At 42.7% G+C, this 428306-nt stretch overlaps 2 protein-coding genes, 3 long non-coding RNA genes and 1 pseudogene across 18 annotated transcripts; 3 read left to right on the forward strand and 3 right to left on the reverse strand.

Annotated features, from left to right (window-relative positions):
• Positions 1 to 131048: 131048 nt before the first annotated feature.
• LOC143837855 (uncharacterized) lies at positions 131049 to 137164 on the forward strand. The gene is made up of 3 exons (XR_013231109.1): positions 131049 to 131117; positions 131228 to 131279; positions 136151 to 137164. It is a non-coding gene; the product is annotated as an uncharacterized LOC143837855 (long non-coding RNA).
• Positions 137158 to 170485, reverse strand: CERK (ceramide kinase). Of its 2 annotated transcripts, XM_077338243.1 has the most exons (14): positions 170196 to 170485; positions 161266 to 161379; positions 160145 to 160267; positions 158060 to 158185; positions 154022 to 154085; positions 151441 to 151467; positions 150660 to 150805; positions 147743 to 147817; positions 145608 to 145760; positions 144693 to 144798; positions 142967 to 143034; positions 141042 to 141253; positions 140185 to 140390; positions 137158 to 138943 (listed from the first exon to the last, which is right to left on the reverse strand). In XM_077338243.1, exons 1-14 carry the CDS (start codon positions 170299 to 170301, stop codon positions 138787 to 138789), a joined length of 1683 nt encoding a protein of 560 aa, XP_077194358.1. In that variant the 5' UTR covers positions 170302 to 170485; the 3' UTR covers positions 137158 to 138786. The 2 variants fall into 2 exon arrangements, with proteins under 2 accessions (XP_077194358.1, XP_077194359.1); XM_077338244.1 differs by lacking the exon at positions 151441 to 151467 and having other exon boundaries at positions 170196 to 170483.
• A 4880-nt stretch (positions 170486 to 175365) lies between these two features.
• On the reverse strand, positions 175366 to 220241 carry LOC143837856 (uncharacterized). 6 transcript variants are annotated; one of them, XR_013231113.1, is made up of 5 exons: positions 220164 to 220212; positions 193196 to 193653; positions 184760 to 184797; positions 184400 to 184612; positions 175366 to 178526 (listed from the first exon to the last, which is right to left on the reverse strand). It is a non-coding gene; the product is annotated as an uncharacterized LOC143837856 (long non-coding RNA). The 6 variants fall into 6 exon arrangements; XR_013231114.1 differs by lacking the exon at positions 175366 to 178526 and adding an exon at positions 203180 to 203272 and having other exon boundaries at positions 180026 to 184612; positions 220164 to 220223; XR_013231111.1 differs by lacking the exon at positions 175366 to 178526 and having other exon boundaries at positions 180026 to 184612; positions 193196 to 193284; positions 193538 to 193653.
• Positions 220242 to 220413: 172 nt separating this feature from the next.
• On the forward strand, positions 220414 to 426231 carry TBC1D22A (TBC1 domain family member 22A). Of its 7 annotated transcripts, none has more exons than XR_013231116.1 (14): positions 220414 to 220675; positions 224885 to 224941; positions 233197 to 233537; positions 234444 to 234623; positions 252705 to 252775; positions 257456 to 257584; positions 260508 to 260570; positions 264313 to 264427; positions 290166 to 290275; positions 295301 to 295376; positions 304331 to 304458; positions 315130 to 315225; positions 329326 to 329439; positions 338390 to 341978. XR_013231116.1 is itself a non-coding variant. In XM_077338248.1 (13 exons), the coding sequence occupies exons 1-13, from the start codon at positions 220614 to 220616 to the stop codon at positions 426214 to 426216; spliced, it is 1491 nt and encodes a 496-aa protein (XP_077194363.1). In that variant the 5' UTR covers positions 220414 to 220613; the 3' UTR covers positions 426217 to 426231. The 7 variants fall into 7 exon arrangements, 4 of the variants coding, with proteins under 4 accessions (XP_077194363.1, XP_077194361.1, XP_077194362.1 ...); XR_013231117.1 differs by having other exon boundaries at positions 329339 to 329439; XR_013231118.1 differs by lacking the exon at positions 338390 to 341978 and adding an exon at positions 328448 to 328515 and having other exon boundaries at positions 329339 to 329410.
• On the reverse strand, positions 271732 to 285830 carry LOC143837858 (uncharacterized). Of its 2 annotated transcripts, XR_013231120.1 has the most exons (4): positions 285738 to 285830; positions 279281 to 279369; positions 275207 to 275248; positions 271732 to 272484 (listed from the first exon to the last, which is right to left on the reverse strand). It is a non-coding gene; the product is annotated as an uncharacterized LOC143837858 (long non-coding RNA). The 2 variants fall into 2 exon arrangements; XR_013231119.1 differs by lacking the exon at positions 285738 to 285830 and having other exon boundaries at positions 279281 to 279593.
• Positions 332763 to 332876, forward strand: LOC143839181 (U2 spliceosomal RNA; annotated as a pseudogene).
• Positions 426232 to 428306: the final 2075 nt, after the last annotated feature.

Genomic DNA, 428306 nt, shown 5'->3' on the forward strand with positions numbered 1-428306 from the left:
GGCAGTACAAGCACAAGAAAGAACTTGTCAAAGCCGAGGCTTTTCAGAATAACAGGTATTTCACTAGGTTCAGTTGAATCTGCAGGAACGGATAGTATGAGGAACTAGAAACCGCTGCAATTTTCTTTATTCATTAGGGTTTTTCTTCTCCAGGAGAAACATAGCACATCTACTTAACATGCCTAACAAAGAAGTTGGCCGTTGCTGATGTTACTAGAAGAAGGGAACAAGCAGATAGAAGCCAAACCCTTTTGTTCAGAAGAAAATTGCAGTGGGACGAACTGTAAATCTGTTTCTTTCAAAAATCTCAACAATTTAATACGTTTCCTTTCAAAATGAACTGGATGCTGCTTAGTGCATTTGATTGCTTCTAATTCATATGCAGGCAAATAACAGTGCGGGGCGTGGAGAGCTCTCAGTTTCTTTCAGAACTTTCTGACATGGAAACAGAAACTCTAAACTCTTTTGGCTGAGTAGTCTAAACAGCAGTGTGTTACTGGACCAAAGAGAGGTCATGCTCACAATTTCTTCATTTTAACGGCCTTCAAAAAGGTTTTCCGTGTGTTCTGTGAGTTTTACGGTTGCCAGCTCTGGGTTGGGAAATTCCTGGAGATTTGAGGGTAGGATTCGGGGGGCCCAGTGTATCACAGTGCCATAGACTCCACTCCCAGAAGCAGCCATGTATATCCAGGGGAGCAGATCTCTATAGTTTACAGATCGACTATAAAGCAAGAGACCTTCAGGTTCTACCTGGAGACTGGCAATCTGATAACTAAGGCAGGAAATAAAAGGCCTACATGGGCACAATGGATCAGATGAGAATGGGGAAACTCTTCCACGTGCAGCTCAGCTGGGTGACCTTGGATTAGTCACAGTCCTGATAGATCTGTTCTCACAGAGCAGTTCTGTCAGAGCTCTCTCAGCCCCACCTACCTCCCAGGGTGTCTATTGTGGGGAGAGGAAAAGAAGGTGATTGTAAGACAACTGAGACTCCATTGGGTAGTTAAAAGCAGGGTATAAAAATCATCTGTTTTCTTTTAGGCTGAAGCTTTCCTGGGCATATTTTTAAATAGGGCTAAAGCCTACTTAAGAGCTGTGCATGTCCCTGTGCTCCCTCCGACCTTGGGCCTAATTCTTACTCCAGTCAGTAAGCTTCTTGCCAGCCAGTGTTTAGTTGAGGGAAATGTTTTTGTATGAATTCAGTCATGCAAGACCTCTGAAGTGAATCTAGTCAAGAACTGTAGCTGTTAAAGCTTTTGTCACTCGTTCATTGGGGTTTGTTGTGAAGCGTATTTTCAGCGCCTGAGTGGTGGCTTCTTAGTGCAACATCAAACCGCACTCTTTTTTGGGACGCACACTCCTTTCATTTGTTGCAAGGCTTAGTCCCTGAAAAGAGGTTCTGGAGAAAAGTTTCACCCGGATGATCTTCATGGCCCTCTGTGGAAGAGAGAGGGCACTCTAACAGTACGGAGTCAGTACTTCACAACCTTCAGACTTCTGGCTTCTTCTTATCTACTTGACTGGCGGGATCTTTCCTACTAAAGACAGAGTAGTGCTATCTATCCAGTACATTTTGGAATTCTATCTGTCCACATGGGAGCTCTAAGTGGCTGACATGGTTTTCATAACCATGACTGGCCCCTGAGCTCTGAATCTGCATCTCCTTGGCATAGGCTGACATGCTAATGCACCATGCTATGCCAGCAGTTCTAAAAATACCCCCACCTATATATCTAATAGTCACATGTGGCCCAATCAAAGTGCTGGTGGCAAATTCCAGGAGCTGATGGCCTGGGTAAGATGCAATAGCCTAGTGACTCTTTTTAAAAATTAAAAATAAAGGGAACAGGCTCAACCCAGAGATGCAACATTTCTGGACGTGGTGAAAATGTGGGGGAAAATATAGTCCCCCATTTTCTGAGGGGAGAAATCAGACCTTTTGTGGGGAAACTTATATACATTAATTCTAAAGATTATGTATGTAATGCTTATAATGTGACTTTCTAAGGCCATTCATTTATTTAAGACTACAATATAATTAATCTTTGAAATTAGGGATGTGCACCCAGGTATTTTGGGTTTTTTTGGGTAAATTCCAGTCAGAAGAAACAATATGCAGAATGACAGAATATTTTTATTTATTTATAATTAGAAGAAGAAAAAGAAGAATAGTTGGTTCTTATATACCACTTTTCTCTACCCGAAGGAGTCTCAAAGCGGCTTACAGTTGCCTTTCCATTCCTCTCCCCTCAATAGACACCCTGTGGGGTAGGTGAGGCTGAGAGAGCCCTGCTATTACTGCTCAGTCAGAACAGCTTTATCAGTGCTGTGGCAAGGCCAAGGTCACCCAGAATTACATTTCTCTTCTGCTACTCCCACATAGCAGCTCTGAATATCATCTCTAAAATCCTGGGAATATCTGAGGTCATCATTTTAGGGCTGCTTTCCCCCCATTTCTCAAGGTACCATGGCAACCAGAAGGGGAACAGATGCTGCTGTCTCAAGGCAATGGGATCATACATTAGACTGGGAACACTAAAACCGTCTGCCCAAACATCCCTCCATGAGGGCTAGTAACACATTCAGGTTTTTAATGAGTGGGGTTCAGGTACTCTGCAGCCACATAGCAGCATGGGGAATTAAAATAAAGAGCAGCCCAAATGAGCTCAGAATGTCACAGGGGGTGGGGGAAGGTAGGGTTCCTGCCTCCCCCCTCAAAGCCATTTTTCCATGTTGAAATGACACTGTGTGTGGAATTATTTTCCATTTTTTGCTGCACCAGGCACAGAATTCTGTGCTATGGGCAAAAGTGGTTCTCTCTACTGCAGAGCTATATTTTCTGGAGCATGCTGCTGCTGCTGCTGCTCTGGGCTGTCCGTTGTCTGCCTGGGGAATCCTTGTTCTTTGTCTACTGGACATGTTGGAATTTTCTACAAAATGCTCATTGTGTGTTTGGTTGTTTTGTGTGTGTTTCCTTTCCCTTTCTGGTTCTTTATAAAAAGAATTTTCCTTGGTTTGGTTTTGCGGTTTCATGGGGTTTTGGTGATTCCCTGTTGGTTTTTAAAACAATTGTTGCAACAGGTTCAGAACAAAACCCAAACCCAGTGGCTATGTTTTAGTAGCAGTTAAGGGTGAGGGTTTAGGTATTTTGACAACATGTAAGGTTAGATTGGCTTGGATTCTCTGGGTTTCTGTTGCGCTTGTTGTTCTGTTTAGATTGGCGGCTGTCATTTAGCAGTTGGTCTTGTGAATTTGGCTACTGGCTTCCTTGAATCTGCCCCTCTGGAGACAAGTAGGATGACTGGGGGCGTCTTGTTCAGGAACCTGTAGAATTGGACTCCTTTGTTCAATTTGCTTGCAATGTGGGGCATCTCAAATCGACAGGAATGGCCTGAAATTTTGGTATCCATTGGGGAATAACGAATCCCTGAATATCCTGCCTTTGAATGCCAGGATTTATGTCCTTCCTGGAATCATAACCTTAATCTTTAGATGCATGTCTCTCTTTATATCAGGGGTAGTCAAACTGTGGCCTTCCAGATGTCCATGGACTACAATTCCCATGAGCCCCTGGCAGGGCCTCATGGGAATTGTAGTCCATGGACATCTGGAGGGCTGCAGTTTGACTACCCCTGCTTTATAGCATTGAAAAGCAACTCCTTTTCTAAGCAAGCATGGAGCCCCATCCACCCCATCTCTCTGTATGATTCTGTGTAAGCAAGGGCTCCTGGCATAGAACTGTAGAAGTCAGCAGGAAAAGCCAGGCACACCAGAGGGGCTCTCATACACTTTCTGCATGCGGGTGATGGGTTTCCATTACACAGAAACAGATGTATTGCTCAGTCCTTTTTATGGGAAGAAAAACAAATCTCCACAAGTATATCGCTGGAGTGAGCAAGGTAAGACCATTCGTTGTTTTCTAAATGTCTTGTTCTGTCTGTCAGATCTGATGACTGTTGACTGGACACTTCCAAGCAATTTTGCTTGGCTATTTATTTTTATTTGTTCTCCTGAGGAATCGTCAAACATTTTAAATTTGATTTAAGGAAGTTTCCAGGAACAAATTGAGCACACAGCAACGAGCAGTTCACTTTCATGGTCAATATGCAGACAATAAAAAACAATAATGGTGAAGTAATTTCATTTTTGTGAAGCTAGCCTTGTATGTTTATGTTTCAGGCAGATTTTAATACTCATGCCACTTCGCCTAAAGGTTTATGCACATTTTTTATGGTGAATCCGTTTGCTGCATCTAAATCTTTTCTCAAATGGGAAGGTGTTTTTACTATTTGACTTTACCTTGCAAGAGCAAGGTAAAACTGGTTTGTCTGTGTGAGAAAACCCCACCCAAATCAAATGGCAACATTTCATCATTGGACCAAGGTATAGAATTGCATGCTGGAACCTGTGGTTTTAGAGAACAGAACCCAAAGACCAGGGAGAAAAGCAGTCATTTCATTATAGATCCGGAACACAAAATAAAATTCTGTGCTATGGAAAGCTTCACATAAGAATAGAAAAGGAGTGGGCATGATCCAAAATACCTCCAAATTAGTTCCATGAGTCCAAAGAATTTTCAGGCTTGGGGGATTTTTTGCTCTCGTTTCCTCTGGATGCCGGCCAGCGTGGTGTAGTGGTTAAGAGTAACGGACTCTAATCTGAAGAACCAGGTTTGAAATCACCACTGCTTCACATGCAGCCAGCTGGGTGACCTTGGGGTAGTGACAGTTCTCTTAGGGCTGTTTTCACAGAGCGGTTTTGTTGAAGGGAAAGATGTTTGTAAGGCACTTCAAGATTCCTTCAGGTAATGAAAAAGATGGCATAAAAAACAGCTCTTCTTCTTCTCTCTCCCCAAGCTGTCATCCTGCAGGTCATGTGGGGCTTTAGGTGAGAACCAGCACTTAAAACTGAACCTTTATAGAACCAGACAATCAAGGAAGCTAGTTTAAGGTCAGTGTAACACGATCATATTTATTTCAGTTAGCATATGGGAAGGGGCATTTTGCACTAATTGCGGTTTCTGAGTATTCTTTGAGCATGGTCTTGTATAGAGCACATTATGGTGGGACTGACTCAGTGGCATCTGGTTTTCATGCAGAAGCTACCAGGTTCAATCCCTGGCATTTGCAGTTAAAAGGATAAGGTAGTAAGTGATGCAAAAGGCCTCTAACTGAAGCCATGGAAAGCTGTTGCTGGTCAGAACAGGCAGTACTGATTCTGGTAGAACAATGATCCAATGCAGGGCAAGGCATCTTCATATGTTCAGAACTCCAGTGTGGCCAGATTGAGTAATTCCAGATGGGGGGGTCACTTACTCCAGAAGTAGAGATGCCAGTCCCCAGGTAGGGCCTGGGGATCCCCTGGTTTTACAGGTCATCTCCAAGGAGACAGAGGTCAGTCCCCTTGGAGAAAATGGCTGCTTTGGAGGGTGGACTCCATAGCATTTTATTCCATTGAGGTCCGTCCCCACCTCAAATCCTACCCATACCTAGCTCGAAACCCAAAATTTCCAGGTATTTCCCAACCCAGATCTGACAACCCTACTCAGAAGGCCTTTGAGTAATACTGTCCTTCCACACTGCTTTATGCATGCTAGTTGTTATTGCTTCAGGACGGCACTGTCATCCATGTGACTGGGTTAGGCCTAAGGGAACTGGAACCAGAGAGTTCAAGTTCCTTAAGGACTGTGGATGTTTCCTCCTGGGGCCATAACTGTATAGGCAATGGTTTCTCAATAGCTTTGCATGTTTGTGAGAGAAAGGACTGAGATTCAAACTAGTTTAGATGGAAATTAGGGACACTGAGGGGGAGAGACTTGTTGCTATGGAGTCCAATTGATTTATTACTTTTATAGTCCATTGCTATCATCAGCTTGAAATTTGATCCTTTGTTGCATGCCAGAAGATCCACTATACCCTGGCATACTAAAGTCTTAAAATCATGTCCTGAACAAATCTGCTTTTTAAATTTGTAATTAATTTGGTGTAGTGGTTAGGAGTGCGGACTTCTAATCTGACATGCTGGGTTCGATTCTGCACTCCCCCACACGCAGCCAGCTGGGAGATCTTGGGCTTGCCACGGCATTGATAAAACTGTTCTGACCGAGCAGTGATATCAAGGCTCTCTCAGCTTCACCCACCTTACAGGGTGTCTGTTGTGGGGAGAGGAAAGGGAAGGTGACTGTAAGGCACTTTGAGCCTCCTTCGGGTAGGGAAAAGCAGCATATAAGAACCAACTCTTCTTCTTCTTCTTCATCTACCCTGATGGGGAATTTTGGTGAACCCAAAAGCTCACATGTTATGTGACATTGGATTGAGTCCCAATTAAACCTACTAAATAGATTTTTTAATTGGCTCATAGGAAAAGAAACAGCAGGATTGAGTGTTGGTAAGAGACTTAAAAAGTAGGAGACAGATGTCAGTACATTAGATGAAACCCTCAGACAGCATAAGATCTCTCTCTCTCTCCTTGGAATTATCTCCTTTGTTTCTGGGATCTGATATGGAGTAATTTGTCTGTTGTCCTGTATGAGTGTCACCTGTGATGTATTTGCATGTCATAAGTCTCTCCTACAAGGGGAGCAAGTCAGGATGTACCACTGCTGGGGACCTATAACTGAATCCAAATCCTTGGAGGTTCTGTGCGCACCTGCTGGTTTCAGTTCTGCATATATCTATGGAAGCTCCACACTTGTAGACCCACTATCACGTGTCTTTGAAAGCACAAAGTTCATGAAGTTTGCTCCTTGGGGTAGAGTCTCTCTCTGTCTCTCCAACATACAGTAGCATAGTTGTTTTCAACCTGGGGGTTGGGACCCCTTTGGTGGTCGAACGACCCTTTCACGGGGGGTCGCGGCAGGGTGAGCAGCTTGATCTGGGCGGGGGGCACTGTTGCCATTGGTCAGTTTCAGTTTAATTTTTGTGAAAGAACACTTGCATAATTTTATTGTTGCGGTCACCACAACATGAGGAACTCTCTCTCTCTCTCCAATCTACAGTAGCACAGTGGTCCTCAGCCTAGTCCAAAATATGAAAAAAAAAACCAAAGTCAGTTCATTGGGGCCTGTTTCCAGACAGGTATGCCTGGGAACTTTTGCACAAAGGCAAACACAGACTGAAGAAAGAAATAGCTTTAATCTCAAAAGAATCTCTCTTCAGGGCATGTTGGCCTTTCACCTAATATCATTTGTACCTTTCAAACAGTTTTTGGTTGTTTGGGAATAGTGGACCTTTCCCCTAATGCTTTATACCCAAGAGCTTTGTAGCTCTTGATGTAATGAATAGTCTGTGCTGATTGACATGCTTTCATCTCACTACCTCTCCTTTAAAATTGGGGATGTCGAAACCTGTGCAAAACAATGTATCAGCAAGAGGGTTGTGCAGAGGCTGTTGACCCATTTGCTCTCCTTTGCTTCTGTTTTTCTGCCACTTTAGCTCCTGTCGGGGAATCAAATTTGCCAGAACCCTTGGACTGGGAAAGAGTTGTTTTATCTTCTCTTTTCTCAGCATAACTGACAGGAAGTGAAAGAGTAGCAAGAGAACATTTGGTAAGGAAATTTAGCCTTGAATATCTTTTAAGGTTGCCTTGTCAAAAGCACGTTGTTGCAAAAGAATGTGTTGCGATAGTTGTCCTTTGATGGCCTTTAGAAATTCAATGGGGAGGATAGAAATTTAGGATAGACTGATACAAGTTTATTTCCGCCTCCCTCACGGTGAAAATCCATCAGCTTGCCTCTGGGGAGGCTGCCTGCCCATGGATGCAGTAAGAAGGTGCTGTTCCTGGTGCCAGTATTTTGGTAACCCACATTACCAGCAAGAGGAGGGTCTGAATATGTTTTAGTTTCAGAGGGAATGAGTGAACCATTAGAAGATAGGAACTGGTATTAGGGAGCTGTGAGGAACGATCATTTAGAGTTTTAATGGGTTGGGTAGTTCATGGATTACAGACTATTGGTAAACAGACATTAAAACTGAACAATTTTATGTCTTAATTTTTACTTTCAACCAATTCCACTCTAACCATATGCTTACCAACAAGGAATATGACTTTCTAATGAAATATTAAATGCACCAGAATTCCAGAACTAAATAAAAATATTTATCAACAGTTGTCCTTATATTATGAAGTAAACACTGAATTTTTATATTTTGTCCATTAATTTATCCATCATGACAAGATCCAATTCTGTGATTATCCAAGCTGTAGCCTTCTTTCAGTATCATGTCCAGACAATTTTAGCTAAGACAGTAAATTCTGCAATAACAATTTAATATTGCTCAACCAAACACTATGCACCCGTATCACATTTCAATTGAATCCCTGTCATTTTCCATAATTCCAGCAATTTGAGCCCAATATACTGAAATGCACCGAATCTATCTAAAATCTGCCATCATCTTTGCATTTCCAGAACTCATAGGAAAATCTTATTTAATCTTAGAAGCATCAAACACGAGTGATATATAGTTTTAAACTGTGAGTTTGTCAAGAAAAGTTTCAAAGTACATTCTTAAATAGTTCTATAAATAGCTCTATAACTAATCTGTCTGTTTTCTGACCCCAAATTTAATAACCTATGTCCCTAACCTACAAGGACTCTCTAGTCAGAAGATAGGGATTGGTATTAGAGAACTGGCATAATCTCAGAGATGGCGGCAAGGCTTGGCTGGGATAGTTTTTAGGTTAATAAAAATTGGTTCGCATGTCTTCGGATCTATTTTTAAACCCTGACTACATTTTGGAAGAAATCTCCTGCCTACCTGCTAAAGACTGCAGCTCATATGGCAAGTGTGACAGCTAAGTGTGTGCAGAGTTTGTCCCCTCTTCAGATCTTACAGTGTATCAAAACAGCCTTTTGTCCTCCATGAGCTGCTGCTTGTAGGTGTGGAGTCCAAAAGTCTGTTTGTGTACAGTCCACTCTCAAATGAGATTTTTGCATACTGAATACACAGTTGCAAATAAGAAACTGAGATGTGAACACATAGGATTTTTTCCCGAAAGCCAGCAATTATGTTTATTATGTATAGCCTTGGCTAGAGAGACAGCTACTGCTCCAGGTGAGTGATTCAGACATGTTGCTTTTCTGGCAGCCCAAAAGAGTTGCACACAATATACCAATTCCCCTCCCTCCTTGAAATGAAGAACAAATGTGTTTGCAGAGTATTATCATTGTTCCTTTTCCAATTCAGATTAGTGAAAAACACTTATCCAGATTCCGTGGCATCACAGTTCCCCCCAACCCCTCCCCAATGGGGAGTTGTTCATGCTCCCACAGAGGTGGGAACTACTAGGAAGCACTTATGTTCTGAGTGAAGCTGCCACCAGGGAAATCCCTATGAGCACTCTAGTAATCATAGGTCCTTTGGGAAATAATTCCTATATCCCATTGTCATGTATCATGTAGCTACTGATTCCTCCTAAAGTTAGCATTCATGGTTCTAGTCTATTCTAATGATTTCCAAAGCACAACACAGGAATAACCAATGAAATCTCAGCTGCTATACAACTGTGTCTAGGGAATGATTAAGGATTGCTTTGCAACTTTGTGGCCAACATTTGTCTCTATCATGTTGCCCATGAATATGAAATATATGTGAACCACTGGGTTCCTGATGGGCCCCTGAATTTTTTTCTGAAGGTTAGATGAAACAGAAAGACCCAAGAAAGGGCTTCATCTCTCAAATGAGCCACTAAATTGTGAAATTCAGTGCCAGCAGATGTAGCAATAGCTACTGGTTACTCTTTGAAACAGAATGCTGGACTACATGGACTTCTGGTCTAAGTGAATTGTTATCTGGTCTTCATGTCCTGTAGGGTAGCGATCCCCAACCTGTGGGCCGTGGACCACATGTGGTCCGTCGACTAATTGGAGGTGGGCCGCGAAGGACGCCTTCTCTCCCCCCCCCAGCCCTTTACTTCATCCCCCCAGGCCCTTTACAACACACTTTGGGTGTCATTGTCTCCCATCACTCCCAGATGGGACTATCTCATTGCAGAGAAACAAGCTCAGGGTTCCCATTGATTCATCATTGTCATGAGTTATGAAAATAAAATGTTCCTTATGTTCATTGTTGTGGCGTGTCTGTATCTTATTTTGAAGGGATGTTTAAACATTACCATAGTGATCAGAATGCGTTTGGGCAGTGGTTGAGAGTAGAGGAGTAAACTACCCCCCCCCCCACCAGGCCTCAGTAAAATTGTCAAGCGTTGAGTGGTCTCCGGTGATAAAAAGGTTGGGGACCACTGCTGTAGGGCAAATCAAGGACTGGAAACTAAGGACTGTAAACTGTTTTCCTGGTTTCAGCAATCAAGAAGTTAACAGTGGCATACTATATCACTATTGACAGCCTTGGTTTAAATTTCTTATTCTGGTTCCAAAGGTTCATCCCTTTGAGAAGCATTTTAAGATCTGATGTGTTTCTCTCTTAAATTAAATTCTATTTGGCTCAGTAGTGGAAAATGCCTTCACAGAAATCCCTGTATAATACAGTTGTGATGCAGAAAAAAGGGGCTGTGGAGGAGGAAATGATTCATTTGGTGTAAAGAGCAGGCCCAAATTCTCAAACAGCTGTGAGAGGCACAGGGCTGCCATTTTAATGAGTCAGCACAGAGCCCTTGGTTTTAAGGTGTGCTAATCAAAGGAAATTCTACAGCTTCCCAACCCTCTGCAGAGTTGAAGACAGAGGCAGCTAAGTGTGGAATGTGAAGTAGCTGTATGTGTCAGAAATAAAAATCTGCAGGAAAAGGTTGCAGGAAGATGTGAAACCCAATGTGCACTGTAAGCTTCCTGGACGTTCCTGGATAATGATCAACAGCACTGCAATTGCTCAAATCCAAATGCTTGCAAAGTGAGAAATTAGAATTGTTCTGCAATCCCCAGGCCTATCCCTCCTGGAGTGGAAGGGAACAAATGAGTTGCAATCCTAGCTACTTGGCAGGTCCCACTCTCCTGTCAGCTAGGGACATGTTCATAAGCACATCTCCAACCTGGTTTGCAGTGGAAATTAACCACTCTCCACTTCCTCTTTTCTAAGCCACAGCCAGAAAAAATACCTGTTGGCAAAAAATCTTCTGCTTTCAGTGGGACCTGCATATTTCCCAGAATTACAACTGATCTCCAGACCACAATGATCACTTTCTCTGGATAAAATGGCAGTTTTGGAGGATTTAATCTAGGGCATGCTGAGGTTCTTCCCTATATAAGGTTGCCAGCCTCCAGGTTATGGCTTGAGATCTCTCACTATTACAATTGATTTCCAAGAGACATAATCAGTTCACCTGGAAAAAAATGGATGCTTTGAAAGGCGAACTGTATTACATTATACCCCCTGAAAGTCTCTCTCCTCCCCATACCCCACCCTCCTCAGATTGAACCCCCAACCCCTCCCCCCCCAGGAATTTCCCAACACAGAGCTGGCCTGTGCTACTGTGTAACTATTCTGTTCAAGTGACAATATCAACAATAATTTCTTTTTATTGAATAAGGGAGAGAGTTCACATCTATGATAGGGTGATCTTACCTTGTGACACCTGAATTTATGAAAATAACTATAAACCAACTTCAAAAAATATCATATTTTAAACAATGATTAAACATATTCAACAACAGGGTAAAAGCTGGAATGTGCTGGAACGGCCAGAACAGGCATTAAACATGAGTGCCATAAAAAACAGAGGGTTGCATTACAGACACTTGAGAACAATATTTTAGAAATGGAAAAAGAGCTTTCACTCCTTCCAGGCCACAATGCTTCTTGAACACCCCAGAACGGGCTGTAAACAAGAGTATCACAAAAAACAACAACAAACAAAACAAAAAACAGTGGGATGCATATTTGAGAAATGAAAAAGTGAAACTCTAATTCATTTATTAATCTGTTCTGGGCCAAAATGCCACTGGAACACACCAGAAAAGGCATTAAACAAGCAAGAGTACCACAAAAAATGGGGGAATGCAATACAGACTCTCAAGGACAATATTTCTGAAATGAAAAAGTAGAGCTCCCACATCTTTTATTAACCCTTTCCTGGACAAATTGCCTCTGGAACATCCTGGAACAGGCTAGAACGGGCATTAAATCAATAATGGTAGCTCAAAAAACAGTGAGACATATTTAAGGCATGCCAAAATAATTTGTTTGGGACTAAACAACCTCTAGAACACTCCAAAACAGGCTAGAATGAGCACTGAACAAACCATAGCATAGTACTGAAAAACAGTGGGATGCATTCAATGCACTTCAGAACAATATTTTGGAAATAAAAACACAGAAATATTGTGCACAGATTAACCCCTTTCAGGCCAAAATGCCTCCAGAATGGAGGGAAGGGGAGGAAGTATTCCATATTTATATGGCTGCATTTCAAACTGAGCAGAAGTTTCTGGAGAGGTGCTGGCCAGTTGTTGTTTATGGGTTGAGGAACGGACAGAACAAACCCTGGATCAACAAGAGGCTTCAAATTCACAGTGCCTCTCTCAGTAATGTGAAGCTTCACAAAGCTTGCTGGGCATGTACCTTCTTTCTAACATTCTGAGGTAATTCAACCCCTTTGCTTGCCTATAAATGAGAAGAAAACTTCAAAGATATGCTTGTTCATAGTAGATTCTCCTGCAGAGGACCAGCAGTGAGTACTTTAGATGGAAAAGGACTACCAAGTGTCCTTCTGAGCATTGCAAGTCCTTTCAGTATGCTAAAAAAAGTATAACTTTAAGAGTTGCAATAATGATAACTCTTCATCAATTAATACACTACATGTGCAAATCTGCAGTTATATAACTAAACATTATAAAGTTGAACATGCATGCAGCCAACTCACTCCCTACCTGATTGGCCCTCCCTAGGGGTATGCCACCAATAGGAGAGAGTAATCTGCAATCAGGGCCAATCAGTTCAAATCACACTCTGCCAATGAAGGCCAATCAGGTCAAATTGCATGCAGCCAACCAGGAAAAACTTCTACCCTGGGAATGTTTACTCATGAGTGAGGGCCAATCAGTTTAAATTGCACTCTACCAATGAAAGCCAATTAGATCAAATTGTGCGCGGACAGCCAGAAAAAGTCCCTGCCCTTGGAATGTTTACTCATGAGTAAGTCATGGACCTCAGCCAGTATATTTTAACCCTAATCTGGAGGGCCTTCAGCCCTGGTAATTTAACCCCAATCAGGGGGGAACTCTCTTCCAGGAAAGGCTAATAAGGTCTCAGTTCTCCAACTCCAACTTCCTGCCAGTAATTGTGAAACTCTCTGTAAGTTCTTTGCCAACCAAATGTTTTCATGTTTGATTGTAACAACAATGAGTTTTGATTTACTCTGATATTGAACTGAAGAATGTACTGACTGAAAGGTTTTCAGTTCTTTAAGAAAATGTTGCTATCAATTAAATATTATCATTGAAGGAAGAAACAGTGACAAGTGTATGCATTATTGGATGTTTATTGTTATTAGCAATTACTGCCACCTAGCTTTTCTCTTTCTTTCCCACCTGGAACCTGGTATCCCTGCACCTCCATGGGATCCAAAGCCAGAGCTCTTTTCCAGGGGGCCTGATCTCTGTTGCTGGGAAATGATCTGCCATTCCAGCTAATCCCCAGGTCCCAACCTCTCACGTTCTGCATCATATCTGCCACAGAATTTCCCCCTCCCAAGCAAGCCCTTTCATCAGGAGCCTGGAGATGAGTTGTTACTGTAGAGTCCCCACTCCGAACCAGCCATTTTCCCCTGGGGAACTGATCTCTGTAGTCCACTTCCAGGAGATTTCTAGGCCGCAGCTGGTGGTTGGTGAGGGTCAGGAATGTTCCTTGAGGTTTGGAGGTGGAGCCTCAAGAGTCCAAGGGTAGGCAGAAGCTTTTGTCATGTAGCCAGCCCCCAGGAAGGCCACAGTGCATGTGTGCATCCAAGCACCCATTGTATTCCTGGGTACAATGGGATTTGCCTCTAGTTTGATAATAATAGATAGACCGCCTTCCTTTGTCCACCACAGAGCTCCTTAGGCTAAGATAGCTCTGAGAGAGCTGTTAGTGGCTTTGGTCACCCTGTGGGTGGTATGTGGATGGGTGGGGGAACCAACATGGAAGACGAAAACAAAGACAGCAAGCCGCTGCTTGTGGTGTCGTCTGACTCAATTGAAGGACTCAATTCTGATTTTGTTCCCTAATTGCATATGTAAATCAGTCTTGCTCCCCTTCTCACTGAAATCAATAGCCAAACTCCCATTGGTTTCAAAGATGAAGAGCTGAGTGAAAGAACTCATTCAGCTTGCAAAACAATGCAGCAGAGGAAATTATGATCTCCCTTTGTTGGCATTTTTTCCTCCTCACATACAAAAGCAACCAGATATTTCAGTCAAAGTGACCTTTATTTTCTATTGACTCTAAAATGAACAACAAAACAAACATCTATTGCCAGAAACAGGAGCCATAACTTAATGCAAGCGGTGGAAAAGAAAAGGCCCAGATGTTTTTATAGCTGTGCTTTCTGATCTTGAACAGGTGACTGACTATCTGTGGGTCTCCATTAATCCTGCTGAGGAAAAGGCCACTGTGCAGGCCAGCTGGTGAGTAGGCTGAGGAACTTGATGTAGTTGAGAAGAAATTGAGTATCATTTTGGTACTTATATTTGAAAGCAGAAAAGACTGTTTACTTTTATAGCTTGAAAATCAACACCTAACCCTGTGGGAAATCAGTGAGCAGAGAGGTGATATGTAACCTGTAAATTGTCTTGGAGTTTCCTACATCTTCCTTTAGCACCCCAGACCAACACAAGAATTTCCATTGGTCTCCTTGGGGATCAGTCTCTGATCCAGAGTTTCTGAGGCGCAAAATGATGTTAAATAATGGCTCAGCTGAATGATGTAGTTATTGTCAGTTTGCCCTACGTTCTTTCATTGGCTAGAAGCAACTTCGTGAACCATCTAGAAAGATTTGCCCTCATTCTGAATTAGTTTCATTTCCCCTCAGCGATGTCAACATGATGTTAAATCTGATTTACTATTTAGACTCCTGACCTCATCATATTTATCCAGCCTAGTTCTTACTTCCCAAGTTACCACAGGTATTTCACATTTGAATTAGTAGTACTAGAAGAAGAGTTGGTTTTTATACTCCACTTTTCATTACCAGAAGGAGTCTCAAATTACTTTCCCTTCCTTTCATCACAACAGACACCCTGTCAGGTAGGTAGGCCTGAGAAATCTCTGACAGAACTACTCTGTGACAGTAGCACTATCAAGGCTGTGACTAGCCCCAAGGTCACCCAGCTGGCTGCCTGTGGAGGAGTGAGAAAACAAACCGGACTTGCCAGATTAGAAGCTGCCACTCTTAACTACTACACCAAGGATTGCCAATCTCCAGGTAGGCCTAGTGATCTCCCAGAATTGCAACTCATCTCCAGACTCCAGAGATCAATCCCCTGGAGAAAAGGGTGGTTTAGGAAGGTGGATTCTGTGGCATTATTTCCGTTGAAGTCACTCCCTTTCCAAAACCCAGGCTGAACTCCCAAATCTCCATAAATTTCTCAATTTGGAATTGTCAGCTTGAGGCAGTTCTGATGATTTCCCCACAATAAGAAACCCCAACTTTGGCAAATTAAACTGTTTGAAGAATCAATGGGGAGATTTTATTTCTCAGTGGATCTAATCCTCTCTTGCATCAAACAAGTAAAGTGCCAGAACAGTCACTTGGGAAGGATCCACACATCAATTGGTATTGGCTATTGCAAATCATTCGCATTCTGGATTTCTAAGAAAATTCAGCAGGAGAAAATTTACAATCCCACGGTCTCTAGTAATAGCTGGATCCAGTTGTACATATATGGTACTCCTTCAGTGTGTATTTTCATTTCACTCATATCTTGTGATTCCTGCTTGTGTTGGAATGAGGGATCATGCCATTTCATCCTTACAATGTCCATGTGGATTAGACTGGAACAGAGACCACTACTACTACTACTTCCAATGTGAATTACCTGTGGTAACCTGGGAAGTAAGTACTAGGCTGGATAAGTATGATGAGGTCAGGAGCTTTACACGTGACTCTCTTCCACCTGTCAATCAATCCTGGCAAACAATACCCTTTCTCAATGTTTTAAAGCGCCCTTGATGCCAGCTAATTTTTAAAAAATTCAATACTTCTCCATTGAAACACCTATGCATCTAATCATAGATGCATAATGCTTTTTTATTGCCATCCCTTATGGAATCACAAGTCTTGATGCTTTAAAAAAATCTAATTCATGATTTGGGGGGGGGTGACTGTAAAGAGGCATACTTTGTGTGACAACTTTGGGGGAAAATTCTTTTTGGCTTTGCCTGCATGCTTACTACCTAAAGTAAGGATTTACTACCTAAAGTTTACTACCTAAAGTAAGGATTTTGCTACATTTAATGGGTGTAGAAAGGCCCCATGACTAGCCCATGGACACATGGTAGGATTCATAAAGTGGGGATGGGAGCAGAAGACTTCCAACTTCAATATACCATATGCATCACTACCACTCCTTTAAATGGGATCCTACATGAACACTTCTACTCCTGCCATTACTAATAGAACTCAGAACCCTGACTACTGTCCCTCTCAATCTGATTATCCTAGTTTCACACATGTGTGTTTCCAGCAATGGGGAGTGTGCCTCGCATCTTGCAAATCTCTCAGTTCACAGATTGGAACTCAGAAGCAAGATGCTCCAATTGCTGTACCTCAGATTACTTCTAACCACAGGGGTACAGCTTATAATACTTGTTATTTGGGGCTGTAGTAAAGGATGAAATGTAAATCAAATGGGAGAGATGGGAAGCTGACTGAAGCCCAAGTTAAAGTTTTATATTTCTACACACCAAGGGATTATTGCTGACTGAAACTCCCTCCCCCAGTTTAGACTTGTTGTATGAGTTGAATTTCAGTTTGTCAGTTGTGCCCTGCATTCTAATCTCCATATCAGTGGTAAATTGATGGACTTTTTAGTGTTCACAGGTAGCAAAACTAGAAAGAGCTGCAGAACAGGGGTGGATGGGGAAAAGAAAACTTATTTGGGCTGATCCAGTGGGAAATGGCAGCTTTGATATCTTTTTGTCAGTCAAAAAATTGTTTTAATACCCTGTCGGTCAGAGTAATAACCTTAAACAAATAGATCACTTGTATTTACTTTGTAATGTCTGTGCTTTTACAAGATTGACTACCTGGTGGGACTGTCTGTACAAATTTCACAGGTGTCCCAGGGCAGTTCTGGGAAGAGGACACTTTCACTCTGCATACCATTGCAAGTACCTTTGGTGACACACTATGAATTAATCATACCACCAGGGGCTGGGGGAGGATAATGATAGGAGAAAACCTGTTGGAATGACTTCGAGAGAGTGCCAATAAGCTCTTCACAGCACCTGGCCATTTTTGTACTATGAAGAAGAGTTAGATCAAATAGGGCTACTGGGGAGAGAGGAGGTAGTTCTCTATGCCTCATAGAGCTGCTCAGGATAGCTGGGGGATGAAACAATAGGAAGAGGGTAGTGGCTCCCCTGCTTTCATGTAGAATTTCCCATGTTTGAAGGCCCAGAATCCTGGAGAGCCACTGTCAGTCAGAGTAGACAATATAGAACTTGCTAGACCAATGATCTGACTTGGTATAAGGCAACTCCATGTATGTTTTTAACATGGTCAAAGATGATATATTTGACTTTCAAACATGTTCAGTGCAAAATTCACAGAATCACAGAGTTGGAAGAAACCATGCAGGCCATCTAGTCCAATCCCCTGCTCAATTTGAAGATTAGCCTAAAGCATCAAGGATAAGTCTCTGTCCAGCCAGTGCTTGAAGACTGCCAGTGAGGGGATCTCACCACCTCCTTAGGCAGTGGATTCCACTGCTGTGAACTACTCTGACTGTGAAATCCCCTCCCCCAAATATCTAGCTAATATCATTCCCATTACTATGAGTCCTACCCTCTGCTGCCAACAGAAGAGTTTGTTCTTATACAAAACTTTTCTCTACCAGAAGTCTCAAAGTAGCTTACAATCACATTCCCTTTCCTCTCCCCACAACAGGAACCCTGTGAGGTAGGTATTACTGCTCAATCAAAACACCTTTATCAGTGCTGTGGCTGGATTCATGTGGAGGAGCGGGGAATCAAACCTAACTCACCAGATTAGAAGTTGGTCCTCCTAACCACTACACCAAGCTTGCACATAAAAATAGGGTTTATGTAGCTGCTTTAGAATGTTGCCAAATTGTACAATAGCAGCAAAATTCTAGCAATCCTCTAGATATAACCTATCCATTTTAATTTCTCAGTAGCCTGGAAGTCTCAGCACTTGGTGAAGGAGAATCCTTACTAATTAGAGGGAAGAACCAAACTAAACTAAAAGTATGCAGTCAATGGATTCACTGTGATTAAGGTTGAATGGCATATCCTATCTGACTATGGAATATCAGCATATCTACCTGACATGACTGCAGATGGTAAAGTGTTAAGATGCACCAACATAAAGATGAATCTATAATTAGAATATGTTGAATCACAAAAATATACTGGGATATGAACTGGTAAGTGAATGCCAATTGTGAAGGTTGAGCAAACTCTTCTTGGCCTTATTGACGTACTTTTATAATCCTGAAGCTTCAAGTGAATTCCAATCAATTGTCTCAGCTCATCAACATTTACTCTCCCCATCGACTCTATTGAAATCCCTAGGCATGTTACCTTATAATTTACCAGTTTATCCCAGTTCCTCTTATGATTGGCTCATTTAATAAGACTGAACAAATTTAATTCCAGATCTGATTGCAGGATTTTAAACTTTTAATTAAATGCCTTCCTTCACCAACTCTTAGAGCAACATTGGCCACAGATTTGCCCCCTACCCACATACTACGAAGAAATTAATTAGTGGTTCATCGATATCCTCAGTGACAGCTTTTATCCATAAACTAGCTGTATGTAATAAATGACACTCTGAGCACTGAAGGTAAATACTGTCCTCCTGCAATAAAAAAGAATCTAGTCATTGCTTCCCTAAAGTTATTCACAGCCCTTGTTTCCAGTGTCGCATGAGTTCTTCATGAAAGATCAGCAGTAAACAGGACTCCCAAATATATAAACGGAGTGACTAGTTGCATAAGCAGACCAGTCATGGTCCATTTATAATTCCTTATTTTCTGGTTTCTACTAAAAATAACAGTCTTAGATTTTGTGACACTAATTACCAAGCCTTCCCTACCTTAGTATTTAGAAAATAGATACATTTATGCAGGTCCACTATATATTTAGACAGCAATACAGTGTCATACAGGAAAACTGGCAGCTTCACCAATATGAGGTAAGGCAAGTGGCAATCCTCTTGTAACAAAAAAAAATGAAGATTATTAATATAGAAATTAAATAACAGAGGGGCCAAAATGCATCCTTGCATAACACATTTATCTAGCAAAACAGGATCTATCATACTCCTGAAGGGCCACACATAACTTGTTGGTTGGTCTTAAAGCTGGCAAGTAAAAAACAGAGATGTTTACCTACAGATAGTTTCCCTCTAGGTATAGTATCAAAAGTGTTTTCGAGATTCATGAATGACATACTTAGTGAACCCTACTTATTATTGGACATCACCCTGCCAACAAAAGTGTGTTTAGTCAAGGCTATGGTATTCCCAGTTGCAATGTATGGCTGTGGAAGTTGGACCATAAGGAAGGCCGAGCATCAAAGAATAGAGGCTTTTGAACTCTGGTGCTGGAGAAGACTCTTGCGAGTCCCTTGGACTGCAAGGCGAACAAACCGGTCAGTCCTAGAGGAGATCAGCCCTGACTGCTCCTTAGAAGGCCAGATCCTGAAGATGAAACTCAAATACTTTGGCCACCTCATGAGAAGGAAGGACTCCCTGGAGAGGAGCCTAATGCTGGGAGCGATCGAGGGCAAAAGAAGAAGTGAACGACAGAGAACGAGGCGGCTGAATGGAGTCACTGAAGCAGTGGGTGTGAACTTAAATGGACTCTGGGGAATAGTAGAGGACAGGAAGGCCTGGAGGATCATTGTCATGGGTTTGCACCTAACAACAACAACTTATTATTGGTTTGTTTATCAATAATAAACTGTAGAATGTTATAGGGATCAATTGCACTTGCTTCCCTTTGGAAGCTAGATTGTTTTTTCCCCAAGAGTGTCTTATTTTCTAACCAATTTACTAACCTGCCTTTCAGCAAGGATTCATATAATTTGGATAAATCTGACAACAGGTTGATAAGTGACCATTGGCAGTTAGCTGTAGGCAGCTGCAGCTTTGTGTATGTGTGTGGGGGAAGTGCTGGTGATTTCCAGCTATACTGGTCACTGGACAGTGTACTGCCTTGTATCTGTGGTGCCCACTCCTCCACCAGATGATCTATTGGCCTTCAGTCTGGGGTGGCTGCTACCTCATGGGAGTAATATGGCTTTCTGACAATCTCCAGCTTGAACTCCTAGCATCACCCCACCATGGATCACCTTGTCTTGAGGTGGCTACTGCCATCTCCAGCTTATTGGGTTTTCTTTGGTCTGGGTCCCAATATGCACATGGACTTGTGTATGGGCCACCCCCCTTGCTTCCACAAGTAAGGGAGTTAGTTCAACATGTCTTCCCAGTCTTCTTCCATGGTGACGTGAGGGCACAGGGAAACTTGCAACACCCAGCCACTTTACATTTTTACCAGACAGCCATTTAAACCTGGTGAGCAGCACACCATGCACTACTCCTCTGTTAGGTTTAAATGGCTGGCTCCAAACAGTTAAACTGAACGAGCCAAAAGGCTTGCAAATGTCTGAGAAAGGCATTTTCTCTGAACATCAGTTCAGTTCTAAAGTTCTGAAGTGCCCATCCCTATTCCTCACAGTTATAAGAGAAGGACAGGATTAGTCTCTCTAGCTTGACAGATCATACTAATAATGCCACATCATCAGAAAATAATAAAATGGGTATTTCTAGGGCCCCAAGTATTTGTCAAGTATAATATGGCCCTTTCTGTATCTTTAATTGCCTCTGTTAGTCCTTAATCTCCTCTGTTTTTTTGATGACTTATTTCTGACCTTTTCTTCCACCTGATGTCTTGTTTGTATATTATGATTCTCTGAGGAAAGACTTTGATGTGCCATTTTTAAAAATAATCCCATACTCTGTAAAATCCTCATCTCCCAGATATAACGTGGCTAATTTTTTAAGTATGGTTAATTATTTTGCTGTGTTGTGACACCTTTATTTGCTTTCCTTTTCAAATGGAAATGTACTTCCTGGCATCTGGCTTTGGGATGTCAACTGATTAAAAGTGTTTGGCACTTCCTCAGCATCCTTCCTTGGAAGCACATTCCACTGAAATCATGACTATCCAAGTTCTCTTTTTAATTGTGATGGATGACCCTGCTTTTAACATCCTCATTAATTGATAATTTCAAATATTAGAATGTCTCAATAGAGGCTATATTTAGTGCCATCAACCAATTATAGAGGTATTAGTTGATTAATCATTTGCTGTTTAATTGAATAATATATTGATTTATAGGGCTGAGTTGAAAGAGGGACAGCTTCTAAATGCACCCTGTATCCTTTCACCAATCCTCCCATTTGGAGATTGTTGGTTAAAATGACAAAAAACTTTCAGATGGTCAATAAGCCTTTCCCTGGCCTCTGATCAGGCCTCATTTCAAAGGACCACCAAGTGGGATGGCTTATGATAAGAGTCTCCAATCTTGTTGAGCCTATTGACATGGATGGGATTTTGAGGACAAAGCAGTGGGTGCTGTATAAATGCATGCCGTGTGAGAGGAGAGATCATGAAATGGCTGTTATGGGGACTGGTCCGACCAAATGTTAAAAGCTCCAATCCAAGCTTTTTCCTATGACAGAGGAAATTGTTTCCTAATTGGTGTTCCCTGAAGATACAAAGGTGATGCCTCTTGGACTCGTCTGAAGTATCTCCTGCTTTTATGAAGTGGAAAAAACACAGTTTTGGCCTTTTTGCTTTAGAGAAGGACGAAGTGGGCACCAGGAAACATACTGATGGGTTTCATGGCAGGTATGAATACACATTCAAATCACTGCCCCAGGATCTGGGCATTGTTTTAATGCAATCCTTTATTCATAAAAAAAAAAAATCAACACAGCAGAAAATAGAGGAACACTAGCAGCAAGGGTATATATATTTTAAAAGGTGAACATCTATATATTTGAGGGGCATGAAAGAAAATATTTTTGTCCTTTGAATATACTAATTTTTGGCTCTAAATTGAAAATTGTGCAGCCCTATTTTTGACATGTTACTGATACATCAGTAAACATGATATTTTGAAATATGGACTTTCAGATGTAATCTCTGAACCTCTGTCCATTATTTCTGAAACGGAGAACAGGTGACGTGCCAGGTGATTGGAGGCAGGCAAATATCCCCTTCATCAAGAAAGGGGAAAAGGAGGATCCGGGTAACTGACTCATCAGCTTGACATCTGTAGCTGGCAAAATTTTGGAACAAATCATCAAACAGTCGGTTCTTGAGCAGCTGGAACAGAGAGCTGTGATTTCTAAGACTCAGCATGGGTTTCACAAGAACAAATCACATCAGACCAATCTTATCTCTTTTTTTCGAGAAAATGGCTACCTTGTTGGATTAGGGAGATCGTGTGGACATAGTTTATCTGGATTTCAGTAAAGCTTTTGATAAGGTTCCACATGATATTCTTGTTGACAAGTTGGAAAAATGCGGCATGGCTCCTAATTCTGTCAGGTGGATTGATAATTGGTTGACAGATCGTACCCAAAGGGTACTTGTTAATGGTTCAGCATCCTCTTGGAGAAGAGTGACAAGTGGAATGTCCCATGGATCTCTGCTGGGACCTGTGTTGTTCAACATAATTTTAAATGATTTGGATGAGTAGTTAGGTAAAAAGGTAAAGGTATCCCCTATGCAAGCACCGAGTCATGTCTGACCCTTGAGGGACGCCCTCCAGTGTTTTCATGGCAGACTCAATACGGGGTGGTTTGCCAGTGCCTTCCCCAGTCATTACCATTTATCCCCCACCCAGCTGGGTATTCATTTTACCGATCTCAGAAGGATGGAAGGCTAAGTCAACCTTGAGCCGGCTGCTGGGATTGAACTCCCAGCTTCATGGGCAGACAGCTTCAGGCAGCATTTCTGCTGCCTTACCACCCTGCACCACAAGAGGTTAGAGGGGGGGGGTACTTATTCCAATGATACTAAAATGGAAGGAGTAGCAAACACAACAGAAGACAGAATCAGAATACAGGATGATCTTGATAGGCTTGAGAAGTGGCCTAGACAGAATAAAATGAAGTCCAATAGGGACAAATGTAAAGTATGGCATTGAGGTAGGAAAAACCATATACACCAATATAGGATGGGGGACTTGTCTTGGCAGTAGTATGTGCAAAAAGGATCTAGGAGTCTTAGCAGTCCATACATTGAACATGTGTCAGCATGTGACTCGGTGGATAAAAAAGGCTAATGGGATTTTGGGGTGCATCAAATGGAGTATCGTGACCAGATTGTGGGAGGTGATAGTACTGTTTTACTCTGCTCTGGTTCAGCCTCACTTGGAGTACTGTGTTCAGTTTTGGGTGCCACAATTGAAGAGGAATGTAGACAAACTGGAGCATGTCCAGAGGAGGGCAACAAAGATGGTGAGGGGTTTGGAGACCAAGATGTATGAGGAAAGGTTGGGGGAGCTTGGTCTGTTTAGCCTGGAGAGGAGATGACTGAGAGAGGATCTGATAGCCATCTTTAAGTATTTAAAAGGCTGCCATGTAGACAATGGAGCAGAGTTGTTCTTTCTTGTCCCATAAGGATGGATCAGAACCAATGGGATGAAATTAATTCAAAAGACATTCCATCTAAACATCCAGAAGAATTTCCTGACAAATCATTTTTTCGGTGGAACAGGCTTCCTCGGGAGGTGGTGGGTTCTCCATCTTTGGAAATGTTTAAACAGAGGCTGGGTAGCCATCTGATTGAGAGGCTGATTCTGTGAAGGTTTAAGGGGGTTGGAGGGTACAGTGGGTGAATGGTATGGTTGTGAGTGTCCTGGACAGTGCAGGGGGTTGGACTAGATGTCCCTTCCAGCTCTATGATTCTATGGAACTACCTCAAAATTGACCTGCTGAGAAGAGAAAGCAAAACAAAAACACATCTGTTACTTTGATTTGTTTGTTCTTAAAAGTTTTTATTATTCTGTTATGCTTCACCCAAAGAAATTAAAGTAATAATTGAAGGGGGGGGATTTGCCCAGCAGTTGTATTTTTATGTTTTAGTATTCTGATTACTCTTTGGTTCCTGTCATTTAAGGGGAAAATATCACTCAAGGTCCAGAGTCTTCTTGTTATTTCTGTATTGGGGAAAATACCTGAGATAATACTTTGATAGATAATATAAACTGACTGTTGAATCTTCCAGCCTGCTTTTTTCTTGGTCTGTCACTCCAGAGCTGGGCAACTAATTTCTTTAAAAAAAACACCCCTAGAATCAAAGAGCTGGAAGGGATCTACAGCGTCATGTAGTCCAACCCCCTGTATAATGCAGGAACTCACACCTATCTGTCCAGCGACCCCAATCATGCCCAAGTGATCCCCTCCACCAAAAATCTCCAGAATCCAGCCTGGCCTGGAGGAAATTCTTGGATCTCCCCTGTACACATATTTTTCAAATAAATGAATAACAGCTTCAAACTGATTCTTCTATAAACTAACCATTTGAAACAAGCCTGAAAATAAAAAATGCCCCTTTTCTTTAATTGAAGTACAGTTAATAAATAATAATACATAAGAATCATAGAATTATAGAGTTGGAAAGGACCTCCAGGGTCCAATACTGTGTAAAATGCAGGAACTCACAATTGATCCCTCCACCAAAAATCTCCAGAATCCCTCACAAGGGATGGGGATGGGGTAGGGCATCCAGTTATTATTCCACAGAGAAAACAGAAATATGTGCAGTGAGATAAGTCATATTTGGAAAGTAAAAATGTGGATTATTCCATCGGCTTCAAATATTTCTACTCTGTTTTGTTGAAGATTTTTTTTGAAAGAGATAGTTGAATTAGGTATAGTTCATTAGCTTCTCTCTGCACTTAAATATCTCTTATTAGTTCTCTGTACTTTATAATTTATAATCCATAAATTCTCAAAGATTCTCTTACTGGTGAAGTCAAATGCAACTGGAAATCTGCCAAACTTCTAAAACAATTATAATTCAATGGTGGATCTTAAAAATTCATTAAAAGAGATTTTAAAAAGAAAATTGAAAATATAGAGTGTGTGGGTCAACCTTGCTGGCAAAAGCTACCTTATTCTGCACTGACTTTGGTGCTGTTAGAATCCAAGGAGAATCTGAATAAACCAGCTCCCCTCCATCACCTATCAGTTGGATCTGTCCCATAGGGGGAAATAAATCTATAGGTTTTAGAATTGCTCCAGTGTAAGTCACCATTTCCCTGGAAGTTCTCCACCATCCACTTTCTCATGAATGAGAGACAGGTGGGCTGCTTATCTAGTTGAAACCACATTATCATATACAGTGTTTCTTGGTTACTCCCCTCAACATTACAGAACCAGGAAATTTACCTGCTAGATGCCTCCCTTCTCTATTTTTCCACAGAAGTCTCTGCAGAGAATGGAACTGTTTCAATGAGAGAACAGTAACTGGATCTGTCTCTAAGGGCATTTTCGCACCCTGCCCCAACTAGCGTAATGCCCACTGAATGGGATAGCGTGTTTTTTTTTTAAGTGTCCTACATTTGTTTTGCACACAGCCTTTTCTTCTGCTAGTCTTCAGCTTCTGGTTTGGCCAGAGGGGAGAGCTAGTTACATGTTTTGTGTAGAGATTCATCCTGCCTTGCTTTGTCAATCAAGCTGGAGAACCAATCAAATGTTGTGACGTTCCAGAGCCTCTGACCCTTTCCTTTATTTTCTAAAAATAAATTTACACATATAAACGTGCAAGTGAAGATTCAAAAGTGCATAGGGCTCTTCAAGCCCTATCTATGCTAGCAATCATGCCCACAGTTGCGCGTTTACACGTGTTTAAAAGGTAAGAACGTTTTTTTTTTTTTTAAATCACAGTTCAAGCACAGGACATTTGGAGGGGAATGTTTTTAGCAACTCTGAAAGGGGTAGTGGTGTTTGAGTGAGATTGCCAGGGCAAGCAACGTAAATGCTTCTGCATTGCACCAGGCGTCTTGGCATTTTTTAAAAAATCAGGCAGTCCCGTCTCCTGGAAGTTGGGAAGGAGCCGGGACCAAAGTTTTGATGAGACAGAGGACAAGTAGTGCTATTTTTACAATGTGTATGTTTTCTGTGGGTGTGCTGCTGCTGGCTCGCAGCAGGCACATGCTTTTTTTTGGGGGGGGGATCCACTTTTGGCAATTCCCCAGCTCCTACTACAAATGGAATGATGTAGTGGTAGCTTGGCAAGGAATTGGCGGCTTGTGCATGACGCTGTGCAAAAGAATTTGTTTAAGCATCCAAAAAAGGTAAGGATAACATGAAATTTAACTTGTGCAGAATTCCCCTGAGAATTAATTATCTTTAAACCACCTAAAATTAATTAATTAATTATCCTTAAACCGACTAAATAAAATGCTAAGGGCTGATGGGGAGGAGTTAGGGCGGGCTCTGTCCGGGATAAAAACTCGGAGGAGCGAATCAGGAGCCACGAAGCGGTTCCTGATTAGCTCCTCCGAGTGTCAATCCTGGACCAAGGAGGCAATGGGGAGGCGCGCAAAGCGCCGCCGCGGCCACCACCCAACACGATCGCCGGCCTCCACAACTCACCACCGCTGCCGCCGCACCCAGCACGGAACCTCCCACATGGCCCCTGACACAACAAGGCCACCACCCAGCCGCTCCGCCGGCAGCCGCACAACGATGATGACGACACCACGGACGCTGCCCTCCGACCTCCACAAACGTCACCACCCCCAGCCACCTACCTCGCGCATGGCCCCCGAGACCAGGAGAACTTCGCCAACGCCGCCGCACCCACGCTGCGCCCTTGAAGATGGCCGCTGAAATGACAAGGACCCGTTCTGCCCTAAGCGCCGCCCCCACACATCGCCGCTCGGCCTCTACTTCGATGCATGCCCAGCCAGTACGCCGAGCTGCCGACCCGGCCCCCACATCACGCCCACACCTCACCGCCCGTCCACTGTGACATGCCTGGAAATCCCCTCTCACCTTCTTCACACCGCCGCTGCCCTGGCCCAGGTTAGTGCCGCCGCGGTAGACTCCCTGAGCCCTGCTGCCCCAACAGTACGCCCCATGCCCCTCTTCTGCCTACCTCCCCACCAGAAGCCTCTGGGGATCGCCGTGCCCTACCTCAAGCCCTTCTAGCGCCCATTTATTGTCCTTTAAAATGGGCTTAGAATCTAGTCTTTCTATAAGGAAGAGAGGTCTAAATTGTTTCTGTTTGTGTGTATGCATTTGTGCACAAGGAGCTGCACCCTGATATCTGAAATTTGATAGTGATTCCATGGCCCTTCTGTATTTTGGGCTGTGTACACAATACTATGAAAACAAGAGCCAGAAGTTCCTCTGCTGAGTAACCTGCTTTCCTCCTGCTTCCACAATGCAAATGTCAAATAACCTGATCAGTAATTTAAATATAATTATTTTGCTGTCTTTCATATTCCTTTCCCATGCTTCAAGTCCACTTTCTCCCTGTGGTTCAATGGACACTGGTAGTTATCTCATTTGGGCAGCAGAGGTGACAATTATCCTTCTCTTGTGATAGGAAGGTTTTATCACTATAATCATATTTAAGCCCCAATATGTCTGTGAAAGTGGCTTTTTCAAATGCAAAATCAGCACAGATGTTGGGAGCTACTTTCAAAGCATGTTCAGAATCCAAAATATCTTTAAAAATATTTTATTAAAACTACTTCTCAAATTTACAATACCAAAAGGCAGATACAGAATATCAAAAATTTAAAGATTATAATACAATCCTTATCCATTGTTGCTCCTCTATATATTTATGGAACAGCCTAGGGGGTGGGACGTGTCCGGCAAAACTTGGAGCTTGGAGTTTAAAAAGGACTGGATCCAAACAGCTTGGCAGGCTGTTGGTGGGTTTAAATTTGTGGTGAGCAGACAATGATGTATAGGCAGGGGCAGTAGAAGTCCAAATACGAGCATGCTGGGTGAAGTGGTGGGACAGCAGGATTATTTGAGTGGGATGACTGAATTAGCTATGTGACAGACCAGTTAGAGGCCTGTTCAACAAAGGACAGCAAGTGGCTTGATTGTTTTTCTCTGGGTCAGTGATTAAATCACTGGAGAAGCTTTTATTATGAGGAGGCTCAGTCTAGGACTTATTGTCTGACATACTTGAGGAGCAGGTCATGTGACCATGGGTGCAAAGGAGTTTTGGAGACTTCCCCAAAGTCCACTAATTAATGGTAGAATTCAGGTAGATGCGGAGAATTCCTTTCCACCTAAGGGGTAGAGTTGCCAGCTCCAGACTAGAAAATGCCTGGAGATTTTTTTTTTGAGGGGGGAGACTAGGCAGGGTGAATTTGGGGAGGGGAGGAACATTGATGGGGTACAATGGCATAAAGCCTACCTTTCAAAGTGGCCATTTTCTCCAGGTGAACAAATCTCTGTCACATAAGGATCAATTATAATCCCAGGAGCTTTCCAGCCACCACCTGGAGGTGTCAACCCTACTCAGGGGTCCAATTTTGATATCAAACTGTATATTTTAAGCTGGCTTCTGATGTTTAAAGCCAGAGAACCTTAGAAGTACAAGGGGGCTGTAGAGGGCAGCCTTGTAGGTAACCATTTTATAATGTGGTGGCATGGAACTGTACTCAAAGTGTTGTATTTAACCATGGATAATATCTAAGTATCAGCAGCCAATTTATCAAATATGCACTTTTAAACAATGTCTCCCTTATAACTTCTAAATTACTTGCAGCATTTCTAGGCTTCTCTTTCATTTGCCATTTGCCGTTAGGTTACAACCTAAAGGTGTGTCTGTAAAATGGATAAATGCACCCAGGGCTTACAGAAGGTAAAATGAAGATTTGCCACAGATCTCTCCTCTAGCACAGCACTCTCTGTGGAAGGGGGTGGTCCGATGTGCTTCCCCTGGTCCTGAAGACCTGTCTACCTGGCAGATACTCTCATGTCCCATGCAAGTGCATGCCCAGGTTTTGGCCTGTAAGTCTCCTTTTCATTCTTCTCCTTTCGTCTTTCTGCCCTTTCTACTTAACATTACACAGAAGGCTTTAAATCCCTCTACCTTTCCTGTCCCCTTCCTTCAGTCCTCTGCAGCTGCCACAGAAAAGTGTCCACCACTGATCCATGGGAGGAGGAGTGGCTTCTATAAAAGGGCAAAATGGAGAGGATGAAGGATCCCCCCCTCCCCTTTAGTCATTTTGTTCAATGTAGCCACAAATCCTTTCCTGGACAGAATATTTGCTCTGTTAAGGAACTCTACTTGAGCAAGCATCTGCGGGAGAGGAAGTAAGAGATGTATACTTAAATCAAATAAGCCTACCCTGCCAGCTGCCACATTTCTTTCTTAGAATTCTCAAAGGATAAGCAACTGTTGGTGGCTGCAAGAAGCAATATTTGAACAAATAGAAAGGAGATGGATTTGCCGGTAGCAGCACTCTGGGAGAGAAGTTGGTGGCTGTGGGGAGAAGAGTCTTAAATCTACTCAGGTTTACCCTACAATAAAAAACTGCAAAGGAGAAGAAACACAAGCCCCTAACTAATGACTGTATCATCTACACCTGTAATCCTAAACATAACTAGTCAACTGGGACTCAATGGTGGACAACTATAGGCAAGTTTGCAGTGTTCACACTCAGCTCCTGAATGCATTTGCTCTGAAATAAGCCCCTATTGGTTTCCATGGGATTTTCTCCCATGTAAGGACTGTGTTGCTACAATCATATAGATTTCTATATTATTTGAACAGCCTATGGGCTTGTAGCCTTAGACTGAAAGAAAACCTACATTTTTACAGTGGCTTTCTTCCTTTAGGATACCCAGGGAGGCTGACATACGGTGGTCCCAGTGGAGCCTCCCCCCCCCCAGACCCGCTTTGCTTTGCTCCCTCATGTACCTGCAGAGTTTCAGAAGGCACTGCAGAAATAACTTATCTCAGTGTTCAAATATTGTAATTCTCTTTAGCCATGTCACACTATAAGTAAAGTTTAATGCCAGGACATTTTAGGTGACATGAGGTTTTTTTTTAATAAAATAAAATTAGAAGCATTAAAAGTCTGTTGCTCTCCAGAGGCCCCTAACATCCAAACTGCAGGATTCACAACTGATACAGAGAAGGGGAAAAGGGTACATTCTGCTTTCATTGTCTTGTGATGCTGTCTTCTAAAAAATAAAAACCTGAAAAATGCCTGAGAATAAACACAGGAAGAGATCTTTAGGGACTCATAAGGGCAATGAGATTTGTGATATAAGGGCAGGTGTTCAAGCGTCGCTTTACTGAACAGAGGCTGCAGGAAAAGCTTTCCTTGATTATCCCTGGGCTTGACTCACCCAGGGATCTATCCAGCACACAATTAAGGGGCCTTTACTTAAGGAGTGGAGCGCAGCACATTTCTCCCTTCTCCATTTTATCCTCAAAACAAAATGAGGAAATTGCTCAAGGCCACCCAGTAAGCTTCACAGTGGTGTCGGGATCTGAACTCTGATCTCATCAGTCCTGGAGAGTTAATGCCCCAGAATGTTACCAGAAGCTGTCTTTGCATGTTTGAAGGCCATAAGCTCTTTCCTTCAACTGTTCTGTGTTTTAATAAAGGATTTTAACCCACCCACCCTAAAGAATCACAGCCAGCCAACAATCAGAGCATCTGGGCTGAGATGAGTCTTTCCGAGTCTGTCTCTATCAAATCACAAGTCCATTATGAAGATTGAGCATCCCAGTCCAACAGAAGTTGGTAAAGCAGACATTATAGCCCAGGTTCACTTTTGTTCCTCAACTACTGAGTCGTTCTCATGGACCAGGTCTGCCTGGGTCTGAAACAATTGCTGACCTCTGCTCCAAAAGCAGAGTGGCTCTGGAGAAAACGCCTGTGAGTTGTAAGAATCTAGAAGCACTTTAGCAGGTCATAGCTCACTTATTAAAAAAAACAATTAAAAGATGGCTTTCAGAACTGAAAGCCAAAACTCAAAACATCTCTGAGTGTCTGAGCTGGAACATCCTAACAGTCCCTAAATGGAGTTGCACGCAGTTGAATGGTAGGTAACAGTGAACTGAAAATCATTGATAAAAGCATTTGGACAGATATCACCCATTTACTGAGATGTACACTCACGGCGAGGGAATGCTGAGTCAGTCTTTTTTGAACTTAGCACTAACAAAAATTTTATTACATGATTATTAGTCTTAATGATACCCCACACTGCTGAATCATCATGTTTAGCATGGAATAACTATTGCAGAAGTTCAAGCTCTAGAGAGTATATGAGAACAGGCAGAAAACAGGCTTCTATTTTAATCTCTTGTACCGGGGAATGCTAGAAATTGAACAATAGTATTCTGTGTGTGTGTGTGTGTGTGTGTGTGTAGGAAGGTAGACTGCTATCAAAGGTCAGTCACAACTGATTAACAGGGTGGGAACTGCTGAGCCAAAAGACCCTTGGAAGGTTTCTAAACATACTTAAGTGATAGACTCAGGTGGGTAGCCGTGTTGATCGGTATCAGTGAACAAAGTTTGTGTCCAGTGGCACCTTTAAGACCAACGAAGATTTGACTTGCAGGTGGGCATGTGGACTAGGAATAAGGCTCATACTCAATTCCATCTTTTTTGGCAAAGCCACGACTCTATTAACACCATGGAGCCCACACCATAATTCATCCGACCCAGTTCACTAACCTCAGTAACGCACAGAATACAATTGTTCAATTGTTCAATTTCTAGCATTCCTGGTCCCCTGCCAGGCCCATGGGCCCCTTTGCTGCTGGCATCTCCCCAGCAGAGAGAATCAGGGAATGCTTCAGGAGGCATAGACCTCCTTCCACCCATCCCTTTTCATCTGAGCCTTTCCAACCAAACTGAGCCTTTTCAACAAGGCACCTTATCTGGGGAGTCCTTCAACTCCCCCTCCTTGTTTCTCCCCCCCCCCGATTTTTTCTGGATCCTTCCCCTTGCCCCCCCCCCCACAGTTGTGATAAAAAGAGGCCGTGGCTCGGCGCGGCCGCCATTGACGCCGCGGGGGCGCAGAGCGATGACGCGCCTCCAAGGGCGTCATCAGGCCGCGCGCGCGGCTGGAGATGGGCGGGGGCGCCCGGCTATATAAAGGCCGGGCGCACGCTCCGAGGCCCTCTTCGCGCCGGATGCCGCAGGAACAGTCACCCTCCCGTTTTTTTTTTTGGTTCTTGTTAATTTCGTCGCAGCGCGGTCATGCTTGGTGGGGAGCCTGTTGGCAGGGAGGCCCGTTTGCATATGGGGCTCCCTGAGGTGGGGGTCTCAGTAAAGAGACCGGCCAGTACCTGGGCGCAGCCTACCCGGCTGGGAGGCCAGGGGCCCGGGGACCAAGCGGCAAGGGGACACCATTGGAGGCGGACGCCCTTTGGGTCCCATGCTGCCGCTTCCCAGGAGAATCCGGGGTGAAAGGCATCCCATCCTCCCGGCTGGGAGTGAGGCGTGGAGCCTTAGCCCCGGTTCTGTCAGTGGCAGCCGGACGGCTTAAAGGGTCAGGCTCCCTCACCAGCAGAGGGCCAACCCTCCGTTGGGGGTTGGGTGTTAATAAACGGCTGCGGCCAATTTATTTGCCAACATGGCGTTGTGTCTTCGCTGGGTCAGTCACCTCCTGAAAGTCAATTAACAAGCATAATAACTGGAATAATAGGAAATGAACCCCCGTTTGCAACAGGAAGCATTCCCAGACATACAGATACCACTTCAAAACTAGGGTGGGTAGGAGGGAAGCGGTCTGCTCGGCTGCTGCAGAAGAAGAGGCTCATGTGGTACCTTACAAAGGCCCCACGTGCCCACGCCTCTTCTCTCTGCTGCAGGATGCACATGCCTTGTGTTCCCTTCCTGGTGCTCTGCAAAGAGCACCTTCCTCTTCCGCCCGCCCACCGCCGCTTCAATGGTAGCTGCCCAGTAAGTCATGGCCGCGCTTTATCCAAGGCATGGGCTTCCATGTGCAAGCACCATTTGTTCTAATACTTAAGGCTGGTAAGCCTACAGAACACTGTCCACTGGCAGTGCAGTCCTATGCAGAGCTGTAACCTTTTCAGCCCATTGGTCCAGCAAGATGTAACACTGTTTAGGATTGCTTTGTAAAGAACAATAGAAAGCAAAGACCCTTGTGTTTAATCACATGGGCAGGGTAGCCTCAATTTTTATCTGAATATCTCTTCTGTTTTCATTCTAAACTATCTTGAGCCTCATGGATGGGTAGAAATGTAAATGAGCTAATACGTCAGCTCCAAAAACTATTTTGATTAATTCTTTACAGTGGATGAAGAGTCAATTTGGCAGGGAGAGGTAATGGCTTCTGACAGAGTTGACATTTGAGACGGGTTAACTGGCAAATATGCTGCTTGGTGCAGAGTTAGAAGGGGGAGATTTCATCAGCAGTGCTGCTTCTGTGGTGCTCCAGCAGCCCTTTCTTTAAAACTCAATGGTTTCTTTTTTTAAAGCAAGAATGACATACAAATTATTTCAGGTGCTGCAGGAAACAAAAGGCTTCAGAACTGTGGATGTGTAGCTGTTGACAAATCTCACAGGAGGGATAAACAGGGAGGCCTCCATCTTATACAAACTGAAGTACAGGCATTCTAAATGACCTGTGAGTGTCTGGGTGAACTGCTCCTAAGCCAGGACAAAGGAACAAGAGAAATCTTGTCACCTCTTCAGGAACTAAAAACTACAAAGGAAGCTAAGCTTATTTTTCAAAGAGTAAAACAAGGGGAGACAAGCTCATGTCTCCCACCTGCCCCCAGGTTGGATAAAGGTGCTATATCCCCAGATAATCCTCATGTCATATTTACAATATTGAAAACAGTAGGCTTCAGAAGGGATTTAAAAAATAAGTGCAAGCTTGGATCACAATATCTCTGCAATGGTGAGGCAATATGGGGCAGTATAACAGGGTAGTCGCTAATAACCTTGGTACAAATAGGGCTGGAAATGAAAATACAGGGCTTATTTTCAGTGGATCACATTTATTTATTTAGATTTCTATCTCTCTACTCCATTTAAGGCTGTTAAGCACCCTAAAGCAACTGTCAAATAAAGCCAGTAATATAAATTAAACGGTTGATTAAGTGTGGCATGCTGCATACTAACGGCACTATAATGGTTGTCATGCATGCATATAATGACACTTCTTGGTTCCATTTTTAAAAGGAAAGATTCTAGTCCTTATGCCTGGTGCAATTTGAGAGACCCAGGGGAGTGAACTGGCTAAGAGCCAGTTTGGTGTAGTGATTAGGAGTGCGGACTTCTAATCTGGCATGCACTCCCCCACATGCAGCCAGCTGGATGACCTTGGGCTCGCCATGACACTAATAAAGCTGTTCTGACTGAGCAGTGATATCAGGGCTCTCTCAGCCTCACCCACCTCACAGGGTGTCTGTGAATGTAAGCCGCTTTGAGCCTCCTTCGGGTAGAGAAAAGCAGCATATAAGAACCAACTCTTCTTCTTCTTCTAAAATCCACAGCTGTGTTTGGTGCAGAACTTTGGTTACTTTGGTCAGATGCACCCATTCCTGTTGATGATGCTTCCTATGTAGCACTTGCTTTTGGAGCTCATATTTAGCATTGCTTTTCTTGCATCCAGATCTGTAGAGTTGTTTTTGCTACACGGTGTTGCTGTCAAGCCTACATTTTGGGGTACTTTTTTATTCTCCTGTATCTTGGCATGGAGGTCAGCTTCTCTCTGCCAGTCATATGTGTTAGTGAAAGAAGTATTGGGCCATCTATGATATAAAGGCCGAGAGCCAGGAGAGCATGGGCAGGGCTGAGCATCACCAGACCCTGATGCCATCATGCTCACTGGTCTGATAGCAATGGCAGCCTCCAAAAGAAATTTGGTTCTGTCTTTTCCTAGCCCTCAGACTATTGGTACTAAGGATCTGGCTATTTTTGCACTCTGGGTTTAAAGAGAACTAAAAGCACACATTTCCATTCCCCACCAAGACGTTCTTAAGACTAAAATGACCTAATTTGGACTATGGAGCCTCTGATCTAAATATCAGCTAGTTAGGAGTTGAGGTAAATGAACATAGCATGGTATAACTCTTGCTAAGATTTCCATTGTTTACCTTAGTCCAAGATAGGGTCTCATTCACTAAACTCCCCTCCTTTTCCTTATTTAGAAATGTTCCTGTGGCCTTTTAGGGGTCTTCTTATTACCGTCAGCAAATCTGGTAGCTCCCAAGCCAAGAGATAAAAGCATCTTGTGTTTCTAAAATATCTCTAGCCCTATAGACTGAGCCAGAATAGATCCCCAAGGCTTCCTTTGATGGGTTCAGGACCACCTCTGTCTTTTGTTGACAATTTGCCAAGTTGTTACACTGTATCTGAATGGATTTGCATGTGTCTGTCTGTATAATTACACTATTTTCTCACATCTTTGTCCTACACAGTTTTGTATTTATTTAAAACATGAGCTGATTTTCTACCTTGCAATACTCAAGGCAGCTTACAACATAAATAAAAGAGCAACTACAACAGACACAAAAGACTACCATTTAAAATCTCAGTTGGGACTGTCAATAAATAAAAAATCAAATTCATCAAATGCAGTCCTAAACAAAACTATCTTCAGCGGTTTTATTTTCTCTCCAGCTCAACAGCTCCTTACAGCATATCTTCCACTGCTGCTGTCTCCAATTTTATCAGAATATATATACATATAATCAGGGTTTCCAGATTTTTGAATGGAGGTTTACTTCTTAGTGTATCAGTGTGCCTTGGGTTTCTGCCTATGGACCCAACTAATCCAGCTCTTGTAATAGCCCAGGCAAGCCCAATCCCATCAGATCTCCGAAGCCAACCCTGGCTAGTATTTAGATGGGAGACCTCCTAGGATTTGGATGGGAATTCCTCCAAGGAACACCAGAGGTCATGACATAGAGGTAGGAAATGACAACTACCTCCAAACCTTCCCTGACTGGCTGCCAGGCAATACCTCGGATCTCCTGGCTACATTACACACCCCATGTGATAAAAAACAATAGTCCTTGTAATCGCTTCTTGAATAGGTGCTACTGATTGAACAGGCACAATGCAATCTAACCTATATTGGTCATTTCAAGGATGCCTTGACTGTACAGGTGTAAAGAGAGGGCTAACTTCAAGCAATTCTGTGCTCAGCTTAATAACCTGAATGACCATGGCCTGGGAAATACTCTCACTTGGGAGCTGCACTGACTGCTCTGCAGAACAGAAGTCCCTATGCGATTTTAACAAGAGACTCAAGTGAACTTATGAGTGACCTTGGAAGGAGAAAATAAGCTTCTGACTTAATGGGTGGCAGAGTGCAGAAGATAAAAAGGTAGCTAGAATTTAGAAGAAAACTTGTAAAAGAAAGACCACAAAAGGGATTGCATATAGTGTCCACAACTTCTTTTGCACATCTTAAAAGCCTGTGGCTTGCTACGTACTTGGGCCATTCAGAGTGGAAAGAAATGAAACACACAGAGGAGTGTAGTGAGTTATTAGCTAATGCTTCTCCACAGCCCTTTCTGGAGAACTGGTCCTCATGGTTTTGTTTTAGGTTACGTGAAATAATATTGTATGGCCCTGCTAATCTCCTTACATGGAAGTTGATGGTTTTGAAACAACTCTTGTTATAGTTTTGGTTCAGAAGATCTTCACTATAACACTCAATTCTTGACAAGCAAGAACTGTCTGCTTTTTTAATAGCTTAGTGGATGAGATAATAAACATTTCAAAGGGAAAGCACATTTGGGGGCTGGTCAGTTAAATCTCAGCTGTTAGTATAATTTGGAGTTGAGATTATGCTGCCAGTTGGTTTCTTCTTTGCTGGGCAATCTGTAACTATGCCCTGGTTTAGGGATGAGGCAATGGCTCAGCAGTAGAATATTTGGTTTGCACACAGCAAGTCCAAGGTCAAGGCCCAGCATCTTCACCTAAAGCAATCGGGTAGGAGGTAATGTGAAAGCCCTCTGCCCGAGAACCTGGACAGCTGCTGCCAGTCAGGGCAGACTGTACTGATCTTGATCAAGCATTTGCTTGGCTTAGTAAAAGGCAATTTCATGTTCATTTAGCCCATTGGGAAGGTCCTCTGTGGGATGCTGAGGAGCCTTGGAATGAATATGTCTGCTGCCATGCAAATTACTTATTGCATGGACAAATCTTCTATGGGTGACTTGCAAGACACCTTTCCCTCTCTCAAAAAGGGTATATGGACCACAGTTAGTGGGTAAATTAAATCATGTTTGTACACATGATCTCTGCTTCATTTCAGCTGCATCATTTGCCTGGTAGTTGGTGCATGTATTTTGGAGAAGTGAGCTGCTCCCTCCTATGCAGAAAGCTTTCTTGGTACACTGATGCGCCTTCTGCTCTTGTTCCTTGCTCAACATCACATCAAAATCACAAGATGTCATAGTCCCATTGTATACGGCACTGGTCAGATCACACCTGGAGTACTGTGTGCAGTTCTGGAGGCCTCACTTCAAGAAGGATGTGGATAAAATTGAAAGGGTACAGAGGAGAGTGACGAGGATGATCTGGGACCAAGGGACCAAGCCTTATGAAGATAGGTTGAGGGACTTGGGAATGTTCAGCCTGGAGAAAAGGAGGTTGAGAGGGGACATAATAGCCCTCTTTAAGTATTTGAAAGGTTGTCACTTAGAGGAGGGCAGGATGCTGTTTCTGTTGGCTGCAGAGGAAAAGACGCACAGTAATGGCTTTAAAGTACAAGTACAACGATATAGGCTAGATATCAGGAAAAAAAATTTCAGTCAGAGTAGTTCAGCAGTGGAATAGGCTGGCTAAGGAGGTGGTGAGCTCCCCCTCACTGGCAGTCTTCAAGCAAAGGTTGGATACACACTTTTCTTGGATGCTTTAGGATGCTTTGGGCTGATCCTGCGTTGAGCAGGGGGTTGGACTAGATGGCCTTTATGGTCCCTTCCAACTCTATGATTCTATGATTCTAACATCTGCCCGTTGCAGTTCAGATGAAAGAAAACATTGTATTATTGTGTGCCCTCAGGGTCATACTACAGGCAGGAGGTAGGCCTTTCCCCCCAACATTTGTTTTAAAACACTGACCTGACAGTTTGTGAGACACTGGTACGACAGTATTCAATTGGTTCAGATAAACACTTTGCAGCCCTTTAGATTAATTGCTGGCATTTAACACAATGTTGAGTGTGTCAAAGGCTGTCAAACAGCTTGCTGGGAAAGCATCAGAAGTTTAAAAGGAAATAGCAAGGAATGCTGATGTAGCATTATGCTTAAATGTGGAAGGAAACATTCACCCGGTTCAGAGAAAGCATGAAACCATAGTTAATTTTCACAATGATTAGCTTGTGAACCAGGATTCTGCTCATAAGCAGTCACTGAAACCCTGGTTTGCCTGGACAAATGCTGCTTTCACTGCTTGGGACAGCATCAATGGAGAACAAGCTAGGACTGAACTAACATTCATCCAGGAAGTCTTTGTTCACACCTCAATTGAAACCATCACTAAAACGAGGTGTGATTTCATAAGCCGCCAACTTTCTATTCTGGTTTGACAGACCCCAATTAACCCTGGTGGAATGGCTTGCATTCAGACAATTACATGAACCAAACGCTTAGATCCAGCCAGCATTTTTGCTCAGTTACTCTGACTTGGCTCATGGTGCTCTTGTCCATGGAGTTCTCATGATCCCTACATGCCCTTTGGGTAGCCAAAGGGGACCCTGTCCTTGCTGTGTCTGTTCTAGAAGTGCCAGTATATACACTGTGCCATTCCAGAAGTGTGTACATAGATGCAAATTTTACTTGCACATTCAGGGTTTGTTGTGCAAATCACTGCCAGAAATCTGCTATTTTCCACAAGTGTAATGTGCAGCGCCTGCCCTAAGCCTCACACAAATGTCCCTGCAGCCCAGTTAATTAGCAGCAACCCCAATGTTAGTATCAGCCTGCAGTACTTAAAGCTGGTACATCATTAAGCATCCTAATTAATTCTAGGGCGCACTGAAACAAGAGAGGTGGTTAGGATTGTTAGGTAGTTACTTAGGAAAAGCCTAAAGAGAGCATGTTATAAATGCATCAGCCTCTTTTGTTAGCGATTTCACCATCTGGACCAACTGTTGGATGTTGCTATGGAAGCAATGGGGAAGGGGATCAAAGGGCTCATAATGTTTCCACAGACAACGGGCCCAGTTGGGGCGGAAAGTTCAGATTAGAAGAGTCAGTTAAACCATACATTTTCTGAACTGTAGCAATGAACTGGAGCAAAGGCTCCTGCCGGACTCAGTATCTTCCTTTCTGTTTCTTTTATGGTGATTAGAACCTTGCTGGAGAGGCTGAGTGAACTATGCAATTTCTGTTGTGACTAGTGTTCTGTTTATAGTAGACAAAAGTGGATTTGGTGGGGTTTGCAATGGACACGAGTGGCTTCAGTGGGGTAGTAATTACTTAACAGTCAGCTGGGAGTAACCTGCAAAAATCTTTCAAAAAGATGGTTGGAACACCTGGTGCCATTCCGCACAACTGGCAATGCTGCTAAATCTGAGCGCTATTGAAAAGTGCTGCAATCAATAGCGGCAGGTCTCGGTAATGCACATGGCTGGTTTTCTCGGAAAAATGGCTCTCCCATTAGCACTGTTCCCGTAACGCAAAAGTTTCCAGTCTCACTGAAATTGCAACAAAGGAGGCAATATTTTCCCCCACTTCCTCCCACCCCTAGCTGTCAGTCAAACAGAACAGCCAATTAACTGTTGTGTTCGTGCTCCCCTTTAAAAACTGTTTTTTAAAAACCTGAAAACACCTGTTGCAATGCATATTTGTCCATTCTGTGTATCAGAAAGACCATTTTTGCTGGCATAAAAGCTGGCGCTTAATCCTTTACACACTCTTAAAATTTAAAAAGAAATCCCCCCCCCCCCCCGGGTGCAATTTCTGGCTGAAATTACGGGCAGTGTCGAACAGGCGGCTGTATTGTACTCGGAAACTTTACTGACAATAGCTTGTGGAGGGATTTCAGCTAAACAAACATCGCTTATTCAATGCTTTTACTGGTTAAAGTGGGGAAAAATGGCGATCGTGACGCTGGATGCTCGGGTGCGAGAGCTTAGGGAGGGACATGCTTGCTACTCTTATACTGAGAACGCACATGTCTTTTTCGGATGTGTTGCAGGTTGTTCTCAAGAGTCTAGTGGTTTTTAAAGGGGGAATCTACTTTTGTGGATTCTTTTGTGGATTCCCTGAAAAGTGCTACAACAAAGCGATTTTTGTGGGAGTGTTGCAGGAGTGTTGCAGATTGTTGTACAACGTCATATATAATGTTAAAAAAATAGCGTTACACAATGGTAAGACTTCAGCAACATTCACATCCCTGGTTTCTCTCTCTCTTTTTCTCACTCCCTCCTGTGTCACTTCTTGTTGCCAGGTCTCCCCATCAACAGTCCCCCAGCCCCTGACACTGCCCAGTAGTTTTACAAGGAAACAAATACAAGGCAATAATCGTGGTTGCATTAACATCATGAGGTCATTTCCAAGGTGAACTCAGAAGGGGCATCATGCAATTCTAGGATTCAGAGGAACCATAGAAGTGTCAGGTACATATTCTTGTTTTTTCGGAACAACACACACAATTTGAACCTCTGAACTTAGCTAGGACTTATTTGCAATAAGGGATGTAGATGAGGCAAAGAAAAGCTTAGAATAAGATAAGCAGACAACAAAATATTTGTATTAGGAAGAGGGCCTCCTAGCTGTTTTTTACTATTATATTTTACTATTATAGTACAGATGGAATACTCATTCCTAATTCCAGCTCCTTCTGTGTCCTTCCAATGAGGGCTAATGCCTGAAAGCAGTGATTATACCTGCAAAACTGCCAGGAAGTTGCCTGTGAAAAGTGCAAAACAAAAAGACACCACAAAGCAAGAGATTTTTGATTGCAGCCACAGTTGTGCATATTGAGGAAAAGCCAGATTGTTGTGTCAGTCACCGTGAGTATGATGAAAAGAAAATTTCTGCCTACAGAAAGGTTCTGGATTAGTGCAGCCTCTGTATATCAAAAATATCAGAAATAGCTTGCCACTTCATTACCTTTTTTTTTTCCTACTAGAAAAACTTCAGATCCATGCACTTAGAAATCATTCTGAAAGTCCTCAGAATTCATTCAAACAGTTAGACCATTTCTAAGTTCCAGGCTCAGGGTTTTGACTGCCCTGATGGCTCAACAGATGTCCCCTGGAATGGGATTTGATCTAGTGAGCAGTCTGAGAGACTCCACCTTGCCTTATGCTCTGTTTTCATTCCCCACCATAACTATTGTTGTTGTTATACATCCAGACCATGTTGTTAATATCTCTGTGCTGACCTAGGTGTTCTTCATGCCCCTACTCCCATTCTTTCCCAAACTGGCTTTACCTGTATTTTCTCCCCTTTGTGGAATGGATCTGCAAGATAGCCTCTTGATCAGAATCCAATTTTTTTTCTCCACCTATTTTTCTTTGCACGCTAGCGCTGAAACAGTCAGTCAGTCCCCAAAACCGATCATTGTCCATTTATGTACTCTGAATCCTGCCACTGGAGCAGTGTATGTATTTTATTTTATTATTTATTTATTTAATTTATATCCCGCCCTCCCAGACGGGCTCAGGGCAATGTACAACAACAATAATGATAAAAGAAATAGTCAATTAATTAAACCTTACTAAAAACCTTTAAAATATCTTGATGTAAACAGTAAAATCTCTTTCCAGTATAGTCCCTTTAGGTGCTGTCCTTGAGGGTTTTCTCATGGGGGGGGTGCATTTAATGTTACTGGATCACTGTCCTGAACCAAAGGCTTGGCAGAAGAGCTCCGTCTTGCAGGCCCTGTCAGAAGTGAGCCAGTTCCGACTGGTCCCAGATCTCCTCAGGAAGCTCATTCCACCAAGAAGGGGCCAAATGTACTTCTTAGGGCCAAGGATTACCAGCGGTTTGTCTTAGCCAGCACAGTGCTCTTCGAGGGACATAGACAGAGAGGAGGTTCCTTGGGTAACCTGGGCCTAGAATGTGAATGGCCTTAAAGATAAGGACTAATACCTTAAACTTGATCTGAAATTCAACCAGAAGCCAGTGCAGCTACCGAAGAATAGGTTGAATATGGGCCTTCCAAAAAGTTTCTGTGAGGGCCCGGACAGCTACATTCTGCACTAATTACAGAAGTCTAGTCTTGTGGTGACTGTCGTATGGACCACTGTGGTTAGGTGCTCTGGAACCAGGTAGGGTGCTAGTAGCTTGGCTTGGTGAAATACAAGAATGCCAGCTGTGCTACTCTTGTGATCTGTGCCTCCATTGTAAGGGAGGCATTGAAAATTACACCCAAGTTCCTGGCTTTGTGGATAGCTGTAAGCTGAATGCCATCCAGGCAGTGTAGGCATGCTTCCTCACTTGGCCCTTTCCTACCAGCCATACAACCTCTGTCTTTGAAGGGGTGAGTTTCAGGTGACTCTGTTTGATCCATCTCTCATGTTAGCAGGCAGCTGGTAAATGGCTCTGGGGATGAGACTGGGTGGCCACTCATCAGGAAATAGAGATGGGTGTCATCAGCATATTGATGACATCCCAGTTCAAATTCTCATACAAGCTAAGCAAGAGGGTGCATAAAGATGTTAAATAAAGTTGGGCAGAGGACCGTACCTTGTGGCACTCCACAAAGGAGTTGGCAGCGGTATGATAAATTCTCTCCAATTGCACCTCTGAAGGAAAGATACCAGCCATTGTAACACTGTCCCCATAGCCCCGCATTGGCAAGACAGTTCGCTAAAAGCTCATGATTGACAATGTTGAACGGTGCTGTGAAATCTAACATCATGAGCAGTGCTGACTTGCCTTGGTCCAGTTGTTGTTGATGGTCATCCTTCAGAGGGACCAACACTGTTTCAATCCCATGGCCTAGCTGGAAACCGAAATGGATCCAAGAGTGAAGCTTCCTCTAGGTATGCTAATAATTGGTCTGCAGCAACCCTTTCAGCCACCGTCCCCAGAAACACCAGATGCAAGATAGGGTGATAGTTGGCTGGGTCCTGCAGATTGAGTAGAGGATGAAGCACAACCTCCTTCAACACTCTCAGGAACTCCCCTTTAGAGAGGGAGCAGCTAATTATTTCCTGAAGGAGCCTCCTATCTTCTCATCCCTCTGTTTTTAGTAGCCACGAGGGACAAGGGACTTGTGGGAATGCAGCAGGCCTCACTGATATTAGCAATCTATCCACTTCAGTCTGCTTGAGCTGCATGAAGCCAAGTACCTGATGCAAGTCAGGTAAAGGAATTAAGAACTGGGGAGGAAGAGCCAATCAGAGAGACTGCTCAAAGATGGGAAAAGAGGTTATCAATAAGGGGTGAGATACATACACCAGGAATTATCCCCAGTTGTAATATGATAGTCGGGGAATGTATTTTAATGGGGACCGTGCAGCATATGAGCAACACCCTCCCCTCTGAAAAAAAAAGCAGAAAATCAATAGAATGAATGTGAACAGATGGAACCATGAGGGTAGAAAATGGAGGGGGGGGGGAAGCCATGTAAGTGTGAATGGATCACACAATGCGATCATCAGAATCACTATAACACCCAAAGAAACCCCTAAGGTAGCTACAGTCTGGAAAATGCCTCAGTCAGGCTTCACAATCATCCCTGTCCAAAACATTTTATCAGAAAACTAAAGTGGTCACCTTTACCTGGTTCCTCAATTCTTTGACACACTTTGGATTACCAGCATGTTTGATGTTTTTCATGCATAGATGTCTTGACGGGGGAGGGGGGTGGAATGTCTCAGCCATATGAGCTTGAGAATTAGAAGTTTCCAGAGCAGCTGCAAAGAGGCTATCAAATCTGTAGTAGCTGCTGGGATCTATGACAGTTCCTGGCTAGCCTTCTAGCTTCCAACAATTGCAAATTAATATTTTTCTGCATGCAAGGGGATAAATAGAATCAGTCAAAATAAAGACCTTCTGCTCTCTTAGCTAACAATCACTGTGATTAATTGATTGATTCATTAATTGTGCATTCAGAACATGAGACATAATTGGGTTTTAATTGGACACCTGTCTCCTGTGGAAATGGAATTAAGTGCTTTGATTTAGGCAACAAGTAAAATGTGACCCTGTCCCGCGAATGAATGGTCCTTTTCAAAGGAATAAATGGTTTGACTTGTGGAATCAAGAAGGATCCCTACCGCATTGTTAAACAATGTACTTATGAATAATTCTGTCTCATTTCGATAGGCGACTACTGCCTTTCACTCCTACAGTTCACTTTCTTCTCAGACTTTGTTGCTCCGCCATCAACCACCCAAGGAAACCTCTGTTTTCACCATATTCTGTCTTTTGAAGTTTTTCACATTACAAGAGTAACTGTCAGTCACAAACTTGCCTCCCCACATAAAGCTGGGACAGCAGAAGTTCCTCTGCAGGGCAAAGTCTTTAGAAGGCTCTGACCACCCTAGGATGCTATGCAGAGGGTTTCAACTACCAGTTCTGCTCAAGGCAGATGCCAGTGTACACAGCTTTAACTCAGGCAGATAACTGGAGCTGGCTATCAGCAACAGGATGCCAGAATTTAATAAATAGACCCTGCAAATTACATGAGAATTGTCTGAACAGGCCAAGGTCAGTTTTTCAGAAAAGAAGTCAGGTACAGCAGCAGCAGCAGGTCAGTGTCCAAGGGAAATGTGTTGAAGCCAGGCTGAAGACTTTTAATACCCCCCCCCAAGCCCTACATCATGCCAGTGACAGCTGCTTCATGTCTCTATCAATGATGTTCTTCCTTCCTCTGCAACTGACAGCCGATGTTGAGCTTTAAAGCAGGCAGACCTCCATCTGGACCGTAAACCTTTCTACACCTGCACTAGTATTGCTCTTATGGATGTGGGGATCCTGGGGTAGTAGGATGGCTGACTAACCTTGACTTGTCATCTGTGGGCATCTCAGAAGCATCTCACCACCTCCCAGCCGTGTGTCCACTGCAAGCTGTGATCCCCAGTCTGGTGGTTCAACTGTAGCTGGTTGGTGACTGATAGGCATGGCATCCCACTGTTCTTCATCAGAGGAGTCAGAACTGTCTCCAGGGCCCAGTGTTCCACAACACTACTTTTGATGTGCGAGTAGGGCTTTCAGGCTTCAGTAGGATTCCCTACATCAGGGGTAGTCAACCTGTGGTCCTCCAGATGTTCATGGACTACAATTCCCATGAGCCTCTGCCAGCATTTGCTGGCAGGGGCTCATGGGAATTGTAGTCCATGAACAGCTGGAGGACCACAGGTTGACTACCCCTGCCCTACACTGCCTTGGCAGTGCTTGGTGAAGGTGAAGTTTTGTTACCAGAATTCATGATGGGGGAATTAGTAATTCTAGGAGACTAATAGACAATGTAAAAGGCGGTAGCAGTAAGATCTCCACCAGTGTATGTGAAGGGAGTATCTGGCAAGAAATCATAGATAGAGGCAAACTTTAGAAATTAATAAAGTTAATAAAAATAATAAATTAATAAAAAAGGAGTGTTATTGAACATAAATCAAAATGGCCCCATAACAACATACAAACAGTTTAATCTAGAACATACATAGAGAAGAAAATACAGAAATGATCGGGTTTTGATAGAGGAAATAATGGGCCAATTTAAAGCATACTTCACCATCCTATGCATCAAGGCAGAAGGATTCCAGAAGCAGCAACAGTCTGTCCGGCATGCTGGTTTTGCACAGAGGGATAGCCAGTTACAAGAACAAGATTGCTTGTCTCTGCTCCCCTTTTAGGAAATGTGTACCTTGAGGCTAGGAACAGGGATCCCTAAAGCAAAGCCCTGATGTGATCAGGAAGGCAATGTCAAAGGAGTGGAGGTCTGCTGATGGATGGACTGGGTTTTGACAATGGAGTTCTAATGGTTTCTCTGGGACTGGTGAAAAGCTTTGGATGAGTCGTTGGGAGTGGACTTCATTTGCATTCTGATTGGGAGGGGGAGTCCAGGTGTGGAGGATTGTCTGTTAATGGGAGTTTGATGTGCCAGTTATTAAAGACAGTAGGAAGCTTCTAGAAGATTAGATTTTTACCAAGAAGAACAATACAGAATAGTAGATCTGCCACTGGTCCAGGTGGGGTCTTCTCCTTTGTTTTGGTGATGTTTGGGTGGGGATGAACATGCTACCCTTCTGTGCAAATGATTGCATTACTCCTGTGTCTGCTAGGAGACCTCTTGCTGAAGATTCTGATTTCACATGGAGTCTGCTAGTTGACCTATTTCTGACGCACACAAGGCCTTGTTTGTAGCTGTGCCTGGCTTGACCTGTGTTTGTTTGTCAGACACAAAGATGAAGGATAGCAGCCGCTTTTCTTCCTTGCACATCAAATGGTATACCTGGAATATCAGTCTGGGGGAGATTCTGTGCTGCCTCCCTGAGTCTCCATGGTTGTTGGCATAAAAACGAGGGGAAATTCTTGGAGTGACTGTATATGGAAGCTAGTTTTTCTCCTGCTCCTCAGGAGTGGAAAATTGCGGTTGAGGGCAAGTAACTCTGCACCCAGGCAGGGTAAAGGGAGGTCTGGAATCTTTGCACAATTATCAATGATCTTCAGATTACAGAGATATGTTCCTCTGGAGGAAATGGTAGCTTCAGACAGCAAGCTCTATAACATTGTATTACTGCTGAGCTCCTTTCCAAAATCTGTCTTCCCAAGTCACCACTCCCATATCTCCAGGAATTTTCCAAGGTGGAGTTGGCAGGCCTACATGGGAGAAGTCATGAGTGTGGGCTGGCTTACTGAGATGAGGCCTGTGGCATGTCTGCATCTCAACTGGTATGTTCTGCTTCTGACCTCTTGGTGCACTACTGATTAATTGGGGAGGGGCAGACCTGAGTGGAGACTTTACCCTTCTATCTGATCCTGAGCCTCCACACACCATTCTTCTTGCTTGTTCTCCTACCTATTCACCACGTGTTGTTTGTCTGTGTTGTTCAACTGCTAATTTCCATTTTTATGTGGCTGTACTTGGCCATCAGTCTCCCATGAATTTTATCCACTTTGGACTGGAACTTCATGAGATTTGCCCATTCCCTCTCTCCCATGAGAGCCATCTGAATGCTCTCTGGCAGACATGAATAGCGAACCTTCTGATTAGACTGTGGAGTTAGCATGTTGAGTAGCAGCAGCAAGCTGGGGAAATACCAAGCACCTTTTAAATTGATGGCCTTACCATTTGTCTTGATGATCTGTGCCTGCGCCAATTCCCAAGTGGTGCACTGTGCCAGCCTCAATAGTGATCTGCTTTTGAATGCCAAGTCTTAGATCCTACACCTTCTTTCCACTCTCAGACCCCCTCTATTTGTGGGTGGCTGAGGATATAACAAACTCCCTGATAGAAAAACATAAATGGGGGATCTATCCCAGACCTTTCCATACCAATGAGTTTTGTTTTTAATAATATAATGGTTTCTTCTTTAACCAATAAGGATCCAAAGCAGCTTCCAAGAACTTTCTCCCCTCTTCGATTTTATCTTCACACAGCAAGTCTATGAGTAGGTTAGGCTAAGAGAGAAAGAGAATGATGTGATACTCTAGGGTTCAGGCCACAGAAATCAGTTCACCAGGAGAAAATGGCTGCTTCGTATGGTAGATTCTATGACATTAGCCCCACTTAAGTCTCTCCCTTCCCTAAACTCAACCCTCTTCAGGCTCCACCCCCAAATCTCCTGGTATTTCCTAACCCAGAGCTGACAACCCTAGGTACTCCAGTAATCTTTCATGGGAGAGTGGGGATCTGACCCTGTGTTTTCCAGATCTTCTTCTGACACTCTAACCACCATGCCACTGTGGCATCCCCAACTGCAGCCTGAAGTAACACAGGGCCATTTCGCACGGCTTCAAAATAGCACAATGGTTGCTAATTGAAAACGCTACTAATTTGGAATAACCCACGACGTCGTAGACAATCTGCAACACTCCTGAAACCGACCCGCAAAAAGCGCTTCGTTGTAGCGCTTTCAGGGGAATCCCAAAAAGTGGATTCACCCTCCGGAAAGCGATACACTCCTGCAACCAATCTGCAACAATAGCGATAAAGACCTGTGCGTTAACATTGTTGCGGTTTCTTCAGAGTCCCTCCTCCTGAGCCTGTCCTCCAAACTTCCGGCGAAGCGATCGCCATTTTTTTTTCCCCGAGCGAGTGGAGATCAATGCACCGGCGAGCATCCGTTTAGCCAGTGAGGCTTCCCAGGCTGCAGTCCCTCCTCAGAGCTGTTTACAGTCACTAAGCACAAGAAGCCCGCAGAAGCCCGTTTGCTGATGTATTTTCCCTTTATTTTTCACACTGTTTCGGCTGAAAATCGCGCCCGTTTTTTTTTTCCACTCGGAGGCAGCGTGGCCACGATCAAATGACAGCTCAAACAGAGGCTTCCCGGCTTCAGTCCCTTCCCTTCAGTCACTAAGCACACACATTTCACACATTCCATTCAGCCGAAAATCGGGCCCGTGAGAGGGGGGGGGATTTTTTTTTTTCACTCGGAGGCAGCGTGTTAACGATCAAACGATCAAACGACAGCTCAAACACCCCAGGCAGCTGGATGGGTCTCTCCGTTGCAACGAATCTACCCAGATTCATTACAATGGGTCTGTTTTTTTTTTTTTTTTTTTAAACCTTCCTTAAAGGGAAAGGGGCTGTTTGGGAGCATGCTAACGGCTGCCCATTGGCTGCTTGACGGCCAGGGGCGGGACGAGCTTGGCAATAGCGCTTCCTTTCTAGCGATTTCTGTCGAGACCGGTAGCCTGTGGGAAACGCTAAAAAACGCAACTGATTCCACTACAAAGGCAGGTATGCATAACGACGAATTCCACTATTTTAAATGGCCATTTTTCATTCAGTGACCAATTTGCAACAAAGATCCCCGTGCAAAAAGGCCCACAGTCTTTTCTCACTATTTCTTTCTCAGTGTGCGTCACAGAATGAAATGTTAGGACTGCCACAAAAGTTGGTATTTTTAGTAAGAGCTGAGTGTTGTTCTGTGGAGAATATCTCAAGTGAGCAAGCACCATGTTTAATTTCTACAAAAAGAGATACAAGGCTACAAGATTATTTGGGGGGGGGGGAAGATGGGAGAAACAAACCAGTCTGAAAGAACTTCAAAAATGCTGCTGTTTAGTATTCTCCATACTTGCTCGGTGAAGGAAATGGTGCTCTACAGCTGCTCAGCTAATAGCCAAGTGAACCAGACTGCCAGGAACTTGGGGGTGACCTTAACCATTTCCCTTATTATGGAGGTGCAGATCCCCAATGCCAAGCTTTCTTCCACCTGTGCCAGTGGAAGCTACTAGCACACCACCTGGCCCCGGAACATCTAGCCATAGTGATCTATGTGATGACCACCTCCAGGTTAGAGTACTTACTCTACGCAGGCCTTCCCTTATCCATGACCCAGAAGTTATAGTGGGTCCATAACGTGACTGCGCAGGTCCTAGCAGGGACCCCATGGAGAGCACACATATGACCAGTTCTCCAGTAGCTGCACTTGGTTGCGAAGTTCCAGATCAGGATTTAGGTGTGGGTTTTAACTTTTAAGGCCTTGTATGGTCTGGGACCTACATACCTGCCCCTCCCTGGTGAGCTCTCAGTTCAGCAAATTCCAACTTGCTGATGATCCCCAGCCCCAGAGAGGGGTGCTTGGCCTTGATCAGAGCCAAGACCTTTTCAGCCCTGTCTCCAGCCTGATTGAGTTACTGGCTGAAATGAGAGCCCTAATAGGGCTTCCAAAATTCTGGAGGACTTTCAAGATGGCACTCTTCCAGCAGGCATTTGGCTGAGGCCAAGGATCACCATTACCATCAAACAAGGCCCCACAGCTGGATCCCCCCTCCATTTTGTGCCTGGTTAGTAGCTTTAAATATCTTCATTTCCAGGCACATAGGGACTAGGGTTGTGTGCTTCGGCCGCTGAAGTGGCTGTTCTAGCCTGAAGGGGAGAGGGGAGGGGCGGAGACTGCACATCAGTCAGCATGCAAATGCAGGCGCAGAGTGTTTTGCCTGCCCTTGCACCCACCTTCCCCTCTCCCTTTCTGAATCAGTTTTTTAAAATGGTGCGGTCCATGTTCCTATAAATCAAAATATAAATAAATAAAACAAATTAATCCCCGGGCAAACATAATTTTGGGGTTAGGACTATCTGTCTAAACCCATGGATGATCTTGGAGTAGTGAAAACATCTCCTGGATTTCTTTGAACCAAATATAAAGAGGGATATGACGGAATATTCTGGGTGCTGTGTATACTTATGGGCGATTTTCCTGTTGGAATATGCAACACTGAATGTACAAAAGAAGTCACTTCCTTTGGTGGGTGGCATTGGCAAGTCACCAAAACCAGATAGAGATATTGTACTTTCCTCTTGCTACCTGCCAACTTGCTTCCTTGTTTCGTCCCCGAATGTAATTTTCAGACTGACATCCTCCTTCTTTATTATTCTTTTCTTCCTTGGATTCTTTGAATTGAAGGGAGAATGTAAGATTTCCAGCAATGTAACGTCTTAAATAAATACAAAATTTTATTTCCAACTGGGCATGCCTAGCAGCACAGTTTTTTATAAGCAAAAACTTAGTCTTCCTGTTCTTTGATTGTGACCAAAACATTATGGGAAACTGGCCCTCCTAATGGAAAGAATCCTTCCTGTTTTGAATATCCTCTGTATTTAATTACTGTGCCATTCTCGGACGCCCCTGCTGAGGTATAATTACACAGAATAATTCTGAGAGAGGTGTGTATGGGATATCTGCAGCACTGTCTTCATTCTTCTCCCTGTAGACTCCTTACAGTGCCACAAGATTGGGTGGTTTCTCTCTGTACAATAGTCCCTGATGGTAGCTCTCATACTGTGCTCTCACGTAATCTCATCTTTATCACAGGAACCAGAATGGCTAACATGTTGGGAAGTGAATTTTTGGTGATCTCCCTCTAACCCCACGAAAGGTGAACTCTGCCTTGTTGCTCCTTTTAATTGTATTTTATAAAGCAAATGGTGAGCCAAGACATTAGGCTATTGGAGAAACTGGGCTGTTCAACTTTCCAGACTTTTCCCATCCCAGGACCCATTTTCTTCTCCCTTTGTTTCTGTCTTTGCTTCAACCTCCATTACTTATGACAATTACAACCGGCTGTTCCCCCCAAATATCAAGCTGCCCATTATATGAGACATCTGTAATGCCTGTGAAAATGGAAGATTGCATTTCTTTTCTGAACTGTCAAAAGGGTTTCATTTATTACAAACCTTGGCAGTGTTTCTTATTGTGCTGAGTTTTGTCCTTACCTCTGAGGAGGGAGAAGATTGCTTTTGTTTTCCATGAGCAAAGGTCTTCTGACTTTTAAACACGGGAGTGAGTGTTTTGCACTACCCTGAGTAGTGCTTGGCACTGAGATGGTACATGGCAGAGAACAATAAACTCCTGAACCTCAGAAGAACAGAGAGATCAGAATTAAGAAGCGATGTAGAGTTGACAAATTGGCTTCAAGATGAGGGCTGTTTATTCTTCCTCATATTCTTTTTGCGGTACCCAGAGTGAGGTATCTTGTTGCAAAGCAGGCTATTATTTTCAAATGAATGCTCTGAAGGGTTCTGCAGGGCAGGCTGATGTAAAGATACCAGTTTAGCCAATCAAGGTAGAGAACCAACACAGCAGCATGCTGATAGTTCTATACTTAACAATTGTCAGGGCTTAGACTATGAAGTGGCGTCATATCAGTGTCTGAAGGGTGCCATTCCTATTCATGCTCCTGCTTGCCATTGAAATTGGTCATTTAAATCACTATGGGAGATGCAATTTGGTGCAGTAGAGCTGTAATTTGTTAGCTTCAGTTGTGGTATGAATTACAGTCGTATGTAATGTATTAGAGCTTTTTCTTTTTTAAGGAGGCGTTTTTGATGGTCTCTGGATAATTCTTCTCTTTGTATGGCATTTTCTAGGTAAAAATAAAGGGCTCCTATGTATCAAGATGTGCCCTCTTTAATTTCTGAAGACAAACACAAGGACAGCAAGGACAAATATGAAATCGATGTCTAGATGGATTTAAGTCTACATGCCAGGGGAACCTGGATTTTTTTACCTCACATATTCAAAATCATAGCCATGAAGTAAATTAAGGAGATGTGATAAAATGTCTTTGATAGACTTCCAATATGATTTATCAGCAATCACAAGGGCTTGGGACCAGGGATCTGCACTGGGATATTAATTCATCAAAAACCCATATTATTATTATTATTATTATTATTATTATTATTATTATTATTATTATTATTATATTTCAATTTATTTGACAATGATCTTAACCCCATTAAAACCCCAATTAAAATATTAATATCAACATGGTGGCAAAGAGAAAATACCCCATCCCTCCCCATACTAATATCAGAGATAATGGAGCAGTGCAATGTAAACTTCCTAACTCCCGGGGGGGGGGGATGTCCCGAGTTCGCTGACCCCAGCCTCAACCATAGACCATATGAAATTAGTGTACGTGTTTTCAGTTTAATTGGAGCCCATAGCAAAACAGCCTCCTTAATGGTCAGATGCACAAAAATATTTTGTTGTTAACTGGTTTTATACCTAAACCAGCTAGTTAAAGATAAAGGACCGATAATATTAAATAATGTGCTCATTATTCTTCTGGGGTCTGTGGACATTTAGAGACTGTGAGCTTAGGGACAGAGACTGAGATTCAAAACCCATGTCTGGAATTTGCCAGTTCCCAGCTTGCAGCCAATCAGTAAACAGACTTAAGGTCCAATCACAGGCCTCTGTGAATGACCAATCGCATATCTTGGCGGGAATCTTGAATGCGTATATAAGTTACTCAGTTCTGGGTATTTGTATTCAGTGTTTCTTGCTTCAGTAAAGTTGTTTGGTTGTTGGAGTTGAGTGTCTGTGTCTTACTGAACCAACAGATTTAATATTTGTGGTGCCTGGGTGTCTGGTTACAAGTTCATGGAGACTAGAAGGAGAAACAAGAGTGGGGAGAGCATGATTTAGCAGATAACGTGGCTGCTTTCATGCAGGGGTAAGAAAAACTGCCCCTGTTGTATGATCGGCAGGGAACAAGGCTGAGGCCTATAGGAGGCACTACATTCACAGCTCCTTTTGCTACTGAAATATCTGTACACAGGTTGTTCACTCACAGCTTGGCATCTTTTATCCATATGCACATTTTTCACCTTCTGTTTTTGCTTTGTTTTATTTATATATTTATTTATTTGCATTTTGGGAACAGAAACCAACAGATGCCATTGGCTTTGAAGTAATCTGGGGCTGGACAAAATCTAGTGCTCAGATGCCAGCAACAAATCAAGTTAATGAGGCCATCTGAAGATAACATTCATTGACCTGCCTTGGACATATGCAGGTGATTTCCAAATTATTTCTACAGCAGGACTGCTCTGGACATGCCCAAATGTAGCAAGTGAGAATATAAGCAAATGTTCTCTTACCACTTTCTGGTTCTTACCTGAAGGGGCATTGTGCACATTGATTGATTAAGTTTATTTGTAAAATTTATATACTACCCCTCCCTTTCCTTTGCAGAAGGATATGCATTCTCCTGACTGGGGATGCCAACCTCCAATAGGGACCTGAGGATCTCCTTGAATTTCAGCTCATCTCCAGACTAAAGAGATCAGTTCCCCTGCAAAATAACTCGCTGCATTGGAGCAGCCAGCAGGACTGTTGGAGCATAGCCCAGGCCACAGGGAGAGAGAGAAATTTACAACCAGGAGGACATAAAATGTGAGTCTTCAGCCAAGCATTAGCTAAGCCCCACTGCTCAGCTGAGCTGACATGTGGCATTCTGATCCTATAGAGCAGAATGGGAATTCTGTTGCTGGAAACCAGCAGTGCCTGTTAAGCTTTGGAGGGCCCCTATTGGTATTTCCAAAGCTAAAGAATTCTGCCACCACAACTTTGTTTTAATGGTTGATAGACAGTTTAATTGAGTGGGGACAGTCTGTCTGGAAATGTATCCATTTATGAACTGCCACAAACCACCACAAAGTTCATGGACTGTTAATTCCAGTTACCCTTTCACAAACATTGCTTCATGAACCACTAGCCAGCCAAAGTTCATGACAAACCTTAGTTTGTGAGTTCACTCATGCCCATCCCTATCTCTCAACTGTACCCACCATTGGTGGCCTGGGAAACCTGGCAACCATGCCCCTGACACATGAGCAGAATGTGCATATTTCTATCATGCAAGACTTGGGGATTTTCTGGACCTGGTTTTTGCTTCAGCTTGGCTTTTCAGGTACATCAGTTTTTCCAGGGGGCACTCTTAGTGATTCTGGGCCCTGAGCAAAATTTCCCAGTGGTCACAGAATCTTTGTCTTGGCAGAGCCAAGCAAGAAGCCTGGGCAAAGTGAGTGGGAGGTGCCACTGCCTCTGGAAAACAGCTGCCTGAGCCCAAGATGGGGCAGATAGAAGCATATGCAAGGGTCTGCTCTACTCCTTCTTTCCTCCCTTCATTGTGGGGGGAAGGGCCATGGGCTGTTCCACCCTAGGTGTGAGGTCTTGTGAAATTTCCTGTTGCCAATCAGTTGGGACTGTCCTGGGATTTTCTCCACTTCTACAAGAGAGTCTCATCTGTCTTTCTCTCCTCCTGTTTGTAGTGGTGTGAAAAAACATGGGAAAAACTGGTGCAAAGAAAGGAGAACTGCTATGGACCTAGAGTACTGTGCTTAAGGGAAGGAGGGGAAAATGATGCAATAAAAAAGCCACACTGAAGCAAAAACCCAGTCCATAGAATCATACAAAGTCCATAGAAGTGTGTGGGAAAGGCAGCACAAGTCAGTCATTCTTTCTCTTTTGCTGCTTCACTGTAAGACCCAGAAGGACTTGGGACAGAATTAAAAATGTCACATTTTCCTTCTTATTTTCTCCAAAGCATAGCATCTCCTCGACCTACTAACCACGTTGCAGTGAACTAGAGTTTTGACATAACAACATTGTTAGTTACCTTTTTTTTTCTTAAAAAGGGCTGCCCATTTTATTTATAGCTTGTAGTATCTGCCTCTCTTTAGAAATTACTGAAGGATTTCTGAAATTCAATTACAGACTGTCATGGTTGTTTATATTGATTTCTACATCATCCATTGTGACAAGCTTGGCATTAATTTGCCCTAATAGCTTTATTGTTTATTAATAGCAATGCACTGTTCCAAAGCTGAGCCTTGCTCTTTAAATGTCAGCTCCTTCCCTTCCTGAAAAGCTCCTGGCACAGGTGTCAAGTGGGCAAGGAGACCAACAAGAAAACTCACCATCCTGTCAGTATTCTCCCACAGTCTTGTCCTTTATGCTAATCATCTACACATCTGACAAGTAACAGCTCTCCCCCCCCCCTAATTAAATCAACTGTCACAGGTAACTCTTCTTGAATAACTTTTCTGAGGTGACAAAATGTAATGACGTCTCTTTAAAACAAGATTTAGCTAATCAAACATTAGGTACCACTCTTCAATGATCATGTGCTTAGTCTGCTAATAACATAGATTCCTTGTTTTAACTACCTGCCTTGAATATTTTTATCCTAAGCAGCTCAGGGAAACCTCCTTGATTCTATTTGTTCTGTTTTAGTCCTCTGGCACATCCCAGAGACTTGCTGGTTGGCAGCGGGATAGATTAGGCCAAAACTGTCACAGATTACCTTGGGAAGTGGATTAGGCTGAGGTAGAGTAACTGATCCAAGATTATTCAGTGGCGTGGTGGGGATTTGAACCCAGGTCTCCTAGATCACTGCTTCTTTGCTTTTCATATCTTATGCCCCACCACTCTGTCAAAGGACCTGTGTCCCTCCATGACAGAAACAAACAGTCCAATTTCCCCAAGAAGGATATTTCACCAGAATGTTTACAGGCATTCTATTGTTATAATTTATGGTAAGATTTATAGACTTGCAGGAGTACAAGAACAGCTAATACCTGGTTTGTAGGGTTGGCAGCAAGTAGCACATCCAAGAGACTTGCTGGCTGGCAGGGGGATGGATTATGTGAAACACAAAGTGTCCAAGGTTACTGCTGGCATGCCAAAAGGTCACAAGTGGATAATCCATGGCAGATAGGGTCCACAAGAAAGGACATGGCAAATTTGCACATGGACATGAGGACTGAGGGAGAGCAAATTCTTAGCAATTGTTATGAAAACTCTGCGTCCCACCCAATCTACTTTTGCATCCTGCCAGTGGAACTCATACCACCAGCTGAAAATCCCTGTCCTAGACCGTAGCTGAACATGTTGACAGAGTAATGAACACAGCAAAAGTGAACACCCTGATTAAAGTGTAGATAAAAAGTTTATTTAAGAACTAACATATTTGACTGTAAGGAGAAGAAATAGATAGAGATAGTCCTAGCATGGAACTTCCAAGAAGCAGCAGAATATTGCCCTAAGAGTAGCAATCTGAAGGCAGGCAAGGAATGACACTTAAAAGAAGAGAAGTGCTGATCTCAGTGTCCTATCTAATTGTCTACTTGCTTCCCTCTATTGGGTTTTCTTCTTTTCTTTTTACACCAGTTGTTAGTCATTTTTGCTTGTTTATTTCATTTGCCTTCAGAGCCAAGAAAGGGGGGGGGGAAATTGAGCAGTGCAACTTTTAAAAGAAACGGACATACAGAGATAGGAAACGAACTGAGCCCTGAATGGAGTCAAACCAATGCAGAAGCAAAAGGAAAGCCCAACTCCCCGGCAAAGTGAAAGTGAGTTGGCATGCAGAAGAGAAAAATACACTGGAAAAATACACAAGGCAAAAACGTAGGGAAAACATATGAATAAACAACCATTGTCTATTCCCACACAAAACACTAGCCAATAGTAACACCAGGTTTTTACGATCACTGGCTCAGGTTTTCAGAAATTATGTTTGAATTCTAAAGTAAATCTTAACATTGAAAACCCTCTACAACCAGTTTAAAAACTGCTGTCTTTCATTTTGTCATTCTGGAATAAAACAATTTTGAAAAAGTCATTAAGAATACATTTGCCAAGCTCCAGTACAGAATTATACACACACAAAAATAGCCGCTGATTTCATTGTGATTGAGTATACTCAGTGGGTGCATGAAATTGTTTCTGGGTTCTGGCATGCACACACGCGCGCATACACACACACACACACACATTGGATACAGTGTCTGAATTAGTTCACTGCATTGCAGTACAGATCACCAAGAGCTCCTTCACCACTTAATGTCGTATGACAAACAATGACAAGTAGTACGACGATTAAGATGCCAAACGGTTAGCATTGCAGAATGGAATAATAACCTCCAAGAATATTACAAAGAATATTGAGGTGAAAAAAAATAATGTGTTAGTATTGCAGGATTCTCTGGAGCTTTTTAAATGACATACTACATACAATTTTATAATGAGGTCAGAGTTCACTACCGATTATTGCTGGAGAAAAGTTTCCATGGAAAGCTATTTCTCTTTTTAACTTTGCAATCTGCTGCATTAAGCAGTCCCAGTCCCACAGGGAAAAGCATGTTGTGTTTCTGCTTGGTAGCACACAACCAAGATGCATCTTGAGAGGGCAATGCTTCCAAAGAAGTAGCAGGAGGCTGGGAAAGAAATGAAAACTCTGAATTTATTACAAGATAAATAGCATTGAGTAGTAAACATCATAGTGGAACTGTAATGTGGACATAAATGTTGGCATATCTGTTCAAGCACAATAAACAGGTTGTCCTCAGTAGAAATATTAGAATCATAGAATCATAGAGTTGGAAGGAACCTCCAGGACCATCTAGTCTAATCCCCTGCAGAATGTAGGAAATTCACAACTACCTGCCCACCCCAGTGACCCCAATTCCATGTTCAGATGATGACCCTCCAAAAAATACCAGAATCCCTGGTCTGGAGGAAATTCACCTTCTGACCCCAAAATGGTGATCAGCATTTCCCTGGGTATGCAAGGAAGGGTCACAAGAGCCAAGCATGGACACAAATAATCTGCCTAGGTTCTCCCATCTCCTCGACTCTTTAGAAGGCTGGCCCTGAACAGAGAGTTCTATGGCTTTTATTACCACAATTGAACACAAAGCTTATAATTGCAACTCATATTTGTCCATGTGGTTTAATATAAAAAGTAGGATACACAGAATATAACAATAGTCATAAAGTACATTCTGTGTACAATTAGGTTATACAATAGCATATTGAAGTGCACTGGAGAAAAAAATCTTCCTTGCAGTAGTCAGTAGTCTGTATTGATGATGATGTCATCCATTCAGTCGTGTCCGACCCTCGGTGATTCTATAGGAAAGTCTTCGCCATGCGCCCCTGTATCCGACTGCTTCTTTCAGTTGGTTCATGGTCATCCCTGTATCAGCTTTGATCGTGTCGAGCCAGCGGATCCTTTGGTGACCACGTTTCCTTTTGCCGCTGACTATGCCAAGCATTAATGAGTTTTCTAGTGAGTTTGATCACATGATGTGTCCAAAGTAAGTGAGCTTTATCTGTAATATCTTCCCTTCTAATTACATAGTTGGTTTGCTCCTCTCTAAAACTATCTTGTTGGTAACTTTGGCTGTCCATGGTATTTGCAGCATTTGTCTCCAACACCATAATTCAAAAGCATCTATTCTCCTTCTGTCTTCCTTCTTCAGGGTCCAGGTTTTGCATCCATAGGTTGCAAAATGCCAATTCTTTATATTCCAAAAAGCCAGTTGTTTATATTCCATCATCCATTTACATCCTGCTTAGCAATTCCATTGTGTATATAACAAGCAGCCAGTTTTCAACTTTCTCCGAATATTTTCTTCAGACACTATCAATAAATCAGAACCAATGGGATGAAATTAATTCCAAAGAAATTCCGTCTAAATATCCAGAAGAAGTTCCTGACAGTTAGAGTGGTTTCTAATTGGAACAGGCTTCCTCGGGAGGTGGTAGGTTCTCCATCTTTGGAAATTTTTTAAACAGAGGCTGGATAGCCATCTGATGGAGAGGCTAATTCTGTGGAGGCTCAAGGGAGTGGATGAGCGATAGGGTTGTGAGTGTCCTGCATTGTACAGAGGGGTGGACTAGATGACCCAGGAGGTCCCTTCTGTTATTCTATGATTCATATTATATCATCATTCATATATGCATTCATAAACTCCATTCCTACAAATAACAACCATAATCACTACAAACATATAACAAACTCCTTAATCACCAATATTTCCATACATAGAAGGCTCTGCTTTTCATTTGATCCTCCAATAATTGGGGCAATTCTGCACATTTTAAAAAATAATGTTACGCCAGCGAATGGCATAGCGCTAAAAATATCCTGCCTTCCATTCCTCTTCTTCTGGCTCTCTTACTTTTGTTTTCCTCTTTCTCACACTCCTTGCACTCTGCATGCCTGCTTGAAATGGCAGAAGAGAGCAACACGCTTTACAGGCGACTCTCTTTTGCCCGTCAATCAAGCAAGGCAGCTAATCCCCTTTCTCCATATTCTATAATGGGAATTTCAGCATTCTTGGCATCTGCATAAGGTAAGCATTTTACTACATTTAATGGGTGCAGATTGGCTCTTGGGATCTACTTACAGATTGTATTTCCTGAATATTGTCTGTGAGTTTTGCCATGATCCTACATTCCATGGGCATCACCCAGCTATGCACTTCCAAGCTATTTCTCCCCTTTCCCTCCTTCTCTCTTGCTTCCCCAACTTCTTACTTGGTCCCTGCCCACTCCCTCTCTGTCAGACACACAGATACACTCATCACATGCACACACATGCACATGCACACTCCTCTCTCCCCCTTCCCCCCTCTCTCCTTACCTCTTGCGGTAGGAGTGCCACCATGCTCTGCAGTCCTCTGCCACATCAACTGGCTACCCCAAGGCTTTGGGCCTCTTTCGCGCCTCCGTTGGCAGTGCTGCAGCCTCCGCCACCACTGCTGCTGCCTTGACCTCCGCTGGTGGTGGCGCTGCTGCCTTGGCCTCTGTTGGCGCAGATGATGCCTCAGCTTTCGCCGTGTCCACTGCTTCAGCCTCTACTGTAGGCCACCTCTCTGACTCTTCTGGAATACTTCCTGGGATGGGACAACTGATGTCACGTCCATACCCATTTCCATCCCAGGGGACATGGCAGAAGATGTGTTTCCACATCAAAAATTAAGCCTCCAAGTCCTGATGGCATATACCTGAGAGTCCTTAGGGAATTCAAATGTGAGCTTGTTTGGAATTTATCACTAAATTCAGCCACTGCAGAGAAGCAAATATTACACTGGTTTTTAAAAAGAGTTCTGGAGGAGATCCAAGAAATTAAAAGCCAGTCAGCCTAATGTATGTCCCAGGCAAATTACCAGAAAATGTAATAAAAATATAATTATTGGGAACATAGAGGAACAAAGTCTGCTGAGGGGAAATCAGCATGGCTTCTGCAAAGGGAAGTCCTTACCTCGCCAACCATTTGGAGTTCTTTGAGGAGGTGAACACAGAAAATAGTGAGCTGGCAGATATAATATACTTTGTCTTTCAAAAGGACTTTCACAATGCATCTTACCAAAGCCAGAGTAAGTCCAGGAGTCATGGAATAAGATAATGGGTTCTCTTATGGATTAAAAATGAGCTAATTGACAGGAAGCAAAAAGCAGGAATAAATGGACAGTTCTTGCAATGGAGGGAAGAAAGCAGTGGGGTCCCACAATAGTTGGTATTGGTATTGGAGTCATTGCTATTTAATTTGTTCATAAATTATTTGGAGCATGGAGTGCTTAATGTAGTGGCCAGGTTTGCAAATGACACAAAATTATTCAGGATGGTCAAAAATAAGGATGACTGTGAAGAGCTCAGCAAATTTATTGAGGTTGAGTGTTGATGAGTGTAAGATAATACATACTGGGACAAAAAAAATCCCAGCTTCAAGTATGAACTGATGCGGTCTGAACTTGCTGAGACAGAGTGGGGAAAAGCTTTTGAGGGGGATTAGTCAAAACGGTATTGAAAATAAAACAGCTGATATTGTAATGCCCCTGCATAACTTTATGGTGTGATCTCATCTGGAATACTGTGTGCTGTTCTGAATATTGGTGCTTGCCAGTAAGAGACAACATGGAAGAGTAGCCAGGTAACAGATGGATGCCTTGTAGCTCTAGCCCCTGGTAGGGCTCCTTGATTTCCTAATATTAAGGAATCTTGACTCAGTTACAAATATTCACTCACAGCACCTTTATGTTTTTTCTTTACATATACTAGATCCTCATTTAGTTTTTGTCAGTAGCCAGCCAGATGTCTACAGATAAGCAAGTTAACTGGACAATAGTTTCCAACATGTTGATTCCCCAACATCTGACTCCACATTGTACCTTGTATGTAGACAGCCCTTTGGGATCAGTAGTCATATGTGAATATGCCTATTCCTTTTGATGTAAGGTCATGGACCTCACTTCAACTTGTGCTAGTGAAAATCATTTCCAATTCCATTGGAGATGCCTGTATAAAAATTAAATAGGTTATGAAATGTATGCTGTCTATGCCTATCCTTGTGCTTGTCTTGAACCTGCTTGATTTGTTTCCTGTTGCTTTCAAGTCTCACTGGGTTCCTATGCTTGAGGCACTTTCTGGCTTCCTAGACTATCAACTACCCACATTTCATGCATTACAAATGAAACAGGGAAAGATGGTGTGCTGTTTTCTCCTGTATAGGGAATCTAATTTTTTTTTGCTGGATTTGGCTGAGATCATTGAACATATGCATAATTTGGTGGTATGTACTCTGGTGATTCCATGAGAAATGTAGTACAAAAGAGCCAGTTTTCTGAATGAAGACACAGATCCGTTTAATACAAGCAACTCTCCACCATACAGATATCCAAAATTCATTGGTATTTAATCCTCTCCCATGAATTGTCTACTAGAACAATCAAAAGCTTGTGTTATTTACTAAATGTCTTTAGTATCGCTGATTATCACCAGAGGAATGCAACTGCCTTAATTAATGTTCATATGGTTTCCACATGTGCATGTTCCTCTCCCTTATATGGACAATGGGTTGGTATGCTGTGTAAGCACGTGTGCACATGCACACCTCCTTGTAAATTCTAAGGAGAAAAATGCAGATTCTACAAACTGTTCCCAGGGTTGGCAATTAGGGCTGTTGTTTTTCTTCTCTTTTGGAATCAGCTTCCTAAAGTGAATTCAACAGGAGTTTCCACTTTCAATGATGAGCAGTGACCTCTTTTAATCACCGCTGTCCACCGCCAGAGCCTGTCAGGCAATTTAGCTTCAGGTGCATAATAGCAAGTTATTACAGAGATAGAATCACTTTAAGTTTCTAGACAGTGGAAGCATTCCCAGAATCCATTACTGCCTGATTGAATTACTCAGATTTCGGTGTGTGAAGGTTTTTGTACAGCAGCATGTAATCCGGGAGAGTAACTAATCATATCATATTGATTTAGATGCTGCTAGAATGGGGCAATCTAATTGTAATACTGTGAAAGCTTCTTGGGGGAATCTGGACTAATGACTGCATTTGTAATCCCATTTTCAGGTGAAAGTTCTAAGAAGCATTCACAAAGTGAGTGTTGAAGGACGACGTCCCTCACACTGCTTTGGCAGCCCAGTTAGAGAAGGGTGAAGGTCCTGGCAGGTAACTTATTGTTACTGTATGAAGTTTGGCTGCTCTCTCATTCCCCTTCTATTTTTTTGCTGTACCAGATGAGCATAGTCATGCCGATGGGAAGGTATTAAATGGAACTTGTCCTTCAGCACTGCTGGAGCTTCACCCATCCATTCTGAATTAAGGTGTTGTTCTATATGATATTGTGCCTTCAGGTTTGAATGACTTGTGGTAACCTTGATATCCTTGGTCCCACTAGGAGAGAATACACAGTACAGGAAAACATTCATCACTCAAGGCAGAGAAAGGCATCAGAACTATTCATCTGTTGTGCCTTGTTGCTATTTAGTTTTTCCTCAGACAATAATAACAGAATAATTTGAGATGGCTCCTTTTATGTCGGCACTTTCAGCAACTAAACCTTAAATTGGAAATTGCTTGGAAAATGGTCACCTTTCTGATCTTGGTTTGTTTCTGTGGCTTTCAGGTGACACTCTTCAAGTTGTTTTGCATTTAATGGAAATATATAGCTTGTTTAATGAAAATATATAGCTTGTTTATTGCGTGTCAATTAGGCCTAATGTCTTCCATCTATTTTATTTGTAATGTTCCAATGAGGAGCTCTGAAGGCTAAAGAACTATATGACTCTGAATCATTTAAACAAAACAGCTGAGTGGCAAGGTTTCCCAGCTGCTCAGCTGTTTCTGTTCTTCAACATTTATGGTAGTTCATCATAGTTCTTCAGTACATGAACTTCAGTCCACAAACCCCAAACAGGCCAAAATTCATGATGCAGTTTTGATTGTTAGCTGGTTCTTGCCCATCCTTACATTTCTCCCTAGCCATTTGGTTCAGCTGGCAAAGGACTCAAGTGCACAGATCTGTCGGATGGCAAGTGTGTTCCTGTGTGCATATCACAACCAAGAATACAAGATACCCTGAAAACCCAGATATCCTCCCAACATATACAAATACCATATACTGGTAGTCCCACAAGAAAAATAATCCTAGAATGCCAAGTCACTCAACAGGCAAATAGACTCCCTATTTGACTTGGTAGGCCATTTCTCTGAAGATCAGAAGTTAAAGGTCTGTCAGCACAACTGTGGTTCATATTGACTACAGGCAATATGAACAAATACATTGGGGGCCCTCATTCTTTTACTTATATAAATAGAGTACTGGCAAACTAAATGATCTAGAGATGAAGCAAAAGGCCAAACATTATATAGGGTTACAGAATTATTGTATTTATTGTAAGATAATGTTAGGGTCCATATTGAGTTGAGAGGTGATGAAGAAATATAAAATAAATGAACACTCCCCCTTACCTCCAAACTAAGCTTTAAACATAATTTCTTTCTTCTGACTCTGTTCACAAATTGTTATTAGCAATTTTCTTGCCAGGTGGAATTCGGTTAACTAGAGCAGCAGATGGAGTTATATGGCAGGACTTTGCTCAGATGGATAATCCCTCACTTAAGCAACAGCGTTGTGCAAGATTACTTTGAGCTCCACATTTTAGGACAGAAATAGATGAATAGCAGTCTCTTCTGGAAAAAAGTCTGTGCCAAAATCCTTGCCAGTTATCCTTTATATGGAGATCTGCAATTGTGCTGAAGCTTCCAGTGGCAGAGATTACTAGAAAGAAAATGCATTCCCTTTCCTTTGATTGTGCACTATGACTCAAATCTTCTGACTAGGCTGACTATCTCCAGGGAATGAAACAAGAACAGGGCAAAAGGCAAGGAGCAGGTATTTTTTTATTAACTTCTCCTCCCCCTTGCCTTGTATGCTGCTTGAAATTCCAATGACCTTCAAATGAGGCCACCAAAACAACTGAGAACTTTCTGAGCCTGAGGGACTAGATGAATGCATAAACAAAGAGATACCATTACGTGGGCTCCACTTCTACCATTGGTGAGTAGTTCTAATAGTAATGCTTACTCAGGTTGTTTCCTCTTGGAGGAAGAGGGGGACAACATTAGAGTTTTATGGTGTCTATAAGTACACAGGTTGAGGCAAGGGGCTATTTCTAGGTTGCCAACTCCAGTATGGAAAATTCCTGGAGATTTGCTTGTGGTTGTCATTTTCTAACATCTATCTATGATGCCATCATGTTTAAACAGGGCAACACTTTATTTTCCAGCTTCCAACTAGTGAGAGCCAGTTTGGTGTAGTGGTTAGGAGTGTGGACTTCTAATCTGGCATGCCAGGTTCGATTCTGTGCTCCCCCACATGCAGTCAGCTGGGTGTCCTTGGGCTCGCCACAGCACTGATAAAACTGTTCTGACCGAGCAGTGATATCAGTGCTCTCTCAGCCTCACCCACCTCATAGGGTGCCTGTTGTGGGGAGACTGTAAGCTGCTTTGAGCCTCCTTCGGGTAGGGGAAAGCAGCATATAAGAACCAATTCTTCTTCTTCTTCTTCTTTGTATATACAAAAGCTTTAGGATGCTTTGGGCTGATCCTGCATTGAGCAGGGGATTGGACTAGATGGCCTGTATGGCCCCTTCCAACTGATTCTATGATTCTATGAAAAGCGTACCAAAGCCACTTTCTGACACCCATCTATGATGATTAAAACATATCAGCATTCTCTTTGTCATGTAGTGAGACACAGTTCCCAGAAGTAGAGTCCTGTTACCATACAGTGGTTCTGTTGCACCAAAGAATTTTCCTTTGCCTGAGCAGGCACTTTTTGAATCTGCAAGAAACAGGCATCAAAATGGTAAGTACTGGATTTGCACCAAAAATTTCAGGTAGCTTGTTTGATTGTTTATATCAAATTTGCTTTAAATAAGAATGTTAGATGAAGGAAAATAGCCCTTCCTTAAATGTTCCTCATTCTATTATTCCTATGGTTAACATAAGTTCTTTTTAGTCATTATGATTTTGGTGCTTGCATAGTGGAAGAGTGTGCCGCCTGAGATATACCCAGGTGCCATTTTGGTTAAACAGGGCAACACTTTATTTTCCAGCTTTGGTATGTACAAATGTGTACCATCAGAAACCTGATAATACCAAACCCTGAAATAAAATGGTGATGGTGTGTTTTGAGAAAATCATCTTGTCAGGAATCAAGCTGGGCTCAGCCAGTAGAGTCCATGGCAAAGAAACATCCAAGATTCAACGAGCAGTTAAAAGTCCAAGGAAGAGCTTTATTAAACGGAAACTACAGAGTCACTGGAAAAGCCAAGATCCGCAGAGCAAAGATCTTAACTGTTACGAAGATACAAAGGACAGCTCAGGGTTATTAGAGGTTGCATTCAATACTGGAGGGGGCCCTAGGCATTTAGGTGGGAGAGCACAGGGCACCAAAGGTGCAAGAATTCCCAGCCGGGCCAGATGACCAACAGTTACATTTCTGTTGAGTTTCAGCTGTCTTTGCAAGGTCGTAGGAACAGTTCGATAAGGCAGGCAGATAGTGACACCCCACTGGGAAAGCAGGGGAGGCATAGAGCCAGAGGACAGATTTACGGTTTTATGATGCCTAGCCTTGCCCAGGCTGCAGGAAGGGAAACAGGCATGAATTGGGGTTCATGACACATGTGCACTGTAATCTCCTCACGTGCACAACTGCACTGACAAATTGATAATAGCCAGACAGGGCCACAGCCTCTTTCATAGGCCATAGGCCTATTAGGGGTGGAGTCAATGTGACATTCATTTGTTCGGTCTGGCATATGGATTTTATACAGTGGTTTACCACATGGATTGAAGGACTGAATCATAGGGAGGGCAGCACTTGATGCTAAATCCAGGGAGCATTTGAAGACTTCTTCAAAGCAGAAAATGACATCATAACAGTCCAGGAATTTCATCGCTGGGAAGTCCTCCACCATTACTGGGTACATAATGGCAACTCTATATCTATACGACTGCAACATTTTATGGAGTCCTAATTAACATTCCTGTTCTGCTCCAAAAGCTCCAAAGGTTGCATGAGATGGAGGAACTCTTCTTCATCATCTTAGCTAGTAAAAGAGAAATTGTAGGGAAAGAAGTGGGTGTCAGTCTGCCTTTCAGTAGGAGGGGGTCAAAGTTCAGCACCACTTAATGATAAGCTTGAAGCTCTAGCTTTACACATCACCAGGATATGTCCTGATATTTTCAAGTGTGTTATCAGCTGTGGATCTCTCCCCAGCTTCTAGGAACTGGCCACCACAGCTAACTCTTTCTAGCTGCTAATCCTAGATCTGTAGTTCTCAGCAGTGCTACTGGGCAGGGCCTGTTCATGTTCTCAGCCAGACTGCTGGCATTATGCAACACCTTTTGGACCACTGATCCCACATTGCAGAGTAATGCCTACTGTTTGACAGAACACACTTCACATTTCAATTTTGCAATGTGCTCTGTTTTTATATCCCAGTCAGCAGATGACATTCGATTAGTAAAGAAATATTTCAACAATCAGATTAGTGCAGTGTTGTTGCTAAGCTGGAAGTAGAATTTTAAGTCACTTGATTAGTCTGTTGGCTAGAAAATAAACCCTGGGGTTGGGAGGTTATTGTGAAGTTTTTTTTTTACACTGCTCAAATATGTATTTTGGTTTAGTTGCCAGGGACCTTTATTGCATAGACTCTATATCATTGAGCAGATGCCAAAACACATTTTAAAAGATTTTAAGGTCTTCCTCATGGTCCATTAGCCCAGAACAAAGCCTGGTGCTTTTTAAAAGGAAAAATCTGTGCTAAATAATGGTAGGTGGTTGTAATTTTTACATGTAATGAAAGCTGCTACAATATATGCATGTGTTGTCCTTGTGCATGATCACATGCTTTGCTGCATGGTTATATCCTATGATTAGAAGCTGACAGTGTGGGATAAAAAAAATCCTCTGAATTGGGATTTCGACAGCACTGATGCAGAAGCATGTTATATCCATGCTAACATAGTACCCTTATTGTATGATTTGAATTTTTGAACTGCACAAATATTCTTCGCACAAAGAGAGCCATCTGGGAAAGTTTATGCTGAGCTACCACCCTAAATGGCAGCTGGGAGCAAGCTGAGCTGAGTAGTGGGAGAACCTACACACTTTGTTGCCATAGCCCAAGTTCATCCAAATCTCTCTGCCAGTATTTCCAGGGGCTAGTTGACTCAGTTTTCTTCAGGGTTACTAGAGTAATCAGCTCTGCCTTGGGAAATTTCTGGAAATCTGGAGATGGTGCCTAGGGAGAACGGAGTTGGAAGAAGGTGGGAGCTCAGCAGGCTGGAATGCCATAAATCCCTCCTGGTAAAGCAGCAGTTTCCTCCACAGAACTGATTTGTATAGTCTGGAGATTAGTTGTTGTTCTAGGAGACCTCCAGATTGGCAGCCCTACCTTGAAAACATCTTGTCTACCTCTGAATGTCAGTAAAGGAAACAGCATGGTTTGTGAATCAGAAACCCAAGCTACTGTTCCTATATAAATTTTGAACTTCTATAGAGTCTCTGTGTTATTTAATGCACCCAAATTGATTGTTCTTAAAAGAAGAAATAAAAGACAGCCCAGTGTTATCTCAATTGGAGGTAGGCCCTAAAATTCATCATTCCATTGTATTCTCTTTGTGTCTCTGATACATTATACTTGTGGATTCCTGTCACCATCCTTCCTATCCCTCCCCGTCTCTGAAATTTCTTCTTCACTAGCCTTTTCCCCAAAGTGATTTACAGAGGAACTGAGGTATCTGAACACCCATGAGGCATAAAAACAATTTCCCTCTCACTCTCTTTTCATTTTGGTAGGGGAAATGAGGCTGTTGAAATTTTGTACAAAATCACAGGATTACGAGGAAGCTGTGACTTATATCTTTGGATGACAACTATTGTTTTACTAGAGGGGAAAGAAGCATTTGGAGAGAGCAATGTGGAGGGAGGTGGACCAGCATCTTCCCCCACTTAATCTTTTCCTCTCCCCTTCCTGCTACAGTAAATGTGTTTTTCTGCTAAGAGACTGTGAAGAGGGAACTAAGAAAACAGGAGAACCAAGAAGTCAGACATCAAACAATCACATTTGGGGCTACAAGTTGCCAGTACTTCAAATATCTTTGGATGGGACTTATTTTATTTGGGCTAGAGATTTCTGAAGAAAACATGGGGTTTGGTTCATTTATAGGAGTGGATCAGATATTGTGAGGGGTGCTCCTATTCTTTTGTTGGGCAGAATTTGATGAGGAAAAAAGGGACACATTGATAGAAGAGAGTTCAAGATTGTGCTTATGCCAAGATAGGATTTCCTTTCCATCTCAAGGGTGGGAAATTCATGGAGATTTGAAGTGACATGATACAAATTGTACTTTTTCTGTGATGTGATAAGAATAGAACAGAGAAAATTCTATCTTGCCCTTCTGATAGTTCAGTGTAATAACTCTGTACCCTAATTCCTAGGGTAGAAGATAAATAAAGGAAGGTGGAAATGTAGTTGGCAGCTCCTCCTTCACCATATATGTGAAGTGTGTTCTGTCAAACAGTAGCAGCTTTCCAAGCAACTAGTGGCTCTAACATTTTTAAAAAAATGCTGTGCAATTTAAGCTTGCCATCTACCTGCCCAAGCAGACATTTGCCCACTAATCTACTTCCTTGTCCACTAATGCAGATTATCATAATGGGAGAAATTGGGGGGGAGTTAACCCATCACTTCAGGGTTCAGATTTATGTGCTAGAAAACCCCCCAAATCTCTATTGTCTTTACTACCACCACTTTCCTCCACCATGAAATCATTAAGCCTGGCAGTTCTAAGTATGACTCCATTATAAGGAGAAACAACTGCACTATCATTCATGGCTCAGGGGCGTTCTTGTCCCTATCTAGAGGACAATATTACTTAATTTAGCTTCTACTGACTTTTCTATGTAGTGTATCTTTAAAAAACTAGCCCAGGAAAGCATCAGCATACCTGGGGGGGGGGGGGAAGCTACCATGGCCCAAGACTTCTGCTGACCCCAACCCAGACACCTCCCCTGTCATATGCCTGTACCAGTGCTCCCAACTGCCTTGTATCATTGGAGAAGGCCATGCGGCTGTTGCACAGTGGTGGCATTCTTGGTGCCATTCTCAGCAGCATACAGTGGCCAGTTCTGTCAGGGAAAGGGTGCACAGGTGGTGCAAGCAACTCTGTGTGGACAGTGAAAGGGCTTGGAAACCAGAGAAGGATGTATGAGCACTAAGGGGCTCCTGTGCTGCCAGGCATGGCCAGGCTTGAAGCTGACACAGCACAGTGCTGGGTCAGGAGGGAAGCTGGGATCTGGAGCTTCTTGTAGCCATGGAGGCTGCACTGAAAGGAATGTCCAAGGTCACAGTTATAAAAAAGACAGGAGTCAGAAGCCCGAGGTTTGCCAGATCAGGGAAAGTCTAGAACACATTGAAGTGTCAAAGCCAAGACATCAAGATGGCAATTGGGAATGCCCAGAGTCAAGGTCATTACTAACAGTCTGGGGTCATCAGGGAGTGCAGGACCAAATGCACAGCCAAGCTTCATTAGAAATAAGTATGTTGCACCCACACTGCATTCCACATGGCTGTTCCTTAAATCAGACAGAGCAGTCTACCTGACAGTCATCCTGTATTCACTCACTATCAGAATCCTCTGTACACTAGCGGCTGATTAAACATGCTGAACGCCTCTTCTCATGCAGTGAGAACCTTTGCTGGCCGTGTCTGACTGGTTTGAGCAGTTCAGGGCTACTCTAAGCAGGTGTGGTGATTCCAGGAATATAACTTGAAGTTTCCAACTGGGGCTCTGCCTCATCAGTCTTTGTTGACACAGCCAGCTGCATTCCTGAGGTTGGGCACAGTGTAGGGCCCTGTCCATTGTCTTTCCATGAACCCCCAAAACCTGTTAGCAGTTGCTTTGGCATCCCTGAATCAACCCTTAATCATTAATTCTTGTTCTCTGAGCTATTGCATTTCTTTTTGCAGCCCAAGCAATTGCTAATTATTTTCTTTATATTGTGATCTAATTATTCTGTGGTCAAAGGAAAAATAAAACATGTGAACCATCACTTGCCTACACCCATCCCTTCTTGGAAACAAGAAGTGATAACTATGGTTTGATTCAGGAATGTTGTTGACATAACTAATTAAATAGGTGCAGCTGGATAGAAATAAAGACTGGCTGCAAAGAGAAAATCAATATTTCATTCCCTCTTTTTTCTGGGAATAATATCTAATAATTAAGGATTGATCCAGGAATGTCACAACCACAGCAGAAACTAAGAGGTTTAGTTCAAGTCAGATAGTAGCAAAGCATGGAGGCTGGACACTAGGATCATGAGTGATCACAGCTCCTATAAGTTGTTAGCTTGCTGGACATGTTTACCACAAAGTTTGCAGTCTCTCTGTACATTGCTTTCTTTTTTCTTCCCAACCATCCCATAAAATAGGTTAAGTCGAAAGACAGTGACCAGTCTGTGGTCACCAGGGGTACTTTGTGCTAGAATAAAGCAGTGGTCCACAACCTTTTTATCACCGGGGACCGGTCAACGCTTGACAACTTTACTGAAGTCTGGGGGGGGGGGCTAGTCTTTTGCCGAGGGACGTTGCCGCCGCCTGAGCCCCTGCTCTACTTGCTTTCCTGCCGGCGCCCCTGACTTCCCACTGCACACTGGGGGGCGCTGCCAGCAGCAGCTACACAGTGCCATGCCGAGGGGGAGCACCAGCCATGGCGGCCACTGGAGAGCACCAAAGGTGAGCTGGTGGCAGAGTGGAAGGCAGCCCCCGAGGCAGGAGCCAGGGAGGAGGGCAAGAAGGAGCCGCAGCCCAGTACTGATTGATCCACGTACCAGTACCGGTTCCCGGACTGGGGGTTGGGGACAGCTGGAATAGAGGATTTCCTTCGCCTAAACACAGCAGTCTAACTACACTTGTTCTCAGTGCCAAGTGCTAAGCTCCAGGAGGTCCAGTTTCATTTAGATACAGCCTATTATTCAACTCAATCGGCCTTCAAATGTACAACTCCGGTGTCACTGTCTGGAACAGCAGTTGTGGCCACATTTGTGATTCTCTGGCTAGTAGTTAACAATCTATTCTCTCCCGTTTACTGTGACATTGGTATCTGTCGTTGTTCTAAAAGGGCTCATTAGTTGAGATTTTGCCCAGGATGACTTTTTAATAATGACAGACTTTCTGGGATGGAATGTTAATGATATGGCTTCTTGGGGTTGTTTTGCTATGCATGTATTCAGTTTATAGGATGTGAGGCCCTGATCCGATTCAGACCCTTCTCTTCCAGCAATTAGTTCATCGCTGGGTGTTAGCAAAGTAAACCTTGCATTCAGTACTTGCTGCTATGACTTCTTTTCACAAATGGCCCAGCACTCTGACAAACTCAAGAGTCATAGGCAGAGAAAATCTCAATAAAGACCGTAAGTAGCCACTGCATTTAACAAAGAGCTTTGTTGTGCAGTAACTTCCCCACTCCCCAGTGTGTTTGTATCAAGTATATAATAGCCAGGCACCTTTAAGCATTCTTGGGGACTAAAGAAAACCAACTGTGCCTGGAGACCATGACAAGTCCTCTGTACTTAAAACGTTTTTTAATCTTTGAGGGTTGATAACAGAAACTTGGTGAAAATCAGTGTGTGCTCAAGATTACATATTGGCCTGCAAGAGAACAATCATTTTCGAGTCCATTAGCACTTTACAGACCAACAAGGTTTTGGTAGGTAGGAGCTTTTTGAGAGTCAAAATGCCCTTCATCAGATACAAGTTGGAATGAAGATCCATGAATGCATATGACTCATGTACTCAGTCTGAGAGTGGGGAGGGTGTTTATGATGCTTTATGTAACATAACATTTAGATATCTGGAGTTCCAGTTGTGTTTGTTGCAGAAAAATTAAACAGAATTCATGGGGCCCCTTCAAGATGACTAAACTTATCAGGAACCGTATGGCGTCATAGATATAGACTATTTGTGCATTTGACTTGCAAAAACATATGCTAAAATAAGATAAAAATAATGTCTAATCTGACCAAACAAGTAGCACATCATCCAGTCTGGCCTGATGGTGCTGTGCTCTGAGTACATGTCTGTATGGGGGGCAGGAGGGATTTCTATAGCAACACATGCAGTAAAAGGAAGGGAAATTGTATTTTGATACTTATTCTGATGACAGGATAAAATATTTTGTAGAGAAGAAATGCTCTACTACCTCTACAATCTTAGCTAGTTTAATAGAGAAAAGCTCCATCAAGACAGAGGAAGTCCTCCTAATTTCATTAGTGTCCACAGTTATTAAATGCTTACAATTGAAACCTTGGAGCTGACATTTGAAATATGAACCTACTATTTCCTTTTCATAAGGCATATATTTGCTTTTGCATCCTCAGATCCCAGCATCACATTCTCATCTCAGTTGTAGCTGGGAAATCGCTCTGGTGGGGGATATGTCTTTGACAGCAAACTGTCAAAAGGTTCCCTACAGGCAAAACTTCATGAGATTTTCTGACAGTAACTGTTTTGGAAAGCAGGCTGTCAAAAGCGTGGGGATTTCTATTTGCTCCCATCTACAATCTTCTATAAAATCTGAATTAGCACTTAATTAATACTGTCTTAGGTCAAAAAGTTATGGTGATGGGATGCTGATTGCCATTGATGCTAAGGTTTTAAGGTCACTTTCTGGGGAAACCTGGAAGTGATGTCATGACTCTCCAGGAATTGCTGGAAACTCCATGGTAAAACCATAGAGCTGGGTCCCCAGCCATTTTGGACTTGAGGACACCTTTGGAATTCTGACATTGGACAACCACAAAATGGCTGCTGTGAGATCCTAAAATAGCAATTGTGGAGGCTGAAATCAGCTATACACACACTTACACAAAGTAAGCCTATGTGCACAAAAAAAGCCTATTTTTAAAAAATGCACTAGGAAAGAGAGAAAATAAAAACAACACTATAATGGTAATTGTGATGAAAGGAGGGGAAAACAGCCACTTACTTAAGCTTATGGGAGTCCAACTCCAGCATCCAATCACCTTTAAGAAGAGGATGGACTGTCAGAGGGGAACTCAGCTGGAGTTCAGTTCTCCTTTAGTGAGAGCTCAGTCTAGTGGTGGCACCTCATATACAAAATTCCCTCTTCATGGAGGCTTGCCTGACCTTTGAGATACCAAACCAAATATATTGACCCATTTTTTTTTAACATAGGGAGTTCCATCTTATAGAACAGTTTCTATAGTCTGCTTCTGGATGGAAGATTTTTAGGGACATTATTTTAATATTTTTGTGCTATTTTAATGCCTTGCTGGGTTCTAGTCTAGTTTTGATAGTTTATTTCAATATTGCTAATTTTTAGGCAACTGGGTTTTTAAAATTTGAAACCCAAAATGTGCTTGTCTCAGCACTTCTAGGATCTGTCTAGAGATGTGTATTCAACATTAATTCAGTTGTTAGCATGCTCTCTCTGAGTGTGTTTTTAAGGGTTACATGAATGTATTGTCTGGACTGGATTTCACTGTTTTACCTTCTGGTACTACTTTCTGCACGTAACACAGAGCTATGGGAAGAAGCCATGAGAGAGAGTGGGTTGTATTCTGATTAGGCTCTGCTGCTCCCTTACCATTCTCATTTTCACTCATTTTTAGCCCCTTGCACTGCTGACAATCCTCCAGCATCAGGTTCTAATGGCAGCAGTATGTTCTACTGGGACAAGTGACACTTCAGTGGGTGTATATTCAGGTTCCATCCCTGGAGAATTAGGAGCTAGCCTGTCCCAAACCAGCTAATACAACCAGCTAATACAACAAAGGATTTATTTGTGGTTTCTGAATATGGCTTTAGTAAGTCTGCAGTTGTCAGGGTGTCTTAAGTGAAGAAATGGTTTTCTGATGTTTGGACTTCGTTCCTTGTTAAATGATTTAAAAATCTCTTTTCATGATTCGGCCAGTAAGTGGAGCTAGATGCTCAGTTTTGAAGGCTTTCACCAAAAACAGTAATGGTAGAGATTTTCATGTGAAAGGGGTTTCTTTTTCTCTGAAAAGGTAAAAATGGTATTTGCAAAAATACTGAAAATAACTTGCTACTTATCTGTAATTTTGCGCAAGCATGTATCTTGAGGACTGGACTACAGATTACACATGAACCTGTGGTAGAAAGCCCTGATTACACATACACCTGTGTAAGAAAACTGACCCAAAACAATGGTGGGGACCAAGGAAGCATGGGGAAAGTGAAGGCCTATGCCCTTCCCACTTTCTCCTAAAATTCTTCCCCCTTGTTCCACACATGAATTTGATTTATAAATGCATAGCTAGATTATCGTGAAGAGAAAAGTGGGGACAAGGATGTTCAGCAAGAGGAAGCAGTAAAAGGGAAGGTTCATTTTTAATTGTTTAGATATTTATACCTTGCTTTTCTACTCAAAGCAGCTTACAACACTGTTCTCTGTTCCGCTGTTTAATAATCACAACAACAACCCTGAGAGGTGGTTTAGGCTGAGACATTGTGACTGGCCCAAGGTCACCCAGTGAGCTTCACCAGCAAAGTGGGGATTTGTACTTCTGTCCCCAGATCCTAGTCTGATATTCCAGCTGCCCTCCTCTTCTTTTCTTCTCCAGAGTCTTCTTTTTTGATGCTGTCATCAAGTTGAGAAACAGGATTTTCCTGCACTTGTAATTTGCAATCTGCAAGTAACTATAAATAGACCCCTGCATCTCTGGATATTTGTTTAGCATAACTGCACAAGTTCTCCCATAGAAAAGGGGACTTTTCACTTTTCTCTGTATTTTATGCCCTGAGGATCAGGAGGCCTTCAAGAATAGAAAGAGCTGCCTCTAGATGATGGTCAAGGTAGTTTCTCCCATTTCATCTTCAAAACAATCCTGCAAGTAGGACTGCAGCAACTGATAAGAAAAAGAGTTGGTTCTTATATGCTGCTTTTCTCTGCCTGGATTCTCAAAGTGGCTTACATTTGCCTTCCCTTTCCTCTCCCCACAACAGACACCCTGTGAGGTAAGTGAGGCTGAGAGAACCCTGATTATTAATGATTGGTCAGAACAGCTATCAGTGCCCAAGGTCACCCAGCTGGCTGCATGTGGAGGAGGAGTGCTCATCAGATTAGAAATCTGCACTCCTAACCAGGACACCAAGCTGGTGATCAGAGATCAATATGCAGCCAACCCCCTCCTCACATTGAGAGGTAGTTTATAGGCAGCATACATAGAAACACCTTTCTTTAACCCTGCATCAAATATCAATTTGTAGCACATTGTCTGACTGGAAGGACATTTGGAATAAATGTCACTTGCATCTCAAACTGCCAAAATGCAGTATCTAGTCCCAAGCAGGTACAGAAAACATGGATGCCAGCCAGCTGTCGATATCTAGGACATGCCTGGACATTTAGATTAGATTCTGTGAGATCACAGGGGCTGCTTCACTAATGGCTTTCTCTTCTCACCCAAAGGAGATGAATACCTTTGGGTCAATAGGCACTCCAAGAATTGGAACTAATCTCATAAATTCCTTAATCTCTCCTTCCTCTCACATCCACAGAGGAACTCAATTGGCAATTCCTAATAGCTTCCCCACCTAGACAGTTCTCATTCAGGAATCAAGGGGTCACCAAGACATATTTGCATCTTCACTTCTACCTTTGTAGAACAATCACGGTTATCATCTATGTTCCTGGGATCTCCTTGAGGCTGATCCCAGAACACTGTCTACACACAGACAAGCCCATCACAAGCCTCCTCAGTTCTTTGTCAAGAACAGAGAATCTCATCAGTACATTATTTTAGGGGCTAGCATGTCAGCCATAGCCCAAGGTTACATTTTCCCTATAAAAATAGAGCAGTCAGTTCCAATCAGTGGGTATGTGTGTGTTCTTTGAGCACCTTGTACACACTGCCTACTTGTGCATAGGCTTCCTTCTTCTTTTTTGCAATGCGTTGGTCATTTCTCTGAATCTACGGACTTCCCACTTTACTGTTGTGATGGTAAATATTACCTACTTGCCCTTTCTCCTTGCCTTTTCTTAGAAAAATCTGTGTGTATGTTTCACGTGTTCTTGTGTGCTTGTACTCCTTCAGATTTTCTCTAATAAACACAAACTTCCAGTTTATACTAGACTGTATTATTTAGAGTCTCTTAAGCCAGGGGTAGTCAACTTGTGGTCCTCCAGATGTTCATGGACTACAATTCCCATAAGCCCCTGCCAGTGAATGCTGGCAGGGGCTCATGGGAATTGTAGTCCATGGACATCTGGAGGACCACAGGTTGACTACCCTGTCTTAAGGGGATAACAAGAGCCTCTTGTGTCACAGAGTGGTAAAGCAGCAGACATGCACTCTGAAAGCTCTGACCATGAGGCTGGGGGTTCAATCAGCCTTCCATCCTTCCGAGGTCAGTGAAATGAGTACTCAGCTTGCTGGGGGATAAATGGTAATGACTGGGGAAGGCACTGGCAAACCACCCCGTATTGAGTCTGCCATGAAAACGCTGGAGGACGTCACCCCAAGGGCCAGACATGACCCGGTGCTTGCACAGGGGATACCTTTACCTTAAGGGGATAACTCAGTATATATTTATTTATTTATTTATTTATTTATCATACTTATATACTGCCCTCCCCGGAGGCTCAGGTATATAGGTAGAGAACCTGCAGTTGCCCATCTCTCGCTAAGTGTTCAATTAGACTGCTTATTTCCCCAGCTAAATTCAGGAGACCTCCACTTTGGGTAACATAGAAGCCAGATTGCCCTACTAACTATTCCAGGCCCAGCATTCTCCCTGTTGCTCTACATCCAGGCACTATAAATGAAAGCACAAATGTCCTACTTGCTTTCTTAAATGTGGAGAACGAAGACGAAAAAGAAGAGTTGTTTTTAATACTTGCATTTCACTTCCCAAAGGAGTCTCCAAGCAGCTTGCAGTTCCTTTCTTCTCCCTACAACAGACGTCCTGTGAGGCAGATGAGGCTGAGAGAGCACTGAGGGAACTGTGACTGGCCCAAGGTCGCCCAGCTGGCAGCATGTGAAAGAGTGGGGGCATCAAACCTGGCTCTCCAGATTAGAGGCCACCGCTCTTAACCACTACACCATGCGGGGTCCCCCTCCCAACAAAAAAAGGTGCCTCTCGAACTGATGCTGAAAAGAGATTTTATGCAGGGTGGCTCTTGTCTCCCCAGAAGCTTAATGTTCCTATACCACTTTTGAATGTAATCCTCAACAGAGTTATGCCCTTTCTAATCATTTTGACTACAATAGATTTAGCGGGGTGTAACTCTGCTTAGGGCTGCATTGTTAAAGGGAGAAGGATATTTTCCCTCCCATCAGTCACCTTAAACATTCACTTTTTCAGGAAATAAATGGAAATCTATTTTTATATAACTGTGAGCTCTGCTATCCATTGCTTTACACAGGCTAGAACATTCAGCCCAGGTCAAAGGTATAAAATAGTTACCTGTCCTGAAATTTGGAGCTCTTTCGGGTAGGAAGTGTTATTTCCCATAAAGCCTTTGATTTGGCTGGTTACTGTTATTTTGTGAAAGACATTGATGCAGAGTCTCAGAGTGTGGTTTGTTCCCATTGTGAGCCTTGAAAGACATTACTTTTATTATTACAATTCTGATTTCTTCTTACCGCTTTGAAGCTGGTCAGGCTAGAGCTGCCAGCTTTGAAGTGGGCCCCTTCAGCTGTCCCTTTAATATCAGTTTGATCTGCCGCAATCATCAGATGCTGTTGTTTAGCTCTGCGCCATGAAAAGCTTCAACAGCAGATTCCTGCATACTAAACCTCTGAAAAAGGGACAGGATTTCTTTTTTCTCTTGGCAGTCTGATGTCTGGCTGAGCACTTCTCACATCCTCACCAGTGGGTCTTTTCACAGTGCCTAGCATGCTGAACTGCCCCCGTGAAAGCAGGCAAAAGAGCCCACACAATGAAAAGCCTCCCCCACCCCATCCCGGGGAAGGGTACTTCAAGATGACATTTCTGAAGCTTAGAGTTTAGAAAGCAGTGGGGCGTGGTTTCAATATTGGACTAGGGCTGGAAACACCTAGGTACAAATACTACACAGTGATAAAATTCACTGGAGGATCTGGGGCCAGACATGCTTTTCCAGTCTAACTCACCTAATAGGGAGGTTGAGAAGAAAAAGGGAGGGAACTATTTATGCTGCTCTCAGCTTCTTGAAGAACAAGTGGAATAAAAATGTATTATTATGGAAGGGAACATAGTTGAGTCCTGTTTGTTCTGTCGAATGCTGTCAGAGGCAGCCATATAGACACCTATGTTCACGTGCCATGAAGAAGAGGTAGAGTGAGGAGATTTGTGATGTCATGTGTGGTTGGGAGGATACATGGATGAGGTTTGGCCTGGACTACACACCCTTTTGCCTGCCACTGCACTAGTGGTATTGAAGAGCCACAGAAAGTAGGCCAATATCTCCATACTCTGGCAAATTACCTCAGAGAATAAAATCTCTTGGGAGTTGTAGTAGTAGTAGTCCCTGATTTGAGATTCCTGGCCTCTTATAGTTAATACTACCTAAATAATTATAAATGGTATATGTAGTCATCAATATGAAATAAGAAAGCATAAAGGGCTTATAAGAAATCAACTGAATTGACCCTAGGATTAGAGCTACAGATGCTGAGATTTTTAAATTCCTATTGGTATGAGATTGAATGCCAAACTTCTGTTATATAGAAGCCCCAGTTGACAAGGGTGAAAAAAACCTTTGTCTTCTGCCAATTGAAAACAATGCCCCTTTAAAGTTTAAAAGACATTATGTCAACTGTTCTTTCTCCCTTTTTCTTATCCTTTGTTGTTCCTGCTATCTTTGAAGAAGGGGGAACCTGCAGAGGGACATTTGAATCAATGTCTCTTTAAAGTTTAAAGAGACATGATTGTCAAAGGAGACTAGATTTGGGTGCTGGACTCTGGAGACCAGGTCTATTGCCCATTATTTTGAATGTTCCCAGCTGCTTGGTGGTACATGTCGTCTTCTAAATTTTAAAGGGTCAGTATTTTCTTTTGGGCCAGTGGATGCTCCCTTTCTTTTTCTATTCCTGTGGTCACTGGGAAGAAGAGTGGCAAAAAAAAATGGCCCCCAAATTCCAGAATCTGAAAAAAAAACCCTTCCCCAAATTGAGTCCCGAACTAATAACAACATAAAAAAATGGCATATTAATTTAGTTTGGGCAAGGGCATCTTTTTTGTTTTCCTGACTTTGAGGGTGTTCTCACTCCTAGAAGTGGGAAGGAAATGTCACCTACTGGCATAAAGACACTAACGTGAAACTGAACAGAGCTTGTGCACACATGAGATGTAGAAATGAAGGCATTGTATTCTTGATCAGAGACCCAGCAAAATGTACCACTTCTGATGAAAACATAAAGGTCAAGAGGCATGAGTGGTGTCTTCTCATCACTACAACCACCCCCATTCGTGTTTATATCACACATGTTCTTTGTTTTAAAGCTATTTAAGAACCATACTGTTGTTGTAACCTGAACATTCTATGGTGCCTTCAGTGTCTAAGAAATCTGGAGGGTATCCACAGAACATCCAGAATCTCCAGAGGGCAAAGAATGTCCTTCCCATCTTGGTCCAAGTTGGCTGAATTCTTTGCTTCTCCACAGCTAATGTAACCTTTGCTAGGCACACTAGAGCAAATCAAAAGGGCACAGCTGCAAGTGATCTGCGAACAATTTAACTGATTTTTCATTAACCAACAGCTTATGGAGTAGTTGCTAAATTTTATGGGCCATTAGCAGCTTCTGACACTGCAGATAACTATGAAACGCAGGATTTTGCAGTTGTGAATTCTGTGGATTTGATAAATTGCTTCATTGCAACTGTGGCATGTTGGGAATATGTGCGCAATCCGTCTTACTGAATTGGAGCAAAAGAGTGATGGGTAGGAAAAACACATCTGTGGCCTCCAGGGAAAAGAGGAGTATACTTTCTCACAGCTAATACTTTTAACAGTGGGAAGCACAGGAAGTACAGAAGCCAGAGACAAGTGAACTGGGGGAGGGCAGAATTAAGTGGTTAACAGTAGATATAGCTATTGAAGCAAATGGGCTTCATGGTGTGTTTCTGTTTAGGATTCCCCTGGACAGTGCATCTTAGAAGGGTTTTGACATTACAGGTCAGCATCACCGGTGCAGTACCTTCTGCAATGGTTAGTGATGGTGATACCTGGGAACTTCATTATTTGGTTCTCTAGTCTCTCCATAGAGCCTCTTGTGGCACAGAGTGGTAAGCGGCAGAAATGCTGTCTGAAGCTATCTGCCCATGAGGTTGGGAGTTCAATCCCAGCAGCCGGCTCAAGATTGACTCAGCCTTCCATCCTTCCGAGGTCAGTAAAATGAGCACCCAGCTTGCTGGGGGGTAAACGGTAATGACTGGGGAAGGCACTGGCAAACCACCCCGTATTGAGTCTGCCATGAAAACGCTGGAGGGCGTCACCCCAAGGGTCAGACATGACTTGGTGCTTGCACAGGGGATACCTTTACCTTTACCTTTAGTATCTCCATCTTTGCCCCACAGTCAGGTCAGGTTATGCCATGAAAAGCTCTAAACACTATAATTAGATGTCCTATAGGACTATTCACTGAAAGTAGACTGAAAATATTAAAACTTTATTTTTGCATCAATACAAAAGTGAATTAGCATTCATTCTTTGTAGCCCACTTTCGCCCTGAGACTCAAGGGAGAAGGGCACAAATTGGGAAAACCCATAAAAGGTTGGGCAGGGGCAATCTTCCTATCCTATCTGGGTCCCAGAGGTCACCTGCACAATTGCAGGTGGTTGTGTGCCTCCAGGCTCACTCTCCCACCGAAGTCAAGGTGGCTGCATGGCAGAGCCAGTCCTCCTGCACTGCCTGGGGTTCAAGAGCCATCTGCACAATTGTAAGTGACTGCATCCCCCCAGGCCCACCCTCTCTCTGCGGTTGAACAATATGGAGCAGGGCCAACCATCCTATCCTGCTCAGGTCCTGTGAACCACTTTTACATAGCAGGGCACATTACATTACGGGTTGAAGCCCAGCACACCCAGGACAATGACACACAACAAACTGTGGCCACCTCTGGAAGAACAAATGGTGAGAATGGAGGGGTCAGCTCTGGCTCAACCCTGCCACCAACAACAAGTGTGGCTCTGGAATGCAGCCTGTGACCAGACTGAATAAGAGGATGTGTTCCTTGTATCAATGTACAGTGACCATGAACCATCCCTTGCAGTCCCCTTGCCTGTGGGATGAGTAAGATGGGATGGGTCCTAAACTTAGGAAAGCCCCCCATCTCTTGCACACCAGAGTTTCTGCGTGGGTTTTGTTTTCTGAGCTTGCCTGTGCTGCACCCCAAACCTTGGAGATTTCTTTGCAGATTGTGGGTGTGCTGAACATCACCTCTTGAGCTCCAATTCAGCATGAGTTTTGGCTCATCATGCGGTTCATGTTCATCTCTATTGCACAGTTTAAAACAATGCTACCAAATAGCAGGAGACATCTGGCCAGCAGTGTAACAGGAACCAGGATTACAAGAATTAGAAACTGTACATAAACTATAAAACATGATATGCCAAACAATGCAAAAAAAAAGGAATTAAAAAGTTGAAAACAGGATAATAATTACAATAAACAGATAATACATACCACACACAGTGGTATACACTACAGTCCTATTCCTTTTGAATGAGTACCTCCCTGAACCCCTCTACTATAATATATCCCCATGATTGTTGCCTTCGTAAAAATGCCCTTCAGAACCATTTCTGGTTTATATAGCTTGTAGAATGATGGAACTGTGGTAGCTTTCCTCTTTTTCAGGCTGGCTATTCCTCAGGGTGGGGGCCACAACAAAAAGTATGCACAGCAATTTGTGGGATGGCACCTTCAGAAGGCGTTGCTCAGATGAGAGAAGCTGTCATAGTGGAGCATAGCAGGTGCGGCAGATGTGGGGAACCAAGGCTCTGTAGAGACTTCTATGTGAAATCTAGTGAATTGAATGCAGCAATTGACAGGTAGCCAATAGCATGACTATAGAGTGGGTGTAACATGTAGACTCCACTTAGATCCCAGAAATAACTGAGCTGCAGAATTGTGTACCAATTCTCCCACAGTGAGGCCCATAAACCAGCACTTAGCTAGCTTTTCCCCAAATTCAGCCCCATGATAGAAAATTCAGGTATTAAAAAGAATCATCCATGAGTACAATGTAGGTATTGAAATGGTCAGGGGTTAGTTGGACCTGGCCTCCTCATCTGTCTGACTGTTAAAGCAGGGGAGCAGGGCAAAAGTTCCATATTTCAAAAAGGAGTGGGTTAAGGAGAGTGTCTTTTTCTTGCCCACAGTACTCTCCATGAGCATCTTCGAGACCAGCAAGATATTTGGGGGCATAAGCTTTCAAGAGTCAAAGCTCCCTGTCAGATATCTGATACCAGAAATAACTTGTTTGTCTTTAAGGTGCTGCTAGGCTCGAATCTAGCTGCTCTTTGTAGTGGAAGAATTGGTGAACAGAATGCTTCTGGTTAATATTGCATAACATTATATACGCAGGTTTTGGCTTGTGGTTAGTGTTTCATTGTATTTTGTTACATTGTCGCAGGCTAGCAAATGACACAAAGTAAAACCTACACAACAATGCATCTGCGTCTTCATTTATCCTTGCCCTATGCAATATTAATAAGCCAGCTCTTGCATGCCTGCCAATTTATGGCTACATGAAATCCTTTTATATCATTAGAACAGTATAATTTACAAAAAGAAGAGTCTCCATGGAATGAGCACTGAGTCCCCCCCCCCCCCTTTCATATTTTCAGAGCAGCATAGCAGACTTTTTATTGCTTGGAAAATTTTCTTTTTCTCTGGTGTTTAGCTTCTTTAAGGTTTTGCTTTTGCAGAAGTTTTGTCCTTGCTCTCTCTTATCATCTTGCAACAGCCTATGGCCTAGTGCAATAAAGTTTGCTTGCTTGCTCTCTCTTATGAAAGAACTAGTAATCAAGCCCATTGCAGTTCGAAATGCAATGGACGCTAGCAGTGAGAGTGGTTTGGGGGGGGGGACTACCTGCAGTCTTTGGGCGGGCTTTGAAAGGGGAGAAGGGGGAAGGGGAAGGGACACGCTCCCACCCCCCACCCACCCTCTCTCTCAGAACCCCCCCCCGAAAAGCAGCGCCGCGGTCCTCCCTCCCAAGGCGAGTCAGAACCCCAGGTCCACTCACCGCCCTCGCGCTGGTCCTGGCTGGTCTCTGCTGTTTGTCTTCGGCCATCGCACTTGCTGGTTCGTGGGGCTCCGTTGGGTGGCGGGGCCTCCCCCGAGCAGCGGTTCTTTTCCCCTTCCCAGCCCTGGACGGACTTCCCTCCCGCATTGCTTCATCCACCCACAGGTGGATGAGTCTGCCATGAAAACGCTAGAGGGCGTCACCCCAAGGGTCAGACATGACTCGGTGCTTGCACAAGGGATACCTTTACCTTTACCTATTTCAAGAAGTAAGGCATGATGTGGTCAAATCAAATCAAATCAAATTTATTTGATACAGCACTGCGGCCAGATAAAACAGACAGCGAGAAAAAAACATTTAACAGTAAAAAATTGCAAAATCAGGGAGCCAGTACAAAATTTAAAATATATAAAATTGTATAATTGATGGGTACATTATAAAAATGCATAGTAAAATACCTCTAAAAATCTTCACTTAAGCTTAAGTTGTCTTTCCCTTGTGCTAAGCACATGCGCACAAAATTTGGCAACCTGCTTAATAATATGGCCCCTACTATTCCACAGGAGGAATTTTACTTTTTCTTTGTTTGAACTGGTGGAGGAATTCCTGAGTAATGGGAGGATGAATTTATTTCTCACAGAGCTAAAAGTAGGGCACCTTAAGAGGATGTGTTCGATTGACTCTATCTCCCCGGAATTACAGGGGCAGAGTCTTTCAGCTAATGGGGTTTTCTTGAAGCGACCCACCAGCATGGCAGAAGGTAACGCAGAGCATCTAGCTAGTGTGAATGCTCTCCTATAGTATTTTGTTTCCAAATAGGAGAGATGTGGTGTATGGGCTCCAAATAAACCATTTTCTGTTGAAAACGGAGGAGTGCCGGAGTAGAAACTCTGATAAAGAGATGCGTTGCTGATAAGCCTAGCAGTGTTTAATGACTCTCAACCCTTGTTTCCCTTGATCTCTCACAGTTACTTTAGACTGAGAATTTCCTGTGACGTCTTAAAAGTTTGTAGATGCTAGAACAAAAGGACCCCCAAGGAGTAATGATTGGCACTTTTTCGAGCCATTTTGTAATTTGCTATTATCTCTACCCTGGAGTATGATTTAATTAGAGTGAGGCTGCCTGCATTGTGTTTTGTCTTGACTGCTGAATGTGAATCGACCCTAGGGAGGTGCATCTCAAGCAGGAAATGAGCAGGGCCTGTGAATTCTCACCTGAAGTGAGACTTTAAATAAGCACTACATAGTGACGAGAACTGGTCCTGGTTTTGATGCTTTTTGCTGTTTGTAAAGTTAATCTCTGCATAACTTGGCAACTTTGCAAAACACTTTTTAAAATTCCGCTGCAACTGTTAGGATGTAAATAACTTAGCAAAGGGAGGCAGTTTGCAAATGTCTTGGATCAGGAAACATTAAGTAAAACGTGGCTGACATATATATGCTGAAAGATACAGCTACATGCCAAAGTGTATCCTGTCAAATTTATGTGAATACAAAAATTAAGGTTTGTTTGCAGCAGCAATATGTCCTTTGAAGGTTAATGGTGCAGAGCATCAAAGCAACCCAGATGAAAATTCTTCATGCTGGCTGCATTTCAGATATGAGAGACTGGAGCGAGTGCCCTAGGCTTGGCTGACCTGGTGACTGAATCCAGCTGCAACTGGATATCAAAAAGCAACTGCCTCTGCACTTCCTGCCTTCCAATTTTTCAAAAGTTTGGTTTAAAACATTTGTGTCATTTTTCTCTTCCTTCCAAGAAGTTACTTTGGGCACCCACTTAACAGTTAGTACAAAAGTGCAGCATGCAATTGAGTCCCAGCACTTGAGGCAAGGCAGAATTTTCCTTCTTCCCTGAGTCTTAGAGCTGGAGCAATTTCTTTTTTTTTATATAATAATTTTATTGTTTATTATTATATAAAGCATTTACAGAGAAGTTGTAAAGAAAAAGCGACCAGTTGATATGGTTTGCCATCTCTTTTAACATAGATATTTAGTTCTCATCACATATTATTCCTAGTCTAGAAGTTTTTACCATTTTTCTTAGCCAAGTGATTGTTAATACATATGAGATCTGTTATAGGAATACATTCTGTTATTATCTTAAATGATATTAGGTCAGTCTCCTTCATAAATTGGCCCTGACCCAAGAATTACTACTGTTGTCTTGTTAATGCCTATAAAATATGGTTTGTCATCCTCTTTTGGCATACATATTAACATACATATTCAATTCCCATCGCATATTAATCCTGATCTAGGAGTTATTACCATCTTTCTTAACAAAGTAGTTGTTGATACATAGGAGAGTATAATTTATTATAAGGATATATTCTATTATTGTCTTAAATGATATAAAGTCAGTTCCCTTCATATATTGGACCTGTCCTAAAGGTTGCTACTGCTATTTTTCTCCCAGGAAGCCAGGAGAATACTCCATTGTTCAGCTCATCTTTCAGGTGGTCGCAGAAAATGAAATTGTGTTTTTTTCCATAGTAGAGTGTTTCTGATTGTCCTTCTGTCAGGGCCAGAGAAATCTCTTACTTGATTCTTGCTTGTAATCGCCTTTGAGGGGGCTCTGAATCCTTTGTCAATCTGGATCTCTTCCTCTGGTCACACAGAAATATCTCCTGATAGCTTCCTAGTTGCTGTCGCTTTTGAATAGACTCTTTTTATTTTGCTGATCCAAGTCATTTCCTGCTCTGAATAGACTTCCAGGTTCTTGGTACTTTCCTTCTGTGAATCTGTTTTCCCAGGTTCTTTAAAGATACTTTGGGTTTTTACATCTCTGGCACTCTCTCCCTCCAGTTGATTAGCTTCCAGACATTGAAGTTTCACTTGATTTACTGTTAGCTGAGCTGCGTCATCAGCTGGTCTCTCCGGACCTTGGGCTCCATCCAAAAGCTCCCCCTTAGTCCCACGAATTTCCTTTTCCAGCTTATTGACTGCTTTCAGTATCTCTGAGTTTCCTTTGCATAACAAATGGAAAAGCTGTGCCTTAGTTAATTCTTCCATAGTTCTAGGCAGTCACAAACTGTAAACAGAAAGTCTCGTAAGGTCTCGCGGGAGCACGAGCGATCCCAAATTATCAGTTTGTCGATCTCCGTATCAAGTCAAATTCCCCCACTGAACCTTCACCCATAAATCTTCAAAGCACTCTCTTTGTTTGGTTAATGGGTATAATTAGCTGTGAGTCTCTCACTCGGGGAAAGAAGGAATTCGCTTGTGAATTGGTTGGGGGGGGGAGGGAAGAGCTTGTGGGAGAAGAGAGAGAAAAGCCAGAAAGCTTTCAATTCTTACTGTTGTAGGTTCCAGCTTCTGTCAGCTTCTGCTCCTGTCGATCTGGTAAATGATGGTCTGGGAAGAATGTGAGGTCGGCTGGTCGTTTCAAGCTTGTAAAGTTGTTTGCGACAAAGACGCCATCGTGACCTTGAGCACAAGCCGCTATTAATCCAGGGAGGTCTTGCTATCTCCCTACAGATCTGTAGGACCCTCAGGTCACCGTTCCCGGTTCCTGGGGCGACCGGTGAGCAGATTTGCGTATCTGTTCAGGTCAGCCAGGTGCAGAAGCCCCTGACCCTCGGCATGGCTTAAGAGCTGAACAGAAGTCCAGCTTTCTTTATGGCGCCATCTTCAGTTCTCAGAGCTGGAGCAATTTCTAATTCCCAGCTGATAACACATGAACTGAACCTTGGATTGTCATGCTGGATCCAGCAAAAGAAGCAGGCTGGATCCAGCAATCGTTCTCTTGGTCTCACTCAATTCTTCTCCTTACTACAGGTCCTTTCCCACAAGGCTTTTGTTTATGAAGGTCCCATGATCTGCAGCTTGGCCCTTTTGGGGTCAAGGGGTTGCCAGAGTTTAAATATGCAAAGAAGGACAAAGCACAAGGATGTTTCAACTAATAAAATAGTTTTATTAAGAAGAGAAAGAACTATGTAGCAAATTTGTTTGGGGCCAGGGTTCACTTGTTTGTTGAAGTGGATACAGTGTGTCACTCTTCAGGGAGCATAGGCAAATAGATGATCCTTGAGGTACATAGGACACTAACCACATATGCTCTTGAAAAACATCAGGAAGAACCTAATCTAGATATGCTAGCTCCGTATCGGATAGGATATTCTTCATATTCTTTTGAATCATGCACACCAAAGATCACGCATATTCCAACCATTTTCACAGGCTGAAAAAGTTGCTGTGCAATACCTTTGGTGAAGGAGTTTGATCTCTTCTGCCTTGCAACTAATTTTGTATCTGCAAAATTGATGAAATTGTTTCCCCCCCCAGGTCATGAATGGTTATGTAGTTCAATCATGCAGAGTTACAAGCCCTCTGCTCCCAATCCCTGGGAGCAATTTGGGGAAGGAGCCTGGGAAGGGAGAATCATTTGACTCATCCTAATGTCCTCCTGTGCTTCTCCTACCTTCTGTTCCACAGAACAGCATGAGTCCAGGAGATTGTCCTCCTTAGCTCCATAGTTTCCAGTGGCCCCTCTATGGCTATGTGAAAATACACGGATACGCAATAAAGTTGGTAACATGGTCTTTGAACACCAAATGATATGTTTGTGGAAAAGAAGGGTTTATAATCATTGGCCGGGTGATTTGGCCACTCTTTATTTAAATGGCTGCCTCATGCAGTCTAGAGAGACAGGCCAATATGAGTCAGTGAGACTGTGTCTCCCAATAGGTTGTCTGTGAAATGTCACTGATCATAAAGGACTGCATAAATACACTTTTGTGAATACACAAAAAGTAACCAATTAAGCAGGCTAAAGTGGTTTGTGAACAGTTTGACAAAAACTTGGCTCCCTGTTTGTGATTTGATAGCAGAACAGGAACAAAACTGGCAGGTGTCTAAGGATCTCTTCAGGGAAAACAAAACAAACCTGCCATACCAGGCCATTGTTCACCTTGAGTGGGTCAGAAAGTTCCAGAAAGGTCTGGAGTTGGTAACCCTTTTTTCCTGACATGTGGGCTATGCGGCACCATTCCTAGGACTAGGCTGAGTGAAACTACTGGAGTCAGAATGTCTTGGGAGACTTATAGTGCTATCCTAAACAAAGTTGCTGTTTTCTAAGTCCATTGGTGTTGATGAGCTTAGAGCAGGAGTAGTCAAACTGCGGCCCTCCAGATGTCCATGGACTACAATTCCCAGGAGCCCTTGCCAGCTTAGAGGAACATACTATTGCTTAGGACTGCAGTGATTTAAAATATGTTTCTGCTGGACAAGAGAAACTGACCCCAGCAATTTTATATGTGCTCAGTATGTCATTTAAACACAACATCCATCAGAATCCATTTAAAGCAGCCATGCATGCTCACTAAGCACACCAATCCCATGGCATATTAAACAAGACTATGTAGCTATTTTACACAGCGGAGCAGCTGTACAGGTGAATTTGTTGGCCTTCTCCATGTCCCATTTAGGTCAGGGCCTACAACCCTACACATAATCACTTGAGTCTGAAGAGATACTTGCATGAGCAGAAGGCACTTTAAAGTCTCCAGTGGACTTCCTAGCTGCTTTAGTGGACTGAGCATGCTGGATATTACCCTAATCGCCTTCCCCATTCCCAGAATGATGGTTGGGGGTGGAGTGGCAGGGTTCAGGAGTCAGGAAAGGCCTGTTTTGTTTGGAGGTCTTGGGATCAAGCCCCAGGATGAACTGGGAAATCAATGCCAAATATTATTTTGTTCAGGATGTGAGAATCTCGCATGTTATCTGTGTTTTGGCTTACTTTTGAAAGTGGTCAAAGACATTCTTCCAGTGTACTATAAAAGTTTATTTGGAGCCAACAAAGACAATCACTCCAGTGTTTGTGTCTGTGTATGTTTACACATCACAATCATGAAACCTGGGTCCTCTCTGCACTCACAGTTTAATTTCGATTTGAAGGAGCATCTCGTTAATCCTCATTCTGTTCGTAGCTGTTCGTGCCCTCTGAACCTATGTTCTTTCTTGGATATTCTCCTCCAAATCACAGTGTTTAAATCTGCATGCTAATAAGAAAACCCGGATTGCCAAGATTTCTTATTCCCCTCCCTCCATTTGTCTGAGCTCTTAATTGGTCTCTGTTAATTGGTTTCTGACAGGAGCTGGGCTTTATCTTCCAGGCTTTGCATTTTGCATTTCAGTGCTTCTTGTTTTAAAGTTAAGGAGATGCTTAACATTATCTTTAAAAATGATTGTAAGTGCATGTGTAGGGAGGGAAACACTTTTCAATAGTCTTTACTGATAAGCCACAATAGATATTGGCATTCAAAATCTCTATGCCAGGTTTTCTGGTGTTTTCCCTCACTTTTTCCCCCTAAAGGAAGACAGACAATGTCTCCTCCTCACTTTAAGAAACAAATTGCCAAACTTGGAAAGAGAGAGCAACCAGTTTCTCTCTCCCCCCCCCTCCAGTGAAGCATGTGTTGGCTGATCTTTAACTTTCTGGTATGAATTCTTCTCATATTACTTAAAGAGGGCATGTACATTAGAGGAAACAGCTTATCTTAGATTTTAGGCAGCACTGAAAATGAAAGGGACTGCTGCTAGGAGCCAACCAATCAGCAGAGACCTCAGCATAATGTCCATGCTGGAGGCATGGGTAATCTGGATCTGGAAGAGAATACTGTGGGCCCGCATTTCCTTGTTGAAGTAGAGAAAACCCACTCTTTGATATGCCAGGGAATAAGTACTGTGACTTCAGAGTCAATGTCCAGCTGTGCAGATGGGAGAAAAAACCCCAGCAGCATCAGAGTAGAAATTGGGGTCAGGTGCAGATGGCTTTTTATAAACCGAGCCCAATGAGCTTTAAACGCCTAGTGCAGATAAGCCCCTAGTAGACGAATCCTATCTCTTCTTAACAGTCAACTATCCACTCTGTATTGTTTCAGGCCCCAGTTTGTAGTGGGAAGGCTTCTGGAGCTGATTTTTTAAATTACTGCATGAAGAAATGATCTATAAATTACATTTTTATCCTCCCCCCCTTCAAGGAGTTCAGGGCTACATTTATGGTTTACCTGTCCTCCACTTTATCCTCATCCTACCCTGTCCTTCATAGAGTCCTAGCTCTATGAGAAAAATTAAGCTAAAAAAGAGCAATGAACCCAAAGTTGCCTAGCAAGATTCCATGGTAGTCTGGGGATTTGAACTTGGGTCACCCCATTCCTTTCTAGCACTCTAACTACTAAATCACGCAAACTGAATGGGCAAACCTTCTCTGAGGAAGAGATCTGTGTTCTACAACAAATTCCAAGCTGATTTCAGCCTTCTCTAAATTCCACATGCTTGCAAAATGTGGAGAGTGCAAACCTTTTAACAGGATGCTGAGTAAAATTCCATGGTTCACTTCTGCCAATCAAGCAGCTCTTAAAGGCACACAATAGGCTACACTGCTCATTTCAAGGCAATTATTTATTCAATGCTTAGCCACACCTAACCTCCCAAGAAGAAGTATATCTTTAGGGTCTGCTCAACAAGGAGAAGTCAACCTGAAAAGTGCTTCCAACTTGTTGACTTCTGTCTGATATTTATCTCTTCATGGTGCGAGGCCTCCTTCTGTGCATCCAACAATTCCTTAGCAGTTTTATGATTTCAGCACAGTTACCACATTACAACCAGAAACCAGGATTGTGAAGAGACAAAGACTAAGAGCAATGGATTCTCATTATGGGAAAGGAGGTTCCACTTAAATATTAGAAAACCTTTTTTGATTGTGAAGTCTCCAAGTAGGTGGGGGGCTGGACTGGATGGCCCTTCATTGTATCTTCCAGCTCTTTGTAATTCTAGTTCTGAATGTACTGTTACCCAAATTGAGTGGACACGTGTCCTAAAAACACGTATCTTTGAGCTTGTGGGGAAGATTAGCCCAAATGCTGGGAGAGGGGGGTAACTTAGTGTTTATGGATCGAAATGCCTATATATGAGAGTCGACTGAAGATGGCGCCGTAACAGCTGGGCTTCTGTCCGGCTCTTAAGCCATGCTGAGGGTCAGGAGCAACTGCACCTGGCTGACCTGAGCAGATATGCAAATCTGCTCGCCGGTCGCCCCAGGAACCAGGAACGGCATCCTGAGGGTCCTACAGATCCGTGGGGAGGTAGGGAGACCGAGCTCTCCGGATCAACAGCGGCGTGTGCTCAAGGTCACGATGGCGCCCTTGTCGTAAATAACTTTCTAAGCCTGAAACGACCAGCTGACCCTACATTCTTCCCCGATCATCTTTTACCAGACTGACAGGAGCCGAAGTTTACAACAGTAAGGATTGAAAATTTTCTGGCTTTTCCTTTTCTTTCCCCACAAGCACTTCCCCCCCCCCCTCCTCAACCAATTTACCAGTGAATTCCTTCTTTCTTCGAGTGAGAGGCTCCCAGCTAATTATACCCATTAACCAAACAAAGAGAGTGCTTAAGAGAAGAGAGACTTTAAAGTTTTGTTGGAGAGAGTTCAGTGGGGGAAGCTGACTTGATACGGAGATCGACAAACTGATAATTTGGGATCGCTCGTGCTCCCGCGAGACCTTACGAGACTTTCTGTTTATAGTTTGTGACTGCCTAGAACTATGGAAAAATTAACTAAGGCACAGCTTTTCCATTTGTTATGCGAAGGAAACTCAAAGATACTGAAAGCAGTCAATAAGGTGGAAAAGGAAATAAGTGGGACTAAGGGGGAGCTTTTGGACGGAGCCGACGGTCTAGAGAGAGCAACTGATGAGGACACAGCTCAGCTAACAATACATCAAACGAAAATTCAATGTTTGGAAGTTAATCAACAGGGGGAGAGAGCTAGGGATGTAAAAATCCAAAGCACCTTGGAAGAACTTGGGAAAACAGATTTAAGGAAGGAAAGCACCGAAAACCTGGAAGTCTATTTAGAGCAGGAAGTGATTTGGATCACCAAAATAAAAAGAGTCTATTCAAAGGCGACAGCACCCAGGAAACTATCAGGAGATATCTCTGTGTGACCAGAGGAAGAGATCCAGATTGATAAAGTATACAGAGCCTACTTAAAGGCGACTGCAAGCAAGAATCAAGTAAGTGCCTTCTCTGGCCCTGACAGAAGAACAATCAGAAATACTCTACTATGGAAAAAAACACAATTTCATTTTCTGCGACCACCTGAAGGATGAGTTGAACAGTGGAGTATTCTCCTGGTTTCCTGTGGGGAAGACAGCAGCAGTAACTTTTAGGACAGGACCAATATATGAAGGGAACTGACTTTATATCATCTAAGACAATAATAGAATATATTCTTATAATAGATTATACTTTCATATGTATCAACAACTATTCTGCTAAGAAAGATGGTAATAACTTCTAGATCAGGATCAATATGTGATGGGAACTGAATATGTATGCCAATATGTATGCTAAAAGAGGATGACAAACTATACTTCATAGGTATTAACAAGACGGCAGCAGTAACTCTTAGATCAAGGCCAATTCATGAAGGGGACTGACCTTACATCATTTAAGATAATAACAGAATATATTCTTATAACAGATCATATTCTCATATGTATTAACAATCACTTTGCTAAGAAAAATGGTAAAAACTTCTAGATTAGGAATAATATGTGATGGGAACTGAATATGTATGTTAAAAGAGGATGGCAAACCATATCAGCTGGTCGCTTTTTTCTCTCTTTATTTTTCTGTAAATGCTTCATATAATAATAAATTATAAAATTATAAAAAGAAAAAAAAGAAATGCCTATATATACCAAGGTTGATTACACCCGTAGGAACTCAAGGTAAACACAGATGTAAATGGTAAAATAGTAATATAAGCTTTATTGAAAGGAAAATAACAAAAAGACACACAAATAGCTTAGACACCTACAAGCAGTCATATAGAGAAGGGGGAGGAAAAGTGGAAGGCTTGATAGTTACCAGGATTTGGATAAAGGTATTAATGGCTCTGAGGAAGAGAGCTATCAGGTCTAGCTGGCAGGATGTGGGGAGGAGATATCCCCTGGCAGAGGGACCAAGTGTGAAAAATGTTGCAAGACAAAGGATTTTCCTAGGAGCCCTTAGGCAAACAGGAGGAAACCAGTCCACTCACTTAGAAATACAATGGGGGGGGGGGGTCGAGAGTAGGGCATGGAGGCACCTGGATTTCCAAACCTGTAGCTGAGAACAAGCCTGGGCTTGTCCTGGTTCCCAAGATGGAGTCTGCTCTGACATTGCCCTGCCAGAGTGACTTGGTCTGTCCTGTGTCTAGCTTGCTCCCAAGTCTAGACTGTCGCGCTGCGCTATTGGTTAAGGAGTACAGTGTGCCAAGGCATAAGGCAGGGATCCTGCCATGCATAACAGTACACCCTTGTGACAATTTGTTCACAGTGGAATCATGCCCCCCCCTAGTCAACAGACAACCATTGCTCATGAAATGTCCACATGATGGAGTTGTTCTATGTGACTGGCACGCTTCCATTTTACAGAAAGAGGAGTATGTTTAGGAATAACAACGTCAAACCAATATGTAAATTGGATTGTAGTTTAGCAGGCACAGAATCTTCAGCTCCATTCTATGTACCACAATGCATAGTTGCAGCTTTGCACAATATACCCAACAGTGCATGCTTAATGATACACATGGAATCCGAGCCCATATGTTATCTCTTGAACTATATACATTTTTCTCATCAGCTTTCGTTAAATGCTTTTTCTTTCTGTGAGTGTCTGTTCCATCCATCCCAACAAGCTGGCACAAACCAATAAATATCAACAAAGCAGTCGGAACAGTTTGATTCCGCCTGCCCTGCTGGTTGTTATTCCATGAAAGAGCCACATCAAAACATGAATAGCATTTTAATGAAACAGACATTTACGTAAGCTTCCTTTGCAATGCTATTTAAGCAGAGGGAGCTGATAGACACTGTTTACTGCTGATGTGATTTTTAGACTAGCCCCTGGGCAATTTGAGCACACAGGTAGGCAGGAGAGTTTGCATAATTTTTCATTTGCAAACAAACCACCCTCATTTCCACATTTGAATGGAGTATGTGTTGCGTTACTGGCTTTATTTGTCATCCTTAAAAGCAGCATTCCTTTCAAGTTTGCAAAGAGATCATGCCTAAAAAAGAATAATAAAGGGGGGCAGAGAAAACAAAATATTAAAAGAAGCCACTACATCTGCACTTGTCATTGCTCTTATTCCTTTTTTCTAAAGATGCTCTATTGGGAACCACATACTAATGCAACATTCTCCAAATGTGCATAGGATCAACAAGGTTATCGACCCCTTGCTTAGAACTTTAAAACTCATTAACAACACCCTGAATTCAGCCTAGAAACACCCTAGGAGCCAGGAAAGAACTAAAACAGTTCTTCAGTACATTTGAGTTGTAAAACCTGGAGCATCATCTTATTTTTATGATATTATTATAGGTATCTTAACAACAATAACAACTCCTAGATGCCCAAATCAGATAATACATGTAAAACACCAGCCAATGCTGTTCCCTGCCAGATAAACTACAGTAGTGTTAACTGGATGCTTGGCAGGGAAGTTAGCTCCATCCCTGTTTCCATTTCTCAAAAGTTCTCAGTCAACTTTTATATGGGTCTTTCCCCATTAATAACTCATTGCAAACAATTCTAGTTTCTAGACTGCATTTGAGCATCAAGCTTATGCCCCTCACTCCCATTGGTAGTTCCCCAGACATCAGTAATCATCAGTAAACCATATATTTTTTTAAACAACGGGTCACTCGTTACCTGATTGGCCCTCAGCCAGTAATAACCCTCCCCTGTACCTGAGCCTCTATTGGGAGGGAGCCCTCAGCCAGGAAGGACTAATAAGGAGGCAGCTCTCTGCTCCCAACTTCCTGCCACCCTCAGAACGTGCTGGGTGGAAACCTAGCCAACCCCATTGAGTAGCCCTGGCATGGAGGGAGGAAGACGAGGAGAAGCAGCAGTGGCAGAAGAAGAAGCCCCACTGAGTAGCTCAGCCCGGGAAGGGGAAGGGGAGGGGGAGGAGCAGCAGCAGAAGAAGAATAGGCCCCAGTGATTAGCTCAGGCATAGAGGGAGGGAGAGGAGAAGCAGAAGCAGCTGCAGAAGAGGCTCCACTGAGTAGCTCAGCCCTGAAGGGGGGATAAGCAGTAGAAGAAGAAGAGGCCCTAATGAGTAGCTCAGGCTTGGAGGGAAGGAGAAGAGAAGCAGCGCAGAAGAACCAGCCACAGTGAGTAGCTCAGCCCTGGAAGGGAGGGGGGAAATACAGCCTGCCCTAATTAGTTGCCCTGGTGTAGAGGTTAGGGTTAGGCTTCTTGCTTGAATGAGCATATAAATGACACAATATGGTGGGTTGGACCAGCTGTAGCTGGTGCACACAATAATCTTGCCATGCACTACTGTTCTTATGCCTATGTTCACCAACACTTTGGATGGTATATTATTACCAGCTAAAACAGTTCTTCCTATTTTTCACATTGTTGTATACAAGAATAGCCCAAGATTAACATGTGGTCTGATCAGGAGGCAGGGAGATGGGCAGAGCTTTGGTTCCTTGTGATCCCTTGGCTGTATTCTCACATATTGGAAAGATAATACAGGCCTCACTAAGATGTCCCTGATGGAAAAAGAGCTGCATGTGATTTTGGGGAGATTTGGTTTGGTTGCTGGGTTGTTCACAGCCACTGGTCTGACCGTATTTACATAGCATTGCTAATAAGAGGCCTAATGAAAGGGAGAGAAATATTTCTGATTTCTCAACAGTGAAAGATATTAGCAATTTTTCTCATTTGCTCCAGTTTGCTGTCCTTCTATGTTCTTAATAGTTGCATTTCTGAATGAGTTATGGAACGGAAACAACAATGTTGTCCTATTGTTTTTTTCAAGTCCCTTCTTTGTAACCAGAGAAGGTGACATCCCCAGTAATTGCTGCTGTAAGTACTGCCATGGCAAAGACTTCTCTACTCTTGCTGCCACCAGAACACTTTGGGAATGGCAACATCAAAGAAGTCGAAGCTTTGCTTAAATGCCATGAGACAGAGTGGGAAAAGCATGCCGCTTTGAGTAAGCAAGGTGCTGATAAATATTGAAAGGCATTCTATAAATTGTTTTGTGTCTGGGTCTGTTTGAAGTCAGCCTTTTGAGATTTGGGAGTAAGAAGAATGTTGGCTGTTTGTCAAAGCATTTCCATACTTCAATGCATGGCAAGGGAGCATCTGAATCTTTGCTTTGCTTTGCATTTATGAAGCTGCTCTGCAACATCCCTTGCTCCCTGGACTGCTTCCCTGGGGCCTTGTGGTTAGTTGTGTCTATTAAATCTAGCACAGACTTGTCTTTGTATTGCATTTCCAACATCTCCATAATTACTTCACTTTGCTTTTCAGTTGGTTTAATTGGCTCCAGGTGCCATTTCTGTCTAGGACTGGAGTAGCTGTGATCAGAATTTTTGGTGCTTCTGTTATGGACTGTGCATGGGAACTTGAAGGATGTCGAATCAAGCTAAAAGAATTAATCATTGCATAAAAGATCAGGTACTTTTAGGGTAGTTGTAATGAACAACCCTGTATCAACAGTGTGCTTACATCTGGGGGTAGAGGGGGACATCCCATCACCTCATTATGCACAATGTTTATATACATGTGTATGAGGATGTCTTTTCCAGTGCATGGAGTCAGATGTGTTGAGAGAGCGGGCCACCTGCCACTTGGAGATGTAGGCAATAGGTAAGGCAATCCAGGCGTGGGAAATTCCTGGAGATTTGGGGGGTGGAGTCTGAGAAGGATGGGGTTTGGGGAGACAATAGTACTATGCACTCCATCCACCAAAGCAGCCATTTTCTCCAAGGAAACTGGTCTCTGGCGTCTCAAGATCAGTTGTGAGTCTAGAACTCAAGGCCCTACATGGAAGTTGGCAAATGGTCTTCCACTTCCAATCATGCTGGGCAGTGGCATTTCTGTTTGTTCCGTGAAGTTGGCATTCGTACTAGGCAGTGCTCTCTGCTGAGCACACTGGAGCAGAAAACTGAAGAATGACGAGCTACCTAACCATCTGTGGGGGATTCATTTCACCAGTGAAGTGAGTCTCACAAATCATCATTAGAGCAAGACAAAAGCTTGTCTTATTTGATTCCCATATTGCTTTATTGTAAATAGTTGTTTAGCTGCCTTTCTTTGCTAACAGCAAATTCAGACATTAAGACTTTTTACAAAATGGAAATACAGTGTTAGATTTAACCACTGATTGACTGCTCAATGTGCTTGATATGAATATTTTTGGCTGCCAAGTGGCAAGCAGTGGGGAAGACAGCTCTGTGCAGGATTGGACTCTCACCAGGCCATGGGAAATACTGTTAATTGTACTGTGATGCTTCAGTACACAAAAAGTAACCTGACAAACACATACCAGTAGCCTATGGAGAAATCATTTTGATGCTTGCAAAAAGAACACAAGTCAAACTGCTGGGTTTTCAAGCATCCCTAGTTCTCTGCCCCAGTCTCAGTATGTTACCAGGCATGAGTAACAAATTAAGTTTTTGCCCCTTTTGAATCTGGCGAATGACAGAGGGGTTGGCATCAGGTGACTACCTTGCCATGGAACTGTGCTTCTGGCATCCATTACACTGGGTTTCTGTGGTTTCCTGCCTGTGCAACTCATTCCAGCTTCCAGATTATTTTAGCAGTGCCTGGATCCTCCAGGGCTCTAAAGTATATGATACACAGTTATCTGGACCTTTCCAGTGACCTCCATTTATGACAATAATCCAACTTTCTGCTTTATTTTGCCCTGTATTAGAGGCAGCGTAGGAAGGAGAGCCATGTAAGGAAGAATAATTATCCTCCCCAACAGCATATGTCAGAAGTCAGAGACGATAAACCTCTTAAATATACCCATAGTAGCAACAGGATCAAAGTTTAGCACACGGAGAGAATACACAGGTGAATTCACTACTCAACATGGATGATGTAAAGAAAGCCAACGACATTTGATTTACAAAATGATTATTTTCGTAATCGTCTCTGTATTTCTGGAAATGCGTGTCCACCTAATAGGGGTTGGGGAAACTTATTATTATTTTTTTTAAGAAAAGATATTGCAAGTGGAATTGTCTGTCTGGCCCTCAAAGCTGTTGCCCAAGAGGGATGTTTGGCCTCTGCGCCAGCAGCCCCTTGTTTCATGTGACTTACAGGGGTGGTCTCTGAGCTGTTGGGGACTGAAATAGAAAGATCTTGGACTGGATCCCTCAGATCCATTCTGCTTATGGAGGGATTTCCCTCCAGTGAAAGGCAGCTTCTTCTAATGCAATACAAAATTCACAGCAGGAGTAGACTCCTTCCACTGGAGGAAAGCAGCTCCTCAAGCATGAAGGCTTTCTAATGCATACAAAGCAACCATATTCACATAAGAATATAAAATATTGCAGGGGAAGATTTCAGCCTAGCTGTGTCTCTGCTACTTTTCCATGCACGGTATTATGTAGTCTCTATAATGGTATGGTGCAGTCAGAGCTGCAGCACGTTGGTCTCCCGTTACCATATGAGTCTCAGCTCATGGAAAACAGTGCCCAAACCTTTTATCACCCCAGAGTGAAAATATCCAAAGCAAAGCAGAGTAACTGAGATGGACTATGGCTCGGGGATAGAGCATCTGCTTTGCATGCAGAATGTCTCAGATTCATTCCCTGACATTTTGAATTTCGAGGTGATGTGAAAGAACTCTTCCTGAAGCCCTGGGGGTTGCTGCCAGTCAGAGCAGAGGGACTTACCTTAACAGAGCAGTGGTCTAATTCAGTATAAGGCAGTGTCATGGGTTTGCTTGCTACATATTGAAAAGCATGTGAAAACCAATGGTTGCACATACCGCAATTGAAATACTCCATCCAAGAAGGGGGATCGGTAAGAACAGAATATTTGTCACCTGCCATTCTTAGGGGTATTTCTGGTGCCTTTTTCACAGCAGCCAGATGGACCAAAAGAAGGCTTTGGAATGAAGATGAAATGCTCCTCTGGGCTTTAATCAGATTGTCTCCAGGAATTGCCATCTTTATTCATCTTCTTATAGGAATAGCTTTTACTTTAGTGCCTTGACTAGCCTGGTGATAAATCACAATGCAGGTGGGAGTTTGCTCCTATTGGGTAGCATACCACTAATTTACAGAGCAGAGTGATGAAAATATTGCTCATTGCGACTAACAGGTGTTCCTTTGGACTTGCCTTATTAGGATAAAAATGCCCTTTGGGTGAAAGAGGGGAAAATGAACTAAATCAAGACAGGTTTTAGGAGGGCCTGGAGGGTTCAAAAAAGGAGTTTTATGTTTCCAGATGTCACTACAGTAGCAGAAACAGAAGACCCCACATGTCTAAAAAATGAAAGAAAAATCAGTTAGAAAGGTCAGAGGTTCAAACATTTTCAAATTTTATTATAAAGGAAAACAAGGTATGTTTCATTCTGCTACATTGTTCATAAAATAGTACATGCAAAATGAGTATGTCATTTATGTCCGGTAGTGCACAAAATCAGTTTTGCTACTCATCAAAAAGGAGAGTGATGATCATAATATTTATGGATGAATTGTGAAGTGGAGGTAATTTGTATACCACTGAGCCTCGTTACACATTAAGAAGAGAAGAGAAAGGCTGGGAGGAGGGGGGCGTTGTACTTTGCTTTTTGCTATCTAAAGGAGTCTCAAAGTAGCTTACAATTGCCCACCCTTCCTCTCCCCACAATAGACACCCTGTTATGGAGGCAAGGCTGAGAAAGTTCTAAGAGAACTGTGACTGGTCCAAGGTCACCCAGCTAGCTGCATGTGGACAAGCTGGGAATCAAATCTGGTTCTTCAGATTAACAGACTGCCACCCTTAATAACCACAGGGATGGCCAGACTGTGGCTCTCCAGATGTCTATGGACTACGATTCCCATGAGCTCCTGCCAGCTCTGGCAGGGACTCATGGGAATTGTAGTCCATGGACATCTGGAGAGCCACTGCCTGGCCACCCCAGGCCAAGCTGGCTCCTAAACCCATTGTCTTCAATGAACTTGGAAAGGGTTAATTCTGCTCAGAATAGTACTATTACTCTTTGAAACCATGGGTTTCCACCCGGGGGTTTTCATTTCTACGGGTGCAAGTCTTATTTTTTTTAAGCTGTACAAATGTCTGTGAACATAAGCTTATTAACATCAGATGTCAGATTTATAATTTGGCAGAGAAATTAACAAAAGAGATTCTGAGAACTGTTTGTATTTTTGTGGATAATTTGGGGATAACGACAGATGTCTGATGAAGTGGGCTCTCATCCATAAATGCTGCAGTAAATCTGTTGGTGTTTAAAGAGCCATAAAACAGGGATTTTTTTTTTTTTTGCATTTTCTGCAAAAGATAAGTGTGGCTATCTTTTTCTGGAATGTGTACTTTCTGGTTTCTGGCACCATTACATTGCTTGCCAGGAAGATATGGCCAGAGAAAATGCGTATCCAGTGGCATCTCTGATTTTCTCTCACCTCCTGTCACACAGGAAGCCTTCTTGCTATGCTGTGGTGACACCTAATGCCATGAACATTAGCAGCTAGCATTCTGCGTGTGACATCTGACTGACATGTTGTCACACGCAATCTGTGGCAGCGTTACAAAATTGTGCATGCAGTTTTATTTTAGGAAGAGGGGTGACAATTTGGCTTTCTGTTGTTGTTTTTGTTCCTTAGAAACAAACAAGCCTTTCTTTACTCTGTGAGGATCTGAGATCTCATTTTATGTTTCCTCGAAAAGAAACCAGACTCATTAGAAGCAAAATGTTGCATTTGTAAGTGTGAGGGGGAGAGAGAAATGTTTCAGCTGCCAGGAAGCAAAATCAGCAAGGATACAGGGAATTTCTGCACATTAGTCAAATTAGTCAAATGTGCACATTAGTCATCACGCCCGTGGAATGGTGAAGCTCTAAATTATATCGTGCCTCCCATGCCCTCCTCACCTTTTAGCTGTCTCACCTTTGTCTGCCTTCTTTTCATGCATCTTACCCTCCTCATCTGCTGCTGGAAAAGATGGAAGAGGGCAATGCACCTTATATGTGTGATGCTTCTGCCTTTCAATCAATTCAGGCAACCAATCCCCTTTCTCCATATTTTGAAGCAGTTTAAAGGTCCTGCAATGCCTGCTATTTTTTTTTTAACTTCATACTTCTCCATTGCAATGCCTCTGCATGGAATCATAGATGCATAGTGCTTTTTGGGTGCCACCCCTTATAGCAGTGGTCCCCAACCCCCGGTCTGGGGACCGGTACCGGGCCGTGGATCAATCGGTACCGGGCCGTGGCTCCTCCTTGTCCTCCTCCCTGGCTGCTGCCTCAGGGGCTGCCCTGCCATTCTACCACCAGTTCACATTTGGTGCTCTCCGGTGGCTGCCATGGCTAGGGCTCCCCCTTGGCATGGCACTGCATGGCACTGCACAGCTGCTGCAGGCAGTGCCTCCCAGCGGGCGGTGGGAAGTCAGGGACGCCAGCGGGAGAGCAAGCGGAACAGGGGCTCAGGTGGCGGTGGCGACGTCCCTCGGCAAAGGACTACCCCCCTGGGCCTCAGTAATATTGTCCAACGTTGACTGGTCCCCGGTGATAAAAAGGTTGGGGACCACTGCCTTATAGGATCACGAGTCCTTTGATAAATTAAAAAAATAAGATTATTCCTGATTTTTCTTGGGGGGGGGGGGAGAGAGGAAATGCCCAGTGGCATCTTTAAGCCCAACAAAGGTTTGTTTTGGATATAAAGGCGATTTTCGCACATCAGTAAAAATAGCATTACACCAGCGGAATGGCATAGCACTAAATCATATAATGCCTCCCAGCCCCTCTTCACCTTTTACCTGTCTTGCCTTTGTCTGCCTTCTTTTCACACATCTTACCCTCCACATCTGCTGCTGGAAATGGCGGAAGAGAGCAATGTATTTTATACACAACTCACTTCCGCCTATCAATCAATCCAGGCAGCCAATCCCCTTTCTCCATGTTTTAAAGGTCCTGCAATGCCCGATAATTTTTTTAATCAATAGTTCTCAGTTGAAACGCCTGTACATAGAATCATAGATGCATAGTGTGTTTTGAATGCCACCTCTTATAGGATCACAAGTCCTTTGATATTTTTAAAAATTAATCTCATTCCTGATTGTGGGGGGAGGGGGAAAGCTTTAGAGAGGTATGCTTTGTGTTACGACTTTGGAGAAAATATTTAATTTCTGGGATTGCCTCCGTCTATTCGTTGCTCCAGGAAGTTAGCCATTTTTAAAAAGAAATTCCCATCCTCGGGAACAAGGAAGGTGGGTGAGAGGGCAGGATGAGGCAGGCACCTTTAGAGCATTTGAGCCTCCATACCTTCCTTCTGCTGGTTGCTCTCCAATAGCTAGCGCTTTTTAGGTTGGTGAATCCACTTTATGCAATTCCTCAACTTGCACTTTAAAATAGAGGATGTAGTAAGCCGGTTACTGCCCAGATGCTGGATGTTGGCAATGTCATATGGAGGGGACAAAATATAACAACTAGATAAGGTAAGCATTTCACTACATTTAATGGGTGTAGAAATGCCTAAGCTTTTGTCTGCAGGTAGCAGAAGAATAGTGTGTGCACACAAAAGCTTATGCCCGGGATGAAACTTGGTTGGTCCTAAAAGTGCCACTGGACTCAGAATTTGTTCTTTGCACCCATGGAAATGCTAGACTGGATCCAGGTTTCTGTGGTGGAAGTGAAGAGATTTCACTATCATGCTGGAGTGCTCTGGTCCAGCTGTCAACAGGCACAAAATATATGACTTTGACAAACTAATTGTGAATGAAAATTATGTCTATTAATGATAATGATGATTATGCATCCTTCCAAGGATCTACATGCCAATGGCAGGATAAGAATACTTAAGGAGACATTTCTAGAATAAAAATTAAAACATTGCAAAGGATCACAGAGAATGTCTATCAAAGCAATGTTTTCTTTTTTAAAGGGAAGGGGCAGAATATTTGAGTTTCCCCAGACAGCTGGGGAAATATAATGGAATATATGAAAGATGTAAACTCCAGGAAAAGCAGGGAACTGTTTAGAGTGGTTTGGAGAGGTATAATTAGGAATAATGGGATGAAATTGAGCAAAGGAAGATTAAGGTTGACTCTCCAGATGAAGTTTCTAGCAGTGAAATCTAATAGACTGTGAAATGGCTTCACAAAGAAGTGGTGGAAGCTCTGTCTTCTCAATGATTTAAACATGGGCTGGACAAAGTGCTTCAGAATGTAATGTTAAAGGAGCAGAAGAAATTGGCTAGATGTTTCTTTTTCATTGCAGATTTGTGCACCTTAAAACAACCCCACCTTCAGCTACTGAAACTGCCTCTCAGTGTTTACAGGAATGATTTAAAGTATCTCCAAGTGGCCTCTGATAACTGCAAGGGGGGGGGGGATGACCATTGTGGAAATTATGGCAGCTCTTTCTGGGTAAAGGGGAACATAGGCTTAATATGTGAGAGCACTTCAGTTTGAGCAAGTGGGGGGGGGGGAGGACAAGTTAGTTACAAAGCACTTTAAAATGCCCTCTAATCAGGTCCTATGGTGATACAGGACAGAAGGTCTATAATAGCATTTCAGATTTCTAGGCTTTGGGGTTTGGGTGTGTGTGTGTGTGTTTTTTTGGCATCATGGGTTAACAGGTGACTTGATTTTGAAGTGCTTGTTTAGTTCTCCAAAAATAAATGTTGTTGTACACATTTGAAAATTTATCCATGTGGGAACTGTGTCATGAGTGTTCATTTCCTTAGCTCTCTGGGGAAGCTGAAGCACACACTGTCCTTTCCCCTAACCATATCAATTTCACAGAACAGCATGGGGCCACCATGAAGGACATGGGGAAAAGACTGGAAGGATACCTATGGATTTCCTCTTAGCTATAATCTAGGAAATTGAACCTGCAAGGACCTTTGGAATGCTGGGGCGCAAATGTGCATGTGCGGCAGCTCTGCGCAAATGCGCATGCGTGGAGCTGCCGCACACATGTGTTTGCATCTGCTGACAGGATGCATATGCGCATGCACGGCAGCTCTGCGCAAACACGCATGCACACTTGTGCCCGCCGGGGACACAAACACACATGCACGGCAGCTCTGCGCATGCACATTTGAGCCTGCCGGCATGCCGGCAGCCACGTCTCCCTCTCTCCCCCCCACAGCGAGAAGCTTGCCGATTTGCTCAAGGCCCGGCGAGCCTCTAGTTGCGGGTAGGGGGGAGAGGGCAGCGCGACCGGAGGGCCAGTGTCGAGGCTTTCGTGACCCAACCCCTGATTTACATTGCTTGATCACAAAAATGTTTGGAGATTCCAAGCCAAAGATCCAGCTTTGATGGGTACTCCCAGAAAATCCAAAAGGAATGCCTCCTCCTTGCATTGAGGTGCTAGAAAGAAAGTTTGCTTTGGGGAAAGTACTTTACTGGAGTTCTGTGTGCAGCGTGGGGGCCTCACTTTAAAAAGACATGAACAAAATCAAGAGGGTTCAGAGGAGAGCGACGAGGATGATCTGGGGCCAAGGGACCAAGCCCTATGAAGAAATGCTGAGGGATGGAAATGTTCAGCCTGGAGAAGAGGAGGTTGAGAGGGGACATCACTGCTGTCTTTAAGTATCTGAAAGGCTGTCAGAAGAGAGCAGGGAAAGGTTTCTGTTGGCAGCAGTGGAGCGGACCTGCAGCAGTGGCTTTAAACTACATGTAGAATGGTACCAGCTAGAGATCAGGATTTATTTTTCACAAACAGGGTAGTTCAGCAATGGAATCGATTGCCTAAGGAGGTGATGAGCTCCCCCATACTGACAGTTTTCAAGCAGCAGCTGGACAGGCACTTATCCTGGATGCTTTAGGATGATCCTGCATTGAACAGGGGGTTGGACTAGATGGCCTGTATGGCCCCTTTCAAAATTATGATTCTATAAAAGAGTACAGGGCAACATGGTGGTCACAAGTACCACATTGTGGGTCATTAAGCTAGTATTTGGGATGGCCAGGTAGGAGAATGCTTTCTTTCACATTAGCTGGAGTGGTGAAAATTAAAAGCTGACATAACTTGTGAACAGTATAGAACAAATTTTCCATGTGATGATTAAAATGTTTCAAAATGCAGGCATCACTTCAATGTTTGCCTTCAGCTGGAGTGGAGGGGGGGGGGCTTTAAAGAAACCTAAGAGCCTCACTGTCTATCACAAACTGTTTGGATCCAAATTCTGTATATATAAAAAAGGCAATGTCTTCATTTAAGGGGGAAAAGAGTGAATAAATCAATGGCAGCAATTCTGAAAAGTAGACAGTGCCATTATTTTATGGTGCAAAACTATAGTTGAAGATGAATTTCATTGAGAAAGGGTGAAAAAATAACACAAAAGGGTTTTCAGGCTTCAGTTCTCCAATACAAATTGATACCTTCTGCACTACGTAAATGCAGGAAGATTCTTAGGCTATCATAGCAAGTGATCAATAACATAACGGGACACTCTTTGATAAATTAGCCATAGCACTGAAAATCCATGTCTAAGATGTAAGACACCATTATTCACTACAAGAATTCTTGCTAGTATGTATAACCAAAGCACATCTGTCAAAAAGCAAATTACAGAAGCTCTTATAATTATGTGGACTTTAAAAAAACTACATTGGCAGTAGTGAAGGATGGGCTAATAAAGACTCAAAAGAAGTTTTATGAAATATGATTTTACTCATTTTCCATTGCTATTGACCCTTCTAAAAATTTAGCATCAGCTTATGCCAGTCCTACTGTTGAAGTTATTGGTCCCATTTTGCTTCCTTTTCATTAAACTGACTGTTCATAACAATCTTCGCTTATATTGTTTCACGATAGTATGTGTGGTTGTCTACTCATAGTCCAGATGGGATTACTTGTCCTGCTGAAAGACTTTTTTTGCTTAGATATAAAATGGGTCTAGTTTAATGGGCCGTGTTTGGTCTACCTCTAACCTTCCATTTCTGCAAGAGTGGATTTTGGTGGTGGGTCTAGTCCCTGATGGGTTGACCTTTGAACTAAACAGAAACCCTCCATTGGATTTAATTGGTCTATGCTGGGTGTCCATCTGTCTCCTGGGGGCAAACTGATAGATGGCCATCAGAAATAAAGAAGTCAAAAAATAGTTCAGCAGCGGAGAGGGGTAAAATGGTGGCTTCTTTCAATAGCAAGTGGCCAAGAGTGTGGGAAAGATCAAGGATCTGTGAGTTTTGTATCAGATTGTGACCCAGAACTGGCCCTCTGGTATCACCTGATTTTCTGCCTAGGAGGAATCTGGGATGTAGACAAACTGGAGCGTGTCCAGAGGAGGGCAACAGAAATGGTGAGGGGTTTGGAGACCAAGACATATGAGGACAGGTTGGGGGAGTTTGGTCTATTTAGCCTGGAGAGGAGACGACTGAGAGGGGGTCTGATAACCATCTTCAAGTATTTAAAAGGTTGCCATATAGAGCAGTGGTCCCCAACCTTTTTATCACTGGGGACCACTCAACCCTTGACAATTTTACTGAGGCCCGGTGGGGGGGGGATACTTTACTCCTCTACTCTCAACCACTGCCCTAATGCTCTCTGATCGCTATGGTAATGTTTAAACATCCCTTCAAAATAAAATCAATGAGCTTGTTTCTCTGCAATGAGATAGTCCCATCTGGGAGTGATGGGAGACAATGACACCCGAAGTGTGTTGTAAAGGGCTGGGGGGGGGGGTGAAGTAAAGGGCTAGGGGGGAAGAAGGCATCCTTCGTGGCCCACCTCCAATTAGTCCGCGGCCCACAGGTTGGGGATCGCTAATATAGAGGATGAAGCAGAGTTGTTCTCTCTTGCCCTGGAGGGACGGACCAGAACCAATGGGATGAAATAAATGCAAAAGAAATTCCATCTAAACATCCAGAAGAAGTTCCTGACAGTTAGAGCAGTTTCTCACTGGAACAGGCTTCCTCAGGAGGTGGTGGGTTCTCCATCTTTGGAAATGTTTAAATGGAGGCTGGATAGCCATCTGATGGAAAGGCTGCTTCTGTGAAGGCAGGTTACAGTGGATAATAGGGTTGTGAGTGTGCTGCATAGTGCAGGGAATTGGACTAGATGACCCAGGAGGTCCCTTCCAACTCTATGGGCCATTCTGCACCGGGATCCATGTTGCAAATTGGTTGCGGAATGAAAAATCACCATTTTAAATAGTGGAATTCGTCATTATGCATACCTGCCTTTGTAGTGGAATCCAGTTGCATTTCTATAGTTTCCCACAGGTTTCCGGTCTCGGCAAAAATCGCTAGCCAGGAAGCGATATTGCCGAGCTGTGTCCTGCCCCTGGCCGTCAAGCAGCCAATGGGCGGCCATTATCATGCTCCCAAACAGCCCCTTTCCCTTTAAGGAAGGTTTTAAAAAACACACACACACACACGTTGCAACGAATCTGCGTTGATTCGTTGCAACGGAGAGACCCATCCAGCTAGCAGGTGGTGTTTGAGCTGCCGTTTCATCGTTGCCACGCTCCCCCCGAGTGAAAAAAAAATACCCCCCCCTCACGGGCGCGATTTTTGGCCGAAAATAGTGTGAAAAATAAAGGGAAAATAAACCAGCAAATGGGCCTCTGTGTTGCTTGTGCCTGGTGACTTTAAACAGAGGAACTGCAGCCAGGGAAGTCTCGCTGGGTAAACAAAGGCTTGCCGGTGCGTTGATCTCCGCTCGCTCGGAGAAAAAAAAATGGCGATCGCTTCGCCGGAAGATCAGAGGAGAGACCCAGGGGGAGGGACTTTGCAGGAACCGCAACAGTGGTAATGCACAGAACTTTCCCCCTAGTGTTGCAGATTGGTTGCAGGAGTGTAGCGCTTTCCGGAGGTTGAATTCACTTTTTGGGATTTCCCTGAAAGCGCTACAACGAAGCACTTTTTGCGGATCGGTTTCAGGAGTGTTGCAGATTGTCAACGATGTTGTGCATAATGGCAAAACTGTAGCGATTTCAATTTGTAACCATTGTGCTATTTTGGACGAGTGCGGAACGGCCCTATGATTCTATGGTGTCTCTTATAAGTATCTTATACATAACTGTGCCAAGGGTCTCCATATAACCTCTATTGAAACTATAACACATTTATTTATTTGGTGCATTTATATGCCACCTTTTCCCCATTATCCTCTGGAGGGTTTACAACTAAAAATAACATCTACAATATAATATCCACAATACAAAAGGAAAAGGGGACAGGGGGAATCTAAGACATTCAGGTACTTATAACGGAGTTGACTTCCGCAGAGAGCGTGTGTGGGATTATTGGCTGGATTTGCCTGTGGCCCTGTGAAACCTGTGTGTCACATAAGAGGAATCAAGTGCCGTCTGGTATCATGACCTTAACAGGTAATTTCTTTCAGTCCTTGGATGTGTGATGCCAGATGCCTCCATAGAAACTTGAAGTGACAGGGGCAATGTGCTTTTCGGAACAGATTGCATACATCAAAAATAGTTGTGTTGCAACCAGTGTTTGGTTTGGTATTTGGTATCTATTGGAGATGGTTGGAAAATCCTACTTAGTCTGAGGAGGCTTTTGGTTGTTTGCTGTCATAACATGATGATCATAACACCATGCTGTCATAACACCATGATCATGCTACAGTTTGGCTAGAAAGCTTGAATCATGTCTACGAAAATTTATTCATGGTTCACTATAAAATTTAAGACATTCCTGCTGGTGACAAACACCGTCAGAAGTTCCGTTGAATAAGCAAATAACAAAGCCTGAACGGAAAAAGGAGGACTGGAGTGATACATCCTTCCTTACCCACCCCTTGGCTGCCTCCACCTAGAACAGTTAATGCTTCTTTCCTCCCTCTTGGGTCCCCAAGCATCTTTAAACACAGCGTAGCAAGCAGTGAGTGCTACTGAGTGCTATTGCACAGTGCTCAAACATGCCTGCCTGAGGGAGGACAATGAGAAGCTTCCCTTGGAGAGCACCAACCAGCTGGCAGCAGTGAAGGGTTGCCCCTTGAAATAGTGCCTGGAGATCTCCCAGAATTATGACTGTTCTCCAGCAGATGTCAATTTTTCTGGAAGACATGGCTGCTTTGGAGGGTGGACTCTACGGCACTATACTCTATGGTGGTCTCTCCTCTCCCCAAGCCCTGCCCTCCCCAGGCTCCACCCTGACATCTCTAGACCTTTCTCCAACCTGGTGTTGGCAACTCTATATGGGAATGAAGAAGAGGTTATGGTACAGGCTGTTAACTCCCTAGAATCTGCCATGTGAGGCTACCACCTTGCCTGAGTCTGGCAGTCCTGAGTCTAAGCTATTACAGGGCTTTGAGAGTGGAGTGGCAGGAGCTCAGCCTGAGGGAGAGAAGATGTGATGTCATAGAGTCCACCCACTGTAATTATCATTTATTCCAGGGGCACTGATTTCTGTAGCCTGGAGATTAATGTTTATTCTGGGAGAACATCAAACTCCACATGGAGACTGGTGATTCTGTTTAGTCTGGAGAGGAGACGACTGAGGGGAGTAGGAAGAGACAGGGGGGAACTGAGGGTGGCAGGGGAAGAAATCTTATTTGTCTTTTCAAGGTTTTGACTCAGCTGTGGAAATTTAAATATCGACTTTCCTCTGGAGGGGAGCTAATTCTAAAATATGTTAATTAGTTAATATTTCTAGCCTGCTCCAGCCTGTAGACTTGGAGGAGATGACCGAATCACAACACTATGCAATTCTACAGCAAGACAGACTATTTCGTAAAATTTTCTGAAACTTCTTTACTCTCTCTTGACCCCAGATTACACATAGTGGTAAAGTGTGGATATACAAAAGTGGCACCCTTCCCCTATCTGAAATCCATGGACTCACTTTTCTTCCTCATAAAGCTTTTCCCTCCTTAGGTATCAAACCCTATCATCTCCCTTGGCATGCATTCCTTAAGCCTCCAAGTAAAGCATCACGCTTCAAGGTCCCAGTGTCTGGATAGTTATAAAAATCTTTTTCTTACCCCCCAAAAACTTTATATGCTTTTCTCCTCCCCCATTTTACCTGCAGAACAAATCTGTGAGATAGGTTAGGCCAAAAGAGGAATGACTAGCTAAGACCTCCCCATGACTTTCATTGTGAACAGGGATTTGAACCCGCATCACTCCTAACCTCTCTTAGTCTAACTGCTAAAACACACAGGCTCTAAAAATGTTGCAATCCATGTGTGGCATAAAACTTATGCTTTTAGAAATTAAAAGAAATATAGAACATAAGCCTCCCGCATAAGCTGCTTTTTCATTGCTCCAAAAATGAACAAAAATAGCAACATACAATACAAAAACTGAGAAACACCCGAGATGCATAGCATAGTGCAGCCCTAAGCACAGTTGCTGTCTTCTAAGCCAGTGGTCCCCAACCCCCAGGCCGTGGCCCAGAGCCGGGCCGCGAAGGCCTCGGTGCCGGGCCGCGGCTACCTCTTCCCACCCCCCAGCAGTGAGAAGCTCGCCAGGCCGCGAGAAAATCAGCCGCCAAAGCAGCCGATTAGCTTGCGGCCCGACAAGCTTCTTGCTTCGGGAGAGGGGGAACAGAAGCTTGCCGGGCCGCAAGCTAATTGGCCGCTTCAGCGGCTGATCTGCTCACGGCCTGGAGGGATGGGGAGAGGGAGCCACGGCTGCCGGCATGCTGGTGGCGCAAACGCACACGCGTGGACTGCCACACATGCGCGTTTGCATCCGGCGGCACCGCAAATGTGCGCATGCGGCAGTTCTGCGCATGCACCCATGCGCAGTGCTGCCGCGCATGTGCATTTGCACCCCCGCCGGATGCAAATGCCCACGCATATGCGGGGCCCCAAACCGTCCTCTCCTCTTACTGTGCAGTCGACCGCTGTTCTAAGCCCATGGATTTAATCGGAGTTAGAAATCAGTAACTGTGCTTAAGATCTCACTGACAGTAATGTACAGGACAATTCTTAGCAGTTCTACTTGGACTTCTATTGAAGTCTAGTCTGTGGGGCTTGCTCCCATGAAAATGTCCTTAGGATGGCAGTGATAAGGCTGAGACCACCTTCTGTTGATGAGAATATTCTTTGGATGTAATAACAAGGCTAGCGAAATCAGTTGACTTTGGCAGTGCAAACCTTCTAGAAGAAGAAACAACTGCCACATTTTTCACCACCCCAAGGAGTCTCAAAGTGGCTTACAATCGCCTTCCCGTCCTTGCTGAAATTGATGTATAACTTTGGAAGCAGCAGAAAAAGTTATTTTTATATTGAAGAGTTTTATGTTCATACTAAAGGCAAAGTCCATTGTACCCAGAAATTCAATGGACACTAGGATGCCCACCTGCACTGTGGCCTTCCTGGAGGCTGGCTACATGGCAAAAGCTCCTGCCCACCCTTGGACTCCTGAGGCCCTGCCTCTAAACCTCAAGGAACATTCCTGACCAAGGGGTCACCAACCTCCTGGAAATCTCCTGGAATTGGACTATAGAGATCAGCTCCCCTGGGGAAAATTTCTGCTTTGGAGGGGGGACTCTACAATGACAATCCATCTCCAGGCACCTGATGAAGGGTCTTGCTTGGGAGGGGGAACTCTGTGGCAGAGAGGATGCAGAACGTGACAGGTTGGGACCTGAGGATTTGCTGGAATGGGAGGTCATTTCCAGGCAATAGAGATTAGGCCCCCTGGAAAAGAGCTCTGGCTTTGGATCCCATGGAGGCACAGGGATGCCAAGTTCTAGGTGGGAAACAAAGAGAAATGCTGGGTGGCAGTAATTTCTAATAACTACAAATATCAAATAAGTCATAAATTTGTCACAGTTTTCTTGTCAAAGAAAATATTTAATTGATAGCAAAATTTGCTTAAAGAACTGAAAACCTTTCAGTCAGCACATTCTTCAGTTCAGTTCAATATCAGAGTAAATCAACAGTTGTATGTTACAATCAAACACGAGAACATTGGTTGGCAAAGAACTTACAGAGGGTTTCACAATTACTACCTCTGTCAGATTTTTTTTACCATTGAGAAACCCCTGAAACATTATTCAGGCTTCAAGAAACCCCAGAAGTGGGATCTCCAGGACCTGCTGGAGGCTAGCATCTCTGCACTGGTCAGGGGTGCCAGCCTCCAGGTGGAACCTGGAAAACCTACAGAATGAAAGCTCCTCTGCTGACTGCAGAGATCAGTTCCCCTGGAGGAAAGGGATGGGGACAGAGGGCTGTGTTGTACTCCCCCCCCACACACACAAATGTAGAGAGAGAAAACAGAAAACAAAAGCATTCCTCCCTTCTCAAACTGAAAACCTTATTAAACACAAAAACACCTCTCCAAGTAAGAAATACCTCAGTGTCTCCCTCTTTGGATTGCTCTGAGAAGCCATTGACCAGAAGGTCCATATTTAAAGGAAAAGAATCCCATAACACAGTGGTCCCCAACCTTTTTATCACCGGGGACCGGTCAACGCTTGACAATTTTACTGAGGCCCAGGGAGGGGGTAGTCTTTTGCCGAGGGACGTCACCACTGCCGCCTGAGCCCCTGCTTCACTCGCTTTCCCGCTGGCGCCCCTGGTTTCCCACTGCCCACTGGGGAGGCGTTGCCAGCAGCAGCTGTGCAGTGCCATGCCGAGGGGAAGTCCCAGCCATGGCGGCTGAAGGAGAGCACCAAAGGTGAGCCGGTGGCAGAGTGGCAGGGCAGCTCTCGAGGCAGCAGCTGGGGAGGAGGATGAGGAGGAGCTGCGGTCTAGTACCGACTGACCTACAGACCGGTCCCAGTCCCTGGACCAGGGGTTGGAGACTGCTGCCATAACAGACAATGAGCAAGTTAAAAAAAAAAAAAAACGTACACCATCCTCCTTTAACACCCCAAATACCTTACAATTGATGTGAGGTTAAATCCTTTTTATCATCAATCCCTGATGAGCTTTTTTGACTTTGCCATGTCAGAGGTAGTATATCAGTTAACAATGGAACCAAAAGGGCACTCATAGCCTATAACTGTCATCCCTTGGAGTATGCTTCTGAAAACATCTGTTTTTGTCAAAAGTCAAATAGCTGAGACATAGGTTTTTGTCACTGTGATGAACCTCAAAGGAGAATTTAAGAAACTTTCCTTGCTCATGGCTGAAAAGTATATGTTAGGTCATAGAATCATAGAATCTGTCTCTAAGTCGAGGATATGTTAATGTGGAATAACAATTTTTAAAAATGCTCCCAAACAAAGAGGGAATATTATTGCTTGCATTTTGACAAGACACTTATGTTGTGATTTATTTGGGAAGGGGACATCTTCAAGGTATGCTGCCTCTGTATCTGATCAGAGGAGTCATCAACATGCCTCGTCTGCCTTAGCTACTTAATCAAGCGTGAGTTTATGAACCCCTGGGGCAGCTGAGAAATGTTAGTGGGCGGTGTGAGGATTCATGGAGCGCGTCAGCCCTAAAACAATTGGACGGTGCCTCACCCTCGTACCTCTTCCCAACATGACCCTGCCTTGGCAGCCACAGCTGTGGAAACCCATCATGTTGCCTCCGTGACAAGCACCTACGTTGGGTAATTTTTCACTTCTGAAGGTAGACTGCCGTGACAAGCAGAGATTTCTTGTTGTGGCATCTCTGCTGCATGTTGTCATGCTTTACACGCCTTGCCACATATTTGCTGTGTCCCCACTGACAGGTGCATGTCTTAATAAGCTCTAGTAAGGACAAGAATTAACAGGCGAGTGCCTGAAGCCGTGGAAGCATCTGCTGAAGAGGAAGTGGGCGAGTGAGGCCGTTGGAAAAAGGTCTTGTGTTCTGTATCCTGTCAAGTACAATTAGAGTTGCCAGTTGTCACTGCTGCCAGCCCTTAGTTATGTAGGTTTCTCTGATCTTATCTGGTAAGAATCAAAACTAGTCTACGGACCTGTATGCAAGCTCATCACAAAGTATGTTAATTGTTAGACTAATCATGTATACCCTGACAAGTTAACTGGTGGATACATATGGGGGGGGGGTCACATAAACTGTTTAAAGCTTCTAGAAAGTTCTGCATTTCTTATATTATGTTCATTTTAAACAATATCTTTCTTTCACTCTATTATAAATATGGGCAGAGAAAAACAACCATTTTTATTTTGGCCCTTTCAGGGAAGAGGGTTGGTGAACAAAGATGTAGATCCAACCAGATTTTCAGTTGATGAAGAAGGCAATAGGGGTCCTCTGACCATCAGGAAGGCCATGCTGGGGATCGTGGTGCCTTCATGGACAAAAGCCATGTGGGATGGGGGCATAGAAAGGGGCGGCTAGGGGCTGGCTGAACCAAAAGCTGCCTCGGTACCTGATCTGCATCATTTTGATAACAGCAGATAAGAATAAGGATGCTGAGGAAATGGTGATTTTATACAGGAATACACATGTATGTATATATAATCATCTTATCCAACCTGGCAATGCCAGCAAGGGGTGTTCAAGGCAAGTCAGAATCAGATGTGGTTTGCCATTGCCTTTCTCTTCAGACTCTTCCTTGGTGGTCCCCAATCCAAGCATTGGCCCTGCTTAGCATCTGAGATGTAATGAGACTGGACTATAGCATACCACCTACCCTCTGTAGATATATATGATTCGGTTCAGATTGCTAGCACACTGGTCCGGCACTAGCACTAGCACTAGCAGAAGAGGGGAGGGCAGTTTTTACTGATTTCTTCCATTGATACCCAGAAGTAGAATTTTTGGGAGGTTCAGTGGGTTGTGGAAGTCTAAAATCTGCCAGCTGCACTCTACTGGTAGGGTTTTAGAACCAAGCCTTAGATCAGTGGTCCCCAACCTGCGGGCGGCGGCCCAGTGCCGGGCCGCGAAGGCCTTGGCGCCGGGCCGCGGCTCCTTCTTCCCTCCCCCCCCCGAAGCAAGAAGCTCGCCAGGCCGCGAGCAAATCGGCCGCCAAAGCAGCCGATTAGCTCGCGGCCCGGCAAGCTTCTCACTTCGGGAGGGGAGGGAAGAGAAGCTTGCCGAGCCGCAAGCTAATCAGCCGCTTTAGCGGCCGATTTGCTCACAGCCCGGAGGGGCCAGGAGGGGAAGCCGCGGCTGCCGGCATGGCGGCGGCGCAAATGCGCATGTGTGGACTGCCGCGCACGCGCATTTGTGCCCCTGCCGGGCGCAAATGCGCGTGTGCAGCAGTCCACGCATGCGTGTTTGCGCTGGGGCTGCCGCGCGTGCTCGGGCCCCCGGGCCGCCCTCTCCGCCCACTACTCTGCAGCGGTCCGCGGCAAGCGGAAGCTTGCAGACCGCTGTCTTAGATGATATCCATGCTGGAGTGTTAAGTAACACATTCCATTGTATTATACCATAGGAATGAGGACAGACTTACCACATTACTGGTCTCCTGATTGTTTATAAAAGGAAAATTTAAACGAAAATCTTCAAGGAAATACGCTACATATCACAGAATATGCCTCTAAATTCTGCTTTGTATTGTGCAGATTTCCATAGCTTCCCCACAAAGTCACACATCAAGCCTAGCTAAAGCACTTCCACCATCCTGGATAAACTCAATCTAGAATCCACAAGTGCCTCCCTCTCTTTCACCCAAAACACTTCCTGCTACTCCAGGCACAACTGTCAGAATGTTGCTCTTACTTTGCTGTTCAAGGAGCTGCTATTTGAGATGTCTTTTGGGACAGCACCTTACAGGTGAAGAGGGTGTCTCTCTACAAAGAGTGTGCTTGATAAATATATTAAAAGCTCTGGTTAGGTTAATGCTTTCTGGCAGATGATGAGAAGATCTAAAGAAGTTTAGAAGTAAGAAAAACCCTATTGGTATACATGACAAGAGTTTAAATGACCATGTTGACCCGCTTAAAGTTTGCGTGGCATTTTATTCATGAATGAGGGTGAATAGCACAATATTCTGGCAAGAACCTGCTTCATCCAATTATATTCTAGCATGGCTCTGTTTGGACTTGACCTTTCTAGCCAAAATGCTACGTTTTCATTTCCTGCACTCAGTGTTTGCTGTAGAAGCTCAGTGAAAAGCTTGTGAAGAATGGAGGGTACAAGTTTAAATGTATATTTGCTCCCAAGTTGAATGTTGCAATGAGAATAAATAAGGTAGGAATACAAAGACAAACTAATGATAAGCATGTATGATGTGAACAATGAAGGGAGAAAGAGCAAATCAGGAAAAGGAAGCTAAATGATTAAATTAATAAATGAGGTGGGAATGTTGGGGTAATAAAAACACCGAAAGCAGAAGGTTTTTCTATTTATAAGTATTTTGTGGGTGGCCAATAGATGCATGAAGGGGGATTGGCTCCCAACCAGAACTTCTTTGGCATAGGTACAAAGCATCAGCACTTGTTAAACGACAGAATAGACGCTGTGGTTAATTGCCATTTTACATACATTGCCACCCAGTATCACCCTCCTAATTAGGCTTTAGGACAGCCTGGTCTTAATGAACAGTTTGACATCTTTTGATCTCCTTAGAACTGGGAAATAAAGCATTTCCCAGAAACTTGGTAGCGCTTAAAATAATGTTTGCAAAATAATAGTGAAGACAGAGCAGGAGAGAGGCTTTTTCTTTCAAGGAGGTGGGGATATATTCCCACTTAAATATCTACCCCCCCAAATATTCCCACTTTGATATCTAAAGAAATCCGAACCTAAACCCACCCTGTGTAGTTTTTCCCACTTTGCATTCATTGAGTCAAATGCTAATGCACTGGGATGAAATAATTTAAAATAGCAAGCGATGTAACTGGAAGTCAAAAACATCTGGAACAGAGAGCTGTGATTTCTAAGAGCATGGGTTTTGCAAGAACAAGTCATGTCAGACCAACCTTATATCTTTTTTCGAGAAAGCGACTACCTTGCTGTATCAGGGGAATGCCGTGGACTTAGTTTATCTGGATTTCAGTAAAGCTTTTGATAAGGTTCCACATGATATTCTTGTTGACAAGTTGGAAAAATGCGGTATGGATCCTAATTCTGTCAAGTGGATTGATAATTGGTTGACAGATCATACCCAAAGGGTATTTGTTAATGGTTCAGCATCCTCTTGGAGAAGAGTGACAAGTGGAGTGCCCCAGGGATCTGTCCGGGGGCCTGTGTTGTTCAACATATTTATAAATGATTTGGGTGAGGGATTAAGGGGGGTACTTATTAAATTTGCAGATGATACTAAACTGGAAGGGTAGCAAACACAATAGAAGACCAAATCAGAATCCAGGATGATCTTGATAGGCTTGAGAACTGGGTTACACAGAATAAAATGAAAGTCAATAGGGACAAATGTAAAGTTCTGCATTGAGGTAGGAAAAACCAAATACACCAATATAGGATAGGGGAGACTTGTCTTGGTAGTATAATATGCAAAAAGGATCTAGGAGTCTTAGTAGACCATACATTGAACATGAGTCAGCAGTGTGACTTGGTGGCTAAAAAGGCAAATGGGATTTTGGGCTGTATCAAACGGAGTATCGTGTCCAGATCACAGGAGGTGATAGTACCACTTTACTCTGCTCTGGTTCGGCCTCACTTGGAGTACTGTGTTCAGTTTTGGGCACTCCAGTTGAAGAGGGATGTAGACAAACTGGAGCATGACCAAAGGAGGGCAACAAAGATGGTGAGAGGTTTGGCGACTATGACATATGAGGAAAGGTTGGGGGAGTTTGGTCTGTTTAGCCTGGAGAGGAGGTGACTGAGAGGGGATCTGATAATCAAGTATTTAAAAGGGTGCCATACAGAGGATGAGTAGAGTTGTTCTCTTTTATCACAGAGGAATGGACCAGATCCCATGGGATTAAATTAATTCAAAAGAAATTCCATCTAAACCTCTAGAAGAAGTTCCGGACAGTGCAGTTTCTCAGTGGAACAGGCTTCCTCGGGAGTTGTTGGGTTCTCCATCTTTGGAAATTTCTAAACAGGGGCTGGATAGCCATCTGACTGAGAGGCTGATTCTGTGAAGGTTCAAGGGGGTGGCAGGTTACAGTGGATGAGCAATAGGGTTGTGAGAGTCCTGCATTTTGCAAGGGGTGGACTAGATGACCCAGGAGGTCCTTTCCAACTCTATCATTCTATGATTCTAAAAAGGACAGCACTGTGGACCCTGGATGCTAATTAGAATTTATTTTCCCTAAAATAAGGGATGGTAGTAATTCAAGTTGCCAGGTCTTCTGCTACAGTATGAGACTTTCCAGAAGTCTCTTGTTTTCTTACAGTGACTGAAGTGCCAATGAGAGGAAAGGGAGAGGGGAGGAGTTGGGGCATGTCCTTGCATCTTGCTGACATGTTGATGTCTCTTCTGGTTTTTAATACAATGTCATGGATATTCTAGGGCTAAAACCAGAATTGACATCAATGCACCAGTGTGTTGCTGGTGTGCATGTGTAGCCTGGCAACCCCAGTAGTAGCGTTGTGTGAAAAAGGACTACACAAGGAAGACTGAAGTTCTCTTGCCTCCATTAGCAATCTTTTTCCTTCTAGTGTTCCATCTACTACAAAACAGATAAAAGTATCAACTAGGAAGAATTTAAGCTCAAACCAACCAACCAAGCCACCCACAAAGGAACTGTTATACCTCAAAGAAATTTCAGAGTCCATCTAGATCTATTGGTTTGATCCTGGTGACTCGTCAAATTAATCCACAACTCTTCCTATAACATGATAAGGATACAAAGCTTTGTCATTGACATTAGAGTGTAAAGTTTGCTTCATGTGCTACTACAATTATCTGGGATAGAACATTGGTTGTCATCAAGTCCAAGGGAATATTAACCAGACCCGAAGTGCATACCTCATTGTGTACACTGAAATTTCCTACTGACTATATGGTAAGAGATGTGGACTCCCGTGTGTTGCCCCATGGTGTTTTATTTGTGGCTGTTTGGGTGGTTTTTTCGGGGTTATGTTTGGTAGAGGTTTGTTAAAACATGCTATTTGTGTGTATGTAGGACATGTGGTTTATTGGTGGTTTGTTTCCATGTTCTTGAGTAATGTTGAGTGCATGAATCTGTCCCTCTTGCTGACAGTTATAACACACTATGGGGCTTTTTGCACGCCTTCAAAATTGCACAATGGTTGCCAATTGGAAACGCTATTGATTTGCCATAACGCACGACGTCGTAGACAATCTGCCACACACCTGAAACCAATCTGCAAAAAGCGCTTCCTTGTAGCGCTTTCAGGGGAATCCCAAAAAGTGGATTCACCCTCCGGAAAGCGCTACACTCTTGCAACCAATCTGCAACACTAGCGAAAAAGACCTGTGCGTTAACATTGTTGCGGTTTCTTCAAAGTCCCTCCTCCTGAGCCTGTCCTCCAAATTTCCGGCGAAGTGATCGCCATGTTTTTTTCTCCGAGCGAGCGGGGATAAGCGCACCAGCGAGCCTCTTTCTGTTTAGAGGTTTCCCTGGCTTCAGTCCTTCACCTTTAGTCACTAAGCACAAACCACAGAAAAGCCCGTTTGCTGAAATAAAGTCCCTTTATTTTTTACACATTCATTCAGCCGAAAATCGGGCCCGTGAGAGGGGGGGGGATTTTTTTTTTTTCACTCGAGGGAGCGTGGCAACGATCATAAGATCAAACGACAGCTCACATTAGGCAGCTGGATGGGTCTCTCCGTTGCAACGAATCTACACAGATTCGTTACAATGGGTCTGTTTTTTTTAAAAAAAACCTTTCTTAAAGGAAAAGGGGCTGTTTGGGAGCATGCTAACAGCTGCCCATTGGCTGCTTGACGGCCAGGGGCGGGACGAGCTTGGCAATAGCGCTTCCTTTCTAGCGATTTCTGCCGAGACCGGAAGCCTGTGGGAAACGCTAAAAAACGCAACTGATTCCACTACAAAGGCAGGTATGCATAACGACGAATTCCACTATTTTAAATGGCGATTTTTCATTCAGTGACCAATTTGCAACAAAGATCCCGGTGCGTAAAGCCCCTATCTATTGTATATGCGGTGCAATGGAGATCCACCCTGACCTCATGTTTGATCCGCCACCATGCTAGGTAGAAGTCACGGCACCCCGCTCCTTCGCTATTGCAAACCAAGTCTACATCCACAACTATGCAATGGTCCTGTGTCTTATCAGTCTTCCGATGATTGCATCTTATGTGAGCTTGTGGACAAGATGTGGCAATGCACGCTGGCCATTGAGGACTCTGGCACAGCAGCAGCCTCAGAACCAGAGATCTCAGAGCCCGCAACTCCTGAGACACATCCGCCTGACTGTTGATCTCTTGCTCCAAGTGTCAATGCCATGTGGCTCTTTAATTATAAAATTAAATTATAACAATATAAATGTCTTAAAGTTGGACTGGGACTTGGCAGATTCACATTCAGATCTCTGCTCTACTATGAAACTTGCTGGGCAACCTTGAACCAGATCTATCTCATAGGATCTGAGGATAACGTAGGGAAAAAGGGGAGGGGCAGGGATGATAGACATTGCTTCCTTTGAGGAGGCCCAGGATAAAAATCTACTAAATGAATACAAACGACAAATTTCAAGTCTCTTGCAAACTTTCCCCCCGTTAGTCTTACTGAAAAGGTAATTGAAATGTTTTCTGAGAAAGGGGTGAGGTGGCAAGATTGGCTGCATGAGGCAGATTAAAATGAAGACCAGCAGTCCTGTAGAGGACAGTTTCTCAGCCCCTCTGTTTCCATTTTCCCTCTTCCTTCACAGGCTCACAGTAACAAGCTAATGTAAGCTTTTGATTGACCACACTAAGCGCCTGGGCATTCAGTGGCAAGATGGAATGTACAGATTAAACTGCCTGAGGAGAACTCTGCCTGTGCAAAAGTCTTATTCATAGAGACTAGCACTACGGCTAATTGGCAGCTAAATTTATATAGCCATTTTGCTGTTCTGAATGGAACTTTAAGAACTGAAATTTCCCAGCAGGTATCTGCTTTGCTGCATTTTTAATTAACATTCTGGCCTGCAGTGAGTTTGTCTTGAGTGGAATAGAGAAAAGAAAGGTTGCTGCCACTTTCCAATGGGGTCTTAAAAACATACAGCCATTTTAGGTTAGCGCTGGCTGCAGCTTGTATTGTGTCGCTGTGAGAAAGATAGCTGAAAAAAGGAGGAAGGACTCATAGCCAAGAACCAATGCTAAAGAACAAAAAAGTTCAGGGGTTTTGCATCCTGAGTATATAAATGATCAGCTTGTATATTGAAACATTCATACCAGTTTTAAGCATGTAAACTGAATATGTTTAAAAATACTGAATGTGAAACTCACATTTAGTGTGAAAATCTATTTCTGTAACTATAATACAAACTAATGGTTCAGTTGTGGCTAGCTCAGGGCTGAAACAAGCTCTGTCTACATAAACAAGATATTCTAGCTTGAGAAACAAATAGGAGTGTGTTCAGAGGAGGACAACAAAGGTGGTGAAAGGTTTGGAGACCAAGCCGTATGAGGAAAGATTGAAGGAAAAGATTACAAACAGGTTATATGATAATCATCTTTAATTACTTGAAAGGCTATCATAAAGGATGGAAAAGCATTGTTTTCTGTTGCCCCAGAGGGTCAGATCAGACCCAATGGGTTGAAAGTAATTCAAAAGAATTTTCAGTTAAACATCTGGAAGAAGTTCTTGACATCTGGAAGAAGTTAAGACAGTTCCTCAGTGGAACAGGCTTCCTCAGGAGATGGTGGGTTCTCCTTCTTTAGAAATTTTAAAGCAGAGGCTAGATAGCCCTCTGACAGAAATGCTGATTCTGTAAATTTAGGCAGATTGTGAGTGGGTAGGCAGGAAGGGTTGTGTCAGTGCTTGGCTTTTAGTGCCCTTTCTTGCATGCCCAGGGAAATGCTAATCACCACTTTGGGGTCAGAAGGTAAATTTCCTCAAGCCGAGACTGGCCAGGGATTCTGGTTTTCATGGAAGGCATCATCTGGGCATGAAATTGGGGTCACTGTGGGTGTGAATTTCCTTCATTGGGCAGGGGGTTGGACTAGATGATCCCGGAAAATCCTTTCAACTCCATTATCATTAGTCCTTGGGACTAATTGTGATATTTGCCTGTGAATTATTCTGTAGGTTGATGTGGTTGGAGGTAGACAACATTTACTGGAAAATGCTGATATGCTTTCCTCTGATCATTGTCGACATCCTCCGAAACAACAGATTTCCTGACTGACCTCTAGTGATGCTCAGCGAGTGACGTGCGATGGGCTCTGCTTCTCCATCTGCATCAACAGATGCACCCATCAAGTTCAGCGGTGCTTTGATGATCATCACAGTATGGATTCACATCTGAGCAGCTGCACTCCTCCATCTCCCTGGCTTGATCAAGGTGCATGCTGACAACCTCCCATTTCTAGCATTTATAATAATAACAACAATAGACCATGAAGTATTGGCTTTTTTCTCTTTTACGCTTAAAAAAAATAGTGCAGTCTCAATTACATATTGACTTGGGCTGGCTGTGAGTAACATATCTAATTCTACGGTACTGAGGCAATATATGCCATGTGCATTATTTGCTCTTTTAACACAAAAGGTGGAAAGGGAGGTTATTATTCAACAAGGCAATAATTTGGTTGTGGAGAGAACCTCTGCTAAGTATGAATTATAGATTAGTCTCCAGACATTCATTTTTTGCTGTTGTTATAAACTGTGTTTTTAGTTCTTTTCTCTCTGGGTTCTCTAGTCAATGCAAGTCTGATTCATGCTGGTAATAAATGGAAACAAGTTTTAAAAAACAGGCATGTTTTCTCGTTGTTTGCTGCCTTCCATATAATCAGACTTTAGCTCTGATTTTTGCTGGCCACACAGAATAAGATCTGCCAAGATCCTGTGAGCTGCGATTAGGTCACTAGACTCTCTCCCTTTGATTGGCAGATTACCTGAGCCAACTGCTTTTGATACTCCCATCCATTTATTTTTATTATTTACTTCATGTATCCCCCCTTTCCTCTCCAATCGGGAGCCAAAGAGAGTAAGCACGGTATACTGAGGGCTAGTGTGGAGTAGTGGTTAGGGGCGGCGAACTCTAATCTGGAGAACTGGGTTTGAGTCCCTACTCTTCTACATGCAGCCAGCTGGGTGATTTTGGACCAATCACAATTCTCTTAGAGTTCTTACAACCCTACCTACCTCCCAGTGTGTCTGTCACGGGGAGAGAAAGAGGAGATGCTAGTAAGCCGCTTTAAGACTCCTCCAGGTAGTAAAAAGCAGGGGACAAAAAGCCCAGCTCTTCTTCTAAGTGGCTTAGATTCTTCTCCTTTCCTTCATTTTATCATAGTAACAGACTAGGTTGAAAGTGTGTGACTGGCCCAAGGTTACCATGCAGTTTGCTTTAAAAAAAATCTCCAGGAGAAAGAAGAGGGAGGTGGGTGTGAGGGTGGGACCTGGAGGTGGAGACAGAACTACTTCAGCTCCACACATTGGCTTAGCATGTGGCTTGCTGGTCACTCTCCTGTGGCTTGTGCTTTTTTGACTGGGGAATCCACTTTATGCGATTCTCCAGCGAGTGCTTTAAAATGGAGAATGTAGCTACTGGTTTGCTTCTTGGATGCTGGATGTTGGCGACGTCATGCAAAGCGCCAAAAATATGGTGTCTGCATAAGGTGAGCATTTCACTATATTTATTGGGTGCAGAATGGCCCTTAGTCAGTGCTTGTTTTATCTGTTAAACAGCTTGGTGGTTGTGTGGGACAGAAAGGTGGAGTATGAATTTTACAAATAAAATAAAATACATAAAAGCACATGGAACCACCTCAGCACTAAAGGACTAGAGGAATCAATGTCCTTGTCCTGGTGCATCACAGAAGGAACTTGATTCTGAGGGGCCTCCAGCAGAAAGACCCACTCAGTGGTGGTAGTTCTCCCAACAGCATAAGACTCAAGAGAAGGCCAACCCCATTTTTTCCTAACCATTTGATAACCTTAGTGGCACCAATATAATTCTGTCCCTGGAGTGGCTAGAAAGATGACTGTAAAGAAACCTGAACAAAGAAGTGTCCAGAGTGAATAACCTGGCATATTTTGGAGCAGTGAAAAGCTTCTGTAAAACACAAAGTCCTTGGGGAAGTTGCAGTCAGTCATTCCACTGAGAAAGCTTGTTCACCTGTGATGCAAGTTCTATTGTCTGACCTAGGGAAGATGAGTGATGTTTCAAAATCAGTCTCAAAGTATCACTCATTCTTCTACGCAGCTACAGAATCAAGATGTCCTCTGGATACAGCCCCACACAGTTGTTATCATAATTCCTGCATCTCCAACCACATTTCTAGCAGTTGTGAACAAATGAAACATAAATTTTCAGTGTTTTCCACTGTACTGCAGTCCTGATCCCTTCAGCAGCACATATAAATCAGTCTTTTAAATCAAGATTGGCACTTTTTGCAGGCACACAATGGGTTAGAATCCCATTTTTGCTCTACATATTGCTAGAGGTGTGAATTTGATTTTGGATGTTCTATCCTTTTCAGTCCTTTCAGACTATATGTGCAATTTTAAAACAATATTTGCCTCTGTTTCATTTGTTGTACTGTTTTTTGTTATTGTTGTTGTTTATTTAATTTGGTTCAATAGGAAACATGTTTTAACAAGAGATAACAAACAGGCTCTAACTCTTTTTAGCATTCATTGAGCTGGGTTGATATTTTCAGTAACAGATAGTCTTCCTCCTAAATTTCTGGAAAGTAGGAGAAAGGATCGCATTTTTTAGACAATCAAATATGCTTATTTGAGAGATGATGTAATATAGTGGTTAAAGATCAGTGGACTCTAATCTGGAAATGAGGGTTTGATTCCTCACTCCTCCACATGCAGCCAGCTGGGTGACCTTGGGCTAGTCACAGTTCTCTTAGGCCTGTTTTCACAGAACAGCTCTCTCACTCAGCCCCACCTGCCTCACCAGGTGGCTGTTTTGGGGAGAGGAAGGGAAAGGTGTTTTTAAGCTGCTTTGAGCCTCCTTCAGGTAGTGAAAAGCAGAGGATAAAAACTTCAGCTTTTCTTCTTTATTTGCAAATCTGGCTGAGGCAGACATTTGGTATCTGCAGAAGGCAGGCAGTGTTGTGGAAGGAGGCACCTGGCACCCTCAAATTAAAGATGTTGTGTCACAGAGGGAACTGGGAAGAGGGCCGCATCTCAAGAAAATCAGACCGAATTATTTGGTGGGCTTAGACTGAGGTTTGCATGTGGATAGTTCTCTTGATGAACTTTGCTATATTCCTACCCATTTCTGATCAAAATGCTGATGCTATGGTGGTTAGGATCTGGGTGACCCAGGTTTGAATCCCTACTCTACCAGGGAAGCTTGCTTGGTGACCTGGGATGGTCACATGATCTCAGCCCAACCTACTTCACACAATAGTTCTGAGGATTAAAGGAAGAAGGGAGCCACTTCGGGCCCCCCACTGGGGGAGACAGGTGGGATCTAAATGCAATAAACAATTTTACCTGGATGCAGCCAAACAAGCATTCCATGGCAGCAGCCTGTGATAACGACAGTGTATTAGGAGTGCTTGATGTCACTGGTGACAAGCAAAGACAAAGCACCACACAGCTTCTCTGCTCACTCTGTGATAATGGTGTGTGGTTTTCCTCCTTTCCCTTCCTTTCAATAGTTGCTCAAAGTCTTCCTCTCCCCCCCCCTCCTCTGTCTTTCTCTCTCTCTTGCAGGCTGGAGTGCACCTATAGTCAAGCACAAGCTGCTTCTGTTGCCAGGGCTGGCGGGCACAACATTTGACTGTACCTCCCCCTGCTTGCAGTGATTGCTTGGCATATTGGCCAGGAAAGTGTGATAAAGCACTGGGAGGACAGACTGGAAGATGTCAACAACTGCTTAGACAGAGTCCTGAAATCCCTTCCCAAGTAGCAGCGACTAGGACTGTCCCTCTTTCGACCACCACTTTCAGTGGTGGCTACACCAGTGTTGCTCATGAGCCCTTTCCCCAGTGCACAGATGGTGCATTTTGAACTGAGCATGCATGCCTATACACATCCGCATGGACTACAAATACGACAGGGAAAATGGGCCTTCCTGATAGCAACAGGTGATTCTTCTCAACCTCATTTGCAGTTCTGTGCTTTAAGGACTCCTGGCTTTTCCCCAGGGTGCTTTATTTAACGATCCCAGCTTTCAGCTTGATTTTGTATCCTTGCTACATTAAGCACCCTGGCTTAATTGTGATACCAGGAAAACACAGCTCGAGGATGGGGAAGTTTGTCTTTGTCAGTTCAAGACAATTAATGAAACAGGCAGCTGCACACACTTGTCTTGGCAAACAGAACCTTTTAAAAAGGATGTGTCTTCTTCGTGTCACGTCAGCGTGGCAGCCTCTCCTTTCTCTTGCTCAGATCTGTGTGTGAAGTCACTGGGAAAAAAGCTGGCCTTGCCATAGCAAAAACCTGCCTGGAGATTAAACGAACGCTTTCATCCTTCAAGGGACCGTCAGTGCAATCCTTTACACGAGAACTCCTTTTCAAGACTCACTGAAATCAGTGACTGTAGAACTGTAGACTGTAGAATGTGTTGAGGATTGCACTGTCAGATTCCTTACAGTGAGAACGCAAGGCTCTGTGGTTTTTAAAAAAGGCATGCTAAGCACTAGGCACTGCCAGTACAGATGCTTTTAACAAAAAAAACAAGAGAGCGCCATCATGGGTTCAAGAAAAGGAGTAATTAATGCTGCCCAGGTTTCCAAAGAAACCAACAAGCATATAGATAAAAATTATTCAACATATCCTTTCATTGGTTGCTCCCAGCAAAAAGCCAGAAAGCCGAGCTTTTAATCATGCTGTCTCTGTAAAATCTCCGTATTCAAAGACAGGGCACTTCTGAATAACACTAGTTGCTAATGGCAAGAAAACCAATTGGCAAGTGGCTCAGACAAATCCTATTGCTCTAATATTTACATCTGCTAAAAATAAAGCATTTCTTCACTATTTATTATTATTATTATTATTATTATTATTATTATTATTATTATTATTATTATTATTATTATTTATTGCATGTATTACCCACCCTTCAGACAAGAGTGCAGATTTAACTTGCAGTATTTATTGCCTATTAAAATTGTGAAGGTCACTTGCCCATTACAAAATATTCAGAAAGGCTATCCCTTTGGCTCTGAGAAATATCAGACAAGATCTGCGCTGTAGGTAAGCTCATGTTCTTTGTTGAACCAAATAATGACTGATGTGTTTGAAGTGCCATTCAACATAATCCCTCCTGTTTCTAATTTGGGAAGTGCTCTCCATTAATGGCTGTGAGCCATGAGGTCTGAAATAGAAATACCCCTTCCCCTCCACAGACACACCCTGAAGCTGTCAATTCCTCCAGGGGAACTGTTCTTTCTAGTCTGGAGCTCAGTTGTAATTCTAGGAGAATTCCAGGCTCCACCTGGAGGTTGGTAACTCGGGATATTGATTCTGTCAGCAAAGCTCCACTGAAATGAGAGAAGCAACACATTTGTAGCAGCAGCGGCTTAGTCCTTAACGTTAACTGGATTTTATCCATTGTATAGCTACAGAAAGCGGAATTTAAAAAACTCAGGTTGCTTTCGGTGTTGTTGGCATTTTTCTTGACTGTAAAGGCTCTGTTAAGCCTCCCTTGAACTTCAAAGCATTCGTGTAACGGAGCGGTCCCACATTCAAGGCTTCAAAGGAGAGTCGGCTTGGATTTTATAATCAACACGCCAGTGGCCATTGCCTTCAAAGCAAAGCTGAGTACACTTTGAGAGGTTTTCGTTTTGATGGACAACTTTTTTTCTGTTAAGTATCTCTATCTGTCGCGTTCCCCAAGGGCAGCGGTGAAAAGATACCTCGTCATGCTTTTTGAGAATCTTCCGTTCTGGCTCATTTCTACTCTGAGCACCGCTGATCTTAGTACTATTAGGTTTGTGGGTGTGTTTGTGTGTGTGCTTGACATCTTTGCTCCTCTCACAATGGCTTTCTGCCAAGGGACCATCCATTTTCCTATTTACAGTTCAGTGTGGCCAGTTAAGTTCACTTGCAAACATTAGGAATCTCTTCAAACAAATATTGCCTGGCTTATGAGTCCCATTGTTACCAAACTACCTCGCAGCAATATAAATTCAGGACATTGTATGCTGTAATAATCCAATCCTATTTTCTGGCTTGACACAATTATTATTGTGTTGCAACACTGCAGAGTCAGAACACTGATGTTTCTGTTGTCCCTATGCACAAGCATAGATTCAGAATGATACAGATTTTCAAAACCTTGTAAAAGAGAGTGGCTGTTCGGGGGTTAAACAGAGCAAGGAGCTGAAATGTTTCTTGTTTCCTTGGTGACCTCAGATGATTTTTTTTAAAGAGGAGAGCTGCTGCTCACAAAAGCCTGAAATGTTTTTGTCTTTAAAAAATTGTGAGGGATGTAGGAATGCATGGAGGACTTGTTGTTGCGATGGTGGCATCAAAGATGTCAATGAGATCAGTGCAGGATTCAGTGATGTAAATATTCTCCTTGCATCCACTGGTATATCTTATTTCCCATGTCACATCTTTGTGTCCATACATTTCTGTAGCTAATGTTCCTGTCAAGCCACAAATAGGAATATAGACTATTAAAATGGGATGTTTGAAGGCTTTAAAAATGCTTGTGTTGACTTCCCTTATTTTTCTGCCTAAAGCACACAACAAATATAAGAAAACTGTGGTCTTTAGTACGTTTTATAAAACACATTCCACTGTATTTTACATGGGACAGTCCATCATTTTGAGCAACCATTTTGCCCAGTTTTACCCTTAGTAAATAATGCATAATAAAATTACTATTTAATTTGTATTGCTGTTGCTTTGATGTAGGATCCACTTGTTTTGCAGAGTCCTTGGGAGTCAAATTTCAGATGGCTGGTGGATGTCATTGGTCTCTCAGGTATATGCTGCAAATCTACCTGAGTCTCCAGTGTGGTGCCCCCTGGTGTGCTTCCTACTTCCCACAGCCTTCTCCCCCAAACCAAAGAGCCAGTCCTGCCTTTCTTCAACTATACTGGAGCGAGAGAGGCTTGACAAGAGCCCAGGAAACATTCAGTAACAGCTGTCTTCATCATAGGAGGATGCTTGGTTGGGAGCCTCCAATATTTTGTCATTGGTTTAAGAGAGGGTTGTCAGTTACTAGGCTATGACGGGAGCCTGCCAGCAAAGCTTCCTCTCAGCTGCTCTTGCTCCATGGTGTGACTGCAGAATGAATTACAAATAGCGTTTTTAGACACCTTGGGTAAGGTTCATTGTGATGGTTCATTAAGTACATCTTCATATAAGAAACCAACAGATCGTAACACTCTTCTGCATTTTCAATTGTACCGTCCTAGATGCTTAAAAAACAATTTACCTTTGGGACAATTTATGAGGTTGAGGATAATAAATGACCATGAGGAAGATTTTGATACTGCCAGCAACCAACTGGATATAGCTTTAAGAAACGGGCTACCTGGAATGGACCATTAGACAGGCTAAGCAGCGTGCATCTCAAATGAACCGGGACACTTTATTAGTGTATGGGAAGAAAGGTACCACAAACCCTTTGATTTGTTCATTTGAATTTCCCCAGTTTTTTAATCAGTTAAAGAGTATTATTTTAAGCACTGGCACTTGATCTCACACATACCAGGGTGTGAGGAGAAATCAATCTCGGCTTGGCACCACAGTTACACCTTCGGGGAGCTGGTAACACAGACTGCCAGGGATGAAGGGTGTTTAAGAAGCATGCCTACAGGTAATCACAAATGTGGACAGTGTGCAGCTTGTGAATCAATGCTTGAAGCAAACTCTTTTGTACATATTAATTATTATAACATTAATATCAATACATTCTTAAATTTTGGTTCAAAAAAATGCTATCAAGTGCCCTTGTCAGTTTTTACATGTTGGAATTTCAACATGCCCACTGAAAGTGAGATTTATGGAACACAATTCCAGGATCCAGAATCACATATCTGAAGCTCCTCTCACCAATCACAAGGAGAAGATGGGACACACTTGAACGGATTTATTATTTTTTCGGTTGGAGAAGATCTGTGTGGGCCAACATCAGATAACAGACATTCAACGCAAATTATTACAACATGAATGCTACTATATTTTTGTTTGCAATACACTGTCTCCTAATGGATTAAATTTCTCCTGGGATTTGTCTTTTTATAAATGTAAAATCTTGTAAGCCCCAGTGTCATGGTAGGGTATCTCTTTAACTAAGATAAATAAGTTACAGCTGTGACCTACTTGCGAGGGTCCATGGAATGCTTTTATTCAGATGCTTTGTTAATTTCATTGGGATCCATTCAGGTGTCCTTTGCCACTTGGATCTCCACTACTGTGATGTGCTGTTAGCTGATGGGATCCTGAAAGGTTTGTTGAATGATTTGATACAACAGTAATCTTGTCCCTTTGCCTTAAGTGAATGCAGAAATGTGTATAAGCTTGTTATTTACCTCTGCCACGTTTTGTATTGCTTCCAGTTACGACAGTGAAGTGTTTGATAAGTTTCTTGGATTGAAAGATATGATGGAGGTATGTATATAGGGGAATGAATGCTTGACCAGAAAGGTTTTTAATTATGTGAATATGTTTATGTTTAGATACACCACTGATGAAGACAGTTGTGGCTTTGCAACACACTATAGATAAAGGACTCCCAATGCAATGCCAGTGGTTCCCATGGCACCCACCAGCACCTTTCCTGGCATCAGCCAAATGTTTTCAGAAAGTGGGTGGGGCCACATGGGGCTCCTGCCCAGCAGTGCTTCTGATTTGCGCTGGAGATCTAATCGACCGTGCTGTCCTGAGAGCAGACACATGGCAGGCAGGCAGAGTCCAAGCCCCGTTCCAAAGCTCTGATGCCAGTTAAGACACACTTGCAGCTCCAAGTCCAAAGGGGAATCCAAAAGCAGACTTCCAGAGCACAGGTCAGGGTCAGAGTCCAGGGAGTCAATCAGGAACGCCGGCCACAAAACCAGACACCGACAAACACATTGCTTCCACACAGTCGCTCCCTTGTTTGTTGCTTTTATACATCAGGCTAAATACCTGCCAGCCACTTCAGCCTTGTGCGTGCAAACACACATTCTCATAGCTAATGTGGAGCCAGTGCTGTGCTGCCAATCTGGCACTGTGCTTTCTGTCTTGTAGCTCCCTCCCGTTTTTCCTTCTGCACTATTCCTGAACTTCTAGAGACAGGGGAGGTGAACTGACAGGCACTGCTCTTTGTTGCCTGAGGGGCCATTGTGCTGGAGCTGGGCTATGGATCCATGTCCGGCTCTTCAAAGACTGCCTCCTCCTGCATTTCTGTCACTGGCTGTGGGTTTGGGTCAGGAGAGTTAGCTGCCTCTTCTTCCCAGGAGTCATCTGTGTCGCTGGGCTCTGCTGGAGCTGGCTGGTCCGTGATGTGTGGGTTGTTGGGGCAGAAGCTGCCACCAGTGTTGCTTTCTCTCTCACACACTATTCTTTCCCAGCTGTCAGTTACTAATTTTTACAGTTATTCCACCTATCCCTGTCTGTGCCCACCACTGCCTCCCATGGTGGACGTTTTGTTGTTGTACCCACCTGCATCAAAATGCCAAAGGAGCCCATAGGCTGAAAAAGGTAGGGTGCCCCCCGCCCTCATCATTGCACATCCCTTAGAAGCTGGCGAAGGTGATGTTCTGACACAGGGAAAAGCCATGTGTGTGGTTCTCCAGGAGTGGCTTGCACAGGCAGTTTTAGAGGGCCAGCCCTGATTAATGTAAGTGGTGCTCTGTGGCTTAAGGGCATTTTCTGTGTCCAATGAGAATTTGGATGGGTTTGCCAGTAAGGACTATGTGGAACAAACCAACAAACATAGAAACCAAGATAAGGAAGAGGACAGATCTGGTATAAAATAGATGGCCAAAGCGGGGAAGGAAAGTAATAGACAAGATTATTTAAAGTAAAAACGAATGCAAAAAAAGAAATGGCTGGGGGAGGGAGGCAGAAGAGAAGGACTTATTTTCTTGAAATTTCACCCGTTTATGGGGTATAGGAAAAAGAAAGTTGATGAAATGCTTAAATTTTTAAAGGGAATTTTCAGTAGAGGGAGCTGTAGGACAAAATCAGCCTTTGGGAGATTTTGTAACATTTCTCGTGTCAGTTTGTATGTAAACCAATGATGCTCACTCAGTGGCTTGGGAGCCTCCCCTGCCCTTGCCATGGTGCCTCCTTTCCCCATAGCAGCCAGCCCATATTCCAGCAAAGTGGACAATTCCTTTGAAAGCTGTTTTCATCCTTTTCATCACTGTTAAATGATAAAAGTAACAGCTGTTTTTTTTCAAATGACAACACAACTTGTACTTGTGATTGTATCAGTGTGTGGAATAGTAGGGGTTCTGTGGATGAGGCTGGGTCAACATATGTAGCTGAATCAGGTAGTGAAATAACACACAATTCCATGCAAGCAAAAAAAAATCAGTAATGGAGAGAGTTTCTAATCACCTTTTCTGCAGACCTAGAGTAAAACTTTAAGGAAATGTGAACACAGAGAACCACAAAACAAACAAACCTCCCACCCCCAGCTGAAATACTCAGAATAAGGTATGAACACTGCTCACAAGCAATTATATCTTTTTGTATTTCTCATTTAAATGATATATGGACACACAAAGCTTCCTTGACTTAGTTTATCAAGATCAGTACTCTGAATGGGTTTGAAGTAGGGTTTTTTGCCACCCCCTACTACCTGAGCCTTTTACATGCTGGGGATTGGATATGGGATCTTCTGCATGCACAGCTGATGCGTCTGTCTCTGAGCCACAGCTCTCCTCGTATATGTGCACTGGTCAATCCACACAGGAAGTTGAGGATTTGCCTGATACAGGATGCAAATTAAATTTGCTGTGTCTAAATGCAAATAATTACAGTGAATCAAAAACATGTTCCTCTAAATGCCAACCTGTAACCTCAAAGAACTGCCAGCTCCTCATACCCGTGCTGAAATTATAATCTTTTTCTTGGGAAGGGTGAGTTTTTCAAAAGCTCCTTGTGACTCTCTCCAATTATATCTCTGTAGACTCCAGCATTAAAGATGCATCATTTCCCCTGTGATGCAAATCTTTTCAGTTACTAGGTAATCCTTTCTTTAGTGCGTTCTTGGACTTGTCAGCAGCAGAGTAGCAAACAATTTTCGTAGGGTTGGGATTTCAATAAAGCTATTTTCAGGAAGCTAGCAATGTCAGTCTGCAGTAGAAGAGCTAGATTGAGTCCAGTCAGCCCTTTGAAATCAACAAGATGGTCAAAATACAAGCTTTTGAGAGTCCAAGTTTCCTTTATCAGAGAGCTGGTGAAGAGCACTTTAACTCTTGAATACTTCTATGATGAAAAACTAGTTAGTCCCTAAGGAGCCACTGAACTTGAATCTAGCCATTTCAGTAAAGGGATGGACAGGGAGAAATAGCACCTTTCCTTCACTGGATACTCCAGCTAGTTGTCTCAACCCATCTTGATGAAGACTGAGAGGAGACTGGTTTACCTTATTGTGGCCCACATCTAAAAGAGGTTAACACTTTCTGAAAGGTTGTGTTCTCTTTAGATGGAATAACAAGGCTTGTCTCACATCTATCATATGCAGAGCACACTTTGCATGGAAGGATGGTTTGGGAACGAAGGTAGGTAACACAATATTCTGGAGTAAATGGAAATTGGACACCGCCATAGCCAAGAATTCTAAACTGGTTGTAACTTTTACAAGTCCTGCAAAGAATTTGAGAAATGGAGGATCAATGTGCCAGGCTGCTAGATTGCTCACCCTGACGGAGGTTATACTTACGGGGAAATAAACTTTGAGAGATAACAGTTCCAAAGAGCAAGTGGCTAGGGGCTCAAAGGGTTTAAAAATGAGCTGTGAAAGCGCCAATTACAAGGACCACTGTAGGACTTAAGCCCTTAAGAAACTGTTTAGACAGTCTATTAGGATGGCCTGTGAATCATCTTTGATTGATTTTGCTACTAACTTGGTCAACAAGGGTAGAGGGGGAAACATGTAAAAAAAGAAAAAGGGGGTGCCCTTCCAGGTAAGTTGGAAAACATTCCCTATTGAAAATGTTTCTGCTTGCATAGAACAACAGCAAAAGTACCACAAGGTCCACTGCAGAGACCCAACCGGTTGAAAATAGGTAGATTATATTGGTTTGCAAGGTACCCCTTGTGGTTCAAGTTATGGAACCTGCTGAAGATGTCAGATAGTAAAACTGTGTTCTTCAGCAATATGAATGGCTTGAGGAAGAACCCCTTGTTTCCAGGTCCAACACCATGTTTCTAAAACTTCTTTGCTCAGCAGTCTGCATCCTGTGTCCTCCTGTCTGTTGACATGAAATATGAAAACATTCTCTGTTTATACTGGAAATGATTTCCCATGAACAGTGTTTGAAAAAGAGCTAAGAGCAGATCTAATGGCTCTCAATTCAAGACTATTAATGTACAGTTACCTTTTATAGGAAAGCCACCTTCCCTGTATAGAGTAAGACCTCACAATGTCCTCACCACCCCTGAAGAGAGACATGTTTGCAAATATATTGTCATCACATGACCACCATGAAAAGGATTTAAAATGCCATGTGGGCTATTCCCATAACATGGGCCTCCATAGAAAGGGAGGCATCCAGTATCACCGCCAGATTTCTGGCAGTGAGCATGATGTAAAGGTGTGCCTCCACCCGGGTTGGGGGAAGAAGAAGAGTTGGTTCTTATATGCCGCTTTTCTCTACCTGAAGGAGTTTCAAAGTGGCTTACCGTCGCCTTCCCTTTCCTCTCCTCACAACAGACACCCTGTGAGGTAGGTAAGGCTGAGAGAGCCCTGATATTACTGCTCGGTCAGAACAATTTTATCAGTGCTGTGGTGAGCCCAAGGTCACCCAGCTGGTTGCATGTGGGGGACTGCAGAATCAAACCTGGCTCGCCAGATTAGAAGTCCACACTCCTAATCACTACACCAAGTTGGTAGATGTGTTTCCTGTCCTACCCCTTTCCTGCTCTGCCACATGACCTCCATCTTGAAGGTGTTCAGTTTCAGGTGGCTCTGCTCTAACCATCCAGCCATGGCTTCCAAACATCTGACAAATGTATCTGGGGGAGGTTGGGTGGCTGTCCATGAGGAGATAGAGCTGGGTGTCATCTGGATATTGGTGACAACTCAGCCCATAGCTCCGTCCAAGTTGTGCTAGAGGGTGCATAAAGATGTTAAATAGTGTGGGGGAGAGTACCGGTCCCTGTAGGACCCCACAAGGGAGCTGATAGGGCCATGCTAATTCCTGCCCCACAGCCACCCTCTGTTCAGTTCCAGAGAAAGGAGTGCAGCCACTGAAGGGCTGTCCCACAAATTCTGGCCCCAGCGAGGTGGTGGGCCAACTACTCATGGTCAACCATGTCAAACGCAGCTGACAGATCAAGCATGACGAGTATGGCTGAACTATCCCAATCCAGCTGGCGCCAGAGATCATCCACCAGAGTGACCAACATGCTCTCCACCCCGTGGCCAGGACAGAAGCCAGATTGGTATGGAATGAACGCCAAAGCACCCTCCAAGTATGCCAGAAGCTGGTCCGGAAGAAAATTCTACCTCAGGAAATCTGTTGAAGAGAACCTACTCCAACAGCAATAAAGGAACTGAAGGAGAGTGGGTGCCCCCCCCATCTAACCATGTGACTGTCTGAATGGGAAAACAGTTTGCAATGGCTTTGAGGGAAAGGATGCTGTGAGAGCAGTGGCAAGGACTGTCTGGCTATTGGGGACTAATTTTAAGTGGCAACTGCCTGGAGATGCGGCTTGATACCAAGATGTGGGAGAAAATGGATAGTAGGGCAAGAAAGATCAAAAGAAAGGGAGCTGGCTGGAATCAAGTCAGAGGGGGAGTACTGGATGAGCTTCTGAGCCTCCAAGCTTTCACTTCAGTTTCCCAAGGCTGCAAAGTAGAACTGCTTCCTCTGCTGAATTGCAAGGGAAACCAGCTGGCTGCTCTCTACCAGAGATATCATGTGTTGATCAGGGGCTGGCCATATAAATACAGTTTTATCAGCTATGCATGCTTTGTATTCATTGTATGGATTCTCAGATGCCAATAATTAATTCTCCATTACTTGCTCCAAGTTTAAACTCTACTGATCTCTGACCCATTTTCATGCATGGGTTGGGGAGAAGTAGCTAATGGACACTGTCAATTAGAAAATATCTCACTGAAATATCGCACTGAAATCACTGTGCCAATTCACTGCTTTTATCTAAATGACTACACAGGATTCACATTCTGCTGGATTGTCGAAGAGTCCTACTCTGAAAACCAGTTTGTTGTCACTGAAGATGTCCATGAGGAAAACTATTCACCAAGTTTTCAGCATATAGAAACTGGAAATAACATGCATTTAATGAAGTCCAAGCAAACCCAGAATGATAGCAATGAGCACTTAGGCATTTATTCCAAAATTTTGACAGCTTGTTGAGTTCAATAGGATATGGTTCCTAGTAAATGAATATAGGATTTAACTTTAACTGCTTGAAAAACAGAATATTCTTAGCAAAAGGGATGGACAGATTGTACAAAGTTGGTTTCTCTTCTAAGCAAGTTAAAAGCCAGAATGATGCACCAGAGCTTGGTCCAAATTTTATAAAACCCCTCCCTCCCTCCATACAAATTACACACAAACACACACACACACACACACAATCCTGATATCATCACAAGCCTTTCCCCCTTTTACTGTATCAGCACATAACATGCAAAGCAAACTTGTGATTTCTCCAATGTCAATTTCATCCCATAATGTCCACACATCAAAATAAATACCTACTTTCTGACTTGATTTCAGTAATAATTAAATACCAAAAACAATGTCTGCCAGACACACTGTTGACAGTATCTATATTCTACACGTTATTTCTTATGAAAAGATTCTTTCTGGTGCAGAGGAATCTCCTAGAAGGATGCCGCGTTGTGTTGGGATCAGCCAGTATTATCAACCTTCTTAGGACTGACCCAGTTCAGGCAGCAGGCGGGGCAACTGAACGATCCCACTTGAAAACATCTTGCCACTTACAGAAACCTAGTCTATCAGAGAGAAGTGTAACCTATAAGCATGTTTTGTGGGGAACAGCATTCAAATATCTGACAGCTTATCTGTAACCTAAAATGGAGCAGGCCAGGAAAAGTATAACTAGTTCTGCTGATTGTATAAACTGGCTATGAGAAATCTTTCAGGTGAACTGAAAATAACATCTCAAGGATCTGCTGGTGTCCTGGAATGTCTTTCATTATCCCTTCTTAGATATTGCATAACAGCCACCTTGAACGGCTTTCACGGATATTTGTGCTTGCTGTAGCCATACGGACAGATTCAGGTAAACTTTGATAGTTTCTTATGGGTTACCAAGAGCAGAGGAATTTCTAGAACAATAATGCAGCTTTCATATGAAGTTGTGCCTCTTGAATTTCCTAAAAATATATATGTATATATAGATCTCTATAAACAGTAGGTTATTATTTAAAGCCAGGAATGTGTGTGTCTAAATTGCATTGATAAGTTGCAAAAGATAGTTACACTGAATGATTTTTAAGGAGACACTGAAGCCTGTGGTAAGAACTTGCTACTTTTGAGTACTGTCATCACAGTCAGCTAATACGATAGATCCTTGATAAAGAAATCTGACTGTGACCAGCTCCTAAGGAAACAAAGAAAACAATTTCCATAATGATACCCAGGCTGTACATATGCATTCCACGCAAATTCAGTGGCAAAATTCCTACAGAACTTCATGCTACTTGTTTTTCACCGTTGTTATTTCAATTCATCCATGGAATAAGCTTTTCAAAAATGCACAGAAATGAAGTTGTTCTGAAAAGGTTCTCCAGTTCCTCTTCCTACCATATTAATCATGTTACAGTATTCTAAAAAAAAAAACCCTAATTCACAAAAATAAATTCATTCAATGATACCCATTCAGCAGGAGTATTTACCAAAATTAAAATTTAACCACAAAAAAGGATCCAGTTTTAAAATGTTTATTTTCCTGCCAGAAATGCTTATTTCTCTAGGCAGTTGCGTTCCTGTTGCTTAGCTTTTGTAGAGCAGTTCAGATGTCTCGGGTTAGATGCAGCTTCTAACATGGCGGGCGACTCTTCATATTTTGCGGGGGCCTCTATTCCTCTTGCAAAGAGGCTGATTAACTGACAGTGAACCCTGCAACAGAAAGATGGTGAAGAGTCTTGACAAGATTATAATCACGTTACTAATGATCAACTGCTACTCCTCAACACTAGGAGACTCACATTTTTGGAGAATACTGCCAGAAAATCGGGAAATGCCAGAAAACTGGCAATGTCAGGTTCAGTTCAGATATACATGTTCACATAAACCTATGCTTTTATTTTCTAAGAAGATAATAAAGCATTCAGTAATTCACAGCTGAATGTGTGAATTGAACTTATTGCTAAGCATTCCCTCTGAGGTGACATGAAGTGGCATGACAATTCTGTTTTGTCCAAGATGTTGTACCTATTATACAAGGGCCTTTGCCAGGAGCAAGGTTCTTCAATGGGTGGGAAATGACCTGGGAAAGGAATATGCTGATGGGAAATTGTTTGCCCACAGCAAAATCCCAAAGATTTTTAACCTACTCTATCCACAAAAACATTACTTTATTAATTTAAAAAAACAATCTTGTTTATCATCTGATCAAAGCCTTTAAAGGAGCCTATGCCTTTTCCTCACTCAGTGATCTCCGGTGTGCTGCCCATGAGTATCCTGGTGCCCACTGATGTGTTTCCTGGTACCTGCTCACTTCTTCCCCAAGCAAAGAACCAGTGTGGCTTTCATGCATCTTCTTGAAGTTGGGGATGCTTCAGAAGAAAACAGTATGCATTACCTTGGGGTCTGCAAGGGGTATTTGTTCAAAAATAACTGCCTCCCTCTTGCTAGCTCTTGAGATTTTTGTGACAGGCCCCGACACAACCCATGTCAGCCCTCGTGAGATTGATCCTTAAGGCAGGCATATTGTGGCAATGACCACTTCCAAATGTCCCCACTGGCTCAGCAAGCACAGGGACTCTTGGGTTAGAAATGCATTTGGCTAACCACTACTTTTTCAAATTTTCCCTTGGAGGTTGCTGTTATCTTGACTTCTTCCTAAAATGTGTATCCTGATGCCAAACTCTTCCATTACCTATTAAGTGAGCTGGATGCAGACAAAAAGTCTCACAAACACAGCCTCAGACATATCTCTCTCTCTCTTTCCCCTCCCCTTCTTTTTATTAATCTTGATAAAGAGCTTAGGAAAATCGGAGTGTTGGTCTTAATAAAGAGCTATTGCACATTGTTGTTGTCTATCCCTGTCTATGAGTGAACCAGTGATGACTAAGGGAGGCATGTCCCCTCAGGGCTTTCTCTGCACACCGATCCATTTAAGAAAGGAAGGTGCTCACTGGACTTCGATGGCTGAACTTTCCAGAGTCTCCCCATCACAGTTCCAGGTGCTGCTGGAAAAGGTGCAGCAGCAAGCGGGGTGGTCTCTGCAGAACTGCCCAAAGTGCTTCTTTTGCATGTCTTTGATGTCATCGCTGTCTTCCAGATGCTTTGCTGTAAAGTGAAATTTCCTGATCCGATAAGCCTCTACGAAGGTGAAGTTAAACTGTAGAGACACGAGACGAGATGAGTTAATAGTGGCAACCATCATGAGAGCAGCACAACAGACCCCCTGTAAACAAGAATCAGGGCTCTGCATCTTCAGGGGACCTCCCTAAATATCCCCCACAAGCATAGAAAGTTAAGAGTACTTGAGGATCAGTTAAGGGAGGGAGAAAAATTAATTTGCTTAAACCATGGGAAATGTAAAGAATCCTGGTGGAAGAATTGTGGAGGTGTGGGGTTTCAAATTGTTTTCCCTCCACAGGAATATGCAAACTCCCGGCTGGTATATTACTGTAATGTGTATAACACTGTTATATCTGGCACCATATATAAAACAATATTAGTCACTTGCTTCCCTCATTCTTCAACCTGTTTTTGGCAGGACGTGCTTTTTGCATGAGATTGTTACGAAGGAGGTAGGATCTGTAACTTGGATATTTCCAGAAGCCAGAACTATAACTGCTATAACTGAACTTCTTGTAATTGCTATAACTGAACTTAGTCTTTCAAAAAATAAGAACATGGATGATGATGATGATAATAATAATAACAACAAAAATATTATTTGCAGCCTGCCCTTCCAAAATCTCAGGGTGGGTAGCCTTAACTTAGCCTTTCAAAATTCCACCAGTCCTGCAAACAGAATACATACCTGATCATCCTCGTTAGTATGCCTTATGAGATACCTCAGAAAATTGAATCGGGAGCATTTGTGAACGAGAATGAGGTCTGCACAGCCGTCTCCCAAATGAGCAGATGGCGAAAGGCCTTTCGGACTCCGTGGGCAGGCACAACTCATATTGGCTGCATTGATGGCCAAGAACTTTCCTTTAATAACCTTCCATTGATCTCTTCTGTCATACCCTTAAAGGAGAAACAGCTATGCTCATAAGCCTGAACAGAAATGACTGCTCCTAGCTACACATTGGGCTTCTGAACAGATGCTGAAGTACATTTGACACCATTAACTGTGCAACAGATAGTGGTGCATATTACAGTACAGGGATTATTAGCAAGACAAATAACTTGACTTTATGGTTTTTAAAGGAGACTTTTGTATGCAGGTCAGTGTCTATTGATTTTCCTTATTAAGAAGAAGAAGAAGAAGAGTTGGTTCTTATATGCCGCTTTTCTCTACCCGAAGGAGGCTCAAAGCGGCTTACGTTCGCCTTCCCTTTCCTCTCCCCACAACAGAAACCCTGTGAGGTGGGTGAAGCTGAGAGAGCCCTGAGATTACTGCTCGGTCAGAACAGTTTTATCAGTGCTGTGGTGAGCCCAAGGTCACCCAGCTGGCTGCGTGTGGGGGAGCGCAGAATCAAACCCGGCTCACCAGATTAGAAGTCTACACTCCTAACCACTACACCAAGCTGGTGAGTAATGATCCATGGGTTGCGTGTGTGTTTGTAAAGTGCCATTAAGTCATGGATTTATGGATATCCCAGCAAGGAGTTTTCAAGGCAAATGAGATGGAGGAGGGGTTTTCAATTGCTTCCCTTGGTGGTCTCCCTTCCAAGTACTGGCCCTGCTTAGCTTTACGGGGCTGTCTTCCCTCCACAACCCCAACATGGCATCCATCAGTGTTTGTTCTGTATATCTTTGAAAAAAAAAACATCTGAAAGGTATTGAATGAAACAGAAAATAAACAGAAAGCTTCAGGTGACCCCATGCCATGTCCCTGACAAGCAAGAATTCATTCCAGGCTGGCACGTCACAGCCATGTACCCTCAGCCTGGCCACTGTGACTGATTTTCTGGCCTTGGCAAACTCTCCCCTAGTCCACCCAGGCAGCAAACCCTCTGCCTTCTTTGCAAACAGACATTAAATAGTGTTTCCTCCTCAATGCAAAGAGGGGACTTTTGAGAAAGATGGAGGGGTGCTGTTGGAAAGCAGCAGGAATGGGGTTGGGGTAAATCGCTGACATTGGGGACAGGTGAAGATGTACAGTTTGGGAGAGATTGGACCTTAAATGACTACAAGAAGAAGGTTCCAAGACCAGAAACCGAACGAAGTCTGTATCTGCAACCAATCCTAAGGACATGGTGATGAAGAACCTGTCCAGAATAAACTCAGTGGCTTGTTAGGAAGCTCGCTTGTCAGGAGAGACCCTTTAGGTTTTATCCCCAAGACTCAAGATGTAATTGGACACCTTGCTCACCCACAGGCGCCACGTTGAGGATTGTTAGAGTAACTGAGACTGGTAAGTCAGGGATTTATTGATTTCTTTGTCAGTATACTTCTAACAGTGGATCCGGTATGTTGAACACACTGCCCTATATTGTAGGTTTGTAAAATGGAGCTAAGAAAATTGCTGGCAAATGCCCTCCAGATGTATTTGAGTGTGTCCTGTAACTCTGTCCCAATCAATTGCCATCTACACAGAATGAGCAGGAATTCAGACCACCAGGAAAAATATAACTTCTGAAGCCAGATATCCATTTGAATCTCCTTTGGACGTCTTGAGATCTGCATTTACCCATCTGCATTAGTTTTATCTTAATTCATGGATCAAATTCCCCTGAGGCCAAAGCCCCCATTGGCTAACTGTACACGACTGACTTCCATGCTGTGTACAATTACCATGTCGGTCTTTTTCCAACTTCTGCAGCTGTTCCAGCTGTCGCTTGCTTTCTTTGCAAATGCGGCACCTGGAAGACAAAAGTCAATTTGCTTCTGATTACAGGGGAGAAACCACACTGTATATGTATAAAACATTAAAATCCCATTAAAACCCCACACATTAAAAAAAAAAAACTATTCCCACACCACACGACTGCACCTTGGTATACCATAGAGTTACATACGCCAAGCAACCAATATAAGGTTTCACTATCTTCCAGGGGCGGCCCTACGTTCTTCCATAACCCGGCTTCAACCACAGACTTGGCAGAAGAGCTCTGTCTTACAGGGCCCGCAGCTCTTAAATCTGTTTATTTATTAGCTGCTTTCTCCCTTGTGGCTTACAATATAAATTAAAAATTTATTAAAAGACACACTAAAATAAACAATTATAAAGCCCGTAAAAGTCACAGTTTAAAAACGTAATTGAAGACTGACAATAATAAAAGCTAAATTAAAAAAAAACCGCCCTGAGCCCTCGGGGAGGGCGGCATATAAATATAATAAATAAATAAATAAATAAATAAAATTCAGTCTAAAATAAAAACTGTCTTCAACTTTCTCCTGAAAGAAACGAGAGCGACCAGGTGTCCCTCCCTGGGGATGTTGTTCCATGATTGTGGGGCTGCCACAGAAAAGGCCCTCTGTTGTATACCCATATCTTTCATTGGTGAGGTAGTAAGAAGGACCTCTCCCTGTGTTCCTAATTTCTGGGCAGGAACATATGAGAGGAGATGATCCTTTAGATATCCCAGTAAAAAGGCATGCAGGACTTTAAAGGACAAAAACAATCCCTTGAATTAAGCTCAGGAGTGGATTAATAGCCAGTGTAATTGCTGTAGTATCAGGGTCATCAGCAGCAGCTTCCAAACACTCTTCAATGGGAGAGGATATTAGGAGGCATGGGCTGCAGTGTCACCAATATGAGATAATACTCAACACTTTCTTTTCCACCTAATTCTGAGGATTCTACTAGCATTCTGAAATGGTTCTTGGACAATCTGAAACTTAAAGAGAGATCCATGTACAGCACATTACAATAGTCTAACCTAGATATGATCAGAGCATCGATCATTGTGGCCAGATCATACATTTTGCAGAATGACCAAAACTGGCATATAAGCTGAAGCTAATAAAAGTTCCTATGTGATATGGAGAAGACCTGAGCCTCCTGCTATGAACTGGCTCCTTCAGTTCCTTCAGCTGGTTCTTCATTGAACCAACCACATTTCAGTCTTGTCTGGATTGAGATTCAGTTTTTAGGCCCTCACCCATCCATCTACCTTCTCAAGGTATTTAGCTCAGAGATTCCCTATGTCAGGCTTGCTGGAGGAAGAGAAATGCCTGGCTTCCCTCCTTTGATGTAATTGATGGTTTCCCTGCCTGGGCATTCTGGACATACTTGCTCTATGGAAATCTAGTCTGTGTTTCTCTTGTAGTGACATGTGGTACTCTGTGTACTGTGGGGAATCAGACAGTGTCAAACACATAAATAGGTAGTGGAAAGGTTAGGTGGTTCTACTCCTTCCAAATCTACAACATTCATCCGCTGTAATGTTTTAATTTGACTAGAGAAGGAACTGTGGATTTAAAGCTAGAAATCAAAAACTCTGTTTTGAGCCGTCCACTTAGAAGCAACATCTTTTGAAATCATTAGGGCAAAAAGAAAATAATATATTTAGCTTACTTAGTTTTACAGGTTCTTCCATCTCTTGGCGATCCTACTGTATATGTTGCTGGAAGAAAGGCTACAGTGCCCTCATAGTACTGATGGGAAAGGAAATTCTTGAAACCTTAGAGAGAGAAGAACTAAGAATGATGTACAATTTGAAAGCAATACAGAACTCATTTATCTGCCAATTTTCTTGTAGACTGACCCCCCCCCTGAATTTTACTTTAAAAATGTATATGCCCAAGCATCTCTAGCATCTCCCAAGGCTTGCTAATCAGGTAGGTTCTCCTGATCTCCCGATGACAGGTAGGTTCTCCTGATCTCCCAATGACAGAAATTATGGGGAAATGGTAGCTTTGAAGACCAGATTCTATGAGATCATATCTCAAACCAGTCACCTCCCTTCTGCAAGCACCACTCTTCCCATAACCTGTCCCCCAAAACTGCAAGAATTTCCCAATCTGCAATTGGAAACCCTAATATATCTATAATGGTGGCAAGTATTCCTTGTGCACCTACAATGCATCGGGCTGATGAGGAACATCTCTGTGTTACGGGGAGAGAGTCTTTGGATGTTAAAGTGAAGAGATGAGAAGTCACTGGGACATACAATAAGCCTAGTGTGAAAACGTAGATGGGAACAGGCCCTGCCATGTGAAAACTGGACCCTCCTCTAATCTCTCCTTGTTCCTACACACTGATCCTAACAAGCTGTAGTTCTATAAGTCAAATCACCTGCTTTCAAGTGCTTATTCAGAAAGCCAAAGCAAACTTCAGGGTCATCAATGTTATATAAACACTGAAAAAATTCCCAAAGTAGGTCATGGTTAATTATGCTTATTATGATGGAAATTCTACCCCCTTCCCAAGCTTTAAAAACATAAAACTGATTTTCTGTTGGATGTATGGTACAAAGAATTTAATGTTTACCTGCAAAGTCATATCTGACAGATCCCATCCAGCGTTTCTCTTCACTGTCTTTTAATACATCTCCATAAAATCCATACCCCAAAAGTGACACAAAGTACTTCAGAAATGTCTTATTGCAGTGTACTGAAGAGACATCCAGAGGTTGACTGTCCCCTGTTAATGAGAGACACTTCAGATATTTTAACCTGTTTGAACCTTCGAGGATGGTAAGGAAGGATTTAGCACTAACCAGCATAATAATTAAAGGGAGAGGGGATCCAGTACAGATGCTGAAAGCAATAAGTTAAATGCATAACTATGGAGTGTTATAGGTAACTTTTAGTACTATGAACCTGCCTTATAGCAAGTGAAGCTCCTTGGTCCTTCTAGCTCAAAATGCCCATTCTAGCTGGTAGTATTTTTCCAGCTCTTTGGTAGAGAAAAAAAACCCTTTCCAATGCCAGCAACCTGAGTTAACTAGAGTTGCCAGGGATTTGAACTTGGGACTTTCTGATCTATATATTTAACAGTGAAGTGTGCCCCTATCTATGGAGATCTAAATCTGCAGATTGGGACCATGTAGAAAGAAAACCAGTTTGCAGAAAACTCTGAAAACTTATTTTAAAAAAATGGGAGGGTTAAATGTCAGGCTGCACTGAGGACAATGTGTGTGGGAAGAAGCCTCCATAGATGCATCAACAAGAGCCATGCGGTTCTTGCCAGCATCATTGTCATGAGAAGAAACTTTGCTGGTTGCCGTGTGGAAGGAGAATAGTCTAGGAGATTGGGAGCTGTACAGCTCTCGACTTTCAGTGCCTGTGTCAAGCAGGAGGGCAGAAGCCTCAGAAGTCAGATGTCATGTAGCTCTTGGCCTCTGATGCCTATGCTGGAGAAGACAGGTCTCAGAGGTTGGGAGCCCCACAGCTCTTAGCCTCCCATGTTAGTGTTGGAGGGGGAAGGGTAGAAATCTTGGAGGTCAGGAGCACTATGGCTCTTGGCATCCAGTAGAAGTATCAGGTGGAAACTGGCAGGTGATGTAGTGGTACAGGTGAAATACAGGTGGGGGGGGGAAGAGAAGAATCCTCCCTCTATGAGTATTTATTTATTATATAACACCCTTCACTTGGCATCTCCATGGAACATAGAAACTAGAAAGTACATTATAACATTTGAGACAAGAAGATATACATATAATAGTATATGACATTTAACAGATCATGAAAGAACAGCTTAACTGATGGTTGGGTTGGATTTGGGGATCTCGTTGCCAAGTCTTATTCAAAAGTCTGGTGGAAGAGCTCCATTTTGAAGGTCCTACAGAACTCTTTGAGTTCCAATAGGGCCTTGATCTTATTGGGGAGCTCATTCAACCAGACTGGGGCTGTGGGTGAGGTCCTCACTTGTATATTCTGATACTGAAGTTTGGCCCCATCTCAGGATACTTAAATCCAAAGAATGAAGAGGTGAATGGATAAATTTTTCAACAAATCTGCAAAATACCTCAGGTTTGCAGAAAACGCTGGAATCTAAACAAACTACATCAGGGAATCTAAACAAAAAGCCCCAAACTATAAAAGAAGTACCTGAAAATTTAATAAATGTAATAAGTAGATGCAGTGGCTGTTGCTAGGCAACCACAATAGTTGGCCGGCATTCTAGGTTTGGTTTCTGTCATTAAAAGACAGGAGGGGGCTGGACCTTTCCCAGGGACTTGAGGGATGACTCATTAGGACTGGGCTTGGCAGCAACTACCAACTAACTTGACACCACCTAAACTGTGCGATTCACCTAGGCCTGGCTGCTTGCTGGTATTAGAATCTCAAGGTCCCATTGTGCTAGAGGATCTGGTAGACAAAGACCCTGTTAGCATGATATCCGCAGTGTGAAATCAATGGATTTAAGACTGGAGAACTTCTGCAGATGATTGCAGTACAGGTTTGCCATTTGCCCATTGCCATCAGAGGAACCCCCAGGATCACTCTGCCATACCCCACAGGCTCTCAATGGGCTAGTATGGGGGAACTGGTGAACAATTCTAGCTATGTGGCTGGAAGTGACATCACCACGTTATTTAGCCAGAAGTGATGTTGTGGTGTTGGAATATCAACATTAAGGTAAGTCCCATTAGCCTCCCATTTGCACTGTTAGATACTTACCCAGAATTATATGTAACGCTGATGTCTCTGGATCATTGATACCAACTGTCGCATAGCATATGCAGTCTGTTGAACCTAGGGAAGAAGTGTTTACTAGCATACTTAGACGGAATAGTAACAATACACCGAGAAGGGTGATTTCTTTACAGGTATATGACAGCACACTTTGGCACTCTCTTCTCCCCTTAATAACAGATATCTAAGCTTATGAAAATCGTTGGTTGCATTGACTAGCCTTGCTTTCTGTTTCTTTGCTTTGGTACATGAGGCTTGTCGTGTGTTCTTAGGCATCTGGAGCTATGAAATCTGCAAGTTCAGTAGTATAGTAGCCTCTCCAGACTTGCGATGTTCACATTGCCTAGGCCAGTTGAGTCATGGCGTTACCAGGGGAGCGGAAATGGTATAGCAGGTCCGAAAATTAATTCTGGACATGGTGTGTGGTGTTCAGGATGGGATCCTTGGCAAAGCACAGCCCACACTGAACACTTCCTCTCTCTTCGGTCCCAAAAGTGACAGACACATCCTCCCCCGTTTATGCAGCGTGACAAGACAAAGTGCTGCTGTTTGCTTTCCCTTAGTCCACACAGGCAGCGAGGTCAATGCAATTTTCTAGAAGGGTGTAGTGGGAGATCGATCTATTGTTATAGTGGAAATTCTTTTGTCAAGCTGGGGATTGTTTGCCAAGTGCGGGATAAAAGAAAGTGTGTATTTAAGCAAATGGTTTGATGTGTCCAAGCAGGCTGCTGGGATGAAAGCGGTTAAATGAAAACTGGAGTTCTAGCAGTTTGGGCTGTTTTGTACACAGCAGACTTCTCTGTGTGCTGACAAATCCCCTGCAAGTTCATTAATGTTGAAGATAAAGTCAAGTGGCTATTTCTGGTTCAAATGGGACACGTCAGGGCAACAGCCTGACAGTCCAAAAGAAAGTCTGGATTTGATTTGATGGCGTGGCTGTTTTATCACAAAAATCAGAATTCACAATCTGACTTCCGAATAGAAGTGAGTTTTAGGAGAGCAGATGGGGGGTGGGATGTCTCCATTTGGAAAGAACCCCATCATGTCTTGTCTATACATGAAAATTTATCAGTCCTGAAACATGGGCCAGAGCTCTAAATAGAACCTGTGTAGGCTACTAAAGTTCATGTTTGTGCCTCTTATCCACCATGTATGAGGACAAGATAAAGGTTACTCAGGTGTGCAACAAAGGCAGTTTACATGTGGACTCTTCTCAATGTTTTTAGGAAAAGACATTCCAGATAATTTTCAGGATGGAAGACATGAGATCCCTGTTGCAAAGGCTTATGAATATTATGGTGAATAAGTACGTGTGTATTCTACCCCGGCAATAACCAGTAAGATATAAATCCTTTTTCTCTGGAAAAGCTACACAAAGCAGTCTGTGGCTCTTCAAACTGAATGAGAAACAGGCTCACTCCATGCCTGTTATTCTTGGAAATATGCCTTGTTTCTTACACACCCATCAGAAGACTATATTTACTATCTAGTCTGACAACAGGGAAGCCTGGAAAATGCACATCAAAGGTGCATGTGCACCATGAACAAAATAACACTGTTAACTCTGCACAAAAGACCAGCATTGGCTGGTCCTATGTTCAGCTGAAACAACATTCAATGTCTTGTTGTGGACAACAGGGGTTAATGCTTCTGCTTTTAGCATTCCTGTCTCCAAAGGAACAGTTTTGCTATACTTGGCAAGCCTCTATGCATGACATGAAATCACCAGACGTAGAGGGGAAGCAGGCACAGATACACCTATTTCTTCAGGTCTGGTGACGAGTGCGTGCTCCTGAAAACTTACATCTTGAATAAAACATCATTGGTCTTAAAGGTGCCACAGTTCTGCTTCTTCAGCATGGCTAACCAGTTGAAATTAACCCCCATATGTGTGATTGTCAGTTTGTAACGATTAAGCTATGTGCACAGGAAGTTTAAGGATATAACCCTCCCCTCCAGTTCATGATCAGAAGATACAATATTTTTTAACATTTCTGATCTCAGGGAAGGATCCTCTGTGCTCACAAGTTGATGGCTGGCATAGGTGGGACCAGTGTACTCATGTCCATTCCCCCTCTAAGGGTACCATTCAATACATTTAATATGTATACAGGCCTTGTGATGAATGTGGGATTTTTCCCATCTGGAATAGCACCTTTCGGGCCCCATCCATTTGCCACTTACCATCTGGTATTTACCAAGGTGTAATTACCATCAGAATAAGTATCCCCATATTATATCCTGACACTAGGGAGTATACAAGGAACACCCTAATGGGTTGTATTCACAGACTTAGCTGCACTGTCGTCAATTAACATTTTAATACTTTAAATTCATTTAAATCTATTTATTAATTTTATTGATTCTACTGTCATATCTACTATACACGGTCCTGAGCTGGCCTAACTGCGAGGGCAGTATAAAAATCAAATCAGTAAATAAATTAATTAAATAACATAAACAAGCCTCTCCTGCAACTTGATATAGGAGGATGAAGGAAGAGCATTGGTTCAAAGTCCATGAAATTATGTGAAGGGTTTCTCTCTTTGTACAGCCATAATAGGAACTTTATGTGCATAGATCCCAGTCTTGTGATTCTATATGAGAGGCTGTGTTATTCATACTCACGTGTGAGTAAGCCTCATAAAATACAATGGGACGAACTTCTGTGTAAACATGCATAGGATGGCACTGTTAAGTATCAGTCCTAACAGTGTTGCCTGAAGCAAAAGGGTCATCACGAGCAACCTTCTAAGTCAATGGATGACAACTGGCTTATATTAGGATGGTACTAGACTGATACTTCTCCATCCCTAAAATATGCATCAGGGCCCAAGTGAATGTCAGTACGTTAATGTAACAAGAATGCATGGTGAACATTTAAACTTGCTGCAATTCTTACCCGTGGGGATTATGCCAATCCTTGTTTTGCAAGGGACTAATCGTGCTGTGGGATCATTTTGATCTATGCCAGAATCCTTCTGTGTTCTTCCAATCAGACCATGCATCACTTCACTGAACATTCCATCCCCACCAACACAAACAATACTGCCAGGAAACACACAAATGAAAACGCATGCAGACAAGTCAATACATGAATGTGTCAAGTGCCCCCATATAAGAGATATGATTGGAAGAGGGGGGGAGGTGCTTTTGTTTTACACTCCCCCTATCAAGCTCTGCAGATACTTGTAAAGGAGGGCATGAATACAAAACATAATTTCTGGAATTGAAACTGCTGGCTTCTTTTCTTTTGATTTTTTTTTAAATCCTAGTTTATCTTGTTATTGTGAGAATAGCAGTACAAATATAAGCAAAAACATCATGAGCATGAGACATACATTGCCACTTGAAGCACACACTCAGAAGTTCCTTGTCTAATTGTAGGGGATTTCACTCAAAGTCACCATAAATCATCCTTTTTCAACTTAGCTGTCAATATGGGTGAATTTGTGGGCAGAGCAGTGCACAGTCGTCTGTAATAAGCAGAGCCTCTTCTTAGACGTTCTCCGAGCCACCTGGCAGTTACACAGTGGTGCCTGACTCCCTTGTGGCTGGGAGAACATTTGTATGACTTCTGCATAGGGAGTGGCTGGCTACACATGCACAGCGCTGCCACACAATTTCCCAGATGAATGTTGAGTCTGCAGTTAAAACTGGCCGTGTTCACATGGCTGACTCACCTAAATGTTCCTCCATCCACAAAAGAGCTGTAAAGGGAAATAAAAGCTACCATGTGGTTCCGGGTAATTATTTAAGGGACCCCTAATAATGGTGACTTCATGCATTCAGATTATGTGGTCAGAATAACAATACAACATAACTAATATCACGTGTGAACTGAGACTTGCCCAGGACTGCTTCACACATGATGTCAGCTGCTTGAAGGCCCACTGAGAATCGCATTTATGTGGTGGAGCACCACAAGAGGGCTGAAACTTCTGAAAACTACATGGACAGACCCTGTTATGTGAAAGTCTCTGCACCAGAACCAATGTTACCAGGAAGTTTCATATAGTAGGATTTGCCCAGGTGGTGAATGGCTGCCCTCTTACACTTGTGCTGTGGGTTTTCAGATGAATTGGTATGCCCTCAATAACACATAAAGTGGCTCTTGCAGGAGTTTAATATAAGCTAAGCTTGACAGCAGGAAGCAACTTGTTTCTGGGAAAAAACATGTTTCTTTAGTGGCCATTCCCTTTTGATGTGGTTAAAGGAATAATCCAGTTCCATAGAAACGGATGTATGTTGTGCCACTGGACTTCCATGGGAAGTGGATATGGGAACATACATGGACCACATTTTCTGCTTGCAAACTTAGGATACTGGGCTTGGTTTGACGGTTCCTCAACCGCTGATTTTGGACCACTGGAAGGAGTGTGCTTTCCCAAATTACTTACTCCGTCACCCAGTGGCCTTTTAGTCAAAATGGAAGCGAGTAGTGACCCAGATTGCCAAGACATCCAAACTGGCACACAATAATTAGCACTTTCCCTTCAAACTGCAGCTGAAAATATGGGTTTAACTGGGCTTCCAGTTCTGGTCTGCAGTCACAGTGCTGACCATAATCTCTCCCAGTAGGATACCAGAATTTCTCAGGGCCTTAACCAGGTTACTTTCTCCTCTTTTTGATTACCAGAGTTTCAATTGCTGTCAATACTTCTTTCTTCTTCAAGCATACTCAGCCCTTGGGATCCTTTCCCCCTTTCTCTCTTAATTAATTGGCAAGGTCATATTTTTCTGCACATATGTAAGGCATCTGATATGTGTAGACTCTAACCCTGCTGGGATAAGTGGCTGCTTTCATGGTTGCAGGCACTCTATTATATCATGGTTGTTTCATTTTTAAAATCTTGACTTGTAGTCATTGCAGGATCATTTTAACCTTTCCCTGTATGCTGCTTTACATGCTTGTGGAAAAGCAGCATGCATGCATGTGTGTTTTGTCCCCAGAAGAGAAATGAAACAGAAGCTGGCTTTCTTTCACTGGAGATGGCTGAATTCCCCAGCAGTTCACTAAGAAGCCATGACAAGTTGTAGTGAGACTCAGGGAGAGGTCTGGATATTTTGCTTTATATCCACTGCCACCTCCTCATCTCCTGCGAAATATTTGTTACCTTTGAAACGATAAATTGAGATCCTTCCCTTTCCCCCACAACTGCTTTACATCCTCTCCATGAGCTCTTATCTGAGCCTCTCTCTTAGGTTAGAGAAGCCCAAAAGACATGGCACCTAGCAAACGATACAGAATTGGTACAGAAGGCTGGTAACCTATTGGCCTATAACCACCAAAGGACCTGTCTTTAACAACTACTGCATCTATATATTTGGTGCTTCCCAAATGATTCAAGATGCCTGTCTCCTCCTACAGCAATCTGCATGCCCAGTGTAATTGGAATTTCAATACTATTTGACTAACTGTTGTAGCAATTAAGGAGAGATTGATGCACAATTTATTGTAATTTTGTAAGAAGTCTCTAGATTAGCAGTGTATCTGGCAATTTAATTAAGTCATGTATGCGCAAGGCGCAATTTGGTATGGTGGATGTGCCAAATGTGCAGGGTTTTTCCTACTACTACTTTGGGTCCACTGAAATTAAAGCCTTGGAAATAGTATGGAATGTGGAGGGGTCATCTGACACAGTCTTTTCTTTCTCCATAGTAGTAGAAGAAGAGTTGGTTCTTATATGCCGCTTTTCTCTACCAAAGTGGCTTACATTTGCCTTCCCTTTCCTCTCTCCACAACAGAAACCCTGTGAGGTGGGTAAGGCTGAGAGAGCGCTGATACCGCTGCTCGGTCAGAACAGCTTTATTGGCGCCGTGGCGAGCCCAAGGTCACCCAGCTGGTTGCAAATGGGGGAGCGCAGAATCGAACCCGGCTCGCCAGATTAGAAGTCTGCACTACACCAAACTGGCTCTCCACTACACCAAACTGGCTCTCCAGTAAAGTTCACCCAGGAGAATACAATTTCACTTCTGTCTACAGACCACTATGCTGTGCCCCCAATTTTTTCAGGGAACACAAGGGCTGCAAAGAACCTTTTTTTCTTTTTTTTTTACAAGTGCTGCACATATTTGGAAATATCCCAGCATGTGTAGACATGGAAGACAGAATGGAAATTAGTTTGTCTGGATATCTATATGTACATGTCCACTATTTATCTGGATTCTGAAAGAATAGCCTGAACCAACCAGACTAACTGAGGGAATAGCAGGTGGGGACTACAAGCACACAAAGAGAAACGAATAGGAGAAAGGACTTACCCATTATAATTTGCTAGATTAACTTCAGACAAATCATCCTTAGCATGATTAGCATGTTCAGTGACTATATGGGGGAAATGAATAAATTGCTTAAATCATAATGCTCTGTGAGATATCTGTAAAGTTCAATGGTTGTCCAAGAGATGGAACTGTTGGCTGGGGTTCTTGAGCAAATTTTGCACACTGAATCTCTGTGTTCTTTGGGGGACCCAGTGGAAGAGGTGATCCCACAGATACGACACTCCCAGACTACTTTAAAAGTAAGAACCAAAACCTTGAACCTGATCCAGTCTTCAATCCAGAGCAAGTACAGTTGGGAGTGCTCTCCATTGAGTCCACATTCTGGACCAGTTAAAGTTTCCAGAACAACTTCAAGAGCAGCCCTGCATACAGCAAGACAGGGAAGGAACTAACTGTGGTGCCTGACAAAGTTGTAAAATGCCTGCTGATATTTGTGACCTGGGCCTCCAGATAGAGGCATCCAAGATCACACCCAGAGTCATTGAAACTGTTAATTGGACCCTGTTAAGGCCCTAGAGTTGCACTTACTTATCTGGGGCATGGCAACCCAGCAAGACTACCTCCACCTTAGCTGGATTTAACTTCAGCTGACTCTATCATGATCTCCAGACACTTGGTCAAAGAATTGGCATACTGATGGCATCCCAGCCCGAAGCTCCAAACTAGTTGGGTAAGGGAGGAGCATATAGATATTGAACAGCATCGGAGAGATAATAGCTCCCTGCAGGACCCCACATACCAGAGCATGCTGCTGGGAAGTTCCCCTACCATCACCCTATGCCTCAACTTCAGCAAAGATATTGCAGCCATTTGAATGCAGCACCTTGAATCTCCATGTCTACTAGGCACAAGCCAAGTTGTGCAAGCCAAGATGGTAAAAATGACTAGCAGCTATCATATAACAGCCAATCTACTTAGAAAGCAGAGGGGAGATTCTAAAAGGTGCTTTTGATTTTGCAAACATTTACAGATTCAAATGCCACATCTCTGGAAAAAGCCCTTCACAGCTGTCTTCTAAAAATAAGCTATTATCGATATAAAAATAACCTGTCTTAAGCCCTTTAGCAACTTGGGCAGAAGCCTGTCTAAATTCCAGCATTTCTCAGTACAGTGATGACAATCAGAACTTAGCGCAGACGTGTGTGCACACAAGGCAGACAGCAAGAGAAGCAGAAGTCGTACTGAGCTGTGCTCAGCTTGAAATGGCCATTTAGTTGCCTTTCTTGTTGACAGCTAATAAAAGCACAAGTTGTTTTCAAACTTAGCAGGCGTGACAGTTACTCCGTGATACATTTCATTGGATAAAGGCAGGCCTGTTCCAGAAAAGGGCATGCTTAATGCAAGAGATGACATTTCTCCCTGAAATGTCAGTTTTACTACAACAAATGCACTCTTTTAGTTGTGGATCTACCATGCTTCACTGATGGACCAGTGGGTCCAAAGGGTCTGTTCTATGAACTGGATGAACACTGGGGGGATGTGCGATCTACATGGATGAGAAGACTGACACAGTATTTATTTTGACATTTCCTTGAACCTGGGATTCCTGAGGCATCTCACATCCAGTCACATCCAGATCATGGCACAGTTTTTTGGATTGACGAGGTCTGATGTGTATACATCCTGATAGTACCAACATTGTCTTAATTCTGCTCATTGCCCTCTTTGACCCTTACTATTTGTCCTAGCAATGGAGATTCTAGCCACAAAGATCAGCAAGACACTAACATTAAGGGAATAAAAATGGATGATATAGTTTTTAGAATTAAAAACTAAGCAATGATGTAATTTTAACAATTTTGAATCCCCCTAAATTGTTACAGTACCTAGTGGAATACATTGAAGAATTTGGATCTTTTTCCAGCTACAAATCAACAGAAAGAAGAAAAAATGATAACAAAAATGTTAACCTAAATGAGAAGAATGTGGTATTATGAATAGCAGTGGTCCCCAACCTCCGGTCCGGGGACCGGTACTGGTCCTTGGATCAGTTGGTACTCTGCCACTCTGCCGCCGGCTCACCTTTGGTGCTCTCAGCGGCCGCCATGGCTGGGGCTCCTCCTCGGTGTGGCACTGCGCAGCTGCTGCTGGTCGAGCCCCTCAGCGGGTGGCACAAAGTCAGGGGTGCCGGCGGAAAAGCAAGTGGAGCAGGGGCTCAGGCAGCAGCAGCAGCGACGTCCCTCAGCAAAAGACTACCCCCCCCCCTGGGCCTCAGTAAAATTTTCAAGCATTGGCCGGTCCTCGGTGATAAAAAGTTTGGGGACCACTGATGAAGAGCATAGAATGTACAGCAGCCACTGGCCGTGATAAATATTTGGAAATGAATGTGATTTGGCAAAATTACAATTTTTTTTTTAACAATTACTGGAAGACTTGGAAATTGTTACAAGCAGCTCTATCTAGATCAATTTTTTTTAACAATTATGGATGGGAAGAATGTCTGCAATCAAAATGAATGTATTACTGAAACAATTTTATTTTACACTTTATACATACGTATAAAAGATAGAATATTGAAAGAGTTGTATAGACAAATAAATAAATTTACTTGGAATGGCAAGAAATCAAGTTAAATGCTATCTTCTCCTTGTTGCTGCTTAATAGCTATATGCATTCCCTTGGCCAACTGATCTGGAGTTTGGCTTCGGATTTCATCAATATGCTGATGAAAGCCAGCCAACTACTGTCCAGTCTCACATTTGCCATTTCTGGGTAAGGTGATTGAGCATTCGGTCAAAGAACAACTACTGGAGGAGACAGGGAGAAAACTGCTAAGGGTGAGAACTTTCCAGAGGCATGTGCTAATAAATGCAGTTCTGAAGGTCTCCTTGAACATCTAAATGCATCCCGTCACCCAACTTATCAGGAGTTTTGGCTCAGGGTGTTAGCAATGCGCTAATGACATCAAGCTATATCTGTTGATGGATGGCTATACATCTACACCCCCAGACTCTCTAGCCAGATGTTTGGAGTCTGGTTCAAGCAGAATCGGCTGAAGTTAAATCCAGCCAAGATGGAGTTCCTCTGGCTGGGTCAGCATGCCCCAGGTGGATTGCTGCAACTCCTAGTTCTTGCCGGAGTCCAACTAACATCTTTGACAACCATTAGAAGTCTGGGTGAAATTCTCTATCTACCTATCCTCATTATCTATAAAGGCCCAGATCACAAATGTTGTGTGCCAGGCTTTTTATCATCTTCACCAGGTATGACAACTAGCATCATATCTGTTGACCTAGCCATTGCAATTCATGCAGTGGTCACCTCCAGATTACATTACCGCAACTTGCTGTACATAGGGATACCCTTGAAACTGCTCCACAAACTTCATCTGGTCCCGAACACGGCTGTATGGGTCCTTATTGGAACTCAATGGAAGGCCCATATTTGACCTATTCCCTTCTAGCTGCACTGGCTCGACTGAAGACTGTATCAGATTCAAGGTTTTGTCTATTACCTTCAAACAAAGCACTAAATCGTCTGGAACCTCTGTACCTGCAGGACGGCCTTTCCCCATATGCCCCCCCCCCAAGTGCCTTAAGCTCTGGAGACCAAAATCTGCTCAGAATCTCTGGCCTCAAGATCTAACTGGCTTCAACCAGGGCCAGGGCTTCTTTGGCCCTGAGCCCAGCCTGGTAGAATGTTCTGACAAATGAGATCAGAGCCCCATGGAACCTTAATCCATTCCATAGGGCTTGTAAAACAGAGCTGTTCTGCCAGGCTTATGGCTTAGGCCAAAACAACATCTGGAACTGCTGGCCTCCTTGCTGGAAACCCACCAAATTAGGCTTCTTGTGACCCTCCCACCACCTTCTCCCATAGGACAGAGAGAATTGGGCAATCCAGAGTTTGATTTTAGTTTTACATTTTAAATCTATTAATTTATTAAAATCTTTAAATGTGTGTTTTATTTTACCATGCAATTTATATTGAGTGAACCAGCCTGAGTCTTCAGATAAACGTAACAATAAATAAAATAAATACATTTGGAAAATGAGAGAAGTGCATCGCATGACTCACCAATAACTTCTGTGGAGATGGAAGCCAGACTAAACAGCGGAGCGACTTTCTGTTCATATATCCTCTCCCCTTGTTTTTTCCCACTAAATGGATTAATATATACAAGCAAGTGCTTTGGTCTAGAGGCTGTCAGGGGAGGAAACAAAGGACACAGAAAGGCTTAAAGTTATAGGATTATTTGATTTTCGATTCTTCTAATGCATGTCAGAGATGTAACATTATAATGACAAAACAAGCTTGCTGAAGGCATTTTAAGCTTCTGTCAAAATGGAAAAGATGCTTCCATTATTTGAATAAAAGGAAAAGCTCCGTGCTTTAATCAATCATTTTTTTTCAGATTCTTAACTTTGAATTTAAGGTTAACGTCAATTATTTTCCTATTGAGTTTGCAGAAGAATCCCAGGAATTGATAAAAGTCCATATTTTTATCAAATGTAGAAGTCAACAGGAGTTATAGATATATTTATATACTTCCTTTTTTATGTCGCACTCTCCTTCAAAGAATTCAGAGTTGAATACCTGGTTTTTCAATCTTTCCACACCTATTTTATCCTTGCAATAACCTTGTGAGGTTGGTTAGATTAATAACTAGAATGACTAGCTTGCTGTCACCTGAGGTTCATGGCTCATCGCCAGTCCTACTTTGGTGTTCTGTTCATTGGCCCTACCCTGGCTCTTAAATCTAGAAGACTCCTTTAGATCTAGACTACCAAGAATGCACCACAACATGTGCTTTCATGGGTGACTTGAAAAATGCATCTGTTGCCTACATTATTAAGCTGTGGGGTGAGATCCATTGGAAGAATGAGGTATACCTGTAGGGTGGGAGAGTGTAGCAACTTTGCAGCAAGCTATTGCTTTCTCCTGCAACCTTCATTTCTCTTCCCTCCCCTTCACCATAAGACCCTTAAATGGAATATTACAGGGGAGAGGCATGAATTGGTCTTCCAATGGTTTTCTTTTGATGAAAAATAGCGTCTGAAGCTGCAGTTAAACTTCCTAACCCTCTTTGCTGGCATATATGAAAATCAATTCAACTCCCACAAAGAATTGCACAAATGGCAAACATGTAATCTCTTGTTATCTTTTCTACTTAAAAGAGAACAATACTTGTGCCAAATATTCTATGCCTTTCAGACTTCTCCGGAGGCCAGAAGGTAAAAAATAGGTGCATGAATGTCTAGAATTATATATTCCCCCTGGGACCAGGAGCAGAGAGTGAGGGAATGTGTTGTTATATGCATCTGCTGATTACATTGGACTGGAAGTAAAGCCTGTGGCCTGTACCCTACCACTCTGCTCAGCACAGTGTCATGCCTTCCTCCAGCCAAGGAGTAAGGTTGCCAATTTCCAAGTGGGACCAGGAGTTCTTCCAGAATTATAACTGATTTGCAAACCAGAGAGATTGGGACAATGGAGAAAATGGCAAGTGTAGAGGGTGGATTACATCTATGGGATTGCATACCAGTTGAGCTCCATCCCTTCCCCAAATTCCACCTTCCAGAAATTTCCCATGGAGTTGGCAATCCTCATTCAGCATCCAGGGCCATTCCCTTTTGTGTTACAAATAGCTTCCTTACTACACCCAAAGCTCTACCTAATATTAACAATATAAGATCTCTGCTGACTGCACTGGTGCTCCATCTAGTTTAGCATCCCAGTTCCCAGAAAGGCCTTGGTAAACCCACAAGAAATGGTACAGTGGCTAGTGGATTTGTCCCTTGGTATCTAAATTTCACAGCTGTTCCCAAACCTCCAGGAATTTTCCATCTTGGAGTTAGCAACCAAGCCAATTTCCTCCAATTTAAGTGGCTTTTCTGCCAGAGGAAGAGCCAGTTGAGTCAGCAGAAGGCTTCTTAGGCTGGAGGAGACTTCCAGCTTTGCTCAGTGGATGCTACAGGCCAAAGGGTAATATTCAGAAAGAGGCAATGAGTCCTATTGATTCAGTATTTGTTTCTTGGGGCAAAATAAGTATAGGAGTCTTGAAATGCTAAGCAGTTGTTGCTATTACATAAGTGGCAATCGCAGCTTCATATTTAATTCTCGTCAAGACAGCATAGAAGGCTTCTGTCATCCAAAACTTACTCTGTGAATCAAGTATTTCCTTTAATGCCTGTATCCATTGATTACAAAGCTGCTCATCAATGCACCCAAATGTTGCTTCTTTGCACCGCCAACAGTGAGGTTGTTTCCTTTTCACATAATATACTGCCAAAAAGGAAAAGAAAAGAAAAAGAGATGGAGATAGGTATAACAGATTTTGACACACATTTGTTGGGAATGTGAAGTTAGCATGTATATTCAATAAATCAATGAAATCGGACCAGGTGCATTTCAGGCGGAAAGGCCTTCTTCAGTGGTCCCAGTGTAACATCACATGCATGCTATATGAAGGCCCCCACAATACCTTACATAGCTGTCAGGGATCAGGCTCAGCCCTGCTAGTAAGGTCCATGATAAAGGGGAGTCCAGGATTCCAAGACAGTTGAAAATCCAAAAGACAGCTTTATTAAACAGATGATACAAAGCACAACAGGGTGCCAAGACCCATTGAGCAAAGGTCTTGGCAGATACGAAGGGACAATAGACATTAGGTGATTCTTATAGGAGTCACCCCATAGGGGCTAAAGGTTTAGGCGGGAGAGCAAGAGATACCAAGAGGTGCAAGGTTTCCCAGCCCGGGCCAGATGGTCCGGCTTTGATCCTAACAGTTACATTTCTGTTTCGTCTCTACCAGCCCGACAAGGTCTTAGGACAAGATAGTGGCTGGGGCCCTGCTGGGAACTTCAGTGGAATGCAGAGGAGGCCAGAAACCAGGGTAGGATTTATGGTTTTATGGTGCTTGGCCTGAAGGGCCTTCTGGAAGGCAAAGCATAACAGGGGGCATGACAATAGCTAACTACGATATAGATTCCTTCATACAGAATTCTTGTGATATTAAATCAGGCCCATTTTGTTTAATGAACTTTTAAAGTATACAGTATTATTAAAGATATACTGTAATTTTAAAAAATCTATACTTGAAACCTCAAACATTTAGGTATCCAGTTGCATTTTAGGGTAGGGGTTTTGTCCCTTCTTTTGTAAAAGCATATAGGATTACGTCTGTAAATAAGCAACAACGGCAACAGCATATATATAGGGCTTCAGTGTTCAAAACACATGCACCATCTCTGATCCTTACAAAATTCGAGAAGTTACATTACCTGTGAAAGCATGCTGCTTTGCCATTTTCCGCCATTTTCGACCATTAGATTGTTTCTTATCAGTTTCTGCTTCCTCCACAGCGATAATCTCAGTGGTGGGCACTGAAAAGCTCTCTGCAAAAACATGTCAGAAAGGTAAACCCATGTCAGAAAGCCAAATCAATTAGAAAATGGTCTGTCAAGAAGCAGATTTGAAGAAAATTAGGTATGCCCGAATATCATAATTGGAAGACCGGGGTTTTTCATGTGGTGTAGATTACCTGCCTTGCCTTAGATATTTTTAAATAAATAAAAACCTTTAGAATCCTCTTAGCACAGGGCTGAGATGGTACTGAAGGTCTATCAAATATTTGATGCTTGAACATTCAGGAGTTTACAGATTAATATATGATCCTGCATCAGTGCGAGTCAGAACACTGGTGCACCAAATCCAGTACTGTATCAACTGACAGGAAAGCTGCCAGCCCCTTGATGTTGTTGGATGATTCCCCAACCACAGCTCTCATTTCCTGCCACTGCTGGGAGCAGCAGCAAAAATAAAATTAGGAACATGGCTCCAGGTCAATAGTGTGATGGTTTTACCATAGAGTTTCCAGTAAATCCTAGAGAAGCATGACATCATTGCCTGGTTTTCCCTGGAAGTGACATCACACGGATGGCCACCCCCACCCCTCCACACACCAGGGTCAGTTTATTCTGATGGTACTGAAGGTCTATCAAACAAAAGTTCTAAATGCATTTCAAATTCTAGTTTACTACTGAAAACTGGTTTAGTCATATTTCTCTTTGGGTTTATGTAGCTGCAGCAAACTTTGAACTCTTCTATTTGGATTGTAAGACCAGAGTTTTTAAGATGGACTCACAGATCTTGGGATAAGATAATGGATGACAAGCTGTTGACTTCAGGTTCAATTTGTTCTTCTCTTTTACTGATATATCAAATATCAGAAAGTAAGTTTTAGAATCACTGAAAAGACTAGATCAGGCGATTAATTTAGATGCTCGGACTCATTGTTCTCTCCTTTTCAAGGGCTTTTCAGCCCCTCTTTCCCCTGTTTTTCCAAGTTATTTTATGTTTCTAACAATCCCATTTTTAGTCAACTTTTTTCTTGGCTAGAGTAAATGCTCTACCACTTGCAGAATTGTCAAGAGTCCCTTGGAGGGTATTAGCCACCCCAGAGACTCTGTGATTGTGGTAGAACTGTAATTGAACCTTTGCTTCATTTTGTTTTAGTTGTTATTTGTATTTGTCTGGAAGAACTAAATTTATATTAACTTTATTGAGCAGATTATCTCACTGTTCACAAGATTATCATTTGTTATATCTTTTGGCTGACAATAACAGGTGTGTTTGTTTGTAGTAAAGTTTATATTTTGTGCCCTTAGAATTAGACATATGGATAAAAAAATCTCAGGGCTTAAGTATTAGTGGGGTTATTGTTTTATTAGTTTTGACCAGGTACTTTGGGGCATGCAGGTGCTCTGATTTTGAAACAGGAACAGGAACAGGCCACCCCCCCCCCCCCCAGTATCTTGCTGGTTGCCATACTTGGCAACTCTACCTGAAAGTCAGAGACAGAAGTTCTCTTTAATGTTACAAGTTTTTATTTTCCGTCTCCCAACAGGCCAAATTTTTTGCTTCTAAAATACAGATCATTGCTCATTACCTAAAGAAACCTGATGTGATTTTATCTTTGAAGTTCCTTTCTGCAGGCACAGTTTGTTGCTGATTATCACTGAATACAAGTCAGTATGTCTTTAATTTGAATCCTTTGCCTGCCCTCTGCACCTTTTTAAAATTATGATTTTCTCTTTGGAATTGCAGAGTATGTTTCTGCATACCAATAGGGTCGCACTACTGAAACTTGTTTTTTTTTTTGGGGGGGGGTACGTGTACTGCATAGCTGGTCTCTCCTTATTGGCCAGTTCCACATTGTGTGTATTTTCTTAAATTGTAAACAGAGATTCTTCAAGCTGCATTTAGTGTCCATTTAAAAAGAATGTTAATAGTTCCTTCATTGGTGTGCAAGCTTCTGTATTGCTTACTTTCCCCATCTTGTCAATTTCAAGGGCTTTTTAAAGAACTTGAGTGATCTAGCAGTATGAGTTCCACAAAACCGGAGGGAACCCAAATTAAATAGAATTGTAGTCAATGTTCTTTAACTACATCCAAGGTGGGGGCAGTCTGTAGTTCATTCACAGCCATACTTGATGAGAGTTAAAGTTAGCACTCTTTACATTCTTACATTCTCTCAGGGAGACTTGCCCTATCTCCTAATCTATTGCAAACTAATGATTTCATTAGACAACCAACTTTTTCCTCAGGTAAAGAATGTTTAGTCCTCAGTTTGATCTTGGTGCTTTACTTATCTGACCTTGAGGCCTTTCCCATTTACTTCATTATTTATGGCAGTTTGGTTTCACTTTGATGCCTTCTGATTACATAACAGAACTTCCTGTTCTGTGAGGTATATTCAGATTTAAAAACATTAATCCTTTCAAAATGTCTATGGCAACAACCTAAGCAAAACCAGAGTATTGGCTGTAGCTGATGTAGCCTATATACATTTGAGAACTGGCCAACAGACATACAGATTATAAGCCAGATCAGAAAGCATTTGCATCATAAAATGTACCAACAAACTTGCAGAAGTAGCACAGAAGGAAGGCTGTGAGAGTGTTTTTTTTAAAATATGCAGACAAAACCAGGTAAGCCTTCCTTGTTATTAAAAGCTCATTAGCAAAATAAGCAGGAACTCTTTCAAGAGATGGGTGCAGCCTCTGTTACAAGGGCACGTATAACTTTGGGTAAAGAATTAATTGCACAGTCTTTAAACTTTGACAAAGTATCCTAATTAAGACTTGCATTAAATTCAAGGCTTGGAATATGCTGTGATCAAAGGTTTGCTTCGGTGTATGTGGGTGTCTCGTCCATATGTGTCTGTGGCACAGAGAGTAATTGAAAAGCCGAACATTTCTCAAACTCAGGAGAAATAAGACTTGGAAGAATATCCATTGTAGGGGGTGTTCTGCAGATAAGTAACATCTGCTCCTGAATTGATCCCAGTTTCAGGAACATTTGAAAAATGACTTGAAACTCTAGTATCTTTCTTTCTTTACCAGGCAGGACTTCATCAGAATTATGGGGAAACCACAGGACAGAGGCCATTACTTATAACCTCTTTGGTATTAGAAACAAGGGACAGGGCTAGCAGAATTATGGAAAACTCCATGGCCGAGAACACTGATGTGCAAACATCCCTCATACTGATCGGCTAGGAGAGGCCATTGAAATCTAAAGTTATCAGGTGGGATCAGTACAATGACCCAATCCTACAAGCCCCAGAGGAGAGAACTTACTGAAGGCAGCTCCATATGACAAAAAAATTGCTACAGGTCCATGGATGAAACAAAGCTGCTTTAATGAGTTTGACAATAAGAGAGATCCATCCACCATGGAAGCTTCAAAATCTGCAGTTTGAGGGGAAATGAGATCCAAGTGAAAGTGTAGTAGGGTCTCAGGCACAGAAGGGACTGAAGGAGGAAGGCTTTAAATGTTGTCAAGCTTCCTTTTCCTGAAAGACCTGAGAGACTTTTGTGGTCAAAGAAAGACTTTTGGATAATTATTCAGTGCAATGTTGTTGAAATGGAATATGTTATCAATGGAAACAGAGTTGCAGCTCTAGTGCTACAGCAAAGTAACCAGATATGGGGGAACGTGTGGTCACTTTCTGTCAAGTGTAGCCAGAAGAGACTGTAAGGTGGACAATAAGGTGGACAGCCTCCGGGGAGGGCGGTATAGAAATATAATAAAATAAAAATAAATAAATAAATAAAATGCATCATCAGTCAGTAAAACCCAAACTGATAAGTCACCCACTACCTGATTTGCCTTCATCCAGGAATTGCACACACAGGTAGTTTAGACCCAATCAGGAGGTAGCTCTTAGCCAAGAAGTTCTTAATAAGGAATCAGTTTTTCACCTTCCTGCCAGTTTCAGACGTTTGCTGGGTGGAAAAGGAGCCAGCCTTAGAGCATTCCCTGCTGTCCTGAAGGTATCCTAGCTAGGGTTGTGCGATTCGGCTGGTTCGGCGGCCGTTCCCTCCGGGCGCAGCCAGCGCCGCACCGCAGGGGGGGGAGGGCGGTGCCGGCAGCGGCGTGACAGCGGGCGCAACCACGCAGGCGTGCCTGTGTGGTTGCGCCCGCTGTCACGCCGCTGCCGGCACCGCCCTCCCCCCCGCGCGGAGTGGCGCTGGCTGCGCCCGGAGGGAACGGCTGCCGAACCAGCCGAATCGCACAACCCTAATCCTAGCCTCCTGGTCTCTTTCAACTCAGATGACATGGGGGGGGGGGAGCTGGGAAAGCCCCTGCAAACCTTCTGGAGGTGGGAGGCTACAGAAAGCCCAGAAATGGCCCCCTGCCAGCCCTCTGGGATCCAGGCTGCCGAGGAAATGTCTCTGCCCTGGGAATGTTGACTCATGAGTAAGTGATGGCCTTCATCCAGGAATGGCCCACCCTGGTAGTTTAGCCCCAATCAGGAGATAGCACTAAGCCAGGAAGGACTTAACAAGGCATCAGCTCTATGACTCCAACTTCCTGCCAGTGTCAGAGGTTTGCTGGGTGGAACAGGAGCTTGCCTCAGACTATGCCCTACTGCCAGTGAGATGCCCTGGCCAACCAGGAAGGGCTTAACAAGGAATCAACTCTCCACCTCCAATGTCCTACTGGTTTCTGAAGTTTGCTGAGTGAAAGAGAAACCAGCCTCAGACCATGTCCAGCTGCAAGTAAGTTGCCTTGGTCTCCTGGCATCTTTAACTCAGAGAACATGGGGGGAGCTGGGGCAGCCCCTGCATGCCTTCTATAAGTGGGGGGCTGCAGGAGGCCCAGAAACAGCTCCACCTGCTGGCCCTCTAGGACCCAGGGTACCCAGGAAAAGCCTCTGCCCTGGGAATATTTACTCATGAGTGAGGGTCAATCAGTTCAAATTGCACTATGCCCATGAGGACCAATCAGGTCAAATTGTATGCAGACAGTCAGACAATGCCTCTGCCCTGAGAATGTTTACTCCTGAGTAAGTGATGGACCTCATCCAGAAATGGACCACCCTAGTAATTTAGCCCCAATCAAGAGATAGCACTAAGCCAGGAAGGACTTAACAAGGCTTCAGCTCTATGACTCCAACTTCCTGCCAGTGTCAGAGGTTTGCTGGGTGGAACAGGAGCTTGCCTCAGACTATGCCCTGCTGCCAGTGAGATGCCCTGGCCTCCTGGCCTTTTTCAATTTGGAGGACATGGGGGGGGCAGAGCGAGCCACCTCCCGGCGTAGCCTCTATGCATCATCTGAACAGGGGTCTCTGGGAAGCCCAGCAACAGCTCCCTGCCACCCCTCTGGGACCCAGGATAGCCAGGAAGAGCATCTGTCCTGGGGTTTCTCACTGGTATAAAAATTGAGAAAAGCTGAAATAGGGGCAGTAATTGGGAAACCCTCTGTAGGTTTTTTGCCAACCAATGTTTTCGTGTTTGATTGTAACATGCAACTGTTTTTTATTTACTCTGATATTAAACTGAATTGAAGAATGTACTGACTGAAGGGTTTTCAGTTCTTTAAGAAAATGTTGCTATCAATTAAATATTTTCATTGAAGGAAGAAACTGACAATTTTCTGAATTATTTGATGTTTATTATTATTAGTAATTTCTGCCACACATGTGGAGTCTGGCATCCCTGCACCTCCATGGGATCTAAAGCCAGGAGTCTGGCATCCCTGCAACCTCTCTGCCACAGAGTTTCCCCCTCCTAAGTAAGCCCTTTCCTCTCCAAGAGTCTGGAGATGAGTTGTCATTGTAGAGTCTCCTCCTAAAAAACAACCATGTTTCCCTGGGGAGCTGATCTCTATAGTCCAATTCCAGGAGATTTCCAGGCTGCAGCTGGAGGTTGGTGATCCCGGGTCAGGAATATTTCTTGTGGTTTGGAGGTGGGGCCTCAGGAGTCCAAGGGTGAGCAGGAGCTTTTGCCATGTAACCAGCCCTCAGGAAGGTCACAGTGTAGGTGGGCTAGTGCCCATTGTATTCCTGGGTACAACAGGCTTTGCCTCTAGTATAAAGACATTGTAATATCAATAATCTCCGGTATGCTGATGGTACAGCACTCCTTGCTGAATCAGAGTGTGATCTGAAGACCCTGATAAAGAGACTAAAAGAAGAAAGTGAAAAGATGGGACTATACCTAAATATCATAAAAACCAAGATCATGACAACTACTGGCAGTAGCACCAAAGTCACGATTGACAACGAGAACATTGAATGCATTGATGATTTCATCTTTCTTGGCTCTATGATCAATCAAATGGCGAATAACACTGGGCCGGAACGCAATGTTAGACATGAACCGAATATGGAAGAGTAAGGATATCAGCCTTAATACAAAGTGCTAGCTAGTCAACTCCGTTGTCTACCCCATAATAACCTATGGATGTGAAAGCTGGCCTCTGAAGAAGGAAGACAGGAGAAGAATAGATGCTTTCAAATTATGGTGTTGGAGACGAATGCTGCGAATACCATGGACAGCCGAAGTTACCAACAAGATAGTTTTAGAGAGGAGCAAACCAACGATGTCATTAGAAGGCAAGATATTACGGCTAAAGTTCACTTACTTTGGACACATAATGCGATCAAACTCACTAGAAAAATCATTAATGCTTGGCATGGTCAGTGGCAAAAGAAAACGTGGTCACCAAAGGATCCGCTGGCTCGACACGATCAAAGCTGATACAGGGATGACCATGAACCAACTGAAAGAAGCAATCAGAGACAGGGGCACATGGCGAAGACTTTCCTATAGAATCACCGAGGGTCAGACACGACTGAACGGATCATCATCATCACCATCATCATAAAGACAAGTTTGGTAATCCATAGGTGGATAATTTGACTGATGTTTTTGGTAGGAAGGGCAGAATTTCAGCATTATTTGGGGCCTTGACCATAGGCCTGGTAGAACACCTCTGTTTTGCAGGCCCTGCGGAACTGTCCCTGGTCCTTGATCTCCCTGAGTACAGTATTCCAGGGCCAAAAAGGTTGAGTCCAATTCAATCTCTTTGTTTTGTCTGCTTTGTCCACATAAGCATTCCTGGTTGTCCATAAAAATGATTCTCTGACTGATCTGCAGCATGTGAACAGCTGCGACAGCACACTACTCTGAAGTCAACAACCATATTTGTGCCTTGATGGTCAGATCAAAAATGATCTGCTGTCTACAGCTGAATCTAATCCACAAATAAGTATGTGAGCCTGGCCCATGACGCGATCACCTGCGAGCGATTTCTGTGGCTATAGCCCCTATGGTCGCAGGACTTGCTGACTGCATGAATGTGTAACATGTGCGAACCAGATGATGTGAGTGTGTATCCAGTACATGGACAGGTCCTCAGCAGTATGCAAGTGGAAAAAAACAGAGCTAAGTGCCACTTAGAGAAATGACTTTCTCCAAAGTCTTTATCTGTTGACTGACTCTATGTTTGTTTTATTTATTGTCTGCCTTTCTCACAGGGACTCAAAGCAGATTGTCAAACAGGAATGATTTACAACTGAAGCCTGGCACAATCTGCACCCAACTTTTACTGATTGTTCTCTCAAGTACTCAGGCAGCCCCAGGACTCTCTGAGCTGAGAGTGTGGCCTATATAGTGGACATCCAAGTCAAATCTATGACAGGTTCACACAATAAATGATCTTCAGCTATTTAATAAACAGATAGGTCCAACATTAATGTTGCATATATGGCTTTCCTAATAGTCTCTGGACTGCTGCCAGCCACTAAAACCCAACAACTGATGGGATTAAAGTCCCATAAGTGTTATTCCCCATTCATCAACCTACAAGGAGTATCTTCTAAAACCCCTTCTTAGAATAGCCTTTTAAATCACAACAGAACAGCAAGAACAAGTTTTTCTGCGGGGGAGGGGGTTGTTGCTCTGACAGGGAAATGCAGGGAGAAAACAAACTACAGCTCAGCAGAAATCTTGAGGGATTCCCTTTTGAGTGCTATCTGCAGACTCTAATTGACTTTGGGAAGGGCCAACTTTATGATGACTATGGAGCATCTCAGCAACTTTTCAGAAGTGCTGACACCATTTTGGCACTGCCAGCAAGCAAGGCCACTTTCTAAGGTCAGGATGCTTCAAATGTTTTGCACACTGGATTAAAAGCATACACATCGGTTTATTTTGAACTACTTACATCCTGTCTTTCCCTGGAAGAGCCTGAGGCACACTCACAGAAAAGAATACCTAGCTATATTAAGAACTGGGCTACTTGGAAGCCATCTGGACAAAAGCTGCCTGAGTGACATCTCCTTACCCTCTCTCCCAGCCTGTAATTCCAGATGAGTAGCTGTGTTAGCCTACGGCAGCAAAGACGATTCTCTCGTGACACCTTAAAGACTAACAAGATTTGATTCCCAGCATAACATGCCATGGACCGGAGCCCACTTCTTCAGATGCAGCCTAGCCTGTGAAAGTTGATGCTGGCATACAATTGTGTCTGTCTTGCAGTGTGGGTGATAGTTAGATTAGTCTGTCTCCACAAATGCAGACAAGAGCCTTGTGGAACCTTAAAAGACAGACAACAGTTGACCCCGAGGTCAGCCTTTGTAGATTCGTGGAGCACATCCCGGCTGAGCAGTTAAGTAGGTGAACGGGACACAAGCTAGTTGCCCGGCTTTTAACGATCTCCGATTATCTCCTCTCTGCATCCTTGTAGCCATGGAACGAATGGACAGGGAGGGCCCACTATGAAAATCCCAGATGTACGGGGAGGCGGCTGTGGTTATCTGCCAGGGGGAAGGGGGACACGAGCGGAGCTCTGCATATGCTCAGAGTTTAACCCTCCCACGCCTCCTCCTCAGTCCCCGCCGCCCCCGGCAGCCACTCACCTTCCCACCGGGGCTTGTGCCATTCCAAGACCTCCCCGGCTAAGGTGACCTGCCAGGCACATTGGTCCAGCAGCAGCGAAGAGCTGAGCTGGCTCCGGTCCCCCATCACCCTTCAGGCGCCGATTTCCTCGACTAAGGGGCCATGATGATGGAAGGGGAGGGGCAGCGGCCGGCGGAGCCAGCGACGGCTGGCGGCCAGCCGCAAGAGATGGTCGAGCCCGGCAAGCGCACCTCTGCGCGCGATGGCAGACAATCGGTTATCCTTCAGAATTTGCTCCTCCACTACCTAGGGCGCATGCGCGCCCCGAGGCTTGCGCACGCTCGGACGCCCAGGCCGAGGCCTCCTCTGCCCTTCCCCTGGTTGCCCTCACTGCTTCTTCTCTTGAGCTGGAGAAGGAAGGAAGGAAAAGCCGCCGGGAAGGGCTAGCGGGGAGCGCAAGATCTGCGCGAGGAGGGGAGGATCCGAAATGAATTTCGGAAGGGAGGAGATAAAGCTGCCTCAGGGGAGAAAGAAGCAGAAGGCATACTTTAAAACAAACAGACGTATGCGCAGGTAAAGTCTTACGAGCATCTCTCCAGAAGACTTTACAATAACTTTAATAAGAGGAAGAGTGCTCACGCTCGAAAGCTCCCGCTTAAGACCAAATCTTTGTTGGTCTTAAAGGTGCCACTGGACTCCGATTTTAATAAGAAGAATATACCTCGGATGGGAACAGATCCTCAGTCTTGCTGGAGCGTTACCGTATTCGGTGTAAGCATTGGCGCAAGGCAAGGCTAAGCGAGGGAGCAGGAGGGATGCTTTGCTTGAAAGACATCAATACACACGGTGAAGCCTGGAGATGGAATAGATTAATTTTATTTACTTAAGACATAAAGTAATTCCTTTATGGCTTTAAATGACCCGCCCATTTTGGGCAACCTCCCAAGGTTGGTGGGGGACTGGTTGGGGAAAATGGTGTGGGTGGTGACTGGAATAGGCCGCTGGGAAAATGTGTTTTATTCTTGTTTTATTGCATTTTGTAGCCGGCATGGTTCAGGAGTGGCGGTCAATAAATCGAAATATAAACAAAATAAACCATTGGCTCCAAGGAGCTCACTGCAGAGAACATGGTGTTCACGCATTCTGTTTTATCCTTACAACAACCCTGTGAAGTAGGTTAGGCTAAAAACTTGTGACTTGGACCTATGGCATTGCATTAACTTCCATGGTCAAACATATTACAGAGGTATTTGAGATAATATACTGTGTTCATACTTGGTTCTTAGCCACTTAGAACACTGTTTGGGGCAAAAATGAAATAAATACAAAAACTAGGGGTGCCAGCTCTGAATTGTGAAGTTCCTGGAGATTTTAGGGGTGGAGGGTTTGTGAGACTGTGTATATGTGTGATGCCTCTCTGGCTATGCTAGGAGCTTTTCTGTGCCTTTGTTTGCTCGCTGGTTTGTACAAAATCATTGCTGGCCAAATGTGGTAGAAAATAGTATTGTTTAGATTAGGCCTCTGTTTCTTCTACTACAGGTTACACATGGATGCCAATATGTGTGTGTTAAATGCCGTCAAGTCACTCCTGAGTGATGGTGACCTTATGGATTAACAATCTCTAAAATTTATTGTTAACAGCCTTGCTCAGATCTTGCAAACTGAAGGCCAGGGATTCCTTAATTGAGTCAATTCTTTTCCTGATGCCTTTTTCTAGCATTATGGTCTTTTCCAGTAAGTACTGACTTTTTGTAATGTGACGAATGGCAAAATGGCTGTCTGAGGAAGCTTTACAAATAGCTGAGGAGAGAAGGGAAGGCATAGGAGAAAGCGAAAGAGACACCCAACTGAATGCTGAATTCCAGAGAATAGCTAGAAGAGATAAGAATGCCTTCTTAAATGAACAGTGCAAACAAATAGAAGAAAACAATTGAATAGGGAGAACCAGACATCTCGTCAATAAATTGGAGATGTGAAGAGAACATTTGATGCAAAGATGGATATGATAAAGAACCAAAATGGTAGGGACCTAACAGAAGCAGAAGAGATTTTTAAAAGGTGGCAAAATTATACAGAAGAACTATACAAGAGCGAGCTTAACATCCCTGATAACCACGAGGGGGTAGTCACTGACCTGGAGCCAGACATCCGGGAATGTGAAGTCAAATGGGCCTTAGGAAGTCTGAGCAACAATAGCTAGTGGAGGTGACAGCATTCCAGTTGAACTATTCAAAATCTTAAAAGACAATGCAGTAAAAGTGCGACACTCAATATGCCAGCAAATTTGGAAAACTCAACAGTGGCTACAGGATTGGAAAAGGTCAGTTTACATTCCAATCCCAAAGAAGGGCAATGCCAAAGAATGTTCAAACTACCGCACCATTGCACTCATTTCTCATGCTAGCAAAGTTATGCTCAAAATCCTACAAGCTAGGCTCCAGCAATATGTGGACAGAGAACTTCCAGAAGTACAGGAAGGATTTCGAAGAGGCAGAGGAACTAGAGATCAAATTGCCAACATATGCTGGATCACAGAAAAAGCTAGGGAGTTCCAGAAGAACATCTACTTCTGCTTCATTGACTATGCCTTTAATTGTGTGGAGCACAACAAATTGTGGCAAGTTTTTAAAGAGATGGGAATACCAGAGCATCTCATCTGTCTCTTGAGAAACCTATATGCAGTCAAGAAGCAACAGTGAGAACCGGGCATGGAATCACTGATTGGTTCAAAATTGAGAAAGGAGTTTGGCAAGGCTGTATACTGTTGCCTTGCCTATTTAACTTGTATGCGGAGCACATCATGAGAAAGGCGGGGTTAGATGAGTTACAGATTGGAATCAAGATTACAGGGAGAAATATCTACAACCTCAGATATGCAGATGATACCACTCTAATGGCAGAAAGCGAAGTGGAACTAAAGAGCCTTTTGATGTGGGTGAAGGAAGAGAGTGCAAAAGTTGGCTTGATACTCAACATCAAGAAAACTAAGATCATGGCATCCAGCCCTCTCAATTCCTGGCAAATAGATGGGGAAGAAATTGAGGTAGTGACAGATTTTATTTTCCTGGGCTCCAAGATCAATGCAGATGGGGACTGCAGCAAAGAAATTAAAAGACGCTTGCTCCTGGGGAGGAAAGCTATGGCAAGTCTAGACAGCATCCTAAAAAGCAGAGACATCATCCTGCCAACGAAAGTGCGTCTAGTCAAGGCTATGGTCTTCCCAGTTGCAATGTATGGCTGTGAAAGTTGGACCATAAGGAAGACCGAGCGTCAAATAATTGAGGCTTTTGAACTCTGGTGCTGGAGAAGACTCTTGCAAGTCCCTTGGACTGCAAGGTGAACAAACCGGTCAGTCCTAGAGGAGATCAGTCCTGACTGTTCTTTAGAAGGCCAGATCCTGAAGATGAAACTCAAATACTTTGGCCACATCATGAGAAGGAAGGACTCCCGGGAGAAGAGCCTAATGCTGGGAGCGATTGAGGGCAAAAGAAGAAGGGGACAACAGAGAATGAGGTGGCTGGATGGAGTCACTGAAGCAATCTGTGCGAGCTTAAATGGACTCCGGGGAATGGTAGAGGATAGGAAGGCCTGGAGAATCATTGTCCATAGCGTCACGATGGGTTGGACATGACTTTGCACCTAACAACACAATAACAATGTGACGATAGTTTTAGTTTAGTCATTTTAGCTTCTAGGAAAAGTTTCCAGAATCCACCTAATTCTCTTTTTGGTGGTTCACAGTATCTAGAAAACTCTCCTCCAATACCACATTCCAAATGAATCAACTTTCTTCCTGTCAGCTTTCTTCACTGTCTAGCTTTTACACCCATACACAGTATTGGGGAACTCTATGGTAATTTAATTTATTAATTCATTTGATTTATATACTGCCCTTCACTGTGACGTCTCAGGGCAGTATACATGTAACAGCAGAACTAGTACATTTAAAACATGTATAACAATATGAACAGAAGGTGTCATAAATAAGAACAGGCGAACAGCAGTCAAAACTTGGGACTTTGTGCACTAATAGACCAGGTCAGAGCGGGAGACAGCAACTGGGTGGCAGCTTTAGGTTGAGGTGTGTGAGTGTCAGAGTTGCTTGACAGGGGGCTGGGTTTATTATTGATCTTGAACTTGGTCATGGTCACTAGCAACACATTCTTCCACTAAGAATATTTTCTACCTGCTTCATGGCTGCCCTTACCAGGCTAAAATCCTTGATTGCAGTCTCTTGGTTGATATTAGAGCCAAGGAATTGAAAATCTTTAACCATTTCAATCCATCGCCAATGTTAAAGTCGTGTAATTCCCCAGTAGTCATTATGACTGTCTTCATGTTTAACTGTATACAATCCTGCTTTGGCACTTTCTGCTTTAACCATCAGCAGTAGTGATTACAAGGCCCAACTATTTTCTGCCTGTATTGTGGTGTCATCTGTGTATCTCAAATTGTGAACATTCCTTCCACCAATTTTCATTCCATCTTCATCGAAATGAAATCCAGCTCTCATTGTATGTTCTGTACAGGGAGATAAAACTTTATTTCTGTTCAATTAATGTAATTCCTTGTTGATGAATTTAAATCATGCTTTTAAATTTCCCTTGAAACAGATTCTTGCTCTTCTTTTTTTGGTATTCTCTTCTGTTTCTTTACACCGCTTATTATAATCGTTCCCTTTGTCCCTATCTGCAAGTTGCTGAAATGCTGCATTTAGACTTCTGATATTATTTCGGTTACCTTTTATTTTTGCTTCTCGTCTATCTTTATCAATCATCAGTCATTCATCAGCGCTTTTCATCTCTTTTGGCTATAGGGCTTTCTTCCCTGATAATATCTCTGATTTCAACTCATAGTTAGAATCAAAGAGTTGGAAGGGGCCATACAGGCCATCTAGTCCACCCCCCTGCTCAATGCAGGATCAGCCTGAAGCATTCAAGATACGTATCTGTCCAGCTGCTGCTTAAACACTGCCAGTGAGGGGGAAGTCACCACTGTTTACCCAAATGTTTTCAGGCAAGGTTCTTTATTATATCTGGATGCAATGAAACACGCAATGGATAAGGAGAATTTCATACTTTTATTAAGCAGGCAAATAAAAATCAAGCAAGCATAGATGACTGCATATTCACCGCAGTTAGCAAGCACATATCAAAAACTGACATAGCATATCAAGCAAGATTGCTATCTTCCTGCACTAATTAGAACCCCCTTAACTCCCTAATAAGAGCCTCTTGTGGCGCAGAGTGGTAAGGCAGCTGTGTGAAAACTTTGCCCATGAGGCTGGGAGTTCAATCCCAGCAGCCGGCTCAAGGTTGACTCAGCCTTCCATCCTTCCGAGGTCAGTAAAATGAGTACCCAGCTTGCTGGGGGGTAAATGGTAATGACTGGGGAAGGCACTGGCAAACCACCCCGTATTGAGTCTGCCATGAAAACGCTAGAGGGCGTCACCCCAAGGGTCAGACATGACTCGGTGCTTGCACAGGGGATACCTTTACCTTTACCTTTAACTCCCTAATGGAGAAGTTCTAGGCTAAGTCTATTGCCTCTCCCTGCAGCTTCCACCAAAGAAAGCGGAAAAATCCCAGAGAAAGAGCCAGCAATATTACTGCGCCTCCTGAGTAGCTTATTGGGACCCCTAACTGGAACCCTTCCCTGCCCTCCTCTAAATGACAACCTTCCACATACTTAGAGCAATCATGTCCCCTCTCAACCCCCTTTTCTCCAAATTGAACATTCCCAAGTCCCAAATTCTTCTAGTCCATGTTCACTTGAATTTCATGATACAAATTTATTCTTTATGGTCTTTTAACTATTCAGGAAAGTTATTTAGATTGTATTTTGGCAAAAAAGTTCAATAAAAGTAAATATAGTAAAAAAGTAAAATAGTAATATTTTGCAATATAGTAGTTTGAAGAGAGTTTACTAAATGTGATTCCATGCTTTCCTGACTAGACAGCTTTGCTATACTAAGCAACCCCAATATATTTAACTAGTAATCAAGCCCGCTGCAGCTAAATGCAGCGGGCGCTAGACCACGGAGCCTCCGCAGCCGTGCGGAGCGCAGCTGCCGGGGCTCCGTGTGTCAGGGGGCTGACGCTACGAGAGGCGCTTTGCGGCTGCCGGGGGTTCCCTTTGCGGGCGGCCATTAGGCCGCCCTCAAGGAAGCAACTGCAAGCCGCGCTCTGTGCGGCTCGCAGTTGTTTCCTTCAGTAGCCTAGGAATCGGCCAGGCCAATCGGCAGGTGCTTTGCGCCTGCCGATTGGCCCGGCCGATGGTCTGTCAGGAGGAAGGGGCCAATTAGGCCCCTTCCTCATCACGGACAAAGCCCTCCGCCTGAGGGCTTAACAAATTATTTAGTCCGCGGCGCCCGCGGCGCCGCAGGCGTGTTAAGGATAAGTAAATATGCTACCTTCCTTGCATTGATGTTCTTACTTCCAAAGTACAAAGAAATGTTTTTCTTAAAAAAATTAATTGATTTTTATGTAATTAAATATTCAGGTCCCCCTTGTTGCTCTTAATTATGAGGTAGTAACTGTGTTAGGAAGTGGACCCCTTCTCACTTTGAGGGGTAGTTTATAGGTAGCAAAAACATAAATTATCTTTCATAACATACCAATCATTTATTTGTAGTGCACTGTCAGGCAGGACTGGACATTGGAATAGATGGAAAATGTATCTAAAACATAAACAGTGGACATGGAAGCCAACTAGATGTCAGGTTTCTAGATCCTATGTGAACTGTTTAAATTAGATTAGTGAGATATTAGGGGCTGATGCACTAATGAACTTTTCTTCCTACCCAGAATAGGGATGCATATCTTTGGGACAATAGGCTCTCCAGGAAAGGTGCTGCTAATTCCATCAAGTTACCAATCTGTCTCTCCCCCCCCACACACACACACAAGGAATTTTATTAGATTTTTATACTGCCTCCGCATACGGCTCAGGGCGGTTCATATATAACGTTGTGGGGTAATATATGGAATAACCTAAGCATATAGCAGTCAGAAATAACATCAACAACAATCCAAAGAGGCTTAAATTAACATAATATCAATGATTTTGATCAACAATAATATAACAAGAATAACAACTTAGATAAAAAGCCCCAGGCAGGTCAGACTGGTGTAAGCCATGGAAGAGGTGTCTGAAGGGCGGGGGGGAGAACTTTAGATGTTATTGGGCTGGTCAGTCTCAGGGGAATGCCTAGTGGAGGAGCACCGTTTTGCAGGACCAGCAGAATTGTGGAAGTTCAAGCAGAGCCCTGATCTCTTCAGGGAACTTGTGCCACCAGGTGGGGGCCAAGACAGAAAAGGCTCTGGACCTTGCTAAGGACCGATATGCTTCTGTGGAGCCAGGGATCACCAGCCAATTGGCGGTGGCAGAGCATAATGCCCCTTTGGGTGTAATAACATAGAGACGGTCTCTCAGGTACACTGGGTACACAAGGTCAGACTGCATAAGGCCTTGAAGGTAAGAACCAAAACCTTAAGCCTTATCTGGAATTCGATAGGAAGCCAGCTGAGTTGTTGACGTATAGGCCGGATATGGGATCTCCATGGTGTTAGGAATTTAGTTAGGGATCACTAACAGCCTGCGTCACCTTGATAGTTTCCTGTCCTGAAATCTACAGGTTGTCAAGAATGTTATCATCTTTGGTCCTACCCCAGTAGAGCAATCATGGTTATTTTTTGGTTCCTGAGAAACTTCTGAGGTTCCACCCTGGGTATTATCCTCATTCCAGACAAACCCATCACAGGCCTCTTAATTGCTTTATCATACACGAGAAATCATATCAAGTACATTGTTTTAAGGGCTATCACTTCAGCTACAGCACAAAGAAACCATTTCCCCATAAAAGTAGGACACCCAGCACTAATCTCTGTGTGAATGTTCTTTGAGTACCCTTCATACACTACCTGTTTGCATGTATGCTATTCCTTTCTCTAAGACATTGGTCATTTTATTGGATCTGTGGACCTCTTACACATCATGATGGTAACTATAACTCCCCACACTTTCTCAAAACTATTCCCATTAAACCCTGCTTTTCCTTAATTTCTTGAGTATATGCTTTGTGAGCTTTTGTATTTATATTTACTTTTAAATTCTTCTCAATAAAACAACCTTCCATTTACTCTGGATTGGTTTATTAAAGAGTTTCTTAAGGGAATAACTCAGTATACTTAGGTGGAATTACTCACCTCTTGTTATGTCTCCAAGTAATTTGCTAATTCCCCCATCTAAATTCAGGAGACCTCCAATTTAGTAACATCTGGACTACCATCCGATGGGTGGTTTGGGTTATAAAACACTTGAAGTAATATTGTAACTCTTGTTCTGGGCACCTGTACAGTTCGTGAAAACACATAATTTAAACACTTGGCAAAAGCTTCCACTGGAAATCATGCAGAGAATGCTGAATTTGTTCAAACTGTGAACAAGAATGACCTTCAGATCCCTACTAACCATGAAGTTCATTGTGTGACCATGGAAACCCCTCTTCCATGTCTTTTTCTCCCTTAACAGAATTACTGCGAGCATGCCAATGATTCCTGTAGAAACTACCTGCAACCCATCAAACTAGATGAATAGCCACAGTTTTTCTGTAGCTGCACTGACTTCCACTTCACCATTAGGCCTGTTTTAAAATGTGCTCTGTTTTCAGGCTCCATTGAAGAAGTAATTTTCAACTACTTTTTATCTCTGCCAACATAAAAAGGCACGAATTTCATATTCATGAACGCTTAAAAAGTGTATTTTATTGTTTAATGTTTTTATTAATTTTGTATGATTGTTTTGGAGTCGCCTGTTATCGGCTCTAAGTCGACTGGAAAAGGGCAGGATAGAAATATACATCATCATTGTTTCATTTCTGTATTTATAGCTTTACTGAGCAACATAGTATGTTTCATCTATTACTCAGAGGAAACTTCGGATTCGCCATTCTAGTTCCCAGCCACACTCAGCTGGTTTCTATATATATATTCCTGGCAAATAGATGGGGAAGAAATGGAGGTAGTGACAGATTTTATTTTCCTGGGCTCCAAGATCACTGCAGATGGAGACTACAGCAAAGAAATTAAAAGGCACTTGCTCCTGGGGAGGAAAGCTATGGCAAATCTAGACAGCATCCTAAAAAGCAAAGACATCACCCTGCCAATGAAAGTCAAGGCTATGGTCTTCCCAGTTGCAATGTATGGCTGTGAAAGTTGGACCATAAGGAATGCCGAGTGTCAAATAATTGAGGTTTTTGAACTCTAGTGCTGGAGAAGACTCTTGCGAGTCCCTTGGACTGCAAGGTAAACAAACTGGTCAGTCCTAGAGGAGATCAGCCCTGAATGGTCTTTAGAAGGCCAGATCCTGAAGATGAAATTGAAATACTTTGGCCATGTCATGAGAAGGAAGGATTCCCGGGAGAAGAGCCTAATGCTGGGAGCGATTGAGGGCAAAAAAGAAGGGGACGACAGAGAATGAGGTGGCTGGATGGAGTCACTGAAGCAGTAGGTGAAAACTTAAATTATTTATTTATTTATTTATTTATTTATTTATTTATTTATTTATTTATTTAATATACTGCCCACCCCAAACTCTCAGAGCGGTTTACATGAAACGGGAACAATACATTTAACTCAGTTTATAGTAATGAGGTAACAACAGTAACAATAACAACAAAATAATGATAACTAGAAATTAAGCCCGCTGTAGGAGAAATACAGCGGGCGCTAGGGGATTGGGAGGGAGAATGTGACTCCATCCAGCCACCTCATTCTCTGTCGTCCCCTTCTTTTTTGCCCTCAATCGCTCCCAGCATTAGGCTCTTCTCCCGGGAGTCCTTCCTTCTCATGACATGGCCAAAGTAAGGTAGAAGAGGGAAGGAGGGATGGGAGGGAAAAAGGAGGGCAAGGGGTGGGTGAAGGGATGGATAGAAGGGAGAGAGAAAGGAAGGGAGTCCAAAAGAAAGCCAGAAAGATAGAGAGGCCGAAAGAGAGGAAGTGTGAGGGACAGGAAGAGGGAGAGATAGAGAGGCAGGAAGGAGAGAGAGAAACAGACGAAGGCTGTAAGGAAGGGAAGCAGGAAGATGAGGCCGAAAGAGAGGAAGTGAGAGGGACAGGAAGAGGGAGAGATAGAGAGGCAAGAAGGAGAGAGAGAAACAGACGAAGGCTGTAAGGATGGGAAGCAGAAAGAAGAAAGGAAGCAAAGTACTCAGGGAGGTCAGTGGAATGGGATGGGAGGGGCAGGGGAAGGTGTGTGAAGGGTCCGCGGGGAGGTGGGGGGAGTTGCAAGGGGGGATAATTGGGAGGGGGAGGGGGGAAGAGCGTGCGGTCGATAGGGGTGGGTGCGTGGGGGTGGGGGTGGGGGATGCAGCGATGGATAGTGTGGGCGATGTGGGTGGGTGGCTAGCGGAAGTGTGCACTGGGTGGGCAGCAGTGTGGGTGGGGCAGAGAATGGGGGTGGGGAAGCAGCGGCGGTTCACAGTCGCGAGTTAGGCGGGTGGCTGGGGGAAGAGCGATGTTTGTGTGTGTGGGGGAGCAATGGCGGCGGGGTGCGGAGCCCCCCCAGGGACAAATGGAAGGGTAGGCCATCAGTGGGCAGGGCTCCTCCAGATCGTCAGCACAGGCAGGTGGCTTGGAGGGTGTTGGCAGGCTCTGTTGAGGCCAAGGGACAGGTCCGGTGCATCAGTGTCATGATGGGGCGGTCCCTTTGTCAGGGGTGAAGGCTCCTGGGCCTGGGCTGGCTCCAGGGATGGTGGATGGCTCGGAAGGGGCGGACTGCACCCCTGGCCGCCACCTCGAACCCCTGCCACCTCCAGCAGGCTGGCCATGGCAGGCGGGTGCCTGTGGTAGCCACTGGGAGGCCAGTAACGGCGGCGTAGGGGGAAGGTGGCAGGTCATTGGCAAGGGGTGCCTTTTGGCCATCTCTGGAGCAGGTAGCAGTTTGGGCAGCAGGAAAGGAGCAGGGCCGCTGTGTCTTCGACATGGCGGCCCTGCTCCTTCCCCATCAGTGAAGTGTCTTCTGGCTTCCTCAGCCTCCAGTCAACGATGGGGCAAATGACTAGTCAGGAGCCGCACTGTGCGCGGCTCCTGAGTGACAGCTTGGCCCCAGAGTGACACTTCGAGGCCCCAATTGGGCCCTCCGAGTTTTTATCATAGACAGGCCCCCGCCCCTTTCTCCACCCTCAGAGCCCTTAGGGCTTTATTCCTACCACTCTGCGGAGCAGTTTACAGATAACAAACATTGTAGAATTTTAGAATACTAGAAACATTGATTAACTCATACTGAGGCCAGTGGTTTGGGCGTCTCTGTAATGATTGCCGTCGGAGAGAGGCGTGGGGGCCAGTGGGAAGCCTGTTTTACCTCCTTTCCTGGCCTTGTGACCAATCTGTGAAAAAGTCATGTCCTACTTTTGGTGCCTGCCAAGTAATTTTACTTGTCTGGGGACAAGTACATTTGGCTCCATTTAGGGTTGCTGACTGAGTTGGGAAATTCCTGGAGATGTGAGGGTGGAATCTGGGGACAGCGGAATTGGGGGGTGGGGCATCAGTAGAGTATAATGCCATAGAGCCTGCCTTCCAATTCAGCCATTTTCTCCAGAAAAACTGCTTTGTATTATCTGGAAAGCAGTTGTATTTCTGGGTAGGGTTGTTAGGTCCATCGGAAGAGTCGATGGGGGTGAATTTATTTTATTTAATTTTGTTTGTTTGTTTGTTCTGTATTCCCTGCCACTCCCAAGAATGGCTTGAGGCAAGTTACAATGTCTCATAAACCCCCATAAAACCCCATTAAAATGGACAACACTCGTAATACAAGAAAGCGGCCACATGTCAATAAGGGCTCTATAAAAAACTCCCCCACCCCCTACCCAGCCACTGTCCCTGGAGGGATGGAAGGGGGGGAGTCGAGATCTCAGATAGATTGCTGGCTGACTGGGGGGGGGGGCTTGATCTTCTTCGCTGCCCTGGCCTCAATCATAGACCTGGTGGAAGAGCTCTGTTTTGCAGGCCCTGCAGAATGCCGAAAGCTCCTGCAGGGCCCACAGCTCACCCAGGAACTCGTTCCACCAGGTTGGGGCCAGGACTGAAAAGGCCCCAGCCCTGGTCGAGACCAGGTGCACTTCCCTGGGGCCAGGAACAACCAGTAAATTATCACCCGCAGAGAGTAAAGCTCTGCGGGGGACACAGGGCGATAGGCAGTCCCTCAGGTATGTGGGTGCCAGACTGCAAAGGGCCTTAAAGGTTAAAACCAGAACCTTGAATCGGGCAGGGTAGGAAGAAGCAAGAAATAAATGTGATGTGCCTACCACAGAGTACTATAGAGTTTTGCACTGGTGGCCTCCTCTGAAAGTAGGGTTTTTTTTGCATGTGCAAATCACTTCTGACATAGATGCAGCAGACTGAACTCTTCCTAGTTGATGCTGGTTTGGAAGAATTAGGACTGAATACTGCAAACCAAACAAGCCTTGTTCAGGTTAGGCCCTGAATTATGCCACACTACCATGGGCAGCTTTCTTGGTGGATGGATGCCTTGGGTTTATAGAAGCCTTTCTGGAAATGAATTTTCATTGGCATGTTAATGGGCCTGGAATCATAGTATTAGAATGAATGTTAGATGATTGCTGTCATCTTTCTAGCCTAGCAGCTCTATGAGTCTAGATGGGAGGGAAAGATATAAGGAGTTCAGCAGATCCAGATCAATCCCACTGGAAAGGCAGAGAGACAAATTCCTTCTGACTTTGCATGCTGAAAGCCATTCAAATCTGCTTGCCATTGAACAGCATGCAGCAGACTGAACAGAAGTACGCATGAGACATAGTTGGAGCGATGAATGACACCTCTCACTCTGAACACTCTTTGGAGCCATTTTCACGCTTCTTTTAAAAATAACACACTGATTATGGGAAACCATCTAGCATACAGAGAGGTGAAAGCTCCAACAAATCCTGATGGCTTGTCAAAAGCGATTGTCTGCCTCCAGCCCTCTTAGTCATGCCATTCTCATTTTAAGTGAAAGGCAATTGAGGAAAAGTTATTGACATAGCAAAGGGTTCTGGGAAGGAATCCAGAAGATAATTTGCTTTCCTGTGGATGCAAATGCCGCACTCCAATATGATCCCCAGAGATTTAGGCAACAGACTTTTTCTTTTCAAGCCTTTCTAAGTGCCCCTAAAAGGAGAGTGAAAACGCTCATGAGAATCTGTATTCTGTGAGTGGTTATGGACTTCCAGATTAGGATTTCACATTGTTTGTCCACTTCCTCTGTTGAATGCCAGATGCAACCGAGGACTGCTTCAACCTTGCAAAGAAGTTCACAAGAAGTTACAAACTTGCATAAATGCCAGCTAATTTGCTGATATATTCCTAAAGCTTAGTTCAGATCTCACACCAACCCATGGAGTGTGCTAAATAGTGTTTGACATTTTGCCAAATCCTAAGACTCTCTCAGAAATCACTGTCCTACATACTGGGACTCCACCAACTGCAGCAACAGGAACACATCTACCCTACCCGTGAGCCTTCCAATAGGTGCATTGATCAAGGCTGATGCACATATTTAACATACATGTACAGCTTTGGTAAGTGTGATGTGAACTGGATTTTTCAGCGTCTGTATTCGTACAGACTGAGTCTGCATGTGCATGGTAAGTACAGGTATCGCCACTATTCACACAGCATGGTGACTGTATTCATATAACATGGAGCCAGCTTGCCGTAGTGGTTAGGAGCATGAACTTCTAATGTGGTGAGTTGGATTTGATTCCGCACTCTCCCACATGCAACCAGCTGATAAAGCTGTTCTGACCGAGTAGTAATATCAGGGCTCTCTCAGCCTTACCTATCTCACAGGGTGTCTGTTGTGGGGAGAGGTAAGCCACTTTGAGACTCCTTTTGGTAAAGAAAAGTGGCATATAAGAACCAACTCCTTATTCTGTATCAGGAGGACAGTTTATTTTATTTTATTTATTATAGTATTATATATTACTATATAGTTAAATTCTAGTCCAGTGCATCTGAGGTAAGAGTCAAAACTCCCTTTTTCAGATAGCAGGAGGATCACAGGGAGCACACATTCCAGTTATGTCCACATAGTAAGCTTGTTGTACATGTAAGCATAACTTCTAAAGAAGACTATAGTTAGCCCACAGTAGTTCACCAATCCATCCAAGCCCACTATAAACATATTTGTGTACAGGGCAGTGTATGTGGAAGGAAATGGAATCTACCATATCAGCTCTACCCTCGCTTGTGGTCCAGCATGGTGGTTTCTTCTGCTCCAATGCATGCTCTCCTGAATGTGGCTACAGTACTTCATAGGCATTGATTAAAAATGGATTTAACTGATGCTTCAGCCAGTTCTCTTCCTGTGTTGCCAGGCATGGCTCTATTTCCTTGCATCTCTTATATTGCCAAAATATTAGCAGCTGAATTAAGCAAGTCTATAACCAAAAGAGGGAAAAAAAGGTTATGAGGATTGATCTTATCAGAGGAAATGGAAATCAGATGTTTAGTTGCTAAGTAATGTCAAACCATAAGTCATAATGGTCTATAGACTTAATTTAGTTTCATAAAATTTCATTCATGACCTGTTTGTTGAATCTAATTTTCAGTAGCACGAAGAAATCTGTAACAAGAGAAGAGAAGACATCAGAACTTTAAAGATTAATCAGGAAGGACTGTATTGCCCCCTAGTTAAGCACATTTAATTTTAAACTGAGTCATACAATCACCTTGAGGGTTACAGAAAGTAATTTAGCTACAACAATATAAAGGGATTAGTGGAATCCATGTAAACATAGATAGGAAGATCTAGTTATTTGCTGTTGGTTGAGTTGGGTCATGTTAGTTTCTATCTTAAATATTTGTATAAAAATAAAACAAAAAATAGAGCAGAAGACTTTTTCTTTGTCTACATATTAATCATGAATTTTGCTGTTCTAATGGGAATATTTGTAGCTTAGATCCAACAGGGATTTTGTGAAAAGAAGGATTTCTGCCAGTGGTGTGTGACTTTCTCACCTCTCCCGCTCACTGCAACTTGAATTTCCTCCCCCCCCCTCGACACACACATAAACACACCGCATGTTGAATGCTGCTCCTGGGTAGGGTTGCTAACTCTGGATTGTGAAATTTGTGGACATTTGAGGGATGCAACCTTGGAAGGGTAGAGTTTGGGAAGAGACCTCAGTGAGGATATAATACTATAGAGTCTACCTTCCAAAGCAGCCATTTTCTCTAGAACTTTTTTTAAAATCTAAAGACCAATTGACCTGGAAAGAGCCATGAAAGAGCCTGGAAAGAGCCGCCTCGAGCCTTCGGGGGGAGGCGGGGTATAAATATAAATATAATAATAATAATAATAATGACCTGGAAACTGTCAGCCCTACTTTTGGGAGATAGGGGATCCCACAGGAACAGCATTTCAGGGCCATTTTGGACAGCAGCAATAGAGGCAAGGCAGTATATCTGCATTCTGAAAATGTTAGTTCTTCCACCTTGGGAAACACTCTGGTGGATCTAAGTCTGTGAACCCATGGGCAGGCCAAACTGTGGCTCCATGTCCATGGACTACACTTAACATGAGCCCTTAATATCTGGAGAATCATAGTTTGGCATAAGAGGTCAAATGTATCAAGATCACTACTGCTCTTCTGACTAGTTTGGACTGGGTTAGCCAGCTGGTGGTAAGAGTCTAGCACAGCCTTTCTCTCATTGAGAAACCCCATAAGTAGCATGTTCATGCAGAATATGGTTGGAAAGGAGAAAGGCATACATGCCCACCCTTTCCATCTCTCCAGGCCTATTGTTGGCCATTTTGGGAGGGGATGGGTGAGTCAACATGACTATATATGGTCATACCACATGATAAATGTTTAATAAGGTTTTAGGTTGCCACTTCCCCCTCAGTTGAGCGGCGAGCACATTTCAGCTCGTCCGTGGAGACTTATGGATCTAATTGGATTCCTGAATGCTCTGTGGGACCCAATGCCTCCCAGCACTTCTCTAGATAGATTGGTCAGTGACTGGCATGACAGAATGCTGGCCACCATTGATGAGATAGTTCCCAGATGTTCTCTCCGCCCCCGTCTCCAGCGGGCCCCCTAGTACACTGAGGAGCTTCACAGGAAGAAACAGGAACTAAGATGACTAGAGTGAGTTTGGAGGAAGATTCGTGATGAAGAATTGAGAACATCTTATAAAACGTAGTTAAGAGCCTATGAGATGGCAGTGAAGTCAGTGAAATGCAACTTTTACTAGACTTGTATCGTATCTGTGCACTCATGACCAGCACAGTTATTCAGGATAGTCCGATCCCTCACTGCTCTCAATGAAGGACGCCAAAACAATAGCCAATTGGACATTAGCTATGAGGCATTAGTGAGTCACTTTGCAGACAAAATCTCGAGTCTCCGCCATGACTTTCTCCCAACTTTGGACAGGGAAAACGAACTAAAGGACCTTGGCCATCTTTGGAAAGAACGCTGAGTCACTTCAGACGACTCTCACTAGATGAAGATATGCTACCAGCAATAAGGCCAACCATATGCCCACTAGACCCATGTCCATCGTGGCTCTTCAAAATATCAGGTATAAGAATAGGAGCCCCTCTCCGGGAAATAATCAATCTCTCCCTTTCAACAGGAGAATTCCCGGAGGGATTAAAAAGGGCAGTGATATGCCAGTTGCTCATTCTCCTTCTGGTTCCTTTTCCATACATCCACCCAAGTTTTCTTGGGGTAGTGGGCCAACAGTTCTTAAGGAGCTGTCAGGAAATCGGGTTAACCCCCTAGCAGCAGGTTCTGCCCTCTCTTCCCTCCTATGCCACAGTCTGAAGAGAATCCTCTCCCTTCCTGTCAGCTCTTTGTCTATTAACTATTTGCTACTAGGACCCAATTCAAAGTGTTAGTCATTATGTATAAATGGGACATCAGAATTATCAAACAGCATCTCCTGACATACTCCCATGTGCCAGCTATGTTCTTCAGACAGTCTTCTCCATAAGGCTTGGCCACATGGTTATGGTTGGGTTGTGGGCTTTTTCTATGGAGGGCCGAGCCCTTTGAAATGACCTACCAAAGTGGGTGAAGAGGGCACCTTTACTTGCTATATTCAGGAAGGCATATAATTCCAGAAAGCAATTGGTGGAGGATAAATTATTTCAACTAATTTGGCTATGATATGTAATCCTATATTTTAAAAATAGCATGCTTTTTGATTTGTGCGTGTTAAATCTGTGCTTTAGTCTTATTGGACTGGTATATTTTGTGTAATTTCAACCTGGTCATTCCATTGTTAGCTGCCTTGAGTCTAAGATAAGAAGGGGGATAATAATGTGTGTGTGTTATGTGCCATCAAGTCACTCCCAATTTGTGGCAACCTTATGAATTAACCTCCCAAATGTCCTGTGGTTAACAGTCTTGCTGAGGTCTTGCAAACTGAGATATATGACTTCCTTTATGCATCTCATGTTGAGTCTTTTCCTGCTGCTTTATACCACATTAACAGAGCAGAGGAATCCTTGAAGGGTAGCTACTGGGTAGCATCAATAGCAGAAAGAGACATTGGTAGATGATCTATCATAGACAATGGAAGGACACTTCAGCTAAACCTGGTCAGTACTGCGCAGAAGGTGGCAATGGTTTTCTAATACCTTGAAAACCCTATAAAGGGACAATTCAAAATTAAATATATAGTTACAAGTGGGGACCTTCAAGAAACTTGCAGGGAGAGTGCATCCCCCCATTTAATTCTTTCCCCCCTCTCAAAATATTTCAACAGTCTAAACATCTTGCCTACTTTTCTCTCTGTCAATTTCCCTCTTATATTTCTCTCCCCTCAACTTCTCTGATAATTTCCCTCCTGCCCCTCTCTATCAATATCCCCTCCCCATTTCTCTTTGTCCCCTTCCCCTCCTTACCTTCACTTCTTCCACTGCATGCTGACTGATTAGAAAGGGAGAGGGGAGTTTTAGAAGCATAGCTGACCTATGGACTACAGAAGGGTGTAAGGGTGAAAGGAAGCTTGTTTTCATCTATATCTCTGTAGCTGCTTTGCTCAGCTGCCCTTTCAAAACTTTCTCCTGCCTTCTAATCCATCAGATTGCAGGAAGAAACAGTTTGGGAGTTGGAGGGGAGAGGAAACAATGTATCCTGTCCACTCCACCTCCATTGCTATTTCTTCTTGAAGTCTGACAGATTAGAAGGAGGGGGAAAGTTTTGAAAGGGCAGCTGAGCCAGAAACTACAGTGATGAAAAGAGAAGGAGCTCCCACCTCTCTATAGTCAGTCCATAGTTTCCTGATGGGTAGGACACGACTTCGCACCTAACAACAACAACCCCACAATGCATTTTTAAAAATGTTTTGGGATTTTTCTGCAAACCTGGGAGTCCCTCCAAGTTTGGAAAAAAAATCTCACTTTTCTCAATGTGGACCCAACCTGCAGATTTAGGTATCTGCAGATCTGCCCACACTTGAGATATAGATATAGAGATATGTCAGCCAGCTAAAGGAGGTAAGCACAATAATCAGTTAGGTGTTTCCAACCTATATACGTACATGCTCCAATTCTCCATAATCTTTAACCACTCGTGCGGTTAAATAAAGCCCTAAGGGCTATTGGGGAGGAGTTAGGTCGGGCTCTGTCTCTGATAAAAACTCGCCCCTCCAAGTGTCACTCAAGGGCCAAGCAGCCAATGGGGAGGTGCGCAAAGCGCCTTCCAATTAGCCCCTCACCAGGACAGACCAAAATTCCATTCACCCAGCCCAGTCTGGCTGCCAGTCTGCTCCTGACCACCGCTGGGATTGGAGGTCAGTAGGGCTGCCACCCAGGCTGCACCAGCCCTTTTTGCCCCAAGGCTGTCCTAACTGTCATGTCCAACTGTAAATTGCCTCAGAACCCTGACAGAGCTGGCAGGAGGCTGGAGAGTGCTCCCCCTCCCCCCCTTCAGGCCTGCTGCGAAGGGGCCTCTGACAGGCCCTGTCTGAGGGGAGGGAGGCCTTTCCAAGAGCAACGCAGGGGAGCCTTTTGAGGGGGGGGGGACTTTCTCCTTCTGCCAAACAGTTGCCTGACAGGAGGCCACAGAAAAGCCCCTTCTCACTTAAAATACTGCTCTGCCCGGAGGTTAGACACAGCCAAGCCATGTGTCTTTCTTCTTTGCAACTCTCTGCAGATTTGAGGTCACTGCACAGCATTATTCTGCAGAACAAACTGGCTCTTTTGTCTCCTGTTTCATCTGCACAACAATCCTGTGCAGTAGGCCTCAAGTCTGTCAATTCAACAACAACCTGTGTGGGAGGCCTTAAATGTTTCTTCTCTACCACAACCCTGTCCAAAGGAGCCCTTTCTGCCTGGGGAGCTGATCTTTATACTCTGCAGGTGAGCTGTAATTCAAGAAGCTCACCAGGCCCCACCTGGAGGTTGGCTACCCCTGGGTGGGAAATATTTCTGGAGGTTTGGACTTCAAAATTGTACAATGCCTCAGAGTCCAGCCTTCAAAGGAGCCATTTTTGCCTGCAGTTGGTAGGGAGTGGTGCAGGTGTATCCCTCCTGGCCTATAGGTTATGGCCAGCCCTTACCAGCAACTATTTGTATTCTGGGGCGAAGACAGGCTAACCAGCATCAGTCCTGTGAGTCTGGAAAATGCAGGAAGATCTAAATAAATATTTACAGCCTGAAACTGTAAATAGAGAACAAATAAATGTCTGGAGACACATGGTAACTGAATGACTTATTGGCCTGGCAATAAAAAAAAACAGTATTAAAAAGCTTACTAAGGTCAAGACTGCTGTGCACAGAGAGTCTTCCCTTAGGGTTGCCAGCTTCCCTGTGAGGCTTGCTACCCCACCTCCCTCGTGGGGAGTCTGCTATGGGGAGAGAAAGGGAAGACGATTGGAAAATGCTTTGAGACACCTGAGGCCTGCTGGATCACTGCGGCCCATTCCCAGTTCTCTCAGATCTCTCACAACCCCACATACCTCATAGGTTGACTATTGTGGAGAGACAAATGGAAAAGGTGTTTGTAAACCGCTTTGAGACTTCTTTGGGTAGTAAGCAATAGGATACAAAAATCTGTTCTTCTAAGGAGCAACCATGAAAGAAGCATGTGGGCACATAACATTTTATCAACAGTGAAAAAATGGAAAAGAAGGAACAGGGTGGACACCTGTGTACTGTGACTACCCCATGTGTATTAGGACAGAGAGGCATTTCGGTGAATGTGGCCTAATTCACACAAGAAGGGAAATGATGCAGAAATGAACTGGGAGGAATTGGTTGCCATGTAATCTTCCCCTAAGAAGAGTCTCCAGTCTAATTTTCCCTTCACATATCTGAGGACGTGGCTCTGGAAAGCTCATCTGTAACCACGATGCCAAAATCCCCAAAGGTCAGTCCTCTCCCACACTCAACGAACATTCCACACCACAGGTTCTTGACACCCTTATCTCCACACCCATGCCCTCATTTGCCACCACGCCACCACAACCTCCCACACAACACACACATTCAACCCCATGCCCTTACAGACTGGATAACTCCTCCTCTTCCTCTTCCCACTGCCAAGCTCTAGCGCCCGTTATATTCTTTGATACAACGGGCTTTGCCCTTAGTTAGGAACATAATTAGGATTTTCTGTGTATACAATTTGTATGCATCTATACATCGTGCTTGCATTCTGGAGAACAGGCATAGGAGGAGGCAGAGCATGTGCACAGGCATGAGCAGGAGTGGAGCACCATGCCCATTCCTGGTCCCCCTTTGTGTGCATTGGTCATGTGATATGGATTTGATTACACTTGCCAAACCCAGCTTGGGAAATTCTTGGAGATTTGGGGTGCATGGGGAGGGCAGGCTTTGGCAAGGGAAAAGAATTCAGTGGATATGTGATGCCAGAGAATAAGCATTCAGAAACTGCCAGTTCCTTCAAGAGAATGGGTTGATCTAGCCTGGAGATCAGCTGAAATCCCAGGTCAACTCGAGACTCCATCTGGAAGCTGGTATCTCTGCACTGTTTTGATATCTGAACCAAAGCGAAGTGATGTATTTGTGGACTTTTTAAAAAAGGGACCAACCAACTTTTGCAAAGTTTCATTACCCTGGCAGCCTGGATAGGATTCTTCCCTCCACAGGAGGCTGGTTAAGTAGCTATTAACAAACCCAAACTCATTATAATAATGTTGGCTCAAACTGCTATAATCTGTAGCTACCAGCTGTAAGAATAGCTCAACACATGCTAGATTAAAGCTTTGGGATTGTACAGTAGAGCCTGAAAAGAATTGCTGGAAAGAGAACAAGAAATGGAGATTTCTCCCCCCCCCCACACCCCCACCACCCTGATCCTCCCCTCTAGGAAAGTTAGAAACCATTAGGGGGTTAAGCAGACAAGTTTTCCCTTCCCTTTGTTTTTGGTCCTCTTTAACTGATGCTCAAATGCCCTCAGTCTTCCATATCCTCCACAGAGCAACAAGCGTCCTTACTCTTCAGCAGGAAGTTTGGGGTTTGAAGAGTTGTTCCTTTTTAATATTTTTTGCACATCCATGGAATATTCCTGCCCCACAGCTGCAGTTACCTCATCTGTGAGTAGCCTTGTTTGGAAACTGTGGCCTGGGATACAGCCATCATATCTGGCAGTAGAAGGAGGGGAGATGTGTTTGGTTCAATTTCTTTTTCTATATTTATTTACTTCATTTTTATGCAGCCTTTCTCCTCAATGGGGACCCAGAGTGACTTACACTAGTCTCCTCCCTTCCATGTTATCCTCAAAACAGCCCTGTGAAGTAGATTCCGTTGAGTGGGTGTGGCTGGCCCCAGGTCATCGATTGAGCTTCCATGGCAAGTGGGGATTTGAATCTGGTTATCCTTTGTTTGAATGTGCATGAAGATAGCTATGACAGTGAAAACTGGCACAATTCTAGAATAGGTTAATGTCACCTGAGTTGTCGTGCCATATATTCTGCTTCTCCAGACTGAAGGGGTAAACAAAGTTAGATAGGTGAAAGATGCTGAAACCGTTTTCTGCCACTATTTTGCCATAAATACTGATGCAAATGTATCCTTCAAATATATCATCACTATCAGTTTATTCAAAAGAACATCAGTGTCTTGTTTGATGTTAAACATCACAGATGGAATCAAGCCTTTTGAAAATCAGAGAAGATGTGGTTTTTCTTCTGTCACAAAAGGGCTGAAACTTTTATGAAAGAACTATTAATTGCATTTGATGGTAACAGAGATATTGCCTTGTGGATATATCAGAGCTCAGAAAAATTCATTTGCAAATAAACTGAGGCAACTCTACTAGACCAAAAAATTCTGTGATGGTCCAAAGTTAGTTTTTATTTTAAGTCTATAAGAGTATAGAAAAGACTTCTTATTTTCCCTTTTCAATAAATGAAAACACAAATGTGAGAGTTTTGTGAAATGCTTGGGACATAGTAGATTATGACATGCATTAACATTGACTTATCCTGATGTACATATCAAAAGAGATTCTGTTTGGCCTACCATAGGAAGAAGAAGAGTGATAATAATCAGAATGGAATTACAGCTAGAATGGAACCCAAACCATTTTGAATGGCTGTTGCTTATACTGAAATCATGATAAGCCAACTTCCATTGCAACATTTCAAGGAATCATTGATCAACCCTGTGGACTCCTAGAGCAGGTGTGCACAAGAAAGTAGTCCTTTTAAATATATTTAAAGTTTATTAAAATAATTATCAAAGTTTAAATATTGGCAACAACATATCTCTAAAATCATGCAACACAGCAAGAAAAACTAGCTTAACTAAGTTCTACATTAGGTGGCACAATCTTACAGTCATGAAATCAAAGGCTACAGTTCAAGCATTCTCTTACATTGTTGTCCATTTCCAAATAAGCAGATCATAGTTGAGATATTTAGTCTATCAAAATTCAAGCTACTTTCACTGTTCCCAGCCCAGGTATAATTTTTGGCTGAAATCAGACGATGATGACCAACCAATCAGGATGTGATCTTGCTAGAATCCTCTAAAAGATTACCTCACTCCTCTGTTCTCCTCCTCCAGTTCTGTGGCCCACATAGAATCATAAAGTTGGAATGGATCTCCAGGGTCATCTAGTCCAATCCCCTGCAGGAATATAGGAGCATCCACATTGACCCCAATTTAATACCCAAGTGATTTCCCCCTTGAAAAATCTCCAGAATCCAGCCTGGCCTCGAGGAAATTCACCTAGCAACCCACAGTGGCAATCAGCAATTCCCTGGGTATGCAAGGAAGGGCCACAAACACTGTCACAATCTGCCCAAGTTCATAAAATTAGCATTTCTGTCACATGACTATCCAGCCTTTGCTTAAAAACTTCCAAATAACGAGAACTCACCACCTCTTGAGGAAGCCTGTTCCACGGAGCAACCACTCTAACTGTCAGGATCTTCTAGATGTTTAGCTGAAAATTCTTTTAAATTAATTTCATCCCACTGGTTCTGGTCCATTCCCCTGGAGCAACAGAAAACAACTCTGCTCCATCTTCTGTATGACAGTCATTCAAGTATTTGAAGATGGTTATCATATCACCTCTTAGTCATCTTCTCTCTAGGCTAAACAGACCAAGCTCCCTCAACCTTTCCTCAAACAACTTGGGCTGATTCTGCACTTATTTTGTTTTTTCCATTGTGGATCCTGCTAAATTCAGATCGATTTGAACTTGTGTCTTCCTCTATCCCCCCCCCCCGCAATTAAAACAGAAAGTGTTCTGCACTCAATTGGGGAAACTCAGAGTGGGGAGGGGAGCCAAGCGCAGCAGGAGTCTCTTTTCTTGAAAAAGAATTGGGGTGGGGAGAAAGGATTGGAGACAGCGGGGGGGGGGGAATAAATCCAAGAGGCAAATCTCTGCTGAGAGAAGTTAGGACTTCTGGAGCACAGTCACTTTAAGACAAGCCTTACAACTGGAAACCAGGAAGTCTTTGAACTGATACCCTGGCCAATCAGGGAAGACTGCTTTCCTACGAGGCATGGAGAAGGAAGTTAATTTACAAAAAGCAGAAATCTGCACACTAACTGATGGCGATTTTTCAAATATTGAGGGTTATATCCACTTCTGGATATCGCGGGGAAAGGTAAGGTTACTCCGGATCAATCATGTATGTTGCAGAGGGAAATTTAAAGCACCCAAAATCAAAATGGAAATCAAATTCAGTGTAGACAGAAGGGATTTATTTGAGCTGGCAGTGGATAAAAAGCCCCATGCAGATTACACCCTAGGCTCCAAATCCCTCACCATCTTCTGCCTCATGATGTTATCATGATGAGCCAATTCCCCTTATTCTGACCTTGAAGATTATAAGGACTGTGTAGGCAGAGGCCCAATTAGTAACACCTGCACAATATTAACCCTTGGGAAGAATCAGGGGTGCTTTGCCTCAGACAGCATTAGAGAGCTAATCAACTGCTACAGGCAGATATTTGGTGCAAAATAGATACAGTAGTAGAGGAGGTTAGCAAATGGAGAGAAGATGCCAATTGTATTATCTTTTACGATAATGTGCAATGTAATCCATTTATCCTATTCTGTTTAACCTGAAAACTTGTTTAGTCCATCCACAGTCTGGAAACTATCTCCCTTGTCCATGCTTTCCCAGCCTAGTCTCTTGATTAGAGTTTAATGAGATGTTATGAGAAGCGAGGAGCGGGAGACAAGTCTCTCTCACAATGGCTGGTTAAACCCAAGCCATAAGCTAAATGCTTTACTTCCTTAGCAGTTGATGAGAGTGTTGAGCAAATCACCCTATTGCCTTGTCATGTTGTGGCCTGTTAGAGCTGAGCAATTGTGGCTTAAAAAGCCTTGAGAAGCAAAGAGTTCCAGGTTTTGCCACATGGGCTAGGAAATTGTTAGGCTGCAAGGCAGTGAAATGGAACAATTCACAAACTATGGGTTTCTGTGTTGTTGGAGAATAATATCGGTTTCTTGTTTTAAAAATGGGGGGTGCATGCTTTGGAAATTTTGCGTTTTCAGTTTTCTAAAAAGGAAAACAAAAAGGATATCTTCAGCCCATAGTTTGTAGTCTAGGCAGGGTTGCCATGTTATGCCTAGGAACCAGTGGGAGCTTTGGGAGGGGGAACATTAAGGACCGTCATCATCTCCAGCAATTCCTAGAGCTCCTGACATCACTTCCAGTTCCCCTCCAGGAATGACAGCCTGGTAGAGATAACTATGACATTTTTTCCCACTGATTGGAATGGTGGTGAGCAATGAAGATTGCCCGCCAAAGGCCTTCTGTCATAGAGATATGGCAGTTGAAGGATTGACACCTTTGGCTTGGGAAATTTAGGGCTGATTCCTGGGGAGGATGGAATTTCAGGAGGGGAGGGATGTGACACTATAAAGTTTACCCCCTGATGGTGCTGTTCCCTTCAGGAAACTGATCTCTGTATTCTGGTAATCAGTTGCAATTCTGTGGGAATTCCAAACTTTACCTTGAGACTGATAGTCACAAGGGGTTAGTATCGCTAGGTAGGTCATAGGCCTCTTTACAGCAGCCATTGGTTTTCTTGTTTTTTGGAACAGCCTGCTGTGTAGACAGCAATGTTTCCATGCCTGTTTCTTTCCATACATGCTGAAAGGAACAGTAGGGATCAAGGGGAAGGGTCACCCAGTGTTCCTCCAATACTCTAATCTGTTCCTCAGCATGATATGTCTCCTGGTGTTTTCCTTATATTTCCTGACCTCATAACCTTTGGTTTATTGCCCATGAGCCTGTCCTTAACATCAGTGAGACTGTAATGCTGACTTTTCCTGTCATATTGCTTCCTGTCATGTTTCTGATTACCCCATGCCTAGAGTCACAGATCTGGGAATACTGAACCCCACTGGTTTATAACGTCCTGAAAGAGGGAGGGATTAGAAGTCAGATTTCCCCAATATTCTGATATGGAACAGGGAGGGAAGTGCTACATTTCCCTCCTATGCTATACTGTTCAGTTTAGCAGGCTCTGCTTTCTTAGTTTTTACGTATTTATTTCATTTGTACCCTGCCAGCCTCTCCAAACTTAAGCAGTCAGGGCAATTACCTTGCAGCAATAGGCTGCTGAGTTTCAAGTAGGTCTGTACATCATATGCAACAGGAGAGGAATTTTCTTAGTCTTCCTTCAGTTTTGCAGTCCCCCTGGAGTCTGAGTGCATGTCAGTAAAATAAAGAATCACCCGCTCTCCAGCAAGTGACAGGTTTCTGCTTACTGGGCGAAGGTAGTCCTTAGCCCAGCTTGAAGGAAAATACTGTGTCCCTTGAACAGAGGCTCAGTGTGGAAATGGACAGCTATAGTGTTTCATGTCATGGTAGTAAATATCATTTACCTGAAACTCCACCAAGCTTCTGTTATAAAAAATGGAACATCTTTCTCCAGGCCAGTTGGTAACCATAGTAGAACATGTATCCAGATATGATTGAACAGTGTCTAGCTATTTCTTGCCCTCTCACAGATGGCTCTACTGATAGGGTTGCCAAAGGCAAAAGCCATTGTTCCATGTCATGAAGATCTTCAACTACCTATTTCTAAAGTTTCTATTTAAAGGGACAGGACCTTTTCCTCCAGACAGGCTGGCAATCTAATCCTCTTTTGGTGATTGAACCCCTGATGGAGGGGTTCTTAGTTGAACTGGACTCAAGCATGGTGAGAGGAGCCCAGTGACTCCCCTGCCTTTACTTTGATACATTCATCAACTACTGTGAAATTCTTCAGGCTATGAAACTGCTAAATATTAATTTCAATAAGAAAAATTATTTCTCTAATTATTTATTTCATAGCCCACAACTCCCAGCCAAGCTGGCTCATGTTAGACATGTAAAACCCCACAATAAAACCCTAATAAGATAACCTCCCCACTCAACATTTATTTATTTAGATTTATATACTACCCATTTCTTTGAAGCTCTGGCAGTTTACATTGAACATTATATAACTTACATGAAATAATATTTAGACTGTAACATCAACAACTTTCCAATAAGGTATCAAAAGGTTACTAAACCACATTTATAATATGTAAATAACAATTAACAGTAACATGTTTTTGGGAGCCCCAAATAACTAGAACAAAATGTTCTGCTGTAAATTCTTATTTAGAATTTAGATTTTCATATGAGAAGTGTGCACGTTATCTTTTAAAACTTTGCTGAAACCTCCCTTTGAAGCCAAATTAAGCGATCTCATTTATATGCTAATTGATAATATGGATGCCTGCATCTATTGCCTATAAATTGTTTGTTGAAGTACCATGTAACTCTAAAACAGAACCTTTAAAGAGAGAACAAAGTTATCTAGCCCATGCTAATTTTGTGTTCTGTGCTGGGGAACAATCAGATATAATGTGAATTAAAAGGCACAGTGTTTGAACGGAATAATCTTCACTTTGTTGTTCAGATGGTATGAAGTTGTCGGAGTCTCAGATACAAGAATGCAAATGGGTTCCCTTGCTTTACATAAAATTTGCTAAGCCAAGACATTTCTGCCCACGAGTTTGGCAAAGCAGGCTAGTTTTCTTTTTGGGCTTCTTATGCTATCAGATAGATATGCAAGGATGTTGGTAGCATGCAACCAACAAGCAAGCAACAGTCAGTTAGACTTGCTTCTGAAATATTAAGGGATGGCGAGATATATATTACTAGGTCAGAGATGCTAGCTGACCTGGTAAAGTTTCTTGGCCTCCTCTTATGACTTCAACCTGCACAAATCCACCAGTAAAACCCTTTGGAGCATGACACCCCTGCTGATGAGCTAGCTACCATTAAAGGCAGATAAACAGTGTTTAAAAAGTTTGCATCAAGAGAACTGGTGTGGTGTAGTCATTAGGGTCATTAGGGTCTGGGAGTCCTGGGTTCCCACTCCCTCATGAAGATCAGTGGTTGACCTTGAGCCAGCAGCTGCCTCTCAGGATAACTTCTCTCAGATTTATTATGGGGTAAAATGGAGGCAGGGGGTGGGGGAGAATGAGGTACAGCTCACTGAAAGAATGGAAGGATAGGGATGGCAGCAATGAGACATTTTTATTCATGGCATAGTGAACTGAACTGCTGTCTTAAAGGCAAAAACACACCATACAAATCTATCTGTAAACCAATGTATATGGATTATTTAGCCCTGAGAATCAATTGGAAGTCTTGAGACCCAGTCAAGGGATTCTGAGGCTCTGGCCACCACAAATGGAGTTCATTGGTGTCTGCACCCTGTCTTTCACCTCAGGTGATGTTGGCAGAGTGCTGGATGGGAACCTGCAATGTTCTTCAAAATGCAGGAGGGGTAGAATTAGGTATCTGAGCAGCAAGGGTCTGTTTATATATTTTTAAATTACACATCTTCACCTGGTCTATCTGGATGAGACAGGTATGAGGAAAAGGACTAGTACAGTCTGGGGCAGTGTCTGGGGCTCCCCAGGAACATGGATCTTGTCCTTTTCCCCAAGAGTTTGTCTTCAAGTTCGGACCACATGGTCTCCTTAAGTTATTTGGTAAGGCACAAAAGAGTGGCATCTCAGTTACACACACAGTGAATTGGGATCAAGATTGCAGGGAGAAATATCAACAACCTCAGATATGCAGATGATACCACTCTAATGGCAGAAAGCAAAGAGGAACTAAAGAGCCTCTTGATACGGGTGAAGGAGAAGAGTGCAAAAGTTGGCCTGAAACTCAACATCAAGAAAACGAAGATCATGGCATCCGGCCCTCTCAATTCCTGGCAAATAGATGGGGAAGAAATGGAAGTAGTGACAGATTTTATTTTCCTGGGCTCCAAGATCACTGCAGATGGGGACTGCAGCAAAGAAATTAAAAGACGCTTGCTCCTGGGGAGGAAAGCTATGGCAAATCTAGACAGCATCCTAAAAAAGCAGAGACATCACCCTGCCGACGAAAGTGCGTCTAGTCAAGCTATGGTCTTCCCAGTTGCAATGTATGGCTGTGAAAGTTGGACCATAAGGAAGGCCGAGCATCAAAGAATTGAGGGTTTTGAACTCTAGTGCTGGTGAAGACTCTTGCGAGTCCCTTGGACTGCAATGCGAACAAACCGGTCAGTCCTAGAAGAGATCAGCCCTGAATGGTCCTTAGAAGGCCAGATCCTGAAGATGAAACTCAAATACTTTGGCCATGTCATGAGAAGGAAGGACTCCCTGGAGAAGAGCCTAATGCTGGGAGAGATTGAGGGCAAAAGAAGGGGACGACAGAGGATGAGGTGGCTGGATGGAGTCTCTGAAGTAGTTGGTACAAACTTAAATGGACTTCGAGGAATGGTAGAGGACAGGAGGCCTGGAGGATTATTGGCCATGGGGTCACGATGGGTTGGACACGACTTCGCACCTAACAACAACAAGTTTAAACCAAATTAAAACTTACTTCAAGAGGAACTAAGAAAGAAAAGGGAAATGTTCAGGAAATGGAGGGAAGGACAGAGCTCTAAAGAAGAGTACCTACAGGTTACTAGGCACTGTAAATCAATCATCAGAAAGGCCAAAGCTGAAAGTGAACTAAGTTTGGCCAGGGAAGCCCACTGTAACAAGAAAAGATTTTTCAGTTATGTGAGGAGCAAACGTAAATTAAAGGAGGCAATAGGCCCACTGTTGGGTGAGGATGGACAAACTCTAACGGAGGATGCAGAGAAAGCAGAAAGGCTCAGCGCCTATTTTACATCTGTTTTCTCCCACAGGTCAAAGGGTTTAGGCACATCTAGAGATGGCAGTAGCCAAGAGATAGTGTCTGGGTGGCAGGTTGACATGGACAGAGAGGTTGTCGAGAGGCATTTAGCTGCACTGGATGAGTTCAAATCTCCTAGGCCAGATGAAATGCACCCGAGAGTGCTCAAAGAACTTTCCGGAGAACTTGCACAACCCTTGTCCATAATCTTCGGGACCTCTTTAAGGACTGGAGATGTCCCGGAGGACTGGAAGAGAGCAAACGTTATTCCGATCTTCAAAAAAGGGAGGAAGGATGACCTGGGAAACTACAGACCAGTGAGTCTGACCTCTGTTGTGGGTAAGATAATGGAGCAGATATTAAAGGGAGCGATCTGCAAACATCTGGAGGACAATTTGGTGATCCAAGGAAGTCAGCATGGATTTGTCTCCAACAGGTCCTGTCAGACCAACCTGGTTTCCTTTTTTGACCAAGTAACAGGTTTGCTGGATCGTGGAAATTCGGTTGATGTCGTTTACTTGGATTTTAGTAAAGCTTTTGATAAGGTTCCCCATGATGTTCTGATGGATAAATTGAAGGACTGCAATCTGGATTTTCAGAGAGTTAGGTGGATAGGGAATTGGTTAGAGAACCGCACTCAAAGAGTTGTTGTCAATGGTGTTTCATCAGACTGGAGGGAGGTGAGTAGTGGGGTACCTCAGGACTTGGGAATGTTCAGCTTGGAGAAAAGGAGGTTGAGAGGGGACATGATAGCCCTCTTTAAGTATTTGAAATGGTGTCACTTGGAGGACGGCGGGATGCTGTTCCCATTGGATGCAGAGGAAAGGACACGTAGTAATGGGTTTAAACTACAAGTACAACAATATAGGCTAGATATCAGGAAAAAAAAATGTCACAGTCAGAGCAATTCAGCATTGGAATAGGCTGCTTAAGGAGGTAGTGAGCACCCCCTCACTGGCAGTCTTCAAGCAAAGGTTGGATACACACTTTTCTTGGATGCTTTAGGATGCTTTGGGCTGATCCTGCGTTGTGCAGGGGGTTGGACTAGATGGCCTGTATGGCCCCTTCCAACTCTATGATTCTATGATTCTAACTCCATCTGAGGCTGGGAATGGTGTGTTTCTTGAATTGTCCTGTTCTGGTAAGGCTAGGGTGGTATAAGAATAACATTCCCATGGCAAGTCACTTCTCCTGGCTGTAATTATATGTCAATGTATTTAGCAGGTTATGTGATGGGAGAAAAATACTAAAAAAAAACACCTCATCAATAAAATTGCAGGATACGAAAACAAGGCATGGATGAACATTTTGAATTTGTATCTGTATTTCAAACATTTTTCGTCTTGACTGCAATTTAGAGAAACTTCTCAAAGATGATTATGAATGACATGTTCCTTTCCTCTGGCTACTTTTGAGATCTCATTTTAATGATGATAACATGCCAGAAGTGTTACGACAGTACTTTAGTGTCTCACTCGAAAAGATTAATCCTGCGAGGTTTTTTCCCATTAAGAATTATTTTGATTTCTGATAAATTCTGGTAGCCTGACTGCTATTTTCCAGGAAAGCAGATTCTCTGGTGATGGTCTGTCAGTATTCTAAGGACACTGCTTGTAACAAGTTAGAAAGACCCTGAAGCAATTGTCAAGCTCTTTCATGGGAGCTTGACACTGAATTCTGAAGATTTAGAAACGAAGCTGATCTTGCCTTGGCATTACTTATGTTTAGAGGAATATAAAGAAAGCTGTACAAGTATCACATTCTTTGGTGCAGCTGTGGTCATCAGCTGTCTGGGCAAGTATCACCACCATCTTATCATAATAAAAAGAAAGTTAGCAGTGAAAAATCACCACCCCACAAAGAAAATATTTTGTTAATGTATGAATATGGCAGAGAATCAGACATGGCTATTCTTCTGAGTTTCCCCCCTCACCCACACTCCTGTCCACCTTGATAGGGTTCAAAATACCTATATGGAATGGTCTGTGGAAGCCAAGAGGGAGAGAGATCATTGTAGTGTTAAACTGGGTGCCCCAGTGGCAAATATACTGCCTTCTCCCCATCAGCTTATGTTCTGTTTGTCAGCGGAATTAATGGAGCAGGGGTGTTAAACATCTTCAGGGGAGGGCCAGTCAGCCAGCAAGGAAGCAGGAGTGAAGAAAGCGGTAAGTGCACTCCATGCCTGACCTGTCCCCAGGCCAGATGAGGCAGGACTCCACAGGATCATGGCAAAGCTTATTTATTATTAATTATATTTATATACTGCTCTCCCCGGAGGCTCAGGGCAGTTAGGTGGGAAGAAGGCCACCAACGAGTGGGCAGAAATGTGTGTCAGCCATGCCAGCAACCCATGATGCATTTGCAAGGAGGCGGTGCGGGGCACTGTACCTACAGCCCATCCCCCATGCTATCCCAACAAGGTAGCTTAGGTGGAGACAGAAAGGCAGTACTCCATTGGGCTCAGAAGATGTCAGTCCCATGAAGCTCAACCTGGGGAAGGAAAGATTGGCGAGATTAAACAGAAGGTACTAGGCAGACCAGGAAGGAAGAGCAAGGGAGAAGCCCAGGGCTGCTGGGAGAGCACCTAGGCTGTCAGCAGGGGAGAAGGAAGTGGATTGAAATAAACCCCCTTCCCCCTCTCACTATCTGAAGTTAGCCTGTTGGCTAAAAGTTGATCCATGAAGGTCTCTACCCCATCAAAGTCACCCCCAGATCCCCCTCAACCTGACAGAATCCTTCCAAGAACATTCAGATGGTCTATAAAACCACCACCTGTCCAGAAGCCACCATCTCAGCCATCCTCAGCCACTGTGGCTGCTGCCACCACACAGTGTGGCTTGTTGATGATAACGCAGTACAGTGCTGCTGTATTTTCTCAGGTGCATTGTTGTTGTTGTTAGGTGTGAAGTTGTGTCCGACCCAATGCAACCCCATGGACAATGATCCTCCAGGCCTTCCTGTCCTCTACCATTCCCCGGAGTCCATTTGCACCTACTGCTTCAGTGACTCCATCCAGCCACCTCATTCCCATCTCTTTAAGAACTTACCACAATTTGTTGTGCTCCACACAATCAAAGGCTTTAGCATAGTCAATGAAGCAGAAGTAGATGTTCTTCTGGAACTCCCTAGCTTTCTCCATGATCCAGCATATATTGGCAATTTGATCTCTAGTTTCTCTGCCTCTTCGAAATCCTGCCTGTACTTCTCGGTCCACATATTGCTGGAGCCTAGCTTGTAAAACTTTGAGCATAACTTTGCTAGCATGAGAAATGAGTGCAATGGTGCGGTAGTTTGAACACTCTTTGGCATTGCTCTTCTTTGGGATTGGAATGTAAACTGACCTTTTCCAATCTTGTCTCGGGTGCATACTTCTCACAAATCCTCAGACGCACAGCTATGCATTAGGAGACCTCTGGTTTCTACTTCTGCAATCACTAAGTCAAAAAACCAACACCAGGCAGAGCATCAGTGAGGCTTCTGCTCACTCCACACTCAGCAGGCAGCATTCTAATAGCACTCTTCCTACCCCGGGGACTCACTGCAACACCCTACAGTGGGACAAATGTGTGTATGTGGATCCGGCCACTGTTGTAATTGTGCATTTTTCAGGGCTTCATTCTTTATTTTTGTTTAGAAAAAAAAGACTCCTCTGTTATGACATTAATGCACTTTTACTAACATCAATTAATCATATACCCTATCATATTTCTGCCCATGATGGTACCTAGTCACTGCTTTTGTTTCGTTGGTAGATACTCATCTGCTTATGTGACTGAAAAGGAGGTACAAATGGTAGCATATTTTCCTTTGTCAACAGGATATATACTTTGAATGTTTTATGAATGCCCTTACGTTATTATATGGGACTATATGATATTTGAGCCTCTTGAGGCACAGAGTGATAAGCAGCAGAAATGCTGTCTGAAGCTGTCTGCCCATGAGGTTGGGAGTTCGATCCCAGCAGCCGGCTCAAGGTTGACTCAGCCTTCCATCCTTCCGAGGTCAGTAATATGAGTACCCAGAATGCTGGGGGGTAAATGGTAATGACTGGGGAAGGCACTAGCAAGGCCACCCTGTATTGAGTCTGCCATGAAAACGCTGGAGGGTGTCACCCCAAGGGTCAGATATGACTTGGTGCTTGCATAGGGGATACCTTTACCTTTTTATATGATATTCATCTTACATCTGTCCCTGATTCATAATACAAATTGAATTCTTTCCAGCACCTGGTTTGTGCTGGTGGTAGCCTCTGATTTGCAGCTGGGAGTGGAACACTACCTACATTTTAGGTGATGGATGTGCTTCCCAGTCATTGCTAGTTGGCCAGTTTTCTGTTGGCATGACAGGTTTTAATCATTTCGGGTAAGATGCAGTTGATTTTATTCAAATAATGGGACAAAGCCATTTTTAACAGTGCCTTCAGGACCATCCCAGGCAATGCTATACACACATTGTGTGCACATAGGCCTCCAGTGTGCTGAGGGAGCAAATGTATTGCCACTTGCTTAATATATGTGAAGCCCATGAGGGGATACTTATAATACATAAACCATTCCGAATCATTCACAAGATTGGTTATGAACAAATCTTACAGTATAGTCTATTCTTTTTTAGATTGCTATTTTTGGAACTTGAAATAATTAACTGTACTTCATGACTGATTTAATAAGAAAAGCTTGTTCCTTGTTCTGCCTACAACTTGGACATTATTCTGCCTAATACAACTGAAGGATTGTTTGATGTTATAAATACGGTCATTGGGCTCTCTGACTCACAAAAATAAAAATTCACCAAAAAAAAAAGGCACTGGCAGGCTGGCACCACGAGCATCACTCTAAAGTAGGTCCCACTGAAGTAGCCCCCCACCCTTATTTCCAAGCACGTATTCTTAGGTCCTGACCTGGATGGCCCAGTCTAATCTGATCTCATCAAATCTCAGAAGCTAAGCAGGATCAGTCCTGGTTAGTACTTGGATTTGAGACCACCAAGTCAGTCCAGGGTTGCTAGGCAGAGACAGACAATGGCAAATCACCTCTGTTCATCTCTTGCCTTAAGGAACTCTAGGACAGCCTTTCTCAACTTCTTAACCATTGAGAAACCCCTAAAACATTCTTGGCTTTAAGAAACCCCAGAAGTGGCATGATAGCACAAAATACGGTTGGGATAAATGGCTGTGTTCACACTCATCCCCTCCAGGCCCATCATTGGTCAGTTTTTAGCAAATTTTAGCACATTTGAAAAAAAAAATTAACTCCCACCCATTTAGGAAACCTCAGGGTTTCATGAAACCCTGGATGAGAAAGCCTGCCCTATGGACTTGCGCCGAGACAACCGGTTCCAGCGGGGTGGTATATAAATTGTGGAAATAAAAAGTAAATTGGCCACAACTTGGAACTTTCCACCACCTCTTGCTCTTAGGGTTATTATACTCAGGCATCCTAATCTGATAGACTAGTTGTAGTTACAACTGAAGCAGGATTAGATCTGTTTTTGAAACAAGCTTACTTGGTAAAACCATCTTGAAACCTCTCAGTGTTCTGTGAACACAAGGGTCTGCACTGCAACCTATGGCTCCAGAGCTATATGTGGCTCAATATGGAAAAAGTTAGTACTTTAAGAAAACCCAGTTTTTAAGTGGAATGCTTGAATAACCAGTATCTGAAGGGAATGGCAGGGGGATGAAAGGGCCTTCTTAGAGGGGCTTTATCGAAAGGAAAATGATAAAGGTGAACAACTGCCAGTAATCCCAATGCAAACCACAAAGATTTATGCAAGCACACTAAAATAATTGCACTGCGAGCTCCTGTGGATTTTCTATGAAATCTTGTATGTGCCACTTGCTCATTAAAGGCATGCAATATTTGTCACTCTTCTTTGCATGAAAGCTTATATCCAGAATTAAACTTTATTGGTCTTAAAAGTGTCACTGGACTCAAACTTTGTTGTGTTGTTTGAGACCAACATGGCTACTCACCTTTGTCTAAGGCAATACATTACATGAGCTTCTGCACCACTGTCACACTACTCCACTGCAAATGGCAGAGGTTTCTAGTATTAAAGAGCATATGCACAGTTAATTCAAGGTAGCAATAAAGTCTGTTGGGTCCTCATGGCTTTCTCTTAATTATTGCAGAAGACTGGGAAGAGTAAAGCTGTTTCTCAGAGAAACCTGCCTGCTATTCTCAGTCTTCACGTGAAGAATCTCCTGAAAGCTTACAAGGAAACCCATGGTCCCCTTTGAAACACTGCCCTTTCAAGGTGCATTATAAAGCCAAACAATGCAGAGAGCTTATGCAACAAGCATTTAAAGCTTTTGTAGAGAAGACATTTCAGAAGATATTTGTGTGTGTGTGTGTGTGCATTAAAATACACATGCTGTTTCTAGCAGAAGAGATCCTGCTCCCATTTTCACTGTTGAGTCAAGAACATATTGGTTTAATTCAACAATCCTCTGAAGTCATATCATTCTATAATACTACACTTGAACTTTCACTACCAGTGCTAGAGGCTAATAATAAAGAGGCATTTGATTTCAAGTAGCAAGATATATGTGGGGAAAAAGGGTACATTCCATTTGGCCTGCTCTGTTAAACTTCCACTGGAGAGCATTTGTGTGAGTATGCGTGTGCACGCGCATGGCATCTTTCAGCCTTTTCCACACAATTGCGGCAGCATTTCCAGGGGGTGGGGGGAGGCTGCTTCCTATAATGGAATGTCAGAAGGCCAGCACTCCCTGGAACAGTCTGGGTCACTATAAGTTACCATTCAAAATGACACGTCAACTTGTCAGTTGATCCGTTACAGCATTAAGGGGCGAGAGGAATGAACTCCCATCTGTTAAAAACAACATTGGGTTTACTGCAAACATGAGCAGTGCTTCTAGTTTGAGTGACAACTTTTGTTTTCAGAACTACCCACATAGATTGCTCATCTAGGGAGAAAAACAAGTGAGCATTAACAAACATTTGCCTGGAAGGCAGTACTTGTTTACAGATTTTCTTGATCCACACTTTTTTCCTTTTCTTGGAGACAGAATGCAACACTGTACAACAGTCCACTGATCAGACTGAGGGAGTACAATTTAGTAGGGTATATGGCTCACTCTTCTTGGAAGCAGCAGACTTGGTATGTCAAATGAGATCCTCTTCACCCACAGGGCAGTTTTTTTAAAATTGGTTCTGAGTGGCCAATAGAAATTCTACATGGGTAGACAGTATCCAACCATTCCGAATCCCCACCCTTCAGCTTCTGATATCTACTGCAGAAGTCCTAATCCAAGTACTGTCTTTTGTTCAGGTGAAATTAGTGAGCACAAGGAGCGGGACTTCCTCACCATGTTATAGCTTTTATCCCAAGGAGATCTGTCCAACTTCCTCCTTAACTAGTTTTGACTTCCAAATGAAGACTTTTTTTTATTTTCAGAGGTATAACATATACTTAGGAATAAAGGTTTGGGTTTGTTTTATCTTAATTTGGAGGATTACCTTTGTTGGTATTTAGAGTATTAACTGTGTTGGGGACTGATACATAATCTAGAAAAGCTGAAATGGTGGGAAATATATCGAAATCCCTTCCCTGATAACATGACTCCTCCCTATATTCTCCCTGTAACTGACACTCAGATGTTGTCAATAATTCATGCTCCTAGGAAATATTCAGTCCTTATCAGGCTCAATTAGGGTTTCGTTTGGTTAATTTATGAAATCAAAATTTGCGGCACACTTAGGAAGCCCCTGAACATGTCAATGTGGTGGAAAGGGCAAGAGTTGTTCAGAACTGGTTTGCCATTGTTGTCTTTGCATCATGATCCTGGACTCTTTTGGAAGTCTCCCTTCCAAATACTAACCAAAGCTAACCCTGTGTTGCTTCCAAGATCTGATGAGATTGGACTAGGCTGAGCTATCCAGGTTAGGGCAATATTCCTTATCACCTGCAGTTGGTCTGATTTTGCTTTCTTCAGCTTAAAACGGGTCAGTCACTTTATTATTCGACTAGAAACTAAGCCCGCTGTACTTTAAATACAGCAGGCGCTAGCGGGCCCTCGTGAGTTCTGCGGGACGCTTCTCCAGCTTTGCGTTCCCCGCCCCTGCCCCCGAGGTCGGCCATGGACTGGCCTGCAAGCCGCCGCCTCGTCCAGGTCCTCTCCATGCTGAGGCAGCAAATGGTGGTGGTTGGCCGCATGCGGCTGACGTCGGAGGGGGGCGGATCGGGAGGTGCAAAGCGCCTCCCGATTCATCAGTCTGGCGGCAAGGGACCAATTGTGAGCTGTGCTCTGCGCAGCTCGCAATTGGTCCCTTGCTGCCAGACTGACAATTGGAGGGCCCACTCGGCAGGCACTTCCCCCTCCCGGACAGGGCCCGCCTTCAGGGCCCTTACTGTTTTATTTTATCCGCTCTGCGGGAGTGGTTAAAGATAGTAGGTGAGTTGGTATGGGATTTAATAAGAATATGGATAGGATGCGATTTTAATATAGTTTATTTTCCATCATATCGCATGAATTGCTAACTCACTGAGCTGGTGGCTCATGAGATAGCATTATCAAGAATACATTTTTTGAAAGTACTATGAAAGCAGAAGATAAATGTGGAATGAGAAGCAATTTAAAAGAGCAAACTTTGTTAAAGCAGAATAAGAATAAAATTTGAACATAAATCTATTTGCTGTACAGAGGATGAGCAGGAAGAAGTTGGGAAAGAACCCTTTTATTCTGCTTGTTTTGTTTAATATATCACATATACCAACTCTACTACTATCGAATAATAAAATGATGGGTTTTCCCGCATGGAGGTGGGGTGGCCAGCCAGAATGGCGGGTGGCCCCAATGGAGGCTGGTGGCACTCCTAATCCCGTGTGGAGGCCAGCCAGTATGCTGGGTTGCTGCAGTTGAAGTTGGTGGTGCTCCTCACTCGGCATGAAGGTGGGGAAGAGCCTCTGATTGACCTTCAATGGTGAGGGCCCTCCCAGTGATTCCCAATGGTGTGCCAGCTCCTCTGAGTGGCCCTTGGGGGGAAGGCACTCTCCCAGGGCCAATCAGAGGGCAAGCATGTTATCAGAAGTACCCTGCACATTTTATGTGGCATGATTCTTCTTTTTTAAAATTAAAAAGTTTTTAAAAGCACTAACCCCTAGGAAAATTAATTCTGCAGTTATCTCTGAAAAGTCCAGGCTGAATGACACAGGGGAAAACTTTTGTATAGGGAGGAGAGGTGCCCTTCGTGTTAGTTGCATGCCTGCTAATCATTCCTATGGAAATAGCTTGTGCAAAACGTAGTATGTCATGACCCAAAAGCACAGGGACTGAATGGGAGGATCCAGATAGCTGAAGAGCCATTTATTAAATGGTAATTTTGATAAATAAATACTGCACTAGTCACTCAGGCCAGTATTTACATGTCTCAATATTGGGAACAAAGCAACAGTCACTCTGTATAGATGAGTTGGCAAATCAAAGCACATTGAATTTTATCAAACTAGAATATATGGAATGAATATTTCATGTATCCTTCTTTAACTGTCATTGGGTATTGTCTGTTTTTTGAGAAAGTGACACCTTTGGATTTAATTTCACTTTATCCACTTAAGACTTAGTAACGATTCGGTTGTGACCTTGTCACTCATGCCCTGTTAGGTTCTTAGCTTTAGTTACTGGAGGCAGTTCATAATTCATTAAACCTCTTGTCTGACCTTTGCAATTCAGCTCATATTAAAGGTCAGGAAACATTATGGTGAGCCAGAACAATAACTGAATACTCTGCTTGGCAGGACAAAGAAATAAGCCACACAACTTAAATCTGGACATAAATTCAAATGAATCTATTCCTGAATCTATTAGCATCTTCCCAAGAGGATTTTCAGTCAAATATGTGCTGTAAACAAACTCTCATATGAGCTGCTGTTGCGGACTGAACATATTCCCCCTCATGATTCTGACTTACCATCAAACAGAAATGTCATGTGGAGCTTTTTGGGCAGTATAAAAATGAGATAGGTAGACAGAGAGAAAGGCAAATTAGAGAAACAGGCAAAATATACAAACAATAAAATAGGCAGACATGCAGAGAAACAGATACTTTCTGGGCTCATCTGTTCAGCACACAGCAGTAGTTTAAAAATAGTGGTCATATGCCAGCTTCTGAAGGGATCCTTAATTGGGGCTAGCTGTGTGAGAGCTATACCCTTTTAAGACCATTGGTGTCAATAGATTTTAAAGGGTGTAATTCTGCTTAGGATGGCAGTGATAAGCTGTTGCAAACAGAAGAAACAGGAGTCTACCAGCACCTTAAAGACTAACAAGGTTTCATTCCAGTGTAAACTTGTGTGGACTAGATCTCATTTGGTCCTCACTAGACTAGATATATGAAGGTTTGAGTGAAAAAACAAAACAGCAGAGCAAAAGGGGCATACAATGCAGGGTGAAATGTGACTGCCTATCTAGTGAAGAGTCACCGACAAGTGTAGAATATAGAATACAAAGTACCATTATTGGCATAATAAAAGATAAAGCAGTAGAACAAGAATAAGATGGTAAAATAATATATACAATCCTTCAAGAATCTTTTTGGCAAGTGTCAGTACAGTGTACTGGTGTCAGACTCAGTTCCAGGAGTCCTGGCTACAAATATGCCCTATGACATGAAGTTTACTGGATGACCTTGGGCTAGTCATTCTCCCCCAATTTAACCTACCTCACAAGTCTATTGTGAGGATACAATGAAAGAGGGGAGAACTATGCACATGGTACAATTGCCAGGCTGCAGCTGTCAGTGTTATGAACTTAAGGGAAAGTGGGGGTGGTTCAACTTACTGGCATCTCACTGGTGGGCCATGACATTGTAGGAAGCTCTAGGTTTGCTTTTGTGCATTATGTGATGTCACTTCTGGTTTTTGCTAGAAGTGATGTTGGTTCACCAATGTGACAGTGGCACACACTGTGATTTCCTCCTTCTGGGTTGCCAGAAGATCTATAGAAGGAGACCTGGCAGTCCTAGACTATGATGCCCTCAGCTCCCTTGGAAGGGTGGGATAAATGTACTAGAAAGACAGATAGGGAAGGGCTGGGAGTCAGAGCAATCAGCCCTTTCCATTCTCAGAAAGTCAGCAGGGAGCCTTTTAAAACAGTTACAAACTAAGGATAAAAGACTGAATCCAGACATATTTCGATATTGTGGCATGGTAATCATTCTGCTTTGGGTTTTCATGGCTTTGATTCCTTTCTTTTGTTGTAGAATTGTACTGAATCACATTTTTTATTTCAGATCACACCCTACAGATTTGGTTTTATATTATTTACATTATATGTTTTATATTGTTTTCATTACATTGTTTTTAATGGCATAATCTGCCTCTGTCGCAACAAGACAAGAAAACTATAAAAGCAACAATGTAAATAAAATAAGAATACTTGTTGCAATGTTTCGCTATCAGGAACCCAGTGAGGCAATTCAAGGACCAACACAACCACATTTAACTTTAGAAGGAGTAGCTTCTCTTAAATGAGGGGGCTTGTGAAGAGGAAACTGAAAGGAAAGGTAAGAAAGGACAAATTCCTTTGGGAAGCTTGGAGACTATTTAAAACTACAGTACAGGAAGCTCAGATAAAATGCATAGAACAGGTTAGGAAAGGTACAAATTGGTATTTAAAAAGGTCTGTGTGGTAAAATGAATCCTTCTTACCTTTTACTGATTCCATTTGTTTGTTAACCATGCAGGCCTTTTAAAATATCTATTTGTACCTTTCCTAAAGAGCCTCTTGTGGTGCAGAGTGGTAAGGCAGCAGACATGCAGCCTGAAGCTCTGCCCATGGGGTTGGGAGCTCGATCCCAGCAACCGGCTCACGGTTGACTCAGCCTTCCATCCTTCCAAGGTCAGTGAAATGAGTACCCAGCTTGCTGGGGGGTAAACGGTAATGACTGGGGAAGGCACTGGCAAACCACCCCGTATTGAGTCTGCCATGAAAACGCTAGAGGGCGTCACCCCAAGGGTCAGACATGACTCAGTGCTTGCACAGGGGATACCTTTACCTTTCCTAACCTGCGGTATACATTTTATCTGAGCTACTAGGATTTTAGTTTTAAATAGTCTCCAAGTTTCCCGAATGCATCTGACCCTCCTTACTTTTCCTTTCAGTTTCTTCTTCACAATCCTCATTTGTAAGAAAAGTTAAATATGATTGCATTGATCTTTTGGGGCATCTCCCTATGAATGTAAATGCTAAACAATAGCATTATGATCACTGTTACCAGTTGGTGCTATCGTGTTTACATCTCTCATCAGGTCTTGAGCATTACTTAGGACCAAGTACAGGATTGCTCCCCCCTGGTTGTTTCCATGACCATCTGCTCTATGGCACAGTCACTGAGAGTATCTAGAAACTTAATCTCTTTTTCCTGACTTGAATACATATTGGCTCAATAAATGCATAGGTAGTTGAAATCACCTACTATGATAGTTATTTCATCTGTTTTCCTTAATTCTTTTTCTGTTTCTAAATTATCCTCTAACCTTTGATCTGGTAGGTGATAACAGCCTCCCAGAATTAAGCTTCCTTTTGGGCCCACTATTTCCAACCATAGTGAGTCTCGCAAGTGAATCTGTTTATTTTAGATTCTCAATTGGACTGGACTGGATCCCCTCTCTGACATTCAGAGACACTTCAACTATGACCTTCCCTATCCATCTGATATAATTTATATCTAATACCATTGATTATACTCATCTCACCAAGTTTCTGAAATGTCTACAATGTCTATGTTTTTTCCTGACACTAAGCCTTCCAGCACACCCATTTTATTTTGGGATACGTCTAGTATTTGCATATAAATATCTATAATCTCCCCTCTGAAATTAAATATTTTTATTTTGAAAAAAGAAATAAGAATATAAGAGAAATATAGGAGGGATACAGAAAACAAAAAGGGGGTTAAACGTAACAATTCAGATCATTATTCAAAATTTACTTTATAAAACACAATATTAGACAAACAGGCAAAAAAAGAAAATAAAAGGTTTCTGTTCTCATAATCACACAACAATTCTTACTTCAATTATTAAAACCAATTTCTTTTACCATCTGTACACCGCCCGTGGCGCCACGGGCGCCATCTGTACACCGCCCGTGGCGCCACGGGCGCCACGTACTAAATAAAAGAGTAAGCCCTCCTGGGGCGGGATGTGTCCGGGATGAGGAAGGGTCCGGATTGGACCCTTCCTCATGACAGACAATCAGAGGGACCAATCAGCAGGCGTGAAGCGCCTGCCGATTGGTCCCTCTGATTCCCAGCCCCAGCAACTGCGAGCCGCGCACAGCGCGGCTCGCAGTTGCTCCCGGCCTGACGCGGTGAGAGGCGCAAAGCGCCTCTCGCCGCGTCAGGCCGCCGCCCGAGGTAGACCCCGGTGGCCTAACGCAGCAAGAGGCGCGAAGTGCCTCTCGCCGCGTCAGGCCGCCGCTGCCGCAAGACCACCGCCCAGGGCAACCCCTGCCGAAGACCACCGCCCGAGGGAGACCCCGGCGGCCTGACGCGGCGAGAGGCGCTTTGCGCCTCTCGCCGCGTCAGGCCGCTGCCTGAGGGAACCTCCGTCAGTTGCGCGGAGTGCGGCTGACGGGGGCTCCCTGCCCGGCGGCCTGACGCGGCGAGAGGCGCTTTGCGCCTCTCGCCGCATCAGGCCGCCGGGCAGGGAGCCCCCGACGGCCACAAGACCACCACCCAGGGCAGCCCCCGCCGAAGACAACACACCGCCGAGGACAACGACGAAAAGAAAAGACCGCCGCCCGGGGCAGGCTCCGCCGCGTCTACCCGCCGCCGCCGCCGAAAGCCCGCCGCCGAAAGCCCGCCCCCCGCCGAAGACAACACACCGCCGAGGACAACAACGAAGACAGAAGACCGCCGCCCGGGCCAGGCCCCGCCGCGTCAGCCCGCCCCCGCCGCCACCGAAAGCCTGCCGCCCGGGGAACGTTCCACCGAAGACAACACACCGGCGAGAACAACGATGAAAACAAAAGACCGCCGCATGGGCCAGGCCCCGCCGCGTTTACCCGCCGCCTCCGCCCCCGCCGAAAGCCCGACTCCCGCCGAAGAAAAAACACCGCCGAGGACAACGCCGAAGAGAAAAGACCGCCCCGAAAGCCCACCGCCCGGGGGAGCCCCCCCTGCCCGACAGAGCCCCCGCCGACAGCCTGTCACCACGCCGCCGCAACCCCAGGAAGACATGCAGCCGCTCGCCAGCTGCTCGCCGCCGCCGAAAGACTGCAGGTAGTCCCCCCCCCATACCCACTCTCACTTCTAGCGCCCATTGCATTTCCAAGTGCAATGGGCTATATTTCTAGTTATATTATAATTTCCATCCTATTCATCATCATCATTATAAATCCCATGTTATATACCTCATCAGATATTAACTATGACTGGTAATATGCCAAAATCCTTTATTTATTTTAAAATTATATTTATATACTGTCCTCCCTTTCGGCTCAGGGCAGTTTACATCAAAAACTTTCATAAGAAAATCCATTAGATATATCACTTTTAAAAACTGACTTAAAATAAAAAATACTATAGTTCAAATTCCAATTCTTTATACATTTAAGTTAAAATTTTATTCTCATGCTGCTTTAACAAAGCACTGCATTTATTATAAAATGATACACTATTTTAAATTGATTCTCATTCTAAATTTATCTCTTGCTTTCATTGTAAAGTTTTGCTTTCTCTCAAGCTGTGAAAGTGAGCTGTTTTTCAAATATAATTTCCCTGACATGTTAGGCCTGCAACCTTCCTCCCACGGCTTCTAGACATTGCCAGGCAGTCAATACGGTCTGTCACACTCTCAGTGGCCAGTCCTAATTCATTTCCCTGTACAACAGGGAAATAAACAGCAACAGCTACCCCTTCATCTCTTTGAAATGAGCCCTCTTGAATCAGAGACATTACATCTCCTGCCAGCTTTGCCCTATGCTTTAGTTTAAAAACTGCTCTAATCTTTTTTGGTTTTAAGTGCCAGCAGCCTGGTTTCTTGTTGGGATAAGTGGAGGCCAACTCTTTTTGTACAGATCCAAAAAGCATCCTCGTGAATAACAAACTTAAACCCTTCTTCTCTACACCATCATCTTATTCACACATTGTGACTCCTAAATTATTGTGCCTGCCTAGCTGGCCCTGCCTATAGAACAGTCAGCACTTTTAAGAAGACTACCTTGGAGGTACTGGCCTTGAGATTCCTGCCTAAATTTTTCCTTCAAGACCACACAGCTATATTTCCCCATATCACTGGTGCCAACATGTACTTGAAACACTGGCTTTTCCCTAGCACTGTCTACCAGTCTATCTCGTTTAGACCACACATAATGTCTGCTACCTTTGCACAAGGCTGGCAAATCACCACGCAGTCAGTGTGTGGGTTCATCACCCACCTCTCTACATGTCCAAGGATCAAATTACCAACTACAAAGAGCTCCCTCCCTAGGGATGTTTCCTTGGTAGGAAAGAATACCTGTTCACCAGCTGCTGAAGAGGTTCTTTCTGAGGGAACATTCTTCCTTTCATTAGCAATTCCCTGTTTCCCCATGACTCTCATGCTCCCTGACAGCTGCCATTTTCACAATAGGACAAATATAACAAGCCCCTCAGAATATCTGTATGCCTAACTGTCTGGCTGTAGCCTCTCCAGGTCAGTCACTTTGGCCTTGGGGTTGCAAACTCATTCCAGGAACTCCTTGTACCAAATACACAAACGTGATTTCAATCCAGATAGCAGACACTCATACACATTACATTTAATGCAATACACCAGATTGCCCTCAAACCTTTACTGGCATTCTGCCTTAATTTTTATCCCCCCTTTTTTAAATAATTTGCCTAATTATGTGGATTTATTTATGGAAAGTCTGCTTACCCTGGTAGGGATATAGAGAGATTAGTACTCTAGCTTCCTGCTACTGAACCCATTAGTCTGCTAAATCCAGCTGTTTATTCCCTCTTTCCAGACACTCTGTCACTGGAGAGGGCCTGCTAGTTCACAGAGCTGGGATGTACTCATAGGAACCCTAAATAAATAGCTTTGAAAAAACTGCCCCCCCCCCCGAGTCAACCACACAGATTGGGAGCTAATAATGGCGGATGAGTAAGTCAGCCTTTGGTTGGTTAACAACAGGTTTTGCTGGAAAAAAAGAGATGCTCAGGCCTCTTCTTTCTTCAAATGTGAAATTAATTTCAAATATAAATCTAGGCCTTCTAGGCTTGGCTTAAAGGGACTGTAATTGAATAGCCTCTGCAGTTACAGGAGATACATTCTTGTATGGAAAAGACCCTCTTCTTTAAAGAACATGAGAATAAGTTTAAACATTTAGATTAGCTTAAAATTGGACTCTGTAGTTGTATTTAAACACTGTCTATAGTTTGTTTTGTTATTTCCCTTGTTTGTTATTTATTTTCTTTTTTCGATTACTGAAAACTACCTTGTCTTCAAAATCACTATCCCCAGTCTCGGGTAGTTTTACTTTAATCTAGCCTTTCTCAACTGTTTAACTATTCAGAAACCCCTGAAACATTCTTCAGGTTTAAGAAACCTCAGAAATGGCACAACTGTGCAGAATATGATTGGGAAGCATAGCTGTGTACACACCTAGTTGGGCCCCCTCCCCTTCCCACCCCATCCAGGCCCATCACTGGTCATATGGAAGAACCATATATGGTAAGGTGACCAGATTGGGAGAACCATATATGGTAAGGTGACACCATAGACCGGGGGGGGGGGTTCTTAATTAAACATTTGGTCTATATGGAGCAACAAAAGTTTTCATAGAATGCAAAAATAGTATTGTAATATATATTTTTTAATTTCAACATCAGTACAATTTGCCAGGTGCCCCCAGATGTCCCTCCAAAACTGGGACAATCTGGTCACATCATTATCATTATTATCAGTTAACCTTATGACCAAACTGACTGCTGACCTGATTGGCTCTCATCCAGGAAAGGTCCACCCCGGTAGTTTAGACCCAATCAGGAGGTAGCCCTCACCCACGAAGGGCTTAATAAGGAATCAGCTTTCCACCTCCAATTTCCTGCCAGTTTCAGAAGTTTGCTGGGTGGAAGTGGAGCCAGCCTTAGAGCATATGGCAGTAGCCTGGGCAGCCTCTGCATGCCTTCTGGAGATGGGGGAGCTGTAGAAGGCCCAGAAACAGCTTATTTCTGGCCCTCTGGGATCCAGGGTGCCAAGGAAATGCCTCTGCTCTGGGAATATTTACTCATGAGTAAGTGTCCCTCATCTAGGAATACCTATTTGTACCTTGTAGATTAGCCCTAATTAACAGGCTGCCCTCAACCAGGAGCAGCTTAACAAGGCATAAGCTCTCTACTTCCAACTTCCTTCCGGTTTCCAGAAGCTTGCCCTTTCTTCCAGGGGAACTGATCTCTGCAGTCTGGAAAGGAGCTTTCATTCTGGGGATTCTCCAGGTCCCATCTGAAGGCTGGCATCCCTGAACAGTGGCAGGGATACCAGCCTCCTGCTGGGACCTGGGGTTTCTTGAAACCTGAATGTTTCAGGGGATTCTCAATGGTAAAAAAGTTAAGAAAAACTGACATAGAGACAGTGATTGAAAAACCTACTGTAAGTTCTTTGCCAACCAATGTTTTCATGTTTGTTTGAAACATACAGCTGTTTTTGATTTCTGGCACTTCTAAATTGTACTGGAAATGATTTCTCATGCAGCAATGGATATCACCACCTCCACAGTCAGTAACTTCCTTCACTCATCTATTGCCCTCATCATCTGCCAGTTGTCAGGCCATGACTGGCAACCCTATCAGCTTCCCCACTACCATTCTCAATAGGGAGAGAGCAATCTGCCAATGAGGGCCAATCAGTTAAAATAGCACTCTGCTGATGAGTGCCAATTAGCTCAAGTTGCCAGTGAGGGCCAATCAGTTCAAATTGCAATCTGCCAATTGGGGCAAATAAGGTGAAATTGCATAAAGACAACTGACTCCCTACCTAATTGGCCCTCCCTGGGGGTGTGCCACAAACTGGGAGAGAGGGCCAATTGTGGGGCTTATCTGTCCCCTTTGCTGCTTGCTTCTCCCAGCAAGGGAGGAAAGCCAGCTGTTCCTTTTGCCTCCTGTGCTGGTCTCAATTTTCAGCTCTCTGCTGGAGGGGAACACAGACAAGCTGCCAGGGAGTTAGAATCCGTATTTCAAAAAAAAAGTGCTAAGGGACAGACAGAATGCAATGAATGTCTTAACTCTGTACGGTGAGTCAAGGGTTCCTTCAGGCAGTCCAAGGACATCACCAGAAGAACCAGGTCACAGGTTGCATCCACAACCCAGGCCTCCCAGCCTCAAGTTAATATAGGCTGTCAGTAGCCTCTCACTCTGTGAGGATTCACCATCTTCTGCAGTCAGCAACTGATCTTGGTGTAGTGCTTTTTAGACTGGAACTCTCTTTCAGCACATAGCTGACATTGCTTAATTGGCTCAGGTGAGCCAGGTATGCTGACAAGGCAGGGAGCTGCAGCTGGAGACTGGGTAGTGGAATGAGGAGCTCCTGCAACAACTTTGGAATCTGAGCTTTGGTTTGTCTGCAGATCCATTCCCTTCTGCTGGTTAGAGCTCTCAGCCTGTTGGACATTTGGCTGGGCTAATCTCTCATTCAGGTGAAGCTGGGAGCTCCTGGCCAAGCTTTTCATCCAAGGAGTCCTCCCTAACAGGATCTGAGCTCACAACACCTCTCTATGACCCTGCAGCTAGCCATCAGAGTGTTCTCCTCAGATCCAGCAGCCTTCCCTTTCTAGCCTGACCCTTAGAAAATGTGGGGAGATGGAAAGAAGACAGCCTCTTTCCCACAGCCTTACCGGTCTAGCTTGTCCTTGGGAGATGAGAGGGTGAGAAGGAGGGATCCCACTGCAACCTTCCCGGTCCGGCCTGCCCTTTGGCAGATAGAATAGTGGGAAGGAGGCTGCCCATTCCCCATGGCCTTCTTCAAGCAGGCTGGCCTTTGGGGGAGGTGGGTGGGAAAGAGGCGGCCTACCCACCTGCTGTGGCCTACCCCAGCAAGCTCAGGGTTTGGGAGATGTGGAATAAGTGAGGAGGCAGCCTCCCCCCACAGCCTTCCCTGCCCATTGGGAGATGGGCAGGGAAGGAGGCAGTCCATCCCCTATGGTCTTGGAAGGGGCCATACAGGCCATCCAGTCCAACCCCCGGCTCAATGCAGGATTAGCCCTAAGCATCCTAAAGCAGTCTTCTCTCCCCCCCCCCCAGCCTGGTCTTTGGGAGATGTGAAAGGGGAAGGAAGGACACAGCCCCCTTATGTCCTTCCCTGCCTGCTCCAGCCTTTGGGAGATTGGGGGGGGGGGCAGGATGGTGGCAGCCCACCACTCCACAACCTCTTCCACAACCTGCCTGGCCTTTGGAAGTTCTGAGGTTTGGTGGGGAGGTAGGGACCTATGTAGACACTTTTGTATGGGGGTGGGGCAGGAGGGTCAGTGCCCCACCAAAGAATCTGTTTTCTCCAGGAAAACTGATGCCTTCCTTCGCTCTCCCCTCTTTATTTTTGTCTTTCTCTTTCATCTTCCTGAAAGTCTTCCAGGCCCCCACTTGGAAGTTGGCAACCCAGCTGGCTGCATATGGATGAGGAGTCAGGAATCAAACTAGGCTCTTGAGATTAGAGTCTGCTACTTTTTAACCACTTCAGCACACTGGATCTCAAGCTCCAGCCGGGAGTAAGGTGTGTGTGTGCAGAGGTCCAGAACTCGGGAAGGTCACAGAACAGCTGTATGTGCTATAGGCACCCACTGTATTCCTGGGAGCAACAGGCTTTGCCTGTAAACACATGGTACACATACACACACACAAAACCCTTCCTCAAGAAACCCCAGGGAAGCCTGCTTTAATCTATCTACTGGCATAATAAATTTCAAAGTGATACTGGAGTTTAAATTAGCCCTGTGTCCTCAGTTTTAATCCTTGTCCTTTGCTGGACCCTGTGTTTAACCCTACCCAAGCTGCAGTAAAACTATCCAAGAATCTTTACGCCAATTTGGAACTAAAATTAGCTACCCCTGAGTGGCTTCAGCATCCACAACACGGAAGAGTCACATAATTTTGGGACCTAAAGTCTTTTTTCTTTTAACTATTTGTCCTCCTGGGATACAGTCACATTAGTCCCTAAATTGCCCCCAGATTTCTGCTTATATTGACTGCCTCAAATCAGCACAGGTGGATTAATGGGATTCCTCTACTGCCAGAATAATGAGACACCTGGCTGAAGGTCCCAGAGCCCCGTTGCCTAGTGCGATGTTTGGAGGACCCTGAATGCCACCATCGTCCCACAAACCTCAGCCTCCGGAGCCTCCACCAGCATGAATCGGCCCCGCGCTACAAACTTCCGTGGAAATTAACAAGCAGCTACGGAGCGCGCCCAATCCCCGACGGAGGATTTCCATTGGCTACCATTTAAACTAGGCACCAATAGGATTCGCGGATATTGATTAGGCACTTTCCCCTCAGCGGCCCGGCAGTCATCTCACTTGTGATTGGACGAAAATAGCCGTTGATCCCCATTAACCAATGCGGACGGCGCTTGTTTCAGGGTGCCAGTATGGCGGCGCTCTGCGGTGGGCTTCAGGGAAGACGGGCGGCGATGGAGTGAGGCCTCAGGAGCCGGTTTTTGGCCGAGGGGGGAGCGACGGCTGCGTGCTTCAAAGGGGAAACTATCAGGCCTCGTCCCTTTTGGGCCGCCGAAGCTCTTGCTGGGGAGGAAGGAGGGCGATGAGGTGACGAGAAGATGGCGAGCGACGCGGGTCGGAAGCAGTTCTGGAAGCGGAATGTTTCCCGGGTGCCTGGCAGGTGAGCGGCGCGGAGACGGGGGAGCCAAAGAAGGCGCTCTGGGATGGGGGGGGGGGGGGCTGCGATCCTCGTCGGTATCAGTGGGGCTGACCCCTGGATAAGAAGGGCTTGTGTTAAACCGCGGAACTGACTGCCGCTTGCCAGCTACTGACAGAAGGGAGGCCTACCTGACGCTGCTGTTGTGATCATCGACAGTCACGTAAATATCGAAATTTGCCTTATTGCGACTGGTAAGAACAGTGTCTTCTGTTTTGATAGCTAGTGGCTCTCTCAGGTCTGGGTTGAGGTCATTTTTTATCACCCACTACCTGTGGACTTCTGCATGCAAAGCAGGTGTTCTGCTCCTTTGGCTTACCCAGGAAGTTTGAACATATATACTGCCCCATTCTGAGTGAGGTTATTAGATTGTCCAAGTGGTATTGTCCAAGTGATATTGCCCAATCTGACTAGCAGTGGCTTTCCAAGAGTCTTGGATAGTGTCTCACACCCTCAGATAAAGTTGTGGCTGACATATGTCCAAAGCAGATGCTTTCTTACAGAGTCACAGTTTCACCCCATAGTACTGTTTTCAAAGTTGTTGAGTGGTCTGAGCACTTTATCTGCTCTTTTTGGTTCTGTGAAATAGGATTATCGTCCTCATATTGATGGGCACTGAGATTTAACTATTGTGACTTCTGTATACAGTGCAGTTAAAACATTTGGCTGTGTAATTAAAAAAAATTAAAACAGTGTGTTCTATGTCTGTGAAATAACTAATGCTGTGGATAAATGACTGGGTGTGGGGATAACAGTTGTCTTTCTGCTTGTGCTTTTCCTGGAAGTAGCTGACCAATTGTTGGAGATATTGCTGAATTAGATGATCCTATGCAGCCATAGGGCAGCCACTTCCTGTTTTGGGAAACTTCTTGTATGAATAAGGCTAGGGACCACTTTTAGAAAATGCATCTTTTTGCTGCCTGTTGTGACTTTTGCCTGTTCCATGAGCTGTTAAAGAAAAGTGAGATTTTTGCTTTGGGACTATATTCACAATGGGAAATTTAGCGTTTGCTTAGATTTCTCTAGTAGCAAAGAATCTAATTAAGGGGAAATGAAACTGAAGTTGAAGAATGACCCAGATAAAACAAAAATGTCAAGTGAAAGAAAAATAACTGCTCTGAAAGCTTTATTGTCTCCTGCACTTCCTTAGTTTATGAAAGAAAGCAGGAGGCACTGGGGGAATGCATGATAGGAATTAGGCTGGCTGATGCTTGAGCGCATAGATAACAGAAATTGGGTTGGGTGGTAGTGTGGTGCTTGTTTCATAAAGGCAGTAGTATCTCAGGTTAGGAAAGGATGTAGATGGATATATGGATTTTTCAGTATGCAAGGTATAAGTCTCTTGCACCATCCACCAGCCTACAGGACTTGTACCTCTGCTTTTCAAAACATGTCATGTAAAATTTCCTGCCACTGACATTCTCTCTCTCAGATGCATTCACAGGTGGTACTAGTTTCTTTTTTAATCAGTTAATCACTGTTTATTTATTGTTATTATTTATTATATTGCACACCATTACTGAATCCAGTGTGGTGAATGACTCTTTGATAAGTTTTATTCTTGTATGAAATGTTAAAACAGAACAAAACAAAATCCGAGTCCAGTGGCACATTTAAGACCAACAAAGATTTATTCAAGGCTACCCTCTTGAATCTATGTGAAAACAGAGTAAGTGTAAACATTTACCTGTTTTCATAATCAGACTAAGCTACAGGAAAGGAAGTTGATTTTTTAACTGCAGCACTTTAAAGATTTTATCAAAGTTGAGCAATTAAATTTGTAATTGCAAACCATGACTCTTAAATCTTTTGAGGTGTTACTCCACTCAGCATTAGTATATTCAGCTTAGCTGACTATCCTTTAGTTCAGTGCTGCTTTCTGTTGGTAAAAGGGGTACTATGCAGCTGAAATGGGAAATATTACTGAATATATTACTGAAATATAAACACCAACTTTCCCCAGCTATAACATGAAGGGGTGTGTTAGTTATGTTGAGTAAAAATAATTTTTGCCATATAATATTTTAAAGGGTATGTGTGTCTTAGGTTCAAGAATACCTTCCTTTTGAGTAAATACAGTACAAAACTTGGAGCCAGAGTTCATGGTTTCTCAAGTTAGCTGGTTCTCCAGGAGGGATGATTTTTTTCCTCAGTTCATTGTAATTCATCTTCTTAATCAATAACTGAGCTAGTGAGTTTGGGAAGTCAAGAGTGTTGCATACAGTTGAATATACTCGAAGTTCATAGAAATAATCTGTGCATTTGAAATGTTTATTTGGGAGGAGTATGAACCTGGAGGTTGAGAATTCTAAGTTAATATGCTATCTTCTATATCATTTTACCGTTTTTCTTATGAGGAAAAAAGTGTAGTGGTAGTAAAAGTTTATTGTGTATGGTCAAAGGTTGTTACAAAGGTGATCTAAATAAAAGATACGAAGAATAAAACAGTCATCAGTATGGCCCATTATGCACGGCCGCCGAAACGGCGATTTCGGGTCACATGGAAAACGCGGAGGGGGAAGAAGCAAAGCAAACCGGTTATGGACGGGACGCAACGGCGGCAAAACCCAGAGTAACCGATTATGCACGCGGCGACCCTGGCACCGCTTCTGGTTGCGCCCCGGTCACCCGGAAGCTGCGCTTTCTTCCTCGTTTAGCTAACGCGGCTTTTTCGGTGGCATGCACTGAATCTGCGGCCGGTTGCAGCCGGCACCATGTGTTATCGGTGATTTTAGTCGCACCCATTCCACCCCGAATGTGCGCTATTCCCCTCGTGCATAATGGGCCTATAAAATGCCACACAATGAAGACAGATTACAAAGCTACAGCTTTTAGATTTCAGTCCACTTTTGCATATATTTTCTTGGCAGCTAGAGTGTTATAGGACTGCTAAAATGGTCACCAGAAATGTATCTGGGTTCCACATACAGAGGACAATGCATCATATTGTGAGGGAGATCTTCAGCCTCTTGCATATCACAGATGTAAATACACCAAGCAACTTGTTTGCATGAGCAGTGTCCTATTAATATGGTAGATTACATGGTTTGAGAGAGCCATTGGCTGCAAAATCTGATTTTAGGCTGTTAACACATTATCTGAGGCAAGTAATGGGTTCAACTGTAATCCACTTTGAGCTATTTGTATCAGGGAAAGAATTTGGAGCCTGTTATTAATATTAATAACTTATTATATGCCTATCCATCAAAGCATCACCCATTCACGGGATTTTGAGTTACTGAACTTGCCTTGCTTTGATCAATTTTTAAAGAATATCACACCATTTGTTGTGATAGAATTTTAGAATGCACCCCTCTCCCCCTTTTTTCAGTTTTTCATAAAAATTGAAAAACATTCTCAGGGAGTTAAAGAACCCAACCCCTTCCCCCCTGGGCCCTCCCCCACGTGTTTCCAATGTTGACTGTTTTCTGATAACTCTCCAATGGCAACTGCTCTACTACTGCACAGCAAAATCCTTCCTTCCAATTTAGTTGCACTATTTTTGTAGCAAGTGAGTCAAATTGAGGAAGGGTTGAGAGCTGTTTGAGACATTATTTGGTGGTAGGGTGGAAAGTCCTGTCAAATTGCGGTTGATTTGTGGTGACCCCATAGGGTTTTCAAGGCCAAAGACACTTAGAGATGGTTTGCTCTTCTTAGCTTCTGAGATCAAGGCCAGCCAGGGCCATCCAAGTCATGGCTGGTATTTCCTAGGTAATGTTATTTATCTCTATGCCATGAGAAATATCACCTGCCTATTTCCATAGATCAAAGATCAGGTCATGTTTCTCTAGGCCAGTTTGCAACCTTGATTGGAAACTCTAAGAGCTGGTACACTGGGAGTGGCCAGTGTATGTGAAGAATAGTCCTAACCTGTTTTATAGAATGAGTCAATGCACCACTGAAATGATTAATATGCAACTCTTTGAATGGTGGACTGCTGTATCAATGATTATTATTACTATCAAGAATCAGTGCTTGCAGGCTCAAGTTGGTGTCTTTCATGAACTTTTCTGTTCTTCTACTGTTCTCTGAAACAAATGATGGTAAGCTGCAAAAAAATGAGAGACCAGTTAGGCAGTGGTCACATATTTATGTGGTTGCTGCTATATTCTTCTGTGTTTTTTTTAAAAAACTTAATACTTTATTAAAGCTCTCTTTTTGTCCCCTTTCTAGCATTCAACATGTGTATGGCGCTCAACATCCTCCATTTGATCCATTGTTGCATGGAACGTAAGTTTTCATCAACTAGAAAAGGAGATAAAGCTATGAAATATCTTTGCTTTCTATTTTTCTGATGAAGTAATGCTCTTAGACATCTCCCCTTTTTCCTTCTGACTACATCTTTTCCTTCCTCTTGCACTGGCTTCCTGAATCATGGGAAGAAATGTATCAAACTGTTTTCATTCAACTTAAAAGTAAAGAAAAACAGTTCTCTGTGCAAAAGAAATTAATATTTTAATTCTCATAACTTTCAAAGCTTTGGCAACAGTTACCTATGACTAGATCTAGAACTGAAAATGTTTATTCTTGATATGTTTACACACATTTTGTTGGATTAATCTGCTTATCCGGGTTCTTTCTTGGTGTGCTATATCAGTGGTAGTCAACCTGTGGTCCTTGAGATGTCCATGGACTACAATTCCCATGAGCCCCTGCCAACATTTGCTGGCAGGGGCTCATGGGAATTGTAGTCCATGAACATCTGGGGGACCACAGGTTGACTACCCCTGTGCTATATCATCTTTCAAATGTGGGGTTTGGTCCTATACTAATTTTCCATAATAGGTTGTGACAATGTCCTTTTGGAGCTAAATATGATGGAAGGAAGCTGAGAACTAAGACATACCCATCTGTCTTCTTTAACCATATGGAAGTTCCCTAACCTTCTTTATCTTGTTCTTGCTGGTCAGCCTGGTAGCATGTTAGATGTTAAATTGTTCTTGGTTTGCTAGTCTGTTATAATAGAAAAGGGTTTCTGAACCAAATGACAAAAATAAAGTGCCTCCTTTCTACTGTAGGCATACAGTTTTACCTCAGAGGTTATATCACTTACTGCTTGGAGAAGAATGGTCCTTTCACTGGCACATCTCATTCTTCAGCCCCCCTGAATCCAGCTGCTCAGCTTTCTTAGAACCTGGGCTAGGAAGGGTTGTTTCCCCCAAAGACTCCCCCCCCCCCCACTAAGCACCTTGTTTTCAGCCTGCCCCTTATTTCTCTGGAGCTGTCTTTAGAACACAGCTGTTCTGTACTGTATTAATATTTTCCCCTCAAGTTCTCTCCTGCTTGAGTCAGTTGACTGATGCAGACTGACTCCAATCTGACTAGCCTTTCCCTTTTTTTTCCTACTCTTTCCCCACTGCTCCTTAGCTGGTCAGTCCAGTATACTGACTCTGCCTGGCATTAACCCATTTTGAGCTGAATGAAAACAAATAAACCTTGCCTTTATTATTTACCCTCACCTTTTCTGGGTTTCCTTTTGCCTTTACTTCTGGGTCCTATCGCACAGGTACAGAAACTTTCTTCCCCCCTCCTACAGCCCACTGATCTCCATAAGATGCTGCTCTGGGGGACAGAGAAACTCTGCAGTGATATTCTCTATCTAATCAATCCTCTCTGTTAACAGTTTATTACAATTGTATCCTGTCCTTCCTCCAAGGACTACCAAACAGTATGCATAAAGATCTGGATCTATCATATACATCTGCAAAATAATATATTTCTAGCTATTTTTATTCCTTGTTTATGTTTCAGGGTACTATTGTGTTAAACTTTCTTGGATAGGCATTCCAATTTTGGGATGCTTTTCCTGTAGCCATTGTTTTCCAAGATGGGAAATACGCACTGTCCCTTTAGAATCCATTTCCTGTGGTGGATCTAGCAAGCTTTTCCACTGATGCTGAAGGGAAGGAGGAGTCACCGAAATGCTATAGTGTTGATTATGAGACCTACTTTAACAAAATTGTGTTCTTCGTAAAGATGGGAATTGATCAATATTTAACAAATAAAACTTGGTGGACATAGCCACATGACTACGGTATTTTATTTATTTGATTTTATAATGCCCTTTTAGCAGTTTGATGTCCTGGGGCAGTGAACAACATGACCAGCATTGAACAATAAAATTCAACAAGTAAAATCAACAGTTAACAGTTAAAACAGCAATTTAATAATTTAATTTAAATTGGTGGATATTATCAGCTTCAGGGCCACTCCCTAATTATATAGTTTAGGAGGGGGAAGAGAGCTTACATTGAGCATTAGCCTTCTGGACTTGAACGTCATTATTCATTGTTGTATAGATCCCTATAATACGCAATAGCTAATAGAATCATAGCATCATAGAATCATAGAGTTGGAAGGGGCCATACAGGCCATCTAGTCCAACCCCCTGCACAACGCAGGATCAGCCCTAAGCATCCTAAAGCGTCCAAGAAAAGTGTGTGTCCAACCTTTGCTTGAAGACTGCCAGTGAGGGGGAGCTCACCACCTTCTTAGGCAGCCTATTCCACTGCTGAACTACTCTGACTGTGAATTTTTTTCCTGATAATAGCTTGCTTCCAAGATGTACACTTCCCATTGACTCTTTACTGTATAAGAGCCTGTTCGCATTTGATAAATTCACTGTTTTATACAAACCAAAATATACATTCTATATGTTGGTTGCATTCTAAGTTGATTATGCTTCAGAAACCCTGACATGCAGTCTTCTATTGCAGTGGTCCCCAACCCCCGGTCCGGAGACCGGTCCCGGTCCGTAGATCAGTCGGTACCATGCCTCCTCATCCTCCTCCCTGGCTGCTGCTCCAGGGGCTGCCCCTCTGCTGCCGGCTCCACCTTTGGTGCTCTCCGGCGGCTGCCATGGCTGGAGCTCCCCCATGGCATGGCACTGCGCAGCTGCTGCTGGCAGCACCCCCAGCGGGTGGCGGGAAGTCAGGGGCCGGTTGGAAAGCAAGTGGAGCAGGGGCTCAGGCGGCGGCAGTGTTCCTTGGCAAAAGACTACACCCCCCTGGGCCTCAGTAAAATTGTCATGTGTTGACTGGTCCCCGGCGATAAATAGTTTGGGGACCACTGTTCTATTGAACTCAATGAGAATTCACTATGATGCTATATAGGTTCGGGTGGGGATGGTGTATAGGAGGGTTTAAACATAGGGAGGCATGAAAGACAGTTGAATGGAATGCAAGAGCCCTGTAGGCATAAAAATCTAGTTTTCTTTTTATGAAGTAAAATCTGCCTAGTATTGCCTGAAAAAGGCTAGAGTTACTCTGTCATTCAAATACCTTAGAAAACTGATGGTATTGCTAGGGAATGGTCCTACTCTGTGTTGCAGGGAGGGCCACAAAGCTATACATGACCTGAACAATATAAAGTGATGCAGTTTTCAGCTTTTTCCTCTGCGGTGCAGACAGAGGCTTTGGATTAATTATGCTTTATATCTGAAAATTAATTGCCTGCTTAATAGTTTGAGAAGGTAGCTGTTTTGGTCTGCAGTAGAACAGCTAGATAGGAGCCCAGTAGTACCTTAGAGGCCAATGACACCTGACTCTTGAAAGAGTATGCCCAGAAAATCTTGATTGTTTCTAAGGTGTTTCTGGACTCAAACTATTGCCTGCCTGAGTTTAAAATTAGTTCTCTTTGCTCTTCTGATCTCCCTGGGGCCCCCAGATATTGCCACAGGTCTTCTTCATGGGCAGGTTTGAGCAGATGCAGTCTGCGAAGTAGTATTTGAGAAACTTGTTTTCTGTCACGTATTTGAGAAACTTGTTTTCTGTCACGTGTAGGAGAGACTAAATTTCTGAACCATGGGAAAAGATGTGCATTTTAAAGTTTCATGAAGCTGAGTTATGAGGTGTTTTTGAGTACTTGCCATTATGTTGAATGTTGATTTCATGATTTTCTCTGGAATTGGAAGATTTTGTTGGTTTGAATGTTATGCACCTTTTTCTTACTAGGTGAGGAAGAACCCCTATCCCCACCTCTTTCCATCCCAGTCTTAATCATGGTATTCTGTTACATCTTCAAATGATGGTTAGTGCTAGTCAGAATTTGAAACAGTTTTGCATATCCTGGCTAGCCTTTAACCACATATCCTGGCTAGCCTTTAACCTTTGGCTAGCTCTGGCTAGCCTTTAACCACAGGTAGTGTTTGTGTGCACTTGTAGTGAAGGCAAGGGAAACTTCTGGGGGAGTCAGAGGAATATACAAGCTTGTAGCTCACTCACGATGCCTGTCTTACCTCCACACCAGTTCATGTGTCTTCCAAGGCGGCCTGACCTCTTAACTCACTGCTTACATGCCTCTTAGGCACAGAAAAGGGGAAGCTGTTGGTTAATTTTTTAATTATTTGCAATTCTGAAGATTATTTAAAGACAAAGGAGAAGGAAAGTTACTTCATTGAAAAATAGTGTAGCATATGGAGAGCCCACTGCTGCAGTGGGCTTATCTTGTGTATAAATATAGGTGCCTACATCTGTTTTCAGAATTTATACATTGTGAATAGTGTAATGTAGTTTCTACCTTGTCTGAAGTTTTTCTTCTCTGTGATTTGTAAGTTGTCACAAAGAGCAATGAAGAAAACAAGTTAAGGGCTTGTAACTAATATTAGTGTTCTACTATGGCGCAGAGTGGTAAGGCAGCCGTCTGAAAGCTTTGCCCATAAGGCTGGGAGTTCAATCCCAGCAGCCGACTCAAGGTTGACTCAGCCTTCCATCCTTCCGAGGTCGGTCAAATGAGTACCCAGCTTGCTGCTGGAGGGTAAACGGTCATGACTGGGGAAGGCACTGGCAAACCACCCCGTATTGAGTCTGCCATGAAAACGCTAGAGGGCGTCACCCCAAGGGTCAGACATGACTCGGTGCTTGCACAGGGGATACCTTTACCTTTACCTTTTTACTATCTCCTCTCACTGTTATTCAAGTCTCAGACTTCATGGCTGAGTTGAAGGGATGCACAAGTTGCATGTTAATTTTCCATGTAATAGCTGTTCCTCTGGCTACATTTTACTTAATCTGACATTAGTAAAGGGTGTTCTAAGGCCAGCAAGCTTCTGTACACCAACAGTTCCCTGGTTTACATGTTCTTTAGAGATGGATATCACAGTTTCCTTGTACTTATTAATAAATAGTAGGCTTTTTAATGCTTTGGAACAAAAATGCATTGTGGATGAAGCCATAGGTTTCTAAAACACAGGAAAAGAAAATTAGGACACAGAGATCACTTGGCCAACATACCTTTCTTTCCCCTCATAAAAACCTGTCTTGTTTCTCTCCTCCTCCAAATAAAAAAAATGGCATAAAGTGAATTTCTGTACAAGTGCATTGAAAAGGGACATGCTTAGTTCCTATGAACTTTAAAAAGACTTGCACATAATTCTTAGTGGATTGTGCCCAGAGTAAACATGATGTGATGCTATTGTGGGGGGAAGGGAGGAGTATTAAAAGCAGAACAGACAGAGAAGAAAAGGACTCGAGTCTTGTCTATGTGTAGGACTGCATGTTGTTCTGAATGACGGGTCAGACTTGATATAGGCATGTACTAAAGAATCTGTAAGCACCTGCTTGCTTTCTTGTAGTAGATCATTGAGTCACTGCCATGAGATACACCTCAGCTATGTTTTTGATGCATTTTGGCTGTAGGACACAAACTAAAATATTACTAGGGAATCCTACCCCCATTTTTCCTTTATAGTACATAATTATTTATGAGCCTCTTGTGGCGCAGAGTGGTAAGGCAGCGATATGCTGTCTGGAGCTGTCTGCCCATGAGGTTGGGAGTTCAATCCCAGCAGCCGGCTCAAGGTTGACTCAGCCTTCCATCCTTCCGAGGTCGGTAAAATGAGTACCCAGCTTGCTGGGGGGTAAACGGTAATGACTGGGGAAGGCACTGGCAAACCACCCCGTATTGAGTCTGCCATGAAAACGCTAGAGGGCGTCACCCCAAGGGTCAGACATGACTCGGTGCTTGCACAGGGGATACCTTTACCTTTACCTTTTACATAATTATTTACAGTTATAACACAGGGTAGCTTAAAAAATGAAAATACTATCCATTGACCCTTCATTAGGGATGGGTATGACCCAATGACCAAACCTTAAAATGTCAGGAAAATCGTCTGGGTTAGGGTTTGTGAACTGAGACTAGTACAATTTCCGGCCTCCCACAACCCTCCATGTGGTCCGAGGTTTTGCAATTTGGGTGGAGCATGCTAGCAAGTCTGTGTGATGATCAATTAATCACCAAAGCAACAGGGGGGTATACTTCTGCAACCCTGGAAAGACCAATAGTGGCCATCCGAATGCTTGAGAGGCTTCATTGTCCACCAATAAGAGATGTCGCATTTTGCTTTATGGGAGCAGAATGGTATATATGCCCAGCAAATATGCAGCTGTTTTTTCTCTTGATAGTTTTCATGGTGCGTGGAGATTGGGAAAGTAGCTTGGAGGTTGACTGGGACTGTGAGAGAAGGGAGCTGCTAGATTACTGTGGCAAAGAAATTCCTCACTATGAATAGTGGGGTTGGGTGTTTGGTGTTTCGGGGCTCTGAGGCACATGTCCTAATGCTTATGCTGAGCAGAGGGGCTAAGCTTCATTGGTTCCTCAGCTGAGGACACCCCTTCCTCCCATTGTGTCTAGCTCTGGCTAGGACTTAGCTACTGGGCTCTCCAGCTGAGGACTGAGCCCCCCTCCCCCATTGGATTTTGTGAACACTTTCTCCTGGCTGGGGTGGTGTTTGGTGGACTCGGGGCTTTGAGCTATCTATCTTTGCAGAGGGGCAGAACTGCTGGGTTCCTTGGCTGAGGATCCGCACACTCCTCATTGGGATTTGTGAACATGTCTCCCCAGCTGAACCTGTGGCTGTGATTTCTTGATGTCCTGAACCTCCAGCTCGGATCTGCCCAGGGACTACTTTCCTCCCAATCCAATCCTTATCAAACCTGGAGGGCAGGTAGCAAAGAGACAACTGCCAAACTCACAGTGAGTTTGGTGTCTCTGGCTCATGGGAGGGGGCATTCTGCTGCATAATGAACCTCACAAATTGGTAAATGAAAAGGTTTGTGTGTAGCCATAAGCCTAAATGATCCTCAATTTTCCCAGTTCATGCCCATCCCTACTCTACTTACATAATTTAAGCAGACAAATTGAGTGTATTAGCTATTCTTTAAAATCAAAGTAAGCAGAATACAATTAGGAAACATCTTCAAAGATGTTCCAAATCCGTTTATTTTTGAAACATATGAGAAACTAATCTTTCAACAATTCCTGGCTTTCCCATATGATAGGATTCACATTCTTGGCTAGCTTGTTATCTGATCAACCATCTGCACTGAAATATCTTTTTAGGATATATATAAAAGCTGTAGTGGTTAATTCGGTTTCTGTATTTAGTTGGCCATTTCTGCTGTTCTCAGATGCTTCTCACACTTTGCTAGATCTTATTTCTAGTCAACCAGAGGCCATATTATTATTTTATTCCTTTGCTTATGCTTCCCCAAATTTGTTTTATTTTGGATTTGTTCGCTCAAAAGACCATGCTAGCCCAGAGTGCCCCTGTGATTTTTAAAAAAATGAATACAAGTAACAGTTTCCTTACATTTCTGGCCATATCAATGACTACATGAATTGCTCTGACACAGGTGGAACTGAAGATGTAGATTGCTCTTAGAAAATGGATTAAATATTTTAATTTCTCTTAAGGGAATCTGTGGATGTGTGTAGTTTAAAGCTGAAGGAAAGTGACTTGCCCAGAGCAGATATTTGTGCTGGGCTCATGAATGAGATGTCCAGTGCTCTGTTGCTGAGTATTATTACCAAGCCAACTTCATCAGGAATGAAAGACCTTTAAACAATTTTGCTAAGCATAATACAGAATCATTGTGGAAGAGAACAAATCATGTAGAGCAGTGGTCCCCAACCTTTATTAGGCTGGGGACCGGCGGGGCATCGGGCCGCGCGGGCGCGGCCTGGCCCTGATTCCCTCTCCCCGCCCTCCCGCAGTAAGAAGCTTCCCGGGCCGCAAGATTGCAGCCTGGGAAGTTTTTTACTGCGGGGGGGGGGGGGGCGGGGAGAGGGAGCCGAGGCCCGGTGCCATGGCCTTTGCGGCCCGGCGCCGGGCCGCGGCCCGCAAGTTGGGGACCACTGATGTAGAGCTTTGCACAGTAAATATTTTGTAGATTTGTAAATCTGTCATCCAGTTTGAGTCATTTTTAATACAGTTTTGTGCTATGAAAATTACCTGTTGCTAAAAGTTAAGGTTTAAATAATGGATTTGCAAAGAGAAGCCTCATTTTTTCAACAAGAAAGTTATTACTATTGGTGCAATTGTGGCATCACCATGCTGTGAAAGTAAGAATAATTTAAAAACTGTCTGCTTATATTTTGGCGAAGTCAGTTTTCTTCCTGATTAACTTGCATCTTTTTTTGCTTTGTCTGAAATAAATATAATAAGTGCTGGTATCAATACCACATGTTTGTGTATTTAAAAACAGCTTAAAACCAGGATCCAAGCCACCAACCACTCCAGTGAAACTTAAGAAAGTTAGCACCTTCCAAGAATTTGAGAGCAACACCAGTGATGCTTGGGATGTTGGAGATGATGATGACGAACTCTTGGCGATGGCTGCAGAAAGCCTTAATACTGATGTAGTCATGGAAACGGCACACCGTGTGATTTGGAATCACAGCAAGTTACAAGAGCAGCACAAGCTGCAAGAGGGGCAGGTGGTGGAGAAGGAAAACCCACCTCAGATTCCGGACATTCCCCCAGCAGTATGCGGTGACAGTAGGCTGGTTAAGTCTGTTAGTGACAGTAATGCAGCAAGTTCTGCAGGTAAATGCGGTTTCAGAAGCTCAGTTGCCTCTTAAAATCTTTCTACTTGTTTGAATGCAGTAGTGTATGTGTGTGCTCTTTCAGGGACCCTTAAATGCTTGGAAACCTTCATTTAAAGAGAAATTAAATTGATCAATTTGTGTATCGAATGTATACTTTAAAACGGAAAACAGGCCAACCATGTTTGTCTCACTCCTTTCTGTGAGAGTAAACCAGTGGTGGTAAACCAGTGGTGAGCCTTCGGGGAGGGCGGTATATAAATCTAAATAAATAAATAAATAAATAAATAAATAAATAAAATGAGTAGCATTTGACTGTCTTTGTGATATGGGTTTCTCAGAGGATCTAGCCAAAGATCAGGTTATTGGAGTAGGGTGTGGAAAAATAACAAGCTTTGCAGGTGGTCTGTCCCCATCTGATTTGTGTTTCTGAGATCCTGTACACAGTTATGGGTATGGCTCCCAGGATTCATTAGTGCTTACTTTAAAGGAAACATACTCAGGATTCAAGATACTTAACTTTGTGGAGGCATGCTCAAGCGGGCGGGGGAGGTTGGTCCATTTCTGAACCACAATGATATAATGCAGTATTTGATCTGTTATGACAATATATATTTCATGTTCCCCAAATCCCTGTCTTTTAACATGCAATATGTACTTGTTCGTCCCTTATGTCCTTTTTTAGAAAACATAAGAGTAATTGATATAAATAAATAAATATGGCACTCCCAATGATCTCCCATCCAGATACTGGTTCAGTCCACATCTCTAGTTTTACTAGGCCTCATAGGATTAGTAGCTCCCTATTCATTGTTACTAGTCTCTGTGGTCATTGCTCCAGGTTGTCTGTTTTACTATTTAAACTGAAATAGGTGAAGCTAATTTTCACTATTTTGCTTCACTTTAGATAATTCTAGTGAAAATGCTTCCATGCCAAGATCTCAGTCCCTTCCACAGTCCTCAGCAGTTGCTCTTGTGGGGAAAGCAGCAGACCATAATACTTCAGGTGGTCTTGTACTGTCTGAAAGAGAGGCATCGCGGTTGGATAAATTCAGGCAACTCCTTGCTGGCCCAAACACAAATCTTGGTAAGTACTTGTTTTATGTGTATACTAGTAAAAAAGCCCCCTGCAGTCAAAATGCAGTGGGCGCTAGGAGGGCAGGCCATGAGGGCGGCGGGGCTCTGTGGGCTCGCTTGGCAAGGCCAGTTTTGCGCTGTGGGGCCGGGGGCTCGCGGCCTACCTGGAGTGCGGTAGGCTGGCAGGGCGTGGTGGAGGGCGGCGGCACCGGTGCTGGGGGCTCCTTAACGGTGTTGCTGGCAGCGGTGGTCCCGAGGCAGTGGCTGGGCGAGCCGAGAGGGCGATGTTTCGTTGTGTCGGCGCTTCCGGAGGCGACAGAAGATGCGACGGTGCTCTGACGGGCCGGAGATGGGCGGGCCGAGCGTGGCAATGGCGACGGCCGCTGCAACCCCAAGAGCTTTTCTAAGCAGCAACGGGCGACCGCGGCCCCGCCCCCTCCGCGCCCTGGCGGCGGCTCAGCCGAGCGTCCTGACTGAGGAGGCGGGTAGGGAGCGAGCATTGAGGCCGCGGCTCGAGGGAATCTCCGGCAGTCGCGCAGAGCGCGGCTGCCGGGGGCTCCCAGCCTGGCACCCTGACGTTCCAGCGCGGCTTGACGGGTGTTTTTGTCTCACTTCGGCACAAGTCGCCTCTAGTGGCGGGGCCTCCCAGGAGCGGCGGTTCTTTTTTTTTTTTGCTTGCAGGAGTCCGGGGGTTCACCCAGGCGGCGGCCTGACGCCGCGTTAGGCCGCCGGGCAGGGAGCCCCCGGCAGCAACTTCAAGCCACCTGGGTTAAACATCTGTTGATAGATATGATACCTGCATTGAAATTTCCACTAAATAAAGTCAAGGTTATTTCCAAGTCTAGGTCCAGTTACATATTAGTAAGATTATGTTGTCATTTACTATGTTCACCAGCATGAAGTTAATCGAGATGCATATGGCAAAACATTGCAGTCCAAGTTCATTTGCCTCTGGTAAACAGACTGGCAGATGCCATCCAGTGTTTGTCCCCCTCCCCTACGCATTCAGTGAATTATTGCTGTTGCCCAGCCCATCTGTCTATCCCCCTTTTAAATTTGGAAGTCTTGGCCATTTGCAAATATATATGGCCTATCACAATATATGTGGTGTCCTTTTTTTGCTGTGGTTTAGAGAGAGAGAGAGAGAGAGAGAGAGAGAGAGAGATCCTGCTATTTAAACTTGCATACTTGGGTGTGCAAAGTTTCATTATGAATTCTGCCTGTCTGTTTCTGGATAGCAGGTGCAAACGACAATATAATTGGATGTTGATGCATTACTACTGCAATACAATCTTTTGCGTGTACCTATGCACAAAGGCCAGCTTTGCAGTATATTTTCTGGAAAAGTGGATTTGTAACTTGGTATATTCAGACATGATACTGAGGTGTCTTGCTTTTATGCTCCTTATTTAAGGAACAGAAGAGATAACTAATCACACTCAAACACATGCTTATAATACTTTTTGGATTGTACACAGTCTCAGATGATTTGGTGGGCATGCTCTGGAGAAAACATATGTTTCTCCTACAGTGATATTGTTTTTGAATCAAGAAGGTCTACAGAGAGAATTGTGTTGCTCAGTGGCATTCCAGAAAAATCTGTTTAATCCTATTGACATATAAATCTGTCTTAATGATATTTCACTTCTAAAATATTTACAGACAAATTTAACCAGACTTTAAATAGACATCATCTGTTCTTTTATGTGTTACATTTGTAGTCGTTTCCCCTCCACCTATTTGTTCCCAAATTCTTGTAAACTTTGGGTCTTATGCCTCCCTTCTGTTAGGTTGGATCCTATGACTTAGTTAGCTTAAGTTTTCCTTCAAACAAGAAAGAGTTCCTCTAATGGAGAATGACTTTTTTCCTGATGGATGAAAGCCTTTCCGTGAGAAGGAAAACTTGGTTAGAAGGATTATAGAATCCAACCCTTTTTTGAGATAAGGATTCTTCCTTTTGCGTATTCCTTCTTATAGCAACAAAGCTTGTTTTGACAATCTGAGGATCTGAATTTGCAGTCCCACAAGCTTTGTTTTCATTTTTGTTTTCCCCCCTCCCATTAAAGTGCATATTACATGTTCTCCCTGTTGGAAGACTATTTGTCATTCCTTACTCTTCACTTTATCTTCAATCTGAGCAGTGGAAATGGTTTTACTTATTTTTAGCTCTTCTGAATTCTCTTTCTGTGCTCTAGCTGTTTTTTTTTTTTAAAGAACAGTCATTTCTTTGCCCTGTCACCTCTGATCCTTCCCAGGCTGTACAGTTTGTGTATCAGTCACAATCTGAAATTGGTGCTACTTTTTCTGCCAGGCTAAACCTGTGATATCAAAATTCCATCTGAGCTCTTCATTCTCAGCCAGATTTATAGCGCGCTCAAATTTTCCTGTTGATGCATTTCTTACTCTCCCCTTTGATTTGTGTGTGTGTGACTTGAGCTTTTTCTAGGACAACTGTAAAGCTAATTATTAAACTCGGGCACAAGTAAAATATAGAGCAGTGTGGGACAAAGAAATGGTATATAGTAGGCATTATAGTGTCAGAGGAATTGGATGATGGGGCAGTACTGTCAATGACCTAAGGGCAGAAACTGCCTTATCTAGCTCTTGAGATCATGAAGAAAAGCCTTTTAAAAAGGGGCTGGGGAGGGAAAACTGTTTGAATGTCAAGGAAGGCTGGAAAACTGAGCCCCACTCCCCTGGTTCACTGGTACAAGCTCGTGCTGCAGAGGCCAGCCAGTGTAGTGCCAACAAAAGAGTGTCAGCTCTCAGGAATAAGTTGGGGATGGGGCAATACCCTTACTGCCACTGATCAGATCTGAGCTGATGATCCCCTGTAGTTCTGGAAGTGCAATTGGTTTATAGCTTTGCTTGCTTCTGGTTTCTAGTGTTTTCTCTCCCCCCCCCCTTTCCCACCAGCAGCAAGCCACTATTAACTTTTTCTGCAAGTTATATGGTCATTATACCCCTGCTTGCCTGCAGGTTTTGAACTAGCCCTTCCATTTTCATGAAGGGCAGAAACTCAGTTGCCTCATTGAAGCTCTATTTTGCTAGTTTCTGGGCTGCATTTACATCTTCAACTCATTCCTTTGTGAAATGCATGGAATGGAACTGTTGTCTTTGTTTGTAAGCTACTTCTTCAAGAACTCCTCTGAAAATGAAACAAATTCAACTCCTAACCCTCTGGCCCATGCAGAAGATGAAGTAGAAGACAGATTCTTTTTTTACCTCTTGCAGGGCTATGCAGAAGGCCAGATACTATGCTAGTTCTCCTTGAAGAACATTCTTTTTACTGGTGGCTTCACAGGCAGGAGGGAACAGGGGGAAGAGACAACAGAGACTTGTGCTACTTCTAGCCTGCTCTGGAGACATGTAAGAATGGAGGTATGCCTCCTGCCTAGCATGCACAGAGTTGGGGTTCAGGGGAAGGTAGCAACAATTTCATATAATAGCCATTAAATAAGGCAAGACATGTGTCACCTTACTAATGATCCATAGCATGCTACTGGATGTGCCGTTATCTTTACTGATTTGATTTTTAGACCACCCTCTTGATAAGCTGGCTTAGTATGAAGAAATAGAAGCAAGCTCCCCCTCCTCCCCCCTCTTACAGGGTACCAGTGCTGATATTTTGATTACATTATTTAATAGAATCAAAAAAGCAATAAGCTACTCATATAAAATGAAAGACCTATATCGCCTTTTTGGGGATGGAAATATGGGCTAGTAGGCAGGCTAACAATTATTTAGTGACAACACAAATCCACTGATGATCCCTACCAGCAGAATCTTGAATCTGCCTGTAAATGTACTGTGATGTTTGTGCTACTTATGTATGCTGTACTCAGTTGATTACATAGGGCATTTGATATTGTCTCATTCCAAATCAGTCTGTTGGTTGATCTGATATTATGTACTCTGACAGCAGTTCCCTAGTGTCTCGACCCAACATCTCTGCTACCTGAGATCTTTTACCTGGAGATTCTAGATGATCTTTATTTGATGAAGGTAATATACAAGCATTATAGGGATGCTTTGAGGATGTTAGTTGAAAGCAATTTTAAAGCTGTTGCACATTTTAAAAATTAAACCGATTGTTCACAGAGCCTTGCCATACTATCTGAATGCAGCCCTAGAATGTGAACGCTCTCCTTTTGAAAATTCTGACTGCTCCCCTACCAAAATGCAACATAAAGAGCTGGCAGCAATAGAAGTCATAATGAGATACGCACACATTGAAGGAGGACCTGCTGGTTGCCTCTTTCTGTCTATGGTTATTTCCCTTAGGAGGAACTGGGAACACTTGCAATAAAAGGAGAGTGACAACCACTAGTTTCTTTTGCCCATGGCTGTTGCCAATATGGTGTAGTGGTTAAAATGTCAGACTAAGTTCCAGAGCTGGGATCAGATCTCCCCACTGGGTGACCTACTTCATAAGATTGTGGTGACGATAAAACACGGAAGTGTTAACCATGTGCGCTGCTCAGTAAAGGATGGCCCCCATTTTTGTTTGTTGCATTTTTATCCCACTAGTTCCTCTGATCAGGTCAGACTGACAAAGATGGTTTTTCCATCCTTACTTCATTCTTACAAAAGGATAGGTGGAGGGATCTCCCAGCAAGGTTCATGGCAGAAGAGGGAGTCTGAACCTTAGTCTCCCAAATCCTAGTGTTAACTTCTTTCCACGAAACCAATCTATGCCAGAAAATCTACTCTCTGCCTCTGCTTATTGCCTATTTTCAGCAGAGATGTATGTGTAAATGTGTAGCCTAACAAATGACTAACAGACTAACAAATGACTAACAAATATGATTTTCCCACCCTATGTTTTTCTAGAGGAAAACAGCATTAAAAAGTTTCAACAGGCTAGACTCTTTCCTGTGATCAAAAACACGATCTCAAGAATTATAACAGTAGAATTGTTTACATGTCTCTCTTTGCACCTTTCAATTATCAGGACTTTTATTGCTAACTTTGGCCGGGTAGAGGAGAAATGTGGAGTTTGCCTGTCATTACAATTTGACTGGCTTTATTGTCATATATTAGGGTCCCCCTACCCCTAGAAATGAGGGCTTGTGCCATAGATTTTGCTGGCATTATGTAGGCAGGGAAATTTGTATTTCATTAGTTAAGATAGGGATTGTGATTTTGAAATGTTCCACATAAGCTAGTACTAAAAGAGCTGTAAATATTTGCATGGAAAGTTACACAGGATATAAGTTTTATGAAGTACTGCTGCTATACAGATGAACACTCTTCATTTATTTCGATTGCCTTATGACCGACTGTATCTGAAATCCTCTCTTAATGATCTTCTAAATGATCTTTGCTGTCTTTCACTATCTAATCTGGTATGCAGTTATTTTCTATTTCTTTCAGATCTTCACCTCATCTATTTTACTACTTATTAATTTTTCCAACTTTCTGCTTGAGTTAGCTGCTCTCGTTTTCCGAAGGGTTTAACTCATTCAGAGTCTGTTTGTATTGACTTATTTTTGTTTCTGCATGCTTTCAAATAATACTTTTGTTCCATTGAGAAGATTAAGAGCAGTATTTGCTTGGGAAAAAAATTTAATGAAGCACCTAACAGTGCTATTATTCATTTTTTGAAACTGGTTGCTGTGGTTACCATAGCAATATCAAGTCCTTTTATTAAAACTGTTATCTACATGTGCTGTGTCTGGCTTCCCAGATGCTGTTGGGGGAGCTGCAAGCCCATGGATCTATTGTCATGGAAGAATATTCTAGCTCTTTATAGCTAAATTATGCTACATTTTTTTAAGAATGCAAAGCTTATAAATCTAGTTTATCATGTCTATCATTTAATTGTTCATGCAAGCCGTTATTTCATGTAGCGATTTACAGTCATCTCAATGAAATAACCGCTTTGTGTCACAAGATGAATAATGCATGCACCACAGGAATTGTGGGTCCCCTTTTAAGAATTATGGTGCCAGAAATATTATGGTTAAAAAAGGGAAATGATTTAAGGGGCTATATTGTTTCTAAACAAATATTGTGAATAGTTATTTGGATGATTTCTAAGAGGTCTCAAATTGGAGGTGGCTTTCAAGCTGGGTCTTAATTTTTGTTAGAAGTTCTACTAAAGGCAACTATGTAGTTTAGAATAATTAAAATCAATTTGGAATCAAGTAACACTAGGCTAAATGCCATAACTTGACTTCAGTATAATTGGAGACAGAACTGCAGAAAAAGCAAACATCTTGCTGAACTTGTAATATCATCTTCTGGGTCTATAGCTAGTCAGGGCCATCTGAAAAAGAGCTCCAATAAGTGAAGAGGAGTTACAGTAAATGTTCATAGAATCATAGAGTTGAAAGGATCCTTGAGGGTCATCTAGTCCAACACCCTGCAGAATGCATGAAATTCACAACGACCTTTATGAAATGTGAGTCTCTTTCTGAAACTGTATTACTACATAGCCCCAGGTATAGCAACCACTGGCTTTGAATGACCAAATTTACAACAGCCTTTCCCCCTTACCTTGGCTGTATACCCACATAATGTTGAGCCCTCCTTCAAGCAACAGAAGGTAGAAATCATATTAGTAGCACCATATTGGACTTAGAGAACATGGTTCTCTGCCACTGAGGAAATGGCAATCCAACCACCATTGACATTGCTAGTATAATTGGACACATTGCAGCAAAGTGGCCTATACAGCATCCTCATCCAGAGTGGCTGAGTTTGATTGCATGGAGATCAAACAGGATAACAATCTACATTTGGGATATTCCACAGGAGCGATGATACCATTACAACATCCCTTGGAATGATTTATCAAAGGTATTGACTCTCTGAAACCCAAGATTAAATCAATCTTATCCTTTCTAGAATAAGAATACAATATGCTAAGTTGTCAGGCTGCAGCTCCCATAGTGGTACTACTTCTGTTCCATAGTCTGATCCTGTCTAACACACCCGCATATCGGTCACTTTCTCAGGGTGCTGCTGTAATTGAACCATCTCAGTGACACAGATTTCTAATGTAGCAATTACATACGGTACTCTTGGCTCTTATCAAACACCCATTCAATTCTGTCAAAGAGGTTCCGCTTAAGTGGCTGAGGATGAAAACCTTGTTTCTTGTCACAGTCTCAACAGCAAGGAGGGTATCTGAGTTAAGTACTCTGTTGGTCAAGTCTGAGTTGTGTGGTCCTGAGGGTGGAATCCTACCTTTCAGCTAAAGGTAAACCTTCCAGAGGTCCCAAGAGATTTGCCTACTTTCATTGTGACCTAATCCTATCCATATGAAGAAGAAAATGTGGCATACCTTGGATGTCAGCTATGCACTTAAAACCTTCATAGGACAGAAATCTTTAGAAAAAAATGAATTTGTATTCATCTCCATTTCTCCAAGTTAAGAGTATGAGGATGTCAAAATTGGCAGTACTTTTAAAGGATGCACATTTGGTTTGAAGTGCTGCAACCAATGTATCCTTCACCAGACACATCACTGTTGAAGTGGACTGCAAAACAGTCAACCAGTCAAATGCATTACAAGTTGAACAGCTGTGACTCAGCTGATGCAGCATTTGGAAGGCTTTTACAAAATATTCTAGTATCATAAGATGGTAATCCACCTAGTCAATGAGGACAATTGGTCAAGAAGCCAAGACCAAATAGTCAGGCAAGCTCAGAGTCCAAAGACCAGTCCAACGGTCAAAGGTTGAGGGAGACAGTCCACCAAGGGAAACAGCAGAGGGGAGTGGAGTCAAGAGACAGGCCGGGGTCATTTACCTAAGAGTTCTGAAGCAGTACTGTGGTTGAGTAACTGGGGAGCAAAGTCAAAAGCCAAGCCAGAGTCAAGTCAAACCAATGTCAGGAAACAGGGACTAAGTAAAAACAAGCAGAAGTCAGGAACCAGGAATGAAATTAAGAGCCAAAGCAGAAGTTAGGAACTGGGGACGAAGTCAAGGAATTAAAGCTGAAGTCAGGAGACTTCCACGGGAGATGTAGCTGGTGCAGACATGACAACATTTCTTTTGGATGTTTGCCAAGTTGTTCTCCACCTCAGAGGGAGAACAGAATATTGGATACTTACAATGAAGTGTCCTTCTCCTCAGTCCCTCCTAAAGTCATCATCCTTTTCTTTATATTCACCGGTAACATTTCCTGTTCTAGTGTTTCTCAAATTTCTGTTTTGTGGTTTATATGTCTTGATTCTTCATAGTTTAGGAGATTTATTAACTGTTTTTGAAATTGCCGGAACTGAGAAGATGGGTGACTCCCACCAGGAAGTGGAAAAGAGATTGTTCCTGCCTCCTTGAAAGGACAGTGGGAATCACCCACCCAGATGTCACCCTTTCCAACTGTCCATTCTCAGAACCACCCCCCAACATGGAACCTACCCTGTGTTCAAGGAAAGTGGGCCTGGCGAAGCTTGTTGCTTGATAAATTATTCTCATCTTGAGTCATCAACCATCGAAAAACTAGGTTGTCAGATGTTCATGTTTATAAGTCATGTTAAATTACTAGTGTCGGGGAATGTAACAGGGTTCCATGCAGTGATATGACATCTAGGCTTCAAATCTGTGTTCCACCTTCAAATATGTCAAAACTTCTTCTAAAATCCAGTTTTACTTTGCTTAATGCAGGAGATAAGACTATCAATCCTGGGTATTTGTCAGGTTTTTGCCATATTTGAAAATCTCTTAATATGTATTTCCTATTGATATTGAAGGGAGGCATCATGCTTTGCTGGCTATTGTTTTAGCCCTGCTATATTAGATTGCCCTTGCTTACCATACACCTGCATTTGTAAAGAGCTTATGTGGGATTCTGTTTTTAGATATTTGAAGTGTTCTTGACATTCTTATACATTTCTTGAAAGTGGTGGTGTCAAGAATGAGAGCAGAGGGATAGGTTAATATTGTGCTACTTGAATCTTCTAGTTGTGCTAGCTGCAAGCCCCAAGGTAGAATGATGCCTGCAAAGGTCAGGTTGGCAGATGTCCATGTTCATAAGTCATGTTACGTTACTGGTGTGGGGGGATATAAAAGGGTTCCATGTAGTGATATCACATCTATCTAGGCTTTAAATAGGTTTTCAGCCTTCAGATATATCTGTCCTCCTTCAGATTCAGGGCAGTGTTTCTTAAGGAGCAGGTGATTGCTAAGGAAGATTTAAAAGATGCAGAATAGAAACAAAAATTTGGAAGGGTCTGGAAAAAGAAAGAGAAACAAGGGGAATATTAAGCTTTAAAAACACTTGTATTACATTTTGCCATTTCAAATCTTTGGTAAACATTTTTTAAGTTACCGATATAATCCCTCAGGTTCAAGAGAGAAGCCTCTGATTTAAAAGCAGAAGTTTGTACTGGGTTTACAGTGTTAAGTAGTGAAGTAATCTTTATGATGTTCTTCCTTATTCTTGTTACCACGGTGATATCTGTTCCCTTTCCTGATGCTCCCTGAGTTCATTCAAATTGTGACTTTAAAGGGGCGGGGGGTTGTCCATGAAAAATGTCCATGTGTTGAAGTACTGTTTTGTCTCTCCCTGTTTTTTTTAAATGATGTCACTAATGCAACAGCCACATAACGAAACAACCACATATGCGTCAACATCCAACATAGAACCTGCAACAACACTATAACCAATTTGAGGTACGATAATTGGAGGATTCCCTCACTGAAGTAGAACAAAACATTGGACCTACTTGCTGGTTCTTCTCTATATAAACAAACTGGTTATGTATTCCAGCTAGTGCAGGGTGAGAAAAACTGTTTAACCCAATATCTGTTGGAGAACTTGGCTCCCAAAATCAGCTTCAATAGAATTTTGCTGATCAGTTTTGTAATGGTTTACAAAGCTTGTAAATGAAGACCAGATAGCTGCTTTACAAATGCCTTCAATAGGTGCTTTGTTTTTAACCTCAGCAGAAGTACCTGCAGCTCTGGTTGAATGAGCTGTGACTTCCCTGGTTGTTTTAGCCCCTGAATTTTGTATGCTTTCTGAATGTAGAGGCAAATCCAGGAAGCTAAAGTAGACTTTGAAACCTTATTATCCAAATTTGTTGTACTATGAGAAACAAATTAAGATTCAGATATTCTAATTGGTTGTGTTCTCTTGTTGTATATCCATACATCCAGCTTATGCCACTCCCTTTCCCTAGCATGGGAAGGATTGGGACAAAAAGATGGAAGCACTAAACTTACACAAATCTTTCTGCATCCTCTCAAATGTACCTCATTCAGATACCCTCCTGGCTGATGTTATGGCCACCAAAAAGGCTACTTTTCATGACAGGTACCTCAATCCACCTGTAGATAAAGGCTCAAAGGGTGACTTTATTAAGGCTTGCAACACCTTTGATAGACTCTGTGTAGGAATCCTGTGTTGTGTTGGTGGTGCAATTTGTGTTGTCCCTTTTAAATACTTCCTGATAAATGTATTCCCTAGCAACTTAAAACAATCTCGTACTTTCTAATGCAGCAGCCAAAGCTGCCACTTGTCTCTTTATTTGAACACAAAACTTTCTTCCAACCCTCATGAACGAAATGTAAGACATCAATATAAGAGGGTTTGAGTGGGTTAATATCTCTATTCTCTGTTAAGTTTTTGAAAGCTAACCAGATGCAATTATATATGCTCCTGTAGATAGACATCTAGCTTGGAACATGTCACATGTGTATCCCATAGATATGATAGTCCTAGACTGTTTAGGGCTTTAAAGAGCCTTGAATCTGTTTATATGTGCTCTCCATGGCATCCTCATGAGGACTTCTGTGACCGCATTCTGGTCCAGTTGGGAGTTTCTGGAGCAGCTTCAAGGTTAGCCCTGCATGTAGTGACTTGCAATAACCTAGTGTGGAGGTAACTGTTGCATGGCTAGTTAGGTATCAATAGACCAGGTAATAATTAATTGTGCCTGGTGGAGATGGTAGAAAGCCAAGCACACAACATTTGTGACCTGGGCCTCCACAAGGAGGTATCCAGAATCACACCCAGACTTTTGATGGTTCCTGATGGTGCTAACTGGACACTCTCAAGGGTTGGGAGTTGCAGTGGTCTATCTAAGGTATGCTAGCCTAACCAGAGGACCTCCGTCTTAACTGAATTCAACTTCAGCCTACTCCACCTGAGCCAGTTTGCCACAGCCTCAACACATAGATTGTCACAGTCCTTTCCTCCCTGCACAAATGATGTAGGTTTGATGACTTCCAAAGTAGCAATTAAGCATGTGGGCACTCCTTGGTTGTGCTGTGTCCTTGGGATGGTTGCTGTGGAATATAGCTTACTGTTCTTTGTGATAGGGTAATACAGACGTAGATGCCAGAGTACAGAAAATAGGGCATGCCATCAGACGCAACAGAATGTGCTAGTGGAATTCTGCAATGAGAATGAGCTATGCAGCACCTCAAATAGGACCTGTCAAGCTCCCAGCACAGAACACCTCAAACTCCTAGGTATGCTAATGGCATGCTTCTCATCTGCTACGTGAGTCACACCTGGAGACATAAAGTTGGGAAGATCAAAGCAGTAGAAAGGAATTACTTCCTTTGGGACAAGAAAGCCCTCGTGGAAAGGGCAAGGGGGAGAAAAGGAGACATTTTGAAAACTCTTGTTATGAGGAGGAAGAGCTTTTACTTTGGGCAGCTCTTTGCATGTATACAAGCCATTGTGGACTTTCACAAGGTGGGGACAATGAAGTGGACTCCTAGCATAGAGATCTAAGTTAACAATGAATATTGCAATTGTAAGTAAAGCTTGCCTGTCCCAAAATTCAATATCATTTAGGAAGTACCTAGTTTCTTGTATTCCCTTGCTAAACCTGAAGTATTGAGCAGAACATGTGTATTCTATATGTTCAACTTATTTTTTTTAATGCTCTAATTCTGTTCTCTGAAGAAACACCATGCCTAATTGATCTGGCTATTTGAAGTGTGGTAAGGCAGAGGGGCAGCAAGGAATGTTGCCATCCCTAGTGCATGATAGCTGTACATTACAAAGATGCAATCGATCTCTCATATGCTTGCTTGTAGAGGCATAGCAGGCAGTATAACCAGGTGGGGCCTCTAACTGGCATTGCTAGTACCAAGTGCTGACTCCATCTGGCAGGACATATTTCTGAAGTGACAATCCATGGTTACTCAGTTTGTAATTGGCTCCTACGGTTCTTCTGACTTCTGGGGGTCTGATGAAAAAGAACAGGAAAGGGGCTGCAAGCTCATCCCATATTCTTCTTTTCTTGTGGTTTGTCATGCTTGATGAAACCAAATGTTCTTTGAGCAGTTTTTCCCACAGCAGCCACCAAAGTACACATGCTGATGTGTACATTTTCACTTTGTACTAAAGGTGTATTTGTCCTTAATGCTGCCAATATGTTGTCCAATGATGAGATTTTTTTTTTCTTCAGAGAACACATCGGAATCTACCTGTAGGCTTCTTACTATTTCAGTCACAGGAAGAAGGGGGGAGGGGGAACCCAGTTAAATGACACTACAGAGTATTAACCTTTTTCTAATTAAATCCTGTAGAACATTGGCTGTGAAATCAATGATATTGAGAGAACAGTGTATGTAATTAGACCATTTGGAAATGTTCCTTTAACACTGAATGTGACCCAAGCACTTCACTTCAGATACAACTGTTTTTGTTTGCATGAAGCATTTGTAATTGGGCACGTGACCTAATTTCTGACATTGATCACTGCACCATCTTTGCTGATGTAGTCAGGTGTCCTAATTCTAACCCTTCAACTCCTGAAAGAAATGTGCTTCTGTTTTTGTGTCCATCATTAGTTTTACATTTGAGAAAAGATGACGTCCTGTTTGGACTAGAGAATTCCTATGTGTGGCTAGAACATCAGATTCCTTGAGTCCACGTCTTTTAAAGCAGCAGCTTAAATGTGCTAGAAGAGATATATTATGCCCTCAAACCGGGTGATGTGGCAAGGAGTGAAAGCAGCAGTTGAGGAGGACTTTTGACACTCTCATTCCTGCCAGTACTTCCTGTGCTGCTATTGAAAAGGATCAGTCTTTGAGGGATTGGGGACCCAGTTAGCAAACAGAGTCACAGGAGGAGACACCAATCTCTGTTTACTGGATGTTCCTTTGCACATTATTTCTAGAAAGGGAGACATTGATGGTGGGATACTGCCAAAGAAGGAATGATGATGAGCCTCTTCTTTCTTATTGCATCTTACTCTGCTTCACAGAGGTCTTGTGTGGATAAAGTAGCAGATGGGATGGCTGAAACAATTTGCTTTTGTCTTGACTTCTTTGAAGGAGTAACAGCTTAATTGTAGTAATTTTATTTGAATTTTCAGAGACTAGCGGACAGCTAAAATAGAGTGCTTAGTTCCTGTTCGTTATCCATTTATCAAAGATTGATCATGATGCAGGAGGTCCCTGGCTCAGATCTTGCCTCTGCTATATAAAACATCAAAACCTGTCCTGCGGCCTTGGACTAGCCTCCCTCTCTCTTAACCCCACATCCTCCCAGTTTGTAAAATAAGGGTAATCACACTGACCTACCATATAGAGCTGTTGTCACAATTGCGGTTTGGTAGTACCGGATGCAAAGCTATTTGTTCTAAATATATTAATTGAATATATATCTTATTTTCCAAAATGTTTTGGATTGAATGTTTGAAGCTAAAACCTGAACATATTGGCACTGTTATATTTTCCTTGGAAACAAGTCTAAGAAAGTAAGTCAACCTGGCTTTGTAATTCAGAGAAATGCCCAGTGGCTGAATTGGGGTTCCGGGCCAGTTTCTGTGCACGTGTTGGTGAACAGCCTTTTCAGCAGGAATGTTTCATATTGTAAATGTAATAATAGAAATTATGCTTTTAAATGTTCAGCTTTTTCTGGATGCTGTGGCTCCTTCTGTCCTGCACAGCTTGTTTACAAATGTTTTAAAGAAAATGTTTTAAAAGTTAAATATTTTGAAAAAATATTTTTTCAACACATGCTTAGTCTGTCTTTTCTACCCCCATTCTGCCAGAATGCATGTATATAAACAAATCAGGTAAACAATACATCATATATTCATATTCTATAATGACTCACAGAAGTTGGAAAATGCAGCCATCGCTTGCAGTAGATGTCCTGGAAACAGTTCAACAAGTATGTGAGTTAAAAAAAATTGTAACAAAAGCTTTCGGTATCTGACATGCCTTGCTTTGGTCTCTGTATACTGAGAATATCATGCTTGATAGAGAGGGGAAATAGTCACTAGTTAGAGAAAAATGGTAAAATGGATCCCTTCCTATTTTAGTTGGACAGAAAATTAAGTGGAGCTCTGCTCTGGTGCTGCTGTACCCTGCAAAGCAGGAACGCATACCTTCTTTTTTTCGTAAAAGTCAATTTCCCCCCTCCTTTGCATTCCATTGTTAAAGAGAGTTAATATATGTACCAATTCAAACCTTAGTTAATGCAAATTAGGTTTCTCTCAAATAGCTTGCAAACTCCCAACTCTGGTTTCAGCCTCAGCTTTGCAACTCTGCCATGACATTAAATACAAAACTGTGGCTAACAATAGCCCTTGCTTAAGTATCTTGCAACAACTTAGTGGTATGGTTGTAGCCATTCAGTATGGATAGCACTCTGGTATTCTTGGTTTTTAAAAACTAGTCTGGCTAAGTACATGGCAAAAAATCCCTCTTCCCTGTACCAGTGGGGCACATTTGGTCTGCTAACATACAATAGTGTTCTTATGTATGTTAATGATGAAAGCAGTCTGTCAGGGTAATAAACATTGTCATGAGAGTGTTCTGAAGACCAAATTATTTACTTTCATTACTTTCAGATTTTTCTGCAAAACTAAGGAGTGTCCCAAGTGTACAGACTTAAATATCCACAGATCACAGCCATGGATGGCTAATAGTGTGAAACAACCAAACTTGAGAAAATCAGTTAATCTTTCAGTTCCTGTTGCTAGGTACAAGTGGGTATGGTGGCGGTTATGGTTATGGGCATAGACAGCGTGAAATAAAATGCCAATTCCTTATGTACATAAATTCATATCCATGTTTAAGTTCACTGGCACCCTCTCCCTCCTTAGTGAATTGAGTTTGTTTGGAAGTGGGTCTGTTGAAATGAACAGTAAAGGGCGGGGGGGGGGAGATTTGATGGCATATGTCACATACCTTTGATTTTGCCACATGCTCTGTAAAGTTGTATTTGCAAATGGGCTGTGACTAGTCTTGCAGAGGAGGAGGCAGAGGTTCCTGTCGTGCTAACAGATGGTACCATGACACCTTTGAAAGGTGGGCTGCTGCCTAATTAAAGTACAAGATGGCCTACTGAGGACTTGGCTAGCTGCCACTATTTTAACAGTGTTTTGAGAGACTTTCTTTTATAGCCATAAAAAATTGGCTCACAGCAAAGATGCTTCAGTGTGCTTTGACCTTTTTCATGGTTGCCTCCCTTAGCTATAGGTAGTGACACTGAACTATACTTTTTGGGGTGTTCTCAAAATAATACCACTATGAAGAACCAATTTATTGAATGATCCACTTTTTAGAATGGATTTTTTATTTAAAACACTTATTGGGGGGGGGGGGCAGACAAAACAAGTCTTCACCTGCTGGTAAAAGATGTTTACAGGAATCTCTTGGGAGAGTGAGCTCCAAAATGTTTAGAGTTGGAAAAAACAGTTAAATGCTTTTGAAGTGGTTTGACCAAACTTATGGCCAGTCAGATATGGCCAACCCTTTGGGGAAACAAGGAATTGAAATGGGTTTAACTTGTGAAAGCCAGCAGATAACCTGTTAAAAACACCTTAATCTGGGTATATTTGATAAAAAAAACAATACTGTTTGAGTGATGCAACGTAAGTAAAAATAGACAGTTTTTTTAAGGAAGAGAAGTCCGGTCAGGATACAGTTTCACATATGCAAGCTAGTCTTACATGGTAGCCCTTATTAATTAATTTCTCAGCAGCAATGCCTCTGGATCAGTGAGCCTAGACAGTGTATTAGTCAAATTTGATTCTGAAAATTGTCTTTCAAGATAATGTGGATGACTTATTTTATTCTGTGAGCCTTTTGTTGCATGTGTCAAGCCAATGTTAGTTTGCAACATTTTTATGGGCAAGTTAATTCATCAGGCATGTTTACATCATATTTTCAAGGAGATGAATTAATTGGTTTGGATGGTTATGTGAATTTTGTGTAATTGTAGCACACCCAAAACAGCCCAGAATCTCTCAAATAGGAATTATATGAGACTAATCTTTGTGAAAGCACTTTGGTGAGAATCTCAGAGACTGTATTTTATGTAGGTAGGTAGGTAGGTAGATAGATAGATAGGCATACCTTGTCCTTTATCCTATCTGTTTCTGATTTCATTTACAGATGTGAGTATTTTATGTCATTGTGATGATTCTTTCATATTTAATCTTAAAAGTGGTATGATTTTTAAATAAAAATCTTGAAAGATAACATGATTGATCTCATTCTTGGATACAAGTTTTCATTTGACACCTGAAATAAATAAACTTACTACTTCTTGTCAGACAGAGGGCTGACAACCTCTAGAGTGTGTTTATAGAGGAAAACAACACATCAGTATAGCTCTGGTTTAAGTGATTAATGCATTCCTTTGGAACAGACAGACTTTTCATTTCTATATGCCTGTTTTAAAGGGAGTGTTTCAACTGTTACAGGATGATATGCATGTCCATTCCCATTGTCTCTTTGAATATGACCCCTGATATGGAGGGTGTGGTGCCATATTACCTCCTAATCCGAAAGAGGAGTACTGCTTTGCTGTTTTGAGGCTGTCTACTAGTTTCACTTACAGTGGTGAACTCCAAAGGAGGGGGGGGATACCTTTGTTAGCCTTATTTTGGGACCCCTTTCTGACTCTCTGGCTTCCATGACTGTATGTTGTTTGATCACAGCCCATTTAATCAAAAATGATGTCATAGCATCACATCTCAGTGAGAGTATTTATACGACAGAGAATGAACTATTCTTGCGGCATCTTGATAAAGTTGAGCTGTCTCACGAAGACAGGAATGAAGATAGGGAGTGTCCCCTTTTCAGAGCCTGGAAGTTCAGAGAGCTGGTGTTGCTTGTAATCCCCTAGATTTCAGATCACCTCAGCGCACTAGCTAGAACATATATACTGATTTGTACTAGGTAGCATTACTCAGGCCTAGGAACTCTAGTTAGTTAAAACAGCCTTATGTAGCTGTTACAGATTCTGGCATTTATTTATTCGATTTATTGCCCACCACTCATGGCAAGCTGGCTCATAGCGGATTACAGGATAAGAAACCTCATACATAAAACTCCCATTAAAAACTCCAATAAAATATTAAAACAATAGTAATAAAATGGCTATAAAAATAACCACAACAAACTCCCTAGCAGGTGTCACAGGCAAAATGCGCTACGCTCCCACAAGGTCCACAGCTCTTCTAGGTAATTCCACCAATAACTTGTGGTTGACCACATTAAAGGCAGCTGATAGGTCTAGCATTACGAGAATTGCTGACCTGCCTCGATCCAGCTGGCGCTGGAGATCATCCGTCAGGGCGACCAACACTGTCTCCACCCTATGGCCAGGATGGAAGTCAGACTGAGATAGATCAAGGGCCAAAGTTTCCTCCAAGAATGCCATGAGTTGGCCCTTTCAACCACCTTGCCCAGAAATGCAAGACTGAGTGGTAGCTTTCCAGGTCCCGCGGGTCCAGCAGTACTTTCTTAAGGAGAGGGCAAACCACTGCTCCCTTCAACAGCTCAGGGTACTCCCCGGTAGACAGGGAGAGATTAATAATATCCCTGAGCTGACATCGTATCTGCTGGCTGCCCCCTTTGAACAGCCAAGATGGACAGGGATCAAGGGACAAGTGGTAAAGAGAGCTGTCTGAAGCCATCAAATGCCACCTCCAAAGGGCAATTCGGGGGTTATGAGAAAAAAATAATCAAAAGTCCTTCAATTGCTAAAATTCTAAGAATTTCTGATCTAGATACTTGGTATGTATTACCTTGTACTTCAGATAACTTTGACTACTTAATGTATAACATTATTTTTGATGACATTAACTTATACCTATTTTGTATGCTATCTTCTTACTGAAGTGAACTATCTTTTTCTTTTCGTTACGGGGGAGCAGAAGAACTACGGAAACTAAGTTGGTCGGGAATTCCAAAACCTGTCCGGCCAATCACATGGAAGCTGCTTTCAGTAAGTACTCCTGTGTTTTGTGATAATAGCTTTATTTCTGACCACATAACTTCGCTTGAGCCATAGCTAGCTAATCAGTGTTACTTCAAAGCAGTGAGACAAAAAGAACGTACTTTCATTCTCAATTTCAAGCTTGGTTTGTCATAAGAGAATAGAGCAGTAAATCAAGAAAGTGCTACATTTTTCTCTTCCTCTCTCCCCTCCCATGATGCTGGGATGGGGAGATGTGTTTCAGTGTACTATAGAAAAACTAAATCTATTCTAGTTATGGGCATGCCTTTTATAACAAATGTATGAACTAGGTAATCTGGTGTTTATGGGTATTGGTATTTAATTAGGATTGTTTGCTCACTGAAGAGTGTTAAAGTTGTGATAAAGTTTCATGCACATCCATGGTGTATGCTAGAGAACATAGCCACTACTTCATCAGCAAATTTTCGCACTTTAACACATCACAGCAGTTCAGCACTGTTGAATTTTTGAGAAATTCAGAGCTTAAAGCCTCCTCCCTCCTTTGAAGGGGATAAATCTGTGGGGAATGTGAAGTGTTCACTTCAGAAGAGGTCTGATTTTTCAGCCTTTAAAAGGTTCTCTGTTACTAATGAGTCTCGTTAAATTTCTGAGTTTAGTGCTTTCTAATCCAAAATTCAGATGCAGCTCTTAACTGTGAATATTTAATAAGTAGTCTCTTGCAATTACAATTAAGTATACAAAATGCGGTAATTAATTTTTTTAAGTGTATTTAAAATTCTGATGTCTGAGTCTGAAGTACAAGCAGAGTTTGACAACCCAGTTTGGCATAATGGTTAAGAGCGGTGGCTTCTGATCTGGTAAATCAGGTTTGATTCCCCGCTCTTCCACATGTAGCCAGCTGGGTGACCTTGGGCTCATCACAGCTCTAATAGTGCTGAGCAGTTTGGTCTGGGCTCTCTCAGCCTCACCTACCTTACAGGGTATTTGTTGTAGGGAGAGGAAGGGAAAGCAATTGTAAGCTGCTTTAAGACTCCTTTGGGCACTGAAAAGCAGAGTATAAAAAACAACTCTTCTTCTATCCACAAAGAACAATATGAGGTTTATTTTTTTATTTCGCTTGAGTTCAAAAAAATCAACACACAACCAGTCTGCATTAGATATTCCTGTTGTGTTTCTGATTGCTTGGTGCCATTAGTTTGATGCCAAAATCAAATTCCAAGGATGTCTATGTTTAGATATCTTTTTGTTCCTGAATAATGGATTTAGACATCTCCCCTGTTATCTACTCACAGGCCAGAAATTAGTTTGTAACAAAGTTTTCCTATAACCAACAGTAAACATAAATATGTTAAATGGAAAGGCAAACCTTAACATAAAGGTCATCAGAATGTAGTTTTCCCTTTTATGCAAACACTTTGTTTAATTTAACAAATCAGACTACCAGTCCCAGAACAACTTTTTGACACCATATATCCTGCACAGAATTGTGCTGAGCTCCACCAACGTTCTTCTGTGCTTCATATCAGCTGGAGTTCATCTGAATGCTGCCCAGCACCTTCTTTATGCCTCTCACCCATACAGCTGATTATCTACTGATTTAGGCAAACTCCATGAATAGTTCCTCAGGATGCTTGTCAAGTTTTTTTGCCAATGTATCTATTTTCAAAAAGTTCTGTATATCTTAAAATTAATTTATTCAAACTACTTCTGAAATCCATATGTGCCAATTGGCCCTTGCAGAATTATAAACAAGGTTATCACATTTTTCTAATAAGAGAGAGATACATAAAGGAATTAAACATGTGCCTAATTTAAGCATTCTTAGTTTGGAGATTCTTAAAATCCTTTGTAGAGAGGAAGATATTGAACCTGTCTAACCGGAAGATAGTTTAGATTAATATTGTAGACTGATTAACAGCAATGATAGAAGGAAATACTGATATCTCTGGGACAGCTACATTTAATGTACATTTAAGGTCATACACGATTTGGGCCCAGTGTATTTGAGAGACTGCTACCCTGCCTATACCCCCAAAAGAGTCTTATGCTCCGCCACTTCCAACTGGCTGTGGATCCCTGGCCCCAGAGAAGCACGTTAGACCTCAAGAAGGGCCAGAGCCTTCTTGGTCCTGGCCCCCACCTGGTGGAACGAGCTCCCTGAGGAAATCAGAGCCCTGCCTGAACTTCCACAGTTCCGCAGGGCCTGCAAGAGGGAGCTCTTCCACCAGGCATTCTCTTGAGGCTGACCAACTTAGAACACCTGCTCGGCCCCCAGACTCCCCCTCCATGACTGAAAGAATTAACATCCCAATGTTGCTGTTAATTGCTATTTATTTATATATTATATAAATGTGGTTTTGTAATCTTTGATGCCTTATTTGAAAGTTGTTGATGTTACAGTCTATATATTGTTCCATGTAAGTTAATATAATATTCAGTGTAACCCGCCCAGAGCTGCAAAAAAAATGGGCGGTATAGAAATATAAATAAATAAATAAATAAATAAATAAATAAATAAATAAATAAATAAATAAATAAATAAATAGAAAACAATTTCATTTATTTATTTATTTAACGAGACTAATAATGTCCTACAGAAAATTCTTAAGATCATCCATGCTGTGTAGGGCTTTAAAGAACAAAAACAATACCTTGAATTGGACCCAGAAGTGGATTGGTAGCCAGTGAAATTGCTGAAGTATCAGGGTCACATTGTCTCAGTAGTTGGCTAGCAGTGTAGGAACAACATTCTGCAGTAGCTGCAGCATCCAAATACTCTTCAGAGCACATTGCAATAGTCCAGTCTAGATGTAACAAAGGCATAGATCACTCTGGCCTGATCTGACTGATCCAGGCAAACAGCAGACATGCCAGCTGGTCAAAAGCACTCTGAGCCACCTCAGCCACCTTGTTTTTCTAAGGTGACCACTGTGTCAAGTGCACCTGGCTTTTCAAGTGGAGTATAATCCCATCCAAGACAGGACAGATATCAAATCTCTGGCCTGCTTTTCTACTAACCCAGAATACCTCTGACTTGATAAAATTAAGTTTTTGCTTGTTCGCCAAGCCCCATTTTAGAACATCAATAGAATCCATGGAATTAGGTGGAAATGAAAGGTAGAGCTAGTTATTGTCTTCATATTGATGCAACGTCAGCCCATATCTCCTGATAACCTCTCCCAGTGGCTTCATATAGATATTAAATGGCATGGTGGATAAGGTGGAACCCTTTGACCTCCTCAGGCCAACAAGGCAAAGCAGGAATCTCACAATGTTTTCCTGACACAACCCCCTCCCCCCAAGGTAAGACATGAACCACTGTGACATAGTGCCCCTTAGTTTTCATAATCTTCTTCATTATTGTTATTGTTAATGTTATTCCTATTATTAAATTTAATTCATTCGAAAGCCGCTCCCACTGTAAGCAGGCTAAGTGTAGCTTGCAGTGTATAGCGGTCGAGAGTATTGCAGGTTGCTGAGAGATCTAATAGAACCAGCAAAGCTATCTTCCCCCATCTAGTTTTTGATAGAGGTCATCAACCAAGGCAACCAAAGCACATCGTTGTTTAAAGTCCAGAAAAATCACTCTCTTCCAAGAACTCCTAGAGCTGAGAAGCAACTACCTACTCTAGCACCTTGCTAGAGAATGGAAGATTGGAGATTGTTCAACAGTTTTCCAACATAACAGGGTTCAAGGATGTTTTTTCCCCAAACATGTCTAATCACTGCCTCCTTGAGCATGGCCAGCATGACTCCCACTACTGAGGAAGCAATTACCCACTCAGTCCCCCTCTAGCAGCTTTTATCAACCAGGAAGGACAAGGAAAGGCCTTCTTTCCTATCCAGGGATCTTGTCCACATCATATGAATGTGTATCTGTACAACAGATCTGGGCAGTTTTGTCTGCAAAATAAATGGCAAGTTGATCACACAAAGTCATTGTGCAGTCAGAGTTCAGTTCCTTGGGATGTTGATATAAATGTCTCTGAATCACACAAAACTGCTCAGCTGGGTAATTATGTACAAATGCAGTGGAGAAATATTGCCTTTTTTCTATCATCACTGCTGCAGAATGTGCTCTAGCATTGGCTGTGTGCCATGTTTGATCAGTCTTGCTCTGAGTTTTCCACCAGTGGCACTCTGGTTGTCATCTTTCTCATTTCATCACCATCAGTGAGCCAGGGAGACTACGTGACTCGCTCTGGGAGGAGAGAGCCATTGGGGCAATTGTGTCAACAGCCCAGGCCACTTTTCCATTCCACAGAGCAGTCAGATTTGTCTGATTGATTTGTCAATGGCCAGGAAGGGAAAATATCCAAGCACCTGTGAGGGTCCATCAGCCATCTGGGCTAGACCATTTTAATGTGTCCACCCAGTTAGTCTGAACTCTGTCAAGTAATTGGGTTTTTCTAAATAAACAGAATTATAGAATAAAAAGTGGCACAAGGATGCACAGAACGGGTTTCTTACATCAAATGTTTTAACACTGGTCTCAGTTGTTTGCTATTTTGTTACCTGTCAAATCTGGACTTTGGTTGAGACATTACCTTGATCTTTCCTCCCTCCCTCCTCCCCTTCCGAACTAGAGTGGTGGTTTTAGCTACAACCTCATTCGAAGTTGTTGGTAACAGCTGTGAACTCCCCCCCCCCCCAATGAACTGATAAACAAAACTTGCTGCACTTTTAATGTTTTCCCTTACTTTCTAGGGCTACCTTCCTGCCAATGTAGATCGAAGAGAAGGCACTTTGCAACGAAAGCGGAAAGAGTATTTTGCATTTGTTGAACAATATTACGACTCAAGAAATGAAGAAACGCATCAGGATACATATAGACAGGTGGAGGAATGAATCTGAAAATGTTTCTAATGCAAGAGTGACTTCACATGCATGTTTAACTTTTTGAAGCAGTTTGATTCTGCTAGGGTGTATTACTAGATGGTTCATGTGTCCGCATGTGTTAGAGCGTGACATTTTTTGATGATCCTGCGCTGAGCGTTTTGCATTTTGCATATGCCAAGTAACTACAGCTAGCTTAGTTTAACAGCAAAAATCTGCTAGCCTTTTCTAACGTTCTTGCCCTACAGTACGCTGTTATTATTATAGGTGGACCTTTCTTTCTGGCTGAATGTTCATTATATGATACAGGAATTCATTGGACAGCTTCCCGTGCTTGTGGCTTTTTGCATTTTGTACAGCTTCTTTGCTCTTGGTGTAGATACATGTTGGCAGTGTTTTCTCAGATAGCAATGGTAGGGATCTGCTTGATCAACTGGAAGCTTTTAAGCCCATGGACCAGGCATCCCAGCTGTACCATTTTGTCACTGTCAGAATTGCTGTCTGCGGCATTATATTTACTCCTTAGTATTTAGTTACCCTTGGTTATGGACAGAACCTCCATATTTTTAACAGGATGCTTTTTGAACAGCTTGTTTTCAGGGAATGCCTTTCTGTTGGGGAGGCCTTTACCATGGGTATCATTGTGTGGGTTCAGAAGAGTCTTGGGCGTGTTGTAGGGTACACACCCTTTATGCACAGTGTTTTCTTGAGCCTTGCCATTTTCCACCTGAGCCTTGGAACATACCTGAGATTCTCTTGTGGTAATGCTGGGCAAGCTGCTTTTCAGAGAAGCCAGTGTGCAGTTATTTTTTCGTTTACTGGTGAACCTCCCTGGTAAGCTTCCAAGGCACCTCAAGGTTTCTAGGAGCAGTTTGAAAGCTATTGTTTTAGACAATGGAAAGAAATGGATAATTCAAGTCTCTGGGAAGTCTTTATTGAGGAAACATTGGTCTATTTTGAAAGCCTGGAGAGCAGAGACACCTTTTATATATACTACAAAATATAAACTCTTAGCCCAGGGGTTGCTCTGTAAACTTGATTCTCCATTAATTCCTTTGTAAACCTGAACCTCCATTCACCTTCTGGGGATATCTTTTATGTATTTTTATGCTTTATCTTCATCTTGAAGGGGTTTGTGTAGGCAGCAGCTTTTATTCCTCACATTAATAGATCAAAAAGAGTAGATTGAAAACATCCTCCTGCTTCTTAGTTCTTGGAGACTGGAAACAAACTGGCTCTTTACGTGGTTCAGGAAATGTAAAGCATTAACACAAGATAAATAGCAACTCAGTTGCTGTTTTTGTACCTCTACGTTGCTTACAAGTATAAAAAGAGAATCACAAGTAGAGCAGGGGAGCTATTAACCTGTCTCATCCCCATTTGCTGATAACTATTCTTGAAAAAATATTCTATAGCAGATTGTATCTCAGTGTATCTGATGCTCAATACTAAACGTCCTGTGTGACAATGGATAAAGTTCAGAAAGGCTTACGAAGAAATCTGGCAAACAGAGCCAAATAGGGCGCAAACTGGCATACTTACCCCTATTTTATTAGGAAAACAACAGTTTTCAATTGGTTTAGAATCATAGAATCATAGAGTTGGAAGGGGCCATACAGGCCATCTAGTCCAACCCCCTGCTCAACGCAGGATCAGCCTAAAGCATCCAAGAAAAGTGTATATCCAACCTTTGCTTGAAGACTGCCAGTGAGGGGGAGCTCACCACCTCCTTAGGCAGTCTATTCCACTGCTGAACTACTCTGACTGTGAATTTTTTTCCTGATATCTAGCCTATATCGTTGTACTTGTAGTTTAAACCCATTACTGTGTGTCCTTTGCAGCCAATGGGAACAGCATCCTGCCCTCCTCCAAATGACAACGTTTCAAATACTTAAAGAGGGCTATCATGTCCCCTCTCAACCTCCTTTTCTCCAGGCTGAACATTCCCAAGTCCCTCAACCTATCTTCATAGGGCTTGGTCCCTTGGCCCCAGATCATCCTCGTTGCTCTCCTCTGCACCCTTTCAATTTTATCTACGTCCTTCTTGAAGTGAGGCCTCCAGAACTGCACACAGTACTCCAGGTGTGGTCTGACCAGTGCCGTATACAATGGGACTATGACATCTTGTGATTTTGATGTGATGCCCCTGTGGATACAGCCCAAAATGGCATTTGCCTTTTTTACCGCTGCATCACACTGCCTGCTCATGTTTAGTTTACAATCCACAAGTACCCCAAGGTCTCGTTCACACACAGTGTTACCTAGAAGCGTATCCCCCATCCAGTAGGCATGCTTTTCATTTTTCTGACCCAAATGCAGAACTTTACACTTATTTTTATTAAATTGCATCTTGTTCTCATTTGCCCATTTTTCCATTGTGTTCAAATCTTGTTGAACTCTGTCTCTATCTTCTGGAGTATATGCCAGTCCTCCCAGTTTGGTGTCATCTGCAAACTGGATGAGTAGACCTTCCACCCCCTCATCTAGATCATTAATAAATATGTTAAAAAGTACCGGGCCGAGCACCGAGCCCTGAGGTACTCCGCTACTCACCTCCCTCTAGTCTGATGAATCACCATTGACAACAACTCTTTGAGTGCGGTTCTCTAACCAATTCCCTATCCACCTAACTATCTGAAAATCCAGATTGCAGTCCTTCAATTGGGGAACCTTATCAAAAGCTTTACTAAAATCCAAGTAAACGACATCAACCGAATTTCCACGATCCAGCAAACCTGTTACTTGGTCAGAAAAGGAAACCAGGTTGGTCTGACAGGACCTGTTGGAGACAAATCCATGCTGACTTCCTTGGATCACCAAATTGTCCTCCAGATGTTTGCAGATCACTCCCTTTAATATCTGCTCCATTATCTTATCTGAATGTCTATTGAAGTTTTCCAAAATAAACATGTTTCTCTTTCAGATTCACATAGATATTCCTCGTATGAGCCCAGAGGCTTTAATTCTTCAACCCAAAGTAACAGAGGCAAGTATTATTGTCTGATCATAATTTCCAGCATTGTGATTGTTAAGTTGGAATTGTTATATGTTTACCCTGGGGATGCCATGGAAACTGCTGCTCACTGACAAACAATACCTGCTGGGGCTGTAATGTTTCCAAGTGCCTTCCATCTGGCTTGCCCTGTCACCACCACCCCCCCTTTCAGTTCCATGTTCTGGGCTTTATAGCTTGGCAGGAATTAGATTTCAGAGAGATTCTCTTTCAGTGATGACCTGGCTCATTACTTGATGTAAATAAAACATTTATGTGCCACTCTTCCAGAAAAGAGCTTAGAGTCGTTGACATCCAAATTAAAAAAAACCAAAGATTTATGGCACTTACATAACTAATAACTTAATGAAATTAAGGTTCGTCTCATAGTAAAACAAATTAAAACACTTTTACCATCTCTGAAAAGCAACACAATGGTGTGTTATTCACCATCCAGTAATTCCTCTTCTCTAAAGTTTCCAGTGTGAGTGAAAGATTCCAAACAGATCATCACTTCACATAATGTGTGAGCTCATTGCCTTTACATGTTGTGATGACCATTGGCTCATGTAGATTTGAATGGGGGTTGGACAGTTGTATGGAAGATTCATCTGTTCTTGGCTGTCAACCATGTTAGTTGAATGTGATCCTACAATTTAGAGCAGCGGTTCTCTACCTTTTCTTCGCCACGACCCCAGCTTCAGTGGTGGTTGTTACAGCGGCAGCACAACAATTGAGATGGCATAGAGGCAGCCATTGCCATGGCTCCGCCGCCTCTGCCCACCACCACCACCACCTGCCTCCACACGCTGCCGCCGCCTGCTGCTGCCGCCACCACAGCAGACAATCTGGCGACCCCGAGGAAGGGGCCAAGTGACCCCAAGGTTGAGAACCGCTGGTTTAGAGGCAGACTACCTGTGATTGGCAGTCAACTGATGAGCTGTCGTTTTTGGTCTTACCCGGTGCTTGCACAGGGGATACCTTTACCTTTATGGCAGCTGACTGACTACGATTGGAAAAAAGATGCTGGATTAGATGAATGTTGGTCTGATCCAGCAGAAATCACCTGATGCTCTTAATGTTGGCAGCCAAAAGACCCCTCCCCAAAGCACACCCTGATTGCTTTTATGGACCCCATGCCCCCTTTTCTTGTTTCAATAGTACCTGCCACATGCTAGACAGATCCTTTTCAGTGTTTGTTTGGTAAACCTTGCATGTTCTGTGCAGGTTCCTGTTTTCTTGCATCCTCAAAGCTATAAAGTGAAAACTATATCAATGACATGTTAAAGAGCAAGTTAAGTAGAAACTTGTGTTGTCTGTATATGGCCTACCAGGTAATATCTCAAAGACTAGCTGATTCTATGGGATCACAACTAAAAATGCCTTGACTGTGGTTTTAATCAATCTTACTGCTGGATTGGATGGGTATTTGGACCATAGACGGCAAGGAACATTAACTGGCTGGCTGAAAATCAGGAACCTAAGAAAACTTTCAGAACTGCTTATAGAAAATAAACAAACAAAAAAAAAACAAGTGAAACACATCCCGAGCTTATGGTACTTAATTGAAAACTGCATTTCTCAGACCAGTTATGAATGGTGACAGTTGCACTGGGCCGCTGCCAGTTCCATGCTGCGGGACTGCATGTTCCGCCGCTTCTGGAATACGCACAAGGGACAAAATCCACCGGCTCACATGGAGGCCCTCACCCTCCAGCTCCCACCCTCCCTCCTTGCCTGCTAAAAGCCTTGTGGCTGCGGCCTCGATTGTCACCCACAAGAAGAGAGGAAGCGACAGGGCTTTGCGGCCCGCAGGTACGCTCCTGCTGAGAGGGATCTGGGGGTGGAGTTTGCAGCCTCCCTTTGGGCCGCAAAGCCCAAAGTGGTGAACTCCCCACTCCCTTTTGCCAGGCCAAAGGGAGCCTCCAGTGGCAGCGATGTGGGGGGGGGGGGGCTTCCATTCCCTTTAGCCTGCTTTGTGGGCCACAGGGAGCCACAGCCACCCTCTCACGCACTCCTCCTGGCTGCCGCCCCATTTTTAAAATAGTCTTTGATACTAGTATATGATATAATGTAGAATTTAGCTGACCTTTTTGAGCAGCTTTTGCCTCAGTTTTATATTGTCCAGGACAAAGCACAAGCAATTAAGGCAGTCATAAATCTGTAAAGCATATTGGGATGAAAGGGGCATCCTGCAGCCTATACCAATTTTATGGTCTGTATTTGCCAAAGCTCTATCAAATGGACTGTAAACGTGAGAAAGTTGTTTCTATCACTGTTTGAAAGCAACCTTTACACATACTGACTATACTGCTGTGTCCATTCTTCAGCTCAGTAACACAGCTTTGCAACTAAGATAGTCATCCACTTCCTCCTCTGCCTGCTGAAATCTTCTTTTATTCCTACTCCCCAACTATCCCATAATGCCCTGACCTTGTGCCACAATTGTGGCCCCCTTCTGGTTATGTGTGTTTCACTGTCACGGTCACAAATTGTTCCCTATGCATTAGGTCCCTATGGCTTTCTTGGAACCACTTTTCATGCAGCAGCCACAAATGAGCTATGTGATAGAAGTTACACATTTTCAGCTAGTGCAAAATCCTGGGGTTTGTGTGATCTGGCAAAGGTAATGCCTTTCAGTGGAAGTACATGCTGGAGAGAAGATGCATAGCAAAAATGGTCCTCTTGTTGCATAAAGAACTGTATGTAGAAAATCTGAAATTTCAAGCAAAGGCAGTAACTTGTTTTGAGGTTTTTTATTCTTCAGCAATTATGAGATTTAAAAAAAAACCCACTTCCCTTAAGATTTTCTGGATAACAAGCCACATTTTACAAGGTTCACTAAGGCAGGACTTCCTTGACTCTGCTCTTTCTGCTGCTAGTGCAATTTTTGTGTGTTGTCCAAGCATACATTTGAAGTGAATTTTGAGAAATGTGAATTAATTTTCTGTGGGAGAGTGATGTGAATGTCTTGAAAAGACAAAGGAATTGGAGGTACCAGATAAGATGGGTAGTGCCCATGGTTGAAGGAACCATGCCATTAGTTCTTGGCACCCAAAGGGGCACAAACAGCAGGCCACTGCTCTTTCAAATGAAAAACATCTTTTGAGCTCAAGTGGAAGATTAGAATTAGTTTGATATGACAGAGGGCCAGTTTTTCAAGGAAGAAAAGAAATCCCTCTTGCTATTTAAGAAATCTCTGGTTTCATAGACCACATACTCATTAGCTGTTAGAATTGCCTCCATAGAATGTTGGAAGAGAAATCAAATGTGACAGTACTGCAAAGGCATCTTTTTACGACTTCTTATTTAATTTGTATACAAGGAAGAATGTTTTCCTTAAATAACTAAGAAACTGAATTAATGCTGGTTGATAGTTGTGTTTTCTGATGCTATTTTATATTGTGTGTGTTACGCTTTTTCCTTTGAAGTAGAAGAGTTTGTTCTTATATGCCGCTTTTCTCTACCCGAAGGAGGTGCAAAGTGGCTTACAGTCATCTTCCCTTTCCTCTCCTCACAACAGACACCCTGGGAGGTGGGTGAGGCTGGGAGAGCCCTGATATCATTGCTCAGTCCAAACAGTTTTATCAGTGCTGTAGCGAGCCCACGGTCACCCAGCTGGATGTATATAGGGGACTGCAGAATCGAACCCGGCATGCCAGATTAGAAGTCTGCGCTCTTAACCACTACACCAAACTGGTCATGTTTCATGTTTCTCCGCATTTTCTCTTTACAGATCTTTGAAAGAATTTTGTTCATCTGGGCAATACGTCATCCTGCCAGTGGATATGTTCAGGGTATTAATGATCTGGTTACTCCTTTCTTTGTTGTCTTCACTTGTGAATATGCAGGTAAGATGAAATCACATGAATATTAATGTTACTGAACCCAGACTGAAGCATATCCGTGCTTGGTGAATGACTAAGGTGCATTTTTGTAATATACCTTGCAAAGTGAAACTCATCAAGGAAAAAATTTATTAAAAACAACTTCAATATTCCACAAATAGATTTTGTGTATTTCAAAAGTCTGTGTGTCACTAACATTTTTTCCTTCTTGTAGATGTGTGCAATGTTATGCACTGATGGTGATGGGATTTTTTTTTGCTGTATATCAATATCATAAAGTAGATCAATTATGTTTAATAGAGGACAGATTACCCTTGAATGGATGAAGGACTGTTGGCTTCCTGATTTGCACTGAGGCCCTCCTTTGCTCTGCTTCATTTCACAGGAGGTCCTTTTTTGACACTAAGCCACTAATGAGAATTATTAGTACTATCCCTCTAATAATCTTTTAAGTAGGGTAGGGGGCTACTCTAGAGAACATTTCCAGTTTCTGCCTCTTACCCCCTCATTTGACTGATAATGAAAATGTTCTTAATGAGCCTAAAACAGTAGGATCTGTGTTGGTATACTTTGGAGTTGCTAATTAAGATACAAAGTCGAAATGAGATGTGATTAGAGAATTGATATTCCCTGTTAAATAAGCCATTTAATTAATACAGTAAATACTTTGTTTTTAAGTACTACACCACCAGTTTACATTGCCAAAATGCTTCCCCCCTACCCCTCTCAGAATTGATTGTAGGTGGCCACTTGTGGTAACTGGCAATTGATATTTCAAGTTTGGGGTTGTTGAACTCTTGTAGAGAGAAGTTCCTAATGTGCTTGGCCAGCAGAGAAGCGCATGTTTCTGCTGATTGCATTCTGGCTATCGCATGATCACAGTAAGTATTTGTAGGATGGAAGCACTTGCCTTGGGAACTCTTGGCAGCACAGTGAGAATAAAATGGATCGAGCACTCTCAGCTGGGTGAGCCTATAGGAATAATTGCCTGTATGCTGACCAGTAAATGGGAAGCTAGAATGACGGTTGTCCTTACAGAAATTAACTGTAATTAAATGGTTAACCAGCGTAACAGAAACACAAAGCATCCTCTTACCTTTTGTTTTTAGTTAACAGCATCTATTTTAACAGGCAGCACATGTTTTGTGAACTCAAGTTCAGATACCTGCTTGGTTATTCACTGAGGGCCATGGATAAGTCCATCCCAGTTTATTTTTCATGCAAAAGTAATAAACTGCACATTTAAACCTTTTGGAGGAAAGGTAGCCAAAAATGCACTAAATATGGTTATTTCGTGGCCTTAAATGGCATAGGGACTGACAGTAGACCACATACTGTAGTTTGGTATTGGTATAGCCATTGATAGTAGACCACATACTCATTAATATATTGTGTTGAATTCACACCGTGTATTCTGATATTGGGATAAGCTTTAATTTGATCATACCTTGGATAATTAACGTCTGAATGCATCAAACCGAGATCTTCAGCTATAGGGCTTGTAGTGGTTTAACTCATTTGTTAACTAGTGCTCAGTGATTGTATTACTAGTGATTTTTTGTGACATTTGAATGCATGGACAGTTTGAATAGCACTGCTCTTGTAGCTGCCTTATCATAGAGTTGCTGTTCAGGGCAGAAGATAGGGAACCCAGAGAAGAGGCAAGATGAATCAAACCAAGGTTTATATGTTAAGTGGAGTTTGTTGTATGTATCTGCTAAATTCACCAGGGTTTGTTGCAAAGCTGATCATTTATTATGATACCAGTAGTGAAGCCTGTTGTGTTTTGCAGCCCAACAGGCACTAGCTCATGGTTTGGTGTGGGTTTAATGCCTCACTTGGAAACTGGCAACCCTAAGAGGAGGTCTCTCTGTGCACAACATTCTTGACCCTAGTCAGGTTTATGCATGCCTAGGTAGTGTGGAATTCCAGAACATGAACCTACACCAATCTGGCAGCCTTACCTTCTCTCTTCAATGTTTTCTTGACCTGAAATAAGTTAGGGGGTGCTATGTGGCTGGTTAGGTGGCTGCGGAGGCATTATGCACCTTTGAGGCCCCACTTCTAAACCTCAAGAAATATTTCTTTGACAGCTAACCTCCAGGAGTTGCCTGGAGATCTTCTGGAATTGCTGCTCAACTCCAGATTATAAAGATCAGCTCCCCAGACAGAAACGGCTGCTTTGGAGGGGTGACTCTGTAGGGTTATACCCACTGAGGTTCAGGGATGCCAGCCTCCAGGTGGGGTCTGAGGATCCCCTGGAAGTACAGCTCATCTCCAAGCAGTTAGGCCGAAGGGAAACCTGCATGGTAGGCCTCATATGTTCAGAGAGTGACAGAGGAGAGACACACATGGCTGGGGCTGCATTTTCCCTCCAGCAGCGGGCTGGCCACAGCAATATTTTAAATTTGAAGGGCATTTTATGTGGCCTCCTTGTCTTCTAGCTGTTAGGCAGAAGGGGAAAGCTTTCCCTCCTCAAAAGGAAAGCACACACACATGCTCTCAGACTCCCCTGTGTTGCTCTTGAAATGTTTCCCTCGCCTCAGTCAAGGGCTGTTAAAGGCTCCCTTGACAGCAGGCCTAAAGTTTGGTGGGTGCAGAATCCTGAGCAAGAGCAGCAATTGGCCCTGGAGGAGGGGAGATTCCACTAATAGGAGTCTTTGGAACCTTCAGCATATTGTCGGAAGTATGAATCACTTTTAATGTATATGATGTGAAACAACACAGTGAAGGATTCCCTCCGCAACTGAACAAGGAGAAGAGACTGGAGATAAGGTGTAGAATCCAAGCCATAGATGCTGTTCTGCTGAAAATACGTTTCTCCAGTGGTCAACATTTTTCAGCATGGGAAGGCTCTTACTTAGTGGAAGCAAATCTTTGGACAGAATCCAGTGTGGTCTTTTTTTGTAGTAGTTCCTTCTTCACTGATATTAATTAATAGTTGCTCCTTAAGTAAAATGGTAATGTGTTTAGAAAGAATGCTGAGTTAAGTGACTGGCAATACAGGCTTTCCATGTTCTGAAGTTACAGTTGACATAAGGGTAAATGATTGCTCCTTCCTTTTATCATTTATTATCATCTACCCTATAACAAAATACTTCACTGTTTAACTGCTTGTTTTTTTATGAATCCCTAAAAAGTACTGCAAAAATAGAACATGTAGTAGACTTGCAAAGAAGGTTTTTGGTTTGTGTCTTGATGGTACTGGTATCTATTTGGCATAAAGGAGTATTTATATATGAGCCTAATATGTACAATGCCTGTGGTCTGCCTCATTCCCTTCTGTTTTATTTGACTTTTTGCTCCTTCCTTGTTACTGTGCTAGAATTTTATACTTAAAGGAAAAACAAAAATATTGTATATTAAAGAGGAACTCTTTCGACATTTTGACCGTTTATGCACTGGACATTTCATGCCAGGCTGCAGGCTGGAGTTTTAGTCATAGCAGGTTGCCCCACCTCTTCCTGCACCCACATGGGGGAATACTTGGCCAGGGGCACCTAATCCGCCTCCAATTTGTGCTCCTGCATGAGAGCTGGGGCACTGAAGTTCCCAGTGCATAAACGGTCTTTGAAAAACAAATAATCCTGAATCTTGCAAATGTATATATTCAACCAATTTTGGTCTAATTCTGTATCATCTTTTAATTTTCTTGAACTGATGGTTCTTGGAAATTGAAAACTCTTTTAAAAGAAAGGGATTTTGTAACTGAGTTAAATGACAGGCTTACTTTTTGTGTTTGATTTAAACCTGAGTTACTTTACCTAGGGTTAGTTAATGCTTTTAAGAAATAGAAATTTTGATAGTGTTTTAGTAGCATGTGTGAGTTGGGATCTGTCTGGGATCTCTCTGTTGTGATCTGTCCTAACTTTTGAATGGTTGTTTTGTGAAAGCTTCTACTAAGGAGATATTACCAGGCTATTCAAAATAATGATGCAAATAAAAATAGAAAGCACAGTTAAGATTTGGGCAGAATCTGTTGTCCCACATTGATGATTGTAATGAATTTTCAGATTTTCTCATGTGTTAATGGAAATTCCAGACAGTTTCCAAACATGACCTGTGAAGGCTAACTTGTTAACAGCATTGTAATGAGAGCATCACAGTGACGAGATAAATAAATTTAGTTGGACTCATAGAAGCATACCAAAGCACTAATGTATAGCGTTTACTATTAAATGTTTTACAGACATGCACTTTCTTTTATGTATTCAGTCTATCAGAGTGTAAATTAAAATTGGATGACATTCACAACACGAGCAGCCATCATAGTTAAGATGTTGATACATTAGATTTTTATGAGGCTGACCTTGTAACTATTTGCATTTAATTTGAATTTGATTGCTGTCTGTTTTTTAATGTGTCAAGTTGTCTGGTTTGTTAAACTCTATAAAGGTTGTTCATTATTCTTTGACTTTCTCATTTGCAGCTGAGAGGGGGCTTCTTGAGTAGTTTAAGCAGGATAAATTTGCTGTGCTTTGGTTTCCTAGATTCAGCAACTTTATATTAAATATAAAGTTTGAAGAGGGGGTGATCCAACCCTGCATTGCAGTGTTTCATTTTCCTCTCATCCCATTGCTCATGCGTAGGTTCACCCCTTTATGTCAGGCTTTTTCCTGTAAATGTAGTGTTTTATGGATGTTTAGAGCCATGTAATACTAGATTTTCCATGTTGTAGAATCAAAGTTAATTTGACTCCATATTTTTATACCTTTCTTTTAAGGGTAATATTGATGTTCAGAATGACAGATTTATCTGATTGCATCTTTTTACTAAGTGATTTAGCTGAACTTAAGCTTGTTGCAAGGTGATTTATTTAACTATTTTTATCCTGCTTTTCTCTCTCACTAGGCACTCAAAGTGGCTTACACAGTACAATACATATAAACAAAACCAAAATATACAGCTGCCCCATCAAATTTAAGACAGATTATGAACCTCTAACACTTTCTGTATCTCCAGAAATGCTTCAACAAGGCCCAGTTTGCAATCCACATCTGGAGTGGTAACATTTGACTGACTAGAAATTGAAAGGTACAACTTTCATCAACTAGGCAAGCGGTCCCCAACCTTTTTGTGGTTGAGGACCACCTCCGGGGGTGGGAGAGAGCCATTGGTCCGGGTGCCACGCCCACGCGGCAGCTGTGTGCAAACGCGCATGTGCAGTTGCCGTGCATGTGTGTTCCCGCCATCAGGGGGCACTAACGCACATACACAGTGTTGCCGTGCATGCACATTTTCACTAGCAGGGGGTGAAAATGTGCATGCGTGGCAGCTCTGTGCATGCATGTTTGCGTTGCCGGCGTGCCAGCGGCCGCGCCTGCCTCTTCCCCCCCTCTTGCAGCAAGAAGCTAGCTGGGCTGTGAGCGAAGCGGACGCTTTGGTGGCTGCTTCGCTCACGGCATGGCGAGCTTCTTGCTGTGGGCGGGGGAAGGTAGGCACAGCCGCCACCGGCCCAGTACCGTGGACCGGGCCGTGAACCAGGGGTTGACAACCCCCGAACTAGGCTATGCCACAGAACTGGCAGATACCCTTTTAGCCTCCAGAAGGCAATCAACTAAACATTCATTAGGTGAAGTAGGAGGAAAGGCAATCCCTTAAATCCTCAAGTCTAGCTTGTCTAGGCATTCCTACAAGAAGGGCTCACTGGGTCTTATGCGGAAGGTTGCAGCACTATCTATGGGGTTACAATAGTTTAAAGGCCTCAGTCTGTGAGATATTGCTGTATATGATGCTTCTTCAGGGATGCAGTCCTGATAGACAGACCAAAGATACATAGATTTTCCATGTGGAATCTATACATGGTGCTCACTGCACATGGTGCTCTCACAAGGTCATCCTTTGAGCTGAATTGGGAAATTCCTATAAAGTGGTTGTGCCTGAAAACCCTCTTCCTCATAGAGCAGTGTATTTTCCACAAAGATAAAGGTGTTTATGAGAACAGGCCCAACCTTCAGATCAAAGGTAAACTTGGCCTTCCACAGGTCCCAGGAGATTTGCCTCCAGTCCTTCTGACTGAACTCCAGTTGCTCAAGTAAAAGGTCATGGTATACACTGATTGTGAGGAGAGCACTTAAGGATATACATATGCAGAACCAAGCATATTAGGAAAATGGATACCTTGTTCATAGCTATTTCTACACTAAATGCAGGAAGAAAAATGTCCAAGCCAGCCATCAATAGTACACTCAAAGTCTACCTTATTGAGGCTTACACACTCCACAAGTTAGCTACTCCATCTGGAATTATGGCTCAGTAGGTGAGGAGTACCACTGAATTGTAGCTTTGCATCACTCCCGTTTAAGTTTTCAAAGCCTTATTCCATGGTGATTCCATTACCTAAGGAAGACAGGTAATGTAAAATGGCAAGGTTAAGTCAACTTAATATAGAAACACTAATTAAATTGGTCTTGAACTCTCTAATTTTCAAAATCATATAAGAAAATTGTCTGTTCATATTGCACGTTCACAGCATCACATTAAAAATTAGGAGGAATGTCTTTATTCTAACAGTGGCATTTTTTCATTGTTGCCAAATTTTCTTCTTCAAAAAAATTCAGTTAAACAAATTATGATGAATATATGATGATTGTTGCTGCTACCTGTGCTTTGTGGCCCTCTTTACTGCCAACAGACATGCTATATCATCCTGGTATTGCATGACGCTGTTGTATATAAGATATTCCCCCTTAACAATCATACATGCTGCTCACCTCTTTCACAAAACTTTCCCTTGTTTTATTGTGTTCAGTGTGCTCCTTTGTATGGGTAAAAGGTGACAGTTTCCGGCATTAACTGTGAAGGGTTTCCACGCAAATAGTGAGAGCGTGGGCAAGGAAATGGCAGTGTGTTTCTGTTTTGTACTGGTCCTTTGGGTTCACTTGCCGTAATTAATAACACAAACTTCATTAGTAAACTCAGAATGTTTTGTAGGTATTTTTTATTGGAATACTAATTTGTATTTTTAGCATTTCCTCCAGCTAAGCAGACACTCATGCAAATGTAGGTCAAAGGACAGGACGTTTGACCTCATTTATTTTTGTATTTACTTCCTTGTTGATTTCTAAGAATTGGCAGAGTCGGCATGACTCCTTGAGTGATTGGCTGTTTTGGTGAGGAGAGGTGCTGAATTAGCATGTGAAATTGGAAACTACTGTGGGGTCAAGAAGATGGAAAAAGTTACAAGAATTTTGCTAAATTATTTTATTTGTGTGACCATTTAAATTATTGTATATAGATTGTATTGAAAGGTGGGAGAATTCTGGGAGTTCAATTCTGGGACTTCATCATAACTTGCTCTGTATTTAATAACAGTAGAAAAAAGATACCTCCCAATAAGTCATTTTGATATTAAATGGCATGTTTGAAAATGGAAAGGTGAACAAATGCATTATTGAAGTATCTTCTTTAATAACTTTCTCTCTCATAATTGCAACATTAGTATCTTAGAACCAAAGAACATGTGTGCTGCCCCACTGGACAGTACACAGGGACTGAGTGAATACTCTCTTCACCAAGGGATGAGACAAGAGTCCTTAGGTAACTGCAAAGTAAGGCCAAAGAGTCCAATCCGAAGAGATTCGTCCACTAAGTTCAAAGTGCTTGCAGCTGGGCTCAGTCCTCTTCAGCAAAGGCCCTCAGCTGCGTGCCATGTAATTTGACAGCATGTTAACAACCTTGTACTTCTCCAGAGAGCTGTCAAACTGGTTCGCCTTTGTTGCCTCTGGCCCTTTGATGAGTCATCAGGACTGGTTGTAACTGGTGGCATGGACTGGTGCAGCTGTCATGAAGGGCTCAGTCAGCTCTTGACTGGGAGGGCTGGGCAGTTTGTTGTCTGCCAAATCTGGCTGGCCCTGATCCTCTGCTGGACCCTTGGTGAGCAATTCTTCACCTGTCTCCTGCAGCAGCGGTGCAGATGCTTCAGGCCCGGAACCACCCTCCAAGGTAGGTGTGGTGTGCCCCCTACTGGCAAGTCCGGAGGCACCAGAGTTTGCAGGCATGACAATATGCTTCAATGAGTTCAACTTTTGTCCTATATGCAGGTTGGAGTTAGTAGGATACTGTGGAACAAATGGGAAATAAGTGTGAGAGGTAATGGTGGCAGTAGAAAAATGGAGTTGAACAAGTGCAACAGAAATCTTTCAGGTGCTAGAATTTAAAGAATTATGAGGAGGATAGAAAAGTAATTGCAATTACAAGGAGATATATGTATTCATGCGGGAGTCACTTGCTTTAATTTTGGCATATGTACTCCACTAGCTCACCTTCCAAGTCTCCATATAATTCTCTTTATTTTCTAGAATGCAGAAACAAAGAAGTTGTTTTGCTATAGGAATAGGAGTTGGAATTAGTTTTAAGGATAAAACACAATGTAGCTTGTTCTGGCAGATGACCTTCTCCCTCTATCAGATTTAATTGTGGAAGAACTTGTAAGAAATAATACATTTCCTAAGTAACAATAACTTATGTATTCATTTCTATACTTTCAAGCTTGTATTAAGTGCTGTCAAATGGCTTCTAATCATGGTGACACTATAAATTAATTACATACAAAACATACTATCATTAGCACATTTGTTCAGATCTTGCCAATTGTGGGCCATGGATTTCTTGACTGAGTCAGTCTATCTCACGAGAGGTTTTTTCCTGTTGCCTTTAACTATTCCTATCATTATTGGCTTTTCCAGTGAGTTTTGTCTTCTCATGAGCAAAGTAGAATAGCCTTAGTTTAGTCCAGTTAATTTTTTAATATATATTTTTAAAATTTGTTCAGTGTTTATCAGGTGATATAGTGAAATAATAGCTTCAACTCTTGCTTCTGTAATACTTTGGTTCAGGCACTAGGCTTGTGGATTTTTTAGTAGGCCACAAAAGATATTTGTTTCTTGGTACAAGTTTGTGCTGGCTAATTAACTCCACTTGTGACTATGAAAAAGCTAACACTCTCAGAGTTACTCCAATAAGGTAATGAGTTGCAGATGTTCCCAATTAACTTATTTTGAGAAATTGGTTTCTAGCTAGATGAAGTCAGCATTCTTTCTCTTGGCCTAGTATTGGCTCTTGTGTCTCCTTCCCTGACATCAGTAATGGAGAGACAGTTTGGTGTAGTGGTTAGGAGTGCGGACTTCTAGTGAGCCGGGTTCAATTCTGCACTCCCCCACATGCAGCCAGCTGGGTGATCTTGAGCTGGCCCAGCGCTGATAAAGCTGTTCTAACCAAGCAGTGATATCAGGGCTCTCTCAGCCTCACCTACCTCACGGGGTGTCTATTGTGGGGTGAGGAAAGGGAAGGCAACTGTAAGCCACTTTGAGACTCCTTGGGGTAAAGAAAAGCATCATATAGGAACCAACTCTTCTTCTAATTCTATTGGCTTATTAATAAATTGGCAATTAGTCTTGATTGGCTAATGAGTCTAGAATCCCACATGGGAAAATCCATAAAGAATCTTAATTTGTAGCACCATTTTGTCAGACCTTTGTCAGCCATTGTCAGACCTTTGTCATACCTGCAGTCTGCATGTGGTTTCACCATTCTGTGCCTATGGCATCTGGACTAACACTGCCTCAGAACTTTGCCATTCTTTGTGCTTCAATAAGTGTACTGTGTTAGCAAAGAGAGATGTTCTTATTTTTCAGTGTTTAGTATAACTATTTACCTATGTGACCTTAATAAATACAAAATAATTTTTTAAACCTTTTGTCTAGTTCTTGAACAAGCCAAGTTGTAACTTGTGCCTTGCATTGCGTTACTCTACCAATTTTGGTTTGTGGCTTCTTGGCTCTGGACTGAGTCAAGTCTCCTATTAATTCCCTGACAGACCTCAACACTGCCTCTGGGTCTTGAAAGCCTTGGGAACCATTTTAATAATCTAATAAATAAAATATAAATAAATAAATAAAGAGGTAGTAGCAGTCCTACCTGGCTGGGAGGTTGGTATATCTAACTTCCTCGTATTTTATAGTCTTGTTCTGACACCTCTTGTGGACACTCACTTAGTTGAGGTCTGCGAACCAGGCCTTGGCTAAGCGGGGTGTAACCACAGGTGATATGACCATATATGGACATGTTGACCCCCCCCCATAGTCTGGGGTAGGTGGGAAGGGGAGGAGGCTCTGCATTAGGTATGCACACAGCTATGCTTCCCAACCATATTCTGCACGATTGTGCCACTTCTCAGATTTCTTGATGAATTAGGAGTTTCTCAAAGATTAAAAAACTGAGAAAGGCTGGTTTAGTCATTTTAGTTTCAAGGGATTTAATCTAGAATCAACTTATTTGGTATCTATAAAATACAGTATCTGTAAAACTCTCCTCCAATACCACATTTTTTCATTCTATATATGGTAACAGTCTTTGTTATAAGATTTTGAGCATTGCTTTACTTGCGTGAGAAATTAATGCAATGGTCTGATAACTGCAGCAGTCTTTGATGTGGGAGAATAAGACAAAGCAAACTGACAAAATATATTCAGCCTATAGATGAACAAAAATATAATTTAGTGGCAAAATACTTCTTATGCTAATATAATAAAATCCCTACCATCTCTTAAAAGAGAAGGGTCTTATTTTTAAAGGTGGACATCAAATTAATTCAGAAACCATTGGATTATCAGTCAGTAATTGTACAACACAAATTCCAGCCCATCATTGTACCTATTTTTTGTTTTACAGAAGCCTTTATTGGCATAATGAACAACACAAGAATGAAGATACAAAGTAAAATTTTTTTAAAAAGCGGAGTTACTCAGTTTTGTTAAAAGCAAGGAATTCTAAAAACCTTACCTAAAAATGCTGCAATACAGGTGGTTTGGGCAGGCATTGTACCTATTAATGGACACATAATTAAAGGTGATATTTCAGAGGATTATGTAAAGAGCCATTTAACTACAGCCAAATTTTGAATGCTGACTGCATAAAAGAAAAACAAATTGAGTGAGTAATATTCCTTATCATGGCAGAATACTTTCTGAGAAGCTTCTGAAGAACACGTGGAGAACTATGAGGATAAATTAAATAAGATGTCCTAATTCCTCCTAATAAAGTACCATCTTATTTATTTATTTATATTTTGACTTATATACCGCTGCTCTCAAAGACTCACAGCGGTTTGCAATAAAATAATAAAACAACCCAACCTGTAAAACCCCCAACACATTGAAAGATGATGATTCATTAGAGTTAACTCCCCATCTTTCCTTCCCTGTCCAGCTGCAGTCAGGAGCTCTTTCCTTAGGGGCAAAGGTTCTGATCTTATACGTATCCACAGTTGCCTTTACAGCAACTGTTCTTGTTTTTCAAAAAATTAAAATGTAATTATAGAGTTGGAAGGGGCCATACAGGCCATATAGTTCAACCCCTACTCAATGCTTCAATCAGCCTAAAGTATCCATGATAAGTATCTGTCCAGCCTTTGCTTACAGACCAACAATGAGGGGGAGCTCACCTCCTCCTTAGTCAGCCTCTTCTACTACTGAACTACTGACTGTGGTGGAACTGGCTGCTTGCTTGACAGATGCCAAGCCCGTGGGCCCTGTTCCAGCCCTCCACCTTTTCCCTGGGAGGGGTCTATTTCTTCCTGTCCGTCGCTGCCAACACTCACACACTGCAATACCCCTTCCCAAGGGACAGTGAGACCCCTCAGCTGGGTTCCTGGTGTTTTTTAGTCAGTATCATCAATCTTTGGGTTCTGCCTGGAGAGTTGACATCTACCTGGTTTTCCTCCCCTGGGCCCTCCCAACACACCAGTAGTACCCGAGCAGGGGAGACTAGGTGGTCCAGAGCACCAGCCACTTGGTTATGTGAAAAACTCAAGCTACGCAGAGATAAATTTACACTCTCTCCAGCACACCATATGACATTGAGCCACAGTACTTACACACACTCTGGGCATGAACAAACACACTCCTCTTTCCCTACATTCCCTCCTGAAAAAGGGGAGAGGCTCCTGTGGACACTTGCCTGCCAGTCTCACTGCCCACTTCCCTTGTGGCTGCTTCTCTTGTGGCCAGGCCAGGCCCTGTCCCTCTGCCTGGGGCAAGCAGGGCCTTCTCTTTGGATAGGAGATTTGCTGCCTTCTCCCTTGGAGAGATTGCCCCCTCCCAGGAGGTCTGGAGCCTACATACTCACACACCCCTCTCCCTGGGGGGAGCCTGACTCCTCCATTCTCATTGGGGCATGTGACCCTCTCCCCTGAGTCTCCTAGGAAGTGTAGGCAATTACATCATTTTCTCTCCTCAGCAGCCATTTTAACATGCAGGCCCAGGGCAGCCATTTCACAGCACCAATCTACCTCCAGGACTCATTTTGCCACACTGACAATGACATTTTTTTCCTGACATGTAGCTGGTACCATTCAACATGTAGTTTAAAGCTATTACTGTGGGTCCTATCCTCTGTTGCTAACAGGAATGTTCCCTGCCCTCTTCCATGTGACAAACTTTCAAATTCTTAAAGAGAGCAATCTTATTCCCTTTCAAACTCCTCTCCTCCACTGAACATCCCCAAGTCCCTTAGCTGTTCCTCATTGGGCTTGGTCCACAGGCCCCAGATAATCCTTGTCGCTCTCCTCTGTACCCTCTGAATTTTGTCCATATCCTTTTTGAAGTGTGACATTCAGAAATCCATGCAATACTCCAGCTGTAGTGTGACCAATGTGGTATAGAGTGGGACTATGACACCTTGCAATTTTGATGTGATGCCTCTGTTGATACAACCCAAGACTGCATTCATGTTTTTATCATTATTTATTATATTTATTACCACTGTATGACACTGTCTGCTCATATTTAACTTACAGTCCACAATACCCCAAATCTCAATCACACTTCTACTGAGAAGTGTATTTCCCATCCAATATGCATACAAATGTTTTAAGAAGTTAAAAAGCAAGTGTAGCAACTGTCTAATAAGAATCTCAGTGTTGTATAGAATGCAGATCAAATGTATGAATTTTAATTTTTCTAAGCCATTTACATTTACAAGCCTGAAGATCTTTTGTGGAGTCTGCTTTAAAGGTATGGAAGGATGTGAATCTATGATGTTACCTTGTCAGATTTAAAACGACAAGAACATGGCCATTTTAATAGTGTTGTAATGAAACATAGTGACTACAGAAGATGTGTAGGTTGTGAGATTAAATGCTTGGTTTGCATTCCCTTTTTGACTACAAGGCTTTTAAAAATCTTTGACAATGAGTTCAAAGTCTAACTAGTTAACAGATTTGTACAACCGCAGGGCCAAAATTTGAAAAAGGTCAAGAAGCTGGCTGTGGGTTATAAATATAACTGCAAGGCACTTTGGACAACATACTTGTCTGGGCTGTCTCTACTTCTAATGTAATTGGTTAATTCATTTACACTACTTTTCTGACTTGGCAAAATTGCAGGCAGAATCATAAGCAAGGAGAGTGCACATTTGACCTGTGCTCTGACAGCAGGACTGGCTCCCAGTTGAATTCTGGATCAAGTTTAAACTATTGGTACTTACCCATAGGGCCATTTGTGGTCTGGGCCCTGTGGCCCTGAGAGTGCTATACCCCCCGAAGAGTGCTTCACTGTGCTAACACCAATAAATGTGTGGTCCCTGGCCCTAAGGAGATGTGTCTGGCCTCAACTAAGGCCAGGACTTTTTCTGTCCTGGCCCCTGCCTGTGGAATGAGCTCCCGGAACAGTTCTACAGAGCATGCAAGATAGAGGTCTTCCTCCAGGCTTTTGGTTGGCGCCAAATTACATGTGTAACATCTATTGGGCCCCCTGTTGCAAGATGCCCCAGACCGCTGTCTGGTTTTTGGAAAATGGGAAAAATCTGGGAATTTTGATGCTGATATTCACTCCAAATCGTTGTTATTGGTTTTAATCTAATTTAAAATTTGAATGTGTTTTAGTTATTTATCTCTAGAAGGAAACTGATGTATGCTGCCCTGAGCCAGCTTGCATGGAAGGTGGTACAAAAATGAAATGAACAATAAACATGAAATGGGGCTACCTTCTAACTTTACTCAGAATTTCAGAAGTGCTCACTCAAGCTCAACAATATTGGGGACTTTGCTTTAATGGATTCTCTGTCAATGCTTCTAGCATCATTACTAACAGTAAAAGGGAAAGTAGTGTATACCTTATGATGTTCTAGGTATTGTGAGCATTGCTTATATGATAGTGGTTACAAATAGTTGCATAATAACAGAACTCTTCAATATATTTTCTCCCAAATTAGAATATTTAATTATTTTGCTTGGCAAGAAGTGAGAACATTTTGAGAAACCAGTTGATAAGTAACTGCAGCCAAGAAAGGGTTAGCTTTGCAATATTTATCTGAACCAGCAGAAATGGTGTTTGTAGCTTGCGTTCAGTAGTAATTAGCACAGATTGATGGCTAAAGTTTAATATTGAGGAAAGTAGCAAAATGTAATTCTTGAATGATCCCCCCCCCCAAGTCACCAGTTTTGTAAACATATTTATAATCCTAGTAACAGTATTAACAGTGACTTTTGGAATAATGAGTTTCCTTGTAATTGGGTTATGCTAATGAAATGCAGTCTGTTGCAAGCTGTGTATTTCCTTATGAAAAATTAAAATACAAATTATGATTCTTTGATTTCATTGTTCATTCCAGAAGAGCTTTTCACTTATCCAAAGGTGCTTTATCTGCCTCTAGTTGGGTGAACCTACTGCAGAAGGGTAAACAATATATAAATAGTATGAGTCCATATTACAGTCCCTGAAAAGGGCATTTTGCTGTTTTGTTTGTTTTGTTAAATTTTATGGTTGTGTGTTTGGAAATGGTTTACAAACTGGACATTTAGAATGCAACGGCTGTTTGATTCAGATCAACATATACATGACTTTTGAAATATCTTACCTTTTAGGCCGGGACTTTTACTGAAAGTATGTAGCAGCTGCTGAAAGCCAGAACCTTCAGTCATTTCCTTTTTTTCTCTCCCTTGATACCTGGTAAAGCAAGAGGCACAACATGACACACGGTGTGAGTCTGCACGTTGCCACTCTACTTTTTTGACTGCTGCAAGAGAAACCCACAAAGCACAATATCGTGTCATGCATTTCATAACATTAGGCATTTCTATTGAGGGGAAGGGAGGAAGGAAATTATCTGCTGTTCTGAGTTAGTTTAAAAAGGATGGGTGCGTGGGGTGCATTTTATTGAAATATCATGTTAAAGGTCTTTCTACTAATTTGGTTAAATACAACCTAATCAAAACACAACTACTACAAAAAGGAAGACCAGTGTCCCCTCATGACTGTGGAGTGCCATGAAGAAAAAAAAGGGAAGTTGTCTTACAGTAACAAACTAATTTCATTTATGTACATAAACAAAGATAAAGATGGTAGTGAAAGAAGAGATCTTCACATCTGATGCTGAAAGGGACAATTGTAAGCTAGGCTTTTGTGCTGCTCAGAGGTTTGAGAGACATCTTGATATAGTGGTTAAGAGTAGCACCCTCTAATCTGGAGAACAGGGTATGATTCCCCACATGATTCCACATGTAGCCAACAGGGTGACCTTGGGCCAGTCCTTGTTCTCTTAGAGCTCTCTCAATCTCACCCACTTCACCAGGGTGTCTGGTGTGGGGAGAGGAAGGGTGGGTGATTGAAGAAGAAAGTTGGTTTTTATATGCTGCTTTTCTCTCCCCAAAGGAATCTCAAAGCTGCTTACATTCGCCTTCCTTTTCCTCTCCCCACAACAGGCACCCTGTGGGGTGGGTGAGGCTGAGAGAGCCCTGATATCACTGCTCAGTCAGAACAGCTTTATCAGTGCTGTGGCGAGCCCAAGGTCACCCAGCTGGTTGCATGTGGGGGAGCAGGGAATCAAGCCCGGCCAGCCAGATTAGAATTCCGCGCTCCTAACCACTATACCAAGCTGCCTCTCTGAACCTCTGAGAGTCCTATAGGTAGTGAAAAGCGGGGTACAAAAAATACCACCACCAGCTCATCTTATGCATCCAGCAGTGGCCACACCTGCTTCTAAGAACCCATTGAAATATGCTGTCCTCTGAATAGTATTGTGTTCCCACAATGGAATTGCACTGCCTCGCTTTCTGTTCATTTATCTGTAGTTAGAAGCCATTTGCTGGTTAGAAGCCCTGTTTACATTCTTTCTGCTAGGGAAACAACGGAGGTGACTACCCTGTTAGTTGGACACCTGAAAACAGTGGTAGGTTCTTCAGCACAGGGCTTCACCAGCTTGCTTGGAATGCCAAGATTTATTTATCCTTTAAAAGCCTTCATTATTTAATTACAGCTCTAATGACTGTTTTCAAAGCCTTGTCATTGTCCCTCTCTACAATTTTAACCTTTAATTAGAAATACTGTTTGTTTACAACCATTAACAGGAACATTTAAAAAGCCATGTAATTTTTTTTTTTATTGTGACCAAAAATGATACGCAAGCTCCTGGTACTCTTCATCAGCCAGATGATCAGCCAGATGATTTTTTTACTTGAAAGTGGAGGTGGGGGGAATCTTAAAGTGTATTCTGTGGTCCTGTGTGGAATGGCAGGAAGATCTGAAAAGGAAGCAGGGTGTATGTTTATCCTTTTGGCCTTCTGAGAAGGTGGAAGTATCGTAACAGCCTCCATTTGAAATACAAAAAGTCAATTGGACACCTCTCTAACATGAAATATGCAGTTCCTCTAAAAGACTGGGAACAGAGCAGAAACTAGGGAGTGATTTTTTTTAGCTGATCAGTGGTAGCCAAATTGGGTAACATCTACCATGGAAAGATCTCTGTCATGTTAGTTCCTAGCCTTTGAGAGAACACTGTTGATTCTCTTTCTATAAGTTACACCCACAGGTAAACCCTTTAAAAACAAACAAAAATGATTTCAAAGCCCCTTTCATTGTATTTAGTCTTCTCTTATTCCGAGGATGTGTAAGAGAGACAGAAAGAGCTCATATGTGAGATAAAGATCCATCCTCATACACCCATGGAGCGTTGTTCTTTGAAAGAGAATTAGAAACTCCTGCTGAAATAGAGCTTTGAATTGCGCCTCATGAATTTAATCTTCAACAAAGCAGATGCCTTGCTAATAAGACATAACTAAGCCCCAGAGTGGCTTTCACAAAGCAGTCTATTCCAGCAACAAGAAGTGGAATTTATCTTTCAGATCTGTCAGTAATAGTGGCCACCCTGGAATACTGATGGAAAGATTATTCTGTGAGGCCTGCGAATAAGCAAACACTGCAGTGGCACCCCCTTCCATGCTCACCAGAGAGCAAGCTTTACTGAACTCAGTGGAATTTACTCCTGAGTATACTCGTTTGGGAAAGCATTAATAGTTCGCGAAACCAACCCAGAGTCATTTTACTGGTTATCTTCTGACCCTTTGGTGTCAGAATACTACATCGATGCATTACACACTGTAATTAATTCCCTTTTCATATTGTTGCGCTGCCTGTGGAAAAAGTATCTCATTAGAGCCTTTCTAAATGAATTACTTCTCTTTGCTCAGAGGAGGCTTTCACAAGAGCAGGATAATATGCTGTGAAGGAGTAAACAGCAGCTAATAGGGAGGCTTGCGGCAGCCACAGCTCTTGCATCAGAACGTCACTTGCTTCATGTCACAGCCATTTTTCTTCAGGCAACTATTTTGCCATTTTCTACACTGACACAGACAGCAGGATGAGAATAGCTAGAGGAAACTGAAGAAAATGAGAGACGTTACTGAGCCATTGTAATTGGGGATTTTCGTACAGTGGTGTCTTTCCAGATATTGACAAAGATGCATGTTATCCCCTTAACTTTCCCCTTTTAAAAAGCCTACATACTGTTTAGTACTTATACTGCAGCCTTTTGTGGATGACAGTTTTCAGTACTACTTACAATGACCTACTTGCTAATAGGATTATATTGTATTTGTATTGGCTATAATAGCACCTCAGCATTCTCTTTTTCAGAAAGCTTCTTTATTCTCTGTTTTTAGCTGACCGATATGAGTTTCTGGCAGTGCTCTCCACAAGTGTGACCCAGTGTTTTTAGAATCATAATACTTTTGTCGGTGATTGATTTTGTGTTGTTATATGTAGTATAAAACAAAGTGTTTGTTTTAAAAAATCCCATTGAATTCAATTAAGAATATTAAATTTAAAAATACATAGATTATTTAAGTTCATTTTTAGAATGATACTTCTGGCTTTCTCCATTCCGTCTACAGCCTGCTGTGTTCCCCAAAATTCTACTTTTGGTAGTTGGTGGCTAGTATTAATAATTTACATTTTTTGTATATAAAGTGTTCTATGATACTTTTTTCTTATTCTTAAAGTGAATACAAATTAGTTTTATTTTGAGTTTTTGTTGGCATTCTTTGAGATAGATTGGAGGGATGTTGTAAGACCAGAGTTGTAGAGCATTACAGAGAAAATAAGAAGATAGTGAAGTGTTCAAGTTAGGGCTGCCATCTTCTTTATAGCAAGTCAGACAAGTTGAAGTTTCTTTCCATCAGTGAATCCATTTACCCAGAGTTGACAAGTCTCCTGTAGATTATTGCCTATTAGGCACCTGTTAGAGGCACAGAAGCCCTGTTCTGGCAAAGCTTACTGAGAATGGAAAACAAAAAGCAACATGATATTCTGTTTTTGGCACAAACCAGGGCTTTCTTCCTGTTGGGATGGGAACTGTTAAGGCTTTTCAAGGCTTCTGTGGCCAGAGGAATATTGTTTACAGATTTTAAAAATGCATCTTAAACAGATTTCCACTATAAAATGAGACTGGCTCAAAAAGATTCCTGTGCAGAATCTCAAAATAAATCACCTTTTCTTCAGTCTCCACTGAAAATTAAATACAATAATTTCGTTGGCATAAATAGAAATAGGAATGAATCATAGAGTTGGAGGAGATCATATATCCTAGCGATCCCCAACTTGTGGGTCGCCGACCACATGTGGTCCGTCGACTAACTGGAGGTGGGCCGCGAAGGACGCCTTCTCCCCCCCCGGCCCTTTACTTCATCCCCCCCGGCCCTTTACAACACACTTCGGGTGTCATTGTCTCCCATCACTCCCAGATGGGACTATCTCGTTGCAGAGAAACAAGCTCAGGGTTCCCACTGATTTGTCATTGTCATGAGTTAAAATTTCCATGAAAATAAAATGTTCCTTATGTTCATTGTTGTGGTGTGTCTGTATCTTATTTTGAAGGGATGTTTAAACATTACCTTAGCGATCAGAGAGCGTTAGGGCAGTGGTTGAGAGTAGAGAGTAAACTACCCCCCCCCCACACCGGGCCTCAGTAAAATTGTCAAGCGTTGAGTGGTCCCCGGTGATAAAAAGGTTGGGGACCACTGATATAGTCCATCTTGTCCAACCCCCTGATCAATGTAGGATAGCTTAAAGCATGCATGATAAGCTCACCTCCTTAGGCAGTTGATTCCACAGCTGAACTAAATATTTCCAAACTGTGGAAATATTTTTTCCCTGATATCTAGATGGTATTATTCAACATAAAGTTTAAATCCATTACTGTGGTTCCTATCCTCTGCTGCCAATAGGAACCTTTCCCTAACCTCTGTGACAGACTTTCAGATATTATGTCCCCTCTCAACCTCCTCTTCTCTGGGCTGAATATTTCCAAATCCCTCAGCCTTTCTTCATAGGACTTTCCCCCCAGGCCTAGAATTATCTTCATCACTCTCCTCTGCACTCTCTCAGTTTTGTCCACATCCTTTTTGAAGTGAAGCCTCCAGAACTGCACAGTACTTCAGGTGTGGTATGACCAATGCAGTATACAGCGGCACTATGATACCTTGTGATTTTTATGTGGTGCCTCCCTTGAAATTGCCTAAGACTGCATTGCACATTTTTTTTACTGCCACAGCACACTGTCTGCATCTTAGAAGAAGTAGAAGAGTTGGTTCTTATATGCCACTTTTCTCTACCCAAAGGAGTCTCAAAGCAGCTTACATTCGCCTTCCCTTTCCTCTCCCCACAACAGACACCCTGTGAGGTAGGTGAGGCTGAGAGAGCACTGATATTGCTGCTCGGTCAGAACAACTTTATCAGTGCTGGGGCAAGCCCAAGGTCACCCAGCTGGTTGTATGGGAGGAGCGCGGAATCAAACCCGGCTCACCAGATTAGAAGTTTGCACTCCTAACCACTACACCAATGTTTTTCTAATCCAGTATACGTGCTTCTCACTTTTGTGACCCAGTTGTAGAACTCTACACTTCTCCTTATTGAATTGCATCTTTTGTCCATTTTTCCAGCATGCTCAGATTGTGTTGAACTCTATTTCCTGGGGCAGTGGTCCCCAACCTTTTTATCACTGAGGACCGGTCAACGCTTGACAATTTTACTGAGGCCCGGAGGGGGGGGGTAGTCTTTTGTTGAGGGACGTCGTCACCACCAGCTGAGCCCCTGCTCCACTTGCTTTCCAGCCAGTGCCCCTGACTTCCCACCACCCACTGGGGGGTGCTGCCAGCAGCAGCTGCGCAGTGCCACGCCAAGGGGAAGCCCCAGCTATGGAGGCTGCTGGAAAGCACCAAAGGTGAACCGGTGGCAGAGTGGCAGGGCAGCCCCTGAGGCAGCAGCCAGGGAGGAGGATGAGAAGGAGCCATGGCCCAGTACGAACTGATCCATGGACCAGTACCGGTCCCTGGACCGGGGGTTGGGGACCACTGTTCTGGGGGGTTCGCTACTCACATGAAATTGGTGTCATCTGCATATTTATTGAGGAGTCCTTTCACTCCCTCATCCAGATTATTGATAAAAATGTTGGGAAGTACTGGAACTAGTACCGCACCTTATGGCACCCCACTGGTTACCTCTCTCCAATCTGATGAAATACCTCTCTTTGGGTGCTGTTCTCTGACTAGTTTTCTATCCACCTAACTATCTGAAAATTTAGCCTGCAGTCCTCCAATTTACCCATCAGAGCATCATGGGAAACCTTGTCAAAACCTCTACTGAAATTTAGGTAAACAACATCCCCTGTGTTTCCATGATATAGTAAGTGTGTCACTCGATCAAAGAAGGAAACTAGGTTGGTCTGGCAGGACCTGTTGGAGACAAATCTGTGCTGCCCTCTCCAGATCACCAAATTATCTTTCAGATAATTATAGATCACCCCTTCAATATCTGCTACATTATCTTTCCTGTGACAGAGGTTAGACTCAATAGTCTATAGTTTCTTGGCTCATCTTTCCTCTCTTTTTTTGAAGTCTCCTGGCATATCTCTTATCCTTCAGGAGGTCCTGAAGATGATGGGCAAAGGTTCCACAAGTTCTCCAGAAAGTTCCTTGAGCATGTTCGCTCTTTGTGTGGTTGAACTGGTGGTGGTCTGGAATGGTGATTAATGGAAGTTGTACCATGTTCTCTAATGAGATCCAGATCAGAAGGTAGAGCCCATACTGTTCATTGTAGGACTGATTCTGTGTGTGATGTATAAGACCATGATAAGAGCCCTGCTGGATTAATCCCAGAGTCTCTTTGTTTTAACATTCTGTTTCCACGGTGAGCACCCAGTACAAATGATGTAGCTAAGCTGGCTGACTTCTTGCTATCCTATTTGTTTCTGTTCACATAATGTTGGTGCTTTTTCATGTGTTTTCATTGGAGTGAGGTGAGCAGCTGAAGCCAGTAGCTACTAGATCATATTTATGTTCAGGTAGTGCACTTGTTCCTGTTTGTGTTCAGTGATATTCCATTCTGGCCTTATTCGCCGAAACAGTGTTGTTTGAAGACCTCAGGCAAAGACCTAACGGTGTCTTATATTTCACTTTGCATTAACATAGAAGTAGGGCCTGGCTAGTTCCCGGAATCTTACTAAGCCAAACAAGGCTTTTGAGAGGGGAAAGGCTGGGGAGTTTAAAATTCCCTATGGCAAGATTGCTGGAGATAGGCTGTCCTCGTCTATTTTTCTGTCGCTGGATGCAGTTGCTATATTCTCAGGCCTCAGCAACAGCTAGAAACTTATCTAGTAATCCATAACAGTTTATTTTAGCCCTTTGCTTAGATTGAAATTATGGTAAGTGCAGCAAGAAAGCCCTTGCTAGGATTTCAAGTCAAATGGAGGATGAAAATTAGTGGTTGTGTATTCCTACAGAGGCTTATTTCCTGTTTACCCATCAGGTTGGGAAGTTGATGTCTTGGTCTTTAAATGTGTGGGGGTGGAACAGAGGGAATCTTTACATTGGTTTGGCAGCCTTAGGGCAAAGAAATGCCTATAACTGCCAACAACTTTTCTGTATCTGTATGAAACAACTAGAGAAAATGTTTCTTTCTAGCTGGAAGTGAATTTGCATATGGATGCATGAAGTAATAATCTGTTAAAACATAATATTGTCAAGAAATAAGCCACATGGCATATAGAGTAGCCCTTGTCCTGTCCCATCTCTGTTGACAACTTGAAGCTCAGTTTTTATTATTATTATTATTATTATTATTATTATTATTATTATTATTATTATTATTATTATTATTATTATTATTATATTTATTTCCCGCCACTCCCTGGGTAGGCTCATGGTGGGTAACAGTTGTCTTAAAACCCCCAATTAAAATCCCATTAAAAGACATTTAAAATCATAATATAACATGGTGGCTGCCAATCTCAATCTACTCCCACCTACCAAGGCGATAGAGAATGGGGGGAGATGATGTATACTTCAGACCCCCACTGATCAGCCAGCATTCTAAAAGGTGCCATAAACAAAAATTCCTTATTTCTCAAAACGCAATTTTGACACATCAGTAGACGGAAGCAGAGGAAATGAAGCATTTAGCTGGATTTTAATTTTTCAAAAGTATCAAAAGAGTAAGATCCTGACTTTGCTTCAGTGCATGATTCAGTGTTGCTTCCTAGTGCTCTGTCAGTGATCCAAGCAAAAAGGGGAAACGTAACAAGAACTTTATGTTCTCCTGCAGTGTGGCTAACCAGCTGTTTGATCTGTGGACATCTGTTAAGGTATCAAGAACTCTTATGGTGTCCCCCTGACATGAATATATTTATTTTCTTGGAAAGTAGTACTGGCTAAATCAGAGGTTATCATACTGTCTTTGGGGACATTCATAGATTGTTTGCTGTGAGACCACTTGATTTTGGTTACTCTCTGCTGTGAAGCCATCTGCCAAAGAAGAATTTCCAAGTAGAAGACACTGGGAAAATGGCCAAGCAGTAGCAGTCTGCTAAAGTCTTTTAAAGAGAGGCTAAAATTTCACAGTAGTGAAAAAGCTTTTGAGTTTAACAGAGCTCTTCCTCAAGCTTTAGGATTGAAAAAGAGAAAGCTGTTGCTGGTTTATAGCTTGTTGGAAACCCAGAGGGTAAAATATCAAGATGGTGGTTCAGTAAGCTTATTTAATAATATGCAAATGCCATTCTTAATCTTTGTTTCAAGATTGTAATACATTGTACAGACGGGCATGTACCAGTATCTAACCTTTCTTTCTCTTCTTTACCCGTTTGGCCTTATTGTTTTCTCTCTAGCATCAAATGTGAAGACAGATTCACTGAAGCACAAAAGCCATCTCACCATGTTGTGATTTCTTTAAAAAGATGTCACAGTTCCTTGCTTCTGTCCCCGCCCCACAAAACAACCTATATATTTTTTGTGTGCAAGTGTGTTTGTACTGTGGGAATTGATGCTTTATTTGGGATTATTTGATAGAGGCGCTTTAAGCTACTAGTCTCCACCACCAGTGAGGAGCTGCTTTGTTCTTGATGTAACCACTTAAGGACAGCTGTGTCTGTGGAGATAATTATATAAAGGGGAACTATGCTCCAAAATTGTAAAGGGAGGGTATTCAGAAATGAGCCACAATTAGCTGTGCTTTCTGGTACATTCCTACTTGGGATGGGTACAATTTTCAAAATTCTGGTTTGGAGTGACCCATGAACCAAGCCAAAAAACCTCAAACTGAACTGGCCATCCCCCTTTCTCCTGGCCACAGTCAGAATAAGGAAGGGGGGTTGTCCACGTAATCCATCCATTTCACTTCCCCGTGCTTACAAGCTTGCAGTCATTTAAACCTAACACCTGATGGGCAGACATTTCAGCCTTGCAGCACAGCAGGTGTGTCCACCATCTTTTAGGCTGAAATTGTTGGCAGCCATGCCACTGGTCCATTGTGCTTCCTTTATTTGGAAGTGGCAGGAAGTGAAACCAGCTAGTGAAATGGCTTGCAACCATTTCAACATAAAAGAAGGACGGGTGTGCCCACTGGCTGAAATGGCTGTGAGCCATTTCACTCATCTGTTTTAGTTTCCTCGTGTTTTTAAAGGAGTGGAGGAAAGAAATGGCTTGCAGCAGTTTAATCTAACTGGTGAACCCGTCCAGCTATTATGTTTGTTCAGCTTCTCTCTTGTTGGAAGTACATGGAAGTGGTCAAGCTCTCAGCCATTTCATAGGTTCATTTTACTTCCTTTGCTTGGAAGCAGAAGCAAAACAGACCAATAAGATGGCTCATATCTGTTTAAACCTAAGAGCAGGGTGGGTGTACCCTTCAGCTGTTATGCTGGAAATGACTGGCAACTTTAAAGCAGAAGAAAGCAAAACCGACTGGTAAAATGGCTCACAGCCATTGAAACCCAACAAGGCAGCTGCAGACCTGTGGCGCTCTACTGCTAGCTTGAATAGTCAAACAGGACGGACAGAAGTCCAATAAATGTTCGGGGAAGGTGCCTTTCCTGAACATCAGTTCATGTGTCGGAACTGGAGTAAGTTCTTGCTGAACTGGTTTGTGGCCATCCCTAATGCCTATTGAATGTTCATGGAGGTGTATCTTTAGTTCATTGTAGTCAGCAAGTTATGGGCCTTGGATCAAATTTGCTCTTTGTCAAGTACAATTGGAAACCTAGTAGAAAGCATGGCATAAAATATGCACTAAATTATGTATCATAGGTAAAAAGGTAAAGGCAAAGGTATCCCCTGTGCAAGCACCGAGTCATGTCTGACCCTTGGGGTGACGCCCTCTAGCGTTTTCATGGTAGACTCAATATGGGGTGGTTTGCCAGTGCCTTCCCCAGTCATTACCATTTACCCCCCAACAAGCTGGGTACTCATTCTACCGACCTCGGAAGGATGGAAGGCTGAGTCAACCTTGAGCCGGCTGCTGGGATTGAACTCTCAGCCTCATGGGCAGAGCTTTCAGACTGCATGTCTGCTGCCTTAGCACTCTGCGCCACCAGAGGCTTGTCCTTATAGGTAACACATGCAAATAGTTCATGCCTGCTGTATTTCCATCTCTCAAAGTCCCCATTATAAGCTGGTACCTGTATCTGGCAAGCATTTGCTTGTCATTTCAGTGTGGCGTACCCCTTGAGAATATTTCTGCCTCTCTGGGTACCTTTGTAGTCCAAACCTGGCATATAAATGGTATTCTTAACAGGACAGTGTTGGACCAGTTTGGATAGTACAATGAAGAAAGAGCTAAGATCTCCTGATCTTTGTGGTGTCCTATCTTTTAGTTTCACATGTCATCCTTCAGTATCTCTTTACAATGGGTTTGGTGTATTTCATAGCACTGCTGCCTTTCTCATATTAGGTGTGCATAATAAGCAACGTGAATTGTCCATTAACTGTTCAGACGTCATTCAGCTTCCTCATCAAAAGTGAATATTCATTAACACTTGAAAAAAAATCAAGAGCCGTGCAACTAAATAATGTTTTCAGTACTTGATAAAAGAAATACGTACTTGACATTTGTGGAAAAGGTCGATCTACCTTATCCTTGAGCTTTGTGGGGTTAACCTTTTGTTTTATGTTCTTCATTGACATGTCTTTTTTCCCTTTATCAAACAGAAGAAGAAGTGGAAAATTTTGATGTTTCCAGTCTGGCTGACGAAGCACTGCAGAACATTGAAGCTGACAGTTTCTGGTGCATGAGCAAACTGCTTGATGGTATTCAGGTAGATTGATTTTTCCCTCCTCAAACTGAGAGTGGGGCTGGGGTGTTAACTGATTAGTGTTCTATCAAAAGTCTGCATTAAGGATGTTGGGGGGCAAAAAACAGACGTGAAGGGGAATAGATCCCACTGCACTGGGAAACTAGTACATTTTTAAATATATGTTTTGAAAACAAATTTATAATGTGTTGTTGTTTTTCCTGAGATGCATTGTGCTCATTTTGTGTGTTTAAAATAGTTTTCATATGTCATGATCTAGACTTTTGTGAACAGGATCATCACAATAAAGCAAAACAATGATCTTTACACCATAATAGATAAAACAGTATTACCCAAGTTCAGAGTAGACCCAAAATTAAAATGTGAGTATACTGCTGGTTAAGGATGATTTCCTGTGAGCAAGGGCTGTTGTGGGGGGGGGGGGAGAAGGGCCCCAGTCCACCTTGAGACTGGATTTGATTCCCCACTCCTCCACATGGAGCCAGTAAGCTGCTCTTCAGCCACTCACAGTTCTGTTAGAGTTGTTCGCGTAGAGCAGTCCTGTCAGAGCTCTTTCGGCACTACCTACCTCACAGGCTATGTGTTGTAGGGAGAGGAAGGCAAAGCAATTGTTAGCCGCTTTGAGACTCCTCCTGGTAATGAAAAGCAGGGTATAAAAACCAACTCTTCTTCTTTTTGATCCTGACCCTACCTTCCAGAGGAGGGAGGGAAAACCTTACCTGACCAGTTGCAAGTAGGAGGTGGGCAGAGTGGGGTGGGATGAGTAGACACCTCACATTTATTGCTGCAGCCAGCCCTCTGGCTCATGCCCATCCTTCTCTTTGGGGAACTGTCCCCAGTGGGGAGGTTTCAAGCCATGGACTCTTTTGGGTAGCCTTATGGGGCCAGTCCATTCCATCTATGAGCATTGATAATCGTGAGTTAAAATATAGCTGTCTGTGAAAGATGAAGCAGCACTTGACTTTATTGTAAATATCATTTAAAATTAAGTGTTGTATGCTGTACTTACACTGTATCTGTTATAGCTTCTTCTAATGCTGTGATTGTACCCTTTATTATAGATGCAGGTTTTTGAAGAGGCAGCATGCGTATTTTCTGTATTAATAAATAATAATACTCTGCTCAGGTTTGGCCTCACTTGGAGTACTGTGTTCAGTTTTGGGCACCCCACTTGAAGAGGGATGTTGACAAACTGGAGCGTGTCCAGAGGAGGGCTACAAAGATGAGGGGTTTGGAGACCAAGACGTATGAAGAAAGGTTGGGGGAGCTTGGTCTGTTTAGCCTGGGGAGGAGATGACTGAGAGGGGATTTGATAACTATCTTCAAGTATTTAAAAGGGTGCCATAGAGGATGGAGCAGAGTTATTCTCTCTTGCCCTGAGGGATGGACCAGAACCAATGGGATGAAATTAATTCAGAAGAAATTCTGTCTCAACATCCAGAAGAAGTCATCCTGACAGTTAGGGCGGTTTCTCAGTGGAACAGGCTTCCTCGGGAGGTGGTGGGTTCTCCATCTTTGGAAATTTTTAAACAGAGGCTGGATAGAGACAGGATGATTCTGTGAAGGCTTAAGGGGGTAGCAGGTTACAGTGTATGAGCAATAAGGTGTGAGTGTCCAGCATAGTGGAGGGGGTTGGACTAGATGACCTAGGAGGTCAATTCCAACTCTATTATTCTATGATTCTAAGTTGAGATAACAAAGGCCTCAGGGCACCATTATTTTTGCTCTCTTTATTTTATTTATTTATTCCCCACCTCTCTTGGCAAGCTGGCTCATGGTGGGTTACCTGTATGTATACTGATATCATGCATGCATTTTTCCTAAAACAAACAAATGCTACCTCCCCGGGGTTGTGAAAATGATGTAATGAACAGGAAGGGTGAAACATTACTGCTCGCCTTGTGCTGTGGCTCCAATATAAATTGATTTTAAAAGAATACTGAGATCTCTGTACACAGAGTTCCAGGTCTGTCATCTGGTTTGACCCAACATGCTCATGGAAGAGTCATTATCCTCTTTACGCTAATGGATATAAAACCAAACAAATTCCAAGAAGACTGATAGAGCAGGGCAGCTTGATGGTGTCTTGATAGATCAAGTGTTAAGGTACTGGCTGATGTTCACATTTGGAACTAATAATATATTGTGTCAAAAGGTAATAGGAAGAGTTTCCCATCCACTCTATGTGGTGTGATGGGTCCATGTACCAAACCATGGAAGAAAGTGCCTTGATTTGCATGCTGAGCCACTTCATATGTTTGGCTTTTGCATGGAGCTTGCTCTTTCATTGACCAATGGCCTTTTGTATCAACCAAGGTTTATATATTCATCCAAAGCTATATTGAAGGGCATGAAGGAATAATTCTTGTATTGGTAAAACGGAGAAAATCTAACAATTATTTTGTTTCTTTGTGCATGGAGATAGGTCTTATTTTTACCTTCAAAACATAGATTAATTTGCAAATAAATTTTAGGATCTTATGAGAGAAGATAGTGTCTGCTCTACACATCAGTGCCTATGTTATTAAGTTACTGGTAGTTATACCTTTCCTTCTTAGCTGGCTGCTGTTCCCTTTCAAGTGACCATATTAAATATTCCCTTCTCTTTTGTTACTATCTCAAAATTCTCCTCATTGCTTGAAACTGCTTATATTTATCGAGATGATTAAAAAAAATGTCCTGCAAAATTTGAAATGGTTATTTAAGATAGGCATTAGGCACAGTACTTGAATTGAACAATGAAAGCTTAAGTGTGATTCATATTCTTGTATTTGAAACATTGAAATGAGAACCTGGATCATATTGTTTGTGCTAGGAGAGGCATACAGTTATACTCATCATTCAACACCAAAGCTGGATTTCAGTAAGGCTATTGACAAGGTTCTTCATGATGTTCTGATAAACTGGAGGACTGCAGACTGCAGGAGGGTAAACTGGAGGAATGCAGACTGGATTTTTGAATGGTTAGGTACATAGGGAACTAGCTAGAAAACCATACCCAAAGAGTGGTGGTCAATCAGATTGGAGGGAGGTGAGCAGTGGGGAGCCACAGGACTTCGTACAAGGTATGGTAGTTTTTAACATTTTTATCAATGGTCTGGATGAGGAGGTGGAGGGACTCTTCATTAAATTTGTGGATACCACCAAATTGGGAGGAGTAGCAAACACACAGGAATATAGAATTCAGTGTGATCTGAATATGCTGGAAAAGTGGGCAAGATGCAATTCAATAAGGAGAAGTGCTTCTGGGCCACACAAATTAGAAGCATGCATATTGGATGGGAGATACACTTCTAGGTAGCAGTGCGTGTGAACAAGATCTTGAGATACTTTTGGATTGTAAACAAAATATGAACAGTGTGATGTAGCAGTAATGAAAGTAAATGCAATCTTGGGCTGTATCAATAGGGGCATCTCATCAATATTGCAAGATGTCATAGCCTTGCTGTATATTGCATTGGTCAGACACCATCTGGAGTACTGCGTGCACTTTTGAGGTCTCACTTCAAAAAAGGATGTGGACAAAATTGAGAGGGTGCAGAGGAGAGTGATGAGGATGATTCGAGGCCTGAAAACCGTCCTATGTGAAAATGCTGAGGAACGTAGGGATGTTCACCCTAGAGAAGAGGAGGTTGAAAGGGGACATGATTGCAGGGAATCAAACCAGCTCACCAGATTAGAAGCCACCACTCGTAACCACTAGAATCATAGAATCATAGAGTTGGCCATCTAGTCCAACCCTCTGCTCAACGCAGGATCAGCCCAAAGCATCCTAAAGCATCCAAGAAAAGTGTGTATCCAACCTTTGCTTGAAGACTGCCAGTGAAGACTGCCACTATACCAAGCTGGCTCTCAAGTTGCTACCAGATTCACCTTTTGTTTTATCACTATGAACTAACATGGCTGCATACCTGAAAACTGTAAACGTGTGTCTTTTCCTACTGATATATGATCATGGTTTGTCTCGATATGACAGTCTTAGCTCTTGCTGTAAAAAGATTCCCTCTAAATCAGTGGTTCTCAACCTTCCTAATGCCACGACCCTTTAATACAGTTCCTTATGTTGGGGGACACCCCAACCATAAAATTATGCAAGTGTTCTTTTACAGAAATTAAACCAAAACTTATGATCCTTAACACGCCCGCGGCGCCGCGGGCGCCGCGGACTAAATAATTCGTTAAGCCCTCCGGGGGAGGGCTTTGTCCGTGATGAGGAAGGGGCCTGATTGGCCCCTTCCTCCGGACAGACCATCGGCCAGGCCAATTCCCAGCCTGCTGAAGAAGCAACTTGCTTCCTTGAGGGCGGCCTGACGCGTCGGGAGGCACGAAGCGCCTCCGTCACGTCAGGCCGCCGGCAAGGGAGCCCCTGGCAGCCGTGCGGAGCGCAGCTGCTGGGGGCTCCCTGCCCGGCAGCCTGACGCGGCGAGAGGCACGAAGCGCCTCTCGCCGCTTCAGGCCGCCCACAAGGGGCTCCCTGCCCAATGGCCTGACGCGGCGAGAGGCGCAAAGCGCCTCTCGCCGCATCAGGCCCCCGACAAACGGAGCCCCCGGCAGCCGCGCTCTGCACGACTGCCGGGGGCTCCCTGGTCTACCACCCGCTGTATTTAGATACAGCGGGCTTGATTACTAGTTGTATATAAATTGTTTTTTTGTTTTTTTCTGGAGTTTCTCCGTTCACTTCTGCCTCTTGTCCCACTGTGCATGGTCTCGCTCTTTTCCGCTGTTCCAGACAGACAGTTGTGTAGATGGTGGCCCACCCCCCCATCCAAGCTGCTTGCATCGCTGTGACCCCTGTGAAAGGGTTGTTCGACCCACAAAGGGGTCCCGACCCCCAGGTTGAGAACCACTGATCTAAATAGCAATATGGATACACTTGTAAAAAACAACTGTGGTACCCCATCCTCTTCCAGCAAGGGTGGGAGAGAACAATGACTGGACCTGTATTTTGAAAGTTACTATTAATCAAAGTGTTCATAAAGTGCCTCTTTTTTGTTTCAGTGTGCAACCTTTGCCATTGTATCTTTTTAGGATAATTATACCTTTGCTCAGCCTGGTATTCAGAAGAAAGTGAAAATGTTGGAAGAACTGGTTAGCCGAATTGATGGTAAGTCACAAATGTGATGCGAGACTCTAAATGCAGCTTGGCTGAAAGCATATTTAGTTGAAAATTTGAATTGCCTAGCTGATATCACTGCAGCATTCTGTCCTGACCAGAATGCAGTTTTTTAAAGCAAAGGTGCTGTCTCTGATCACCCTGTGGCACAGTAGCCTTTGCAAGCTCTCCACAACCACTAAAGGAGAGCCACTAGAGCATGGACCACTTTCATTATATTTTATTAGGGTGAGGTAATCAAAAGTCAATGCCAGTTTCTTTGCTGCACAGTAGTGGTCACGTACAAAAGGCAGCCAAATTCCTTGTGCATTAAGTTCAATGATTGTCTTAATTTGAGAGAGATGCTACAGTTGTTTATAGTTGTCCTTTGGCACCATGATGGGCCTTTGTGCCTCGTTTTGCTATCTGAATAATTTCTCTGTGGAATCCAATTAATTACCAACTTTGGAAATAACATCTTTAACATTAGAGATAAATTACAGTCGGTGGAAGGGTAATTTTAGATTATGCTTTCATATGTTTTAGCAGGGCTGGTCTGAAACATTTTTCTACCTTCATCCTTAAAACAATTCCTGTTGTGAAATGCTGACTGTCATATTGCTAAAGCAGAGTTTAATTAAATGAAATTTGAGAGATAGCATTTGCCCATTCTAAATGTATTCTCTTGATAATTCATTAAATTAACAAACAGAGCATTAACAAAACGATGTCGAGCAGAATTAAACATATATTTGTGACACTGCCTGTCAGTAAGGGGGAGTACTTGCCGAAGAAATTCTATTCTTAAATAACTTAATACTGGAGAAGGGTCTTGGGCAAATGAGCTCCATTTTTTCATTAAGCTCAGCGTGAGCTTTTTGTTCCCATCTCTTATCACTGCAAATTTTTATATCTGTTTGCTTGCATTTAAGATGTTAAATTGTTAATGTTGACATTGTAGAGTTTTAAAATATTACATTAAAAAGTTAGAATGTTATTTTCTCTGTTACTGTTATACTAGGGGCAAAGCCCGTTGTATCCAAGAATACAACGGGCGCTAGAGCTTGGCAGTGGGAAGAGGAAGGGGAGGAGTTGTCCAGTCTGTAAGAGCATGGGGTTGAATGTGTGTGTTGTGTGGGAGGTTGTGGTGGCATGGTGGCAAATGAGGGTATGGGTGTGGAGATATGGGTGTCAAGAACCTGTGGTGTGGAATGTTCGTTGAGTGTGGGAGAGGACTGAGCTTTGGGAATTTTGGCATAGTGGTTACAGATGAGCTTTCCAGAGCCATGTCCTCAGATATGTGGAGGGAAAATCAGACTGGAGACTCTTCTTAGGGGAAGATTACATGGCAACCAATTCCTCCCAGTTCTGCGTCATTTCCCTTCTTGTGTGAATTAGGCCACATTCACCGAAATGCCCCTCTGCCCTAATACACATGGGGTACTCACAGTACACAGGTGTCCACCCTGTTCCTTCTTTTCCATTTTTTCACTGTTGATAAAATATTATGTGCCCACATGCTTCTTTCATGGTTGCTCCTTAGAAGAATGGATTTTTGTACCCTATTGCTTACTACCCAAAGGAGTCTCAAAGCGGTTCACAAACACCTTTTCCATTCATCTCTCCACAATAGTCAACCTGTGAGGTATGTGAGAGGTCTGAGAGAGCTGGGAATGGGCCGCAGTGACCCAACAGGCCTCAGGTGTCTCAAAGCATTTTCCAGGCATCTTCCCTTCCTCTCCCTATTTACAGTTTCAGGCTGTAAGAATTTATTTAGATCTTCCTGCACTTTCCAGACTCACAGGACTGATGCTGGTCTGCCTGTCTGCGCCCCAGAATACAAACAGTTGCTGGTAAGAGCTGGCCATAGCCCATAGCCCAGGAGGGACACACCTGCACCACTCCCTCCCAACTGCAGGCAAAAATGGCTCCTTTGAAGGCTGGACTCTGAGGCATTGTATGATTTTGAAGTCCCACCTCCAAACCTCCAGGAATATTTCCAACCCAGCGGTAGCTAACCTACAGGTGGGACCTGGAGAGCTCCTGGAATTACAGCTCACCTGCAGAGTATAAAGATCAGCTCCCCAGGCAGAAAGGGCTACTAAGGATAGGGTTGTGGTAGAGAAGAAACATTTAAGGCTTCCCACACAGGTTGTTGTTGAATTGATAGACTTGAGGCCTACTGCACAGGGTTGTTGTGCAGATGAAACAGGAGACAAAAGAAAAGTTGCAAAGAAAGACACGTGGCTTCGCTGTGTCTAACCCCTGGCCAGAGCACTATTTTAAGTGAGAAGGGGCTTTTCTGTGGCCTCCCTGTCAGGCAACTGTTTGGCAGAAGGGGAAAGCCCCCCCCCCTCAAAAGGAAGGCCCTCAGGCTCCCCTGCGTTGCTTTTGGAAACTCCTCCCTCGCCTCAGTCAGGGGCTGTCAGAGGCTCCTTCGTAGCAAGCCTGAAGGGGAGGGGGAGGGGAGCACTCTGCAGCCTCCTGCCAGCTCTGTCAGGGTTCTGAGGCAAAATGACAGTTGGACAGGGCAGTTAGGACAGCCTTGGGGCGAAAAGGGCTGGCACAGCCTCTGTTCTCATCCCCCTTGGCAGCCCTGCTGACCTCCTCTCCCTGCGGTGGTCAGGAGCAGACTGGCAGCCAGACTGGGCTGGGTGAATGGAATTTTGGTCTGTCCTGTCAGGAGCTTCGCGGCTCCTGATTGGGCTCTCTGAGTTTTTATCCTGGGCAGGGCCCGCCCTAACTCCTCCCCAGGTGGCCTTACCCTTTTATTTAATAGGAGCGGTTAAAGATTATTATTATTGTTGCCTTACATTCAATATAATCACTTGAGTTTGATAAACTGTTCTTGTTTTCGTTCCATGTAAACCGCCCTTAGCCTTAGGGGAAGGCAGTACATAAATAAATATTGATGAGTTTGTTCATAGTAAATGTACCATAAATTTCAGTATATTATTAAAAGTTAATATTCTGATTCCACTTTATTTATAGTGGCCGATAGTACTGTAATCTAATGTAACAAACTCTATATTTTGAGAGGAAATGTTGCGGGGTCGTCTTATACGCCAGCAAATACAGTAATCAAAAATATTAAAACAATCCTTTAAAAATATAAAAACAAAAACAATTTAGCAAAATTGTACACCTGTGCACATGTACAAGTGTGCCTTCAAACGTTATTTTGTGTGGGCTGCTCTGATATGCATTATGTTATCCCAGACATATCTTTATTATTTTCTGTGCTAAAAGACTTAAACAAATGTATAAATAAAAGTTGTTTGAAACACTTTCATGTTCAAATTCCCCCACCCCTATCCCTTTTTAATTTCCCAGATTTCCTGCCCTTTTGCGCCCCCCATATTCTCCTTGATATTTCTGTCTTCTGTAAAAATTCCTTCCTACTAAAGACTGTGAATTGGAAAGCTTTAAATGGTTTTATCTAAAGGGGATTTTTATTGTATCCAAAGACAAAATGACACTTCAGTTGGGGACATGATTGCAGGCGATTTATGTACAATTAGTCCTTTCTCTGGGAAAATTCCTACTTTATCACTCCCACCACTTTGGATGGCGTTCATGGCTTTCCTTCCCACCTCTCAGCAAAATTTTAAGGAGGCTCAGTGAGTGGAGGACGGGGCAAGTTCTGCTATCATGCCTTTACTCTGCTGGAAAATTGGGGTCCCTGACTTAAGAGTAAAGCAAATTAAAACTATTCTGTCTTCATACCTTTGTTACAGTAAATCCCAGCTCAAGCTGCTCTTTGGTTTCCAGTCAGTCGATATAGAGGACCACATATGTAATGTAATTAATGCATGGTCTTCAAAATTACTTGTTCTTCACATCTTCTAAGGGAATTGTTTTCCAGCTTTGTGGATTAAGCTTTCATTTTCAAAGGATATGTGATTTTACAATATTTATAAGAAATATGATTACAGTAATTCAGTAAAGCTTTTTATGTCATATACCAAGCATAAGAAAAACAATTTTAATTACTTTTCTAAGGTATGTGAAAGTCAGATGATATAGAGGCTCAGTTTTACACAATCTAAATTCAATTTATTTTTCTCCCCAAAGCTTGCTCTTTGTGATCTCCACACATTCAGTGTATTGCAATTTTTTAAAAAAACTTTCTGTGTTCTAAGGCAGTCCAGTTTAAGTAGAAATTATTTACAGTTTGAAATTTGTATAGAAATTGTTTTCATGATAGTAAAAGGTAAAGGTAAATGTATCCCTGTGCAAGCACCGGGTCATGTCTGACCCTTGGGGTGACACCCTCCAGCGTTTTCATGGCAGACTCAATACGGGGTGGTTTGCCAGTGCCTTCCCCAGTCATTACCGTTTACCCCCCAGCAGCAAGCTGGATAGTACTGTATGTTATAACTAGGGTTTTTCCCTTTAAAATAAATATATTTTTCAAATTCAGATGGATCTATTCCCCCCCCATATGGGTCTCTCCCCCCCTATCAATTTAGGTTTTTCAAGGATTCTGGAATTATTAGGGAGGGTTTTTTTGACCAAATGATATCAAAATTGCAGAGGACCTAGTTCTGCCTGTTCACTAACCCCCCCCCCAAGTTTAAAGCAAATTGAACTATGTGTTCCAATTCAGTGAGCCTCTGAACAAGGTGTCCCTTGCCATCCTGCTTGCAGGAAAGAATACCCCTGGAAAAGTCCCTACCCCTGCAGAGGGTGGCCTGAAGAAGAGCTGTCCAGAACTGCAGGTCTGCAAGGCCTGGCACCTGGCTTGCACTGGCTTTGTGCTGTTTTCCCTGAGCCTAGGCAGGTGCCTCTCTTCTTCCTGTTCCTTAGGAAATCTGGTAAAGGGAGAGGCCAGACTGGAAAGCCCTTAAATTATTGGCCTTGAATATTTCTGGAAATGTATAGTACCTGGATACTGGCATCCTCAGCAATCCCAACTTAAGTATTTTTGGCTATATAAATAGGACTTTACCTCAAACATCAGTTTAAGGTATATTCTGTTCTGAAGACTGACATACAGTACTGGAAGTATGTGGTCAAACTAACCTTCCTGATAAGTAGGCCGTTTAGAAAGTTTATCTTGCAGTATATTACACATAAGAAAGGTATTTTTAGGTTTAAAGGAAGCTGGGGTAGTGATAGGAAGGCCTTGCCAGTATGAACAGGGGACCTTTGGAGTGCATCAGAAGTGGTAAGTTCTAAACGTAGAGCAGAATTCTGAAGCTAGGAGCAAGAAGTTTGAAAGGATGGGAATTCATAGAGGCATTTCTTAGTAGCTAAAAGGAGACTAAAAGGAGCCTTTCATTTTTACAGAATACTTTTTCTCTCATGGTATGCTTACTTACAAATGAAATATGGAATGATTTGCTAATCATTGATGCAAACACAAAACACATTTTAGTTAAACATTTTGTTTAAATTTAAGCACACATAAATTGATGATTTAAAATACCTGTGTAACTTCTTTAAGAAGAAAATAGGGCTGGTTTCAGCAACATTTTTCAATTGGTTTCCATAAATTTTAAAAGTGCTGAGAAGACTGTTAAAACAAATTCTGTCTTTAGTTTTTTCCTTTTGATACAAGGACTATTATTTCTTGAAGGTTTAGCATAATTTTATTATCACAAACTGCTGTATAAGTACTTTATGGAAAAATATTTCAAATCTGAAAGATGGCAATAATTACATCTGCCGAGTCATTCATTACATCTGCATGCTTACTACCAGTGAAATGGAAAATTTAAATTTAGAATTATTGCCAGCTAAATTACCTTTATCAGTGAAATAACATCTGGTCACAATTACTTATGAAAAAGGAGGAATGAATCTTTTCAGTCTGTGCATTTCTTTTTTGTCTCTTGCTGTGCATATATTATAAAATAAATTGCAAATAAAGCTTTGCACTTACTTGTCCATTTTTCAACATGTTGAGTGGGAGAGCCCAGAGAAAAATAAGTATGCATAGTAAAATAACAAATAAAAATGGAGTAGAACTATTCTGAGCTGTCCCAGCATGTTGCTTTTCATTACATTCAGAGGCTTTCTAATAAACGTAGATAAATATCTGGCTGCTATAGAAGTTACTGCTTAAAAATAGTGGCTTCATATATCTGAGTAAATAGTTCAATTAGAATTTTAAAGGTTATTTCAAGCTATCTCCCGTATGTGTGCTTTCTGAGGATAATTATCCCATTTTTTAAACCCATTCTTTCTCCATGGAGCTCAGACTTGGATCCAGACTAGATATTTCCATGGATGCAAGCATTTCCCCCCACAGAGTGCAGTGTTCTTGCCTCTGCCTTCCTGTAGCAGCTTGAAATAAACTCTGAAATCTTGTTCATGAGGAACAGATCTCAGAGTGCATTTGGAGCTGCTGGGGGAGGCAGTAAAATCATGCTCTATGAGTAGGAAACAATGAATCAAATTGTACCCTCAACAGCCCTGTATGATAGGTTAGGCCAGGCTGTTTCAACCAGAGTTTCTTTATTATTTATTTATTCTATTGCATTTATTTATATACCATCGTCCCTTGTGGCTCAGGGCGGTTTACATTGAAAACTTTCATAATGTGGTACAGTGAAACATTTTGATTTGGAATATATAACATTTATACATAACATTTCTTAACGGTGAGAATGGCTTAGAACAGTGAGAACTTACAATAAATTATAGGATGTCTTGGTATGGCTGGTCTGATTTAATATTCAGAAATGAATATTTGGTTCAGTTTTGCCGCACTATGGATTGGTTCTTTTTTGTGAGTGTGGCTTGATGGTGGGAGGGCCCTTTGGACTCTGGTTGGTGGATTCATGTGCCTTGGCTGAAAGCCTGGTGCAAGAGTTCAATTTTGCAGGCCCTGCAGAATTGTTTTAAGTCCAGCAGGGCCCTGATGTTGTCTGGGCATTCATTCCACCAGGTGGGAGCCAGGACTGAGAAAGCCTTGGCTCTGGTTGAGGTCAAGCAAGCCTCTCTTGGGTCAGGGATCAAAAGCTTTTTAAAGTTGGCAATCCCAGAGGCAGATATAAGTCACATCAGCGGCCCCCAAAGTGTTGTGCAAGCAATAGCTTTCTCAGCTGTGTGGCATTCATGTCCTTACAAGAAGCAGGGTGTACCTGTAGGGAAATGAGTTATGGGATGATGTGAAAACTGTGCTAACTGCTGGGGCCACCCATCTACTGCACAACTGGATGCTTTAGCCTACTCTCCCAAAAGCCAACTCAGGCCATTCTCTTTGCACCCAACCCCCTTTGTACATGGAACTGATGGTGTGGGGGGCGGGACGGGACAACAGTTCCTAATGGCTAGTATAGGAGTCAGCATTGACAGGGCAGCTCCCAGCCACTGATTGGAGCTCCTCTGCTTTGCCTGTTAGTGCATGGCCTATCCTTCAGGTCCCAGCTCAAGAGATTTAGTACCTGTAAGGGTTGAGAACTGGGAGAGGTCAGCCACAGAGTATGGACTTCTTTTCTCTCTTGAGTTTTGACATCAGTGTTGCTAAATTCCATCTTTGTGCTTTCTCCACTACCAAGATGCCTCAGTACATGGCAGAGAGCTTTCAGCATCCCTTGTCATAAGTCTTATCTTGTGAGGTGTGGAAACTTGCTGGAAACAAACATAAGGCTGGGGGGGGGGGGTCATGATTGATTAAATACAATAAATAAGTAAGTAAATAAATAAATTATTGAGTGCTGGGAAAGAGCAAGGCAATGGCAGGGGAAGGGGGATGTGTTTGTTTATACCCTTGGCCCAGCATTCTGTGCTGTGTTGAATCTCATGGGCAAACCTGCAGTAGTGGGGAAGAAGTTTTTCAACTCTTATAATGGCTGTCAATGGGCAATGCTGCCTTTTTGGATAATACAACTTTGTGCCTGTTTCGAGAGGCGTTATCACATTGGAAACAAAAAGGAAGGCACGCAAATTCATCCATGCCCTACAAAACAGCCACATGGATGTCAGTACGGGGACTGCGCTGGAGTTATATTAGTGTGCAAAAGAAGAAGAGGGAGGGGGAGGGGGAGGGGGGAGGGGAGGAAGAGGAAGAGGAAGAGTTGGTTCTTATATGCCGCTTTTCCCTACCCGAAGGAGGCTCAAAGCGGCTTACAGTCGCCTTCCCATTCCTCTCCCCACAACAGACACTCTGTGGGGTGGGTGAGGCTGAGAGAGCCCTGATATCACTGCTCGATCAGAACAGTTTTATCAGTGCCGTGGCGAGCCCAAGGTCACCCAGCTGGCTGCATGTGGGGGAGTGCAGAATCGAACCTGGCATGCCAGATTAGAAGTCCACACTCCTAACCACTACACCAAACTGGCTCTCTGAACCTCTGAGAGTCCTATAGGTAGGGTGCAGCAGTGCTATTGCCCTGTGCTGGTGTAACTGGCCCTTATACTGGCATCAATCAGAGTTACACCAGCGTAAGAATCAGTCGCCTCCTCCCTTAAGAATGTGCCCTTAGTCAAAAGAAATCTCCTTAAATTGGAGGAAGGGTTCAAACTTGAATCAAAAGGGAAGGTATATTCCAAGAAGTAAATTAATAAAAATTGCTCACTGGGTTGGAAAGACAGAGATAGGATCTACCCCAGTATTTTTTATCAGATGTTCTTCCCAATTTCATGGTAAATTCTTTAATGAGCAAAAGCGGAATCAAGAATTAAGGTGGTAGTACAGTTATGTTTCTTTTTAAGGAAGTGTCCCAGAAAGTTGAGCTGTATTGTCTAAATAATTCCTATATACTGATGCTATATGTATCATAACCAGTTGCATATGTTAATATAATAGTTTGTCACTCGGTTCAATTCTTGTTATATCTGCCAATAACTCCATAGCAACATCTCTTCAAACTGTATTGTCTTATGGCTTGTTGTAGCCATGGTAGATGTTTAAGGTCTTAAGTGTGTGTTTTTAAAATCCAGAATGATTGAACAGAATTGTTGCAAAATCCACTGGAAAAAAACTTGTGTGTCCTCATTTCCCCCTCATTCTCTTTCAGAGCAAGTACACAGACACTTGGAGCAACACGAAGTGAAATACCTTCAGTTTGCTTTCCGTTGGATGAATAACTTGTTGATGAGAGAAGTTCCCCTGCGGTGCACCATACGGCTTTGGGACACATATCAGGTGACCTGCTGCTTTTGTGCCTGCCTAATAGTATGTAGCACAAGACATCCTTTCCCCACATCTATACTTATTTGAGAAACCAGCCTGGCTTATCTCTCAGCTGCCGGTGCTGAGCAGTTTTGGTGCTTCTGTGCTTTAAAACTCTGTATTTTATTTATTTTATTTATATACCAGCTTCCCTTTTGGCCCAGGGCAGTTTACATTGGAAACTTTCATCATACAATGCATTTTGCAATGGGAGAGCTTTTTAAAAAAATTACTAGTTATTTATTAGCTGTTTTGTTACCCTCCCTCTCCCCCTTTCAATTCCCATTCTGCTGTTTTCATTTCTCCCTAGTCCAAGCTTTGTATGAGAAATAGTTTTGTTAATTTGAGGGTCAGATTTCTGTTAAATTACAAGGTAAGGATAAAGAGAGACAGAGGATATATTGTTCCCAAAACTAAGGCTGATGCATGTTATTATGGATATAGCTTTAATTTAAATGGCACCTTATCCAAATGGAGAATTATTCAACTCATGTTCAAATTAAATCTTTATCTCAACAGCATAGATTTCAGTCCTTCTGTTTCCATTTGATCGTTCCCTAGAAAACTGATGATCAGAATTAGCAGAATTAGCAGAACAGAATACTGAAATGGGTTGTTAGAGAGCTTCATATCTAATTATTAAACAAGTGCCCTACCCAAATAGACTAATAATCTTGGATATTCTCCACTGGGATTGTAAGAATAGGTGCAGGTTTGGTTTCATGCAATTTGTTAGAGACATGGTTAGAGTGGCCTTGTTAAATATGTGAGTACTTGTGATTTCCCAGTTAAGATTTCTGTGAATTGTTTTTAGTGGTTTAAGGCCGATAAACAGTGCTTAGTAATGTGACGGTGAATGCTGGAATAAAACTCATAAATGGACACTTAAAACTATGTAGCAGTGAATGATATGGAAAATGTATATAAATCGTAGTGTAATTATATACACGTAACTGCCATAAATACTTGTGCACTTGAATACTTGCATGCCTAAGTCCAAGGAACAGTCAGAAATAAAAAAAAATGTCAAGGTTCACCTTTACCTTTATGCCTAGTAAACTTGGACTTGTGGGTCACCGTACCAAAACAGTTGGGAACTACTAAGGTAAAAGGCTTGGTAGCCTGTGGTGGTAGACCTAATTTGTTTCAGATTTCTTTCTTGCATGCATGCACTGTATGTTCTTCTGAAAACTATGAGTGGTATTGCTGTTAGATGGCAAGCAGTAGTTGACAATGGCCACCTATACTGCATTCCCTTGGTCCGGTCAGCACAGTGCTGTCATCGCAAGGAGCATAGGGCAGGAGATCACCATCTGTTAACCAGTTTTCTTTCTGGATCAGTACCTAGACCAACAGCCACTGGCATGTGTGCTGACAGCAGTCCACCATATCTTTCTTGGGGCACCCACGAACAGATCTCTGCCCAAGAGGCCAAGGCACCACCAGCACTGCTAAGGCCTGGGGTGTAGTAGAAGGCAACTGTCATAGATTAATGCCTGTCACTGCCTCCCAGACCTACACAAAGTGAATCCTGGAGATGCTGGCGGTGCTATTGGGACATGACTTGTGCAAAACTTATTTGCGCACATGCCCCATTATGTTCAGCAGCACGCCAGTATCTTCGCAAGTGGACAGTGCATTTTTTCCAACACTTGAGCTTCAAAAATCTACACTGTCCAGACTTCTTCTGCTATTACTATTTCCCCCTCTAGTTCTTTTTACATACTAGGAGCCTCAATGTGACTCTCCTTGTTACCCTTCCTGGGTGTGTGTGTGTGTGTGTGTGTGTGTGGTTTTTTGCTTCCTAATCAGTTTTTCTCCTGCCTTCCTTCTGTGTAGCTGAGGATGCCATATATGGTTTTCCCTTTCCCATTTTATCACCACAATAACCCTGTGGTATAGTGAGGCTGACAAAGAATGGCTAGCTCAAGGTCACCCAGCAAATATCATACAATCATAGAATAATAGAGTTGGAAGGGACCTCTTGGGTCATCTAGTCCAACCCCCTGCACCATGCAGGACACTTACAACCCTATCACTCATCCACTGTAACTTGTCCCCCCCCTTAAGACTTCACAGAATCAGCCTCTCTATCAGGTAGCTGTTTTAAAATTTCCAAAGATTGAGAATTCACCACCTCCCAAGGAAGCCTGTTCCACTGAGAAACTGCTCTGTCAGGAATTTCTTATGGATGTTGAGACAGAATTTCTTTTGAATTCTGTCGCCAGGGCAAGAAAGAACAACTCTGCTCCATCCTCTATATGGCAGCCTTTTAAATACTTGAAGATGGTTATCAAATCCCCTCTCAGTCATCTCCTCTCCAGGCTAAACAGACCAAGCTCCCCCAACCTTTCTTCTTATATCTTGGTCTCCATACCCCTCACCATCTTTGTTGCCCTCCTCTGGACACTCTCCAGTTTGTCTACATCCGTCTTCAACTGGGGTGCCCAAAACTGAACACAGTACTCTAAGTGAGGCCAAACCAGAGCAGAGTAAAGCAGTATCATCACCTCCCGTGATCTGGACACGATCCACAGCATACAGGAGGCTTATACGATGCTAGGCATTCTAGCACCATCTCTTAGGGCTTTTGCCATGCATGGGAGCTGTCGGATCAGCTAGTTTCTGCCTGTGCCCCAAACCCTAAGAGACAGGGATGAAGCTCTGCTTAAAAGGGAAGTGGGAGGAAACTTGTGTTATGGGAAGGAGGGAGGGCCAGACAGAGAGGTGTAAAGGTAACAGTGCTTAACCTGGACGGATTCTGTACCACAGAGAACAAAACAGAACAGAATGCACTCAATCAGTCAAATGATGGGGCTGCGTGTTCCATTTGTTTTCTCTTTGAGGAATCCCTGGTCCATGGAATGGTTTCTGTATGCCCTCTGATAAAAAAGTGTGGACACCCTGCTCTGATCACTAAACCAGAATGTGAGTGACAGCAGCTGTCCAACAGAAACCAGAGAAAGAGCAGCCTGGAATAAAGAGCTTTGAAGCTAAAGGTCTCTTTCAACAAGTTCTCCAATTACATTTTGCTTGAAACAGTTTATTCTGAACTCGGGCACATCTCACTCTAGCTGTCCTTATCCACAGCCTAGCTCTGTTGTTTAGCAACATGCAGTGCTACTCAGTGTAAACCTCTATGCAATAGGAAAAAAATGGAGCTGATTATTTTTAGCTTGCATTTAATCACCACAATAACAGGTTTCAGGGCTATAGTTTGTTCTAGGGCTTCTCAATTATTCTCACAATTTTGTTAGTATTGTTCAAAATTTGTTTCCATTTTGGTCAGTCTGACATTTTTCCTTGGATGATTCATGACTGCTTCAGTTGGAATTGGTTAAAGTAGCTTTAGTTTCCCCACATGCAGCCTCTTCATTTCACCCTCACCATGCTGCTTCTGTAAGTTGTAGCAGCAGAATATTCCTCTCTGTAACTGTAGTTAATAATCTAGGAGTCATATTTGTAATCTGGGGCTTTGTATTTGCTGTTGCATATACGCCTTATCTTAATGCTGCCGTTTCTCTCCCTTGATTGGTTTAGATAATGTATCCCCCCCTTTTTTTGGTATAGAATAGTTTGGCTTGCTCTTCTAGTCACTTGAAAGAATTGACTGTGCAGCGAGGTACTTCATATAGGATGAGGTGTCCCCTTAATTAATCCTTCATAAGCAAGTTACTTGTGAAAGCATTCTCTTTTTATCCTGTCCTTCCTCCAAATGATCAGATCAGCATATGTGACTCCCGCCCCCACACCTGTTTTATCCATATAGGCAGGGCCAATTCCAGGTTGGAATCTGGCTCCATTCCTTTGCCCACCTTCTTGCCCCTTGAATGCCTCCTCTTCCTGCTCACCTGAGCAGATATACTTCCCGCACTGCCCACCTCTGGATTCTTCCCAACATCCCCTCGTATGCACCTGTGCTCCCAGCCATGTGCATCACACACAAACCCAGTAGTGTTGCACAGCATATGTGGCTAGAAGTACAGGTGACAAAAGTCTTTCAAGCCGGCAGATAAATGAAGAAGGAGCATGCTCGCAGGTGGTGTCAGTGGGTAACTGCTGTACCTTAGGGTACGCTGGTGCCTGATTATGTAACCTGTGAGTTAGTATAGATTAGCAGTCACAAGGTCATTCAATGAACGCCCATGAACCAAGCTCACCTGGGTCCTGATCTCTATCCCACACTGGCATTTCTGCGATTGATCCTACAACAGACACCCTGGAATATAAAATGTCTGAATGTGCTCATCTGTCCTGCTGATGTTAGTTTCATGGTCCTATAGGGTATATGTCTGCAGAGAAGCACCCTACAAGACCAAAATGTGTACGCTTTTGGGCAGCTTAGTAATCCGAACCACAAGTCACCTTTTTTTTTGGGGGGGGGGTTATTTAAGGCTCCCTGCCACCTCTGTGTAACTCCTCCCCCATTGGTGGTTTGCTACTGTCTCTGAGGTCTCTTTCATTTGTTTACCTCATGTTGCCTAGAAAATATGTAAAATATTTCTAGATAGTGACTGGGCTAGTTGCTGTACATGGGTGTATGTTGTTACAAACTGTACCTTTGACTAATGCAGCTAGCTTATTCCAGTTGACCTGAGAGCATATTAGCTGCGGGTTGTGAATGGCTTTTTAAAAATTTAGTTATAGCTTAAGAAAAGAAGCGACAATCAAGTTAAAACAAATCGATGCTCGCGTAACAGTGCATTCAGAGCAGTTCTGTGGGAGCATGGATCAAACAATGTGCCGTTCTTCTGACATGCTGGATCAATATTTGCTTTTTATGCTTAGGTTAGAAAAGTGAGGGCACACTGACAAACATTTTTAAAAGACCAAAAAATAGAGAGTAATCTTTTTAGTACCCTAGGCTACAGTGAGCTTCTGTTACACCTGTCTACTGTTGAGGATCTGAGTTGATAGGCTAGCAATGTGATCTATATTTTGTAGAGAGTTTCCTCTAAGAAAGAAGATCCAGTATAGTATATCTCCCTAGCTGGATTTATTTTGTTGAGCAACAGGATGGTGATGTGATAGTTGAGCAACCTCTATAAACTTACTTAAATGTACCACTTGCTGCCTTTGCTGCCTTTTAACAATGCTTTTATATATTTGGCTGCACCTGCTAATAGCAGAGTGATTAATTTTCACACCCTTGGAAAGTCAGAAGAACTCAAATAAGGCTTTGCAGCTTGCTTTTGCACAGAAATGTTTAAAAATGCCCATTGTGTTGGATCTCCTGTCTGCTTACAAAATAATAATGAAGGGTGCAACTCAGCTTTGTTAGTTTCCGTTTGATGTTGACCGTGTCTTTTGGGACCTCTGTTTCTAGTAGCTAATGCGAAAAGGCATGATGATGCTAGCATTACTTTTAATTTAGCTGTGGACATTTCCTGTCAGTCTTTCCCAGGGCAACCAGTGGTGCTGAAACTGATTTGTGTTCATCTAATCTTGGTGGAATAGTACTGCTTCTAAACCATTCTTTCCTTTAGGGATTGGAAGTGGCAAGCCTGTTAGTGCAGTGTGTGTGCACTGTTCCCAAAGCAAAAGGGAAGTGTGGACCACTGTCACAGTGAATTGGATTTCAAAATGGTAGTAATCAGTAACATTTGACTGGGCAATAGGAAGTTTTTGGCAAGAACTAGGGAGTCTCTGGTTAGATGTGTTCAAATGAGTAGCCGTGTTGGTCTGAAGTAGCACAATAAAATCAGAGTCCAGTAGCACCTTTAAGACAGAGATTTATTCAAGGCGTGAACTTTCAAGTGCTAAATGCTGCTAATTTTTGGTGCAGATTCACAGAATAAACATTGGGTATATTTGCAGTTCTAACTCATCATGCATCTGACCATTCATAATCAGGGTATCACTGTATTTTCCAAAATAAAATATGCATTTTGGCTCAATTATAGGATCACAAGACCTTTTGCCAGAGTATAAACCTTCATATTTGTTTACAAGACCTGTCTTAGGCAAGTATTGTGAAAAGAACGTTCATCAAGTTATTCCTCTAACTGCATATGAAAGTATAAGGATGTGGGCTTTTAATCTTTCAGTTTATGCATGTCCAAGAGTTATTTTACTCTGATCATAAAGCCAAGAATATCAGGGTGGATCCAACCATCCTCCAAGGAGCCATCTTCTAGTTTATGCAGTTCTCACATAATTTCAAATAAAATATATCTCTTTTTGGATGTAAACATCTATTTATGTATGTATGTATTTATTTTTGGATTTATATCCCACCATTCTCAAAAGAGACTCATAGCAGTTCACAATAAAAGAGTAACATGAAAGTTATATTTCAACTGTTTAAGCCTCTTTAGCTTAGAACAGAAATTCTAAGCAGAACCATTAGCTATGTAAATGTTGTAAGCTTTGAGGGCCAAGAGGTTTACGTGAACCATGAACTACATGCCATTGTGAAATTCTGGCTGAGAAATATTGCAGGTACTCCAGGGCTTTTCCAGTTCCATATTTGTATGCAAAAACTTCCTATAAAAGTCATTGGACCTATCCAGATTAGAAGTAAATGCAACAAGAATGGAAAACTGACATAGTTGCTATCCCAAGTTTACATGTGGAAGAGTTTTTTGTTTTGGCTTGTGCAAGAAAACTATTGCAGTTTGACTGCACAAAGTCTGACTTATTTTAAGGAAGAAGACTTGAACTGACCTAAAATAAAAAGAACAAACCTTGAGTCCAGCAGCATCTTAAAAAAAAACAGCAACATTTCCCTTGATATAAGCTTTCTTGAGTCACAGACTAACATGGCAACCCACCAGAAGATCTAAACTAAAAAGAGCACTCTGCAAGTTATTTCTGGTTTCTCAGTTAAACTTCTAGATATTGAACAGCACTGAATGCTGTATTAGATTTTCAGGCTCAACTCTTAAGTAAAGATCTTCAATCAGAGAGCAATTTGAAGGAACTACTTTAGCAGGAACTCAGAAAGATACAAAATTATGAAAGACATTGCAGGTTTTTTTTCTGCCTGGATGAAGACCACTTATTTTGCTGCTATATAGTTGGCAGCAGCTTTTTTGAAAAGCAAAAGCAAAAGATAGGTATTCCTAATCAAAGAGCCAAGCTCAATGCATTGGTTATGGTTTGTTATAGAATAAATGGAATGAAGAAACTCCTGGTTTGTTTGTTTTTTACAGAATGGGTGCATGCATGAAGGCTAACAAATCTTCCGTGCTTCTTATATCCCCTGCAGATCTTCTCTCAAATTGCTTTTTTTAACCAGATGATGTTGTTTTGAGTACTACAGAGAAAATAAGTGCTGGATTAGACTTTAGATCAAGAAGAGTTGGTTCTTATCTGCTGCTTTTCTCTACCCGAAGGAGTCTCAAAGTGGCTTACAGTCGCTTTCCCTTTCCTCTCCCCACAACAGGACACCCTGTGAGGTGGGTGTGGCTAAGAGAGGCTGATATCACTGCTCGGTCAGAACAGCTTTATCAGCACCGTGGTGAGCCCAAGGTCACCCATGTGGAGGAGTACAAAGTCAAACCTGGCTTGCCAGATTAGAAGTCCCCACACTCTAACCACTACACCAAACTGGCTTTTGCAATCTTTTTACCATTGAGAAACCCCAGAAATAATCTTCAGGCTTCAAGAAACCTCAGAAGTTATGTCAGCAGGCTTGCATTTCCCTGCCATGACCCCGAAAGTCACATGTCATTGGAAATGACATCACTTAGACACTCGCACTTACATTACTCCATCGCCACCCCCCCCCATGCCGGAAATGGCTCAGCAGCCTACTCCAGTGGGCTGAGAACAAGGCTGGAGCAGTCATCTGCCATTCTGTTGTCACCTGCCACCCCCAATGCAGTTAAGTCAAAATGAGAGAATTTCCCTCTCTGGACTCCAGTCACTACTGCATTCAATGAGCCTCAGCCAGCAAGGATTTTTATGATTGGGGCCCCTCTCCTTTTCATCCCCTCCAGGCCCATCTTTGGCCAATTGGGGAGGGGGTGGATTAACATAACCATATATGGTCATATAATCTGAGATTTTTTAAATTTAAAAAATATATCAAAATGAATTAACTCTCACCTAATCAGGGAAATCTTTCTAAGGCTGTCAAGAAACCCCAGGAATTCATGAAAGCCTGTGGTAGATGTATAATCTGTAGGTAGGATTATATCACCCTTGCAGCCTACCTATTTGTGGGCCAAATCAGATTCTTACCTTGCCCTACTGTGTGGTTGGGGTAAATCTGTGTTCAGTTGCACAGGCTCTACATCAAGTTAACCATCGTGCTGTTTCTGTTCCAGGTACAGAATTCCCTCTCTACTTGGAGGAGTGTTACATAATTGTCTCCTTAGAAAATATTTTGTATTTCTTCCCACAGAGGGTAGGAATTTTTGATTATGAGAAATTATTCAGAGCTAGAGGTATTCTATTAAATATTTAATAACCACAATGGTATGGTACTTTTAAAAAGTTGAAAGAATATTGTTAATATTTGATGCCTTTAAGATTTATATTGTGGACCTAAAATGTTATTACTTTAAAAGTTGCTAGAAATAATCTAAAAGTGGTGATAAGTTTTTTGGCCCTTCTGAGACTGGGAATTGACCCTCTTTCTAGGAGACATTTAAAGTAAAAAACTCAACAGGGAAATTGGCTGTGGTACACTTATAAATTGATGCAACTCTAATCCTAATTCCACAGATAAAAGCATTTTGTCTTTAACTGGTGGGGCACGGTCTGTTCATCGCACCTCCAGCTGCTCTGACTAATTCATAAGATCTTGAGAGCAGAGTCTGAAATAATAGCTTTGAGTTTGGCCACATAAGCGATTTTTTTTTTTTGCAAGGCAATGTGATATTTGTGATGTTAACTGTCTAAATGATTTTTATTGATGGTGGCAGATGCTTCTGTGCTGATGTGCTCCAAGTCACGCCTAATATGTTCTGAATAAGTCTTGTGGAAGGCTGTACATCTGTCTTAAGAACTTTTGCTGAAAAATTGAAATCAAGGTCATTGTTTATAGTTGATTTTTGGCCTGAAGTTTTTATACGTTTTAAAGATGAAGCTGGTTGTAACTTCAAGAGTTACAAATGGAAAGGTGTAATAGGCAGCAGGTGTTAGGAAAGGCAATTATGTATTAGGTGTTTTCCTCAATTTCCAAAACTGTCCAAGACTATCCATTTGAAATACTTTGTTGCCTGGTTTTATCTCTGAACCATGATGAATTCTTAAATCTAAAGGGAATATGCATTTTCCCTTTAATGAATTGAATACCTAAGCCTATTTTATTTAATTTAAAAGAGACTTGGAAAGCAGTGTTAGACAGCAGTGTGGAAGAGAAGAATATCAAGAATAAATACAGATCTTGGCATGCTTTACCCGTTTCTATTTTAAATGTTACCAAGAGATATAACATTTTTCTTTGAGCTTTTGTAAAAATTAGTCAGTTTTGACTTTGGGGACAGTACAGAATTCCCAAAAGTTCATCGCCATCAGACCTTAAATACAAGAGATATCCATATTTACTTGTGTATTCATGGCTGAAGACTAGAAATATTCTGTGGAAAACTAGTATTTATTGTTATGTTGACACATACACAGTTTAAACGTTAGAAAATTCAGTCTTTCTTTTAAGGTTGATTTTCACCAGATCTCGAAAGTCTGATAATTCTCCTGAAATATAAAAGTGGTCCAAGCAAATTAAGGAGATGTATTTGTTGATCAGACACTGCTTTGCAAAGTAACAAAGATATCAGAAAAATAGACTCAATAGTGTCCTTTTATATTATAAATGATGAAGTTAAATGGGACCTAATTCCATCATGCTCCTTATTTTCTTCCATAAAGGGCCAAAATTGTGCTTTTATAAAGGAAATATTTTGGGGACTTGGATGGCTACAGTGTAAGTTTTTGTAACTTTTGTCCTGTGTTTAGCCATGGTGGGTTTTTTATCCAAACATATTTTTATAATCTTTGTATTTTAAAAAAATTAAGAAAGAGAGAATTGGCATTTCTTGATGGTGCACACTAGATAATATATATTTAAGCCAGTCATATCCATGTGCCTTGGTTACCTGTTTAGCCTCAGTGGTGAGCAGTGCCTCTTAGATTGGATTCTTCCAGTTACACTTTCCTGGTACAGAACTCCTGATGTTGTTCCTCAGGGTACACTAGAAAATTTCATTTGGATCCAGCTCATCATGGACATCTCTGGTCCGTATGTAAAACGTTTTGCCTTTTTTGACTTGGTCCACAATATGCCTGTATGATGTTCACTGGTAAGCTGAACTCTTCCAATGTAGCACAAGAAAATTTAATGGGAATCAACGGAAGTAGCCATTTTTGCTTCTCTCTGCAGCCAGGGGGGTTGGGGTGGATGTGAGCTCTAGATGCTTACTGCATATGATGGTTCAACATATCTGTATCATGTGATACATCCATTCTGAAAGTGCTTGCTTTTACAATTTCAACTATTTGCTTAAAAAGGATAGTCTTCTCTGGACTCTGTTTTGAAAGTTGGGTTTATAATTGAATTTTGTTTGGAGGATGACTAAAATAATAATAATGACAGAACTTTTTCTTAAAGTTCTTTTTCTTAAAGTTTCTTAAAATACTCCTGTTAATTTCTGATCATATAACTTAGTTCTTTCTCTCTTTTCTCTTAAAAAACAGTCTGAACCAGAGGGGTTTTCTCACTTCCACTTGTATGTCTGTGCTGCCTTCCTTGTCAGATGGAAGAAGGAGATCCTAGAAGAAAAAGACTTTCAAGTGAGTAAATATTTCGTTCCTGGAACTGAAGGATAATATTAATAAGCAACTGTGTCTTTCAAAACTGGGTTTACAAAGCTACCCTAAAGATTAGCTTTTACTGCTTTAAGAGAGCAGCAACAGCTACCAGCTTATCAGGAAACACCAAAAAGAGAACTGTGTGTCCCCCGCCTTCTCATCAGTCACTAGCAAAAAAGTATTTTGGGAAGCATCTCAGCCTCACTTCATACTTTTAATAAAATAAGTGTCTATGTGGAGCAATGAAATGTCAAACAGATGGTTCATGAAATTGGTTATGAAATTGGATCATCAGTGATACCTTGTGCTATGCCTTGTGCACATGAAAAATATGGCAGGATTGCTATTGTGTACTGTGGTAAATCTCCCCAAAATAGGCAAACAGAACTTTGGTAAAAACTCAGCAGTTTATTTTAAAAGATAACTAACAGCATCACTTCTAAGATGCTAAAGATAAACGCAGTAGGAATCAAAAGGAAATTATAGAGGCAAATCCCCCCCTCTCCTTTCTACAATTCAGGTTTACACAGGACAATTCTAATCATCAAAGGATAGTACTGTTTACTATCTGTTTACTATTCCCGTCCCACCTCTGGGTGGGACAGGAATAGCCAAAACATCTAGAGGCATAATAGGCCCATTATGCACGGCCGCCGAAACGGCGATTTCGGGTCACATGGAAAACGCGGAAGGGGAAGACGTGACGCACACCGGTTATGCACGGGGCGGGGCGGGGTGCGACGGCGGCAAAACCCAGAATAACCGATTATGCACGCGGCGATCCAGGCGCCACTTCTGGTTGCGCCACGGTCACCCGGAAGCTGCGCTTTTTTCCGCGTTTCGCGAACGCGGCTTTTTCGGCGGCATGCACCGAAGCTGCGGCCGGTTGCAGCCGGCACCATGCGTTATCTGTGATTTTAGTCGCCGCCATTCCACCCCGAATGTGCGCTAAAACCCCCGTGCATAATGGGTCATAGAGAGGCATCTGGCCCAGAGCATGGGAACAGAAAGAAGGGGGCAGGAGTGTAGGGACTCCAGGGACTCCAGTCAAGCAGTTCATGGCAGGACAGACCGTACTTGGCTTCTGAGATAAGATCAGGCTAGCCTGGGCCTTCCAGTTTAGTGCTATCCCCCATTCAGGCACTGGTAGCCAGTGCAGTTGTTGGAGGGCCGGCTGTATGTGAGACCTCCACAATATTCCTGTGAGGGCCCTGGCTGCTGCATTCTGAAAGTTGAATTTTCCAGATTAAGGTTAAGGGTGCAAATGACAGGTAGCAACTATGGGGGGCATCTACAACTGCTGTTACAAGGAGCAACATCAGCTTCTTCCATGCAGAGCAATAGAGAGCAGGCAAGTGAGCAGAGATTCGTAGTGTTTCAGGTTTTCCCTATTGTGGCCATTTCCTGCATTCTGCAGGGGTTGGACTAGATTACCCTGGAGGTCCCTTAAAGGTAAAGGTATCCCCTGTGCAAGCACCAAATCATGTCTGACCCTTGAGGTGACACCCTCTAGCATTTTCTTGGCAGACTCAATACAGGGTGGTTTGCCATTCCCTTCCCCAGTCATTACCGTTACAACTCCATAATTCTGTGATTTGCTTTTCCAGGCAGGCTTGGGTAGGGAAATGGCCCTAGGGGAGTCGCAAAACAGTGGCAGTCAGCAGTTGTGGTGTAGAGACCATGAGAGAGAGAATTAATTCAGTCTGTCCACTGCTCAATGCAGAATGAACCAACTGAATTGGTCTTGACACTGGTGGTGTAGGCGTTGAACATTCAGGCTTCATAATCCAACTAAGTCCTCTTTCACAGGGTCTGCTCAGTTAAAAGCTGTCTGTAATCAGGTGGCACACATTCAATATCCATTCAAGATGGAGAGATTGGACTGTGTAGGTAGAAGAATTCAGAATGCTTTGGCATGGACACATCTCTACTGAATGGGGCATAACACTATGGGATTCAGGTATGGGGAACGTATGAAAGTAGTTAACCCACAAAAATTGGTGGTTTCTGGAAAGCTTTTGGATGCTATTGGAGGCTGACATTCTGAGGCCAGGAAGTGCTATACATCTCTAATAAGGGTGAGTCAGGCCATGCCAGTGGATTCTGAAGCACTGTTGTTTTTATGTTTAAACTTTGTTTAGTTCTATTAAAATGTAGCATTATTTGTTCTTATTGTATTTTAATGTTGAATATATAAAACTTCATGTCCTATGGTTTTATTTTCTGGCAATGTCAAGTGATCACATGTATTTTTCTTCAATTCTGTGAAAATCGCAGAATTGTAGCTGGAGCTAGGGAAATGAGCAATAATTCAGTCATGGGGATGAATGCAGAGTCAGGCATCATTTAGTAGATCAACAGACAATGTAAATTAAGTGAATTTTACATCTTGCACGCAAACCATGAAGCAGGTTGTACTGTATTTAGAAATGACGCACATTTATCTACATTAAATCTACCTTTTAAAAACCTAATTTGAATAGGCATGATGGTTTGGCAAGCAAAAGAAAAGCGATTGTTGACCAGCAGTTGCTGGTAGAGTTCCCATTTCTGGTCCACCCTCCAAAATAACCATTTCCTCCAGAGGGGGATCCGTGTCCCCTGGTGATCAGTTGTGATTCCAGGAGGTCTTCACACCTCAGAGGGAGGTTGATAACCTTAAATGATAGGGCTAAATGACAGCCAACAGTGGGGATTCACAAGTGTCTTTCTATTCACACGTGAATCTGTGACAGGCTCTATTTTTTTTTAACAGACAGATATTGTGGGAGAGGGGTATTGAACTTTTTAATCTGCCATGCTCTGGTGCTTTCAGTGCTGTTTTCTCCATCTAGCATACTTTAAGTATCTGACTCAAATTATCCTGACCTAGATAGCCTGGGCAAGCCCGATCCCATTAGATCTTGGAAGTTAAGCAGGATTGGTCCTGGGCAGCACTTGGAAGGGCAACCTCCAAAGACTACCAGGGCCGTGACATGGGGGCAAGCAATGTCAAATGTCCAAACGTCTCTTGCTTGGCAGACAAGACAATCTTCGGATCTTCTGGCTCTACTCCACACATGCCGTATGCTAAATACATGAAGCTGGGAGGGGGAAAAACATTAAAGACAGAATTCAGTGAGCCACTCATGGCTTTACCTTCCTGTTTCAGCTGTGAATAGGGAGACTTGTGTATAAGTGAAAACAGATTTCCCCCTCTTCTGGCTAGTTTGGCCCCGAGTTCCACTGTATTTCAAAGGCAGGATAATGGTTGCAATGAACAGGGCTTTAGGTTTTTAGAACCTACAGCGCTATCAGTATCAGCTCTGAGGAGAGTCTAGCAGTCAGTGCTATCAAGGAAAAGGCTCCTTCTCAGGGGCCAACCTAAAGAGAGTACAGTAATGCCTCCTTTAACATCATGGTTAGGTTTCTGAAAATAAGGAACACAGTTCCAATAAGGTTGTGCATACAGGATGGCCATTTCTTAAGTGTGAATGACATGGAGATGCAAACTGCCCGCCTGTATTAGGTTCCAGTGCTGGAGTATCCTAGGAAGCCTCTCTGGGTTCCCTTCCTTGTTGAGGCTTTCACCTGGCAACAGTTGTGGGCCCCTTCTCAATTAGTAGCACATTTCCTGCAGAAGCCCTACTCCTCAACCTTGTAGGCCTTCTATAATCAGCAGGTAGACATCCCAGTTGTAGCCACATCATGTTCAGCTGTCCGTATTCTGGAGCCATGGCCCAGCTCCCCCTCCCACGTCTTGTGTTTTAAAAATTAAAAAGTTCTAAATAGTGAAATAGCTTAATAGGAATTATGCCTGTATCACAACCATATGGATGACCAGGATCTGGTCTTGGAACACCAAGTGAAGCAGAGCAGAGGTGCTGCAAACTGCAGTAGGAATGTGAGCATCCACCTGTAAACATGAATGAGAGTCCTCGCTGTGTTGAAGCTGCTCCTTCAAAGGGAGTCCAAACCCATCTGGAGGAGGCTGACTCCTTGACAGGCAATATTCTCCATCATTAGCACTTCAGTCTCATATGGGTAGAGCATCTATTTAGGCTAGGCTTGAGTCTTTTCATAGTATTTAGATAGCAAATTCTTAACAATAAGAAAGAAAAAATGCATTAGCATTGCAGCTCGGGCAGTATGGTAGAAAATCCTTGCACAATTGTGGTTCTCTCCCTCCCCTTTTGTAATTTTGTATCTACCTTAGAAGAAGTTGCAAAAGCAGCATAAATGTTTTATTATATTAACTTCTATTTATCAACACTTTAAGAGAGCGGAACTTGCTTTCTTGACCGATTAAATGGACGCACTTAAAAGATTGTGTTGTGTGTCAGCATTTGCAATGTCTGAGACCTCTCTGAAGCTGCTCAAGCATATTTTTGAATGCTTATTCTCTCCACCCGTATTCATACGGCTTGTATTAGAGCCTGCCAAGAACTGATGGGATGTATTTTATCGATCTGTTTTAAATGCTGTCATTATTATTCACTGCAGGCTGGTAGCTAATTGGATAATCACCGTAACTTAGGAACCTAGGAAGCATATCACCAGCATATTACTTTGGTTTGTCTCTAAATAGCTGCAATTATAGCCATTTCTGGGGCAAAGGGTGATCTGGAGGAAAACAAAAGATGGAAAAAGAACAAAACTTTTGTAGTCTATACCTCAAGGCCGAGAATTGGTCTGTTGGCTGTAGTTAGTGTGAGATCTCCATTTTCAAGATCCCTTTATCCTACATAATCTATGATTTTAGCATTGTAATCCTACACTGCATAAGTTTTAATATGCGATTCCAGTTTTCTGAACTGGTAAGTGTCTAATAAAATGCAGATTCTGGTAGACTCTTCTTGCAGATTTTTAATATGATTAAATTGACGCTGTTAACCTTGTTGTGTCATTGATCAGCTCTTAGTGTTTGCCCCGGAAAGGTTATCTAGATTCTTGAAATGGGAAATCATGTAGTGAATTTTTGGGTAACCAAGGGGATCTTTGTCTCCACTAATGATTTTATTTTAATTGAGGCAAAGTGTTGACTATGGACTAATATCACTCATGTGATTGTGTTTGGCCAAGCCTTTTCTTGCAGTATTTAAATGACCTACAGAGGATGTAAGAAGGAAAAGAAATCCAGGCTGTAGCAATAGAAAAAGAACAACAAACTCCTGGTGGAAGCTGAGAGCAGGCAACATGTTAGGCACCACTTGTTTTGATTTTATAAATATTTCAGCATGAATAGATGCAGCTGAATTATTTTTCTTTGACTCCCTCAGTTACTTTCATTTGGATGTGTTAACAAGCAGTAGTGGTATTCAGAGCATTGGAACTCAGCTGCTACATTTTGCTCAAGTGAACACTGTTGTGGTTCTGTTACAAGAGAAAGAATCTTCACATTTGTATTCTGAAGTTATTTCTAGAGAGTACATACATTCCCTAGTGATTAGTTGTACTTTGTTGTGAAATGCCACATAATTCTGTAGTAATAAAGGGTTTTTTAAACTAATCAGGACATGAGTACTAGCAAATGAACCTGTTGCAAAGTCAGATAATTTGACATTTCCAATTGTATTATCACTCTTGATTAGTTTTTCTGTTAAATACTGATCTGCAATTCTGACTTAGCTTTCAACTTCATTAGCATCTTTTTATTGGGAAGCTACTCTGTGTTTGAACAGTGGCTGCTAACAATGCATAGAGGCAGTTTTTAAAAACATGTCTTTTATTGACTGTGTTAGGCAAAGTTCAGAAATTATCACTTTGGCGCTTTGAATTTAGTCTGGGATAGATACATAGGAGAAAGAAATGAACTATGACATCAGTCTTGGCTCCTAACTACTTAGTTTCTGGGCTGTTCTTATGGCAGCTTTGTTGGTGGCAGGATGAGTGCTGTGGGATGACTTGTTGGATTGGTAACAACTTCAGGGTGGGTGGTGAAGACCTTATTTCTATACACATGGAAAAGATCAGGAAAACAGCCGAGAGACTGGGAAGCTTCTATCAGGTGTCCCTTTCTTCTTCTGCAGCCCATTTAGACCAGACTGGTTTAAATGAACTTCAGAAAAGCACTGGGAAAAGATATGAGAAGCAGGAGCTGCTACTGTGTTTTGTAGCTTTACCACTCTTGAGTGCCCCCCCCCCCATTTTTCATCTCAAGTCTGTTGGCACTAGATGGAATATGCATGCCATATCCATCATATAGTCCAGGAGGTTACTTCATAAGGGGGAGGATTGTAGCTCTGTACCCTCACAGGGATGTGCAAAACCCATGGTATTTTTGGTACTGGTATAGTACCAGCATGGTGTTTGGAACTGGTAAATATTTGGCAATCCCCAATATTTTCAGCTCCATTATATGGTATGGAGACTATTATAGGGTATAATGGAGAATCAACTGAGGTATCTGGGGTTTGGAGGGGGAGCTGTTTTTAGGGGAAGAGGCCAATCCAAAAAATTTGGAGCAAAATTCACTTTTTAGCCTTCAAGGTTTTGTAATTTGTAATTCCCTAATTTCTGGTAATTTCATTATTGCTTTAAAGATCTCCACTTAATTCTATATTGGAGCGAGCATAGAAAGCAGCTGGTTTAGAAATGAATTAATCTACCACCACTGAATAACACAAAGTAAACAAATAAGCAAGCAATGACATAATTTTACTCATATACATTTATTTGCCAGACAATGAAGTATTCTGAATTATAAATAAGCTTTATATTTTTACTGATGATTGCTTAGAAACAGCATATCCTTATCCATTGTTGTTCCTCTATATATTTATGAAACAGGCTGGGGGGTGGGACATGTCTGCCTGTCCAAGTTAGAATAGGGCCAGTCAGGGTGCAACCAGCTTTGCCCTGATTGGCCCTGCCCCTGCAGCTCCTGCCCTCCATCCCTGGACTCTAGCCTCTTTGCTCTCAGACACCTCAGTGCCTGGAGCCAGCAGTGCCTGGAGCCAGCCTGGGGAGAGGGCCCTGGGCAAAGGGTCGTGGAGGAGGGCCTACTAACGAGGGCCTTCCAGCCTGCTGACTGCCTGCTAAGGAGCTCTGTCCTGGCTCTGATAACGAGCTGCCCAGCCCTCACCTGCCCCACTTGATCTGGCTGCGAGCTGCATCCCAAAGCCACCTTAAGCTGCCTGGCCAGGGGAGGGGGCCCTTTCAAGGCCCGTTCTTTTGAACGGGCTTTGAAGCTAGTAATATAATAATTGCTGAACTTGCTGTGTGTCATAATGTAATTTCTAGGAGCCAGGGCAACCTGATGCCTGGGATTTGCTGAGTTCAGCCTTGAAGAGAAATCTCTGGCATTAGCCAGAAATCTCTATCAATCTATCCATGGGGTCGCGATGGGTTGGACACGACTTCACAACTAACAACAACAATAACAACAGTCAATCTATTTGGATCAAATATATGCCTGCATTTTCAAAAGACTGAAGCTGAGGAATGTTAGGAGAATTGGACCTTTCAGTGCATACTTGTGTGTTGTCTTGCTGTCTTTATATTTTTACAGCATGAGACAAAGAGTACATTAAATCAGTTAGGCATTAACAAAGTGGATGTCTCTGAAACATTCATTGACAAACAGGTTTTTTTTTAAAGTAAAACTGCTTTGTGAATAAGAGAATTATTTATTATAAGAGTTAGATATTATGATTATATATTTTGGAGCAAAATAGGACCTTCTTGCTTTTATTCCTTTTTGCAGGAGTACATCTTCCTAATTTTGACCACAGATATTTATTGAACATTTTATTATGATATGACCAAAAATAATGTTTTTATATTAATGTTGGATACATCTTGACTGTCTCAAATGGCAGATTACTTAATGGTTAAAGGTTTAGCTTTGCAGGCTATGGTATCTTTTATTCCTAAATCATGTGTTGAAACGTGTTGACCTTTTCCCTGAACCCACCTAGCTCTTTGAACTCCCTCCTACCTCCCCCCAATGATCTTTTGCTAATCTTCTTAGCAAAGCCTGTTCCCTTCCTCAGTTTGTCCTCAGTGACCAAACTGCTACATCTCTTTTTGTTAATTCCATCCTGAACTTTCTCAAGAGAGCGATTTACAGATATTTTGGTGATATCTTTTTACCTAAGAATATTTCTTGCATCAATAGATTTTTTTTTCTTACCTCATCAGGTTTTTTCTGACACCCTATTGTGGGGTCAGAACTTTGCTTTCCTTTATAACAGGACCAGACAAGGGTGAATTCAAGGGTGAAGTTATCCCTTTCTGGCCCTAAGTAATTACCAGAATGCTGCTTGAGGTCTCCTCCATCCAATTAATGTAAAAGATCTTTATCTAGGCTTGTGCAGTTCAGAAAGTTGTTTGACTCTTGGTCACCCTCTAGCCTCTTTAACATGGCTGTATTGATACAGTAGGAAAAGGAAACTGATACGTTTAAATTAGTTCCTACATATACTAAATTGTATTTCTTACTGACAGGATGGGATCATAGCAACTACATTAAGGGGTAAATGTGGTATCTGATATGTCTAGCATAGTTTGAGTGTTAATATTGCTCAAAATTATTTCTTGAGTGACAAACATGTGAATCAACCACCTAGGGTTTATTAGTTTTGTTAATCTGTTTAAAAGAAAACTGGAAACAGCTCCTTCTTCCTCAAGCAGTTCTCCACTTCTGTCAAGATTTCTCTTTGTGAGCTAAGGCTGGGGCAATGGTGTAGACCAGTGGTCCCCAACCCCCAGGCCACGCCCTGGTGCCAGGCCGCGAAGGCCTTGGCGCCGGGCCACGGCTCCCCACCCCCCCTGCAGCGAGGAGCTCGCCAAGCCGCAAGCAAATCGGCCGCCAAAGTGGCCGATTAGCTTGTTGCCTGGCAAGTTTCTTGCTTCGGGAGGGGGGGGGGGAAGAGAAGCTTGCCAGGCCGCAAGCTAATCGGCTGCTTTGGCAGCCAATTTGCTGGCGGCCTGGAGGGGCAGGGAGAGGAAGCCGCGGCCTCCGGCATGCCGGCGTCGCAAACGCGCATGCGCGGAATGCCGCACATGCGCGTTTGCATCTGGCAGGACTGCAGACACGCATGTGTGGCAGTTCTGCACATGCATGCATGCGTGTTTGCGCCCCCGCTGGACACACATGCACATGCGTGGCAAGTCCGTGCATGTGTGTTTGCGCTGGGGCTGCCACACGTGTGCGGGGCCCCGGGCCGCCCTCTCCCCTTATTTAGAGGCAGCAGGCTGCAGTAGCCGGAAGGTTGCCGACCGCTGGTGTAGACTGTTACAGACTGAATGTGTTATAAAGGTCTTGCTGCTTTAGGAATTTACCCCACTTTTCACTCCCCAAAGGAGTTGCAAAACAGCTTACGATCACCTTCCCTTCCTCTCCCCAGAACAGGCACCCTGTGAGGTAGATGAGGCTTAGGTAGAGAGCTCTGACAGGACTGTTCTGTGAGAACAGCTTTGATAGGACAGTGACCAGCCCACGGTAACCCAGCTGGCTGCATGTGGAGATATGGGAAATCAAACCCAACACTCCAGATTAGAGGTTGCCAAACCCAACCACTACACCAAACTGGATCTCCATTCAGTCTCTTCTTAGGATAGGTTTCCATACTTATTTTGTTCAGATTCATAGCTGAACACTGTATAACTCAAATATTATAACAGCGACACCTTTTTTTGGCATACCAAACCATATCAACAGATAATACAACAAATATACACCAAATTAAACATAAGATGTTCATATTCTAATTGCTTGTTACAAGAAGCCTGCTACACTTATTAAATCTGGATGTTTACAGTTTAGAAGAAGAGTTGGTTCTTATGTTCTGCTTTTCTCTACCAGAAGGAGTCTCAAAGCCGCTTACAATCGCCTTCCCTTTCCTCTTCCCACAACAGACACCTTGTGAGGTAGGTGATGCTGAGAGAGCCCTGATATTATTGTTCAGTCAGAACAGCTTTATCAGTGCTGTGGCAAACCCAAGGTCACCCAGCTGGTTGCATGTGGGAAGTGCTGTGGCTCGCCCAATTAGACATCCGTGCTCCTAACCACTACACCAAGCTGGCTTTCATCAGAAGGATTTTATATTTGTCAGAACCTCTCCTTTCCTATTTAGGAGTGAATGCAAGAATTTGGGCCTAATATTTTCATACAGTGGACAGTGTAAAAGAAAGTATGAAACATTGCAGAGGGCAGAGTGTTAAACCTAGCAAGCATATAAACTTTATGTTGTGGGTTTGTTAGGTGATATAAATATGATGATCCATGTTCAAAATATTGTGGAATTGCTAAACAAGGGTGGAGCGCTCCGGCATGCTTTAGCCTCTTTGGTGAGCACTGACGCCTGAGACAGGCAGGGCAGTGGACGGGAGGGATGGTGCTGGCTGGCGCGCCATCGCCACCGCCCCTTCATGCAACGGCACTAGCCACCTCCAGCATCGGTGCTCGAAAAAGCAGCTGAAGCACTCCAGAGCACTCAACCCTAGCCCTAAAGTAAAACCACATCATCTGCATATAGAAGCATTGGAAGATGAACTGAGCCAAGTTTGGGGCAGTGACCATCTATGCATAGCAGGGATGGAGCAAGGTTGCTAATCAAGAGATTAAGAAGAAGCAGGGCTAAAATGTAGCTTTGTTTTACTCCTTTGTTAGTTTCAATTTTAGGAATTAAACTTCCAGAAAGAGTGTATTTAATCTGACAACTTGTCTGGAAGTATAGCTTCTTGATTAAATAGTCATCTGTCCATGTTCATCTTGGCCAGTTTGTCCCAAGATGTTCCCTGGGTATGAAGTCAAAAGTTCCCTTGAGATAAAGACATGCTGTAAACAATTTAGGTCCCTGCTATATTTATTGATTAAATGAGAAAGAACAATACAAGGATCTAAAATAGACCTTCCTTGGTGAAAACCAACCTGTTCAGGTGCTAGAATCTTATGCAATATTGAAGCTCTGATCTGTCTTCTCTTCCAGCTGAATATTTCAGAGCAAAGAGATAACTTTATGAGGAAGTTATTGCAGCTACTCTTGCAAACAATTGTGGACAATTTTGGTCATTAGTCTCTGGTGCTCTTCGTTGAGTTAAATATGTCACATGGAAAGAACATTGCTGAGCCTCTTTCTGTAACATGTAAGGTGCTTTTCCCTTTAGCCCTCCTTTTCCAGTAGGGAAAAAACAAACCTACATTCACCAAATGCATATTATACCCAGTAAACCAAATCAGTCTTGCTTAGGCTTTCTTCAATATTGGAATATTTCCTTCCCAAACCTATGGTATGCTAAAGGCTGAGGTGTGCTAAAGCCTTTCTGGCATTTTGGAATTAGTGAAGGGGAAAGTATCGATTATATTTTACTCATATGTGGATTGCAGTTTGGAAGTCTTCCATATTGATTTGCTTTATTTTACACTTGGAAAAGTTAGATTACTTCAAAATAAATTGAACCTCATGGTAGCTATCTAATAAGATGATCATCCCTTTAAAAAAAGTAATTACAAAGATGTTTTAAAATGTACAAGTAGGCATTAAGACAAGCTAATAGTAAAAAAGCATTTCCAAAAGTAAACTAGGTAGATATTTACCATACCTTCCTATTTACTATGGTCATGGTAGTTTGTGCTGACATACTGGGGGGAAATTAGAGCATTGATAAACATGGGTCTAATTTACGAATTGTCCCCCAAAGACTTGAAAATATTTTCAACATGAATTTAATGCAGTTCACAGAATTTTGTGAAAACGAATGCAGTGATTAAAAAAGCATGAATTCAGCTAGGAATTCTTTATTGTAGAACAGAATGTTGTGCAATAATTCAGTAGAGGCAAAAAGGTTATTCCCCCTCCTCCGCACAAGTAGAAATTTGTGTTTGTCATCCAAGCAATGTGCAGTTCTAGATATGCAGAGCTGAAACACTGAATCCTGCACCCAGCTGATCAGTACATTTCTGATGTTGTTTTCCATAATTGGGATCCTGTATAATAGCAGCAGCATATGTAACTGGAAAACAACCAGACTTGGCAGGTTGTGTGTAGTAAACCCCCCCCAGCAGTATCTTTCCATGGGTCTGTACTAAAAGTAAGCACATAATGTCTCATAGATACATTTCTCCATTCTAGACCTTAAAAAGCCGCAGCAAGATCTTGAAAATGCAAAGGGAGCAGAGCAAATTCATTACCGTAACCACAGAACCACATAGAATGGCAAGATTTCATTGCTACCCATGGTGGCATAATTTTGAAAAATACAGATTGTCACAGAGGTTGCCTTATTTTGTCATGCTGATGTGTAAAAGTGGAGTCAGGTTTAAATAAAAGTTCAGCTGTTTCTCACTATTGGATCATATCTAACCAGTTTGTCCTTTCAAGCAGTAAAGGTCAGTCTCCATCCTGTAATCTGTGAGTCAGTTTTGTGCGCACTCAGATTCTTCATGAGAACAGTGATAATGGGATTTATCTATATTCCTTGGCAAATCCACCAACTATGGGGCACCTCCAAGTCACTCTTCCAGGAGCGGACTTGCTTTATCAGCATATCCTGCCTCCCTGTCCTACTTCGGATGAATTAGGGCCCATGTTTCCCCTCTTGTTTTGTTGACATTCACAGTAGGGATGAGCACAGGCTATGCAGTCTCTTGTGATGGATTTCCACTGGTTATACTGGAAGATGTGGGTGAGTAGGTGAAAGAATAGATATCCACACCCCCTCCCTCCCATGGAATCTTCCTGAACTCCTGGTTGTATATTATGGTCTAATGGGGAAATGTGTCATCTAGAAATGCCCTTAGACCACTTTTTCCAGAACTACTGATATATCTGGCATTTTCCCCCTAACTGACATTTGGAAGCACACCAATCTTACCCCCATACTTAAGAGTGTACAAAGGGTATAAATACTGAACTTCATAAGTAGCTATAAAGGGCTACTGACAGACACAAAGGGCCTCCATAAAAGTTGTTTCTAACACTCCCCCATATTTAAAGGAAGGGGAGGAAATTATCAATCCTTTGTAAAACCAAAAACTATAAATAGACATTTTGACCGGAAAACATACCAAACATTCTTTTGCTGTGGAAGAGCAATTAGTATGATTTCAAGGGAAGCAAAGTATTAAAATGAGCAGAAATTGATTCCAAGAGGGATTCCTAATTCTGGTTGGGAGTAGCAAGCACACAGGCATCTTGCTGGGTAAGACTGTGAAAGTAAAACGAGGCAGGTGGATTTCCTAGCTTACCCACCCCTGTTCCTTCCACCCCCCTCCCCTTAGTGACCCTGGCTACCTCCTGCCTTTCTACATGACTCATGGAGCTGACTGAATTCTCTGATTGGAAGGAGGTAAGGTTATGATTAACACAGAACCTTTGAAGGCATATAATATTGCTGCTTCTCTGTATTGGGAATAATCGAATGAAACAACCACACTCCATGCAGGAATACAACAGAATCATTGGCCACTGGCAGAGACTAGCTGAAAGGAGGCATATGAAGACCAAAGCAATGACACATACAGATAAATAGTGGGCATTCTTCTCTGTGGATAAGTAGATGGGCTCACTGGCTAAATAATAAAAGTCCCCCCCCCCTTTTAGTTGAGGACTGTGACTGTAATTGGCCTTGGATTTTGAATGTAGCTCTCCAGATTTTCTCAGATACTATTTCTTGATGATCTGAATTGGATAAGGTCTCAAAGCCTGTTCTCAGCCACTGTTATGCCCCCCCCCCTTACACACACTGGGAATCCTGCCTTCAGAGAACAAACATGGCCTGCATTCGGGATTCTTAGATATCACTTTGAAATCTTTTATTATCACTATATAAACGTTGGTGAAGAGCCACTGCAAGAAGTGCTACAAGAATCAGATAACCTATTGTTCCCTGCAAAGCACAAAAAAACACAGCTTTGTGACACTGGATAGGCTTCAAAAGGATAACTGTCTTTGGAAAGTCAGCTTTAACTCCAGTCAGATTAATAGCTGTGGCTTTTCTTGTAGTACGATCCATGTCATTACAGGTATCCTGCTTGAGAGAGAGAAAGATTAAACGTGCCATCCTTAGATAGAATTGTTGAAATCATAGATATGGATGCAGGGAAGCAAGTTTTGTCCTGACGTGTGCTTTATCTTCTGCATTTCTTCCCTTGTGTTGACCATAATGGAAGCTCTATCATACAGCAATCTGAGAGCAGCGCGGAGATAGCAGAATAGCAGCATGAATTACCAGCATGACTCAGCAGGTGGACAGTTTTGGCTCGCCAGCTCGGTACTGCAGTCTTCCTATTTCCATCGAATGTACTTCATTTATTTCTGTAGTGTTATGTTTGGAGTGGTTCCAATGCACTGAATTCATGCTCCATTGCTGATGCAGACATTGATATCTTGTCTCCTCACAGCCTTGCTGTATATGTGCTACTGTTTCTCCAGTGCTGGCATATCTCACCAACATGTAGTGTACCATAAACTGTAGCACACTGTTAAAAGAATTTGACACTCTATTTTTGGAAAGGATCCAATGAGAATTATTGAGACACACACACACGCTGACTGTTGAGGATCCAGCTTTGCTTCTTCCTTAACAAAGTTGTTTTACATATTATGCATATGATGTATTATGCATTTTACATTTACTCCCCAAATCTTTAAATGTATTGGAACTTCTCCCTGGCACAGCTCTTTTTCTTTAAGGAAAGCTATAAAAACAGTGTGGGCAGACTAGTAAAATCTGGTTGTTTGGAGAATAATTAAATGCCACATTCCTGACATGGAAAACTGCCAAAGCATTTACATCCTTCAAGTAGTTTCATTCAGTCTGTGTTTAAAACAAAATTTGTGTAGTCATTCTTCTTAATTCATACTCTGGTTTCTAGGAATTTCGTACAAGAAATGTTTATATACTGTCCAAAAGCAAGAATATCTAAACTATCTCCTAGTCTGGCTACTAGAATCATATATATAACAGTTTCCAACAAGCTAGGGACAGAATGACTAATAATCAAAGCAGCAGTGGCTTCATATTCAACAGTGTTCTGCACATCATTTAGGTTGGTCTGTAGTGGCCCCACTTATAGAAGGTGGCCTTGGAAGATTTTCGGGTGTTCAGAAGAACTGTAAACACTGGGCAGATGGGATTGGATCTAGTGGGAGATTTCCACTGACATAGGGGGATCATATTCGGTGGTGTGTCCCTCCCACACTGAACCTCTGACACTTCTCTCATGCCACTCCCAGATGCCCCCTGCCCCACAGGAGCATCATTTCTGGGGATGTTTACTGTTCTTCTCTGAAAATGTTATTAAAACCTAATTTAAAGACATTTCTAAATTACATGGAGGTTACATTAACCTACTGACTCATAGTTTTCTGTATGTGTAACTTCCTAATAAATCTTTCCTCCCTCACTAACCATGTGATTATGTGCATACACACACACACACACACACACATATAAAGGGAAACACATAATGTAATTTTTCTGTTTCCTCAGAATAAGCGTATCATCATCACATAAATATAAAAAGCTTCTTTAGCAAGCAGGGAACCAGCCTCACTTGTGGCGTTTAAGCCATTGAAGTGACCTGCCCAACAGACCTGTCAGTAATTCATAGCTGTCACTGGAGATGCCTCCATCTGAAGAAAATTGTTTTCTTTCTGTGTTTCTTTCTTCAGTAGGAACTGAATAACAATGTCAATTATTGGCTTTATCACTGTGTAGCCTCCAGAGAAGATGAAAATCGCACTTAACTACTAAATTCAATCAAAGCAGCTGATGAGAGGACAAATAGGAACAAAAAATAAACGCTTTTGGAATATGAAACGGATAATATGTGATAGGGTGACAGATGCCTTTCTTTTCAAACAAACTGATGGGGATGGAGGAGTAATTTTTTGTCCTTTTTTTGTTTACTTCTAGTCACAAAAGTTAACAAAGAGCTGGTATATGTAGGACTTAGTTATATTATGACAAAAATTGTCACACTGCTGCAGCATGAGTGGAAAAGAAACAGAAGTATAAACATGAATTAAATAATAAATGTTTTATTTATATACCACCTTATCCTCTCTAGCTCAGGGCTGTTATCAATAAAATTTAAAATAATTATTAACAGTATACCAGTTTACATATTAAAACTGCCTCCTCTTACCATTTATCCTATGAGGGTTGAACAGAGCTTGGAGGGGCTTTCTTTCTGCTGAAGGGTTTTCAGGCAGGGAGGCCAGAATCCCAAGATGTTGTTTTCTGGCCTCAATCATAGGCCTGGTGGGACAGCTCTCCTGAATTGTTTAAAATCCTGGAGGGCTCTGATCTCTTCACACACAGCATTCCACCAGCTGGAGCCAGGGCTGAAATTATCTGGCTCCAAACAAACTAGATTCAAAATCCCCCCCCCCCAAAAAAAAAGTGTGTTATTTATTATGATACCTGGTTGGCCCTTTTCATTTGTAAGACAAAAAGAATAAAGTCCTCTTCTGAAGCCCTGGTATCTGTGCCTTCTCCTGTAGAAATGAGTGAGGTGGTGACAAGAGATGGGACTGTCACTGGTGGCACCTCCCCCAGGCTCACCTAGCACGTGTCTATATTTTATGCACCAGGGGAAAAGCTCCTTTGTACCCAGATTTTTAACTAAGAGGTTGCACCAGTTTATGGCCTGTTAGTGGTCTGAGGACTGATTTATCAATATCATCATTGTAAGCTGTTCAGTGTCTGCTTTTATGCTGGTTTCATGCCCTGACTTATTTTTAATGGCTGTGTTCCAAATTGCAGTCAAATTGTGACCTGATGCCTAGGGCTTGTCAGGGGCGCAAGTGTTTTGTTTTGTTGTTTTAGTTGTAAGCCACAGTTACCAGGGTTCTAGAGAGGCAGCATATAAAGTTACCCCCCCTTCCATTTTCTTTCTGGGCAGTTAATTTGTTTTGTTTTTTATCTTTGTGTTTGTGCAGACAAGATCTGTGCATTTGCACAGAAATGTTTATCCTCCACTGCACCAGGCATTTGACAACCATGCTAGGTTTAAAAAATGGATGGTTTATCTTGACTACACACCTTCTTCTGCTTTTACCTTACTAAATATTCAGGGCAAATGTGGCTGAGTAATTTCTAAAGAGACCCACTGTCTCTGTGTTTTGGAATGAACTGTTCTTCAATGCTCTTGAAGGTAACAAAAGGAAACGATGTCACAGGGAAACATAGCACTAGATCCCTACAAAGATTATAACACAATTCAGATAGACCCCGTTTCACTATTTCCTATTTTTGACCTAACATGCAAGGCCTTCTTTTCCACAACTTTTCAACCTCTACTGTTGCAGTTCATGGTGTACTTATGCTTTCTTGGCCTTTTGGCTAAGATTGAAGAAAAAGAAGAGTTAGTTTTTATATGCCACTTTTCTCTACCAGGAGTCTCAAAGCAGCTTACAATCTCCTTCAATTTCCTCTCCCTACAACAGACACCCTGTGAGTTAGGTGAGGCTGAGAGAGCCCTGATATTACTGCTCAGTCAGAACAGCTTTATCAGTGCTGTGGCGAGCCCAAGGCCACCCAGCTGGCTGCATGTGGGGAGCTTGCCAGATTAGAAGTCGGCGCTCTAAAACACTACACCAAGTTGACTTTAGTATCTGCTCTTATCAGTTTAATATCTGATACGTCCTCTTTTTGAGGACTATATATTAAATGGATTTGGGTACTTATGGATGATACCACATAAACTGCAGCATGGTTTAGGCAACTCACACAAGTTGGACATAGGTGTTCATTCATTGCTCAGTTCATATGCAAATTTGAGTGAATGAACATTCTACATTGCAACCACTTTCTTGAATGTGTGAGAACGCTATTGAATCCTACACCATTTCAAGAGATGTTAAAGTCAGTGAAGCTTCATGGTTTGGCTTTTTCTTCTTCTTTCATTATACTATTAGTGTTGATCCTTTTTAGAATGTTTGATCTGTCAGGCAATATTAACAAAATTACAAACTATGTATATAGTGGTCCTATAGTGGTACTATGTATATGTTTTCTATAAGAAAGGAAGTAATATTTTTAGCTACAGAATATAAATCTTTTTCATACAACTAAGTAGAAATTCAAATACCTTTTGGATGAACTTCTGTTGGATATCTGTTTGGCTGTTCAAAGACGATGAAGACTTGTCTATGAATCTGTTGCTTTATATGCAACATAAATATTAAAAAGGGACACAAAAGCTATATTTGTTACCTGCATTTTATACTCCTTGTGGCATTCCCTTGCATGAAATTGTTTTCTTCTAAAAGAAAATTGAAATTAATTATATAGACAATGTATCTTCTCATGTTATCGAAAGGTTAGTGAAAGATTGCTCCGTCAAAGTGTCATTTTCTCAGTTTTACCTTGTTGAGAACTGTCAGCCGTACTCAACCAATCTCAAAAACTGGCAGTTGAGTTCTATCTAAGGATCGTTTATGCTTCTATTTTTGAAGGTTGGTTCCTATAGCGCTTAACAAGGATTTTTTCTAGAATTGTCAAAGCAATAAGCTATAGAATACCACATTTACTGATTCATTTGGGGTTGAGGCTCAGAGATCAGAGATAATTTTGCAGGATATGGGTAAAAAGGCATGTACCTAATCCCCACTTAGGGTACAAAAATGTTTTTGACATAGTGTTTTTGACATAGTTTTTGACAAAACAAAAATGTTTTGACATAGTGTTATAATCAGTGAAAATTGGGTTGTAGGATGCATTTGAATTTTACTATCAGAGAATCTGCTGATTCCAGAGGATCGCTAGTTCTCACCTGAAAGTTGGCAACCCTACAAGGAAATAAGGAAGCAACCTATTGGTTCTGGTTCAACCTTCTGGGGAAGCAGAAAACAACACTTCTCCGTCTTCTTCACGTATTTGAAGTTGGTTATCAAGCCACCTCTTAGTTGTCTTCTCTCCAGGGTACAGACCAAGCTCTCCCAACCTTTCCTCATAAAACTTGGTCTCCAAACTTTTTTTTTAATCAGATTTTTATTTTTCTCTTATCAACAGCTTCTCTTGATTTTGCCACATTGAGCATGATTCCCCTCGCAAGATTGCTACACATGGTACATTATGTTGCTTGTACACCCTACAATAACAGTGTATTAAAAATAACCTCCTTCCAGTTCAGCTTTTGTTATCTCTTTAAATAGTTCAGATAGGGACTCCATTGTTCTTGAAAGACTTCTTCAGTTTTCCCGTTGACCATCAACGTCAGTTTTGCCATTTTGGCCAAGTCTTCTATCAATGGTAATTCTTGTGCTTTCCATTTTATAGCCATGACTAATCTGGCTGCCGTCGTCACATAAAAAAATTGTTCTCTGGTACATGTCAGGAGGCACTGTGGCGGTAAACTTAATAACATATCCTCTGGCTTCATTGGAAAATTAAGACCCCACATTTTCTGCATGATAGCCCATGACTGTAGCCAAATATTTATATACTCTATCACATTTCCACCACATATGATAAAAAGAACCCACTTTGTCTAAACGGTCTCCAAAATTCTCACCAACTTTGTAGCCCTCCTTTGGATACATTCCAGTTTCTCTACATCTTCCTTCAGATGTCGTGCCCAAAACTGAACATATTGCTCCAAGTGAGGTCTTACCAGAGCGGAGTAAAGTTGGTAACACTACTTCACGTGAACTGGACACTATATTTCTTTTAATACAGCCCCAATCCTGTTTACCATTTTAACTACCAACTCACACTAATGACTCGTGTCTGGTCTATTAATACCCCCAGGTCCTTTTCACATGCACTTCTGCCAAAACAGGTTCCACCCATCCTATAGTGATGCATATGATTTCTCCTACCTAAATGAAGAAATTTACATTAATCACTATGGAAATTCATTTTATTCCAGTTTTCTAGCCTCTCAAGATCATCTTGTATCCTGATTCTGTCTTCTGGTGTGTTTGCATCCCCTCCTAGTTTAGCATCATCTGCATATTTAATAAGCACCCCCTCTATTCCTTTGTCAAAATAATTTATAAACTGGCCTTCAAGCCCTTTACATCCAGGAATGCAACGGGTACTAAGGGGTGTGCCTCCAGAGGGGGCAGCCAGTGGCAGAGCTCCCATAGTCGTAGTGGGCGCAACGAGTTGGTGGTCAGTTAGAGGGCATGCAATGTTCGAGCGGGGTGTTGCTGTGGCAGCCAGTGACTGTTCCCATAGCTGGTCATGCTGTCGTGTGGGCTGATGGTTAAGCTGCTGGCTGAGCCACCAAGGCGGCTTGTGGGTGGGCCGATTGGTGGCAAAGCACGGAGTGCTCTTCTCATTGGCCAGCCAGCATAACATTTGCCCGCCTCCGGTCTTCTGGCACTTTACCTGTTGTACAGGAATTGTCAAAAATAATGGACAGAGGCTCAGAAATTACATCTACAAGTTCTTTTAGGTTCCTCGGATGCAATTCATCTGGCCCAGAGGACCTGATTTCATTAAAGAAACTATGGACTTATCCCTACAGTGATTCTAGGCCAGAACTCCCATCTGTCATCACGTGAAATGATTTTGCCACATTGAGCATGATTCCCCTCGCAAGAGAAGACTGAGGAGAAGTAGGAATTGAGCAATTCTCTGTTTATTACCTGTTACAATGTCACTTTTTTTGTCCCTGCAGTGCTAATATTCTTTTTCTTACTTTGGATATAACTAAAGAACCCTTGTTTATTGTTTTTAGCATTTCATGCGAGCGTAAGCTCATACCGAGCTTTACCTTTTCTAACACCCTCCCTACATGCAGTGGCTATTTGTTTATATTCCTCTTTGGTTATAAGGTCCTACTTCCATTTCCTAAATGAGTCCTTTTTATTACTCAGTACTTTTGAAAGTTGTTTATGGAGCCACCCTGGTTTCTTTAGTTTCCTCCCAGTTTTCCTTCTCAAGGGAATTGTGTGCAATTGTGCCATCAGTATTTCACTTTTGAGAAACTCCCAACTAGGGTTGTGCGATTTGGTCTGAATAGGTTTGAATCTCTCTGAACCGTCCCTGAGGCAGTCTGAACTGCATCACTCATAACAAAACTGAAGCCAGAGCGGGATGCTTCAGAGCGATTCGCCGCTAATTAAAGTCAATGACGCCATTGACTTTAATAGAAAGTTACAGCCTACAAATGTTCAGGGTAGCTCCAGGAGGCTCTTCCTGGACTCTCCTCCAAATTTCAAAAGGTTTGGACCAAGGGGTCTAGTGATAGGGGCTCCCAAAGAAGGTGCCACCATCCCCTCTATTATATCCTATGGGACAGACTCTCCATTGGGAAAGGCAGAAAAACCAACATTCCTATTAAAGTCAATGGTGCCATTGACTTTAATGGGTGCCAAATCCCTTCAGCTGAAGCCAAGATGGTCCAAAAAGCGGCTTTGGCTGAAGTTGCATCAGTCTGAGGCGGCTTCATCCAAAACCGATTTGGCCTGGATCACAGCCTTAGTGCATATCCCTACTTTTTCGACTTCTATCTCCTTATGTTTTTCTGACCATGGGATTCTACCCAACATAACTTGAAGTTTGTTAAAATTTTCTCTCCTGAAATCCAGCCTGTTTGTGTGACTACATACAGCTTTTCTCTTCCCCAAGATCATAAAGTCCAAAATTACATAGTCAGTACTACCAAGCACGCCCACAACTTTTACCTCATCAACCAGTTCTTTCCTATTGGTGAGAATTAAGTCTAAACTAGCAGATCCCCTGGTTGCCCCTTCTACTTTCTGGGAAATGCAGTTATCGACAAGTCAAGAATTTATTGGGCTTATCATTTGTAGCAGAGCTGGTCTTCCAACAGATACATATGTAATCGAAATCTCCCATGTCCACTATGTCCCATCTCTCTGGGAACTTTGTAATCTGGTCTAGGAGCATCTAATCTAAGTCCTTTTTCTGGCCTGGCGGTCTATAGCAAACCCCCACCATAATACCACTATTTCCTACTTTTATTTTTACTCAAAGACTCTCAGCTGAACTCTCATGCTCATATACATGTATTTCTTCACAAGTATATACATTCTTAACATATAGTGCTACTCCTCCCTCCTTCTTAATTTGTCTGTCCATTTTAAATAAGTTGTAAGCCTCAATCCTATTATTCCAGTTGTGAGTGTTATTCTAATAGGTTTCTGTAATACCTATTAGATCATAGTCCTCTTCATTTATTAGGACTTCTAATTCATCCTGCTTCTTTCCCATTCTCTTTACATTAGTGTAGTGACATCGTAATCCATCATATGAGTCTCCTTTGAATTTTCCTGTAAGTTAATAGTTCCCTAAATATGTACCATTCCCGTTAAATCTGCCGGGTTCCCATCTACAGTTATAGTCATCGAACTAGGTTTTGAATGTATGTCTCACTCCCCCACTGGACTTAGTTTAAAGCCCTCCTCGACAGGTCTGCAAGACTCTCTGCAAAAACATCTTTTCCCCACCATCGTGAGGTGCAAACCATCTCCCGTTAGAAGATCCTCATCACAGCAGCTCAATCTATTGTCCAAAACCTCAAACCTTTCCTGATGATACCAATGACGTAGCCCAGTCATGTATCTGCATTATTTTTCTTTCCCTTTCTAATCCTAGGCCATTAACATTTATCCATTTATTTATTTACAATATTTATATCCAGCCTTTCTGCTCTCTTTCAGGGCCACATGATGTTAAATAATTCAGAAATTTAATAGTAAGATAGTACAGGGTGAATTTAAACGGGAGTCACTTTGTATAGGATTGTACTGTAGGTCAGTGGTCCCCAACCTGCGGGCCGCGGCCCGGTGCCGGGCTGCGAAGGCCATGGCGCCGGGTCGCGGCTCCCTCTCCCCGCCCCCCCCCCGCAGTAAAAAACTTCCCAGGCCGCAAGCTTGCGGCCCGGAAAGCTTCTTACTGCGGGAGGGTGGGGAGAGGGAATCAGGGCCGTGCCGTGCCCGTGCGGGCCACGCCCGCGCATTGCGCATGCGCATTGCACGGGCACGGCCCGATGCGCGGGGCTGCCCGATGCGCAGGCGCGGCCTGATGTGCGGGCGTGGCCTGATGCCCTGCCGGTCCCCAGCCTCAGAAAGGTTGGGGACCACTGCTGTAGGTAACCTGAATTTCCACTGGTTTGCCCATTTCAGTAAAGTATATCATAATCAGCTTTTCACTGTATTAATTATATTACATTCAATTTATTGAGACATTTGTGAAATGTTTTCTGTTCAAAATTCTCTCTCTTCTTTTTCTCCTTAAGGAACTCCTAATGTTTTTACAGAACTTACCCACAATGCACTGGGAAAATGAAGATATCAGTGTTCTTCTTGCAGAGGCCTACAGACTGAAGTTTGCATTTGCAGATGCACCCAATCATTACAAAAGATGAAATAACCAGAAACCATACACAGATGATCTTGCTTGTTGTGGCATGGTATCAGTTTTCATTATCTGGTTGTGCTGACATGAAGACGCACCAGTGTATCTAAATAAAATACTCCCTTTATAGATCAACGAAAAGCAAGTGAGTGGATTACCAAAGAAGTGGACAAACCAAGCAATTGAGAAGCACAAGATTGACCTCAGACTGAGCATTCTTGGTCAATGTGAACAGAAAAGATAGATTCGTATTCAGTTTCTGTTTCATTTGGCTCTCTTTTTCCTTTGGTAATTCTTTGACTGAAGAAAGTATTTTCTGTTCATTGGTATCTAATGACTGATTGTTCTGTCTCAATGAGCCTTGTTCCTTGTTCATTACATTCATCATTTTGATAGACGTATTGCTGGTATCCCATGTCCTTGTCAGCTAATAAACGGTCTTGCCTAGAAAATGAGGATGGGCACATCAGGCAGTATGGCAAGGGACGGAGAATCATATAAGCTTGCTTTGTTTTATTTTGAGAAACAAAATATTTAAATCCTTTTGATGTGAACTTTGTTTACATGGTGAAGCCCAGTAGCACAGACTTTGACTTAACGCAACCATGTTTAATTGAGGTGGGGAAATGCTGCTTGATAGAGTTCATCATCAGATGCACTAAGGAGTACGAATAGTGTTTAATAAATTATTTTGCTTTAGAGTTTGTAAAACATACTGATAAGAAAAAAAATATTTTCCCTAATAAGGTATCAGCAATTTAAAAGGTTAAACCATTAAAATACATGTCATGAAAATAGAACTCTCATTGGTGTGTGTGACCCCCTCCCCATCAGAGTCCTGGATTATGGGGGGGGGGGGGAAATTATGGAACTATGTTTTGTCTTAGTTTGCATGTCTCACATGTTTGGAATGTGTGACTTGAGGTATGATATCTACATCTTACTTTCAGGCATATAGAGGAGAAATGAAGAAGCCAGCTCCCAAGTGGATTGGGTGTCTAGAGCAGCCCTGAGTCAACAGCCAAGATGCTGAGCCATGTAGTCAGTGAAAGAGCATTGATTTTGTACTACAGAAGCAGGGACTGGAAGATTAAAGTTTTTCCATTTCCTTCCTCACTATTATAGCTGGATGGATAATTAGTTAGCAGCCCTAGCTACTATACATTATAGTTTATCTGGTAATTACCGGAGTATCAAATCAAGACTGTATCTCTGTTTTTTCTGAAAAATGTAATCCAGCCAATGCACATTAATATAAGCTGTGTATGGAGGACACATGGGGAGATTATTTACCTGCATCAACATTTTGTTCTAATGTAAACTAAGAAGCTCAGCTTCCTTCAGAACACTGAACAAAATGTAACAAACTCATTTTTACCTATATTTTATTTATAGAACTTTTTCATCTGTTATCCTACTATAAGGAGGCATTTTATACAAACAGCAGGGTCAAGTAGTAGAAAACTGTTCCTAAGCTTAAAACTTGCATCTTTCTGTTTGCATAAATTTACTCTTCATTAAGTTGTATTTTGCATGAAAGACTTGTTTTCAGGAACTCCTCAAGACTGCCTTTTTCTTTTTAGGCCTCTCAGCTTGGTTGTTCATGTCACTTTGCTTCCTGCCATATTTATCAATTCATGAATGTTTGAGAACTGCAGGAAATAGAGCTGCTATTCTGCTTCCCATCCCTCCATTGGAAGATTGGCCTCCAGAGCCAACAGATGGATGCATTTAAGAATAGGCATATTTCTGAGGTATCTTGCTATTTAACCCTGCTTTTGAATTGCCCTGAGACATTCACTATGAAATGGTCTAAGCCCCAAGTGGAGTCTTCAGTACATGGTTGATAACATAATGAATTTAATAACACAGAGGCTTGGCCTCTTTCATGGGACTAAAACTAGAGATTTTCAAGCAACAATAAGGTTCATCTGGTAGAACCTTATTACTTAGGTGATAATGGTATATAATTATGGAGCTGGGGGACAACATCTACTGTCCCTATTCCTATGTTCCATGCATTGATGTGTTGTACATGGAAACTGTGCTTTAAGGAAGCCTCAGCAGACATTGCCATTGGTTCTCAGCACTGTAGAATTCATAGGCATCAATAACATAAAACAAATTTGCATAGTTCAACAGCTTCATAAGTCAATCCTACAGACCTCTTCAACTTATGTTAGAGTGGATCAATGGAATCCAGTCCATATCTATCTGAAACGTTGCAACACTTTTGTTTTTTAAGTTCAACATGATTTTTCTGCATCTGTAGTGTTTTAAGTTTACAATATCATTTTGTGCCTAACAAAGCATTTTCTGTAGTGTGTGTCTATGTATGTATGTGTATATATATATATATATATACACACACACCTATATATATGTGTGTGTGTATATATACTTATACACACACACACACACACACACACACCTATATATAAATATAGATGTGGAAACATGCTATCAAATCTGATAAGGAGGTGAAATTGTAATAATGTAATTGAAACCATAAACTGAAATTTACATGGTATGTGGTTTCAGTCCTTATTTGCATAGGAATTTTTATAATGAGAAATCTAGAGAAATTTCCTTGGTTACACAAGAAGATGTATGTGTTAGAAAGTCTATTTAAAATTCCTCTGCAAGGTCCATTTTAATTGACTTATCCTGTCTTCCAGTTTGCATTGGGTTTTGTGTTCCTTTCCTTGAAAAATTAAATGTTGTTAAGCCACAAAACAAAATCTTTATGGATGGGATGGAAGGAGAAAATAGTACATTGGTAGATGAGGGTATGGAGTTCTCTAAATGCATAACTTGCAATTTTTGTTTTATAAAAATAGAGTATTTTCTGACAACCCATATAATTTTGTGTACTTTCTCCATATATACATATTATATATTCTCTTAATAACTTAAAAAACATATAGTTTTTTTTATTATTTTCTATCTCAGGTGAAGTGCCATCCCAAACAAATGCTACATGGAAAGAAACATTCCTGCCTTTTTAACATCCTTTTGTTATAACTAGAAATGCTTTTAAAAGCATTTTGTTCTGCTTTAGATATTCTTACAAGTTATCAGATTCAAGACATCTCATTAATTAGCCTGATTTGTAATTTCATGAGATATTATAAGGAAGTCCTGAAGACAATGTTGTCCTCCATGCAATATGGCATATTATCATAACAAAAAATGTACAGTGCAGATAACCAATAAAATGTATGGTATATGGTTAGAAATGTAAATAGCAAGTAGTGTAATCAAATATGTAAATATAATACAGTTGAAAAATATCAAATTCTATCTTGCAATCATCTGTACATCTCAAATATGTTAACAAATTGGTTGCACTATGCTTTAATTTCATATGGAGAAGCCCATAGATTTATATTTAACTTGAGAACTATACAATAAAATGTAACAACCCAAGACTGTGGTTTTGTATTAGTGAGACATATACAAGTGTTGGTGAAGAGTCTAGTTTTAAAGGAATAAATTCTATTTTAGAATTTCAGTCATTTGATATCACATATCATGTAAGTAGTAGAAATACTAGCTCAGTAGTCAGAATCAATCAAGGATCTACATGCAGACAAATATGTAAATAGTATGTAGTGAAATTGAGCCCGAAAAGAGATGACTGTGTGAAATCTAATAATGACAAGAATATTTGGGTCATATATTAAAATCCCATATATATAGAGAGAGCCCTTTGTGGTAGTTTAGTGTAGTCGTTAGGAGTGCGGACTTCTAATCTGGCAAGCCGGGTTCAATTCTGCACTCCCCCACATGAGCAGTGATATCGGGGCTCTCTCAGCCTCACCCACCTCACAGGGTGTCTGTTGTGGGGAGAGGAAAGGGAAGGCGACTAAGCCGCTTTGAGCCTCCTTTGGGTAGAGAAAAGCAGCATATAAGAACCTCCTCCTCCTCCTCCTTCTACCAGGTAAACAATAATTCAGAAAAGGAAAAATTTACTGAACTGTAACTTTAACTCATATAACGTTGTTCAGTATGACAGTCATATGAGTTCGTCTTTAAAAAAGTGAGGGGCAGTTTAGCATGAAATGCAGCACCAAGAATTAGGCTTCTTTTTAAAAAACTTTTCCTAGAAACTTGAACACAGTACCCTTATTTGTAACAGTAACTTTCATGCAAAGAATCAGTAAAGGAGAAGACCAGTGAGTGCTTTTCACATGACACACTGGAGAACCTTTCTTTATTAGTAACATGAAGCACATTAGAAGTCCAGCTGTTTTTTATATCCCGATTTTCATTATCTGAAGGAGTCCCAAAGCCACTTACAAACCCCTTTCCTTTCCTCTCCCCACAACAGACACCCTGTGAGGTAGGTGGGACTGAGGTATGTGGGGCTCCAAGAACAGCTCTGAGAACTGTGATTAGCCCAAGGTCATCTAGCTGGCTGTATGTGGAGGAATGGAGAATCAAACCCAGTTCTCCGGATTACGGCCAGACACACTTTCATGATTACCCCACACTGGCTCTCTGAAGCAGTGAAGCACACTGAAGCAGTGACTCATCTAGCTAAGCGTTAATGCAAAGTAGACAAAGGTTCAGTAGAATAAGGGGATCCTTCCCAAACATCTAGGTACAGCAAAGCAGGGAGTAAATCCATATTAAAAGGAGTCAAGTTACAAAAGAAACTGTAAAATGTTATAGGGGTGTTGGTAATGTGAACCTGGCAAACCTTTTGTATTGCACATGACCGTCAGTCAGTACCCTTTAATTAGCATAAAATGCACACCCGAATCCCAAGATGTTTTCTTTTAACCTAAAAATGCTTTATATAAAAGCCACAGTAAGTCAATCCAATCCTGTATGGAACCCCACAGAGATGAATCTGATGCGATACATAGGCTTATCAAATTCTGCAGTGAAAATAATAGTATTAATCATTTATTTGTCTCTTCATGCATTTGTTGATTTATTATTTCATTCTATAAACTTTGTTTATTAGGAACCGGTATATAGATAACAAGACTCTCTGTCTGAGATAATGACAGTAGTCTTTCAATTTCACATTATCTCATCCCTATTAAGCTGCAGGGTCACATCAAGGAGATCCAAAGGAAACTAAGATTTACTGGGGAGGCTTGTTCTGGAGAAGGCACTTTTTCATTTTAGAGGGAAAATCTGAAGAACTTACTCTGATATATTTGTCTCATCTTGGTATTTATCTGGACTGACAGTTTATATTTACTAGCTTTTTAATTCCATGGGACTTGAAATGTCTTCAAAATAGCGCTAGGCAAGGAAGAAGATACCTTTGAAGACAGTGGAATGCAATATAAGTAATGAGTCTCTGGGAAGGGACCTAGCAATCAAATATGATGCAAAAAATATTGAATACTGTTATCAATAAGTATGATATATGGTTGGAAACGACAGTGCAACGTGTCATTCTAGGTGTAGCTCTTTGATGTGTAGTTGAACATTAACTCATTGTAGTATGGGAGGGACTTCAAATTCAAATAAGCAGTCTTTCATTTTGGGAAGTTCAGTATTTCTGTTCCCTGAGAACGGGACTATACTTATTTCATTATTTATTTCACTTATATCCCAGTTTTCTCCCCATCAGGGACCTGTTGGGACTTGCATTATTCTCCTCTCCTCCACTGTATCCTCACAATAACCCTGAGAAATATGTTAAACTGAGAGACTGAGTGATCCAAGGTCACCCAGCAAAGCTTCCTTGGCAGAGCAGGAATTAGAACCTGGCTTTCCCAGCTCTTAGTCCAACACTCTTACCATTGCACCACGCTGGTTGTCCAGGTGGACTCTGCTACATTCAAACATATTCAACTCCATAGGTTTTCCTTATATTCTTGCCTTGAGCCAAGAGGAAAAGGGAACATCACTGCAGAGTCATGCTGACCCTTTGTTCTCTTTCACAGAGAATTTCCCCATAAGTTAGTGGAAGGAATCTGAAACATTGGCCACAACAGTTTCATCACTGTTGACTTGTAGGAAGGGACGTGCCTAGATTCTAAATTAACACAGCCAGTTACCTTCCATGTGATAAATATAAATTGTGATTTGACTTTTTATGAACTCTGCATCCTTTTCTCAACCCCATTCGTTGAACACATGAACCTACCTTTTCTGTAAACTGCGTTCTGCAGTTTAAATAAAAGGCTAAGGGGTGTGGGGGTGGGCTCAGTCCGGGATGGGGGGGCAACAATTGGCCCCTTGGCCCTGGACTGACAAGCGGATGGGCCAATCAGAAGGCCAGGGGCCAAGGGGCCAATCCGATTGGGCCCTCACCAGGACAGACCAGAGTTCCATCCTGTCAGAAGGCGCAAAGCACCTCCCAACCCACCCACCCAGCCCAGCCAGGGGCAATCTGGAGACCTTTTCACCCCAAAGCTGTCCTAATAGTCATGTACAACTTGAAATTGCCTCAGAACACAGAGCTGTCAGGAGGCGATCCCTCCCCCTCCCTTCAGGCCTGCTGCGAAGGAGCCTCTGACAGGCCCTGACTGAGGGGAGGAAGGCATTTCCAAAAGCAACACAGGGAATTCATGGGGTTGGGCATTCCTTTTGAGGGGGGGAGACTTTCCCCTTCTGCCAAACAACTGGTTGACAGGGAGGCCACAGAAAAGCCCCTTCTCACTTAAAATACTGTTGTGGCTGGCCATGCTGCTGGAGGGAAGAAAAGCCAAGCAACTCTCTGCAGATTTGAGACCTACCACACGGGTTGTTGTGCAGGTGAAACTGGCAGAGGTTCTTTTGCCTCCTCTTTCATCTGCACAAGAACCCTGTGCAGTAGTCCTCAAATGATTTAACTCCACAACAACCTGCGTGGGAGACCTTAAATGTTTCTTCTCCTCAACTTTGTCCAAAATCCAAAGGAGCCCTTTCTGCCTGGGCAGCTGATCTTTGTACTCTGCAGATGAGCTGAAATTCCAAGAGCTCTCAGGCCCCACCTGGAGGTTGGCTACCCCTGGGTTGGAGATATTCCTGGAGCTTTGGAGGAGGGCCTTAAAATCATACAATGCCTTAGAGTCCGGCCTCCAAGGTAGCCATTTTTGCCTGCAGAGCTGATCATTATAATCTAGAGATGAGTATCAATATAGAGAGGATGGTAGAGGCTCACAGACTGTGGTTGGGGTGGAGTGATTGTGGGTGTGTCCCTCCTGGGCTATGGGCTTTGGCCAGCCCTTACCAGCAACTGTTTGTATTTTGGGGTGCAGAGAGACAGAAAGACCAATATCAATCCTGCGAGTCTGGAAAGTTCAGGAAGATCTAAATAAAGAATATTTACAGCCTGAATCTGTAAATAGTGAACAAGTAAATGGCTGGTAAGACATGGGAACTAAAGTGACTTTTTTCAAGCTTGGCCTGGTAAATAAAAACTCCTATGAACTCAAAGACATAAGTGGTCCAGAATTTCAAGTGTAGTTAGCTTTACAGGAAAGTAGACAGTGAGACTTTGGGGGAAACCAGGTGATCCACCTGTATTAGGCAATGACTTGGCCTTGCAGATAACAACAGGGACTGCAGTTGCCAGCAGTAGGTCTCAGGCTTCAGAAGGGCAGACATCACCAGCCAAGCAACCAAGTGGATTCTGGGACCATGTGCATTCCTTTTGAGGGGATGCATGAGAGGGGGGAGTGCTTTCCCTTCAGCCTAACTGCCTAGAGATGAGCTGTACTTCCAGGGGATTCTCAGACCCCACCTGGAGGCTGGCTTCCCTAAACCTCAGGGGGATACAATGCTACATAGTCACCCCTCCAAAGTATCCATTTTTGCCTGCAGAGCTGGTCTGTATAGTCTGGAGATGAGCAGCAATTCCAGGCCCCAACTGGAGGTTGGCTGTCCCTAGTCAGGACATATTCCTTGAAGTCTGAAAGTGGGGCCTCAAAAGTGTGTAATGCCCCCACAGCTACATAGCACCCCCTGACATATTTTAGGTCAAGAAAACATTGCTGAGAAGAGGTAAGGTTGCCAGACTGGTGTAGATTCATCTTCTGGAATTCCACATACCTAGGTGTGCATAAACCTGACTAAGGTCAAGACTGCTGTGCACAGAGGGACCTCCTCTTAGGGTTGCCATTTTCCAAGTGAGGCTCTCTACTCCACCTCCCTCATGGAAAGTCTGCTATGGGAAGAGGAAAGGAAGGCGGTTGGAAACTGCTTTGAGACACCTGAAGCCTGCTGGGTCACTGTGGCCCATTCCCAGTTCTCTCAGACCTCTCACAGCCCCACATCCCTCACAGATTGTCTATTGTGGGGAGACAAAGGGAAAAGGTGTTTGTAAACCACCTTGAGACTCCTTTGGGTAGTAAACAACAGGGTACAAAAATCAAGCTCCTCTCTTTCTAAGGTGAAGCTGTGAAAGAAGCATTTGGCCACATAACATTTTATCAATAGTAAAAAAAATGGAGACAGAAGAAGCAGGGTAGACACCTGTGTACTGTGACTACCCCATGTGTATTAGGGCAGGGGGACAAGAAGAGAAATGATGTTGAATGCAGAACTGGGAGGAATTGGTTGCCATGTAATTTTCCCCTAAGAAGACTCTACAGTCTGATTTCCTCTTCACATATCTGAAGACATGGCTCTGGAAAGCTCATCTGTAACCACTATGCTGCTAATTATCACAAACCTTCTGGACTAGGGCAGATGAGAGCCAATGTGCTTTTCTTAAAGAGCCGGATCTAACCTAAACATCCTATGAAAACAAGTCACATGACTAGCCAGCTCCATGAAATCACCGGGACCCCCAGAACTCTGTTCCCTTTTATTTCCCCTTGTTGGTGGCTTTGTCCTGGACTAAGTTCTTCTGTCTTCAACAAATTTTTACAATGAACCAAGCAGAAATTGCCAAGTGCTGTAAGAAGAGGTGGAAGTTCACTAATTACTGTGAGGTTTCCAGCTGCTGCTGTGATCTTGATTACTTTACCTGTGGCTTTTGCCCTGCACTCCCTTCTCCTACCCAGTAGTTTGATTGGTAAGTATGCTGATAAGATTGAGGAGCATGAGGCACTAAAGTGGTTTGAGATTGATGTGCTCTTTGATCTAATTTCCTCCATACTAGATGTAAATATATTAATTGGAAATGGTTTTCTTCTGACTGAGTTGGATGCTACTTGGTTTTCTACAGTAATCTCTTCTGGCCCTCAAAAAGTCTTTGCCAGTGAGGCATGTGGTCAAAATCCATGCAAGAGGAAAGTAGTACAATGCAGAGGGGAATCAGGTAAGATGAAGAAGAGTTGACTTTTATACTCTGCTTTTTACTACTCAAAGTAGCTTCCTTCTCCCCCCCCCCCCCAGACATCCTGTGAGGTTGAGAGAGCTCTAAGAGAACAGGGACTAGTCCAAGGTCACCCTGTTGGCTGCATGTGGAGTAGTGGAGAATCATACCTAGTTCTCCAGATTATAGGCTGCTGCTCTTAAGCACTATATCAAGATGTCTCTCAAACCTCTGAGCAGCACCAAAGCCTAGTTTGCAATTGTGCCTTTCAGCATCAGATGTGAAGATCTCTGCTTTCACTACCATCTTTGTCTTTCTAGCCATTCCTCTGAGTCCAACCCATTTGTCAGCCTTCCTAAACATGCTCACTCTTTTCAGTTTAGGTTCTCCAAATCAGAGGGTGCTGCTCTTAACCACTGGTAGGATCCATCCCAATATCTCCTACTTGAGAATTTTCAAACAGCATCTGGCTGGCAACTCTTACAGGCTGAATGTTAACCTGGATATGCCTTTTTGCTTGCAGAGTTGCTTTATATCTGAAAAACAGAATTAGGGGAGGAAAAAAACCTAAAAAATATAATTGGTTCGCTAGTAGGACTTTGTGTAACTGGACAGAATATTTGATACTACATTGCATATAATGTGGGTGGGGTTAATTATATCTAAAACAGTGTATCATGCTTCAATAATGGGTTTAAATGGCCAGATATAGACAACATTAAATCTCTCTTTTAAAATGTTTTTTCTTGGTCTTTCCCAAAGCTGTGTGACCTAGTAGTATCAGCTCATTTATTTATAGAGCTTTCTAGATCAGAAAAGCAGAGTTTGAGGCAGTGTTACTAAGTGGCTTCTTTAGGGTCTGAGTGAGTTGGCAGCTGGCATCTGTCCATTTTTCTTGGACTTTGATTGTGGTTTCATTATGTTCATTGCATTGGCATCATCAAAAGATAGAGCTGAGATTGCCAGGGCTAAGGGGCAGCCTTAGGCTGGGTGGGTCATTCCTAGGCTTGCAGTAATGAGCTTGGCAAACATTGGAGCAGGATTTGATGCTCTGCAAAGTTGAGGGCTATCATTTGTAAAGTTGGCAAGAAATCTACCCAAGTATCATGCCTGCCTGTTCTGCTGGATAAATTGACTGAAATTTTACTGTTACTGCAACCCCATATCAAACAAAGGTTGGATACACACTTTTCTTGGATGCTTTAGGAAGCTTAGGGCTGATCCTGCGTTGAGCAGGGGGTTGGACTAGATGGCCTGGTGGCCCCTTCCAACTCTATGGTTCTATGATTCTATGATACATTAGATCATGGACTACCACAGTCAGAAGCTGGGACAGGCCCAGTGTGAGGGGAAATAAGGGTAAAAATTCAGGGGACCCAAGTAAGCTTGGGTGATTCAAGACTCATCTTACATTCAGCAAATGCATTTTAATTTATTTTACTTTTACTGTATTGCCTGCATTCTTACACTGCTTTCTTGCAGCTCCCCCCTCCACACTATTATGGTAGCCATTGCTATCCCCTCCAATTGCTAAAGTTTTTTTTCTTAGATTGTTGAGGTTTAGCCACTTTACTTGAAAACTGCTGTGTACCCTGGTTGTCTGCCCATTTTTTTGCAACCATTCCAGGAACAAAAGGCAGACATTCTATCCTATGTCAAGTCATGAATGCATCTAACATGCACATAGAGGGAAAGAAGTGTGAGTTGTACTTGGCAAGTAGGTTTACTGACTTAACCATGACTTGGGGGCAGGAGTGGTTTAAGGATTTGTGGGACCCATAACACCACAACCAGTTTAAGGATTTGTGGGGCAGAGTACAGTTGTGGTGGGAGCAGCCAGACTGGGCACAGAGAGGTACCCCACAGTAGAAAGGGGTGTCACTCCAAGTGTCCTTAAAGAGGGAAAGGGGGGGAGCCTACAGCCCTAATCCAGGGGGGTGGGGAGGCACTGTGCAGGATAAACTGGCCCTGCTTGGGTGGAATATATGGCTATTTGCCAGTAACACTGAAAATTCAGCTTACAGCTATAAAACATTACCGAAACTTACCCTTGCCCTGTACCACAAGCAGCTACTGTGAACGTGCAAAGCTACTCAGAACTTGCTTGGGATTAATTTTGACAGAAAAAGTAGTGAGGTGACTTGGTTGGAAGTTTGCCTCCTGAATAAGGAAGTAAGTTCAAGGTGATCATGTTTATGTTGAAGTTTTAAGCATACCTTACCTGGCTCTTATAAGGAACTGGTTCTCAAAGTAAGCCTTGGTCAGGAATTTTAAGAACTTTTTCCCCTGGAAGTAATCCCTACGGAGTAAACTAGAACTTGCTATCAAGCTTATAATTTTTCCCATACTCAAGAACCATAAACCCCATATGTTTCTTTGGAATCAACCATAATGTAGCATTTTATTGATTTTTAATTTTAAAAATCATTTTTAAAAACCCTGGAGTACAAGGCTTTATAAATTCATTTCCTGTTCAGTAAACAAAACACGTAGATGCTACTAACTTCATTTCACCATGCTAGTCAAAATGATAGTCCATTTGTCGAACTTATAGGACTTTTAACCATTCAACATAATGCTCCATTTCCTCAGTTCTGCACATTCCTTTAGTTTCTTCAGCTACTCCTCTTTATTTGGAGTAATTTTCCTAGCACATAGCATTTTAATTCATCTCCTTAATGTAACAGTAATGCCATATGCTGGGGTGTAATACTGAAGATTCTGACTTCTTGGCCTGCAGCAACATTTTGTGCAAGACTAAGCACATGCCTAGTGAGCATCACATTTAATGATGTTGGGTTGCTAATGCCTGTACTTGTGCCTTTAAAAATATTCATACAGTATTTTACATAATAGTGAATATTTCTCTTAATTGTCTGTAGTTGTTGCTGCCCGAGCTGATCCCTCAACTTGGGGCATGCTAGAAACTGAACAAAATAATAAACAATCAGCACTGACTGGCCATTGGGAACTAAGTATTTAAGTGTTTCCAGTGGGAAGTTCCAGCAGTAAAACGTTATCCTAAACATCTGTCTAGATGGCTCTTGGCTCTGTCTGAGGCCTGAATGGGATGATATAACAGGTGGTACCATTTCCAGTAGAAAAAGTCTCACTCATAAGTCTCCCAAATGTAAAAACTCTTGAGTATTAAAAAAAAAAAATCAGCTCATTTGGAATTATAGAGAATTTAAACATCAGGAAATGTTAAGAATACATAACACATTTAGAGTCCAGTGGCACCTTTAAGACCAACAAAGTTTTATTCAAGGTATGAGTTTTCGTGTGCATGCACACAGCCTCAGTTAAAAATGTAGTCTTTCACCAGCAGTCCTTTCTGTTGCTTCAGCCCTGTCTCTTTTTCTGGATCAAGTCCGAGAGTAATCGGGTCATGCACTGTTCCCATTCCTCCTAAACCCAGTTCACAAGTTACAGGGGACGCACATACAACCCATGTACAGCATCACTTGATTTTTTATTATTATTATTATTATTATTATTAGATTTATAGCCCGCCACTCCCTTGCGGCTCGTGGCGGGTCTTTAGAATGGCGGGTCTTTTCTTTAGAATGTATTATTTAATTCTCATTTTATGTTCCAATGCATATTCAGTGGAATAAATTTAGAGTCCCATGGCATCCTGGACTTTATACTCCATATTTATCCAGGAACTACTGTCTGGTTTCATTTGTAAAGTGAACACATGGGCTTTTTCTCATAGAGGTGGGCACATGCATGAAGAATGAGCATGTACTTACAGTAACATGATCCGGGCAATAAACTGCACTCACTGGAAAATGACAGACTTTTTTTGGAATATAAGAGAACTTCTCCAAAAGAAAAGTAGGACAATGTTCCTAGCATTAGTTATTTTCCATCTTGGTCTTTATTTCCAAGAAAGTAGGATATCCTCTTTATTTTTAGTGAATATGTCCCAACTGAAAGATTTCAGGCTCGACCAGGGAAAGCGGCATGCTGTGAAAAGTGGGAGGGGGAAGTTTCAATGAAAAACTCCATCCAAAACTGGGATCTTAAAACACCAGGCAAGTAATCTCAGACGTGAGAGCATTTGTATAATATTTCATGTATGTCCTACCTCAGTGGTCCCCAACCCCCGGTCCAGGGACTGGTACCAGTCCATGGATCAGCGGTACTGGGCCTCGGCTCCTCCTCATTCTCCTCCCTGGCTGCTGCCTTGGGGGGCTGCCCTGCCACTCTGCCACTGGCTCATCTTTGGTGCTCTCCAGTGGCCGCCATGGCTGGGCCTCTCCCTCGGCGTGGCACTGTGCAGCTGCTGCTGGCAGTGCCCCCCAGCAGGTGGTGGGAAGTCAGGGGCACAGGCAGGAAAGCAAGTGGAGCAGGGGCTCAGGTGGCGACGTCCCTCAAGCCTCAGTAAAATTGTCAAGCTTTGACTGGTCCCTGGTGATAAAAAGGTTGGGGACCACTGTCCTACATGACATAGTGTGGCGGTGGGGAGGAGCATGTCATAGACACTAGTGGCATCTTTCTTCTAGAAGTGGTACAGAGTGGGACAACAGGAGCTGCTAAAAGGCTACTATGGTAGAGGAGTTAGGATGGGAGTCCTAGCTTCAAATCCCTATTCTACCATGAAAATCAATGGACTTCATCACCTACTTTACAGGTTTACAGCAACAAAAAAAGGGCGGGGATCTTGAACCCCTTAAAGAAAAGCAGTGTAAAATGTAGGTGTTATAACAATTGCTTAAAAAGTCAGCATGATCCCAGTTGCGCTGGGATCCAGAAGATCTGGGTCTGAATCCTCACTATGCCATGGAGGTTTGCTGGGTGGCACACCCTCAGCCTAAAGGTTGTTGTGTTGTGAGGAGAAAATGGAGGAGAGAAAAACAATACAAGTCATTTGGGGTTCCCTCTGATTGGGGGAATGACACATTGGAGATAAAGGCAGGGAATAAATGAAGTAAATAAATGTATGGACAGATAGGGAAGCATTTCCTCCACCGTCTAGCAGCTAGGGTCCCCCACCTCTCTGCTAATCTGTTTAGAATGCCAGTATTTATATGTTCTTCCATTGCATATATCACTTTATTTTTATTATTTATTTTTTAATTATATTTCTATACCGCCCTCCCCGGAGGCTCAGGGCGGTTTACATTAAACATATAAACAATACATGGAACTTTGACCAATTATGCACAGCGGCAGCTGCACTGGGCCACCAGCAGTTCCTAGCAGACTGCCCTGGAGTTGTACATGTGCACACACAGCTCCAGTGTGGGAAAGGCCCACCGAGCCTCACAGCAGCGGCAGTGGTGGGGACAGGGGGGCTATCCCATCACCATGGGGGTGTAGACATGACCTGTTCGGCCCTGCAGCACCACAAATAGGGCATTTTGCGTCCCTCCATGGACACTGTAGGTATGGGGAAGGATCCAGGCCTCAAAGGCCCGACTCCCTTACACACAGGCCTGCCCCAGCTGGACCTCTGCTGACTGCCATGGCAAGACAAGGAATGCAGAAGAATCTGTGTTCCCTTGCCATGGGCCACCCAAGGCCCTGATTCGAGCCATGGCTGGGAGGGGACTGGGATGGTGGTGATGTGCATACACAGTGTTTAGCCCTGCTGCCCTACTGCCGCCAGCTCAGCATTTATGCCCTGTGCATAATCAGTCATAGAGAACTGAAATGCCACTCTTGTGATTTTTATGTCATTTGGTATGTCTTTCCTCCACTTTTTACACATCAGACTGCAATCCATCTTGAATCAGGCTCTGAACTTGAAACCCAAATTCTTTGCTCGTCTTTTAAAATCCTGAATCCTTCTGCACCAATTATACATCAGTACTCTGAATGTTTGACCTATTTTGCAGTCCTTTCTGATATTACTGCTCACCCTCCTGTTTTAAGATTTTCTTTGCAGGTTTAACTGCTTTTGCTGTCCAGTGACGGATTCCTCTGTGTGTGTGTGTGTGTACGTGTGCCAGTTCCAAGTACAAGAACATGAAAGAAAATACTGAGGAGGCTGGTTAGATTAGCTGCTTTTCTTTTACACTTGCTAAACGTTACAGCAGCCTTTAAGTATTTGCAGAGTGAAAATCATACATAATCATGGGATGTATGTATCCTAGGGTGCTGCTATTCTCATAGATGAAATAAAAATCTGTACTTGTCAAGGAAAAATAGTATATTTATGACATGCAACTGGGCAAGCTTTTGACAGTTATTATAAACTCTCTGTGCAGTACTAGATGTATATATTTCCTCCCATTTGTGACTTTTTGTAAATTGAAGGGAGTTCGCATGACTTTTCTAAACTTGAAAATTTTATTGGCTCCTGATAGGTTGCATACATAATTGACTAGATGTTTTTAAGGTAGCTTTGAACTCTAGCTTATTTTTCTTAAATCACGATGAAAGTTGTACTGAAATAACAGGAGGATTAAAAAAAATCATAGGATTGTATTTTATAATTCTGTTCTGCTGATGGTGGCTTCTGGCAAAACATGTCTCTTCCACTAGAGGAGTGGTAGTTTTGCCAGTGGAAGTCTGCACTCTTAGTGGAATGGGATCTCAGGGTCTAACTCATAAGTTCTTGCTAAATCATACCTCAAACCTGGTAACAACATCCAATCACACTACATCCTACTACATTCCAGTTCCCAATGAAATATTTCAGCTTCTGTCTTCTGTGCAGCTCCACATTGGATCTCCGAATGGGTAGGCCAAGTACAGAGGAAAAACTTTCTTACTTCCATCGGCTGAATAGGCGCTCCTCTCCCAGGGCATGCAAGGATACTGCCGAAACTGTTGCGCAACATGAGGGAAAAATATGTAGTTCTTCTGGTGCACCTTGTACATGTTTTTCATACTACATGAAGTCGGTGATATAGAATCTGGTTTATCCCAGACTGAAGTGGCAATGTCTGAGAAGTCCTCTAATATAGAAAATGTTATGTTCATAGGAACATCTGAACATAAGCTATTTAAGATCTTATTTTTTTGGATTTGAGAACATAGCATCCATTCTCAAGGATTTTTGGCATACATAGCATTTGCTCTAAGTATAGATATCACTTCACCCAGAGATGCTGCAGAGGAATCTCCCACATACCATCTGGCTACAAGTTCAGAACTGAGATCCTATCAGGAAACTTCTTCAGAAGCTGAGGTCTGATGAGTGGAAGGTTCATGAAAGACTGATGCCAAAACCAGATGAGTATGTGGCTGGAATAAAGCTGACACAATCAGTAGAAATGACTGATGTTGCAAATTGAAGTCTGGAATAGTAGGCAGGTTAAGACAGATATGTGAAAGGTTGGCATGGAACTGAAGTGCTGGTCAAGACATGCTGTAAGGCAGGGGTAGTCAACCTGTGGTCCTCCAGATGTTCATGGACTACAATTCCCATGAGCCCCTGCCAGCAAATGCTGGCAGGGGCTCATGGGAACTGTAGTCCATGAACATCTGGAGGACCACAGGTTAACTACACCTGCTGTAAGGAACTGAATATAGGGGAACTGAATGCAACTTTTTGGGAGCAGGATACGAACAAAGTTCTTCATGTATGTGATGCTTTTCAGGGTACCGAACCCCAGCACGAGACTCTTACTCCAATAAGAAGACATCCACAAAAGGTTGCCATCACTTTGATTCTTTATTGAAGCTTGTGAAGCTACAGCAGGTAGTGTGGTAATGACAGATGGAAAATAACTTGGTTGCCTGCAAGCAGATAATACATACCAGGCACATAGCCTCATCCCTTTATTAAAATACTAGGAAATAAGCCCGTTGCAGCTTGAATGCAGCGGGCGCTAGCGGGGAATCGGGGCCGGCGCGGCCGTGGGAGCCGGTGAGCGGGCAAGCGGCGAGGAGCATGGGGCCGCGTGGCGGCGCGGCTGGGCCAGGGTGCAGGAGTCGGGGCCCCCCGCAGCCCTGGTTACCGGGGGGCGTAGACAGTTGTCCAGAGACAGCAGCGGTGTGGCGAGGAGGCGAGGTCTCTAGGGCCGTGGCGAGCGGGAGAGTCCGCGAGTGGGTAGTCAGATTCAGATTCAGATGGATGGGGGCATTGGGCACAGGGGGCAGAGGGCGGCAGCGCAGCAGCGGGCGTGGCTGCGGGCAGGCTTGGGCGCATCGGGTGGTGGCACGGGGAGCTCTCAGCCGTGTGGGCCGGCTCCAGGTGTGGGTGAGGCGGCGGCAGGGGCGCGGCAGCTGGGTGTTGCAGGGCGTGCCTCAAGGCAGTGACTGGTCGGGCGGAGTGCCCTTGAGGAAATGGCGGCGGCCGTCCAAACGCAGGCAAGGTGGAAGGTGGGTGGGTCGGGAGGCGCGAAGTGCCTCCTGAGTAGTCAGTCAGGTGGTAAGGGCCCAATCAGCAAGGGCCGTTGGCGCTGGACTGACCATCGGAGGTCCCAATTGGCAGGCGCTTCACGCCTGCCGATTGGGCCCTCCGATGGTCAGTCCGGGGGAGGGGCCTATGGGCACCCTTCCTCATCACGGACAGGGCCTGCCTTGGGGACCCTTAGCGAATTATTTAATCCACGGAGCGGGTTAAAGATAGTGGTGTTCCCATTTTAGTCTCAGGTCTTTCTTGGCTACCTTACACAAAAACCTTGTTATTCAAGCTTTGCAGGTTTCCTATATTTTCAGTGGAAGATGCATATCTTACCATTTCCCTCTCCCCTCAACAGACCCTTCAAATCCTCCAGGAAGTACACCTTGTGGTTAGAGGACTTGCATGAACGAACAGTAATAGTCATGTGATTTGAATCCAAGCAGCAAGCTGCTAGTTACTGGTGAAGGAGGGGTGCTCTGCCTGCAAAGGGCATTTTGTACCAAATGGAGGGTCTGCTGTTTGTGGTAACAAATCATAGTATCCAAAGGACAGCTTCTTCAGAATATTTCAGGGTTTGATTCTATATATATTACAATATCTGTGTTTTCTATGCTTAAATACATTAGGAGCCTTTGTTTTTGATACATTTCTGCAAATACTTTATATTCTGCTGGGAAATGAATAGTTTAACATGCATTTAAATAAACAGCTCCTAAGGTGGTTCTTTTCCAGAATATTAATTTTTAATCTAAACCACCATATTATCTTACAGACTGCTTGATAGCTTTAGGGTGTTTAAAGTAAATTTGACTATTGAGCAATCCATTTGTAAACTATAGGCATTACTTCTGAAGTTAGCACGTATTCAAATAGTCAGATTGTGAACAATGTTTTTGTGAATTTTGTATTAGTTTGTATATATCACATGTCTATTTCTGTTCTATAGTAGCTAAAAAAGAGCTATTTTGGGCTTGGATTCAGTGATGCAGACGAATAAACATATAAATGGACTTAGTGCAATTCTTCTTGTACAAGATTTTGAGCAACGCCTGGCACTTTCCTCCCTATATGTTAAAGTGGCCAGAAATTGGTTGCACATGATCTTGAGAAAACAAAAATGCACGTGAAAATACAAGTATCAACTAGCACAAGCAAGTGCTACAGAATTTTTCTTGCATTTCTACTTGTGCAAGAGCTCTCGGACAAATAGAAATTTAGGTTGGATCCAAATATGGATCACTGGATTGTTTTAATCAGGTGAAACATTATTGTGGACTCAAATGACTATTTTGAATCAAGTTCTTCCTATAGAAGAGACTCTGTGAGCCATATTTTAGAGCACTCATCAACCTGATAAAAGTAAAATTTTTGCAAAAAGTTAGAGACAAAGAGAGAAGGATGGTGTGTTCTCTCAAAGCACTCCTTGCAACTTTAGCTCAGTGAAGGGACAAAAGACTTTTATTCAGCTGATGATAAAGAGATCAAAAGAGTCAATCCATAGCCAACACTAAGTAGCAGCCAAGAAGTCCTGTTTGCTCAGCCCAGTAAACAACCCTGAGTTAGAATCCTTTATTTGGAGCATTACTGATCCTACTTCAGCCAACCATTGTCCTACATGTTCTTTTTTGCACAGACCTGCTATTTCTTCATGTCACTTGGCAGTAAAGTTGAGGGTAGAAATATTGGGGGGGGGGGGGGTTAAGATTGGACCCATCACTTCTGAGGAAAACCCTAGCGAGATGTAGGGTAGCTCTAGAAATCACCAGAAACTCTATAGTAAAATCATAGAGTTTCCAACAAATCCTACAGCTACCCTATATCACTTCTGAGTTTTCCCTAGGAGCAATTTTAAAAAAATTTCTCACACCATCCCTTGGAGTGGCAGTAGCCAAAGCAGGCTGCTGGTGGGAGGCCTGACAACTCTACTTGATAGTCAATCATATAGCTAAACAGCAAGTAAATCCATCAGCCAGATGATAAACACTGTATTTTCAAAAAGTCTTTCCATTTGATGTCATTTTAGAGTCCATATTTTCAGTACTATTTTGTATGTACAAATTTTCAAAGTCTTAAGGGAGGCATTATTTCCCCCCTCAATTCATTTAATTTCCTGACTCAGCCACCCATGAGCCTGGGTAGAATAATTTCTCCTCCTTCATAACTGCAAACACCACTGCGAGGCAAGGAAATGAAACTTCACAGCCCCAGCAGCCGTTCTTGGCGGACCACAAACACACTGGAGGTTCAGCTCATGGGGGACTACAGTTATCAAACATGGTATGTTAATCTATCAAATATGCTGGTGGCAAAGTTCATGGCATCCTGCCTTCTTACTAATAACATTTCTCCTGGGATGTCACTTTTCAGTTTTCTGATCAACTTATAGGGCCTCCGGAGATCATGCACTTCTATTCCAGAACGTGCTGAGAACTGGGAAGCTGAAAGTGTGATAATCATTTAGAAGAAATTATAAGACTAAGAAAAGGAGGGAAAGTGCCACAGTGGTGACTTTCAATCAAAGAGGTATACCCCTAGCCAAAGGATTTAAGAACACTTTTGTATAGAAATAATGACAGGAGCAAATATAATAGAGTTGGAAGTGGATCAAGGAGAGGGATTGCTTTTATTAACAGTTTCAGTCAAATCTTGAACAAAATGGGTCAAAAGAAAAGATGGTAGGTAGAAGAAATGGGGACAAAAGCAGAAAGAAGCTGTGTGATGAATTGTGAACTGAGGAGCTAAAACAATGGGCAGTTTTACAAATTAGGAATGCAGGAAAGTTCTGCATTTTCATCTGTGGCAGGTATTAACTGAACTGTGTGGGTAGCTGGGCAGCTGCCAGAAAAGGGAGCACCCAGCAACGATGGAAACCATGCCAAACTATAGATGGTAGAATTTCAGTTAACTTTTAGGGAAACGGGTTTGACTAGGAACGGGTACAAACCGGATCATGAACTAAAGTTTGTGATGATTTTTAGGTGCTTCATGTTTCACAAAGTCAATTTCATAGCAGGTAAGCTAGCATGAACTTCCCATAAATTTTCAAGCCATTCATGGACATTCATGCTTGCACAGGAACAGTTCTAAACATGCCTGAACTTCTTGAACCTGCACCTGACCATATTCTGTCTCTTTAACAGGAAATTGCCGCATAATACACTTTCAGCTTCTGATTTTAAATGCTCTGTGACTCGCGGGTCATAAAAAGCACTTCCAAGCTTTAAAATCTGATAGCTAAAAGTTATAAAAACCCATAGGTCCAAAATTTAATATCCGATAGCCTCAGGTGGAAGTCTTTTACATTACCTCAACCTTTTAACTAGAGATAGCAGGGACTGAACCTCGGATCTTCTGCGTGCAAAGTAGATGCCCTACCACTGAACCATTGCTCTCCCCTTAGAGCTGATAGTGATCCTTTGCGCTGCCTCCTGTATAACAATCTGAGAGATCAGGTTCAAATCCCTACTCTGCCAAGGAAGCTTACTGAGTGACCTTGGGCCAGTCGCTGTCAATGAATCAAAGGGTTGATATAAGAATTAAATGAAAGAGAGGAGAATGTTGTAAGCCACATTGGGCAGAAAAGTGGTTAATAAATAGCTGAATAGATAAATAGATAAATACATAAAGCAAATGTTGTCCCACTAAGCTAAGCTAAAAAAGAAAACCTCACTGTGCTCTTTTGAGGAACCATGTCTAAGCAGTTTAGAAAGGAGGGGGAGTAAATACGCTTCAAATAAACAGAGATCTTCATTTTGCCACTACTGTTATGTGCTGAAATCTTATCTAAAGCCCAAGAGAAGGAAATCAACAGTATCATTATTGGAATAATCGTGCTCTCCCACCCCCACATCACCAAATTACTGTAGGAGGATAATAGCTTCCCCGAGTCAGTACCTTTGGGGTTGGGTCTTGTCACTAGCAATATAAACTGAAAGTCATCATCTTGCTTTGGGTGGGCAATGGGATGAAGATGAAGGTATTCTGGTTCTGTATTCCAGTTTAATGATTTTGTTTACTCTTTAGCAGGCTCATTTCTAAACCATGACTGATTATCCTCCTTTTTGAAATGATTCTGTAATGATTTTTGAAGCTCTGAAGAGGAATGTGATTCAATGTGATTCCTAATGTTTATATGTTATTGCAGTATATTTACCATGGAGAACAAAGTTGTCAGCAAATAACACTGATTTTAAAAAATGCAGAGCCGGTTCCTATTATCTTGAAAAAATGGGCAAATGAACCACTCAGAGAACTTGTCTACAGAAATTGAGATTCAGATGGATCCTAAAAGAGAAGGAAATAAAATACTACTGGAAAATACCATTCACAATAGAGGTATATTTAACAAAAGGAAGGAAAGTAATTAAAACAGAAGAACAAGTCAAGCTATTGGCTGAAGAAGAACTACAAGCAGAAGAGTTCACACAGAAGAACTAGAGGAAAATCTTCAGTTAATACAGAGCAAAGTTCATTTAAGAGTTCAAGAGAAGAAATGGCCATGACATCAACATCAAGACAAAATGGATAAACTAAAAATAATATCAGTAAATTATGAAACATACACATTTAAATCAGAAAGTAGAACAGAAATATTTTATGCCTACAAGAAATCCATATAAAGTAGAAATATGAATACAATCTAAATAATAGTTAGGCAAAGTATATCTTACTTCAGCAGTAAACAAAAAGTGTAGAGTGGCAATATATTTAAATAAATTTATGTAACAACCCACAATTAGAAAAATTAAGAGAGCCAGAAGGAAGATATTCAATTTTTAAAATATATGCACCAAATAATACCAAAGTCAGTTTTTTCAAGAACTTAAAAAAAAAAAAAAACATGCTAGAATTTCAAGATGAAGAAACAGTGAAGATATGACTGGAATTTTAGATCCAAAAAAGGACGGATCCAGAAATCATAAACATGAGAAATTACCAAAAATATATTTCAACAATTGGAAATCCTGAGAAGATGCCTGAGGAATCAAACATCTAAAATACAGAGGTTTCACATTTTTCCAACAGACATCAAACATATTTAAGATTTAAAAAGTGCTGGATTTGAAGGGAAAAAAATAGCAATGACCTTAGATAAATCAGAGATTCAACAGAAAATATTAACAGCTCACAACCCTATATAAGTAGTTTGTCAATGGAACAGTAAACTGTGAAGATGGAAGCTAAATGATATTCTTCTGTTACAAGATGATGTAACAAACAAGTGTAAAAAAGATTTGGAAGATTAAAAAAACACCACCAAAAGAATACTTTCAGCTATGATTTGGGAAGCAAGCAAAGCTTTCATTATGGGAATATTACTAGCAGCTGTTGCCAAGAAGAAAAAAAGAAAAAAGCAGAATAAACCAAGGTACTAATAGAAAAACTCTGAGCTTGGAACAAGAGCATAAAAAAAATTCCACCAAAGAAATTCTAGCAAAAATTAAACAAAAATCAATTAGATATGTCAAAAATAGAAGAGATACAGAATTTTTTTTTAAAAAATTAAAGCAAAGATATTTCAAGCACACAAACAAACCTGGCAGATATTTGGCATCCTGTCTTAGGAAAGAGAAAGAAAAAAATAATAACATGCATAAAGAAAGGGGATCAAATTAAATATGCAGAAAAAGAAATACAAGAACAATTTACTCTTTCTGGACTCCATAAAATTCATTTCAGAAAATAAAATAAGGGAATATTTAAAAGATATCCCAGTTACAAAGTTCACATCAGAACATACAAGAATTTTCAATCAAACAATAACACTTCAAGAAAATCCCCAGATAACTTAAAAAAAAACATGAAAAAAAAGGATCAAATCCAGATGGACCGACAGCAATATATTACAAGCATAATGGTTGTGGATCCTTCCTACATTTCTATCTCCTCTATAGTCCCTTCTGCCCCCATAAAAATTGGTGCTCTAGAGTGAGGTAAACCCACACAGGCTTATGGACATGGCTTGGGTGGGCTGCAGTGTGGTGGGAGAAGCCCCAGGGCCTTTTCGCACAGGGATCTTTGTTGCAAATTGTTTGCGGAATGAAAAATCGCCATTTAAAATAGTGGAATTCGTCGTTATGCATACCTGCCTTTGTAGTGGAATCAGTTGCGTTTTTTAGCGTTTCCCACAGGCTTCCGGTCTCGGCAGAAATCGCTAGAAAGGAAGCGCTATTGCCAAGCTCGTCCCGCCCCTGGCCGTCAAGCAGCCAATGGGCAGCCGTTAGCATGCTCCCAAACAGCCCCTTTCCCTTTAAGAAAGGTTTTTTTAAAAAAAAAAAACGACCCATAGCAACGAATCTAGGTAGATTCATTGCTACGGAGAGACCCATCCAGCTGCCTAATGTGAGCTGTCGTTTGATTGTATGATCGTTTGCACGCTGCCTCGAGTGATAAAAAAAAAATCCCCCCCCCTCTCACGGGCCCGATTTTCGGCTGAATTTATTTGTAAAAAATAAAGGGACTTTAATTCAGCAAACGGGCTTTTCAGTGGTTTGTGCTTAGTGACTAAAGGTGAAGGACTGAAGCCAGGGAAGCCTCTAAACAGAAAGAGGCTCGCCGGTGCGTTTATCCCCGCTCGCTCGGAGAAAAAAAAATGGCGATCGCTTCGCCGGAAGTTTGGAGGAGAGAGCCAGGGGGAGGGACTTTGAAGAACCAGCAACAATGGTAACGCACAGGTCTTTAGCGCTACTGTTGCAGATTGGTTGCAGGAGTGTATCGCTATCCGGAGGGTGAATCCACTTTTCTGGATTCCCCTGAAAGCGCCACAACGAAGCGCTTTTTGCTGATTGGTTTCAGGATTGTTGCAGATTGTCTACGACGTCGTGGGTTATGGCAAATTAGTAGCGTTTCCAAATAGCAACCATTGTGCTACTTTGAAGCCGTGCGAAATGGCCCCCAGTTTATCCAAGGTAAAAGTTGCAATTCCTGACAAGATCTTTCCCTGCTGGGTGATCTTCTCTGTCAAAGAAAAAAATGCTTCATGACAAAATTACTTTTACTGTAAAGATTGTAAAATGTTTTTGGGTTATGCATTGTATACTAGGTAATGTATACTAGGTAATGTTCATTACATCATATCCCATGATGTAATGTGCTTTATCAATTTTAATTTGGTATCTACATTTTTGAGGCAAAATCTTTTTGTTTTCATGTCTGGGATAGTAGGTTTGTGAAGGCAAAGCATTCTCATAAGGGTTTTTGTTGTTGCTCCCATTTTCTTATATAGGCAGTGGTGTTCAATTCTGCTTGTAAGTCATGCCTTTGACCCTGGAGAACTGTTCACTTATACCAAAAACATGTGGAGATGGGCTATAGTTGCTCAGCAGCAAGTGAAGAGCACCCTGCACATGCTCAGGAGCCACTAGTCTAGGTAGTTCACTAAGCCAGCTTGGTGAGTCAGTTTGGTGTAGTGGACTTCTAATATGGTACATCGGGTTCAATTCTGCACTCCCCCGCATGCAGCCAGCTGGGTGACCCTGGGCTTACCACAGCACTGATAAAGCTATTCTGACTGAGCAGTAAGATCAGGGCTCTCTTAGCCTCACCAACCTCACAAGGTGCCTGTTGTGGGGAGAGGAAAGAAAAGCGGCATATAAGAACCAACTCTTCTTCTTTTCTATTCAGCCCCAACAGGCTCTGTGCCTTTGTAAGTCTGAAATCACATCTTCTGACTCTTTCCTATTTATGTTGTCTCATAAACTGGCTTCCCCTCCACCTTTAGTGAGACAGATTTCAAAGCAGTCACATTTCCCTGCATAAAAATAATATTTAAGCACCCCTCCCTTTCAATGCTACACAATACTTGCTGCTCTCCCCTGCAGCCATAATAGAATTTTTCTCCTCCTCATTCTCACTGTGAGACTTTTTTTATGCACTGATACCCTCAAGCTCTCTCAGCAATACACCAGAGAGCTACTTTTTCCTCCAATTTATTTCTATGAGTCTTGACAGCTTTCATTTACAAAAGTAGATGGTGTTTTAAACATTACCCAGACTGCTCCTCTCCTACCATCCATATCTCTGGAGTCGGTCTCAGTAATTCCATTCCATTGACTGGCAGAAAAGGCATTGGAAACTTCAGGCACCATATGTTGTTCTATATCAAACCCTTGTTTATCACAGAAACATCCAGGGAGACCAGCTGCAGACAACTAACCTTGTAAACCAAATTGCTTTATTCCAGCCAGAGTTGGTCAGTTTCTTAAGGTTCTCCTTCTCCTGTGGCAATATTACTGGGGTGTCTGTCAACTTTTTGTGAGGAAGAGAACAGATTTCTAAATGGGTGTGCAACAAAGTTTCTGGCAGTTTGTGTATACCATGTTTAGCAGTTAATAACAACAAAAACCCACCCCTCCCTATTTAATTTAGTTAGAAAGCCTTTTTTTCTATGTCACACTCTTTATGAAGAAATTGTAAGGTGCCCTGAGTGATAGGAAAGCCTTAATAATAGTGTAATGTAGCCCAACTGAGGTCCATTCCACACCCAGAAAATGTAGTGAAAGGGTTACTTCTTGCAGACATTTTTTTAACCTTTTATACAGCATTGTCAGCATTCACCATTCCAGCAGCAAACTGGCAGCTACATCCTCCATTTTAAGGTGCTATACTGTGCGAGCAGGAGGAGAGCAACCAGCAACCACTAGCAAACTGGATGTGTGTAACCAAAGTGGCCAGAAATTGCATGATCTCTATCTCCAGCCCTTGTACGCACCTCCCTTCCCCTTCTCCTTGGAATGGGGCTTTTTTTCTTGTAGCAAGCTGCCTGGAGCAATGAATACACATTGTTCCATAGATGCAGAACAACAACAAAAAAATCCCACCCACCAATTGGCACACAAAGCATGCCACTCAACCCCCCCCCCAAATGGGGGGATTACTTCTGTTCATCTTCAAGTGTCAAACTTCCAAAACGGGCTGGCATTAAACTATGCACTATGCATCTATGTTTATATGCGTAGGCATAGCAATGGAGATGTTTTACTTTTTTTAAAAGATTGCTTTCCCTTTAAAGTTAGGAGAAAGCTGATTGGCTGGCTGCCTGCCATGATTGACAGGCACAGAGAAACTTGAGGGTATTGTGAGTCCCTCTCCACAGCCATTTTAATCAGCCATGTGGAGAGCCTGGAAGCATGAGTAAGTGGGAGAAGAATGCGAGAGAACAAGGAGGTGAGATATGGCAGGGGGTGCATTTTTTTTAGCATTAAACAACTGTTGCTTATGTATTTAGAGGTGCAAAATGGCCCTGAAATTGGCATGTTTTTGAAGAACAGGAACCTACCAGTTCTAGCATGGCAATGTGACTTCTGGTGTAATATGAAAGAGAAGTCAATATTACATCAGATTGGGCTCCCTCTTGTATCACACCAACCCAGGGTTCTAGCTTTTAGATTTCTGGCTTTTAGATTTTTTAGAATGGTTTCAATGTAAATAAATTGTATAAGTATGTACATGCTGCCCACAGCCCTGAGACCACCTCTGCAGAGAGGGTGGCTTATAAATTCAAAGAAATAAAATAAATACAATAAAAATGCTTGAATATTTGCCTGGACATCTCTAGTTGCCACAGAATTTTGGACAAATGCTATAGCTTGGTAAGACACATTGACATGACTTTCAGCTCAGACCAGAAGTGATGTCATGACATGGGGGGGTGTTGATTCCCCCATCTGCATTTTCCCTTTGCCAGCCTATTGGACAGTGGCAAAGTATAAGGGGTACAGGCCAGGAAGTTGTCAAGCTGTAGTGGAAGACCTGCCTCTCCTGCTAGATAGGTCACAGAAAGCACACTATAAAAGGTGCTCCAGCATTGGAAATAGCATGGAAATGGAAATAAAGAATAGCCCTTTGAATGTAATATTTGTGATCTTCTTACTGACCCATGGAGGCTTATAGAAGAAGAAGAAGAGCTGGTTCTTATATGCCGCTTTTCTCTACCCAAAGGAGTCTCAAAGCAGCTTTACAATCACCTTCCCTTTCCTCTCCCCACAACAGACACCCTGTGGGGTGGGTGAGGCTGAGAGAGCCCTGATATCACTGCTCGGTCAGAGCAGTTTTATCAGTGCCGTGGCGAGCCCAAGGTCACCCAGCTGGCTGCATGTGGGGGAGCGCAGAATCGAACCCGGCATGCCAGATTAGACTCCGCACTCCTAACCACCACACCAAACTGATTTATAAACTTAATATTTTCTGAAAACACTGTAGGATCTCTATGTATGGATATTCTCTAGCTGGGGTTATGCAGGCATTCCATGTAATTCAATTTCTACAGAAATGACTGTGTTAATTAGGGATTCTGCTTTATGTTTTAAACTGTTGTTGTTCTGCCCTGAACCTTGGTGAAAGGGGACGTGAACTAAGTAGATAGTAAGATAACTTGCCAGGTGGGCTTTTGACAGTATGCCTTCAGTACAGCAGGTATAAAACAGGAAGGCACATTCTTACTATTTTATGATCTTTTCATCACTTTCATCCAGCCGAAATGGAACTGATTCAAGTTTAAACAGGTGTGTGTTTTTTTTTCTGGATGTGAGTTTATTTCAGCTGTTTCTGTGTTATCAGTATTGGCCTAGATTTTTGTTTTCAGTGTGCACTTAGCATTCAGAGAAGGGCATTCTTGAGAACATGTCTGTGAATAAAATAAGAGCCTGGCATAGCTTCTGTTTCCCTTTCTGTTATAGTTATGGGGAATGGGGGTGAGTAATATGCTGCCCAGTGCAGATAAATGGGAGGCCACCCCACTGCTGAGTGCCCCTGTGTCCTAGACACATGCATACAAGCTGAAATCTAAGCACAGCCCTAGCCAAAAGTCCCAGAGAAGCACCAGAAGCCAGATCCAAAGGCCAAGGCAGAGGATGAACCTAGAAACACCAAACATGGTCCTCACAGATCTGTTTCCATCACCCTTTCAAGCTAGAGGTCCTGCCTGCTGCAGCCAATGCTGTGTCTCAGCCTGGCTCCTGTAAGGAGTTTGTGTTGGAGCTGAGGCTAGCTTGCCCCTGAGCTGCTTCGACTCTGCTCCTACAATCTGGCATGTAGCCTTCTCCTTCACTGCTCACAGGGCTCAGGAGGTGAGGAGGTGAGTTATCTAGTGCCGGGACTCCTGTGACTGGCCTGGCACCAGGGGACTGAGGACTTCAGCACTTGTGCCTCCTTGTGGCCCTGGGTCTGAGTCTGCCTGCACTTCCTGAGCCTCTGCAGCAGCTCTGGGAGGTTTGGTCCTGGTCCTAGAGGTGCAGCATCAAGTTCCAGGTTGGGTCCTGCAAATACTCCCACATTCGGCTCAGTATCTGAAGAGTCTTCAGCTAAGCCTGGCTGAGCCATGACATCCTGTTCTGTTTGTTCTCCTTCCTTGGTGTACATGCAGAATCATTCTACCTACATGGGATAATGCATGCTCAATGTGCTTTTGAAGCTGGATTTTCTTGTGTGAAACAGGAAAATCTGCTTTGAAAGTGCATTATCCAGTGTGTGCAGAATGATTCTGCATGTCCACTAAGGAAGGAAAACAAACAGAACAGGATGTCATGGCCCAGCCAGGCTTAGATGAATCTTCAGATACTGTGCATGGCAAATCTGTTATGCAAAAAAGGCGGTTTGTGCATGGCAAAGAACTGAGCCTTAAGAAAATACAAAATAGGATTTAGATGACATAGGAAAGAAACTCTTTGGGCATCAATTCTTGGTGGCTTCTGGAAAACGCATTCTTGATAATCACCAGTCTTTTCTCTCTCCATCAGTGCTGTGCTTACTAGGAAACATTTTGGATGAATTCTTTTTTTACTAGAGGAAATAATTCATCCAAAATAAAAAGTTTGCCATGAAGCCTGCTATTAAAATAATTGCACCCCTTTTAATGGGTTTGAAACAAAAGTTGCTGGTGGTGTGTATGAAGATGTGCATTACATCCACTTTGTTACCATAGTAATGAGGGAAAAAATCACATACACAAATAAGTTGCCAGGTAATCCTGTGGGATATTTAATATTTCTAAGTGCTACATTTATACTCCCTAAGAACGGAGTTAGATGGCATGAATGAACAAGTGGTTTAAATTATAATGTTAATCCATATCCTGGAATTACCTCTCATAATCAGGGTATTTTCCACCAAGAACTGTGACTTGTATGTCAGAGCTTGTCGGCTGATCATGCGCAGGGTATTAATCAAATGGAACATCGTCTAGGCAGGAAGAAAGTTCATAAGTGCCAGGTCAGTTCAAAGCTTTTAGCATCTGCCTCTCAGTTCATTATTAGCGTAGGGCATATGACTATTATTCTCCAACATATTATATTTAAAAGTGAGAAAATGCCAAAGAAAGAACCCAATCTGATACAATCATGCATTTTGGAGATCTTAGAATGCATAATGGGTGAAAGATATATACTGTTGGAATGAAACTGTACTCAAAAAGAAGTGGTTGAGACAATCAAATATCTAAGCAATGATACACAAGTATGAGGATGTAGTCAATGTAGACAAAATTAAGATTTTACGCAGCATTAAGCCTAAAACACAACCTCTTCCCATGGTAGGTTTGCCAAATCCTGAATGGGTCCTGGAGATAATCCAAAATTACAACTTGTCTTTCCACTTTTCCTTTGGAAAAAATAGCTGCTTTGGAGGGTGGACACTGTGGCATTATAGCCTGTTGATGTCCTCTCCCGCCAACCTCATTCTCTCTAGTCTCCATCCCCAAATCTCTGAGAGTTTCCCAATCTGAATCTGACAACCTTATGCTAAGGTCTTATCATATTTCCCAAAATGCATCATGTTTCTTCTTTAAGAAACTCCAGGAGGATTGAAGAGTTGGTGCTAGCTTGTAAGTGGGGTTGTCAGGCATAGCATGACAACTAGTAAGAGGCCCAGGATCAGAGGCAGCTGGAAATGGCATGATGTCCAAGGAAAACCCAGTGATGTCTTGCTGCTCTAGGAAGCACCAGAGTGATATCATACCTTTCTATGCATTTCCAGAAACTCTATGGTGTTACTTTGGAGTTTCTGGCAGTTCTTAGGCATGATGTCCCTTTTAGGTTTTCCTTGGAAATGATGTTACGCTGTCCTCCTGAAGACTATTTTTAAAAAAGGCTTCTGTTGCTGCTCAGAGCATCAGCAGAATATAAAACCTGGGGTGCGGGTTTTGCGACCCCCAGTAGGGGCTTGGCAACCCTGTGTAAGTCATGTTGCAACTGAATAGCAGGAAGGAAACGTGTGGGTCTAGTAATTAAGTGTAGGTTTGGTGATTTCTTTGGACATGGTTTTCTAGATGTCAGATTATTTGGACACATACTCCTCCTGTGGAGGGTTTTGGTTGTGTGACTACAATATTTGATGAGCATTACCTGCGGGGTGTGAAGCTGCATGTATAGGCGAGGAACACGGGTAGGATTGGGAGAATCTCTGAAACTACCCTGCTTTGTTACTCTTACAGTTCATGGGAACTGCAAAATCATATGCTTGGGAACTCTTGGGATTCCTGTCTTTGGATATCAAATTCGGTTAACACATTCAATAAGAATTAACTCCTCAGTTGAGGTCCTAAAGAGGTAACCCTGCTGCTAGGCAGGATGAAGAGGATCATCTCAGCTGAAGTAATTTAGGATGTCATGAATGGCAGTAAATTATTTTATATTTACCACTGATATAAACATGTAACATTGCCAGATTCCCACTGCCCTCCCCTGCTGCCCTCACTCTGCTTAACAGCAGGAGCCCAATGGACAGGGACACATGACTTTCAGGTGAAGACAAAAATGTAGTATCACTGCCCTCCCTGAAGTTTTAGGAACTGACCTAATCTCTATGGTATTTTCCACAGAATTTTGAGGGATCTCCAGATATGGGGGTGATCCCTGTTTGTACCAAATCAGGCAAAAAAGATCATTTAATTTAGTACTGTTGATTCTAGTAGGGTTTTGGCATAGAAAGGACTCTTCCAACAACTGTTCCTAGGGAGCCTTCAGCTGGAGATGCCTGGGAGGCTGGGACAGTGTTCTCCATCTTGGGAATTCCCTGGAGATTTAAGGGTGGCATCTGGAGATGATGGAGTTTAGGTGGGGAAGGAGCACAGCACAGCCATACAGCTGATCTGCCAAAGCTGCCTTTATCTCAGTAGCATAGAGAACAATTTCCAATTAGAATTTGTTGACAAGTTGGTAATATGTATTTGAAAGTAAGTATTTGAAAGGTTATCACTTAGAGGAGGGCAGGATGCTGTTTCCGTTGGCTGCAGAGGAAAGGACGCGCAGTAATGGGTTTAAACTACAAGTACAACGATGTAGGCTAGATATAAGGGGTAAAATTTCACAGTCAGAGTAGTTCAGCAGTGGAATAGGCTGCCTAAGGAGGTAGTGAGCTCTCCCTCACTGGCAGTCTTCAAGCAAAGGTTTCTTGGATGCTTTAGGAAGCTTTGGGCTGATCCTGCATTGAGCAGGGGGTTGGACTAGATGGCCCCTTCCAACTTTAAGATTCTATGATTCTATGTGGTATGGATCCTACTACTGTTAGGTGGATCAATAACTGTTTGACAGATTGCACCTAAAGAGTGTTTGTTAATGGTTCATCATCATCTTGGAGAGGAGTGACAAGTGGAGTGCCTCAGGGCCCTATCCTGAGCCCTGTGTTGTTGACTAAGTATTCTGGTCTCAGTGGATGGAGCTCAAGATAATTGATTGAGTCCTATAGAAACATATTCATAAACAATTGGGACCTCCTTCTTGTCAGCTATACAAGATCGAAAGGTACAGCCCAATCCAAGAGGAGGACTTTATATTGCAGTCCTAGTTCACAGGACAGTTGTGGCATCTTCATTAGTTTATCCTCACTTCCAGGAAACGCTTATGAGTTGTCCTATGACCCTCTGGACCATAACTTAGAGTTTGCTGCCACCTTAAATCAGTATCATTTCTAAATGGGATGTATAGCCTACAGTCAACTGTAAATTGTGACACTGTTGCAGGAATTTTTTTTCTTTATGTTATGCTCCTTTCTGCATTAAACTTTTCAGTCATATAAGAAAAAAATAGATTGGTATTGGGGTAGCTTTGGGGAACAGTAGTGTGGAGTTCGAACAAGTATGAGAGAAGGGCAGGGCTGAAGGACAGCAGCTGGCAAGGTTTAATGCTCAAAGAACTGAGCAACCAAAGTTCCAGCACCATTCTTTAGTTTGTCAAAATTCTAGCCATACTACCTGAGCAAACTGGATTTTAATTTAAATTGAAAACACATACAGGGGGCTCCTTTCTGATCTGTTTAACACACTGCTCTTCTTCATCAACGCTGTTTGCTGAAAGAAGATGAGTTCAATAAAGTGGTTTACCTTGTGAAGTGAACTCAAAATTAGCAATTCTTGAATGATGAATAAAATCTGAGACAAGTTTTTTTGCGGCTGTTTATCCATTGCTGCCAGTCATATCACATTTATTTCCTTACGACTTCTGTGATGAATATTATAGTTTATGAAGTTGTCAGCAATACTGGAGAAAATATATCGTTTATACTGGAATCATTCACAAACTATCTGCAGATGGTTTTCAACAGAATCTGAAAATAGCCATTTTATTTCTCCTTCTCTAGGATACGTGCCTTTAATATATGGCAGATTATTTCAGGAACACATGAAGCTGCCTTATATACTAGATCAGACAACTGGTCTGTCAAGGTCAGTGCTGTCCACTCTGACTAGCAGTTGCTTTCTAGCATTCCAGGGAGGGATGTCTCATATTATGTACTACCTGATCCCTTTAACTGAAGCTGCCAGGCACTGAAGCTGGGTTTGTCTGTATGTAAAGGAGATCCTTTAGGTTTAAACCTCTCCCTCCCACCAATGGTCTTAAGCACAATATTTTCTACTGTGGATATTATGCGGACATTTTTAGTGCACTAGAAATATATTTGGCCAAAACTGAACTAGTCAGACATCATTGGAGGAGTGCCAGTTGTATTAGTGTGCTTCCTTATGGGAATTTGGGAAGTCATGACGTTTATTCATATAACTGAAGTCCTACAATGCATTAGCATTTCTAAAGGGGCATTGTGATATCAAAGGGCAAAACATACGTATTGAATTGGTTCTAGTCCCATATTTGGAACTTCTTGTAGTTGAGGCAGTAAACCTGTGATTAGACTGCTTAGCTTAAGTGCTCTTAGGACTCTCGTGAATGTATACTTGTGGGAAAACAAATTCTTGTTAGCTAAAAAACTGGAGAGCAGGCAGAAATCTGGGTTGGGAGACTTCACCTTGACATCTAGTTTTCTGTGTGTAAGACTGCATGTGTAGCTTTCTACAGACACTCTGTTGGTGTTCCATTCACCCAGATGAGAGAGAGGGTCAAGATGATGTGCAGACTGATAGAAACATAGAGCTCTGCTCCTTCTTCAAAGCCCTTTTAATTCCATTGCTTATTTCTATATCCAAAATAAACTGGAAGAATGGGGAAGGATTGTTTTGTATATGGGCAGCTGTGGGAACTTAGCACATCTTTATTTTACCCTGCTTCCTAGGAGATCTATGGTTCTTTTCTTCTTCACTTGTTATTCCACACACTTGATTTACTTTTGATTTTCTTGTCAGCTGATCCACAAGTATTGGAATCAGTCTGGGCATGGTTCTTGAGCATGTCTGCCCTCCCTGTGGAGTCAATTTATTTTCTCCTGCACATGCCTTCAAGGAAGAGGATTTTCAATGGAGGATGCTGTCATTATTGGTCATTGAGAAACCCTCTGTAAGTTCTTTGCCAACCAATGTTTTCATGTCTGATTGTAACATACAACTGTTGATTTACTCTGATATTGAACTGAACTGAAGAATGTACTGACTGAAAGGTTTTCAGTTCCTTAATCAATTTTTTCTATCAATTAAATATTTTCATTGTTGGAAGAAACTGTGACAAGTGTATGCATCACTGGATGTTTATTGTTATTAGCAATTACTGCCACCCAGCATTTCTCTTTGTTTCCCACCTGGAACCTGGTATCCCTGTACCTCCATGGGATCCAAAGCCAGGGCTCTTCTCCAGGGGGCCTGATCTCTGTTGTCTGGAAAAGACCTGCAATTCCAGCAAATCCCCAGGTTCCAACCTCTTACGTTCTGCATCATATCTGCCACAGAGTTTCCCCCTCCCAAGCAAGCCCTTTCATCAGGAGCCTGGAGATGAGTTGTTGCTGTAGAGTCCCCACTCCGAACCAGCCATTTTCCCCTGGGGAGCTGATCTCTATAGTCCATTTCCAGGAGATTTCCAGGCCACAGCTGGAGGTTGGTGATCCCTGGGTCAGGAATGTTCCTTGAGGTTTGGAGGTGGGGCCCTAAGAGTCCAAGGACAGGCAGGATCTTTTGCCATGTAGCTGGCCCCCAGGAAGGCCACTGTGCAGGTGTGTATCCTATCACCCATTGTATTCCTGGGTCCAACGGGATTTGCTTCTAGTATAGCAATAATTTGGTGCCAGTTTTTTTTTAAAGAAAACAAAACCACTCACCTTCCTAGTAGGGGGAGGAGAGGGAATGCTTTGACCATGGCAGGCCAATTCTCAAAAAGGGGGCTGGAGGTGGGGAGGGCAAAGAAGACTGGCAGGAAAAAGGCCAGTCAAAATAGGCTTCTAGAGAAAGATTGCGAAAAAATTCTTTCAAAAATAACTAGGAAAAAAAGACGGGGGAGGAACAAAATGAAAATTAAAAGCACAAAATGCTTGCAAAAAAGTGGGGGGTAAACCAAAGCAGTATGGTTCCAGAAATGCCCCCCCCCCCAAATGCAGAAAAGCCCTTTATGAGGCTGTGAGTGTGACTGACCCAAAGTTACCAACTGAGTAGGGATTTGAGCTCAGGAGATAAAATTATTTTGTTGGCCTCATTTGCTCAGTAACCTCTCCATTTTTACTTCAAAACTAACCGCCCGTGGAGATGGTGGTTAGAAGCAGGAATCTGGTATCCCTTCAAAATCTGCTAGTCAAAATGAACTGCTTCACTTTTCTTCATGGGGAATGAAGTTTGTTTGGTTGCCTAGGTCTTTCTCAAGTCCTTTATCTCCCCTGGGGTACCAGCATCAAAAAATGTGAATCAGTCGTAAACCGGAATCATAAAAACAAACTAGGAAGGTGGCCTATTGCAGGCAATTCCAGTTGATTTTCCAAATTAATGTTTTAGATCACCATGCTGTGGTAGACCTAATTAAATGTCAGAGGGGGAGAGAGAGGGCTAAATGCATGAATAAAATATCTTTTATTTTATCATTACATTTTTATAATAAAATTTACTTGTCATCTTAATGTAATAATGTAGCTAACGAGATAATTTATTTCTGAATGTAATTAAGATGTACAGAATGAGGAAGCAGGGCTCTCTGAGATGTCAGATTCACTCTGTTGGAGAGAGCTTATCGGGAGGGAGATGGTTATAATTTAGCAAAAATAAATCCCATCGAAAAAGTCATGGCTGGACAGAAATGATGTATGGAGAAGAGGAAATGGGGGGGGGGGTGGAGGACAAGAGGGAGAAATGAAGTGCCATCACTTGCCTGACTTCTCTTTCCTTCTCTATATTCTTATACATTGGAACATTGTGTAGTGATTGGAGTATCAGACTAGGATATGGGAAAACTGGGTTCAAATCCCCACTCTGCTATCTATGCTTGTTAGATGACCTATCACTCTGCCTCTCAGTCTAACTACTACCTGGTTGTCACTGTTGTTCTTGTTTTGTGAGAGTAAATAGTGTAAGCTGCTTTGGGTTCCTACTGAGAAGAAAAGTGACCTTTATATATTGAAATAAAGAAACAGTAAGGCTGCATCTTTAGGATTTCATGATCAAAAACAGGACCGAAAGATAATAAATATTGTTTCTAGACAATGTTGTTAGAGCCTCTTGTGGCGCAGAGTGGTAAGGCAGCCGTCTGGAAGCTTTGCCCATAAGGCTGGGAGTTCAATCCCAGCAGCCGGCTCAAGGTTGACTCAGCCTTCCATCCTTCCGAGGTCGGTAAAATGAGTACCCAGCTTGCTGGGGGGTAAACGGTCATGACTGGGGAAGGCACTGGCAAACCACCCCGTATTGAGTCTGCCATGAAAACGCTAGAGGGCGTCACCCCAAGGGTCAGACATGACTCGGTGCTTGCACAGGGGATACCTTTACCTTTTTACCTAGACAATGTTGTTAATACAGGAAATCTTACTGGCTTTGGAAAAAAGCCCATTAATGACTCCAGATGAGCATCTATTTGAGTACAGAAAACTGTAGAACTTATTGCAAAGGAAACTGTTCCCTCTGTGGTGAAAGTTTATTTTAAATCCTAATTTGATGAGTGTTTGGTTGGCTATGAGGATTGAAGCTGAGAGTTCAGTTTGAATAAAAAATAAGGGGCAATCTGTTGTATCAGGAGTTATATAATCTTGTAGCATGTCACGGTGTAGCACATCACATACCTCTCATAATTATACAACAGTACTCCTGTGACATAAATTTAAACAGGACTCATCAGACAGCACACTGATTAATTTTAATGGTGCTCTGTCTCTCATGCACACTTGGTGTACTATGGTGTATTATTTAAAGTGCACAACAGAATACCTGTAAATTCTGTTTTGTTTGTTGCTTGCAATGGCCAGATGGTATGGAACTCTACATACCACTGTGTAGTACATCTGAATTTTAAGCAGGCAAAACAACATTAACATTCCATTCTGAACCCTATGAGTTTTAACATCGATATAAAACTGGTGGGAGATGTTATTTGAGGTGAAGCATCATCAGTATCCTTAACACTATTTCGCTCCCTTATATATTTGGGAAGCCCCCAGCTCTAAAGCTCTTTGCAGCCAAGGTCATTCCTCACCTACTATAGGGAATCAACATCTGGGGCTGGATAAAACAAATAACCAACAGCTTGGAGCCCATTCAGAACTTTTTTTTCAGACATATCCTGGCTCTTCCAAAAGGGTCTCCCACAGCCCTGATGAGGGCAGAGCTTGGTTTCCCCTCACTCAAAGCCCATGCCCACTTAGCTATTCTGAAATATTGGAAGAAAGACACAACAACCAAATCAGATTCTTTAAGCCATCAAAGTTTAAAGCTCTTATTGAGCAAAGACAGGACTCGGTCTGACTTCTTTAGCTCCATTCTTTCACACTATACCATACCAGACGACTTACTGCTGTTACGCATGGCAGGATCCCTGCCTTATGCCTTGGCACACTGTCTTCTATAACCAATGGCACCCCACAATAGTCTAGGCTTAAGCTAAAGCCATGACTCTGCTAGGGTCGGTCAAGCCAGGCCAGACTCCATCTCTGCCTTAGGTTTGGAATGACAGCCTTTGCCTGACTCAGGTGCCTCTGGACTCAAGCTTGCATCAGCTGCCCCCCCCCCATTGTATTTCTAAGTGAGTGGGCTGGCTTCCTCCTGTTTGCCTAAGGGCTCCTAAGAAAATCCTTTGTCTTGCAACATTTTTCACACTTGGCCCCTCTGCCAGGGGATATCTCCTCCCCAATCCTGCCAGCTAGACCTGATGGCTCTCTTCCTCAGAGCCATTAATAGCTTTATCCAAATCCATTTACGGCCATCACCCCCCACTTGGCCAGGTATTGTCCTAATCTCTGGAGACCCTGGAAACTTCCAGCACATGCTTACCTGAGCCTTGTCACATAGCCCCCTTCCCAAAATCCTATAAAAACTGTGGCTTCACACAGCCACTCTGAGTGTCTTCCAACCCGGGACCTCCCACGCTGGTTCGTGCTTCTTCCTCTGACCCACCACTCCTCGGACAGGTAACTATCAAGCCTTCCACTCTTCCTCCCCCTTCTCTATATGACTGCTTGTATGTGTGTTAGCTATTTGTGTGTACTTTTGTTATTTTCCTTTCAATAAAAGCTTATATTAATATTTTACCTTTAAATCTGTGTTTGCCTTGAGTTCCCACGGGTGTAATAAACCCCCGTAGACATAGGTAACGATCCGATAACGCTAAGTTACCCCCCTCTCGCAGCATTTGAGCTAATATTCCCCACAAGCTCAAAGATACATGTTTTAGGACACATGTTCAGCAATTTGGGTAACACTGCATACATCAGCCAATATCTCTGATGTACGTGATTGGGTGCTCAAAGCTGATTCATTAATTGATCACTCTTCAGTTCTGCTGTCACAATCAGCCCCATGGTATAAAACAATTAAAAAAGACCACTCTAGAGCAGGGGTAGTCAAATTGCGGCCCTCCAGATGTCCATGGACTACAATTCCCATGAGCCCCTGCCAGCATTCGCTGTCAGGGGCTCATGGGAATTGTAGTCCATGGACATCTGGAGGGCCATAGTTTTACTACCCCTGCTCTAGAGCATCATATTTATTAAACATAACAACATGCAATCTTAGAATGGCCCTAACATATTTGCGGTTTGAAATGATGCCATCAGCCATGCTCTTTGGATGATATCTCCAAATACCCGCAGCCCAACGCCTGTGTATATGTGGAAATTCATCTGTGGAGTACCTGCCCCACTATGTTTTGGCTTGTCCTCTGTACTCTGAACCCAGGGGCAAATTCCTTGCCAAGTTACTACCAAACTCACACCCCACTTCTGATTTTGATGAAGTCGCCTATCTGTTATCAGATGTCGACCCCTATATTTCACATAGGGTGGCACTTTTTGCTCTGGCCGCCAGGAAGATCCGAGCCAAAGCTATTTTACCGGTGTCTCCACCTTGATACACCATGTTTCTTTTAAATTATAACTCAGTAGCCCTCGTCTACAATTTTATGCAATATTGGAGAAATATTGTTTTATCCATATTTGTACCATATTGTTTTTAATTATGTTTTGTAATGGCCTTTGGCTAAGCACAATAAATGTTATCGTATCGTATTGTATTTGGGAAGCAGCCTCCTGGGAGGAGACTGTCTGGGGCCCTGCCCGTCCAGGTCCACCCTGATTGGCCCTCCCCCTCCAGCTCCCAACCTCCCTCCTTGCCTGCTAGAACCCTTGTGGCTGTGGTCTCCATTGTCGCTCACAAGGAGAGAGGCAGCAACAGGGCTTTGCGGCCTGCAGGTACACTCCTGCTGGGTGGGAACCGGGGGTGGGGGAGTTTGCAGCCTCCCTTCAGGCAGCAAAGCCCTGTCGCCACCACTGGGGGGCAGCTTCCCACTCCCTTTAGCCCACTTTGCAGGCCAAAGGGAGCCATGGTCACTCTCTCGTGCCCTCCTTCTTGCTGCCCCTTTCAAAGCCCATTTCTACAATGGGCTTTGATACTAGTAATTATAAAATCCAATTCTATTCTTCTTTTTCAGTTATATCAGAGGGGAAAGTAAATGTAATGGATTATCATCTGGAGGTGGTAGTGTGCTAGTTGAGGGCTATATGATTCTGAGTGAAAACACGTTGCTTTTGGTTGGATGTTCTTCAGATCTGGTGTGATGGACAGGTTGGGTTCCACCACTTCCTAAGTGACCAAGGCAAAAGAATGTAAATAAGAAGGATAGTTGAAAACAGCAGTTAAGAGAGCTGAAGACAGCAGTTAGGGAGTTGAGAATGAGTGAAGTTCAGTGAAACTGTGGAGAAGAGCTGCTTAAAGTAGACTGAAAACAGTGAATTTGTAATAAAGAATCTCAATTGTTTCCTGTTGCAGATGGTGTATTACTCCCTCTTCAAGGGGAAGATCTATAGTCTGGAGTCACTGCTAGATCTTGCATTGTCTGTGGATCTCCATGGCATTCAATGCTTTTGCTGGCTTTGACTAGTATACCAGTTTTGATCTGGCCACAGTTTTCCTTAGCCACCCTAAACATTTCATTGCTAGATTACTGAGGATGCTTTGAATACTACTTGGAATTTTCAGCTTGTCCAAAGAACTGTGCCTAGGGTATTGCTAGATACACCCAACAATGTTTATATCATACCTGTCTTAAAACATCTTCCTTGATTCTCATTTTGTATTCAGACACTATTCAGGATGTTGCATTTAGCCTTTAAGCCTTAAATAGTTTGTGACCAGGATATCTAAAAGACCTCCATCTCCCATATATTTCTGCCTGTGTTTAATGTTCTTCAAGATAAGGTTTTGTTATGGGTTTTGCCATATCCTGAATGAAGGTAGGGTGATCATTTGGAAAAGAACCTCAAAGAACACACCATGTTTATGGAATAGTCATCTCCAAAGTTTACCTCATATTTGCCAGGAGGCTGACTTGTTTTAAAAATCTCACGCTTCTTCTAATTTGTTCAGGGTGGCACATATGGCCACTAAGTGTTATCTTCATAGGCCTACACTCCCTCCAGGAGCCAGCCGGGTCACATTTGTCCATATTTAGCTGTCTCTAGGGAAATCCTGTATCAAGTACAGGTCACCCATATCAGTCTCTGAGTTTATGGTAAAATTGCTGAAAAGGAAACTAGTGCCAGGGTAGTAGAAAGAGCTGACTTAGTCATATTTGATTCAAATATATTGAGATTTTTAAAGAAAGACAATTCCTGTTATTGGGTTCTTCTTAGTTTACAAACTTTAACTTTGGCTCTCTGCACATAGGGAGATAAAAATGGGAATATCAGCAGCTGTTATGGAGGCTGCTTAGTGTAACCATCCAAGTGCTTGGAGAATCTCAGCTAGCTCAATTTGCCAGAGATATTTCAACATTTTGAGACTGATTCGGTGGGATAGGTATGTTTGTCTGTTGCAGCAAACAAACAAACAAAAGCAGAAAACTTGGGGCACATTAAAGGCTAATAATTCCCCCCCCCCAAATTTCAGCATGTTTACTTGAATTAGCGACCGCTTCTTCATATGCAAAGAGTCTATGCAGAAGGTATGAAAAACAAAAGAAACAAGGTCAAGGGCCCCCAAATGCAGAAAGCATATTGTTGAATGTAATTATATAAAGTTCAGATCTAATCAAGAAAAAAATCAGAGACTTCTAATGGCTGGAGACCTGCGGTTTCGCTAAGATAAGTTAGCATTTGAAATGGGTGAGAAGTAAAAAAAAAAAAAAAAATAGGCAGGACTATTTCAGTAATGGCACCTTGCCTATGGAATGCCCTTCTCCTCAAAACTTTCTGGTATGAGCCAGGCCAAAGTTTGCTCAAGCTTCTAATTAAGGGGCTGATAATTTAATTAAGGAACTGGCAGTGTTTTATTCATATGTTTCAGACTGAGAGCTGGTAAATTCATTTAAAACTGCTGAGTGAGTTATGCTTTTTTCAATTTGGTTATTAAATTTAATTTTACCACACTATTTCAAAATTATACGTGGAAATCTGCAAAGACTTGTGGGAGACATTCTCATTTCCTACTCTCCAACTATTTTCCCTTTCCTGAAATCTGCATATCCTCTCCCCTTTTCCTGCTTCCTTTTCTCTCTTTATGGTTGCCAACCTGGAGATCTTTTGGAATTGCAATGTATCTTCCAGCTACTAAAATCTGTTCCCAGTTCCAAGTTGGAAAATTCATGGAGATTTGGAGGTAGAGGTGTGTGTGTGTGTGTGTGCGTGTGTGTGTGGGGGTGATATTCCAGCGGAGTGTAGTATCATAGAATCTACCTTCCACAGCAGGTATTTTCTCCAGGGCAATTGATCTCTGTCAAATGGAAACCAGTCATTGATTGGCAGGAGGGCATCTGGGCTTCAGAAATGACACTCACACTTGTAGTATAGTTTAAACCAGGGGTAGTCAAACTGCAGCCCTCCAGATGTCCATGGACTACAATTCCCAGGAGCCCCTGCCAGCGAATGCCAGCGAATTGTAGTCCATGGACATCTGGAGGGCCGCAGTTTGACTACCCCTGGCTTAAACCAAGGCCACAGCTTTTATTAAACTATTAACAGAGTGTTGGCATTGCAGGGCAGAGGGAGCCTGACCCAGTGGTAATGACCATGAAAACCCTGGCCCCAGGGAGTCCCACCCACCTGGTTCCCAGCCGGGAGTGCAAGTATCCTTACCACTGGGTCCCCCCCAAAGGGAAGTGTCCACTTGGGGCACCAAGAGGAGGCACACATCTCCCTTGGTCCACCTCAAGCTACCTAGCAGTGTGAGCCCCATGCCTCCCCAGCTAAGCTGACTCCTGATTGCAACCATGCTAACTCTTTAAGGAGGCCCTAATCCTGTGGAGTCTGATACACAAACCTGGGGAATCTCGGCAGCGAATCCCAGGTGAAAAAGGCTAGGTGGTGCACATAGCACCTTTCATACCCCTGCATCTCTCCACTGCTTGCTAGCATGAAACTTGTTTGCATCATGCCACAGGGCATGTCACACCAGGCGTGTTTCTCTTCCACTTGCTCCTCTGCTGCATCAACCAGCCGCCTCCGTGAGTCAGGGCTGTAATAATTCTGGGTGATCTCCAGGCCCCACCTGGAGGCTGGAGACCATAGTTAATATAGAGGAAATTGCTGCTTTGGAGGGTGGAGCCAATGACATACCCTTCTGAGGCTCCCTCCCATCCTCCAGCCATAAGTGAGAGTGGTGACACTAGAATGTTTTTTGGGGGGGATTCTACTGTAACATGAACTTCACAAACCAGTTTGGTTCATATGAAGCCTTTTTTCTTCATGACTGTCCATGGGTTGGTTTGTGGATCCACCACAAAGCAAAACATATTTCTCCGGTTCTCTGTTGTTTACTGGCTAAAAGCAAAATAAACTGGGCTTTCAAGCTGACTTTGAGCCTTGGGAATTTTGTACTCCCAGCCCCCCCCTCCCCAGTCAGGCACACTATTTCAGCTATTGGATGTACTCTCAGAGAGGTGGAACTGGATCTGTCCGTCACAATCCTTTTGTTTAGTTTCCCCCTTATTAGTGTAAACAGGTAGGGTTTATTGTTTTTATTGCCTTTTGGAGCCTTCTTGGAATAACCTGATTATGGTGATACAGGAAAGAAATTCTATGGGGTATCATCAATATTATCACATATTGGTACAGATAACAAAAGACTTGCTGAAGTGCAAAAAAAACATACAAGAATTATTGCTTCTTACTGAATTCCACTTGGGGTCATTAATTTGCCCAACCAAGCTTGCTTTCCCAAAGATAATTTTTTGCAATAACATTTAAAAGCAATAAATATTCATCCAGCATCCCAGAAGAAACAAGAAAAGAAAAAAAATTCAGTGTGAATATGCGGTGGTAGTTATGAGAATGATTTTAAAATATATTCTCATGGAAAGAGTAACTATAAATTTGATAGAATTATATGGTATAGGACAACATTCAGGCGTGTTTGTCTTGGTGATATTAAGAACCACCTACAGAACTTGAGTTTCACTTTCAGTTTCTACCACAGTAATCCTGTTGAAGAGGCACACCACTTAAAATAGTGGCTTGTCTCTTCTGAGCTGCAAACTATTATTACAGTACAGTAGCAAAGGTGCAAAGCTTTGGCTACAGATGTTGTTCTTTCCCGCAAAGCTGTGAGATCAGCAGGGCCCTCTTTCCACCTGACAACTTGGAGAAAGACAAGGTTAGAACTTCATGGTTTCTGTTTCATAAGTGCAGTGTATTTTTTTCCATTTGAATGTGTATGCAGATATTCCATTATCTGAAACAGTACACCCCAGAGATGCCATTAATTTGGTAACAAACACGTTCTGAAGTCAGACAATCAGCTTCATTCACCTCTGAGCCAAAAGACTGATCGGTTGGCTTGTTTGCCATGCCAAATCATGACTGAACAAGTTTGCAGCTTCATTTCAGCGGTGGTAGTGGAGTTCTGGTTCCCTGAGTTGGCAGAGCCTTGTTTTCTTGACTTACGAAGGCTTTTACAACTGTATTGCTGGAGAGATTGATTCTACCCTGAGATGGCTGTGTCAGGTCATTGCATGGTGTGAGGCCTCCCGTAAGACTTTGTGAAAATGTGCACATGCAAATAACTTCAGCAACATGGACTTAAACATGAGATAGCAAGTCTTTATTTTTTTTAATCCCTAGCATTGATGAACACTGGCTGACTGATTTGTTCCCTATGTGTTTAGACTATTGGTTGTTGAGTGACATGAAGTGACAATTGGTTTGTTAGCCAGAAGGCTGGGGGGGGGGGGGAGGATTGCCTTTGGGCTCTCTATTAATGTGCATGTGTGAAAGGCCACTAATTGCACTGCGCTGTGCTATTTGAATACTTGAAAAGGAACTTGATGGACATACTGGGAATGCTGATGAACAGTGAACTAATCACCAGACAATTGGCTCGTGTTGGCAACCAGCATCTGGCAGGTGGTCCAGGATCCCTACTAGGACAGTTTAACAACAGATACACCTGGTCTGGCTGCTGGTTGTTTGTTTCAGCTCTAGTGCATACGTTGAAATGATGGGGTGTGCATGGGAAAATTTATGTCCGATTTGATTTATTTGATATTTATACCACCCTCCTGATGAGCCAGCTCAGGGTGGTATACGGAAACAAAGTCACAAAACCAGTTAAAAATTTATGTGGATATTAAAATGACCCAATTAGACAATTTAAAAACAGAGAGCAACATTCAAGTTCAAAATATTTATGTTGCCAGAACCTCCTTTGATTTCATCTAAGCTATATCAGGGGAGCTTTTCATGGTAATGGGTGGTGGTTAGATGAATAGGTCGAGACCAATAGATATTCTCATATCATCGGCTCCGTCCAAATGTCTGGTGGAATTCTTGCAGGCCCTGTGGAATTGTGCTAACTCCGAAGGCCTTGATGTGTTCTGAGTTCTCATTGGGGCCATGGGACACCATCTGAACACAACACTCTTTGGTGGATGTAGATAGAAAGGCAATCTCTCAGGTATTCAGGACAGCAAATGGCCTTATGAGTAAGAACCAATACCTTAAACTTGATGGGGAATTCAACTGGGAGCAGTGCAGCTGTCGAAGCACAGGTTGAATGTGTGCCCTTCAGGATGTTCTAGTAAGAATTGGGATGGATCCAAGACTGAAGCTTCTTCTAGGTGTATTGCATTCATTTTGAATGAAAGTGCTCCTCAATCTGTGGTTGAGCTATGAAGATAATTTTAAAATACAAATATTGATTATAATAAAGTATACAAGCTAAAAATTAAAAACATTGATAAATCACAATTGTATACAGTATCATGGTCAAGTTATTTTAAAATGCATTAATACATAACACGTTAGGGCTTGCTGGGTGGTAAAAAAAGTCTGTATGGCGCTGCTTCAGCTAATCAATGAAATATAAAAGATGTCTGATTTGGAGCCTTCGGTTTAAAATATATTTTTAAAAGGCCACCACTTTCTGTATTTGCCCAGCTCTCATTCAACAGTGTATTCTCATGTATCGTGTCAGAAAAAGCACTGGGGAGAGACTGAGGCTAAGTGGAAGAGCTTCTATTTGGCATGCAGATGATCCCAGGTTTGATCCCTTGCATCTTCTATTCAAAGGATCAGGTCATAGGTGATATGAAAGAACTCAGCCAAGGACTATGGAGAGTTTCTGCCAGTCAAAAGAGACAATACTGACTTTGATTGAGACAATACTGACCATGACTGAGGGCAAGGCAGCTCCAAATGTGTACAAATATGTATGCTGAGAGCAGAGTGTCAGGATCATGTTTATTAATAAGCAGTTTGTCTGAAACAGCTATTGCCAATTGCTATCATGAAATCACAGTTGAATTAGACAATGTATGGTGTACAAAGAAGAGAAGACCCTACGGGGCACAGCAAGAGAACAATTAGGACAGTGAGGTTAGGGCCTTATCTCCTGTTAAGTACCATTCCATATTTGTCTCCAGATTACTATTTTTAGGGCAATCTCTTCCTTCTTCTTAGAAGTGGCACACCTCAATCTTGATCTCTCTCTTGGCTATTTCAGTCTCTCCTCTTTACTATCAAGTATGGTGATTTCCTGAATAAACTTTTATCTGCTCTTTAATCAGGTTGTGCAACCTTGCTGTGTTAATTACTCTTTTAACTAGACACATTTTACAAAAGAAATTTTACACATATTACCTTGTATCCAACCATACAATTTTTCTTATTGAAAAGCATTCCTACTGATATCTCTGTCCCACTGCAGACCCCCACTTTGTACTGCATGCGGATCCTGAGGAGCTAAATTGGAAGAAAGATGTTCAGTGGGTTTTAGTGGGAAAGTTCCAAGCCCTATAGTCTGTGCATGGTTTGATAGGTGAATCTGATTTGTACCCTCCCACTTGATTCAGCCTGGTGGTTTCCTCAAGTCTAAGGATAATTTCTCTATTGGATCCTATTTGCTGGGAGCAGGCTTTCAATGCGACTGAGCAGAGGGGTAGGACTCAAAGCCATGAATGCCTAGTGATACTTGTACTTGTATAAAATAGCTACAGAAGTCATTACATTAGAATGGGATGTTGTATTTCTGTCTAGCTGATATTGGGACTGTTTTGGGCAAAACAGATGTTTGAATATGCTATACGGATTTTTGAGTAAATGGGAAAGAAGATAAGTTCAAATTTTCAATGATTCAATTGAAATTTATTAATGCATTTTTAAAATTTTTATGGCATTCACACTTCCAGACCATGGCCATTTTCTGCACTCTAACTTCTGTTCAAAGTGTACTACAAAAAAGATGGTATGCCTATTCATAAATGTTGCATGAATGAACACCATTTAAAATATAAATGATTTTAGCTATAATGGTAATCTAGAGATACCATTAGTGAAGAAATGGTCATTTCTGTCTCTCAGGTAAGTAATTTGGCCATGTAGAGTGCTGCAATAAATGAAATCTAAAAGATACACAGGTTAGGTTTCCAGCGTGGATGGATAACTGACCTCTCTTTATCCTCAGGGAGCCAAAGAGCTATTTTAGGCCCATCCAGATGCTTGGAGGTAGCCAATGTGGTTTTGTACAGTTATCTGTGAGCAGCACTCCACCCTCCTCCCATGACACATCACAGTCTTCTTTGTGATGTTACTTCAGTTTCAAAAGCAAATGTTCAGCAAGTAGTTTCAGTGAGTGAGTTGGTTGTTTGAAATGCACATGTCCAATCCCTGTTTGAATGTGTAGAATGAGACATGGGATCTGGACCTAGGCCAATGCATCTGAAAAGGACTTCAGTCCAATCAGAGGGTTCATTGCTGAGAGATAGGAAAAAGCAAACTAGAATTTATTTGCGTGCACTAATACATTTCAATGTACAGAAATGTAATAGTTTTCCATAAAGATTAAATTGTGGGGATTTGTTTTATTGTGGTTGGGATAGACAATAGGCATAGATTTGTAGTTCACTGAGCTGTGAGCTTACTTCCATTTGCAGCTGGGGGAGATCCTGGCATGCAAAGTCACATTCTCTGTGAGCCTCAGGGCTGAGAAACATAACCAAATGTATTGCAGCATATACATTCAGATTACAGAGTCACTTGATTTTCTGTTTGGAAAAGGGGGGGTGACTTCTAAAGAATCATTCAGTAATATAGAAGTGGATTTATTTAGTCAGACCATTCATCTGTCAAAGTCACTATTGTCTATTCTGACTGGCAGCAACTCTCTGAGGTGCCAGGCAGAGGTCTGCCTTGTCACCTACTACCTGATCCTTTTTTACTGGACATGCCAGGAATGGAACCTGTGAGCTTCTATGTGCAATGCAGATGTTCTTACAATTAAGCCATTCCCAGCAATTTCACATACGTTATCTTTCAACCTTATGTTAAAACGTTGCAAGGTTCACTGTGCCTGTGGGGAGCCCATCACCCCCTGAAGGTGCAGCTCTGTGCTGCCTTCCTCTTCATCCATTGGCTCTCAGCTGATCCTAGCTGGAGTACCCTTTCCTGCTGCCTAGTTTAAACTGAGCAGCAGGATAAAAAAGTGCAGCGCTTCACCGACGGGGAGCTTTAAACACCCCATGGAACCAGCTGATCTTGGGCTGAGTTCTTTTGCATCCTGGAGGGATTTTGCACAGAGCCAAATAAAATAGTTTAAAAACAACCAGCTTAGACTGCTGTATTATACTACAATCGTTGTTCTGCATTTAATATAGTCTGTTGAAAAACTACACTGCAATGCTTTCTGCATGGAACAATTCATAGCCCTGCCCCCTGTAGTTTGGCCAGTGACATGCTTTGTTCTCTAATGCATCCACTAATCTGCATAACCAAGGAGCTTCTTTGCATGACTAATAGTATGCCTGGGATAGGCAAGAGAGAAATGAATAGGTGAAAAGCTTCTTTCAGAAACAACGCTTAAAAGAGGCTTAAAGCACTGAAAAGGCAGTTCACCATGCAGAGCAAAATCAGTTTTGCAGAGTAAAGTCACTCTCTTGTGCAGAGATCAGAAAAACCACAATGTATTTAGTGAGTTTTCATCAGCTTTTCCATCATGCAGGAGGGGCCCAGGTTTAAAGAGATCTCGCTGACACCCTGGTTGATCCCTGGGTTGACTTCTGCAGTCACTTTTTAAATTAAAGAGTTTGCATAAGCCTACCTGACAAACAGCTGATTGCTACTGCCTCTCCACAGTTTCCTGTTCTACCCAAATTCTCAAATATATCCAGGATATTTTCCTGGTTTTTCTGAGAAAACCAAGATACACTTGGGGAGCTGAAATATATCCCCCCCCCCAAATGCCAATAAGTTATTTTTCAGGTATATTTTAAGTAGATTGGAACTCAAGTAGATCAGAGGAAGTCTCCAGGGTTTCAGGCTGAGGTCTTTCCCATCACCAACTACCTGATCTTGTTGATATATCTCCGTGTAATCAAGATGCCAGGGACTGAACCTGGAACCAGCTGTGCACAAAGCAGGTCAACTACCACTGAGCCACGGCCAAGCCTGATTCCTGATCTTCAGAACATTCATGAAGCTTCCTCCCCTGTTCATTTGTAGTGAATTATGCCCCTACCCACTGTCCATCTTCCTGCCACTGTTCAGACCTGGCTGTGAGCTCTCAGCTTCTGCCACCCAGGCTAAGCCGCAGCTGGCTCCCCTTAAACTGAACTGCAAGAGGAGCCGGCTACAGCTGAAGGAATGTGGAGCTATTAGTTGCCACTGCCCCGGTTGATCTTTTGTATAGCTGAATATACCCAAATAACAACCCCCACCTTTGATGGCTGGTAGCTGATTAGATTCTCTGATCTTTATTTGGCTTAAATGATACATGAAATATACTGGTAAGATTTTTTTGTGTGCTTTGCTTATGCTGAATGCACACCCCTACTCTGGATCTGCAAGTCAGAAATGAGTCTGAGATTGGCAAGGTTGCAATCATTTTTTCATGATATAATGGTAAAAACCTCACCCTACCAACTTTGAAAAATCCCAATGTGAGGCTACACAGATGTGTAATCCCAATGTGAGGCTACACTGGTGGAATGATTCTCATGACTGGAATGTAATGGTGGATGGATATGAACTGTTCAGAAAAAACAGAATAGATAGAAGAGGTGGAGGAGTGGCACTGGATGTGAGGAAAGGGCTTACCTGTCAGGAAATTCTAGTGAAGGAGAGCATATCTACAGTGGAAAGCATCTGGGTGAAAATAAGCGAGGGGAAAACAAACTGTGTGGTGGTTGGTGTCTGCTACCGACCACCTGACCAACGAGAGGATGTAGATGCTGCACTTTGTGAGCAGCTTGAGAAAATATCCAAGCGGCAGGACCTTGTCATCATGGGTGATTTCAGTTTCCCAGATGTGTGCTGGGAAACAAACTCTGCGAAGCGTCCTCAGTCATGCAACTTTCTGAACTGCCTGGCTGACAATTTCATTTATCAAATGGTAGATGAACCCACAAGAGGTTCAGCCATACTGGATTTAATACTGACCAACAGGCAAGAGTTGGTGGATGAGGTGATGGAGGTGGGGACCCTAGGGGGAAGTGACCATGTCCTCATAGAATTCCTTTTGAGATGGGGAGCCAAGGAAGCTTGTAGCCAGACGCGGATGTTGGATTTTCATAGGGCAAACTTTAATAAACTCAGAGACATGATGAGTGTCATACCATGGATGAGAATGCTGGAAGGGAAGGGAGCATGTGAAGGGTGGGCGTTACTCAAACAAAAGCTATTGCATGCTCAATCAATGACTATCCCAGAAAGACAAAAACACTGCAGGAGCTCTAAGAAGCCTATTTGGATGAACAGAGAACTTCAAGAGGAACTAACAAAGAAAAGGAAAATGTTCAGGAAATGGAGGGAAGGACAGAGCTCTAAAGAAGAGTACCTACAGGTTACTAGGCACTGTAGATCAATCATCAGAAAGGCCAAAGCTGAGAGTGAGCTAAGATTGGCCAGGGAAGCCCATTGTAACAAGAAAAGATTTTTCAGTTATGTGAGGAGCAAACGTAAAGTCAAGGAGGAAATAGGCCCACTGTTGGGTGCGGATGGACAAACTCTAACAGAAGATGCAGAGAAAGCAGAAAGGCTTAGTGCCTATTTTACATCTGTTTTTTCCCACAGGTCAAAGTGTTTAGGCTAGAGATGGCCTAGAGATGGCCGTAGCCAAAGGATAGTGTCTGGGTGGCAGGTTAACATGGATAGAGAGGTTGTCGAGAGGCATTTAGCTGCACTGGATGAGTTCAAATCCCCTGGTCCAGATGAAATGCACCCGAGAGTACTCAAAGAACTTTCCAGAGAACTTGCACAGCCCTTGTCCATTATCTTCGGAACCTCTTTAAGGACTGGAGATGTCCCGGAGGACTGGAAGAGAGCAAACGTTATTCCGATCTTCAAAAAAGGGAGGAAGGATGACCCGGGAAACTACAGACCAGTGAGTCTGACCTCTGTTGTGGGGAAGATAATGGAGCAGATATTAAAGGGAGCAATCTGCAGACATCTGGAGGACAATTTGGTGATCCAAGGAAGTCAGCATGGATTTGTCTCCAACAGGTCCTGCCAGACCAACCTAGTTTCCTTTTTTGACCAAGTAACAGATTTGCTGGATTGGGGAAATTCGGTTGATGTCATTTACTTGGATTTTAGTAAAGCTTTTGACAAGGTTCCCCATGATGTTCTGATGGATAAGTTGAAGGACTGCAATCTGGATTTTCAGATAGTTAGGTGGATAGGGAATTGGTTAGAGAACCGCACTCAAAGAGTGGTTGTCAATGGTGTTTCATCAGACTGGAGGGAGGTGAGTAGTGGGGTACCTCAGGCCTCAGTGCTTGGCCCGGTACTTTTTAACATATTTATTAATGATCTAGATGAGGGGGTGGAGGGACTACTCATCAAGTTTGCAGATGACACCAAATTGGGAGGACTGGAAAATACTCCGGAAGATAGAGACAGAGTTCAACGAGATCTGAACACAATAGAAAAATGGGCAAATGAGAACAAGATGCAATTTAATAAAGATAAATGCAAAGTTCTGCATCTGGGTCAGAAAAATGAAAAGCATGCCTACTGGATGGGGGATACGCTTCTAGGTAGCATTGTGTGTGAACGAGACCTTGGGGTACTTGTGGATTGTAAACTAAACATGAGCAGGCAGTGTGATGCAGCGGTAAAAAAGGCAAATGCCATTTTGGGCTGTATCAACAGAGGCATCACATCAAAATCACAAGATGTCATAGTCCCATTGTATACGGCACTGGTCAGACCACACTTGGAGTACTGTGTGCAGTTCTGGAGGCCTCACTTGAAGAAGGACGTAGATAAAATTGAAAGGGTACAGAGGAGAGCAACGAAGATGATCTGGGGCCAAGGGACCAAGCCCTATGAAGATAGGTTGAGGGACTTGGGAATGTTCAGCCTGGAGAAAAGGAGGTTGAGAGGGGACATGATAGCCCTCTTTAAGTATTTGAAAGGTTGTCACTTGGAGGAGGGCAGGATGCGGTTTCTGTTGGCTGCAGAGGAGAGGACACGCAGTAATGGGTTTAAACTTCAAGTACAACGATATAGGCTAGATATCAGGAAAAAAATTTTCACAGTCAGAGTAGTTCAGCAGTGGAATAGGCTGCCTAAGAAGGTGGTGAGCTCCCCCTCACTGGCAGTCTTCAAGCAAAGGTTGGATACACACTTTTCTTGGATGCTTTAGGATGCTTAGGGCTAATCCTGCGTTGAGCAGGGGGTTGGACTAGATGGCCTGTATGGCCCTTTCCAACTCTATGATTCTATGATTCTATGTCTGAAGATGAAAGTGGGGTTGCACTTACCTGTAACCAATATTCACTGAGTTGTCTTATGAGCAGGCACACATTCCCCAGCATCACCTGCCCAGATGGGAGTTATCTGATTTCCACCTGGATTTATGGTGGCTCAGATGGAACTGAGGGGAAAGGATCCCCCCCATTAACCATATGGCTGATTAGGTGAGTGAAATGACTCCAGAGGGGAGAAGAACCCTCTAGGTGAATTTTTGAGCTTTAGAATGAATCTCTCCATGGCAGACCTGTCTGGCTGCGGTCCCAATGGACAGAAGACAACTCCATGAACAATGGTTACAACCTTTTTATTCTTAGTTACTGTTTCCCCAGTTCTGCAAAATCAGGAAGGGAAACCAAAACCCAACCTAACCAGAAAAGTAAGGAACCCAAAAGTTGAGCTGCAAAAATAATTTTTAAAAAATTGCAAATATTTATTATATAAAATACACTAGTTCAAATTTTTTAAAATATCTATGAATTACATAGTCATCATAATTTAAAAACATCGCATTTCTAACTACACATGGAATAGATCAAAATAGAAAGGACCAAAAACGTTTTGACCCCAAAGAGTCTTCTTTTTCTGACACACATGGGAATGCGCTGGTGATTTAGAGAGGGGCAAAAGCAGAGAGTAGTGGCCTCAGGAAGTGCCTATTTGAGAAGGTGGGCTCCAATCAAATACCTTTATATTAGAAAGATTAGTTGGAGCAGCACCAAACAGATTTTTCTTTGCCACCCAGCAAGCCTTTGGATTTTATGCATGAGTGCATTTTTCATAACAATTTGACCACTGAGGAAGACGCCTCAGGGTCAAAACATGTTTGGTCAAAATTCCATGCTGGTATATTCCATGTGTAGTTAAAAATGTGATGTTTTAAAATCATGATGACTATGTTTACACAGTTCTGTCAAGTTTCTCTTTCCTTCTCTGTCTGTTATGCATCTGGGGACTAAATACTTCCCAACAGAGTAATACTACAAAAGACACCTGCAGGTTTATTTGGATAGCAACGGATCCCATCCTAATTGTCAGTGTGAAAGGTCATAAAAAAACTGATATTCTTTGTGCAATTTGCAGTATTTTGATTAGATGCTTGTTGAATATTTTGTATCCTTAAGTTTACTAATGATGATTGCAAAAAGATGGAAGCACAATAAGAAAATCGGCAAGAACAACACATTTCATTTTGAAATGTCAACCATCCTAGTTGACAGCTAGTTTTAACATGGTTGTTTTGGGACACAGGCATCTAAAGGACCATAAGTCTCACATGAGCTGCACTGAGTGCTGTGTGATAATGCTCAGCAGACTGCAGTCAAGGATGCTGTGACGATTAGACTCAGATTTAGCATTCCCAAGCATATTTAATAATAAAAAAGCCTTATTGAACTCCAGGGATGACTCATATAGACAAGCTGCCTGGCAGGGTAGTATCTTGGTTCTGCTCGATAGAATTGACAGCGGGTACTGAGAATTGCAATCAGAACTCATCAAGGAAGAACTACGTGTAAGAAATAGGGGGATGTCGTCCAAAACAGCAACCTCCATGTTGAATGTTTCCATCCCCTCCGTGCTTTGTGATGTCTATAGGTTCTGGCATTTTGCTATGTTTTTCTTTGTCCCTGCTCTTTTCTCTTAGGGCCGAAGAAGAACTTTGTGCCACACCCTGCCAGGGTAGGGTGTGTGGTTCTTCCTTTCTCACTGACATGATCCAATTCCTGGTACCTCCCAGTTAAAGGATATCCAAAAGCTGAAGTTGAGAAAGATCTCTCCCCTCCTTTAGACTGATATTGCCTGCTTCCCCTACAATAGGAGAGACCCATTTAAACCTTCAGATAAGAGGTTTTTACCTGTAACAATGGCCAGTGTTCCAGCAGAGTGTGCCAAATGCCATGCTTTCTGAGAATAGGCATCCCAGCGGTGGGCCTCCTCAGTTGTAGCACCAAAAGTCTGAAACTCACCCCAGGGACATGAATCCATCTCTTCTGTTGCTATCTTCCACTAATTGGTGAAGCCTTCTTGTTTGTTTCATGTCCAGTCATCCCCTGGAAGTAAAAATGAGCCAGAGTTGATCCATATTAGAAATCATGCAAGGCATACCATGGCAAAGTCATGTAGGCTAGGTGGGATGTGCTGTGAGTGTGAAAATACAAAAGAATAAGTGACAGCAAAACGGGAACAAACTGATCTGGATCAACCCATGACCAGCTGCAGAGAAAAGATAGGAGGCAATCAGTTTATCTGGAAAATTCCAAGTTCTACTGGTGCATACTTATCAGAGGGAGTAGAAATGTGCTTGGGAGAGGAGTTACCCCCTCTGTCCAAATTCTGTTTTTACAGTCTCCTATGATCATACAATAAAGAAGTCAACAGTTTTGGAAATCTTTTTTGTGTGTGTTTTTATTCAACAAATAGTGTTTGAACAATGTGAGGGGGTGATGGATTGTAAGATGTGATTTTGATGTGTATGTTCTAATCCAGGGGTAGTCAAACTGCGGCCCTCCAGATGTCCATGGACTACAATTCCCATGAGCCCCTGCCAGCGAACGCCTGTTCTAATCGGTCAGCCCTGTTGGTGGCCCTTGTGAGGGCAGTAAGGCTAGATACAGATTTTAGGCTTTTAAAAAAATTAGCCACAAAATGGAATCCTGCAGGAATGCTCTCTCACCTGGCAGCTGCATGCACAGGTTGCTAGTTGTTGTGCTCATGTTGCACTACAGTGATCATTTGCCACTGGGTTGTCTTGTCTTTGTCTAGACAGGAAAATTCCATTCTGGCTGTGGGAGGGAGGGATTTTCAGTGGAAACCTTATGCTAAAAAAGAAAATCTATCTATGTTAAGCTGTATTTGTATGAGCCTAAACATGGGAGAGTAGAAGAGCTGCCTAGAGGCAGACAAACAGAGCCCAAAATGATAGCAGACAGATGCCAGGTGAGTAGCATCAAATGAAGCTTATTGATTTTCACTGTGTTGATGGTGTGCATCCGAGAGGAAGGAAGCTTCATTTAAAGCCTTTGGCACTGCAGTAATTAAAAGAGGCTTGGGACAGTGTGCAAAAGAAAAGTTTCTAGGAGGGAAAATAGTTCCTCTCAGCCATGAGGAAGACATCTAACCCAGCAACTGGTGGGGTATAAATCAAAGTTATATACCCCCCCCCCCGTCCATGTCATAAAAAAGTTCTTATCCTGTTTCGAGAAATGTGAATACAACACTGTGGATGTTTTGTCAAGCCAATGGGTGGGTGACGGGGGGGGGGGAAGAGATAAATAATTTATCCTTTCCTCCATTACAAAGACCATTCTCCCTACAAGTCTACTAGGAGACTTCACTTTTAAATGCTGGTATTACTCATGCTTCTTCTTTAAAACCCAAATAACCACTGTTGTATTTCTAACCCTTCAAAAGGGAAAATAAATCTGTGGAGCAGGATAATAAAAGAAAGGCTTTGTTGATATAATGTGTAGGGAGCAGGTGGCATGATGGGCTTTTAATAGAGCTATTGGTTACATTCGAGGAGGGCTAGGTGGGAGGGAAGAACTTTTCTACCTTCTCTCTCGCTGTGGTGTTAAAAAAGCAGCTCAATCATCTCATTTGAGCTGTCAAGTCTTGCTGCCACAGAAGCGGCAGGGCTGAGTACCATCATACAGACTTTTGAGCTATGTGAGGAATTTCCTCGGTAGATGGCGTTCTTCCCTCAGCGTCTGCACTTGAGTCAATTACCCAGCATGGGGTAAAAGGAGACTGATCTGCAGAGATACTGACTCTCTGAGGACATATATAAACACAATTTGGACTACATGTAATGCAGGAAAAAATGACCCATACACACAGTCTGCTGCTTCCGATGTCGGTCTCATCTGTTTCTTACCTTCCCTGTTTCCTAATTTGTACCTTTGGGGCCATTACTTGGCAAATGTTTTTGCACTTTTAATCTGTACATTTTACAGAGTATACTTCTTAATTTCTCTGCACAGATGACTGACAGGAAAATCACACATGACATTAACATTCTATACAGAATGTTTCTTAGGTTATTAGTCATTAGCCGTTTGAGAGGTACCTGGATGCTTTGTGGCCCCCAGCCTGATCCATGGCCAGCTTATCTGTGGATACTTAAATCTGTAGACTGGATCCACATTGACATAAAACAGATACTTTGGCAAACTTGGAGGACTTCTATGGTTTGCAGAAAAAGTAACTTGGGAGGTTTAAATTCCTCCTAAATAAAATTCCATCTTCTGTCCTGTGGTGGAGTCTGGGGAGCAGTACAGGGTCTAGCAGTAGCTGTAGGTGGCCCTTCCTGGCCTCCCCCCTCCTTCCTTCCACTTATGAAAATGGAGGTGTGCTTTAAAAACAACTTCCCCTCCCTGCACATTTTGAAACCTCCCAGTGAAAACACAAAATGCTGGTTTGCAAACACTGGTGGGCTCCAATGGAACGACTTTACTTTCTCTTCTAGAAATGTTTTACCAGGCAATTTCAACAGCTGAGATTTATTTTCCATGATTTAATTTTAATTGAATGTTCTGCTACGGACACTTTACACAAATAAGAAACACATTAAGATGCCTCTGTTTTCTAGAACATTTCCTGGGGAAGAATCTCTTTGACATTCCCTGGATGCTACCAGCCCAGTCGTTCTCTCTGTCTCAATTAGCTCTCTGTGAGCGTTGTCACACTGAGCTCCCTGCCCAAAGGAGTTTGCTGTCAGTCTGGGAGAAGCAGTCTCTCCAATGCCCCTACATTTACCGTGCTGAGATGATGGCAAGGATCTGTGTTCTTTAGAATCACAGAACTGGAACCAGAGCCAAAAGGCCATCTAGTTCACACCCCTATTCAAACCTCTGCAGTCTGGACCAGGCAAAAGCTTATAGAACAAACAACTAGGAATAATTTCTGTAAGCCACTTGCTCTGTGTGAAAAGCCTGACGCGGTATGTTAGAGTATTGGGGTAGAATCTGCACTCTGCCATGGAGCGCACTGGGCCAGCCACTCTCCCCCTCTCATCGTAGTACATCTCACAGGATTGTTGAGAGGGATAACATGGGAGCAGAAGAACCTAGTGTGTTGCTCTTTGGAAAAAAGGGTGGGGTCAAAATACTAGATTTTAATCATCCTTTTTCAGAAGAACCTAGCAGTCTATCCAGACCTGGCAAGATATGCTTACAGAACAAATGGCTAGACAGGATTTATTCAAGCTACACATGTGAAAAATATGTTATGCCTTATACGTCATACAGGAGGGCATGTTAACTGATCTGGTGGTAGGTTAAGCACCTTTTCTAGATGGAGTCCATGTTCCTGAAAATTCACATCCATAGCTTGAGAATGTTCCTAGTCAGAGGATGGTGATGATGATGGCCAGGAACTGTCCTTTATCAGACTCAGCTACACACCAGCTGACCCTTTCCTGCAGCTCAGTACTCTTGAGGGTTGCTAGGTCCCCCCAGCCACAGCCAGGGGTGAGGGTGGGAGTAGAGTTGTTAGATCAAGGGTAAGAAATTCCTGGAGATTTGGAAGTGGCACCTGGGAGGACTCATGGGGTTCAATGTCATGAAGTCCACCATCCAAAGCAATCTTTGTTGTCTGGAGATAAGATTTTTTTTGTTTCATTTGGCGCTACCTCAGTGATTCCTCCTTCCTGGCCAGTTTTTTAATTGTTGTTTTTATGTTTTGTATGTATTTTAGCTTTGGTTCATATTGTTTTAATGTGTGGGGGGCTTTTTTGGCTGGTGTTAATGTTTTTGAAGATATGATTATAATAATGTTTTAATTTGTTAGCTGCCTTGGTGGCACTTATGAGGGCAGAAAAGGCAGGATATAATTTTATCAAATTAATATTTACTTCTTAATAACTGTTTCCAGAACCAGAGTCCTAAATAGCAAATCCTCACTCCCCAAAACAAGAGCCTAAACGTTACTACAAAAGTTATCATGGAACTTAACTGCCAGATATTTTGCCAAAGTGCCTTGTTTATCTTTGTTTCTGAGCAGCCAAGATGATTTTGCTTCTGAAGGGACAAATCCCTGATTAAATAACTGAGCGATCAGAAAATTTGGCACAGCCAAAATATATGATCCACAGAATCAATTACAGAGGCTATCCAAATATGGAATTCCATTGAATCTTCCTAACATCGCTGCTGAAAGTTCGGCATTAACACACTTCTACACTTAGGAGGAATTAGCTCAGATAGATGGTTTGCCATTTTTGCTGGAGGGAGAATGCCCACTGAGAAAGATGCACACACTCTGTGGGCTCTAATCAATGTACCCTCATAGTCAAAAGTCCTTCAGATGTCTCCTAATGAACTGGGTCAATTCTTGTTTACTTATTGCTTCTGTCACATCATGGGTAATGCCAAAACATGATAATCTGTCATGCGATCATCTGTCTCAGTCACTTTTGTGATGGTCCACCTTGACTAGTCTGAAAAGGCTTGATTCTAGATTTGATTTTAGGATCCTAATTTTCAGATTAAAGGACATCTCCCTGACTCCAGCTCCCTGAGCTATTCCTGACATAAATGGAGAGATTCTCAAAATTCCCAATGTTGTCTATTTCTGCTCTGATACAAACCCCAGCAGCATATGTTATTAAATTAGTGTTAAATTAACTGCTGCAGGAACATGTTGGCCACCAGTGGAATAATAAAAACTTGAGATAGCATTCCCAGTATTCATAGCAGTTCTGACAACAGAGATCCAGTGCAGCTTCCAAGAAATAAATAAAATAAATATTGTCTCTGCTGCTCTTGTTAGCCATAGTCATTGCCCACCTGACAGCAATAAAGAATCAGACCAAGCATGTGACATATGTGAGTGCCATGAAAGTAATAGTGTATGTTGTGTCAAGAAAAGAAAATGAAGAGGAAAGTCAGTCGCCATTTTATTTGTATTTACTCAATATATATGTATCTCACTGTTCCTCATAATTTATCAGCATAAATTTCCCTTCAGTTGACATATAGAACTTTGTTCAAAGGAGTGGTAGTCTATGTCCTAGGTTCAGATTCAGAGTACCTTTATTGGCATAAAATTGCAAAGCATAAAATGAAAATTTCAAACAGTTTCAGATGTAAAATCTATCGTAAAAGATTTTCATTTAAAATTGCCAGTAAAAACTTTGCTACTTTTATAATAGTTGCTGTGTCCCTCACATTTCGTATCATTTTAATCCAATGTTTCTCTATGTCCTAATGGCTCTTGAAAACGGGACAAAGGCATCAGATATTTTAAAAAATATGATAGTTTTTCAAGAATGCAAAACTTACTACACAGCCCAATTCATAGAAATTCATTTCATTATGTTGTTGTTGTTGTTAGGTGCGAAGTCGTGTCCGACCCATCTCGACCCAGGCCTTCCTGTCCTCTTCCATTCCCCGGAGTTCATTTAAGCTTGCACCTACTGCTTCAGTGACTCCATGCAGCCACCTCATTCTCTGTCGTCCCCTTCTTCTTTTGTCCTCGATCGCTCCCAGCATTAGGCTCTTCTCCAGGGAGTTCTTCCTTCTCATGAGGTGGCCAAAGTATTTGAGTTTCATCTTCAGGATCTGGCCTTCTAAGAAGCAGTCAAGGCTGATCTCCTCTAGGACTGACCGGTTTGTTCACCTTGCAGTCCAAGAGACTCGCAAGAGTCTTCTCCAGCACCAGAGTTCAAAAGCCTCAATTCTTTGACGCTCGGCCTTCCTTATGGTCCAACTTTCACAGCCATACATTGCAACTGGGAATACCATAGTCTTGACTAAACGCACTTTTGTTGGCAGGGTGATGTCTCTGCATTTTAGGATGCTGTCTAGATTTGCCATAGCTTTCCTCCCCAGGAGCAAGAGTCTTTTAATTTCTTTGCTGCAGTCCCCATCTGCAATGATCTTGGAGCCCAGGAAAATAAAATCTGTCACTATCTCCATTTCTTCCCCATCTATTTGCTAGGAATTCAGAGGGCCCGATGCCATGATCTTCGTTTTCTTGATGTTGAGTTTCAAGCCAACTTTTGCACTTTCCTCTTTCACCCGCATCAACAGGCTCTTTAGTTCCTCTTCACTTTCTGCCATTAGAGTGGTATCATCATTTCATTATAGAAAGTGAATATCTCTTTCAAAGAAAACATTTTTGTGTCCCCCTATTTAAACTTTCCCAGGAAAGCCATTCCAGTTTGTTGGGGCCACAACCAAGAAGGCTCCAATGAAATGCAGGGGTTGGGATACCAAGAGAACCACAATCGCTAATGGTTTCAAGAAGATGGTGAAAACTTTGTTTCTGACAGATCAGCGGGGGGGGAGGGGGTTGAACGAATCTAAGGAATGCAGCTTATGAGAGACACTGTTATTATTGGCCTAAAATGCATCACTAGTGCCCAGAAGGGCCCCTTGGCTTAGCCATTGATGAAATGCAACAGAATTGGCCATAATTGATAACAAAATCATTGCATATTGGTTCAGTTTAACAGTATGGGCCTTTTCGCACGGGGATCTTTGTTGCAAATTGTTTGCGGAATGAAAAATCGCCATTTAAAATAGTGGAATTCGTCGTTATGCATACCTGCCTTTGTAGTGGAATCAGTTGCGTTTTTTAGCGTTTCCCACAGGCTTCCGGTCTCGGCAGAAATCGCTAGAAAGGAAGCGCTATTGCCAAGCTCGTCCCGCCCCTGGCTGTCAAGCAGCCAATGGGCAGCCGTTAGCATGCTCCCAAACAGCCCCTTTCCCTTTAAGAAAGGTTTTTAAAAAAAAAAAAAACAGACCCATAGCAACGAATCTAGGTAGATTCGTTGCAACGGAGAGACCCATCCAGCTGCCTAATGTGAGCTGTCGTTTGATCGTATGATCGTTGGCACGCTGCCTCGAGTGATAAAAAAAAAATCCCCCCCTCTCACGGGCCCGATTTTTGGCTGAATTAATGTGTAAAAAATAAAGGGACTTTATTTCAGCAAACGGGCTTTTATGTGGTTTGTGCTTAGTGACTAAAGGTAAAGGACTGAAGCCAGGGAAGCCTCTAAACAGAAAGAGGCTCGCTGGTGCGTTTATCCCCGCTCGCTCGGAGAAAAAAAAAATGGCGATCGCTTCGCCGGAAGTTTGGAGGACAGGCTCAGGAGGAGGGACTTTGAAGAACCCGCAACAATAGTAACGCACAGGTCTTTAGCGCTAGTGTTGCAGATTGGTTGCAGGAGTGTATCGCTATCCGGAGGGTGAATCCACTTTTCTGGATTCCCCTGAAAGCGCTACAACGAAGCGCTTTTTGCGGGTCGGTTTCAGGAGTGTTGCAGATTGTCTACGACGTCGTGCGTTATGCCAAATTAGTAGCGTTTTCAATTAGCAACCATTGTGCTATTTTGAAGCCGTGCGAAATGGCCCTATGTATTGTGTTTATATGCTTTTTGGAGGGCCTCCATCACTTTCTTAAATCAAGGGTAAACTGAAGTCCTTTAATGAGAGAAATCAGGGATTGAATTTAAGAATTTACACATGCAAAGGATGTGCTCTATTACTGAGCTCTGATCCCTTATTCTGAATCACAGTGGTTTACTGCTTTGACTGACAAGTTAATACATTTCCTAGGAAATAGTTCCATGCTTGTCATTGTCCCACTTACAGCCTCTGTGAGCAAATACCCAAATTTCCTTCCACAGCAAAGAGATATTTCTTTACAATGCTGCAATCATAAATCTAGTTACTCAGTGATCCCCTTGTGTGGACCCTGATTTATACTGTGAGGTTTCCAAATAGTTTCTTCTGTGAGAAGCCCAATGGATTTGAGAGACAGAATAATGTGGCTGATGAAATTCTTTGAAGTGGAAGTGCCGTTTGGGTGCTTGAAAAGACATTGCTTCAGCTGAGAAGCGGTGTGTATTTTTGCTCTGCTTAGCAACTCTGGGCAAGACATGGTGTTTATGCTGAAAACTGGATGGAACCAACATCAGACCTCCAATAATAGGGGCCCTTATTTAGTATTGTTTGCTGTTGAAGGTTTATTGACATGCATGATTATTATGAAAGTTGAAACATGTAAGGCGAGGGTGGAACTTAAAAATGTTTTTTCAGGACATCTGTGGAATGAATGTATAAGGAGACATAAGTCCTATGTATATAAGTGCCATCAAGTTATAACTGACATATAGTCCCCTCAGCAAAGGGCTTTCAAGGCAAGCAAGAAGCAGAGATGTTTTGCCATTGCCTTCCTCTGTAGAGACTTCCTTGGCAGGCTCCCATCCAAGTACGGATCCTGCCAAGCTACTGAGATCTGACGTGATCTGGATCTACCTGCTGCCTTCCCTCCCACATTGTTCCTAATAAAATATAAATCCTCAGGGTTAGTTGATGCAAACAATTTTTACGGGGCAAATGTCTACACAAGGCATTAGCATCTTGTCATTCTTCACTGCTTTGCTGTGCTTATCCATAGGGAAACGCCCCTGTGGGAGGAGTGTGTCCGGGGTGTCCACGCTTGAATACGGGCTGCACCCTGATTGACCCAGAGCCCTATGCTTATCAGCCTCATTCGCAGCCTCCCTCGCAGGGGGACATTTCAGTGTCTGTGGCCTAATTCACACAAGAAGAGAAATGAGGTTGAACACAGAACTGGGAGGAATTAGTTGCCATGTAATCTCCCCCTAAGAAGAGTCTCCAGTCTGATTTTTCCTTCACATATCTGAAGACATGGCCCTTGAAAGCTCATCTGTAACCACTATGCCACAATTCAGTCACAATTCACTATGCCACAATTCACTATGCCACAAGGTCAGTCCTCTTCCACACTCAACAAACATTTCAAACCACAGGTTCCTGACACCCATCTATCCCCCCCCCCTCTAAAATGCACAAACTCTATCAATTTGACCATCTTGATGTTTTCCACATCCGTGAAGTCCTATTCAGAATTATTTCGAAAGCTCACGCTTTGAATAGATCTTTGTTGGTCTTAAAGGTGCTACTGGACTCTGATTTTATTGTGCTACTCCAGACCAACACGGCTACTCATTTGAATCTATCAGAATTATTGTAGTTTAATTCAATTGATTTCAGGGAGTTTAGACTGGAGTAACTCTGCATAGGGTAGCACCGCAAATTTTAATTGATGGGAGATCATATTGTCACCAGTTCATAGCCATTAATATCTTAGCAGCTGTTATTAAGTTGACAACAAACTCAACTACCAACTTGTTCCTTCTTTACAAAAATTGATCCATAGGAATGTAGAAGATACATCATTTTTTTATTATGTAGATCATTTCCCCCAAAAGATTTTTATTGGCATGTTCATTCTTATGTGGTGGAGGCAGTCAGGACTGATTTGGAAGGGATTTGCTTTTGTGTATTGACTTGATCTTCACAATACTTCAATATGTGTCTAGATTATGGAAGTGTTTTGCGTCAGCTGTTGGCAGCTGTATTTTTCAAACAGCCTGTGATAGCTTCTGGCCATGTCTGCCTTTGAAATGCTGGTTGTGTTCACACCATGCAAATACAGATTTTTGAGTTTTGGGGGGTTACATATCCATGACAGGTGCTTCTGATTACAGTGTTAGCTAAACTTGCCAATCTCCAGGTGGGGCCTGGCAATCTCCCAGAATTACAACAAATCTCCATACAACACACTCAGAGACTCTCCGAGTAAATGGCTGTTTTGGAAAGTGGACTGTGTGACATCATGTCCTGCTGATACCCTTCCCCTCATCAAACTCCTCTGTCCCCAAGCTCCACCCCTAAATCTCCAGGAATTTTCCCATTTAGAGTTGGCAAGCCTAGTCTTGACTAAACTAAAACACACATTGATTTCCATTTCACAGAGCCAGCTTTGTGTAGTGGTTAAGGGCAGCAGCTTCTAATCTGGTGAGCTGGGTCTGATTCCCCACTCCTTCACATGCAGCCAGCTGGGTGATCTTGGGCTCATCACAGCACTGATAGAGCTATTCTGACTGAGCAGTAAGATCAGGGCTCTCTCAGTTACCTCACAGGGTGTCTTTTGTAGGGAGAGGAAAGGGAAGGTGATTGCAAGCAGCTTTGAGAAGCCTTTTGTAGAGAAAAGTGAGGTATAAAAACCAACCAAGCTGGGCAAGGTCAGATGCTTTTTTTAGAGGGAAGTTACTGTGGGAACATAGTGGTCCACTGTAGAAGATCAGTGCTGAACATGTATTTCCCTTCCTATGCAGACTGGATGAGGCCAGAGACACAAGGTCAAGAAACTTTGCCTCATGGTTTGCAGCCTGTGGCTTTGAGTGAGACTTGCCCAATTCATCCCATACCAGAGTGGAATGATTTTTTTTCCTGCTGGTTTCTTGTTCAGTTGTATTTGTGTGAGTCCCATGCTGGGAGAAAAGTGGCATATAAATATTAAAAACATTTCCAATAACCCATTTAGGTCTTAAAGACCCATTTAGGTCTTTCTTTGATCTAAAATCAGCATTTGATATGGTCCTTTGGGATAGACTCTGGAAGAATCTATGCAGGGTAAATATATCAATAAGGTTAATTTTTAAGATTTGTTTTATTTATTTTGATACTCAAATTAGAGTCCATTATGGTGTAAATGGCTGTTTATCTGTTGCTATAGAGGTCAGGAGGGTTATAAGACAAGGTTGTATCCTTTCTCCTACCGTGTTTTGTTAATGATTTAGCTCCTAAACTGAGTATGCTGTCTTTCTACACACTCCCCCCACAATGACTAGGGACTCATCTTATTGTGGAAGGAGTCCAAACTTATAAATATCTCAGAGTTACATTTTAATGCTCACTGTCTTGGTCTTTGTATGTCAAAGGGATATCTATGAAACCCAAGAGTACAGCTGCAATTTTGAGGATCTTTTTAAAGCAACAGGTGCTCAATTTGTCCTTACAGCTTTGGATACTTTGCAGGTAAAATACCTTCACAATGTTCTACTGTGAATTGCTAGCATGGGTATGCACCCAAATACAAGGCAAACAAAGTTCCATAGACTGATCTTAGCATGTCCTTGATGTATTGCTTCATCCTCCTTGTTAGTGGAAACATTCTCTTCTAGCCTGGCTAATGATTATTAACTGTTGGCTTGCAATTAATCCAGTGAGTAAGAAATCACTAGTTTTGCTGTTAGTATTAGATTCTTTTAAACCTGGATGGATTTACTTGCTCATAGATAAGCTGATTTTTGATTTGGATTGTGACTCTGGTGGCAGATGAATGGCATGGTCTTCAGGAAACAAAAGTGGTGCATTTGTTTAATCAATACCAGTTACCATATTATTTCTTTAGTATTATGGTACTGTGTTAGTGGAGTTTTTTTTTCCTTGCAAGAATGAATTCGCACCCATTTGCTGTCTTACATGGCTAAGTTACAGGCCAGGAAGATCTAGAATTTGTATCTGAGATAGAGCTTCTTTAGGAACTCTGGAGCATTTCTTTTTTTTGTGTATAATTTATTCAGATTTGAGAGGAAATTTCTGCATCCGCGTTTGAATAAAAAGCTTGCTCTGCTAAGAGATTAGTTTAATATTGTTAGATATTTGCAAATATATAGCTTTTGCAATTAAATGACAAATTTAAGCATTTCCTTGCAAGAATTGTAGATAGGCATGTTTCCTGTGATCGTGAGGTGCTACCTACACATTGTACTAATGCATGCAACAGTGTCCAAATGCCTTTTTGTAAAAATCAATGTAAATGTTTAATTCTGTGGTATTTTAATTTATTTGTGCTAATATTGTATTTTGATGTCAACTGTCCTGAAACATTAGGGAAATGTGGCATATGTATATAAATAAAGTGGGCTATAAATAAATTAAATTAAATTTAAGAAATAAATTCTGTCAAGTGGCTCCTGGACACAGTTCTAGTCTTCAGTGACATGTTGCTATATTAGAGTTTATTTCAGTGGTAAGGTATACAGCCCATTGTAGCATAATCTCCATGGTTTAAGTGAATGTAGCAGAGCACAGTTAGTAAACATGGATCTATCAAATACTCACACAGACAGTAAAGCTCATAGCATTAATGAATCTGTATCTGTGTGTATATGCATTGCCAATTTTTGTAAGTAACTGTCTTATTGATAATTCATTATAAAGTCCTGGGTATTTTCATCTATTGATCAAATGATTCTGTTCTACTGACTATTTTCTTGTCTGGAATTTGTTGCGGTGCACTTTCTTTCCAGCTTTGACCTTGTAGTTTGTTGTTTGACATCTGAAGGTGCAATCCTTTAGTTAACTGGCTATTAATTATGCTAATGGATATTTTGGAAGGGGTGAATATAAGATGTAGTTAATGGACCTCTGCTGTACAAAAAAGGTTGCTTAGTATTAAGGAGGACAGCAGTGAAGTAATTAGCCAACTGTGTGTCAGACAGAAAACCTGAAAGGAAATGAATTGTTCAGATTAAAATGAGACAGGGTGACAATATACATCTGATGAAAGCTGATGTAAGAGAATGGCTAAAACGGTGGATTTGTTTATTTCATTTGTAGTTTGCTTTTCTTGCTGGAATTCAAAGTAGATTTTAAAAATTATGGAGCCATTCAATAAGACATTCTAATATACCCAACAAACAGTACAATAGGACCATGATTACAAAATTGGAAAACAGTACAAGCGAGCAAACAAAAACCTGCTTCAGGCATGATGTTCATACTACAAAGGAGAAATTAATGTCTTAAAAGCAAGGTATTTTTAACATTAAACATTGCAATAGTGTACAATCCTATCACTGTGACCTAGATAGTTGGAGCTCATCCAGTCCCAGAAGCAAAGCACCATTAGCTGTGGTTAGTATTTGGATGGGAGACTACTAAGGAAATCCATGGTTTCTATGCCAAGGCTAGCAATGGTAGTCCACCTCTGAATGTCTCTTGCCTTAAACACCCTATTGTGCCACCATGAGTCAGCTGTGACTTGATGGAACTTTCTACCTCCAGAATCCTGTTCCCTTATAAAAGTGACCCCTTAGCTATTCCATTTACTATAGTTCTAATCTCTTTATAAAACCTTTCTCCTGTTTCTTCCTCCTTTTTCTGTATTGCACATGTTGAATGATAGATTTGAGGGCCTTTCTGACCTTCTGAGGCAGGCCATTCCACAAGGTGAAAGTCACTGATGGGTTGGTGATAAAAGAAATGATTACAATCTTCTAATTGATCATACAGTTACTGGAAATTGGCTTTAGGTCCATTGGAGACCAAGATCTGATCCCTATTTCTTTTCTGTATAGAGCGACATTGTTTGCTCAGCTAGACTTTGCTACAATGGAATATAGGGGAAATGGTCTATAGAGTGTTTCACATACATGCTAAGGAATTATGTTTTGACTAAAATTAAAGGTCATAACTTAGCCTTCCAGATAGAGGTGGACCTGATACAAGCTGGCACCAGATATAGAGAGTTCTTTAGAAATATGCTCTGATTAGTATCAGCTTGGAGGATGAGTGCTGACTTGGTGACCCTGCCATGTCAGAGGCTAGCCTGGAGACTTTGTGGAAGGACTCTGAAGGAGTGGTATTATTGCATTGGCCCAGGGATGCAGTCAACCTTCTGTTCTTGGCACATAAACAGGGTTTCAAGTCAGGTGTGCTTTTGGGTAACATCAACAGGTTTTCCTATCTGGTGTTTTTTGGGGGTAACTCATGCTAGGGAAAGTGATTCTGTTTGGCTCCAGGGCCATCAATACCAGAGGATGCATGCAGATAGGCAGTTGCTGATCTTACCTATTTGCAGGGTGGCATCTTCAAAAGACTGCATTTGGATTACTGAAGATATCATGGTAGATATATGGTAGGTGGTAATTAGAACTTTGAATTGAACTTGATGACTAACTGATAACCAGTGTAGTGACTGCAGAATGAGTGTGACATGCATGTTCTACCTAGAGCACAGTACTAACCTGGCTGCGGGATTCTAGGCCAACTGGAGTTTTTGAGGCTGACCCATGTAGAATTCATTACACAAGTCTAACCTCAGGGTTACCATAGCATGGATCTATGTAACCATATCAGCTGTAAGTCAGCGTCTATTTTCCAAGCTAAATGGAGCTGGAATGAGGGTTTTTTTGCAGCTGTATTAACTTGCTTCTCTAGCAATAATGTTTGATCCATAATAACCCCTAGGCTCTTAAATCACTGAGGGTCAGCTGGATCCATCAAAAGTGGGTAGTACAATTTCCTATATAACCTCAGCCTTTACAACCAACATTACTGCTGTGCTGTCTTGCTGGGATTCAGTCTTAACTAGCTCACCCATAGCTATTTAACCACTGTGGTGAGGCACTGATTCAGGACTTCTACAACATCATCAGATTTGAATAACTGGGTGTCAGATTTGAATAACTGGGTGTCATCAACATATTAATGACAACTTACTCCAAAGCCCCAAATTATTTTCCCTAAGGCTTTTCACAGATATTGAATAGCATGGGGGATATGACAGGGCCCTGTGAACCCAAATCTCCAAGTGTCTCAACAAGATGCCACACTATGAAAAGTAGCTGATAAATCCAGTCAGAACAGCTAAGAGGAACAGGCTTTGTTTACATTCTGACAGAGATTATGACTAAGGCTATCAGTGCTTTCCACATTCTGTAGCGTAGCCTGAAACTGGACTGAAAGGGGTCTAGTACAGGTGAATAATCTAGGAAGCCCTAGAATTGTTTTTTGAGCCTTTAAATCTTAACCCAGGCATAGTGATGTTTGCATAAAATCCCCAAACTATCAAGAAGCAAAATAATATTCATGTGATTAAGTAAAGTATGTCTATGCACAATATTAAAACCACAGGGGATCCAGCCTGCTCTTATGGAAATGGTCACAGTGAATTTCCTCCCAGGTAAATCTGCGCAAGATTTTACAGCCAAACGTAATCCTCTTGACACCAACGCGTTTATGCAGACATATCTATCTGGACTCTGGTGTCAATTCATGGTTTTGTTCCATCTGTGCACATAGCTTTGTAGGATTATAGCCTAAATAGTTTTTTTAGAAAAGCAAACATCAGCAGTCCTATCTCTTTATAATGTGCATGATTTACCCATCTGAAACCATCTTTGTGAATTGCAGTAACCCAATGGTCATGGTGAGTGAAAGCTATTTTCAGAGGATTTAGAGTCTTGATATATGGACAAAATGGCGATGCAAGGTTTGAATATAATCTGTTTTCCTACTTAAGAAGCCCCCCAAATTATTTCTTTTGGGAAAATCCCAGAATTACTATCTGAAATGAAATTTCCACACTTTCAAGATAGTCACCGTCAGAAGATAAAGCTACCAAAGTAGCTGACATATTTCCTAGAAATCATCTTGGTAGAATCCCATTTTACTCTCTGAGGGTCTTGGAGCAGTAAGTGAAAAATATGTAATTCAATTAAGTAATCTCATTCAATGAGCTAAATAGGGTGGCAGAATTTTTTGCTTTGAGGAAATTACAGTGTAATCTTAAAATGCGGCTGGGGCTTACTTACCCCCAAGGCTGCTGTTGAAGAAGCAGCAGGGAGGGTAGGAAGAGGATGCATGGTGTTCTCAGGGAGGGAGGGGCTGGAGGGTGCGTGGAAGCATGCGTGGGTGGAGGCGATGCCCGCGTGCTCATAGGTGGCTATTTAAGTTGTGAGCAGCGTCGCCTGGCCCTCGTCCCCTCCAGCAATGGCAGCGAGTGGACAATTCCCTCCCACCCACCCTATTAAGATCGGTTTTATAGCAGATTACAGTTAAAATGTTGTGGAAATGTTGCACAATTTTGTCACAGCTTTTGTGACAGTGGGTGGTAATGGCATGGTTAGAGAGCCTTTAGGGTATTCGATGTGGGCATCAAACTTAACATCTTGGGGCCTCAATCCTGAGGCAGCTCAGAGAGAGTTAGGTCAACCTGGATGGGGAAGCTGGACACTCACTGAGCCAGGTGGCCTAGGTTCGCACCTCTGTCTGGCACTTTAAGTGGGAATGCTTCCCAGTACGTTGGCTCAGCACCCCAGGGTGGAGGCAAGAGACACCCTGATTGACATTTGGGGGGCCAATATTGGAGTGGTTAAGACCAATGGTGTATGCTCTTCTAATCCATGCTCATTTGATGCCAACTATAGTGTGTTTGTCATGAACCCCGGTCCCTAACCCGAGTTTCACACTTGTTCTCTGGGAGACTCCCGGGCTGTTGCCATCTTTAAACCGCTGGAAGTGGTATAAATAATTGGTTAAGGCATAAGTGGGAGGAGAAAGGGGCGGGGCCATTCCAGGATAGCGGAAGGCACTGATTGACCCCTCGCCCAGACTGACAAGAATTCCAGCCAGTTGGGTGAGGGGCCAAATGGAAGGCGCGAAACACCTTCCGATTGGGCCCTCACCAGGACAGACCAGAGTTACATCCAGTCGGGAGGCGTGAAGCAAGTCAACAGAATTACACCTTTCTATGCCCATTGAGCTCAATAAATTCAGAAGTAACTCTACTTAAGATTGAACTGGGAAGTTTGTCAAGTCAATCTGTATCTAGTACACTTCATTTTAAATGCTGTTACTTAGGGCCATTTCGCACGGCTTCAAAGTAGCACAATGGTTGCTATTTGGAAACGCTACTAATTTGCCATAACCCACGACATCGTAGACAATCTGCAACAATCCTGAAACCAATCAGCAAAAAGCGCTTCGTTGTGGCGCTTTCAGGGGAATCCAGAAAAGTGGATTCACCCTCCGGATAGCGATACACTCCTGCAACCAATCTGCAACAGTAGCGCTAAAGACCTGTGCGTTACCATTGTTGCTGGTTCTTCAAAGTCCCTCCCCCTGGCTCTCTCCTCCAAACTTCCGGCGAAGCGATCGCCATTTTTTTTCTCCGAGCGAGCGGGGATAAATGCACCGGCGAGTCTCTTTCTGTTTAGAGGCTTCCCTGGCTTCAGTCCTTCACCTTTAGTCACTAAGCACAAACCACATAAAAGCCCGTTTGCTGAAATAAAGTCCCTTTATTTTTTACAAATAAATTCAGCCGAAAAACGGGCCCGTGAGAGGGGGGGGATTTTTTTTTTTATCACTCGAGGCAGCGTGCAAACGATCATACAATCAAGCGACAGCTCACATTAGGCAGCTGGATGGGTCTCTCCGTAGCAACGAATCTACCTAGATTCGTTGCTATGGGTGGTTTTTTTTTTTTTAAACCTTTCTTAAAGGGAAAGGGGCTGTTTGGGAGCATGCTAACGGCTGCCCATTGGCTGCTTGACGGCCAGGGGCGGGACGAGCTTGGCAATAGCGCTTCCTTTCTAGTGATTTCTGCCGAGACCGGAAGCCTGTGGGAAACGCTAAAAAACGCAACTGATTCCACTACAAAGGCAGGTATGCATAACGACGAATTCCACTATTTTAAATGGCGATTTTTCATTCCGCAAACAATTTGCAACAAAGATCCCTGTGCGAAAAGGCCCTTAGTTTATAATAAGATGTAACACAAAGTCAGCACCAGATTTTTTTTATTGATTTAAATAATTATACCCCACTGTTACTCCCAATGGGGAACGAAAGCAGCTTAAAATGTCATCTTCCCTTCTTCTATTTCATCTTCACAGCAGCAGCCCTCTGAAGTAAAATGAGTGATTGGCTGAGGTCAACCAACAAGCTCCATAGCAGAGTGGGGATTTGATCCTGGTCCAAATACTACAACAATATGACTCTATATTATTTGTATTTATTCAAATATTGGTAACCTATCTGTTTAACAATCAATATTGTTAAACAAAAAAGATTGATTTATTGGAGGAATGGAAGAGGGGAAGGGAGAGTTTCTTGCCAGCTGAAAAGAGAAAACCTTCTAAAGGTTGGAGAATGATATTTCCCACCCTGGTTCCACAGGCTTCCCTCCATTCACCCAGCTAACTGGTCTCTGTTAATTTGTAACGGGACGTCAAATGCATTGAGTCCTCAGAGAATAATGCTAACTCCAGGAACAAGCCAGTGACAGTAATTCAATGCTGGCTGCTTCACTGACAGGGGATTATCATGACAATCAATTCCTAAAACAGATTTTTATTAGAGGCTGGGAGGTGGGGGGAAAGGAAGTATGCCATTCACGCACATACTTAAAAATATATCTTAGTCAAAAGATCAAAACAGATAGACCAATAATGCCTTGTTGATTTAGGCCAAGTGTGACCAGCATAAAATCTCACATATTTTTGACTGCAGGATAGGTCTGTCAGACTTGATACCCATGGGCCAAACTGTGTCAGTCTGTTATTATATGCTGCCAGCCACAAGGGAGGGAGTTCCAGGGTAGACCTGGAATTGAAAATGGCTCGATATATGGAAATGTGTCCAAACAATATGGTTCAGTTTTGTCCAGCTCACAGTTTTGCCTTTAAATTCAATTATCAGCCTTTTAAAATGATTACTCTTAGTGCATATTTATAGTAAAAATATTGGTCTCTTTCTTCAAAGTGACTAAGTCTGCATTGCTCTGTTGTTTTTGACCCTGGGGCCTCAAGTAATATTTTGTTTTGGTTTCAAGTTCACATTAAATGAATTATTCCCCCTTCTTATTCCATTATCTCTTTCATAGAAGATGATTAATTAATTGCTTATTGCAAAGAAAAAAATGGACAGGATGCTGCACTTATCCTTCTTGGATGCTTTATGATGCTTTTCTTTTCTTGGATGCTTTAGGATGCTTTGGGCTGATCCTGCATTGAGCAGGGGGTTGGACTAGATGGCCTGTGTGGCCCCTTCCAACTCTATGATCCTATGATTCTGTGTAAAGGACAAGGGTGCTATGCCTGCTGTCTCTCTTTGCATGCATGCTGAGAAGAGCAGCAAAACAATGAGGTAAGAAAATTCCATGATTTAGAACAGGGATTCCCAACCCGAGGTCCCGTGGGCAACATGTGACCTCTGACCTCTTTCTGTGCTTATCTGCTACTTATCTGCTGCTATCATCCTCAGGGCATTTTACCTCAGACCCATACTGTTATTCCTACCTCAAGAAGCACCATCTACTCCTGTTCATCCTGTCCCTTTAACGTTTTTCAGATGGAACTAATTGATTTGCAAGCCAGTGATCATCTCAGAGACATTTACAAAGAAAATAGTCTGTTAGATTTCTGTTCTGGTCTACCTAATATATTTATCAACCTAGAGAAATTTGCTGCAGGCACGTTCACAGTCTTTGGCACCACATACATCTGTGAACAAACCTTTTCCAAGATGAAAATTATGAAATTGAAGTGTAGGTCAAGGCTTACAGATGAACGTTTACATGGTATTTTAAGAGTGTCTGTCACAAACCTTGACTTGGACGTCAATGCCTTGGCAAACACAAAACAGCCACAAAAATCCCACTGACTAGGTAAGCATGTGTAGCTAATAAAATGATTCCATAGTAAAACATTGTTCCAAATGGATTGCATTAAAGTTAACGTTTCTTCATTTACTTTTGAATGTTTACTTTTGATCTAAATAAGTAGGTTAATAATTTTGTTACATTCTGGTTTAAGATGTGGCCCTCTTTAGGCACTGGGCACGCTAATGTAGCTTCCATGTGCCAAGAGGCTAGGGACCCTGATTTAGAAGATTCCAAAATGGCTTTGTCTCTTGTCTCATTCCTATTGTATACATCTTGGTGCTTGGGTTAATCAAACAGGATGCAGGGAAGGGGTCATGAGCTTTTAAAAGGTTCCGGAAAGGACTCACACAGGATCTTCTAGGTCTTTGTATACCAGAGTGAATTTCAGTGGGGATACCCTAACTAAAATTAGGAAGAAAGAGGGTGACAGGGCAATTGACACGGACAATTTTATTATATACAAAAATAAAACTGTAAAGAAACTACACTGAGGGGCTTTTTGCACGGCTTCAAAATCGCACAATGGTTGCCAATTGGAAACGCTATTGATTTGCCATAACGCACGACGTCGTAGACAATCTGCAACACTCCTGAAACCGATCAGCAAAAAGCGCTTCGTTGTAGCGCTTTCAGGGGAATCCCAAAAAGTGGATTCACCCTCCGGAAAGCGCTACACTCTTGCAAACAATCTGCAACACTAGCGATAAAGACCTGTGCGTTAACATTGTTGCGGTTTCTTCAAAGTCCCTCCTCCTGAGCCTGTCCTCCAAACTTCCGGCGAAGCGATCACCATTTTTTTTTCTCCGAGCGAGCGGGGATAAACGCACCAGCGAGCCTCTTTCTGTTTAGAGGCTTCCCTGGCTTCAGTCCTTCACCTTTAGTCACTAAGCACAAACCACATAAAAGCCCGTTTGCTGAAATAAAGTCCCTTTATTTTTTACACATTAATTCAGCCGAAAATCGGGCCCGTGAGAGGGGGGGGATTTTTTTTTTATCACTCGAGGCAGCGTGGCAATGATCATACGATCAAACGACAGCTCACATTAGGCAGCTGGATGGGTCTCTCCGTTGCAACGAATCTACACAGATTCGTTACAATGGGTCTGTTTTTTTTTTTTAAACTTTCTTAAAGGGAAAGGGGCTGTATGGGAGCATGCTAACGGCTGCCCATTGGCTGCTTGACGGCCAGGGGCGGGACGAGCTTGGCAATAGCGCTTCCTTTTCTGCCGAGACCGGAAGCTGTGGGAAACGCTACAAAACGCAACTGGATTCCACTACAAAGGCAGGTATGCATAACGACGAATTCCACTATTTTAAATGGCGATTTTTCATTCAGTGACCAATTTGCAACAAAGATCCCGGTGCGTAAAGCCCCTGTGCATTTGAGAACTAATTCCCTATGTAACCCCACACACACACACACAAACACCAACAAGAGGGCACATTTATAAAAAGAAAGATGGAGGTAACTGGGGAGTTTTTAGGGAAGGGATATACAAGAGGAAATCTGGAACTTGAGGTCTAGAGGGGTTCAAGTCATAGAGTGAGGAAAGAGAAAAAAGGGAAAAACCTGGCTCACTTTTTAATTGCATGAAAACAAAGGACCCGTCAGCTGAAAATATGTGGAAAGATGAAAACCAAGCTGACGATGGCTGATAGTCTGTTTAATGTAAATATCACATCGAGCCAATAAACAGGCTATTAGCCATCAACAGTTTGGTTTTTGTCTTTTCATTTTTTAATTGACCTGGGATGGTCTTTTTCTGGGGAACAGTCTATAGTTCGACACAGGAACCCATTTCCCCGGGAACATGATTGGTCCAAGATAAAAAGGTCTTAAAAGTGCCACTGGACTTAACTTTGCCCTGATACTTTAATTAAATTGCTATGAGCCAGGTCTGCATTGACACAAAGGGTTGTGTGAATCAAGATAGTTCCTGAAACAGGACCGAGTGTAAATTAATGACTTGAGTGCCCTTCTTAGTTAATGAAATAGTAACAGCTCTGGGATATGCTATTGCAGTGTTGAAAACTCTTTTGTCATTGAGAATGAAGTCTTATTGTTTTGAGAACCCTGAGCTGGGAGACATTGTACACTCTGGTCACAAGCTTTACAGCTCATAGGGCTTCAGGCTCCGAATTTTCAAATGCCTTCAAGCCTGACATATATGAAATATTATTTCTCATTGAATTAAAAAGGATATAGTTTGTGTAGAAGGATATCAATACATGCTAATAGGTTATGGCAAAATTTCTCAAAACATGTGGAATTGCTTGTATGAAACAATTTTGCTGGCAAACTTGGGAATCTTCCTGGGTTTCTCTCTTGAGTGAACAGATGCTCAAAATTATATAGACCAAGTGAACAGAAATATCAATATAATGTATGTATGAGCCTGGGATCAAAAGAAAGAGGAGGGGTGAAATCCTTCGAACAGAAATACAGAAGGGTACAGCAATAGAGAAGTGTATAACATAGCTGGAAAGAAATGTTCAATAAACTACTTTCATCCTACTAACTGAAAATTATATGTTCAAATAATGTACACAACAGAAGACAACAATTTCAATTTTGTTCTTTCACAGCACATACATAGTATAAAGGACATAAAAAAGCATACAAAAATGAATAATAATTTATGGTGACCAGATTTTAACATTGGTAAAGCGGGACACCATTGATGGGGGGGGGGGGTCTTGATTAAAATTTTGGTCAATATGGAGCAACAAAAAAATTCATAGAACACAAAAGTAGTATTGTAATATATTTTTTTTTATTTCAACATAAGTACAATTTGCCAGGTACTCCCAGATGTCCCTCCAAAAGTGGGACAATCTGGTCACCTTATAATAATTGAAAGGTGATTCAAGTACAATTCACCTAAACATTTGCTCTGTACTTTATTGATAAATATGGCATTGTAAAAGGAATCAGCATGTATCTCTGAACAAGAATGTTTAAAACCAAGTTGCTAGCATACTGTCTTTTCCCTCTGAACTTTTCGGTATACCAAAAATGCTCTCAAAATTAGTCACTGCAGAGGTTGTAAACATTGAACCCTATGAAGATGGACACAGTAATACAGCCTATAAAACCAAACAGCTAACACTAAGGAAAATATAAGATAAATATCGACCCATCTAAAAGAAGCATAACTCCAGCACTAGTTGTTCCTGTGTTCAGCAGTCTAGCTTGATCTATTGACCTGTTGGAACACACACTTGCTTGAAAAGCTAGCAACAATCCCATCAAAGTCAGTGTGACTAATTATTGGTGACTGGTGCCAGCTTGCTCCCCAGGAAGACTGAGTGCTCAGCACTTTACAGGTTCAAATCCTATATATGTAGCAACTTTTGTAAAGAGACGTTTTTGGAGATGAATAGCTGACTGGCTTAGCCGTGAGACAGGAGTAAGGCCATAAGACTGGTAGTGAGAAAGGGAGTAGCACAAACCAACTCAAAGTCATTAGAAAAAAAGAGCCAAAGGCAACTCCTTTCTTTCTTCTTACACCATAATGCTTAGACAAGGTATCAGCTTTTGGGGAGGCTTTCGAGAAGGTTGGCCTAGGGCAGAGATGTTGAACTCATTTGTTACAAGGGCAGGATCTGACATAAATGTCACTTTGCTGGGCCAAACCAGTGTGCCATAAAATGTAATTTTATAAAGGACAGCAGCTGATAAGCTCCAAGTTGATGTATCCTCATTGTAATGCCCCATGGGTTGGGTGGTTGTTGTTGTTGTTGTTATGTGCGAAGTCGTGTCCGACCCATCGCGACCCCATGGACAATGATCCTCCAGGCCTTCCTGTCCTCTACCATTCCCCGGAGTCCATTTAAGTTTGCAGGGTTGGGTGGTGGGATGGGGCAAAGAGGCAAAATTGTATAAGTAGTTTGTGCTGCCTAAAAGGTGGGAGATACTTGTCCTAGCTGCTCCGTGGCCACTAGTGCTGTGAATCCGGGCCCCAGGAGAAAAGTGCAACGTGGTTGGTTATTGAACCTCCTCCTGCCCCATGCCACCATGGTAGGGGATGGAAAGACAAGTTGAACTAACTTCCCCACCTGTGGAAGCAGGGTGGTAGTGGCCCAGGTGCAAGGCCATATGCATGGCAGGACCCAAGCCAAGCAAAGTCCGATAATCTGGAGACACCCATGCATCAGCAGCTGCTTCCAGCCAAGGCCGGCAGGTGATCCTTGGTGGGCAATGCTGGAGATTCAAGCCAGAGATCATTGGCAAGCTGTGCCACCCTCATGTGGCAGCAGCTAGGCCACTGGATCATCTGATGGGGCAGTGGTCACCCCATTCACAAGGCTGCACATGTGGAAGAGGCTAGAGATCACTGACACTGCCTCCCACAAGGCTGTAGCCGGCTGACTGCTGCTGGTTGTTCGATGGAGGAAGGAGGTCCAGGCACTGAGGTGCATGCATAGTGGCATGACTAGGCACCTGATTTGTGGAAGAAACTGATGAAAAATGCCCCCCATGGGCCAAGGTATAGTTTCAGTATAGGTATATGTGTGGATGCAGCAGTGGTGCTGGCTTCCAGCAGGCCCCAGCAGAGGATCTTCTGCACTCCCCCACTATGCAAAAACTGGTCCCTGCAACCAGCTGGGACTGCATCTCCAGAACTACAGGGTGAGCGGAGAGGCAGGTGTCCTGATCTTGGAACCCAGAACCAGCATGAATGCAGCTGTGGCAGCTCCCAACTTAGAAGTGAGACTGTTGCAGCCAAGGTTGATCTGCCATGTTGAAGTCATGATTAGAGTGGCTCTGTTCACTCCTTCCTTAGCAGCCTCCTGGTTCCTCCATCTCACCACTTGCATGCAGTCTGGATAAGAACCCTGGATGGGCAGGCCTTGACCCAGGCCTTATGTAAGACATCCCTGTTTTAGGGTCCCATAACCATGTCTGCCTCTATGTGTGCAACAGTAAAACAGAAATATTTGTTAGTTAAAATGGAAAGAAGCATCTTCAATCTGAAAGTATCCCAGAATCTTCTATGTTTTCATGGTGCTGAGCATGGTCAGATCAAAGTTCTGAGAAACAAATAGATGGGTTAATCACAGATAACGGCCAAAACAAGTGTCTGACTCTGATAATCTTTGGTCCTAACCATTTCTTGTGCTATCAAGTTGCAAACAGTTTATTAAGACCCCTTAAGAGGATTTCAAGGCAAGAGATGAGCAGAGGTGGTTTGCTATTGCCTTCCTCTGCATAGCAAACCTGGTCTTCTTTGGTGGTCCCTCATCCAAACACTAACCATGGCTGACTCTGCTTAGCTTCTGAACTCTGATAAATTCAAGCTATTTAGGCTGCTAACCATGTTTTAGATCAAGCAGTCTACAGCAGGGATTCTCAACCAGGGGTCCATGAATCCCTTGAGATCTGCAGGAGAGCCTGAGGGGGTCCTCAGCCTTTCTTCTCCCACCTTAATGGACTTGGACAAGCTAGGGAACTAGCCACTTCCATTGCTCCCCTTCCCCCCTCCAAGCATGAGTGAGTTCCCTCATGGTTTCTGTGCCTGGGAGGTGGTGGAGCCTGAATGCTTAATCCCACCCTCAACACCCTTTTCTGTGTTCCCCCCACCCCAGTCATCCTTAAGCCTGCGTATTAACACAGGTAGTGATGTCACTTCTGGTGACATGCCATTTCAAGGATGTGTGGCAGGAAGGTGTGGCCAGCTGAAAAGCCTGAAAATTATTTCAGGGGCTCCTCTATTATCAAAAGGTTGAAAAAGGCTGGTTTACAGCTTGTTTCTACAAACAACCTGACAGATGTGAGAGCTAATCTCTATGTGCCATTGAATTCTGCATACCTGTCCCCTTTTAAAATGAAAAACAGCCATTGAAGGCTACAAGTTGGAGTGAAAGATCTTTATGTGTATATTGCAGGGATATTTCAATGAAAAGTGCTTTTTTCTTTATGAGATACTAGCTGTGAAGCCCATTGCAGTTTAAAATGCAGCGGGCGCTAGCAGTATGTGTGTGTGTGTGGGGGGGGGAGAGCACCGGAAGCGTGGAGAGGCCTGATGGGGTGTCGCCCTACTCAGAGGACCAGAGATTGTTAGGTGGAGGTGGGTAGGTGCTGGAGGGTGCGGGTTGGTGGCATGGGGGGGGGGAGTCTGCCGTGAGGGTGGTGGCTGGGACATGTGGCATGTGGTACGCTGCTTTGGCGGCGAGCCCCTGCAGGTGGCCCTAGTTTCACAAATATTAAGAGGAACCATGGGAAAAGAGCTTTTCTCTTTATGAGATATTTCTTTTCTCTCATATAGGGAATCTGATAGAGGATGATAACTTTTAGAGAGCAAATGGCAGAAGGGGAAATGGTTGTACTTCTTTCCGGTTCTGCACTTCTGCTTGAGCTTTCATTCTTTGGAGGCTGTTTTAATTTTAAATAAATCCTGAGGAAGACAGAGAAAACACTTTGCTATTTTTTGTTTGGTCCTAAGTCTCCTTCAAGCCTTGGGCATGCCATTGTTTGCTGGATGGTGCAGATTGTTCAAATCTAGACTGATTTGACTTGAAATGAAATGCATTTAAGGTTCTGAAAAGTGACATTTCATAGCTTTTTTTTTTAACTGTTCAAGAAATGAAGGATCTTGGTTTTCCTCACCGGCAAAGGAAGAATAGAATCAGTTTTAAAAACATCTTCCCTAAACAATTCAATCCACTCTATTTCTTTGTAGGAGGAAAGTGTGCAGTTTAGTCTGACTACTTACTTGTAAATGCACTGGAAATCATATGCAATCCATCTTTGGACTGAGGTTAACTGTTCCATTTGGCGCATTTGAGAGTACATAGAAGTAATTTCAAAGATGCCGAGAAAAAGTGTTGAACTCTAGGCAAAACAAAACAACATGTTACTCAGCCAGGAGAAATGAAAGCTAATGTGCATGGGGATAAACACACACTTCTGTGGAATGAAAAGAGGTGGGGAGTAACTCAGCTTAAGGGAAGCCTGGAGGGAGAAAATGGATAGCAAATTGAACATGGCTTTGAAACGTGGCAGCAGACTGCTTTCACTCCCTTTGTTCTCCTGTGAGAGCTGCATTTCTTTATGGGGACAGTTAGGTCTAATTCATACATTATGGATCAGTGGTGGCCATGTCAAGGAGTGAAATGTGGCATTTTGAGTAGACTGAAGAGAGCTCAGAGTAGGGCTATTGGTTAGAGAGTGCTAGTTTGTCTAGTTGTGAGAAAAGATCAATAGGTGAACAAAGGCAGGACTCAGTTCCAACCCCATCCACTCAAACTGCTCCCATGTATCAGACAAAGGTCCTGCTATGTCCTCATCCCTATTTTTGAAGACATTTAAGGGTTGCTTTACCCCAAAATGCTGTTGTGTGTTACAGTTCTTCAGGTTTCATCCCTTTCTTTCAGATGCTTAGAAATTATCATATTTTAATCCGACCCTTGCTTCAAGGAGCTAAGGCAGTATGCATGATTTTCCTTTTTTCGTGTTACCCTTATAACAACTCTCTCTACTAGATTAAACTGTAAGAAGGTAACTGGCCCAAGATCATCCAGCAAGTTTAAGGGCAGACATTGGGAATTTGTAGCCCCAGATCTCCAGCTCCCAGTCAGATTCCTTTTCACCACATGCAGGTTTATCACATGGCTCCTCCTCTTCTGGTCATATGACCCTGATGTCTGATGTCCTAGGTTTGGAAAGTTCAGTGGGTCCTAGGTTTGGAAAGTTTAAAGATCATTGATTGAAACAAATAGAAGTTTTATCTTCTCTTCCCTGTCTTCACAAGACTGAAGCCTATTATACATACACAACTTCTGATTTTCATAAAGTTGCGTCAGTAGGGCTTTACTATGAATGCTGTGCCTACACTCTGTACCTATTTTTCCCTCCAGTTTTTCTCTTGGGAATTGCAGAGTATATTTTACCAATGAGAAAAACCAGGTAGTCTCACAGTGACAAAATGCCCTCTTTTTTTGGGGGGGGGGAGCAATGTGGTTTATCAGTTTCATGCTGATCATGTTTTTTTTTTACGTCCTAGAGATTATTCAAGCTGTATTTTCTCTTGGGTAGCCATCTCAACAGAACATTAGTGGTTCTCTCCCCTTATCAGTGTACACTTACACAGTGTACTGTTTACACTGTATAAGCAGTTTGTAGGACATCAAAAGTTTGACTGAGGGATTGTGATCTTTTTTCCTTTTGCCTTCAGTGGCAAAAGGAATGGCAATGCTGTGATGATGGAGCATTTCCCAACCTTGGTTTATATGCGAGTCAATAAGTTTGCCCAGATTTTGTGGTAAAATTAGGTGCCTTAGCTTATATGCGGGTTGGCTTAATATGCAAGTATATACAGTAATAAACATTTGCAATTTTTAAAAATTATTTTTGCAGCTCAACTTTTGGGTTTCTAACTTTTCTGGTTAGGTTGGATTTTGGTTTCCCTTTTTGGTTCTATATCATGTGCAAACCTGCCTGCCCACAGCAGCTCAGGATAGCTGCTCCCCACTGCCCAGTTATCAGTGTGAAGTAGGAGCCTGATCTGAGAGCAGGTGGCTACCAAATCACCAGAGTCCCAACACAGGGCTGATGGGGGGGGGGGTGTGGCAGGCTCAGGCAGTTGTTCATATATTGGAGAGGGGACACTGTCAATCCAGTGCACATCTGTCTGCTCACTTGCTACCTTCTTTTGTAATATGCCCACTACTCCATCTCTTGCAACTTGATTGTCATTTCCTACTGAAGGCATGCATCTTTTAACTATTTTAATTGCACATACACACACACACATGCTATCTTTATCCATTTTTAAAGCTTTCCCTGCCAATGATTTTTTTCCAGCAATCCAAGATTAGCAATAGACTCATATCACTTGATTCAACCCATTTGCAAAAGAACACAAACAAAATTAAAGATGAAAAATATAAGCAATAGTGGGGCTTGTATAGCAATGAAGTGTGGAGGAAAGCAGAAGATGCAGAATGGGAGGAACTGCCACAAAGTCGGCAGTGACCTTTCAGAGGCAAGAAAAGGGTGTGGGGGACAATCTGAGGTAATCTGTATGCTTTTGAATTACCTTTGGCTTGAAAGCAAAGCAAGGATAAAAACTACCACAAAACCATTCTAAGAAAAGATGGTGAGACAGCGACCAGAAAGGAAACTGAGTGCTGAAGGCAGGAAAATCAATGCAGAATGAAAAAAAAAATATCCTGACTGACATGCATGGCCTGACTCTCATAACATTGAATTTAAAGTATTTAATAGGTCCAAGAATAGCAGGACAAAATAAAGTAGCCATCATCCAAACTAAATGAGAAGGCTCTGAGGCCTAAATCAACCTTTCATTGCATCTTATTACTTCAGTATCTCCTTCATTGTACATTGGGCTCAAGAGGTTTTCTTTTTAAAAATTCAAAGGCTTTGTTGTATCCACTGACATTTATTTGGGGTGATTTGTTTTCAGCATAGTTGCATTTTCAAAAAATACATAACACTGTTTTCTCATAATGTGGGGTGTATGTTTGCATGGGGCTTTGTGGATGCTGTGACTCTATGAAGAGGATCTGGAGGATGCTGGTGACCACAGAATTCTGAGAATCTCAGTTCTTGTGGGAGCTACAACCTGTGTTTTTGAACCTACCTGAGCACTAAGGCTCTGGATTGAGACAGGAATAATTTTTAAACCTGTCACTCTAACCTAACTCAAAGGTTTGTTGTAAGGATAAAATGTGAAGAGAACCATATATGCTTCCCCGTGTTCCTTGGAAGAAGAGTAGAATGCACTTAAACAAATAAGTAAGTTGTGATGTCTGGTAATAGTGTCCAGTATCCATAAAAATGTAGTATTGCAGACCTTTTGAAAACTTCGCTTCTTTATACTTTATTCTGTATGATCATCAATAAATTCCTTTTTTCCACATTTCTTCTGCCCTTTACTTCTCCTTTAATATGTGGCTTAATTAATAGATGATAATGTGCACATTTGAGCAAGAATGTGCATGAGGGCACTGCTATTATCACATAATCAACTTAGCAGCAAAATTATTCTCATAATGTAAACGACACTTGTTTACCTGTGACATACTCATCCTGGGGAATGAAATAAACAGATGGTTATTAATGATTGCCATGGTTAGATGTCTGTGGTTTTCTACTCCTCCAAGTGAGCAATAAAATATAACTCATGGATACAGATCCCAGGCTGGCAGAAATGTATTAATTCCATATATCATTGCTGTGAAAACAGTTGTACATAGTTAGATAGAATAATACACTGGTATAATTTAGTGTTCTTATTTCCAAAAGCTGTTTGCATGAACCCATTGTATAATGCTTTCCTCTTGCTTTATGCTCGCAATTAATAGAGAACAGGATTTCTGTGTTAAAGAAAATAATGTAATTTATTGACAACATGAAGTTAAATCTGTACGATGATAAACAACACTTTCTTTTACATTGTCCAGAGAAATTATTGAGAGTACTAAAGTGTAAAACAGCTAGAGCAGCACTGTGGTTAATCACATGAGTTGTAGACAGCTCTTATTAAAGGCTTACAAGTTTAGAACCTTAAAGTTTAGAACCTGAGGGGTCTTCCTCAGTGATCAAATTATTGTGAGGAAAGCACTCATGTATAAAATCACAATCCAAAGGCTTGCTGGGGGGCAAAGAAAAATCTGTTAGGGGCTGTTCCAACTAGTCTTTCCAATGTAAGTGTATCTGATTTGGAGCCCACCTTCTCAAATAGGCACGTCCGGAGGCCACCACTCTCTGCTTTTGCCCAGCTCTCAATCACTAGTGCATTCCCATGTGTGTCAGAAATGCATTGGAAGTGTATGGTTATGAACAATAAGTATATCAGTACAAAATGATTTATATTCCAGTAAAATATCTAATTTCCAGTCAGCTATGTGTTATTTTTAAATTGGTAAGGATCCTAGTTAATTCTAGGAAGAGAACTCTTGGGGAAGATCTAGTAGTAAGAATAACCTCTGAGGAAGATCAACTATGAAATGGGCTTGTATCTAGATGCTCCTTGCTTATCTACAGTTGTCGGCTTGTCTACGATTTATTACTCTGCTTATCTACAGGCTTGCTAAGTTAGGACTCTTGTCTGCTTGTTTTCAGCTCATTATGTAAGCTGTTCTGCAGTATCAGAAAACTAGGCCTTTCTTAAGTGTATGTTTCAGGATAAACATTGACTGTTGTGATATCCTCATTCATCCGATTAATAAGTAAGGATCATATATAATTTATTTGTAATTATTAAGAAACATAGCAGCCATTAATCACACTGCTTGTTTGTTTGTTTCCATCCAGTGTTAATTCCACGGACACAAGAAGCAGCCTTTTATTTTAAACTAGAAACTAAGCCCGCTGTGCGTTAAAGACAGCGGGCGCTAGGGAGGCGATAGAGTAGGGCGGGGTGGCTGTGTGACTTGGCGGCGGGCAGGCGGCGCACCCGAGGCCGGGGATGGTGGGGCCTGCATGGCTCCGGCGGCGTCTGCCGCCTCCAGCATGTGTGGCCCTGGCGCGGCACATACCTGTGGTGTAGGAGGGCAGTGTCACAATGGCGGGCGGCGTGCTCAGCCACAGGAGACTGGAAAGGTCATTGTTGTGGGGCCGGGGCTACCACGGCCGTTGCTGGCACCGCATCTGGTGGCAGCAGTCACTGTGGCGTCCGTTGGTGTGGGCGCCAATGGAGGAGTTCCGGCGGCATTGCTTGGGCGGGAGTGGGCAGGAGGCGCTCTGTGGTTGTTGGGCCGGCAGCGACATGCTGTCTTTGGAGGCAGGTCGGCCAGAGGCGTTGGCGGCATTGGCGTGGCTGCTGGCGGGGCTGCAGCCGCGTAGGAAGGCAGAACCGGCTGGGGTGGTGTTGGCCAGGCGGCCGCAGGGCCAGCTGCAGCTGTGGGTTCTCTGTAGCCGGTTGGGGCAGTGGGGAGGTGGCATGTTCGTGGCTGGGGTCTCTGGCGGGTCCTCCCAGCTGCGCGGGCAGTCGGCGACCTGGCGTCTCCGTGGCTAGCAAGGGAATGGCGGCCGGCCGCATGCGGGCGAATTGGGGGGGGGGAGGATCGCAATTGGTCCCTTGCCGCCAGACTGACAATCAGAGGGGCCTATTGGCACCCTTCCTCATCACAGACAAGGCCCGACCTCGCTTTGCGCCTGCCGATTGGTCCCTCTGATTCCCAGCCCCAGGAACTGCAGTTGCTCCCAGCCTGACACGGCGAGAGGTGGAGCGCGGCTGCCAGAGGCTCCCTGCCCGGCGGCCTGATGCGGTGAGAGGCGCGAAGCGCCTCTCGCCGCATCAGGTCGCCGCCGCCGCCGCAACCGCAGGACTCCTCCAAGTCAGCCAGCCGCTCGCCAGCCGCTCCGCCTCAGGCTGCCGCCGCCGAAACCCCAGGACTCCTGCAACACATGCAGCCACTTGCCAGCCGCTGAAAGACCCGCCGAAAGACTGCAGGTAGTCCCCCCCCCATACCCATTCTCACTGTTAGCGCCCATTGCATTTCAAACTGCAATGGGCTATATTTCTAGTGCTTGAAATAAAACAAGACATATTAGGATTTCCAAAAACTCTCTTCCTGAAACTTGTATTGAGGGTTTTTTTTTGCCCTTTTGTTCAGTTTTGCTTTGTTTGTGTCTGATTTTTGGAAAGTTATTTTATTCTTTGTGTTTATGTGACAGAGGGATAGCACTGGGGGCATGCCATGGTGTGTGTGTGTGTGTGTTTGACATTTGGGTTTGTGCTGCTGCCATCTTGTGTTTGCTGTGTTCTGTTGTCATTGGGTCTGTTTGGCTTCATTTTTGAAAGTGCATGCTGACTGTCTTGAGAAATAGATCTTGACTGGCCAGCTTGATGGTATAAAAGGAGATGGTCCTTGGGAGATCCTGGCTCCTAGACATTTAGGGCCTTAAAGGTAAGAACCAGAACTTTGAACTGTGTTCAGAAACAGTACTACTGACCTTTTGGCCTAGGGGTGATTTGATCCCTGCAACTAACCCCTGACAGTAGCCTGCCTGCTGCATTTTTTGGTCTATTAAAGGCTTGTGCTATAAATCATTCTGATAAGAACAGAAATGTGAACTTTCAAGTTCTCCAGCTCTTCTTCAGATTGGATGTTTAATTCAGGTGGGTAGCTGTGTTGGGCTGAAGCAGTGTCCAGTGAAACCACCAAAGTTTTATTCAAGGGATGAGCTTTCATGTGCATGCATACTTCCTCAGATATAATTCATGGAATGAATGCAGTGTCATGGAATTAACATGCACCATAATGCAAATGGTTAACAGATTTATCTCTGGAATCTGTTAACTATTTTCATGATGCCTTATGCTAATTTATTCTCACACTTTGCCTATAAGTTTGAACTGATTCCATGGTGTTGTATCTAAGGAAGTGTGCATGCACATCCCTTGAATAAAGCTTTGTTGGTCTTAAGGGTGGCACTGAACTTTAGACTGGATGTTTGTTGTTGCAAAAAACTACAACAAAATTTAACCCATAAATTTCAAGTGTAGCTTGCTTATCAAGGCACAACTTTATCTTTCCCCCCATTTTTTTTTCAAGGAGTTCACTTGCATACAAAGACAGAATAAGCTCTAACAGTTTTGTAGATTTTGTGTTTTAATTTTTAATATAGTATTTGTTATGTGACTTTAACCATATTTGTGTAAACTCATTATTATTGTTGTTGTATAGTATATATGTTCTATCATATATTGTATCTCACAGAAGCCTTTTTTTGGCAAAATGTGTTGGTTTTGTCAACCTGAGTGATAAAATAATTTAACCTATTTTGCCTTGGCATTGTATTTTCATGCCTAGTGAGTGATACAGCTCTTTGTTTTCTTCTTACAACCTGTTAATGATGCTGTATTACCTGAAGCAACATATGGAGAAGCTGCTGCTATGCCACGCAAGCCTCTGTTCACCATGGAATTCACTTTGAAGTTCAAGCAAAACATCCAGGCGATCCAGTAAGAGGGTGAATCCCTGCACCAATGAAAAATCCAAGCACTGTAAGTGAATGTCCATCATATTTAGGTTGACATTCACTGTATGAGGGCATAAGCATGCATCCATAAAGAAAGGGAACAATGGACCATTCCTTGTTTCAAGAGCTGGTGGGATGCTACTTAGACAGATTTGGGATCCTTCCTTGACAGTTAAAAATCAAGGCCTGATGTTTTTGAGTACTGCGTTTCAAGTCAGTGTGCATTCTCTAACTAGAAACAGTGTGAAGAAAATTGCGATACATTCAGTAATAATTTATAGGTTTTCAGATGCTGAAGAAAGAAAAGGTGCAGGCATACAACTGAGATAAAAAGAAGCTCAAGCCAGGGAACTCACAAACAAGTTAATTTTTGGCAATCAAAGAGGGGTTTATTCTTCTTCAAATGAAAGCAAGGTGACAACTAAAAAATATAGAAGGTAGGATGCTAAAAACAAGCCCCCAGAAAAGGTTACATATTTAATGACTCTGGTAAACATGGGGACAGAATTCCTCAAAGAATATTTTTGTTACTACTAAGAAGGCATTTCCACACTCTTAATTTGACTTTATAGGAGTTTGACTCTTATGGCCTTTCCAAATAATCTTGGCACATTTATTTATTTCAATTTAAGTTTGTGAAATAAGTGCTTTCAACCATTACAATCACGCATATTGGCAATCCATCAACCATGTGTAACGGAAGTGCATGCTACCCAGGATCCTGCTGATATGTGCTGTTGCTCTGTTATATAATGAAGCAAAATTATGAACTGGGAGGGGTGGGGCCCAGTGAAGAATCAAATATAGAGAAATATAGATGCACTGGGGAACCAATATGGCAATAAAATATCCAAAATGGACTTATATAGAGTGTTCTATCTTCAGTAATTCTTTATAATTTCACACAAGTCCCGATGCTTTTTCAAGGGACAATGGTTCTTGGAAAATACAAAGGTAATTATTATTGTTGAACAACCACTAATTTTACCTTTGTCTTTTCCAAGAATCGTTGTTCCTTGAAAAAGTTATAAGGTAAAACGCATCAGGACTTGTGTGAAATTATAAAGAATAAATAATTACTGAAGATAGAACATTTTGGATATTTTATTGCCATATTGGTTCCCCTGTGCATCTATATTTCTCTGTTATGTGATGTGGCAATGCACATGTCTGCCACATTTTTATTTATTTATTTTTCAATTTTACAGATCCATTTGCATTAATCCCCCCCCCCCAATATCCAGTAATCAGTTTGTATGTCCTGTGAGGCAGTACAAATATGGTAAATATGAGGGTAAGTCCAAAAGTACTCCTACAAAACAATGGAAACTTTTATTAAGCAGAAATAGCAAAATACGAAGCTATTGTTTCTTGACATATCCTCCATCTAGGTCTAGACACTTCTGTGTTTCTATCTCTCTAACCTTTTGTCGAAAAATTCTGCACTCTTCAATTTACACTATCACAAAATGGCAGTTTTGGCATCCTCAAGGGACTCAAATCATGGTCCTTTTAAATGGTTTTTTTTTAAGTTTTGGGGAACAAAAAGGAATCTGAAGGGGCAAGGTCTCCAGGGTGGATGGGGGAAATTCCTATAGTACAGCCCTTGTTACCCTCAGAGCCTGAGCAGGTGTTGTGATGAGGAAAAAATTCCTTGGTACAAATGTTCTCACCAATGCCATTTTCTGTTTTTTAAAAAAATTCTTCATAATAAACCCCTGTGATCATTCTGTGTCCTTCTAGAAAATCATATTGTTGGAATAGACATTTTGTTTGGAATATACCCGTGCAAGAAATGAAGCCTTAGCAGTGATACTTTTTGACTCCATCTTGTATGTGATGAATGGTGAATATACATATCAGGAGGATTGTGAGTTGCACATGAGTTCCATTAAGTGTGGACAGTAGACCTTTGCTATACATGATTATACCAGCTAAACAGAGTCACCACATTGGAAAGTTACAATAATCATACAGACTCTATCTATCTAAAATGTTAATAATTCCCTGGTAATATGGAACATGCCTTGACCTAGATAATCCAG

The sequence above is a fragment of the Paroedura picta genome, chromosome 5 (genome assembly GCF_049243985.1).
Source record: "Paroedura picta isolate Pp20150507F chromosome 5, Ppicta_v3.0, whole genome shotgun sequence".
Taxonomy (NCBI): domain Eukaryota; kingdom Metazoa; phylum Chordata; class Lepidosauria; order Squamata; family Gekkonidae; genus Paroedura; species Paroedura picta.

Bases quoted from the DNA above. Each gene is read 5' to 3' on its own strand.
- TBC1D22A (XM_077338246.1), top strand. From the start codon at position 220,614: ATGGCGAGCGACGCGGGTCGGAAGCAGTTCTGGAAGCGGAATGTTTCC. The intron at 234,624-252,704 runs GTAAGTACTTGT...ACGGGGGAGCAG, and splicing joins TGGCCCAAACACAAATCTTG to AAGAACTACGGAAACTAAGT. The intron at 252,776-257,455 runs GTAAGTACTCCT...CTTACTTTCTAG, and splicing joins TCACATGGAAGCTGCTTTCA to GGCTACCTTCCTGCCAATGT.
- CERK (XM_077338243.1), bottom strand. From the start codon at position 170,301: ATGGGGGACCGGAGCCAGCTCAGCTCTTCGCTGCTGCTGGACCAATGT. The intron at 150,806-151,440 runs GTGAGTCAGCCA...GTTTCCTGGCAG, and splicing joins GTGGATGGAGGAACATTTAG to TATTGTTTGTGTTGGTGGGG. The intron at 147,818-150,659 runs GTAAGAATTGCA...CTTCTTCCCTAG, and splicing joins GATTGGCATAATCCCCACGG to GTTCAACAGACTGCATATGC.